The sequence below is a fragment of the Camelus dromedarius genome, chromosome 3, assembly GCF_036321535.1.
Source record: "Camelus dromedarius isolate mCamDro1 chromosome 3, mCamDro1.pat, whole genome shotgun sequence".
Classification (NCBI taxonomy): Eukaryota; Metazoa; Chordata; class Mammalia; order Artiodactyla; family Camelidae; genus Camelus; species Camelus dromedarius.
The window spans coordinates 101103966-101680681 of NC_087438.1; the positions used below are offsets into that span (position 1 = coordinate 101103966).

The 576716-nt window shown below is 39.5% G+C and overlaps 2 protein-coding genes and 1 long non-coding RNA gene across 3 annotated transcripts; 1 reads left to right on the forward strand and 2 right to left on the reverse strand.

Moving 5' to 3' along the window:
* Positions 1-25821: 25821 nt before the first annotated feature.
* On the reverse strand, positions 25822-38413 carry YIPF5 (Yip1 domain family member 5). Its single transcript, XM_010990363.3, has 6 exons — positions 38259-38413; positions 37610-37729; positions 31286-31458; positions 30284-30429; positions 28103-28284; positions 25822-26804 (listed from the first exon to the last, which is right to left on the reverse strand). Exons 2-6 carry the CDS (start codon positions 37717-37719, stop codon positions 26642-26644), a joined length of 774 nt encoding a protein of 257 aa, XP_010988665.1. The 5' UTR covers positions 37720-37729; positions 38259-38413; the 3' UTR covers positions 25822-26641.
* Positions 38414-68958: 30545 nt separating this feature from the next.
* KCTD16 (potassium channel tetramerization domain containing 16) lies at positions 68959-313809 on the forward strand. The gene is made up of 4 exons (XM_031449268.2): positions 68959-69371; positions 69680-69767; positions 70135-71286; positions 301840-313809. Exons 3-4 carry the CDS (start codon positions 70455-70457, stop codon positions 302292-302294), a joined length of 1287 nt encoding a protein of 428 aa, XP_031305128.1. The 5' UTR covers positions 68959-69371; positions 69680-69767; positions 70135-70454; the 3' UTR covers positions 302295-313809.
* LOC135321018 (uncharacterized) lies at positions 184320-186068 on the reverse strand. The gene is made up of 3 exons (XR_010380392.1): positions 185549-186068; positions 185170-185265; positions 184320-184732 (listed from the first exon to the last, which is right to left on the reverse strand). It is a non-coding gene; the product is annotated as an uncharacterized LOC135321018 (long non-coding RNA).
* Positions 313810-576716: the final 262907 nt, after the last annotated feature.

Consider the following 576716-nt stretch of genomic DNA (forward strand, 5'->3'; position numbering starts at 1 on the left):
AGGGACAAACCCAAGCGCTGGAAGAAAGAATAACACAAGGGACATCCTTCGCATCAGGTGGGTCAGGGAAGACTCGGAGGTAGCGACTGTGACCTAGGAATGGCATTTGGGTGGCTAGTTCTGGAAGAGCATCTGGACAGAAGAAAAGCTCCGAGGTAGGAAAGAGTTGGATGTTCAAGGCACTGAAGGAAGCCAAGAAGACCAAGTCCTTTCTCTCGAGAGCTTCTGAGTTGGGCACAGTTTGTGTGAAGGTGGGCAACAGACCCAGAGCAGCCAGAGCACAAGCTGGGAGGTGCCGAGAGTTTCTGAGCAGCCGCAGGCAGCGGACTATTCCCCGAGTAGCACTTAATACCATGTAATTAGCCTCAGCTGTGAAATCCATTCTCTGAGGTTCGTACAGTCATCGTGAGGAGGAAGAAAAACACTTTCCACGTAACCTTCCTTTCAGTTTTGCAATAACCAGAGTGCACTTGGCAGAAAGAGGTCTGCAATTTTAATGGGAGGCCCCACGTGGAATTTATACGGCAAATTCCTGAGGCACGGCTTTAAATCCTTCACAAATCAGTAGTGTGAACAGATGGCGGCTGGGTGGGTGGGTGGGTAAGAGAGCAAACCTCGGGATCTGAGAAGCCTTGTCTTCTTCCTGGTGCAACCTCCGTCTGGTGCCCGCCACTTGATGGGCACTCAATCATATCTGTGGGATGGATAGATGAGTATTACACTTCCTTTAAAAACAAAGTTTTGAGTGAGAAGAGCATGATGCAATAAGGCTGGTTATGCCTCTGCTGTCTCTCTCTCATGCAGACACACACATCCCCCTGCAGAAGCCAAAGCCATACAGAAAAGCAAAGTCTGGAAGCAAACAGAGGAAATATACCAAAAGATTGACAGTGATTTTATATATAGATATAAAATATGGTATGTATATATACTAAGTGGTGGGTCTGTGGGTGAATTTAAACTATATTTTCCTTTCTAATTTCTAATTTTCCGTATTTTCTAATATATCATATGACATACTTTTTTTCTAATATATATTTCTGTGGTTTCTAATTTTTTGCATTTTCATATAATTCTCTTTAACATAAACTTTTTTAAATTTAAAGAAGTCCTTTACAAAGGGAAGAAAAGAATGCTGTGAAAAAAATGCCCTGATACTTCCTTTTAGGGGATGAACCAGATTCATACGCTTTTGATGGCTAATATCATATATACACATATATGATATCATGTGTATATCATACTTTTATGTATATGAACACAATGGTTTTATATATTATATACATATTGCATATGTACAAATATAATGGTAATATAATAGAGATATAATGATGATACAGAGAAATAGATACAGATATATCCTCATGCTCAAAAGGCCTGCTGTTAGGTCTGCAGAGATAGGCCAGGGGCACAGCAAAATTGCCAGGCAGAAGTAAACAACAAGCTGTATGACTCTGCACCCGCATCTGGAGAGAGAAGAGAAAAGAAAGGGGGTGGGGGCAGGGAGGGCCTAAATCAAGTGAAGCAGGCAAAACCCAAGGAGAAAAATGACCTCTGAGGAGTTTCCCATGATGGGGATTTTAGACATTATTGAGGAAAGCAGCGTTTGGGTGTCCATGTTAACTGCTGGTAACGAAGCATCTCCTGTGGGCCAGCCCACATGCCTGGGGCTCGGGCTCTCATAATGAGAAAGATAAGACCTCTGTTTCCGGGCCTTTTATGTTCTAGCTAGTGTGCATGTAGCACTTACTATGTGCCAAGCACTGTTCTCAGTCCTTTACATATGTTGACTCCTTTAGTCTTCACAAAATCTTCTGAGTTCCTTATTTTGCTGATGCAAAACTTTTTTGAAAAGAACAAGGTTGCATAACTGGCCTAAGACCCCTTGGCCAGCAACTGCTGCTGTTGGGATTAGTGCCCACACAGTCTGCCCCTGGGGTCTGTAAATAGAGGCAGCGCAGGTCATAGTGAACGGTAGGAAAGGCACGCGCGGAGTATTCGGGTGACTAAGTGGGCAGAATCCACTTCTGACAGACCGGCACTAGAAAGTCCTTCTCAGGAGGTGATATTTAAGTTGAAACCTAAATGGTGAAAAGCAGGCATGCCTATGTTGAGAAGACTTTGTCTTCGTTATTCCCATACACAACGAGTTGGCCATACACAGCCTCCTTGATAGTAATGTTGCTGAAACTTGGCCTCCGTACCCCGATTCCTGAATTAAGACTGGAGGACAGAGTTTTGGATGAAGCAGAAAAGGCAGCTTTACTTCTTTGCCAGGCAGCGGAGGTCGCAGTGGGCCTCTAAGACTGCGAGCCTGCTGAGGAGAGAAGGTAGGGGCTTTTCTGTAAAAGTTCAAGAGTTCAAGGGATGGTGCTGATTTCCATAAAGATCACATACAGGGTCACACATTGTTCCAAACTTGTTCTTGCTTCTGCAGATGCAATGGTCCCCTTCTGCTGGGTATGAGGTTTTCCTGCAGCGTTGGGAATCTCCTAATATTCTTGTGCCTAGAACAAAGGTCACTTAGGAAGGGGGCCTGTGGTAAAGTGCTCTAGTGAGAAACTTGCGCAGTTTCAAGTCAGGCTGGTATATGCTTCTACCATTTCTGACAGGCTGAGGCCTGGGACGTCTTGCTACAGTATTTGCACAGGCTGGGACGTGCACCTTCACCTCCAACAACAGGATACAAAGATGATCCCTGCACACAGCACCAAGAGGGGTTTGATCGGGCCACCTAATAACCCCCGTCCTCTCCAGCCTGACCCTGGTCAGCAAAAGCATGACAAAGACTCTTTAAACTATCATACAGCTAAGCAGTTACAAACACCACTACAAACACTGGGTGGTCACTGATGACAATATTCCCCAGTGTTAATCCAGTCCTTCCATTTGGTTTTTAGCATCTAAAAAACACATGAGATACTATTACCTGGGTACTTCAGGGAGGAGCTACAGCAGAGGATACGGGGGAGAGGTCTGTCCTGGGAAGGCCCCATAGGGTCCTGCTCACTTACAGTAATGGGGCTTTGAGTTTGTGGCAAAAGGGTCCTCCACAAAAAGGGTGACCAAATTTGCTAGGGGATGGAGAGGACACTGACCAGGACTAGACACGAGACATGCTCATTTTCCTCAAAAGCATTCCAGAGGAGAGGAACTCCCAAACCAGGAGACCAGGGCTGGTATCTACAAGGACAAAATAGACCAGGGCAAACCAGGCAGGGGACTCTGGAGTCACATGGTAGATGGAGGCAGGAGCTGAGAGAAAAAGGGAAGTTCTAATTCCTTCCTTCTCATCCTCCTCAGAGTAGCTGTTGCGTACTATTCTCAGGTCAGTTTCCTAAGAGGCATTATCACACACTGGCACAGTATAAAGCAGTACAGAATTAACCAGGTTTTGCCGCGCTCCAGACCCATGCTCCCACTATACAGTGCACTTTTGGAAAGCAAGAAAATGGGCCTATTTTTAACAGAGAAGCATGAATAGTAACATTGCCTGTTCAGGAATGGTTGTTGCTAAGTGGAAAATTATTCTAGCAAATTTGGTTATTCAAAAGTAATCAGAACTAAATAGCTGGGGAGGTGAAGCTTTGGCTGTTCAAAAGAGACCCACGCCAAACTACTGCCTTGGACTTCCCGCCTGCGAAAAAAGTCTTTTGGTGGAATCGATGCGTCTGCAGATGCGTCTCCCTTGCCACCATCCACCCTACTTCTGAATGAGAACTTAAGCTTGGTGAGCAACACTTGGTGAAATCTTCTACTGGCCTCTGCTGCTAGGGAGAAGATGTTCTTAGAGACCTCTGTGCTACAGAGCCCCCAGCCTCCATGATGCCTCTCCCCTTCCCCTTCCTTATTCCCTGCCTTCAAACATTCACAGCTCCATGGTGGCCTGAATAAGATTATACCAGTGCAGCTATATGCTTTCAATTAAAATATTTTCTTTACTCTTTGCAATGATTCATTCATATTTGCTATCTCTTGCTGCGTGACAAATCACCGTGAAACAGAGTGACTCAAAACAACGAGTGTTTATTATCTCAGAGTTCCTTTGCACTTTGTGCCAGGACTTCGTGGGTGGCTCAGCTGAGTGGTTCTGGCTCAGGGTCTTTCATGACGTTGCAGTCGAGATGTTGGCAGGGCCTGCAGTCATCTGAAGGCTTGACTGTGGCTGGAGGACTCGCATGCCACATGGCTCATGCACATGGCTGTTGGATAAAAGTCCCAGTTCTCCACTGACTGACAGGAGACCTCAGTTCTTCACCACACAGGCCTCTCCATAGGACAGCAGGCTGAGAGGAAGTACAGCAGAAGCTGAAATGCCTTTTAGGACCTGGCCTCAGAAGTCAGACGGCATCATTTCCACCATATCTTAGTGGTTACACAAGCCAGCCCTGTTCAGTGCAGGAAGGGACTACTCAGGGCATGTTGAATCATGATCACCTTGGAGGCCAACTCCCACACCAGTGAAGAGTATGTTCTTCATGTCTGACTTGAAGATACGCAAGCACAGAGAAACACAAACAGGCCTGCCTGAAATGAAAATCAGATAGCATACTATGCATTTCTATGGAGTAGTATAATTAATTCACTCTTATTTATTTGTGGATGAATTATCCATTTCAAAAAATCATCAAGGTGATTATCAAGACTATCAGGATTATGATGATTAATAGTGCTTTTGTTTATAATGCCATTTAGTGTATTCTTAACACCTGTCAGACCTGGGGCTAGGGCTCTACCTACATTTAAGCTTCACAATAATCCTATGAAGTTGGTATTATTAGCCCTGTTTTACAGATAAAGAAACAGACCTAGAAAGAGTCTCCAGCTGACCAATGATCTTAAACATCATGGAATGTAAACACTTCACAGAAGGAACCTGCAGCCTGGAGAGTTTAATAGGCTCTTCTGAAGTCCGCAGGGAATCAGTGCCTGTGTTGGGACCAAAGTTCTGGCCTCCGGACTCTGGATGAAGCTCTCTTTCAACTACACAGGGCAGCTTTCTTGTGATCTTTTCTCCGAAACAAAAGGTCAGAACTCCCACAAGACATTTAGCCCCGTCGGCCTGTTAAAATGGGCGGAACCATCAACTCTGTCTCATAGAGAGTTGTAAGGATTACATAAGCAAAGGGATGCAAAGTACCAAGTGCAAGGCCTGACGTATACAAGGACTGGTCCTACGCAGCTGCTACCATCGTTGTCATTTGTCTTAGTCTGTTTGGGCAGCTGTTACAAAATGCTGTAGACTGGGTGGCTTAGAAACAACAGAAATTTATTTCTCACAGTTCTGGGGGTTGGAAAGCCAAGGTCAGGGTGCCAGCATCGTCGGGTTTGGACCCTCTTCAGGTTGCAGACTTCTTACTGTGTCCTCATGTGGTGGAAGGAGCTAGCGAGCTCTTATGAGGTCATTCATCCTTTTCATGAGGGCTACAGTTTCATGCCCTAAGCACCTCCCAAAGGCCCCGTGTCCTAATACCACTGCATTGGGCATTAGGATTTCAGCACATGAATTGCAAGGGGACACATTCAGGCCACAGTTGTTGCCAAAACACAGCCTCCACACCCTGCTTACCTAATTAAGACTCGAGGACAGAGTTTTGGATGAAGTAGAAAAGGTAGCTTTCTTTCTTTGCCAGGCAAAGGAGGTCACAGTGGGCTAATGCCACCAAAGCTGAAGCCTGTCGGGGAGAGAAGATGAGGGGTTTTATAGTAAGAGTCCAAGGGGCAGTGCTGGTTTCCATAGAGATAGTAAATTGTTGCAAGGTTGTTCTAGTTTTAGCAGATGCAAAGTTCTCCTTCTTTCTGCTGGGTATGAAGTTTACCTCTGGCCTTGAGACTCTTCTAATATTCTTATGCTTGAAACAAAGGATGCATAGGAAGTGGTCCATGGAAAATAGCTCCATAAGAAAACTTGTGCAGTTTAAAGTCAGGTTGATAAATGCTTCTAGTGTTTTAGGCAGACTGGGGCCTAGGACTTCTCACTGCAGACTAAGGTTTGCACCTCAAACAACAGGATACAAAGAAATCACAGGAGGCTAAGAATAACTGCACATATTTGCAGTTGGGCTGAGTTATGAACGCCAAGATGCACAAACACTCAACTTCCATTTCTGAGATGTTGGGGGCAAGAGGAGGAGGATGGTCAGATCGCCCAAGCTCCCCTCTCCCTCCTCCCAAGCCTAATCCTAGTCAGCAAAAGGACAAGGGAAAAAAAAACCCTTTAATTTATTACATAGGTAAGCAGCTACAAATACCATATGGTCACTGATGACAATAGGGTCCTGCTTGGTTACATAGCAATGTAATTAATTTATGAGCAGGAAAGCTAAACCAAGCTGTCATGAAGCACCTTGATGACAGGAATCATGCCTTAAACTCAGCCCTGTACTGACATCACCCCCCCAACCAAATCAATCCATGAGCTGACACAACATATTTTATACTAATCAGCCTCTACTCCACCTCTGATCTTTTAACCAGTGATGTGTACATGCCCCTGGTTGTAGTTAAGATGATTCTAGATGGCACACGTTTTTATATTTTAATATTTATGTACTTAGTACTAGAAAAACATGACTAAGATAAAATCACTGATTTGATGGATAATCTTTCTTAGGATGATGCCCAACAAGGTTGATTTAAAGAAGAATATGAAATGAATAACAGTAATGGCAACACGCAATTATAACAAGAATCATGAAGATGGGAAGCAAATCTGTTCTGGAGAGCACCGATTTAACATACCTTGAAGATTACAGGGGCGTGACAGTTCACAATAGCTTTGTTTATTATTATTTATTAGTCTTATTATTTTACCAGCATGTTCCCTTAGGAGATAGCTCAGCCTGTTTTCTTCTTTACACATATCACTCCATGCTCTTCTTGCTCTAACTCTGGCTTAGAAAGCTCTTTCCATTCTCTTTACTTGGGTAACTCCTGGCTCCATATTAGTTCTGCACCTTTTGTAAGAGAATGCTTCCTATAGCCTGAAATATACAAGAGAGCCCATCCTCAAGCCTCTGACCTTTAAGGGTATAACACTTTTCCATACATACAGAGATAAAAAGTTGCAACACGGAGAGTAACATTCGTCTTGTTGGAGGTTTACAGGAATATCATGACCCGACCCACATGGACAGCTGCAAGAACAAAGGAGTCCCACACCAAGTCTGCAACAACGAACCATACTCCCTCCCCTTTTTAGCATAAAAGGAGCCTGAATTCTGATGTGAGTAGGATGGTTCTCTAGGACATTAGTCCCCCATCTTCTCAGTCTGCTGGCTTTCCAAATAAAGACATTATTCCTTGCCCCAACACCTCATCTCCCAATTTATGGGCCTATCGTGCAGCAAGCAGAACAAGTTTGGACTCAGTAACACTCCTGCTGATCCTTTAAGTTTTGGATGATGTGTGGTCGCAGCTGAGTAAAAGGACTCTCTGTTACCTTTCTTCCAGTCTCACAAAGCATCCTCTTTACCCCTCTACTCCTGTATTAGCACTTGATAAAGGATTGTGAGCCTCTCTTCTCTACTTTTCTGAGGCTCCTCAAGGGCAGGGATTATGCCTTTTTGATCTTTTCACCCCCAGCACCGAACACAGTGCTTGACTTAAGGGAGGCACTCAATTAATCTTTACCTGAAATAAGCTATTACTACAGACTGCAAAATAAATTAAAACAACATTACTCCTTGTTGGCCCCTTAAAAATGGCTGCCTGTTGCACAGAGGCAGTCCTGAAGACTTTTGCAGCTACTCTATTTTGCTCAAGAAGGCAATGACTATTAAATACTTCTTAGCTTGTCAAATGTGGGAAAGGCGAGAATAGCATGTGTTCAGGCTCTAGAATGTGCAAACTTTTTTTCATTGGCACTGGTGACCTGGTTTGAACTTGTAACTTTTAACTGGGCCAAAACCTTGGAAAAAAAACACCTCCTGTATGCAAATGATTCCATCTGTGATCCTGTTAAACATTCGTTAGTTCAGCAGAACCTTGCCAAACTGCCACATTATCTCTTCTTTGTGACAATTAACTCTTGATCCAGCAGCTGAGGGATGGGGAAATAAACATGGACTATGGACTCATTTTAAATAAAGTGAGTATTAAATAAAACACAAACCTGCAAGTTCATTAAGGTCCTGAAGAACTTGCCAGGAACTGCTGTTCCCTCTAGTGTGATGAATCACTAGACTATGAACTTTCCATTAGGACAGAAAAAAAAAAAAAAGTATAGCGAGAGAGTGAAGAGATGTGGGTTCTAGCCCTACTTTTGCTTTTGGGTAGGGCTTCGGGCAAAGACAGCAAGCTTACTTAGATTTTAGTTTCTTCCTCTGCATTAGTGGTTTGGACTAGGCTCTCCAAGAGTCTTTCTAGGTGTTAGAAATTCCCTTTGATTCTTTCATCCACCTAATAAATATTTATTGTCTACTATGTGCTAGGCATTATTTTGGGTCTTTGTAGGTAATAGTTAGCAAGACTAAGTCTGTTCTATCAGAACTTACAGTCTGGTGATGGAGGTAAGCATTAAACAAATGATTATGCAAATATTTATTCAAGTGTGGTTACACTAAGTGTGACGAGGATGGGCAGGGGAGTGTGAGCGTATACACGTGGAAGGCTTTACAATAGTCCCAGAGGCAAGGAAAGGCATCTCTGAGGAAGTGACATTTGATCGCTGGTATCTGAAGCATGAGTAGGAGTGGCCCAGGGGAAGAACAGGGAAAAGACTGATCCTGTACAGGACAGAAGCCACGTGCCTGAGGAGCTAAGAGTAACTGGTGAGGGGCTGAGAAGCCACAGGAGTGAGGCTAGAGTGGCCGACTGCAGCCAGTCCACTGTAAGCCATGGAGAGCCTGGTCTCCTTCAGCGGTAAAGGGGAGCCATCCATGGGGGTGAGATAATCGGAGGTAAAAGATTCACAGGAACTCTGATTAAGGGAACTTTCTTTCCTTTGTCCTTACCCCCATATTGTGCCAGGCCCTGGTTGGCAAGGTCCTGACTTGGATCCTTCTGGGTTAATGATTGCAAAAGCGATATTACCATCTGAAGATTCTCTAGGGTTCTTAACTAATTCCACATGGGCTTGTGGACCTCTCACACTTGCAAAAGCTTTTTTGCACATTATCGTGATATTTCAGCAAAGAACATGCTGCCAGAACCTTTTGCGAACCCTCTCTAATGGGATTACCACGCCAGTGCTCCCGGGCAATATCACTGTTTATAAGAACAGCCATAGACAGTGTTTCGATGGAAGTCAGCACCTGGCCTGCTATTCGGCTATTTGGACTGCATAAGGCCCACTTTCCCTATTTCCCTCTATTTCTTTGTAAATGATCTAACAGCTTCCACTTAGAATATGAGGTAAATTTAAGTCACGTGTTCCCTCTTCCAGGAGCACCAGTATTCTAGCGTTCACTCCTTTTGTAGAGCAAAAGGCTTTGTATTCTATTTTAAGACTCTCAGAAATCAGTCAGTAGATGGGGAAGAAATTGTGGATGTTCAAGGGGTGGAAAGGTTGGGCTGGGTTAAAAATCCTTTCAAGTGTGCTTGTGTGTCCTTCGACCATGTGTCCTACTAACCATGAAGGATGCTGGAGCCACAGGAAAAAGGCAATGGCTATAATTATGGCTATATATAAATATTCAAGGAGTTTTTTTTAATTCTTCCCTAAACAAAAATATTATGTTGTTTTTTCTGTATTGAAAAAATGCAATCCTTTCACAGTACACTGAGTAATGCTATGTACTATTGGTATTCTTGATGACTGACCATAATTAGCCAAAGCAGTTTTTGGACCTGAACTTTCCTCCAGGACTGATTCGAGGTTCACAGTCAACATTATTTGTCCTTACACTGTTACTTTTACCAGCTGCTGTATAGCCACCCAAACAGCTCACACAAAAGAGAACAGGAGAAAAACAGGTAATACGAAGCTTAGGCCCTTTATTTCATAGAAGAGCTGTGGAGTCACACAACTGGATTATTAACTGCGACTTGAGCAGAAAGTCCAGTGTTTCTGATGCTCTCTGATTTACCATGGAGGTCAGCCAGTGGGCTGTCGGTCAGGACGGTCTGCTGGGGATGGTGATGGGGGAAAGCTGCATATTCAGATACTGCAGTGAGAGTGGAGGTAACAGAACCGCCAGCTACTGCAACGGTCTTTAAGAGTTACCCGTGTGAGGAAGGAATTGCAGTGCAGTTATAGTGTTAGGACATAGAGCTTAGATTCCGGCTTGACCACTTCATTGCTGCCTGGTTCCGTATCACCTGTCTATGCTCGAGTTTCCTTACCTGTAAAACAGGGACAATAACCCGTAGGGCTGCGGGGAGCCCAGCCGGGACTGAGGGGATGTGAATGAGGCACCTACCTTGGGCAAAATGGAAGGGGGTGCCACAAAACTCAGTACTAGAGATAAATAATATTTTAATGTAATGTTTTCTTAAAAATTCAAATTTAACGCCAAAAATGCCCAATGAGCAAAGTGGCAAAAGGGCCATTTTTGTGACTGAATACTGTGACCTTTCTGTCTTTCCGAGGTTTTAACAAAAGGTCGTGCAGTCACACACTCAGCCTTTTCCCTACACCACTGTTTTGGCAGCCGTTTCTGACTTTTAGTATCTTCTGTCATTTAGAGAGTCTGAGAATTTTCAAAATCATCCAATCTTGATGCTGACATACAATTTATTTACTGTATTTTGTTTGTTTTACTTCTTCCATTAGAATTTAATCTCTGAAGGCATGGATTTTTTTAAAAAAAAAAAAACTTTTATATTGAAATTGTTGCAGATTTATAGAAAAGCTGGTCAGGTAGTACAGAAAATTCAGGTATACCCTTCACCCAGCCTCCCCTAATCTTAACATCTTACATAAAACCGAGAAATTAACATTAGCACAATACTACTAACTAAACTACTAACTTTATTTAGATTTCCCCAGGTTTTTCATTAATGTCCTTTCTCTTTTTCAGGATCTGCATTGAATTTAGTCATCACGATGCTTAATCTTCCCCAATTTGTGATAGTGTCTCTGTCTTTCCTTGTTTTTTATGACCTTAATGGGTTTGAAGGATGCTGGTCGAATGTTTTGTAGAATGTCCCTCAATTTGGGCTTATCTGATGTTTTATGTCCTCATGATTAACTGAAGTTACTAATTTGTGGGAAGAATACCAGAGGTGATGAAAGGACTTTGTAAATTTTATTTCGATTGTGGATGTTTCCTCAGCATCTAGAACAGTGCCTGCCATACAGAGACAGCAAAACATTTGTCAATTTTTTGAGATGGAATTTATCTCCATCTACCTGATGATGTGGCTAAATAATGTGTGTGTACATATTTATAGTCATACACAGTTTTTCTAAAGAAAGTATTTATAAAATGCTGATGGCTTTTCAAGAAAATTCACTTCCCTGAGAAATCCACTTAGCTCCCAAGGTGAGGTAGGAGATCCTGATTTTAATTAACTCCAGCCCACCGACTGGTGCAAGCGACAGAAAACGTGACTCAGGTAAGACCAAGCAAAGTGGAAATCTACTGACACTTCAGGTGTAGACAGAGCTTCAGGCATGTTTTGATTCAAGGACTCAAATGACATCATCGGGGCCCAGTCTCTTTCTGTCTCTTAACTCTGCTTTCCTCCACACTAGCTTCATTCCCAGAGCTCATGTGCTGGAAAGGTGGCTGCCTACAGGTTCCGGCTTACGTACTTCCAGGTTCAAGATCAGCATCAAAGAAGAGAAAGCTTGTTTCTCTATAGTCCCAGCAAAACTCCCCAGGCTGCATCTCTTAGGGTCACACCATGTGCTCATCCCTGAACCAATCAGTGTAAGTGGGGATGCAGCGCTCAGGCCAGGATACAGTCGGACACCAGATACCCTTGTGGCGGGGGAGGTGAAAGGAGGGGGGCAGTGCTCCCCAGGGGAAAACTGAGATCCAGGAGGAGGATGGGTGTTGGGCAAGCAGCTTGTTTGTCGCTCCTGTGTGACTGTTAAACTCTCAAGGATGCCCCAGCCTCTATCTTCTGGGCCCAGCAAGGTTCCCTGAATATACTAACAGGCACGAGTGAATGAATGCCGCAGATGAGGAGCCACCATGTGAAGGAATTTTCCATCCCTGCGGCCACCAGGACAGAGTGCCTGGGCGCCCCGCTCGTCTTCACAGTTAGGAAACAGCCTGCAGCCTCACAGCCGGAGCCTGGCCTGCTGGAGGAAACAGCCCTCTTCTCGTCCCCAGCGGGGACAAGACAGCAGCCTTGGTGAGACTGCGCAGACCGGCTTCGTGCTCCCATTCTGTCTGGACACGGAGGAGTGGGCGAAAATTAAGACAGAAACAAATGCGGACGGTGTGGGGACAGGATTCTGTCTGAACCGTTTCGGTTCTTCACTTCCGCCAGCTAGTGGGCACTGCATCGGGTAGGTTACAGAGCCACCTAGTGGTCAGAGAGCATCCACGCCAGTAGCCGAGACTCCAGCCGGTGTGTGCGGGAGCTTGATCCCGCGATCGTGGGCCTGGGGGGTGTGGTGCCCTGGTCACTGCAGGCTCGAGGTGCCCTCCCTGGCTTCCACCTTTTCTCCTACTTTTGGGGATGCCTGTGAGAGCTGAAATTTGGGATAAGATGAGTCAGCTATGCTGGCTGTTCTTTTTCACTTTTGTTATGGAGATGTTGGGAAAGAGACTTGATGTTGAAATGGCAAGGAGACTGAAAAGCTGAGTGAAGTGACAGTGCCATGTGCTCCCCACACACCTGGTGATCTGCGGGGGCAGAGGTCACACGAGGGACCTTCCATGTCTCTATATACTTTTGTACTGTTTGAATGGATTTATAATGTGTGCTGCTTCTGTAATAATAAAAAAAAATAGGCCCTATTTTTAAAATTTTACCTTTTAAAATGTTTTATTTTATTTTTTGTTGGGGGTAGGTAATTAGGTTATTTATTTATTTATTTATTTATTTATTTATTTATTTATTGGAGGTACTGGGGATTGAACCCAGGACCTCATGCTTGCTAGACACGTGCTCTACCACTAAGTTATACCCTCCCCCCAAAGATGAACTATTTTAAACATAAAGGAATGGATGTCACTTCATCAGGGAGGTCTTCCCTGTTGTTCTAAGATCAGAGTGTGGTCGACTTGCACTAATTTGTCTATCTAGAAATCTCCCACACATGTTTTTCAGAAACCCAGTTGGCATTGTGGGCATTGACAGTGGCTTTGGCACTGAACGGTGCTAACTTGTTCAACTGGGAAGTTAATCCATGGGCCTCATTATCCCGGGCAGCCCAGTCTTCCCCAGAGAGTCTTGCTTCTGGCAGGGTAAGACTCTCAGTTGCTGCCCTCATCCCCTGCAGTGTCTGGTAGAAGGAAGGCTGGCAGCTGAAGGTGAGATGGTATTCCGTTTTGCCAGTGGACACGCAGCCATGATTCAAAATGCAGCTGGGTGGCCTACGATGTTCTACCAGAAGAGTCCTAAATATTTTAGGCCATAATGAATGTAGCAGAGTCACTGATAGTGAGAGCTATGATATTTAGAAAGATAGTATCAAATTGTATTCGGGAGGGTTAACTTGTGGCCTGGTGGAGGGGAGAGGAAGAGACACTGGCTTCCAGGACACCAGTTAGGAGAGTGTTGTAATAATTCAGGGGAAATGGTTATGATTACTGACATGGCAATTTCTTGCCTAACATCAAATCCTCACTGTGCCTATCACAGTGCAAGGCATAGATAACTAAGAAACACTGGTTGAGTAAATGCCTGGGTAAACTTGGATGACTTAGGTACCCTGTAGAGAAAGGGGGCACAGCAGAGGCATGAAAGACTGCAGAAGACTCATGTAGTGCAGAGATGTGAGAAGAGGGCAGAGAGGAGATCAAAGGATGACTGCAGTCTTGATCATTACTGGAACGGCTGTGAGAGAGAGAGGGAGAGGGAAGGGAGAGATGGATTGAGAGAGAGGGAAAGAATTGTGGATGGTGGAGAGGCAGCCTGTCAGAGCAGAGGGGAGAGATGGGGAGAAGATGAGTTCCATTCATGGTACATCTGTTGAGTTTGAATTGACATTGGGACGTCTTGAAGAAATGTCCAGTAGACAACTGATGATTGGGATTGGAGCATGGATGAGAGGTTAGTGTCTGGGATAAAGATTTGGCAATCTCTAACATGCGGGCAAGAAATGAATCTGTAAGAGCAAATGGACTGCCTGGGAGGGCAGGATGTAAAGACAGAAAATCAAGGGCTCAGAACTGAATTCTGAGGAATGTTCACTATTTCGAAGAGTGTTGGGAACACTGGAGAAACTTGCAGGTGCTCAGCTTCTCCAACTGCCAGTTGAATCCTTGTTTACTAAAGTCCTGGTGAAATGACTTGACATTTTAAATGCAGACTATATAGAGTCATTCAGAGTCTGATATGAAGTGGGAAATCCTTCTGAGATATACAGAGGGGGAAAAAAACACTCTTCTCCTCTCTCAACTGTTCTCTGTTTTAAAATTTTCAAAAGCAACAAAGATCAAGGTAGTTCCGTGAAAGATTTAAGCTGACGTTTGCTCTCATTCTAGCTCATTTGAGTGTACTTTTCCTCTTCTATTTCTTCTTTGTCTCCACTTTGTAAAGAGGTTGTTCAAACCTGTGTATCAAATTCTCACAAAGCAACCCAGTCACTAAGGGAAAAGCAGAAAGGAAGTACAGTGCATTTATAACAGCTTTTCTGGGAATCAGTGGGAGGGGAAACCAAAGGATGCTGTCCAGATCAGTGACCCCTGAGTACTGGGAAAAGTTAATTGGCAAACCGTGCAAGAACATAATGGGAGGACCAAGAGCAGCTCAGGTAACCTTTTTAGGATGAAAGGACTATATCTTTGGCAGTGACCATTTTTCACTTTTTTTGCTCCCCAGAGGCCCTCTTCTTGTACATTAACAATAACCATACTTTTCCAGATGGAATCAGACATCTTGCAACAAGAGAGACAGCATGGCGGAGCAGTTGAGCAGTCTTTGCCTTGGGTAATGCTGAGCACTGAACAGCTTGTTGGAGGACATGTTGAAATAAACCATGTGACCTTTACTGATGCTGAAGGAAACAGTTTCTCTGTTAAGGATGTGTGTATGTGTGTGTGCAGGCAAGTGCATATGCATGTGTTACCCTGTGTGTGTGTGTGTGTTACCAGTAGCAATTTGGACAGGTAGATGGAAACACATGATTATTCCATGGTGCTGCAAGAATGATGGCAACGATACATTCTAACTAAGCCGACAGTGCCTGAAAGCAGGACCCAGGAGTTTCCTTTCTGAAGGAAACTCCCAACAACACACTGAAATCCACTGTCAACAATGGAAACATATTGACAGAAAAGCCTAATGATTCTCAAGTCGAATTCTTGAAGGCTTATAACACTGTAGATTCAGCTCATTAAACTACTGAAAAGGGGCAAAATTAAAAAGCAATCACTTAATTATCATGTTTGTGTCAAGTTTAGCCAACTGCTACAGTAATATCACTTGGCTTGTTCTACTATAATTAATCCAGTAAGTGTACAAAGAAAACCAATTAGGACTATTTATAGCTCTGAAGCAAAGTGGAGATGAACAATTGCCCAAGTGTTATTACAGTAAATATATGTTGTTGACACTCCTTCAAATTATGCTTTAGGACTTTCAACCATTCCCATTATTCTTCGACTATATAAACCTCCATGAAACAAAGAAAATTCCAATAGCAGATCTCACCAAACTTATTTTCAGACGTGCATATCAAGTTAAGTAACCGGGCACTTGTTTTACTTGAGCCAAATTGGGTAAATTGCATTAAGGAAATGTTAACTAGTGTGCAAACACCAAATGCATTTTTTTTAAGTCTCTGTAATAAGGCACAAACATTATGTGGCTTCATGAGTCAGTCCCACAGAATGAAAAGTGAGGTCAAGATTCATATTGTTTAACTAGATTCCCCCGAGTCCTGATAATAGTGAATTATATGTAGATGAAAGGAAATACAGATCTGGCACAAAAGGGGAAAATCTGTATTAGACATGACTTTTTTTTTTTTGAAGTAATAATCCCTCACTTACAAAGAACAAATAAAAATTGTATACAAGACCGCTGGTTCACTGTTTAGGCACAATACAAACAAATTAAGTCCCAAGTAATTACACTGACAATTATAAGAAAAAATTGTCCAAAACTATGGCTACCAAAGGGGAAAGGGGTGAGAGGGATAAATTAGGAGTCTGGGACTAACAGATACACATTAATAATATATAAAGTAGATTAACAACAAGGACCTACTGTATAGCACAGAGAACTACATTCAATTTCTTGTAATAAGCTATAATGGAAAAGAATCTGAAAAAATATATATGATGTATGTATATGTATAAGTGAATCACTTTGCTATATACCTGAAATTAACATTGTAAATCAACTAAACTTCAATAAAAAATAAAACTGAAAAGAAAAATGTCCAAGTCCCCTACTTAATGTTTCTGCATAACTGTGGCTGAGGCTACTACTGCTCATGGTGAAATGTACTACCTACCCCCTGCTGCCTACTGCCTGCTTTCCGTTTACAAGGCAGCGATCAAGTCCTCAGCATTCTTTCACTCAGTCAACCCACAGAGCCTCATGAGCAGATGCTGCAGTTAACCCTGTCCGGCAGATAAGACAACCGAGGCTGAGAGAGGACATTTCCACAAGATTCTAGCGGGGAAGCTGGCTTCTGAGCTCTAATTGGTCAGATTACAAAGCCTGAGCTCTTAACTGGTGTATTTTCTCGGGGCAAATAGGTTTTCAAATGTGGCGAGTTTGAGCTGGACTTTTGGATACAGCTGAAGCAGCCTGCTCTCTGTCTTGGGGTGAGAGCCCAGATCACAGCTTCGGTAGATCTGACTTAGGCTCTGGTTTTCCCCCACCCACAGGGCAACCAGCTCCAGAGCATAGAGTTAGGTTTGTTTTCTAAAAAATAGCACCCTGCCTGCGCATAGTCTTTTGAACTCTGTAAAGCCATTTCACATAGATGGTCTCTTTTGATCCTCCAGTGAAGTGAGAGGAGAAACCATTTTTAGTGCCATTTTACAGGCAGTATAAAACTTAACTTTATCCAGTCATATCTTGGGTGAGGGGCAGTGCCAGAGGGCAAAGCTGGTTAGTAGCCCTTCCCCTAAGCGCCTTCCCCTTCTGCTTGGCCCTCCTTGTGAGGGAAGACATACCTAACTGTATACGCAATGTAACTGCCCTGCCCACAGGAATTCTCCAGAAGCTTGCTAAACAAAGTAACACCTAGTAGGAACAGAGCTTCGTGTTCTGATGTAATCTAGAATTTAGAACTAGAGGCAGACATCTGGAGCTCATGTCAGAACAAAGCCAGAAGTCACGAAGTCAGTAATCCAAGCCTCAAAGAGGTAGCTCAGCTTCTGATTTGTTGCCAAAAAAAAAAAAAAAAAAAAAAAGCCTTTTGAGAGAGGCAAGATTGCAAGACTTTAATTCAATTATCAGCTCAATGCTGTATATATGATTTATTTTTTCTAGTTTGCCCTTAGGATCGAAAATAAACTATAAGGCAGTGGATCCTTTCAGATGTCATCATGTTTTCAAGTTTTCTTCTTGCTGAGAACGACAAACCTCAGAGTATTAGTAACTTCTGCTGGGAAGACGTGGGCTGCACCGAAAGTATACAAAGGGTATTTCAACTACACTTGAGAATGTTTTTACTTTTCAACCTAGAGGCAGGGTACATGGGTATTTATTATATTATACCTTTAAAATATTATTATATATTATATCCTATGGTAAGTGTAAAAACCAAATTGTTAAAGAAAACAGCCCCCAAAACTCCCTTCCCTTTGTAGCATTACCTTTTGAGAGCCAGGCTGTTTTTTCCTGCACGTCCCAAGTTGCTGAAATGGACGTAATTTCTTTCCTCAGGAGTACCACAGCGTTTATTTTGTCCAAAACATTCTAGTTATTGAACTAAGGAAATGGCTACTGGGCTTTTTCAGAGGAGTCATGTCAAACCCCAGGAGGCCCGTGCTAATATAGATAAAAGTCCCTGGTACATTGGAGTGAATTAGCTTATTTTTATAAGCTTGAGAGGGGACAGTGATGAACCTCAAAAAAAAAAAAAAAGGACTTACTCTAATGTTAGAATATCTAACTCTGGCCTATGGACCATGTGACTGATTAATAATATTTTTCAATGCAATTAGACTAGAAGGACAAAAACTTAAAAGCCAAAATTACATTAGGAGTTACTGGGGTGAAATCACACTTTCTTTCTAAGATATAGTTAAAACTTCTTCCAGTCAATTCAAAAGGTCTGGAAAAGAGCATCCAATCATTAATTCTCTCACTTAATGAAGTATTTGTGCCAGGTGACAAATGTGTGTGTGTATGCTTTTTTTTAAACAAAGAAGATATCATTTTATATATATATATATACACACACACACATACACTTTCACGTAGCCTGATAAAATTAGTAGATATGCAACACTTTCATGTACAGTGTATAGTCTTCTCAAACATGATAGATTTTATTACCACCTCAAAAGTTACATGCATACTTACATATTTTATATTTACATACATGTTATATACAACATATACAGTAATACATATTACATGTATGTTAAAGTTGTATTTCAGAATTGGAATGTATTAAGGAATCTAATACAACTTCATTTGAGAGAGAGAAAAGTAAAGCTCAAAAATGACTTAATCAAGGTCTCCAACTGATTAGCAGGGCTAGAGCTCAGATACGTATTTTCCATTCTCAGTTCTCAATTCAAAATTGTGCAAAAAATGTGTCATTCTTAGACTCACAGAGAAGAGTCCAAGGGCACTCAAAATATCAGTTGTGAGGAAAAGCATTCAAGCAGAGTATTCAGCTTGTCAGGAGGAAGCCAAAAGCAGGGTTTTGCTCCCAGTAGGCACTTAATAGCTTGGAACTGCATTCAACGGGAAAAGCTCATTGAACTAGGGTGGGAGACAGCTCCCGAGTCCAGGAACCTCAAGGGACTATTGCTCCCCATATTCCTTGAAAAAATACATCCAATATATTTTCTCCATCACTTGGAGGTGAAATATTTGGTTCACCTACTTTCTTGTTCAAGAACTGAGAATAGGCAACATAAAACTTTGATATGCAGAATATACGCTATATATACATTTCATTTCTGTATCAGAGTCAATTACAGTTTGAACAGACATAAACAGAAGACTAGGGTGAGACACTGAGAGGACAGAAACAAGGAGGTAAGTACAGAAGCCATACCCTAGGCATTTGTCTTTTAAATGGTGATAAACTACTTATTTTTCAAGCTTTTTAACTGTTCCAATTCATAGGTTCTGCTCTGGATCAGAATATTATAATTGCTAATGTGGAAGAAGTTATTTTTGGAGCAGTACTGGCAGCCAGAGCACACCCAGTCTGTGGGACAGGTGGAATGAAGCCCATTAGGGCGGTTGTGAATGGATACCCTCTTCCAGACCTTGGCCAGAGAAACACAGTCCCCTGCTCCAGTCTTAGAGGAGGGTGACATGACCCCATTTCCAATAAGGAGAGAACGAGAAGACCCAACCTCTCCTGCAGTGTAAGCAATTTAAACACTGCTGTAGTATTGAGTTTCATTACAAAATTCATTTAAAGAATCAACATACTTTTTTTTGTACTTAACTGCTTTTTATGTCACATTAATAGGCTTTATTTTGATACACTAAAAATTTCCTATCTATGTCTACATGACATAGTGTAAATATTAAGGCAAATTCCTTAGCGTATCTGTGTACAATCTCTCCAACCTTTTCCCTGCTGATTCTCTTAAGGCCCCAGATTAGCCTTGACTTTCATACTCTCAGCTTCCACTCTGCTTCTAGCTGGGTCCTGGTAGAGACAGGTTTGTTCCATGGTTTTGTTCATAAATGATTCTCTCTTATTTTTGTGATGTGATAAAATAAAAATCAGAAAATCAGTGTGATTCATGTCAAATATTAAAGTCTAACTTTGGTTCAAAGTAGATGATCAAAGGTAGCCATGTTTAAATACCATTCACATCACTGGGGATGCAGTTTAATCTTTTATTAAACCATAAAAATGATTGGATCTTTTATAGAAAAAGCCAAAACCATGTTATCTCACCAGGAAGATTGTGACCTAGACCAAAGTCAGAACAGAATATGGTCTGAAAAGATGGTAAAAATTGAGCCTATTTAAGCATGACCTTGTGGGATAGATATTCAAGCAGCATCTGAACTGGCATTTAAGCTAGGAGATACTGGTCAATATGAATGCTCAGGTAGTGATTAAAATGTACCACATTTAAACAGAACAGTGTTTTTTAAGAAAGTGCATTAAAAAAGCAAGCCTACTTACAGGCCATAGGACATTACAGGACATTATAAATAGAATGCCAAAGCAAACAAATGCCCTCAAAACAACCCCATCCAAAGGGGGAAAAAAAAGGAAACCATTCTAAATCATTTTATTAAGAAATTCAACTCAAAGTTCAATTAAAATTTATATAACTGATTTCTGCATATGTCTGATTTGGAGATGTTGATTTTAGGCCTTTTAACTGTAACTGTGGTAAAACTTAACTCTTGGAAATTTTAAATAGAAACACATTGGGTAACAAGGCCTAATTTGAACAGCTCATCTTATACATTTGATCTTATCTCTAAGGATGAGTATTGATAAAATTAAAACACAACTGAGTTAAATGCTCAAGGATGTCCTGAAGTGTCTAAATTCTATGGGCATACAGACCCACTCAAGGAGAAATTTTAAATGGGCACATTTCAATTTTTTTTTTAAGCTATATAAGAACAGTGACCTGAAAATGACACTGCTGGAATGACTCTTCTAAATGGTCAAGAAAAAATAAAAAGCAGCTCACTTTAAATGAAATCTCCACCCTAATGCAGGAATAATTTGAGGGGTGGGTGTGACATAATTCTTTAAGCAGTATTCACAGTCCACTGCTTAAGAGTGGAATGAGAACCAAAGAGCAATGCCTTATGTTAATATGGATGTGGCGTGTATGTTTCAACAAACCAGAGAAAACTATACTCGCAGTAAATGAAGCTATTAGAGAATAAAATTACTGACATTCTCAGAATTTAAACTGAGTTTAAATAATGATCAACCTTAGCACTATTAAAAGCAAATGTGACACTCCAATAATAAAAGATGCCAATACCAATGCAGCACTATTTATAATTTTTAAAAGGAGGTACAAAGATCCCAACTGTTCAACAGTAGGGGACTGCTGAAGTAAAAGTAGCTGCTCATATAATGATATCCAGCTATTAAAGAGTAAAGTAAATTTCAATGTTCAACACACATAATGATGCCCGTAACAGGCTGTTAAGTTGAAAAAAAAAAAAAAGATGGCTTTGAAAACACTATGCTAAGTGAAAGATGCCAGAAACAAAAGGCCACATTTCATGCTTCTATTTATATGAAATGTCCAGAATAAGCAAATCCAGAGACAGAAAATAAACAGCGGTTGCCAGGGCATGGGAGGTGGGGAATTGAGAGGTATAGGAGTGATAGAAATTTTCTGAAATTAGATAGTGCTGATGGCTGTGTAACATTGTGAATATACTAAAGCCACTGAATTGTACACTTAAAAACTGTTAAATTTTGTTATATGAATTTAAGTTTTTAAAAAAGGCACCTGCATGTGTATTCCTGTGTATAGAAGCCACTGGAGGAAAGAGGGAGGGTAAGAGGGTGTCTGTATGGTCTGCTAACATGCACACCAATGTATATGAAGAGTGAGTTGTGTGGGGAGTGAAATTTGGGGGGAGGGCAATTTCACTTCATTTTGTTTCCCTCTGGGCAAAAGCACTATATTGTTTTTTCCTCTGTTTGAGCTCTAAAAATACAGATGTTCTGGCAGGTTGCTCTACCTCTCATCCTCTCACGATTTAAAAAATAATTTGACACAGTACTTATATATCATAGAATCTACTCACTTTAAGCATACACTTTAATGATTTTAGTAAATATACAGTTGCATAACCATTATCACTCAAAAAGTTACATCCTGTTCAACTGCAGTCAGTTCCCACTTCCACTTCCAGGCAACTACTGATTTACCTCTAGAGATTTGTCTTTCCGAGAAATTCATAAAAGTTGAATCATACAGTATGTGGCCTTTCACATTTGACTTTTTTTTTAACTTAGCATATTTTCAAGAGTCATCCATGTTGAAACATCTTATCAATAATCCATTCCTATTCATTGCTGTATAGAGGTCTTATTTTTTATTATAATGATGATGTGCAATCAGAAAAGGAATTAGACATTCCCATCTTGAAGATTACAACATATAAAATAATAGGGCTTTTAGGATCATCGATTGCCTAATAAAAAAGACTTTACCAAGTCCTACAATATCATCAAAGATCACAAAACTGCAAACTGTAAGCAAATGCGTCATTAAATTTTACAGACATTGGTTTGAACTACATTCACCTGGGGGAAAAATCAAATATCCATATTGCTTTCTCTATTTTTACAAGAACCCAGAGTAGGCCAAGTAGGTATAAATTTACAAACATCTTAAATGTTTCTACGGAGTACTTCTTTGTTTTCTCATTTTTGAAATTCCTTTTGTGCTGCAAGTGTTGAAGTTATTTAAAACACCGTAATGCCTAAGTAATCACCCTACAAGCAAGCTATCAACAGATTTAGAGACAGTTTCAGGAAAAAAAAAAATTATATATGCAAGGTAAGCCTAATTAGTTAAGCTCACAAAAAAATGTAATATCCAATTTTTAGAACCCAATGTGCTCAAGAAAGCATTTGAGCTTTTAAATTAGGAGAACAGCTCTGCATTTAATTAGTCCTCATTTGAGTATGTAATCATTTGATTTGCACAAACAGAGGACATTGTGTTCCATCAGCAGGTAATGTTCTTCATTAGACTAGGAACTTCGTGTACAAGGGCAGAAGAAATACTGCTATCTGTGATGCAAAAATCAGAACTACACACTGATTTTATTCTTCAGGTTTTATGGCCACCATTCTGAGATACACACTCATTAATAATAATATAAAACACTTTCGACTAAGTAATCTGCCAGTCTCTAGAAATCAATCATTTAGTATGTTTCATTTTACCTACGGCCCAGTTACAAAACGGATATATATTCATAAACAAAGCAACTTACTGAAATGTAAGTAATAGTAATGTACTAAAATTCAAACTTCAATCATTTGGATGGTGGCAGAAGTACAGTTAATTAAGAAACAATCATTTCTTCATTGGTGGTGTAAAGGAGTATCAGCATAGATTGTGGAGAAAGTCATAAGGATACGCTTTATTTAAGATGTTTGAAACTAAACACTATATGCTTGACGAGCTAACGACAGATCATATTTATCTATTCATTAAAGCACCTGAAGCAATTTTTTCTTAAGGCATTTCTCATAAACTTTGATATCTTGCTATTGCCGCTCCTTCCCCCAAATCCTAAATACATCCTAGAAAGAAAAGAGAAACTCATTAGCTACAACTCTCTTTGAAAAGGTACTTACGTTTTCGCCTGATACTAACTCTGATTCTTAGGGAAGTTGTTTTGAAACAAGCATATTACTAATGCAAATTTCTTGAGAAACAACCTTTCACTTCCCAATAAATTGGAATTTGTAAAAATTGAGATTATTTGGTAATCAGTAGTTGGAATGCGACATGACACTACAAAATGAATCAGTGGATACTTTGTGAGGACAGATTTCACTTGGGGCCACTATATGGGTAGGAAGCTTGCCTGAGCTATCATTTAAGGAAGGCCCACTGCTATTCTTTGGTAAGTATTCCTCATGCTATGATCTGTACCATGCTGTGTTTTTTGGAAAACTGGCACTACTTTATGAAAGGCTAAACACAGTGTTTTATATATATATATTTTTTTTCCTCCTACAGGGCAAGTTAAGCAAATTGTAGGAGTTATTACATTAAATATGCTCTAAATGACAATAGGCAGATCTCAAAATGCAGTCTTGACTTTTCATGATTCTTAATGATTGCATCAGAGACCTATGAGATTATAGAGATAATTATCCTTAGTTTGGGAGTGTATCTGAGTTGAGCAATCCCTATCAAAGTTAAATACACATACTTGCAAAATGTCATATGTACAGTACTTAGATCCTACCCCAAATCATGTCATTGGAGACATTTTAATAAAATTCTCTTTCATTGGATGGCCAGTAACTAAGGACAGTTAGTATTTAAAGATGCACAGAATTTTTCATTATCTGCCTAGCTATATCTGGAGAAAGCTTGCCTACTCCTACAAGCCTTGTTATATAGCTCTTGAAAACACCCACTGGTCAACATGGTATGGTATTATAGCAAAGTCATAAAACACACATTTACACTATATGTAAAATCAACTAGCGGTCCTTGGCACACATGCTTGCATAAACAAGTAACACCCTGGCCTGAATGAGTGGACCTGCACCCTCCACTCACAGTGAGTTTCAGTTCCTCAGTGACCGCCACTGGATAAGCTTTTACTTATGCTGAGACTGTCTCCAGTACTTCAAGGTATGTGTATGTTTTTAGTATAAAATGGGCCCTAAAGCAAGCCAGTTGCTCTACTTGATACTTAAGAAGCAAAAAACTATTCCAGTGCCAGAGGTAAAAGCTGCCACACAGTATTTTTGAGACATACTATATCAGTTTTTTAAGTATGCATAAATTTGGCTATATATACTGTATTTTTTATTTAAGAGAATTTTATAAGGGACACTTTGGCTACACATGACTCTTCATGTAACCAGGCAAACTCCAGAATTCAACTCTTGCATCAAAGGCAACACTACTGCTTAGCTGTTTTGACAGAATAATAGTTAAATGTAAAATCGTTTTTCACCTAATCATTTTGGACTTAAATAAAACACAACTAACAACAAAAACCACTACAACATTGATTTAAACTAAAACTTATTTTGTTGAGGGTGGAGGCAAAAAGCAAGAAAACAGTTTTACCCATTGGGAAATTGCCTGAAGATTAATGGTCTTAAGCCTAACCAACAGTGGGAGAAATTTAATTCCCAAAGCTTCATCTACTCTGCTCATTAGGAATAATCAGATATTAACAAAAGGCATCCATTACATTTGCCTTAACAAGAATGGTGCACATTTATAAAGAGACTTGAAAACAGCAAAAAGGATACTATCCAAGAATTATAACAAAAATATTATTCTAGAAGAGTTTGGTAAGTTTAAAAACTCAGCCAAAAACTAATTATTAGTAAGTGCATTTGTCCAGAACATTAATTTAGTGAAGAAAAATGTATTTGTGTGATCCCAGAGATTAGAAATCATCATGATCTTCTTTTAGAAGTATGTTTTATTATCTTAACCTTTTACGATTGAAAACTAGCTCTAAAAAAGAACCATTAGTATGTCAGTTTGGCATTTCTTTTTATTTAGTCTGAAAGTCTCCCCTTTAAAAAAGGCAACATTTTTCCTCCTATCATGGCACCTTTCTCATAATTATAAGTGCGCTTAGTCCAAAGAGAGAGGCAGTTTCTCCAGAAAAAGCTGATCATCAGTATACAAGATACAGTATTTTCTTACAGATCCTCTGACATGAGAACATGACAATATTAACCAAATAAACTTAATGCAAGGAAATAATATTCTAACTCAAAGCAAATTGCTTCTTGTTTAATCTCATTTTTTCTTATTCTATATCAGACAAACTCTATTCTTAAAGCTCAGAATAAATTGGGAATACAAGTCAAAACCAGACCCTAGTTAAAGAAAATGGGACGCCGAGAACAGTGGTTTAACAAAAGTAAACTCAACAACACAGTTTAAATTAACTGGGAAATTTTTAATTAGTAAGCATCAAATGTACTTTACATGGATAACTGCAATACTGAAACTGTGACATTTTAAGTACTTTTCTCAAAAAAAGGTTAGCGATTTTCTTTATCCTGGGAAACATGGAGATCCAACTCTGAGCATTAATGTGGCCAGTCTTGGTCACTATGGTGTAGTTAATGCTAAGACCTAAACAGGTGTTCACATTTCATGTCTACAATAAGGTAGACTGTGAACCACTTGTACTGCTGAATTTTAGCCAAAATTCCATGAGATAATTTAAAGAAATGTCAAATTTTTGAAGTGCAAACTCATGAAACTCTACACTGGGATCACTTTTTTGCTTCAATTGCATCTGGCTTGAGAATACAGTTTTTCTTTCCTAATTTCTTGGAAAAATATTTTTCCAGTAAGTCTTGTATCTTCATGTACTATGGGTTGTTTTTAAGAAAGACTATCAACTCTGTGGTTAGTTTCCCACAGTTGATAAAAATCTATCAAAAACATCATAATATATAATTAGGAAGGAAAAAAGTTGTTTTTCTAAGGCTGCAGGAACAGGATTTTTTGTATATCTTATTTGTATAAGCACAAACACTTAAACCTAGTCATACTGCAGGTAAATCCAATACAGTATTCAAAAGTTCTATAAAAATGAACAAAAGATGCACGTTTACTTCCACTGTTCCAACAGGCAAACGTTAGATCTGCATGAGAGTTGCACTGTAGCAGTTTGCTGGTCCGATTTAAGAGTTCAGTCCTTTTTTGTTATTTGGCCCAACGATGTCCACATCCCAGATAAATTCAGTTCAAAAAACAGAAATGAGGGCAAAGACTCCATATAACAAAGCACAAGGATATGCTACTAGAAGCTGCTGTCCTTCCATGGCTAGTGCAGAAATAAAAATTTTGGAAGCAGAGAAACTACACCATCCAATAATTCCAGCAGTGAGAATGATTCCTACCATTCCTCTGTAACAGGGGGAGGGGAGAGAAAAAGCAGGAGGTCAGTAGATGAGATCAGTTATGTAAGAATGCTACCATAATCAATTCTAAAAAAAGCATTTAAAAACCCACATGGAGACATCTGCAGAAATAATCAATTTTTTTTTCAAATGCTGAAATGTACCTCACAGTGAATTCAACGATGCTGAATTATTTCATGTGATAAAAAGCTCATTTGTAACAATTTTGCTCCTTTTAGCACATAATTTCTCAACTTGGCAGATACTTGGGCTGGATGTGCTTTTGTTGTGGGGGATGGGCTGTTCTGTCCATTGTTAAGTCATAAGATATCAATAGCATCCTTGCCTTCCTCACTTTTGACAACCAAAATTGTCTCCAGACATTGACAAATGTCTCCTGGGAGCAAAACTGTGCCTGGTTGGAAAACACTGCCTTAGTAGAAAATAGTCTATAAAATTCAAATATATCAATCTTAACAAATGAGAAGATGAAGCAGTTTCCACACTGAAAATCTGGAGCATTTTTATCCAAAGCAGGAACACTGTGAAGCCATCATCTTGAAAAATCTCCAGCATGAAAGAGTTGATAAATGCTCTTCTGAAACCTCTGTTTTCACTCTTTAAGTGCAACAAAGCTCAATCATTGGTCGTGTCCAGCACCAGCCACAGGGAGGAGCCTGAACTGTTGAGAGAGCTTCTGTCTACTGGCCAGCAGGAGCAACTTTATTAGCAGTAACTTACACCCTTCTTTTTTAACCTCCCATCAAATATTATTTAAAAATTACACATTTAGAGCTGTTTAAAAGTACAAGTGAAAACTACTAGTAGGCTAGTAACAGTCTCTTGCCATAAAAAGGTGTTCTGCTTTCAGTTAAAAGGCTGCCAAATAGAGAGTCTGTGTTTATTACTCACTGACTTAGCATATGCCTGACATCTTTAAGAAATCAGATACAGCCTTAAAAATATCAGAGAGAGGTTAATTATCATTTCAACAACTTGACCTTTTCCATGCAATATTTAAGTTAACAATCTCCACTGGTCCAAACCGGTTACAGACACCGGTAAGTACACACAAAAACTAGTGAAATTCTTTCTCATAGGTAAAAGCAAAAATGGTATAAAAGATTTCTTAATTTACTCTCATTTCCATTATTCATTACTGAAAAGTATGTAGCCCAGACTTCACTTACAAGAAGCACTATCTAGTATGTTTGCTGAATCAGTGATACATCTCAAACTGATGTGAGGTAAACCCTGTTACACAGAATTCGTCAATCAACCCTCAAAATAAAGACCAGTACTTACTGCAAAGAAAATATCACTGCAAAGCTGGAGAGTAGGATCATGGGGAGAAGACAATATCCAAGGACACTTGCCACACAACCAAAGGAAACACCAGTCATACTCATTAAGTTTAGTAAACAAAACATTCCTAGGCATCCAATTGCACTGATCCCATATACATAGCCAAACTGGATTTTGCCAGCCTACAGGGAAAGGAAAGATTACAGGTTAAAGAGCAAAAGTCATTTTTGGCCTCTTTCACCTAAAATGATACATGTAGAAGATATTCAGTCTGTGAGCAACAAAATCCACAGAGGTGTCTACTTCTTACGCAGAGAAGTAAAACAGTGAGCAAACTGACTTTTACATCTTTCTTAAGAGATGTAAAGAATCCACCTCTCAGGGGGAGGGTACAGCCCAAGTGGCAGAGCACGTGCTTAGCATGCACTGCATCCTGGGTTCAATCTCCAGCACTGCCATTAAATAAATAAATAAATAAACAAACAAAACAAACAAACAAACCAACCTAATGATCTCCTCCAAAAAATTAATTTAATTTAAAAAAAATAAAAATAAAGGATCCACCTCTCAATCAATACACAGATACTTGGTTTCTCATTTTCTAGTTACCATCTGAGGTTGGCATAGAATTCAACAAATAATGACATAAAATCATGGTACGATCACCTAAAGCAGAAGACTTCTAAAAAGAAATCAGGCTGATTTTAGGCAAATAAACTACAGAGACAGGATGGAAAGTCATTCAGATGTCTGGATAATAGTATCACTTGAAAGCACCCAAATCCACCAAATTACCCCAAAGCAATTTATTCTCATTGACAGATGTGGCTATAATGTTCCTAACAGCAGAAATAATTTCATCATTTACTATAAATGGGTGTTACAGGAGTTAGGAGAAAGGAAGCAGGATAAGCAGGAAGCCAGGGTTCTATGGGGAGGGAAGGAGAAAAGTGATGAACAACTAGGCATGAGATGAATAAATGGAAGATTCTTTTTCTTTCATTATTTTCCCAAACTGTTGGTTGATTTATACAGCCCTTTGAAAAACAAACAAAATAAAACAAAACAGACAAAACTTTAAAAGTTCTGCTTCTGTAAAAGACATCACTGAACAGTCTTCGGACAGTCAAGGTTAGCTCAATTGGAGTTACAACACTCTTAGTCAAGCTACCTGAACAAACGCTGCATTCGGGTCACACTAGCACTAAAATCAGTCCACAAAAAGTTCCTGGTTTGTCAGATGTTTGACATATAAAACTTCATTGCAAGAATGCCTCTACAATTACATTAAATGGAAAAATCCTTGGGATTTTTGTTAGAATCAGTATTTATTTGCAAACACTTGATTGAAACTGTAGAAGTTTAAAAAGGCTCAGATGAGTTCACTGACAAATTCAATCATGTAGTAATAATAAAACCTTACACTTGTACAGGGCTTTAAACTTCTCAAAGTGCTCTCATACAACCTGCCTTGCTTACCCTCCAAAGTAATCTTCTTCGGTGGGAAGCACAGGATTATCCATCAGAGGGAGCTGAAGGATTAAATGACTTGCTAAAATACAGAGTAGGAGCACTGAATTATGCCCAGCTTTTCTGACTAAAAATCCCATCTTCAACCTATTATATCACTTATCTCTTCTAATTCAGAGATACAGGATGAAATAAAACAAAACAAACATTAGCAATTATCTTTACAACTTTTCATTTTCAACATGCTTTAACATCCTTGGGGAGATAGGAAAGGGACTAAAACCCATTGTCTTTTAATGTTTCAATTCATTATACATTAAACCAGCACTCCTACAAAAAAACACACTACCCAAGGACTAGAGATTCAAAAGAAAAAGCAATAAATATATAAATATAATATAAAGCTATAATATAAATAATTTAAATTTTGTCAGTTTCTGAAAAGGAATTTTGTTGAGACTAAAGCCACACATTATTTATTTATTAATATTGATCCCCTAACAATTGGACCACTTATTAGAACAAGAAATGATTTCTAAATATACAGTATTTATTATCAATGGAGAAGTGATGAATAGGTATAAATTCAAGCAACTCAATACTATTCAAGACACATCAAAGATTTGGTGTGTAGGCAGAGTTTCTGTAATGGCTCTTGGTGGAACATTTAAAGACCGTTCTTTGTCTCACACTGAGAGCTTAAAATCTTACCAGTAACAATGTGGCTCCAAAGGCAAGGCAAAAAACCATTGGTCCTGCCAAATCAGTCTCATTCATGATGCTGCCATCTGCTACTTTTAACGGGTGTAACACTGTGAGTGTTTTTTGCCAGATGTGGTCAAAATTGATACCTAATTCTAAAGAAAAAGAAAAGAAGGAAGTCAATGAGGATTTGTGAGATACACCTTTAGTTTACTAGAATCCATGTTAGAACAAGAGAAAAAGTGAAATAGCATCAAAAGAGGATCTAGCAAAATCAGATGAAATTATTTTGGTGAGCCCTCAGTATCAGTCTTAGTACCGATTATGGTGCTTATTCCACAAATACCCAATCTCTGGTGTGGTGTTAGAAAAGGATATGGATATGATGAAAAAGACACTCCGAGCTGTGACTGCACAGCAAAGACTAGGGGTAACAGTACAGGGCTCTGTACCTGGGGCTTCAGGAACACCTGGAAGCCCCATGAAAACGTACACAAAACTACGTCTCTAGGCATATGTGTGAATTTTGCTGAGGATAACACGCATAGCATTCACTAGACTTCCAAAGGGTATCAGATCCAAAAAAAAAAAAAGAAAAAATGTTTAGAACTACTACTTTTTGGGTTTGGGGATACAATTTGAAAAACACCATATTTTTTATTGATATCACTAGCTCTGGCAGCTTACTTCTGTGTAGAATAATTAATACCATGCTATTTATTTCCTCTCATTTCTTCCACTGGTAGAATTTCATCAAGAATCTGAAGTAAAAGTTACTCTGCTCACATACTGACATACTTTATTATCACTTTACAAAGATCTATTAAAAATCTGGACCCCTTTGGCTCAATATGGTTTCATACATACTCTTCAAAATGAGTCACTTAGTAGAAAACCTTTTTCTTCAACATTATTCTTTTTAAAAAAAGGGTAACTTCTCCAAACTAAGATTCATTTTCACTGACCAGCTGGATACCACAGCGTACTATCAAGCGTTGCAACCAACCCTACCTTCTAATAAAGGTGGCTCGTCCTCAAAGTTGTTTCCATAGAATGGCTGAGATGTAGTCGGAGTATACGCCTGAGTTGGCTGGAAAATCTGCCCAGTGTATGGCTGCTGTGGCTGCATCATGTCTGGAGGGACAAATCGGCCTTGGTGCGAATAGTCATAGCCAGCATACTGTCTGTAAATCAAAGTAAGTTACATTTCTCAGAGTCATGTCAACGCCCCAAACTGACATGACAGGTAGAAAATGTTAGTCATGCAATTCCCAGGATATCTACTTTGCCAGTTTTATAAATGTGGTTGAAATGGTTACTAAGATCAAGCTGATTATCTACAATAAGTTGTCTGTGTTTTATAGAGAATCTTCCCAGATGATGCCAACACTCACTTATACAGCACTTAAGCATTTTACAAACTGTTAAGCTTTTAAACATCAGGGAGTCAACTTATGAAGACAGAAAACATTTTTCTGTTTTTCCCCATTTAGTGAGCATACATAAAGACAGCTATGAAATAAAAGTCATGCCCAAGACTATGAATAAAAACTTAGGATGACAGACTTTGTACTGTTACGTGACAGCTTTCTGAATATACCAAAACTTATTAGCACACGTTGCATTTGAACAGTACTTTTAATTTTTCAAAGTAGTTGTACACCTATTGTCTTACTTGCTATGTACTATAGGAAATCCTGAACTTTAGAGGGAGACTATTTTAGTGATGAAAACAACAGGGAACGGAAGAATACTGGACCAGTATCTTTTAAAGACCTGTTTCATCATGTTCTGGAAAAATATGACTTACCTATCAATGGGACTAATCTAATTACATAGTAAGAAATAAAGAAGTAAATTAATTATTTTAAAGTAAGATACTTTAAAAAGGAGAGCTGAAAAGCCTTAGAGATCCTTTAGCCTCATTATCTTCTAAAAATTTACACATCCCTTTTGATAAATATAAAAATCTAATGACCTCATTACTATTATTTGAGATTTCAAAATTAAATCTAATTTTTAAGTTAACTGAACATCTTGATTAAAAACAAATCAAAGGCCAAGTTTCAACTACAAGCAGCCCTTTGGAAATTCCTATGGGATTCTCATGACTTGCCACACAAGTCCAATATATGCTTTAAAAAATACTAAGTACTTATCTGGCTATAAAATAATATAAAATTCACTGCAGCATTATTTTAAAAGCAAAAAAATAGAAAACAAACAATATAAATAGCTATCAGTAAATATACTGTGATATGAGCATAGATTACTGTGCACCTATTAAAAGGAATGAGTCAGTTTTGTAGGTACTGGTAAGAAATGGTAATCAAGACATATTCAATAGGGAAGAAAAACTAGTATCAGAATAGCATATACCATATGCACTCATTGTAACTATGCTTTTTGTAATATATATCCATATCTATGTGTATGTGTATTATATATATACATAATTACATAAGTAAAGGGATCTGGAAACAGGAGAAGCAGAAGGCTTAATTTTCAGGTATAAACTTTCGTACCTGTAAAAATGCTGTACATTTATTATTCATTGAAATTAACTCTAAACTGTTACATGCAATATACAGATATATAATAACCACCGAAAATTTCTAAGAACATAAATAATAATCTTTTGAATGATACTGTGTGAAGCAGTATTATAAGTATTTAATGTGAATTATCTCATATCAGTCTCACTACAACTCTAGGAGGTTAATTTCATCATCCTCTCCATTATAAAGATGGAAACTGAAATTTGAGTTAAAATGATCTGCCATGGGGGTGCCACGATTCAAAACTAGACTTTCTGATTCACGGGGTCAACTCTTATAACAAATGTAATAAAAATCACCCTCAACTCCTCCCTGACAGAGACAGTCATAACATCTTTTTCTGTATATGCATTTCCACAGTCATTTTGGTATGCAAATATCTTGATTTCTATTTATTTATACACACACACACACACACACACACACATACACACACACACACACACTCTTACTCTATCCCCACAGGGCTGGGTGGTTGGACTAGGACAAGAATCACATTTTCTGATTTAGTACAATATGCTATTGTGTGGATCTGTTAGGATGTATCAGTAATCCACCTTGGAGTTCATGAAACAGCTAGAAAAGCTCCATATAACCTGCATAAACAGACTGTATTTTATTCTCTCTAGAGACAGAGAGAGAAGGCGAGAATATGAATACGAATGTGTATGCAAAAGAAAAAACAAAAAGAATGACACACACGAGTGGTTCTCAAACTGTTCAGTCTTAGGACTTATTATACTCTTAAAATTAAGAGCTCCTAATTTATGTGGGTTTTATCTATCAATATTCATCATTTTAGAAATTAAAACAGAGAAATGTTTAAAAGACTTATTCACTCAAAGTAACAGTAAATCTGTTACGTCAGCATAAACATTTTTATGAAAAAGTTATTTTAAAAAAATTACTGAGAAAAGTGACATTATATCATATTTCTGGCAATCTCATTTATGTCTGGTTTAATATAAGACTGCTAGAAATTCTTATATATGCTTCCACATTCTATCTGTTGTGATATGTTGTTTTAGTTGAAGTATTTGAAGAAAACCTAGTATTGCAGAAAATCTAGTATTTTTCCATCTACGATGGAAAATAGAGTATTTTAATAACCTTTACAGATTATCAAGAATATTCTTTCTGATACTTCAAAACTCAAAGCAAAGTGCTAATTTTTTAAACTTAAGTTGCAAGGTAGAAACTGAAACAATATTAACGAACTTTCAGTATCGGTCATGTTAGGATAAACTCATCTGTCTTGTTCTTTGACTGGATCTTCTCTTTACTCATGTATGATTTTGTAACACCATGCATTGGCCATTTAGAAAATACTCGTATGAGTTATGCAGATGTTCCAAACATTGACACACCTAATATAAAAATATATATAAATATTCTAAAAATCACATTTATTAAAATCACCACTGACCATAAAGCTGGTTAATTACTGAGAAGGTAAGAAGTTCACAGAGATGGATACAAGTTTTCCAAAATCCTCATTTTTGTCTGAAAACTGATTATTGGCCACACATACTGTCAATTGTTTTCCTTGAAGTAACAGATCACTGCATTCATTCATTTTTGAGAAAATTCTCAAGTCTGAATAACCACTGTTTGCCAGTTGTTCCTTCCAATAAAAATGGTTTCTTCTGTGAAAAAGCAGCTGATACAGCTTGAGACTCAGATTGCACAGGGGCTTTTCCTAGAGGTAATCATTGTATTTCAGTATGAAGTAGAAGTGCTTTGAGACTGTTTCCCATTTTGTCATACAGCATATTCAAAAAATGTGTGTCATCAGGGTCAGGATTTAATAAAACAATTCCGACAGCTTCAAGAGCATCCTTAAGTGAAAATGGTTTCCCCCATGCCCTAACAAGTGTGTGACAGAGAATACAATGAGTACTAGAACAATTTAATGCCACTGTATTGATTCATAGTTGGGTATCAGAAGTTTTACCAATCGTTGCTTTTGCAGCATCAGTGCAAATGCCAACACACCTAAAAAGGTATATAATGCCTTAGTACTGTTACAAAGATAGTTTTGACCTTAAAGCCTCTCTGAAAGGTCTCAAGGACCTCTGGGGTCTGTAGACCATACTTTAAATAAATTTCATGTAAGGAAAAGAAATACTGCAAGCAAATAAGAGCTTCAGAGGTGGCACAATCATCTCTTCTTCACTATGCAAGGTGATAAACACAATACTGTGGAATTTTACAATTTTCCTTTTCTGGCAGGATCTGCTCAGGAAAATCCCTGAATCACTCCTGCTAGTTTTAAACTAAAACACAGTATGGTAGACATGACCTTTAGAGATTAAATCAATCCTTTAACAGCAAGAAAAGCCGCACATGGAAACCAATACTCTCATATGCGCTTAGTATCAACAACAAAGCGTCTTAATATAATGGGTTGTCTACTTAAGTTCACCAAGCTCCTTAGATATTCCAAAAAGGTATTATTAGTTAGCTGAAGATGGAAGAAAAAAAAAAACAGCTTCCAATATTTTAAAAAATATGTAATTGCCATTACTATATATTTTAAAGGCATATCTAGAATATAATGTGGGACCTGCCCAATATGACATTCATGTAAGTCCACAGATTGAGGTCAAAGGGCCTTTTACTTTTTGCTTTTTGTTGTTGTTGTTGTTATAAGAATGTATGAATGATACTTGTGAGGTATCCACAGAGGAAACTATGCAAAATATTAAAGCTGACTTCACAGGGCAAATGCAGAACTATGGACTAATAATAACTCAAGTCAAACTTGAAGACAGTCCAAGTCAGATGCTCTGTGAACCTAGATTTTCAACAACAGAGATACAACTTAGAATGTGATCTTTGTTACCAAGTTGGCATAATAAAATATTATTTGATAAGCTGAGATGGACATAAAAATGTCATAGGGTTGCAGAGCCAACTGAAGGCACATATAGAAGTAGAAGAGTTCATTTTTTTTTATAAAGTTCAGAAACCCAGTTTTTACTGCTCACACTTAGGCTTGTTTTCCTATGCATCATCTATTAGCTCATACCCGTTAACTGGCATTACCGTTTATATGAGCACCTGGAATAAAATGCGTTCTTTACTAGTACTGAAGCAATGCTCACTGGTACTTGACTTGGTTGGGATGGAATAGTCATAATAGTTAGCAACAGAATATCTAAACCACTTCTCAGTGGAAAACTGAATGAGATAAGTGGAAAGAAAGATAAGTCACATCTTTAGCAGATGGGAACATGGACAGAAAGAAGCACGGGAAAGAAAAGCAGAAATATTTGAACTCAGGAGGCTGCAATCTAAATGGAATAGTTCTGTTGAATCCAAACATCAGTATTATTTGGTTAAAAACAGGCCTGAATACACCGACAGGTTTTCCAAAGCTCAGCTGCAGCACGTAGGCCAATCTTACATTCAGATGGCTCTCTCATATACCCAAAAATACACATTTAGGTAAATAAAATGGAAATTTCTCAACATGATTTTTCCAATTCTGCCCAATTAATTGATCAAAAGAGAGAAATCTTCAATGGCATGTAATTGAGAATTTGACATTAAGAAAAAAAGTGATTCATAGGTAGGATTATTTATATGCTCACTTTCATTAACATGTTAAGTTTTGGGGGGGAAAAGCTTTAGAATATATCAAATTAAGCAGATCCAAGGGGTCTACAGGTTGTAAAAAGTATAGCCTATATAAGACAAACCACACTGCTCAGCTGAATTTAATTTTTACTTTACTTTTAAATTCTTGGGCACTTTCATTCAGATTTATTATTTAAATATGTTCTAATCCTAATGTTTCTCTCTGACTGGATACACATCCCTTCCATGCCCTCCTCCTGGGGTAGTCTTCCTGAGGTTTTTAATTCAGAGTCCACACACGCACATCAGATAACACATAAACTGTCTGGACATTATATGCACATTAATGTGGGTGTTTGACTGCACGCATGTATTTCTCAGAAATAGGCCCACACTTTTCATAAGGTTCTCAAAGGGGTTAAGTAACCCTAGTATAGGAGACTCCTTCACTAGACAGGAGGCTGATTAACTGTAAGGTCCTAAGAAACATAGAATATGATGTCCTAGGAAAAAACTGGTAAAAAACCTTCACTTTTTTGCCACAAACACCAGGGACTATAAAAGTACAGGTTTTGGTTTTTGTTTTTTTCAACAGTTCAGGGCTGAAAAGTTTGAAGTCCCTCCGCTTCAGTCTGCAACTGGTAACTTGCATGTACTGACTGACCATAAAGTTTTGGTGTGAGTAGTAGTAAAAATAATCAGCTGCTATATGATAACCACCTGATGATTCATAGTAGGGAGCTAACACTATTCAATAGTGTCACTCATCACTCACAGTTAACAGATAATAAGGTCTGAAAGATGGACTTATTTATTTAACTACTAAACAAGTCATCCAAAGGTTTTCATTTTTAATTAGTCCTGTGGAGTAAATAGCCTATCTTCTACGTACTTAAAGCTCCTATCCATATCTTAAATGATGTACAAACCCTGTCACTAGGAAAACATTCTTCAACAATCTACTTTTCCACTCAGGCACATAATTATGCAGAATTATGCAGAATAAATAGTGCAATCCCTTCCAACTCAAACGAGTGTCACAGAAGTCCCCAGAGGCAGATTATGCGGGCGGGAGGGAACCACAATACTGATAAGGGACACGTTCACACATGCATTCTTGGGCAGAACCAAACATCCTGGGTACATGCTTCCACTGCAGTGTTGCTTAAATAAACAGCCAAAGTTGAAAAGTTACTTGCTATAGGGTCCTCCACTTCCTCCATAATCATAGGACTGCTGTGACTGGTCATCGATGCTATAACTTGTCTGGTAGAAATCCGTGTTTAAGTTGTCAAAGCCTGCCATGGCAAATGATCTGCAATAGAAAAGAAACGGCAAAGACTGCTTATGTCCAAGGTCCTCTTGAATTCGATCCTGATACTTTGCTGAAGCAGATAGCCCCATAAGGCAGCAAATAATTCTTACAGCGTTTTGGGAAGCAGCATTTGGAGGGTGGGTCGCGGGGTGAAGGAAATGTCCAGTCCCTAAGTCAAGGCCTGGGAAGACACCTCCACCTCAAGTAGCTGATACGCCCTGTGTGAGGGGCAGGGACGTGGGAGGAGTGGCTCCAATCGGTCTAAAATATCAACAACGATGACTCCTCACCTCGGGACAGGGCTTTACAGCTGACAACGCCACTGCCTCCCTGCACAACAAAGTCTGGGCCTGCCAGGAAGGCGCAGACTCCAGGGAGGCCGCGCCTGAGCTGCAGGGGCCGCGTCACAGCAAGGCCTGAAAGGGAGCGAGGGTCTGAGCGAAAGGACCGGGGCGCGGCGCCGAGCAACAAGCCGCGCGGCCGGGTGCGGGAAGAAGCCGAACAGCGCGCCACGGAACTAGACACTCACCAAACGCGGAGGCGGCGGCGGCGGCAGGAGGTCCAGCAGCCTCCAATAATCCCCCAAAGCAGCTTAGGACCCTGTACTGGGCCCGTTGCTACGTGTCAGAAGGCCAAAGAACTGCTTCCGGGGCACGCCCGCTCGGGCAGGCGTGTTAGCAGGTTTTGCGCTCTGGTTGGACAACGAAGGAGGAGGTGGGGGGAGAGGACGCTATAGGGAGCATGCGCAGTATCGACCAACTAGTCCAGCGGCGGGCCAATGGGAAGAGGGAAAAACTTCCGGCAGCCTCGTTAGCGGTGGAGGCAAAAGGCGCAGGCGCAGCAATTGTTGGTTCTGTTTGGGAGGGAGCTCAGTAGACAGAGTGCCTGGAGGAAAGTGTGCAATCGCGGAGCCTCTGTGCTGTCTGTGAGCTACAAATCTCGATGTCTCTGGACTTACTGTGATTCAGGCGCTGTGCTACAGTCTATGTGTATTATTTAATCCTTACAATTTAAAGAGATGGTTACTCTGTCGTTCTTTTATAGGTGGGGCTGTTAAATGTTCGTTTTACAACATTGAGTGCAGGGTTGCTTGATAACTCTGTGCTAGCGCTTTAGATGCTTGCGATACTAAGGTGAAAATAAGCCAGATGGTACTGCGCACCTGAAGTTGGGGGAGGGGGGTAATAAAACACATATAAATACATATAAAATCGTTACTAATACTAAGCACTCCATAGTTCTTTGAAAGGTGTAGCATTCATCTGGGTAGACGAATCTGAAAAGCCACTAAGAAAAGGTGATGATCTAAAGGGTGAATAAGAGTTACTTAGGGAAAAGTGGGAAACAGGAAAAGGGAAGAGGAGGGCGGGGGAAGAAAAGAGCGTGACTATTTCAGGCAGAGAGAACAGCGTATGCAATGCCTAGGATTAAGGAAAACATGGTGTAGGAAAGGCGTAAATCAGGGTTTCTCAGCCTCTGCACTTCTAACATTTTGGTCCAAATGATTCTTTATTATGGGGGGGGGGGGGGAAGTGCCCTGTACACTTAGGATGTTTAGAGCATCCCTGACATCCACCTGCTAGATGCCAGCAGCACCGCCCCTTCTCCCCTCTCCCACCCAACTCTTGTGACAACTAAAAATGTCTCCAGACATTGCAAAATGTCTCTTGGGCAGCATCAGAATTTGGAACTCACTGGTCTAAATGAAGTCAGGGTGACTGGAGCAGCCAGTGAAGGGAGCCACATAGGCAAGGACAACAGAAGAGGGCTAGGAAGTAGAGTGTCTTGTGGGATTCCGTTGTGCTGGTTCTAAGAAAAGGGAAACCACTGAAGGTAATGAATTGATAAGTGGCATGATTATATTGTTACCTTTTTAAAGAAGATAGCTCTGGCCTCTGTGTTAAATCACTTTCTCATAGTGGAGGAATCCTAACTACCCTAACCCTAATGCCATGAGCAGAACTGGCTTCAAAGTTTATAGTACTAAAATTTACACTGTGAGCCCTTGCATTACATGCTGGGACCAAAATCCCATGGTCTTCATAAAAGAAGCCAGGCCGTTGCTCTGGGACCAGTTTGCAAAGGGATAATAAAAGTTCACTGATTAAAACTTGTCTCAGCACACAAACACACACACACCCCAACATGAAACAAACAAGTAAAAATAAAGTAAACAAATAAAAAGAAACACACTCCCCTCCAAACAAAAATAACAGGACACAACAACAAACCCAAAAACCATGGAGGATGCTCTAAAGAAGAGCAGGCAGCTACCCTGTGAGGTTTTCTACTCCGTCAAAGAATGTCTGAAATTGCTCATACAACTGTCTAATTTACCACCTCTTACCAATAATGTTAGAATTTGTTGATGTAGGTGCCATCTGCAGAATTCTAGGTAGAATAACTCTATGTCCCGATTTGCTAAAGACATCCCCATTGTCCCATTTTATGCCTGGTTTTTTTTTTCCAGCATAATTATTAATTTGACCCATTTTCACTCTCAAAAATATTCCAGTTTGGCTGATAAATTATATGGCTGTACTCTCTTTAAGATATATTGTCTAGGAAGCCATTTCTGGTTAACAACAATATGCAATTATCTATCACTTAGTGATCTTACAGTTGAAAAAAATTCTAGTCTGTCTTGTTTCCTCTGTTTCCATTTTTCTCCTGTCCCAGAGAGAGATTACTCTCAAATTTGAACTAAATACAAGAATATGAATGTTTAAAATTACCTGCTTAGGAATGAATTGTTAGATTAAAAATGTTACTCAAATTCTGCTTCTGTCTGTGAAAGCAATTCCTATATTTACTGATTTTCTTTCCTCTCCAGCCCCTGCCCCAATTGAGAAGCCAAGCAAGAAAATTGTTACATGATTAAATCTTCCTTATTGTTTGCTTGACTTTGAAACAAAAGCCATGGTAGCCTGCAGAAGCCCCTTGGGGATTTTGAGAACATCAGTCAATTTCATGGCTAGTCAAGAAGGCCTTTCTTTGGGGAAACTTTTGTTTTGGGTACTGCATCCCCACTCTGCCACACAGAGAGCCCATAATAGCCTCCGGAAAAGTATACTAAAGACAACTGGAGTGCTTGGTAAATGTGCTGACCTCTGTTAAAGGCGTTGAGCTGCCTTCCCTCAGAGTAGAAATCCTCAACCAGGTCTAGCGATGATGGAACACAGAGCAGGTTTGGAACAGCTGCCTAGTCCTTCCCTGGCACCTAGTATGTCAATCACTGAACTTGGGACAAAAAAGGGAAGAATATTCCGATCAAGAGCAGTATCTCTTCATTAGTTTGATAGCCATGCGAGTCCACACACTAACACTTTCACATTTTTCACAAACATACAAGAAACTGCTTTTTTAGGATGGCATTGAAATTGTGCTTAGGTATCTTGGAGCTGCCTTCTTTCCCCTCTGTTTTATGGTAAATGTGTCGTGGGGAATTGTGCCAGAAAATTATGGTTTGAACACAGGTACTTTCCCCGACCTTTTAGCTGTGTCCACAAGCACCGGATGAGGTGGGGATTCGGCAGCTATGTGCTTATCATGTCAGGTTCCACAGTGAAACCTGATGGTGATGAAAAAAAAAAAAAAATCAATGTAAGTGCCCAAGATCTGTTTTCACAATCCTTGAATATTAATTGTGCAACCCAGATATGATAATATCCCCCCAGAATATCCTTTATCCTTTGGAAAAGGGTTTCCTCATCAAATTCTGCTTCCATTATTTCAATCATTCTACTTTGAACAATATATTACCTTTCTGTGAAGACAGATTTGCCTGTAACAACACTGGATGCTTTTAGGCAGAACTGGCTTTCAAAGGGCAAAGAAATTTAATCCTAATGTTATCATTATTCTTAGAATTTTGACTTCATATTGCAAGTGCTTTTTTAAAAAAGTCTCTTCAAGATAATTTTTAAAGAAACACTCTAAGTGTTTCCACTGTAGGGCTCACAGATACCCTCTTAAATAGCATTACTAATGTTAGGTGGATGGATATTGTGGTTTGGAATAAGAATTTCAGTGACAGTGCTGGAAGTTCTATATCGCACATACCTTGGGAGATAATGTAAAAAAACCCCAGCATCAGAGGACTGGGCTCTGGTGATGACTAAGCCCCTTGCACCAAAGGTACATTTGAAAAATGTAACAGTGAATATCTAAATATATTTGCTATGTGCCTGCCATTGCCCTAAGAACTTTGCACCTTTGAACCCAATTACTTTTCCTAATAACCTGATGAGGTAGGTACTCTGTTTTTTCTCAGTAAAACTGAGAACAGACTGGTTAAATAACTTGTAGACCTGAGATTTGAATCCAGACTGTCTAGGTTGTGAGTGCTTGTGCTAAACCAATAGACTGTATTATTATTGTTCATAATGTGAATAGGGGAAAAGGCAATATTTCTAATGAATATACTACTTTACTTAACATATAGTTATATACATATGTAATATGTTAAATTTGCAGTTAGACAGTTGATAATTATATCTACATCCCCAAATGTAGTACAAATATATATGTTCAAATTGATTAAAAATATGTATATATATTTTGTAATCTTCTCACTGGGCACATGACAAGTCCCCTAACGTTCAAGTCTACCTGCATCAGTCATGTCATTTAGTTAATAATGTGTGATGGTAAAGAGAGCATGTTCTGCAGCCAGACTGCCTGGATTTACAACCTCTACAGCTTACTAGCCTTGACTCTTCGGTGAGTTACTCAAGGTCTTTGTGCCTCACCTTTCTGCTGTGGGAGAACCAGATACTCATTGTATGTGGTTGCTGGGAGGGCTGTATGAGCTAATGTGTGTAAGTACCAACAGCCCAGGACCAAGTGCTCAGTGAATGTTTGCCGTTGTCATGACTGTTGAATCTGAATAGCCACAGAAGCACTAGGATTTTGTCAGCGACCAGAAAGGACTTTTTAAAAGCTATAATGATTAGGCTTGACGAAACTATGTGTTTCTGAGGTCAGTTACGCACATTCATTCTGATGCTTCCCTACAGATTTGTATTATTTTATAATTTGCCTTTTGATACTGTGGAGTGTATTAAAAATATGCTTTCTTCGCCTTCTGCCCCAGAGTCTCCAAATTGGCTTTATCTGCGTTGTAGACTTTAGACTCATAAATACCTTTCGGTGTCAGACGCGACTGGTTTCAGAACAACTCATACATTCATTAGAGCAGTTGTGCTTGAAAATCGCACAGCACTAACAATATTTGATTTTCTTGATGTGTTTCATGTTATTTCAAACACTAAGGAAAATGTGTTCATCTTTCTGCTTTATCTCCCTTTCTCTCTTCTCTTTCTTCAATACATGGAGTTTAATTTACCAGGAAACAGAGCATAAGATGACTAACATTTCCAAAGATGTTTATTTGCAAAGAAAGAAAATGGCAGGGTCCTGGCCAAGGAAAACAATGACCATAAAATGTAATATATAGTGTTTCTTAAAGTCATTGAGGGATCAGATTTTATTACACCTTCAATGAGGGAAAAGCCTAGAAATCACTGCATGTATAATATATTACACTACCTTGGGCAGTGCACTTTTTATATTTTTCTGTTAGAATTCTTCATGACCTTCTCGGTTATAGACACTTCGAGCTACCATGCTTTTCACTGCAGTTTAACTGTTTTCTATTATAAAGAATGTCGTATTAAACTCTGTTTTATTATATGACAGTGTTTCCAGGGCTAGATAATGCTGCTCGGGGTGCTTTAAGCATTTACTTTATAAATAAATTTAAATATAAATTGAAAATATTCTTGTTTTAAGTTGCTACCTTGCCTTTTGGCCTACACATGCCCAAGCTACAAAATCCTAATTTTCAGTCCTGATCTGATTTTCACTTTCATGTCTTGATAGTAACAGTGTCTCACCTGAGTGTGAGATGGCCCACTGGGTGCAAGCCAGGTGACCATGTGGGAGAGACTCCTAGCTTGTTGCCCCTGTGAAGTAGCACACACTTTTTTAAAATTTTAATCATTATTCTTCCGTTCTTCAATTCTTCCCTAAATGCTGGAGAATGAATGTTCTCTGAGCGTAGAATGTTTACTGTTATGGTTACTAGAGAGTGTTACTATGTCTTAACCATAATGTTTTTCATGCACTTAGATATTACATTTTGCTCTTCAGACTTCTAATTATAACACGAATTAAACTCTTTTCCTAAAACGAGGATAATTTCATTTTAAAACAATCAGAGGCATGTGAGATCATACTTATGATTTTCATTCAATTCTGCAAATTTAGATCTGGAAGTCAAAGACAAACACATTTTTGCCTTTTGATTTTACATTAAACAGTCAAGATGGTTTTGACTCTTCCTCTGCAGCCCTAAATCTGCAGAAATTAATGATAACCACAAATTCCCTGCTGTCTGAGATAATGAATTTTTCCCTCTGGAGTAAAATATAAACATTTTTTGATGCTTGCTAAGATTTTATTTTAGAAAGATTAACATCGTTTGAAAGAATAGTTGATTTTAGGTTTATAAATATCATTTCTTAGCTGGACTCTCTCTAAAAGCTCTTCCTGTTAATTCCAAAATTGACTTCTGTACTAAATGTTATATTATATTCCCTTTCCCACTCCCTGGAAATTAAATATCTTAGCTTGACGTTAAAACTTTGAGAGAGCCCTAGGAGATTAGCCTGAATTCACTGAGATATCTCTAAACTGAACAAAAATAGACTGGTCTTCACAGACAATCAAGACAGCAAGTGCCTCAGAAAATGAGCAAAACACCTCTCGTTTGACTGACTTCCCATGACAAGAATTAAAGAGAATTAAAATGGACAGGAACCTTGAGATCATTCATTCCCTACCCTCGGATTTTACAAGTGAGAATTGGAGGCCGGGAGAAGTGAGGAGATGTGTTGTAAGACCTAAATTTCAGCGGGTGCTTTGACGTTTCTGACCCTGACGGGGCTCCAAAAGCCTAGCCATGAGTTCCTCTGCCCTTGCCAGGTGTGCCCTACCCACAAGGAAAGGCTGTGCACCTGGCTGGTTCTACCAGCCACACCAGCTATGCCCCGCCCAGTTTTACCTTCCTACAAGTTGGTAAAATTATTCAAACAAACCAATCATATACCCCTTGGGATCCAGGGGTCACCCAAAGTCTGCCACCCAAAGTGAACCCCCTGTGGGTTCACGCTTTCCTGAGCGTAGCATCCACGTGGACCTGCATGGCTTGCAATGTCCTCCCAGGGGCTGTGAGTACAAGTGATTAATAAACCATTGCTATTCTCATCTGTCCACTGTTCAGTGTCATATGGTCCACTAAACCCTCCTTCGCCAACAGAGTGAATAAAAGGTGATCAGAATGAGGGATTTGATCAATTGTGCTAATAAGGCTAGTGTCAGATTCATCATTGTATCCTTCTGTGACTTTCGGATAGTAGATGACAATAAAGATGAGATGGTAAATAAGTGAGTAATTATAACTGTCTAATTACAGCACGAGCTCTGTTGGGATAGAGGGCATATTAGATGCACTTTGTGTCCCAGCTCTAGGGCATAGAATAATGCTGTGTTTGTGGTATGTATTCATTTATTTAGCAATTATTTATTGAGAATCCAACATGTGCCAGTCATTATATGCAACAAACAGACTCTGTGTCTGCCTATCTGTGTTTTAAGCTTGAAAAAGTCCATCTCCCCTGCAGGTTGGCTGCAAGCTAGCCCTCTTCAGTCGTCTCCCTGGAGAAATGCTCCTGTTCCCCAGTGCTTCCAGCTTCATAAAATTACTACTGAGTTTCCATCCAGCCTGGCTTGCCATTCCTTGTTTGTGAACTGGAAGGTCCAGGCCAGGAATAGGCTCTCATTTGCAGACCTGCTTCTTGGGAGAAACTTCATAGTAGCCTATCAATGGCTGTCAATGATAATGACCCCCCTAACTGAGAAGTCTTTATCTTTATCTCCAAGATCCCATAGTCCTGAGAATTAGTGCACATGGGATCAGGCACTGAGGGATAGCATATCTTGGGAATCTTTTTTTTTTTTAAATAGGTCAAGGTGGATCCATGCCAAAGGGAATCCACAGAAGCACTTAATCTAATCTGTTGTCAGTTTATGTTCTTAAATTCTTCTGTCATATTCACAAAGACAGTTATCCCCTGCTCTGGTTATCTATTGCTTTTTAAAAACCCACCTTAACCACAATGTTCATAGCAGCATTACTAACAATTGCCAAGGCATGGAAACAACCTAAGTGTCCATCAATAGCTGAATGGATAAAGAAGATGTGTGTATATGTGTACAATGGAATACTACTCTGTCATAAAAATAATGGAATTTTGTCATTTGCAGCAACATGGATGGACTTGCAGGGCTAATTGCAATAAGTCAGAGAAAGACAAGTACTGTATGGTAACACACATATGAAATTTAAAAAATACAACAAATTAGTGAATATAACAAAAAAAGAAGCAGATTCACAGATATAGAGAACAAACTAGTCGGTGGTTACCAGTGAGGGGGAGGAGATGTGGGGAGGGACAATATAGGGGTTATTAATGGATTATATGAAATCGCGTGTGTACAACTTTTGAAAAGTATAAAGCACTATAAAATTTAAAGAATCTTTCGTTCAATAAAATTTTTTTAAAATTTGGTGGCTTAAAACAGTAATACTCACATTAATTTTCTTCCCAAATCTGTAATTTGGGCAGGGCTCGGCAAGGATAGCTCATCTCTGCCCCGCATGGCTTCATCTGGGGGGCTCAAAGGCTGCTCATTGGGCTGAAAGCTCATTCGCGTGTCCGACTGCTGGTGATCGCTGTAGGTTAGGAGCTTAGCGGGTGCTGTCAACCAGCACACCTAGATGAGGTCTTTGCATATGGCATAGGCTCCCTCAGAACACAGTGGCTAGACTCTGGGGAAGAGCATCCTGAGAGACAGCACCAGTCAGAAGCTGTTTATCAATCACCATTTCTACACCATCCTCGGCAGCCACAGAGCGTCACTTCTGATGCGTTCTATTGGCTAGAAGCAAGTCAGGACAGTTGGTCCATATTCAAAGAAAAGGAAATTAGACTCCAACTTTTGATAGAAGACTGTGAAAGACTTTTTGTATGTTTTAAAACTACCAGTCCCCAATGGCATCCAAATGGGAAAAAGGATAGCATATGTTTTCTGTTATAATCAGAGAGACTGGTGCATATGAGTATCGATGAAGAAATGAAGATGTGAAAGATGATGAAAGAATCCTACGTATTAGATCTTGACATGTGAGACTGCTTCAAGACTGGATATGTTGGTTGGTGTCTTGTAGTTTCCGTAGACATGGCTTATTATATGCATTTAGCAATGTTATTCAATTACTAATGAAGTATTTTGTTTATATAACATTATGCCTCAGAAAAACGTGGTCTCTAAATCAAATACATTATTCATAGAATAAAACACATTTGGATAACTATTCTTTAGAGCTCTTTCTCTACCTATAATGATCTACGACATTTGCTATTTATCCTGACGCAAACAAGGATGACTCGTTTCGGTTTTTAGAAGGTCGCCTCACTAGAATGTTCATGCCATGCTCATTTTGCCCCCTAGGGGCCTCTTTTGTTCTCCTTCTATATTTACATTTAATTTTCACATCTTTAGGAATGTAATAAGGGAAAGTACCACTTTGTCCCCGCTGCCGCGTGCATCTCATTTTACAGATGAGGAAGTTAGACCCAGACGACTTGTGGGACTTGTCTGATGTCACGCATCCAACTAGAACTAGAAATCAATCCCGTAGGAATAAGCCCCACGAGGGCACAGTGGTCTTGTTCGTTGACAAACAGGAACAGTGCCTGGCAAATGAGAGGTGTTCAGTAAAACTTGATAAGTGATAAAAATGAATGAATTAATCAAGATCAGAACCAGTATCTTCAGAGTCCATGCTTTACACTGTTTACTGAGTGGTCTGGCTTTTCATCCTCAACATACATCTTTCTCTAGAGCCTGACACTTGATTCTATTTTACTCCACATGTATTTCAACCCCTTGAGCTACCTCACCCACCCCTCGTTTTGTCATTACGCTTTTTCCATTAGCATTCACTTATTAGTCCCATTTCGGTGAGTACCAGCTGCATCAGGCACTGTGCTACCTATGGGGCTACAAAAAATTACTTAGTTTTTTAAATTAAATTTTAAAATTATAGTAAATATATGTATTTAATCATTCTTAAGTATACAGTTCAGCAGCGTTAAATACATTTGCATTGTTGTGTAACCAATTTCCAGAACTTTTTTACCCTGACCAACTGAAACTCTGCATCAATTAAACACCTCCCCATTTCCTGTCCCCCAGCCCTAGCCACCACCATTCTACTGTATTTCTATACATTCGACTACTTTAGTTACCTCATATGAGTGGAATCATACGCTATTTATCTTTGTACGACTAGCTTATTTCACTTGGTTTAATGCCATCCATATTATAGAATATGTCAAAATTTCCTTTCTTTTTAAGGCTGAATAATATTTCACTATATGTATATAGCACATTTTGTTTAACCATTCATTTCACTGATGGACCCTTGAGTTGTTTCCACCTGTTAGCTGTTGTGAATAATACTGCTATGAACATGTGTTTGTTCAAGACCCTGATTTCATTTTTTTAATGTATTCCCAGAAGTGGAATTGCTGGATCATATGGCAATTCTATTCTTAATTTTCTAAGAAAGTGCCATATTGTTTTCTGCAGTGGACACATTTTATATTCCCACCAACAGTGCACAAGTGTTCCAATTTCTCCACAACCTTGCTATCGCTTGTTATTTTGTTTACTTGATGTTAGCAATTGTAATGAGTATGACATGATACCTTGTTGTGGTTTTCATTTGGATTTCCCTAGTGACTAGTAATATTGAGCATCTTTTCATGTGCTCGTTGGCCATTTGTGTAACTTCTTTGGAGAAATATCTATTCAAGTCCTTTGCTACAAAGAGACACTTTTAATGCATCAGTTGCTACCTCTGCATATAGAAAAGTCTCAGCTATCAACATAATAAGACCCATTTCCCCCTTTCTTTTCTTTGACATACTATACCACTATTTATTTAAGATTTAAATAATGATGATACAATAATAACTAAAACTTGTGTTACACCTGGACCTGTTACATGCTAGCCATTTTCCTTACAAATCTTAACTTATTTAATACTCAAAACACCCCTGTAAGGTGGATACTATCACTATGCTCAGTTTACAGGGGATGGCATGGAGACACAGGAGGTACCTGACTTGTTCAAAGTCACGTGGCTGCTGTGCAGTAGAAGGATTTGCACCTGAGAATTTAACTTCAGAGTCTGTGCACTTAACCAAAGCATTATGACTCCCTCTGACACCCTCTCAGTCTTCTTCATAACACCTTTTAAAACACCATCTACATCTTTTTGTGATGTCTTCCTGGACACCTCTTCTATAAAACCATTACATTTATAGAAGTTTTTAATATAAATTTTTATAGTTTGGATGGCAGATGAAAAATCAAATGCAAACTGATTGCATTGTAAGAAAGAATTCATTACCCCCATGGATGGCAAGTCTAGGGTACAGCTAGCTTCAGATATGTTTGGATCCAGTGGCTCAAACAAATATTTATCTCCCGATGATCTCAGCAAACATCCTTAAACATCATCTCTTGGCTCTGATTAAGTCCCATACCCGTCGCTGAAATAACTCTGGTGGCAGGGCATACGAAATGCTGATTGATCGGCCCACACCTGGAGTCATATGTCCACACCTGGAACAAAGGTGGCCTTAATACCACTGGAACCACAGAAACTCAGAGTTGGGGTGGGGAGTGGTCCCCACGCGGTATTACTAGACACCCATGTATATATATATATATATATATATTTTTTTTTTTTGAAGAGGGAGTGGAGGACTGTGTTTCTCCCTCTTGGAACAAATATGTAAGTGAAATTATTGTTTTCAAAAAATATTTTGCTTCTACTGGTTTGAGGAATAAAAAGCTAATAATGATTTCATGACTATAACAAGCACCATACCAAGTATTTTGCATGTATTGCTCAATTAATTCTTACAAGAACTCCGTGGGGCAAGTGCTATCATCACTTTGTTTTGCAGATGAGAAAATTGAGGTGCAGAAGTGCTGGAAGAGAATGCAGTAACTCTCCTTCAGTGACCCAGTTTATAAGTGGTGCAGCCAAGATTCTCACCCAGGCAAGCCAGCTCTAGAGCCATTTCTCCAATTGCATCATTAAGAGAGGTTGCTTGTCACGTATGGAAAATTAAGCCCATAAAAAGACAGAAGCATTCATCACTTACATTGCTGCCTGATGCTCACTGTCAGGAAAGACATCAGGGACCGTCACTGGGTCAGCTCAGCTTACACTTAATAATTAGGGCTTTCACTAGCCTCTAAAGTCTACAGGTATATAAGGAAAATATAAATATGTAGTTTATTGTACAAAGTTTGTGTTAGACACTGATTAAAAAAATAGAAGAATGGCCAATGATCCCTGTTCAGAGTCTAAGGGAATATGATTAAAAGTTTAAAAAAAATTATCCATGCTATCAGAGCTGTTCATCATCATAAGCATTGACTGTTTCATTTGTAAGAACTTTAGTAACATTCTAGTTTGCAGTGAAAAAAAAAAACATAGCTGCAAAGTGTCTCTGAAAACTTTTTTATCTCTTAAGAGAAAGCATAAGAGTTTTTAACCAGTTTGCTGAAGCAAGTTCCACGCTCTCTTCCAAGTGTCCACATTTTCTCTTCAAGGCACTCCCAATAAACAGGGGACGCATCAAAGGCAACATACCAAAGGCATGTTCAATTTTTAATATCCTGCAAAAAGTGATTAGGATAAAAGAGATTTTATGTTTTCTTTTAGAACCACCATACTTTAACTTGGTGATGAAAAAAAAATTGCACAAACTGGCAGTTCTCATTAATGAATTGGAAGGAGGAAAAGAATCATTCCGGAGCCAATTTCTCCACTAGCAATGTGATATTTAGCTTTTCTTGGCGTCAATCTTCTCAACTGAGAAATGAGGGAAAAAACCTGGAATGGCGTTGCATCAATTCATCCATTCATCCAAGGACTCTGTCCTGGACACCTCTTCTGTGCCAGGCACTGTGCCAACGCGGGGGATGGGCTGCAGCGCTGAACAAAACCAGATGGGATTCTCACCCTTGCAGAGCCACTGGGGGAGACAAACTCTGGTTCAAACAACCACTCCTCAAATAGTCAAAGGACCCCTTGGGACTTTTCAGTTCCCAAGTTCCATGGAACATGAAAGGCTAGTCCCTAAAACAAAAATCATCTTATATGTTTATTTGAGAGATCTGATAAATCTTTTATTTCTGAGACTCTTTTTTTTTTTCCCCTCCAGGCTGTGAGCCATGGATATTGCACATCATTCACGACCATTTTCTACCTGTCAATGACATAATGCATTGACCTGGCTGGTTATTATAATCATAGTCACCATGCATATTGAAGGCATAATTTCAGATAATATTTCAGTCTTCATTTTCATCTCATTCTTGGAACTGCTTTTTTTCCTCCCCCCCTAACAGGATGAGATAAAAAAATAATAATAGATCTTATCCTGAAGTCTGTAATAGCAGTTGTGATGTCAATGTTTCCTTCAAATAAAATAGAGTTTCGAAGGTGAGAACTAAAGGGAGACAGAGAGAGATAGGTGGGTTGTTTATTCTTACAGCTATAATAGAATGTTCCTTCCGTTCCCCCTTTCTTTCGGATCTCAATTTTGTTAATTGAAGTTAGATGAAGATGTGAAATGAGATGTCTTCACTGAATGGTTAACGACCTGAGGCTAGTAACAGGTAGACTTTTTAATTGCTCCTTTATTACAATCCTTCTTTGGCAATTCTGCTCTGAATTGCTCCATATACCTTAGGAAGGGTTGTTAATTCAATCTTTTGTAAAGGTTTTGGGTTAGCTGTAAAAAAAAAAAAAAAAAACTATCTTAGAGGTTCCACGTATCTCTCAATTGGGCTGAATGTGTGCGAGAAGGAGGCTATTTATTGAGTGCCAACTGGTAGCCCTGTTGAGAAGTTTTTTGTTTTTTTTTTTTTTGCCAGCAGCTCTTCTACCTCAGAGTGTGATTTCGTGAACAGACATATGCACAAGTCATTGCTCCAGGAACCACGCCTCCAGCCCCACGGGAAGTGGATGTGGCGCGTTTCGCAGGCGGCACTCTTCCCCCTGAGCCCAGCTTATGTGTACTGCTGGACTGAGACATCATGTATCTGGGGTTGTTTTTCACTAGAGTAGGCAAGAGGCTCTGATTATCTGCAGTCGTTACAGGTTTCTGGCTCCTTGTCACAACAGCAAAGCTGTTCTGATGTGGAAGAGATTAGGCAAATGTTTGATAATGAATGTGTCCACGTCTTAAGATGCCATCTGGGTTTTTCTGTTGACGATGTGAGGCTCCTCTGCAGATTTTTCCTTCGGTACTTCCAAAGGAAAAGCTAATAAATGTTTGCCTGGAGTCACTCCTAGATTTACTGTTCTCTAGCAGCAGGAAGCATCGAGGCCAACTTCTCATGTTGGATTTTCTTTTTTTCTTGTGCCTTTCAGTCGAAGGTCCACAAGAATGTAGTTAAAGTGAGTTTTAACCATTCATTTTCTGGTGGAGTTATGCAGCTGGAGGTGGGCTTTCTAACCCAAAACTTTCTTAACCCTCTAGAAGATGCTTAACCAACAGCGGCCAGGCTGCTGCTTAGTGGGTCGGACATTTCAACCTCTGGTAAATTTGTCATTGACAGCATCAGTAAAGGATGGAATAGGGGTCAGAGGTGGAGGAAGGACAGGTGGCAGGGTGTGTAACTGGAAAACACTGGATGGGGTGATGCGATACTGTTCTTTTCATGCCCCCAGCCCCCTCCCTACACACAAAGGTTGAGAACAATATTGAACTACAGCCTTGAGGAGCTAATCCTCCTACACAGAAAGGCCAAAAGGAAGATGAAAGGTCAACTATTTGCAACACAATCAAAGATAAGTCCTGGAGTCCTGTTGGCACCCTATACTCAAGTGTATAACCTGGTGGCACCAGAAATCTGCAAGCATTTTGATAAATATGATGAGTAACAATGACATCACAGCATTCACTGAGACTTTTTCGGACCTTCTAAATGACACCAGACACCATGTTATGTTTACATCTATTGAAGTAACAGTTCTGAAAGTATTTAATGCATTGTTCTTAACCTGCTTGGAGAATACATACTGTTTTGAAATTTGCGTGAACTCTCTGCAACCTCTAGAAAATGCACAACAATTATATAGAGTTTTACACACACTTGCATGGGATTCGTGAGTTTTGTCAAGACTTTGCACGGACCTAGGTTAGGATCTTGATGTTTAAAAGCAAATTGTGCTGGATCATGAGGACTTCATGGAACAGTTTTCCGGTCTGAGTGACAATGTCACCACCTGCCCAATACACAATGGCCTGGGGTGGGGGAAGGTCCTGGGAGTTGCCAGCATCCTCCCTCCTCTCTCTTCCTTTATAGTAGGGTACTGGTCCTCTCATTTTAATTCATCTGCTTGTCACATTCCTCGCCCTTTTCTGAGGGTAAATCGGTTGCTATCTCGTTATTTTTCTTCCTTCTCCAGAATGGCTCTGAAGACTTTATGTGGCCCATGAGTCAGAACCACTTCTTGCTGGCAAGATGAGGCTGACAAACCACAACCTGTGAAGAGAGACTGGGGAAATCCACCGGAAAGAGGCTTTGGAAGGAACTGCAGGTTTCTTGTGGGTAACCAGGCCCAGAGGGAGCAGTGAATTACATAAACACAAATGAGTATGTCTGCATTCGGATGGCCGCCCCCCAACCAGCTTCCTGCCGTCAGGTACTTAGTCACTCTGTCCTCTGTGTTTCCTTAACCCTGTTATACCTCTGTTATAGCTGCTATCACTGCAGTGGAATTATTTGTTTATGAGTCTGTCTCTCTTACTAGACTATGAGCAATTCCAAGACAGTGTCCCTGACTTATTTATCTCTGTACCCCGATCCAGTGTCTTGGTTAAGAGTGCAGGCTTTGGAGTCAGACTGTCTGCATTCAAATCCACATTCTGTACATATGAGGAGGAGCATTTGGGAAAGATGCTTCACTTACCTGAGCCTAGCTTGCTTGTTCGTTCGTTCTTTCTTTCTTTCTTTCTTTCTTCCTTCCTTCCTTCCTTCCTTCCTTCCTTTCTTTCTCTCTTTCTCTCTCCCTTTCTTTCTCTCTTTCTCTCTTTGTTCAGTCTCCTCTGCCCACTAGTGCAAAGCAAAAGTATCACACTAAGAAGTTTTATTGCTTTATTGCTAAGAATGAATGAGATACTGCTTAGCACAGTGACCATCACTATAGACAATAAAAGACGGTACCTACTATTATATGCATCATTATTACTTTTGACTGGTGAATGTCTTTCCTTACCAGAGTTCACCTGCCAGAAAAAAACAAACAAACAAACAAACAAAAACCTCGTAAGCTGAAACTACTTAAGAACACTTTTCTCTCCTCTCTTCCCTTGTCCCCTCTGCCCTCTGGCTGCTAATGCCTGTCCCCTGCCACATGGTAATTGACATCCTCCTCACCCTACTTTATTTTTCCGCATCCACAGGACTTCTCATCATCTGACATCTGCTTTGTTTAGTTATTGTCTGGAATGCAAGCTCTGTGAAGGGAGGGGCTTTGGCTATTTGGGGTTTACAGCTGTAGCTGCATCCCTAATGCCTAGATCGATACCTGGCAGGTGGAATATGCTCAACAGTTTTTGTTCAATGAATGGACAGGTGGACACCACCCCCCCCCCTCCACAATGCACAGAGAGCACTCTCACCCTCTGCTGTGAGTGAGCCTCGCTGACGGTCACTCAATGTGCACATTAAATCTGTGCGAGTCCTCACTTTGCCAGATAATCATAGGACATCTTTTCCCTTGAGTTCTCTTTCTTCCAGGATTGGGGTAGGGAGGGAAATATTTTCTAAAAGTATTGTAAAAACTGACTAATGAGAACTTCAGTGTCAGAGCCACAGCCTTCAGTGGTGCTACGGCTAGAAATCATTGAGTGGTAGGTCCCTGCTCGGAGAAGTGAGCAAGGTGACAGAGGGTGGGGACGAGGCAGGGTGATCTCTCCATCACTTTGTAGAAGCGGCTGTTGTTGAGAAACCCAATTCTGTCAGTCCTGCCCAGAGTCTCAATGACTATATTTATAGATTTAAGTCCAAACTCCTCAGTGATGTTCCCACTCTGTTCCTTCACAGGTGTCTTTGACTTCAACCAAACTGTTCTTGTTCCAGTGTCTCTCCTTATTCATGTGCATGCACACGCATCTACTTTTTTAGCTGATTTTTTTTCCACCACGTAGTACCTTTAGCTTCTGTTTTTCTAGATTCTACCGTCCTTTAAGGTTCAATGATAACATCATCTAGCTGGGTTATTTTCTCTAATTCCTCTCCCATTCCCCCACTTTAAACTCTGAAGACGGCCAGCTGACTTCTTCCTCAGTTTCTTTTAAGAATTTTTCTCTCTCCTTTAGGGGAGCTTGCCAGTCTCTCCCTGCACAGAGCTTCCTCCAGACCTGTCCCCTAAATGGTCTCAAGGGTTGAAACTGCCTCCTTCCTGCTTTCTGTGTATACCAGGCATTCAGTCAATGTTTTTGAGTAAGTCTCTGGGCATATAGCTGCATATATCTACTTCTCAGCAGGATAAAAAATCTTCGGGGCTCATCTGATGCTAACATACTAAATGTGGAGTATTTTCCTCCTATGGTCAATACAAGTGAACTACTTTCACCTTTTGAATGGGTGCATTCTGTAAAAGGCAAAGTCCCTAGTAACTGCTGTAAACAGAAGGCTGGGCCTGTATTTCTTGAGACCACAGAAAGAAGTGGTCATTCTCTCACAAGGCGTGGCAGGACACAGTGGAGGGGTAGACCAGGTGGGGGCCTCATTGCTGACTGGGCTGCAGGTCTGAGACTTAGCAAGCAGAGAGAAACAAGCACTGGAAACTGAGGCTCTTCAGGATCCTGGGTATGAACAGGGCTGCTCTGAGCAACTTTCATTTTCTCTTCTTCAAGGCCTCACGTTGGTGCAGGAGACTGTGATAACACTGCCCCCTTCTGTTTCTCTGGATTGTTAGTGTCAATGACTTTTTGAGACCGGTTTGATGATCCTGACATGAATTTTCCATTCCCAAGAAATCTGTGCTTAAGGCGGAGAGGAAAGGAACTCACATGCCCTATGTGAGGAATGATCCCTGGACGGGCAGGTTTTGTGGTGAGGTTTTCGTCCCACCACATTGTAGCTGGGCGGGGCATTTCAGGGGAGCGGATGAAGTCAGGGATCACGACAGAATTAACCCACCCATTTGTTGACTTGTGTTCTGAGGGGTTACGCCATTTCTTCTAGTTCCTAGAACTTCCCTATTTCTTCCCTTGGAAGTTAAAGCACAGGCACCGGTTGATGCGTTGTGGCTCTTTGATTTAGGCCAGATCCTCTTAGATTAAGAGCGGTTGCGAATGCTGGTCCTTCATGTATCAAAAGTCAGCACCGCTTGCTGTGAAAGGCACTGCGTGTGAAGGACTTTTGAACAGCTTCGTAATGCTTTCATCCTTTCCTTTCAAGCTCCTTTTGTATAGATCTCCAAAGTAGTCAGAGCATAGGACTTTGAATCTATCTCAAGGACTTGAGGCATTATTTTATAAACAATGGGACACCAATTGAGGTATCTGGGCAAAAGCTGGCAAGTCTGGAAGGTTGACCCTGTCAGCTTTGTATTGAACAAACTGAGATGAAAAAAGCGTAGAAGGAGGGAGAACGTTGGCAGATCCATGTAATAATGCTGCCACCAGAACCTGCAGGATGCATCTGAATTCTTCACCAGTTTTCTCTCCTCTATCGTCCTTCAGCCCTAGTCTGAGGCACGATCATCTATCACCTGGGTCCCTGCAGCATTCTCTTTACTCTGCCCTATGGACAGTCTTGCTCCCCTACAAGTCATTATCCCCCCAGCAGCCAACATCAACTTCAAAAAACAAGTAAACCAGAACGTGTCACCTCTAACTTTAAACCCGTCAGTGACTTCCCATCATTCTTAGAATGAAATCTACACTCTCATTGTGGTGCATGAACCCCAGCACGGTTCGATCCCCGTGTGCTTCTTAGACCCACACTCTCACTTCTGCTCCAGCTCACTGGCTTTCTTGGTTCCTTGAACAAGCCAAGCTTAGTCTGGCCTCAGATATCTGAGCCTTTTTTCTTGCTGTTCCATCTACCTAGAACATGCTGTTCCCAGAATTTCATATGGCTGACTTTTTGCCCTAGCTCAAATATCACTTACTCAGCGTCTCAACCCTCGGTGCCCCATCTTCTTCTCTTTGCCCACCCACCCACCCCAAGGCATCCTTTTCATATCACCTGGTTCTAATTTATTCATAGGCCTTATCACTATTTGAAATTATTTTGCTTACATATTTACTTGTTTAAAATCTGAGCTGCTTACCTGGAATCAAAGTCCCATGAGGGCAAGGACCTGTTCACCTGTTCATCTCTGGGAACCCAATGCATAGAGCTCACAGCTCGATGCCACTGCTGGCCTGTGGTACATTTCAGTAACTATTTGTTGAACCAATGGATTTGGGTAAAAAAGTGAAGAACAAGGGTAGGGCAAGTGGAAATGGAAGAGAAGAGGTCGTTGGAAGATTTACAGTAGAAATAAAGTGTATAGATTTGATTATTGGCTATCAGAAGCTAACACAAAGGGAGGAATCAGATAATGGGTTTTCACTTGAAAGGCCAGTGATGCCATTAACTCAGAGAATTCTGTAGAATATAATGGATGGGAGTGACTTTGGACTTGAGTGTTGAGGTGCCAGTAGGTCAATGTGAAGATGCCTGGCAGTATATAAAAAAGTTAGAAATCAAACATTTAGATTTTGGACTCATTTGCATAGTGAATATAGTCCACTGAGACTGAATCAGGGCAAGAAGCTTGGGTATGTAGGAGGAGGGGAAAAGAGAACTTTAAACATGTGCAGATTTTTGCCCAAATAGCCTTGTGTACAAGAAACCATGCTGAGACAGCTAACAAATGAGGAGCAAGGGCTGGAGCTTCATGGGGCCAGGGGTGGTGAGACTGACAATTTGGCAAGTATACAGTGTACTATCCAGACAAGGAACATGATGATGCTGCCATCTGGTGCCCTTTGGCCTACCCAAAACACCTCTCAGTAGGAGGCGCTGCACCCCCAAAGGGCAACTGGGCAACTGCCCTGCTTCCTTCTGTCCCATCTGTAAGGGGCACAGAATGAGGCCTGGCCAACGTTAATGATGTGACTCTGCCCACTGCTCTTGGGAGCAAATAATCTAAAACAGTTTTGGGGGAAAAATGCATAAACACTCCCAAAAGTTACATTTATTGAGCACTAACTGTGAGCTGGTGATGAACTAAGTACTCGAAATGCACGCTCTTATTTGGTTCTCACAAACTCTCTATAGGGAATTACAATTATTACCTGTTTACAGACGTGAAAATTGTGACTAAAGAAATAATGTAACTTTCCCAGCTGGTAAATGACGGAGTTGGGATTTGGTCCCAGAACTGCCTGATCCCAAAGTCTGCACATTTAACCATAATGCACTAACGCTTCCCTGTGCAGGAGATAATCATTTTTAGCACTTAAGTTTTGTTTCAGTATTTCTTTGTAGGTTTCTTTCCCTTTCTGTCCCCAAGTCGTGACTATTAGGTTAATAAATTTTATTTGCAGTAATGCAAGGTGACCAAAATTAGGCTTCAGGTTATCTTTTGTGCTGAACAGAAGTAACTCCTGCTCTTTTATTAGATCTCCTCTGTGATAGACAATTGCCTTAAAGAACTGCTGTTACCCACAGAAAGTCAACTTTCCCAAACCCTCCAGATCTCCTTAATTACAGGGCTCTTAGAGTCCCTGAAATAGAAATAGTGCTTTGTATCCTCCTCTACGCGCCACCCCACCCCCACCCCACCCTGTAACTAGAAGCGTGCCCCGTTTATTGTGGGAAACTGTTCCTGGAAATAACCACGTCAACTAAATCAGTGGTCTGTGGAATTTTTGCAGCATCCTTGGGGATGAGCGACTGATGCCATGCTTTGGCAATTACTCTCCTTCTCAAGTCTTCTGAAGTTGTGATATGCCTCTGGCCATAGATTTCCTCTGTTCAGCCTTCATACTGTTGTTGGTCAGTCTTTGCAGGCTGCAGAGAGGTTTCTGCTGCCCTTCAAAGGATTTCTGCCAGGCAACAACTGTGCTGACCTGGGTGTCTTAGACTGTCTCCCTGGAGGCATTTGGAGCTGTTGCAGGGACGCCCTCTTTCCACCCTCCAGTATCTTCTTCCATTGTTTGTAGCGTCCTCAGCACTGTCACCCTTTTGCACCCCTTTTGTCAGCCGTCTTGAACTCACGTGGTCATTGGCACACAAGTAACGGCAGAAAGAGGGACCTGCTGGAGGAAATAAGCAGCGGGGCTGGACCACTCAACTGGCTCTTAGTCCTCATTGGCTGAGAACCAAATACAATTTAGCAGTACAGACTAGCGCTGTAATGGGCTTACATTTATATACACGTATAAAATATTTCTGAGCGCATCAGGACTCTAATAAATCAGCCCGGTTTGAGGCAGTTCTAAATGAATTCTAAATGAGGACCTCTGACTTCATGCCCGGTAAATGTGTAGTGATGCAAGGTGGCACTTTGTTTAGTCCATCAATAATTTATTAATGGGCACTTAGTGCTAGACGTGCTGTTCCTTAGAGTTTCAAAAAATGACTTCGTTTTGTTTAGCTCCGTGCCTCTCTCATGGAACTTTCTCCACTTGCCTTAAGAGCAATCATCGCTCTTTTCTGTGCATCACTTATCTAGCTCTAGTTTGGACACCGATTAAGTTGTTTTGCGCTGCTGGATTTTCCGCTTGTTGAGGGTCAGGCTCATGCCTGGTTAATCATTGCATCCTCTACGGTGTCTAACAAAGTTCTCTTTGCAAATAGACACGTAAATATTTTGAGCAAATGACGGATGATAAGAGACATGGAGCAAAAGAGGGATTTTAAAGGAGCTCAAAGCATTTTTTGTCGTTGCTATTGGACTCCCAACAATCTTAGCTGTCGTTCTCGAATTGGGTTTCTGGGGGAGGACTCTGTCTTGACTCTGATTGGCCAATGGCTCTTTAGGTGAACTTTTTTGGGGAAGGGGGAGTTGTTATTATGAAGCACTGATGTTCTCAGCGTGGACTCCATCCCACGGGTCACTTTTCTTGGGCAGTTACTTTCTCTTTTCTTCTTTAGAGTTACAGGCATACATGTCCTTGGGCAAAACGGCAGTAAGAGGAATGCATTTGCTTACGATCTTTGGTACAAATTAGAAATCCATCACCTTTTATTCCCTAGGGCCCTTTCTCTAATTCTTCGTCTTAATTTATGATTTTACTTAATATCCTGTCTAGGGGTAATCTTAGCCTCAGTGTTCAATACGATGGTCCTGCAACAACGTTGCTGTGTGTCACTGCTCTTGAGATCTGATTTATATGTATGAAAAATTTCAGGGGTTGGCAAGAGACATCAGGTTGAATCCAGTTTCTATCAGATACATGAATCTTTTTTTTTTTTTTTTTTTTTTTGCGTCTCTCTATTTGTTCACAGGCATTCTTTTTCCTGATGAATGGCAACCAGCTTTATCAGGAAGATATATGACACTGGCTCTGTTTCAAACAATGGCCTGATACCCTCCAGCAGCCACTGGAGCTACACGTTGCAAACCAGCCTGTCATTCGGAGACACCCTCGGGTAATTGTGAGGTGCGCTTGAGGCTCAGATCATTGTCCATAAAGGTGACATGCAGTCTCCTCGGCAGCAGCAGTGCATGCCTGCACTCCACAGCCAACGAGTGAGGTTTTCCAACTCACATCTGAACTGTGTGCTTTGACTCCTTACATCTTGTGCCCAGTATGTGCATCTCTATAGGTCAGTCACTACAGGCCTTCAAACTCCACACTCCACTCCACACACATTTTTGGAACAGATGCAGAGGGACTGATGCATGAAATGACTGGCTTAGAATTGCCTGGGACCTTGTCAAGATTTTTTTTAAGTAAATCATATTTCTTTCACCATCTAAGCACTTAAAAAAAAAAAAACTAAAAAACCAGAGATTTGAGCTTTATCCCCCAAACAGTTTCTTAATCTCTCAAAGCTTCTACATTCTGGAACATAAACATATACATTTATACTACTCATCCTTGTGGATTTAAGAAAGGCCAATTCTCTGATGCTGCTATGAAAAACTTTTTATTTTTCCTCTTTATAACCCTTTTTCATCTTTCCAATCAGTCTTCCACTTGGAACCAAAGTTTCAGGAGTAAAGAAAATTAGACACACCACGTGAGATCAGACTCTTGCTGTATCCAGCTAAATTTTCTGAACACCATTGTCCCCATGGTTCGCTTATTCATTTACTGGTGTATTCATTCATTCATTCACTTGTTTTTGGTAACAGACCTCTGACAAGTACTTATGGAGTGCTCTGTGCGCCCTATCCAGGCTTGGGGAAGCAGTGGTGATCTATGCTAGAAACACGTTGTTCCTCTGTGTGAACAAATCCAAATAGTAGACACAGATTGAGGGTATTTAATAAAAGGAATGATCCCTAAATAAGTTTGGTGTCGTTAAAAGGGGGCTTTGGAATCAGACAAGCTTGGGGTGACCTACTGTCAACTAATTAACCTCTTGGAGGTTCTTTTATTCTCCCTACAATGCCAGCAGTTTAGGATTGTTGTAGGACTTCAAAGAGACAGTGTATGTGAAAATGCCTGGCCGTCAGCATCAGCTTTATTTGTTAATTTTGTGAACTTGTTTGGCCACAGACATATTTTAAGAAACTGGCATTGGTGCAGTTTTGAAACTAAAATCTGTGACAGTGTCCCCTTCCAGGGGTGTCCCTTCTAATGGTCTTTTTGTTGTCGTTGCTCCATTTTTGACTGGGTGTCGGGTGCTTGAATGACCTCTTTGCAGTAGTGAGTTAAGAAAGGCTGCTTTGGCAGTTGGTTGACTTCTCTGGGACCTGACCACAGGCAGAGGTCCCTAATCGCATGGAGAACTCAGTGTTTTGGGAACTAAGCTGGAATCAACCACCTTGTATTTCCAACCGATCGTTCGTTCCGTCGTGACCCTGTCAGCTTCTTAACATACCATTTGTGTGTGTGTCTGTGTGCATGTGCCACTCTGAGAAAACACTCTTGCTGCTGTGGTTAAATTCAACAGACATTTACTGAGCACCTCCCAGATGCCAGCTCCTGTGCTAGCTGCTGGAGGATGCCGAGATGAGTGCCAAATGGTCCCTGCCCCGTGGATTTCTCATAGCTGACTCAAAGGCAAGGAGAAAAGTGCTCTGGCGATCAGAGTGGTATTTCAGAGCACACCTGAAATTCCCAGCTTTGACCTCTCCAGTCCTCTAATAAAACGATTCAATTTTGTTCCTTGAGCTAAATCTTTCCATTTGCTATTTGGTCTTTGCCCTTCTCTCTTTCTGCTGTTCCCCATCATCAGATGCCACTGGTAAGATTTATTTCATCCTACGAGGATGCCATGTTTGGATTTACTTGTGAAAAATGCCTTCTGCAAACAATGGCTACTCCAAGTGACTGCTGAATCACAGTAAAATGATGTGAGGTATTTTGAATGAGCCAGCCTCTTCATTCGCTTTCCTCAATTGTCATCCTCTGAAAAGCAGAGCTACCTTCCAAAGGCAGGCAAGTAAGTTTTTAAATGTACTAATTATCTGTCTCCAAGGACAATGGTGCTAAGAGTGCCCAGTATCCTTTGTCTTTCTCCTACTTCCCTCCTGGCAGGGAGAAGCAGACTTTTAGAAAGGGGAGCAGTCACACCACCAATATGAATGAGTAATGTGGTACCCTTCCATCCACTCACTCACACAGACAGACCCATGGGATTCAGGCAGAAAGTGGAGAGAGAGGGACAGAGGAGGTGATGGGGCCAAGCATAAATATAATCACAGTGCCCATTACCTACTGAACACTTGCTATGTGCCTAGTACTTTCAGAACAGTATCTCCAATCCTTACATCAATCTTGAAAGTAGATTTTTCCATCTCTAATATACACAGGAGGAGAATATCTTCAGAGAGGTACAGTGATGAGTTCATGATCATACAGCTGGTAGGTACCTCTTTCAAACCTTGCTCTGCCTGATGCTCAACCCTGTTCCTTTTCATTATAACTAGGATTTTCAAACTCTATTTCCTGCAAGTTGCTTCAGGGAGTTTCAATACATTTCCATTTAAGCACGTATAAAACTATTAAGAAAAACATTAAAATGCACTCTGGCGACCACTGACATGTTATTGCAATTTCTGACTGATTGCTTTTTAGGTAAATAAGTGTTTTTGAACTTAACACCTAAACGCTTTCTGATTTGACACTACTTGTATCTGTTGCATATTTTGGAAAGGCGACAAAGATGTCGTCTGAAAAATGGGTTTCCTGGGTGGAAGATAAAAGGCTGACAATTATTGGCTTATAAATTGCGCTACTCCTTTACCAAGAGATATGTTGCATAATGTATAGTCAACATAATAAGGACGGTGCCAACACGTCTAATACAACAGATGCAATGAGCATGGGTATCATACTGTGAACCACACAAGATGGTTAAGGAGGACGCTCAGAGTAGGAGTGCAGAGGAGGCAATGGAAGACCTTTTGTTTTTTATGGCGGTGCCTAAAATACTGCCCGTGTGTTTGCCGGAACCAATTGTTGGATGTCTAGGCAGCTATTTTCTTCCCTCCCCCTCACTCACCAATCCATTTTTAAGGATGAGTGTTTTTCTGTGGGTGAAGTTTCATGATGATGAGACCACAGCTTCAAAACACGTATGTGGAGTTGGCTCCACGCAACTTCTATGATCAAATTATGTGCTCCTGACTTTGACCATTTGTTCCAGAAAAGCTACCTTGTTTTGAAGAGAAACCTAAAAGATGTCACCTTCAAACCTGAAGAGCAGTACTTACTCTGTTTTTAGATTAGCATAAAATGTTAAAAAAACAAACAAACAAAAACAAAAAAAACAAAAAAAAAAACAACCCACAGATCTCAAAATGACCATTCACCTGGAAGAACTTTCCTCTGCAGACTTCCATTTAGAGGCTCCCTGGGGGTATGAACAGCTTTCGCTCTTATTCGTATTTTGGAAAGAGAGTTCAAGAGCGTTCTCAGGGAGAGACTGCGAGGTGAGTGACTAGCCTGAATGTTTGCTATGATCCCCAACTTTCAGGTGGATCTGAGGCTATGGAGGGTGCCCTCGAAGGGTCTGCCATTCCAGCTTTACAGGTCTGCAAGTCTAATCCAAATTCTTTCTTGCGAGGCTTTATTTTAACAAGACGTCGCTGTTTGCTGCCTCCTTCCTCAGTTTCTTACACAGGCCATTACTCCCTAGTATGTCTCTGAAGGATTTAGCAGCTGTGTTCTATCTTTCTTTTGCCGTCAGTCACAACGTCTCCATAAGGGGAGACAGCGTCACTTTCTGGGTGTGGAAGCAGGGGCCACCTGAGGTTAAGCGGTTTGTCCAAATCATCTGTGAACTATGTAGGACCAAAAGCTGAAAACAGTAGCAGACATCTTTCTGCAAATAAGAGGCAGTGCTCAAGAATCTAGAACTTTTTCATCTTTGTCTTCCATTGCTATGATTTGGGGTATGAGTGTGTGTTTGTATGTGAGCATCTGAGTTCAGAGATTGTATTGAATTCAGCTTTGTTTCTTAAGTACCTAGCCCTGGACACAATACCGGTAGTTAGTAAATCCATGTGGAATGGGTGACAAAGGTACCAGGAATGCAACCTTGTCTGACAGAAGATCATGGAATTTTTATTTTTAACCCTTGTGGTATTGATTATTCTTTGTCCACCATTCTGCCACCCATCCTCCCCACCAAAGCCTGAAATCTCCCCATTATTAATAAATATATTTATAACAAGCGATGACCTTTACCTAAAACTGCATAGTGGAAAGAGCAAAGATTTTGGACGTAGAACTGAATTTTAATCTTTGGGCATCTTTTGTAACTTCTTCATGCCTCAACCTGTCTGACAGCAACAAATATGGCTGTTTCTACCACAAGCACGAACGCTAGCGGTGTTTACTGCGCACTCACCCAGAGCTAGGAAATGTGCTGGGGTCTTAACATGAGGTTGGTATCTAACCTGCACAGCACACCTGGGAGGCAGGTCTCATTATCTCCATTTTCCCCTGACTCAGAGACACTGAGTCTCCCATTCAATGTTACACCACCAGTCGGGGAGAGCTGGGAGAGAGATAATGACTGTGTGAGGACTTCATGGCTGGCCCTCCATAAACAGTAGCTATTAAGATGATGGTGATAATTCAGGAGTCCTTGGGGCAGGTAACACAAATGAGTGCACAGCATCTTAGTGTGAGGGAGTTTATGAGGTCAGTTCCCTCCTTGATGACAGAGACAGTCAGCATAAAAGCTATCTCTACTGGAGGGGACGGGAGACTTAGGGATGCTTTAGGGGGTGAGGAGGTGGGAAGTGATCACATTATTCCAAAATTAAAACTGTCCTTTTGAGAATATACTCTTCAGCATTCAGCTGTGGGGGTGTGTGAACATGGGGGATCAGGAAACAGAAGCTAAGACACATTTCATCCATTCCACAATTTACCCACGGCGTGTCTTGCTGTGCAGGAGGCTTGCGCACCACCAGGAACGGGGTGGAGCATTCTGCCTTGCTCTTCCCTCAAGAGAAATCTGTTGCTGTATGTTCAGCCTTCGGGCCGAGTGTGGCATCCCACGGTGTTTCAGCGGGGAGCTGTCAGGAGAGAGGAATAACGCTAGCAGCGTTATCTGCTGACACGAAGGACAGGAATACACTTACAGCCTCGACTTGGCTTCTTGCCTCTTGTTCAGGCATCGAATAGCTGGGCTTCCTGACAACCTCCCTGAGACACCCTGAGACACACTCGCTTACTCTAGCACTATTGAAATCTCTCTAAATGGTACACTGCTTTGTTTCCTCCAAGCCTAATCTCTCTCTCTCTTTTTTTAAATTGAAGCACAGTCAGTTACATTTCTGGTGTATAGCACAATGTCCCAGTCATGCATATACATACATTTCTGATGTACAGCACAATGTCCCAGTCACACATATACATATATGTATTTGTTTTCATATTCTTTTTCATTAAAGGTAATTAAAAGATACTGACTATAGTTCTCTGTGCTATACAGAAGACATTTGGTTTTTTAAATCTATTTTTATATATAGCGGTTAACGTTTGCAAATCTCAAACTCCCAAATTTATCCCTTCCCACCCCTTTTCCCCCGGTAACCATAAGATTGTTTACTATGTCTGCGAGCCTGTTTCTGTTTTGTAGATGAGTTCATTAGTGTCCCCTTTTTTTCTCTTTAATCTAACTTCTCCATTTTTCTCTCTTTAACTCACTTCTCAATCCTTTGCATCCTCCAGACTAAAGGAACAAGAAAGAGTACAGATCAGAGGATGTTAGCCTGGGGTCCACAGACCCCAATTAATAGGTTCCGGGCCAATCTTGAACCAAACCCCTGACCTCTCAATGATGAGAGATCTAGACCCCCTCAATTTCCTGAGGCTCCAGGTAGATTAAGAAGTAAATATGCCTAAAGAGGGCTAGCAAAACAGTTGTCCATTTTTAATAGTTTATTATAATAAATGAACATTTTCAGCACAAAACAATATACAGCCATATAAATGTGCAAAAAGCCTAGGATATTTGCAGTGTTTATTTAAAAATACAGAGTCCAAGTGCATTTCAGGCAGTGTGGTCCAACTGTGGGTCACAAGGTTACACAAGGGTCACAAGGTCGTCTGGGAAATGATTTTTTTTTTCAAGAATGTGTCTCCGTGAGCATGTGTATAATCTCATTTCAAAAGGAAGGTTCATAGTCAAAATTTGAGGATTTCTTGGAGTGTGAGTCCCTGGCCACGTGATGTCCCTGTTTCCTCTCTTTACTCAGCCTTTCCTGAGATGCTCTGTCCCCGGCATTGAATGCAGACCTTCACGCTTGTGTGTTTATTTTCTAGATTTCCTAAGATTCTCCAAGCAATCCTTCCTCCAAAAATATTAAGCGCTACTTGTCTCAAAAATAGCCTAACCGATAAAACCCAGACCAATGAACAGAGTTCCTCCTTTTGAAATTCAGAACACTCTTCTTCTAAATTGTAAAAAATATTTTAGCCTTGGAATTTAATGTAATATTAAACTCTTTTAAATGACTTGCTTTTTTTTTACAAATGTGTAATAATCTTGCAATTCTTCTTGTTTTCTTTATTTGCCACCTCTCCATCTTTATTCTAGAATCCATAAGGTTACAAACAGGACATTTGTCATAGTGAACAGGCAGTGGTCTAAACTCTACCTGCTACTCCAGCTGTGTGACCCTGTGGGAGTATCTTCCCCGTCTGGTACTCAGTTTCTGTATCTCTAAGATACAGATGAGATGTATCTGTATAAGATGAGATGGTGATTTCATTTCTCAGGCTCCTTTTAGCTTTAAAAGGCTATGTTTTTTCTTTCTCCCACTCTCCACTTCCTGCCAGACTGTCCCCAAACTATTTTAATATCCAGTCTCCAGAGCTATCATCATGGGGTACTGGCCCACTCTGTTAGACATAAAACAATTTGCTCTTAACTACAACCAAACCCACTACTTAACTGGTATAGATTCAGATTTATTTTTCCCTTGACTAGATGGGAAACTAAATACTTACTTTGTCATCTCAGTGAAAAGAGTATTTCCGGTAATACTCAAACCACTATAAAACCTTTAAGATAAAGGAAAAATCTAACTTCTGACTCAGGTAAGTGGCCAGATACAGAGCTGCACCAACAGCTTTTGGACACTAGATGGCAATATGAGCGCGTCAAATAATAAACATTTCCTTGCTCGGTCCAGCGTTAAAATCCTCATGATTGAGGCCGAAACAGGTTAACACATTAGTTAAAGAAAACAAAGTCAAATATAATCAGGTGTTGGAGTGTTAGCTAATACTCCGAATACGTTCAGTAACCTGATACTTCGTGAAAGAAAAGACTGTTAAATTAGAAATTAATTTATGCTGCTGCTGAGTCTGTCTTCAAGCTAATTCTTGGGGCAAGAGTTGGCAATAAACACGTCTCCCATGAAATGTATCTAATGCATACTTCCCTCTCCGTTTTTGGTTTTCACTTTTTAAAAAAATAGCAATTGTTTGGAACGGAGGGTGCCTCACATATATTATTTGTAAATGAAGTACTATGTCTCATGAGGAATGTGAGTCCTAAGACATTGGTGTTTTAAAGGGGAAATGGCTGACTTACTGTAAGCCGTTGGCTGGGCCACTATTGACTGGCAGGATCAACTGGAAGCACTTTGTTAGTGGATTAGGTTGCCCTGGAAATGCCTTCCTGAAACTCTAATGATGCACTTAAGGGAACCCTCTGGGACAAGAGTAAAATGTCTCTTAGCAGGCGTGTCTTCCACCAGCATCCTCTTGGGATGAGATGGGAGGGGGCAGGGGCACATCCGAAGAGACGCTGAGTGAGGAAACAGCCCCAGCAAAAGGTTGCAGGTAACAGCTTCTTCCATGGAAGCTAAGACACTGACTTACTGATATAAACCCTGGGTTTTCCGAGGGTACCAGTGCTTCGTGTATTCTTTCGAAAGAGCATCATTAATTCCAGAGAGACTGTATGTATGCATGTATGTATTTGTCTATTTATTATTTATTTATTTGCTGGGGTGTGGGTGGCAGAGGGATGGAGAAGAAGGAAAAAAAACAGGAGGGCATTAGCGAGAACATAATTTCATCTTTGATTGAAAAACAAAAAGCCACTTTGTGGCTTGAACATTGGGGTCATTGAGTGTGCTTTTTTTTTTTTTTTGGCATCATTAGAGGGGAAATTTGCCCTTCGGCATAAATTCAGTGCTCGAGCAAAGGGTTTGTTAATTTTTTTTAATGAAAAATCTCTGTGTTCCTCTCACTGCTGGGTTGGGGGGTGGGGGTTGCTTCTGGGGTTTGGTGGCGGCGGCGGAGGTCTAAAGACGAGAGGAAAGGGCAGAGCAAAGGCCCTCGGAAACTCCAGACTCCCGGCCGGGACGGGGAGGGACGTGGCTGCGCGGCGCCGCGTCCCCGCCCCAAGCCCCGAGCGCCCGGGAGTCGCGTGCCCACGGCCGGCGCGCAGCGTCCCCCGTGCAGTCCCGGCGACCTGCCACCGAGGAGGACGTGACTCCGAGCCGCCTCCGCTTTCTCCAAGCCATATTCCTTTAAGATGATGTAATAGTCACTTCCCTGGATGGTCTCCTGCCTGCACTGCTGAAACAACAGCACCCGAACTGCGCCGGGAACTGTGGAACCACCCAGCTCCGCCGCCGGGGAAGCCGGAGCCGAGCCCCCCGCCGGCATCTCCGCGCTGCGGCGGCCGCGGCTCCCGCCTGGCTGGGAACATGGGAGCCCGCCTGCCCTTGCCGGCAGGCGGGGTGGCTGCCTGGGACCCCAGCAGGGCACCGCTGTCTTTCGTTCTGCTTCTGGGCTTTCTGAAAAGCTTCTAAGTCCCGGTACCTTTTACAACTCTCTTCTGTTTTAAGGATTCTTTCCAAAGGTTTAATTTTTTTTTTTTCTTCCTGGAGACGCTTTGGTTGAGTGTTTTTCTCTGCTCTGCTGCTTCAATCCAACCACTTCTCATCACGGTTTAACTTTTTTGTGACTTGTTTTAACTTGAGATTGAGAGTGACTCTATACATACGTAGACGCAAATATACATTTATATAAATATTTATATATGTAAAAAATTATTTTTAAGAGCACATCTCTCTGGCACTTTTCACTGATACCTCTGTCCTTTACCTCTTTGGGATCTGACAAGCTCCGAGACTGTGTGTGTGACTGTGGATTCCGACTGCTTTGCAAATGGGTATCTCTCCACAAGAGCTGTGTGTCCAGCATTCATTAAGGTAAGTTCTGAGGCTTATTGCTTTTCCTGTCCAGCTGGAAAAAAAAAAATTCCCTTTTAGCAGTTGCAAATTGCATATTCCTTTTTAATGCAGAAATAAAAATAGAAATGGTTTTCACACTAAATGCTGGAAGACTGAGGGATATGGATAAATTTGTAGACACAGAATAGCTTGAGAGCAGCTACAATTTAGTTGAAGAATGGCTGAAATCAGTCATTCCGGGGCTGCTTATGTAAAATAATCTCTCCCTCCCTCCCTCCCAGCCTGCCTCCCTCCCTCCCTCTCCCTCCCTCTCCTCTCTCCAGCGGTCTCTCTTTTTCTGACTCATGCTGGGATTGAGGAAATAATTTTCTCTCTTTTCCTTCAGACAGACCTCTCAGTAACTGGGGACCTGGCCTGCCTAGCCCGCTGAGCTTGGGGAAGATCGGATGGAGATGAGTTGATTATCTTCCACGAAGTAATAGCTCACCACCTGCCGGGGTTTAAACTACTTATGCAGCATCCCCACACCCTTGGACTCTTGGCAATTCTGCTTTCTTGGGGAAAAACCTGGGGCAAGAGGAGGTCGTTTTTAACAAGTTAGTGTCCTCTCCCTCCCTTACAAGTTGATGCAAAGGCTCAGGCTGTGACTCCACTGGATTGCACCTTCACATCCAAATAGAAGAAGAAGAAGCAGCAGCAAGCACCATGGCTCTGAGTGGAAACTGTAGTCGCTATTACCCTCGAGAACAAGGGGCTGCCGTTCCCAACTCCTTCCCCGAGGTCGTGGAGCTGAATGTGGGGGGTCAAGTTTATTTCACTCGCCATTCCACGTTAGTAAGCATCCCTCATTCCCTCCTGTGGAAAATGTTTTCCCCAAAGAGAGACACAGCTAACGATCTAGCCAAGGACTCCAAGGGAAGGTTTTTCATTGACAGAGATGGATTCTTGTTCCGTTACATTCTGGACTATCTCAGGGACAGGCAGGTGGTCCTGCCTGATCACTTTCCAGAGAGGGGAAGACTGAAAAGGGAAGCTGAGTACTTCCAGCTCCCAGACTTGGTCAAACTCCTGACCCCCGATGAAATCAAGCAAAGCCCAGATGAATTCTGCCATAGTGACTTTGAAGACGCCTCCCAAGGAAGCGACACGAGAATCTGCCCCCCTTCCTCGCTGCTCCCTGCCGACCGCAAGTGGGGTTTCATTACCGTGGGGTACAGGGGTTCCTGCACCATGGGCAGAGAGGGGCAGGCAGACGCCAAGTTTCGGAGAGTTCCTCGGATTTTGGTTTGTGGAAGGATTTCCTTGGCAAAAGAGGTCTTTGGAGAAACTTTGAATGAGAGCAGAGACCCTGACCGAGCCCCAGAAAGATACACCTCCAGATTTTATCTCAAATTCAAGCATCTGGAAAGGGCTTTTGATATGTTGTCAGAGTGTGGATTCCACATGGTGGCCTGTAACTCCTCAGTGACAGCGTCTTTCGTCAACCAATATACAGATGACAAGGTCTGGTCAAGTTACACCGAGTACGTCTTCTACCGTAAGTGCAAAGGGTTCTTTTTATTTTACCTACGTGTGGAGTCTCTTAACAGATGTATATGGTCTGCATGTTCAGTCAACGTCGAAAGAGTACTATTTTGGGGTGTTTTAAACCCTTGACGTATAGCTAGAGGATTCGGTTATAATCAGCTCTCACATTTTACCTAAAGCAACTTTTGTTTTTCCAGTAAAGTCACAGAATATGTAAAGGCACAAGACGCACATGATGTTGGCGTAGGTGGTGTGTGGAATGAACACAGACATGCATGTCTGTTTGCCAGACACTTGGATTGTGGAGATAAGGTGATGATGAGAACGTGACTGTTGGTCCACGGCAGGCTGCTGGACTTGGTGGAGCAAATGCTGCTGTCTAGTCTTTCATCTGGACTTCAGGGTGTAGTAAGCTGGTTGCTGAAGACTGGCGTTCATCAGGGGCGTTGAACGCAGAAATGAGGGTTGCACGGAATGACGTGATCTTGGCTAGATGGCAGTGTAGACTGATGAAAGACCCCCCTTTCCCTGCCAACCCCACCCCCACCCCCACCTCGGAAATGTGTTTTCATAGGCTTTACAGAGCTGTGATTCGATTCCTTAGCATTGTGTTCTGAGACTTGAGGTGCACAGCAGACTTAATTAAGCTGAGCTTCATTTAGGATTCATCTAAAAGGAATGAGATCCTTGAGAATTGTCAATCACAGGCAGTCATCTTCAGAGAGCTGAGGTGATGGAATCACTGACATCAAAGGGAACCAGAAGAGGGGGAAAAAGGAAACAATTGTACTGAAGCTTTTTAAGGAAGAGTTCCCACTTATTTAAATGACAGTTTACTGTACCGGATGCCTTGTTTTAAAGAAATGGGATTATTCTAAATAAACTATAAGCCATTGATCTTTGAAGGGAGAACAGTAAATCAGTCTGCAAAGTTTCGTGCTGGATTATCTGCTGCTTTTCAGCAGGTCTGGGAGTTGGGGGAAAGTGAATTCCATAAGAAACATGCTTCCAGTTTTCCTCTGTTCTTATTTTAAGGGAAATCCGTAAATTTTGAGGATTAAAAATACCTAATTGTCTTCAAATATAAAGATATGACTGACTTTCTTGGGCTGATTTTCGCCTCCAGTTGTGTCTATTCATTTGGAGATGGTGCTGGGAACCTTGGTGACAAGGCCAGTGGGCAGCCAAGTTGTTCTGTCCTGGCTTCTCACACAGTCGGTTTTGCGAAGTGGAGACACATGGATGGTGTAGAAAGAACAGCCTGTGGAGGAAAATCAAATCAGCTGTCAGTTCAGCAGCATGCCGATGTGTTGTAACAAGCTCTGTTATTCGGTCCAACATCTCCATCGATGGTCTTTATCGATAATCTCTACCTTCCTGTATCTTGGAGCTTAGTCGCCAAATCCTGCTCTCTTCCTTCTGGTCAGTTTTCCCCTGGTTTACAGATAAGACTAGCTTTTTAGCTTTCTAGAAAGGAATCTGACCTTATCTGTGATTCTGCAGGACAAATATCTTCTAACTTTTTTGGGGAAAAAATGTATTTTAGAGTTTAAATCTAGGTTTGTGATAGTTATCTTGGTCTCCAATTTCTAATATTTGAAAACAGCATCTTAAGAAGCTTCAGTCAAATCAAACATACCAGCCATACCCATACCCCCTCAAAAAGATCACACTAGATTTCTAATCACTTGCTTATCTCAGTGAGACCCAGACCTAAGAGAATCTGCCTGATAGCTCAGTGACATTTCTGTGTTCATCAAAGACTCATCCATATAACACTCTGTCCTCTTGATCATATGATTGCTTCCTTCTGTGTTGGATGGCTGAGAGCAGCCAAGGAGCAGCTAGCTCTCCATCACTCCGTGGACAGGCTAGCACATACATCCAGCAACTTGGTGTTGCACGGCACATATGTTGTGTATGATACACTTGCCCTTTGCACCCAACATCCAGAGCTACGTGTTAACTCTTCCTCTGTCTGAGGACTGAAAAAACACACAGCTGGCTTTCTAGGGCACATAACAGCCTCTGTGCAGCTGCTTATCCATAATTATTTAATTAGAAGCTGCCAACTGTGCCTAGATAAGCATTAATTCATCAAGCTGTTGTGGTCGGGTTAATGGGCCAAAACTGTGGGAGGTGCTCTAAAGCAGGGAGTTGACCATATGCAGAGATGCTCCGAGCCTCGCCAGTCAACCGACTGCAAGCACCAAGCCACTGCATGCATTGCAGAGGGTGCGGAGGGCTGGGGCCACTGCCGGCCTGCCAGATCCGAAAGGGCAGCCTGGTCCCCTGGAACACACCCATCCTATCCTCAAAAAGCCCAACCAACCAACAGATGCTCTTCTCAGGGGAACTCAACTTCCCCTGGGGTAATAAAAATATCTATAGGAAAAATACAGATTTAGGTAGATAGTGACAAACTTCTTAGAGCCAAGGAATTAACTCCAATTAATCAGACTCTTCTAATAACCAAAGGGTAATACAGAGTCACTTTGCCTGGGTCCACATCATAATACGAAATGAACAGTAAGAAATGAATACATTGCATATGGTGGTTGACAGTCATGGGGAGAGACCTCTTCCTCTGTTTGCCTAATGTTCTTCCAAATTTTCCAAGGGGAAATTGGGAGACCTGTCAGTTATTAACGGGTTGGATTCTTGCCCCATTTAGTCTTCATGTGGACCTGAAATTGATGGTCAATGTCAGGTAATCTTAACTGTTTAATTAATGCAGAACAATGAACAGTTAAAGTCAACAGGTGTTTGTGTGTGTTCAATAGCACAGTAAGAAATGTGTTTGTCCACATGGCTTACACACCAAAATACAGTATGTGAGATACTACAGATTATGATTCACTTACCAGCAACCAAGAAAATGTGCATGCTATAGGAACATCAAAAAGAAACGTCTGTCCTAGGATTGCCTCGCAAAGTATTTTAATTGCTTTAAAACAACGAGAAGGTACTTTTCCTCCTTTCCCACCCAACTAGCTAAATAATTACATCTCTTTTCTCTCCCGGTGCTATGTAGAAGGCAATGCCATAACCATGAGAGAAAGCCTGCTTGAGTCACCTGTAAGTGAAGTGCAAGCTAAGTAATTTGGAAAAGAGAAGTTCTGATATTGAACCAGATACTGAAGCGCCAGTCACACCGTTTAGGAAGAAAATCACAGGTGCAGGGACATAAATGAACCTCTTATTCAGAGCCACCTCCCCATGCCCTAGAGAGCGGGAAGGTTGTTCTTGGTTGGAGAAGATATGCACGTTTCTTTAATTCTACTCCTGAGTGAGTTGCTTCAAACAAATGCCTGAAAGCATTCAGATTCAAAGGCATTTGCCTCTGATAAAACTGTGATAACGTGGCTACAAGTAGGGAGTTTGTCAGAAGATCCAAAAACATAAACCTTGAGTTCTGTAAATTGTAGATAGAGATGCCGATTCACCGCCTTTTCAATGGATTACTGCTTATATGTGCGGCTCTTTTTTTAAACTTTTTTCCCCTTTACTTGGTTTCCTTAAATTTAAAGAGTTGTTTCCACAAAAGTCTCTAATTTCTGTACACAGTGTGGTATCTTTAAGATGGTTGATTGAGTTGGGGTGTTAGAGAAAAGTAGATCCAGAAATGATTTCTCATTTAAAGTTCGGCTGCATGACCTTACATTGGGAGGGAATGTGTGGTTCTGGCCACTTTAAGATCAACTAACCCAACGTTGCTTTTAAAACGTTCAATAAGAGGGTGTGTTTTTAGGAGGGGAGGGTATATAGGTCAGTGGTAGAGTGCATGCCTAGCATTTATGAGGTCCTGGGTTTAATCCCCAGTACCTCCATTGAGAATAAATAAATAAACCTAATTACCACCCCACCAAAAAACAGGGTGTGTTTTTTAAAGGAAAACAGGAGGGAAGGCATCTGTCTTGAATGATTCCAGCTCTCTTTCTCCTGAGTCCTTGAAAAGTTACCAACGACAACTTCAATTTTCATTACCCATAGAAATGTGATGTTAGTACATTCACGATGGAGCCGCACAACAGTGAAGGCAAAACGGTGGCAGTTTGGTTTTCACTACACCCCCCTCCTCTTTCTGTGATGTTTTTCTGTCTTTTCCATCTTAAATGCTCTCTTTTCCTCTTGCTTTCATTATTTCTGCTTTGAAGTCCTTTCTCTCCATGCCATGATCAAGACTTGTCAGTAAATATTCCCTTCTGTCTTTATATGTAGAATATTCTCAAGGCATCGTATTACTTTTTTTTTTCAGTGATTTTCGTACATAAGACACTTTTTAATAGTTGTGGATCAGGTGACTTTGTATCCCCAAGGGAGTGTTCTTAAGACTTGAGCCTTCTTAATTTATTATTTAAATACAGAACACAATCTCAGTCTAAGGCTTCATCATGAAGCCAGTTTAGACCTCTACTGGGGCAGATATCAGATGGTGATGATGATGATAATGGGCAGGGATGATGGGTACCATTTTTGTCTTATCTCTTTAAGATGCTGTGCTCTGACCACTAGGCTCAACATAACTGTGATGTAAGCATGTTAGTAAAATACCCTATTATACTGTTTCCACTCTCATGCCAAGCAAGACATACTGCCTGAGCACAATTCCTTGTGGGAGATGATTCGGGTAGTTTCTTCCGAGGCCCGTGACATCCCTGAATGGGCTTGGCAGCAAGAAAAGTGCCAGTACATGGGCAGAAAGGAGCGATCTCTGTGATTGCCCCCAAGTGCCTCAATATGTTAAGAATATATATATATACCATGGAAAGAGAAGACCAAATGTCTCCGACAGCCTAATGAGGTTTGGATCTTATCAAAGGAATTAGAAGTGGAAATAGCTGAGAGTGTGCCACAAAGCTCCATTCGGAACATCTCCAAACGCCAACCATGGAGAGGAGTGACTGTGCATAGGAGAGAGTGCCAGTCCAATGCATTGAAAACAATTCTTCAGAAATTGAGAAGCAGTGCTCAGTTTCTGCATCATAGCTGACTGTTGCTCTTTTTCTTTGGTCTTTGCTACAGCTTTCCTCAAATACTGCATTTCTTGGCAAGTCAGCTAAAACATTTTTGTACAGAGATTTTCAAATGCATCCAAATGTAGAGACACCCAGCTCCAAAAATTACAATAATCATTACAAGACTAATCTTGTTTCATATGTATTTCTACTTACTTTCTTTTCTGTCTGCACTGGGTTATTTTGAAGAAAATTTCATACATCAATCAATTCATTCATCCACCAACACTAATCCTATATGTTTCTAAAATAAAATGAATTTTAAAAAGCGTCACAACACCATCATCACGTACAAAATTAATAATTCTTTAATATCTTTTAATGCCTAGGTGGTGTTCAAGCTTCTTTGATTTTTCACGCTATTTTTTTAAAGTTGGCTTGTTTGAATCAAGAGTCAAATGAGGTCCACGCATTTCTCTGATTACTATTTCTTTTCTCTTTCAAAATTAAAAGAATGCATAGAACATAAAGCACAAAGCGGCAAAATGCATATCTTCAGTCTCTTCTAAGTTTTCCCTCCCTCCTTTTCTTTCTCCCTTCTTCTCTCTCTCTCCCTCTTTCTTTCTTTTCTTTTTCAATCTATTTGTTAGAAGCAGCTCAGTTGTTTGTCACAGCAAAAGCCTAGCATTCTGGGCTTTGCTCATCTGTCTCTGTGATCTCTGTGATGTGATGAACACATTTTTTTCCGACCTCTGTATATTCTGTAAGTTTGTTTGAGCTTAACTCCTGATTCTAGAGGCTTGATCAGATTCAAGTTCAGAATTTGTCGCAAGAAATCTTCGCGGGAAGTCTATTTTTAATTTGCTTTGACAGATTGAAATGCTTTATGCTTTAGGGGCAAGGGGCATCGTTTTCTTGTCTTTTTGCATGCTCATCATATGGACAGATAGCAACTGGGATCTCTTCTCGCCATTGTTCAAGCTGATTCTAGTGATACAACAAGCCGTACAAGAGGCCCCTGTTTTTCTTTCCAGCCTTTCAAGAGCTATCTAGTATTCCACTGCCGTTCTTGTCGCTAGTCTGGGCTAGCATCAGGGTGCAGGGAACCTACCAAGATGTGCTCTGGATCCTGGTGACTGGGAGGAAGTACCGTGTGGGGTGGGAAGGTTGCTCCTGGCTATTCCACTTTTATATTCTTTGATTCTTTCAGCTGTGCTGAAGCTGCATGTAACTTGTGATATATGTTTCTCAAACCTCTTCTCTCCTTGAGTTCCTTATCTCAGCAAATGGCTTCATTAGTTGCCTAGTTTCCCTGTTGCCCAGGGAAGAACGAAACCTGGGTGGCCCCTCTTTCTCCCTAACCACTTCTCCAGTCTCCAGATCCTGTTGGTTCTTTTCCTTCATCCGTCTCAAGTCCATCCATTTCTTCCCATCTCCACTGACGCCAGTCTGGCCCAGGCCGCCATCATTGCTTTGAGAAACTGCGGCATAAAAGCTGAAGTTGCCCTCCCCACCCACATCTGGTGTCGTCTCCTTGGGGCTGTTCTTCCTGCTGCAAAAATGATGAGAAAACGTGAGCCTGACCATGTCGCTCCTTCCCGTGAAATGACCTCCAGCCCTTCATGAAATGACCTCTGATTCTGTCCCCAGGCTCTTCTGTTGCCATCCCGCCCCTGGCATTTTTCATCTCACTATACGCTATTTCTTTCAGGTCCTAAATGCTGTTATGCACTTGCTTCTTCCGTTTTGTACGTGATGTTCCCACTGCCCAAAATTTTTCCTCCACCTTCTTTGATTACCCAAATACTTCAGGTCCCAATCTAGAGGTTACTTTTTCTGGCGAGCCTTTCTAGCCACCATATCTAGATTAGGCACTTCTGGTCTTTGCCCCATGGGACCCTATTTTCCTTTACTGTGGTACCGATAATACCGTATTACTTGCTTATTTAGCTGTTCCTCTAAGGTTACACTGCAAGCTCTGTGAAGATGGGAACTGCGTCTGTCACCTTCATCATGATACCAGGCATAGGACCTGGCAAAAGTGGAGGCACTCCATCAATATTTCTCAAAGAAGGAAGCTAAATGCCCACTGCAGAGTTCTGTTATGGTCCTAGGTGCCACTGTCTTGGATCTACCATTACATTATCCCTGAACAGAAGAACTGGGGAGCAGTGATGATGTGAATTGATAAGGATAATGGCATTTCCTAACTTGCACTGAGTTTTTCTGGCCCTGGGCTAAGCACTTTACAGACAAATTCTCACCAAAAGATGCTCTGCTCTTAGCACCTGCGCTGAGATGCTAGCCCCAGGGAGCCGAGGAAAACACTTACCAGCAGTGAAGTCTCCTGTGCTTTCCTTTTAGTTGGTTCACCCAAGCAGGAGCAAATTGAAGCTGGGGTGGGGCCAGGGTTTAAGGAGCAACCCAAGGAGGGACTTAGGATTCAGACAAGTGCTGCAAAATTGAGCAAATATCCACGATAGGGGAGGAGCTCTGCTAGAATGCCACGTGTGTGTGCGGGGAGACTGACCAGGCTGCCTTCCTAATCTTCCTGCCAAAGGACTCGCTCTCCCCTCCCTCTCCCTCCCAGTGAGAAGTGGTCATTCCTTAATGCCAGAGGCATCATGCCATGGTGGCTAAGAGCCTGGGTGTTGGAGCCCAGACTGCTTGAGTGTAAATCCCTAGCTGCTGCTGCTTTTTTTTTTTTTTTTCAAACCAAACTATGGTTTATTGATTGTGTTTCAGAAGAGAAAAATCACACCACCACTACCCACCCCCTTCTCAGCATTGATTAGTATTACTGCAATAAATTTCCAGTAAAAGCAAAGATACAACACATGTACCTTTTAGAAATCTATTAGAGATGGCCATCTTTAGCACTTGGAAAATGGGATCCACATCCTTTGATCCCCAAGTAAGCCTTTTTTTTTTTTTTTTTTTTTTTGGAGGTGGAATTGAAGCATCAGTGCTTTTATTTATTTATTTATTTATTTATTTATTTATTTATTTATTTATTTATTTATTAAAACAAAGTTTATTCTAGGAAGAGGAACTCACTGCCTGGCTTTGATCACAGGAAAATGACTTTACTTCCGTGTCTCAGTTTCCTCACCTGGGAAATGGAGACGGTAACAACGGTACTTGCTCACAGAGTTGTTACGAGGACTGACGGGGCTGTTACATATAAAGTGCGTGTGCAGCAGCCGGAAGGGTTGGCATAGAACGGCGAAGACCTCCGGCAATACCGGCGTGACGAGAGACAGGCTTCCTGTAAGTAACTTACCTGGTGCTGTCTGATAGTTCTCTTGGACACTTTGTCCAGTCTGTTGATTCTATGCCGATTAAAAACAAACAGGCAAACAAAAACATCTAGAAGTGGCTTTTCAAGAGGAAATTCAAGCTCTTCATTTTAATTGAATCTGAATAAACATAAAAGCAAACCCTTCCAAAGGCTTCTGATTCCAGTAACTCTTTTCTTCCCCCAAGCAATTCCCTAATGGAAGTCATTAATAATGGCTTTTCCCTTCACCTTGTTTTCAACGCGTGGCTTTTCGGAACCCAGGATAATTCGTGGTAGAATTGAAAAGTTAGAGTACAATTTAAATTATATAGTCAGTCACAGCAGAATTAGAATAACCTTTTATGAGTCTCGGCCTAAGGAGTCTTCCCCTTCGTGGTGACAGAAAGTGGTTATTGAGTGCACCCACGACAATAAGATCATTTAAAACGCTCCAGAAATGAAAACAAGACATTCTGTTTCGCACTGTGAGTAGCTGTCCTGTGTGACTTTAAAAGGAAATAAGAGCTAACAGGGCTGCTACTGTGTGACCCACCCAAACGCTGCACCATGTGAAGAAATTCATACTTTTCTACTTTTATTCATCATTCCCATCCCAAAGCAGAAAGTTCCAATAACTTCCACACCCCCATTTATAGCAACCTTTTATTCTGAACATATGGGATAGAATGTGATTGTGAACTAGTTACGTGGATGAAAATGGGAGGCAACTCATTCTTTATACATAACATAGTGCACTCTTAAGAGATTTTCAGGCTGCTGTAGATTCTTCTTTGTTGTTGTTGGGCCATATTCATTCTTTTTTTTTTTAACAGAGGAAACTTTTTTAAAAATCTATTTTTATATGTAGTAGCTAACATTTGTAAATCTTAAACTCTCAAATTTATCCCTTCCCACCCTCTTTCCCCAATAATCATAAGATTGTTTTCTATGTCTGTGAGTCTGTTTCTGTTTTGTAAATAAGTTCATTTGTCTTTTTTGTTTGTTTGTTTAGATTTCACATATGAGTGATATCATATGGTATTTTTCTTTCTCTTTCTGGCTTACTTCACTTAGAATGACGATCTCTAGGTCCACCCATGTTGCTGCAAATGGCATTATTTTTGCTGCAAATGGGATTATTTTCTATTTTAGGCAATACTGTAGACAGTAGATCAACACTGCTGGGTTGCTATACAGAGAAAAGGAGAGCTGGGTTCTGGTAATGGTGATTTTTCTGTGAAGAGAGTCTTGGAACAGCAGAGAAATTCTAGTGACTGGGATAAGGGAAACGGGGCACGTGCCTGTTGGAGTGTGGCAGAGGCATAAAATCAAAACCAAGGGAATTCTCTAGACTTGGAGCAGTGTCGCCGAGCCCTTAACAGAAAAAGAGCTGGTGGACAATGAGAGGCACAGGCACTGGTCAGGCATCGTGGCACGTTTCCTTACAACTTTAAGCATTCAATTATTCAGATGGTGAAATTTTCCTAAGGGCACGTGCCTGCAAATTCACCCTGTAACACAAATGGAAAATAGGATTTCATTTTCCTTAATTTGCTTTCTAGCCAACTAGGTGAAATATCTTTTTTTTTTTTTCTTTAAGCAGAAGGATACCTGTGTAGGGTTGTACAGCTTGTCAAGCTGCAATGAACTGGCACGATGCTCATTTCTCTTTGCATAAGGAGAGCATGCCTTGGAAAATGAGCAGTGTTGCTTGGCTTTTCAGGATCCTGTGGTCTGGAACAGTAATGACTAATGATAAGTGATCAGTATGTTGTGTGATACTTTCAATATCTTAAAGGCCATTTTCAGGCCTTTGTATACCCAGCAATGTGAAATACTTATTTGTTTGGAAAGATCTGATTGCTTTACACTTACTGAGAACCTGCCTTCCATAAGGCACCTTTTTGTGTTTCATAGGATTGTCCAAGTGGAGTGGGTAAAAAATATTAAAAATATCGTCCGTGTGCAAACAACTGAAATCCTGATTCACAGAGTCCTCAGGCTAACGATTTTCTAGGACTTCTCCACAATCTGCCGGGGAAGTGATTCACAGTGTGCACAGACCTCATGGATTGGAAACTGCAGGCCCTTCAAACCTTCCATCATCTGCATCCTTTTACTCAGAAAAAATAACAAAAACACATCGTGCTGTGCAATCTAGTTTTAGACCAAGTTCGTGCCATCCCTTCATCAGAATGACCTCCTTTAAGAGGCAGAGTGTGGTCTAGCCTTAGTTACTTATACAGAATTCTGTTTTTACTTTCTGGCCATGCGAGTACGTGTCAGGCCCCGGGACCTTGCTATGCCTTTGCTTTTGTGTGTGTTGGGTTCCTAAGCATCTCTGCAATGGTTGGCTCGTCCACGTCTTCTAGAATCTCTATCAAGCACCTACCGTGCACCTGAGGCTGCACGCAGTTCCAGGGATTCACCTGTGAACAAGAAACATATATGGTCCATGTTTTCAGGGAGCATATGGTTTAGGGAGAGATGAGACTAGCAAACGGGCAATTTCAATCTTGTGTGGTGGAGAAGTATAAATTGATATGAGGATAGAGAGGGAGATCCTAATCTGAACTTGGGAGATCAGGAAATTTAACCAGATTTTATATCGTTGCTGAGAGAGGAGGAAATTCTGAAATCTTTAATGCATCTGTTGACTGTAAGATACTAGCTGGCTGATGGAGTCATAAAAGTTATATCTAGGATGGCTTAAGAGAATCCTAAGATCATTAGCAACCATTTCATTTCTCATTTAATTAGTTCCATAATTTCCAGTGAGAATGACTGTGCTTACTCCAGGAACCAACATCTTCCTTTTTAAACTCTTCTTCAGTGTTCCCTTCCATGCAAATCTTTGTCTCACGAAAGTGTGTGTGCAAACTCAGAAGTCAAATGATAGCCTTAGATGATCAGTAGTCAATTTTAAAGATAGTTTATAATGATATCTGTGGTGTCCTTTTATAATGATTCTCAAAGTGGTGTCATTATTATTATTTTAAGTTTAAGGGTTCCTGATGTACCTTGTCAATCTCACGCATAACTCTTTTTCAGTAACTACCCCAGTGCTGAACAGACAGGATGTCTCAGTAAGCATTTGTGGAATGGATGAATAAATTCATAACACCACATTTTAAAGGAATAAAGAAATAAAATGTGAAATTTTAAAGAATGAAAGGAATACCATGTTAATTTTGTCTGAAAGGAATTAAATGTAAAATTTTGAAGAAGTAAAACGTAAAGCAATAAAACACGAAATGTAAAATAAATGAAAATGTCATTTTTGTTTGGTACTTACTTTGTTAAAAGTGGATGCACCCTGTGAGCGACAGTGTAAATATGGTTGAGTTTTCTAACAGCATCAGACTTACCTGGATAAAAACCTTAGTCCCATGCCTTCCTGTTGGGTGAGTGTTTTAACCTCTTTATACCTCAGGACATTCATCTGTAAAAGGAGAACGAGGAAGCTTCCCTTATGGCAGTATTGGGGGGATTAAGCCAAGGTCACACCATCCTGTTTGCTCATGTCATTAATATCTGCGCACTTCACCTCTAGGCTCTTTTTGTTCGTTGTACAAACAGTATGTTTGGACCTAGAGGAAGAAACTGGGGGAATATGGATCTGTTGGAGCTGATCTTGCCCACTCACTATCCAGACAAATGTCAAGCTGCTTCTCACTGGTTCCACTCTGGACTAATCGCACACACACTTCATGACTTTAGAGAAAGGAAAAAGGCATCACGTAACACATTCCTATAGTTCCCTTGGTGTGCTCACCTCTCCTGCCCCTTTCTGAAGGCACTGGTCCATCCATAGTGCTGTCACATGGCCTTCTGACAGTTCTTACAGTAGGCTAGTCTGCCGCCCCCCTCAAGCCGCTGCACTGGTGGACTCTTCCCGCCGCTCCTTGCCTGAGTCAGGCTTTAATGGGTTTTCCTTGGAAAGGCCTCCCAGCACCACCCCAGCAGAAGGAGCCAATGTCTTCCTCATCGTCCAGCACTGTGTTTGCACCATAGCACTGTTCACACGTGTAAGTATTTGCTTGACGGGGTCGGGAGCTAGGAACTCTGTCCTGTTCTCCTGTAACCCTAGCATCTAGTGCAATGCCTGGTGCATGGTAGGCACTCAAGAAGTTATCTTTTCTCTATCTTCCTTACCCCACCATGTAAAATTATCACAGTAGGATTCTCTCTCATGCTGAGGGCAACTAATTTTATATATATATTATTTTTTATATATATATATATATGCGTGTGTGTGTGTGTGTGTATGTGTGTGTATACACACACACACATATACACACACACGTGTACATATATATAATATTATATACAATCTATCTATCTCTGGCTAGTATAGTAGAAACAAATGACAGAAACAGAAAATGGCAAATTAAACCTTACAAGAGAGGATAAAAGAAAATGTGGACAGAAGTGGGGAAACTGGCTTTGATTCAACACGTACCCTCTCCAACACTCGGGTACCTCAACTGTATAACAGGAGCAGTGAAACTCATAGGACATCGAACAGCAAATTATAGGACACGTGTCAAGTGACCCGTGTTGCTTTATTAGCCGTCGGTTGTTAAGACAGATTTTTATCTGAGCTTAAGTGAACGTCCAGAGAATGTCTTAAGGAAAGGTAACTCCATCCAAGAAGAGAAAGGCTAAGTCTGGTCATTTAGAAAGTTGTTAAAGCATTTGGATACTGATGGTCAAAAAAACCCCAAAAAGGCTGAATAGGACTGCAGCACCAGCATTATCATTATATAAGACTGAGTAGCATAGAATCAAAGATGTGTTGGGTCTGGGTTGGAATCCTCTGCTTATGAAATGACTGTGCACCTGTGGTGTGAAGGCACTGGCTAAATGGACAAAAACAAACCCCTTACTGAAGCCCTGTAAACTGTGATGCTGGATGGAAGCTTGCAGTGAACCTTTATGCTAGGAAGTTTGCCAATTTGATTTATAAAATCAGAGCATCCTGGGAAGTAGGGAGCTCTCATGATTTCATGATTCAGTTTCCTCTCTGAGTCTCCAGGCTGTAAATGAAGTCCTAGGTCGAAGCTACCATACAGAATCTTTAAAAGTGACACTTCTATTGAAGTGGGAATTGGGTGTAAGATGTTTCTCCCTACTCCTCCTTTTTTTGCTTTTTCCATGGTGGCTCTTGGGGCAATTTCAGGAAACTTAAGGCTCAGAGTAGCTGTTTGAAAACTTTAACCCAGGCATTCTAAACATATGGTGAATTTCTGTCTTTTGAAAAATTAGCTTTTTACATTTTTGCTCAGGTTCTCAACTGTGCATTCCTTTCTACTTTTGTTATTTTCATTTGACTATGTTCAGTTCTCAGGACAAATCTAAATGAAGGATGGACTGGAGAAAGGCAATTATTAGAAAAGATAAAGAGCAAAACTAAATGAATTTTGTCTCTATCTTTGGTATATTATGGAGAAAGTTACCTTAATTATCCACTGTACGTTTTGTTTGTTTTTTGTTTTTTGTTTTTTGTTTTGTAATAACACTAGCGATGGGAGTTGTTGCTAGTGAAAGAGAGCATGGAAAATGGTCATCACAACTGACTTTACATGCTTTCTCCGAGTAGTCTGGAATTGTTTTATATATTGTGAATAAAGCCTGAGGTTAGTATATTATTTTATTAGATCAGTATAATGTATATTTCCTCCAAAAAGCTTAAGGGACTGTGGTAAAATCTCTGGTTGATATGGTGCTTTCTATCCTGACAACAAGAATTAATTGTAAACAAAATCTATTTTGGGGGTGTTTGCAAATAATCCCTCATACCAGCGATATTCTGCTGTATAAAAACAGCAGGAACACTTTCTTTTTATCATAGCTATATTTTCATATTGTTTATAGTCTGTGATTTGCCTTGGTAATTCGCTTCCTTTTATGGGAAAACAAGTTTTCTTCCAAACAACCAGATGCAATGTAATCAAATAATTGCTGTCTTAATTTGCTGCTGAAATTCTCCTGAGCAGACAGAAATAAACTATAGGTGTGCAGTGGCGTATATTTAAATTCTGAGATGCTAACCATAATCATAGCCATCCTTTATATTTGAATTCTACATCAGGTGTCATGTCCAGCATTTCTCATTTAATCCCCATGAAATCTCTATGTGAAAAACTGAGGCTCAGGGAGGTTTAATGTGCCCAAGGCTGCTGTTAGTGGCTGCTTCAGAACTTCTGTATGGGAGACACCTAGCAGCATTAAGTTAGAGGAAAGTTCATTTACTCATATAAAGAATGAAGTGATTCGTGCCCACCCAGGGACGCCAAAAGAAAAAAAAAAGAATGAAGGTGAAGGTGGACTGATGGAAATCATGGTGTGTGATGGGGCTGAACTTTAAAATAATTCTCCCTACTCCACAGATCCAAGTTACTGCTCTGCGGTCTCATAATTGCTACAAGCAGAATTCAAATCCCAATTGCCCCAACCCCAAATCCGGCACTTGTAACTGCCATGCAACACCACAGCAATACCAGATGGCGGTCCTGTCTTTTTTGAGCTGCCAAAAGCAGCTCTTCATAGGAGCTGACTCCCGAGATTAAGTGAGGGGCCCACATACAGCCTTCCTCAGCAGGTGGAATGCTAGAAGGTGCTGGACAGAGCTGGTTTCCCTTTCTCTCTCCCCTTCACATTTCTAGCCTTAAGAAAGCGATTTTCCCATGATACAGCTTTAAAAAAAAAATTAAACCAGATTGGGCTGAAATCTGCAAATGTGTCCTCAGTTACCCACACAGAGCTTCTGGGATACAGTCTCTTCTCTCAGAGACTCCTACACAGCATTATTTTTAAGAATTTGATTTCTGAGGTACCATAGATAGGAAAAGGCACAAGATTTCATAGTACAAAAAGATGTCCAAAAACATTTGAAATGCAATAGGAAGGCTTTATCCTTGTCTTCCTCCACTCCACTAAATACCTAAGCAAAATAAATTAAATAAATAAATAAGCAAGCAAGCAAATAAGCATATATCTTAAAAAAAAAAATACAAAGGCATATTAGCAAGTTCTTGTTCTAGAATCTGTAGCAAAACTGAAATGAATGAGGTAGTCTGAAACCAGATAAATCCAGATATTCTGACAGGCACTGCTGGTCTCTAGATAAAAGACACATTTAAGCACGAACCTATGACTAACCTGAAACTCTGTTTAAATTTCATAAAATATACTGAAAATGTGTTCTTTTTTTTAATCAGCTTACCTAGTTTTAAATTTGAGGAGAGTTACTTAAGAATATAATTTTGATATAACTATCTTATGTTACTTGCAGCTTTCTATTACCTTTGAAGCCTAGACGTACACAACAGCACGGTTACAAACAAAAACCGAAAAGAAAAATTGACTCTTGGTTTTAAAACCAGTTGACACTGATAGCCCCTTTTCCTTCTGAGTCTTGATGAAAATCCTAAAACCCGAGAGATGGGGAAGTATAGCCTCTTGCTTCCCCCCATTTCTTTTGATTTTTGTTTTTCTTCATTGAGCTCTTTGCTCTGAAATTAGAGATGCCACCGGTGGAGCGCAAGTCACATGGCAGATGCTATGATCAGTGCTTTGTAGATGTTACAGTGTTCTCTCTTTAGAACAAACTTAGGAGGTGAGGATTACCTTTCCCACCTTACAGATGAGGAAACTGAGAGGTAGGAACACCCTTACCCAACCAAGTTCACAGCTAGAAAATAATAAAAACAAGATTAAGACACTGGTCAAGTCTGTCTGACTCCTAGGACTGTAAATGCTTTTTTTATTGCTAAGTTACATTGGTTTGTCCATAGAGTACAGACCTTTTCTATAAAGAGAAATATAAAAATTAAATGGTAGAACAGAAAGTGAGGCCAAAAGAAGATTATTTTCTTAAGATGGTAGCAGAGACAGTGTATTTGTATGCTAGTAGGAAGGATTCAGGGGTTAGGGAAAAATCAGCAATGTGGCAGAGAGAGGTGTGAGCTGGATTGATACCCTGGGGTAAGGAGGAAGGAACAGAGTTGAGTTCATATAGAGTTTGTTCTTTGTTATAAGCCTTGCTAGTTCATTCATAGTAATAGGTGTATGAATACAGAATGGATATACAATAGACACAGTAACAGTATATGTGCATACAATCACATATATGCATGTGTCTGCACATACATATGTACATATATATCTCACAAATAGTAACAGAACGTATGTGTACAGGCACTGTTGGTTGATATGCTTTGGTGGGATTTCCCTTTGAATTGTGGATGTTCCCTTTGAATTGCTTCTATCTGCTCAGTAAAATAAAAAGCTGAAAGATTGAGGATGGGGAAGGAAGTCAGTGAGGTTTGGAAAGAGAAAAGATGGTATAAAATAGTTCTCTAGGACTGTGGGAGAGTGAATGAACTAGAGAGGGGTGTTACTGACCTGCGGCATTAAGGACTCACTTGAAGCAAGTAGCCATGTTGTACATTTTTTTCTCCATCCATGTCCAGCTGCTTGGGTGTAGGTGGGGAGCAGGCCCAGATTTGATCATAACCAGCAAGTGTGAGGTTTTGCAAAGTAGGGGCAGAAAAGCTGAAGATGGATGCAAGAGAGTTATTAAAATGATTGACTACTGAGTTTAAGTTAGGTAAGAAATGCAATGAGGACATGAAGGAGATGAAGGGCGATAAAAAGATGTAGGATCAATGGATCGAAGTTCCCTATGAAATCAAAGGTTGTTAGAATCTAGTATTGGAGAAAAGGAGCTGGAAAGCTGGGAGTAGATGGTGACATGTTTGAAACTGAACTTACAGAAGGTCAAGTGATTAATAACGACACAGTTTAGGGTATGACCATGAAAAAGGATGGCTGAAGGAGGGTGGAAGGTGTGACTGTTGTAAGAAAGAATTTGAGAGTAACAACACTGTGATCATTTTAGTATGAAACATTGAGGGTAAGAGTTGGTCAAAAAAGTCCAACATCCCAAACCTGGGAGGCATCAGTCCTGGGATTTTAATCTGGCTTGTACAACATCTCTTTTATTCATACAATGTGCATAATGGCTTACATATGCTATGTTCCCCTGCCTCTCTCTCATGGATAATTAAAAGGGGCTGAGAGATCTCAAATGCCTTGTGTCACTTGCCTCCCAATCTGTCATTCACCAACATAGACTTATTAAGCACCTACTAAACACCAGTGCACTGCATCGTTCCACGTCCTAGGGCTACAGGGGTGAAAGGTATTGCAAGGAATTGCAGTTGAGAATTCAGTTTCAACTGTATTATCATCTTTGCCAATAAGAAAGGGTTTGAATAATATCTGAATATTTTACTGCATCTTGCCCTTATTATCTTATAAAAAATGAGTAGAGTATAGAAAGTGAGGGTGCTGATATTGGTGATAAGAAGCATCTATCTCATAAACTTAATATAATTGTGACAGAGATGGGAAGCTTTAGGCATGCAGAAAGAAGCAAATCTTTAGCCTCAATTGGGTACCACTGGATTTAAGCCAGTTGAGTGAGTTTTCTATTAGGAAGGAAAAAAAATCCTAGTTTACAAATTTATTAAATGTAGGAGTTGTATTTCAAAGATACTGTCTAAAAGGAAAGGTGTAATTAGGAATGTTCTTTTGTCTTTCTTTTCGTATTTCAGAATGCCTATCATGTAGGGTATAAATCTAGGCTTTGATTTATGCAACTGGATCTTTATATAGGACTTGAGATGTGTTATGTGTGACTACATGGAATGCTTTTATAATATAGAAGTGATGCAGGTATTAGGAAAAAAATAGAGAAGGAAATACTTAATTCTGTGTGGAATGATCAGGGATGTCTTCCCTAGGGTGACAATTCTTAAGCAAAGTCCTAAAGAATGAGGAGTTTGTTAAGCAGACAATACAGGGAATAGCATTTTGGGTAGAAGGACAAGCAGGTGCTGAGGCATGGAAATGAGATGGATCATGACTGTTTGCTGAACCTCACGGTTGGGATGTAAAGGCCAGGGGCAGACAAACACTCTGTATGGAGAACGAAGTCGAGAGCAGATGGTGAATGGCCTTATATGACATGCTGAGCTGCTGGGCTTCATCCTGGGTGGGGAGATTGTAGGTACCTAGTAACCACAATTCATTCTTATTCGTGTCTTCCTTCTGTTTTCATTGCTCATTTAATGTTGCCTAAACTCACATCACAGTTGTCCCTTGCTTGTGAAACACTTTGTGATACCTGACTGTACTGTTTGGGGTATACTTTTATGGGCCCATTCTCATAGATCTCCTCCTTTCAGCTGCATGACTAACTGAGTCTTTTCCTTCCTTCATTTATTTGATAAATATTTATTGAGCACCTACTATCCACCAGATATGTTCCAAGTATTACGGGGTTCAGAGTGAACACAGCTTCTGTTCTCATGAAGCTTAATTCTAATGGGGGACATAGACTGATAAGCAAACTCATATACATCACTATCCATGAATACTGCCTGTAAGACGAGCATCAGGCTGAATTACGAGGTTGACAATGTTCCTCCCTATCCTCTTCTCTACCTTTGCTCTTTACTGGTGTCAACAGTGTTCTAGAAATAGAAGAACCACACAAAGAAAAGACAAAGGTTTCCAACCACATCATTAACTCTTCATTGAGAGGAGGGAGCTATGCGCGTCTTGAATGTTCTTGATCCTTGATGGTTTGCCGAAGGACAGACGATTATTCTCTTACAAATTTGTATATATGGTCCATAAGATCACAGTTTTTCTTAAGTTCATGTGTGCATTTCAGATTATCTCCTGATAATGTTCAAATAATAGAGCTTCTGCTAATGGCAACAATAATAGCTAATGTATTTTGAGTGCTTACTTGCTAACTAGGTTAGACCCACTGTCTGGACACTCAAAGTTCTGGGCTCGCAGTGGCTGAGCAACTTGCCCCAGCTGGTAGAAGGTAGAGCTGACATTCAGACCCAAGCCAGGGAGTTCTAGAACCCGGGCTCTCCTGCTCCTTGTGCTACGTGACCATGATGCTGGAAGACCAAGGTACCAGTCTTTTTCTTTCCGGCAAATAAACACCTTTGGATGGAATCTAAATTATATTCTTCCCTTGGGTCTGAGGTAGATTCTATTCCTAAGGTACACCACTCTTCAGCAGAAACATTAAGCGAGCCATGTATATAATTTCAAATTTTCTAGTAGCCACGTGACAAAAAGTAAAAAGAAAGAGTAAAATTAATTTGAATAAAATATTTTATGTAACCCAATATATCAAAAATATCATTTAAATCTATGTCTGAATATTTTTCATTGCTTCAGTTTTTAAATTTGAAATCATTAAAACTAAATAAAATGTAAAAGTTAAGTCACATTCTTTAGTCACATTTGCCATATTTCGAGTGCTCAATAGCCAGCGGCTATTATCTTGGAAAATGAAGCTTTAGTGGATTTTGTTTTAAGAAGCCCCGAGCTGCTCACTGAGATCACATATAGATTCGTGTATAGACTCTGAGATTTTATAGCTATTTTTTCAAGCCAGGTTGGAAGCAAGGAGCCTTTGTTTCAGGCACAGCAGCTGTTTTTCAGTCATTGTAGCGTCGTGTCTTTCTGACTTGGATAAGTGCTTTACAAGTAACCTGCCATATTTCCAGCTTGAATGGCCTCCAGTCTCATACAGGAAGCCGTATCAACTGTTAAATAAAAGAAAGTAATGTCCATTGTGAAAGTTAACTTTGTTGTTCTTGTAGGCACAGGGAGGTAAAGGATGTGATCTTTGTCACTTTTCTTCAATCCCAGGAGAAATTCTGATTCTGTCATTTTAAATTCGATATCTTACTATGTTGAAATCGTCATTGTGAGGGCTGGATGCCATCAAGGTCAGCTCTGTGTCCAGCTGAATGTTATAGCCTGTAGGGGGTCTAACCTATCAGAGCTTTCTCCCTATTCTCTGGGAAAGAGAATAAGAAAGCAAAAAGATGTGTGAAGTTTGCAAGACAGCCCTCCTCACAGTGTATTTTTATTTTCCTCATCCTACCCCCCTTTTATTTTATTTTAGTGTAGAAGACAAAGAGTTTAGTGCTAATGGCTGCAGGTTTTTCTGTCCATCATAGTCCCATCCCCAAAGGACTGTGCAGTTATATCATTTGCACTTTAAATGGAATCCATTCTTATAGCTGGGTTTTTCTTGTTTTACACCCTTTTGATCTTCCATAAACAGGACAGATAATGAACACAAAAGAACCCAGCTTACCTAGGAAGATAAGGCAAAATTGCCCAGGTGTTTGAATTGTGCTGACCAGTTTTATCTGGTTGTGATAAATCCTTTCCTGTCCTGGCAGTCAGTCCTAGGGAAGGGGAGGGAGAAAAGGAAGAATCAAAAAGCACTAATTAGTACTTATCATTTAATCTCTGCAGTATCTGCTTTGCAGCTAGGAAATCATAGTATTTACTAGACAAAAGTCTTTAAGGATTAAAATGGAATCGTAATATTTTCTGTTTAGGCAAAAAAAAATTTTAATAAATAAATAACAGTGAGAGGAGATGACCTACTGTAAAGAATACAATCTTATTGTATGTTGCTTTTGTACTGAAGCGTTTGCATTCCCAGTCATCTGATGCCAAACCAGTGCCATATTATAGTCAAGTCTCAAGAATGGGGAGGAAATGAGTTTTTCTTTTTTTTTTTTTTTTTGCTTTCAATGTTTCCTTTGGATGTTCCCAATTCAAAAGTCAAGATGAATTGTTCAAACCTCCCTGTTTGGTAGAAACCTTGATCATGTCTCTCTAAAGCTGTTGCTCCCCAGCCTCACTCTACAAGAGAAAGTTCAGAATTTTACTCTCTTGTGAGAAGTGTAAATAAAAGCCCCACACGGTTTTTTTCACTCACTCGGTCTTGCTCTAATAGCTCATATTTACCATGAATACCTTCTCCATCCCAGGGATGACAGGTTATTTAGGTAGCAGCAGAAGTGCTGAACCAAAGAGGTAATTTGTAAGCAGGTTCACTCAAACCACAAAGACAAATGGCTGTTTTGCGGAAGATCCCAGACTTGGAATCAGAAGGCTAGAATGAGTGTTATCCCGCATGTCTGCTACTTACCAGCTTTGTGAGTCAGGGCATACAACTGAGTCAGGCTTTCCCATGAAAAATGGGAACAAATCCACCCACCTTACCAGGCTGTGGTATGGCTCAAATCAAATGATGTCTACAAGGAAATACTTGGCAAACTATAAAACACTGTACAATGAAGTTAATACATATATAACCCATATATATCAGAATCCTTCCCTTTTCCAAAGATAAAAGTTATTATAATCAAATATGAGTTACTGAGATGGGCCAGAAACCAATCTCTCCTTAAAGGGACCTCAGCCTCTTCCTCTCTCTCTTAAGGAATACAGAAGCACATCACCAACTCTGTCTTTTCAGGATGGAAGCTGAAAGCTGTCCAATAAGCAATAAATAAATGATTGCCAGGAAATACACCCACTAGCCTGGCTAAAGCCGAGCTCAATTTCTGTCCCAAGAAAGTATACAAGCACACCCAGTTGATGGAATAAAATATTCTCAGTGTAGGCCTTTAGGGGGAATCATTTTTCATGGGTGACAATCTTGTTTTTATGCATAAAGCTTAGTCTCCTGATACAGTGATTTCAGTCTTCTAACAATCCATTATCCTCTGGGTTGATAAAAAGTCTCATGCTTCCCCTTTCTTTGGAGGGTCTAGTGCACCCACCAAGTATAGGGGAGGAAACGTAATTTTCTTTCTATCTTTCTGGGTTCTTGGCTGAGACCCCTCTGTAATAAAGGACAGATTAACAGGAGGAAAACGAACACAAGCTTAAAACCATGTGTACCTTCTGTATACGTGGGAGATACCCAGGGAACTGAGTAACTCCTGAAATAGCCCAACCCAGCACCTTAAATGTCATCCTCAGTTAAAGACAAAAGAACATGGGGAGGGTGGCGGGGAGTTGGGAGCCAGTTATGGGAGGTTATCAGGCAAAGCACAATATACAATGGTAAGGTTTTATGCAGATAAGGGTTTCAAGAGATTTGGTAATCCTGTTCCTGGTACAAATGGATAGACACTCTTACAAATGGAGATTTCCCTGATAAATGTAAATGTCTCTTTCAAAAGGGTAACTTCTACTAGGTTTTCAGAGCTTTTCCTCTATCTGCTATTTCTTAAAGATAATCAGCCTAAAATAATCTTTATGCCAAGGAGATGTATTTTGGGGGCAAATTTTGCTCGTCTTTAGAAGGGTGTGGCTTCTTTGTTCATAGCTAAGAGAGGATAAAGTCCTTTGTCTCCTAATGAGCTCACGGATGTTCAGGAAATTTGCTGAGCTCTTTATTTCCATGGTTTATATTTAGAGCAGGAGGGACTGAGTCAGTCTGACTGGGTTACATTCTCACTCTCTCACTCTTGTTTGACATCATGCACCCAGTTACTTAAACCCTGAATGCCTCAGTTTCATCATCCAAAGAAATGGGAATGATGACAGTACCCACCTTTTGAAGTAACTAAGAAAGTTAAATGAAATTATGAATATAAAGTGCTTCACAAAGTACCTGGCTCCTGGTAAGCCCTCAATAAATATCAGCTTTATTATTGTTATTATTGTTATAGAAATGAGAGATTATTCTTTTTTTTTTAGTTTTTAGATAGAAAATTATAATATAATATTTTCTATTTTTAACAAACTTCAGGCAGTTCTTTGAGATTCACTGTTGAAATTTTATGCCTAAGGGAATGACCTTCAAGCCCTTTGGAAACACTCAGATGTTTGATTCTTATTTTACAAGGCACAGAACCTGCCACAAGATTTAAATAACTTGATATTTTAAACATCCTCATTCTTTCTTTGTAGCCCCAAACTTTACCATGGCCTGGCATACTTTAGAGATAGTACTGACCTAACACTTAATGACCACACCAAAAGGTCATTTTCAATGTATGGATTCCAGAAAAAGAAAAATGGCATCGCTCTTGGCAATGATTTTGTTACTGGGTTGACATCATTAGACAACAAAACATTTGCCTAGGTCCTCCTGCATGCTAGGCACTGTTAGACGCTGAAGATACATAAAACTCTGTGTCTGCCCATGAGGTGCTGATACTCTGGTGAAGACATAACCACAGATACAAGTAATTATCAGATAAAGAATAAATGCTGTGTCTGAGGCACAATTAAAATGTAGAGGGGGAAAGCAATTCTTTTTGGATGATGTCAGAAACCGCTCTGAAGAAGAGGAAACATTTGAGTTGGGTCTTTGAGGATGAGCAGGAGTTGAGCTGATAGATGGGGGTTTGGAATGGATAGAGGGCCATTCAGGCAGAAGGAAAAGCCTGTGCAAAGGCATGAAACTTTGAAGAGAATGTTATGGAACTGGTGAGTACTCGGGTACGTCTAGAGCAAAGCATGATAGACATCATTACTCATTATACTTACCTAAAAATCATGAACATAGCTCTCCCATAGCAATGTGGAGATGACGTAAAACACGAACAACACATATTTCATGAAAAAGAGCTAAAGGTTAGGAAAGATACCATCTTAAAGAAACTTGCTTGTTGGATAGAAAGAAAGCAGGGAAATTTAGAAAAGCCATCAGGGTAAGTAGCTTAAAAAGCATGTGACTTTTTTTTGTAAAGAAGGAAAGCATGCAAATGCTTTTATCTGCTCAAAGAGGCAACATGGGATAAGCACTGGTCTGGGAAGAAGGCGATCTGTTCTGCTACTAACTGGGTATTGATCTGGGAATGTTGCTCAGCCTGGTGGGCCTCAGTATTCTCATCTGTAAGGCAAGGGATTTAGGTAATGATAAGGTCTCAGAATTTAAGGATTTATTATATTGGCCATGGCTATCTCACCACTGAAATATGTATTCATGGTTTGCCTGTTCCCTGCTGAAAAATGCACCACGTCTAATAGTAGGTCAGGTGGCTAGGTACCAGAGACAAGCTCTGGATGGATGGAGATACTGTTGAATCTCTACTTTAAGTCTCCACTTTCATTGTTCCTTCCCATCAGTCCTAGATTTTGGGTGTTCTGGGCCCCTACCCCAGATGTTTCTTCTACTGCAGAAGTCTGGTTGCTTGGCTTTGCCAGTCACATGCTGCTTTTTGGTCTTAATCAGGTTGAACAGAAAACTCTAGGATAATTTCTAACCAATTGATTTTGGCTCTGGTTTCTCATCTGGTTCAAGAACGATCACTATGGAGATCCTACACTACCAGTCCGCTGTCCTTGCTATCACAATTGTAATTTGGCATATTGATACAGTACGAAATTTCAATTGAGCAGATGGTGCCAGGATTTAGACTTATGCTTATCAGATACAGATGGTCCAAACAGTGAATTTATCTATTGGTTATTTTTATTTAGAGCAGGTTGCATATAAATGACTTCATATTATTTTTCCTTTGTGATTTTTGTTTTACTAGTGATTACAAATGATGTATCTTATTCTTTATCCTTCTGTGGACAAAGTCCTTTATTTTAATTAATACATATTTTCCCTCAATGTTGACCCAGATTGTCTCCCTTAAACCTGTTCTATTTGTTTTTCAGTTTTTCTGGAACAAGTGGGGGGAAAAAGAACAAACCAAACCTAAAACAAGCCATACTGTTAATTAGTTTGAAAGAAAAAGTCCTGTGGTTGACAAGAGTTCTTCATCATGCACCCCCACCCTCTCCATCCCCTGGTGAAAGTTGTCACTAGCAGAGCAGGACTTAGCACACAGGATCTGGAAGGGTCCATGCTTGCTACAGAGATGAGAAAACAAAGCCGAACATCAGAGAAACTGAGTAATTTATCTGAGGTCACATTGAAGTGCTTGGAAGAGTAATGACCAGAGCTCTGTCTTCACATTCCTGTATGGTGCTCTTTTCAGTCACTGAACTGCCTCCTGGATCCACTCTAGTTGCTTAGCATCAGATACTGTTACTAGCAACTGGCATTTTTCCCGCTTGGGGAAATTGATACCATCATTATGGAGAACAAACTCTCTGCCAACTTTCTGAAAAACCACAAATTCTGCAAACATTTCGTGGTTCTGATTCTGAAGGTGGGGCTTGTGCAAACAGATGGCTGTGGATTGAAAAAAAGATATTGCAGTGAGAGAGGTAGGAACAAAAATGCTGATTTGAATGTAGGATAATGAGAGAAGTAGGTCAGAGGATGCTACAGCTGAGAAGGTCTCAGGAAGGCAAATGTTTCACATAGATTTCGATTGTCTTCTTGAAGATTTTCAGAGACTGACTTCTCAATGTCCCTTAGGACTCCAGTATGTCACCACCCTAGGGTCAGTGAACTCCTATTACTTTCATTTAGAAGCTTCAGTTCCCTTTACTTTGGTAACTTTAAGACAAAGGTGATCACTTCTGTCCTTTAGTATGGAGGAAGTGAGAGTTGCCTAGTCAGTGTGACATAGTTGGGATTGAAACCTGTCCAGGTAGACGGATTCATTTGGTGAGTGGAATTATAACCAGGCTCGCGCTTCTCCATGGTCATCTGGTCTTACTGACTCATCTCAGTGACAGGCTTTGCTCCTTCCTCGGGAGCACAGTATATTAATCTCGCAACAGCCTTGCTGTCTGTTAGGGAGAATTGGGTTATAAGATGCTAGGATCTGGGAAAGGGATGATATAATTTGCATTCATCCAAAACAATTAATTTGAGCCCCTTTAGTCTGTTCTTCATCATCATTTTTTGGCTTGTCCCCATTCATCTATTCCATCAATGTTTACTAACTGCCTTTTGGTGCCAGGTACTAAGGATACAATTAGCTCAAGATGTTTGCTTGCAAGGAGCTTATGGTCCAGGGGAAGATTCAGACAAGTAGGTAGATGATTGCAATCCTTCCTGAGAAGCACGATGCTATGTGGGGATGAGGGAGCATACCCAATCGGAGAACCCCACGGGAGACAGTCAATAAATGCTTGTTGAGTGAGACAGGTCTTAAATTGCAGCTTACTAATGGTGTAATTTTTGGCAAGTCTGAGCCTCCGTTGTTTTATCTGCAAATTGGGGATAATAATACTTTCTAGATAGCCTCTCAGAGATTTTATGAGAGTCAATTAGAGCAATGCACTTAAAAGCACTTAAGAAACCATGATGCTGTATGAGGGAATTGTTAAAAGAAATGATGTGCTCTTCCTGGTATTCTGGTTGCCCATGGTATACGAATGTGGAAATTATTAAATTTGGGGTAAATTTCCTAACAGAATTGATTTCAGCCAAAGTAATGTGTCTATGGAAGCTCTTGAGAGACTTTAAAGTGTCTTCTTTACAAGACAAAACTACATGACATAGACCCCAGAGACAGTAACGAAGAATCTGATTTAGTTTGCATTCGGAGTGAAGAGGATTCTGGAAGACTTTTATTTCTTTTTAAAAGAGCTTTTAAGGATATGTTTACTTCTTCAAGTCCTGTCTTGACAGGCCTCTGAATTCCTAGTGATTAAATCCATGGTGTCACCAGATTCCTCTAGAAACCTTTGAAATAGCATAATCATGAACTACCTTGCCTTTTTCAATGCGTCCTCAACGTTGATGCCAAGGAAAATATAACAAGAAACAAGACAGTCTTTCCCATCAAACATCTTATAGTCTAATTGGTGGAACATGATTACCACACATAAAATGATAGTGAATCTGCACAATACATACATCATATGCAGGACTGGGGGCTGGGAATTAATCAGAGGTTTATGAAGGGATTGAGATCATATTGGCACTTGGAGGATGGATAAGATTTAGAGAAGGCTGAGTGGAACGGGGAAATTATTAAACTTTCTAAGTGAAAGGAAACGCTTAAACTTTGGAAATGAATAGAGTGAATGAATATTGCCAGTTTCTGTGATAATATTAGTGGCTTCCACTTGTTAAGTGCTTTTCTATATATTACACGTAGCCTAAAATGTTTCCATATATTACCACATTTAATCTTTAACAGTCCCATGAAGTTGCCACTCTTCACATCTCTATTTTATGTATGAGAAAATTGAGCTTCAGAGACATTAAGTAGTGTGTCATGAAACACATAGGTAATAAATGGTAAAATGAGGTTTTACACTAAGATATATCTGATCCTAAAGTCCATGTTATTAGCCATCATATTATGCCACCTTCTGACTCTTAAGTGCATCAGAAGGGTTTCAAATGAATAACTCACATTTACTAAGAAATCAGCAGTTTTGAAACTTCCCAAGTATCTCTTTAAATTAGAATCCCCTTCTTTCTGTACAATAATGGTGGTTTTTTTTTTTTTGCTTTGTGTTTTTAACACTTAATTTTTTTAATTTTTGAATAATTTAAGTCTCAAAGAAGAGTTGAAAAAAAACTGTACAAAGCCCTGCCTACCCTTCCTTCAGCCTCTTATGTTAACATTTTACACAACCATAAAAGTTACCAAAACTAAGACATTGACCTTAGTACAATACTATTAGCTAAAGTATGAAACTTAATGGATTTCACCATTTTTCCCAATAGTGTCCTTTCTATTTTAGAAGATCCCATGCAGGATCCTACATTGCATTTAGTAGTCATGCCCCCATCATACTACCTGTGACAGTGCCTTGGTCTTTCCCAATCTCTTAGGACCTTGACACTTTTGAAGCCAGTCAAAGTCAGTTACTTTGACTAATGCCTCCCAGTGTCTGATGTCTGATGCTTTCTTACGACTAGGTTGAGACTATACATTATTGGGAAGGATGCTGGAGAGGTGATGTGTCCTTCTCAGGGCTTCATATCAGGGTGGTATTTGGCGACAAAACATCATTTTAAAATACCCCTCGGTGCTATGTGATTGTTCAGGCTAGTGAGGAGATAAAAGAGGAAATGCATCTCTGAAGAGAACAACAGTTGGGTTGGTATAAACGGGAGGTGATGAGCTCTCATCCTTCTATCTTGTTCTTTACACTTGGAATCTACACTAGGTAGAACAAGCCAGATTCCTCTATCAAGTCATGCATGGTGCCGGAGGTCCTCTTCTTAACTCTGAAATTCACTCCGAAGTGTCTTAAATTTCTGTTTGAACTTGATTTTTTGCTTTGATAGCCTGGGGGTACTGAGAGTGGAAAGAAAGGCTCTAAACGATTAAAAAAAAATCCAAATAATGCAGTTCCCCACTGACCTTACTCATGCTCTCAAAATGCTGTTCAGGAGCATTAAAGGATGGGCTTGAAAACTCGACATACAACTTTCATTATGGTTGATGTGGAAGCGTTATATTGAAGAACTCATGTCTGGGAATAATAGGCTATTACAGTAGAATCACTTGTCTTACAGGCAGCCTTGAATTTTATACACGTAGATTGGAAATTGCAATCAGATTAATTAAATATATAGTATTTTTTATACTAATCCCTTCCTTAATCACTGACTTTGGTGGGTATTTTAATTATTTCAAGGAGGCAAATAAGGCTTCAATATGAATAAAAATGAAAGGATTGTGAGTATAAAGACTTCATTGCTAGTGCTCCCCTGCTGAATATAGTGATTTCCTGGTTACCTGATCTGCAATGAATTGTACGTCAGTGGCACAGAAGAGTACAATGCAATCATTCAGGGTGCCAGGTTTTGCCTACGAAGCATAAATATTTGAACATTTGCATTACCGTTTCTGAATGAGTGGATTAAGTAGCTATGAAATATTAACTCATGTTCTTTCGGGTATGATTGAACAATTACATTCGGTCTTTACCCTCCCTCCCCAGGAAACACACGCACGCATGCGCGCGCGCGCACACACACACACACACACACACACACACACACACACAAACCCCTGTGTTCTATGAAATGTGAAAAGAATCTCATTTCAATGTCTTGCTTCACTTCACTGTGCCACGTCTATGATATGATACTGTAACCATGTTGCAGTTGAGCATTTAAGGTTCCCGCTCTGTTCTGTAGAGGAACAGTACATGAATGCACCCCACTGTCTCTAAAAGTTGTTAGTAAGTTGAAATTTATAAATTCAGAAGCAGAGCTGGCAATCTAAAGAGCTTGTGGTTTTTTTTTTTTTTTTTTTTGAAAGGGAAGGTTGTTTTTGAAATGTGTTTCATGTTTTGTAGACTAGCTATTATTAATTATTAAGAGATATTAAAGCAAGATCCATTACATGGACTTCCAAAACCAGGAACTCCTTACTTATCTAGAGACCATATACTGGCATTCTAGTTTACAGATAGGGGTCATGTTAGTCTTACCTATAAAATATACATAGTTCTTAGCAGGTGGCTTTTTCTAGAAAATGATAAACATTTAACCATAACACAATTTATTATTATTATTGAATAAATTATGCAAACCATAGACAATCATCTTCGTCCCCCTACCCCAATAATGCATTTGCCAACTTCCCAGCTAATGTGCTGCTATCGTGACATATTTTAAGTCTACGTGTATTTTAAATCTCACCAGACATTATAATAATTTTAGTTTATTATAAGTAAACCAATATTGACATGCTATTATTAAAGTACCCAATTTATTCAGACTCCCTTAATTTTTACATAGCATTCTTTTTCAGTTCTAGGATCCCATCCAGGATACCATATTACATTTAGTTGTCTTATTTCCTTAGGTTCCTCTTGGCTGTTGGTTTTCTAATGATTGGGGTAGGGCTGTGGTCTTTTGAGGGGAAGACCACACAGGTAAAGTGCCATTTTTATCATGTCCTATCAAGGGTACGCACTCTCAACATGACGTCACTTTTGACGTTGACCTTAATCATTTGGCGGAGGGAGTGGTTGTCAGGTTTCTCTACTATAAATTTACTTTTTTCCCCCCTTTCCCACTCTATTCTTTGGAAAGAAGTCCTATGCCCACCCACACTTAAGGAGTGGAAAGTTATCCTCCTCAAAGGTAGAATATCTACTTAAATTATTTGGAATTCTCTTGCATGGGAGATTTGTCTCTTCTTTCCCATTTATTTCTTTATTTAATCATTTATTTACGTTATAGACATTTATTTTATACTTTGAATTACAGTGCAACTGTGCATTATAACTTTATTTTGTTGCTCCGGTTGTTTTGGCTCTGACCATGGGGAGTACTTTCAGTTGACGCCTGTGTTCCTTTGACAAAGCTCCGTAATTGTGGGGCTTTTGTTTTTGTGTTTTGTCTTTTTTTTTTTAGCACTTCATTATTTTCTGGTACTTCAAGATCCTCTAGGCTTATTTTGAACATTTCCTTCCCCTGTCCTGGGATCAACCGTTTCCCTGAGAAGTCCTGGTTTCTTTTCTTGCATAATGGTATTAGAAATAAAAATCTGAGTTCTAGGTGAGCTCATTGCTGCTGGGATGACTCTCTCTGACTCTCTCTCTCTCTCTCTCTCTCTCTCTATATATATATATGCACACACATACCTACATTTTATACAGATAGTGTAACCATCTTTATCTGTATTAAGCTAAATATGTCTTCATACTGATGTCTCTTACCCTAATCTTTTAAAGTATGGATTGTTCTAGTTTCCTCCCTTCTTTTCTCTGTAAACTCCCTCTCCCACAGTGAGAAACTTGCTCCAACTATCTGCCATCCATTTACGTGATTGTTCAGTTCTCGTTTGCATGTATAGCAAATTCAGAATTGTTAACCTATACCCTGAGGACACAACTTTACCAACTAGAGAGAATAGTGCTTTTGTACAATTTCTTTTGTTTTAGTCTTACAGATTCCATTTATTTCCATAGTTACTTAGTTCAGCACGTTTTTTCTCCATCCTCTTCAGTGAGGTTGTTTCATACATTTGCAATATGATCAGATTGATTTGGTTCTTCTCTCTCTCTTTTTACAAATCCTTTTGTTACATCATGTTTTACTTTGGTTATTTTCTTCTGACCTATGATCTGGTTCATTAACTCTCTCTCCAACAGGGCCTACTATACTATTAAAAACTTTCTTTGGGTTCTTGATTTTGATTGTTATAATTTTCCATTACATGTTTTTATACTTAGTTCTTTTTGAAACGGTTTCCAGTTCCCTGTCAAAATTCTCAATTATGTCAATCATCTGTTTGAACATATTAAATATAATCTGTGTCTCATGACTTTATTATTTGGATCCTATGTAACTTTGTTTATGTTATCTGTTTCCTTTACCATTTGGTTTGTGATCCTTCTGTCTCATTTCTTCTTCTGCCTGTTTTTTTTTTTTTAATTGAATTCCAGACATTGTATTTGAAAAAATGTTAGGGTAAAGTGAGGTCTAAGATGGTCTTACTCTAAACGGAATTTATTTTTGCTTCTAGCAAAACACTAGGGCCACTAGAAGTCCTGGATTACCTTAAGCCAAATTCAAGGATTGAGATGATTTGAAACAGGACATCTGCCATTGTAAAGATTGATCTTTTTATGGTAGATAGCTTTTTTGGGGTACTCAAACCAGAGCTTTCCAGGTCTCCCCCTTCATGGTGGACTTAGGACTTTAATTTTTGTCTTCTAACTCAATGCTCTCAAAATCTCTGCTCAGTTTCTTAGTCATCTGTTTTGGATTGACCAGTGCCCAATGACTTCCTTAGAAAGAGGTGGTTGGGTCAAATGATCTGGAAGACCCTTGAGTATGGGGCACTGAATTGTGCTTAGACGTAGTTCCTACCTATTTCTATTTTAGCTGTGAGACTAAAAGTATACACAGGAAACATTGAGAGTCATTTGGGTAATAGAATGCTAAATTGCATTGTATAGACAAATAGAGAAAAGAAGAGTCTAAGTTAAGTTGCACAATATAGAATAAGAACAAAACAGGTACATAAGGGAGAAACTGGTGAGGGTTGCTGTCCAAGTCATGGAATTGGACTGACTGGCTTCTTTTCCATTTTTACACTTCCACATCAGATATACTCTTTGGTCAAGTGGATATGTCAATTTAGTCTATCTCAATTTTAACAAAATAACCCCTTTAATAAATTAAACCTGTATTTTCGTTTGGGGTTGCAGAGATACCTCTATTTTTTAGATATCTTTCCCAACGGGCCTTCAGAAGTGGACCCACTTCCGATTTTCTCCCCTTCCCTTTTCATATCTGCCAGAAGCCTTGGTGTGGTTAGAATTCTAGCTTTAACTTTGCGTATTGTTAACTGTGTGGCATTTTGAACTTCACATTCTTTATCAAGAAATGAAATAAAATGTAATAGTGAAAGTGAAGCTTCTCCAAAGCTGAATCACTTATGAATTATGCATTATTAATATTACTTTGGCATGTCATCAGACTGTGAATTATGGGGGTAATGATAAGATTAGGAAAACTCCAGAGAAGGGAAAATAATGTTTATTATTCTGTTCAAAGTTGATTGAGACACTAAAAAACCTGAATTGTAATTTCTTGCTTATTTATTCATTTAACTATTTATTCATCCATTTACTTATTTAATAAATAATTACCGAGTGTCTTAAATGCGCCTGGCGTTGTGCCAGATGCTGGGAATTTCAGAGCAAATATGCATAAAATCTTTGTCTTTGAGGAGCTTACCGTCTAGTGAGGGAGATAAAAATTAATCAAAGAATCGGACTAATCAATTTGAAGTCACAACTGTGGTAGATACTTTCATGGAGAGGACTATGTTATTATAGAAGTATATATACTGAGAGGATGGAAGATTTGGCCTGGTCAGAGAGGTTAGAGAAAACATCCCCAAGGAAGTGATGGTTGCTGTGAGACCTGAAGTGTAGGGTTGATGGATGAAGTAAGGGTATTCCAGGTAAAGGGACTATCATCTGCAAAATTTCTGAGGTGAGAGGAAGAATGACATGTTCACAGATCTTAGAGAAGTCCAGAATGTCCGGAAGGCCAAGGCAAAGAGGAAGTGGAACATCAGATGGGTTTGAGAGACGTGCAAGGTCCAGACCCGGTAGTGCTTTGTGGCCATGGTAAGGATTCTGGTCTTCATCTCAAGGACATTGGGGGACCCACTGAAGTGTGCAGGGGAATGTTACAATCATAAGGATGCTGTATTACAGAGATTAGGTGATGTCTGGGCAGAGAGATGATCTTCATCGGCCTTCATGTCAGGTAGCTGAATACTCTATTTTCTGTCATTATGTTCACAGAGAAGAGTAATTTAATGTGAAATCCTCAATGTAAAGTGGGATTTGTAACTTTATGCCTTGGAGTGCATTATCCAAAAGGCACTGAATATAATTCTAGGTAGCATTAAAACATCATCAGACTACGTCCATTTGCTCAATGACTAAATGGTGGCTATTTTGCAGAAGTCATTAGGATAAAAACAAGCCAAATTTGGCTTTGAGTTACATCCATGAAACATTGATTTAAACAGCAAAATATTGGGAATATTCAAACAATCAAATTCTTTCTTCAAAATGCTTAAAATGTAGTGGAACAAAAATAGATAATATAGAACTTTGATCGTGTTTGATATCTTATTAAAGTTTTAAATGTTTGGTTTGTGTTGACTTAGGAAGAATTGAATGTAAGATATTTTCTATGCTATCTTTAAGTCCTCTCAGATAAAACAGAATGACTAAATGGTAACTGAACTTTGACCAGGTGCCATCACAGTGTTCTCCCTAGCTCCTCCTGATTTCCTTTTTTTCCTACTCACCTCCCCTCTTCAGGCCCTCTGACTGCTGTGTTCTTCCCCTGACCTCACATTGCTTTGTTTGTTGCACTCGCCCAGTATTTCCTCCTCTGGCTGTGTATTAGGAAGAACATGACCCCTAGAGTCATTTTTACATTGGTCTGGTTCTTAGCACCATTCGATGTCAACAATGTGATCTTAAGCAAATCACTGAGCTTTCTGCAGTTTGATTTTCTGTTACTCTAAATGTGAAACAGTGCTGGGCTATCTTACAGGGATACTATGATAAATCAGGTAATTGTGCAAAAGTGCGTAACATAGTTTCTATGAGAATATATTTTCCAAAGATGGCTGTAACAATCCCATCCCCTACACCCTTTTACAATGCAGTCAGCTACCTGACATCAGGAGGTGGGGCTCATGTCCACTCCGTGGCTCGTGACTGCTCTGACCACAGAGTATGATGGAAATAATGGTCTGTGACTTCCAAGGCTGGGTCGTAAGAGGTACTGCAGCTTCTGCCTGTCTGATGGCATACTCTCTCCTGGTGTCCTGAGTTGACATGGAAGAAGTCTGATCACCCTGGAGGATCCCAAACACATGGACAGGCCACATGTAGGTGCTTGGTTAAAAGCTCCAGTTGAAGTTCCAGCCAACAGCCAGCACTGGCTGCCAGTTGTGTAAGTGAAGGCACCTTCAATTGATTTCAGTTCCCAGTAATCAAGTCTCCCTAGCCAAGGCTCCGGACATCATGGAACACCAAAAAACTATTCCCACTTTGCTGTTTGAATTCCTGGCCCATAGAATCTGTGAATGTGATAAAATAGTTGTTTCCTGCTAATTGTGGCATAGTTAGGTATCAGTAGTAGTTTTCAATAAATTCTAGCCATTATTACCATGAGTATGATTAGTATAATTACCTACTTCACAGGGTAATTTTTATGTAGTACATTATCAGAAAAATAAGCAAACCAATCTTATTGATCATGAACATATAAAGTCTGGAAGAGGTTGTAGAATATTTCTTTATTTTCTGACTAAGTCAGTCTTCAATGGGCATCTAAGAGCCCCTTCTCTCTCAGGCCTTCCCTCCCATTTCTCTAATTTTCTTGCCATCTATTTGCCCACTGCTCCTCCCCTAATCTACTCAGGGTTTTGGCTCCATCTTGGTCTGGAGAATGGGGTCTGAGTTTTTTTTTCTTTTATAGTTATAGTCAGTTTACAATGTTGTGTCAATTTCTGGTGTAGAGCACAATTTTTCAGTCATACATGAACATACATATATTCACTTTCACATTTTTTTCACTGTGAGCCACCACAAGATCTTGTATGTATTTCCCTGTGCTCTACAGTATAAACTTGTTTATCTATTCTACATATACCTGTCAGCATCTGAGCTATTTGAATGCTCAGCACTGGCCTCAGGAGGAGACATGTGAATTTTGGATTCTTCATTTATGTCGTAAGTATTTTTTGAGCTCTTATTATGTGGTACTGGGAATACAGCAATGAGTAAAACAGACAAGACAACCTTGCCCTGATGGCACTTACATTCTGGTCTAGAAAAGTATATTCTAGTTTGGACCAAATAAATAACTAAAATCTGTAGTATTGTAGTTGGGGATAAGTTCTATGGAGAGGCATATGGCAGAGGACTGAGAAGAGTGTGGGAGCAGTGGTGCCATTTTAGAGAGAGTGGCCAAGGGTGACCTCATGGTGATGATGGTGATGGAATTCTAGTAAAATCTTAAAAGAGGCAAAAGAGAGAGCCTTATAGGTATCTAGAAAATTTATTTTGCGCAGAAGGACCAGGAAGAACAAAGGCCTGAGGTGGGAGTAGGTATGAGTGTTTAAGGAACAACAGGGAGGCCAGAGAGGCTGAAGCTGAGTGGGTGAGCAGAAAATGGGCAGGAGATGCGGGCAGAGAGGCTTGTGGGTTACATGGTGTCAAGCCTTGTATGACATGGTGAGGACCTTGACTTCGACTCTGAGACCAGAGAACATTGGGAGGTTTTGAGCAGAGAAATAGTGACATCTGACTTTCACTTTAACAGGCTGCTTCTGACAGTTGTGTTGGAAGTAGACTGAATAGGGACAAGGGTGAAAGCAGGGAGGCGAGTCAGGTCTCCACGGCGATTGTCTGGGCAGGGCACAAATACGATGCAGGCTGTGGTAGCAGCAGTGGAGAAGGGGAGAAATGGCCTCTGGCTGTGGTGATGAATTAGAAGAGCCAAAGATGCCTTCATGGTTTCTGTTTGGACAACTAGAAACCTATAATGACCGAAAAAAGGGAAGACTGTTGGAGAGAAGTCTGAATTTTGGAATGTTGAAGTTAGGATGCCTGTTAATCTCCATGGTGGAAGAACCTTTTTCAAGCTAAATACTGCCTGCCTCTCCTTAAAAAAAAAAAAAAAAAAAAAAAATCAGTATTATGATGTTAATAGACGCTACCACTTTTTTTCAGTCTTATCAAAGATCCTGACCATGTAAATCAGATTAAGTTGCTTTCCTAATTAAAACTGTCCAATGGCTTCTCACCATCTCTAGAATAAAATCTAAGTTTTGGGGTTTGTTTACCTGAGTCTCCAAGACCTTTCCTGTGTGTGTTGCCTTGTGATACCATCCTCTTCATTCATTATGCTGCTTCTACAGGGGTCTCTTGATCATGCCAAGACTGCTTCAGTCTTAGGGACTTACAATTGCTAGTCTCTCTTTCTGGAATATTCTTTCCACTTTTTCTTTTGTACTAGAGACTCTTTCTGATCATTTAGATTGCAGACCATGTATTAGCTCCTCAAAAAGCTCCTTTGTAATCATCATTTTCTTCATCGTACTTCTCATCCTATGAAACTATTCACTTACTTATTTATACATTCATTGATTATCTCTCCCCGCCCCTCCTCCACAGGGTATCTTATCTGATTAGTTTGCCACTGTCTTCCCAGCACCTAATACAATATCTGGCACATTCTAGGCACTCGGGAAATATCTGTTAAATAAGTGAATAGAAGTAGGAAGAAAAGAAGGGCGTAGAGAGAAAAAACACTATTCTCTCTCATAGTCAAATAAAAAAAGCATATATCACATATTGTCTTTATGTTGGCTCCAATTTCGCCTCCATTGAGTAATGTGTTATGTTATAGACCTTACACATTGCAAAGTATTTCTTGTGGGTTTTTGAACTAAGAATACAAGGTCAGATCATTTCTACTTTATTAAATTAAGGCTCACAGGGACCAGATAACTTCTCAAGCTTACACTGCTTTTACGTGACAGTCTGACCTGACCTTGAATCAGTGTCTCTTGACTTTGAGCCTGGTGTTCTTCCCGTACGCCGTGCTAGTTCTCTGTGACACCGTAGGCACTGATAATGTCACAAGAAGCAGCATGTAACCAAATGGGTCAGATAAAATTAGAAGTGGTCTCAAATTTTGCTGACTGGAGTCTTTGCCCATTTTTAGAACTACAATCAGATTTATTAATACCTTCTGGCTCTGGTATGTTTAAATAACTATCTTAAATTTACATACATATTCCTCAGACTGACCACGGGCAGTGTAACTGAGAATACAAGCAACTTCACTGGGAATGTGCTCCTTTTAAAATTTTTACCTGATTGCAGTCTCTAGGGCTTTATAATCTCTGAGAAGCCAGAATTAACAGTGAGTTGTAATATGTTCAGAGACCACAACACTTTCCACAGCATTCATGGCAGGGTGAGGGGTTGTGAGCTATTTCCACCTGGGGATGTTTCTGGCACAGCTGTACAGAAGAGGACCCATGGGGCACTGGCCCTTTCTGCAGATGTTCTGCTGCCATGTCAGTTTACCCATGGCAACAACGATGCACACTGAACAGAGGTGATACTTCAAGCGGCAGGGGCAGCGTACTCTTCTGAGGGATCCTGTAGCCCAGAGGCCACACAATTGCTGTTTTACTTGGGAATTCTCTGTCTTTACTTACTTCACTTTCTTACATTGCCTTTGCTTTACTTTACTTTGCTAAACTCACTGTGCTTAGGACTGTGCCTGTGTTGCGGGGTAGAGCAGAGATGCAAAATCTAACCTTAGTTCCCAGAAGTAAACAGTTTAGGAGGAAGGTATAGAACTTATTTTCAAACAACTACCATCGAAATTAGAATTTGGGATCGATGTAGCCTGGAATGTGTGGGTAAAACCTTGTTCCTTGGAGTCAGACAGACGTGGAGTTCAGGCTGTGGCTCTACTCCCTACGGGTTAGGTTGTTTTAGACACGGTACTTAACCTCCCTCAGGCTTGATGTGTCATTTCACATCATTACACTCAGGATATATTTATGTTCTTGGCACATAGTAGTTGCTTGGTATCTGTTAGCTTTTATGTGTGTGTGTGTATATATGTATGTGTATACATATATGAATGTGTGTGTGTATATATATGTGTGTGTGTGCGTGTATATGTGTATTATGTATAAACTTAAGTGGTTTCTATTCCTTCTGGTCTTAGTAAGTGACTGCATTTTTGCATTAAGGAAATACCATTAGTAAAGCTGGAAAGGGGGAAAGTGCAGGGTATACAGGGAAGTGACCAGTCCCAGTTTGGCCAGCTTCTATGATCTGCGTGGAGAAGTCTTGAAATGTAAGAGATAAATCAGAGAGAGTCAATTAAGGTGAAGCTTGAGTTTTGAGTGAGGAGCTGAGGAATCTGTATTTAAATCAACAGATGCTGGCAGGTAGTGAAGGTTGGTGTACTGTCTAAAAGGGAATTCTGGAGCCAAAGTACCAAGGTTCACACCCCACCTCCACTGTTCACTGCTGCATGATGCTGGGCAAATTATGTACTTTCCCTCTGCCTCAGTTTCCTTGTGGGTGATAATAGCAATGTCATAGGCTTCTTGTGAGCATCATGAGATACTACAAGTTCATTATTTGCTGAGAGCCTGGCCAAACACTAAATAAATGATAGTTGTTGTTATTACTATTATTATTATTATTATTATTATTATTATTATTATTAGACCAGAACTGAGTAGTTGATTTGCAAGTAGCAGAAACAAAGATAGTCCTTTCAGTGTTATAACTAAAATCCGCTTGGTGATGAATTTTGAGTAAGACAACCATAAAAATGGCATTTTAAACCTTTTCTCCAATCCCCGAAGATCTATATTTTCTCCAAGAGTTTCCTGACCATTTATGCACTCAATTTCTAGCTGGAGGTGATTTTAGGAATTTCGATGCAGAGCGCAATGTGCACATGCAATTTACATATACAGACATTCCATTGGCAGCATGTAGTTTGTGATCTGTCAATATAGTGTCGGTAGTAAATCCATTCCTCAAAAGTTGGGTGTACATTAGTTTTTGTAAACTGAATATTTTAAGCAAAGAAAGTGAAGCCGTCTTTAGAAAAATGCTATCATTAATTTATTTTTAAAATGTAAGGGACTGCTACACCATTTGTCATCTTGCTAAATCCAAGTGTTCATTTATTTGGGTGGGCAAAAGCCTGCAGAAATAGTTTCTATCAAATAGTATTATGGAGAGGGCTACCAAAAGCCAAATCAGAGTTAATCTTAATTTTTTTCTTTTCTGCCTTTTCAGAAAATCTACATATATTTCAACCTACCATTATTAATTTTCAGCCCATCAGTTTTCTTTAGGTGCAAACACTGGACAGGTGGCCTTAGTGCTTTTCATGAAAACTTAAAGTCGATGAATAATAAATGGCAATGTCACTTCTCTAGAAAAACCCAAAGAGCCCAGAGTGCTCACCTTTCATTAGCACAGGCTAGGGTGACAGCTGGCATCAGCAGTCTCACAGGTGAATTTTTCTCTCGGTGGGGTTCAACCAGATCACACAGAATCATTCCACTGAGTTCTTTGGACTTCAGGGAGATAATGAGGCTCATGTCAGAAAACCTTAATGGAACATTTTGCTGGAAAAGACATATAACTGGATCACGCTACATTAGGCAAGTCTCAGGGCAAAGGCTGAGTGTCAGGGAAGCTTCCTCTGTCTCAAGCTATCTCTAACTCAGTGACTACAGCATGGCTATCACAGCCTAAGGCAGGTTCTTTTTTTCTCATCTTGTTTTGTCTTATTTTTCTCCTTCCCCACCTGCCTCCCACCTCCTTGCTCTTCTTTTCCATCCTTACTGTGAGTTGATGTCTCCACTTTAAAGAATTCATTTGGTCAATTTTTTACAACCTGTTGTTTAAAACCAGACCTACTTGGAGCCATTTCTAATTCTTTTAATAAAGAGAGTGGAGTTAAGAATATTATAATTTAGATGTGTCCGTTTGGGAAGGGATTACCAGCCACATCCAGGATGTTTTATGCTTGAGGATCCATGGTCATCTCTCCATGTACCAAATGAGCACCATTTCCATGGTCATCTGTATCCTCAAGTCAGCAGTTTTCTCCTCCTACCCAACCACTTACAGGTGTTACATGTTAATATAAGAAATAATTATACATTACTGATAGATATCCTGTGTATCTCTTCTAGTCATGTAATACTGGAATCTGGGTATCAGCAAACAGTTTTTATTATAATCTCCAAACGTCTATAAAAAGTGAGAGTTGTGTAGACAAACCCCCCTTCAGGGACTGTGATACTTCATGTGGTCTTGTATCCTCCTGAGCCCCAGAATTGTGACCAACACAAAGTTTCCTCGCCAACCTGATTGTCTACTTATCAAATGTATTTCCTTTTCAAAAGTAGGGAATAACTTTATATAGTTTTACTACTTGGAACCCCTCTTACCCCCACCCCCACTTTTTTTTTTTTTTTTTTGGTTCAAAAATGAACTTGTACACATATGGCTGTAGAAAATAACAATCTTTTTTTTTTTTTTAAGAGGAACATTTGGGCATCTTTCTATTGCTTTCTCAAGATGTTACACGTGTTGAGTGGAGAGGAACTTGTAACAGGCTTTTTCCTCGCCTAAAAATGTATCTTTTATTACAAGTTGATATGGCGGCTGTTTGAAGGTACTTGACCCTGAGAGATTAAATGCCTCCAAAAGAAGGGGAAAATATATCTAATGAGACCAAATTAAATGCTAATGCTAATGATAGCTGGAAGCATGTTTTATACTTGGACCTTTAAGAGACAGCTGTTTCAAATAAAATTCCCTGTTTGTTTGTTTATTTATTTGTTTACTTATTTATTTATTTATTGGATTAAAAAAAGGATTGTTGGCTATGTTTATACTAAATCACAATCATCTTGATCCCATATGGGACTCGGGGAAGAAGTAGGCAGTTGACTGTGGGCATCTCTAGGGTAACAACCTGTTGTCTACAGACCTGTGTATCTAAGGCCTGGGTAGGACTCCGGAGAAAACCGATCTGGTTGGCAAATGCATATCCTAACACTCACTACACGATCTGGAAAGCACTTTCCTTGAGATTAAGAATAAGTTGGCAACTCAACCAGAAGAACTTCTTTCTCTTTGAATGTGTTGACTCTTGCCCCAACTAATTTCTGATATTGAATGAAAAGGGCAAATCACCTTTAACTTCGAGAAAAACGTAGTTTCTGGAACTCAAAGTTAATTCAATTCTAAAATCACATCATTTTGCTTCAGACAACTGAGGGGCATATAAAACTACCAACATTTAGCAAAGAGGAAAACCTAAACCAACCATAAGATTTTGAGCAAATAAAAACCTTTGAGAATGTCTGACTCTTGGAAATGATAAAGTGGAGATTTGGAGAAATTAAGTGATTTAGCTGAGGTCGTTCAGATAATTATTGGCAGAACTAGATCTCCAGAAGTAGGTTCCTGGCTCATTCACAGTCACTCAGGGAGGTAATAACACGGCAGATGTCAGGCCAGTACTTCATCCAGTTTTTGCTCCTACAAATTGTACTGGGATCCTGTTACATCTCCACTGGATAAAATGAGATTATGGCTATTATGTTGCTATTATCTGGGTGTGAATCCAGACATTTCAGATCTAGATGCCCCATTTCTTAAACTACACTCTATTCTTCATTGATCGGGAATTGCCCATGGGAAAAGGTGCAGCATCGTTTGGACACAAAACAAACAAACAAAAAAGGTGCAATGATGGTTCTTTGCAGGGAGAAAGCATCACATTCTACATTCTGTTCTTATTTGGAGTCTAAAAGCAAAGAAACTCTTCAATTACTGTAAGTGCCATGACCTCGATCAAAACAATTGATTTCTGTGGACTTCTTTTTTTTTTTTTCTCATTTGAAAAAGAAAAACAAAAAACAAATGATCAGGGAGATTGCAAAATCTTATGCTAAGAGAAAGATTGTCAGCGTGCTAAGAGAAAGATTGTCAGAGTATCTGTTTGAGGTTCTGCAAACAGAATCATTCATAAGTTAGTTTTTAGGAACAGCGAGTAAATTTACACCTTCGTGTTCATTATCTCCTGTGCTGCATGAGGAAGGACAGTATCAGGAAAGACAAATAACTGTAACCCCCACTCCCCCAAAGTCCCCCAGTGTTGCTGGAGAGTAGGCTCTTGTTTCATACAGGAAAGAATTCAAGAGTGAGTCATAGGGAAGTGAAAGTAGATTTATTCAGGGAGATACACACTCTGTAGACAGAGTGTGCTCCATCTCAGAAGGAGAGCGACCCTGAGGTACGGGTGTGGTTAGTGTTTATACACTGGATAATTTCACATGCTAACAAGTGGGAGAATTATTCCAAATATTTTGGGGAAGGGGCAGGGAGTTCCAGGAATTGAGCCCCCTCCCACTTTTTGGCCTTTTATGGTCAGCCTCAGAACTGTCATGGGGCCCGCGGATGTGCCATTTAGCACGCTGATGTATTATAATGAGTCTATAATGAGGCTCAAGGTCTACTGGAAATCGAATCTTCCACCATCTTGGGCATAGTTGATTCTAATTAGTTTATGTCATATCCTCCAGGGCTGTGTCATTTTCACGGTTGTGCCTTGCCCCCTTCCCTCCTGTCTCACAGGGAGACTTTTAATAGTGATGGTCTGTCTGTTTGACTTCCCCTGGGGCTAGACAAAAAGACATGCCTTCTATATAGAAGAAATTTCTTTTTACCTATTTTTATATATCTTGCAATAACCTTTAATGAAAAAGAATATGAATACAAATATCTGTATGTGTATGCATGACTGGGACATTGTGCTGTACACCAGAGACTGACACACTGTAACTGACTGTACTTCAATTAAAAAAATAATAATAATAAGATGTGCCTTCTTAATAACATTATAAAAACAACAAGAAGTCCTAAGAGGTCTAGTGACCAAAATGGGGAGTTTGAGGGTCATTCATCATGTTGCTAGAGGAAAATCAGTGTTTACTAGAAATTTTAGGACTTTAATACTACTGCATGGGAAGGATATCGTACCATCAGTGGGATTACACATCAGGTAAAACAGGCTCAGATAATAAATAAATATGCTCAACATCTCATGTAGAGAACTTGAGAAGGTGTGTATTGATATCTTAAAATCTGTAAGCTGTTGATAGTTGTTTCACGTGAGGAATGGTGAGAGATCAGAATATGCAGGGTGAAGAATGTGGCAAAAAATTGAGCCTTCTGTAAAGCAATCTGTAGATCATAAGCACTAAGAATTTTTTTGTGTGTCATACTTATCATTCCACTTTATATTCGACTTGCTTATATATGTATCTGCATCCCTCCCAGGGCAGGTGTGTGTAAATTATTTACACTGACATCCCCCAAAGCACAGTATTAAACAACTGAATTCAAGGAAGTGTTTTTATTCTAAAACACTCCTCCCACCACCAAAATAGAGGAGCCTCAATTTCATAGAACTGTAAGAAAAAGCTTTTTATAAATGTTCATGAATCGTAAGACTCATCGCTTTTTATCTGCAAGGTAGGACAGATTCAACTGAGGACTCCTACAGTGATTCACTCCTTAGTGAATCACTAAGACAAACCTAATTGTTTCAAGTTTGCAAATCCTAAAATAACTTCAAACAACCATTTCTCTTCTTTTCATCCCATGGAGTAATCGGCAGAAGTTTGGGCATAGTTTATTGTTAGACTCTGGAAAGTCAGTTTATCATGATGACTTGTGCAGTGTTTGAGACTGCCAACTTCACCTGGGATGTCATAGCATCGTCTGTCATCCCCACCAACCTAGAAGAGCTTTATAAGACCTGAATTGCCTGGAGCTGTATAGATCATCTGTGATCATATTTTCCCTTTGACTATATGTACCTCCCTCTTACTTCATTGAGCTATACTCCAATGTTTCAATTTCACCAACGTTTATACTATTTAAGACTATTTATTCTTTTATGCATCAAACATAGACTATTTTCTATGTGCGAAAAGACACAATACTACTTCCTATGAATGCTAAAATATGTAAGATCAAGACATAGTGACCAATGAGATTGGAAGAATAGCTGTATGAAGACAGCGTCCTACATACACTGGACCTTCAGTAAGTACCTACACACTGTAATTTCTGTCTTCAAAAAAACTTATAAATGAGTTGATAAGTGTCATGGTTCTATCATAGGTATTAATCATGTTATTCAGGTTAATCATTAGAAAAATACATATTGAATGCTTTAAATGTACCCTAAAAGTGCACGTATAAAAGATGCTAGCAGGCCCTCTGCTCAAGAACCTTTTATTCAGCTGGAGAGACAATACTGGTTAAAGGTATAACTAATGTATGTTATGGTATGATTAGAATATTAAATAACACAAGAGATAATACATGATTATGTACAGTTGCCAGGAAATTAAAATAGATCTTAAGTGGATTTGCAAAAGTTCACAGGAGAGAGATCACCATCCCTAAAAGTCCTTGTGTCCTTCATTCACTGACACTTACACTTTAATTCAAAGTGAGAGAAATAAGAAAATTATTCATGTTTCTTGACTGCTTACTACTTTTAGACTTTCTACTGCTATGCTTTTTTACACTTGATCTCACTTCCTCTGCACAACTATATGAATTCAATGCTATTATACCCACTTTAGAGAAGGGGAAATGGAGGCAAGATTACTCACTCACCTACAGAGAGATGACTCTAAGTAAGGGGTGAACCTGGACTCAAATCCAAATCTATCAGTCTCAAAGCCCCATGCTTTACCACCCCACCTTCCTACCTGAAAACTTCTGGTGAGCTGTACAAGGTACTAAGCATATGCTTTTGAGAACAGTCAATGGTTAGACATGAACATAAATGCTGTCTGATCAACATCAGATTGAGATGCTCTTATAAACAAGTGGTCTATCTGATTTCCTTTTCTATAGTCTTTGAAGGATTTTGATGCCATTTCTAAATGTAGGAGATTCTGAGACAATTTAAAGAATCAGTAACTGGATGCAAAGAAGTGCCCATTTGCAGACTGCTCTATATAACCCAAACCTGTGTGTCTGCATTGTGCTCAGTTAAGAGACTGAAAAATTGGTGTTTCCATTTCTTTGGATTCATCCTTTAAAGATTACCTTCTTTTGCAGAAATAATAAATTTTCTTAGCAAGTATATTGTAGCATGCTTTGCACTCAGTGGATTCTCAATATATAATTGATATTGCCTGAGTAGGTGATGGTGATGATCCCTGAGCTCCTTACTTTAAGTCAAGACCATCAGGCTTTTTTCCAAACAGAACAAACAGGTGTCCTACCAAAAGCTAGAGAAAACCCTGCATTCATCACTTATTTTGAAATACTGTTTTCCTTGTATACCTTATTCTTTGTTTACAATGCCTTGACTACAGGAATTTAATGGATCAGCCATTTTCCATCATGTCATAATGTTCAAAACTATCCTGTCAAGATGATGAATCTGAAGGTGGGGAGAAGTTAACAATTCAGTTCCTAGGGACTTTGCATTCCATCTTTCCGCTAGTGTGAAGTGACAGGCATCTATTAAGATAACTAGTTCAAAAGCTAAGAAAACTTTGGTACAAAAAGGGAAACAAAGGCACCCGGTGGTCAGTGAGTAGACTGGCCCCCTCCACTCACATAGTTCATGTTCAGGACAAGAAGAAATCCTGAGCCCTAAGGCTGGATGTAGGCAACGTCTCCTGCGGCTCCATATGCAGTGTTCACATAACCAGAATCGTGGATATGGTCCAGGATGTACCCAGTAATGAGCTCCTGCATGCTCACGCTGCCAGAGATTAGGTTCTTCTCTCGTTGCACAAGGAATTCAGAGATGAGACACGGAGGTCAAGAAAGTAAAGTGAGCATTTAATGAGCGATAGTCTGCCCTCCAGGGCAGAGCAGGCAGGCTCTGGTGAGTAACTGCCCTGAGTTTCTTTGGCCAGCTGGTTACAGAAAGTGTAGAAAATGACTGGACAGAATAATCATTGGAGAGGGAGGGGTTTGGTGTCATATTCCCTGATTCCATCCCGGCTCCACCTTCCCGAAGGGAGAAGGGATTTTTGTCCTTATTTAGTCTGGATCAGAAGTGTCATGGCATCAGCGCAGGATGGGTACTTCTCATCTGCAAGGCCAGTTTTATTGTAATGAGGGCATAATGGGCAAAAGGTTACTTTTGGACGCCAGAGATTCCTGCTTTTTCCCATCTCTCTTCGCCTACCTCCAGGACACTTGTCACTCCACAATGTGTGATCTCTTATCAGTCTGGAGGTTCCTGCTTTTGTCTGTCTGCCCAAGGACCCCTGTTGTTCACAAACTGTATGGTTTCCTGCCATTTGTCCTGTGCCCCTCTTTCTCTGCTCATATCTAGCTACCTGCCTGCTGGCACATTCATTGACAGTATGCAGGACTTGACCTGGAAAAAACTCAACTGTGCATGGCCTCTGAGCAGCTAAAAGGGGCCCAGCCATGTCTTGAGGAAGAAGAGATTTCAGAGGTAAAGTTTAAAAAGATGCCAGAGATAAGATGTACAGAGAAGGAGCACCAAGATCGGCAGCCTTCTGAAGGAACATTTCCCCAGGACAAGCACCCTGTCTGCATCCCCTGAAAGGGACAAGAAGCTCAGTCCTCTTTCAGGGAGAGCAAGGTGTAGTAAGACAGATAAGTTCTTCCTGCTCCTGAGAGCAAATAATATGACTGTTTATTGCCCACCTCCCTCCCAAAGAAAACAAAACTGTAAGGTCAGGAAAAACATAAGAAAGCTATATATTCACATGGGCACAATCACAAATGTATAATTGGTGTGGCGTGTTGGAATAGGTGGTTCCCGTTTCTTTCTTTCTTTTTTTTTTTTTTTTAAGCTTAGCTTGTACCTTGACAGCTTCACAATTAATGTCTTATCTTTGAGTCTGTATTTACGTTGCTGAAAGAATCATTATCCTAAGAAAATGTTCTATCCTATTGGTATTATTTCTTAAGTAACTATTATTACCATTTTTATAAGTGGATATAATTAACTCATAGACTGGCAGTTTCTTTGAAGTTCTTTCTCTGTTCTCCTTCTTAAGCTTACTCTAATCTCTGACTGTACCTTGTAAACATCTGCCAAGAACTGATGAAATGACCTCGTTTGGGTCCCAACCAGCTCAGCAACAAAGACTGTTATGCTTAGGAACTGACAGCACTGATGTAGGGGAAAAAGGAACAAACTAAAGGCAGCATTGTAGGGGGACCACCTCACAGGCAAATCCCCCTAAAGATTCCCTTTACACAAAGCTGAGATTTTAGGAGAGACGTGTTAGAGGGAAATAATTACTAGAATAATAACTTATACATGTGATTAAAATGCTTGTTATCTTGAAAGTAGGGTGTTTTCTTAGAAGATTAGTTTGAAAAATAATGTCAGAAACTTCCCTTAAGTGTCCTCAAGCCTGCTTACTCCCTCCCTGCTCTGTGAAAGGGTGAGGTTTGACCCAACACATTACCTCATCCTTTGTACCTCTCTGCAGAAATTCTTTCATCCACAGGTTTCAAAGTGTTTTTACAAATGTAAATTAACAAGCCTCATCACTTCTCTCCATTAGAGATGGTTCATTTAAGTAACACAGAAACTTACCTAAATGGCTCACTCAAGGTCACCTGAGAAGTCCTTTGTGTAACCTGGAAATGGATATTCAAAGTATAAAAAGACTTTGCAGCCTCACTGCAGACGCAGACTCATTGCATCCCTTGGCAAGTGTCCCTGAAGGGATGAATAATCTTCTTTCATCTTTCCTGTGAGGCTCCTACCAGTTGGCCTTTTTTCAACCTCACTGAGAACCCACATACCTGGAAACTCAGACTTTAGCCTTGCTCTTTCCAAGCCCATCTGTCCCAAAAGCTGAGTGAGGACAGAACATGAGTTTTAAGAACTTCATGAGTTACTTTGATTATATAAGTACTTGACCATATTTTCTTTTCTTTTCTTTTTTTTTTTTTTTTTGCCCCCAAACTTGTCTATTAATACAGTCGACAAATATTTGTTGAATGCTTATTTAGTTGCCACTCACTGTGCTCGTCACAAGGAACACTACAGTCCTGCTCTTCCCTTCCTGAGAAAGAGACCACGAACAAGACGCAGATACACTGAGGTCAGTGCTATGAAGACAAACGTGGCGAGCTGGGTGAGGTGCACAGGAATGGATGGGTCAGGGAAAGCCTCTCTAACTGGGTGACATTTGGACTGAGATCTGAAGCATACAAATGAGTCAGACTTTTGAAGTGCAGGAGGCACAGTGCTCGAGGCAGAGGGAACAGCCAAAGTAGAGACAAGAGCTCAAGTGGGAAAGAATTTGGCATACTGGAAGATCGCCAAAGCTTAGTGAGTTAGCGTAAGTATAGCAGGGGATGTCGCTGCAGAGGAAGCGCAGACCTGACGGGTCCTGAGCAGTAGTGTGGCTTTTATTCTGGGAACAAGGATCAAACCATGAAGGGTTTTAAGCCAGGATGTAACATGATCTGATGGATGTTTTAAAACGAGTAAATTTTGGAGAATAATCTTTCCTCTGCAAATTTTTTTATCCGTCTCTACAGAAGATTCACCAGGCAGGGCAGGCTTTCTCATGCCTTATACTCACTGAAACAGTAAGAGCAGGAGACTGTACGTGTTCTTCCCGCTTTAATCCTTACCGCACCAGGTCCCCAAACACTCAGGAACACAAAGGAAAAAAACCCACTGTTTTATGAAGGAAAGACCTGTCTGCCTCTGTGGAGATGTCCCTCCATCCCTACGTCACTCGTTAGCTGGTCCTCTTGCCCTTCACACTGAGGAAACTGCCGTGCTCCTTTGATTTCTCTGTTCTTCCCTGTGATGCCACCAGCACACGGCACCAACCTTATCACCGTGCACTAACGCTGAGGGGTCCTTTGTCATGGTCTCCTGTTTGTGAGCTCTTTGAGGGCTGGATACTAACTTACTCGTCTTTGTATTTCCAGTCATTACCACAGAGTAAGAAGAGCTGGAGTAGGGGCTCAAAAAATGATGGGCAGATGAATGAGCAGTAATGGACTGTCACAAACCAGACACGCTGGAGTGTAAAAGGGAACGCGGTGAATGACTATGCTGGGGCAGCAGTGTAAAGCTGGATTGCGATGTATGGTCACCATGATAATCATGGTAATGAATGATGAGAAAATTGCGAGCTCTCTGATTCTGGAGGTCCTTTAGAAGGCACTGTACCTCATTTGCCCAAGCTGGTTTAGACCAGCGGTTCTCCAAGCATGGGAGACATAATTGGACGGGAAATGCTAACAGGTGGCAAGGGCATCAGGATTAAAACAAATTCACACTTTCATAATTCCTTTTTCAGTTTTACTTTAGCATCTGTATATAACAAATAGTAATAGAATATATGGGTAATTCAGTATTTCTAAGTATTACAAAGAAAGCTCTCAGTTAAGTGCTAGATTATCTTTAACCTCCTCAAACCTCTGCTTATCTTCATTTTTTTTTTTATTAATGAATAGTGAAAAAAAACCCTGAGGATCAGAGCCTTTGAAGAGGAAATTATATTTGGCTGGAATTTAATGTTAATTATATTTACTTTTAGGCTTTCCTTTTCTTCATGGCAAATTATCATCACTTCCCAAGTAGGACTGGGAAATAAAACTTCATTTTCAATTAATCTTTTGAGGTAAGAAATACAAGGTTTAAAATATGTATGATAAAGGTCATACATAGATTTTGGCAAAACCCGTTAAATTGACGTACAAATGACTGACAAATGATGTACAAATGACATTTGGGAGCTAGATCAGACTGATGATTCCCAGCCTTGTTTCTGAGCCTGCCTTAAAGGGCCATGTTTACTGGAGTATATTTAAGTGAAATTAATTTAAATTAAAGTAACTTAGAAAAATAAATATGTCATGTATATATATTACTTCTATTTGTTTTTACAATATTTTTCTCATTATAAAAACTATGCATGCTTATTATTGGAATACGATCCTGTAACATACTTAATGGCATAAAAATAAAAACCAGAATATCACAAGTTAGGAACACATTTAGTATGTGCGGGTTTTTATTTTGTACTATTAGAAATATGATCATTTTGAATCTCAAAATGTTAGTACACATGTAAATCTGAATTTACATAAAAGAAATAAAAGGGTTATAGTTTTATTTCTTAAAAATAATTAAGAGTAGAATTATTTTAAATATCAAAACTTTTGTGTACTTAAAAGTTGAACTTACTCAAAATTTATATACATTTAATATTTAGTACCATACTTACCAAGTAATTTAAGGCACATCTTTACTAAATAAAATTTTATACAATTTCAATCAGTTATAATGAGATGAGTGAGGCTTCCTTTTGGAAATCATGCATTTAAAACCTTGCTTTTTCTGACTTGCCAGAGATGTACACTCTCCAGCTCTTTGCAAACATCACCTTCCTACTACGGAGGAATAAAAACATAGCCAACTGAGTCATGTTCTAATTTTCAGTGAGAGGAAACGGCTTTGGCTCTATTGGTATACCAAACCAACAGGTGAAGGGAGATAATTATCTACTTACAAGAATGATGTAGGTATCAGAATTATCTACTTACATTTTTTTCCCAAAGTAGAACACCAGCCCAATGTGACATTACTACCTTAATCACAAGCAGGCAAGAGAATTTGAGGAACAACAACAAACAGAACAATAACCCTCCACACCAATATATTAACCTGCTCTTCCATGGATAGTTGCCTTTTCCTCTCCCTCCCTGAGGATTCCTCTATTCAGGAGGACAATGACTCTGCCAACACTTGATTTTGATGTTACGAGGTGAGAAGTTGGGATTATATGATCTTGTCAAAGCCCTTTGTCAGGGGACACAATGCAGCTGAGGGGACAACCCCTGATCTGGAATAAAGTCCTGTCCATTCCCACCAGTTCCACTAAACTTTAGTACAAATACTAATGATTTTAAAGACTGTAGTCTCCACAAAGACTAGGAATCTATGAAGTTGGCTGTAGTCTCTGTGCCTGAAATAGTTTTTGGTTCCTAGAAGACTCTTCAATATTACTGAATGAATGAGCTAGCATCATAATAGTTACTATTCCTACAGACCCAAGATGTATTAGGTGCTGTGATTTACTATAACAATTCCACAGTTCTCCCAAAGACTCAAAACTGTAGTTATTGTTATCTGTACTGTCACTTTGAAGAAACAAGTTCAGAAGTGTTCCCTTTACCCAGGGGTGGGAGTAGGATTCAAAGCTAGGTTTGTCTGATGCCAATGCTTCAGTCTTTTTCTCCTACAGAATGGAAAAGAGTTGTATGGCCTCAAAAAGGGCTTCGTATTTGCAAAAGGAAAACTCCAATAGTGCAGATTCAGATTCCTTTGTGTGATCTGACGATAGTGACATTATTTAAAAAAAAAAAAAAAAAAAAGAAGAAGGAACGAAAAAGGGAATCCACGTGTGTTCCTTGGACTGTGAAACAGATTTTTTAAACGAGCGCCTATAAAGTGTTGGGAGGAACTTTTGGTGACTGACAGACATTATTACCACATTTAGGCTCTGTTTAGAAAACAACTGTTTATGTATAAGTACGTGTACATGCAGACATGTATGTATATGGGTCCACTGTCTTTCATCTTCCCTCACCACTGTCTCATCTCTCTTCACCAGTCTGGCAGATGCAGGTGGGGGCACTAAGGGCTCAGAGGGACATCTTGACTAGATACGTCTTTCACATCCTTTGCCTCTCTTTGCCTGTTGAGGTAAATGGGCGACCACAGCCAAAGAAAGCCCAGAATATCTGCAGAAGGGAACAGAAGGTAGCACCAAAACAGCCCTCTAGGAGATGAAGGCATCAGAAAGATTTGTTCACCAGAGTTTTCAGTTTCCTGCAGCTTTATAAATAATTCACTTGGGTTATGTTTTATCAAACTGCATAATCATCTCAAAAGCCTGAGCATCTAATGGGCTTTAAAAAAATTCTTAATAAAAGAACATCAAGGGTTTGATCCAACACCGTTTCCCACCTCAGTATGTTTTTCCCTTCTTGGGAAAAAATCTGTAACACACAAATGAATTGGTTGAGTTGCCCACCTAGTGTGTCAAATTTCAGCTCAGTGTCATACTTAACAAGGCAGTGTGCACAAAGCACAAGCCCAGCTGAGCACTCAAGATTTCCAGTTGCTGTTTCTCTTTCACAGCCAGCAGCTGGATGCTGTGCTCGTCTCCAGGAAGATTGGATCAATTCTTTATTTAACCTCTTGGCTGACTTAAATTCCCTGTCCTATACCAAAGATATTTTAGTCCATCTGCTCCTTATTAAGTATGAATTTCCCCCATAGCATTTTAATCCACTGACTTGTGTTTCTTGACATACACACCTTGCATGCACTCATCCTAAAATCTATTTCTCTGATCACAAGGTGAACTAGGCAAGAAAATGTGGATGATACTCAAGGAGAGGTTCTAAATACCTGCCAAAGATGATGGCTCCTCAGAGAAGAAGGATGAGATTGGCTTAGTGGTAAAAGCATGGGTTCTGGGTCCGACCACCAGGTTTGAATCTAAGCTACAGCACATAATCTAAGCTGCCTGACACTGCACACCTTCTTTAACTCTTCTGTGTCTCAGCTTCCTTGCTTATCAATGGTAGATAATTGTTCCCACCCAAGAAGGTTACTGTGAGGATTAAGTAAATGAATAAATGGAAGGCATCTGGAGCAGGGTTGGCCCACAGGAAACATTAAAATGCCAGCAGCTCTCAATTATCCTGTCTTGTATTAACACACCTACTGTGTGAGGCTCTTCTCCCTGGCATGCAGATGGCATGCAATGTATATTAATTGAATAAGGGAACGGGCACTTCCTGGAGTTTCCATCCTGAAGCTGTGGCTATGTCTGTTTCTCTGCTTTTCATTCTGCTTTCCATCCCTGTATTTAATGGGTCAGTGTTGTCCTTCTCATGTATCCTTGATTCTCCATGCAAGATTCCCACAGAGGATGTGTGTGAGCAGTGAAGGCCAAATGAGGAGGCACTTTGTCAAATTAGATGCCATTCTTTCTATCAAGTGGCAAATCTTTAGTGATCAATTTAAGGTGACATAACTTTGAGTTTTTACCTTTCCTCTTGTTAGCAGATCTCTCTCTGAATTGTTAAAAGATAAACTGAGGCATATTAAAATTTTTAAGAGTTTTATCAAACTTAAGTCAACTTGACGGTTGCCAAACCAAGTTCTTAGGACACAAAATGACACAAACAAAAAGGTTAACAGCTGTCCCCGGGAGAGAAATGATGGACAACAAATGGTATCCAAAAACAAATTAATGAGTCATAATTCAAAGGTCTAATTCTTACAAAAAAAAGTTTTCCTGCCAATCTGAATTTGGAAAGGAAGGGACAACGTGAAATTTTACCTTCCTTTCTCTACCAGGCACCACAGAGAGACAGAGATGGACGAGCCGACTTTGGTAGATTCTTACCCTTTGCCGACTTCCGCCAGGTTTCCCGGGATCCTGTGTGCAGGCTTTGGAGAGAGTAGGGTGTCCCAGCAGGTCTCAGCCTGGTCAGCAGGTACTTTAAAGAAGGAAAAATAATTTTCCCTTCACCCTTCATGGTGAGTACTTGGCTGAGATGCGCTTTTCTCCAGGGCATCTCATACATGGATAAGGATTATCTAGCTTAAAAGTCCTCCACTGTGGCCACTGTTATTCACCATTATCTTTGGTAAGGTTACTGCTTGTTCCGCCTTCAAACAATATTTTATTCGCCCGAGGCCTCACGCTGCACCCAGACCAGCGGAAGTCAGACCCGGTCTGACCCCGGACCCGGTCTGGTTTCTAAGTCGCACCCGGTCTGACCCTGGACTCGGTCTGGTTTCTAAGTCGGACCCGGTCTGGTTTCTAAGTCGGACCGGGTCTGACCCTGGACCCGGTCTGGTTTCTAAGTCGGACCCGGTCTGGTTTCTAAGTCGGACCGGGTCTGACCCTGGACCCGGTCTGGTTTCTAAGTCGGACCCAGTCCACCACCGGAAACAGTCCAGTTTCTATGTACGACGCAGCCCAGCTCCAGCTTGTTCCAGTTTCAGAACCTAGGCCGGAGGAAGAAACGCTCGGAGTCTGAGAACTCTTAACACAGAAGCCGTGGATGGAGGATGGAGGGGACTCACCCACCAGCTCAGGGGCGGCGAGAAAGCAGCGACTCTCGGGGCTCCACAGGTACCTTCCCTGCTGCTGGTCGTTGCTCCTGGGGCCCCGGCGGACTCCTTGGGTTCCCTCTCCTGTCACCAGACCTGTGAGAAGATACACTGAGGCAAATTTAAAATTTTAAGAGTTTGAGCAAAAATTGATTCGAGTCGGGCAGCATCCAAACTAGCAGATAGGAAGGAGCTCCGGAGAAGCGGTGCAAAGTGCCCTTTACAGCCAGAAAGGAGAGGGACCAGGACGGTGCACTAGACAAAAAGCAGGATATTTATTGAAGGGTCACTCTCCTTTAGGGGATGGAGGGGGTCTGTCAGACAGATTACCCAACGTGTACTCATCAGCTGTCTCCTGATTGACTGGTTTAAGATACCATTTCTGGGAAAGCCAAAACTGTAATTAAATCTCGGTTTGCTGATGTGAGGCTTACTTAACATAAGTGATCCCATTATTGGGCATGCTGTCTTGTTTTTTAACAATACAAAAGCACCATTTGCAAATTAAACTCATCAAGTGGCTTCTAAAGGAAATTTCCTTCAATAAAAGAAGACATAAGTTATTTAAAACTTCATGGGCACCTTTAGGAGAAAGGTTAAAAGAATTTTCAAAAGATGGAATTTCTGAATTTTTTCTTCTTTGCTCTTTCTCCTTTTCCTTCTCATCCTCTTTCTACTTCTTTTTCTTCTGTCTCTCCCTCCTCCTCTCCCCTTTCTCCTCCTTCAATACAGCCCAGAGTGTGTAGCATTTATGGTAGGAAGTCTTGGGGAGTGAGATGTGTAGGAGTCAGGTTGCTTTGCAAGGTTGAAGTTTACTATAGAGTTGGGCAGTTAATAGTTGGAAAATGTTAGAGGATAGATACAAAAAGTAAAAAGAAAGCTAAGACATGGTAACCCAGAGTCATTGAGAATGAGGAGACAGAGGGAATGAGATGTATAATAATTTTTATTATTCTAAACATGAGGTCGTGACCTCATCAGTAGTTCTCCAGAATCCACCAAAAAACCTGAAGTGTTGGGGGAGGGTATAGCTCAGTGCATGCTTAGCATGCACGAAGTCCTGGGTTTACTCCCCAGTACCTCCATTTAAATAGATAAGTAAATAACTTAATTACCCCCCACCCCAGCCTGAAAAAAAAATTTTTTTTTAATTAAAAACAAAACAAGACAAACACAAAAAACTGAAGTGTCCATTCAGGATACTGATTACTGTTGTGAAGTATCAAATGAGACGAGTGGGCAGACACATTCAGTCGACATGTTGTCAGGACTCAACCTGTCTGGATTTGGCCTTTGAACTTCAACAGAGAAGGAAAGGTGGAATGGAGTGTTGTCAAGGGACAGCAGGGAAAATGCCATCTTCCTCTTTCTTTTTTCAGATGGTCTTCCTTTTAACTAATCTACCTCAACCCTTGTATACTCACTTTTCTGCTTGGATTCCTATACCTTTGAAGGTATCAATTCTACCTTTAAAGCCTCATAGATTAGAAGGTTTCTTTTTTCTTTAGGACTTTCTGTTTTACAAGGAACTCTTAACAAAGTCCAACAAAGTCACAGTGCTTCTGAAAGCCAGCTCTGTTTAAATGGTACCCAGGTCATTATAATTTCTTTAACTGTGGCCATTCCTCTGGTAATATGTATTCACACTAAAAAAAGATATTTTGAAATTCTTTAACAGCATATTAAAATGCAAATCGGTCTTCCTATTAAAGATTTCTGGAAGTTCTCTGACAACACATTTAAATGCAAATTGCCAAAGTGTAGATGCTAAAATTAAAATTGGGAAACATAATATACCTCCGTGGAGGGGCTGATGCTCTTACCAGCAGAGAGGAAAGCAGTGCTCCAGGCCCCCTGCGTTGTAATCACACAGTTGGTCAGTGACCAGGTCTGGACAACTTCAGAGAAGACAGTCCCACCTCCCAGTCACTCGTCCTCCATTTGCATGGAATTACTCAAAATGGATCTGAGCAGAGTGGACTCATTACATCCTGATAACCAGTGCAGATTCTTTGTCTTTATTGCTCACGTGTCATGTTGCCTAGACAGGCAAGGGGAGGCAAAGCTTCTGACCCATGAGTATTACTCACTTTGTGACTCCGTCTTGCCCTATTTACAGCCCTTCTGAGATTTCTCCTCTTTCTCCTGCTTTCTGTAGAACTGGATTGGTATAGGAGGCAGATTCCCATGGCAACGATACAAGCCAGTGCTTTCCCAGTTCTGCTTTTGTGACACCACAGGGTCCTTCTAATTATCCCAAAGGGTGTCATGGGATTCTCAAACAAAGTTTTAATTCACTCCAAATTTAAAAATAAATATGTGTCAATCTGTGCTTTGGGGCCATCAGGTGGTGAAGGATGTAGGCTGGGAGTAGGGTGGGTGGTGGGAGTGAAATTAAATAAAGATCTGCTCAAAAGACTTGAAAATTTAAGATCATTTCAGGACTGTGTGGTTTCTGAAGAATTGATTCCTGAATTGCAGCTCCCAGATTAATTCAAAGATAGCATGGGCCACAAAAAAAGCCTTTCTTGCAAGGCAGCGCGTTCCATCCTTTGACATTGTTTCTCTAGGTGATATATCTTCAGGATCTTATTAAGTGGCCCTGGGAAAATTTCCTGATGAAATAGCTCTCTTTGGTACTGTTCATTGCATTTATTTAAAAGTAATCTTTAATTATACAAATAATACATGAATACGTTTTTTCTTAAAGGCTCTTTTGTTTTAAACTCAGTACCTACCTCTGCTCCTGAGAGTCAGCCTTTGTTATGAATTTGGTGTGTGCTCTTTACAAAATTTCTAATATATATCTATAGATGATATATAGAACAATTGTGTTAATGTGTTTTTAAAAAAGGAAATGATATCATTCTTCAGTATGGTTTTGTCTCTCAGTATTTTTTAGGGGGTTATCTATTTTGATGTGTATATCTTTAATTCATTTATTTACTTGTAACATTGTATCATATGATTATTTCACAGTTTATCTAGCCAGTCTCTTAATGGTAGATCTTTAGATTACTTAAAATTTTCCACTATTATAAATAATGCTGCAGGGAATATTTTTGCCTGTGTTTTATTTAGGACAAGTACTTAGAAATGGAATTACTGTGATCCTAATTTTTCAAGGAATTTGCCCTTTCTCTTAGCCCTCTGTATCTGGCAGAAACCTGGAGACACTTGTTTTTGATTAGTAGGTTTTGGTTTCCTGGAAGGAGAGCTCTTGCTGCCTCTTGAACTCTGCTCCATAGTGGGTGTAATTAAACAATAACAATATTGCAGAAATTGCATCACGATGACAGTCATATCCTGTGTTTTATCCACAGTGCAAATGACAGGGTCTGAAGCAGAGCTGAGTGATGGAGTTAATATTATTTATTCAGTGTTGATGTATATCCATAGATTCTATATTCTTTCCTGAGGGTGAAAAACTCACTATATACTTTCCCCCTAAGTGTTTTATTTCTCTTTGGAAAGTTTACTGTAGGGCAGAAGTAATAATTTGCAATTGTAGAGTTCTTTGTGTTATTGGTGTGGGCTGCATAGTCTGGAAGCACTGAATTATTTGGTGAGTTCAGGCAGTGTAGATAGCTGTGGATGATGATGACGACTGCGATGCCAGTGCTCCTTTGGGCGGAGTGGAGTCTTTGCTGAGGGGAGAAACCTCAGAATGGCTGCAGAGTGACTTCCTTTCGTAGAGTGCACGCTAAGCTTAGTCAGAGCATAGGCAGGAAGTTGCACTGTATAACTTTAATCACAGACAGCTGAGCTTGGAAAAGAAGTTAGACCAGTATCCTATTCCTTTGAGAAATAGCATCTCAGAGAGGTGATGTAAGTATCCAAGACCGCTTAGCAAGGTAGTGGCAGGGCCAGCATTACAAAACAGATTTTTAAACATTTTACTTTTCAAAATTTACGTATGGTAAAATTCACTTGTTTTTCCCTTTTCAGTATACAGTTCTGTGAATTTTGACAAATTCACCAATGTAAGCAAGATATCGAATGGTTCCATTACTCCAAAAAATTATGTGTTGCCCCTTTGCAGTCATATCCTACCTCCATCACTAACCTCTGGCAACTTTTTAACCTCTTAAATGGTCGTGCTGTTTCCAAGATTTCGTATAAATGGAAGCATAAAGTATTTAATCTTTTAAGCCTGTCTGCTTTCATTTATATAATATGTTTGATTCACTCATATTGTTGAGTATAATAGAAATCCATTCCTTTTTATTTCTGAATGTCATTCCATTGTATGACTATACCCCTTTTGTTTATCTGTTCACCCACCAAAGGATAGTTGGGTTGTTTCTAACTTGTGGTGAATAAAAATAATGCTGCTATCAACACTTGTTTACAAGTTTTTCAATGAACACAGGATTGATGTTCCTCTAGGGTAAATAATTAGAAGTGGACGATTGAATAACCGTAAGCAGGAATTGCTGAGTATATGCATGTATTTAACATAAGAGATTGCTAAACTGTTAACCAGTGTGATTGTACCATTTTGCAATTTCACCGGAGGAGATCCAGTGATCTACAACTTTGCCAGTACCTGTCATTGTTAGTGTTTAGATTTCAACCATTTTAGCAGATTTGCAGTGGTATCTCATGTTTTTAACTTGTGTTTACGTTATGACTAAAGAGGTTAAGCATCCTTTCATGTGCTTATTTTTCATTTGTGTATCTTCTTTGGGGAAATATTTGTTAACATTTTTATGTAGTTTTTAATTGGGTTATTTGTTGCCTTTCTGTTGAGTTTTGAGGGACATATGTGTATTCAGGATACAAGTGCTTTCTTGGACATGTGATTTGTGGCTATTTTTTCCCCAGTATGTAGTTAGTCTTTTCATTTGCTGGGGTTTTTTTGTGGGGGGGCGGGCAGAAGTTTTTTGCAAATGTTTTTAATTTTGATAAAGTCAAATGTATCCATTTTTAATTTAATTTTATGGGTTGTGATTTGATATATCTAATAACTGTTTGCCTAAGCCAAGGTTTCAAAGATCTCCTATGTTGTCTTCTAAATTTAACAGTTTTATGTTTTCCTTTTAAGTGTAGGATCCATTTGAGTTAATTTTTATTTACATATGAACTATAAATAGAGATTATTATTATCATTATTATTTTCTTATGGATGTTCCCTTGTCTAGCACCATTCATTGAAAAGGCTGTTCTTTCTCTGTTGACTTGCTTGCTTTTACATTGTTATCAAAAACCAGTTTCTATTGTCTATTGTCTATTTCTGAAGTCTGTATCCTGTTTCATTGACCTATTTAACTGTCCTTTCATCAATACCACACTGCCTTGTTTATTGTGGCTTATAATAAGTATTTAAAAAATGAAATGAATCCTCTAACTTTGTTCTTATTTTTCAAAATTGTTTTGGCTATTTGAGTTACTTTGCATTTCATTAAAATTTAGAATCACTTTGTCAATATCTCTAACAACAGCAGCAAAAATCCTAGAATTTTTACTGCAATTGCGTTATATTTATAGATCAATTTTAGGAAATTAAACTCTTGAAATATTGAGGTTTCCAATCAACACACATGATGTATCCCTTACTTAATTGCATTCTTTTTTACTTTCTTACATCTGTGTTTTGAAGTTTTCAGCAACAGATGTAGCATATATTTTATTCCTTGAGTATTTCATTTCTTGGAGCATTTTATGGAGTTTTTGGCTTTCTTTTTCTTTTTTCTTATTTTTGAAAATTATCTGACAAGCTTGCCTGACTGCTTACCTTCCTCCCTCCCTCACTCCCTCCCTCCCTTCCTTCCTCCCTTCCTTCCTTCCTTCCTTTTTTTCCTTCCTTCTTTCTTTCCTTTCTTTCTTTTAAAGCGTGCCCAATTTATGTACATAATACCTGTAAGTATGACTATTGCGATGTCAATAGACAAAGTTTAAGTTCTAGTAGTTTCCTTACGAGCATTTATGAACATCATTTTTAAAAAAAACTTTTGATCTGTGTCTTCTACCCTCCCTGCCCCTTGCTTCTAGAAACCACTAGTTTATCCTCTGAATCTATGAGGGTTTTTTAAAAACAGAGTCCATGTATAAGAGAAATCATATGGTATTTGTCTTTTTCTATCTGACTTACTTCACTTAGCATAATGCCCTCAAGGTCCATCCATGTTGTCACAAATGGCACTATTTTATTCTCTATGGCTGAGTAGTATTCCTCTGTGTGTGTGTGTGTGTGTGTGTGTGTGTGTGTGTGTGTATCACATCTTATCTATTTATCCATCTGTAAACTTAGGCTGCTTCCATATCTTGGCTATTATAAATAATTCTGCAGTGAACTTGGGAGTGCATATATCTTTTTGAGTTAGTGTTTTTGTTTTCCTTGGATAAGTATACAGAAGCGGAACTGCTGAATCATATGGTAGTTCTATTTTTAATTTTTTTAGGAACTTTCATACTGCTTTCCACAATGGCTACACCAATTTACATTCCCACCCACAACACACAAGTGTTCCTTTTTCTTCGCATTCTCACCAACATTTATTATTTATTGTATTTTTGATAATAGCCATTCTGACAGATATGAGGTGATGTCTTTCTGTGGTTTTGATTTGCATTTCACTGATGATGACTGATGCATCTTTTCATGTATCTGTTGGCCATCTCTGCGTCTTCTTTGGAAAATGTCTATTCAGAACTTTTGAAATGTCTTGTTTAGATTTTGATTTTCAGTTGTTCGTTATTTACTGTAAAGAAATATGATTTATTTTAATTTATTGAACTTGAATCCTACCTACATCCATGTTGAACTCCCTTAATGGGGCCATGAGCCTTTTGTAGATGCCTTGGAATTTTCCATATAGACTGATGTTGCCTGTGAGTAGAGACAGCTTTATTTCTTTTTTTTTTTTTTTAATGTATGTATTGTATTTCTTTAAAATAATGCCCTATTTCAATGACTAGGGCTTTTATACAGTGCTGGATAGATATCTTGAAAGTGAATATCCTTGCCTTGGCCTCCATTTTAAGGGGAAAGCATTAATTCTTTGATCATTAATTATGATGTTAGCTGCATGTTTTTATAGAGATCTTTAATCAGGGTATGGATCCCTCTTATTTCCAGTTTGCTAGGAGTTTTTGCTGTGAATTAATATTGAATTCTGTCAAAAATGTTTCCTGTATCTGATGGCATGATTGATGTCATTTTCATTTTTAGTCTATTCTTATGATGGATTACACTGAGTTATTTTCTCATAATGAGCCATCCTTGCCTTTTTCTGAGATAAACTTTACTTTGTCATAGTCTGTTTCTTTTTGTATATTGCTGGATTTGACTTCTAATATTTTATTGAGGACTTTAATGTCTAGGTTTATGAAGTATATTGGTCTGTAGTTTTCACTTCTTAAATATTGTCCTTGTCTGGTTTTGTTATTAGAGTACTGCTGGCATCACAAAATGAGTTTTCTACTTTTTAGAAGAGATTGTGAAGAATTATTATTATTACTCTTTTCTTACTGATTGATAACATTCACCAGTGAAACCATCTGGGCCTGGAGTTCTCTTTGTTAGAAGTTTTAAGTTAGGAATTAAAGTTCTAAAGTAGATGTAGAACTATTCAAATCATCTCTTTCTTCTCCCTATAATTATTTTAATATCTGTGGAATCTTTATTGAGATATTCTAATATTGATAACTTGTGTTTTTTTCTTTGTTAATCTGGACAGAAGTTTACCAATTTTGTTGATCATTTCAAAGAAGCTGCTTTTGGTTTTATTGATTTTTCTGTTTTCTGTTTTTCCGTTTTCTTTTTATTATTTACTTCCCTCTCCTTGATAAAAAAATAGTCAATTCATCCAGAAAATGGTGTCATTCTTGGCACATTCTTCCCATAATATGGCAAGTAACTAGGTCACTAGGTACTTCAGACTTATAATTTTTGCTCAAAATAACTCCAGCAAATCTAGGATCTTTTTCAAAATTGTAATTGAAAGTTGGAGGTTCTCTTTGATTGCCCTGATTGAACTTTATTCCCATCTCTGAATCAGTGACCATTATTCTGGTTGCCTAGGCCTAGGAAGTAGACTTAACTTCTGATAGAGCACAGACTACAAGTGAGGAAAGAGCAGATCCCCCAGGAAATTTGAGGTCCCATGAACATAAGAAGAAGGCATTGATTCTAATAAAGGCAAAACAAGAGCTATCCACTCTGTAGGCGACATTGAAAGAGGGAAGGAAAACTATGAAAAGAAACCTTTCCTACATCACAGTGTGGTTTAGAAACTCATTTTGTATGAGAAGGAAAGCTCAAAGGCTGGTTTTCAAAAACTAACAGTAACAATTCTCTTGAATGCAGGGGAGTACGTGAATTATGCTGAGTTTTTGTAGTCACTGATTTTAGCACTGACATGTATAGTAGATGCCATTCTCCAGGAATACTGAAAGGCATATACAAAAAACAAACCATGCTTTATTATTATTATTATTATTATTATTTTTACTAATTGCTACCTGCTATATTTTGTTATTTACCAAAAAAAAAAGTAACAGATTTCAAGTTAAAAAAATTGCTTTTTGAGTTAAAAAATATATCAGAAATACTTTTTAATGTCAACATCTTTATAGCTAAGGAAAAAAATCAGTAAGAATTAAAAGCAGAACACTGGTTGAAGAAAAGAATTTGGAAGGAGAAGAGAGTAGGCATTTCTAAAGTTATGAATGCTCATCTCTCCCCTTCTGTAGCCCTCACCATAAACCGGTTTGCTCAGGGTTCAGGGATGAGTGTCAGGACCAGAATCCCTGAGGGGTTATCTGAAATAATGCCATCACAGAAACACCTCGCATGAACCACCATGTTCAACTGCCAACAGAGGCACGAAGATAAGACGTTTGGAGACAAAACTGCTTCACAAAGACTGAGTCTCTGTCCATCAGAGGGAAAGTTGTTTGTAGGATGGTGCGAAAAACGTCTCTACAGCAGTCACACGTGACTGCTGCAGCAGCTCTGTCACAAAAGAAACATTTCCTGAGAACCACAAATGAGATCAGAGATTTAGAAAACTCTCAGGTTATTGCAAACAGCAGGGTGACTGTTCAGCACTTGAGAAAATCTGAGAGCCTCAAATTAGTCCTCAGCATCTTTGGAATAAGAAGAAAGATAAGGAAACAAATGCTTTAAGGTTTCCGTCACAGTCTGACATGTAGAGCAGTTGGCATAGCCATCTTTAACTGTCTGCAAGCATCTCAGAGCGAAACTTTTGCTCACAGCTTTCTCATTGTTCTCTCCTCCATCCTCTTCTCCTATGCTTCCCATTTGCCCTTTGGCAGCCTCGTGTTGCAGCCCTTCCCCTCCTATCTCTGGCTTTTGTAGAGCCACAGGGCCTTGATTTATACCCTTCAAATATGTACTTTGGAATGCAGTGACTTTTTGTTTTTCTGAGCACAGCACAAATACACCGTGAACTTTTCACTGGGGTTTACCCCAACACTTTCATGATGTATATGTTCCCACGTGCTGCCAGGAGCCCCACAAATATAAAACTACTGGAGTATGAAAGAAGCTCTTATATTTTAACTCAAAAATTGCATTCTATATTGATGCTTTGCGAACATAGGGCTGTGGTTTCCAATGACAGTATTTTGTAGTTGGTATTCTGATGATCTGATGGCACCAACCTTTATTAAAGGACCAATCCCTTTGTAAGTTTTTGCCCATTCCTTCAAAACTCAGAATACCAGATAGAACAATATTTAGATGCAAAGCATTTTTGTCTTTCAACCAGAGGCCTGAGTGCCAAGCATATGATTGTAGTGACAGTCATACTAGTCTTTTTTTGCCCCTTCAAACCATCTGCTAATGGTGGTAATAAATGACTGTTTTATTCTGATAAAGAATTTACATCATTGGCACCATCACTTGATCTTTTGGGCAGAAATGTTATTGATTTTGTTTTGAATCATTGCCAATTGTCAGGCCTCATTTGATATGAAACCTGGAGGTTTAGGGATTTTGTTTTGTGTTGTTATTTCTAGACCACTTTATTTCTGTATGTTTCTGGCTGCTTTGTATGAGATCATAGTCAAACATCACGTATATCACAAGTATATGAGTGAGGCTATCTTCTTTTCTTCCTCCCAATAAAAATATCTTTGTGTTTATACTTTATCCCCAATTTAATGAGTTTTAGGTGCGTCCATAGGTCTGGATTGGCCTAAAGATTCTCTAGCCCAGACATCATTGTCATTTTCACTATCATTTTGGGAACTGATCTGGTTGGATGGATTTAATTTATAAAAGTGTATGTCTAATTTCAGATAGCTCTAAGATTTGTGTTGGAAGATAAATCACTTAAATAATAGTGTTTTCTATCTTTTTCCACTGCAAGCATTAGATTTAGATTGACCTGCACAATTTAACAATTCAATTCAATGAATAGCGATGAACACTCACCATGATCTCGCGACTGTGAGAGATGTTGGGGTTGTGAAGATGGGTAAGGCATTGTCTCTTAAGGGTGAGAGTTGAGGGTGGGGAGACAGATCTTATAACTAAGCAACATCTGCATTGTGCTTTAGAGTTTGTCATTTAATTTTAACCCTAAAATATAGATTTACAGGGAAGAATTATGCCTCTTTTTCTATTCTTAATTTTAATGATATCTGCAAAGTCCTTTTATATAGGTTGAGTTCCCCGGAATCAAATTATTGGTGTCATGGTGAGTTGCTTAGTGTGGTTGGTGAGGAAAAAGATCTGCTTTCCTTGATGATTGTGATAATGATGGTTGTAATAGCAATAGTAAGAGTAATGACAAAATTACATCAGACACTTACTGAGCACTCCTGATGTATCAGGTACGATTCTAAATATGTTTTCTGATTTACCACACTTTATCCTGACATATTAGTCTAAGTTCTTCCAGAAGCAAATGCCAAGGCAGGATTAAACAGTCAGGCATTTTGTAGGGGGAATGCCTGTGAGGGAAAATGGGGGTGAGCTGGAAGAGGCTGGAAGGGCTGCCAGGGTTTGATGTAAGTTTTGCTTCAAGTGAAAGTGAGAGGGAGGGAACTTTAGATGGAAGGACCTGCTGAGATTGCCATCAGCTTGGGGAGAGCTCAGCATGACCAGCAGGGAATCCTTGAGTCAGAACGAGCCATTCAGAAGTCTTGTGTCTTCAGAACCAGGCCTGCCTTAATGTCCTTCCTACATGCTGTCACTGGCGAGGAGAAGCCTGTGTGAGGCGGGGCACGGGTGCAAATGCTGCTGTGGGTTTCAGAGCACAGGAGCCGGGGCCCTGGGTCAGCAGATCAGTTGTACTCGCTGTGGCTAGAAGTCTGTGTATTCTTGTGACCACCACAACGTACAGCAACTCCATTTTACAGATGAGAAAACTAAGGCAACAGAGATAGTAGGTCATCTGTCCAAAGTTAACAACTCCTGAGTTGCAGAGCCAGGATTCCAGTCCATGCAGCCCGGTGTCAGATTCTATGCTTTTCAATTGCTAGATCACCTCTTAAGGTTGTACTTTAACAATCTTTGATTCTATTAAGGCAGAAGCACCATATGAAGATCTAGAGTGGTAATTCTTTCATTTGTCCCATGTGCAGTCACTCCAGGGACTTAGTGAAGGCACAGATGAATAGCTCCTTATCCTGCAAATGCTGGCACAGGCAGCCTGGGGTGGGGCTTCAGGATTTACACTTCTAAGGGCTATCCCTAGTGATCCTTTGCAAATGATCTTTGAATTAGACTCTCACAAACATTTCTCTTGATAAAGAATACTGGCCTTGGAGATTGAAAAGTGTGCTTTAAATTCCAGTGGTGCCAATTCCTAGTTGTCAAAAGTTAGAAACATTACTTAAATTTGTTAAACCCCGTTTACAAATTTGCAAGTGGAGGTAATAGCAAAAATTGACTATATAGGGCTCATCAGGTTGATGTGAATTCCCAGTGGACCAGAAGTGAGAACATGGCTTGAAAATCTGGGGAGCATTGTGTGACATGGTGGTGCCAGTAATGCCTGATTGGGTTCTCAGATGTTTGGGGGACACTGGCTGTTTGTGGATATGTCATGTGGTTCAGATTTGAACGTATTTGATGTCTGCCCTTGAATCTAGGTGAAGGAAAAAGGAATGTCTTTAAAGTAGTCAATAAATCAGATAATTAATTTCTCCTTTAGTTCTGCTGTGAGTCACATTATGTCTTTAGAGAGTGTCCTTGGTTATGTGGGCAGCTTGAAAATGGAGTCTTTGAAAATGCATTCCATTGATGCTTTTTTTCCCCCTTTATTAATGTCATTACTACTGGTTGCTTTAAAAAATTAACGATGATAGTACATCAGGGTGCCATAGAAGATGAAGATGTTTTTCATTTATTGCTAATCCCTTCCTCCAGCTTCCTGTGGGAAGTTGAATGTGCCAGAACCTGCATCCTACTGCATTTCACCCTAGGATATCCAGCGTCCCCACATCCCATGAAAGCACATCTCAGGGATCAGCTCCAGTGCCTGTCTGCTAAAGATTTAAGATGACTGAGTTTTAATGCTATGAGGTGCCTGTCATTAATACTTTTTTCCCGTCTCTAGATACTAGTTATCACTTTTCTCACATCACCTTTCCTCTGTCTGCCTAGGAAGCACCGTCTGATAGAAGAGGGACACCTGTTATCCAGATCTGGGCGCTGCCTCACACACATTCCCTCTACTGATTGTGTCCTGTACTTTTCTCCTTGACATTATGTTCTTGAGCCAACGGTCTTAGGAAAGGAAAAGTCCACTTAGCTACCTGGAGTGTCAGTCTCTTTATCTGTAACTTGAGGGTAATAATATATGTTTCAATGAGGATCAGAAAAGATAGAGGCAACCTCTTTGTTAAGACCTAATTGGTTACCAGATTATGGTGACATATTAATATATCTTTAATACTGAGCACTATTTCCAATTGGCAATGTATTATAAATTCTCTAAATGCATTTTAAACCACAAAATTAAGAGAGCTATCAAAAAATAAATAAAATGAAAAGAAAATCTGAATGGATACTTTTAATGAACATTTATTAAGCATATAAAATCAAATAATAAAAATCTTTACCATGTATTTCTTTATTGGGAACATTTTCTGCGTGGGTTGAATTGGATGAATTATACTAAAATAGATCCATTAAGCTTATTATTATTATTTGTACTGAAAATTTCCTTTTATAATCATAAATATTCTTTACTTTATCCATCCTAAATATGTTTGTCGTTGAGTCAGTGTGCCTGAATGCAGCTCAATTACTAGACTAGTATATGTCCACATAAAAGCAGTTTCCATAATAACTTATTTTTTAAAGATCTCTTGCTCTTTTGTATCAATAAGATCTTTCCTTACCAGCATTCATTAATGATGTGCTTTATAAACAGACACCGAATCTTCTCTTTTGGCCATGTAACGTTACCAAGACATTTGCTTCCAGAAAAGTTCTGCTTTTATTTTCTCATAATGCCTGTCCAGAAGAGTTAGTTTTCACCTTCAATAATTTCATCTAATGTCCCTGGAAATCATCTGTGAAGTGCTTGACTTACGGCATTCAGCTTCCCTTGAGCTCTGACCTCAAGCCAAACAATCATCTATCTGTTTAGACAGAGCCACCATGGTTTAAAAGGGATTTTATTAATTCACTTTTAATCATGTTGGTTCAAAATTATTTTTAATGTGGATTACAAGGACAATATAGGATATTAAAATGATTCAGAACATAGCTGGGGTGGTCAATGAAGACTTTTTTAGAGAGGAAAGGTGTTAAGTCTCAAACCAGAGAGTAGCAGTATGTATGTTAGCAAAGTGGAGAAGAAATGGTTGTCGGAGCTAAGGGAGCAGAATGAGCAAAGGAATGGAATTAAGCATGGACTGCCTAGAACCCTTTGATGGCTCCTGGTTGATATTCTTAAGTTTACACTATCTGGCTGGGATCAAGATCTCATCTTCATCTCCAATCATTCCTTTATTTTTCAGTTACAATCTGGACTATTTCTAATTTTGTAATCTAGACTATTAAGAGTCTTGTGAAAATTTCTATTTTATTTATTGTGATATAATTGACATATTTTATTTGTTGTGGTATAATGGACATACAACATCATGTAAGTCTGAGTTGTGTAACTTATTCATTTGATACATTTCTATATTGCGCTATGACGACTACAAGTAGGGTCAGCTAACACCTTTATTATGTCATGTAATTGTCATTTCTTTTTTTGTATTGAGAGCAATTAAGCCTCTTAGCAACATTGAAGTTTATAATACAACATTGTTGACTCTAATCTGTATGTTGTATTTTAGATCTCCAGAATGGATTGACCTACTAGTTGCAAACCGTCATTGCTTTCAAGGATGCTAAACTCCTGCCATGCCAGTATCCCTCACCTCCATGCCTGTACATACTGACTTTTTGCTCAGATTATTTGTCCCCTGCGTTATCTTCTTGGCTCTTTTACACTAAGTTAATGGCTCTTCCCTTGTACTTCCTTAGAGCTTAGCATATACTACTAATATGACACCCAGCGTATAGTTCTGTGATTTGTTTAAAGATCTATTATATTTGTTAGGCTGCGTGGCCTTTAAAGACAGGTTTTATCTATTTAATATCATGCCTTTGGTATGGTGATGTGGTAAGTAGTTGCTTGCTGAATACTTGAACTGCATTGAGCATGACATGTTGAAAAATGGCACACTTCTTTAGAGAGGAAAGTTTTTCTGTTTGTAGGGGATCCAGTGAGGTATACCTAAAAGTCACTGATTAGGGACTATTAAAGTGAAATAAAACAGTGGATCTGGGAACTTGGTTGGGAAAAGAAAATCATCTATATTTTCATTATCTTAAATTTAGTAGTGAACTTTAATTATGAATGACTGTCACCAAGTGGTACAGTATTAGCAGTATTTCTGACTTTGGCATTGGTAGCTATTATAAATATTTTTGTATTGCATCAGTTATCTCATATTCTTGAAATACGGTCTAAGGTCACTTTTTCAAATGTAGGGTAATAGGCTGTTGCTAAGTGTAGCTATTTAACCCATCAAAGAAGGAGTTTATATGTTTCTATATAGACTTAAAAGAATATCCTAACTAATTTTAATATAATTGGTTACCATTGTAATTCTATGTATTTTATTTTATGACTTTAAAAACCTTTACTATGAGAAAGGGTTTATGGGCTCTTTATCAAATTGCTGAAGGGTTATTTGACACAACAATGATTAGGGGCACTTGAATTGTAAGTTCAGTGAGGGCAGGGTTTATGAGAGATGTTGGCAGTGTCCTGGCAAGCCCAGTTCAGGAGAGTGGTATTTTGGGATATGGTAAAGATGTCCTTGCTGTGGTAATAAATTTAGAATTGAAAGCCTGGATCGTCCAGGATACTGCTGAGCAGAGCTTGGTTTGATGCAATCATTCTCTCAGGAAACTGGGTCTGGTTGTTCTACATGGGATGAGTTGGAGGGTTGAAATCTAGAGATCTGTTGCAGCCCAGGTGTGAGGTGAGGAGGCCTGGTCAAAGGCGGTTGGCTGTTGGGATCTAAGACGAAGACTTGGCCTGCACTGCACAAGAGGTGAAATGGGAGAAACAGAGGTGAGCCCTGAAAGTGCTGTTTTGGGTGGAAAAGAGTAAGAGTTCCGTTTTGACGACAGTATATTTGAGCTAACATAAATCTCTTGCTAGGTTTAGATGCTGGTGTGGCATTTCAGTGTGAGGCTAGGGATTTGAAAGCTACCATTACAGAGGGAAGAGGTGAAATAAAAAGGACAAAGTTTTTTTTTTCCGATGGAAAGAACAGAACGAGAGGAGAGGCTAAGAGTTAGGCAGGAAGACTCACAGTAGAAAGTTCTCAGTTTCCTTCCTCTCTGGAGTAACCAGTGATCTCTGCCCAGCATCTCCCCTCTGTGGAGTCAGGATCCAAAGGCCAGCTGGGCTCCTGGGTTGCACATATTTTAGGAGAGATCTCCGCTGCCCAGGAAGGCCGATGTTCAACTGTGACCAAGGGCCCAGGTTGGCCTCAAGTTGAGAAGCTCAAGGCGTAAAATGCCTTTACCTGTTGGTACAGAAGCTTGGTGACATAGAAGGCCAGGTCCCATGCACATCATTACTGAACTCACTAGAAGCTAAGCTCTTTCTCTTTACTGGCCTCACTTCTTACAGTTCTCACAGCATCCGAATCCTATTCTTATTTCGGCTAAGATTACTCTCTGACCACTCGACTTCCTTTTTTATTTCCATTGCATGCCCTTTCCTCTAAGGTTTTTCCTCTCTCTATTAGATAGTCTGTGACTCTTTTCCAGAATGTCTAATTTTATAGTTTATATTAATTCTTAAATTTTAAGCTTTTAAAAATTTTAGCATGATACAGAAACCCTCAAACCTCCACAATTAGCTGCTCCTCTAATCTATTCCTTTCATGAATGTTTAAGGAACCATACCAGTGTCTGCTGTTTCTCATTTCTCCAGTCATTTAATGATCCATGTTTATTGTTTTCAAAATTTTTTTATGGTGGCTTTTTTAGACATTTAAATCTTTGTTTGTAAAGGTCTATTATTTTAAAACTTTCTTTTAAACTTTGTTACATTTGGAGGGGAGGTAATTAGATTTATTTATTTATTTATTTTGAATGGAGGTACTGGGGACTGAACCCAGGACCTCATGCATGCTAAGCATGCACTCTACCACTGAGCTACACTCTCCCCCATGTAAAGGTTGTTCTTATTAAGATGTATGGCAGCTTTATTCTCAGGTAACTTCTGTCTCTGACCTATCTGTTGCTGAAATTTTATTTTTAAGTATCCTATAATTTTGACTGAAACTTGATCCATCTATAAAAACCTTCATATGAAGCAGGAAGGATGGTAACCTACTTAGTAGACAGCATCTGGAATACCAATTCCCCATAGGTCCCTGCCAATTTCAGTGATGAACTAACCACAAAAGCATAGTTTAACAAAACGAAATATCCATTTCATTTCATTAATCACTTTTTATGTAATTAAATGAGAAGCCAATCACATTTTGCGTATAATGTTGAGTGTTTCTGAAAAGATTATCTCGTAATTTAACTAGAATATAAACCCTGCCTCCTCTTAAGATTAAAACTGCTGTGCTTTTTGAATGAATACCCATAAGTTGTATCTTATTTTTCTTTTGCTGACACTAAAATAAAAATAATAACAGAATAACCTAAAACAGATTATCATGAATTTTTAAATAGCTATTGACTTATTTTCAGTTGACACCCACCAAAGATATGCTGATAACTCAGTAATTAAGGGCAACTTGCTTTTTTTACATTAAGACTTTATTATTTTAGAACAGTTTAAGGTTCAAAGCAAAATTAAGCAGAAGTGCAGAGATTTCTCATGTGTATTCCCTGTCTTCACACATACATAATCTTTCTGTTATCCACATCTCCCATCAGACTGGTACATTTGTTACAATTGACAAATGTACATTTTAATCACACAAAGTCCATAGTTTATCTCGGGGGTCACTCTTGGTGTTTTACATTCTATGGATTGGACAGATGTATGAAATACACCCAACTGGATACCATTACGGTATTGTACAGAATATTTTCCCTGCCTTAAATCCTCAGTGTTTAACCTATTCATCCCTCGCCACAACCCCTGACAACTAGTGATTATCTCACAAACTCCGTAATTTTGCCTTTTCCAGAATGTTGTATATATCCTGTAGGAATCCTACAGTATGTAACCTTTTCAGGTTGGCTTCTTACACTTAGAATATGTATTTAATTTTCCTCTATGTTTTTTCATGGCTTGATAGCTCATTTATTTTTAGTGCTGAATAATATTCCATTGTCTGGGTGCACCACCATTTATTTATCTCTTCACCTACTGAAGGACATCTTGGTTGTTTCCAAGTTTTGGCAATTAAGAATCAAGCCCCTTTGACCATCCATTTGCAGATTTTTGTGTGGACGTTAAGTTTTCAACTTCTTTGGGTAAATATGAAGGAGCACAATTTGCTGGATCATGTGCTAAGAATATGTTTAGTTTTGTAAGAACCACCAAACTGTCTTCCAAAAGGAGCTGTGCCATTTTGCATTCCCACCAGCCATGAATGAGAGTTCCTATAGCTCCATGTCCTTGTCAGCATGTGGTATTGTCAAGAGTTCTGGATTTTAGCCATTCTAATAGGTGTGTCATTGTGATTTTAATTTGCATACCCCTGATGACATAGGATGTGGAGGATCTTTTCATGTGCTTATTTGCTATCTGTATATCTTCTTTTGTAAAGTCTCTGTTGAGGTCTTTGGCCCATTTTAAAAGTTGGGTTGTTTGTTTTCTTATTGTTGAGTTTTCGAAGTTCTTTTTGTATTTTAGATAACAGTCCTCTATCAGTTGTGTCTTTTGCATGTATTTTCTCCCAGGCTGTGGCTTGTATTCTCCTTCTTTGACATTGTCTTTTTCAGAGCAGAAGTTTTTAATTTTAATATAGTCCAGTTTATCAGTTGTTTCTTTCATGAACACAGCTTGCTTTTTAACTAGATGTCTAAGATGTGTCTTTTCTAAGATGCATAGAGATGTTGAACAACACTCATATTCCCAGATACCTAGTTCCTGGGTTCTGTGTGGCCATGTTTGCACGTGAACTTTATTTTTCTTATGGGTTTTTCTTTACCTACTGCATTATCAGATTATCTGACTCAAATTTTGCACATCCATCCACAGTTGATAGAATTTCTCATAAATACGCTTGTTCCTCATTAGAGTCTTAAGGACCTTTAGCTATGGAGGAATCCTTTTATTTCAGGGTAGAGATTTGGAGAGAAGGAAGGAAACCTTTCCTAATTTGTTCTACGTAGATTCCTCAGAGCTGTGTTCTTTTTGAATTGAGCAAGTAGATTTAGGTGGCAAAATAGCAAAAATAGCACAGTTAAAGCCTGGGCTTCAGAGTTGCTGAACTGGGTTCTAATCACTTCTTCGCTCTTCACAATGTGCACATGTAAACTTAACCTCTCCACATCTCAGTTTCCTTGTCTGTACTGTTGAGTCCTTCATTCAATTACCATTTGTTGCATTTACTATACCGAAGGCACTGTGGTTTACATAGGGTTATAAATGGTGCTTGACTTGATGGAGCTTACACGTAAAGGAGAATAATGGAGAATAGTATTTGCCATTTAAATTTATGCAAATGAACTGATATTAGACAAGGAAGTTATAAAGTAACAGACATATAGTAAGAGTTCAATAAACAATAGATTAAAAAATTATCATTTTTGTTAGTTTATAAGTCTCCTGACCTGTCACTGTTGCCTTGTTCCAGTGCCTAGCATGCCTCTTAGTACATACAAGGCTCTTGTCTTAGGTAGAGTTCTTTAGAAGCAAACTCCAAGAGAAGAATTTGGGTACAAATAGTTAATTAAGGAAGTTCTCCCAAAAGAAACTGGTAACAGACCAGAAAAAGCAGAACAAGAAAGTAGAAGAAGCCAAGGAAGGGTGGGATTCAGACAAACCCCAGTAGAGGTCACCTGATGCCTCAGGAGACTCTGGAGGATAAATCATCTCTCAGAGCATTTCCACCCTGAGGTAGGAGAGGTGTCAGTCGTTGTACCTGTCAGTCATTGACAATAGGAATCATGGAGACTATGGTGGGCAGAACAGTGACTCCCCAAGGATTTTCATGCCCTAAACCCTGGAACCTGTGAATATATTGCCTTCCATGGCAAAGGGAATTTTGCAGATGTAATTAGGAATGTGGACTTTTAGATAAGGAGACTGTCCTGGATTATCCAGACGGACCTGGTCTAGTCACAGCAATCTTTAACAATGAAGAATTGTTCCCAGCTAAGGAGAGGTGTGATGACAGTAAAAAGGGACAGAGAGCAGTAATATTGTGAACTTTGAAAAAAGACGAAGAGAGTCTATCAGCCAGTGAATGTAGGAAGCCTGGAGAAGCTGGAAAAGGCAAGGAAATGGATTCTCTTCTAGATTCTCCAGAAGGAAATACAGCCTGGCAGCACCAAGTGAAAACTGCCTGATTTTGAACTTACAAAACTTTAAGGTAATAAATTTGCATTGTTTTAAGCCACCAAGTTTGTGATAATTTGTTACAGCAGCAATAGAAAACTAATACGGCAACATAACCTCATAGACACATCAAGCTCTCTGCTCTTATGTGCAGAGCAACTCCAGGTGCCTATGGGAAGTTTTCCAAAGCGTCACTGCAGGTCTAGAAATTGGAGGCAAAAGTACATCAAAGTACAATGAGCTCAGAAATGGTAACCCATCCCCTTGGTAGACCCCATATGATCTGGGGAGCCACCAAGAATGTTTGCTACAGTGCTGCGTGAGTATTTGTTACTTACTTGAATGGATGAATAGATAAATAACTAAACAAACAAATTTATGTAACCTACAGGAGCAGAGAGACTGTGCAAGAAAATGGCTTCTTGTCTCAGGTCGACGTGTTGGCATTTCCCATTCAAAGGGAGTATTTGGCAATCAAAACATTTATCCACATGTAATGCCTTCCCCTTGTTTTCAGGTTCTCCAAGGGGCCAGTGGATTAGAAAAGTAAAAGTGTTCCATAGACATCATAAAAACAAGCAAACTTTAAAGCTATGTCTATACTGTAGAAATCCTCCAGAAAATTCAACAATTCTTTGGAGAGTTTCATTGCATTCTAAGTACCTGACTTGTAAACTGCTGTAACTAACTAGCTGGGGAACTCATCATCCTCTGGAGCATTAGGCTTGCTTGGCAGAAAAACAAGACAAATCTATCTAGAAATGGAAAAGGAACAGACTTTATAGAAGCAAATGTTTTGAGAAGTCAAGGTTAACAAAAATAGGCTAATGGAATATTTTCCATTTTTGTATACTCCCTCCCTACCCTCTTTTCATGCCTAGGCAAGAACTCTAAATGAATTGTCTTTCTTATGGTTAAATTAAAATAAAATCTGCCTATGTGAATGATTGATTTTTATATCCATGTATTCAAGAATCAGAGAAAGAGAGCTGGTTGGAATATTAGACATAATGTAAACAAATTTCTGAATTTTGGGACATGATTCCTATAATTGTACGTGGTTTCAGATCACCTAAACCCAAGAGATGCTTTAAATCAAATGTGATTAGAGATAAGGTTATGGGATCCTGCCTAGGAGATGCTGGTAGAAATGTAAGATCAATACTTCCTTTCATTCCACCTTTCCCTTTTATCACTTTTGAGTGATATTTTCTTCTTTTTCTCCCCACTAAGACATTTTAGTAATGCTTTTCTTGCTGCATGAAGAGTAGAAGTATACCACCATGAGTGTGAACCTTTTAGATTTAAATGCTACATCAGTAAGAATGCTTTTGGCTGCACGCAAGAGAAAATACAATGAAAATAGGCTTAAACAATAAGGGGTTTATTACCTCTAAGAGGAAATTGAGAGACAGGGTAGGCACAGGATTGGTTTAGTGATACAATTCAGGATCCAGATGCTTTCCATATTTCCACTGATCATGTCAGAGATGACTCTGCTCATGGTCCCAGCTTGACTGCAGAGGTTCAAATATTATACCCAGTTATACCACATATGATAAAGACTTTTACTTTAGTGAGTCTCCTTTAATATGGAGTAAAACCTTTTCAAGATGCTACTACTCTGCCCTAGCTTACTTTTCTTCGGATCACATTAGCCAGGATTAGATCGTGTACCATGTCCAAGAAGCAAGGAAGGCTTGGGAATTGTGTATCTGTAATAGCTATATGTAACCTCTGTCGTGGGAAATGAGCTCTGCCTACTGGAGGAAAGTGAAGGGATGGTGATGACTATTGGACATACATCCCTGGGTAGAGGTACCTGGTTATTGTGATGGTGGTATGAGATCAGGTTGTTAAGTGCTTGGTATGGTGCCTACAAGGGCACCAGTCTTAAGATGCCTTCTGGGACATAATTCCTTGAAAGTTTGCTTTCTACTGTGTTAGCATTTTTAATGCCCAGCTGCAACACCAGTCTATTATCCAAACAAGTGTACAAATTTTTATTTAATGAGTCAAAGCAGACACAGGGCAATTGTTTTGTATGATACTGAAAAATATCTAAAAATTCTTCTTCATTCAGCTTCACTTCTCTAATATTATCTCATTGTCACAAATGCTCTCCACTGTACTTGGGTCTCCTCCAACTCTGGCTCATTTCTTAAGTCCTTTTCTCTGACCGTCTTCTTTATTATGTAGATCAGTTTAATCTCTTTAGTCTTCTTTTGATTCTCCTTTTCACCCAATATTCTGATCAGCACAATGAAGTCTCAGGAATCGATCAAGCTAAAGCAGAATTCTCTTAAGAAGCAAGACACAAAAGAGAATGTTATGAATACATAAAATGGAGTAATGCATTTTTCTTCTCTCTGTCACTGAGCTGTTTGATGTTGCCCAGAGGTCCTACACAATGAACCAATGACACTTTGGCAGAAACCTTCAACGTTTTTCAGTACCTTCCTCAAAGAGGACCAATAATGGAAGCAAGACCACTTTGCCATTCAAGAGGATCCACCCCTGCTTTGCTGATAGCCTTGTTCTATTAGAGTAATGCCTTATGACCCAGATGAAAATAGTCTGACAAAACTTCAGGGAAGGATGGGATCCCACTGATCTTAAGTGAACTCTCCATTTTCTGTCTTTCTCACAGTGGTTTTAATTTCCTCTGCCCATGGGTGATGGGTGACCATGTGGACCTAAATTGATCTTTGCTTTCAAAATGTTCTGCTCTGCTTTAATGTTGCTCATACAAACGGGCATTCCGTTTGGATTTTGTTTTTCTTTTGCCACTTGTCTAACTGTACCAGGTGCCCTCTAGGTTTGAAAGGAGAGTTAGTTACATCCACCATTAGTTTTATCACTTTATTTTTTGTGTATCGTCTGAGAGAAAGTGCTCAGACAGACACTTAACTGCAGACACAAGTCAATTAGTGTCCTTTGGGGACAATATTGCTGATTATGCCTTGGAGGAACTCATCTAGTTGGTGAAACTAGAAGCTGGATAGAAAATCCAGGTCCCTTTATGTCAGGTATGTTCTATTACCTCTCTCTCTCTCTCTCTTTAATGTGAAGACTCCTTCAGTCAGATCTTTTACTTCACTAGGACAGTTAGATTTTAAACAGAGAAGTGTACCTGGGTAAGTGTCCTTGGGGCCTTTCCTTCTTCCTTTGGAAGCCAAGGCTCTGTCCTTTGGAGCTAGATGTTGGTGAATTGGAAAGAACTGGCATGTGAGGGTGAGACAAGTGACTTTTCTTTGCTTCCTGTATAACAGGTAGGAAAATCCCTTTCAGGCTGTGGTGGAGAGATCTGGGCCCATTTCTCTTGATTTCATTTATGAGACCAAGGACACCAGAGTACATGAGACAGAAGACACAAGAGGTGTGGAGATGAAGGAATACCGGGCAAACAGGAGAGCTTTCATATTTTTCCTCATCCAAGACTATGCCTGCCTGAAAATACTATTTTATGGGAGGAATTGGGGCAGTTCTCCCTACATATTGGAATAAAAAAGGTTGACTTTATTTTATATTGAATTCAGGGAAAGATGATAAAAGTAATGGCAAAGATTTGGTATGCTAGGCATTTCACATAAATTATATTCTTCAATCCTCATAGATGCCTCTGATGTTGAAGTTACTACTACACTTTTATTCTCATTTTATTGATTAGGTAAAAGTTTTAGAGAGGCTAGTCACTTGTGTAAAGTCACGTAGCTGGTACTAACCACTATATTATGTGGCCTCCCTAACCTACTGTTAGGATATATCAACATTTTTATAGAGAGTGACATTGGAAAACTTGTAATCAAATATGAATGTCCTCATTTCAGAAAATTCCTTTTCTAAAACCAAAGCATTCATGTATTAGTGTGTTATCTAATTCACCATTTTTTTTCAACCTTAAATACTGAGAAGTGATAAACTTTTGCTTTTTATAGCCATGTCCCTTGGCCTACTATTTTGGATAGTGTGCATGTGCTGGGATTAGAAAAACAGAGACAGAGGGTTTGCGGAAACAAAATTACATGGAAAGGAGAGATATTTACAACTAAGCATAATACAAAAATTAGAATCTGACTTTTCACAACAACAAGAAATACAATGAATAGTATCTGTCTTGCAAGAAAAATAAGAAACCTATAATGCTGTTATTGTCAGCACAAAATTAAGTTTTATTGTATGTGGATAAATGAAGGGATTGCAGCCCAGAAAAACTGGTTGGTAATCATTCATGGCTGACTAGTCTAGAAATCAATATAGATTGTTCCATGAGCAATGTAACTGCAGCGTTCTAAACCAGGCAAGCCTAGTGGCTGTGGTTGACTCTAGTGGAACTCCATTGGGACCACACTCAGATATGACCTAGGCGTGTGCTTGCCAGAACAGTTTTTCAGCCACTCATATGGGAGAGCACTGCATCAAAGAAGACATGGACTGATTTGGAAGGTGCAGGGAAGTAAGTGTCTTAGGCTCCTGATATCACCATGTAGTCCTTTGCCAGATAGATCTGGATATTTTATGTCTGCATCACAAAACATCTCTGCCTCACTGTCACCCTTCAAATCCTTACTATGCATCTCTTTTCCCAAATCCTGGTAACCTTTCCTGAATACTGTCACTGCTATTGAACACCCACTTTTGACAACTTACCACTTGTACTGTTTAATAGGGCACAATAGCTTTGTGCTGTTTCACTCATATAATGTAGCAGGAAGCATCTTGTAATCTGCAAGGTATCTGCAATGTAAGGTTTTATATGTATGTAATATGTATGTAATAATTGGCATTCTACATTCAATCATGCAACAAATACTTATTGATCTTTTAAGCTATGGCAGATATCATGGTAATTTTAGGGGGTATGAGATGAAGGAGATATATCTCACTAGAGAGGACCCAACACTCTGGTAATGGGTACAGCTGTATGTAATAAGCTTATAAGTAATTTGCCGTGTGGTTGAGTGAAGCAGGATAATTCTCCCAAAGGATTTCGTACTGTTAGATACTCCATCTTAAACACTAAGCAGAAGTTTGCTCGGAAAGAGAAGAAAGGTATGCCATGTGGAATACACAGAAGATACAAAGTAAAGACAGACCATGGTCAGGAAGTGGTGGGGAGTTTGACTAGAGTACATGGTAAGGAGAGAGGCAAGATGACCAGGGCAGATAGAATCACTTAGATGGTGGAGGACCTTGAAAGCAATGCTGAAGGAGGTGGACTTCTTTTCTGAAGGAAGAATTTTAGACAGATAAATGATTCAATCAGAACCCCTTGGAGATTGAACTGAAAGAGAGTAGGACCAGCAGTAAAACCAATGGTGGGCTGTCTAAGTAGGTAAGAAGAGAGATGATACATTCTTAAACCAGACAAGAGTGTGTGCCTTGACTCCTCAGCACAGCTCTGAGCACCTTAGCGGGATATTCAGCATAAGTTATGTTTTATCTTTTCTTGTTTCTAGGGTAATTCTATATACATAGTAGATGCTTATTAATAGATTGGGGATCCATCTTTACTTAGGAAAATGTCCTTGCATGATGTAGTCCCGACCCAGTGAACAGGATGTCTTTGGTGAAGCTCTGTCATTTTTTATTTCATTTTTTTGGTTTGGTTTGGTTTGGCTCTTTCTTTTTCTTTCTTTCTTTCTTTCTTTCTTTCTTTCTTTCTTTCTTTCTTTCTTTCTTTCTTTCTTTCTTTCTTTCTTTCTTTCTTTCTTTCTTTCTTTCTTTCTTTCTTATATTTTCCTTTTTCTCTCTCTCATTTTTAACAGCATTTGGAAATTACCACTTTATGAATCATGAGTAAAAATGTATCTTGATGCGTCCCTTGATAGCCAAGTGCCCGGAAGTTTGTCCACCAAAAACGCTTATCTTTTGGGATCTTCATCATAGTAGCTTTTGAAATTTCAAATATTTTTAGAATTCAGGGAGACAGAAAAAGATCTCCAAATCATTATTTTCTTTTTCATCCCATTTCATTATTGTTGCCTCTAATAATGATGATAGGTTTCATTTATTGAATACTGCTCTGTAGCTGTCACTCTTCCAAGTACTACTGGGGACATTTTCTCATTTAATTTTTACACACTCACCATGAGGCAGGTTTTATTACTATGTCATTTTAAAAATGAGAAAATTGGGGCACAAATAGTTTAAGTTAACTTGTCCAAGAGCAAAGAGCTAGAAGCAGAGAGCTTCCAGCCCAGGTTTTCTGACCCCAAAGCACACTCATCACAATTAAAACATGAAGAGTTGGGCAGACTTAGCTTAGCATAGTGGGCAAGTGCTGAGGCCCTAATGCTATTGTGGTGGTGACATGATTTTGAGGGCCTTTGATTAGGCTTCAGGGAGAAGAAAAAAGTAAAAAGAGAAAAAGGAATAAAAGAGAGAAAGAGAAATTAGTTCAGAACAAGAATATATGCTGTCACAGTGAGTGCACAATAAGTATTTTTGAATGAAATGAAGTGTGAAAGGCAGAAACAAGGGAGGATTTCATAGGAGGGAGTAAGAGACGGCCCTCAGCTGTGGCTTTGGGTTCCATCCTTGGTACAGCAGAACTGTATACTCAGTATAAACGTTTTTGTGGATTGTAGCTTCACTTACTCCCAGGCTATTTCTGGCACCTGTTAGCAGATTCATAAATCTTCACCCTGTTTTTTTTTTTTTTCTTTCTGGTTAGAATCAGTCCAAATGATTCTAGCTTTTGGAATACTGATTATCATACATTAAATACAGTATCAAGGGAAGAATAATTTAACTGTAAAATGGCCTGTTTTTCTGATTCTGGGTCTGAGATTCTCAAATTCAGTAAAAGCAATTGCTCTGGTGCATAAAATACTTCTCAAATAATGGGGAATTTTGTCATAGGTGTATGTGAAGGATAGAATGTTTTTCATAATTTGATACCGACCGAATGATTAAAAAACCCACTCACCTCGTCTTTCTTTATTGTTCTGTCTCTTTTAATTTGGATCCCTTTGGGTTGACTATAACCAGTGGGAAAGAGCTGTAAGTCTATACAGTGAGCAGCGGGATATTGTGGAATAACGAAGTCATTTCTGCATATGCAGAGGGGAAATCTAATTACTCTATCGATCATTCGCCCGGTCCCTCCTCTCTCCTGTTTTTTTCAGTGTTCGGTTATGTAATTGGCATCATTAGAGCATCAGTCCCCCCTTTCACAAGGTGTGTGGCTGCTGGCCATTAGCAATCTCGATGGACACGTCAAGAAGAGCAGACCTAAGAACATAGGCAAACTTTCCCTCCGCAGCAGGGTGACTGGCTTTCTCTAGTTAACCCATTCTTTTTTTTCTGCAACTGTCATTGAAATTATATTTCAGATGCAAGCCTTCTAAGCTTCAACAGACTGTTAGTTACCTCAGCCTTGGAAGTGATTCTTCCTCTAGAGTGGTAGTAAAGCATCGTTTTACAGGTCCGTGGGGCGTGTATGTTAAGTCCATTGTAATTTTTTTAAAAACTCTCGCGCTTTGAGGATTCTCTAGGGCCACCAGGTGGGGAGGGGTTATTCATAGGTGGAAGTAGAAGGCTGGGCCTTTGTGTGGCAGGGGTAATGGGAGTGGACCAAAATGACAGTATTTCTTGTCAAAAATAAGTTTCAAATGTGATTGAGCTTTTTGTGTTCATATTTCAGAGTGATCTGCACCTGTCTGTTTGTCATAAAAAATATCAGTTGAAATACCTAAAACTTCATTTCTTTTTTTTTTAACATATTTTATTGAGTTATAGTCATTTTACAATGCTATGTCAAATTCCAGTGTAGAGCACAATTTTTCAGTTATACATGAACATACATATATTCATTGTCACATTTTTTTTCTCTGTGAGCTACCACAAGATCTTGTATATAGTCCCCTGTGCTATACAGTATAATCTTGTTTATCTATTCTGTGTATGCCTATCAGTGTCTACAAATTTTGAAATCCCAGTCTGTCCCTTCCCACCCCTTGCCCCCTTGGCAACCACAAGTTTGTATTCTATGTCTGTGAGTCTGTAAAACTGTTCATTTCTTAATTTTTCCCCCCAGCCAAAAAACATGCTGATGGAAAGACTAGGCTGGAGTGATTAAAAAAAAAAAAAAGCTCCAGATTAGGGTTCCGCTTTTTTCACTAAATAGCCCTGTGACACCTGGAGGCCATTTCTCCATTCCTGATCCTTCTTCTGTTTTATATGACTTGGTTGGATTAGGGAGTTTAAACTCAAATGCCATTTCAGGCCATGAGACCAAAGGTAGAAATAAGGTCTGTGGCACTGGAGAGTCCACCTGGCCTGAAGGAATTGCAGCCTTAGACACACTTAAAAAAAAACCCTCTCATAGAAAATACATCTCTGGGCACTATTTGGCCTAGAGTTGTCAGTTTACCACTCCTAGTCTAACCCACCCACCTCCTTTTTTCAGTCTAAATTTTCTGTTTACACAAAAGATAAATAGCAAATGAAAGACCTAAATGAAGTGCCTGACAGTTTTAAAAAAAAGGAACAAAAATTATCTGAGGGAAAAACCTGACTTAGTTTAGATAAGAAAAAAAAACCCAGAGTGTCCTAGTTAAGTACAAGTTGAATGTGAATAGGCAGCGTGAGTATTATTGTCGTGAGGAAGGAAAGGCCAGGTAACCCTGAAACAGCATGAAGCACCAGTCATGCGGCATCAGGAAGTCCTTCTTCCACTGTCCTCAGCTTTGGGCTGACCCCTCACTAGAGGGGAGTCCAGATGTAGTCAGGGACCTTCAAAAGGGATATGAAAAAGCCAGGGAGCACCTATAGCTTCAAAGAATGGGCTTTGTTTCTTTTGAGGAAAGGCTGAAGGATGTGAGTCACTCAGTCCAGAGAAGAGAAGGGGAGAGTTTGGGTTAATTATTACAATGTATTTTTGTGCTAAGAATGTAAAGCAGTTTCTCTATCTGTGAGCAAAGACATTAGCTGGTATAAGTGAGCTTAAGTGAAAGCAATGGAGGTGTGACTGACTCTTCGGAAGGATAATATCTTGCATAGTATGGTAGCAAAATGCTAGAAGGATCTACTAAGAGATGTTTTGATGTCTTCGTCCCACGGGTTCCTCAGGTAGTGATAAGGCGAGTGATTAATCTGAGTGTCCTGAAGGTAAGGAGCATCCGTTCAGCCCTCCGTCCTGGATGGTCTTGTATGACATCACCATCACTCCCCCCACCACCCAACTTCTTGTTAGATCTTCTTTAACCATAATGATTATATCTCATATAAAGAGAGCCAAAGGCCCTCTTGAGATATTGGAACAGAACCTCAAAGCCATTGTATATCAGAATCTTTTTTTTCCCTCTGAGCTCTGCTTCTGTGGGCTACCAGAACTCTTTTTAAATTCCTGGTCACCTACTCTGTCTGGTTGACTCAGCATGTGGGAAACTCTGCATTTAGAGCTCCTAAGAGCAAGAGATCAAACTGACAGTCTCTTAACCCCAATCCCAGATTCCTAGGAGGCAAATTCTGTTACGACTGTTTTGGGGAAAGTGTTCACCGAGTTCCTCAAGGTAAACACCTTGAGGTCGGGTGAACGTTATTCGGTAGGAGGATCTACCAGCAGAGATGATGTTATAGGATGAATGGTTTCCCCCTCAAAATCCACATGTTGAAACCCTACCCCCAATACCTCAGAATGTGACTTGACTTGGAGATAGTGCCTTTAAAGAAGTAATTAAGGTAAAATGAGGTTGGGGGTGTGTACCTTAATTTGATCCAACTGGTGTCCATAAAAGAAAAGGAGAATTTTTCATACAGAGAGAAGCCAGGCACACATGAGCATCAAGGAAAAACTGTGTGAGGACATAGTGAGAAAGTGACCATCTGCAAGCCGAGGAAAGAGGTGCTGGAGAAACCAAACCAACTGACACCTTCATCTTGGATTTCTAGCCTCCAGAACTGTGAGACAATAAGTTTCTGTTGGTTAAGCCAACCAGTCTATGGTGGTATTCTGTTAGGGAAGGCCTAATAAACTAATATAGATGGTCAATGTAGAAGTAGAAAGTTGGAGAGAGTTTATTGTGAGCTAAGCAGTTACCCCAAGAAATCTGCTATCATCACTATAATCATTAGCATTACCTGTGTCAATTGTGGGTAATGATTATACAGAGATTTATGTAACTGTAAACCACCTCCCCTCCTTGCTAGGGGTTTATAACTGGATCTAAGTATTGCCCTTTTCTAAGGCTGGAGCAGAGCATGCAGCAGCTCAGCCTCACTTCTAAGTCATTCTGAATATTCCCTCTTGTGTACTGGGTTGGGGCAGAAATTTTAGGGCAGGGGGAAGTCATAGCAGTTTGTGTTTTTGCAACCTTGGCTGCTGTGTTAGGGGATCCTACCAGAACCATCCTGACTGCCCTCGCCCAGTGGCCCAGCCATGGCAGGCCTTAACCTCCCCTCTCTGCCCCACCATTAATTACCACTAGTGCAGCTATGTTCAGCATGGAGTGAGTTCACAGCCCACTTCATGGCAGCGATTGCTACTGGGAATGACTTTACTATGTAGTGGCCTTTACAGACTCCTTAGCAGATGAAAACCTGTAAAACTAAGTGACTTTCCCTTGGCCTGAATTGCTCACATTACACCCTCAATTCTCTGCTTGACTTGAGCTGCGGGGAACCTGCCTTGGGATTGCCTGATGGACAGGGACAACTGTTCACATTAATAAAGCTTACCTGCAACTCCTCTTTCCCTCAGGATCTCACCTATTTGCTAGCAAACCTTTCTAAAGGCCCCCAAATAGCGTTGGATACTCCAGCTGTTATTTATGGAGGTCAGAGTTCCTCCCTTCTGGGAATTTCCTTGCTGTGTTGTAGGCAAACCTTTTCAATTATATAGTTATTCTTAACACATACCAGAGCCAAAGACTTTGCTGTCCCCTCTGATCTCATCCAGGCAGATAATTCCTTTACCCTGAAATGGTTGATGGCTTTCTACCGCTTACAGAATAAAGCCCCGTTCCTTAGTTTGGTATCCAGAGGTTTCTAATTAGACAACAGCCCACCTTTCTGGCCTTATCCATAATGACACGTCAGCCTCACAAGTCTACTTGCTGTTGCTCTATCATTACTTCTCATGTTTTGCTTGTGCTATTTTCTCTGTCTAAGTTGCCTTTTTCTTTCATCACCGTCTCTTTAAATTCTATCCATCTTTGAAATCCTAGATCAAATATGATCTTCTCCATAGAAACCTGCTCAGTCTCCCAAATTGGTATGAAACCCTTCTCCTTGAATTACCATCACACAGTCTTTGTAACTTCATTAGGACCTGGCCTTGCTCACAGCTGCATGATTATAGTTGTAAGTGCTTACGTCAGCGTTCTCCACTAAGCTCCTGAAGGACTAGGACTGCCTCTCGTCTTCCTGTGGATCTTGCCCATCCTGTGGATAGATCCCAGTATCCCTCCAGGACTTGTAAAATAAGTTGTCATTTATTGACCACTTACCATGTGCCAAACTATGTGCTGAGTGCTCAGGGTACGTTATTTCATCGACTGGGCCACATTTTTAAAAGGAAGCCTTAAAGTCTTAGAGAGGTTGAGTAAGTTTCCCAAGATTCCACTGTTTGCGAATGGTGGAAGCAGAACTGGAACCCGTCTGTTTCAGCAACTTCTCAACACTAGGGTATAATGCTGCCTTTCAGCACTCCATCAATGCATGCTGAATTGATTTGGATGAAATAGGTTTTTCGTTTTAAGAACTTACTTATGCTAAGGTGAGCTCGTGGAACAGCCCTCAGTCATGATTGTCGTTGCTGCCACTGCCTTGGCCACTACCAACTTCTTTCCATAATCCCCAACCCAGAAGGTTGCCTAATAGAGCTTCAGAGAGATGAAGAGCCCCTGAGGGTCATTAAGGATCGAGGTACATTGCTGATCTTGGCCTAGCCATGCAGTAGCTGAACAAAGGCGACGTGTTGGAGGCGTTTGCCATGCTATTGAAAAAACAGTCAAATGTTAACCAGCACATTAATCATGCTGACAGATGGTCCGCCTGGCTCAGGCTCTTAAACAGACTCTTCCTATCTTGCAAGCTCACTGTTGTGTACCTGTGTTCCTGAAGGGGATAATGCGAGATACAGGTTTGGATGGGGAAGCAAAGCAGCATTGGTAATAGCTGGAGGGAGAGGTTAGGCTCTCTAAAAAGTTAATTGTCTTTATTCTGCTTGCCCAGGACACTGACCTTTTTCTTTCTATCATAGCAACCCACCCCCATGTCATTACATTTAAAATAGATGCTCACATTCTGGTCCCACATCCAAGATGGTTCCCAGTGACAGCTTCACACATAGCCCTGAAAATGGCTACCGCCAACTAGTCAGGTAAGTGTATATGCTGCGGAAATTTGCTACCCCTTGGCTTTATTTCTGTTGGTTCAGTGGGCAGATTCTAATTTGAACAAGCAAAATTTAGCCTGCCTGAGGCTGGTGGGCAGGTGTTGCTTTTTATGACTGGGCTGCTTCAGTTGCTTGTGAGTCCAGATATTCCAGGCTGACATCACCTCTACAGGAAACCAAACTCCATCTGGTGGGAGTCTGGGGTCTTGGCAAATCCCATCTTGCATTGGTCTCACTGACAATGCCTTGACCTGTTGGTTGTGGAGATGTATATGTTTATATTGGTAATAATATCTGTATACCTTTATCTATCTATCTTTCTATCTGTCTATTTTTCTGTCTCTCTATCTATCCATCCATCCATCCATCTACCTACCTATCTGTCATACTGAGGCCCACTCAAATCAACAGGCAAACCTAGTCAGACACAAAGATAGATAAACCTGCCTCTATCCTCAAATTGTGGGATGGAGTTGGGTAGGGGAAAGAAACTTCTGCTAAAGGGAAAAACAGTGAAAGCCAAAGAGGACAAGGTGTCGCAGCTGCCCTCCCCGTGGCACAGGGAAGAGAATTAGCCAGCACTGAGCACTGCTTAGCGTCGGGCAGTTTTCACACGGGTTCTCACTGAATTCTCACCCTAGGCCTTTGAGATAGGTTTCACTGTCCCTTTTCTACAGAAGGGAAGACTGAGAGCCAGAGTGAGTAGTAGGAGTCACATCCCAGGGGTGGGGTATGTTGGGGCTGAGGTCTCACACAGACTCATCTGATCCTGACGCTCAGCCCCTGGCTGCTGTGATGAACTGTTAAATTGCTCGCCACCTTTCAAACTGCCGCCTCTCTGAAACAAACCAGTTGTTCGTGAGAGGAAGTGAAATGTTAGAAGGAATCAATAGCTTCTCCTTCACTGCTGTGTGTAATGGACAGTTCTATGCCAAACTGCCCAAAGCACTTTATGTACTCTTAGAACACCTACCGGTGAAACTCCTGATCAATGCATCCTGCAACTCCAGGAGGGAAGATACCCACCCAGACTAGCATCCTCTTGACTGGCTACCTAGTGCTTTCATAATCTCCCCTGAATGTTTTTCAGTCAGAAAAGATAATAGTGATTCAGAGTCAAGCCAATTGCTTGTAAAACCCAGGAGGTGTGATGTCATTTGACACATTCTTGGCATATTTTGAATGAAGTCTTCATTGGTAATATTTGTCATTGAAACCTTGTTAGATTGGGAAAGGGGCCAGGTCAATTTGTAATCCTGATGACAGAGTCCTGAGACCAGACAAACTTCTGTTCCTGTTTTGGGCCAAAATATTCGTAATCAATCCCCTGGAGGTCTGGATACAGATGGCAAAAGAGACCTCAGAGGCGTGTCCTGGAGGCTGCACATCTGCTTAGCCACTCCACAAAGTGTGGCTTCTTAAATAGCTCATATATTGGCCCTAAGTTTGAGAAGCTCCCAAGGAAATCCTAAAAGAAATGGACGATTTGGGGATGTGGTTTGTGGGAAATGCAATGATAGAGTTATCTGGGAGAACTTACTTCCTTGGGAACTTACTGAGTGGCATGGAAGCAGATGAAGGGTGGGAGGAGAGAGGAGGACAGGAAAATTTGTATACAGTGCAGTTTAATTTATTTTTAGTTCTGCATGGTGTCATCATGTAAATTTAAGAAATAATTTGTGAAGCCTTTTTTGTCTTTTATGAAATTTTTTCTTTCTTCCCAAATGTATTTGTCTTAAGCCAGCAGAAACACAAGTTTGGTTTTTAAAAAACTTGTCATCCTAATGGTTAAAACTGGATGTTAATGTCTGATTCATTGGCCTGACCTCTCTAATATGCAGAGCAGTTCCATAAAATTTATAGCTGTGGAGTTAGAGTTGGCTGGGTTTTTGTTTGTTTGTTTGTTTCTGGGGTTTTTCGTTTTGTTTTGTTTTGTTTTACTTCCCAAGATATGTGGTTGTGAGGATAAATGCTGAATTGTTTGGCAGAAGTTGCAAATTACCAAAACTTAAATGCACTGAAAGACCTTAGTGTTTTTTTGTTTTTTTTCCTACTCTTGTTCCTACATCTAGCCAATGCTTATTCCCATGAGACAGCCCTGGGGAGTGGGAAAGTACAATCCTGTCAGTGCCAAGGATTCCTGTGCCTCATGAGACTGCTGTCGTGGAGGCTGGTCTTTTAAAATAGTAGTGTAGAGTACACTAGGATTGATTTCCCAATGTCCAATGGAGGTTGATCTTTATCACCCTAAGTCAGTCACCGTCACTCTACCTCTCTTGCCATCGCCTGGTCTAGATGTGAGCAGACCAGGTCTTCTGAGATTTGTCTGAGGCTCTTAAAATGCCAGTCTTTCTGAGACTTGGTCTCCCCATCTCACTCTTTGATGGTTGTTTAGCTTACACGCATTATTACTTAGTAAATTCCTGGCATATAGTAGGAAGTTAAAGAATTATTACTGTTCTTTAACATTTTCCCACCTTTTGATCTAGACATTCTACTTCTAGGAAGTATGCTGAAAACAGAATTAGAGATGCATGCAAAGATATATAGGTATAGATATAATTACAGATATATATGTATGTGTGTATATAGATGTTTATCACAGTCTTATTTATAATTTGGAGCTTAATTATCCAAGAATTGTCCAATAATAATTAACAATGAAGTCTTCACTCCAAGGAATATTCTGAAGCTGTTAAAAGTATATAGTAGAATTTTATTTAGTGAAATGGAAAGTAGTTTATGGTATATTATTTCATAAAGAGCAGGTTATATGGAAACAGAATATATACTAAGGTTAGCAGAAAAATGTTTTTAGAAATTATAGGCTTTCAAAAACTACACATGTAATTCATATTTACCTGTATTTTTTAAGACAAGAAAAATAGAGATGTTAAGAAGAAAAAATCTCCTCTAATCTTGCTCAAAAATGTTAACACAGTCTGGGAGAGATGACTTTCAAATCTTAAAAGGTGATTTCAGTTTCTTTTTTTTCAATTAAGAAGCATTTTCAATCCTTTCCTCTGTGAAATGCATTGCTTATATACTTTTTAAAGCAACAAAACATATATATTGTTAAAGCCATTTGCCATGAATTTCTGCCAAGGCTCTCTGATTCAACACCATTCAGCAAATATTTATACAGAGCCTAGTAGATGCAGAACACTTTGCTAGATGGTTCACCAAAACATATGCAGTCTGCTCTCTTAGAGTTAAGACTCTACCAGATCATCCCAAAGCACAGGAGAGGGAAGTGCATTTGACTTGGCTGTCTCGGTTAACAGGGATGGAACTGGGACTTCTGCTTCCATATATCGCTCTGCCATGTGCACCAGGGCTGAGCCAAAGGCTGCTGGACTCTGCTCGGCCCCGTTGGTAACATCCCTCAGCCTTCATCCTTAGTGCTCGTCTTTCCTATTAAACATATACAGTTGAAGTAGAAGTGAAAGTGACCTCCCAGGTAGCTTCAGAATGAGTCTCCTAACCCTTTGAATCAAATCGCTGTCCTAAGCCCCTTTCCTGTAGAAATCCTGGAGCTGCTTCCACCTGTGGAAGGAGGCCAAGGCTATTTTAGGTGCTTAGTTCAGTTTGTTCACTGTACTGATATATCCTCAAAATGGGATACCATTTGCAGTCTAATTTTTTAGAATGAGTGCAGAGAGGAAGAGAAGAGAAAATTCTCTATCTTGATTTTGTTCTTCAAATGAAAAGATTCTTCCACAAAGGAAGAGCGAAAGACAATGCATTAGGCCAAGTGCTGGAGGACCCTCCGCCGGGCAGGGGAGTGCAGGGTTCCTGTTGATTCCTTTCCCTAGGACTTCTTATGAAGTTTGAAGTGATGTTGGAACTCACTGTAAAACACAATGGTGGGACTCTGAGGGTAAGGGAAAAGGCAAAAGAAACTTGTTTGGACTCTTAAGAAAAGCTGTCACGTTTGTCTCTCCTAAACAGCCTTGAAAGGAAGTTTTAAATTTTTTTAAATTGATGTATAGTTAATTGACAATGTTGTGTTTCTATTGTACAGCATATTGATTCAGTTATACACATATATTCTTCTTCACATTCTTTATCATTATAGGCTATTACAATGTATTAAATATAGTTCTGTGCTATACATTAGGGCCTTGTTGTTTATCTGTCTTATATATAGTAGTTAGTATCTGCAAATCCCAGACTCCTAATTTATGCTTCCCCTATCCCCTTTTCTCCCTGGTAACCATAAGGTTGTTTGCTATGTCTGTGAATCTGTTTCTGTTTTGTAAATAAGTGTGTGTCATTTTTTTAGATTCCACGTATGAGTGATAGCATTTGGTATTTTTCTTTCTCTTTCTGGCTTACTTTACTTAGAATGACGATCTCTACGTCCATCCATGTTGCTGCAAATGGCATTATTTTATTCTTTTTTATGGCTGAGTAGTGTTCCATTGTATTTATATACCACAGCTTCTTTATTCAGTCAGTCATCTGTTGATGAACTTTTAGATTGCTTCTATGTCTTAGATATTGTAAAATAGTGCTGCTGTGAACATTGAGGTGCATGTATCTTTTCAAATTATAGTTTCCTCTGGATATATGCCTAGGAGTGGGATTGCTGGATCATATGGTAAGTCTATTTTTAGTCTTTTGAGGAATCTCCATACTATTTTCCATAATGGCTGCACCGAACTACTTTCCCACCAGCAGTGTAGGAGGGTTCCCTTTTCTCCACGCCCTCTCCAGCATTTATCATTTGTGGACTTCTTAATGATGACCATTCTCACTGATATGAGGTGATGCCTCACTATAGTTTTGATCTACGTTATCCACATTTCTCTGATAATTAGTGTTATTGAGCATCTTTTCATGAGCCTATTGGCCATTTGGATGGCTTCATTGGAGGAATGTCTGTTTAGGTCTTCTGCCCATTTTTGGTTGTTGTTGTTTTTGTTATTGAGTTGCATGAGCTGTTTGTATATTCTGGAAGTTAAGCCTTTATCAGGTCAAAAACTGTAGGTAGGAAAGGTAAGAGTGATAATAGTCATGGCAGATTGGAGAAATAAAAGAGGAATGAAGAAAAAACTGTATAAAAAAGTATGGCAGTATAGTTATAGCCTGTATTCAGGGTATCTTTAAGATCCTGAGATAAGCAGACCAAATGATTTTGAATTGGTGATGATAGTGAGTAGGAATGTTTGGGGTTTTGTTTTATATGGCTGGGATGAAATGAGAGATAAGTAAAAAAAAAAACACACACACACACAAACAGAAGTATCAAATATACTAAAATAAAAATGCACACGAACATTAATGGGTCAGATTCATATAGCATCCATCTGCTGCTAGACATAACCATTCATAAAATCTCAACTTTTGCCAACAGAGATTTTCTGCCAAATGCAGCCTGTTTGCAGTGTCTTAAGCTATAGATTAACAGTTTTACTGTGATGGTCTTGGGGCTCCCATTGCATGAATGAGCTTTAGATTGTCACGTGTGTTGGGACATAGAAATCCTTGCCTAACCATAAGTTTCAGTTATCAGAGTGTAGATCAGAGTTTAGAAACAGCAGCTACTTTTTAAAAAAAAAAATTATGTTAACAGGAGCAACTGCTTCAGATTTAGGAACATTTTTATCTTTTAATTTTTTTTTCAGGCTTCATTTGCTTTATTTTTTGCAGATAAAACTATGTGGTGGCCACAGCTGGAGCCTGGGTCCTTTACACGGAAACTCTGGTGTGGGTTTTTTCTAGATGGTCAGTGAATTCTTGATAGGGAAACTCGGTGAACACTGTCTCTCTTCAGACATTGGGGGTGAGATAGCTGTAGGTTTTGGAAGATGGCATCAAAGGTGGCCTTGGCGAAGTTGCCTAAGGTGGCATTGCAACCCCTGGCAGAATGCTGTTACTTAATTTAATGGCACCCGAGATATAGTTAAATTTTATAAACAGCACTGCCCTCCCCTATTTGAGAGCCTGGGAGTGATGGCTACCTTCCTGACAATTACATCCTCATAGTGGCAAGCTGAAAATTTATGTAATAGCATTGATTTATGTGGGTAGTCCAGCTGCACTATTTGGAACCTCCAGAAGTATTTTTATCTGAGTAGTAGTTGTGGTAGTAGTAGTAATAAACATTGATCGAGCCCACACTATGTTTGGGCGCTGTCAGTTATTTCCACGTTGAGAATATTCCACATGGAATTGGTGTTTGGTATGTAGGATCTTATTTTGTCATCACAGTAACTCACTGAGATAGATGCTGTCATTATTTCTGCATTTTACAGAGCAGAAACAGGTTTAAAGAGATCAGTTAATTTTGCTTACTATGATACAGAGGTAAATAGTGGCTTCTGACTTTGAAAGTCTAATATCAGGCACTGTGTAGTAAAATACCCATTTGCAAGAATCACACTAGAGACTGGAATTGTCTGAATAATTTCCCTCTCCATTTCATTTCACTGGGGGCAGAAGAGATTGGACAATTACAGGGTGTACTAATCAATGCAGGTGATTAATACAAATATTATAGTCAGACCCCAGAGTATTTGGGTGGCAGTGAAAGTATTTTGTTGTTGTTCTTTTTTGGTGACTGGGAGACATGATTCCTCGGGAACATCGGAAAGTGCTCAACCGCAGCAAACTGAGACAGAGCATAGCTATCTTGGGAGCAGTGAAAGCACAGGCACCTGGAACTTCTCACACATGTTCTTAGACAGTGTTGTCTGCTGTTCCTGGAGTGCGCATGCTTGGTAAAGAGCTACGAAAGTGTGCACTTGGGTTTAGGGGAGGTTTGTCAGGCGGTCCAATAACAAAACTGCTGTTAAAGATGAGACCACAGATGTAGAGAGCGCAGTGTGCCGAGATCTCGGTTTGTCATCCAGCTCCTATGTTAGGCACTCAAGGCTTGTCCTATGGGGATGAGAGGGTAAACACAGGAAGGACTGGAGGATGGAGTTATGCATGAAAGACATCTGGCTATGCTCTTTGCTTAGTTCCCTTCTCTTAAAAATAGAGAAGCTATTTTTTTTAATATACATAGCCTTTTTGTTATATTTATTTGCCAAACTCTTTTATTATTGAAGTATAGTTGATGCATAATGTTGTGTTAGTTTCTGGTGAACAAGCATATTGATTCATATATATATATATTTCTTTTTCATTAAAGGCCATTACAAGGTACTGAATATAGTTCCCTGTGCTATTCAGTAGGACCTTGTTCTTTATCTGTTTTATATATAGTCCTTAGTATCTACAGATCTCAAACTCCCAATTTGTCCCTCCCCATCCCTTTTCCCTGGTAACCATAAATTTGTTTTCTATGTCTGTGAGTGTTTCTGTTTGGCAAATAAGTTCATTTGTGTCCATTTTTTTTAGATTCCACATTTAAGGGATATGTAGTTTTTTCTTTCTCTTTTTGTTTTATTTTCACTTAGTATGGTGATCTCCAGGTCCATCCATGTTGTTGCATATGGCATTTTATTCTTTTTAATGGCTGAGTAGTATTCCATTGTGTGTGTGTGTGTGTGTGTGTGTGTGTGTGTGTGTTTGTATACACCACATCTTCTTTATCCAGTCATCTGTTGTTGGGCTTGCTGAGTTGTTCTTAACACATATGCATGAGCATGCGTGCATGCATGTACATGTACACCAGACACTGAAAAATAGAACATCTAAACCTTAGCAACTTCATGATGAAAAACTGGTGAGTGAATAAAAAGGGCCAAACTACAGCTCTTGGTCTGTATTCATTGATGCCTCAGTCTCACCTTCCTGCCCAGGCTTCTGTGTGACTAAAGCTTCAGTAGAGACCTGCGGTAAACTGCAGAGGTGTGCCAACATGCATCTATTCTAAAGACCATGGCGGTCTTTGTGGCTACTGGAAAAGTCTAGTTACTATCATTTATTAGACTAGTTGTTCTGCATTTTGCACTGTCCTTCAGGGTTTCTAATACTCGAACATATTTTAAACACACAAGCAGTTCCATACTATGAAATTCCATGGTGGCCTGATCCAAGTTTCTTGAAGACCTGTGTGCTGCCCCAAACATCATGTGGTTGATGTGGGGACATTACTATCTCATCTCTACATTCTCCCCTGAACCTTTCTTCCTATAAGTCTCACTGTGGACCATCATCCCTGAACAAATTCAACTGTGTGAAAACAGCACATCTACTTTAGTCCCCTATTGTTACTCCTTTTGAAACAATTTTCCTGATGGACTCAGAGCATTTTTCTTTATTTATATTAAAAAGATCTCTTTCCCTTTTTCCCACTTCTAAAATATAAAGATCTTTATTTTTACCAAGCACAAATTATGTACTGCAGTTGTAAATATTCAAACAGTGGAGAAGTATATAAAGTAGAAACAAAAGTTCCTTGCACCCTTATCCCAAATATAATGATGATAAAATGCATAACCAAAAAGTTGAGAGGTATGTTTTATTCGGTGGACTTTCTGAGGATTCAAGGCTGCCAGGAGGCGGCCTCTCAGATTGCTCTAAGGGATTGCTCTGAAGAGGTAGGGGAGGAGCCAGGATATGTAAAAGTTTTTGCATCAAAGACCATTAGTTAGAACATCAAAAGGTTGCTGTTAATTAAAGAAAACCAGATAGCTTAAGTTAAGGAATTTAGCGCTTTTCTCTGTTTGGGAGAATGCAAGAGGCTGGGCTCATGGAAATCATTCCTTTGATATGCACCTTTGCTATCTAGGGCCAGTATTCTGTTCTTTCTCACCCTGAGTCCCCTCAGGGGGCACCTTTAGGGGTGGCAGCAGAGGCCAGGCTGCCTACTTGTCTCCATCCTGAGTTCCCTCAGCCCACTGTCGGGGGTGGGGTAGTGGCTGACAACTTGATAGCCACAGCATCCTTTGTTTAGATATGACTGGCAATATTTTTCATGCACAGACTCATTAGCAGATCTATCCCTCACAAAACTTCTGTGAGGTAGGTACTATTATTTTCCAGAACTGGAGAATAAACATTTAAGTAACCACCTGGGTAGTCAATAGTAAAGCTAGAACCTAATTATTATATTAAAAGTGTGAATTGGTGCCCCAATTACTATATTAAACTGAGTGGACCAGGGCTGATAATTTATTTACCTTTAACTTTAAAAAGTTAAGTAAATCATAAAAGATGAACAATGCACACCTTAATATTTTAGCTTAAAATGTACATCATTTGGTGGGGGAGAGTATAGCTCAGTGGTAGAGTGTGTGCTTAGCATGCACAAGGTCCTGGGTTCAATCCCCAGTACCTCCGTTAAAGTAAATAGATAGATTAAAAAAAAAAAACCTGATTACCTCCCCTCCAAACAAACGATAAGAAAAAAACCAAACAACAACAACAACAACAAAATGTGTATCATTTATACATTAATTCCCTAGCTATTGATTTAACACCAAGGCCATTTCTTAGGGATGGCTACACCATTTGCTTTTGTTAAATAAGCCACATTCATAATTGTTGTAACTTGTAGTGGGTGGTAAATTCTTCAGGGACTTTTTTTTTTTAAGGGACCCTCCCTTGTGGAGTCTTACCGAAACGATTGAGTTTTCGTAGAAGCAATTTTTGTTCTTTTATTTTACTAATTTATATAATTTTAAAAGAAACTAGGTCATTACAAAGTATAAAACTCCTTTAACCAGTTTGGAGACAAAAGCCACTGATTCTTGGTAAGCAAACAATACATCACATGAGGCCACAAGGGCCTGGGGTTTATAGCTCTAAGCCCTCAGCACTGCCCCAGGCATCAGCCTGAACTTTTGGCAGAGGGAAATGAGGCCTGTAGGTGCCTTGGTAAAGTCAAGTTCAGTTGAGAGAACTTCTTTACAATGGAGTTAATCAAGCCTGCTGAGAGGCATCTGCTGAAGTTGTTCACTGAGGGAATCTGTTTCTTTTTTTTCCATTCCCCAATCCTTGAAGGGTGTGTGCTTATCAAAGCCTGCTGTCCCACTTCTTTTTCATTTTTTGCATCTTTTGTATGTAAATTTGTCTACCTCTCCAATTTCAGTTAGTTTTGGCAATCAAGTCATCAGAACACAAACCTTAAAAGGTACAGTGAATTCCCCAGGAAGGAAAAATTCTAGTGGGCGAACACTAGAAAACTGAAACAGAACTGAACAAATTAATAGCATAAATCTAGCATTAAGAAATGCCTTTTTGTTTCTTTCCAGAGAAAGCCCATACTTGTTAGCATGGCCTTTAAGGCCCTATGTGATCTAGTCCCTGCCTCTCCATTTAGCCCAACAACCTGTCATGCTTGATCTGCCATGCTGTTTCTGCAGTCAGTTCCTCTGCCCTTGCTCCTTCTCGGAGTGTGCGCCCTCATTTTCCCTTCTCTTTCCCACTAAGAGAGTCCCTTCAAATCCCCACTTGGGCCCTCTTCTCTCTGATCCCTTCCTGGACTTCTTCTCTCCTAGAGCAGAGCTGAGGGGTTCGATCACCTGACTTCATTGCTCTGTCCCCACTTGCATGGTATTTCTATTTTAGCAAGTATCACCGAGGTTCGCAGGCACGTTTTGGCTTGTGTGTCTCTCCTACTACTATGTGACATCCAGAAGGGCAGAGGTGGGCTTTTATTCATCTGTGTTTCCACAGAGTCTGTCCCCATTCTTGGTAAATAATAATGTTCAACAAATATTTGCTGAATGAGTGAACTCATAGCCTGGGGGAAGCGTGCTTTCCTCTTGGTGTCCCAGCGCACTGAAATGACGAGGCATGAATGCTCCCTGGCTGTGATGCCTTCTCCTGACTGCAGTGCTTCCCTTCAACCCTGGGTTGGGGAGATTGAACAAGGAGGCTCCTTGCTGTGGCCATCCTTGCAAATCTCTTTCCAGCCCTGAAAAGGAGATCAAAGGCACAGCCCTGAGTTTGCCTGTTCAAACTTTTGTTAGTACTCTCCCTTTGCAGCAAGGGACTAAGAGGAGGATTTTCTGTTTATATTACTGCAGACTTTGATCTCACTTGGTTGATGTGGATGGTACCTTGTTCACAGTACGTTGCCAGTGAGACTACCGTATAATGCAATAAGGGGAAGTCTGCATGACAGCCAGGTGATGCTGAAGGAATGGATGGGTTTATTTCATTAGGAGTAATGTATTCTCAGCAGATACCGGCCTGCGTGCATAATGTGATTCTTGGGGTGCCACAGCAGATGTTCCCTGCTAGAGGAAGGTAATTGCATTACCCCGCCACTTACAGATTCATTAAGGGGAATCTTAGGCTCACCCGTTAGTTTTTTGAGTCCCGCTCCCGTTAGGAACTATTTCCCTGCGGTCACCTTCCCTTCAGATCACGCATCTCATTGGCCCTGCCTGACAGCCAGCTCCTAAATGCTTCTAAGCATGCCTGTCCTATGTGGTTGCAGAATTGCTTGGCAAAAGAAGAAAAGCTCTTAGAGGACAGAGACACTGTTTTTGTCATCTCCAAAGTGAAAAGTGCCCACTACTGGTGATTTTAGGTGGCTCACGGAGAAACATTTATGCATTTCTAATTGTTACCTATTTCTGTTAATGTCGACTAGAAAAAAAAACTAGCACATAAAACCTGTGATTTCACAGATTTGATGTTTAAAGGGAGGCAAAGTGGGTATTGAAGTAAGTCAATTTGAAAGAAAATCTAAGATAATAGCATTAAAAGGTATTTGAAGCAATGACTAAAATTATTAAGGTGATAATCCAGTAACTAAAGAGTGGAAATATTGTGATATAGTACAGTTCCTGATACATAGTAGGTTCTTGATCAGTATTTATTGGAATGAATGACTATTAAAAATAATGATAGCTACTTTTTCTTACATGCTTCTTTTGCGCCTAGTCACTGGGCTGTCAGTGTTGTGTACCATATGCTGTTTGATTCTGACCTGTAAGTTGATGTCTTATCTTCATTTTATAGATGAAGGAACTAAGGCACAGAAAATAACTTACACAGCATTGCACAGCTAGTGGTGGTAGGTCTCTTCTCTGTTACCAAACCCCCAGAGTACTTCTGCACATCCCTGGCTAATAGGTACTGCAAGTTAAAATGGAGTTCTTATTTCCGGTTCCACCTGAGTTCCCTAGGGTAGTAAAACTATTCCACCACGTTGAAGGTTAGCTCAATTAGCAATGTTATGATGAGGGTGTTGCTAAGACCATGTGTTGGATACATTTTGCCGGAGCTGGCCTGGTTGAACAGCGTGCCCTTTGTGGAGTCTCTTAGGTCCCTGAACCAGCCAGACTTTCCAGTCTCTTCTCCCTTCTCATCTGGAACTCCTTCTCAGCTTCATTGCTGATGTTGTGAGAATACCGTGTCACGGCTTCAGTGACGACTTCCAGGGACTTCATCATATGCTGACCAAAACAACGCCCAAACAACCTTTATGGCCGTGACAACACTATGCTGTGGACAACTGTGTTGCTTGACTCAAAAAGTGGCTCTGATGGTCACCAAGACACCGAGGTCATAGGTGTACGTGTGACTTGGTAAGAGTGAAATAAGAGGGTTTTTCAAAATCACTGTACTATTATTTGTTGGTGATTTTTCATACGAATGTATAAATAAATGCATAAATGTCTTAAGCTGATGTTTGTCTATTTAACTCATATTACTAATCCGTTATCCACTTAAAATGACCAAGAGCTTCCCTCCCCACGCTTTGCTTTATATTTATACTGTGTCTGTGCTGTGTCAAGCACAATGACCTGTTAGCCTGGGCAGTAGGAAGGAGCTAAATATTGTCTCACAATCAGATGAATAAAACCCGACTACATTCTTGAAAGCCAGTCTCAGATCTTCAGTAACTCTTGGGATACCAGTAGTTTCTAATTTAGCGTAATTGTAAACTTTTTTTTTTTAATTGAACTATAATCAGTTTACAACGTTGTGTCACTTTCTGGTGTGCAGCATAACAGTTCAGTCATACATATACACACATATATTCGTTTTCATATTCTTTTTCATTATAAGTTACTACAAGGTATTGAACATAAAATATAGTTTCCTGTGCTATACAGTATAGACTTGTTTATCTATTTTATATATAGTAGTTAGTATCTGCAAATCTCGAACTCCCAACTTATCCCTTCCCACCCCTTTCCCCCTGGTAACAAGTTTGTTTTCTGTGTCTGTGAGTCTGTTTCTGTTTTGAAACTCAGTTTTACGGGTAAGACTACATGCGTTCTCAGTGAGTAGTTCCCACTCAGCGTGATCAGAGGGCTAAAGGGAAAAGGCATCTGGAAGAAGGAAGCATTATAGAGTTTCTTAGTTTCATTAAAATTATAAATTGTTCCTCACATTTATGATTTCTTCTCTGCGGCTCATTTACTGCCTGTGACGGGACGTAAGTGTTATGGTTTGGAGTCATTTCAGAGCTGAGTGCAGGTTCTTACAGGTTGAAAATGGTTATTTTTCTCTTCATTTGCTTTTTACGCTTTTCACTCTAGTTTCAGGGAAGAGAAGGATAAGACCGTAAGTAGATAACGGGGGTCATGGGCATTTCATGTGTAAATCAAATAGCAATTCCTGACGAGACCTTTTTACTGTGCCTGGGAAAGCCAAAGGTCTCATGACTGATCATTAAGATTGGAAGGAACTTTTGAAAATCCTTTTTTCTAGAATTCTGCACAGTTTGGGGCATGGATCGTGAGCTTCAAAATCACCTGGAGAGTGCTGAAAATGAATATGTTCTTGGTCTCCACTCTAGACCATCTGAATTAATGTCTCCACTGGAGGCCAGGGAAGATAGATTTTTCAGAAGCTCCCTAGGTAATTCTTAGGAATGCTAGAGTTTGGTAATAACTGTATTCTCATCTCCCCGTTGTACGTAGAAATTGAGGCACAACACAGTGAAGTGACTTACAAGTGGTAAAGTAGGCAGTAAACAACAAATCACTATGCTTAGCTATTCAACACCACCTAGGTGAGCTGCAGCTTTTTAATTCATTTAACATGCATCTTTCTGCCTCAGCTGTGTAGTTATGTAACTTAATTACTTCTTACTTTGATTTGACGGCCTTATTCTATTAGATAAGATGTGTTAATTACTCTGATGGCAATATGTGGTAATAATGGCTTAGTGTTACATTAATAATTTCAAGATCATGAATAATATGCAACACCTCTGTGTCTGAGCCATCATTAATTTGTTTCACCAGTGCTGAAGTGTTTAAAATTCAGTTTCAAGCATGTCTTCTCAGAGGAAAAAAGAATAATGCATGTATTAAAAAACTTTCCCTTTATTCTGCTCTTAACTCTGTCCTTGCTACACAATTAGCAAGTTGTACAATTATTGTACAACTAGTGAGGTAAAAAATCCCATTTCATTTTATTTTTTAAAAATACAGGTAAATCAGAACAAAGTCTTTGCTGATAAAGAAGCAGAAAGTCACAGCAATATAAACCTTGTGCAATTGTATCACTTATAATGAATCTCAAGAGATAAGAATCATTCTGTAGTAGAATTTTTCATTAGCCTGAGTTTTTGAGTAAACTTAGTCATGTTCCCTCAGCCAAAAAAAAATCTGCTCCTCACTTACATGAAGACTGAGCAGTTGAAACTTAGGCAGAAGAGAAGGTAGTGGACACCTGTTCTGTCCACCTGCCCAGCACCCATTTCTTTTTTTCTGGTAATAGCTCCCTGATGCAGAATAACCGTTTCCCTTAGTCTATGTGGGAACAACCTTCAATATCCATAGTTGGACAGTCAACCCAAGACTGACTAATTGGCATATTCCATTCTTCTTGGAATTGTGATTGGCTTAAAGATGACATGTGATACATGTTGGTCCAATCAGAGATAATCCTAGATCTCTCTAGAGCAACTAAGAAAGATGTGTACTGAGGACCTGGACCATAAACTTGGATAAACTGACACTCATCTTGCCACCATGAAAGGCAAGTTTACCATGATGGAAAAAGGAGGGGAGGGAGTGCGAGACCAATTCCTGGTGACAGAATTTAAATCCTTGAATCCACCCAAGCCCATAGTTCTCTACTATTATTTTATTTTAACACTATAAAGTCAGATATTCTATTTTTTCCTTGTGTCTATCTCTTGCAGCAATAACAAAGAGACATGAAAATGTTTAAAAATATTTCTGAAGTCCTGAGTTTTCAAGAATTAAAATGGGTTTGCGTGAAGTGTCCTCTTGAGTCTTCATCGTGACCAGAGGACAGATTAGTAGCTGGCCTGGGTTAGAGATAGGGTGACCTTATAATGTGTTATACAAATCAGAATACTTACCCCCCCCCCAATCTTTTAATTATGGAGAATTTTTAACTTTTGTAAAAGTAAACAGAACAGTATAATAAACTCCTGTGAACCTATCAACAAGCACCAACACTAGCAATCCCTTGACCATTCCTGCCTCACTTACATCCTTTCAACTTCCCCCACCTCCAGTGTTATTTTGAAGTGAATTGCAGACATCATTTCATTGGATAAAATTTTGAGAGTGGAAGGAAGGGCCTCCTCTCCTCTCCTCTCCTATTATGACAGGACAGCGGGTGCAAACTAAGACTGTCCCAGAGAGACTGAGATTGATAGTATGGACGAGATTGAAAATGAGTGGATTAGAGTCTGTAATCTTTGTACTATGTTCTAACCAACTGAAACAATGGACCAGCTGGAGTGCTGAAAAGCCTTGAGACCTTTTTCTTTTGCAGCAGCCTTTTTTGGTTATATAAATATTTTATTGAATACCATCTTAGTCTGGGTCCTCCAAGGAACAGATGCCAAAACAGGACAAAATGTGTAAGGATGTCATTAGGGAACTTCTTGAGAGAAAAAGGGGAGGGAGCTGGACAAGGCCAGGAGGACAGTTATATCCAAGAGGAAGAAAGAGGAGGTAAAAGTGTCCTAGATTTTGCAAGGCTGTTAAGGGGTCCTCAAGCCAAAGTCAGATGTGAGAGAAGTCCAGTGTTCCCTAGGAATTCACCTGCCCAGTATACCTGCTGCTCTTAGTCCTGGGCTGGGAGCCGCCCATCAGAGTGTGTGCAAACACGGCATCTTAGTCTGTTCCAGCTCCTATAACAAATTACCATTCACTAGGTGGCTTATGAAAAACAGAAATTTATTTCTCATAGTTCTGGAGGCTGAGAAGTCCAAGATTTAGTGTTTGGTGAGGACCCGCTTCCTGGTCCATGTGTGGCCATCTTCTACCCTGTAGGTAGAATGCATGAGAGGGCTCCCTGGAGTCTCTCTTATAAGGGCACTAATCTCATTCCTGAGGGCTCTACCCTCATGACCTAATTATCTTCCAAAGGCCCCACCTCTAAATATCATCATATTGGAGATTAGGTTTCAGAATATGAATTGGGGGTACACATGCCTTTTGTCTGTAGCATACAGTGATGGGTTTCAGAGTGCAGCAGCTGAGACCCTTGGTCACCTTTGCTCCCTGTAGTTGGAGGTCTGTGAGGCACATTTTCCTGGCCACCGCACGTACGATAAAGCATGGACTTGGGAATCAGAGCAACCCTATTAAAATCTTGGCTTGATTGCTTAGTAGCTGTGTGGATGTGGGCAAATCACTTAACTTCCATGTAGCTTATACACAAAATGAGGATGAACAGTAGCCCTTATCTTATGGGTTGTTGTGAAGATTAAATGAGATAAACTATAGATAGTGCTTAGCAGAGTGTATGGCTTATAGCAAGTGCTCAAAAATTGATGAAGATGGTGATGGTGATGAGGATGATGATGATGATAACGAACATAAGGACTTGATGAACAGACTTATTTATAGACCTTTAGCCACAGGTTCATATTTTCACAGGCTATATCTGAACAATGAATCTGAAATGACTAATGTATATCACTTAGGGGTTTTGGCCCAGTCTCATCATCTTATTGTATGTCAAAGGATCCTTTTCTGTCCTATTCCTAAGCCTCTTCACTCAGCATTCTCTCTAACTGGATTACTTTCCCCACTTCTCTCCTTTATCCACTTGCTTCCTGCTTATCCTTCTGGTTTCAGTTTAAGAATAACTGATCAGGTAAGACTTCTCTGACCCCATGGTCTAGTAAAGCTTCTTTTTTAATACAGCTTCCAAGAATTGTGATCCTAAAATTGCATTTCTTTTATAGCTAGGACTTCTGTTAATGTGTAATTATACATCTATTCAGATGATTGCTTTTCCAGTCAGTGTGAGAGCACGGATGATGTCTGATTTTGCTTATAATTTAAATCCAAAGCCTAGCACAGTGCTAGCTTAGAACATTCTGAATAATTTTTGTTAACTAAATGAAAAAAGTATATCTGCCTCAGATATAACTGAATTCTTGTCAGTTATATTCTTTGTAGCCCATTCATACAAGGCTGAGATATAAATCTGGCTTGGCAATATATAAAAGGAGGAGGTACCTGACTAGGTCTCTGGGCAAAGCACTCCATGTCCTGCATTTATTTTAATTTTTATTTATTTTAATTTTTGTTATTATAAGATGTTTATTTTTATTTATTTTGGTGAGAACACAACATGAGATCTATCCTCCTAACAAATTTTAAGTGAAAAATGAGATACTGTTAAGTGTATGCATGATGTTGTACAGCAAACCTCTAGAACTTACTCATCATGTGTAACTGCAACTGTACTTTATACCTGTTGAACAACTCTGTGTTTCCCTCGGCCTCTGCTCCCTGGGAGTTACCATTCTACTCTCTATTTCTATGAGGTTGACTATTTTAATTACCTTATATAAGTAGAATCATGCAGTGTTCGTCCTTCTGTGTGTTTATTTCACTTAGCATCATGTTTTCCAGGTTCATTTATGATGTCACATATAGCAGGATTTCCATTTTTTAAGGCCAAATAATATTTCATTGTATATATACACATTTTCTTTATCTATTCATTCATTGCTGGACATTTAGATTGTTTCCGTATCTTGGCTATTGTGAATAATGCAGCAGGGAATGTGAGAATGCAGGTATCTCTTCAAGATCCTGATTTCAATCCTTTTGAATAAGTACCCAGAAGTGGGATTTCTGGATCATATGGAAGTTCCTTTTTTAATTTTTGGAGGAACCTCCATACTGCTTTCCACAGTGGCTGCACCAGCTTACATTCCCACCAACAGTGCACAAAAGTTTTTTTCTCCACATTCTTGCCAATACTTGTTGTCTTTTTGATAATAGCCATTTTAATAGGTGTGAGGTGATATCTCATTGTGGTTTTGATTTGTGTTTCCTAGATGATTAGTAATGTTGAACATCTTTTCATGTGCCTGTTGGCCATTTGTATGTCTTCTTTGGAGAAATATCTATTCATGTCCTTTGCCCACTTTTAAAATCACATCATTTGTTTTTATTTTATTTTGTTGCTAGAGCTGTAGGAGTTGCTTACATACTTTGGTTATTAGCCCTTTATCAAGTATATGGTTTGCAAATATTTTCTCCCATTCTGTAGGCTACCTTTTCACTGTGTTGTTTCTTTTGCTGTGCAGAAGCTTTTTAACTTGATATAATCCCATTTGTCTATTTTTTGTTTTTGTTGCCTGTGATTTCAGTGTCATGTCCAGGGATTCATTGCCAAGACAAAAGTCATGAAGTGTTCCCCTGTTTTCTTCTAGGATTTCTACAGTTTCAAGTTTTGCATTTCAGTCTTTAGTATAGTCAATTTGATTTTTGTGTGTGGCGTAAGGTAAGGGAACAATTTCTTTCTTTCATATGGGGATATCCAGTTTTCCCAACACTATTGTATGTAGAAAACCCTAAAGACTCCACAGTAAAACCTATTTCAACTAATAAATGAATTAAATAAATTTTTAGGATACAAAATCAACATACAAAAATCAGATGTGTTTCTGCATACTAACAATGAACTATTCAAAAAGAAAATTAATAAATGATCCCATTTATAATGTCATCAAAAGAATAAAATACTTAGGAATAAACTAAACAAGGAGATGAAAGACTTCTACACTGAAAACTATAAAACGCAGATAAAAGAAATTAAAAAAGACAAATGGAAAGACATCCCATGTTCATGGATTGGAAGACTTAATATTGTTAAAATGTTTTTACTACCCGAAACAACCTACAGATTCAACATATCCCTTATCAAACTCCCAATGGCATTTTTTTTTTTTTTTACAGAAATAGAAAAAACCTGAAGTTCCTGAAATATGTATAGAACCACAAAAGACCCCAAATAGCCAAAGCAATCTTGAGAAAGAACACAGCTGGAGACCTTACACTTCTGATTACAAAATTATGTTACAAAGCTAACATAATTAAAATGGTATTGTACTGACATGAGAACAGACATACAGACCAATGAACAGAATAAAGAGCCCAGATGTATCCATGCATATTCAATCAACTGATATTCAACAAGGATACCTAGAATACATAGTGGAGAAAGTGTAATCTCTTCATTTGATAGTTTTCAGGAAATTGGATATCCACATGCAAAAGAATGAAATTGGATCCTTATCATACATCATACATAAAAATCAACTCACATGGATTAAAGGCTTAAGACCTGAAACTGTAAAACTTCTAGAAGAAAGCACAGGGGAAATGCTTCATGACTTTGGTCTTGGCAATGATATTTTGGGTATGACACAAAAAGCACAGCAACAAAAACAAAAAGTAGGCCTCCGTGTCCCATTTTAGCATGACTAGAGAACCAAGTTTAGTATCAGAGCAGTCTTACATCAGCATCCATGAGGGGAGATGGGAGACTGTTGAGAAAAACATTATTGTTAGATGCACTTAGGGATTCAGATTACTCATGCATTTTCCCTAACCATGGTGAATTTTCTCTCAGTGCTTCTCAAAATTTAATGTTGGGAAGTACCTGAATAGCTTGTTCAATATAAGTACTCCCAGGCTCCTCTGCTAAGAGATTCAGATGCAGTAGATTTATGAAAGGGCCATTGAATTTCAATGTTTATAAAGTGGCCCATGGGTTTTGATGATCAGACAGATTTAGGAATCACTGTCCTGTATCCCATTGATGACTCAAGACCACTGAACATGACACATCCATGTTCAGAACCTGTCATTACCAACTTAGACAACACTCATGTACTCTCCCAATAGATCACACACTCTAAGAAGGCAGAGAATATGCCATTCTGGTTTACCATTGTATCACCCACACTTAGCACTGTGGTTGGCACATAGTGAACATGCACTAAATATTTTTGCATGCTGACAGCACAGTGTTTCACTTTAAAATTGTGACAATTCCAGCTCTCTGTAGGTTCCTGTACAGAATAGGAACTTTGCAATTTGCAATGTAATTTGTAACCCTCTAGCCTCTAAGTACTATCAGTGAGTACTTAGAATACCACATTTTTATGAATACCACATTTTATTAATCCCTAATTATTTCCCACAGTGGGTTGTTGGTAGGTCATCTTTAGTTATATATTAAAATAAAAGTATTTGGAAGAGTGTGCCATTTGCTGATGAACTGAGGAAAGGATTTGCATTTTTGGAGTACTTTGAGCACTTTTCTGGGACCTACTTTGAGAACCACTGGTTTAAGCTGTTGGTCAGTGTGGTAAATTAAGTCTTAACCATAAAACTGACTGTCACCTACAGTAATCACTGTGGTGACCAGAATCTTTCTGTCACCCTTTTTTCAGGCAAAGCAGCCATGTTTGCTGGATTCTCACATCATGGTTACGTCTTCTTTGATTTCTGAGCTTATATCCATTACTTTTTCCTTTGGGCTTTGTATGACTGCCATTTTGCCTTTTTTAAAGTAACTAAAAACCCCTTTATTTGATATGGAAGTCTCTCAAATGACCACTGCTGACAGAGCCTCAGCATGTCTGCATTTTGCTGTATGCTTTACTTTCTGTTGCTAATAGGCTTTATCTTCTCTTGGACACACCATGGATAGAGTTTAGAACAATGAGAACTGTCATCTATCTAGACCTCACACTCCACGCAAAGTTTTAAGTAACCAAACATTTATTACTTTACTTACAGCACAGTCCTTCAGTCTGTCCTGTACAAGCTAATAGATCCTAGAGGGGCTGCACCTGCAAGGGCAAGTTGTGGGGCTGCTTAACTCTTGGTGTGCAGTTACGTCCTTGTGCAATGCAGTATGTAAGACCGCACTACTGTTGAAATGAAAGGAGCTGTGCTTGGGAATTCATAATACTAGATTAGTGCTCTAATTTGCTTCTCCACATTAGTGACAAACGAATTCTTTGTGACTTGTGTTTCTGTCCTGCTTTCAAAGTCAGTTTCTTCCCAGGGATTGAAATTGAGAATTGCATTGTAGAGAAATGGTCATAGGAGAGGGCTGTATCTTCTCTCTCAGCTGCCCCTCCATCTCCTACCTTTGCCACCATGTAACTAAATAGGACCCTAGACCCTAACTGGCATTTCCTGAACAGCCTAAGGATCAATGTGCTTGTTTAATTTCCATGTATGAAGCTATCTGATGATTGCATTTCCCAGCAGTGACCAGTCAATTGGACTTTCAAAGCACTCACGCAGAAGACTGCTTTTGTGTGCTTTTTGTGGGTGCAATTGCAGAGTTTATAGACCTCTTCTGTTTGATTACTTGGGTGAAAAATGATGGTGATCCTAGTAAACTCACACACACACAAACACACACACACACACACACTTATTCACTCACACACTGTTCTTTTCACCCCCTCCCATTACAGTGGTCCAGGCTGCCACCATCTCTTGTCGAGATTTCTGTGATTGACTCCTCTAGCCTCCTGGGTCCCAGGCTCCTGTAGTGGGAGATCTGGTCCCTGTACTGACTTCTCATTGTCCTCAGGATACGATCTAAGCCCTTCAACAGCATCCATTGGCTTTTCATGCTCTCTCTTTCCATTTCCTCATGTTCCCTCCCCACTTCCTCTTCCTCGCATCTTAGATTCCATGCTACAGGCACACTTCATGATGTATCATGTGTGCTCCCATTTTTGGCCCCTTGAATAAACTCATTTTGACTGAAGCACTTTTTTCTTCCTTCTTTTCTCATTCTCACTTCCCTTTCAGCCTCATTGTGTGTTGTTCTCCTTCAAGTCTCAGCTTGGACATGACAGCCTTCAGGAGGCATTCATAGGCAACACAGCCTGAGGAAGCTCCTTATCCAAGAGCTTCCAGAGCACCCAGTACCTTCCCTATTAAAGCCCTTGGCATGCTGCATCATAACGGCCTCTTGACTTGCCTGTTTCCCTTCTTCCCTCCACTGTGAAGACCATGAACTTAGGAACCATGGCTTGTTCTTTGCTAAAGCTCCAACATCTAGAACAAGGCTTGGCATAAAGTAGGCATTCAGTAAATGCTCGTTCAATAACAAAAGAATTCATGTAAATATTCCACAATATATGAATGATTGTGTGTGTATTCCACTTCATTTTTATAAAGATATCTATCAGAAGGGTATTAATAAGTAATTATAATAGTAAGAGACTCAACAAAATTTGTTTCAAATATGCTTGTTTTACTATGGTTAAATGTCCTGTTTTGTCATAGGACTAAGACCGCCCATAAAGGCAATTGTATTTCATAAAATGTTTTGCACCTGTTAAAAGGAAGGCACCAAATGGTACAAATATGCGACTGTTTTTTCCCATCAGTTACCATGGGACACCTCCCTTTAAAAATATCCTCTGTAAGATGGATGCCCACATCTATGACAGTGAAGTCTATAAAGTAACTTGACTTTGAGGGAGTAATGGTAAATATAGACTACAGTGTGATCAGAGATGGTGGGTGTCAGAAACTGGCAGGAGAAAAAGAAATTATCTAATAGAAGAGCAAACACATCTATCTATATTGTAGCTTTTTTAAAAAGTGCTTATTGTTCTTTCTGTCAAGTGTACTAGTTTGTGATGAGTTGCGATATTTTACCATCTAGGTTATCAAACTCCACTCAACATGTGTGACTCAAAGTATTAAAACTGAAATGGAAACATCTGTGTCACAGATCAGCCTGGACCTTATAACTGATTGTGTTTCCTAACTTCAGTTTCTCCCGCTATTCTCCTCTTGATGGTAGATGACGGTGAGATTTTTATGGGTGCTTCTATGTCAGACTTTCAGCTGGCTGGAAAATCAGTTTGGATTCACTGAAAAGAAGAAAGGAGAAAAGAAATCCAATTCCCTTCATCTGCCTCCAGAACCTAATTCTTTGTTTTATGGAGAATAAATTATCCCAAGAAAGAATTTCAGAAAACAGGCTTTAACCCAATGTTTAAAATATATATATATATATAACTTCAGTAATAAAGTCTATAAAACAGATAAATTGTACTTAGAATCAAAAGCTTTCCTGTTCTCATAGCGAGCATATTGTTATGATCAGTCTTGACACTTCAGTTGAAGTGCTTAGGGTGTGGTTCAATTCCATATTGTCTAGGAGTTCTGAGGACATTTTGAGGAAGTTTAGGCGTTTTGAGGGAAGGTGAGTGTAATAGAGTGAGGCGATGAAACCATCCATTTTGACCTTATTTATGGAAGCAAAAGTATTGAGAGCAGGAAGCTGTGGAGGCAGTTTGGGGGGAGAGTTGCCTCTTGGTCTGTGCACGACCGTGTTTTCTCAGTCATAATTTCTAAAGCTCTGTTATGTTGGTGACCTGCCACTAAGAGCACATTGTCAGTGAAAAATGTTGCCTGCCATATCAGTAAACCAAGGATGCTGCAGCCATCAAGTCATCAGCCACTCCTGCTGCCCCTGACAGTGAGCAGAGGGAACTCAGGGTGGAGACAAGCGGGCAGCCCAGCCTCTGCAGTCACCCCCATCGTGCCCCCTGAGGGAACTCAGGGTGGGAAGCACAGGACACTGGCCCTGGGTAGCTAAGGAGCATACATATCAAAGGAGGGATTTCAGTGAGCCCAGGCTCTTGCATCTTCCCACACATAGAAAAGCACTAAATTCATTAACTTGAGATACCTGGTTTTCTGTTATTAACAGTAATCTTTTGACGTTCCCTCTACCCGGTCTTTGTTGCAGAAACTCCTCTGTATCCTGGCTCCTCCCCTACCTCTTTGAGCTATCTGAGAGGCTACATCCTAGGTTTGAAGTCCTCAGAAAGTCCACTGAATAAAATGTAACTCTCAACTTCCAGGCTGTACCTTTTTTTTTTTTTTTTTCAGTTGGCAAAGTATTCTAGTGATTTATTGAATTTGGAAGTTACTTGTTTTCAACTGAGCCCCTCTCCTTGCTGTGAGGTACATAAATCTACTTGCTTTGAAAGTTCAGTAGTTCCCCAAAGATACATCTTCTAGAATACCTTTGTGCCATTCTGCCTGCTCCTGCAAATGTAATGCTGGCTCTCTCTTCCAGTGCTACCTTTTTAGGATAGTTTTGTTGGGCTTCCCTGTCTCTTTCCTGCTAGAATTCAAGAATCCTTTCCTGTGTGTCTGTGGCATCAACTATAGAGCTGTGCACGCTTGCCACACTGTATTTCGAAATCATTAATTTTTGGAGTTTTTATGTACATACTTCAGTCCTTTCTACAGATAATCAGTTAACAGTTTCTTGGGTTTCTTCCCATAAAACATAAATTTTGCATAATGCTGATGCACGTGAAACTAAATATAAACGTGGATTTTTTTTAATCACATGAAAGATCGTATTTTAGGCAATCTTTTTTACCCTACTTTTTATTTACTGTATTTTGGATCTATTTCTATTGAGGCATATGGGCCTGCCTCATTCTTCTAAATAGCTGTCAAGTAATTCTGTTTTATGGAGGTTTTATAACTGATAATTACCCAGGCTCCCAGTTACGATCACTTTGGTTGTTTGCAGCTTTCTGCCTTTACAGACACTGCGAGGAAGATCCCTAGTGAACGTCTGTGAGTCTGGGTTCAGGAGACGTCCCTGGCAGTGTGATTTCAGGGTCAGAAGGCACGTGCCTATTTCACATTGGTGGATGAATTCTACAAAAAAAAAAAAAGTGCCACATCATTTAGTCTCACATTTCATCAGCATAGCGTTGTCTGTAAAAGATAGTTTACTTTTCCCTCTCCCCACCTAGAAGGTGAGAAAATTGAATGTAGGATGGTGCTTTTCCTCTCTTGATCCCGGAAGCACCTAGCACAGCGCCCAGTCAATATTTGCAGAAGGAAGAAATGATGAATGAAATGTTCTACTCCTATTTTAGCCTGCGATGGCACTGTCAGAGTTCTGCCAGAGGTAATACTAAAGTCACATGTTAATGTGACAGCTAGACAATTCTGATAATTCATGGGAAGGTGTGGATGTGGTTGTGAATTCACCAGGCAATTACACACAATCTCTGCCTGAATCTTACTTAGAGGCCCAGGAAGAGGAAGAAAGGATAGTTCCAGGATCCGTCTGTGCCCCCTCTCTTTCGGGGTGCGCCATCCCCTGGGGCCAGCAGATGTGCTGACCAGGGATTTGAGTGTGTGGATGGCAACACGAAGGGAGGGGAGAATCCTCTCTTCTTTGACCCAGGCAGTGAGTGTGCACTCCTGCCACAATAAGTGCTGAAACACCAATTTCTCCCTGTCATTTCTCATATGCATCACATGATGCACGTGAAACAGTGTCCTGAGGGCCTAACAGAGAGACTTTAAACTCTCCAGCCTGACCAGCAAGGCCCGTCATCGTTTGGCCTCAAGTGTGTTTCCTGCTACTCACTCCAGGCTAGTCCTGACAGCCAGAGACCTACTGTGGGCTTTACCAGCCTGTTTTTCAGGATCATTCTATCTAGTTTCATTTTGAAAAGACTTTTCTTCTTCCTGAGTCTTATGGCTGGGAGAGCCTGTGTTGTTGCCCCACCCCCACCTTTTTTTTTTCTTTCTTTCTTATTTTTAAAACCAGCGTCTGATTACTTGTTGTGTGATTCATGGATGTCAGCCATTCTTAGTTCGGATTGGCTGCCATGGTGATTCTAACCTGCACCCAGTTCTTTAATGAATGAACTGTAAATATGCCACCCATCTATATTCCAGCCTAGAGACTCAGAAGAGTTTTTTGAGACCTCCCGTGTTTTCCAGCCCACATTTACTTGAAATATTGTGATCCCACAATGCGGACACCCCTGTGAGGAGGAGAGGTGAATCTTTGCAGTATTTACTTTCTTCTGACTGTTCATCAGGCTGACGCCCATTTGGCTGATCAGCCCTGACTGGCTCCGTGCAGGTGTAATGAATGTCTTAGATTACTCAGTGACTTTGAACTTTAATTTTTATTAGCTTGGTTCCCTCAAAGAGCACCTCTGTGCCACTGTAATCTTTAGGATGCCTCCTCTCTGCAGGCTGGTAGGATTTATGGCCCCAGAGTTGGAAAAGCATAAAGATGAAATGGTCCTCCTGAGAGGTTTGTCTCTTCAGGTTAGTGTTAATGCAGAAGCCGTATTTACCCACTAGATCCCCGGACCATAAAAAGTAAATCCACAGCAGAGTGCTAAAAGATGACTCTTGTTCAGAGCCATTGCAGCATCTAAAACTGACACTGCAATCAATGAAATCATTTTATTGGCTCTCTTGGGTTTTACTACAGAAAATCGCAAAGCTCTCCTATGCACCAAAACAGGAACAGATTTTGTTGGTGGCCTTGAATCAATCTGTTAGATATATTTGGAGGAATGTAGATATTAGTGAAGTTGCATAGGAATTTCCAGGTGGTGCCAAGAAATAAGCTTCTACAAATAAACAATCAATCAAATAAACAAACACACAGACAGAAGTATTCGCATAGGTCTCACAAGTTGGCAAAATACTTTCGCGTATCTCATATGTTCAATCCACCAGCCCTAGGAAGGGGCAGGTGTAAGTCACAGTCATTCCATTTTAGAGACGAGGGTATTTGAAGTCCAGAGAAGTTGAATGATGTGAGGTTGAAATTTTTATGAGTGGCTTTAGTGTCTCTCCTGTGTGTTACACTCCATGGCTTCAAAACTCCCAACAAAGCTATAGTTGCTTCAATTCTAAATCCACCAAGTCCATAGAAAGAGGCTGAACATCTGGAGTGAAAAATAAAGTCACCATTTGTAAGATATTCAGCTTATGAGAACAATACAGACAATCCACAGAGATAGTTCCATCCCTTAAAAAGAAATCTACAGCTTTGTGTACCTGGGTTATAAAAACATTCTGATTCCTATAGGATTGCTCATTTATCCCTTCACTTATTCATGTAAAATTTACTTAGAGTTTCTATGCACCAGGCATTGTACTACAGTAGGTACGCAAATGAATGAATCATCCCTGCTTTTAAGAACAAAATAACAATATTAAATAATGTTCACTGATGCTGGCTTCAGATATTTCAGGCAATGTGCTAATCACTTAAACTACTTTATAACACTTAGTTCTAAAAATGCCTAATATATCTTCTTATCCCTGTTTTCCAGATGAGGTAATTGGGGCTCACATCCAAAGTAAGCAGTAAGTGGCAGACCTGGACTTCATTCAAGGGCTGATGAGATTCAGAAGCCCACACTCTTTAGCCTCTCTGTAACTCTTCCTTTCCATGCTCTGCTCCGTGGTTCATGATCTGGGGTAAACAGACACAGAAAAAGAAAATGTAGCCATAAGCCGGGGGAAGTTCAGTGACAAAGGAATGAATGTACTGTTGTAGGAACACAAAGTGAGGAAAATTAGAGAGGATTTGTCTTGGTAGATAGAACTTCACTTAGATATTAAAATGGCCATAGAACTTTTCTAGGCAAAGAAAGATAAAAGGCATTCTAGGAAGAAAGGAAAACGTAGGCAAAAGCATGGAGTCACATCTCAGAGTTTCAACTTTGGATACTACACAGGGAGTATTCATTGGTTACCGAAAGTTTATTGAGTCCTCATGGAATTCAGGGGACTGTTTCAGTTGCTTGAGGTGTTGATTGTAATGCTGGCATGGTCCTGTCATTCCTCTTGCTTTAAGGTAGGCACAGTGCTCCTCAAACTTTTACAGTAATCAGACCACAGAGAACAGCACCATCGCTGGACTAGCTGTTTCGGTAACACACAGCAGTGTCCTGAGTTGATGAATTTCAGCACGCTGGTCTTAATCAGCCCTACAACGTGATGATTGCTACTTAAACATGCAAAAAGACTCCAGGTCTTCATCTGATTCACCCAGGAGACTGTAGCACAGGTTGGAAAGCTGGGAGTTATAATTACCCAGAAGCAAGATGAAGAAGAATTGTCAGCTGTCGAACAACGTGTTACCCTCCGTAGAATGTATCCTCACAGGCGGGAGAAGGTGGAGGGTCTGTCCCTCTCTAACAGACGAAGATTCTGAGATCTTTTCATTGAAGGTAGGATGTTGCTGTCATTCATCAGTAATGATATGTCGTTAAGAGCCTGAAAATCCTGTATGATTAGAAGCCTGAGAAAGTCCTAACACCACCCTGGGAGTGCTGCCTACTCCTAAGGAGCAGTCGGAGAGCCCCAGAGCTTCCTGGAAAGAGAAGAGGAGTGCTTTGAGTGTGATCATTTGTAAAAATGCTCTGGTATAGTTGAGCTCAACTTTCATTTTCAAGCTGAAATTTTTCTGCCCCTGAAGTTCTACCCAAGATGCAAGTCAGAAAGCTCCTCTATGCCTTTTAGGGCTAAAGAATAGTTCCTATACTCAGAGCATATGTAATTGTGACCTTCTGACCACTAAGACTATCAGAAGATGCCAGGAATCCTTAGAGAAAGCTCACATATATATTTTTTTTTTAATTTTAATTTTTTGAATTGGGGGGGAGGGTAATTAGATTTATTTGTTTGTTTGTTTGTTTATTTACTTATTTTAGAGGAGGTACTGGGGATTGAACCCAGGACCTCATTCATGCTAGGCATGTGAGAAAGCTCGTCTATATTAAACAAATAAAGGAGAAGACCTTTTTGGTAAAAGACAGCAGATTGAATACACAGGTTTTTATTTCCCCACTCTGATCCCTATGAAACACCCCTAAAATGACAAAAGAAGAAAAAATGTCATAAAACAAACAGAATGGTCCAGAAGATGACACCGGATGAGAAATGTCAACACCACATTGGAAGTTAAAAAGTGGATGGGCAAGTGATAAAGGATAACTGACCCAGTAGAGAGGAGGAAGCTGAGTCTACATGGAGGGAAAGGCAGGAAACGGTTGAGTCTGTGACCCTGGCAAGGCCCAGGGAGACCAAGGGCTCCAGGTTGCTAGGACATCAGAAAGGAAAAGGCTGAAAACAGAGGCATCCCCTGAAAGCCTGCGTAAGGGTTAGGCTACCCGATAAATCACTCACCTTTAGCAGCCAAGTAACCCACCCTCCTCAACCTGGCAGGAACAGGGAGGGTTTTCTTCAGACACATGAACCAGAGAAGCTTTGGACTCAGACACAGCAAACCAAGCAGAGGGCAATGCTGAAATACTGTACCAAAAATAGGGAGTTAACTTAAAATCTACTCATTGGCTTACAAGACCCTCAACATCTATCCTATGCATATCTCCCAGGACTTTAAATAGCTCGGCAAGAAATTGGAGAATTCCTCTCTAGAGAAAATAATATGACCAATAAGCAGTGGGGTACATGAAAATACTAACCCTTGACATTCCTCAGAGAAAGGGCCAGATCTCTGTTTGATCATGTTACTGTAAAACCTGTCAGTAAATGTGTCCTAATGCTATTTACCCTTTTTCCCTAACCAGTGTGATTTTTTAAAGTAATTGCCTTACATACTTGAGGACTTCCAGGATGAGGTCATTAATATTAGAACATTTCAGTAAATCTATTACATAGCTTTGGAATCACGGAGCAACTGTGTGGAAGAAGCTTCTACTTACAAGTTCCCCAGTCAAGAGCTCTTGAAAAATAATAGATACTGTCTACTGCAATGTAGCTTTTCCTCTTGTCTTCTCTCCTGTTGTACCCTTGGTCCCTAGTGTATCAGTTAGGTATTGCCACAGTAATGCTGTTAAAGAAGTCACTCCAAATCTCAATGGCTTAATAATAGAAGGTTTTATTTAGGGTAAGAGGATGCAGGTTGGCTAGATGGTTATTCTGGTATTGGCTTTCACAGCTCATTAATGTGTGATCAGCAGGTGGGCCTGAGGGCTCTGCATTTCTTGCCTGCATTCTCTCTACAAGTCTTTTTGTGTCTGGGGTCAGATGGATGTTGGCTGGCCCCCACTGTTCAGGTTGCATTGACTGGGGGCGACTCAGCGTGTCTCATCGTCCTGGAGCCTTGTCGGGGTGTTTTCGTGGCAAAGGCAGGGGAGCAAGAGGGAAACCAGCCTCAGTGTGCACATGATTGTCACGCCTCTGCTCACATCATGTTTGCTGATGTCCCAACCCAATGGCTGAAGCATGTCCCATAGCTGAGTCCAGACTGAAGGGTAGGCAAAGATTTGGGTCCATCGATGCCATCAGTCTGCCACATCTGCCTCTACCTTATTCCCCCACCTCTCCTTTGTATATGGACTTCACTCTGCAATTTAGGGACTGTAGATTTTGGGGGGTTATCCTCAGTCAACAATTTACTCTTACCTTAAAGGACCTCAAGCTATATACTTTTTATCAGTTTACTTAAATATACAATTCAGCATAAAATCAGAATATACTCACCTTCAGAAAAGACAAGCATAAAAAAGAATCCCTTAGAAGTTGAGAGGAACTAGTTTATACAACAGACTTCCTGTTTTTCTAAGTGTGGTTATGAAGGGCTTATTCAGTATGAGACTGGATTTACAAATCCTCTTTCAGAGTTGGAGTCACTTTGGAGCTTCCTCTGACCCATCTTCAAAGTCCCATCTCTCAGACCACATTTAGGATGATGTACTGGTGGAGGAGACATCTCAGTACTTGGTTTTGGGGCTCAGTCTGGTGATCTTGACAAATCACTTGACTCTGCTTCCTTTTCTGAGAAAGTGTGGTGCTTACCTTTTTTAAAGAAAACTTACAGACTTAATGATTAAATGACAAACGGGTGATGATACCTAATCTAAATGTATAAAATTATAGGTCAATTTAAAATTTTAATAGTATGCTTGTGGCGAAAACTATTTTATTATGGGCATACCCTGTCACAGCATTAACAAAAACAATAATAGCTTTCATTTGCTGAGTGTGTATTACGAGCCAGGCACAATTATAAGCACTTTACCTCCATAATTTTATTTAATCTTAATGGGACTACTATGGAAGTTAATACTATCCCTGTTTTATAGAAATCCAAGCTTTAGAAAGATCAAATAACTTACACAACTTAACATGGTATTGCAGGCAGTGTAATGAAAGGAATCTGGCAGTGAGATTCCAGAACTTGTCTTCATTATTCCTCTCATTCTGTACATTTTGGCAGTCTTGTGCAGTTGTGAACCTTCTGTATTCTCCAAAGTGTTCACCCCAGAACCAGTTCCCACGATGAAGCAGGTTGCATTAGATAGAAGCCACGATACTATTACTAATCTTTATGAAGCACTTAGTTTCTGCATCATACTGCTAAAGACTTTACAACTGTGGTCCACATGTGAAGAAAGTAAGTAGCTTATACCAGCATGGTTGGGGAGCTGGGGAATCACAGCATTGAGAGGAGACTGAAGGGCTGTGAAAATCACTTTTATTTGTTTGTCCGACAATTGTTATTGGATACCCTGCACAAGAAAGGTCCAGGGGCTAGAGAAATGAGTATGGTGGGCTTGGCCCTGAAGGAGCTTAGGTTCTAGTGAAGGAGACACACACACACACACACACACACGCGCGCGCGCGACGAGGTTGCAGCACGGCAAGGCTAGAACCAAGACCTCTATGATGAGACTGACTTTGGTTTGGATATGAGGGTATGAAACAAGGCTGAGTCCAGGAAGAGGTGGCAATTTAGCCAAATCATGAATGAGAAGAAAATCCTCAGAAAGAAAACCAATAAATAAACACAGAAGTAGGAAAGGCTATTTGATACCAGTAGACCATAGCAGGTACAGGACAGAGTCCAAGGGTGAAAGCATGATGGGAAATGAATGTTAAGAGGCAAGCAGGGTCCAGATCACGAAGCGTCATGCTGAGAAAATGGAGATGTTTCTTAGAAAATGGGAGCCATCAATTTTTAAGAACCTGAAAATCCATCATTAAGTAAAAGTTGAAATGGTAAAATGCTTCAGTACCCATGTCGGGCAGGGTTTGTCCCTGTTTTCCAATAGAACGAGCGGAGGCACGGAATGGGGGTGCCACTTGTGGCCCAGTGCCATCCGTCTAGCTGAAAGGATCTTCCTCTGAGACTGCAGGGCAACTGCACCGTGACTGAATCCAGGCAGACAGGCTGTCTTGTGCACTGGCCCTTGGAAAAGCAGAACTGCTACAAAATCTGTTTCTGAGAAGTTCTAATTCTTCTTCCCTTTCGCTGGTGCTGGAGGAGCCAGGATGGGCACGGAGCATGCTCCTGGCCCAGCGGCTGACCTCATTTTCGGGCACCTGTAACAGTGGTATGGACAATGAGCAAAGCGGGAAGGTGTGTGCCAACCTGCACCTCAGTCCACAATTATGCAGAAAGTCTGCTATTCCAAGCCTGGAACAGGCTGCGGAGGAATGAAGCAACTCAGAAACCAAGAAGGGCATCTCCATTTTCTTGCTATGAATTAGTAAGCCAGCTGTCACTGTGAATTCCCCTAATGCCACATTTTGCTTCTATCAGCCTGAAAATACTTCAGAAGTCTGTTTGTCCCTGGCCTCATGCTTTACTGGTGACCTAGAGGTCATCATTGCTATGCTTTGGTTACATCCAGGACATTAATTTAAAGCGCCGGGAATTTCCCACCTTTTTAAATTAAAGAAGTTGCCAGGTTTCAACAGCAGGTACTTGGTAAGGCTAGTTCTATGATTTCTTCTAGATGAAAAAGACAAACTGTTCTACACAAGTTTCAAGGAAGAAAGTGCTTTTTCAGATGTTACGAATCCATGTTCACTCATACACTCCCTTCTTCCCTTTGAAATCTGCCTCCTGTCCCCTGATACACACCGCGCACCCACACACAAACCCACACACACTCACACATGTTCCTCATCTTCAGAAAACTATGTGGAAGTTTACTGTGATCTGGGGAATTCAAAGTTATCTCAAACTCAAGAAAGGTAAGAAGTCTGTGTGAGTGGGTGTCAGTATTAATATTAATACATGATGGTAGTCATTATTGTATATATAACTTTAGATTTTGCTTTATTCAGTAACATCCATCACCATTTTCCCAAATTTCTTTGCCATCTGCCTAATTACTACCTTAGTGACTACCACATAATATTGCGTCAGTTGATGTATCATAATTCGGTTACTTGTAGTCTAATTCCATTTCAAATATTTGTGATTATAACCAAGGCTGTAATGCATTGTTTGCTGCAGAAAGACTTCTCTAGCATGAGTGTCATAGATAGAGTGGAATGATTGGCGCAAAGTCTATAAAAACCTTTAGAGCTTCTAATACTTATTTTCATGTTGCTTTCTAAAACAAGTAGAGCAAACTTTTTTATGTCACTACGAGTGTGAACATAGCAATTTCACTAGAATTTTCCCAGTAGTATGCTATGATTTTAAGGTGTTTTTTTTGGTTGTTTTATTAACATCCTAGATATAAAATGCCTGTAAAATACAGCAGCTGCCTTAATTTGAAATTTCATGATTAGTAGGAAGCATGAACATTTTCCCCCAGCACTTACTTAATATTTATAATTTCTTTTATGAACACTTTTTTTGTGTGTCTTTTATATACTTGGTATCTGTGGAATTTTTTTCATGAAGTTTGTAACTACTTACATGCCATATGAGATTTGTAGATATTAAGAATTTGCTTCCTAGACATGTCCGTCCCCCAGATCTTAGCAAGACTCATTCCTTATCATCATTCAGCTCTGCCCCAGTGCCAGCTTCTTAGAGAGCAGTCCTGACCTCCTTGTGTAAAGTTAAGGCAGAAGGCTGGGTGAGGACAGAAGCTCTATAGCCAGACTGTCTTGGTCCAGATCTTGGCTGTGTCACTTGCTCTGTGGGTTTGGGTGACATGTGAAATGGGGGTAATAATATTATCCACTTTATAGGACTGTTATGAGGATTAAAAGGATTGGTATAGGCAACCATGCTTGGGCAAAAGCAAGAACTATATATAAATGTAGTTATTATTATAGAAGTATGAGGATCAGAGGAAAATAACACTTGGGTTTTTAATGGGTGGAGAAGAGATGAGGAAATAAACTTTGACCTTCTTCCCAATTTTCTCTCATTCCTACCCCTGCTGGCTATAGTCCTGTCTCATACTTTAATGAACAAGCAAGAGTATAGCACAGGGAAATATACACAAAATGTTATGATAACTCACAGAGAAAAAAATGTGACAATGAGTGTGTATATGTCCATGAATAACTGAAAAATTGTGCTGAACACTGGAATTTGACACAACATTGTAAAATGATTATAAATCAATAAAAAATGTTAAAAAAAAAAAAAAGCAAGAATCATCTACATTAAATCACTGTAATAAATTACTGTGTCCAGGGGTAAAAAAATGCTTAAAAACAATCAGCCCTCCAGAAGCTTTTAAGTGAAAAGATAAGACATAAACATGCATGTTAAATAATAGTATGACATAGTGGATAGAGCATGGGCTTTGAAGAGCAAGGGGCCTAGTTCAAACTCAGTCTCTGTCATAGACCCGCTGTACAGCCTTGAGCAACTTGCTTGACCAATCTGAGCCTCATCCAGGCCTTGTGGTATTGTTATGAAAAGTTTTGAAAGTTTAAATAAATAAATAAACAAACAAACATGGCGCATGGTAGGCCTACAATGAGTTACAATAATTAATACTGAAAGAAAGGCATGAGTGATTCTTTCATAGATGGGTGGGATTTCTGTTACAGCCCAAAGAAAGAAAACATCCTATGGGCTTCAGAGAACAAGTGAGTTTGAACTGGTCCTTAAGTGACAGACTCAGGGGTTGGAGAGAGAATCTCAGTTGCGGTAGTACCTCAGTTGGGGAAGTATGATATTAAGCCAGACTTCTTTGTAGGAACATATGCAGACGTATGGGGGAACATGGGATGAAAACCATGGACTAAAGCAAAGTTGATGGCTCAGGTATAGGAGTGATGGAAAATGAGCTGAAAAGTCAGGTTGGGGTTCTGATGGTGGAAGGACAAAGGTTACTCTCTGAGATGATTCTCACTCCTCTTACTTATTTATTAGGGTCTCGAATCAGGGCAAAGAGGCACTTAAAAAGTATAGACCAATTTCCTGGTGGTTAACAAAAGAGATGTTTCCATTGTGCTTGAACAATCATCTCCATTCCATCCCCTGGGTCTTGAGGCAAGAATTGCTCCAGACGAGTGATTTGACGCATCCACAGAAGAAGTGCGAGCCACCTGGATTAGCATCACATTGAATCCACATCATCATCGTCCAGTTATGGAGCGCTTGCTCAGATCTAGGTTCTCTGCCTGATGCATTATGTGTATCACCTCATTTATTCCTCTCAGTAACCCTAAAAGCAACGGCTAGTTTTATTCTCATTTTACAAATGAGGAAACTGAGGCTTGGAGAGATTACACAGCTGGTAAGCGCCGAGGTCAGATTCAAATCCAGGACTGCTTATCTCCCAAACCATGGCTCTTTGCAGTCTGACGTTAGCTTAGCAGAATCTCTTTGCACAATTATTTGAATTGTTCATTATTGCTGCCTTGTCTCCTTATTCCTCCGCTTCCCCAGTGCATTGCATTTCCTTTCTCTCTACTCCTGCCCTCGCCCAATCTCTCACTTGTGCAGTCTCTCAACATTTATGGAACAAGCAGAGTATGCCAAGCTTCTACTGAGTGATTGTTTTTCTCCATGTTTTTATTTCTCTGTAATGCCTGCTGGGGCACTGGCAGAAAGTACTTAATATATAGATGGTGTTGTTAGGCGTGGTCCAATGCTCTGGAGGACTTCAATAAACGCAATATTTTAGCTGACGCTCCCAATGATCGGAAGTGCTTTTGCTTGCTTTCATTTCTCTCCCTCCCTCTCTCCCCTCTTCCCTTCCTTCCATCCACAAATAATTGTCATATGAGTGCTGGATGCTAAAAACTGTGCTAGGTGCTTAAGGGGCAGATAAAATGCAGACCAAGATGAATATAATTAAAACATGTTTCTGATCCACTGTCAGGATGCAGGACATGTCTCCTGGGCTTCTGGTCACCACTTATCCCTCACTCAACAATTAGTAAGGTAACACTTTCACTGACGTCTGTTATTAAAGTCCCAAACAGAACTAAACTATGGGATGAGAAGGGCAGCACCAAAGATTAAATGAAGGAGGAAGGGCTTTGGGTAATTCTCATCCATTTCATCCACCAGCCAGATATTTTGAAGCAAGGCAGGTGGGATTCTATTGGCACACTTACAAATCAGGATCTGCAAGACAGAATTAGAGAGAGGAGCTCGGCGAGAACCCTGGGAGATGAATGAGACTGCTCCGGGGCATGAAGCGTCCAGCCTGAATGTGCCCAAATTTCTCTAGCAACATGACTAGCTGACTTTGTGAATGGCTAACAGGAACAGCCAGGTAGGGATGGGGTTGAGATAGTGTGACAGCGGGGCACAGTCCCACCTTGATCACCTGGGGAGAAATAATATTTTTCTAATCAGACACACACACGAGGGAATGAGGGGACGCTCTGATCCAGGTAAGATGGGGGACTCTTAAAACAGTGTTCCTTCTCATGCCTGCGTCAGCCCATCCCACAGACCCCTTTCAGTTATGAATTGGAGGGCACAGCAAAAGACCTATTTTCTCAACAAAGATCTGAACAGGGCTCTGCGTTAGCATGGATTAGTCTCATTACAAACAAAAACACCTTCAAAAGAGTACTCACATTTAATTTCATAAAATAGAACAGCTTGCATCTGTTCACTCACTAGCAACTGTTTGATTCAGTGCATTGTGAGAAGGGACCCCTGCAACTGAGCTCATAGCACTCAGCCACAGTAGGACACGGAGTCTGGATTTTAGGGAACACAGTATTCTCACTTTCCTTTAGCATATGCTCATATATTTGTTAAAGGAACAAGCTGAGCGTGCCTAGCCCCATAGGAAATGGAAATGCCTCTCTCTCGTTCTTTGTCACTCATTAAGAGCCCACATGTGTGTAACAATGGGATCTGTGAATTGGTTTCTTGCAGTTTCTTATGTAAGTCACTGCATAGAAAATTTCCAGTGGTGTATTATTGCCTTCACCTTCCTTTCAGAGAGCTCCTGGGGGTATCTAAAATATGGGACTGGCCACAAAGTTATATTATATTAAGAAGTTTAATTAGCAGAAAATGCAATATAACACACATGTCACGTTAATTTTTACAGGCAGCATGCAGGTTAGATATTGAAATTTCCAGGGTGATTTCAACCTGGGAGCCATTGTCCTCAGCCAGGATGGATGTAAGACTATTGGGCTATCTTTGCTCTCGTTTTTTGATTCATTTGTTCAAAAGATATTTCTTGAGCCTCTGTACATACTGGGCACTGTCTTGGACAAGGAGAAAATAGCAGTGAACAAGATAGGGAAGGACGCTGCTCCGATGAAACTTACATTCCACATCAATACCACCTAACAAGTTTCTGTGATGATAGAAATGTAATGTGACTAGTTTAGATTAGTTTAGGGACAGATTTGTTGTCCAATAGAGTAGCTAATAACCATAGGTGACTATTGAGCACTTAAAACATGGATAGTACAACCCAAGAACTGAACTTTTAGAATGATTTAATTTGTTGTATTTAAAAGTCAATAGCCACACAGGGCTAGTGGCTGTCATCTTAGCACAGTTCTAGTGCAAGAGACTGACTTTATTCTTTTTAATGAAAAAAAATTTTTTTTTAATTGAAGTATAGTCAGTTTACAATGTTATGTTAGTTTCTGGTGTACAGCATAGTGATTCAGTTATACACATACATATATTTTATATATATATATATATTTCTTTCATATTCTTTTTCATTATAAGGTATTACAGTTCCCTGTGCTCTGACTTTAAATAAGTGAATTTTGTGATAAGCGCCGGGGCAAATCCTGGGTGATGTGATGGGGTAGTGGACGAGGCTGACTTCAGAGAGAGGGACCAGAGAGGCCTCTGAGGAGGTGACCTTTGAGACCTGAAGGATGGCTGAGAAGGAGCCAGGCTGTGAGGAGCTGCCAGAGGAGGACGGCAGGCAGAGGGGACCGCAGGCAAACAGGCCCAGCATGAGTTTTCTCCCGGGTACACTAGATGTGCTGTCTCCTCCCACTGAATGTCTGCCCCTTCCCAGACCCACACCTGGGTGGGAGGTATCTGCTCGAGATGACGACTCTCCTCTGGGAGGACTGGTTCTGCCTGGAAGCATGCCTAGGCTTTGGAGTGGCCAGGAAGACCCCATTCCGTTCTTTCCCATGTCTTCTCTGCATTGCAGCTGACGACAGGGCTGAGCCATATCCCAGGGGTTCCGGCCACACACCTTCAGCTCCTGACACTCTGGGTGACCACAGGTGACATGGAGATACTTGCTGCCTGACCTACTTTCTGCATCTTAGCCTTTTCTGATTTATCTGGGACGAGAACTTAATTCCTTTCCCTGACTCATTTCTGCATCCACATCCCGATGCCTTTAATGTTTGTCTCTTCGCCTCCTCCATCTGTCCCCCTCCCGCCCCACCCTTGCTAGTCTGCTCACTGACTCCTCTCTCTAGCATCTCCCACTGTCCTGTCTATATTTCTGTTTCTAGTGTTCTCTTTTCACAGCACTTCCAAGCACTTGCACATACGGGAAATCATTTGATACTTGAGGTGTGGCTGGTACTATCTGTGTTGCTATGACGTCATAATCATTATCATCACCATCCCCAGCCCCATTTTTACAGATGAGGACAGAAGTGATGCTGGGTGCTGCACTGCTGTGGCCCAAATCACCAAGATGCTAAATGGCCCAGTTCAAGATATTTGACTTCCAAATCAGTGTTTTTTCCCAAATACTCTTCCCATCCTCCTCATCTTGTTACTTCAGCTTCTTATTGTTCATCAGACTGCCTCTCAAATTTGAGATCTTGAGGAAACCAAATAAATTGTCTCTTATCCCAATGTGAGAAGCCCCAGAGCATCTGCTTTTTCCACAGTCATGCATATGGCCCGGGTGAGTTGCAAAGAGGTGGTGTTCTAAATAATTTAGAACATGCTTCATTGCTTTTAAAAAATTAACTAATGTTAAAACACTAAATTAAAAAAAAATTTCCTAGAGGATTCTTGGATCTCAAAGTACATTTTGTATACATTCCTAGAGCCTGAAAAATACTGTTTTGTGTTTTTAATTGTTGTTTATTTTGGTTGACAGTCTCATTCAGAGAAGGCAGACCCTTCCTCTATCAACCCTGACCAATATCTACCAGCTCCACTATCTCCTCTTGTAAGTGCAGTGTCTGGAAGGTAGGAGGGAGAGTAGCCAGGATGCAGGGGCTGACGGAAATCCCGTGGGAGAGGTGAAGACAGGGGACTGCAGGTGAACGCTTCTCAGTTTTATAACATGCTGACATGTGAATTTTTTACAGAAGAGAAATATGAGTTACATAAAGTTAGTGACATATCCCAGATTTCTTGGTAAGCAGTACAGTTTTTAGTCCCATGCTGCCCCTCATTGCTGCAGTTAACCCCCAGTAAATGAGGACTTGTGAATTGTAGCTGCTTGATGGAGGGCTGTTGAATCTTGGTACTCAGAGCTCTGGATATGCTTGTCCAGAAAAGAAAACATCACTTACAGCATTAAGCCGTTACCAGCATCATGAGATCATGCTATGTCTCTTTGAGGGAAACCTGTATGGATGGTAGTTTTATGTCTTTTTCATTTTCTTTTTCTTTTTTCTTTTTTTTTTTTTTTTACCTTTTTGATATTGCTGCAGACAGCAGTTATTACTGGTCCCCTCTACTGGACTTGGCCACTCTGTCCTGAGACCCTGAGACATTTTGTTTGTTTATTAGAGTGGTATGAAGCTTGTATAAATTTTCCATACTAAATGCAACTACCCCTAAATCCAGGTGTGTAAGAAAAACTTATTGGTAAGAAGCAAGGCAATTGTATTTCAGTTTGAAATTAGGGTCTGGACACCATGGAAGTAAAATATATTTTCGAAATAGGTTACAAAGTGGAATGGAGTGTGTGTGTCTGATGGTTCATGGGTGAGAATGCTTGTGACCAGCAACTCATGTTACTGTCATTCGAAATGTTGAATGGAGAAGATTTTTGATCTTTACCTGTGCTCTCTGTCTCAGTCCTCACATCTCCCTCTTTCACTTGTGTGTAAGCATTTCTTGAGCATCCTGTGCAGGATACAGTCCTGTATAGGGTTGGGCAGACAGGAATCCTGCCTTCAGGGCATCCACTCTCTGGTGAACAGAGACACTGCTTAGCCTGGCTGACAAACAGTCCAATATGATGTAACAAGCACAATAGCTGTGATGTGATTAATGTGCTATTTGGACAAAGAAAGGGGCCGTGCAGTTCTTCCTTTTCCAAGGAGTTGACACTGTAGTTGACCCTTAGAGAGGAAGCCTTCACCAGACACAGAAGGAGAAGTTAAAGAAAGAACATTCTAGGCTGCAAGAATGACACACACGGTGATCTGAAGACATGAAAGTGCAAATCACGTTTGGAGAATAGGGAGTAATTTGTCCTGGCAAGAGAGGAGGGAGTATCTTGAGGAAGGGTTGTGAGCAGTGACACTGGGAAGGGAGGATAAGGCCACATCCAAGGAGTGTCTGTGCCGTGCTAATAGATTTGAACTTGATTTTGTAGATAATAAGGAGCCAGATGTTTGAAAGCAGGACCATAATATGATCATGTCTACTCTTCAAAATCAAGAACCTCAATAACAACCTTGGGCTGTTGATTCCATCCAGCCTGGGGACCGATACCAAGGGCAGGAGGAAGGTAATCAGGATGAGAATGTGAAGGGACTATGGGTGATAGAAAGCATGCAGGTTCATAGTTGGTACCATGAGAAGAAATACAGGCAGAGGAGGACAGCTGAGTAAATATAAGGGAATCAATGGTGTCAGGTGACGCCCTCCCACCCCAACACACCTTGACACACATGTAACTCTCTTATTCTCGCCCCTGAAACTGGGGCTACTTGAACAATTCTTTTTGATTGCTCTTTCTGTCCCCAAGGCTTTTATTCCAGGTTTTCTGTCTTACAGCTAATTACTCTTCGGTTTCCGTGGTAGCAAAACCTAGCACATTGAGCACAGTCCCCACAGAGCCCTGAGCTGTGGATGTTAAAGTTTACGATAGAGCAATTCGGTTGTGCCCTGCCGGAGAAACAGAGACCCTTAATTTTTCATCTGCTTCATTGGCAGCACTTGCTATGATTTCAGATCAAACAGCAGTGAAAAATTATTTTTGAATTATTTTAACACTTGAAATCTGAACATTGGAATGATTTATGAAAATACATCATCTGCCTTGGCACTAACGGGTTTTTGAGTCTCATCTTCCAACCATTTATTTTTAACCTCTCTGAATATCCCCTGCTTTGCTGATACCAACACTCACTTCTGAAGCCAGTGAGCTGTCTGCTTATAAATACTGAATCAACCAGCAAATCACATTTAATTAGACTGTTCATTCTACTTAGCTTTGAAGACAGGAACATGCCTTTTACACTGCACAAACCTTAGTCATCTAAATAGGAACAGACCTGATAAAATCTTTTTTTTAACATTTTTTTTATTGAGTTATAGTCATTTTACAACGTTGTGTCAATAAAATCTTAATTAAATGTAGACCAGGGCTAATGTTTGCCACCTGCTTCTGCCAAACCTGAAGGAACCCTTGAATAGTGTCTGCCCCAACAAGCCACATTCAGACCTGGGTACGTTCTGGGGGAAGTAGAACCCAGTAAGCACACATTTGCTTTTGAGAAGTCTTTGATTAAACTCCTGATGCTGGCCTGCCCGTGTGTCACTGCTCATTCTTCCCCTGCTCGGGGAGTATTCTGGCTTAATTACAGGTGAGCACAAACAGTGATTTCCAGGAACATTTATACTCATTCTGTGGCCAAGGGGGTGGCGCTAGAAGAAGTGTAAAGGAGCAAGGCAATGGTTAGAAATGGCGGGCAGAGATCGGTAGGATTCCTGCCACTGCTTCCCACTAGCTACAGACTCAACATAATTTGCAATCTCTAAGCCCCGGTGGCTTTTTCACCTGTAAATTGAGCTTAATATATTGAACTTACTTTATGTCATTATTGTGAAAATTAAATAAGATCATGCCTGTAAAAGTGTCAGACCAGTGCCTCATGTATAGTAAGAGCTCTGTAGTTATGTATATATTTTGTATTTATATCCATGCAAAATTATTTGAGGGGTCAGAGAGAGAGTGCTCTAGCTCCAATGTTTCTTGGTAGTGCCCTTTTACCACTGGAGAACTTTCCTAGGTTTTAAGGGACTAACATTTAATATTATTGAGTAATATGCAAATACTGAATTTCTATAGGTAGATACACATTCCTATGATCCAATTTATTTGAATAATAGCATGGAATAAAAGTAGTGGTTTTAAAACTTATCTGCTCTGGTAGTTGTTTTAGACACAAAAAAATCATAAAACAGCTATTTGCCTCTTGAAAAGAATTTAAGTTACTCAGAGATATAGACATGATACATTTTCTTGACTTGAACTCACCCCCAATTACAAGACTTACCATATATTTGTAAGAGTTTTTTTGGTTGGAAAGAGAGCAAAGAAATATATCTAATTAAAGATACATATTTTGATAATATGCTGAATTCTGATTTCATAAATCTTAAAATATGAAGAAAAAGCAGCTTTTAGTTGAGAAAATATGGTAGGTAAAGATAAATACCTCATATATTATTTTTATTACCTAAAAATAATCATTATTAACCATTGGAATCTATTTCTAAGCTCTTTATAATATGCATAGTACATACACACATGCACATATGTACATACACAATTTAATTTCATTTTTTAAAAACAGGTACTATATCTGCTACAGAGGATGCTTGCTTAGAAACACTACATGTATTTAGCATATAAAAAAACCTACCATACACACCATTTTGCAACAAAAAACAATTCTGTAAGTTGCTTTTATCACAGTATATCACAGACTTTTTATCAGTTTCATTAAATATAGAGCTACTTAATTCTAAGAACTGCTGCTGATTATTATATATGTGTGCAGTTATTGATTTTATCGTTCTCTTATTGATATTGTTCAGTAGATCTTAAGCTTTTATTATCATGGACTCTTGAGAATCTGATAATAGCTCTGGACCCTTTCAAGCATCCAAGATGTGCATATGTCTTGAGGGACTTTATGGTCCCCCTAGAGTTCACCCTTAGCCCCTCTCCACCCATCACCTATAACCAGTTAAAACCCTCGGAGCCCCTAAACGCTGCAGAAATTACCTGCCATATTTAATCACATGCAAAACAATAATAAACTAAAACACAAAGCTTTAATATATGTTGAAATTAAAATTATTTTAGTTCTAGATATTATAATTGCAAAATTTGGAGTACACTCCTTGAAATTAGAATGAAATCATTTACGAAAATTTCTGCTCTGCTGGGTCTGAAGTATGTGCTCAGTTGATCTCTTGGTTAATATAAAAATAACCTTCACCTGTGAACCAGACCTCAAAGTGAGTTGCTAAGAGAGTTTAACATAACTTACAAATCAGTACGTGCCCTGCTACTCTAGGGTGTAAGTTTCAAATTTTCTTTTAAAGCACCATGTATTTGAAAGTATTAGAGCCAATAATACCTAACATTTACTGAGGACTCAACATGTCCTAGGATATTTATGAAGTACTTTACCTGCCTTATCCTATTTGGTTCCCACAACATGCCCAGGAGTTAGGGTGATTTTATCAATCTAATGTCATAGATGAGGGAACCTAGTTTTATAGAGATGAAGTGAATTGCCCCATGTTACACATCTAGAAAGTTCTGGAGTCAGAAAATAAACCTATTGCTGCCATGTTGATGGCCTGCCCTCTGCCCATTCTACAGATTGGCACTTTCCGATGACAACAGAATTGACCACATTATTTGAGATCTAGGTCTCTGGTTAGCTCCCCTCCATATGGCCTTAACTTTGCAGATCAAAACACATATATAAACAACATCAAAAGAGAAAAATACATCCCCAAATTTATGTTTTTGTTAGTTCAGAGGCTTAGAGAAGGAATTTTCAGAAGGTGGCCATTTTTCAGTTAAGGAATATCAAATCTCCAGACTAACTCTCAACTTAAGTTTTTATGTTAGGAAGTGTGAAGCTTCTGGAAGAGTGCTGCCCCTTGGGAAGAGACAGGTCATAGAAACATGGTGGGCTAGAAGTTAGAAGACCCACCGAACGTGGTGTTCCTCTTACCGTCAGTGGTCCTTGGTCTCCTTCCATAAAATGGTGATTGCTGGTACAATCCAATATCGTCTCACTGTTCTCAGTTAATGTGTCCTCCTGCATATCATTTCTTTTTTTCTCTTTCTTTTTTAACCTACCATTTTTCTGTACTTTCTGACATTTGTTCCTTTGTAACCATTCTCTACTTTGCGTCTTCCTTTTTTGTTTTTTTTTTACCCCAGATTTGTTCAGACCAGTCTCAGGCATGTGTTAGAAATACACCATGCTGATTTCTGCCCTTTCTTTCCCCCTCAAGCTATTCTCCTTGCCCAGAATGCCCTTCCTGTTCTGTTCTCCCTATTAAAATCCCATCTATTTTTCTAAATCAGCTTAAGTCTAGTAAGGTCAGTCCATTTAGGAGAAATACCTCTGTAGCTTCTGAGACACTGAAAGGAGAAATTTTACCCTTTGTTGACCTCTCTCTCAGGAGCTTGTAGAACACAATTAAATTCTCAGTTCTTCTGAGTTTATTGCTATCTTGTTTCATATGTGAATGTCCTTTTCCTAAGAAGATTGCAAAAATTTTAAAGCAGGGACCATGTCTTAGACTTCTGTAATTCCCACATAACTTAACATGATTAGAATCTACTACAGTTTTACTCAGTGAAACATGCACGTACTATGGTCTAAATGTTTGTGTCCCCAAAAGTTTGTATGTTGAAATTCTAAGCCCCAAAGGTAGTAGGTGGGGTGTTTAGGAAGTGATACAATTATGAGGGTATAATCCTGGTGAATGGGATTAGTGCTCTTATAAAAGAGTTTTCAGAGAGACTTCTAGTCCCTTCTGCCACGTGAGGATATGATAGAAGTCTGCAACCCAGAAGAGGGCCCTCACCTGACTGAGCTGGAAATGCCCTCTCATCTCAGGGGTTACTCTAGAATGTAATGTATATCCAAGTAGGATCAGAATCTGTGGCCTTTTCTTGAAATTTGGACCCTTTTGGGGCAAACTGTAGCAGGGAAGAAAGTGATAAAACATTGTAGCCATCGAATTTATTGAGTATGTCTGGTGCCGGGCGCTGTCTAAATAAGGTAAAACCAAGATGTGTTCTGTCTCTCTGTTAGCTCACAGCTCAGTGGGTGTTGCAATAACTGATGGAACAGGGGATTGTCCTGGAGATTGCACAGAGGAGGTGGTATGTGAGCTGGGCCTTGGAAAATAAGCACATGGTTGTTTATAATAAAAATAAGAAGGAAGCAACGAAACATGTTTTAGCTTTGCCTTTTTAGGTCACCCATCATTACCTGCCCAGGGTAAGAGGTATGTTAAGAGGTAGACTCCTAGACTCCACCCCAGACCGACTGAGATGAAACCTATAGGGGTTGGACACAGGCATTTATTCTCATAACAAGCAGAGGCTCAGAAGTGGTAAGGGATTTAAGTTGCTTCCACTTTTGGAAACTCCTGACATATTCAAATTGAAAAGACACCACAACAGGGGGGCTAAATTTGTGACTTTTAATAGGTTTTCATGTAGCAAATTAATACTTCTAACACATTTCAAAATAGAATGACTATATATATAATCTTAGGCAGGCAAGGGTACAGCTCAGTGGTAGAGTGCGTGCTTAGCATGCACAAGGTCCTGGGTTCAGTCCCCAGTACCTCCATTAAAGTAAATAAATAAACCTAATTCCTCCCCGCCAAAAAAAAATTAATGTCAATTGCTGATAGCACAAAAAGTTAACACTTGAGGCCTTTTGTAAATGTGGGACCTTGAGGCAAATGACACTCCAGGTTCCTGCCCCCTCTCTATTGTTTCTATTAACATATTCCTCAGGGGTGTCATGCAGGTTACCAAGTGTTAATCTAGAGACCTGCATTTGGGGCTGGCTGTGTGGTTGTCCACCCTTAGTATACAGAGGAAACTGAGGCTGAGAAGTTTCAGAAAGTGAGATGTGTGTGGGTGTGGGTGTGTCTGTGTGTGTGTGTACACACATATATGAAATGTATATTTATCTATATATGATACATATTTTCTATACATATATATAAAATCTCACACACACATTAATAGAATCACAAAACTTTCTGGATAAAAGGATCTTTGCAATCAAGTGTCCATTTCCTCATTTTCCAAATGAGAAGAAGATGCTGAGGGTGCAGTGTGTGCTTAATAACTAGACTTACTGAATTGGAAACCACACTTCTCCAGGTGCTTAATATGCCCTGTCTCTGTAGGACTGATTATAAATGGAACAGCCTCCCAGAATGTTTCTCACAGTTTAGGTTACAAGTTCTCCTCATTACCAACGCTTCAGGATGTTTTCTGCAGAATCGTTTCGCGCGACACCTGTCAGGCGGTGGCATGAGGTTGTAGGGCTTGGGAGCAATTCAGTGGATCCAGATTGTCCTGAGTGTCATTAACTCTCCTTTGTGAAGAGGATGGTTACCTCTGTCAACAGTTAAGAGCTTAGGCAGATTCAAAGGGGAGTTTTGTGACTTTTATACTGCACTGCTTCACATTTTATTAAACTATTTTGCTATGTGTTGTAGACTCCTGGTTACATCCAATTTCTATCCTTTATGTGAGGTTTTCATGCTCATACCCCTAGAAGAGTGACCTCGACTAGGGGCAGTATTGCCCCCCAGGGGACATTTGGTGATGTCTGGAGACATTTTTGTTTTTCATAACTGGGGTTAGCATCTAGTGGGTAGAGGATAGGCATGCTGCTAAATGTCCTACAATGCACAGGACAGCCCCCAGTGAAAGGCGTTATTTAGCACAACATGTCAGCAGTCAGGTTTGAGAAATCTCGTTCTGGGACCAGGGTTCTTAATCTGAGGGTCTTATTTGATAGTTGGAGTCTAGATGGACTTCAAAGAATTTATTGACCCCTCCCCCCCAAAAAAATTGGGCGAAATTTTGTGTGTATGTCCATTGTCTGGAGGAAAAGGTCTATGATTTCCATCAGATTTTCAAATTCCTCAAAGGTGACAAATGACAAAACTTCTGTCCCTGTCAATTTCCATATCAAGGAGATTTCTCCATTGCTTTTTGTCCAATCATGCCTCTCACCTTTATTGAAAACTTATTTAGCATTGCTCTGTAAACGTGTCCAGAAGATGACAGAGAGGGTGACTATCTGTCCTAAGTTGCTTGTGAAATGACAGACCTAATTATTATTATTTTTATTAAAGTATGGTTGTTTTATAATAGTGTGTTAGTTTCAGATGTACAGCAAAGTGACCCAGTTATGCATATATTATTTTCAGATTATTTTCCATCATAGGTTATTACAAGATACTGAATACAGTTCCCTGTGCTGTACAGTAAATCCTTGTTGCTTATCTATTTTGTGTTTGGTAGTTTGTATCTGCTGATCTCATACTCCTAATTTATCCCCCACCTACCCTTTCCCCTTTGGTAACCACAAGTTTGTTTTCTATGTTGTGAGCTTGTTTCTGTTTTGTATATAGTTTGATTTGTATAATTTTTTAGATTTTGCATGTAAGTGATATAATGTGTCTTTCTCTGTCTGACATTTTGCTAAGTATGATAATCTCTAGATCTATCCATGTTGCTGCAAATGGCAATATTTCATTCTTTTTATCACTGAGTAATATTCCATTATGTGTATATCTAGAGAGAGAGAGAGATTTATATACCACACCGTCTTTATCTGTTCATCTATTGATGGGCACTTGGATTGTTTCCATGTCTTGGTTATTGTAAATAGTGCTGCTGTGAACATTTTGGTGCATGTATCTTTTCTAATTAGAGTTTCTATCTTTAATATACCCAGATATATACCCAGTAGTGGGATTGCTGGATCATATGGTAGCTCTATTTTTAGTTTTTTCAGACACCTCCATACTGTTTTCCATAGTGGCTGCACCAATTTATATTCCCACCAACAATGTAGGAGGGTTCCTTTTTCTCTACACCCTCTCTGTTATTTATTATTTGTAGACTTTTGATGATAGCTATTCTGACCAGTGCGAGGCAATACCTTATTGTGGTTTTGATTTGCATTTCTCTAATAATTAGCAATGTTGAGCATCTTTTCATGTACCTGTTTACCATCTGTATCAGACCTAATTGTTGATAACATCCCCTTTCATTCTCAAGTGTGTCTGTTCCTGGTTTGGGTGGTGAGTTACCAGGTCACTAGTCCCATGTATTGTGTCCATTTCAAGTCTCTCCATGATTTCAGGAATTCCTCACTGCTGAGGCTTAAATTGTATGTTTAAAAAAATTGCATGCAGGGAAAATACACAAATATACAGAGTCTCTTCATTGCTAACTTCCACCTCAGGCTATGCAATCCTTTTGGGGTATGGAAGGAGGAAAGTCTATATGACAAGTGCCACAATTACATTAAATATTTTACTTAGGATATCTTTATATACTAAAACAGATAACATTTAGAAATCTCATTATGGATACAAAACACTTGCCAAATTAGGGTGTGTTCTTATCACAGTCTGTGGCCTAGATAGCTAAGAAATCTGTAAGAAATTCAAAATACGCATACAGATTGGTCCCAAGAGAGACACATGTTACATGCTTTACTCTTATTATGAGCTGGTGTTATTGGTTTGCGTATGTGTGTGTGAACATATTTATGTAGAAATTACTCTTGGTCAAGTCACTTAACATTTTTCTGAATCCAAGAACAGAATTCTGTAAAATAAGGTAGTTGGGATAAATTTTCTTGAAGGCCCTTCCAGTCTAGAATTCTCTGTCCATCCATTCATTCGTTCATTCCCTCACTCACTCATTCATCACTCCAATGCAGTTGAGTCCCTGCTCCTAGCTGGGCCCTGTGGGAACAGAAATAAGAAACATCAGGGCCCAGCAGGGAAAGAGGTCAAGCCCACATCCAGGGTCCCATGCGAGTGTGGAGGTGAATCCCCCAGCACGTCCAGGGGCAAAGAAAGGTGATCCAGACAAGGGAAGGAAAATGTGCTCATTTGCCACTTGAATATAAGTCAGTCATGAGTTCCTGTGGCAAGGTATGATCCCTGTGGGAAAGCCAGAGCCATGAGCTAGATTATAAACCTCCTTGAGACAGACAGCCGCCTCTTCTCTTTGGATCTCTGGATAAGAGTGGTAGAGAGTGGTAATTAAGGGCACAGGCGTTGCTGTTTGATCTGGGTTCCATCCCAGCTCTAGGACTTGTGCTAGCATTTTGGGCAAGAGAGCTCAAGGCACAAGTTTCCTCATTTGTGGACTAGGAATGAGAATAGAATTATCACTAATTCTTCAGCAGACTTACTTAATAGAATTGAATAAGATGCTGTGTGTAAAGCACCTGGCACTAGTAAGTACTCTGACGAGTTAGTCCTTACTACTGTCGGGAGTTGTTAGATACGGGCCTCACAGTCGAATGGACATGGGGTATTAGAGTCTGTCAGACTTGAATACAAATCCAAGCCCACACTTTCTTAGCTTGTGATATTGGGACTTCATCGGACCCAGCCTCAGCTTCCTTATCGGATAAGTAAGTATAGTAATACCCACCACACAGAGTTCTTGCAAAGATGAAAGAAGAGAGGGTGTATGGAGAGTGATGGGTGCTGAATACGTTTCTTTAGAAGTCTTCTCTCTTCCCTTCATTCCATTCAGTTTCTTTGATTCACATGGCTCTTGGCTGAAAACTTCTATAGAGCTCCTCATTCATTCATTGACTTATTATTCATCTACAAACTGTTTATTGTGGGCTAACCTGAATCCAGACCTCAAGGCCAGTCTTCAAGGAGGACAGGACTAATCCATATCGTTGTCTTTCTTCTGTGGTGACCCCAGTGCAGCAGCAGTGGCCTTGGCTCTCTGTCTGAGCATGCACGTTCTCTGCCCTTGTCTCTTCCTGCTCCTCTGTGACAGGCTCTTCCCTGTGAGAGGAATACTTGGCGAGTCAGCACGATCTCTGCTCCAGGAGCACCGGGGACACACTGGAAAGGAGCAGTTGTTCAGAGAATGATGGCTGCAGGGGAGAGCGTGTGGCCAAGGGCGGGAGGGCATGTTGCTACGGTGTCTTCCTTCATTTCATCTGCACCTGACCTGTGCGTGTCAGAAACCATCCCTCAGTGTGACGCCTCTCAGAGGTCATCAGTGACTGCTGGGAGAGGCATTTTCTTGTCCTTTATCTTCGGCCTTCAGTCTTGCCATGCAGTCCCTTCCACTGCTTGTACAATTGAATTTTTTGTAGTAGAGTGATGCAGTTTGATGCCCTTGATTTCGTTTGGTGGTGACATGCTTATTTGATGCAATTGAGATTTTTGTGAAATTTAGTTTTATAATTAGACTTTTTTTAAGTGTCCATTAGGGATTGCACTTCCAAACCCTTTGGTCTCAGACACTTGATCCCCTATGGTCACTTTTAGAAACAACCCAATTTCCTAATGAACCAAAACAATATCCTAAGAACATAAACAACACATTCATGGTCCAAAACAAGTTGTCAAGCCTGTTCCCTGCTTTTGGGTCTGGGCATTTTGTGTGCAGCGATTGTGTCAGTAAGGCTGTGGTGGCACTTTCAAGCTTCTGCACCTGCAATTCTTGAATCTAAGCCACCACCGCTGAGTTTCCATCAAAAAGGACACATGCTAGAAAGGAGGGTGAGAAGTGAATTTTTACTCCTCATTTTTTAACTGTCCTCTCTGCCCTGGTAGGTGTGCTTGGATGAGATTGAGAACTGGTGGCAAGTGCCACATGCACATTGTAGTCCATTGGCTTCCAGAAAGCAAAGCAGAACAACGTGCTTGACTCCAGAGATGGCCACGTGGAAGCCGATCAAATGGCTTTTCATTGTGCTGGGCTCTGAACAGTAAAGAGGGACTTATTAATATGTAACGACACAGTCATTACATATTTATGCTCTATAGAATGCGTAATTAGAGCTACGCTGACTGTCTAATTTATCGTCGGTGGGCACAGTTAAGACTGCTTAGATAACCGTGTACTGTAATTATGTAGTAATTGCTATTCTTTGAGTAAAAGTAGTAACCAATAAAGGGAAAACCTGCAAGTAATTGCCTTATAATTATTTTGGGAAAGGAATTGTTCCAAGTAAAACAATTAGCGATAAACAGATGAATCTCTCTTTTGATGGGTGATGCTAGCTAGCCATCAGAAGCCCTGCAGGCATGTCAAGACAGATCCCGTGCTATTTTTATTCATTTATTTATTTGTTTTTTACTTGAAGCAATATAGACAGCAGGAGGGTTTCCATAGAACAAATCCCACTTATGCCTCTTTTAGTGGTCATCGTTAGCGGTTGCTTTCAAAATGGGGTGCACATTAATTTAAAACAGAGCAAAACCTCTCTTTTTCTTTAGTTCTCCCCTAGTTGTTTCCTTGATGATAAGTTGTCATGACCACAAGCTCAACAGTGAGCTGATCAGTCCTAGGAGCATTTCCATTTGTATTTTTATTCATTGTTAGGACAACTCTTTTTATACCCAAACTTCCTTGTTGGCAGATGTTCTTTCGAGAAGAGGGTTTAAAAGATTTCCCTTGAAGATAATTTGCTATAGCCATTAATTTATTGGCTACTGGAGAGGGCAGGTTAGAGAAAGAGAATTTATTTACTTAAGCAAGGCTTCTAAACTGTCTTGTATTCTACAAATATGCAATTTATTTATTTAATATTTATTTATTTAATCACTACTTCTCATTAGATCATAAGGAGCTTTTTTTTATTCTCAAGTTTAAAAAAAAAAAAAGACAGTTGTAAACCAATTAAGCCCACATTGCTCGAACATTTCTTTTCGTACCTGTTTCCTATTCCTACTTGAAACTCAGGTAACATAATTGCATGCATCTTCAGGATCAAAACCAATAAGACTCAGTATTCTTTATTGGTTGCTTGAGGTTAGTCTAGTCTGTTATTTTCCTGAGAAATCCTTGTGTTGCAGGTCATGTAGAAGGCAGTGGGATGTGAATAGCAGTTACAACAGTGAGGTTTCCCAGTTTACCAAGAAACCAGTAACAGAGTCTGCCTTTGGGACAGGTTCATGGGATTAGGATGGGAGGGGGTATGCTTTTTAGCTGTTATTGCTGCTGTATTTAGTCATGTAAAGCTGTCCTAGGACTGAAACAATGCTAACGCCTACAATTCCAAGTACCCTGTTCAAGATCTGTCTGCTTGAAATCAGCAGTGCTCAGAACACTCACCTTCAAAGACTGGAGTTGCAGATTCTCAAGGAGGTGTGGAAGGACATTAAAAAGTCCTGAGACCAAGAGTGACCTTGTGTGCCCCCAAGGGCACCATGACTTATGGCCCCAATGTTCCTTGCCATAAATACCCATTGAGGAAAGTCATCTATGTTTTTTTCCCACTGCACCCCTGGAACCTTTCCAAATCCCCACATATTGAACTCTAATACATTCTAACAACCATAGAATGGGAATGGCGATGCTACCTCCCCTACTGAGGAGCTGTTGTAAAGATTAAAGTGAGACATTATTATTATGTTTTTTTGAATTCTGTGCATCATGGGCAGTCAGGGTGGATGAACTGTGCTTCTCTGTAGAGCTGGTCTATGAATGATCATTAATATAGAATGATTACAGTAGGCATATTTTTGGCCCCCGTGACCTTAGCCTCTGGTGTTGTACTCATAAATACGTTACTTACATGGCAAAGGGAAATTGCAGGTGGATTTAAAGTTAGTGAATAGAGAAATTAAAAAGAGAAATTGTTCTGGGTTATGTTGTATCTTAAAGACAGAGAAGAAAGGCAGGGGGGAGACTTAACAGCACTATTTGCAGCCCTGCTGACGTCATGATGGAGATGGGCACAGGGGAAGGAATGTGGGTGGCTTCTAGGAGCAGAGGGTGGCCCCGGTGACAGGCAGCAAGGAAGTGGGGACCTGCACTCACAAGGACTCGAATTCTACCAACTACCTGAATGAGCTTGGGAGTGGATTCTCTCCCAGGGCCTCCAAGTAAGAACTCAGTGCAGCCAGCACTTTGATTTTGGCCTTGTGAGACCCTCAGTAGAGAATGTAGTTGAGCCACACTATGCCTGGACTTGTGTCCCTGGACTTCTGACCCATGCAAAGCATGAGATAATCCATGGCCTTTGTTTGAAGCCCCTATGTTTCTGGTAGGTAGTTACAGCAGTCATAGGTAAGGCAGCTCGCTGTGCCCTGGGCAGATGCTTTATAGTCCCTCCACCAGAATCATCAAGGGGCCCCAGGAAGTGGAGACTCTTGCCTCTTTCAATTACAAAGGAGGAAAGAAGGCTCACAGAGGATAAGTAACTGGTTCAAAAGAACAGCATTCTGTAATTGGCAGAACCTGAATTTGAAACCAGGTCTGTCTATAAGAGGCTCAAACCCAAGTTGTTCATCACATGAGATGTTAATGCTTCAGCCAGCTGGAACGGAGAACTGCCCTATCATCCTGGGAGATGCAGCGAGCCCCACAGACCATTGTGCCGGGTACATAACTCATATTGCCTACCCTGTCTCTGTTTGCTTGTCTGACATACAGAAGCCAGACAGCAGCTCTGCACGTGCAGGAAGGGGCCGTGCTGCCCAGAGGGCTCATTTAGCCTCAGTCAGTCCATGGCAGGAGCTCATCTGGGGCCCGGCTCCCACCCTGCTTGGCAACCTGAGCACCGTGTCATAGTCAGGGCTCTGAAGCATGAAATGGGGTTTTGCGCTGAAGCCTGAGAGACACGGTGCATCGAGTTTCGTTTGGCTATTTTCCCCTGTACTGTTTGTTTTTAAAGATGCAATAAGGGGAGGCATGAAAAAGGTCTCCTAGGTCCTCTGTATCATAGGGCAGCCAGTGGTGCAGGCAGGAATACAAATAAAGCGAAGATGGGGCAGCTCTCTGAAGCCCGGCAACAGTCAACACGCAATGTGTGCCAGTCACTCCTGTTATCACTGCCATGCTGTTATTATATGATTATTTCAGGGGCATGGAGAAAAGCTCCTGGCCTCCAAAACGTATGGAGTCACAATTAAGGGATCTGTCCATTCCTTTGGTTTAAGCTTAATGTCCTGTGAAATGTTTTCTTACCTTTGTCATTCATCCCCTGACACCTCTGAAATGCACATTGTTATGAGAAAACAGCAAGTAGATGTTAGAGATTTTCACTTGATCTAAATCTAATACCCCTGATAAAAGGCATTTGTCATTTGTACTCTAATAAAGCATTGTACCAGTGTCAAATGCCTAGCCCTGGGGTGTGTGAAATGATTTTAGGTGATTGACAGGTGAACATATGATTTTCATAGTTATGTATATATTTATACGAATTGTGAGAAAACAGAGAGAGCATGTTAAGTGCGTGATTTCTAACAAGGCTAAAGTTGGTAGTTAAATGAATGTGTCTGTTGAAAGGAAAATATTGAATAGATAGTTATATACAAGGAATACAAAGAGAGGGAGGCAGTGTGTGGGTGATGGATATTTGCAAATCTGCTTTTGTGTGACTTCTCAGTTCATCAGATTCCTTCCAAAACGGACAAGAGGAGAAGAGAAGAGAGGTAAGATCCTGGTTCCCTGAGGAATCAAACGAGGACGGAGTAGAGGAGAGTGCTAAGGCTGTGAGGAGCCACGTGGAGAGTATGGAGAGCCCTGGGAGTAAATTTTGAGATCATTCATGTCAAATGTGGCTGCCTTCACATTATCTTTCTAGTTCTACCCAGGCTGGAGGAAAAATGAATGTGATTCCTTTTGGCCAAAGAGAGTGACTGTGACTTCTGAATTACCTGCAAGTGGGCTGTGCACTGAGAGCTTCTTTTGTTTACTTTGTGATGGCAGAATATGCTTTGGCTCCATTCGATGGGACAGTAGTCCTCACAGAATGTTAGAGCCAGAAGGGACCTGATCAACCTCATCATTTTATAGACAAAAAAGTTGGAACACGGAGAAGTTAAATGATTTCTCCAAGGTCTCGCAGAGGGCTGATGTCAAGGCTCTGAGCAGTGTCGATGTCTCGTGACTCCCCTTCAAGTGTACCTACCCCGATGCTGACATCATCAGAGGCAGAAAAGGAATCAGTCCCCAGGCTCTGCGTGGCTGTTTGGTAGAGAAGGGTTCCAATCCTGGCCTTCTTTGCTGTCAGTCTCTTGCTTTTGCTTTTGTACTGCTCCCTCTTATTTTTCATCCCCATAATCTTAAAAAAAATATTTAAAATTTTTTAATTGTTGAAAAGCCACTTGTGGAGAATGTACTGAGAGTAGGCAGCTGCTCTTCCTACAACCTCCTTAGTTAAAATTCTGCATATCCACCCCAGTAAAACTTTATTTAAAGGTTGTTTAATGTATTTGGTAGGAGGGTTTAAAAACTCCCTAAGCCAGAGAACCTGCATTAATCTGCTTGAGTCCTGTTAGAAATAAGACTCTTTCTGCTGCCCTTTCCCCAGAGTTGCCTTTCCCATATATCAGGCTTGGAATTCTGTAGCTTGTAGGAACAGTTGTTTATAAAGGAAAGAATCTGCTCCTAATCCTTAGGCATCTATTTGGAGACGAGGTAATACACAGATTCTTATTCATGGGAATATAAACTGTATTTATAAGGCAGTAAAGATGAAGGTGAGTTAGCTAATGGCTTGGAACGGCTCCCTTGCTTACTGGCATTACCTCCATTATACTTCAGAAACAAACATCTTTTCAAGAAAATACAAACGTTGCTGAAAAGCCACAGAGGATTCCATGATTCCATCAGCCATCCATCACAGTCCTAATAATGGGGCCAATTCGTTTCCTCATGGATGCCATCATTTGAGAGACAAAGATGGAAAGAATTCTGCTGGAGTGAGTCTCTGGTTCTGACTAGCCCTGCTCTTTCTCTCCCTTTTGTTTAGTGATAGGAACTTCAGAAGTTCTCCCTTTGGGGTTTAAGACAGTTTGGGGTGTTTTTTGCCAATTGCAGCTGAAAATTCCTACCTCACTCTGCTTTGACAAGAGGGGCATGCTAACCTTGTATTTATCTTCCCTTTACCTGAATTCCCTATACTATTCAGTGGTTTTAGGCTTTTGAGATATTTTTGGAAATACATTTTTTTTAACCATCATTCTGAAATAATGATTTCAGTGGTACGGCGTAATTGGAAATTGGCCCTGTTCGGTCATTTCTACTGTGACTGAGAGGCATGTAGTTCAAGATTGTTTGGGGATTTGAGAGGCAAATACTAAATTGCCATGTAACTTTGCCCAAACGGCAGCCTCTCAAGCCTTCTGTTTCTCTCCTTTGTAAGATGAAGATCTATCGTCTGTTCTTCCAGCATATCTACCAGGGAAGGTTTCTGAATGCTCCTCATTCCTGGGTGCCGAGCACAGCAACCAGAGCTGCTGACTCTCTGTTTGTCACCAAGTAGAAGTGGTCAGTGAGCTCGGCTGGAATTAAAAACATTCTCTTTAGTTTAGGCTTCACAGCGTTGATGTCCATGGGAAAACTCCAAGGAATTTAACGGTGTGGTGAGGAATTAAATCCACCTTGGAGGCTGTCTTCTTAGTTTAGACCTAAGAAATATTTGATAGAAACCATTGCTATTCTGTTCTCCTGTCGTGCCATTTATGGGATAGCTGCTAGGCAGAGGCCACGACTTACTAGTAATGAATAATTAACACTCCGCTTAATAACTCAAAGCCTTCCCTCCCTCCCCTGCCACTAGCTGTCAGTGAGTTCTCACCTTATGTTCTGTTTAATAACATCCCTCCTCCCTTTCTCACCACTTCATCAAAGCACGAGGGAATAAGGGACAATGGACTGGACACGTCTGTCTTACTGACAGGTGAAGGATTAGGCCGGAGTTTTATATGTTGGATACTAACCAGAAGGAACAGGAGGTTGCTAGGTATTTCCTTCCTTCCTTCCTTCCTTCCTTCCTTCCTTCCTTCCTTCCTTCCTTCCTTCCTTCCTTCCTTCCTTCCTTCATTCCAGTATAGAAGCTAATGTCCTAGAGTCAGATTGTCTCAGTCTCTATGCGATTTCTAAATGTGTAAATTTGGGAAATTTATTTAACCCCCTTGTGGTTTATTTTCCTTGTCTATGAAATGCAAATAAACAGTATTACCTGTCTGAAAGTATTTTTGTTAGGGGTTCAGTTGGAAAATGTTCTCACTGTGCCTACTACAGAGTAAGTCTCCAATAAAAGGTAACCATTTATTTGTGAAGTCATTTGGCAACCAGGTATTAATTGCCTATTTATGGCAGTCACTCTGCCATGTGCTGGTGGATATAAAAATAAATAGAATGCAGTGTCTCCCTAGGAATTCATAGGTTGGGTAGAGGTGGGGCTGCAGATTCCATAGTGGTTAATTACACTATGATGGCAAATGCTCTAGCCTACAGCTCTACCCATGGTATGTTATAAGGTACTGTGTGGTTTTGGGGCCGAGAAGTCTAACTCAAGTGACAGAGAAGACAACCTCTGTGCCAAATCCCAAAGGGTGAGGAGGTATTACTGGATAGACGGGGGGCATGCCAGATAGAGGAACTGCATACTTAAATGCTTGGTAATGGGAAGAGAAGTTCTGTGTTATTGTAATAGTTGGATCCAAGGGTTCTGGGTGGAGAATTGTATAAAAAGAAGACAGAAAGATTGGAAGTACCAGATCATAAAAACCTGTGCCGGGCCCTTTGGAGGGCTCTTGGACCAGATTTCAGAACCTGTAAAGATTTGTAAGAAGGAGGGCAATAACTTTATTTTTAATTTTTTGCCTCTGAGGAGGGGAGTTGCTTGAATACCGTTTAAAGTCAATGCACCCAGCTAGAAGGGTATTACATGAGTCTGGGGAAGAAATAATCAGGCAATCTGATCTGAATTTACTAATAATAATGAAGTGGAGAATAAGGAATAGAGTCAAGAGAAATTGAGGGGACAGAATGGGAGAATTTGGTGAATCATGGGATGTGGATTGTAAAGAGGAATAAAAACAGTCCTGACACTCTAGCTTAGGCAGCTGGGGAGGTGGTAGTGTCATTAACCAAAATAGGGAAAAACAGGAGACAGAACTGGGTTAGGGAGAAAATGGAGGCTCCTATAATAAATTCTGTGGTACTTCTGACTCTTGAGTTTGTCTTCATTTCTCCCATGAAATAGACTGATGATGCCATAGGGACATAATAGAAACAGATGTACCCTGACATGGAGGTGGAAGAGACCAAGGCAGGGTGGTAGCTACAGCAATCCTGGAAAGTCATGGGCTAAGCTGAATCTCTGTAGGTTAATAAAACCTTTCTTTTGTCCAAAACGGAAAAAATTCCATGGACTTTCAGATTGTTAAAATAATAAATGTTCATTGTAAAAAGAAAAATAGACCGTTACAGAATTAAAAGGAAGGTCATCTTTTATCTCTGCCACCTAGAGATAACCACCCTGGTCAATTTTATGTGTATCCTTCCAGGCTGTTTGAGAGACACACCCCATTCCTGCACGTGTGCTGCTGCTTGTTACCTTTTGCATGATACATTGTCTGCATCTCAGTATGTAGGTCAACATTTGTAGATGTTTCTCATTCTTTTTAATGGATGCCTGCAACCCTGTTGTATAACCATCCTTAGGAAGTATTTCTAGACATGAAGTTGCTGGCTCAGACATTAGTCGATGGCAAATCAAATCTTCCTATTGGATTTATATCTGATAATTGGTAAGATAAGATTAGTTAGTCCATGTGATTACATTGCTAATTGGGAAATTGAGATGATACGTGTATTAGTATTTTGTTGCCACTGTAAGTTTTCTGTGCCATGACCACAAAGTTTTAAAATAGCACAAATTTATTTTCTTACAGTTCTGGAGCGCTGAAATCCAAAATGAGTCTTAAAAGAGCTAAAAGCAAGGTGTCAGCGGGGCTGGCCTCTTACAGCTTCTAGAGGCTCCCTGTGGCTTTTGGCTCCTGGCTGCATCACTCGTCTCTATTTTAGCCATTATATCGTGTTCCTCCCCTTTTTTCCTCTATATATGGACCTTTATGATTACATTTAGGGCCCACGTGGATAATCTAGGAGACTCTCTCCATCTCAAGATCATTCACATAATCACATGGACAAAGTCCCTTTTGCCACATAAAGTAACAAATTCATAGGTTTCAGAGATTGGGATGTGGACATCTTTGGGGGAGGGGCATTATTATTTACCAACATCATCGTCAGCCTACAACATGACAAATATTTCAAAACCAAAATGCTAGAATTTCAGTAAGAAATGATTGCAGTTGGAGGCATCATCTCAGCCAGGACCTGCACGTGCCATCCTGATGCTTTGAAAGAGATGGCAATGAATGATATGTGATGCAGTCTTCTAAATACTCTGGGATATAATACAGATTGTGTGATAACTTCAAAAACAGTAAAGTCTAGTCTTTTTTAGCAATTTTAGGAGAGTGAGATTGGATAGCAAGGTTAATATTTGAAATGGTAGGAAGAGTCAGAAGATGAATGTCGTGGTGTAGACTAAATGTCATGGTGTGGACTAAATGGAAGGGAGAAGGCGAAAGAATTCAGATTTCTTTATAGGTCTAACATCTTTTGCTAAAATGAGATTTCCCTCTAGAACTTGTAGTATTTCATTTCTTTCTAATGGAAATGGAATCTTCCTGTGCATGGTAGAAAGGAAAGCAGAGGGGTCTGGGATGACAGTCCTTTTGACTCTCATTTTTCCAATAGCCTATGGCCACTCTTGTGGTCTTTATGCTCTCCCAAGAAATAAAATTTTTTTTTTTCTTTTAAAGTTCTGCTCAGCTAATATGGATGGTATGCCTGTAGCCTTTGTCACCACAATCTCTTCTGTGCTATGCTTTCCGCTGGAGACAGGTTCATTTTGACTACTTTCTTAGTTTCTACCCAATAAAGATAATGTGAAGCCTCCTTCTCAGGGGTTTTCACTTTGGGACTGTTCTTGTCTCCTAGTGCACACCATTTTCTCTCTCTCTCCCCAGCAATAATGCGTTTACTTCAACACCACCTTAGGTCAGTTGTGTAGCCAACTTCAATTCTGCTTTGTCCTTGGCAAGAGCCTTGGCTGCATTCAGATGGGCCAGTCCAGGTTTTGTTAGGGAAGGCCTTCATTTAGAATCTCTTCATCCACTTTCTGAAGTCTCATTTCTTCCCAGCTCATGGGATTCTTTGCCCAGCATTTCGAGCAGAGAGATATTATAGAGAAGATTGCCTCAGTCCTTGGCTAAGGACGCAACAATAGTCGGAACAGCACATGACCTCTGGCAAGTATCTTACCTTCTTGATATCTACACCAGTCTGCTCACAGTCTCTCCAAAAACATAGTTTCTTCTCTTTCCATTAGAATAGAATTTCAGCTGGAGCCTTCAATTGTGCATCTCTCTGCAGGTAAGAAGAGGAAAATGTCCTGTTTCTCACCCATGCAATGTATACCCATGTGATAAAAAGCTACCTGCTTAAATAGAAAACGCTTGACCTGAATTTCCTCCCTTTCTCCTCTCCCATGATCAAGGACACATGTATGACAATGCCTGCTAATTTTGCAGAAGAGGACAACATCCTAAGTGATGGTAGAACCACCGGATGGGTGGAGCCTGGTTACCGGAAAGGCTTATGGGGTAGCCTCTTCTATTGTGTGAGAGAAAGACAATCCTTATTTCAGTAATTGTATTTCTGTGTTTTTCCTACAGAGAACTTTGCCTCCGTGTTCCTTTCTGCAAATGGAGAGGCTGATGCCCAGGAGGTAGCTTCTAGGGCCAATGTTCTAGAAGTGCTGCATGAAGCCTTTTTTCTTAGCTAAACCTTCTTTATTCTGACTCATTTGTACTTTTTTCTTCTCTTATTATAGATTTTTCTTCCTTCTCTTGGGACATCTGGACCCCAGTACTCTTCCTTTCACTGATGATTTGACTTCCTGCTGCTTGATAGCTAACTCATTATAGTTTAATGTTTTCAAGCACATTCATTTTATACTGTTTGTATAAGAAGGTACAGTCTTTATCAAAAAGAAATATACCACATACTTGTGCAAGGATGTAGATAAAATGCTATAATCTTGGTAGTTGGGCTAGTGATTCTTTTATTGTGAGAGATTGGTTTTGCGGAGAAAATGATTTGATAGGACCTCCACAGGGGAGAAATGAGCCTCTGGGTTCCAGGCATGAAACCAGCACTCACATTTCATGCAGAAGTAGAAAGTTACTCTGTGTAATACAGGACTAAGAGGAAGGAGGAGAGGGTTCTGGTTTACACAGGGAAAAGACGGGGAGATGAGTTAAGGACCCTAGTTTACAGAACAGCCAGAGAATCTTGAAAGAAGAATCATTAGCATAGATGTGTTTTCAGCTGAAATGCATTATGCAGTAGAGTAAGAAGCCCTCCTGTGAGCCCTACTTTTTCAGTTAAAAAAATCCTGCAATATTCTTGTTCTGTTTGGCTTTCTAGTGGAAGCTTGTTAAAAGGCTGGGTTGTATGTCAAGGTGAGATGTTGAAAGTCATAAACTGGAAATCGTCCTCTCACTGGCTCTTGTCACCAGAGAAGTAAAGCTGAGAGGTGGTTGGTGTTTTGGTGTGACCACAATGCTGTGCTCCTTGAACCATGCACAACTGGGCGATGTTTCTGTTAGCCCCTGAAGCTCGCAGAATCAATCCAGCAGGACATCCTTTATTGGAGGCTGGAGTATATACATGCCCAGTCAGGTTTGGTATGACACTGGGTAGGGGGGTGGAGTTTGGGGAGTGTTTTCTCTGCTTCATGCAACTCATTTCATAACTCACCTCCCCAACAGGACGGTCATCTTAGCTCTCCGGTGTTGTCTGTCCTTCATGGAGCCTTTCTCTGTTCAAGGAGAAAGATCTCCTGTTGAACTTTTTCTCTCTTTGTATTTTCGCCTGGGGTTCCTTAATCATCTTAACCATAACATAATCAAATTAAGTGTTATTGGAGATCCTGGATATACCACACATAAGTGAAGTGGCCAGATGTCTGACTATAAAGAATGGTGAGGACTGTGGCAAGCTGGTGAATTTATATCCTGGCTAAAGGATACAACTTATGCTCGACTCTAGTCAATTGCTACCTGGCAGGAAAGTTGGGTACGGTAGCCTGATCTGATTTTCAACAGAATATGGAAATGGGGAACTGTATGTAATACTACTTTTACTGCACTGGAACCAGAGTTAATCCACAGTCCATCGATTTATAACCCTTGGCTTAAACCTTTCTTTTCTAAACTCACCCAACATGCCACACACATTTACGATTCTGCAAGTTGAGGAAGGGAGAGGGGAAGCCTCCCCTGGGTTTAGGCCTCCAGGAAGATTATCCAAAAGTCAGCCAGCCCTTTCATAGCACTAATGAACGAACATCCCGCCGACAAGCCTTCTGCAGCCTATTGTACTAAGAGTGTTATCTCAGGTTCACTAAGTCCCCTGACTCAGGAATGAGTAGGGACATGGGAATGAGAACAGTAAGAACACGAGCCTCCATCCCTCCTCGCCTGATACATCTTTCTTTCCATGGTGCCAGGGCTTTATGTGATTCACTGGGTAACTGTCTTTCCCATCTCTTTCTGCACAGTCTTTGTGGTTCTCACTTTCTTGCATTACACCTAGGGGAGTGTGTGGCATGTGTGTGTGTGGCGGGTGTGGGTGCGTGGTGTATTCTCTCACATACATACATGACATTACCAAGAATCTCCTGGGGGACATTCATCCTGAAAAAAAATAGAAAGAGCTTGAACACTCAGCATCTCTCCAGGTTTCTGTGCATAGTTTGGGCTTCTGAGAATGTTTTCATGAATTTCAAAGGGTGTGGTCTTCCCTCCTCTCTTGCTTTCCCTCTTCTTCTCCAGGGGAGGGAACACTTCTATCCCGGAGGCTGGGGCTGTGGGGAGCTGGGTCAGGGGAGCTCTGTTAGAGCTATAGGAAAAAAAAGTGTAGTGAAGAGTTGTAAAAAGAAAAAAAAGAACTTACAGCTAAGGAATTCCAGACACAGAAGTGAAATGAGAATGTTGTATATATGTATAAGTCAATATAGATTCAAGTAAAAAATACACCACATCGAGTTCTTGGTTTTGTCAGATTATTCATTGATAAGTGATTTATAGGATTTAAATCAATCTCATTCTTTTTTATTTCTGATACCACATCTGAGCCATTACAAGCTCTTACTTACTCTACTGAAAACTTCTATCTAGCTCATCCTAGAGTGGTTTTCATTTCGGTAGTAAAGTTAGAGGAGTAATTACTCCGTGTCAGATGTGTGTAGATATGCTGTAGCCAATCTGCAGTGTTTTTTCTTTATCTTTTTAACAGCTTTGGAATCCAACTTTATTGGCGGTGTCATTTCTCTGCCTTGGTTACTTTCATATATAAGTTAAACAAGATATTTTAAGTGCATGAGAATCATCTCACATCAATGGCAGCTTAACTTCATGAGGCTTAGCTCTGGTCGCGGCAGCAGAATAGACTTGTGTTTTTAAATTATTCAAGTAAATAGCTAACGTCCAAAGCATAGATTGAGCTGGACCAGCATATTATTTGGCCCGTTCTGTCTGCTTCACTGCATATAGACACATGATTGCGTTGTCTTAGGTGACTTTTCACAATGCATTGATCCTAAACTAACACTCATCGTAGGAAAGGATGCAGGCGTCCATGAAATGGGATTTTGCTGTATTAATGCAGGCTTTCTCTTAGGTGCCTGGCTTCACAGTGAATATTCATTTACCACCCATGGAGCGAGGGATACACACTTCGGGTATTGCCAGAAGAACTTTCCGCCCTTAGTATGTTTTGTGCTCAAAAGTAGATTCGTTTATCGTAAAATGTTCAAGGCAGCTACATGACTTTCACCACTACCTATCCATTTTTTTTCCTTCTCCTGATTATTAGTTTTTCCCATTTTTATGACTACTCTGTGGTCATGTTCCTGGGGCAATTTCAATGATGACAACATGGTCACGTGAAGGAGGCTCTTTTGTTATTTAGGCTGTGTTTACACATCGGGCTGGACTTCAGATGAGGATTGGGGGATTAGTAAACAAAAAGATCTTTCATGTCCTGGAAAAAGAGGGACTTACTTGAGATGGGTTTAGACTTGTAATGAAAGGAGTGTAGGTGTTCTCTAAGTAAGCTTTGTGATGGTGAGGGCCGTGAGAGAACAGAGCGCATTACTGAGGGAGGCTTTGGAAGATACTTTTGGAGAATATCTTCAAGGACATCATCATGATAGATTAGAGACAAGGAGCTCATTAGAGATTCAGGGCATGCTGCATCCTAAATATAGTTATTTTATTTTCAAAGATAATACGTTGACTATTTTTCAGATAGATTTCTTGGTGGAGGCATGACAGAAAATACCAATATGGGGCCATTCTCTCTCCCTTTTGAAGTTCCACACAGATAGCTCCTATAAAATGCACCAAATAAGATTATCCATGCTTTTTCCCCTGTGGTTAGTGTCTGATACGGAGAATTTTAGTTAAAGTAAATCGGTGGTTGTAGCTTCAAATCCTCATCACTGCATCATTGCATCACTGCGATCAGAAATATGCCAAGGAAGTTGTACTCAAATCAAACAATATGTTGATAAAAGAGTAACCAACCACCCAAGAGTTTCCAACATTTAAATGTGCTATGTCATAAAAGTTGTCTGTATATTTACTTTCTCATTTTCTTTACATGCAAATTCTGTGCCCCAGCGGTATGCCAGATACATGCATACTTGCTTTTGTGAATGTGTTTTGTGCTGCCTAGAATACCATTCACCATAATACGGAATCCACCTTCAGAACCCAGTGCAGGCATCAGCAACTCCAGGAAGGCTCCCTGGATGCCATGCTCCTCTCCTCTGACATCACACTTGGGCTCCTCTTCTTGGGCTTAACTATATTTAGTTGCTCCAAGAAAAATGGCAATTTATCTTATTCATATCCACATATGCAGCAGCTAACACCATGCCCAACAGGCGCAGACACACCGCAGCCAAGCAGCAAATGAACGAATGCTTATTCGTGGGGAGACAGAGCATCTCTGTATCCACTGCAAGACCCTTCATGTTCATGGTGTCCAAGGTGCAGTCTCCTTGGTTCAAGAGAACAGGACTATGATCACAAAGTCACCGCTAACTTCTCACGTCACTTCATCCAGCCTGTGTGTATCTTACACACTGTTCTGTACGTTACTACCTTTCTGTTCCCAGCACTCCAAATTCTCCAGTTGGCAGCATCAGGTTGTTATTCCCACTCTGCTCTGATAAAATGGGTTTGGCACTTTTCCGCTGCCTTCACCCTGCCGTATCTTACCCCTGCAGAGAAGCAGAAACCTGCGGATTCACTTTCCACAGTTCAGTGGGGCCATTTCACCTTCCCTGGTGTCTCACAGATAAGTTTGACAAAAGCAGAAGAAATCACAGTTGATGAGAACCTGGGCATCTCTTAAATGATAAATGAGGACTTAGAAAATTGCCCACCTTCGCTGTAAACTGCATTTGCTGGGCAAGTCGAGGAATTAAACTGCCATCTTTCATCTCACGTGGCGGAGATTTCTCCGCAGTCAGAGCTGCCATCTTGACCTTTCTTCTCACATTTTGTTGAGTTATTCACTCCCTAGCTCAGCTTCTTCTGTTTGAAGTACTCAGATCTACCTTTTTATCCTGGGACGGGTTACTTGTTTTCTCCCCAGCTTTTTCTCATGCTGTTGAGCTGCATCGTGTGTTAATAAGCTTTTTACTGTGCTAAATTGCTTTGTTTCTGTAGCTGATTAGAAGGCAAAAGGGCCCTAGAGGGTGAAGGGAAAAAAAAAAAAGAAACATTTCAAAGTAATTAGAATGATTACAGCAGCTGAAAACACTGCTTTCCTAAAACAGCAATATTTTCTCAGGAGACTTTGTTTTTGTTGTTGTTTTACAATAGCCCATGAGGCTCCAGGATCAGTGCTTGCAAAGCACATGGTGGCTGGTAGGTCTTCATTATAGAACTGAAGGAGAGCCATGCATTAGAATTGTTCAAAGGGGGAGGGTACAGCTCAGTGACAGAGTGCCTGCTTAGCAAGCACGAGGTCCTGGGTTCAATCCCCAGTATCCCATTATAGATAAATAAGCCTAATTACCTCCTCCCCACAAAAAAAATAAATAAATAAAAAATAATAATAAATGCTCAAATACATTAATGTGACCATCCAAGGGTCATCTTGCTCATCTTGTATTTGGTTCCAGTTACATCACCTGCCTTCAAGACCACCCGAGCTTGAAGCTTGGCAGCAGTTCTGAAGGGTGTGAAACACTGGGTTAAACACAATATTATGATGACTATGTAAAAATCTACTCCTTAAAGGTGGTGAGTTGTAGACATCTCTGTGATAGAAAAAAACTAAATCAGCAAATAAATGTGGCAGCTATGATTTGACGGTTATGAAAAGCTGAATTTTCCTAGTGAAAGATTAGTTCTTCTGCAATGAAGTAAATAACACTCTCCCCTCTAGGGTTTGAGTTTTCAAGGTGAGTAGAAGCCAACGAACTGGAGATGGAGAGCCTGTATGGGTCTCAGCCTTCTCTCTTGCTCCCCCACGCTGATCAGGTAGCCTAGGATGGCTCGTGTCTGAATGCATTCAAACCTTTGCACAGCGGGTGTCCATCATTTCCTTGTAATGGACGTACTCATTTTAGGCCCTTTTCAGCATCCTTGAAGGTGGGAAAAGTTGGTAAGGAGGCAAAGGTAAGGCTTCAGAACTGGAGAATGAAGAAGAGGGTGGGAAAGGGGATTGGCCCATTCATGCTTCAAATCTCCCTCTGTTGTCTCCATCACACGTTTTGCAAACAGCAGCACTGGCTGCATTACTGCTGAACATACTGACACCTCTCAATGAAGTTTTCAACTTAAATATATTTTCCAAGTAACTTTAAAATAAAACTCCACTTGCAATTTACATCTTCCAATGTATATTTTCCAATTTGCTGTCATACTAAGACAAAATATATTGAACAAAATGTATCCTGATGATTCTGGGTGGGTTTTTATAAGTAGCCGGGAATTCTGCAGGCGTTACCAATGTTTACAGTGCTATTGATTTAAGAGACTGGTTGCTACTAAACGAATGGATTTTTATGGTAATGGTGGCTTCCAGCTTTTTCTTTGTAATCATGAGCGCTGGAATACTCTTTAAAGTTTTAAGATGGATAAATAGATAATCAGATGTGTAAAATTAAGTGACATTTAAGTGAGAGTCAATGTAATTGTAGGATGGACTCTTTCATGGGACAAAGTGTAGACATTCTGTGTTGTCTACGTTGGCTGTTGAGACGTTCATTACCTTTTGGATTCGTTGCTGGACGTCTGACATTAGTGGGGCATTATAGTTTGTGTTTTGGCTAAAGGGAATATTGTCTTCAGCTGGGAACAAACAATCAGCAAACTCATGAATCATAATTCCCTTCATAGTTCTCTGTAAATAATAATATATTATATGAGCATACAACCATTTGCCTTGATTATAGTTGTCACTGAAGGGAAATGTTGATTGAGGCCATAACCTTTCACTAAAATATAAGGCTCACAAGTCCAGAAAAATATTTTCATTTACTCACAGGTATGGATGACTTTGGTGAAGACAATATGCATAATATCAATAAGTCATTGAAATAGGTGATCAGGTACATGGCATATGTATTTGTTACTCGTTTTCCCATACTTAGCTTTTTTTTTTAGGGGGAAGTAATTGGGTTTATTGACGTATTTTTGGAGGAGGTACTGGGGATTGAACCTAGAACATTGCGCATGCTAAACATGTGCTCTCCCACTTGAGCTATACCCTCCCCCCCATATTTAGTTTTAAATAGTCTTCAATAATATACTTGGAGGGGGTAGGAAGGGATAGACTGGGAGTTCAAAATTTGTAGATACTGACAGGCATATGTAGAACAGATAAACAAGATTATACTGTATAGCACATGGAAATATATACAGGATCTTGTGGTAGCTCACAGCGGAAAAAAAATGTGACAATGAATATATGTATGTTCATGTATAACTGAAAAATTGTGCTCTACACTGGAATTTGACACAACATTGTAAAATGACTATAACTCAAAAAAATGTTTAAAAAAATTTTTTTTAAATAATAATGTACTTGGAGTCAAGCCATAGGCATTTGTCTTTTGTTCCCTTCACATCCACTTCTACTTCTTCTGGGTGTAGCTCCCTGTTCTTATTTGGAATGTTATTCCACCTTCACTGACAATGGGTAAAATCCTCTTTCTTCCACATTAAATCCCTTTTTTTTTTCCCTCCAGACATCTGCTTCATGCCACTCCATCGCTATAAAATGATTTCCTCTGCTTCCCATTCTCACAGTAGAAAATACGGCCACCATAAGCTCCCAAGTTCAGGTAGTGATTGTCCAGCCACCCAGAAGAGAGTGAATCAACCCTTGATTCCAACCCCAAATTTGTAAGCATATAAATCTCTGGACCATTCAACTGTTTCATGAGTAGTGATCATATTGGAAAGAAATGTTGCTCCCACTCAAATCATGTAAGGGTATGTCTGTGTTGGGAGGTGGGGACAGGTTCCCCCAAAGGGGAAGTGGTTCCCCAAAAGTGGGGTGTCCACTACTTCCTATGTGGGCCTGATAGTGACATCTGATTTAAAAAGACATCCAGGGTGCCTTTAATAAATTGGACATGCCATCTATTCTTCCTTAAAAATATTACTGGTGGAGAGTGAGGCTGAGCTATCTAGTAATCATTGTTTAGGATTTTAAAGATTGTTCTTATAAGGTTTTCACAGCATCCAGCTGCCACGGAGAGATAGTAGTCCAGAAATGTGTACAGACAGAAAATGATGGAGTGGATATGTCTAGTGGATTGACAGAAAGACTGTTAAGAGCAAAGTAAATACTTTTAATCTCTTCTCTTCTACAGAGCTGAATAACTGTTGACTTCTCCTCTCAGCTGATTGTAAGAGGCCCTCTGAATTGAGTATGTCTAGGATGTACCACACATATTCTGAATGGCACTTCCAGCTGAAGCATCCCAGCTGCACCTCACCAACTCCCGCAAACCCCACAAACCTTCATGAAGTTAGTGGCAGGGGGAATTTCTTGAGAGTATATTTCTGTATATTCTTGGGCATTGTAAAAAGACTAGTGCTTGGTGATTTGAGATTGATGAATGTCCTAGTATTCTCAGGTAGTTATTGACCCCTCTGTGGTAGTGCTATGGTACCGTGGTCACACTGGTTCTCTTTCGTTTACATGACTTCTTACCTTGACTCTCTATTTGCTCTGCAGTCCGTTGGAAACACTCAGTACCCATTTACAAAGTCAATGAATATGTGTGTTTACAAAAGGAACATATCTCTGTTTTTTAAATCTCCTAGATTTAGTAGTTTAATGCAGTGCTTACACGAACGTTCAGTGAATACATAGAGGATGAAGGAAGAAAGGAGTGAAAGGAGACCCATTCCAGTTCGCTTTTGAAGCTTTATTTGGGGGGTGGGGGAAGCCTCCCGCCATTCCTCAAAGCAGTGGAAGTAATTACGGGAACTTGGACTACACTTGTTTGAGTCAATGCACACGCACTTGGTAAACTATAAAGGTGTGTGACTGTTACCACAAGGGGCAACCCCAAGCTCACGCCAGCTAAATTAGCTTCCACCTGTAGAGCCCTTTGCAAAGCACTTTCATGTGCAACATCCCTGGCAGTCTTCTCAGCCACCTCATGAGGGAGCTATTTTGTTACGTCCACGTTACAGATGAAGAAGCAGGTTCTTTGAGAGAGGATCATTGATTTGAGGTCACTTATTTAATAGTGAAGTCAAGGTACAAGCTCCGTTTTTCTGAATCTAAGTCTGAACTCCTTCTTCTACACTAGGACAAATATCCCAGGGTAATAATCTGTTTTAATGAGTAATGATGCTTCTTACTTATTCAAAATGTAAAGAAGTAATTGGGTACTCTTCTGCTTCATCAGAAAGGAAATCATCCAGTCCCCAGGTTTTGGAGCTATGCCTGAGCCCTGGGCTAGGCATGGAGGTCTCTGGCAAGAGCTGAAGTGTTAGAGTTGAGGAGTGTGAGAATTTCAGTCAGTCACATGAGTGACTGCGTAGATGAAGCTTTTAAAGTAGATTTCTTCACACTTGAAACATGACCCAGCAAGAGCTTTGCCACCAGGTGGACGTTAACTCTTCAGTCCATCCTATAAGGGACAGGTGTTTACCAACAGCCGTCTGCATTAGGAATTCATTGGTGACCTCTCCCTTTATTTAACCAATAAGCAGTTCTGGAGTCAGAGAGGTTTAATAACTTGCCTAAGGACACAGTGTTAGTAAGCAGCAAAGCTAGCATTTCTACTCTCCATTAGTTGCTCTCACTTTTTTTAGGTCAAATGTTACATAGAACACATTATTTATTATTAATCAGGAAACAAAAACAAGTCAAATTTCAACTTCAGAGCAAGCCTTTAAAATAAATGAACTTTTTATGTATCACTGTGTCGACTGAAATAAATGCACAACCTAAAAGTGGAGAGTTATGTTTTATTTGGTGGACATTTCTGAGGGCTCGAATCCCTTTGAGCCCAGGATGACAGCCTCCCAGATCGCTCTGAGGGACTGCTGCAAAGAGGTAGGGGAGGAGCCAGGATATATTGGAGTTTTACGACAAGGACCAGGTCAGCAGAACATGAAAAGATTACTCGTTAACTGAAGAAAACCAGGCATCTCAAGTCAAAGAATTTAGCACTTTTCTATGTATGGGAGGAAGCAAATATTTGGGCTCATTGAATTCATTACTTTGACAAGCATCTAGCTATCTAGGGCCTGTATCCTGTCCTTTCTTATTCTGAGTGCCCTCAGGGTGCACCATTGTGAACGGCTGCAGGGGCCGGGCTGCAGGTTTGTCTTCACTGGGGGGTAGCGGCAGCCGCTGATGACTTAATGCTTTCAACAGTCTTTGTTTACCAATACGGTTTACAGTATTTTTCATTCATAACTGCTTTCCTTTCATTACCAATCTTCATCTTTTCCTTTATTAATTCACTCTGAATATTATCTTGGATTTAATACACTTTCTTGAGATTTTTTTATCCTCAACTTTAGTCTTACTTGAGAATTGGATGTTATAGAATATGATAATGCAGAAAACTTCTGTTTTAACCCTAGAACTGTAATTTATGCAGTCTGAACTCTCATGCCAACCATAGGAAGGTCTTCATTTACATTCTCAGCCCTCATGATCTGGAGGAGAATGAATCTGTCTCTAGGCTATTTATTTAGCCTATTATTCCATCTCTTCTTCCGAGCCATGCTGAGAGGCAGCAACGTGGGGAAAATATTTATTCCATTCAACAAATAATTATCGGATGCCTACAGCGTTTGAGGTGCCCTGTTCAAGACATAGGAAATACATCAGTGACCTATACTAAGACCTTGCTCTCATGAAATTTTCATTCTGGTAGATAAAATAGGTAAGAATATATGCATACATATGTGTGTGAACGTGTGTAACTGTATATCTGAGTATCTGCGGAGAGTAAATGCTGTAGAGATGAAGAAAGCAAAGCAAGAGAGATGACTAATGGATGGATGTGGGTATTCCATACAGGTCGTCATGGGGGACCTCTTTGGGAGCTACAGGAAGTTAGCCTCTGAGGGTAGCCCCCTTCCCTCCTTCCCCGCAGCCAAGTTACCACTGGAGTTGCCCATTGTAGCAAAGTAAGTGGATCCCAGGGTAGATGGACATTTCTGCTCTGCAAACAAGTCATTAGAAATACACGCTTGCCAAAGGCAGAAATCATCAAGTCAAGAACAGCCAGGAAAAGTGTAAGAAACACGTACAGGGTGTGACGTATAGGCATGCTTGTAAAAATTCTCCTGATTGTATCAAGCTGCCCTTTCTGTTTTTTATGCAAGTTTTAAGCTCAGAAGTGATTTGATCCTTTTTCTGCTTGGGAGAAGGAAGAGTTAGTTTCTCTTTCTTCCAAAGGTCTTGTTTATTGCTGGAGCACTGACCAAATTGAAATTGGACTCCAGCGTGTGGACTATCTGTGAATGCGTACTGTCTTCTGCAGAGTCTCCTGAAATCTCACATTTAAAAATTTCTTTTGTCATGACTAATGAATCTTATCATTTATCTCTGAAGCACATGGTTACACACATTTAATATTTTATGCAACTCTTTTATATGGATGTGAATTTAATTATAGCCAATCTAACTGTTTAGTACCTTTTTCTGTGTGTGATAAGTTATCATGGCTATCTGCCCAGCCAGGTGGATTTCCTTGTTTCTGGTGCAGCCCTACCTAACACTAATTTTTAAATCCTTTTTTTGAGAACAAAGAGAAGCATGCACTGGGGGCACCATGTGGCAGAAACTGGAAATGATGATGCGTTCAAAAGAAAAAGGGAAAGGTTGGAGTTGGAATATCATGGGGAGAAGGAGAGCAAAATGGGGGTCTAGCTTCACCTGGGGTTGGAAGGGTCTGTGCATGGGAGTTGGGAGTGGAGCTATTTTACAGTGGCTAGAAATTCAGTCATTAAGTCAGTAAATAAACTCACAAGAAGATGTCAAAGAGGCTTTAAGAGTGTCCTCAAACCAGGACTGAGTGGATCAGTCACCTCCAGGACGTAATTGTGACATTTATCTTCTGTGTTCTTGTTCTCTTTTCCCTTTCCTTTTTTCCTTTGGTGTTTGTTCCTTTTGTTCCAAGGCAGTTGGCGCTTTCATGAGCTCCCTACTACCCCGACCCCCAACAATTACTGCTCAATTTCTCCCTCCATCTTCTCCCATTGGATCCCACCTAGACCTACCCTATACTTCTACTATAATCCTTATTTTCATTAAAACATGAGCCTCCTTATTCCATCCCCAGCTTACCTGGTTTATTGTATCATGAACAGCCTCAGACATGCAGTAGGTGCTCAAATTCTGTTTCTTGAATAAATATAGTCATAGCTTAATATGTAACCTCTACCAAAGACCACAGGTATTTTGTGAAGACTTAGAAACATGCCTTGGCTTGATCTAAAGGTGGCGCTTTCAAGGTCCTTAGTGATATCAGGAAGAGATGTATTTATAAAGCCGAACCCTTGATGAAGTTCTTCATTTGCTCAGTCAGTTCCTTTGGGCAGAGATTCTGAAATGCATAGTGAGATTGAAGGTCATCTTCTGCATATCTATTCAGAATCTGGCCCAGGTGTTATATTAATAATTTTCCTTTCATTAACACTGTCCCCACATGAATACTTCTAAGGCTGACCTCCTTGAATCAAGAGACAGGATGGCATGTGGAAAGTGAAGCAGATGTGAGACACAAGTATCTTCTTCACCTCCTGGCTCTGCCCCTTACCAGCAGTGTGATGCTGGGCGAGTCTCCCCATCTCTCCCAGCTGTGATTTTCTCCTTGTGAAATGACTCCTTCAGCTGACCTCCCCTACTGTGGAGCCCCTGGGTGTGCATCTTCTTTACAGACTCTGAGGTGTAGACAAAGACTTAAAGGCCTGTTTAATTCTAGGATTTGGATTTTCACTCTAAGTCTCAGATTATTGGCTTTCTGCTCCCCACGTTTCAACTAATCGGTCGATTTGTAGTAGTCATTTGTGGTAGAATTGTGCCAATTTACTTACTCATGTGATAGTTGAGTGCCTACTGTGTGCCAGGTAGTACACTAAGTGCCGTGTACAGATGGTGAAGATAAAGCCGAATGACCTTTTGTCTTCGGGAATTTAGAGAAGGAAGAAGATATTAAATAAACATGTAAATAGCTATATAATTATAAATTTATACTTAAAAGTAGATGAGGTGCTGTGGAGTAAAAACTGTAAGGTCCGTGAGAAAGAAAAGATGGAGAGTGAAAGCTTGATGTTGAAGGAAGGAGTCTCAGGGAGGCCACGTCAGGAACGGCAGAAGGATGCAGAGGGGATGGCATAGAGCAGGCGTCATAAATTTAGAAAACTTAAAGAAAACCAGCGTGGCTGTGAGCGAGCCTGGTGGTGAAAGCGCTTTGACGGGGTCACATGGTGGATGGAAGGATGTGATCGGGGTCAGGTCACGCAGAGCCTTACGACCCATGGTTAAGGTGCTCAGTCTCACTGTAAGTTCAGTGCAAGCCACTAAAGGGTACTGAAGCATGAGACTGGCAGGACGACTAGATTTATGTTTTTTCGAAGAAACCTCCACTTTCTCTGGATGCTGTGTGGACAGGTTAGAGGTGAATGTATGTGGGAACAGGTGGACTGAATGAGACCTTGTTGTAGTCTCTGGGCAGGAGAGGGGGATGATTGTGGTCGTCCTCAGTGCTGTTTACCACCTGCTTCTGGCTCTCTTTTTTTTTTTTTTTTTTTTTTTCTGAGAACACAGTAAGAGTTCATTCCTCAACTCCTTTTAAAGTTAGGTTGTAAACTTTTAAAAACTTACATTGGTCAATGAAACTGAAAAGTAACTTGTTTCACTTCCTTTGACAGAAAATTTAAGAGCAAACGTGTGATTTTCTGTTTTCCCTTTCTCCTTGATGTTCCTGGAAACGCATATCCGAGGAGAGGAGCTTCCATCAGTGTGGACCCCCGTGTGACTGATTCATAGAGCCCCTCTGCTGAGTAACACTGGGTATAGTGTGAGGGAAGTGTACATCTTTGTTGTGTGTGGGACCACTGAGAGTTGGGGGTTGTTTGTTACTGCAGCAGAAAGTGTCTTGACCGGTCCTATGCTTACACATAAGCACACTGATGAATTTTCAAATAAACTTGCCATTTTTACAAGTATGTTTACACTATAATGAATGACTCTTTTGAATTCTTTTGGTAGAATTATAGTTCATCTTTGTTGTATTTGTTTTATATTCTGATTCAGATCAATATTCTTGCAACATTAGTTAGCGAAATGCATCAATATCCTAGTCTTTTAAGGAGGACATTTTCAAAACTTTCATAATTGTTTTAGTTACCTCCTTCTACCCATTATCATTTGTACATCACTCAAAACAGAGATGGAGTTGAACAGCAGAACATATGGGAGGTTTGAATCATGTTCTTTAATTTGTTTTTTTAAATGGTGAATTTGAATGTTTCTCTCTGTGAGTATTATTAAGACTGTTCTTATATGAAGTGTTTCGATCCCTGTCATTCCCACTCAACTTGGGCAACACGTATAATTCGGGAGATTCAGATATCTGTTATTAGTCTCATGTGCCTATTTAATGTGTATGTATATATGCATATACACAAACATAAATACATATATACACACACATATTTATGTATGTATATGTCTGTGTATGTATAAAGTATATCTATATATAAAACATATAGATGCATTTGGGTGTGTATATATAAAAGCCAAACTGGTTCTTCCTTGCCACCTGCACGCCTGTTTCTCACCCGCGTCCCACGCGTGCCATAGGAGAGAGCAGCCTGTGTGTTTAAAGCATCGGCCCATGCCTAGCAGCCTGCGTTCTGGGGGCTGAACGGCCTGCAGGCTGCAGCAGGCACAGGAGGAGTTAACTGCCTGCTTTATTTTGTTGGGAGAGGCAGCTTTCATTTCACATTGATTTTCTGCGTTCTCTGTGCCAATTTGCGACAGCTTGTTTCACAGCCCCACATTTGTTTAAAGCTCTCTAACAGACTGATTCTATTTTTTTTTCCCCATGATTTTTTTCTTAACTTAGGAGAACATGGCTTTGCACGTGGTCGGGAACCCAGATAAGCCTCTCTCTCTCTCTGGAGACTGTGATGGGCAGCTCCCCCTGTCGTGCAGATGTGCAATGAGGAAGGCTAATTTTCCCATCGACTTTCTAGTTTCTATTACTATCTGTCATTTCACATTGGTGCTCATTACAGCCATCTTCTTGCCAGATGGAAATCTGCCTACTCACTGGGTGTCTATTTTCTGCCACTCATGGATCATGACAATGTCAGACAATATGTCAGTAAACTCCCTTCAATATCCTGTTTTTGCACTAAATGGGTTGGTGGCATTATGTAAAATACTTGATGTTGGTAGGCAGTTACTTTCATGTTGTATGTGAGCAAAGAAGAGGCGAGGCCAGGAAATTCAGTTTCCTCGAGAAAAGTCGCCCAGGGTAACAGAAGAGAAGGGTGGTGTTGGCAACACAAACGAATCATTTTGCATCCATCGCTGTTCTCTGAAAACTGAACCGGAGGGGCTGATGGCCCAAGAACAGATAAAGTGCTGCGCTAACACTAGAAGTTCCTATTCTTGAGGAGATGACAGCTCCCCGCTGGAAACCAGGCTGGGCTTAGACCAGCAATTCTCAAAGTGCGGTCCTGGGCCAGAAGCATCAGCATCGCCTGGGAAGTCCTTAGAAATGCACATTCTCAGGCCCCTCCAAAGTCCTACTGAATCAGAATATCTGGGGGCGGAGCCCAGAAATCCGTGTTCTATGAAGCCCGAGGGTGATTCTGATGTTTGCTGAAGTTTGAGAACCACAGACATAAAGTAGGTGTGGGAGTGTTATTTAATTGGATTGAAAACCCAGAGAGTTGTTTCAATTATCTGTTTACTTTTTCATGGATAGGATGGGGAGGGGATGTTTCTGTAGCTGATATATGGAACTAAATGACATGGAATGTAATCAAATAGCAAGTTTATTTTTGTTTTCCGAGCTTCGTTTAAGATTTATTTACTGAAAGAGGGTCCTCCCTGTGGAAAGTTCCTGGTCGCCCTCACAGGCATGCTGAGGCAATAAAAGTCTCACGGACATTTTAATGGTAAATGGGTCACCATGCCGTCCCCTCTGCACCGCAGCCCTGCTAGCTGCAGGGGGAACCTCACTCACACTCTACCTGTTCAGTCCTTCCACTCCTTGCTTACATCCTTACACTCTGGCAGTTCCCTTCCCAGTATCTCCCTGGGTTGTCCATTTGGGAAGAAATCAAGCAGTTCTAGGCTGGCTTTCTCTTCCTAACATGGTCCTAAATCTGGACCATGGAAAACCCTCAAGCATCTTTGCCTAACAGCTGGGGTCAAGTAGACTGACCGCAGTGCAGCAACCACTCTCCAGGCTCTGCCACCTGAGATGTCCTTCAGCTTCTAGATCAGGCACCGCTAAACTGTGGTCTGCGGGCCAGCCCTGTCCTGCTGCCTTTTTGTTGAAATAAAGTTTTATCAGAACACAGCCATATCCATTCTTTTATGTATAACCTATGGTTGCTTTTGCACTACTACGGGACTAGATTACATGGGTCACAAAGCCTAGAATACTTACAGTCTCGCTCTTTGCAGAAAGAGGTTGCCAATCCCTGTTCTAGATTTCTGGGGGTAGGGGAAGGGGAGAAAGAGGGGAAGGAAACAGGAGGACGACATGGGAAGTCAGACCCCAGTCCACTTTGCCTCTCAAACTCCAGGGATTTTTTAAGTTCTCTAGGTGTTTTCCTTGAAGCTCTCCTACCTACCCCTCCCTTACCTTTAAGGAAAGGAGGTGGCCCCAAGACAGACGCTTTATCTGAGAAATCCCTCCACAAGTCCTCTTTTTATTTTCCAGCTCCCAGCACCTTTGTTCCCTTGATGAAAGTGAGTCATGAAGCTGGTCTTAGCCACACCTTTTGAAAACACACTGTTTGATTCAGTACCTTATTTTGGTGTCAGATGCTTATCCCTGAGGTCCTTGGCCAAAATGTATGATTTTACATCCAATGACATTTGTGTTTAAATAGTTAAATAAAACTCAGGTGACATACGTAGATCTTGATTTGGAAGAGATGTAGTGAAGTTATTTGTGGACTAAATTACAACTTAACTGATATTTCCGTGCAGGGTTGATAATTGGGGCTCAGAGGCTCAGTTTCAGAGCTAAGCACAGAGGTTTTCTGAGATTGTTTACTGATGAATTGCCCAAACAATACATCTTAGTCACTTCTCAGATCTACATCTGGTCTTCTGACCAAATCTAACATTGCAAATCAAAAAAACTCAACCATTGCTCTGCCTTTCAAACAGGCTCAAGGTAGGTTTCATGCGGATCAGTGATCCTCCATGTCAGAGAAAGATCAGCCTGCTTTCCAGTTTCTGAGATGCAAACTGACTTCTAACATCTTCCAGTCAAGTACTCTATTATTTACACACTTTTATTTTTAGCATTGTTGGATTCACTTTACAGAAGTACTTGTCTCGCATTATTCTGGAAATGATGGAGACGCAGACGAAACAGTCCACAAAAAGGAATCTACCCCCATACTAGTAGGGAGAACATGTCTCAGATTCCCCTTGAGATAATTCACAGAAGTAAAAGGACCGTGTGAATGGAACGTGTCACACGAGGCCTTGCAGCCCAGAGCTCACTCTGGCAACTGGTTGTATCACTGTTGTAGGTGAGCTGGTTTCATGAAAAAGTAATCAAAATAGCTGAGCCATGGAACCATGGTTTTGATTATCTTGTACTCTTAATACCCAAATCCAAGAGCTACGTGGTGAACTTACTGACGGGGTGTCCTGCCTGCACGGAATTCCCGCAGCAAAACCCATCAACTGTATTTTGCTCACCTTTTCATTTTCTGATAGTGACTAGGTGTTTTGCTAATTTATAGCCTTACAAAAGATTAGGTAATGTGTTTACTGCTATTTTCCATATTTATATTGGAATAGAGGCAACATGTCAGATTGTAAAGGAAAGAGCTGCCTGTATCTGTTAGTACACTTTAAACATTTCTATTAAATCCTGTTTTTCCCCAGTCTTCTTATGTTTCTGTCTAGTCTGATTTATTTCAGCCTGACATGATTTTGAGCTCACGCTAATCTCCAGAGTCAGAGTACCACGCAGATTGTTAGGAGGAAGCCAGCATTGTCTTTACTTCATGGCTAATTCCCCATTAAGTACTTTCAGCATGAGCTCTAAAAATATTAGTTATCTTATACCTCGAGTGGTTTTTTTAAAATGTATTCACAAGTTTTGAAGCTTGACTAGATGTGAAAATGCTTATTTCTATAAAAAGACTTAGAGAAGTTAATAGAATACTTTTGAATATATTACACACACACACACACTCACACACACACACACACACACACACACACACACACACACACACACACACACACACACACACACACACACACACACACACACACACACACACACACACCATGCACACATTTATACAAATTCACCCCGGAGAGAGACTCCAGTACCGATTTCCCTGTTTTAGCTATGTATTGGTACTATTTTTTCCCCAGAATATTTTTATTTCTTCAAGATTCAGGAAAGGCCTGCAATATAAAAACCATGTATTTTTTTGTTTATTTGTATAGTTCAGTAATTCCTTCTATTTATATCCTATACGCCATAACTTTTTCAAAACTCCTTGCTGAAATCATGAGATTCTCAGTTGGTCCCTGTGATTTTAAAGTCCCCAATGAGCATCTCTCCTGTAGGTATCAGAGAGAAACGGCAGCAAGTCTGCTAATGCAGGGGAGTGGGGCGCTGGTGTGTGTTCTCTGGAAGCAGTGCTGACCGAACTCCTACTACGTGCGGAGCATGCTGCCGGGCGCTGGGGGGCATCTAAAGATCAAAGCGATACCGGTTCTGTGCATATGGAGCCTTAGGAACACTCACGACCTAGATGTACTGTCTTATCAAGAGTTATCTAACTCAGGAGATGATTCACACAAAATTGTGTTGTGCCCTCAAGTTATCTAAGTCATTGCTATTTTCTCCGTTCTCTGAGTTAAAAGCAGCTCACTATTAACTGGAAGTTTTTTTCTCCTGAATTTTCTTTTGTGGTAGAATTTAATGTTAGTGCAAAATTAGAACATATTTTTTTTTTATAGACAGTATCTAGGTTTCTCTGGCTTTTGTAATTTGTTCTTACTGATTATGTCTAAATAGAATTCATTTTCAGTGAGCGAAGGGGTCATGTTTTACCTTTGGGGGGGTTGCCATATTAATTACTAGGCTACAGGGTTGAAGTGCAGTCATTTGAATAGATGATGAAAATATATAGACACTTTCCTCATGCTGGAAACCTTATTGAAATGTTGAAAATATGCTTCATTGATAACCAGTCCAGTCCATGAATCTTCACTAGTCCGACTGATAAATCAGATGGACAAACAGCGTCTCATGCATAGAAATGAGTTTCCCGTGAATACAGCAGCAATTATTACAACATTCTAACACTCATTTTGTGTCCTCATCCTCTGCCTTTCTTTGAGCACCAGCAATTTTACTGCAGTTGCGTATTTTCTAAATTTCCACACAAGGAGAGATGTCAGGTTGATTCTATCTCTGATAGCAGAGATGCGAACTAAGGAGTCTGGGGTGCTGGAACTTCTCCTTTGAGGGTTTGTAAATCTGAGTCTAAATCCTTTCCTTTCCCTTGTGCTGCTCCCATTTTCCCCATTCATAAAACCAGAGTCGTAAAAGAGACCCAGCTGTGACCTCGGTGTCTCTTTACTTTCGGTATTTTTATTTTTTAAATACTGTGATTGTATTCTGCGCTTGATACAGTTTCACCCTTGGCTTTTAACAAGAAGGATTTCAGCTCCTGTTTCAAGCAGGGAAAGACAGTTTGGCTAAATCAGGATAGAATTCTTGAGGGATAGGTGTGCCTGCGGTGAAGAAGGGAGAGCAGTTGTGTGTGTGGGAGGGGGGAGCTTCTTGAGAGATGCTTACACATTGGACTCAGTAGGTGTGATATCCTTACTGATTTGGAACAAGGAAGGGGTCCAGAGCCTGAGAGGGAGGAAGGAGGTGACCGGGGTAGAACTCTCCAGCAGCCCATCAGGTGGAGTTCTGAAGCACAGTCCCGGTATCAGTACGTCTTGTCCAGGACACAGCTGCAGGGAACCTCCCGCCACACGAACCCTTGTGTAGCACATCAGCGTGCTTGTCTGGTTTTACTGCAGGGAACAGAAATGTGGGGTGAACAGCAGTAGATTTTAATGATCTAATGAATAGCAGTATTACAGCTAGCAGGAACCTTAGGAATCATTCATTCAGCACCCTCTATGTGCCAGGCACTGTTTTAGGTGCTGAGGATTCAGTGATGGGCAAGGCAGATAAGGTCCCTACCTATGTGGATCTTACAGTCTAAAGGAAGGAGGCAAGCAATAAAAATATAAATAAATATCAAGAAAATATTGGATATTGATAAATACTATAAAGAAAATAAAACAAGATTATATAATAGTAATTGAGTGACAGCTTTGTTTTGAACGGTTGGAAGAGACCTCTCTGGGTGGAGGCATTTGATCTGAGAGCTGTGGAGGAGAAGGCGCCAGTGATGTGAAAATTTGAGGGGAGAGTTTTTCCAGGCAGAGGGAGCAACTGCTGCAAAGGCAATGAGCTGTGAAAAAAGCTTTACGTGTTTGGGAACAGAGAAAGGACCAGCGTGGTTTGGGCAGAGAGAGACAAGGGAAGAGAGGTTGCCCAAAGTTTGGAACACTAGGTAGGGGCCTATCTTGAGATCTTGTAGACCAAGGTCAAGATCTAGTGTGACTCCCTCCTCTTAAAGGCAAAGGAGTTCAAGCTCAAAGAGGCAGAATGACTTGACCAAGGGAGGTGGTGGCAGCCTGGGCCCTGAGGGCTGCTCTGACCACTACATCTCACTCACACTCCCGCCGAGGGTAGGGTTCACTTCAACTCTTACATTGCACATTGATTTTCATGTCTTGATGAGGGGCTGTTGCACCAATCATGTGGAATTCTTAGCAGCAATATTGATAACAAATGAAGTGAGAGTGTGCGCAGAAGAAAGGGAAATACTGCCATATAGCATTGTCTCCTTCATTCCTCGGAGCGTAGGATTATACTTCTTATGTTTGACTGAAGCTCACATAGAACGGACAGACGGAAGTGCAGGCACACAAAGCATCCTGTGTGAGAGAAAGTAAAGTCATTCCAATCGTACTTCTCATTTGTTTCCGTAGAACTCAGACCTAGCTGGTGGACCCTGAGGAATCTCTAGCCATCTTGAGCCCACCAACAACATTAAAAAGTGGGGCTTCCTGGGAACTTTGCAGAGAGATGGATGTTTGCAATATTAGCATTACTTTGGGGCAGCAAAAATGTGTCTAGCTCACCTTTACCATCTATCCATCCATTCAGATACTGACTCAGTCGTGGCCACTTACCAAGAAGCAACTTCTGTGCAGAACATCTTGCTGAATTCTCCAGGAGTCCACAAAACAGAGCCATCACTGCCCAGAGTTACATCTGTATCTTGCAGATGCGGACACAAGCTCAGTGAGGCGCAGTGAATTAACTCAACTTAACACAGCTGATAGGTGACAGAACTGGGGTCTGGATCCAAGCGTATCCGACTCCTCTGTTGTTCATTGCTCAAGTGTTTGTGGAGCACCTCTAGCCCAAGGATGATGTTAGTCCTGAGAGCAGAAGTGAGACACCAGACATGGTGGCCTCACGGAGCTTGTGGTCTGTACTGGACAGCCTTCCAGTGTCTCACAAGCAGCCCACAGAAAGGGAGATGGGAGGATGATCTTCTCATTTCAGTTTTCAGAAGAGCCAAACTTTGGTCAGCTTGGTGCACAAGCCAGAATCTCCTGGCACGTGCATTGCCCAAGGCTGTTACTCTGTGTCTGCCAGTTGGATACTGGCACCATTCATTCTTCAGAGTGTTTGGAAGAGGCTTTGCTGCGTTGATTGATTATCTCACTATGGCATTTGTGGCAGGAAGATGTATACTTGGCCTCTGTTTTGCTGCCTCCCCTTAGGTGGCCAGGTAAAGAGTGGCGGTCATTTTTGCATGAACGTAAATGACAAGTGTGGCCCTTCTGCAGCATTTGTAGACCAAGTTTTACGTGAGGCCATCTTTCTGACTGCAGATGGGTGGGAGAGGACTAGGGCTTAGTGATGAAGAAAAATAGAAGTCTTAAGAGTCAGATTGGTCTGGGTTCAAAGTCCGAGTCTACTAATTACTAGCTACGAATTACTTAATGTTCCTTGACCTCAATTTTCCCAGCTTTTTATTAGGAATTACAAGCGTACCTACTGCAAAAGGTTGTTTTGAAGAGCTCATGAGATGACCCCTTGAGAGGGTTTGGCTGAGTGGTGAAACTAAGTTGTTGCAGGCTAGCGGCATAATTCTGGTGTTCACGTTTTACCAAGTACTCATTTTCGCTTTGCTAAGGGAGCTACAGCCCCAAGTATTAATGGAAAACAAAATATAAAATTCTAATTTTTAAAATCACCTGGTGTGTTTATTTTCTATTCCTGCAGTGGCAAATTACCATCAGTGCAGTGGCTTAAAACAAAGCAAATGTATTCTATTACAGTTCTGGAGGTCAGAGTCTGACAGAGTCTTAAGGGGTTAAAATCAAGGTCCATTCTGGAGGCTTCAGGGGAGACCTTCCTTGCCTCTTCCAGGTTTGGGGGCTGCCAGCATTCCTTGGCTTGTGGCTCAGTCACTCTCATCTCTGCCTTTGTAATCAAATAGCCTTCTCCTCTCTGACCTCTGACCCTCCTGTCTTCCTTTTTTATGGACTCTTATGATTACATTGGGCACACCTGCATAACCCAGGAAAATCTGCCCATCTCAATATCCTTATTCACATCTGAAGTCTTCACAGCATACTATGGGTTAAATTCTGTCTCTTAAAAAGATACGCTGAAGTCCTAATCCCTGGTACCACTGAATATGACCTTATTTGGAAATAAGGTCTTTACAAGTTAAAATGAGGTCATGCTGGATGAGGGTGGACCCTAACCCAGTGACTGTTGCCTTTGTATGACAAGGAGGTTTTGGACACAGACACCGAGAACAGAACACCATGTGAAGACACAGAGACTGAAATGACATGCAGGGAGAACACCCTGTGACAGCGGAGGCAGAGATTGGAGTCATGTGTCTACATGCCAAGGAAGGCCAAGGGCTGTATCGTCAGCAACCTCTGGAAGCTAAGAGAGGAGCACAGAGAAGACTGTCTCTCTAAGCCTCTGAAAAGAAACCACTCCACTGACACCTCGGCTTTTCGCTTCTGGCCTCCAGAACTGGGAGAATAAGTTCCCCGTTTCTGGTCACCTGTTACAGTAGCCCTAGGAAGGTGTAAGGTGACATATTCATAGATTCTGGGAATTAGGACATAGACATCTTTTTTTTTCATTGAAGTGTCATCAGTTTACAATGTTGGGTCAGTTTTTGGTGTGCAGCACAATGCTTCAGTCATACATATACATACATATATTTATTTTCATATTCTTTTTAATTTTAGATCACTACAAGCTATTGAATGTAGCTCCCTGTGCTATACAGTATAAACTTGTTGTTTATCTGCTTTACATATAGTGGCTAGTATCTGCAAATCTCAAACTCCTAGTTTATCCCTTCCCACCTCCTTTCCCCCCGAACCATAAGTTTGTTTTCTATATCTGAGTCTGTTTCTATTTTGTAAATAAATTCATTTGTATCTTTTTTTTTTTTTTTTTTTTTTTTAGATTTCACATATAGGTGGTATCATAAGGTATTTTTCTTTCTTTCTGGCTTACTTCACTTAGAATGACAATCTCCAGGTTCATCCATGTTGCTGCAAATGGCATTATTTTATTTTTTTATGGCTGAGCAAAATTCCATTGTATAAATATACAACAGCTTCTTTATCCAGTCATCTGTTTGTTTGTTTTTTTTCTTTAATAGGACATAGACATCTTTGAGGGACCATTATGCAGCCCACCTCCCACACATATTGCTCAGTCTTCCCTCCCCCAGTCCCTTAATGTAGGACTCTCTGGTAAGGAGTACTGAGGTACAAGTTGTAGTTCTGGAAATGAGGGAACCTAAGGCTTCCTAAAAGCCCACACTGACTCTGAGTTGGTAGAGCGAACTCAGGGTCCACTTACCCCACCATGTGCATGTGCAGTGAGCTCAGAGTGCGAGGCAGGGGCTGGGGCTGGGAGGTGGGCCTTGGGCACCCCCGCTCCGCCCCAGGACCTTACTGCATGGGATGTCCCCTGGAAGGGCAGAGAGTAAAACCCAATCTTTAATGGACGGCACTCTCATGCACCATTTAAAAACAGCTTGAAAAATGTCTTAGGCTCTACTGGATCCATTTAATAACAACACTTCTTTCTGGGGAAAGAGAGTTTGAGGATGGAAAAAAGAGTTTGGAAACTTTCAATATAACAATCCCATCACCTGTTAGACGAAGGGAAGGGGTGCCGTGCCCGCAGCTGGATCCTGCCTTCCCCACACTAGATGGTCGGCTCTCTGGCTGTCCTTCATACTCAGTCGATACTTTCCCTCTGTCAATTTGGAGAAGATGTATATTCTGATAATGGGGGATATTCCTCAACCATAATTTGTGCATGGTCTCTTGTTCCCTATTTGTGTCACAAGAATACTAAGACTGTGACACATCTGAGTTGGCAGATGTGGACATGCTTTGGAAAGAGAAAAGCAGAAATGTACAATTACAGAGGAAAACTGAGTAGGCAAACCTCTCGGCCTTATTTTTTGTTGAGAGTCCAGAACAGGGAACTGGGCATCGTGACATACTGGGAGTGTTCTATTATGAGTCCGGCTATGCTAGAGAGGTGACAGATTTGCTTGGGGGTCATTTTGTTGGTGGGGAAACTTTCACTCGAGACAGAGGGAGGGATGTCTTCCTGGTCCCGCATCCCATCTAAACAGCTGGATGCAGAGCGTTTCAAGGCTGCACTGCTCTCCGCTTCAGCAGATGCAGAGCTGGCCGGAACACAGAGTACTGTCAGGGAATTCCGGCACTTGGCTTCCATTCTCTGACAGGAACAAATTAAGCCAGATCTTTCTTGTATCATGAGTGGAGTTCAGAGTGTACAGTGATGGTAACAACAATACCGTGTGCTAACAGGTGCCCTCTTAACCACCTGACACTGTTATTTCCTTACGGAGAAACTCAAGTGAAGCGATTTGTCCAAGATTACCAGTATTAAAAGACCAAAGTGAGGCTTTGAGCCTAGGACTTTCTCACTCCAAAGGCCAAGGTTTAAACTATCTTATTGTAATTGCCTCTGGAAATCAATATTCCATGTTAAATGAAACCCATTTTGGTTTTGGTACGTCCTCTGTAAAACGCAGGACAGAAGGTTAAAGCGTGGTTTCCTACAGACCACATTTTGCTGGAGATTGGGGTGAGTTCAGGCCAATGGGAATGTCATGAGCTGAAAAGACTTCGCTAGGACCCTGTGATGCTTAGAAAATTACTTTCCAGGATGCCTTAATCCCTGCTGTCACAGCGTGAATCTCATTCCTCTCGTTCTGTCTTCAGTGGAGATAGAGACCTGTCAGTAACTATTTCCTCAAAATAAGCCTTCATTGTGCCTGGAGATTAGTCTTTGGACACCTGTGTTAGTTTCCTTTCTGTGCAACACCCTCAAAGCCTCATCCTGCTAAGGTGGGAGCTTAGAACCTCTGCTTTTCACAGCTCCCCAGGAGCTCTTAACTTTTCGCTCCAGGGTTAAGTATTCTAGCAAGCACCTCATCTGTAGGGGCTGCTTCCCTGATGACGCTGTTTCCTTGGGCTTTTGTTGGCACACAGCTCTGTTTTTTCATGCCATTGATTGGGATGGCAGAGGGACCAGTGGGGATCTCCAGCAAAATGACTGGAAAGACCCAAGACAATAGGGCCCTTTGCTCCAGCTGTGAGTCTTATCTCCCCTCAGTAACCACCTGGAAGCTACTGGTGGCACTAAGCACCACTGGCAACCCCAGTTAATTTTGAGTTTCTGAGGCAGTGGATGGAAAACAGCACTGATCTTGACTCTATTTATAGGACGGATTTGCTGAAAGGAAGGAAAATTGTTGACACTGTTTCATTCTGGTGAAACGCTGGAGCTGGTTACTCAGAACAATGTTGTAAGTAGCCTACAAATCAGGCTATTTGCATTATCCAATGATGTGCCTCTCCTAGCCCTTGTGCCTGACCACAGTGGGAATTACTTAGATAACTTGGAGGCACACTGAGAATTCCCAAAGCTATTTCAAGCTAATCAGAGGAAACCCACACCAAGCACACAGTGTTTTCGTTTGGACAAAGGTTATTCTAGCCCTAAGCAGTGGCTGAGAGGCAATGATTGATGTTTCCCCATCATGAAACACAGTTGGTTAGCTCCTTACTTTGTCTCAAATTTATTGTCACGGAAGGACATTAGTTTGTTACAATATGCCAAGAAGGAAAAAAAAAAAGTCCTTAAAGGTCAGATGGTTATTAATGACGTGAACTGAGGAGAGAATTTAAAAATCAACTCCATGGTAGGACCTCCTTTGAATGCCTTAACAATGATCCGTTCTAAAAAATCTTCATTTATAAGTGACAGTTTTCTCTCCTAGTTGTCAAAAGGCAAGCTTTTCCCCCTCCTTATTATCCTGTGATCCAGATGCACTAGTTATGGTTCATCGCATTTCATAATAACACATACATCACATTGGTGCAAATAATCATGCAGGCACCTGTTTCACAAAGCATGGCCAACAACACTCATTCGGCAGCAACCAATTGAGGGCATGTCCGGTCTGATGGGGATGGAGGGTGAAAGCTCCTAGAAATAGAAAAAGACAGAGGATTTAGACAGGGGAGATTCCAGCTAAGCCAGTAATGTGCCGATCGATGCGGGCTGCTAGGGTCTTTCCTCCACCTGCCACCTAGCTCTCTGTGCAGTTACGTGGCAGAGAAGCTCATAGGTCATTCTGCAACTTGATACTTCCTAGGATTTGGAGGCTGAAAGGATCTTATTCCTGATCGACTTCCAAGTGATGAATCGCTCTTTATCATCAAACACTATTTGATTGTCTTATTCAGGGCACAAAAATAAGATTTTTAGCTGATCTTGAAAGGCAGAACTTGGTTCCCTTGGCCTTATGGTTTGGTGAGTGAACAGAAGGAAGGGTTTTGGCAAAGCCAACAAAGGCCTTCCAGTAGGCATTTCACTGTGGAGTTCATGCCTTTGATAGGAGGGGATGGGGGCAGCTGAAAAAATGCCATGTGTAGGAAGGATATTAGAGCCTCCAGACTTTTCACCCTGTTTCTCCTAATGTTGTCCTCTTTAACTTTTTTTCCTATTCCACCAACCAAATTTTGAGTTGAAAACCTTAGAATAGATAAGGCAGAAAACAGTTTCACTTAGGGTTTCTTTAGAAATTCATCGCTTAAACTCATTAAATTCAGGTTTAATATAAAGTAGAAGTGTGGGCCCTTGAGCAATCAGGTGTGTTTAAGGGAAGATACTAAGGTATCAGCTACATTTTCTTACCATTGCTCTTCTGCACATTGACTAGCTAGGTTCAGGCACAAAGCCAGGAGCAGGAGGGCTGGTATTTGAATAATCTTTGTAAGCAATCACTGGCTCTGCACACCGCCAGCAGAGAGAATCCTCACCAGAACCCCGTCTTGGCTCCTGTACCTTGGTGGAATTTGCAGGACTGCGCTCCACTGTATGGCTTCAGCACCCTTGCTCTGGTCAGATTGCTCTTGGAATGACTACACGCAAGTCTGCTTATGCGTAGCTACGAAACCTTCCTCTTGTTTCTGGAAAATGCATTAGAAATGAATCCTTGGCTCTTTTGCTACATTGATTCTTAAATTCTTCACCCTGGTTTACTTATCACTTCAACAGTGATGACTGGGTAAAGCAAAGACACTGTCCTTTGGTGGAAAAGGCCTTGGAGGTGGAGATATATCAGCTCTATCACTCCCTCTCAGAGCTTTCCGTGCACTTAGAGTAAATCCACACTGCTTCCCCTGGGTGAACCAGGCCTGTGTGATGTTGCCCCTGCCTGTGGCTCCAACGTCATCTTATATGATTATCCTCACTGCTCCTTATGCTCCCATCATTCCCACCTCCTTTCTTTTATTCCAGTGCTCCAGGCTTTATCCCGTTTTATTGCACTCCCAGATCTTAACATGGCTGATACTTTACTGAACTTCAAGTCAAATGCCACCTCTTCAGGGAGGCCCTCCCTCATCACTTCATATAGCATCAAGCTCTCTATTGTGTCTTTTTTTTTTTTTTTTGTAATTCCTTTTTTTTAATCTATCTCTTGTCTGTCGTCCCTCCCCAGGATATATGCTTTATGAGCATAGGGTTCTTCTCTCGTTCATCTTTGTATCTCCAGTGACTGGCACATATACATGCTTAATTAATACTCCTGAATCACTGAATGAACTGAAAGTCAAAAGATCTGTGTTCTGTTCCATCACACCCATTATTAAGCTGTGTTAACTCCTAGAACTCTCTAGGTCTCAGCCTCGCCTTTTGTAAGAGAAAAACTTTGAATCAGATTTCTAAGGTTAGTTTCACATCCGACTTTAAGTTTTTGCTTTAGTTGTACTCCACTGAATCCTCTTTCGCTTAATGGGCATAAAAGACTGTTTCCAAAAGAGCATTTCACGTCTTCATTTGTAAATAGCTCCCACTGACTGAGCATTTGACATAGTTCTTGGGACAACCATGTTATCTATCATGCATTCCTTGAGAATCAGACACAGTGTTAGGCTTTGGGAATACAGCAATGAGCAAGACGTCTGCTCTGAAGGTTCTTATATTCTCAAGAAGACAGCAATTTCAGTACAGCGATAAGTGATGGGGACACATTCTATGATGGACCATTGGCAGAACCCCTAACACAAATATGAGGCATCGGGGAGGCTTCTGTGATGCTGTGACAGTTCAAACACAACCGGAAGGGTGGTGTTAACGCAGGTGAGAATGAAGAGGGGAAGGGTGTTCCAGGAGGAGGCACTAACGTGTGTGAAGGCCTCAGGAGGGGAGAAAGCATGACCTGTTTCCATTAAGCTTTGCAGTTAGACGGGCTGGAGCAGAGGCTGCAGGGTGATGACTGAGAAATGTAGCTGAGCCTGGCAAAGCCAGGGGAGGTCATCTTAGGTTGTTTGGCTCTCTGGTTCCCAAAGGAAGAAGCCGTCACTGGTGTCTTCTGAGACACAAGATCTAGACTAGGACAAATTGTTTGGTTTGGGCAGCTGTTAAATTACTTACTCTCCATGACACAGGCATATTAAATCTATTTCCATAGAAGACAGAAGATTGCCGGTGCCTTGCAATTTCGTTGGACTTTCATGATAATACCCTCCACGTAGTCTCATATTTAACTGGGATAATTTCAGAGGACACTTTGCAGAGAAGTTCCATTTTATTTCCCTTCTGGAATAGAGAAAATGACACTGGATAGTGCAGTGGATTTTCACACTTTGCCATTTCCCACCGACAGCCTTATGTGCTTATTCATTAGTCTTGTGACATTTAGTCTTTATCTCACTTGATCTGATGTGTCTGTCATGTTCCCCAGGTTCTCAGCCCACGTTGCCATGGTACTAGAGACTGGGTGGGAAGCAGTGTGCTGTCGGGAAAATGGCATTACTGAATTTTGTTTTTCCTTCCAAAACCTTGGTTATGTCTACGAACACCAGAAAGTTATCTTGTGCTAATTTGTCAAATTCTGATGACTCGAAACTTTGTTCTAAAGACGTAAATACAGCTCTGCTATGGACTGAGTATTTTGGGGCTATTCCTCCTCCCCTCAAATTCATATGTTGAAGCACCTCAGAATGTGACTGAATTTGGAGATAGCCTTTAAAGGGGTAATTAAGGTTAAATGAGGTCATACAGGCGGGCCTCTATCCAATTTAACAAGTGTCCTTATAGGGAGAGGACATTAGGACAGAGATGTGCACAGAAGAAAGCTCATGAGAAGATGGAGAAAGAAGACAGCCACCTGTAAGCCAAGGAGAGAGACTGCAAAGGAAACAGTCCTGCTGCCATCTTGATCTTGGACTTCAGCCTCTAGCATTGTGAGGAGATAAATTTCTGTTGTTTAAGCCCCTGGTCTGTGGTACTATGTTATGATAATCCTCACAAACTGACCCAAGCTCCATCCCATTTTTTATATTAATAAATTGAAAATTACATGTAATTCATTCATTCATGAACTAGCCTAGACTATTTTTTATTGATTAGGGCAGACATGTTTACCTCTATTTTTCAGGAGCATATTATCAGTATTTGCTGCTGAGAATGTTGTCAGCTTCCCACGACAAGTCTGCAAGATCCCCCTGAAGGGTAGGAAATAAGGGAATATAAGAAGGATTAAAACAAATGAGTCTGTTATCAGGAATCGCGGTGTTTATTATAACAACACCAGTCGGTCATCCCACCTTCGGGGCGTGGTCAAGATGGAGGCCTGTGAGCTGAAATGATGACATAGGCTTTTTAATGAATATACAGGTTATAATTTACAAACTTTGTAAGAACTCTTTTGAATGGACAGGTCTCAGTGGTGTGGCCAGTGGGTGTTGCAGAATGAGCATCAGTGTAGAAATCTGGGGAGCCAGGTTCTGGTTTGAGGCTTCCACTAGGTCTGTGGAAGCCTGGGCCCTCACTTTTCCTTCTGTGGGTCTCGTAGTCATCATCTGTGAGCCGAAGGTGTTGTCCTAGACGACTGTGTAGGCATGTTCTACCCTTAACATGCAATAGAAGTGTGTGTCCCCAATGGGTAAATGCGGTTGAAAAACATTTCACACATATTTGACTTTTTGGTGGATTTAAAAGCAATCCATCCGGTTACTAGTTACAGAAGTCCATCTGTAGAAAACTTAGCTCTGCTTCCAGATTTTTAAGGCGTTAGTAGAGGCATTATAAACTGCCATTTCTTCAGGGTCCTTCTTCAGTTTCTTCCTGGGGTCAATGTTTAGTATTGTAAAATAAATCTATCTTCTGATTGATAGTTTGAAAAGTGCTACACAGCCTCAGAACCCAAGTGGGTTGTCATGACGACTGGTGACGTTTCTATCCTGCAGAGGGTACTAGGAGTACATGGCCCGTGTGTCTCTGCAAACTGTTTCATGTTATTTTTGCAGTGGGAAAGCTGGGAAAGTGTGAAGGTAGGAAGTTATCCAACTCAAATCTTTATAAGGTTAACTTGGGCAGAGAGAATGTTTCATAGTTATTGAATATCTAGGCACTACATTAAGCACTTAATACATGATTTTTGCATAAATAAATCAATAAATATCAGAATCGTGCTAATATATTACCCCCAGCACAAAAGACATAGCCAATTTAATTTTGGGAAGTTTTATTTATCACAGTTCAGTAGACATCTGTGGGTTTTGCTGACCAGCATTTACTTACACCCTGATTTTCTTCTGGGATATCACTCTCTCTCCAACTCTTTGTCATTGGGTTTTGGTTTGAAGTCACTTTTCCCATCAGCCACAAGAGTGGGAAGATGACTTAGGCCTTGCTAATCACAGCACTGTATCCTCATGGCCATAGTAACGGATTCAGGGATAGACAAGTGAACCAGTTACTCTGAGACACACTGCTGAGGGTCAGAGGCAGATATTCCTATTTAGCTGGTCTTATCTGAATGCTGACTGGTCTTGGGCTGTTGGCAACCTTATCACCATCAGTGGAGCCTGAGGATGGAGTCATTGGGAGCAAAGCAGAGCCAAAAGATGGGGAGGGACTTGGACCTGGTCGCATTGTTAGAGCCACTCCTAAAATTAAATGTTCATTTACCCTTCTCTGTTTTATGATCCAGTGCATTCCCTTATTGTTTAAGATACTTGGGGTTGCATTTTCTATCAATTGCAACAGAAACATGTCTATAGAAATAGACCCACAGTAAGCTTTGAGGAACAGTGGAAAGAATCCTGTTCCCTGGACAAACTCTTGACTAATCTTGAGTAAATACCTCTTTGAAAATGGGGCCAAGTATCCTAGTCTGTTCTATTTCTCATGGTTATTAAGAGGATCAAACTTGAAAACATATTTTTGAAATTTTTGTAAAATATAAAACTTTCTTTACTGCTAGTAGCTATTAAATTTTTGATAGTGGGTACCAGAAACAATGTTGCAGAACAGAGCTATGTCCATGATATCTGAATACACATTTCAGTTATTTTAAGCCTCAGGCCTCAAAGAGGCCGTGTGGTGCTGAGTGAAAAGAAATTGAGTCAGCTTTTAGAAAGTTTCTGATCATATAAATATTCTTATAATGTAGAATAGGTGGCAGGATTTTAATATTAATAAATACCACTCATCATTTAGGAAACTAAGATTTAGGGACACCAAGTAACTTTCTCAACATCATATGGCCAGTGGGAAGCAATAGCAGAGCACAGAGTCTGACGTCCATATCCACGTACTTAGTGTTTTCCTTAACCCAGATGTTTAGAAGAGGACTATAGGTATGCATGGGTGTGCTTCCGTACCGAGTTGAACTATTCTGCATAAATCATGAGTTGTACTTGAGCTGGAAGATAGAAGAAGCCAAAAGCAGTAGCCCAATAGTCAGCTGTGTCTAATCTGGACTCTGTCCAGACCTGGAGAAGTCATATGATCTTTCTGAGACTCAGTCTCCTCAGGAAATGTTAGGAAAGTTGGACAAGGCACAACTAGTGTCGTTTGAACAGTGGATTTTTTATTAAAGGCATTTTTGGTTCAGCTCAGTGCCTCTCCACTGAGGGACTAAATTTGCTTTGTTTTCTAGATGACAAAGGACTCTTATTTTAATTCAGGTAAAATTTACATACCATAAAATTAAACATTTTAAAATGAACGATTCACTGACATTGAGCACAGTTGTAATTTTCTGCAACCACCCTCCCTATCCAGTTAAGAAATAATTTCAGCACTCCAAAGTAAAATTCCTTACCAATTAAGCAGTTTCTGCCATTTTGTCTTCCCACCAGCTTCTGGCAGCCACCAGTCTGCATTCTGTCTCTAAGGATTTATGTGTTTTGGCTATTTCGTAGAAGTGGGATCATACTGCGTGCAATCTCTTGTGTGGTTTCTGTCACCTAACACCGTGTTTTGGGAGTTCATCAATGTTTAGCATGTATCAGTACTTTATTCCTTTTTATGGCTGAATAATATTCTATGGTATGTGTACCACCATTCATTTGTCCATTCATCCCTCGGTTGATATTAGGGCTATTTCTGCCTTTTGGCTGTTGTGAATAGTGATGCTATGAGCATGTATGTACATGTTCTTGTTTGAGTACCTGTTTTTAATTTTTTTTAGTATATACCTGGGAGTAGAACTGCAGTCATTTGGTAATTCTGTGTTTAACTTTCTGGGGAATTGTCGAACTGTTTGCCAGAATGGTTGAACCATCCTACATTCCTATCAGCATTGTACCGGAGTTCCAGTTTCTCTACATCCTTGCTAACATTTGTGATTTTCCTTTTAGAAATATTATAGCCATACTAGTGGGTGTAAAATGATACTCCGTTGTGATTTTGGTTTGTATTTCTGTTATGACCAATGAAGTTAAGCATCTTTCCATGTATGTGTTTGGCCATTTGTGTATTTTCTTTGGAGAAACATCTATTCAAGACATTTGCTCACTTGTAAAATTGGGTTGTTTGGTTTTTTTGTTACTGAGTTATAAGAGTCCTATAGATGTTCTGGATACAAAATCTATTTCACGTAAGTGATTGACAATATTTTCTCTCATTCTGTAGATTCTTCTCATTTTGTCGGCAAGGTCCTTTGATGCTCAAATGGTTTTAATTTTGATGAGATGCAATTTGTTTTTAAACTTTTTGTTATTGCTTGCTTTTTCCTATCCTGGAAAAAACACAGGGAAGTGATTATCATCTCTCTTGACCAGTGGGGAAGTAGAAGCTGAGAGATTGAATATATTAATAATAAAAATGTCTTCTATTTGCTGCAGACTTCCTGTGTGCCAGACCATGCTGGAGAAGGTGTATATCTGTAACTTCTGAATTGTGCAGCCATCTCACAGAGTCCTTACTCCAATGTAGAGACGAGGTACCATGAGTTTAAGTCATAGGTACTGGCTCCTACAATCCATTAATGTCGTGGTCCTCTTTGGAACCCAGATCCGTCAAGTCCTAAGCGCATCCCATTGCAGTGCACTGTCTTTGGTTATACAACTCATCTCCCTGCTTCCTGTCCTGTTTCCCAGTCCTGTTGATGGTTGGAGGGATCTTCCTCAAACACAGTGGGATCGTGACATTCTGCTGCCTAAAGTTCTGCCCTTATAATCTTGCTTAGAAATGTTTTACATTATGTCCATTTGGCTTGTGTTTCTTGAATAGTTTCCAACATACTTGAGAAAAGAACCCCCGCACTATTGCAATGTGTCTCCCTAATATGCCTACATCTCAGACTACCTTTTAAACTAAACTCTGAAAGGTTAATAGGGCATTTTGTTACATACAGCTTTTTCTGAATTCAGTTATTGGGTTTTAAGACGCCATTGGAGGCTACTTTACCTGTTCTTTTTCTTGTTACCAAAACAACAAAAATAAATAAGAAACTGCCACAAAGTGATTTGCTGATTCCCTCCCCTCCCCTCAACTAGTAGAATATTCCTCTGGCAAACGAGATACAGCCTTACCAACTCCATCACTTTTCTCTCTTGTTGATGTCTTGTTTGGAAGGGGAAGTTCCCCCCACAGTTATCAAACACTGTGTTTATTCCTCTTCTGCTGCAGGGGTTAGGACAATGTCCTAAAGGCAGAGGTGGGATGCCTTGTATTCCCAGGTTTATTCATGGGGATGAAGAAGGATTAACCATCTGATCCCTATAAACCAGTGCTGTCCAAGAGAGCTTTTTGCAGAAACGGAAATATTTTTGTGCTTTCTAATATGGTCGCCATTGACTACATGTGGCTTTTGAACACTCGAAATGTAGTTAGTGTGACTGAGGAACTGACTGAGGTTTTAATTTTATTTAATTTTAAATAATTTAAATATAATGTAGATAGCCACATGTGGCTAGTTACTACCATGTTGGGGAGGGCAGCCTTTAGAAATTATGACCCTTCAACTAGATAAAAGGAAGAAATAGAGTTACAGAACAAACGTAGGTAAACGTAACCATGATCTTGGATGATGGAGAAGCATTAGGTGAAAAATAACCCAGAAAGAATTACCAAGGCAGAAAGAAAATGACTTTTTATGCAGTTCCCCCACGTGCTTTCATTTCTTCGTGTATTTGTTTGACTATTTGGATACCTATGACGTTCCAGGCACTGTTCCAGATGCTGGTGATACTAGAGAACAAGACGAGTTTCTTGCCGCATGGTGCTCATATTCTACCGCAGTGTTCTCAAACTCAGCAGCATTTTGGTCCAGATAATTCTTCAGCGTGTGGGGCTGTCCTGTGCATTACAGGATGACTGGAAGCACCGCTGGCCTCCATTCACTAGATGCCAGTGAGCTCCCCTACCCTAGTTGTGACAATCAAAAGTATCTGCAGATACTGCTAAGTGTCCTCTGTGGGGATGAAATTATCCACCTCCCAAAAAAGAGAACCACTCATCTAGTGGATGGGTGGATAATTGTACTTAATATCTGAACAAAATGGGCACATTTAGTCAAAGATTCCATTGAGTAACTCAATTAGCGCATTTTATGGAACACTTATTTTATCTCTGTTATGGACTAAATGTTTGTGCCCTACCCACCCCACCCCACCCATATTCATATATAGAAGCCCTAACCCCCAGTGTGATGGCATTTGGAGGTGGGGCTTTGGGGAAGTAATTAGGGTTAGATGAGGTTGTGAGCGTGGAGGTCTCGTGATGGAATTGGTGCTCTTATAAAAAGAGAGACCAGGGAGCTTGTTCTATTCCTCTCCTCTAAAATACACAAAAAAGAGGTCATGTGGCCCCAAAGCAAGATGCCTACCAGTCAAGAGGGGAGGCCTCAGAATGAAACATAGCTTGTTGGCATTTTGATCTCGGGCTTCTCAGCCTCCAGAACTATAAAAAGTAAATCTCTGCGTTTTTTAACCACCCAGTCTATGGTATTTTGTTTTAGTAGCTGGAATTATCTGGTGCAACCTCCCAGGCCCTGGTGTAGGCTCTGGAGATGCAGCATTAAATAGAACACAGTCCTTGCCTTAGTAGTTCACAGCCTCGGGGGGAAAACATATACATACCTGCCAACACACAACTGAAATACCGCCTTCTTAGTGCTACATTTAGTACATGCCCACCCCAGGGTGGGCCAGTGGGAAACAGCTGGGGCGTGGACTGAGTTCAGGCAGAGTTATAAATAGGACTGAGTGAAGTGAAACGGGTGACAAGGGCATTCCAGTGAGAGGGAACCACATACGCACGGACTTGGTGGCAGAGAACATGGTGTTTCTGGGAATTATAGTACTGACCTGGCTGGGGTGAGCAACAGGAGATGGGAAGTGATTAGAACACTGCAGCTTGGGTAGAGGGCAGAGGCCAGGTTATGATCTGGTGTGCTCGTCTAAGGGGAGCAGACCCTATCCCACAGGCTTTAGGAGTCTCGGCAGGATTTTAAGTAGAACTATATCTTGATTAGATTTGTTCTTCACTATCTGGCTGTAAAGCAGAGGATGGGCTGGAGAAGGCATGACTGGTTAAAAGGCTGCTGCAGTAATTCAGTGAAAGATAACATAGCATAAACTAAGGCCCTATTAGTGGAGATACAGAGGAAAGAGGCAGATCATTGTGACGTTTAGGAAGTGGCGTTGACAAGACTTGGTGACTGCTTGGATTTGAGGAGAAGGGACAGGGAGTCAAGGATGGCTCTGAAGTTCTTCTTGAAGTGTGTGTGCGTGCACGTGTGTGTGTGCGTTCATGTTCCTTTTCCAGATAACATGTTTAAAGCAGGGCAGCTGTAGCTTTCCTGTGGGGACTGAGAACTGAATCCACACTTGAGAGTTCTCAGGAAGAGGAAGAAACTTGAGCTTCCATCTTGGGAACGGGCTGCACTTTAAGAGCCTGATGCATCATATAAAGATACTGATACATGGCTGATGTCTCTGCCTGAAAGCTGATAAAAATCCAAAAGAGAAAACACCCTGTTTATAGCAGCCTTAATATACCCTGAAGGACAATGTGCTTGGGGACCCTATCACAGGAAAGAGACTGGGGAAGAATAGCTATCTCGTGCTCACTGATAACCCTCACAGTAAGTTCACTCGTGGCATTGCTTTGGATTGCCCTCTGAACGAGAATTTCATGCTTGATGTAAGTCATCTCAAAACCCATGGAAAGAATTTGGGCAGAGGAAATGAGATATGTGTAATCTGCTTTGGCCTCTGTTCTATCCCAGCATCTTAAGCATCTCTCTGCTCCTTCTTTTCCTGAGTGGTTTGAAGCTCCACTTTGTTTTTCTAGTTACTTAGACCTTTTCCCAGCTGTGATGTGGCAAGCCACAAGGGCAAGTCTAGGCGTGTCTTAGTCACTTACTTTTATTTGGAAAATCTTGTTCAGAATATATATGGAGAATTTCTTTGTCCTTTAACTCTGAATTGACTTAACGTGGATGTTTCCTGACTTAGGTTCTCAAAAATCAGACAAATCATTTGATCTCAAAGTGAAATCCAATGATTCTCCCAAGCCCTGCTTCTCCCTGCAAGGTGATTTGTGACACGTTTTAAGAGGGTGTTCCTCTGACCCTAAACTTGTATTTATAGTAGGGCCCTGAGTGAATGTGCTGGCCTGGGGAGTCAGTCAAGCAGCTATGTGTGTGGCTTCTGTACTTTGCCTAGAGGAGTAGAATGTATTTTTGTGTGTGCCTAGGGTCTGGAACAAGATAGAATGACATGTCACGAGTACTCCAGCTGACTCCTTGGACTGGGTTTGAATGACAGAGGGGTAAGAGAGAAAGAGCCAGTGCTGAAAGGATTTGTTTTCAAAGGCTCAAGTGAGAGAGTGTAGCGGTGAGACAGAGAGAAGGTCTGATCGCCGCACAGACATTGCAGTTGCTGTCGCAGTTCTAGGACTGGCAGCTTTGGAAACCTCCATGCCTAGAGTGGCCATTGGGTGCAGAAATGATAAAGATGAGAAACACAAGTAGACTTGTTCTTGAGCACATTCGAGTCAACTCTGGGGATCCCCAGGAAGAAGCTGAGGGAGACTCTGAGTAGGTGGGCCTACAGTCCTCCAAAACTAGCGGACAAAACTGATCAGGATTTGAGTCATCTTACCTTATTTGTATTTAAAGGCATCTGGGGCCTGAGATGTCAGACTGGCCATAAAAGCCCCAGGCAGGAGAGCATTTATCTGTGTGTGCGGTGGAACTTCAATAAAAAAGCTGGAGTGGGTCCCCTGGTAGAATTTCAATCATTGTTCCTCATTGGCTTATCACATCTCTGACTCTTAAATGTCATCTAAAAATCTCTGCTTTCTGAATGACAAAGCGGAGAGTGTGAGGCTAGAAACAAACTGCCTGGCTAAACTCGAGGCTGCTTAGTATGCAAAATCTGGATGTGCCATTAACTTTGCTGAGCTGATCATCAAGACTGTGGCCTAGTGTTTGCGAAAGAGAGGCCAGGACCATGCTCTCTGAGCCATTGATTTCCATCTAAACATTCTGCTGGATTGTGCATTGCTTTGGGAATCTGACTGGTGCACCATGTACCCATCTTCCCACTTACTTAGGAAGCTTGAAAGTTTTTTTTTCAAATTTCAAATTTTTAAAATTTCAAACAGAGCCACAAATGGAAGTATTTATGCGCTCCCACTTCCGTGAAAGATACAACAGGCCGTGCTGAAGCATTTCAGCAAGTGCTGTTTATGCCCGTGGCTGGGCACAGGTCCATCTCAGCTCCGTCTCCAAGGAGTACAGCCCCGTGTGTTTGATTTCGGTGTCTGGCTGGAGAAATGAATGATACTGTCGAACAACATCAAAAGTCATGTTCACCCACCATCTTTGTCTATTGAATGAGTGATAAAGGAGCTTATAGAATGCCAGGGGAAAGAAAACAAACTAATACCCAACAGTAGGGGATTTAAGTAAGCAGGGTGTTTATCCTATAGAAGAATATGTTGCTACTTAAAATAATGACACGTTTGAGAGGAGTATCTAATAACATGGGGAGATACTTAGAGCGTCACGCTAAGCCAAAAACGTAGGTTACAAACATGAATATATATCTCCTTGTGGGATGTTCCAAGCCCTTGATATGTGGCAGCATTAAGGCCGTGCTTGCTCTGCTGGTAGACACAGTAGGTCTTTTCTCTTCCTTAGACCACATGGAAGGATGCTGACTTAATTGGCCATATCCTCCAAAGCTCGTTAGTCTAGGTACCGCTTCCTCAGTAAGAGCTTGCATTTCCCCCTGTTCTGACTCAAGACCACTTGAAATATATAAGATGATGGTCCGTCCATCCTCTGCTGTCACTTACCTGTTACTCAGCGTTTTGAAAACAACTGTAGACACCAATATCCTGCTTGTCTTCTGCATGCCAGCACTGGTATAAAAGCCAATCACAAGGCATTTGTCATTGTTTTTATATGATAACTTTGTAATTTTATTTAGACAGGAGCATTTTGTGTTGATAAATCTCGGCAGATTACCAAGTCAGAATACATTTATTAAAACACCAATTAGATCGTGCTCCCTCATCCATCACAAGACCTTTAATTCTTGTGTGGTTTTGGCGGGGTGTTCCAGGAACCACATTCACCTGAGTAAATGACTTAAATCAAATTGTCATTTTGAAAGGATTACCTTTCTGGAAATTTCAAGGCAAGCCATTCTTTATATACTCTCTGAATAATAAGCAGTATTGTTTCAAGCCTTCCTACTCCATTGTTGGGGTACAGCATGGGAAATAGCGAGTCTAGGAGGCTGAAGCTGAAAGGTGATAATTTTCTAAAGGGAGATAATCTCCCCGGGTGCCCTTGGAATTGGAAAGAGCACACCAGTGACATGATCTCAGTGGGAAGTGGAATTAGCAACAGTCAGGGTCTGGAAGAAGAGATGGGGCCAGTGAGAAGAGCAGATGCTGTTCCCTAAATGAGTGTTTTGGGTGTTCGTAAGATGAACATGATGTCTTTTCCCTCCCTTCTCCCAACTTTTGTTTTCTGCCAGCCAGTAGACAAGAATAATATTTCTATTTTCCTGAAATGTCTTTCCAGGGTTGGGTATTCTGCTACTTACTGCCTGCCACTGACACCTTGCATGAAAACATCTGTAGCAAGTGCCAGTAAAAGAGCTTCTCCCAAAGGAGAAGACAGAAAAGAAGACAGGAGTTGGGCAGGAAGGAAGGTAGAATATAAGGAAGCAGAGATGAGAAAAATGCAGTAGATTGATTCGGAAGAAAACTTCTTTAGTAAGTCTTTATTGAGCACTTATTTGGGGCAAGGCGTTATGAGTGTATTTGGTTGAAAATGACAAAAATCCAACGTGAGCAAACTCAAACAAAAGACAGTTTATTTGAAGGGTGCTGGTGTAGCTTACAGAATACAGAGAAGAGAAGAAAGCTGGGTTTCCTATGACTTATGTTTCCCTCTACAAGGTGTTTTCATTCTCTTTAACTATAGGACGTTCCTGCCTGAACACGAGGGAACATGACCTCAGGCAATGAACTAACACCACTTTATTTGGTGACCCAAGATTTGACAGGTCAGCTTAAAGAGTCTTGTGAAGGACTCTGGTCCAGCATGGGTCCAACACCTTCCTTTAACCAATCATGAGGCGTGGGGGTGGGAATGGTAGGCTGACTGGCCAGACCTGAGTCATGCCTCCATATTTGGCTGGTGACAGGGTACCATGATTGACAGTTACCAAGACAACCACCTTGTGAGTTGAAGAGAAGCTATGCCCCAAGAAATGAAGGAGTATTACAAGAAAAGTTGAAATTAGGGGTGGGAAATGATAGCAAACTTTGCCTGAACAACAACAATTTAAGGGAACTAAAATGAGAAATATAAAGATGAATAAGGTAGACAGGGAGAGCCTGTTAGGAAACTAAGACATATTCACAAATACCTTTAACATCCAGAGATCAAAGCAAAAAGTTAAAAAAAGAGAGAGACAGACAGACAGACGGACGGACAGAGAGAGGAGAAATAGAAAAAAGAAGGAAATGGGTTGAGGAAGGAGCAGATAGGTTATAGGCTGTAAGATGATGAAAATGATAGCAATGGGGGAAAAGAAGTAAATGCAAAATGAAATGTCCAAGCTCCGCTAGACTACATGATGTCTCAGAGAACACGGTCCCTGTGCAGGTTCCTTGTGTGGTCATTTTTTTTTTTAAACAAAGCAGAGCAGCAACACCAGAGACTTCATTTTCCCTTCTAACTTTGGAAATGTGCTTATCTTCCAGTTACTAATTAGCTTTGTTTTGTATTCCATAGGCATAACTCACTGTTTACTTAAAATAAAAAGATAGAACATTTGGAATGGGAATTACTGACCAAGATGGTGGAGAACACCCAGAGATGCTGAGGGAAGTGAGAGGAAAGGTCAGGCGGCATAAGAGAATGAGGTCTCTGTGTTTGTCATGTTGGCTGTGGCAGATGCGTTTTACTAGGAGTCAGAGAATTGGCTACTATACCTGGCTGTGAAACCAACTTTCTGTGTTGCCTCATGCAAGTCATTTCACTTCTATAGACCTCAAATTTCTCATCTCCACAGTGACACAGATTGAATTAAATCAGGGATGTCAAACTGTTTCATCATAAGTGCCAATTCTGATCAATTAACTGTGAGAAGAACTGTGTCTGGATTCAGTGAGAAAGACTTTAAGCAACGAGACAGGTAATATGGTCAGCCATCAACTGCCATTAGTGCTTCAGTGGGAACTGGTTTGCTAGGATCTTTCCATGTGACAGATGAGGCCTTTTCTCCCCCTGGGGAAGAGTGTGAGGGTACTGCTCTAGACTCCCATCCCTCCAACCAAACAAACAGAGGGTCTCTCCATCTTTACTGGCAACATTCCTGGAATGAATTTTCTGCATATTGCTTTCCCAGTTAACATTTTATAGCGGTTTGCAGCTATTTTTTTTAAACATAGCTCCTTGAGAATCTAATAATAGTTATAGACCTCCTACTAAAACACAAAAATATCCCGGTTTTTTTGCATAAAATTTTAAGGATTTTATAGTCCTCCTAAAGACCAAACGTACGACCCCAAGGAAGACCTCCGCAGCCGTTGATAATAAATGGCAATGTTACTTTAACATCATGTCAAAATATTTGCAATTATAAATTATGAAATTTAAAAAAAATCCTATTATGTACATTACCTCTGTCAAAACTGTAGCAGCCCACCTGCCTATACATACTAAATGTTTAGTTCAGTCAATAGAAAAAGCATAAGGATTTGTTTTTTTAAATGACTGGTTGTTTCACGTAAGTATGATAGCAATTAAGCAGTCAGTCACTTTAGAGATGAAGAGGCTTGGTTTAGTTTTTTCACAAGTACGAAGAGGTGGTTTTGGCTCCTTCATGTCTGTGTCAGTTCTAATGCACAGAATATCTAGTATATTGTTAAATAATTCACCAACACACCATTTACTAGTGGAGTCGAATTCAGCTTTTTAGCTCGGTTGGTGTAAGTAGATGAATGCACTTACTTGTTAAAATGCACATTGCTAGGTCCAGAACACACAATTTTGAATCTCTTAGCCAAGAAATACGCATTTTTAAAACATTCTCGGGGTGATTGTGATGCTCCCAGGATTCCCCTTTGAGAAACATTGCACTAGTGTGAGGCAAAGATCTTATTTTTATTCTGACACAGTGCCTTGCACAAAATAGACAATAAGTGCTTATTAACTTGAATTATTCCTGCTTTGGTGAATCATGGGGAAATTGCCTGGGCTCAGAAATGTTTTCGCAGAACATTGCATACTGTAATACACGAAGCGACGGAAAATGTTAACACCAAACCATATGTCTCAGGAATCACAACTAAATTTCCTATAGGATGTTTTTTTCAATATGTTGATCATTTTAAGCTGCTCATTTTCTAATCCTAGAAAAGGAGCCATGAACATTCTATAATTCAGTAACAATAAAACACATGATTTGGTGACGTCTTTTTCTATTATTCTAATGCACTTTGCAAATAGATGCTTTTTGCTGATATGTACATTTAGGTCATCTTAGTGACATTTCATTACTGTTTGAAATTGCTCTGATTTTCATTTAAAAATGAAACCAAAATCACCTCTTTTTTCAATTGTGAGTAGGATGCTTTTCAATGACTCACTAGAGTAAAGGTAAATGGAATCACATGCGTTCACTCCGATTATGAATTAGGAACATTGGAAGGTGCTTTATAGCCATTGTGCTGACTAAGTCTCACCACAGCCCCTTTAAGAAGTGATTGTTCTACAGATGAAGACAGAGATTCAGAGTAGTAAATCACTCAAAGTCACCCAGCTCGTAGCCAGTAGAACTGGAAATTGTTTTTAGCGAACATTTTAATGACCCTTTTCCAGCATACGTGTGCTTCTAGAACTTTGGGAAAAAAACTTCATGTATCATGACTATAATTTGTCAGTGGTCCACCTGGGCCAGAGAGAATGTTTTATTTTGGATCAGATTTATATTTCAGTGGCAAAGGTTATAACGAAGCCTGATTATATAAATATATACAAAGCTCCTGAATATTTGGAGAAAAATAGATTATTGATAAGACTTCAGTTTATCCAAATTGCTCTCATTTGCTAATCTAATTTTATGTTCTAGGTCAAGCTCAATTTTTCCTGAATTACCTCAGTTTTCTTTTCCTGTTGCTTCCTATGTTCTCTTTATGTGCTAGATACACACACACACACACACACACACACACACATGCAGGTGTACATACAGTTAATCTTCATAGCTGACATAAGCAATAGACATTACTGCCATAATTATTCCCATTTTACTCCTGGAAAAACAGATTTGTAGCCAGATGAAGTGATTTATTCAAGGCCATACAAATTAAGTGGCAGAACCAGGGTTTGTTCCCAAGTCTGCCTGACTTTGAAAGCCTGTCCTCATAGCTTTCAACTCCAGCAGGTGTCACAAACTCAAATGCCAGACTAGGCATGAAAATAAGTGTAGCTGGTCAGGATTAAAAGAAGAAACAGCTTGGCTCTCTTGGCCACTTGTCTGTTTTTCCACTTTGTATAGGAACCTGGGTACAGAGAAGAGTTTTTCTGCGATTAGAAAATGATGGGTCAAGTGCAGTGATAAAGTGCAAGCGATGCCTGTGGCTGGCATCGAGAAGCCACAGAAAGCAGTGCATGCTGTAGGGACCTGGGCCATCTAGAGGGGCAGCCATTACTGCGCTCAAGCCCCCTGCTGCATAAGAACGTAACAATCCAGATTTTCTGAGTGTTCAAGAAAAATTGCGACTCTAGATTTGTATGTAACATCTCCTAATTTTTAAAAATTGTCTTATAGTTCAAGAAAAATTATTTCAAAGTGTCTGCTAAAAATAACGGGTACTCTGGCCAAATCAAGTCTCTAGACCACTTATTTTCTGCCTCTGTAATTATTGCTTCCTTGACATTTAATAATAAACAGAAAACCAGCAGATGACATAGCAGCCAGCTTTTCTGACTTCCCAAGTAGATGTGAGAAGTTCCTCCTCCTGCTTTAAGATGCGCCCATTCTTTCTTATGTGCCTGGTGGCGTTAACATGTCTGCAATAATGATGATGTTTGAAGTCCTTGAAACTTTGTCTTTCCTGTTCTAAATACTGGGTCACACCCTTTTGTGTATGAAGAACACTGTGGTGGTATGTATTATTTCTTTGTCGTTGCCATTGCTGTCACCAGGTTTTTAAACTAATGCTTAGTCTTGGTTAAGAGCCTGTCAGTGGAAGCAGCTGCCCTCGGGTGTCATGTTATCATCTGCTGATTATGCTGGCCCAAGAAGGCAGTGGGAAGTGGTTCTCACCACACGTGACATCACCAGCAGACAGAACCCTCAGCTCTACTAATCTGTGAAATTGTTTCCCACTTTGCAGCACACTAAAAGCTAATTGCTTTCTTCAGTGAAACAAAACTATGCACTGGACCATTTTGTTGAGCTGAGAAATTACTCACCTGTGACAGTCACCTTATCTCAGGGGTTGTTAAAGAAATGTTTACTGTTCGGACATAGTTAACTCTCAAGAGTGAGCTGACCACATGGGCAACTTTACCTTTCTGGGTGATCTTTTGTCTCTTATTTTAAAGCCTGAAATCCACTCTCCAGCTAAGAAGTGACACCCCTTTATTCGACATTAGAAGGGGTCATGTATTTGTGGCTGATGCAGGGAGCAGTAGTTAACCTGATTGTAGTTCACAGAGGACAAAGCAACATTCATAAACATAGTATTTGGCATTGACTCTGTTAAATGAGGGAGGAATGTGTAGCTCATGAAATACTATTGCTGATGTGAATTACGGTAATCCTCTTAAAAGGCCAGAAGGAGGGAAGATTAAGGCTCCTTGGCCTCATGCTTCCTCTCATTTACTTACACCCCCGTTTTTCAATCAGTTTTGATGTCATGCAATACATGATACCCTTTTGGATTTGGTACAAGGAGTTGATTGCAACTGAACAAACCTGATAATGTTTTAAAGGAATCACCCAAAGCTGACTCTTTCATTCTAGTTGAAGTGATCAGAATGTTGGCCTAATCAGTATCTAAAATACATGTCATAGCACAGTTGGATGTAGTGGTAGTTACTATGCAGTGGGTCACATAAAGCACCTTGTTCTGCATTTTTAATGTCATGCACATTGTGGGAAGCAACTGAGTGAAGGTGCCTTTAGTCTGAATATCAACACGTATTTCCAAGGCTATTAGCTGGGTGGACCATCTCTGAGGAAATGAGAGGAACAGAGTTTTTTGTGTCATTTCAAAGTGGAGAAGGGAAGCACATGAGGAAGGGAGCTGAGAAATGTGCTGTGGGCTTAGGTAGGGAGGGCACCGGAGGGAAGTGATAGGATCTGTGGGGTTCACAGTTTTTCTGGGTTTCTTAAAAAGATATTCCTGGTATTTTTTTCTTTATTATTATTTTTTTAGCTTCATAAAAAATGGTAGTGTTTTGAAGAGAAATAACACCATATGGGATTATATAAAGGAAAAACTGATTGTTGATCCCTTACCCTCTTCATTCTGCTGAACAGATAAGACCTTAGCGTATCTTAGTCTCTGTAACTTGCAAGGGTTCCTTGTTTATAAATCAGAGGTAACAATGGTATCACCCTCACAGGTTTGTTGTGAGGTTTAAATGAATTAACGTATGGAAAGGGGGGAAAGCAGTGTCATTTCAGATCAGTATGTCTATTTGCCTGTTGATCTAATCTACCTACTAGCATGTGATTCCTCCACTTGCTTTTCACCAGACCAGGTTATCAGGAATGTCACTTCGAGTTCTCACAGTGACTTATCTCATTCTTTTAACATCAGCTTTACATTTCAAAACGTGAATCTGCGATAATTATGTCCCCTTTAAATGAACAATTACATTATTAGGCTGCTACAAACGGAATTCCGCTGTAAATATCCTTGCAGATAGGCCCATTCCGTATTACCCTAGAAATGGGATGGCTTGGACAAAGGATCTACATATTTAAGTTTGATAAATATTACCAATTGTATTTCAAACCGGTTGAGTTGATTTACACTTCTGTTAATAGTACCTGGGATTTCCCTTCTCTCCACACTTTTGCCAGCATTAATGGGGAGGGGATTTTGTTGTGTGGTGGCTGTTGTTTTTGTGTAATTGTGTGCTCATGAGTACATTGTAATGTGCGTGTGTGTATGTGTGTGTGCATGTGTATGTGTAGTTTTATCTTGACTCCACTCTCCGGCACATTGCTTTCAGCCATCCACACACCCAGGGGGCAAAGAGCAGCTGTGTTTGTAGGAGTGTATTTATAGAGCTGCTCTATCTAGTTCCCCATGGAAACAGCATTGGTTTTAACTCAGTGACCTGTTGTATAGATGTGACTCCAGAGTAGAAGCTGTCCAAGTCTTGACCCTTTTCTTCCTCTCTGTTGTTCTAAAGCTAAAGTCTTGTGGGACTTTAATAAGTGTTTACACTTTGCAAGAGGCAGATATGCTGTAGTGGCAAATGGAGCTGACTGTCAACCACCGATCATAATTACCAGGTTTCTTAAATATCTCTTGCACTGCCCTGCCAAACTGTTGAGCCTTCTTCTCTTAAGGATTGAATTTTTAGAGACCATATGAAAAACGATGCACTTTATTTTATCTTTTTGTCCTCCCTTTAAAAGGCTATTGTTTCTGGCCTAGGGAATTTGTATCATGGAAAGAAAACTGATCTTAGGGTCAGGAGACCTAGAGTCTAGTCCCAGGATAGCAGGTAGTTAAGACATTAGAGGACTAGGTCTAGGTCACTCTGTCAGCTGCTTCCTAGGCAATACTAGGGAAAATATTTAACTTTTTAAAAAAGATTTAGTTTCTTCCTGCATAAAATGGTTGTAATAATATTTCAAATTGCTATTGATCAACATTCCTGATTGTAGATTACAAAAATTGACTCTGGGTGTTTCAAGCAAAAGAGCATTTACTGCAAATGTATCAGGACTTCTTAGATTAATAGGACGCTATATTCAGTTCCAGAAAACAGACAAGAAATGAGGTCCTCGGAAGGTTGGCTACAAGCACAATCTGGCTAGAGTGCCCTTGGTCTCCACTGTGAATAAATTCATATACATCATTCATGTCTCACCATTTCCCCAAGGTTTCAGTTTCCAAATGGTAGTCATCAGTTGGCCAAGCCTGAGTTAAAGACCGCAATACCCAGGCTGCCAGGGACAAGGAGAAGAAGTAACTGCCTCATTTCTCCTCTCTGATGGAACACATAATGCTGCCTCCAATGAGACCATGAAGGAAGAGTAATGGAATGATCAACAGCATGGATTTAAGATCCAGGTGCCCTGGGTTCAAGTCCTGGACCAAATCCTTAATCCATTTATGCATCGTGTGTAAAATGAGGATGGTTGAGGTATTTACCTCATTAGAATTATTCTAAGGATTGAATGCATCAATAGATGTCAGGTTCTTAGAACAATATCTGACACACAGTAAGCTCACCAGACATTATCTCTCAATATTATTAATTTTCTCAGCTAGGAAGGAGTTAATACTGGACAGCCAAACACAAACATAACAGCTAACAAACAAGCCTGCCCCACCAGTATCAACACTGACACATTATAAGCATTCAAGACTGAGGGCAGTTTTTCTTATTGCTCTTTATGGATTCCAGCTCTGCAACTAACTTGCTTTCAACAGTCTAGGGTATTATTACTATCTTCATCTATAAAATGAGAGTGTGGCACGGGACAGTTAGGGTATCTGACAATTCTAAAATACTATTGTGGGATTCAGGAAACCTCAGGGAGACTCTGCTGGGAAAAGGTAGAGAATGGCCTACAGCTTTGTTGCCCAGTAAGATAGACACCAGCCGCATGTGGCTGTTAAGCACTTGAAATGAGGCCAGCCTCCACTGAGATGTGCTGCAAGAGTAAAATACACAGTAGATGTCAAAGGCTTCGTACAGAAAGAAAGCATTCTAACAGTAATTTTTAAAGTATGTATAGGGTTAAATAAAACATATTCTAAAAATTAACCCCTCCCTTTTCTTTTTACCTTTTTTTAAATGTGGCTACCAGAAAATTTAAAATAACTTACGTGGCTCACGTAAGTGAGTGCTTATGTGAGTGGCCAGTGCTTACGCAGCTGAGTACTCTGGAAACATTTTAATGTTTGGTCCCTGTATTAGTCAAGATATTTTCATTTTCAGTGGACAAAAATCCAACTTGCTCTGGGAAAAAAAAAAAAATAAGGAGTGATTGGAGGATAATGGCTCACACATAGCTGAGAAGTGTAGGAATAGCCAATCTTCAGACTTGACTAGATCCGAGAGCTAAATCTGTGGCATTAACACTCTGTGTGAGCATATATGTGAACTCTGTGTGTCCATCTCTTTGCTCTGTTTCCCACGGTGTTGGCCTCACTCCTAGGCAAGTTCTCACTTCATGGTAGCCACAGCACCAATACATCTAAAGCTTTATACCTCCTAGTCTAGGAGAACAAGAGATGGTCCCATTCCCTTAGTTCCAGCAAATCTAGCTTGGGTTGTGCCCGTACCTGCACCAATCACTGTGTCATGGCATATTATCCTTTGCTTAGCCAGGCCTGGGTCACTGGGCACTCCCTGGAGCACAGGTGGAGACAGTCATTTGAACCCCGTGAGCTGAGGAGGAGAGTCACCAAGAAAATATGGCTTTTCCTAGAACTGTCAAAATGGCTGCTGGGCAGGGAAAATCAATCATCAAAGGCTGTCAGTGGGGAGAAAGAGTGTTCCTTTTCCTCTGTTCCTTATCTCATGCTGGCCTGAGCCATCAGCCTGCAAGTCATCATCTTCTACTTCTTCCTCACACACTTCATCCAGTTGGCCAGTGAATCCTACTAATATGCCTCTTTGCTTCATACTTACCCTAACAGCCTCTGCCTCTTATCTAGCTTCCTATCTGTTCTCCTTGGTTTTAATCTTCTTTTGCTGAAATCCAAAATCTATTCTCCGTACTACTTGCAGAGTAATAATTTATTGAATTAATTGAACTTTTATTTAAAAAAGAAACCCATGGATGTAGAAAACTATACAAAGCAAAAAGTGTCACAATGAATTATTCTAAAGCAAACATTTTTGTAATTGCAGCCAGATCAAGGAATACAACACTGCTAGACACTCTAAAAGCCCCTTCCATGAGCCCCGATCCAAACACAATACTTTTGTTCCCCCTGTAAGTGACCACCACCCTAACTTTTATACTAAACATTTCTTTGACATCTTTATAGTTATTCCTCCATCATTTTCTTTGCATTACAATTAAACTGTTGAAAACTCAAGCTGTTTGAACTGTGGAGTTTCTCAGAGTTTGGATGTGGCTGAATGTAAACACATCAGATAATTCAGTGTACTCCTCTGTCCTCTGTAATTTCTGCAAAATAGCAGCTGTGTCTAGGGACTGCCTCCAACTCAGTAGATTCCTTGGCTGGGTCATGGAGACACATTTTTGATTGTCTCGCATTCTGTGATTAGTAGCCATTGATATTTAGTACCTGTATCTATTAATTCATTGTTATTTGTAAAATAGTGACATGCCGGTTCTATTATTTAATTTTCTGTTATATTTATTTTTAACTCTTTATTGGTATAAAACTCACATGTCATAAAATTCACCCACTTAAAACGTACAATACAAAGTTTTTAAAATATATTCACATAGTTGAGAAAGCATCACCACAATATAATTTTAGAATATTTCATCTCCTCCCAAAAGAAACCCTGTACCCATAGGAGTTATTTCATATCCCACCCCACCACATCCCACCCTTAAGGCTTAGCCAACCACTAATCTATGGGATTTGCCTATTCTAAACGTTTCATATAAAGGGAATCATACAATATATGTTACCTTGTACTTGATTTCTTTCACTTAACTTAATGTTTTTAAGGTTCATTCATGTTGGAGCCTGTATCAGTACTTCGTTTCTTTTTAATAATGAATAACATTGTTGTATAGATATGTACTGTATTTTGTTTGTTTATTTGTATTTATCACTTAATGGATATTTGAGTTGTTTTCACTCTTTGTCTATAATGAATTATGGTGCTGGTGCTGTAAACATTCAAATATACATTTTTGTGTGGAATATTTAAAAATTTCTCTTGGGTACACCTAGTTGTGGAATTGATGCATTATAGATTAATTTTATATTTACCTTTTTGAGAAATTGCTAAACTGTTCCAAACTGGCAGCACCATTTTACGTTTCCATCTCTAAAGTATGAGGGTTTCAGTTTCTTCAGATCCTTGTTAAGACTTTACCATTATCTGACTTTTTGATTATAACCATCCTTTTAGGTGTTAAGTAGTATCTCATTGTAGCTTTGATTTGTATCTCTCTAATGACTAATAATGTTGAGTGTGTCTTTATATGTTTCTTGACTGAGTGTAGATCTTTTGGAGGGGAATGTCTGTTTAGATCCTTCGTCCATTTTTAAATTGGGTTATGTACCTTTTCTTTATTGAGTTGTGAGAGTGTTTATATATTCTTGATGCAAGAACCTTATCAGATACATGACTTATGAATGTTTTATCCCATTCTGTGGGTTATCTTCTTCCCTTTTTCGGTAGTATCATTTGAAGCACAGAGTTGATAATTTTAATGTGGCTCACTTAATTTTATTGTTGTTGTTGATTCTATCTTTAGTCATATCTAAGAAACCATTGGCTAGCCTAACAATAAAAGGATTTATTGCTGTATTTTTCCTAAGTTGTTCCTATACCATTTGTTAAAAAGACTGTTCTTTTCACATTGATTGCCTTGGTACTCCTCGAATCAAGGAATACAACACTGCTAGACACTCTAAAAGCCCCTTCCAGAAGCCACAATCCAAACACAATACCTTTGTTCCCCTGTAAGTGGCTAATGGAAATCAGTTAAGTATAAATGTAAGATATTATTTATGAGCTCTCAGTTTTATTCCATTAATTTATATGTTCATCTGTATGTATTTTCACACTATTTTTATTATGGTAGCTTTGTACTAAGCTTTGAAATCAGGATGTATGAGTCCTCTGACTTTGTTCTTCTTTTTCAAGGTCATTTTGGTTATTCTGAGTCCCATCCATTTCCATGTGCATTTTAAGATCAACTTGGCCAATTTCTGGGGGAAAAAACACATCTGGAATTTTGATAGGGATAGCTTTGAATTTGCAGGTTGATTCGTGGAATGCTGTCATCTTAATAATATTAAGTCTTCCATCCATGGACATTTCAGCATTTCATTGAAGAAGGATATTTAGTTATTCTTCAATTTCCTTCAATAGTTTTTTTTTTTTGTAGTTTTTAGTATGCAAGACTTGCACGTCTGTTGTTAAATTTATACCGAAGTGTTGTGTTCTTTTTGATGCCACTTTAAAGGTTTTCTTACTTTCATTTTTGGATTACTCATTGGTACTATATGAGAATTCAGTAGTTCTTTTGTGTATGTATTTATCTTGTATTCTGACACGTGCTGAGCTTATTTTTTAGGTTTAATAAGTTTTTTTCTGAGTTACTTTGAATTTTTTTAATACAAGATCATGTCATCTTCAAAGAGATACTTTTATTTTTCACTCTCCAATCTGGATGCCTTTTTTTGTTTTGTTTTCCTATTCTTTTTCATTAAAGGTTATTATTGAGTATAGTTCCCTGTGCTGTACAGAAGAAATTTGTTTTTTTATCTATTTTGATATATAGTGGTTAACCTTTTATTAATTTTTTTCTTGCCTTATTGCCCAGGCTAGAAACCAGTACATGTGGAATAAAATACTGAGAGTTGACGTCCTTGTCTTTGTCCCAGTCTTAGGGAGAAAGCATTCATTTTTTCACCATTAATTATGATGCTAACTGTGGGTTTCTGTGGATGTCCTTTATTTATTTGGTCACGGAAGCTCTCTTCTTTTCTAATTTATAGAACATTTCTATCAAAATGCTTTTTCTGTATCTACTGAGATGGTGATGTAGTTTTATCCTTTATTTTATTAAATGATTTGTTACATTAATTGATGTTTAGATGTTAAATTATTCTTGCATTTCTGGGCTATATCTGCATTGGTTATTATGTGTAATGCTTCCTTACATGTTTCTGGATTGGGTTTGCTCATAAATTGCTAAGGCTTTTGTGTCTATATTTATAAAAGATATTTTATGTTATTTCTTTTCTTATGATACCTTTTTCTGATATCAGGGTAATATTGGCCTCATAAGTTGTGTTAGGAAGTATTTTCTCCTCTTCTATTTTTTGGAACAGTTTTTGAAAGATTGGTATTACTTGTTCTGTGAATGTTTGGTAGAATTTATCAGTAAAGACATCTTAGCCTGGACTGTTCTCTGTGGGAGATTTTTAAACTAGTAATTACATGTCTTTACTTGATATAAACCTATTCAGATTTTCTCTTGCTTCTGGAGTCAGTTTTAGTAATTAGTGTCTTTCTAGAAATTTGTCTATTTCATCTAAATTGTCCGATTTGTTGACATACAGTTGTTCACCGAAATTCCTTATAATCCTTTTTTTCTTTAATTTCTGTAGTGTTGGTAGTAACATTTCTTCTTTCATTCCTGATTTTAATAATTTGAATCTCCTCTACTGTTTTTGTTCAGTAGAGCCAAATGTTTGTCAGTTTTTATCAATTTTGTTGAGTTTTTTCAAAGAACCAACAATCGGTTTTGTTGATTTTTCTCTATTTTTTTCTATTTTGTATTTTATTTATGACTACTGGAGTAGTCATTATTTCCTTTTTTTTTTTTTTTGGCCTTCTTGGGTTTTGTTTGCTCTTCTTCTTCTAATTTCTTAAGGTAGAAGTTTAGGTTATTGATTTGTGATCTTTCTTCTTTTATAATATAGCCATTTCCAGATACAAATTTCTCTCTAAGCATTGATTTGACTAAATCCCATAGGTGTTGTTATGTTGTATTTCCATTATCACTCATCTAAAAGTATTTTCTAATGTACGTTGTGTTTTTTACTTTACCATTTTGTTATTTAATAATAATTTGCAACATTATGCTGTACACCAGAAATTAACACAATATAAACTGACTATACTTCAATTTAAAAAAACAATTTAATTTTCACTGACTGATTTCTAATTAAATTTTACTTTGATTGAAAACATGCTTTGTATGCTTTCAGTCCTTTTGTATTTTTCAAGACTTATTTTATGGCCTAGCATATGTTCATCCTGGAGAATATTCCTGTGCAATTGAGAAGAATGTAAATTCTGCTGTTCTTGGATGAAGTGTTCTATATATTTTTAAATACTTAATCTATTTATATTATTGTCCAAGCTTTCTTTTAATTTACTCTTCCTAGTTTGTTTTAACTGTTACTGAAAGTAGGTATTGAAATCTCCAACTATTATTGTTGAGTTTTGTTTTTATTTTCCTTCAATTCTGTCAGATTTTGCTTCATGTATTTTGGGGATGTACTTGTCATTATATATACAGTCATCTCTCAGTATCCATGGGGGATTGGTTCCAGGACACTTATGTGGATACCAAAATCTGCAGATGTTTAAGTGCCTCGTATAAAATCATGTAGTATTTGCATATGACCTATGTATATTCTCCCAAATACTTTAAATCATCTCTAGATTATTTATAATACCTAATACATTAATCTGGCCACTACAGCTCTTTTATGGTTGTTGTTTACTTGGTATATCTTATTCTATACTTCTATTATTTGTATCTCTGCATCTACAGCAAATCCCCTACACAAAGCATACAGTTGGATCGTGTACTGTATCCCATTTCATAGTCCTTGCCTTTTGACTGCATTGTTTAAACCATTTACATATGTTATTGGTATGGTTAGATTTATATCTGCTATTTTGCTTTTTTGTTTTCTATGTGTCTTATGTATTTTTTTAATATTTTTTTCTCTTTGTTACCTTCTTTTGTAATAAGTGTAATTCTTAGTGTACCATTCTTTCCTTTTTGAATTTTTAAATTTCTTTTCATAGTGGTTGCTTTAAGCCTTATAATAAACATTTTAATTTATCATGATTTATTTCAGATATATTCACAGCCTCAGGGAAATATAGAAATGTTACTTTTATGTGATTCCATTCCTTCCCATCTTTCCACTGTTTTGGTACTTTTACTATTTTCCATTTTATGCTTATATATGTTGCCAATCAAACAATATGTTGTTATAATTCTCACTTTGCATAATCTTGTATCTTTTAATGAAGCTAAGAGAAGAAAAAGTGAGTATATATTTACTGAGTTTGCTATGTTAACTTTCTTATTTGTTCTTTCTAGGTCTCTACTTAGTTTCTTTGGATTTGAGTTGTTTTCATTTTCTTAATCTAGTACTGCTTTGTTCTGACTAGTCTCTTTGTGTGTTATCATCAAATGTATTTTGTATAATATAGGATTCATGTTACAATTATATCATACTGTTTTATGTAATTGCTTTGTAAATCAGTAAAGAGAACAAAGGAAATGAAATATGTAATTATACTATCTTTTGTGACTACCTATGTAATTACCTTTAATGGCACTTTTTGTTTTATCACGTGGATTCCAGTTACCATCTGGTATCACTTCCTTTTTAGCATGAAAACCTTTAGTTTTTTTCTGGAAAGGAAAATCTTTTAGTAAGAAATTCTCGTAGGTTTTATTTGCCTGGGAATGTTCTTTTGTTTGTTTGGTTTTGGTTTTGGTTTTGGTCTTTTGCCTTCATTTTAAAAGGATAGTTTTGCTGCATATAGTATTCTTGGCTGATAGTTTTTACTTTTAACACTTTGGCTCTGTCATCCCGCTGCATTCTCACTTCCCTGTTTCTGGTGAAAAGTCAGTTGTTAACCTTATTGGAGTTTTTGTACATGGTGAGTCATTTTTGTCATGCTGCTTTGAGCATTTGTCTTGGTCTTTCAACCCTTTTACTATGATGTGTCTTGTGTATCTCTGTATTTATCCCACTTGGAGTTTGTTGAATTTCTTGCATATGTAAATTAATGTTTTTAATAAAATTTGGAAAGATTTTAGCCATTACTTCTTCAAGTATTTTTTTCTCTTTCTCTCTGCTTTCCTTCTGGTATACTTACTACACATATTTTGGTATCAAGATAATGAATTGGTCCTCTGTCATCCTCTATATATTATAAGTTACTATTTTTTTTTTACTATCATTATCAACTCATGGATTTAAACTTATTTGAGGAGTTGAAATCTATTGCATTTACTATTATTATGAAGCTACAATTGTTCTATCTTTGGCCTGTGGGAGCTTCTTCAGTTGGCTTCTGAGTCCTTTGGATATGACTTTAACAGTCATTGATGCCTTAATGTTGCTCACATGCTTGACTGAGGAGTCAGAGAAGCTGAAGAAAGGTATTTGATAGGAATTGAAGGGTGTTGGGACCTGGCTGATGCCAGATACCAACAAAATGAGCTAGCAGACAGCAACTACATGGGCCAGCTATAGTAGTACATGAAGTCCCATACTGACATTTACAAAATAATGGCTGCAGTTTTACTTCTACCTTCCAAATTCTATGCAAATTTCTTTTATAAACAACTCTAATCTAGGAATATACAGAAGAAGGAATTTTGGAAAACACAATTCTAGCTTGGTTAAATTGACAGAGTAGTGAACTACCACTTCAAATAAATACATAGTTAATGTTAACCACAAGTGTTTATCTTGCCACCTCTTTAGTCATTTTGGTTAGCCAAGTCTTTTTCTATTACAGATTTTCCAGGAAGTTCTCAAGAGAATATTCCCTTAGTTCTTACAATTAAAAATAATTTGTGCCATTTATACCTGTTAGTTTTGCTAGATATAAAATTTTAGCTTATATCTTCTTTCCTTGAATAGCATAAATATACTTCATTTTCCTCTGACATAAAGTATTGCTGTCAAAAAGTCTGTTGATAATTTAATATTCTTTACCTAATGAGCCACATATTTTTTCTTTTCCCTGAATTCATATGTACATATATGAAATATTTGAATTTTCTTAATTCATGTATCTTAATACTTTCTCTGTTCCCTTGCTTTAGTTTTCGTTTTTAGCAAAGCTTGTTATCTGCTTATTGAAAAATGTTTGCCTATGCTCAATATTTCTCACTTCCTTTAGAACCTTTTTGATCTCTTATTTTTTAATTTCTATAAGTATCCTTTTTTCACCTTTTATTTCTGTTAAAACGTCTGTTGTGTTTTTACACTCTTGTGTTCTTTCTAGTTTAATCTTTATTTCTTAAATTATTCCTTTGTTATAATTCTTTCATAAATACTTTCATCTAAATTCTGTGTCTTTTCTATTCCAATTTGTGTTATTCTTCAGTGTTTTGTATTAATTTCTTAATGTATTTGAACTCATTTTGAAACAGTGCATTATAGTTTTAATCTCTGTTATGTGGATGTTATTCTGGTGTGCATTCATTGTCTGTAAATATGTTATTTTGCTCTTTTTTTTCCTATTCCTTATAGTATATGTTTGGAAGTTGTTACTCTCTCACTTAGTCTTACTTTTTTATATTGTTGCATAGAATTTGAGCTCAACATTTTATGTTGCTCGTTTTTAAGGGAAATTTTCTTCCTGACCTTCTAGAATGAGGTGAGGTTTGGGAATGTTCTAATTGTACAGAGCTCTCCCTTCTGTTGTTTTGGTATAATGTTTAAAAACAGGATTGCTGCTTTCTCAGATTTCCTGGCTATGTTCTCCTCATTTTGACCTATACTTTCTTTTTCTTTCTGTTTTCTCTTACTTAATGTTTATTCCATTCTCAGTAGTTTCTTCTCATTATAGGACATGTCTTAGAGAGGAGTCTTGGTTGGTCAGTCGTTAGGGATTGCAGGGGCTTGAGTGCTCCCATTGGCTCAGTCCACACTGTGGGCCCTCCAGCCGTATTGGAGGGGGAAAAAGTCCCAGTGTCTGCTGCTCCTTTCTGATTGGCTTTCTGTGCTTTCCAGAGCTTGTCTGTTGTCTCTCTTGGGGTTCTCCTGTTCTCCAGTCCTTTAAGTCCCACCGTGCTGCTTCTTTCCCCACAGATGCCATTGTCCTACAGGTCATATGGCTATAGGTGGTTTGTCCTCTCCTGCTTGTATTTGTTATTCATGCAGTTACCTTGTCGTCTAGTTTTAAGCATCGTCCATGAATTTTGTTTTGCCACTTTTTTCTCTCTTGAATTCTATTTTATTTTACAGCATTTTGAGATACAACTGACAAATAAAATGGTAAGATACTTAAAGTATACATTGTGATGCTTGATACACACATACGCATGGTGAAAGAATTCCTCCCATCTGGTTAAATACATGCATCACCTTATTTATTTATTTATTGTAAGAACATTTAAGTTCTACTCTCTTAGCAAATTTCAGTAATAAACTACTTTGTAATCAATTATTGTCATCATATTATGTTAGATCCTCAGACCTCATTCATCTTAGAGCCAAAAGTTTGTACCCTTTTACCAACCTCTTCCTACTTACCTCATCCCTAGCCCCTAGCAGCCGCTTTCTTACTACCTATTTCTATGAGTTTGACTTTCTTTTTTAGGTTCCAGATATAAGTGAGACCATGCACTATTTGTCTTTCTCTGTCTGACTCGTTTTGCGTAGCATTATGTCCTCAAGGTCCATCCATGTTGTCACAAATGGCAACATTTCCTTCTTTCTCCTGACTGAATAATATTCCATGATATGTATTTATAAATATATATTATATACATAACAGTTTCATTATCCATTCACGTAGAGATGCACACTTAGGTTGTTTTCATACCTTAGAAATTGTGAATAATGCTGCAGTGAACGTGGGAGTGTAGATACCTCTTTATGATCCTGATTGTGTTTCCTTTGGATGTATACCCAGAAGTGGGATAACTAGATTATATGTTAGTTCTGTTTTTTAATGTTTTGGGGAAAGTCCATACAGTTTTCAATAGTAGCTGTTCCAATTTACATTCCCATCAAGAGTGCACAAGGGTTCCCCTTTCTCCACGTCTTTACCAACACCTGGTATTTCTTGTCTTTTATTTTTTGATTGCCATCCTAGCAGGTGTAAAGTAATATCTCATTGTGGTTTTGATTTTCATTTCCCTGATTATTAGTGATGTTAAGTACCTTTTCATGTACCTGTTGGTTATTTGTATGTCTTCTCTGAAAAAATGTCTATTCAATCCTCTGCCCATTTTTTAATCAGATTTTTGGGGGTTGTTTTTTTTTGTTTTGTTTTGTTTTGCTTTAAGTTGTGTGAGTTCTTTATATATTTTGGTTATTAACCCCAATCAGGTGTATGATTTGTAAATATTTTCTCCCATTACCTAGATTGCCTTTTCATTTTGTTGATGGTTCCTTTTGCTGTGCAGAAGCTTTTTAGTTTGGTGTAGTCCCACTTATTTATTTTTGCTTTTGTTGCCTTTGCCTTTGGTGTCAAGTCCAAAAAACTCATTGCTAAGATTGATGTGAAGAAGTTTAAATCATACATTTTATTCTAGGCGTCTTATGGTTTCTGGTTTTAAATTTAAGTCTTTAACCCATTTTGAGTTGATTTTTGTGTATGCTGTAATGTAGGGGTACAGTTTCATTCTTTTACATGTGGCTGTCCAGTTTTCCTAGAACCATTTATTGAAGAGACTCCCTTTCCCCCATTGTTTATGCTTGATGTCTTTGTCACAAATTAATTGACTATATATGCTGGTTTTGAAGTTGCCTCTTTTTATTTGTGTTTTCAGAGTGTTTACAAATAATGCTGCTGCCTCTTTCATTTCCCCCAAATCCTGCAGAATAATCTTTTGAAAACACAAATCTAAATATGACACCCCTGTGCTTTAAAAATAATGATTTGACATATTTTTTTTATTATCCTTAGATGAAGTCCATGTTTCTTATAATGGCCTAGAAGAGCGGCTTTCAAACTTTGCTTTGTATTGGAATTACTTATAGTGTTTTAACAACCCTGATGCCTAGATTGTACCCAAGACCAATTAAATTAGAAGCTCTGAGGATGGGACCAGGCATTTGTATTTTTTTAAAGCTCCCCAAGACGATTCCAGTGTTTGTGAACCATTGACTAGCAGGCCCTTTACCATCTGATCTAGCACTTGTTGGTTTCTTCATCTCTCTGTGTTGATGTTGCCTGACAAGCCCATGTGTAATCAATGCATTAGTCATATCAAACTACTTGTGGTACTAACGTTCAGTACCCTGTCTCTTTGCATATCCTGTTGTCTTTGCCTCAAATTATCCCTTCCCTGTAAAATGACTATTCATCTGATAATCACCATATAGCTTGATGGTAGCAAATCTGCAGATTATTACAGTATCTGATTTTAACATAAGGCAAAGGACATGGCTGATTCACTGTAAATTTAGGTTTTCTTTCTTCACACTACGCTCGGCGTTGGACCCTACTGCATAGCATTATGAACCATTTCTTGCTTGCAGGCTTGCCTTCAGCTCTCTGGTTATCTCTGTGAGACTAAGTTTTGGTGTTTGAAAAGTTTATTGAGAAGGATGAGTTGCTGACCAGGACCTCTGATGTTTACTTCTCTGAGTGATGATTTATGTTCATCCTACTGGGGCCGAAGTTGGAAATTAGACCTGCCACTTTAAAATATGCTTGGTCTGGCTCTGGCATTGTGAAGAGTGGATTCTTACCAGCGGTTGCATTAAAACAGCATCAGAGACAAGAGCAAGCATATTTTTTTAAATGACAGCTCTAAGGAGGCGCCCTGTTTTAGATTAAATCATGATTCTGAAAGGCTAAGCCCTGGATTAAAGATTCTGATTTGTCTCCATGTTCTCTTAATCAAATCTCCTTTTCTGAATGCTTGTACCCGTGGGAAAAATTAGAAACTACTTTATCCTAATGGCTTTTATTGTATCACGGTAGGTCCCAGTAGATACCAAACAACTCATCTTGGTTTGAAAAAAGATAAACTTTTAGTACAACCAGTGAACCACCATGAAGCAGTTAAATATAATGTCATTGATGTATCTTTATAGTTATGGGAAAATGATGGTGTACAGTCTGAAAGGATTCACACCAACAAAGTAAACACTGTTCCCTCTTTGTGATGAAATTGTAGGCAGGTGGTTTTATGTTTTGTCAATGTTCTTACCTGATTTTTCTAATGTTCTTACAATGAACATCTATGTACATATATATTTAAAGAAGTTAAGTATAGCTAGAAAGCTTTCTTCTAAGATAACAGAAGTTGCCTTTTTCAAGACTCTATTGAGGGATCTTAGAATCTATTGCTTTTCATATTTTTCACACCTTTCATATATTTTTCACCTGAATGGCAGAAGCTAAAGAGTTTCTCAGAACAACTTAACCTGCTTCCTTTCACTCCTCAATTCTGCAGAGGCCTCAAGTTATGATTCCCAATTAAAGGAGGGAGGTTTGTTGTTTTTTTGTTTTTTTTTTTTTTTTGAGCAGGAAAGTCGTTTATTAAAATTAGGTTTACTCTCCAACCTATACGTGGGATAAATGGCACATGAGGACACAGGAAGGACCAGCTGGTGAACTGATAGCTGTTTTTGTGTTGTGTATGTTAGTCACCCCATAAGGCTCAACTCTGACTTTGCTGGTTCTCCCCCATCAAGAGATAATAGCTAAGAGGAAGACATTAGTTATATGTTCGAAAGGACAAACCAGTGAAATAACACAGGGTTGAAACACAAATCTCACTTTTTGGGGGGAAGCTCTATTAAAATCAAACTTTAATCATGGATGGTGGAATAGAACACAGGGAGTTAGGAGCTGCTAAAATGTTAACACATCTATTAAAACAGAAACCCAGGCACTTTATTATCTTCATGGCCAGCCCTGGGATTTCATAATTAAGTCTTTCAGTTTGATTTATATACACTCTAAGCAAACTTTCAAAGTGAGTTTGAGAGGCTTTGTACTTGGAGCATGAATGCACTGCATTTCCCAAGGGAGTTTGGAACTGGGGGTTTCATCACATCAATACCCTGGCTCAGAGGCAGATGATCTGAGAACCTTCTCTTGAGCACACTTATCCATTAACTGTGAGGAGGACCTCAGACATCTCCCCCAGCAAGCTGAATCTTCAGGAGGGAGGGAGAGAGGGAAGCAAGTATCAGTCGCAGCGTGTTACTTTCTCTTGGTCTCATCTCTTTGGGACTGCAAGTGGGCATTTCTCTCGTCTCCCACCTAAGCCTTTGGCTGGTTCAGAATACTTCCCCGCTGGCCAGAGTGAGGGGAAAGATGCACCCCTTCCACATTTAGAAACCGTATTCCTTTTAACGGTTAAGTTAATTTAATTCCAAGAAGTACTTTGGTATTGAGAAGTATTGGATCTAACATAATCCTGAGATTGAACGTGTGGCAAATTCTCAGATAATCTGGGCTCGAACATACTATGTCAAATTAACCCATCTCAAGGAACAGGATTGGTGAATCAAAGAAAAGAATGAAGCCTAATACAGTACAGACTTAAAGGTGGCATTTTATCCGGCAACACATAACAATCGTGGTTTCAAAAGACCCAAGGAAGGGAGGAAGGGAGTGAATCACCCAGAAGATGTGTGTAGTTAGTGTTACTACAATTGAGAGAGAGAAGACAGCATTGCTACAGGAAAGCAGAGTATCAGATTTAAAAGCGTTAGGTTTACTTTGGGATATCCACTTTGAGCATTTGAAAATGACCAGTTGACTTTGGTCATTTGCCAAATCAGGTGCCAAAACTGGACCGAAATGAAATAGTCTCACCACCATGATGATAGCATAAAAGCTGAGTGGGGGACAAAAAGAAAGAAACACAAACAAGCAGCACTCCAAGAGAACAGGTCAAAACCCTGGACCTTCTTTAAGTGCTCACACTGGCAGAGAATATGGCCACTTTTCTCTGAAGTTCCAGGCTTCACCACCTGTTACTCAAGAAACAGTACCGGCTGCCCTCAGCGTATCTCACTAATCGTACCTGAGATGGAGGAGCTGGCTGGTTAAAACCATTCAATCCGGCGCTGCCACAGGTGTACCCAGTGAATGGGTGCCTGGGAGGAGGTGGAGGAGGATCTAAATGTACATTGCGTGAATTTGGTCCCGTGGGCTCTTTCTTCCCTGCAGATAGAGCCAGAGGCACCTGTTTGCATTATTGGGAAGGTGATCTATAATTAAAACTCATCGTAGACAGCTTGTGGAGGGACAACTGTTTGTCCCTGTATCCTTGAACTTTCTGCCCCTTGCAGCTCATGTCCCTCCTCCTCTGAGTTGATGTCCCAACTCCACATGCCCAGGGCAGCCTCTGATGCTTCAGAGTCTCTTGCCGAAGTCCCCAAGCCAGCAAGCTTTGACTTCTTAGTCTGACCACATTTCCACCTCACCATCGAAAGGGACCTGAAATATATCCCATTCCTCTGGTCTTCCTCTCACCTTGACGTTAGAGAGAAGCTGTTTCATCCTTAGTTGTCAGTCTTTCCTCACCAGTTCCTGATGTCTTCGTCTTTGTGGATTTTCATAGGAGACCCTGAATACAGAATGCCCTAAGAGAAGAGATGACAGAATTCACAATGACTGTGGAACCTTGGGAAAAGTCCTTAATTAGTATGAATCGCAATGTATTAATTTGGCATATCAAAGAAGAGTCATTTTATTTCACAGGTTTAAAGATTAAAATGTGATTATAGCTATATAAAATTCACTGAGAAACTATTAAACTCTGAGTCACTGTTGTTAGTGTTAACTGTTTTCAACATGGTGGAATTCTCAACTGGCCAGTGAAAGAAGCACTTTGGGCACCAGAGGAAGGGTGCTTCCGTCAAAATTCTCCTCTCATACCCTGTAGTAGCTACCTGGTTTTAGCCTGGCCTTAATCCGGGACTGGGATTTTGAAATGTACTAGCTCTTAGGAAGAGTTAATTTCTCTAAGATCTCAGAGGTGGCCCCCTCTGACTGTAGTGTGACCTCTAGAATAGCTGTTCACTGTAACACTGAGCCCAGTCAAACTCAGGAAATTTAGCAGATGGGGATAAGACATGGATTGGGATTGAGGAGGACTGAAGTCTCAAATTTCTTTTGATAAGAAATTGGCACACCATCATTCTTACTAGTATTCTAGCCGTGCTGGAGAAATAACGGTGAGTCAGTAGACCCTAAGCCCATACATGTGTATGTCAAATCTGTGCTCATCTTAAGTTCTTATGCTGTGCACTTTTTTTGCTACATAAGTTAAAATTCAGGAAGTTACCCATCCAACCAGTCTCTAACTTATTTTCTTTCAGTAAAAATTATCTTTGTTAAAAAATGAAGTTTTAAAAATTTGCCCTTATCTTTCAAAAAATAAAAGCATTCATGAAACCAGAAGTACCCATATCAACTTTTTATTTTTTTGTTTTTTGTTTTGTTTTGTTTTGTTTTTAAGATTCTACATGTGAGCAATCTCATATGGTATTTTTCTTTCTCTTTCTGGCTTACTTCACTTAGAATGACATTTTCCAGGAACATCCATGTTGCTGCAAATGGCGTTATGTTGTCGGTTTTTATGGCTGAGTAGTATTCCATTGTATAAATATACCACATCTTCTTTATCCAGTCAAATGTTGATGGACATTTAGGCTGTTTCCATGAATTTTATATTTTTTTGTTTTGTCACATGGGCATGACACAAATCAAATTTTCTAATAACAAGGAGTGTCTCCTTGTTATTAATATTAATTATTATTAATACTACTTTATCTTCTGCCCCTGATAATAACCAGGGAATGTTGACTGTTCTTTCAGCCAGCTTTGTAAGGGGGTGCCCAAATTAGAATGGGCTACATTTCTGCAATTACATAAACGTCGAATCTAGCATATATTTTCTCATAGAAATAATGCTAAAGTTTGTGGTTAGGGTCCTAATTAGATATCAGAAGCTTTTCAAAGTCATTACAATTTCTTTGGGAAGTCTCTGGGGTTTCATATGTAAAGATTTCTCATTGAAAGCTCGACGGTGAGAAGTAAGCCGCTCTCCAAGCTCATTCTCTTCTCCCTGCCCCGGTGGTGTGGGATGCCTCCTTCCCCTTACCAGGAGTTGTTTGTACGAGTCATGTCTTTCTTCTGGGTTGGGCCATGTTTTAATTCCTTTTAAGAAAGCATTAGTCTCGGGCTTTACAGTGTTGATGGAGAGATGTTCATGGTGACAAATTACAAACAAAAAACAATAGCCCTGAAGTTTCAAGCCGCCAGGACTGTGGGGTCCGTCCAGGCAGTTGCGCCGCCCTTTTGTTGTGCGTCCCGAATCTGTAACACTGTGTTTTGAGGTTACCATGCTTCGAAGGCAGTGCAGCAGCTTCAACCTGCTGCTTGAGATTTCCTCCTTTTTCTTTTCAAGCATGTGAGATGAGGGGGACCCTGCACCTCATCATCTGAGCGATTTTGTTCACAACCAGGCCTCTGCGTCGGAGCTGAGATAAAGGGTTCTCATCCCCTTTCATAGCTGCTCCTGGGCAGACGTGACCTGTGATAAAAGTACCCACTCAGAGCTCCATTATCTCATCCGAGGCGTGCTCTGCGCTCAGCATCACTCCCTCTGTTCTTCAGGAGTGCCGGTACCTGGCAGGCAGGCAAAACGTCTGAATGCATTTCTCATGCAGACTTCAAAAGTGTCAGCTATTTCTTTGGTGCAATAATGAGGGATCTGTCATTCTGAGAAAGGTGCACATGGATCTTTGTTTATCCTCACTGAGGATGCTACATAAAAGTTACTATTTTTATTAATTCTTTTTCCAATAAAGAAGAAAGTATTGTTCAATATCTGATAACTTCTTTAGGGAAATCTGGAGATATAAAGGCTGCTCATCCTAAGCTTTCCTGAAACAGGAATATGGTAATACAAATATAATGGCCAAAGCCAGTGCAAGACATTGATTCACAAAATTGAAGTTTGGGGCTTGGTATCTACCATGTACAGATATTCCTGTAGGCACTGCAGATACAGCAGTAGAACAGAGAAAGCAATTTCTTGGTCTCAGAGTGCTTACATTCAAGAGCATATCGGGAGCCTTAAGTTTTGAGATAATTGGTGCAAGCATAGGTCCTACGAGGTCATAAGCTGCCTGCTGTCTGGGGTGGCCCCGACTCCAGCATCTCCCAGTAAGCTGTAGCAGGCCCTTCTTCCTTTCCTTCGGCATGGCAACACTGTGGGGTATGCACAGTGCTGAGCCTGGAGCAGATGGGGGAGGGGCATTTGGGAGAGTCTCACTCAACTTTCTTCTGCTTCTATGTGACCCCCTCCCTTCCGAAGTGGGAGACTACTTCCCCTTAGCCAAAACCTATTTCCATACCTAATGGTCACTGAGTGTGGTACCCCAGCACCACACGACAAGACGGAGGCACATTTAACTTCTGCAACAGTTCCTGCTTTTACTAGGGAATAGAGCATTCTCTTGCTGTGGGAGAGATTATGGTGGCAGATAATTTGGGGACCAAGAGAAGGTAGAGGGGAAAAAGAGAAGGAAGTTCAATGCGGACTATAGTGATGCAGTTTGGTGTGGGGCTGTGGGGCAAAGCCCAGCTGCTCTGATCCCTCTGGCTAGGTGATGGGATGAGGGCAAGACTGGTTGAGCCAGTCATGGAATGGAGAGAGCTGGGTTTGGAGGGACGTTATGGTTGAATGACGGAGCAGGGGATTGTAGCAGTCTAAAAACATACTGGTGGGGTGAAGGAAGGGAAGACATGTTTCTAGGTAGGACTGGCAGTGTTCAGAGAGCATTTAAGCATTGAAGCAGAGTCTTTGACAGCCTATGGTGTTTATGAAAGGGACTTGCATAAATTGGTGGTGCACGAGCTGAGAGTGCCTGCACCTAGGTACAGTTCTCCAGGCATTATTGCTTGGTGCCCTGCATCATGCCTGATTCTCTTGCAGCAGCATTACAGACAGGAAGCTTATGCCCACATTTGAAATGCTATAAACACAAACTTGATTCAAAGATAAACCGTAAGTCATTGCCATATCTCCTATTATGCCATTTTTAACTTGTGCCAAACTTCTATCATCCTCTACCCACTGCAATAAATATACAGTACACACATCATCTTCAAATAATAGAAACAGGAGTATGCTTTTGGAGTGTTACCTTTTTCTCTAACCATATCTAAAGAGGCACATTAATTCTGTATATGCATACACTATTTTAAGCTCTTTATATATTTTCACTGTTTTTAATTCTTTATATACTTCCCTCACACACACAATCAAAGAAAGCATAACTTTACTGGGGTTTTCGTCAATAGGGATAGCAAGAGGATATTGTGTGACTTTTTGACCTTTAACACTAACATTTTAACTTAAAGTATGTGTGTGCTTTTAACTAAAAATTAACTGTGACTGAAAACATAACCTGTCCCTCAACTCACTGTGTACTTCTGTTTTCTCTCTGCCTTACTCTATCACTTTGTTCCTGTCTGTGCGTCCCCTTCTCACCCCCAACATGATGTACCTAGACTCCCTAGGACCATGTTACAGTGCAGTTTGAGTATCAAACGCCTCTTGCTTATTTTCCATTCAGTTGAGGAAGGTACACTGCCATGGTCTCAGATTTACTCTTCATTTTCCTTAATGCACGATTCAATGACTTCACTTAACTGGTGAATGTATTTTTAAGTGATAAATCAAGAGCCTGGTAGATCTAGGCTTTTGAATTCATTTTGGCCTGTTTGGTACTGTTCTTTGGTACTGTTCCCCCATCTCTTTTTTTTCTTGGCGAATGTAAAACAAACAATCAACCTCTTACAATGACTGTAAGGACGAGCATTTGTGAAGATACCTGGAAATGGTCCTTCCCTCAATATTCTTTTACACCTTGTGCTATACAGAGTTTTTATTCAAGAGTTGTATTTGAAGATCTGAGAGGAGGGAGAATGCAGAAATTTTCTAAATAAAATATGCACATAGCCATAGATGGAAAGTGAACTTGAAGCTTCAAGTGAGATGGTTGAGGAAACAAATGAAGCTATGCTCAGATGACGTACAAACTTGTAATGGAAAGGCAGTAATCACTGGGCTATATGTATATAAATGTCATGAGTACTTAATGAATCTGTGGCCAGATGGCCTAGTTGATTAAAGGATGTTGCATCTACTTGGTCACTCAAATGACCAGGGTGGAGTGGCCCTCGTATGCCAAATATTTTGCTTTTCTGTGGAGACAGAAGATGGAGTAGTGTGGTCCCTGCTGGTAAGAGACCCAGGGTCAGATGTGGGAGCCACTTACAGAGTGCAGCACCATAGTTTATGTGCACGGGAGAGGAGCCCCATGTCAAAGGGCAGACAAGGGGTAGGTAGCTTAGCCTCTAGGGACATTGGGTTGGGCATGGTGGGAATCAGGAGACTTTCTGGAAGAGGTGCAGTTAAGCTGACTCTTCCTTGATGAGTTACCCAGGTAAAGGGAAGAGGGGACGGGGGGAGGTGTTTGGGCAGAAAGGACGATCTGAATAATGTCAATGAGGCAAGAAATTTTATGTACAAATGCTTAGGTGTGAATAAAGGGTGTGGGAAGAAGACCAGGTTAAGGAGAGAATCAAATCCCAGATAAAGAGTCCCTTCTGTCTTGCAAAGAAGACAGTCTGGTGCCAATGAGACCAAACTGAAGACTGAGAAATAGAACGGTAACAGTATCAGAGATACAGATCCTACCTTAAATTTATGTGCTGTGATGATTATTATTATGTTGCAAAATGTCTTCATGAATATTCTCATTTGACAGAGAGAGCCTAGCAAGGTGTAAGTAGGGTAATAATACTGTGAAAATTAAAGATGAGAAAAATAATAGGGATTTTAGGAATTTGACCAACATCTTATAACTTGTTGGTACCCGATCAGGGCTGGGTCAGGGATTTTGTACCATGACCGGTGCAGTACACACCACCTGCCCGTGTAACCAGGGCATCTTAGCTCAGGGTAATACCCTGAAATCCAGGCTTCCCACCTGTGGGGTTGGTCAGATGGATTTGTGTTTGGCAGAGTAGGGCAAGGCCAACTCCATTGATGGGGAAAAAACTCATATTGTATGTATTACTCATTCTCTTCACATGAGAGAAACAGAATAAGGAATAATAAAAAATTATAAGCAATATTAGTAATTAGTAAATAATATATTTCTAATGATAGTATACTAATTATAATAAGCACCAGTAACACGGATTACAAATACATTTATTTCGAGGGCCAAGCACCAAGCTCTTTCCGTTTACCTCTCAAACAATCCCATGGGGCAGGTACTGCTATTGCTCCCATTTTACAGGTGAGCAAAATGAGGCTGGGCAACGTGCTCAGGTCACACCAGTGACAAGTAGAAGTGCGATGACGCTGAGGTCTGTTGACGTCACAGCCCAAGTTCATCACCACCGTGTGAAACTGCCTTTCTCATGCACTGCAGCTTCACTTGTACAACACCTGTGCTGTACCATATGTGAATTGTTGATATTTAATAAACCATATGGGGACTTCTTTCTCTGTTCCAAGAATTCTGCTACAGAGGCTGCTGTTCTGTAGCTAAAGGAACCCCATTCTGGAATGTTTACTAACTACTCCTTGGTCCTGCTGTTTAAAAAATAAAAGGAAGGGGAAAAAAGCTAAATGTCTTAGACCTTAATAGAATTTGGCTTACTGTTTCTTATTTCATCTTCAGGGGTGGGAGCTGTCATGGAAATCTATTAGAAACTGTCCCTTAAATATAAACCTGAAGTGCAAACCAAAGGAACGATGGAAGCTGAACACACTGAAAACCTGTTAATTTTCAGTAGTGTTTGAACTTCAGGTTTGGCTTCTGTTCCCAAGAACCCAACAGGATGCAGGGCTGTCTTCTTGCATTTCAATGTGTTTGCAGCTATTTTCTCTCTCCCTGTTGTAGGGGACGCATAATCAGGTATTAAGATGTGACAGAATGATGGAAATGAGGAAGTGAAGAAGGCACATGGGAAGGCAGTAATTAACCGGAATGCATATTTATCATAGTCTGTCATTGTTTACAAACAATATAATGACTCCTGATTGTGGAATTAAACTCCAGGCTTCTAGTTTGTGAAGTCAATCAAACAACCCCAGCAGGTGCAGATCAGCAGAAGGACTAACAAAGTATGTGTTCTGATATACAGGATAGAGCTGGAGACATCTTCTGTCAAAAACTGATTGATTGCTGAAGATTTGAATAATCAGTATATCTGGATGCCTTAACCATTGACACAGCCATGGCGTAACAGGGAAGAACGGGACTTAAAAGAAACAGAAACAGAAGCATCCTCCATTCTAATACCCAGCCTGGACAAATCCTTTGCTTTCCTGACCCTCACTTTCCTCATCTGTAAAATGGGAATAAGGGCATCTCTCTCACAGGGTCCCTGCTCTCCATCTCCCTGCTTGACAGTCACCATCATGAGTCCATGCGTGGACTCCATGACAGCCTCCTACCTGGCTTCCCTACCTCCGTCCTCACTCACCTACAATCTGTTCTCTAGAGAGCACCATGAGTAAGCTCATAACGAAAATCAATCACATCTTGTAATTCCTCTATTAAAACCATCATTCCTTTTTCCCTGGTATAAAATCCTAACTCCTGGCTGTAGCCTTTGAGGTTCTGTACAGTTGGGCCCCCGTTTCTCTCTCCAACCTGATTTTCCATCATTTCTCCTCTCAACATTTTCAAGCCATGCAGGTCTTCTTTCTGTTTCTTGCACATTCTGTCTTATTCACATCTCAGGACCTTCTCCTCTGATTTTTTGCTTGTAATGACTTACGCCTGGTCTTCACAGGCTGTCTTCTTTTGGACAGTAGGTCCCCTCTGAAATATCAGCTTCTTTGGAGATACTGTCCGACCACTCTATTGATTGCAACTCTCTCTCTCCAACTCATTCCATCATATTATCTTGTTTTATTTTCTGTGTAGCCCTCACTACCTGAAATTTTATATTTTACTTGTTAACTGTTTATCTTCCTTACTAGAACACAAAATCCCTGTGGCCACCTGGGTACCCATTGCCTAAGAGTGCAATCAAATATTAATTTAGTGCTGAGTGAACAAATGTGAGGATCAAATGAGGTATAATCAATGGAAATGGCTCCCTAATCTATTGTGTTGCACAACCACTCGGTTTCATAATTTCTTCTCTCCTGCTAAGTCATTGTCAAAATGGAATGAGCGTAATTTTCAGCCAAGAACTCTTTCAAATGGGAACTTACTTTCTAGGGACTTATAGTTTAATGAAAGACCAGATGAGTACAAAGAGTAAAATAAATTATTTTACAAAAAAAAAAAAATTAAGATACCCTATATTCACTTTGCCAAGGTCAGCTTTCTCTTTTGCACCATGTAATTCTATATACCACGCTATATAACTGTATGGATGCACGTATGTCACAGAGAGTTATTGAAACAAGGGATATGTATAGAATTAGAGGAGAATCTTGGGAAAAGGGAATTTGAAATACTGTTGATGCAGGGAGAGAGCAGGATTTATCAATTTGGACATTTTACAGGCCTGTAAGAATTCCCAAATTTCACTAATTACCTCCATCCTCCCAAACCTTCCAGTCCCTTTTTTTTCATATATCTTTTTGCCATTTGTATGTCTTCATTGAGAAAAAAAAAATCTATTCAGTTCCACTGCTCATTTTTAAATCAGATTGTTTGCTTATTTTGTTTGTTTGTTGTAATTGAGTTATATGAATTTTTTAATATATTTTACATGTTAACCCCTTATCAGATGCATTGTATACAAATATATTCTTCCATTCCATAGGTTGCCTTTTTATTTTGTTGGTTGTTTGTTCTGCTGTATAGAAGCTTTTTAGTTTGATATGGTCCCACTTAATTGATTTTTTGCTTTTGTTGCTCATGCTTTTGGTGTCACATCCCCCCCCCCCCAAAAAAATCATTGCCATGACCAGTTATCAAGGACTTTACTCCTATGTTTTCTTCTAGGAGTGTTATGGTTTTAGGCTTTATGTTTAATACTTTAATCCATTTTGATTTAATGCAAACTCTATCAAAATGCCAATGATACTTTTCACATAAATAGAAAAAAAATCCTAAAATTTACATGGAACCACAAGAGACCCTGCATAACCAAAGCAATCCTAAGAAATAAGAACAGAGCTGGAGGCATCACACTCCCTGGTCTCAGATTACATTACAAAGTGATAATAAGCAAAACAGTATGGCATTAGCATAAAAATAGACACAGACCAGTGGAACAGAATCAAGAGCCCAAAAATAAACTCTCACACATACAGTCAACTCATATTTGACAAGGGAGCCCAAAACACTCACTGGGGAAAGGCTAGTCTCTGCAATAAGTTGTGGTGGGAAAACTTTATAACCACAGGCAGAAGGATGAAATTTGACCCTTACCTTACACCCCTCTTCTGGTTCTAAGTTTTTTCCCCATCTATTTTCCAAATCTTAACAATTAAGAGTATGTTACTAAAGGTGTAATTACTAATGCAAAGGGGAAAATATATCTTATAACCAGAAACTGAGCAATGTAGAACTTTGGTCTAACTTTCCCATGGTTATCAGAGGAATCATAATATTTATTTTCTATCCCCTTTGATCTGGAAATCATTAGTGCTACTTTATACTGGTAGCACTCCTTTTCTTTCATTGCTTACTGGGTACATCAGTCAATCCACTTGAATATCTATTTTAAGTGAATTAACCATAGAGGTTATGGTGGGCTCCATAGTTGAAGGATATTGCTTCCTATAAGAAGGGTGCATTGGGCAATCTTATGAAGTTGTGCATTATGTGTAATTAATATGATTTAACCAAAAAAGGCAAATCATATATAAAGGAGTAGCAATGAACTATCATCACAGCGCACAATTTACCCCCTCTTTCAGGAATTCTTGTTGCTCTTAGAGCCAATGCATGTCATGAATGGCAATCCTTGCTCCAGAGCCAAGAGGAGAAAAATTTCTGTTTTAATGGGTTTGTTCATCAGCCATGTTTTCCTAAATATTATCAGTTATGTACATGGGATCAATTCTTTGGTAGGTAGGTGATGAGAGTAGAAAGTAGAGATATTGGATAAGTGATGGGAAGATGGGTTTGGGTAGAATGTCAATTGAAAGAAAAACAAAAACAGGAGATTACCTATAAAGGTATCTTTATTAAAATTACCCTTTAAATAGTTTACAACTGTGATTGACAGTAACATTTTCAATTTGGGTATCAAAGTCATCAACAATCTTTTTTTTTTTAAATTATGTGTTGGACATTGAACCTATTTGAGGTGTTGTGATCATGCTGTGGACAAATATCATTTAATTCTAACCTTCCTACCAGAGCAATGTTGTTATTTCCAACATTTTCAGATGGAGAAACTGCAAGTCACCAGCAGAGTTATGCCTTCTTCCTGTTTCTCTGACTCTAAAGCCCAAGTTCTGAACCACTAGGCTTTATTGCCTGCCTCGCTATGGAAATTCTGGAGTCAGACTGTCCAAGTCGGCACTACAGCTCATCTCTTAAAGACTTCATTTTAGTTGCTTAACTGCTCTGTGTCTCAGTCCACCCTTCTATAAAGTGTGGGTGACAGGAGAGCCTACTTCATAGGGATGTTGTAGATCGCAAATGAGATTCTGCAAGGAAAATGCACAACAACTCTCGGCTTGTTAGTAAACACCCATTATACGTTGTCTGTGATTATTACATGCTATGCATTTAGGCTGTGGCTATATGGGAAAATCCTAGGTTAAAGCCGCCCTTGTCCGATTTTGAAATCCTAATTAAAAGAATGGTAATTAGTCAGTGTCCAGTTGGCAGAGATACATGTTCAGGCTGAGCTGCTAAATTCTGTAAATCTTTCTTTTCTGTTACCATCTGCAGGTGGAAAATAGGTGCTCTTTGCATTTTATGAAAAGTGAAAAGGCAACTCAGTTTCCTTCCTTCCCTTTCACTGGCCTTCTTTTGGACCTCATAGGGAGTGAAATGGTTGGATCTCTGCCCAGTAAACTCCTTTCAGGAAGACACCATTTCACTGAAGCATCACACATACTGATGGAACAGGCGTTAGTCTTGGAACTAGACCTACTAAATATCAGTCCTAGTTTCGCCTTTCATCAGCTTTGTGACTCATGGGCAAATTAGTCAAAAATTATGAAATTCAGTTTCTTCATCGATAAGATAGGAGTAATATTTACCCTAGAGCAGTGATTCTCAGCTAGAGGTGACTTTCGTTGTCTTGACTGAGGAGCAGAGGTACTACTGACAGCTAATGGGTAGAGGCCAGGGATGCTGGCACACATCCTACGGCGCACAGGATTCAGCCCCAACGTCAGTGGTACTGAGGTACTGAGGTTTAGAAACTCTGCCTTAGAGTGTTGTTGCTTGAATGAAATAACAGTATTTGTGAAGCACTTAGCCTCGCGCATGACGTGTGGCAGGAGTTCATAATTCATTAATGTCATCTGCCAGGCGTTACTCACTAATGTGAGTTTCCAGGCTTCTGTCAGGTCCAAGCACTGTGATCAACTAATTCACCCAGAGGTGTCACACTAATTCCTCTGTCAATGGTATATGCAGTTAAAAAGTAGGCCTCTTAGAGGCTGATTCTGAGTGTGTCTCTATGATGGAATGTCAGCCCTTGGCACCTGGGGAAGTTTGGTTTCCCCTCACCTCCTCTTCCCCCACAAGGAGGCAGGAATCTGGCACTGTAATTTCTTACCTCTCCTCACTGGTTGTGAAGATCAGTGCGATGATGCAGGTAACGCGTCCAGCCCTGTGTATGGCGTAGGGTGGGTGTAAACGTAGGTCAGCGTTATCATCACTTAGTGTCTGTCTGTCTCTCTCTGTCCATTAGGCTTGTGGTCATATTAAAGGAATCTGCTTTCTCCACCCTGCTCGGTCCTGTGTTAATCACTGTGCTCAGTAATGAACTCTTCCTGAGAGCTTTTCTTCCCCAGATGATGGACTGCTGAGATAGGAAACCCTCCCCAGTTGGGTTTGATTTTGCCTACAAGGTCCCAGACAGGGCTCGAGACCTGCACCTGGGCTCTGACAGCACCGCTGGGCCCCTTTCTCTTTCCTTATTGTAAAACGAGGGTGCTCAGTGGCCTGGAAGGTCCCTTCTGGGTCTCTCACTCTGTGGCTCTGCCTGGGCCAGCCCACGGCGAGTTCTGCATCACACCCCGGTTGGCCTGCTCATGGCTGTGCTTCTCACGGTCCGAAGTTTTCTGGTTACCTTCGACTTCAAAGCCGTTTATGACTAATAAATGTTCTAAGACAGTTCTTTTATTTTATCTGTGATTCTCAAAAAAATCACAGTGTTCTCTGGCTCTTAAACCACTGCTCTGGGTTAATTTGGCTTTTTTTTTCTTTCACCAGGAAGCTCAACAGAAGTTTATGTTTGCTTTTACCAATAAGCCATAGATTATTGTATTTTGATTTTACCCTCTTTGGGAAGGTATCATATATTGGTTGGTTATTGAAAATTCCTTAAGCAGTATTGGCAAATGTTAAATCTTATTCATCTGGCAAAGGGCTTTTTTTCCTGTGCTAATTAAGTGCGTGCTTCAAACACTGTTGATTGCTGCCAGGGCAGCCCGGGTAGAACGAAGGCCGGCGGAGGGGTGTGACATACCCTGACATCAGGACTCTTCAGCCTTCATTTACTTTATTTTCACTTCTCTCCAGTGAACATGGGGAAGGGAGCTGAGGTTTCTTTTATAAATATAATGATAAAAGACCCATGAAAATCTACATTTTCAAGTTGTCTAATCAATTGATTAATTTCTAAAGTTACTAAAGGGCTGGAAACCCTGGGACTATCACATCTTAAAGTCAGTACTTTAACCCTTTTGGCTTCTTAGTGTTTTTTAAATGTTTCTAGTAGAAAATCCTCGTGACGTTGAATAATGTGTCCACCAAAAAGAGCAGAGACTTGGTATTAAAAGAGATCTGGGTTTGAATTCTCAATCTTCCACTTGTAAACTCAGTAACTTTGGATCAGATAGTTAACCATTTTAAGCTACAGTCTCCTTGCCCATAAAAAGAAAAGAGAATACATTCCACTTAACAGAGTTATTGTGAAGGTTAAATTATCGAAACTCCTAAGCACAACGCTAGGCACTTAGGGTCCTCAACAAATGAGAGCTATTGTTTTGATGCTAGGTTTCTGGTTTTCGAGGTACAGCTATTATCTCGTTCACTGTTGGAGTAGCTGGGTACAGCAGGTGGTAGTATCATTACCTTTGTGTGTCTTTTGAGAGTGTTAGTCAAATTTGTTGGGACTAGTGTAGCAAAGAGGCTATGATTCCAGAGAAGAAACAAGTTACCTGCAAAGTGGCTCAGAAAAGTGATTGTACTTGTGCCCTAAAGCACAGGCCAGTGTCAGTGCTGGAACTGCACACGTGCTGAGAGCATGGAAGGTAAGCTAGACAGATATTAAGTGTTTCTATGAATTTGATGTCATATTCAAGACTTACTGTAAGTAACACAACATGAAATTTCCCTAGATTAGGCAAAAAGAGAATTTCTTGGCTTATAAAATCATAAGCCTAGAAATGGGACCAACTTGTGATACCGCTAGATGGAGGGCTTGGTCTCTTGACTGTTCCTCTTCTTCGTGCATGACTGTCCTCTCCAACCAATACGGAAGATAGCCAGTGAACTCACATTCTCCTAGCTTGGCGTGTTCCGCATCATAGAACAGATATTACCCATCAGTTTCAGCAAAACAGCCCCAGCAAGGACTCCAGTTCACCCAACCTGGGTCACATGACCATGCCTGAATCACCCACTGTGCTTGGGAGATAGGAAGTTCACACGTGGGCCACATGTCCTCCTCTTGTGGCTAGGCACGGCACCATGGTTGACAGCCCCTTCAGGACACCATGGAATAGGGAAAGGGCAGCTCCCTGAAGGAAAAGAAGGATGTTTTTACTGGAAAGGGGAGACAAACAAACCTTATAATAATTTCATATACGTTTCATTCTAAGAGAGAAAAGACTGTGAGATATTGATTGAGAGGAGTTGTAGGGGAACTTATTATTTAGGGGACTTGTTCAAGCTTGTGAAAACTGAAGAAGAAAATCGTGAAAGGAAGTGGCCAGGACGAAGGGGACTGAGTGGGAAAAGGGGATGAGGATGGGCTCCAGAGCTCCCTATGAAATGGCTGAGAAGGGCTTTGGGGGACAGGAGTAATTAAATATGATCTTAGCTGAAAAATGCTGAGGCTAAGAGGAGGAAATACAATAAGGAGGAAGAAAGCAAGAAAAGGACACAAAGGACCTGGAAAATGAAATAAGTGTGTCGTTAAGGAACACTTGAAAGAGCAAGGCGGTAGAGCAGGAGGTTAAAATTCAGGATTTCTTGCCATGCACACAGCATTGCACTGCTTTATTTAGAGAGAGACCTTAAAGGTGAAAATCCTGAGCTAGGGCGGTGTCTGAACTTCAACAAAGTGGAAAATTACGTGCCTAGAGACCATAGTTGAGTGGCTAGGAAAGTTAATTTTTACTTAAATTGTATAATGCCTTTAGGGATTTGGGGATATTAATAGATAATTATGAGTGATAATTAGCTAATATATATATATCCAATTATTCAGTTCTGGATGGATTTTGCCATTATTTCTGTTGGTGAGCATGCTTTTTGTTTTTGTCACATGTATATTAAATGTCTAGTGATACGCTTAAATATTTTCCATTCTAATAACCTTTGCATATCTTTTTTTTTTTTTGGCAGAAGGTTTACTGCCTCTCACATACACTCTAAGCCAAAAATGACTTTCCGTATGCATCATCCATTTCCTCTTCCATTCATTTTCATGCAGGTATTTCCCGAACATCTACCGTGTGCCCCAGAGTGAGCATTAGAATTCACAAGGGAATAGACATAAGCCTTAACACAGGCAAACAGACATTAGACCAGCCTAGAAACACATCCATAGTTATGCAGTGTGGTTGTGTGATGGAAACGGGCTGGAGGTTGGGACTGGCTTAAACTGTGTTGGGGGAGAGAAATATAAAGAGCTTTGAGAAAGGAATGTGTAAGCCGAGCTCTTGAAGACAAAAAAGAGCTGAAGAGGTGAAAATCAGAAGAATGAGTGCTGCTGGCAGAGGGAAGAGCCAGTGCAGAACCCTTAGTAAAGAATAAGAAAGGGCAGTAGGGCAGCAACTGAACTGAGGCGATGATTCTTTTCCTTCCCTTCCCTAACTCCTCTATTAACTCACGTGGTCCAGCAAGTCAAGAGCTGTGTCTTTTCTGCTGCATCCCTGGTGGGGTCAGTGTGCTGTTACTAAGCTGTTGTCTCTCAGCTCCAAACCCACCCCTCTCTACTGTGCAGTGTGATGCTGGGGCTAGGATTCAGCTCACCACCCTTTTCATTGACCCAACTGGCTTCCTGTTAGGTTCTGTCCATAGGGGGCGCTAGGGGAAGACTGTAATACAGGGAGAGAAGGACTCCTTTGTTTCCTGCTCATCAGCATCATCCCAGAAGCAGTTGGTCCCGGTTCCCAATTTTGTTTCTTTTTCTGTAATCCCCAGACCAGGCCACTTCAGAGAGACCAGGACCAGCAGGCAGGGTGCCCTTCTCAGACACCTGGGTCCCACCTCCACAGGATGCCTCTGGCAAGGTTCTGGTTCTACTAACCCCATCGTCTCCCCAGCCCTAAGGGAGGTAGCTGCCTCTTGCGGTCACTATCTTGGACTCCTCCATGCCACTTTTTTGCATTTTCACTCCTCCAACGTCTGCTTAAACAATTCCTGGTATTAAATTCTCCCTGTTAAGACAACAGGTGGAATGTCTGTTTTCCTAACTGGCCCTGACTGATGCATAGGTAGTTTCACTGTTTGCAGTTGCCCAAACTTGCCACCACTTAATGAGGGTCCCCAGCTGGGCCCATCCAAGGCCAAATGTCCATGAGTGGAAAAGGTCCGTCGCAAGCAAGAAATGATGTGATGGTCAAGCTGGAAGATGCATTTTGCACAGTCTGCCTGTTTCCAATCTCCACTGTGCAATATCTTTTCCAAGGCTGGCAGAATTATAAAAGTATCAATTTGGGCATTATTGACTTTTCAGCTGGGATACCAAGAAAGTGTTTCAGCAGCCTCGATAAATTAAATCTGGCCACCTAGCTCCCAGACTGGCAGGCTCCTACATCATTGACAGAGAAGACAGGGGAAAGCAGTTTTCCCAGCTGTTGCTGTAAATGATGTGCATTGTGTTCGCAACCATTAGCAGGTGGAGGATTTGAAGTGTGGGTAGATTGCAGAGCTGCCTCTTTTAAAAATGCATAAGCACTTTGTGAGTTTGCTAAGTCATGTTTCACTCAGCTCGGTTTGAATTTTTCATAGGGGAGAAAGATTCTGTAGTCTTTCCTCTTCTATTCCTTCTTTGTCAGTAAGAACTTAGGGCTACAGTGGAAAGGGGCCAAGTCCAATCATATAATTTTCTTGATTGGTCCTCAATTTTTTCCAAGTTGTAAAATGTTGGAAGATTTAGTGTTTAAGGACTTGAGTCTATTGAGTTTCCTGCCCTTCCCCGTTTGATCCAAAAGACAGATTCCTCCAGGCTCTGGGTTTAAATTTATTCGATGTGTCTTCCAGTAAAATTTTACCCTGGAAGACTCATCCATTTGTGAAATCCTAAGCACTGCAAACTGTAAAGGAGCCTTCTATCCAAAGTGATGCCCTGGTCCCTCACTATCTACCAGACACTGTATGTGCTAGCGGTTACTCTCCACTCCCAAGACAAAGGCAGACCTTACGAAATGCTCGATAGATACTTCCCTAATGAATCTCGTTATAGCATCAGTGCTCTTCCTAACGTGATATTCCAGCCAGACCTCAGCATCCGTTGTACAGCATGTTAGTGGCAGCATCACCATCATATCTAACAAGCTCCTGACTGGTTTTGTTCCCGTAGGTCAGTGTCTGGCTTCTAGTAGAATTAATGTATATGGTGATTGAAATGCTTATTGGATGCCACAAACCATGAAACACCTTTGCCTTAAATTTTTCATTTAATTTTCCTAAAACCCTTATGAGGAAGATACTGTTATGAGCCTTATTTTTCAGACAAGGAAGCTGTGGTTCAGGGAGGTAAAGTAACTTATCCAAGCTGACACATTGTGGGGCCTGATTCTGGAGCCTGAAATTTCTCTGCTCTGCTATCAACTTCATATAACTCAACACATGTGTTTGTCTCACGCATTTAATCATCAGACATTTATCAAACCTCTATTGTGTGCCAGGCAGCAAAAATTGATGTCCAACAAATTCAACAATGGTTTGCTTAAAAATAAGGATGAGCTATTAGCCTCTTTGGCCAGCAACTAGTTAATACAGCCCCTCAAAAGGCAGCAGGTGTTTTTCTTTTTTATTATCAATGAAACAGACTTCTCTTAGAATGAAATGGTTTTCTCTCTGTGTCTGACTAATCAATTGTAACCTATTTTCTCCACAAATGGAGACCAAATATTGAAACCTCAGGAAATGGGGAGCAAAAGTATGTTGCAATCTGAAGTAGCAAGGTATTTAGGAGATCATGGTTTGCTGTGATGGAGGGGATTCTAGAATACCCTGAGTTACATAATTGACCTTTCACAGATCTTTCCGCCCTTTCCAGGGTTGGTGAGCACATGTCAGTGGGACTGCAAGGGCAAAAGGGTCTTCTGTGTTCTGGTTTAAAACTTCGGTCTTCTGTGGTTAAACTCTTGGTATGGGTAGCATCAGACAATGCTTCCAAAAAAGAAACAGCATGGTTCTCGTCTTACATTTTGGTTATTTTTCAAATTTCATAATGACTCTTCCCACAGCAACTCCCACTGGACTGTATTAATCCCATCGTCTTCCTTGATTTCAACCTAATATATAGACTTCGGAAGCCATCTTACAAATTATCTTTCCAAAAGAGTAAAAACATTCAAATGTACTCATAAAATATTGAAACATGTGGTAGTCTAATAGGCTCCCCTAAAATTAAGTTGTTCCATTTCCCTTTAATAGTGAAAGTGCTTAGAATAAGTAGAAAGTAATGAGAGAGTAATACTTCTGTTTTTCCCGGAAGCTGGAAGATCCCAGCTGACATTTAAACCCCTGCTCATCCCAGCCGTTCAGGCAGGAAGCAGCGCATCCGTGCCAGGTTCTTGGCTGGGACAGGTAGTGGAGGGCTGCGTGTAGTTTTCCACATGAATACACAGAACTCCCTCCCATGATGGTGTTTGTGTTGTGAAAATGCCTTTTAGAAAAGCCTCGGGTTTCGCTCCAAGTCCGCTGAACGGGATGACTTTACCATGAGGAAGGTAACTCTTGGGCAGGGAAACACAGGCTTGTATTTCTTCTGGTTCAGCTGGGTTAATGGCCAAAGTATTTTGTCATCTTCTGTAAAGGTAATAGGCAGGCGTATTCTAGCACATAGTTCCTCTCTTTTCTTTCACCTGTTCCTCTTTCTTTTTTTAGAAGCTGAGTTCAGTTTCTGAACTTTTCTCAAGAAAGGGCAAACTAGATCAGCTCTGACTTGATGTGATTACTTTTCCTTGACCCAATTCATTAGAGACTTTTCTCCATTGAGTCATATTAGTATGGGGATGGCCAGGTTTGCAGAGGCAGAGGCAGATTCTGCCTTCTGAAGAAGAAAAAACGTTCACCTCAGAATCTAGGCTGGCAGACAGAAAACGTTTCCTATCACTGATGTTTTCAGTCACCAGCTGGTACATGTTGAACAGTTCTTCTGTTGCACGGAAGATATTTATTTGTAATAGCCTGAGATAACTAGGATATTACTGCTGGGGTGATTCCTTTTGGCTAATTGGATTGTTGCATTTCACTTAATGGGTATATAAATACAATGATTCCACATTTTAAAAAGTGGTTTGAAGGAGCAGACATATATTTGAGATACTTTTGGCATTGTGATTTACAGGGACTGTTTCTTTTTTTTCACTCTCGCTGGAAAAAATGTAGCAACTGCTATAAATATTTACATCATTTAGATACAAAGAGGACAGGCATTGTACAAGAAGACAGGATATAACTCTCCTAATAGTTTCCGTTCTAGGGCTCCTCTACTTTGACCACATTAGAAATGACAGTAAAATGGGATCTTTTTAATGTGACTTATATTCATGGGAATAAGATAAAGTGCAAATCAAAACTGGGTCTCCTTTAAAACATATAAACATACTATATTATCCATGTCCTCAATATTAGCGTCATAAAGTGGATTGATTTCCCTTTATTTTTTATGGCTTAAATGCAGAGTACTATATGAAGTACCCAGTGTATAACCTGTGATCATCAAACAGTATTAAGTTCATAACTCCAAGAAGACTATGGTTGTTCAGAGGGTGGAGGGCTGGGAGCAGTGACTTACATTTAGGAAATTGCTTTGTGCCATGATTGGGGGTTTTTTAGTTCAGGGAGCCACCAACTGTGTATCTGAAAAATGGCTCTCCCTCTAAATAGCTGAATGCAGTACTATGAATCAAGCCGCAGGGAAACAGGGATAGAGGAATTCACACTGGCTTAGATATAAATGTAGGGGCTCATGTAAGTGAAAAGCTCAGTGACAGGTCTGCCTTCAGGTATGGCTGGATCCAGGTATTTACACATTTTTACTAGAATAGTCTTTCATTGAATTTCTACACTGTGACCCAAGCTATTTTCTGCAATTACAATAATGGACACTTTACTGTGTCTACCTCAGGGAGCTTATGGCATAGTAGCTGAGATGCCGAAGGTAGAAAAGAATTACAACAAACATGATATGTACAATAATAAAGGCACTTACAAAATAAAACCATAATTCAGAGTTAAACTTGACAAATATTTCTGAGGAGAGATGAACAAGGACTTAGAGAGAAGTTACAAAATTGTTTTGAAAGAGAAGCAGGAATTTCATAAACAGCCTTGATTATAGTATTTGGGAGATCTGTATTCAAATCTGAGCTCTGCCATTTACAAATTGTGCAAGTTTCTTACATTTCCAGGGCCTTAGTTTCTTTGTATGGAAACTGGGAGTGGAGTTACTTTCTTAGAATTACCATGAGGGTCTGGCGAGTTGATGAGTGCACAGAGCTACATGGGGCTGGTGCAGAGTAAGCCTCCCTGACTGGTAGCTGTCATTGCACTCTCATGGACTCCCCCTGTTGTACCTGCCTGCAGTGATGCAGGGCATTAGATTAGAGTTTAATCGGCCTCAGTAAAATCAGCTAGCATTGAGTGCTTCCCGTGTACCTCAGACTGCATGTAGAGTTTCACTTGGCGTATCTAAATCCGCCCTACAACTCTAGGCAGTAGGGGTGTTATTATTCTCATCTCACAGATGAGGAAACAGAAGCTGTGAGAATTTAAGGGGCCTGCCAAGGTAGTAAGGCTCATGAAGGGTGCAGCTGAGTAACTATCTGACTCCGTTGCCTATGGGTGGAAGCATTAGCCTGCATTTCCTCTTAGCAGCATCTCATCATTAACTTCCTCCCCTCAATGGATTTGGCTGCTGGGTAGTCCTGTTGCAGCCCGTCCTGTGTGCCATCTCACTTCTTTTTAAGACTCGATTGTGGATGCCTGTGTGTGTATTCAGGTGCTGTGTGCTACTGTGAGCTGAGCTGCCTGGCATTAATCCCTTGGGCCCTGTGCTTCCTTGCAGGTGAGCCTTCCAGGTGGTCATCCTCGCACTGTGACTGCTGCTGCAAGAATGGCAAGGGTGACAAAGAAGGGGAGAGTGGCACCTCTTGCAACGACCTCTCCACCTCCAGCTGCGACAGCCAGTCTGAGGCCAGCTCTCCCCAGGAGACGGTCATCTGTGGGCCCGTGACACGCCAGACCAACATCCAGACTCTGGACCGCCCCATCAAGAAGGGCCCCGTGCAGCTGATCCAACAGTCAGAGATGCGACGGAAAAGTGACCTGCTCCGGACTCTGACTTCGGGCTCCAGGGAGTCGAACATGAGCAGCAAAAAAAAAGCTGTGAAGGAAAAGCTCTCCATTGAGGAAGAGCTGGAGAAGTGCATCCAGGATTTCCTAAAGATCAAAATTCCAGATAGGTTCCCCGAGAGGAAGCATCCGTGGCAGTCTGAACTTTTACGGAAGTACCATCTATAGGGGCAGGCTGGGGGGGCGGGGGTGGGAGGAGAAACAAACCGTGTCACCATTTTGAAATAAACCTCCTAAACAGAATCCACATTTGAAAAGAAAAACAACAATCCACGTTTATTAGAACACAATAGCTCGTTGACCTATGACTACTGCCTACTTACCTAGTTCACCTTAACACGTAAAGCCACAGGGTAGATTTCTCTCCAGATGTGCAAATGTAAAAAAATCTTTTTTTTTTTTTTTTGGTGGGGGGGGAGTTATTTCTTTGTTTGTTTGTTAACTTGGTCCCATGTGCTGAGTATCTTATCTCTAAGGAGAGCCAGCTATGTAAGAATAGCTGAGAAGACATGGGAATCCTTCCTCCCAGACTGGGTTTTTCTCTCATCTTCTACCTCCCTCCTTTGAATGAGAATATGGTAGAGACCTGGCCCAATGGCATGTGTTTGGATTTTTAAATTTTCCTTTTCCCTTTTGTTTATGGGGGAAGGGGTGGGGAGGATGGCAGATTTATATGACTTTTCACTCAAATCGATTATGTGCCAGTTTATATTGACCCCGTCTGCATGAGTATTTGTGCAACACAAGCACAACAAAGTGTGTATATACATGAGGCGCACGAGATCCCAGGGCCTGGACGTCCTAAGGGCTGTGCTCACGGTCCCAGCAGCACCCTCTTAGCGTCCTTCCGACACACGAGCCTCTGCTCTTTTCTTAAAGCCCTCCTGGGAAGGTTTCCCAGCCTCTCTTGGCAAGGCTTCCGAACATCCAATAACCCTCATCATCAACAAATCGTCTTCCTTATTTCAAAATTAACACCCTCAGGCTCCATTTTACCGCGATGCTCTTTCTCTGTGCTAGGAGAGCTAGTCAAACTTTCTTTGTATTAAAGGAACCCAAACACCCATATCCACAAAAATGACTGCAAAACGACCCCACACTCAGCCTGCCCTACCCTGGGCTGAATTACTTTCCTTCTCTTGGTATTTTCAGAGCTCTTACTGCCCGTGTTGTAACGGTGTGGCCTTCCCACATAGCCCACGTTGAGTTCTCTGCACTCCTGTGTAGCCGTGGGAATAAGAACAGCACAGAGTCCTTGAATAAGGCTCCCACCTTTTGTGCTCAGAGGAAAGTGTTTTTCACATCCCTCCTAATCATTTCTCATAACCTTTTAAAACTACAGTGCTACATTGTTACTTTCTTGTAGCCAGATCTGTTTGCCTTTGGGATCTGGGATTTGGCTGTGTCCATACTAGGACTTGGCCGTCACTGATGTCTGTGAACAATCCATCTGGATAACTGGAGCCCCGAAATGATGACTCCGGCTTTCTAAACCATCTTTCTTGATTACACCCTTGACTTGTATAGACACAGCCAAAAAGAAACTGTGAATAGCCATCCATCTATGTGACTCTGTATTCTATTCACCTACCAATAGTTCTTTCATAGACTTGTGGTAAATGAAGATTAGAGGCCAAGTTTTACCTTCAGCATTCCTCATGCAGTTAAGTGGGAACTGAAAAATAATTTGTCCATCATTAATTGTGTGCCAAGCACTCCTAATTTCTTTCTTTTTATTGTGTGTGTATGTATATATGTGTCACAGGTAATAAAGGCAACTGGATGGTGTCTGTAGGAGGGAAAAATAACGACCAGTGGCTTCTTTTTGAAATCTTTGATTGATACACGTTTATCATGTAAGAGATCCGTCTTAATTTCTGTTATTATACCCATTAGTATATGGATATCTTTCTGAATTTTTTGTAATTCTTGCCTTCACACCCGGGCAACAGACTTGGCCAATGGTTTCTTGTCCTGATGGTTTGAATGGAGTTTACAGTTTTACTTAAGTAAAAAAAGAAAGATCATTTGGGGAGTTGAGTTGTCAAGAGAATTATCATTATGAATTTAAGTGGTATCTTTTTATGTGTTAATATATTAGTTGACGTTTGATCTTAACTGCAACATAGCTTTGTAAAGCCTACCAGTAATCTTCAGTCTTTTCAATGTTTCTTTATGCCATATCAGAATACCACCGTCCTAATAATAGAAGATTTTGCATAGATCATAGAACTTCATGGGTCAAGAAGTTAAATTTGGTGAAAATATCCCCAAACTCACTTTGGTCAGATGATTCTTATGGTCCTCCTGGAAGTGCTGTCAAAGAGTTGGGGGTCGGAATAAGAAGGGCAGAGTCCCAGCTTCCTTAAATTTCAAACCTGATTGTAATGGTATCAGATCAAGACACACTAGTAAGAATTAAAGAACTAGTAAAATGGCAGTCAACCCACTACTCTTACTGCATACTTTAAATAGGAAATTGAAGACTGCAAAGAAAATGTTCATGGCATCACTTCTCTGTCCTTTGCCCCATCATGACTTTTTTCCTGGGTAGGCAGTCTTCATACCCTCAATGAACAAAACTAGTGGGAAGTCTGTTTAAAACAACAATAAAATTTTTAATCTGGGTCAGGTCTAGGCTGACACCCACCCCAAAGTGTCCAAATAGCTGAAACAACAGCATTCTCTTCTTGTGTGTGGGTGTTTGGTGCAGAGGTGATGGTAGACCTGGCCGGTGAAAGATTCCGCAGGGGCACCGAGTCAATGGACACCTTCAGTCCTAGCTTGAGTGGGGTTCAAGTGAGGGCTACGTGGCCTGCAACACTGGCAGCAAGTTCTGGGTGAGTTAGAAGGTTAAATACTGTAGTGGCCCTGGTAGTCACCATGAATCAGGCCCATTGTCCTGAACTTAACATAGTTTTAAAAACGTGTAGTTCAGTTCCGGGCAGAATGATACATATGGTTTGCTTCTTGAATATTCGTTATGACAAGGGCTGATATTCGTTAAGCATCAAATGGGTCAAATGGATGAGGACTCGTATGTGCAGAGCCCCAACTTAAGTTGCCTCCTGGAAAATTCTGCAATGCTGAAACCCCCTGAGCTTTGAGTGTGGGGAGGCGGTGGTCATTCACTATGATATGTGGGTCTTCTGAAGTCAGAACCGTATTTATAATGTCCTCCTACCCACTATCAAAAAGAGAGTGACCTGTGTTCAGCAGGAAAGGGGGAAGACAGGAAAATAAAACTGTGGGATCACTGTGGTAGTGTGCTCTCCCTGCCCCCACTAAGAAAAATACGGCACTGAGAAATGGCCATAAAACACAAAGTGAGGTGGTTTCCACAATACGCAGTGATGTTGTCTTTGGTAATTGTAGGCACAGTTATCTTCTGGAAATGCATGCACGGTGAATTATAATAAAGGGGGAACAGTGCACAAATCATAAGTGTTCCCTTTGCTATTTATTCTTCCATAGCTTTGTCTATCCCCAACTAATTCGTTTGTTGGGGGCACATTTATTAAAAGAGCTAACATGGAAGTTTTCACTTTTCCATTGGCCTTATTTGATTCAGGACCACCTTTATCCATAGGCGTGGATGTGTATTGTTCATTCTGGGTCATCTTTGTTGTCTTTGCATGTGTTTCTGGATTACTTTTGCTTCTCTGGGCTTTTGATTCCTTTCTGACTATCCTTTGTCTGTGCCAAGCGAAACATGCTCCAGGGAGGAAAAAGAAAAGGCGTATTTGGTGTTTTGCAAAATTACTTGACACCAGGTCCCGGAATGGGAACCAAACTTTGATTCGCATCTATTTTTCTTGGTTACAATTCCAACCTTGCAACTTGGTATTTATCATAGTGGATTAACTAAGAGCACTTCAGTGCTGATGTTTTTTGCCACTAGATGTAACGCCGTGGAACTTGACTAACCTTGGTCTTCTAGATGTTCTTTCCTAGAGTTAAGACTCTCTGAACTTTTAGAAAGAATTCTTTGTCACCTCCACTCGACCTAGCAGTTTTCAGAGGGAAAGTGCAGAGAGTCATTTTTCCCCCAATGACTCTGGCAGAGAGATGTTTTTTGCCAATTTGCATGCTGGGTTATAGGTTTAGCGTGGGCTGTTTCTCTTTTAATGTCTTTGTATTGTTGGCATCTTGCAATCTTGATGGCCCACTATTCCAATTTATTTATTTTCTTTTATACTGTCAAAATAACATGCTAGAGAAAGAATCAGAGTGAGCATTCTGTATTCTGAGTTAAAATGGAGTTAGATGTCATTTGTACGAGTCTGTACAATGATTAATATCTGTAGAGAAATTAGACCAAATGAAACCTGCTAGAATGGTTTTGATTTATATTGCCTTCATCATTCTGATTTTAGATGAAATGGTTATTGCTTTCCACCCCTGCTGAAAAAAGAGAGTGTTAAACTTTAATAATCACAGCACCATGATGCAAGCACAAAGCTTGTTCATTTGAAGTGTCTGTTTTTCTCATCTTCACATATACTTTAGAATAGAGACTCTTTTCTCCTGTGACCTCCTCTGCAAACTTTTGGGCAGTGTTTCCAATACTCAGCATGCATAAAATCATTTGTAAAAATGCAGATTCCTTCACCCTAACCCCTGAGAGTCTGATTCAGAAACTTCAAACAGGGCCAAGGAATCTTCATTGTGCGTCATTATCCTTAATGATTTTAATGAGATGGCTTGTGGACCTTTCTTTGAGAAACTGTTCAGAGACAATGCAGAGGTCAACATATCTCTCACTTCCTTGTGGTACTTCCTCTCTCTTTCCACTGCAGATAAGTCAAAGCATGCATAATTCATTATCTTAAGAGAAAAGACCCCAAAAAGGAACACCCAGCACAAGGGCAGAGTAGATTTCCATAATTTCTTTGTCCTTTCACCTGCCTGTCAATCATAACGTCTTCTCCATGTTGTGTATGTTTATGCCTTTTTTTTTTCCCATGCTGAAAACCTGCATCAGTCTAGTTTTGTGGCTGGGTAGATGGGAGCACGTGTCTGAGTGAGATGTGCCCTAATGATGCCCAACAAGGAGTTGTTCATTTCTAGGCCCTTACGCGGTTCGGGTCAGAGGAACTTGAGAATGATCCATAATTTAATGATGTGTGTGGCCCCAAAGGGGGTTCCAATAACTGCATGCACAAACTACCCAAATGAATATGGAATGATTAGTGATTTCAGCTGTATTTCACAAATAAAATCCTAACTCATGGAGCTGCTCAATTTGTCCAGTTTGACTCAAACAGGACTAGGAGGCTCTCAGATAGTTGAAGACCCTGAACCCCAACATTGATTAAAAACTTCAAGCGAAACCAATGAGGGAGAATAAATTAAAAAAAAAAAAAAAAGAAAAGAAAAAAAGAAAGAAGGAGTGGATTCAAAATAGCTGTCATAGTCCGTAAGTAATGACATGAAGTTCTCTAATTTTCCAGGCACTCTGACCAGGAGAGATGGCTGTACTATGATTATTCAGAAAGAAAAAAAATTTGGAGGTTTTTCAATGATCCACTTGGTCCCGTCCATGTACGAGAGTAACTAGAGAGTTACCAAACTCCCACATGCTACCAGAAATAGAGAATGGATGACTTAAATTCATGCTTGTCATGATCATTAGTTAGCATTTAAGTAAAGACTACTACAAAGGAAAGTAAATAATGGTTAATGAAACTAATGAACTTGAGACACTAATTAAGATTACTTGGCGAAGAATTTTAAAAAATAACAATAACTTTAAATTTGATTCAGTTTGCCTTCCCTCCTTTACTTCCCAAGTGGGATTCCTTTACTTCCCCAGCTTCCTAATCTTTAAAAAATGTTCCTCTTGTTTGTGAACAAATTGTGTTGTTTACTGGATAAAGAATTTTGAGTTCTTAAACTGTCATCCTTGCTTTATTTAGGAAATTTACTTTGAAAAGTCTAAAGAAAAATGTGTCCCCGTCCAGTGACTATCAAGGAGTTTGTCCTGGGGGAAGAAGGCAGTGATGTTCCTGTTAATCAGCTTTCTAAAAGCACTTACATGCCAACTGGAGGATTTAGTAAGTCTCCTCTCTCCAGCGACCTCTTCCATCTTGTCAGTTTATTCTTAGAATTGACCTTTAGCTAATTTACCTGCATTTGCACAATAAAAATCAGCATAACTTCAGACTCTTCCCCTGCTGATGTTGGCTCCATCCATCACAAATGGAAGAGGACTGATGATGCACAACTAAGTAGTGGAGGAGAGTTGCTTTATAATTGCATCTGTGAGTGTGTGCACGTGTGTGTGTATGTGTGTACGTGTGCAGTTTTTAGGTTGGTGTTGGGTCAGTGGCTAGTAGTGTCCATGGTAATGCTATCCAAGTGCAAGGATAAAGTTCTTTGGTTACAAAGTTTAACAGCTTTGAATTCAGCACTTTGAATAGTTTTTCTTCACTGTGGGTGTCAGTCTTTGAGAATGTTGAGAAGAGCTGGTTTCCCGATGCAAAATTCAAACATTTCAGATTTCTAGATAAAAACCAAACTCATTTTCATTTACATAGTCACTGGTGGCATCTTACTAAAAGAAAGAAAAAAGAAAATGAATGCCTGGGAAGTTAAATGTGCATCGAATTCACACTGATCACTAGCAGTTTTTGTCAACTGCAGCCAGTGGTCAGTGTTTTATCTTGTAGGAGAGAGACACACAGAAACACTTGCAGGAACAGCTCTTTTCTGATTTTTGTGAGTTATGTGCATTTAAGGCAGCAACTCGCATCCAGGGGAGATTTAGCACCCCAGGGGACTTTCCCCAATGCCTGGGGACATTTTTTGATTTTCATGATTTGAGAGGTGCTACTGGCATCCAGCGAGTAAAGGAAGCTGCTAAATATCCCACCGTGCACCAAACAGACCCCACAACAGAGAATTATCCAACCCCACATGTCCATGGTGCTGAGGCTGAGAAACCCTGAGTTAAGGGTTGACTCATATCTTCTAAGACATTCTTAACCATGTAGAGACAGACTCTGGGTCAAGAGATAGGATGAAATGAACAGCAACAATTTGTATCACCTTAATTCTGTACAGTGTTCACTTATTATCACTTTATATAGATGTAAATGCTGAAATTTGGAGAAAAATGTCATTTTCTCCCAGAGTTCCCGTAGTGATGAGGCAGGCCTGTGGGCTAGGACTCTTTCTTCTATCTAAGTCTTTTTCTGCCTCAGGAAAAATGCTACTTCAGTGGAGTCATCAACTTTATAGCAGCGAAATGTGTTTGCCGTGAAGCACTTTGGGGGCATTTTCAGTTAGGTGACCCTATGAGGGATGTTTTTCAAGCTGCTCAACAGTAGACAACAAGGTGCTCTCAGAAATAAAACAGGAAAGAGGGAGCAAGAATGCTTAGAACAGGCCAACGACTTCATTGTCTTTAATGCTCAGTGTGTCCTCCATTACTTTGGGTTGAATATCCCCTCACTAAAGATGATACTTAGATCTTGGAAAATATGATCCTCATACTCAGCTGCCCTCACGCCCTTGTTGTCAGAGATGTGACAAGTCTAGGCACAGGCTCTGGCTACTGAGCCTTATTTCACTCGTGCCTGCTGACTTTACTAGGACACAAAACAGGTTTTGTGTCTTAAAGAATTTGACATTTTTCTTTTACTCTAACATGCTAACCTCCCAATGATAGAATAAAGGTCAGATTATTCTACCCCCATGTCATACAAGGGAACCTGAGGACCCAGAGAGTTTACGTTAGTCATTTGCCTGTTCATTTGTTCATGCGTTCATTTAGGGCCCAGTTTACTGTGATAAGCATTGTTGTCTACTAGGGACTAGAACTTGGGTTGTCGAGCTTGAATTCATCCAGATCCTAGGCTGACATTATCCTGTGTGTAGTTCTGATCCACTTTGTAGATTTACGGTTTAAATATCAAGTTACAAATAATATATATGAAGGATTTATTATTATGTGCCAGAAACTCTGCTAAGAACTTTATATACCTTATCTTATTTAATCCCATAATGACCTAATAAAGTAGTCCCTGTTACTGTCCTCTTTTTACAGAAGAGGTCAGTAACAGAAATGTAAAGTAGCACATCACTTGACAAGGGCAGAGACAGGTTTTCATCAAGGTTTCTTAGACCCCAGAGGCTGACAGCTTAACCACCTCATGATATAAGCTCTTCTCTCTATTTTCTGGATTTCAACTTTTAATAGTTTCTTCTAGTCTAAGCAGAAGGCAGCCAGGATGATTCCAGCCTGAAATCCTTCCTGAAAGTCGCTAGCTATTTTGAGTAGCAAGTCCCATGAGGCATGCACATCCCTAGGGGATAAAGGACAGGTTTGGAGGGGCACTTCTGCCTACCAAAGACTGCTTCATGGAAAAAGCCCGATCAAGGGGCAGTGATGTTATAGAAGAGAGATATGGTGAGGACGGTGCCCTCTGAAACCCACAGCGGTCAGCTAGCTTCCAGTTCACCAAGGCAGATTTCACGAGGGGTAAGACAGGTGTCTGTGTATGCGCGCACGTGTGTGTGTATGTGTGTATGCATGAATCTGCTATTTTCACCTTTTGGCTTTTTAAACAATCTCAAATTTTGTTCATGACAGGTCAGAAATCTGAATATGATTGACTGCCCCTAGTAGCTCATCATTACTGTTCTAAGTTGGAAAAAAGGGAGGCAGCTAGAGAAAAGAAACTGCACTGAAGTGTGTGAGTGTGTGTGTGCGTGTGTTGTGTATGTGTGTTTATGTATAAATTTTTGTGTATATATGTATATATGTGTGTACATCTACCTAAATGTATATAATATATCTATACATTTGTATACGTATATAAGCAGATCTTAGTTTGAAACTGGAATTTTGAGTTTGAGGGATTTATTATTATTATAATTTATTTTTGATTACTAGATAGTCTAATACAGTTCTAATTTCCAAAATTCTCTTCCATTATGAGTATAATGTATGTATCTATGGTGCAGAGAATATGATTAGAATACCTAGGTTTAACATCTGTGGATGCAAAACCAAACAAAAGTGCATTTAAGGAAAAGCCAAACTTGGAAAACCTGGCTTTCTTATTTGAACCATTTGTTGGAATTTCAAACTACGTATTGTCTAACTTGTTCATTAAAAAACAAAACAAAACAAACAAACAAAAAAAAAACACCACCACCACCAAGTAAAGGTGGTGATGTTTAGGAAGAAAATAGAGGTCTATGGCAGCATAAATCCAATGGTTATCATGCCAGTGGTATTTCGCCTGCCTATTTGTTAATTTACTATCTCCTTACTGATTTCACTTCATCATTCATGGGGGTCCCTGTGGCCTTACATGATTTTTAGGTGGGGCTCATTATCTGTTTAATTATTTTAAAGCTACCGTAAATAACTTATAATATGCATATTGTAAATATATACTAAAGCTCAAGGGCACATTGTAATAATAACCAAACGTTTTCTAGCCTCCTGCAAATAACCCTTTAAGCCTGTTTGTACAGATACCAAAATAGTTGCTCAAAGAAGGAACAACATAAAAGTTAAATGAAAGAAAATGTTACTTACCTGTTTTGGCATCCGGTAGGCATAGGACCAAATGACTGAAATTTGGGCACTCTTAAAGATACGGTAAGTTATGTTTTTATCCATAGCCATGTGCTTTGCATATTTTGGAGAATATGAAAGGTGTTTTAAGTCAACCTATGCAAACAGAGCTTCCCTGGTGCTCCTTGGGATCAGTTTATTGCGCACAAGCTCATACCTTCAGAAGCTCAGCCTGGCTCAGCTGATAGTCCAGGCACAGACTCTCCCTCCCAGGGGCCTGTCAGGTTAGCTCAGTCAGAAACATTTGCAAACCTATTGAGAACGGTCATTCACTTTTTCCCCAAAGGCTCCCTGCAGATATGGTCTTAAAAGCCTAGGAAAGAAAATCAATTCTGTACCAATTAAATGTTCTAATTAGGTTTAAGGACACTTAAAGAAGGAGTGGTTGGTTTTCTAAAAAATTTTGGAGCAGAGGGAGAGGTTTAACACCAACCTGGGCTTCAAGTTCCCGTCTCATTTTTCTTTCCTTTATTTTTATTCCAAAGAAGTATGTTGGATCAGGAGAATTTTGCTTAAAATATTCTGCTTAGTTTAGAAAAGGACAGATTAATGTTTTTTGTACATCATGTGGGGTGGAGAAGTGGGGATGCCCAAACCCCTCATCACCCTGTTTCTGACTCATGAGTTACTGGAGTGGTATCCTACTTGAAACATGGAGAAGCAGAAACGTAGAGCAGCTGCATTTCAGAGCCTCAGTGAAAGCTGTTAATGGGATCTACCATAAGTGGGTTACCACTTCGATTAGCGATGGCATCTAGCTTGTTTCCCTGATAGGAACTTAGTCTGTAAAATCAAGACCCTTTGGGTTGGCTGAAGGAATTGAACTAATGATCTCAGTTGAATTCCTGAGCATCTTTTCCCCACATCTCTTCAGATCCAGCAGAGCACTGAGTAGAATCTAACAAACAACATAATTTGTCCAAATTAAATCAACCTGTTTAAATAGGATTAGCACCACTGTTGACACTTACAAAGATCCTACTGATTGGGATACCTGGGGATCTCCAAGTACCTTTTGCCAGGGACTGTCAAGCTCCTCGTACATTCCATCTCTGATGCTTTGAATGTGATGTCACCATAGACAGAGGAGTCTGAATTTTGCTGGTACTAACCCTGAGTGGTGATCTGTTGGGGCCTTGCTCATGTTCCTTTTTCCTGACCTCATTCAAGTGCTTGATGACTTGGGTCGGTTTGTTGCACACTGATGTATACCAAGTGACACCCACTGAAATTACCTCTTTTCCTTTCGAATGCAGTTCACTTGTACATAAGTGTAATGTCAAATTGTTTACAGGTTCTTTTTTTGTGTGTAATTGTGATAGCAGATTTAGCTCAAACTTTAAAGGAATCTGTTTACTGAATTGTGTTAAAAATGAATGTGCTTATTACAGTATAAACATCATTAATTATGGACTCACATGAATGCATGTCTACCTGTTGTCAACTCCCAGCAGCTTGGTTATCCAGCAAAAAGTCTGCAGTCTGTGAATAGCAAAATATACATAAACTTCTGTGACTCTGCTAACTCAGTAACTGTTTTTACCTTGGTATGTAACACTGTAGATTTCAGCCTGCTGTATTTCTTTCTTACCTATTTGTTTTTGCAAGAGAAACATGATCTAAGATAGCACTTCTAATTGTCCCAATGGAATTGCGCACCATTTTGGCGATCATTGGTCCACCCAAAAGGCAGCTGCCTTGTGCTGGAACAATGGCCCTGAGCAACGTATAAATATATATACATACATATCTATGTATGCAATATCGACAGTGCTAATTATTACCATATATAGTCTCACTGCCAATGGAAACAAGCTATTTTCTTTGGAATCACTGATGGATATACAGAGATTAATTTGCTGCTAACTGCTTTCATATTCTGTTTAGTTCCTAGAGTATGGTAAATGACACAAGTGCAGTATCAGTATTGTAAAACTGTGTGGTGAAAACTGCAAAAGTCATTCTGTGGATATATTTTAAAAGGCAGACCAGAAACTATATTTCAGATCCTTGTGTGAATATAATTACAGAAATAGGTAACTATTTTTTATGTGTTTCCATAGATGACTCCATTTCATATACATTGTAATTTAGCACCAATCGTAATAAATCGTTTGGTAACATTCAGTTGTTATAGTTATCTATTTTCGGTGTCCGTGAGAGACTGATGATTCAACATTATTTCACGCTAACTCAAGAATTTCAGATGCAAGGTAATTACCGTTGCAATTAGTTTATTTCTGGTTTGTTGTGGCAGCTTGCTGGACTGGGGTATAAAAAGGGAGACTCAGTAAGTTGGTTATTTAACATTCTTAGAATGAGACTGCAGTGAGCTGAGGCCCTGTCGCTGCCTCTTCTTAATCAGATGGCTTTACGCTGTTGATCCAGCCTCTTTGGACCACAGTTTCCTCGTCTGAAAATAAAGAATAAAAATAATAGATACCTCATAAGGTTCGTGTGAGAATTCAATTAGATGACCCAAAGTACTCAGCACAGTATCGTACATTAAATATATGCTTAATAATCCCTATTCACTAGTAGTAGTATTTTTCAAAATGCAGGCTGAAGAGGAGTTTGACTTTAGTACTCGGAATATATGAATTTATTTTTCTTTTTTTTTTTCTCTTTAGCCTTTCTGGCATTGCCTATAGAGCTAAACATTCAGTATGTTGTTTAATCAAAAGGGAAAAATTATACAGGGGATAAAGGGGATTTCTACGGCTTGTGGGGTGGTTTAGAAATAATTTAGCCTTTGCTGCTGTAAAATATATTGAGAACACTTGTCCCATGAAATGTGCAGAAAAAAGGAAAGGGATTGGACAATGTGCAGTTTGGGAAATAGAACCTTTTTACACACCCCCTCTTTGTAACTTTTAAATGCTCTTTATTATATCTAAAGGCCTGGGAGCTACACAGTAAAGGAACTTTTGAGCTTTATTTAACCCAGTATCTCCCAGACTTTTCTCACTAAGGACGATTCTAGTTCTAAGGTACACATTTTGGGAAAAGCTAATTTAGCCCAGTCTCCTCCTTGTACAGGAAAGAAAGCTGAGACCCAGAGAGGGGAAGGGATGTGCTGAAGGTGTGATGGTCCTAGGTCTAGAGCCCCATCTATGGACCCAGGCTAGGACACTTCCTCCTAAACCCCTCTTACGTAGATGACGGATAACAAACAATGGCATTAATCAATTAATCGGAAAACCTCTTCTAAATTCACAGCCTCCTTCCAGCACAGACCCAAACTAAAGAGTTGAACGAGGTATTGAAGGACGAGGAGGAGACAGGTGAGGACGCAGCGAACAGGAATCCTGCCTTAGACTCAGTTACCCCGTGAGATTGCTGAAGGACAGACATAAGGCCTCCTGAAGCTATCTTTTGAGATAGTCATTGCCGTGACACAGATACGGAGCCAGGCTGCCCCTCTGCCCAGCACAGGGGTAAGAGCTTAGCTGGACCAAGGGGGTGGAAGGGTGGGAAAGGAAGTTTTCCTATGAATTCTTGTGTGGGAAGCTGGGGGCTTTCCTCCAGAGAGCTTAGAGAGAAGTCCCCAGTGTTGAGAACTTGTGAAGTCGTGACCTCCACAGCCCCAGAGAATGCTTATGCAGAGCCACAGTGCGGTCAGGTGTGGGCCACAGGGAAAGGTGTTGCCACCACTGTGCCAGAAGCACATAGAGAGTGAAGGACCTAGGTCAAGAGGGAAAGCTGGCTACAGCTTTAAAGGAAGAGAGACCGCAAAGAATCTGTGACCACTGATCTGCCTCGCACAGCAGCTGAGTCCTCCCCAAATCAAGGGTCCCGAGAACACTGCCCCTGTGATGGGGTGGTGAGGACACGAGGCTGCTCCCTCTAATTTCCCTGAAGCCTGCCTGGGTGGGAAGGTAAGTGTGCAGGGACTGGGCCAGGAGAACACTGACAGTGGGTCTGGGGAGACTTGGGGAGTCCTCAGGAGACGTCATCCATCTCAGGATGGGAGTTACACAGAGCCAGCAACGGCACACAGCCGCCGTCCAAAAACTCATCTGTCTGACAAATTGAGTTGAACAGGGCCTGATCAAAAGGATCACAGCTTTTGGAACAGGGGCAGTGAAATAGGGAAAAACACCACCTTCCCAGACAATATTTCTCCTCCCCTGTAATTTAAACCCAAAGGCAGCGTTCCTTCCCATGCTTACAAAACACCTGGAGCCACATCAATTTCGGCCCCAATGACAGCTGCCACTGAGACAAGTCACAGTAGGTGTTTATCCCATCTGGGGGCTGGTAACAGCCCCTGGCCAGGCAGAACACCATCAGCTTAAAATTAGCCAAGCTCACCTTGCAAGGCTGACAAATAATAATGTGTCAGCAGCAAAGGTCCAGGAGGGCGGGTTTTCCAAATGCTCAGAACCCCCGAGAGCTCCAGGGACAGCCCTTGTTGCTTCATCTCAGCAAGCAGATCATGAAAGCTCCAGACAGACAGTCTGGGCACCAGACTCCATCTTCAGCTTGTTTTCTCCTTCCTTCTCTCTCCATCCCCCGCCTGCAGGGTAACGAGAAGCTAAGCACCCTCTGAAACTTAAGATAGCAAGTGAAATGGACTTGCTTTTCCTCTGCTGCTGGGTCTGGGCTCACACCTGCTGTCCGAGCCTCTGCAATCCCTGGTGGAGGTAAAGCAATGAAATCTGCCGCCTCCAGGTCATGAAACCACGAAACGCATGCGTCCTTCACACAGATAAAGCTTTTCTTACCTCCATCTCTCCTGGCCTCCCCGCTTCTACAGCTCTACATTTCTGCTTTTCTCTTTGTATTTGTTTTCTCTTTGGATGCCTGATACATGGAGCAAACTCATATAGTAAACCACAGGACCCCATGTCCAACATCCCCATCCCAGGCCCACACTTCTTTCCAGGCCTCGGTTTCCTCACCTGAGCTGTAAACGAGGAGCTTGGAGGAGATGCTTCTCTGCACCCTTCGCCACCCCACCTCTATTATTTTCTAACCTTTGGGTCTAGTTGGTCTCCGACTTGGGGGACATGGGTAGGAGGGGGCAGAGGAGGCTTCCCTGGGTCACAGAAGTTGACAATTTCAGATTGTCTTTGAATGAAAACATCGGGTCTACCTAACAGAGCCCTGACAACAAAGGTAAGTTGAATGTTGTTCTGTCTTTCCAAAGTGTGATGTTCCAAAGTTATTGTGAATGAGTCAGCTGTCCTCCCCCTCACCTCTGACAAGCCTCCCAGGGGGTGAAGTGGACACCCAGTGATTCCCCTCCTGCATTACCCAGGGCTGCAGCTTTGATTTCAGCATGCCCAGTGTAAGTGCCCATTTTCTTTTCACTGTGGGTAGATGGGAAGGAATTGGCAAGGCAGACAAATAGTCAACTGATTGGAGTCAGAGAGGGGAAGGGCACAGCTGATAACAAATTTTTCTTCCTCTCCCTTACCCCTGGGGAAGTGTGTCCCTCAGTACCTAGAAATAATAAACTGACAGATTTTTTTTTTAAATAAGGAGATAAACATATTTCTCTCTGTGCCACCTGACATTAACAAAGGTGAGAGGGTGTGAGGGACAGAAAGAGAGACATTATAACCATCAGGTCTGTGTGCCTGAGGCATTAGAGTTTTTTTCGACAAGAGTCAATGAATAGCATGGTAATTATCCTGATCTACTCTTCAGAGAGCTGCTACCTGCAGGTCCCTTTCCAAAGCCCAGCTTCTGTGTTCACAATGGGATCGAGTGCGCCACTGTCTGTCACCTAGCACCTTGAAGTTTTCAGTGAACATGCTTGTTCGCCTGAAGTTTCCAACAGCAGAAGCAAAAGGTCAGGATTTGGAAAGAATTGCATCATTTTCCTCTTAGAGCCATCCTTTAACACAACTTCCCTTGGGTCTGTATTGCTATGGAGTACCATGCGTTGATATTTATGAAGTTTTGAGGAAATGCTGGAAATAAAGCAGGATAAAAGTTAACAAGATAACATGGAAACATGTTCAGTGCAGTTGTTCCCCATATTTGGTAGTATTCTTTTATTAATGAGTAAATGTCAACCAAAGACAAATATATACAAGGGATGTCTTCTTGTTTGAATGAGGAAGTTAATTATTTTCTGGTTTATGACATGCAGGCAATGTAGATCCATCTTAGTCCCAAGACAGTGGAAACCCCCGCACAGAAGAGGCTTCTGAAATACACAAGACACACAACCAAGAAACCCTGTAGGTTTCTCAACAACCTTAAGGGCAGTGCTGGAGGAGGTCAACATGAGTACTGAGCTCTGAGCATGTGTCTGCAAAACCATAGGAAACAGAACAGAAGGACAAGCAATCAGCAATTGTATCTCCCACAGGTACAAGACCTCAGGATGCTTGTCGTGGACCAACTTCCTTGACCTAACCTCGTGAACCTTTCCTTCCTTCAGCTCTTTCCCTCCCTGACACTGTTGCTGTTTCTGCTCTGGTCCTCTTACTGGAATTTCTCAGTGTAACCCGGAAAAGAGGCAGAAAATAGGCAGCAAGGAGTTGGAATAAAATAGGGTCTGGGAGGTGAGGGGAGGCAGGTCTGGAGGCTTAATTCTCGAGTCTGGCTGTGGATAAGCAGCCCTGGCATCACCTAGGGATGTGTTAGAACTAAAGAATCTCAGGAGCACCCCTACACCTTTACAGAATCTGAATCTGAAGTTCAGCAGAACCCAGGTGGCAACAGGCACATTACAGTCTGAGGGGCATTGGTCTATAAGGTGTGGTAGAATGAGCAGAGATAGCCTCGGAGAGGTGAGGGTGAAAGCACGTATGAGAGGTGGCTCGTTCCAAGTGCTGCCACGGATTTAGGCGATGTGGTGGGCAATAAAAATACCACCAGTGAGTGGAATTACACTCTGTGCTTAAATGGGGAACGTTTATTACTAAATTTTTAAAACTCGTTACATTGTACAATGAACTTTATACTTAAAAAAATGAAAAAATGGGGGGGTAGGTAATTAGGTTTGTTTGTTTATATTTTTAATGGCGGTACTGGGGATTGAATTCACCACCTCATGCATGCTAAGCACGCACTCTACTACTGAGCTATCCCCACCCCCCTGCACAGTAAACTTTAAATGTAAAGTTTTGCATCTAATATAAACAAAAAGAAGATGATAAAAGCTAACTATAACTGCAACCATCGGATATAATCATGGTTAACATTTTACCCTGCCTCCCACTTTCATTGTATATATGTATTTACTATATATCTATAATACATATAGGTAAAATATTTATTTAGAATATAAATTAGCTATAAAACATGTATATATGCCAAACTGTAAAACACATTAATATATTGATATCAATTATTTAGGTTTAATATATTAATTTTATAGGGATGAGTCTGTAAATGCCATGTGGTAACTTTTATTTCTGGTTTATAACATTTTGATATTTCATAAAACTGAATTTTAGGAAGCATTGTCTTTTATTAATAATATTAGTTTGTTTTAAATGTTAATGTTTAAAAGACTGACTATACTCAATGTTGGCAAGTATATAGAGCAGTGGGAACTCGCATATACTACTGGCAAGAGGATACAGTAGCACAGTTAATTTGGAAATCTTTTTAGCACTGTTTCCAAACAAGGGTTTGCTGCCCAACACACCCAGAAGCCAATACCGTGGCATCCGATTTTGAGAAAAGAGAAAGCTTTATTGCAAAGTCAACCAGCAAGGAGCCACGAGGCACAGCTCAGATCTGTTTCCTTGATCCAGAGTTAGGGGTAAAATTTAAGGGGTTCAGGATATTTCAAACTTGGAAGCTGAATGGCTACTCTTGAGTCAGTCCATAATAAGATACTTGTGCTTCTGGAAGGCAGATTTTCCTTGAAGGACTTCTTGCTTCATCATGGGCTCCAATGGCAGTGTTTCTGTTAAGTTCTGTAGACTGAAGATTCTTGGTTCCAGGGTCATCCTGTAGACGTAGGTTCCCATCCTGAACACACGCATTGGCAGTGCTGTCGCCATAAAATAATTCAAAGTTTGATTAATCAACAACCTAGTTAAGGAGAATAAACTAGTTCAAGCTGCTGGTCAATGTGTTTTGTGCTGTTTCAGCATTATTCGTTAAATATCAGTAAAAATTCCACACTGGAAATAACATAACCCTTCCATAATAGGTTGGATACAAACAAGAATATATACTGGGTGAATCTGTTTATGCAATATTCCACACACAGCTAGGCTCTGCAGTGAGGAATCAGCACAGCGGTTCCCGTTCAGGAGGAGCAGGGGGGTAGCGACAGGGGATGGAGTGAGAGGGCTTCTGGACCGTCAATGATGTTCTGTTTCTTGACATAGATGGTCAAGAAATAAACTTTGATAACGGAGTTTAATAAACATGATAAAGCAGTGCCATATATTTTAGAACATTTGGAGAACAGATAAAGCATCAATTACTATTATCATTTTGATATATGCCCCCCTGACCTTTGTTTTAAAATATCCTAAATCCATATAATGTATATTTATTACAGTTAAACCCCCTGAATCAAAATATACAAACTATAAAGGGAAAGACCACTGCAACTCCATCCCACAGAGGTAAGTTCTGTTAAAATTTAGTGTTTATTCAGGAGGGAGTTGTTTTTAAGGTGTCTTATATTTTTGTAAAATAAATTGGGTTTTGCTAACTTCAGATTTCTTTTTCTTTTTCTTTTTCTTTTTTTTTTTGGTGGAGGGGCTTAATTGGTTTGTCTTACTAATTTTCCTTCCCAAACTTCCAATATACTAAACTCTATTCAGTAAGTGAAAGTGAATCACCTTCGTTTAGGCTCACGGTCCCCACCACCTCCCTTCTTTTGCTACAGAGTTACGTGTTTATTTGAGAATTAGAAAAGGGAAAAAGGGAAAGGGAGATTAGTATTGACTGAGACCCATGGGTCATCCTGTAAGGAAACTCTGTTCAGAAGTATCACACCCCTGGCCCCCAGTGACCTGCTCATCTCATACAAAAGCCAAGGGTCATCATTCGAATACTCAGAGCCATCCCACGTCTCAGGGCAGCCCATGGCAGAAATGTGGAAAAGAAGGATTGGTGACATGCAGGCTCACCCATCTGCTCCACAGTCCCCTCTGCTCTGAGTTGTAGCAGGGAGGTGGATTCTGAGAAAAGCTAGTGCTCAGAAGGCCCTTTAAAATCATGTAAGCCAGTGGTTTTCACTTGGAGCTAAGTTTGCCCCCCAGGGGACTTTTGCAGTGTCTGGAGAAGTTCATGGTGGTTGAATGAGGAAAGGCTTGCTACTGGCATCTAGTGGGTCGAGGCCAGGGATGCTGTTTAAGCTCCTACAATGCCTGAGACAGCCCCCAGGACAAGGCAGTATCCAGTCTGAAGTGTCAGTTGAGATGCTGATATGATCGGATAAGAGTGTGTGTGTGTGTGTGTGTGTGTGTGTGTGTGTGCGCGCGCACGCGTGCACGCGTCTTGCAGGAGGGTTTAGTTTTGCCTCAGGCCTCCAAACGGGTATGTAGATGAACAGACCTCGACAAATTTTCTTCATCCTTAGGGATGTTTCCTTGATAGTTTAGTTCATTCCGCAATGATTTGAGTTGCAAAACTCACATTATTCAGGTGGACTGGCACCTTGTTGTGGAGTGGGGGCACAGACATACATTGGGTGGACACCAGAATTATTAGAAATTTATCACCCAAGGCAGTCTTGTGGGAAACCAGTAAGTTGATTATTCCAATGAGGCAGTTTGTCCAAGCTCGTTGTGAGACCAGATGGAAGAATCTCAAGAGGAAGCCACTCAGCTGAAACCACCCTGCACAGGAGCAGACAGTGAGAGGCCTGGAAAGGAAACAGTGTCCAGGCTCAGGGAACCTGGACTCCCTTTGAGACACACAGGACTCGCTGGGGGACTCTGGGCAAGTTATTGAATAAATTTAGAGCTTTTTCCCCCTTATTTGTAAAACAAAGGAGGGGAGAAAATAACATTTATTGTAGATCTATTATTTACTAGCTACCTTTACAACTTTCTGTTATTTGGTCCTCATCATAGCTCGATGCAGTAAATATTGGTATTCCTACATTACTTACAAGACAGAGAGGTTAAGTTACCTGACCTGCCCAATATCAGACAGCCAGAAAGTAGTGGGGCCAGGATTTCAACTTAACTGTCTTGATAGCTTTCATTTTTTACCTTTCCAGAGATCCTGTTTCCTCGACCTGTGAAACAGAGATGATGCATGGGATTTTGCGTGACGATTTATTGATTTAATGCACACAGCCTCAAAAGAGCAGTAGACATTTAATAAATGCTAAGCGTGATTTTTAATCATTATTATTATTTTGACCCTTCCATGCTCAAAAAATGCCCTTCTATTTGTAACAAATGGCTGCTTAGAAATGAAATTCACTCATCATTATTAGACACCAATTATGCAGCTAATGTACAAAATTCCTTTGAAATAAAAACTCCCCTGATTTTCTCCTTTCTGGCTGACTTGAGAAGCTCGGGACCTGACAATGTGACCCGGAGATGGAAATCAGTCTTGCCCTGGCTTGAGTGCCCCCATTTACGGAGCAGGAGGCTTGCCTGCCCTCTGGCAGGTCGGTGGGAGGTAAACCGAGCCACTGATAACACGGCTGAGCCAAGCACATTCTCCCAGGGCTCAGGAGTTGCCTTGCTCCCTGGTTATCAGGCTCTTGAAGTACTCTCCAGGGATTTGCAACTTTTAGAGTAAATGATCCCAATTTGGGAGGATGAATAATTCAGTGTTAGAGGGAAATTTTGGAGAAACACAAGTGTGGGAGACACTCTGGGACCCTGGGATGTTAGTTGTGCTTGGAGGCAGCCCCTTGCAACACGTGTTCTTAGACTCCCGTAACCCACCTGCACCCCACCCCACCTGCATCCCCCTTCCACCCACACCTGTCAGGCCTGCATCACACCTCCTGTCAAGGCATCCAATATTTGCATCTTTTATTAAGATGCAAATATTACTTGGGAGCAATAAATGCATGAATATATTAGCACATTTTTAACACTGTGTTTGTTTATCAGATTAGCTGTCCCTGGGGGAATGAGAGCTAATTTGCATTTGTATTAGAGTAGAAATGGACCGCTCAGGGAGGTTTGATCTGGACTTAGGTAGAATTTTAGAGGGATATATTATCACATCCTTTGATCTCTACCAATTTGCTCCAGGCTTTCCAGGAGCCTGGCCCCTAGAGGGTTAGGAATTGTTTCCAGGTCACAGGACTAGGAAGGAGCAGGGCCTCCCCTGAAAGCTGGGAGTTGTAAGTCTAAATCCATGGTAGTTGCTCAGTGGCTTGTTGGTAGGAAGCCAGGCGGTCCAAGAGCGAAGAAAAGCATGGCCTTGAGTTTGACGACTTGGGTTTGACAAGGTTTGGGTTTAAGAAGACAAGCGACTTTACCTTGTTTTAAAGGGAGACAGAGAATAAGGTGCGAATGTATAGTTAGGATGAGGTGCAGGTGTGTATGTGTGCCGTGGTGGAGGGGTCCTTTTGCCAGAACCTTCAGTGACTTTATTTACTGCATCTGAACAGAGAAACATGCCTTGGGTCTGGGCTCTTGGTCCTTTGCAAAGGGGGAACCACTCCTTCAACCACATGGGCAGGGGGAGGGTGAGACTGGCCTTGGGGGAAATCTGTTTCCCCTTGGATTCCTGCCTAGGCCCTAAGTGACTGTGATTTTTGTATTTGCAACGATGTAAAAAGCACCTGGCACAAAGTAGGTATATATGTTTGGTGGTGAATGTTAGAATAACGTCCTGGACTTAGATTCAAATATGGGGGTCTTGAGCCCCCATTCAGGTGATTACTAACTGCATTTAGGCCCAGCCCTAAGATTGCAGGGCCTGGGGCAAGAGTACACATGGATGTCAGCATACCATATGTCTAAATGTTCGAAGACAATAAATCAAGCTAAAAACCTGTTAAATAAAATATATTTTATCATCCTAACCTCACTTTCATGATGACAAAATCAAACTGCGTAAAGCTTTGGCTTTTACATGATCGAAATTTTGCAAAATATCAGAGACAATTGAATCTAATTATTAGTGCCTGTATCCGGGTGTTTTATATTTGAATGAGTAATAGAATAAAGACATGCATAACTAATAAATTACGAATACTCATTCCCTCATTTTTTCTTTCTTGATTGATTTCAGCCAAAGCACTAACAAGGCTGTTAAAATCAAGATTTTTCCCAAATAATTTGATTTTGTAACAGTAACTATTGAAAGGTTAAAGAATATAATTGTAAAAATGTTACACTTTAAAAATATATACATATAATTGTACTCAAAATGTCCACAGTTTAATTATATTTTACTCATAAAAGCAAATTACAATAAATGCAATAAGTTATAAAGTACAAAAAACATATTCCATGTGTTTTCAAAATGTTTTCTAAATTCTGCAAGCTTGTGAAACATAAAAGAGAAAACTTAAATTATTAGTAATGAACATCAGCACATAAAAATATAGTTATTTAAATTTCATAACTGGGACATTGTGCTGTACACCACAAATTGACACATTATAACTGACTGTACTTCAATTAAAATATAATATAGTTATTCAAATTTGAAAACTTGTAATTTAATTTTAATTACATTTTGAAAATGTAATTACTTCTTACATAGTTTATATGTTATATGTATATTATATAGTTTATATGTTAATTAAATTATTTACATTTCTAAAATTTAGGAAAATTCCATCCCACCCTTCTTTTCTTGGTTCTTTTGGCTGGTCAAGTAACTAAAATGACATATGATAGATTGACAGGAGAAAATCAAATTTAATTATGTACCTACTGGAAATTCACACTAACGTGAGAAATTGCAAAGACAGGCAAAATGAGGTAAAGATGTCATTCCGGGCTAAGGAGAAGGAGTTAGGGGCCTGTACTTCAAAGGGAAGGAAGGCAATTCAGAGGGAGAATGAAAAGACTAAGTGTTTGGGGAACAGTGTGTGCTGGGCCGTCTCTACACGACACAGAGAGCAGTTTGATCACACGGGCCCTGCTCGGTCCCTCTCTGTCTGCCACGCCGAGCTCATACCATACTCTACTGCCCAGGATGACAGTTCCCTTCCTGGAACAGGCCCTCCATCTAAACTCTTTTAGGCAGTTGGGGGAAGGTCAAAGGTTCTTCCCGAGTGGTACATCCTGGGGCGACTCACTCTGAACCCCTCCACATTCAGTCTCTAATTACACAGGAAGAATCGGCAGGTGCTGTGGGAACTTCAGGGTAACAGGAGTTGTCTCATACTGGAGATACAACCCAGCCACCATCAGAATACTGCCGTCATTCCAGTGTACCTCTGGAACCTGGAACTGTTGAACACGTAGAAGGGAGAAAGCGCTAGGGGGAGAGGCTACTTCATTGCGCAGGAATCTATTGCTTGCATACTGTCGGAGAGAAAGGATTTGACTAGTGAGTTAATTTGCCTCTCCTTTTACCTGAGCCCCTGTGCTGCTCACATCCTATACTCTCTGAAGCAGTATCTGTCTCCAACACCAGCAACAATCACAAACGTTCACGGCTTTTGGACAGAATTGCCTTTTTAGAGGGCATAGGGCAAGAGAGGTGGAGAAATGTTTCTTTGGCCTGAACAGTATTTATCAGGAGGGAATGTGTAGGATTCAGGGTCACAGTGTGCCAGGTCTAGGTCTGAGTGCTGGATTCTGAGCACCAAGGTACCCACGCTTCCTTACACTTATTTTGTGTGTGTGTGTGTTACATAGGTCCTTCCAATGCATGAACTTGGAGTAGCGTCCCCTTTTGCCTGGTGTTAGGGCAAAATTATGTGCATGATTTTGGGTAAGTCACTTTTCTGAGCATAGCTCCGCTCTCTTGAAAAGGGGGAACATTACCTCCTGACCTACGTATCTCATCATGTTCTTGAGGAAAGTAAGGCTGTGTTTGCGAGCCTTTTTTAGAATAGATTTATGATTTTGTTTAGAGTGAGGTATTAAAGGAACATAAACTTAGCAAGAATAGAGTTGATTGTTTGCCTGTATTTCTTTTTTGTGTGTACTTATTAACAAAGGAATCAGAGTGAATTAAGTAGACATTATCACCATGTATCAAGTGTTCTCTAGGAATTTCTCTTAAGACAGCCCTTCATGCATAGGACTCTGGAAGGCTTTTAATCTTTGTCTTATTCTAAAGCCTATTAAAAATTCTAACATCTGTATATAGTAAAATGGAGGTGGCATTTATCCCATAAAGTCAAGCCGTATCAATGGTTGGCAGTTCATTGAACATGAGGGTGATATCATCACTTCCATCTTTCAGGGACAGATTATTCATTGAAATCTTACCTTCTCATTTCTTTATTTTGCTCATTTTTTCTAAGAAAAATTTTCCAGATTATGAGAACATATTCTGTGCCAGACCCTAGGCTAAAGTTTTCCATATAGTAGCTCACTAAGCCCTCATAATAACCAGGTTCTACCATTATGATTCCCATTCTCAAATAAGGAAACAGAGACCAAAACATTTGCTCAGGGGCATACAGATGGGGAACAAAAGGACTAGAGACAAGATGAGTCTGATTTCAAAGCACAGTACTGTCCACTGCAGAGGGTGTTGAAGGTGACAATCCAGGTTCCAGGTTGACTCACCTATTCTTGACTTCTTTGTTTGGATTTGTAATGTCCTGCTGGGACTGGGAGCCCTTTAGAGAAGATCTCTTTGACCCACAAGTCCGAGTTGGGGGCGCCTTGGCCTGACTCACATGTTACCAGTTGTGTAGGATACAGAGTGCAGATGCTGAGGATCAGGACACTGTATCATTCCGATGTGAAGGAAAACATCAGCATGTTGTTTTGGGCACAGCTGTGTAATCAAAGCCACACAGCCTAGATGGATTTCAGCTAATTGGTTCAATGGAAACTTACAGCTGGAATGGGGTGAACCGGATCCCGTCTGCCGTTGTGCATGCACACCAGCCCCCATCGCGTTCCCTGATCGCCACTGAAACAAATGCCCTCCTTTGCAGAGAGGCACTGAGTGGTGGCACACAACCTGCTAAGCCGTTTCACACTTGCAGACGTTCAGGGTAATGTATCTGCTGTCAATACGCCGCACACACATTAGAGGCGGTTGTGGCAGCATTGCTGGCACACTATTGATTCATGGCAGAGGCTGTTTATCTGTGACAAGAAAACATCAGTTGATATTGACAAATCATCTGAAAATACTCACCTACTTGCAGTCTGTCAGCCTGAGTGAAATACACAGTAAACTGGCTGTTGGGAGTCAAAATGGATCCACAGGGAGAGAGTGTCCACAAAACATTAGATATTCTGTGCAAATGCACAGCCCTGGTCCATTGACAGCAAAGGAATAGTTTGCTCCCTGTAAAGCCAAAGGCTGAAAACCAGTCATGTTAATAGCAGGAAAGAACAGTGAGCGAATTTGGAGTGAGGCTTGTTTACGTAATTCTGTCCTGGTTATTGACCTTAAAAAATGAGGATGAGAAACCGCCTGGTATGCAGTGCTGGGTGGATGAAAGGGTCTAATATACTAGGGAGATGAAAGTGTGCCCTTATGTTTAAAGAGCCAGGATCAAGGTGGAGGATTTTACTTAAGCCAGCATTTTACAAGCACATTATGGACTTTCCTCATTTCCTTCTCTGTTGGTGATAGAAGTCAAAAAAAATTGTATAAATTGGGGGTGTGCATTGTGTCAAGCTAGAAGGGTCCATACAGGTTACCTGGGGAAAAAATAGATGGCCTTTGGTCTATCAATGCTGTTTCAAAAAATGTATTCACTCATTCAACCAAGAGTTATTAAGCACCCTACTGTGTGTCATGTACTATGCTAGGTGGTCGGGGTACAGATGAGAGCAAGACGCAAGTCCCTGCCCTCATGGAGCTTAGATTTCACTTTGGGAGGAAGACCAAAAAACGTTAATATAAAATAAAATAAGTGAATATCAAAAAAGCAAAGCTGTAAGAAGTAGCATGTCAGAGACAGTGGTGATTGAAATGGGTTTTTGCCACATGCAGCACGAAAGTCCTGACTGGTAACAGCGACCTGTTTGGGCATATCCGGGTGTTGCCCAAGTCCTCCACGGGCCCACTCAGCGAGGGTAGCAGGGTTAGGGAAGAGAGCTTGTATCTTTTCGGTAACTGCACTGAGCAAGCTCTATAACTAGGCACTCTTACATACCGTAAGGACTGGGGGCTTGGTGGGAAGAGTTTGGAATCTGAAGTCAAATTACCTCCAATATCCTACTGCTGTGACCCTGGGAGTATCATTTAAATTCTGACCTTCAGTTTCCTCGTTCATAAAGTGGAGAGAGTACCTTTGCTGGGTCACATATTTAAAGTATGTGGCACATAATAGGCATTCAGTGAATTAATGAGTCTTCCTAATCTTCAAAGATGGGTACTGAGGGCACTAGGCTAAGTCTGAGGCTATTGAAGGCTTAGAACGCTTAGTGTTTTTAAAAGGTTGAATGAATGGGGCTTTGGATCCTCATCTAAGTGACTAGATCATTACTCTTGTCATTGTGCTTAATGCTCTGACATAGCACTTCAACAATATAGTCCTGAAACTACTCATACCACTGTCACCGCCCCTGCTGCCACGACCTCCGTTCCACCAGGAGCACCACTTCCACCACCGTCAACCCCACCATCACCACAACTACTTCTCTAAGCATCTTACCTTTGTTGAGCCCTTTCAATGTGCCAAGCACGAAGCCATGGAAAATGTCTCATCTAATTCTTACCACAACCTCCTGTGATGATGTTCTAACATCTCATTTTACAGATGAGAAAACAGAGGCATGCTCTAGGTTAAGAAATGCATTCAACTCCAAGCAGCTAGTAAGGAGTAGAATTGGGATCCACACCCAGGCACCCTAATTCTAGAAATTCCTCGCATAAGCTGTGTTTACAATACGTAATCCATCTGAGCTTTCCTAAGGCACTCTGTAGTTTCTGACTGAGTTGTTAAGGCAGCCACAGAAACTGCAGTCTGGTTACTGTGGTCCTCACTAGCCTGGAAGCAGCTGGACCACTTGGCTGCCTGCTTAGCAGCATCCCAGGCTGCCCTTTTCTCTTCTGGGAGTAGCTTAGGCCCAAGGAAACTCTGGCTCAACACGTGCTCATTGATGGTGTTATGATAAAGAAAAGACAGAAGGAAGATCTACCAGTAAAGCAAAGGCTTGCAAGTAATATGCTTTATTAAAAAGCTTTCCTGGGAGTTACTAATGAAAGTTAAGAAACTGATATTTCCTTATTTGATAGGGTCCCCTGTTAAGGATTGATTGAACTCACACATTTGCCAATTTACTGAAAATAACTTGAAGCATCATTAAATGAATTTCCACGGAGTCCAATTTCAGTCTGCCTTATCTCTTTGTTTATAGCCACTCTTTTCTGGGATACTGCAGGGAACACTCTTTTTCTCCAATAGACCTAATGGAAGCAGGAAGATATTTTGCTAAATTTATAGGAATCCTTTGCCCTGGCTTGTCTAAATGTCCTTAGCTCAGTTGCCTGTTGTTTTGGATGGTCATTTTGTGTATGATGTTAGTGGCGTGGCTGTATGTCCTGGGAATCAATTCTGTTTTCAGGAATAAGCCTGTAAGATCTCTGCAACAGGATTATTTTATAGGTGAAAAAAAAAAAAGTTACATCATAGTAAGTTCCTTCCGGAGTTTTAACAATAAAATTACATTGGATAAGGTGTAAGACCTAGGGCATGCCAAATTTCTGGTTAGAATGGGATCTGCTTTAATGAGACATTATTTTATTGGGGATGGGTGTGATGAAAAATAAACGTACGTGACCTGCCAGCTACTACTCAGTGCAACTTGTGAACGTGGTGCTTTTTTTAATCATTTATATTTTCAACGCCAGCTGGCTTCTGCGTGGTTATTGATATGACAGTCACAGAGGGATACAATATGCTTTGCCTACTTTTCATCAAAGCTCAATTTCCCGAAATAATACTGTAGTCCCGTGTAATTGCTTTTCCAAGTTGGAGTTAAGTCAGTGGGCTTTCTAGGGCAGCCCCCACAATTCTTAGACATTGAGGAGGCCAGTGTTGGGTGGTTCCTATTTTCTCACTTCGCACGTGATGAAGTAAAGACATAGGAGCTAGTTTTAAATCTTATATAGAGGAAGTGGTGGTGCTAGGATTCAAATTCAGGTCTTTCAGATGCCAAAGTTTAAATCTCTTTTTACCCATCGTGGTATCCTGACTTTTTCTGATCCCAATAATGAATTCAGATATTTCTAATGCTGTACTTAATTTGCAGGGTGGAATGTAGTTTTTGAAGCTTAAATGTCTTCCCTGTTGCCCAGATATTATAACCTCTTTATTTAAAATCACGTTTATTTTATTTCTCAAATATTTTTTAAAATATTTACCATGTGTTTAGGGATACAGAGAATAAGACATAGTAGTCACATTCAAAAATCTCATAGTTCACTGATCTATATCCTGTTACAAATTCTATATTTCAAAGCTTTTCATCATTATATTTTTTACAGAATTTTGCAATGTTTATTCTGTTATTTTTATTTTATTGTCACTATATGATTAATAGCTTCTTCTCTGTTACACCTTTACAAGTCCCAGATCAGATATTTAAACAATAGAAAATACTGCTTCACCACATTGAAGTGAAATGATCTTCATTTTCTTCACATTTTACTTTATAACAATTCTATCTTAAATCTTCATGAGAATTTTATTGTCTGAGGGAATATTTACATAGTTATTAACATGTAATCTAATGTAATGGTTGTGGTTTTCACTGGAGCAGCTAATCTAAGTGGGATAGTTAACCACAGTGAACTATACCAGGCAATTAAGGAAGGGAGTTTTGAAAAGCAAAGAAAACATGATACTGTTTGCACAGATAATTCCTTAATATATCTGTTATTGTAGAGTTCATGTGTTCCAACTTGTGTCTGAATATTTCCTTTTATGGATTTCTGAAGCTGAAGAGCTATGTTCTCCCTGTAGCTTTGCGTGTTAGAATCACCACCAGGACATAGGGTTTTAATTGAAACTGGAAATAGCTCGCACATTTTAGTTTTCAAATAATGGGTCTTATCTGATGCCTAAGTTTTTGAGTACCCAAATTAATAAGAGCATTTCAAAATACAGAGGGGGAAAGTATGGAAAGAGGGTTGACTATGTAGTCAGGGAAGCAGGATCTGAGACACATCTCTGCTCCTGAGCTCCGGTGCCCTGACAGTGAGGTCCGCGTCCCTGAGCTTCAGTTTCAGGTCTCTCATCTGCAAAGTGCAGAAAGTGATGATGGCAGTGCCTGTCTTCTGGGATGGTCACATCCTTGTCGGAAGAAGGCAATGGGAAAATATTCCCATTGCCTGTTTGTTAAGCTGAGCACATATCTATTTTTCAAAATTTTCAACTACTCAAGCTGTACACAACCCTAATCTCCAGCACTCAGCTTAGGGTCTAGCAAATGACTGGAACCTCCAGATGTGATAGTTATTGTTATGATTAAAAACATGATAGTTCTAATGGTGGGCCTTAAAGGTCTCTCTTAAAGTCTAGAACGGCAAGCTCTACATTAATTGCTCTTGTCCAAGTCCCCCAGATTGGCTTTATGTTATGGATGCAAAAATTCTATCTCCATCAGTTGTCCATTTGGATGATTCTGACTGTGTATACCTGGCCAGACGTCCTCAACAAAAGAAGTCAGCCCCTAGGAAGGTGAGTGAGCATCCAACCACTTCTCAAATTGAAATATTTCCAGATTTAAACAAGCGTTTGACTGAGTGCTATCTTGCACCGTATCCCCAGTGCTCTTTCTTATTTTTTATGTATCTTCTAATAACACCAGTGCTTGATTGACGAGGTAGTACAGTTTTGCTATTTTGTTAACAAAATAATGTTTATGGCTTTGCTATTTTTAGGGATAAAGAAAATTACCAAAAAATGCGTGCTTTAAAACACAGTTGCCAGGCAGAGCATGCCCCTAGAACACAAGAGGACTTGACTCAAGGATAGGTCTTTATGATCCAGAGCCAGGAAAGAGGGCAATGGTTCTAAGAAACGCAGTGTCTTCAGGAAAATTGGCTTCGACAGTCATAGGAATGGTTGTGAATGGGAGAAAAGGTAGGCCTTCTGCAAGTGATGAACAAATCTTGCACCACATTTGCCTACAAGCACCCACCAGGCTCCAGGACTCTCTTCAAAATGCACAGTAGAATTCTCTGTGCATAAGAGCATCAAGCATTTATAACTATAGGCATGAGACCTTCGTGAGTCCTTTAGGGTAAAAGAGACAATTTATATGAGTAGAATCATACATACCAGTTCTTCTGCGGGAACAGCATTTCCATTCAGGAAGATTTCATTTTAAGATGCAGTTGACCAGTGGCCTCTCACTTATACATTTTATATCTTTATTTACCACCATCTTGTTCCTACCCTTTGGTTTATAGGAAACACCAGGAAGCTTTGTGTCTAATTAGCTATCTCTGGGAGAAAACTGCTACAAATACTCTCTCTTTTTCCTTCTTAGTAAAATGAAGGTGAATTTAACCAGTAAGTTTGAATATTGCCTTAGATGGCTGCATGGTACCCGATAGTGGATGATTCTGAAGCCCAGCCATATGACTCTATATTCGAATCCTGGCTCCACCTCTTGCTAACTCTGTGTATCAGTTACTGCTTAATTATAGACATGACTTATCACCGTAAGTATCAGGGAATAGGAAGTATATCTCACTCAGTGGTGGGTGGATCTAGGGGAGGAAAGAACAAAGCCAGAAGAGATAGAGAAGACGTTTCTTGAAATTTAAGCAGTAATTAATTTTCTCTTAGATTCGCCATTACACCTTACCATATTTCCAATCTCCATTCCACCCCCCACTTCCTCAGTCTGCATTGATAAAATTCTGATTTACTCTGTGTACTAGTTAACTTTACATGTCAACATGACTGGGCTAAGGAGTACCCAGATAGCTGGTGAAAAATATTTCTGAGTGTGTTTGTGAGGGTGATTCTGAAAGAAGTTAGCAACTGAATTTGTGAGCTGAGTCAACGCAGATGGCCCTCGCCAATGTGGGTGGGCCTCATCCAATCCACTGAGGGTTCAAATAGAACAAAAAGGTGGGAAAGGGTAAATTCTCTCTCTCTCTGCTTGAACCAAGACATCCATCTTCTGCCTTTGGATATTGGACATGGCTCTGGTTCTCGGGCTTTTGGGCTAGGATTAGGCCTTCTCTGTTTTTCCCCTGATCCTCAGGCCCTGGGACTCAGACTGAATTATACCGCTGGCTTTCCTGGTTCTCCAGCTTGCAGGCATCAGATCCTGGGACTTCCCAGCCTCTATAATTACATGAGTCGATCCCCATAATCCATCTTCTTATATATATCCTATTGATTCTGTTTCTCTGGAGAACCCTGAGTAACACACTTCGAGTTTGTTCGGTTCTTATATGTGGATCACGTTATCTTTATGGGCCTGCTTTTATTTTTTTTCACATAATGTCTAATCCTTTCATATTTGTTATAATATCCAAGGCGAAGACTCTAGCCCTGTAGATCAACTGTATTGTAATCTAATATAAGGATTATATCTCTACACAACTGTATTCTCATTTATCTCATTGTTAGGCTTGCAGCTTTGTAGGTCAACTATATTGTAGTTGACGTCAGTGTAGGGACCGTAGCTACGTAGGTCAGCTGTATTGTAATCCACTGCATTGGAAGAATTAGACCCTTATTTTACGTACTGTGTTATAGTTTATTCCAGTGCAACAACTACATGTCTATTATATGGACAAATTTAGACTTCAAGAACCCGAAGCCTAAAACTGTTAATGAAATTGTTACTATCACTTGGCATGCCAAGAGACACCTCAGAAATAAAAGATTCAAAATCTGAATGCAGACTTGCAGGAGGTGACACTATAATGACAGCCATACAAAAAAACCCCCAACGTAGTTGATAATTGGATTCCTTATTTGCCTCTATCTACAAGAATCTGTTCTTTCTCTTGATCTTTTAGTTAATGGGCTTTAAGTAGCATCTCTGATTACTTACAATTAGCCCTGCATTGTTTAATCTGCACCTTTAGTTCTCATTTGTTTGATTATATGCATAGAAAGAGTAAAAATGTTAAAGTCAAGGTGGATACATTTGCTGATATCCAAAGTGCAGACGGAAAGTAAAAAGGCTCTATCAATCAATTAGATGTTTCTGGAACCAGCTGTATACACAATGCCAAGTATCGGCGCATTTGGAAACATCTGGCTAATTAACAGAATCCTCCTTTTAACAGCTAGATGTTTGATATCAGATCGACTTGATGCACACAGAAGCCGCTCTCAAGATTTGGGGCTTGGAAAATCATTCTCAATTAATAAGACGAAGACCAAGACCGTGAATCAATATGATCCATGTGAAAACTTGAAAGTTTTGGAATTAAAAAAAGAACTTGTCCTTTAGTCAAAATCAGATTCTAGGCTCTGTAAAATATTTCCAGGAAAACAGAAGATTCTTCTTATGAAAACCTAACATAGGAGATAACCTAGAGGACCTAAGGTATGGCGGTGACTTTAGATACAACACCAAATCTTGATCCATGAAAGAAATGATTGATAAGCTGGACTTCATTAAAATTAAAACTGCTGTTCTGCAAAGGATAATCTCAAGAGAATAAGAAGACAAGCCATCGACTGGGAGAAAGTATTTGCAAAAGACATCTTATAAAGGACTATTATCCAAAATATATGATAACTCTTAAAATTCCACAATAAGAAAATAAACAGCCTTCTTACACATGGGCAAAAGACCTGAACAGACACCTCACTAAGAGGATATACAGATGGCAAATAAACATATGAAACGCTATTCAACGTAACAGGTCATTACAGAATTATTAATCAAAACAATGGCATACCACTATACACCTGTTAGAATGGCCAAAATCCAGAATGCTGACAACACAGAAAGCTGGTGAGGATAAAAAAGAAAAGGGAAAGTAACCTTAGAAACTTTCTTCCCCTCTAATTCAGGTTCATCACCAGTGAGGAGTGAAGATCCTGCTGGGAGAATTTTTCACAAAGAGAATGAATGGCGGTGTAATCATTACATAACCATCAATTACTAAAGTATAAAACGGATGTGCCTTTGCTTCCAAACTCTTCTTCCTCCCCTGCTGTTAGGAAGCAGTGCTGTTCTTTCAGGCATCAGGGCTCCAAGCATCTGTGTCATCTTTAATTTCTTCCTCTTCTTTGCCTTATTTTCCATTCAGTGGTAAGTGCTTTCTCTTGAGTCAATTTAGAGACATGTTTCTTATATATCTTTTTCCTCTTCCTTGAACTGAACTTCAAGTTCAGATCATATAATCTTTTTTCTTCAAAAAAAGAGTATTCAACTTCTTTTTAATTATAAGAATAATACTTTTTTGGGGGTAACAAATTCAAATTTTAAAAAGTGAATAAAGTACAAATTGAAAGTTTCCTCTTCTCTAGTCTCACTGCCCAACTGGCAACAATGGTTATTTCCTGATTTTACTATGCTCATAAAATACATTGCTATATACCTTTATCTAGCTATAATACCTTTATCTAGCTATAATACCTTTATCTACATATAATGTATTCATATCAATATATAAATCATCATCACAAATTAGCTAATATTCATTGAAGAATTACTATGAGCCAGCAGTGTGTTACATGCTTTACATAAATTTACTTATGTAACCTTTGTTGTCCTATCTGGTAACTGATTGAACCAAAATGCTAACCTTGCCTGGTGAACTCCAGAACTTCATATTTTACTCTTGGCCTATTCTTTGTTGCTTTTTAAAAATAAAATTGTTATGACATTATACATGCCATTTTGCAACTTCCTTCTTTTTACTTAACGTATTAGACACACCTGAACTTATATTAAAATACCTCATTCTTTTTAATAAGCCATATAGTATTCTGTTGCACAGATAAATAATTTGTTCAGTGAAAATACCCCGTAAGAACAGACACTTCAGTGATTCCTTTTCTTCCTCTTTATTATAAAACATGCAATAAGTATTTTTGTACACTTGAATTGGTTTCTGTTAGATACGTTACTTAGGAGTAAAATTATAATAAGTCCTTAACTTGTTTTCCCATCTCTACTCTCTGCCCTCTCAAATCTGTCTTTCTCATTTCACCCAGATTTATCACCATGGAGCATGGTTCTGATCCCACCACTTCCTGGTTCTGGGTTCCCTTGGACTTTTGGATAAAGTCTAAAACCTTGCCTCTTCTGACTTTCAAAGTTTCAGATATTATCACTGTGAACTTATTTCACCCATTTCTCTTTCACTTACTCAGTGCCCCAGGATCAGCTGTTCCCAGCACTGCCTTAGCCTGGAATCTCTTCCTTCTCCTCCCCCTTTCTAGTATGATTCTTACTTACCTTCAAGCTCGATTACTAATTCCTTCACAATGATCCCTAGCTAGAAATTATAGTGTGATAGTCCCAATTTCCCAAATATCTGATCCATATCCCTCTCTGTTTGCACAGTCATCAGGTTCTAATTTGTATCAGAGCTGATCTCTAATACATGCTTCATCATTCTCTGAAAATTCTGACAAGGGAAAGGAAAGAAAAGGAGATAAAAGAAAAAAGAAAATCCTTGTGGGCATGTTCTACATCTAATACATCCTATATCCCCAGTGGCAGCTAGTATTGGCTTGCTAATTAAGTAGTTATTTCAAAAATTAATTTGTTTTTAAATATAAAGACCATTTTACTATTTCCTTGAGCTTCTTACTTCTTGCTGCTTTATTAGGGGTTTTTCTAGAAAATTCTAAAAAATGAAATATTTGTATGATGATATCACATGCACCTTTCACACAGGTTTTTATAGAAAACTGTCCTGTCTACAGTTTGTAGTATTAGGCAGCCTTATCCATGATGCTTTCCTCACATCCCAGGAGATTGGGCTGGAGACGGATGGACATGTGATCTGTGGACAAGCAATCTTGATGCTAGTCAGTAAAATTTGATTGATTTTATGAAATAAAAGATGAGGTAAGCCATATGGCATTTTTCTTTCTCTTTCTGGCTTACTTCTCTTAGTATGACAATCTCCAGGTCCATCCATGTTGCTGCAAATGGCATTATTTTATTCTTCTTTATGGCTGAGTAGTATTCCACATACATATATGTAATTCTATACATACCACATCTTCTTTATCCAATCATCTGTTGATGGACATTTAGGTTGCTTCCACATCTTGGCTATTGTAAATAGTGCTGCTATGAACATTGGAGTGTTCATATCTTTTCGAATTAGTTCCCTCTGGATATAGCCCAGGAATGAGATTGCTGGTATGTCTAAGGTAAGTCTATTTTTAGTTTTTAAAGGAACCTCCATACTGTTTTCCCTAATGGCTGCACCAAACTACATTCCCACCAACAGTATAGGAGGGTTCCCTTTTCTCCACACTCTCTTTATTGTTTGTGGACTTTTGAATGATGACCATTCTGACTGGTGTGAGGTGATACCTCATTGTAGTTTTGATTTGCATTTTTCTGATAATTATATGATATCACTTACATGTGGAATCTAAAACAAATGACACAAATGAACTTATTTACAAAATAGAAACAGATTCACAGATACAGAAAACAAACTTACGGTTACCAGGGAAGGGTGGAGGGATAAACTGAGAGTTCAGGATTTGCAGATACTAACTATTATATAAAAAATAGATAAACTATAAGGTCCTACTGTATAGCAAAGGGGAATATATTCAATATCTTATAACGGCTTATGAGGAAGAGGAATATAAAAAGGAATATATACAAATGTATATTTATAACTGAATTACTCTGCTATATAGTAGAAATTAACACACCATTATAAACCAACTATACAAAGATGAGGCAAGCCAATCAGATTCTCCTTCAGAATTTGGAAATGAGAACGATGAGGTTGAGATGTTGCATGGAAGGCAAAAATATATGTGGGAGTGCATCAGGGCCCAGAGTTACAAGAACACATGAAAGACGTACAGTGCAGTCATAGATTAGAGCACGGTCCCTAAAGGCAGCTGGTGTTACAGGCAGTCAGATTCACCCTTGAAGTCCCTTACAAAGGTGCCACTTTGGGCCAGCATACTGGTTCTTGGTAAGCTCAACATAACATGAGTTTTCTATAGTTTTGGAACAGATTATTGCTTCTTCAGTACAGCACCAGATGAAGCAGTTAGCTTGCCATATTTTACTGAAAATATGTGTCTCTAAATACTAGATTTACACTTGGTGCCGTGAGATGATCATGGTACAGGAGGCACCTGGAAACTGAACGTGACAAAGAGAACAGCAGTTTGAGGACACTCTTGCTCACTTCTGTGTGTGTGTGTGGGAAGCACTGAGAGATGATTATGCATAAGATAAATCCACTTACAATTTGGCTCCAGGGTGGAGAACAGAGGAAGAATCCACTGGAGGGAGAAGATGAAGCATTATGCAAAGAGAAGGAGAGTTACCATGAGGTAGAGGCTGGGAAGCCCCAGGCGAGGAGGCAGGAGGAGGCAGCGCTTCAAGCTGGCTTGGATTTGGAGCCGTCCGTTCTTCTGCTCCAGTCTGTGCCTATCCTTGCAGTAAACCCCCCCTCCATCGTGATAACCAGTAATAACCTTTGCTCATTACAACTGAAATGACACACGCTAGTCAGTGAAATGGTCCAGACACTTCTTGATTTCTTCTGAGGTTTGTGTTGTGTCCATGAAAATGCTTCTGAGCGCTAAGTGGGAAAACATCTATGGAAAATATTCTCCACTGTATGCTTTGCAGAGAAATTATATATTGGCATTTCTGGAGCTAGAATATTAGCAAAGAGATCAGAAGGCAACACAAATAAAGAATAGACAATTAGAATTTGGACAAAGTCGTGTCATCTGCCCTTTTTTTGTACATAGAATATCTAGTGTGTTTTACAGGCAATTGAAATTACCTTAAAGGTAGCTCAGATCAATTTCAGATTTTCAGCCATAGGTAAATCACATTTTGTGTCCCTTCTTGCACATCATAACTGAACAAATTTCAGTGTGAAATAAAATGCTTTTATTATTTCTTCCCATGGAAAGCAGATGCATGATAGTCGGCTTTGAATAAGTTCTGTTCCCTCCTCTTTGTGAGAAGCCTATACAGAGAACATTCTGGGATTTAATCAGCAAACAGTGGTGGAGAATTAGCTTAGAAAAATATCCCTCTCTAACACATCTGCTCTTCAGACAGACACTGTGTACTGCAAGGAAACATCAGACCTCGGAAGAGAAAGCAGGAAAGCTGCCAGGAAAAGGCTGGCAAATCTGGACTGCCTTTTGCAACATCTGTTGGGAGTCGACAAACTGCCCAGTGATGTGCAGCCTGGATTACACTGATCAACTTTAGTGCCAGCTCCTGACCACAGGGAAATTGGTTTCCAGGTTTACTGGGCTGCTGCCGAGAACACAGAAAATTCTTGGAGCAGAAGAAGACAAAGAGTTTTGGATGTGCTTGGCAATACAAAAGATCTTTGTGGAAACCTTAGCTTTCTTTTCCCCCTCCGTGGAGAACGATGGTCTTGTGATCTGTGTGGAAACTGTTTTTCTTCATTTGCCAAAAGCTTGGATTGGAACATACATACACACTCACATTTCTACTGAGAATTCCAATTAGCACATGCTTCTTCATTTTCGAGGAATTAAAAAAAAAAAAGCCAACTCTCTGAGGTCCTTTACAGTGGAAACATGTCGTCAACCATAATAGCCTCTTTTGTTGCAATATCTCTTTCCTCCAAACCAATAACTTCTGTTTCTCGTGAATGCACTTGTCCGCTCTTGCCTAAAATGCAAGCCAACCCATCTCTGCTCTCCACTGATCAGAGTCATCATGCTGGCTTATCGTCTGCCTTCGGACAGATTCCACTGATGATTCTGGCGAGGTTATTTTTGTTTATGAAACCAGAATCCAAAAGTGTCTCTAGAATATTCACAGATGGGGTTTGACCAGTGAATGAGGAAGCCCGATTTATCAAGAGGCTAATCTGAATTTCTTTACATGGTGTCTAAAGAGAAAACTAGTCAGAAGACAGAGAAGAAACACGTAAGGAAATGAAACTTTTGTTAGCAGGTCACAATAGTAAAACCTCACAGTGTCCCAACTCTGTGGGGTTTTGTGTAGGTTTTCTCATTAGTCCTCAGGAGTTGACTTTAAGGAAAGAATTGCTATGTTCATCTTCTTGGGTCAGAGGCATCTTACAATCTGCCTAAAATTGATTTACCTGGTAAGTATACAAGTTTACATGACTGTAAGTTCCAAGATTTTCTAATATATTTTACTGCCTCCGTAGAGTGTTGTTAATGATTCACTCAGTAAAGAGTTTTTGAGTGCCCGTTCTGTGCCAGGCATCTGTCCAGCACGGGGGACACAGCAGCGAAAAAGAAAAGGAAAATAAAGAAAACAAAACTCCGCCCTCGTGGAACTTACATTCCGTTGTCAAAGTCGGAAAGAGCCTGACAGGGAATCTCTTTTAATCTAACCTAATGCAGGCAGGGGACTGAAATACAAAACTTCCCGTCAACTCTGAAGTCACGTTAACTGCGTAGTTGGAGCAAAGGCTCCGAATCTGGATTTGAATCAGGGTCCTATCACATCTGGGTGGCAGTCTTGTTTTCTCCCTCTGTAAAAAATGGGGTTAATAATGATGTACTTCCTCTATAGGACATTTTTTAAAGATGGGAGGAGCTAATGCACATCGACTGCCTAGTATAGCCCCTCATGCAGAGCAAAAGCGCAGTAAAAGATTGCAATGATTGATGGTGATGGCGGTGATGGTGAGAGATTCTAGACAAGTATTACAACAATAAAGAGGGCAACACTTTAACTCAGAGGAGAAGACGATTCAAGGCAGAGCAGACGGTGCCAACTAATCTGAAAAGTTTTCAAGCCTGGTGACCACAACTGCATGAGCCCTTTTTTTTGGCATCATCTCTGCAAGTCCTTGGCCCAGGATGTGCCTTCTGGAGAGGCACAGGGACAGTGTGGAGATCCGGCGCTGGTTTGGGGAGCAGCAGGGCTCCAGGATTGACAGTCATGGTGTCAGAGGGAGCTTCCTTTCCACCCATGCACTTCCCTCTACCTCCTCCCAAAGGGGTGAATCACACTCGTCAGAAATCCCAACAGCCCATCAGCGGGACACCTGGTGGGAAAGAAGACAGTAACATTAACGCTTGAGTTTGACTTGTTATCTAGAGAAGTTTAGGAATTTTGGCTGAGCAGATGAATGTAAGCCTGCGTGTTCAAATTGTTTTGCTAGGTAATCCTATTTACATTTATACAATTTCTTTAAGAATTCTCAAACTTCAAAAGCCTGAATTGGCTTAACACGCCTCGCTGGTGTAACTCATAGATCCTGCCCATTGTCATTTAGAGCAACACAATCTGGCAGCTTCCACACTTCCTAATTAACAAATCCCGAGGTGCTAGAGATGGGAGGTTTTATGTCATTTACGTTCCAGAGGTGAGTTATGGGCCTAGGACAAATTCTCCTTCATTGCAGTCTGCTAACATCTTTCTTCAAGGACACAGGGAGGCCTCAAGTCAAGCACTTAACCTCCCTGTGTCTGAGTCTCCTCAACTATGAAATGGAAATACATCTTGTGAGACTGAACTAAAATAATGGCTCTGAACCCTCCAGTTAGAATAAATGTCTCTCAATTCTTACAGAGATCTGATAGCACAATTCACTTCCTCTCTGTGGTACTTTCTTCCTTCTTTTTTTTTTTTTTTTTTGTCTATCTCATCTTCTCAGTGGCATCAGTTTAAGACTGTCTATTCCATCTCTAAACAAACCCTCCTTCCACAACTCTTTGCATGATCTTTAATTCTGTTTTTTTTTTCTTTGATACAAATTTGAGTAACTTCTCTGTGCCAGGCTCTGTATCGCTGTAAATTAGCTGTGAAACTTGTTCTCCTTTGGTTCTGTCTCCTTTTACATTTATTAGCTGCTTCAGGGTCAGAGCCAAGGAGGGGAGGAGGCTAATTAAAGGGAAGAGTGTGATTTTTTACACTGCTGGTATTTTTTTTAGTATATAACATTTTGATTTTAAAATAGTTAATTTAGATTTAAAGAAAAGTTGCAAAGATGATACAGAACTTTCTCATATACCCCTCGCCCAGTTTTCCCTAATGTTAACATCTTATATTTCCACAGAGAACATTTATCCACAACTAAGAAACCAATTTATGGTTCCATTGCTATTAACCAAACTCCACACTTGATTCACATTTCACATGTTTTCCCATAAGGTTTTCTGTTCTAGGGTCCCTTGAAGACACCACATTCATTTAGTTGTCATGTATCCTTAGTCTCCTCTGGTCTGTGACAGTTCCTCAGTCACTCTTTGTTATTAACGACCTTCACAGTTACAAAGAGCACCGTTCAGGTGTTTTGTACAGTGTCCCTCACTTTGGGTTTGTCAGATGTTTTGCTCTTGATCAGACTGAAGTTGTGAGTTTTTGAGAAGACCTCAGAGATGAAGTGCCCTTCTCATTAAGCCTTCTCAGGGTGTGGGCTATGAACATGACTTATTCCTGGAGATGTCCATCTTGATTCCGTGGCCAAGGTAACGTTCACCAGGTTCTGTGTTGTAAAGTTACTTTCCCCTCCATCCTGTAGAATAGTCTTCAAAAGCATGTCACTAAAGCCAGGCACATTCAAAGAGGTGGGGAAGAGGTGATAAGCTTCACTTCCTGGTATATATGCATAAATAATTTGGAACTCATCTGTAAGGAAGATTTGTCCTTCTCCACTGTTATCTGCCCATCTATCTATCCATCCATTTATTCATTTGTATCAGCATGGACTCAAGTGTGTTTATTTTATACGTTGTTTTGTAATGGAATACTGTGTCCATTATTTTGCTGCTCAATTGGCCATTGACACCTTTTTCAAATTGGCTCTCGTGTCCCACTGACACGCCCCCATCCTTTTGGTTTTTGAGTACTTCTTTATTTTCACACACTAAGAGATGCTAAGAGATGCTGTAGGCTCATCTTGTGTTCTCCCTGCCCTGGTCTGAGAATTAGCCATTTCTCAGGAGCCCTGACTGATTTTACTGGAGAATAGTATTAGAGGCCAGGGTCTGGGTGCTCAGTGTGCTTATTGCTCCTGGGGCTTCACAGATTCTGGGCCTCTTAGCTGGTATAGTTTTAATCCAACATTGAGTCCTCTCTGCACTGGAAGCTTAGTCATGGACTCTTCTTTTGGAACATGCTCATGGGTTCCTCAGAGGTCCCCCACTGGAGTCATCCAACAATGGTTACTTTATCGGCAATGGGACCATTGATGACTTTTCAACGTGACATGATGATGAGAGCTGCCTTCTAGTAACATCACTTGCATAGCGATTTGAGGGATGACATGCAGTAGAAAAGAGAGTGGAATGGGGAGGTTAGTTAGGAAATTGATGTACTAATCTAAAGATTATGAAAAAAAAAAAAAGGAAGTCTGGACAAGGATGGTTACTGTGCAAATCAAAAGAGGGAGTCAACTATAAGAAACATCTATTAAGGGTATTGAAGACCTGGGTGGTCCCAGCTACTTCCTGCCATGGTTGTGTACTTACGGATTTTCTGACACCCAGTTCTGCTGTTACTGCAGTACATGAGTTGGGACAGCTTCTAACCTCAGTCAGACCCTCAGGCCACTTGCGATGGGAGATTTGCAGAGTGGTTCCTATCGTCTGTGGCCCTTGGGGCTCAAGTCTCAAGACTGGGTTGCCCAAAGCTTCTGCATTTTGGTAACATTTTGCTGTTTCTCTCTAGGCAGTGGGTGGATCCAGGCAGGATGTATGACTGGACACCCAATGATGGTTTCAAATTGCTCTTGTAATAGTCATCCTTCATTTGCCCATTTCCAGTATCTTCTAAGAGGAAGGATGTAGAAAAGTACATGGAAATGTACCCAACAAGAGCTTACGAGTCTTAGATAGCTCATCAGATAGGAATTTGTAGCTCTTTAGCCCAAACGTGCATTTTTTCCCCTGATGGCTACAGAGAGCTTTCAATGGCTATGTAAGAAGTTCACATTTGCTCCTCTAGGACCTCTCTTGCTACCCAAAATGCAGCCCACAGAGGAGCAGTGGAAGCATCACCTGGGAGCTTGCTTGAAGTGTGGACGGTATCAGGTACCATGTACTAAATAAGAGTCTATATATTAATAGGATCCTTGGATTGTCCATGTGCACATTGAAGTTTGAGATGCAGTGGTCTAGACCACTGGTCCACTAACGTGGCTGTACATGAGGATCTTTGGAGAGCTTTACAAAATACTGATGCTTAGGTTTACCCCTACAGATTGTGATGTAATTGGTACTGACTGTGGCCTGTGTATTTGGATTTTTAAAACTTCCCAGGGCTTGAGGATTGCCATGGTGGACATCACCACTCCAGAGGGAAGATTAAAAGAACCTAAAGCAGTACCTTAAGGAAGAAAAACCTAAGAATTGTACTTTAAATTCTTCTGATATTACCCAAAAACCTGGCCTGTGGCACACACTATCAGTAACACTAGGCATGGGTATTGTTTTTCGGTCAAACAATGTGGGAAAGCCATCAAACTGCTGACCAGAAGGGTCCTAAAAATACCACCTTTAGAGCCACAAGTAGCTACACTCAGATTTGGGATGGTTCATAAGGCTCACCCTAGGTTATGGACAATTGAGTATCCAGCACTCCTACATTGGGAACAGAAAAATCACTCTAAACAGAATCAACCCAACTGCACCAGGGATATGGGATGATGGATAATCACTGAAACTGTGTGGTCATTAAAGGACAGTGATTGGTTTGGCACTGACTAGTTGTGCCACCCAGGTATTTATTGGGTCACCCTGAATGGAACCTAGTGGTGGTTTGGCACAAATCTTTGGCCCTGGCTTCTACCTGGGTGGTCAAAGAGGTGCGCCCTAGGTTTCCCTGGGCACAGGGGAGAATCCACCCCACCATAACAAAAATTGCTAACCTTTCTCTCTTCAAGGCTAGGTGGGCACCTTCTGTTTTGAACAGGTATGAGTGATTTGTCCGCTGTCTTTGTCCCCTCCATTGGCCTGCAGGTCATTATAGCACACATAGACTCTTTTACTGAATTCATCCAGCAAGCCTTAAATGATAGCCAGCAAACCTATCTTTACTGAACACTGAAACGTCTCTAATAAGAAAAGCTGTCCTTCAAAACTGGACAGTCTGACACGAGAAGGGGGTTTCTAACACCAATAAACAATTCTCAGACACCAGCCAGGTATCCTATAATTCGGCTCAGTTCTGTACCTATCTGCCCAGAAATAGCATGATTCTCCAGGTTAAGGGTTTAGTCTTGTAAGATGGCGACTCTCCCATCCCCCCCATTCCTACGTCAGACTTTGGACGCCAATCAGAAGCTCAGGCTTGCGCTTCTGCTCAATCAGCTTACAGATTGGAGGTTGGGAACCTCCTCCTTGGACTTCAACTGCGATTTGCAGGTGCAGGTTGTTACCGTGCTTCTGGCCACTGGTTGTAGATCAGAGTTTCCCCAGACCCCCTCCTTAGGTTTGATTAATTTGCTAGAGCAGCTCACAGAACTCAGAAAAACATTTTACTTTTGAGGTTTACCAGTTTGTTATAAAAGATTGTAACTCAGAAACAGTCAGATGGAAGAGATGCATAGGGCAAGGTATGTGGGAAAGTTACGGAGCTTCCATGCCCTCTCCAGGTCTGTCACTCTCCCCAAATCTCCACCTGTTCACTAACCTCTCCAAACCGCCCCCCCCCCTTTTTCTGGCTTTTATGGAGGCTTCATTGCACAGGCATGATTGATGAAATCATCAGCTGTTCGTGATCGAATCAACTTCCAACACCCCCCCCCCCTTTTTCCTCACTGGAGGTTAAGATGCAGGGGGAATGTAACCCGCACCCCCCCATCACTTAGGAAATGCCAAGAATTTTAGGAGCTTGGTGCCAGAAACTGGGATGAAGTCTAAATATATGTATTTCTTATTATAAATCACAGTATCACAGACGGCCTTAGACATTATTGCTGCCTTACAAGGACGCACCTGTGCCATTATCCAAACAGCGTGTTGCGCGTTTATACTTGGTGCGTCTGCTAATGCATCATCTTTATTAAAACCACACGAGAACTCAAGTAACTACCTTAAGTGATCATACTCCCAGCCTAGGGTACTTAGCAAGTAAATAGTTCAAATCATGGGGCTCATAGTGGAAAATGTTACTTATTTTGGGAATTATTATTTTAATCTGTGTTTTCTCTTACATTTGCCTGTAATACTGCTGTGGAATCTGCCTACAATGCAGTCAGCTCTCAAACGAGCCACCTCCACGCTACTAAAATCACTCGCTGACCACTCAGGGTACATTGTGGAACTGGGGGCGTGTAAGATGATAAAAGTCAGTCGTCATAAGGGATAAAATGTTGGGGCGTTCCTGGAGAGGTTATGACCGCTGGCCGACCCTCAAGCTTAACCCCAGCGAGCAGAGACTCCTCAGCCAATCCCGGTCCTCTGGCTGTAAGCTCCGCCCACCGCCCCCACAGGTGGAGCCGCTTTGCAGGGAGGCAGCCTCGCGAGAGCTGCGGAATTGGAACCACCTGGAGGGAATCTTCCTTCCAGTCACGCATCTCTTTATAAACTTGTGAGGCGCCGGCGGCGGGCGCGCGGGCAGGTCGGCGTCTTGCGGTGCCCGGGACGAGCCGCGGGTGTAAGTCCCCTTGCTACTTAGACTGTCGCCTCCCACGGTGGAGGCGCCTGCTCTTTCCTAGCTCTGTCGTTGCTGTCTGGGGGGTCCTGTTTGGGAACCAGCAACGCCTGAGGGTATTTAGCTGGTTTGGGGGTGCGGCTTGGTACTTATCTTTTGAAGCTTCCCCGGTAATTTTAATACGCTGCCAGCATTGAGAAACTTTGCTTTTAGGCTTCTGGAGGCCACACTCGGAAACGGTTTTTCCAGCAATGAAAAAACGCCGTGGTGGAGTTGAGGCGTTTGCCGAGAGGAGCGGAGGCCGGGGCGCAGGCCTTCTGGACGGCTGCTCTCCCTGGGTAGTGCGATTCCTGCCCCGTCTTCAAGATGGATAGCACTGTATTGTGTAAGTACTACATTTTATTGTTCCTCATACAAGGTTTTTATTACTTGTTTGACTCCTGGGTAACCGAATTCTGTGATAATTTGCAAATTTGACAAGCGCCGACTTATGAATGCATTTCACGCGTCTTGTTGGAAGCCGGGTATTAAGCACTGTATTGTGCAATTGCCTCAAGGCTGCACTTTACAAGTTTTAAGAACCCCCCAGAAAGGTTCTTCCCTCTACTCCAGAGCACTCCCAGTGCATCTTCGCAAACTTGACTTCTCCCGTTGCCCGCAGTGACTTGGCGGCCAAACAGGCTTTTCTCAAGTTTTTGCAATCAGCCCGTATTCTCCTTTTAAAACACTAGTTTCAGCTCTTATTTTTAGAGTCTTCTAATACACCCTGATAAATGTTCTTCTCCTAAGGGCTTGTCAGGAACAAGGGTGATTGATAAACTTTTCCAAAGGGAAGAGAAAAATGTTCTCTCTAGTATCTGCCGTTGTGACAGATTACATAAATAATGTTCTAAGGCTAATCGGTACTAAATGGATTTTGTATTTTAAATGTTTTCTGCAGCCATCCAGGTATGAATCACGTTTCTTTATCAAAATCATTATGAGGGCCGCCTTGACTTGTAAAATCTAGCAAATAATTATGGGAAAGCAAATGGTGCTAGGTGTCTGCGTTTGTATTATTAGGGCATTGTTTATCCTGCCAGCTCATAAATCATCACTCTATGTGAAAAGACTTGCCACGGAAACATAAAATCGTTGTCCTTGGTCATCACCGTTGGCTGCTCGGAGAGGTGTTGCTTTCCCAGTGTCTGAGGACTGGGGCTTCGGCTGTTCACTCCTTGTTGGTGTTGGATTCTTTTTTTTTTTTTCCTGTATTTCGGGACAGAATTCTTTGTGGCAGAGGTTTCTGAAATGTGTCAGGCAGGGTAATTTTAGGTGCTACATAAGCAAATATTTTGATCTTAGCAATTGCAGTATTTGTCTGTCTTTGACAATTAAGCCTGCTGATGGAAACTGCTTCCTACTTTGCTTGCCTCCAGAGGCACGGAAGCAGAAAGAGCTGAAAAGGAGCAAAACAGGGAGTAAAAAAAAGAGAAGCTAAAGGAAGGGAAAAGAGGAGGGGTCTAATGCTGAGAGAGGTATTGGACCCTGGGGTCCTACTAGAGATAGAAGGATTTAAAGAGGTAGTAATATGTGTGTAAAAGCTTCTTCTGACACTTTTCCATTGGGCGGGTCTGTCTCCCGTGGCCACTGAAACTGCAGTTAGAGAACTCTGCTTCTGATCCAGTGCACCCATCCTTAAGAGCCGAGGGAGAGGGGGCTTTGGAAAGGTGAGTGGAGATTTCTCTCCACTCTCTCCATGGGCAACGACAAAGAAATGGTCACTCTTGGGAAACCAGGCAGTGAGACTGGGGCTCAAAAGATTTTTAGAATCATTGACAGTTCAAGGCTACACAACTCTGGGGATGTGTGTGCTTGAGGCATATGACAGGGGAACCATGTTATAATAGAGAACTCTCTTCATTTATTAATGAACGTGAGTACAATTCCTAGCTGTATGTTTAAGTCACCCCTGTGATCTTGACACAAACCCTTTCCCTTCTGAGCCTCAATTTCCTCTTCTGTAAAATGCAAAATTTTAAAGTGTTTTCATTGCCATTTTTAAGAACCACTAAGTCCAGTATGATTGTTGTTGCTGTAAGTATTTTTTTGTTATCTTATATTCATGGCGAGATTTCACATTTACTTTTAGGTAATTTTATTTAAGTTAAAATGATTCTACTTGAAGAAAAATAAGTCAGTAATTATAGTAAGAGCTGATGCTCTGATGGCATTTGTCATTCTGTCATGCTTTACACGTATTTGATTGTCATGTGATTATACTTTGCATTAAAATGCTTTGCATTAAAATCCTATTCTAGTCCCACTTTATAGACCCTGAGATGTAGCAGTTGAATATCATGGTCAATGTCAGACAGTTCATGAGTGGAGGAAGGTCCAAAACTGTATCTGTTACTGAGTCCAAACTCGTTCTGCTTGCCGCACAATAGTCCAGTAAATTGGAAGACAAGGTGCTGGGGCAAGGAATAGTGACTTTATTTGGAAAACTGGCAGACCGAGAAGATGGCAAACTAATGTGGAGAACTGTCTTTCTCAAGTCAGAATTCAGGCTCCTTTTATACTAAAAAAGGGGCGGGGGTGTGTTGGTTGTTGCAAACTTCTTGGTGTAGAAATTCTTTGTTCTTGGAATCTTTTGTTCTTGTAGCTGTCCACGTGGGTCAGGTCATGGTGCCCCTGTAAAACCTCTAACAAAACTTTTGTATTCTGCAACTTGTTATCTTTATGTAAGTGCAAAAGTGTTAATACCCTTAAAGGTCAGAGCCCTGAGAATAGGCTCTCCTGTGTATTTCAGGCTAAGGGCAATGTTCTTGTACAAAAGGTGCAGAGCCAGCAAGACTAAGCCTAGAAAACAGGGCACAGAGTTAAATTAAAGCCAAAGGAACATATTTAATATGGAATCAGATTTGTTCTCTTCTCTGACAGACCTATATGCTCTGGCTCCACAGTCAACAATGTTACTCTACTCCCTCATTCTACTATTCTACCTCTTAAGTGTCAATACAAAAAGAATTATTTGGCAAAAACAGGGAGGTTGCTACTCATGAGACACTGAGTAAGTGTCTAAATTTCACTTGGTATCTCATTAAATGAAGAAACAGGTGTTAAGCACTGTATTGTGTAATTGCTTCAACTCTGCACTTCACCAGTTTTAAGAACTCACCCCCGAAAGGTGTTTCTTAAAGCTTTGTCTAGTATGTAAAATGGATGCTCAAAAATGCTGTCATAGATGAACAAATGAATGAGTTTATATTCTATATCGTAATCTACGGTATCTTTCTAAAACTCAAATTATATCCTGTCACTCCCCTGGTTAAACTTTTTTAGTGGTTTCCCATTAAGTTTGCCAGAGTAGGGGCACCCAGTTAAACTTGGATTTCAGATGAACAGTTTTTTGGGGGGGCGGGGTATAATATAATCTGGGCAATATTTGAGACAGACTATCCTAAAAATTATTCACTGCTTATTTAATTCAAATTTAGCTGGGCCTCTTGTATTTTTCTGTCTACCCTACTCTTCACTGCCCTCAATGTAAAATCCACGTTTTAAAATTTGCTTTCGAGTTTGCAATCTGTTCACAGCTTACTTTCCAACCTCTTCTTGCACCATTCCCCGTGTAGACTTCGTGTTTTAGCTGCATCTGGATATTTGCAGTTCCCTGAACATACACTCCCCTAATCTCCTGACCTTTTCATATACTGTTCTCTCTTCAGACTGTTCTTAACCTGAGTCTTTCGTCATTCAGATTAAATGATACTCAGGAATTCCTAAGTCTAGGTTAGGGGCCACCATGCTGCTCTCCAGCCAGAGTTCCCATTACGCTGTGTAGTAACTGCCTTTTCTTTAATTGAAGTACAGTCAGTTACAATTTGTCAACTTCTGGTGTACAGCATAATGTTTCAGTCATACATATACATCATATGCATACATATATTCACTTTTTTTTTTTAACTTGTTTATCTTTCTCTAGATTTTAAGCTCTTGGGGGGCAGAGGCTGTCTACATCTTGCTTACTGTTGCATTCTTGTTGTATGCGCACTACATGGTATGATCTAAAGCAATGTTTGTGGAAGAAAATGACCTTAAAAGCTTAATTATGGAGCAAACTCAGATCTTTGATTATTTTGTGGATTCAGAAAACAAGTGGTTGACAATATATACACAATAAAACGAGTGTTGATGCATGCCTCTGTTCTGCATGTTTTGCTCGTTTAAGATCGATTTTGCAAATGAATGCATTTAACATTAGAAACAAAGCTTTAATTTTTTTTCAGATGGAATAGATATAGTGAGCTCCTTTCAGAAGCAGCATCTATTTTGTTCAAACGAATGATGCATAAAATTATATCTTTAATCATCCCAATAAGTCATTGCAACTTCATAGGTTATTTATCAGTTTCCACAGAATTTAACATCAAAATGTCATCGACCCAGTTAGTTAATTCTATGTCTGAGTATTAGCAACCTTTCTGTAGTCTGAATGTATTAGACAGTAGTAAGCCCCACAAAGGAACCAGGCTGTATGGGGACATAGTGCTCAGCTATTTAAGGCATCTTGGGGACATTTTTGGCAAATATCTTTCCAGAACTTAGATTGGTCAGTGGATAATCAATAATGTAGCCATTTTCTAGAGAGGGCTATCTTAGCAACCAGTTAAGATTTTTTTTTTCATGCTAATATGGATCCAGCACCTTTATCACGTTGCGTATGGAGAACTTACCAAAAAGCTCTGCTTTATCAAGATCGTTTCATCCAAATCAAATACATTTTTACCATGCATTCCTAAAATGGCATGTAAGCAGACTGCTAACAACAACAAAAAAATAGATAAGAACGTGAGATTTTGAGTTGAAGATTGCTCTTAAAACTTTCTGATTCTGTTACTCTGAGCCTCATTCATCTTTTTTTTTTTTTTTTTTTTTTTTTCATAAAATGGGGCCACTGATACCTACTTGTGGAAGAATATTGCTTTAGGTTTCTAACGTTTTCTTTGGCTGCAGTTAGAAAAAAAATGTTGCTTATCTGTCTGCCTACCTGTCTGATTTTTCTCTTCTCCTTGGATGTATACATGCAAACACACACACAGAAGTGGAAATTTACACAACCCCCTCTGCTACCCTGGATCAAATACTGCCTGAAAGCAACCAGATGTGAGCTGAACATAAGGGAAGTCAGCCTCCTTTGTCTTAGTTTGACAACAGCTGTACTTTACCTTTTCAGGATGTATAAATACCAATAAGACTACTGAAACAAGTCGTATCAGTTCTAATTGTTTTCACAAGTGGTGTCAAATGAACTTGACCGTTCTTTGTGATTCTTGTTGCATTTTGATTCCATAGGCCTAGGGAGGATGACAATGAAGCTGATAGAGGTATAACTACTGTTTCTCTACATATCCACATATCTCTGCAATAAAATTCAATGTATGTCTTTTTCTTTTTTTTTGTTTCTATGGAACTTAGTACTGTGGCTAGATTTTTTTTTTTTGAGGTCTGTCTTGTTTTCTTTCTTTATTTGCATTCTTTTTTTTTAATGAAGTATAGTCAGTTTACAATGTTGTGTCTATTTCTGATGGACAGCGTAACGTTTCAGTCGCATACATACATGTATTTGTTTTCATATTCTTTTTCATTATAGGTTACTACAAGCTATTGAATATAGTTCCCTGTGCTATACAGTAGAAACTTGTTTCATGTCTTTTTCTTGCAGCCTTTAAAAACTGCTGAAAATACAAGGGTCTGAACTTATATGTATGCCTAATAATGTTGGTAATGATTTGCTTTTAATAGTGGAAGTTTGGAAATAGCATAACTGTCTAAAAATAGTGGAAGTTCATGGCTGTTCTTCACAAGTCTTCACTGAGGAGCACATCAGGAACGTGCTCTAATACAGCTGTATTTTGAGCAGCACCTGGTTTTACCTGGCTGCCCTGAGGACCAGGTCGATCAATATCTGGAGGCATACCTGAAGCCCATTCATGGCATGCTGATTGGAAGGTTCTGAATCATAGTATATACATAAGTTGGAATATTTGAAGCTGGCAAAAATGCTGACGTCAGTCTAAATGTATTGGCATTAAAAGATGTCTGTAGCAGATTGTATAGGAAGGGGAAAAAGATTAGATTTGAGTACATATAGTTTATACAACTTACTCATAAATGCATGCCTTAAGAAAGGTCTGGAGGGAGAGTCTCCAATATTTTATTGCTAAGTAATAAGATTCTGGGTGATATTTTAAATCTTCTTATGTAAAGATTCGTTGGAATTTAAATGTGTTCACCCTTATGAGATGTAATTTTCCCCAAATGATAATCCTATATATATTAAATCAGGAGTGAGATTTCACGTTCTATTGTTGACATTGAATTCGTCCTCCTCCATCCTGCTTCTTTCCTGTTGGATGACAGCCTTACACTTTGGGGGATCGGGTTCAGTTTCCTATGGGTGGACCAGGATGAGTTCAAGCCGTTGCTTTTACCAGTGATTGATACAGAACACTGTGTCTAAGGTAATGAGATCATGTCTGCTTTTAGGCCACAGATGATTTGAGAATTGGGAATCCGACTCAGTTTAGAATATGAAGATGGGAGTACACTTTCCTGATGTTTTCTGAAAGTTTCCTTAGAATAAAGACTTATGTAGGTGATCATCCCTTCTTTCTCTGGATCTTTTTTTCAGTTGTTGATGGGCCGTTTTGCCCGAACATTGAACCAGAATTAAGAGAATTGAAAAGAAATGGAGTCAGAGTCCCTAAATTAAGCACTCTGGAATCCTATTTTACTCACTTTCCCAAGCAAATTCTTTTTCTGTAGCTTGATAAACAGTTTGATTTCCTTATAGTTGGAAACATTTTCATAGATTGATCTACTTGTTTAGAGGCGAGAGTAGAGCTACTCTACTTCCATGCAGGCATGTCAGAGGGGTTCTTTATCAGGTGTGGTGAGATACAGATAAAGATAGTGGCCATGTCTGTCTATCTAGTGTACATATACACACACGTGCAACGTATATATGCTATTTTAATGTGTACATTACAAAACTAAACCAGTTTTGTGAATTGTCTTAGTGCTGTGGAAATAGACATACCACATATGTGATGTTAAAATTTATAGTTGTCTCATTTCAAACTAAACATAAACGTGAAATTCATCTTGATAATATATTACTTCACTCAATGTATCTAAAATAGCTTTTCAAGATTTAACCAATACAACATTATTAATGACCTACTTTTATTTTTTGTATTAAATCTTCGAAATCTGATATGTGTTTTGTGCTATTTTTGAGCACATCTCCATTTGGGGAGCTGCATTTGACTGCCCGGTAGCCACCGGTGTCTAGCATTATTAAACGTCATAAATCTATCTTCATGCTGGTATTTTCCAAGAGCCAGCAGCAATGGCAAATTCGGGAGTTGATTCTATGCATTCTTAGACCCTACGCCAGACCTACTGAATCAGAATCTGCATTTTTGCAGGATTCTCAGGCGATTTGATTGTACATTAATTTCTGAGTAGTTACTAGTTTTACTTTTTTAATTGAAGTACAGTCAGTTACAATGTGTCAATTTCTGGTGTACAGCACAATGTCCCAGTCATGCATATACATACATATATTTGTTTTCATATTCTTTTTCATTAAAGGTTATTACAAGTTACTGAATGTAGTTCCCTGTGCTATACAGAAGGAATTTGTTTTTTTTTTTTTTAATCTGTTTTTGTATATAGTGGCTAACATTTGCAAATCCCAAACTCCCAGGTTTATCCCTTCCCACTCCCTTTCCCCCGGTAACCATAGATTGTTTACTATTTGAGTCTGTTTGTTTTGTAGATGAGTTCATTAGTGTCCTTTTTTTCTTTTTTTAGATTTCACAAGAGTGATGTCATATGGTGTTTTTCTTTCTCTTTCTGGCTTACTTCACTTAGAATGATGATCTCTAGGTCCAGTTATTAGTTGTATTATTGTTAAGGTTGGTGTTACTTGTTATTGGCAGAAATGAACCGTTCATACCTACCCCTCAGTGACTCTAAGCTGTGTGGCAGGGCTAGGGCAAGTGGGAGGTACAGACGAGATAAACTGCCGACCAGTACCTGAATGTAGGCCTGGGTGGAGCTAGTTCAGGAGTGGTAGCGACTTCCAGACTGTAGTCCTGATGCTAGTCCTGAGGTGGATCCACAGGCCTCATAATAATGAAAAGATTGATTGTAAATCCCATGTGAATGGCACAGCTGTAATGTGTTGGTGTCTTCATAATCAACAGATTTATTTATACAGTCTTGTTTTGCATGAGAAATATCTGATATGGGATTGTTGGTAAAATATTTACAGATCTTCAAATTATCTTTTGAAAGGAGGGGCTGGAAATTGAATTGAACAATATAAGGTCTTCATTAGGCTCTTGTCACATGTCAGGTTTCTATGTATTTGCTTTGATTTGATTCCAGTCGGCTTTGTGGTTCCCCTCTCCCCCAGTGATAAACGATGTCAATTTATCAGGTAAAAATTCCTCATTCAGTGGAAGGGGGAGACCAGTGAATTCTCAGGAAAAGCAGAGCTGGTTTTGGATTTCACCGTGGGCGTAAACCTGGGTACATTTGTCTCCTCCATAGTTATTTTTCTATTCATCCCAAACCTTATCTGAATAGATAATAAACCACTTCATGAGCAGATGTGCCACTTATTCATCTAGTTCCGTAATGATAATGAAGAAAATTTAATCTGAAGTGTCTGTGGAAGATGAACTAAAGCCAGATTGGTATGAATAATAAAGGCTCTGAAATGTTGGGCCCCACGTGAGACACCAGTCATGACGTACTTGACGGTGACAGAGTCCAGTGGTGCACAGGAACCGCCGCCTCCTGGTGCTGGATCCACAAAGAGCTGCTGTTTCTGCACATGTAAACATTCAAAGTTGCTTAGAGCATAAAGAAGCATAAAGGATACATTTTCTTGCAGCTGGAAGTAACATCTGACATTGCAAAAAGCTGCAAATGTGTTGGAGGGATTGCTTTATTCAAGTAAATGTAAGAAACTCAAAAACATGCGCATCTTAACATTTTTGTTAAAAAAAAAAAACAAATTGAGACCAATTTCCCTCTAAACTGTGCAAAATGATCTCTTGGGAGATAATGATTAGCTTGAAACCTGCTGCACATTTGACCTTAGTTTTATACATGATACATAGCTGCTCTTGACATAAAGGGACAGGTGGTCTCTGTAGCTAGAAGGCACTTGAGTGTTCAGTGAACTCCAAACAGAACTTTGTCATATGGATTGTGTTTCTTTCTCATTCCTTATTGAATTCAGTGCATTACACAACCACAACAGCTTATAGACTCTAAAAACGTGGGTTTTGTCCAGCATTAGCCACATACCCAACATTTTCAAAACAGTTACCTTTCCTCTGTGCTTTTGTGTCTGTTTGGGAAACGAATATCAGTTCCCCTTGTGGATATATTGGCCTGAATGGCCTTTATAAGTTGTACTTTCTTGGTAGATCCTTGTGGCAATGATAGACACCTAAATAATTCTGTCATGTTGAAACAATGGCAAGAAGTATGTATTGTGCACAGAAAATCCTGCTTTGACCTTTGTGTGTGGCACCACTTAATAATTCAGTTAACAAACCCCATGAGGAACAGTTTATAATTATTTCTTAAAAGTCAACATGGTTGTAAAACGGCTTGCCAATATAAGCAGAACAGGAATTTACAGTAACAGGTCCATGCTGTACTTAGACTTTTCAGTGAATTTAATACTTTTAAGATATCCAAACCACTAGCCCCAAGGAAATTATCTAGTTGTTTCTTTATAGTACAAACAGAATATGAAGTTTTGCCTCAGGAAAGATGTCTTATATTCAAATCAGTGATACTTATTGATATTGAGCTTTCATATGCTATACCACCCACCTTGCTCCCAGCTTTCTCCTCTCCTGTATCCTGCTTCTGGGAATGGCTCCATTATCCACCAGGCTTTTGCCTCCCACCACTCTCCTTCATTGTTTCACCCTTTATGTCTGGTCTAGCTTATCTATACTCTCATGTTACCTTCTGAAATGAGACCCTTACCACTCCGCTTCCCAGCCCAGCACCATCTCACGTGTCTCTTGTGAGCTGTTTGAAGGCAGACACTAAGCCCTACCGTCTCTGTATCTGAAATCACCAGCAGGGTTCTTAACTGGTTAGCAGGGGCTTAGGAAGTGCTTCTTACAGGCTACATGAGTTAACCTGGGTTGAGGTGATAGAGGCTTTGATGATAACACAGAATGAAGTAAACCATACAGATAAGCTAAAGCCTTGGAGAAGTCTCTCCCACCATCTTTGCCATGTTGAAGGGTTTGAAAACTACTTTAACAGCTAATAACATGCATGCCCAGAAGTAAGCCTGTAAAACTTGTTGTTAATTTCATTAGCCTGGCCAATTGTTTTAAGACCTCCTGGCTAATCTTCCTTATCTTGGTTGCCTAAAGCTTTTCATAGCCATGAAGGGAATCTGGACTCTGTCTCATTTTACGGATATCTTCAAAGGCAGGAAGTTCACCATCCTCTCACCCAAAATCTGAGTGTCGGAAAATGACTAGAGACATTTTCCATGAATAGCATACAGAATATAGAATTCTGGAAAAGATTGATACCAAAGGCCACCCTTCTTGATGTGCATGGGAGGATGAGATGGTGAGTGATTTGCTGTAGTATATATCCCTTTGTAAGGAGCTTGAGATGACGCATAGCACTTAGTCCTGGAGTCTTTGGACTTTATTAGGAGAGTGACATTTCCCAAGTTACTGCAGATCAGCTTTATCTGTTTATTCTAGGTTATCTCTGGACATGTAAGATGCAAGGGCTGAGGTGGATAGGGTTCTTGGATTTTTTTTTTAAAGGTTCACTACTGTGAGTCCTTCCTCCTTTCTGAGTGAGAATTCTGAGGGTGACTGTAATACTCAGGGTTCCAGAATGAAGGGGATGGCTAAGGGGAAAGGACCAGGAGTGGCTCTCAGCTTGTCTGTAGTTGCATCTTAAGCAAGAAGAAGGATGGAGAATCCTGAAGGCTCCTGTGTCCTTCTACTCAAGGCCAAATTAAGGCATCACTCATTGTGTAAATGAGAAGAGTTTAAGATGCTGTTGTACCCTGACCATGCGATGGCAATTCCCTCATGAGTGTTGACTCACCTTCCTCCTCTGACTTCACTTCTATTTATCTGTTTTAAGAGCCTGAGTTCAAGACCAGCTTGAATCCTGCTTATACTGGAAAAGATTTTCTGACCTAACTCAAATTCTTACATTAAAATATATATGTGTCTTGTCTTATTGACTGGATTTAATTCAATTCTTTGAACATTTGGTGAGTGCCAACTGCATACTGGATATTTTTGCATGTGTTTGTGTATTTCCAACTCTACCCTACTTCCAGTTACCACAGCTTTTACAGTCATCGTGGCATAAATATTGATTAATTACCTCCTGGTTTTACTAACAGTAGTAGGAAGAGCACCCAGACATAGTTCTGTACTCTGCAGCTTTATTAAAATATTGTACAGTCAACATTCCTACGATGCCAGAATATTATTCCAAGTTTCCCTTCCTCACCTGGCCATTATTGATGTGAAGTATCCAGCAACGTCACTGACAGACTAATTTAATGAATTGGCTAAGTGTTTCGATGTTTCAAAGATGTCTTTTTCTTTGTAATTTTGAAGTAAATCCTTTATAATCCATAATGTCAGTATTTTCCAAGAGTACTATATTTCACTTAAGATCATGGAATTTAGCAGAAAACAGGCTTTTCAGTATGACAATGAATCTTTAGTCCTCTTTTATTAACTTTTTGGTATGCTCAGAGAACAGTTTTTCACTGTTTATGCATGTTTAATGATTTTTCACTCCTCTTTTTTTTTTTTTCCCAGAATATTTTTTCTTCCTTTTAAATGTATACTCCATTTGAAAAAACACAGTTCCTACGATGGTTTTAAAAATCAGCTTTATGGAGGTATAATTTACAAACACCAAAATTACCATTACATGTACAATGGAGACTTGATCATTTAATATAGTTAAATAATTACCACTACAATAAAAATACAAAACAACATGTAATCTCAAAAAGCTCTCCTGGCCCGGTTGAAAGTCAGTTCCTTATCCCTATCAGGGCGTCTTGTAACACCTGAGGTTAGCCTTTTCTCAGTTTTCATATCAATAGAATCATACAATATGGAGTCCTGTGTCTAGCTTATTTCACTCAGCATAATGCTTTGAGAATTATCTATGTTGTTGCATGTTTCAGTAGTGTGTTTCTTTTTATTGCTGAGTAGTAGTCCATAATACATATGGACTCCAGTTTATTTTTCTACCAGTTGATGGACATCTTGATGTTTTCTTATTTTGAGCCATTATCAAACATCTGTGAACATCTGCATCTAAGTCTTTGTGCAGATGTCTGTTTTTTATTTCTCTTGGGTAGATACCTAGGAGTGAGATTATTGGGTCATATGGTAATTGCTAGCTTCTTATAAAAACAAAATGCAAACTTTTCCAAAGATAATGTTATTTTCTATTCCTGTCAGTTGTGTATGAAATTTGCAGTCACTCCACATCCTTCCAAATATGTGATACTGTTAACCTGAGAATTCATGAGTCCCTAATTATCCTTTTAATATCTGTAGTTATGTCTTCTCTTTCATCCTTGGTATTAGTAATCTTATCTGCTTTATTTCCTTGACCAGTATGACTGAAAACTATCAATTTTATTTATATTTTTGGTATTACTGATCTCTGGTTTTTCTGTCTTTAACTTCATTTGTTTCTTCTCTTTATTATTTCCTTCCTTCTGCTCAATTCAAGTATAACTGTTTTCTCCAGTTTCTCAAATAGAAGTCTAGATCAGTGATTTGAGACCCTTTTTTTTAAGTATAACCATTCAATGCTATAAATTTCCCTTTAAGCATCATTTTACTCACATCCACAAACTTTAAGATGTTGTGGTTTCATTTTCATTTAGTTAAAATATTTTATAATTTTTGTTATTTCTTCTTTGATCTTTGGGTCATTTAGAATGTGTTTTAAAATTTTATAATGTTTGTAATGGTTTGCTTGAATAAAACAGTAACATTTACTTGGCCGGAATTGAGAGTACTTGGACAATTTAGTTATATGGTATTAAGCTTAATTTGCTTAAATTTTGAACCAGAGCTTTAATCACATAGAACCTGCTCTCTTAGGATAACGTCTAACCATCTATGTGCTATGTACAAGCATCTTACCTTTGAGTTGGTTATTTTAGATACCTCATACAAGTGGAATCATGCGGTGTCTGTCCTGTTACTGGCTTATTTCACTTAGCTTAATGCCTCAAGCTTCATCCATATTGTTCAATATGGCAAATTTTTCATTTTTAAGGCTTGGAGTATCTTACTGTATTCACATACCACATTTCTTTATCCATTCAACTGTCGATAGCAACCATTTAATTAGCTCCATGTCTTGGCTATCTTGAGATATATGCACTACCGTGTTGATTTCAGTATTATTCATAGCAGCTAGGTTCTGTCATCTTTCTTTTTCTTTCTGTCAACTCTTTCAGCTTATTTCTTTTATTGAAGTATAGTTGATTTGCAATGTTTTCAGTATTAAGGGACAAGATGGGTTAGGAGATTAAGAGATACAGATTACTATGTATGAAACAGCTAAACAACAAGGATATATTGTACAGCACAGGGAAATAGAGCCATTATTTTGTAAAACTATAAATGGGGTACAGTCTGTCAAAATACTGAATTTGTTCCAGTGTTGTGGAGAATGTCATGGGTATTTTCATAGGGGTTGCATTAAATCTGTAGATTGCTCTAGGTGGTGTGGACATTTAAACAATATTTCTGCAATCCATGAACAAGGGATATCTTTCCATTTCTTAGTATCATCTTCAGTTTCCTTCACCAGTGCTTTATAGTTTTCAGAGTATAGGTCTTGAAAAATCCTTGGTTAGGATTAACTTTATTCCTAGGTATTTTATTCTTTTTGATGTGATTTTTAAATGAGGTTTTTTTCTTGGTTTCTCTTCTCGATAGTTGATTATTATTCTATGGAAAAGCAACAGATCTCTGTATATTCTTATATTCTGCAACTGTACTGAATTCATTTATTCTAGTACTTGTCTTGGTGGAGACTTTAGGGTTTTCTGTATGTAGTATCATGTCAAGATGTCACCTTTTTTAATGTGGGTTTTACAGCTATAAATCTATGCAAGCATTGTTTTTGTTTTTTTTTAAATCAAGTTTTGATGGGCATTCATATAAAAATATTTTCTAAATCCCATTGTAATTTCTTTTCTGATGCACTAGTCATTTAGGGAATATGTTACTTATCACATGATTGTGAATTTTCCAAATTTTCTTCTGTTATTGATGGCTCACATCATCACATTGCAGTTGGAGAATGTTTTTTGCATGATCTCAAAAAGGGCTCTTACTGAGCCTTTTAAACTAATTTTATGCCCTGTGGTCAATACTCTGTGCCATGTATGCTTGAGAAGAATGTGTATTTTTTTTGTTGGGAGGAGTGTTCTGTGGATGTCTAATTAGTACTGTTATTCAAGTCTTCTATTTCCTTGCTCATCTTGTGTCTAGTAATTCTGTTACTGAAAATCGACTTTAAAGTCTCTAGCAATTATTGCCAAATTGTCTGTTTCTTCTAGAACCTCTATTTTTTTAACAGTTACTTTTGACTGTGCCATATAACAACACCTAATATTTGTTTGCAAACATTATATCGTTCATAAAACATTTGTGCATAATTTGTCACTAAACTTTTACTGCAACCTTAAGAAGTAGTGCTCTTTTACCCTGTCATTGAATAGTTAAGAAAATGCTTTTAAAAGAAGTAACATACCCTGACCAAGTAGAAGCTGGTGAAGCTGTTGCTTGAACTCAGGTTTGTTAAAAGTCCTGTACACTTTCCAGTGTGCCGTGATGCAATCTCTCCATTTCCCCAGGCACCAAGATAATACCCCTGCAACTGCTCTTTATGAGTAAGATTTTGCCCGCTTTCCTTTTGTTCAGACCACCCTGGACCTGCTCCTTCTGCAGCCTACCTATTTGGCAGAGTCCATGTCTGGCTGTCACCCAGGTATCTATGTCTTTAGCTCACATCCTGGATTGGCATCTTCTGGTATTAAAATTCCACCCAGTTTTTTGGCCAAAAGCCAACAAGCTCTGGCGATGGCAGTCAGACGTACACACCTGTCCATTCACACACTTCCAGCTGGGTAACATCCCTCTCTGCCAGCCACCTGCCTACATTTATCTTCTCCTGCCAAAGCACCTCTTTCCCAGTCCCGGCTCCAGCTGAACCCTTCTCTTGGCACACCTGAGAGGAGCATGCAGGACAGGAGGAAGGCTTTAGCTTTATTTTTAATGAACTAATTTTTGTTTAATGAAATCTTGTGGTTATACATTATGTGTATCTATGCAATTATATGTAACTTAAAAGTGATATATAAATATACATAGACAGCAAGAAGTGAAGTTTTGAATTCTGGCTTAGGGTTTTGGGTATCTTATTTTTTTCCTACATATTTTCTTTAAAAGCATTTTGGAAGTTCATGCAAAATAAAAAAAGGAGGAACACATTTTAAAAATTAGCAGAAGGACTTTTGAGCTGTGAAATTGAGGACAACTTAGTTTTGCTCATTTTGATATTCAGTATAGAAAGTGGCCCTGACCTGCCTGTTGGAATGGTGTAAGAGACTGGGTGAATTAGTATTGTGGGAATTTACACATCTTGCTTAGCAAAGGTTGCCCCTGCTTCATTAGACTATTCATAAATTATTTGATTTTAATGAGAAATGATGAGAATATTAATCAAATCTAACCATGGACAACTGGAGACAGTTTTGGAAGAGTAGATGCTTGTGTTATTCATCTTTTATGTAATCGCAACACCAACAATGCATCAAAAATTAGAGGTTCTAGTGCACCGTTCATCCCATCAGGAGGTCCAGTGACAATGAAATAGGCAGAAAGTAAAACTAATTATAAAACAATGTGATAAATACTGTAATAAAGATAGGAATAAAATGTTTTAGGAGTGTCCTGCTTCTGGCAATGATAAAATAAGTGGTAGATTTCCTCTTTCACAGTAAATGGCTGAAACACTGGATCAAGTGTATTAAATAGCTTTTGGGCAGGATTGCCTGCAAAGGGAAACTTTGGGATAATGGAAATGTTTGATATGTTGATTATGAGGGTGTTTACATCAGTATCTGATAATCAAATCTCAAACTCATCAGTCTTTATCCATGAAAATGGGTATTTTTTGATATAAAATCATACTCATATAGTGATTAAGTGAAACAAGACTCTTACTCCATAATTGGAAAATATACAATTAAAAAATAAAGTTGAGATGGATCATAGACCTAAATGTCAAAGCAAAAACTTTAAAATTTCTATTAGGAAATATTTTTGTAAACTTGAGTGGGCCAAAACTCTTCCCAAGAGGGAGCAAAAAGCATTTTAAAAGTGTTTGGGGAACCCAAAGAAACAATTAACATCTGCTTTGAGAAGGCTTTACAGAAAAGGTGCCTTGATGGAAGTACAAGAACAGACTTCTGGTGGCTGTGTGAGAGACGTGCAGAATGGGGGCACTGCCACACACGGGGAGATGACTTAGAGATGGTGGCAACAAGGAAGAAAAAGAAGAAAAGGAATGCATTCTCACAGGGGCCTCAAACTCAAACACCTCCACTGTCCAGGGAGACAGTGTAAGTGTGTAAAGCAATCTAGGTAGGAGATGGTAGGGAGAGGAGGGAGCTGCGGTAAATCGCACAGTCTTGCCCCATCTAAAGAGGGCAGCCATGCTCACTTCTAGCCAGTTATGCTCTTAAGGGAATGCAGGCCGAGGGCTGTCAAATCTGACTTTTCTTACAGAGGAAGTGGGGAACCCAAACTTATACGCAGAATTTCTTGATTTTAAACTCTGGAAGGCTTTGCCAGCTAACACTCTGAGTCAAACAAAACATCAACACATACACACAGTTCCGGGCAAAATATGTGTTGTAGGTCAACAGTTGATGACCTTGAATTTGAATATGTGGGACTTATTAAATCTTTGAATGGGGATGGTGAGAGATGATGCAAAGTTTTCTGGCTGGGGCAAGTGTTTGGATAGTGATTTCAATAATGGAAACAGGAAATTAGGAGGCAGGAGTATATGCGTGTGCATATAATGATAGTGACTTTGTTTGGAGTGTTACAATTGAGGTGCTTGTATGAGTAAACAAACCTTCCTCTTCCAGAGGGTACTGGAATACGAGTCTCTGATCTCTTGTCAAAGGACAAGATCTGGGGAAATGTGATGTGGTAACTATGGTTGGAGTCCTGTGTTTTTTTTTGTTTGTAGGATTTATCCTAACCATATTAAACCTAATTTCCTTATGCCACTACTTAACGTTCATTGTTCCAACAACTACTTCATGATACTTGCAGTGCTTTACTGAACAGTACAATGTTTGGTTTTTATTAACATACTCTTCTTATTTTATCCCTAAGTTCTCTGGCTCAATTTGTCTTTTCCTTGATTCCAAAATGAGAGAAAACCATTGAGTGCATCATGTGGTTTTTTGTAGACAAAAGTTATCTATTGCATGACCCACCATTTATATAGCTACTTTAAGTAATAAAATTATAGAAATGGAGAACATAGTCGTGGCAGCCAGGGATTGGAGGGGAGGTAGAAGGGGTGGATGTGTCTATAAAAAGGTAGAACAAAGGATCCTTGTGATAGGACTGCTCTCTGTATCTTGAGTGAAGTGATGGCTGGATGAATCTACACCTGTGCTAAAACTGCATCGAACTAAATACACACACACACACACGCATGTAATGAGACACATGAAGCTAGAAAAATCTGTGTAAAGTTGATGGATTTTGTAGACATCAATTTCCTGGCTGCAGGATTAGCTGTGAAATGTTACCACTGGGAGGGAAACTGGGTGAGAGGTACATGAGATCTTTTTGTGTTAGATAACTGTACGTGAATCTTCAGTGATCTCAAAATAAAAAGCTAAAAAAAAAAGCAATTAAAGGATATTTGAGTGTGTTTTTAATCTCTGAAATTGATCTAGAAACCAAAGGCACAAACTGTCCCTTAATGGCCATGTCAGAGAGAGAATGACTTGGTTGGACAGCTCATGGTTATGACCAGTGTGACATCACTTAGTCATTTTCTTCGTATTTATGGTGCAGGCCTCCTCTTGGCAGGCACTGCCATAGTCGCTGTATACAGTGCTGAGTCTGATCCGTGCTGTCAGGGATAGCAATATCTAGTAATGCAGATGCCTGTATTGAAAGCAAGGAAAATTGAGCACAGAGACCATGATGTCACAGTGTGGGGGAATCTAGGAGGTACTATGCTAAGTGAAATAAGTCAAACAGAGAGAGACAGATACTCTGTTCTATCTTATACGTGGAATCTAAAAAAAATTTAAAACTAATAAATATAAGAAACAGATACAGAGAATAAACGATGGTTAACAGTGGGAAGAGGGAAAGGGAGAAGGTCCAGATAGGGGTCGGGATTAGAAGATACAAACTAATCTGTATAAAATTGATAAGCAACTAAGATCTATTTTACAGCACGAGAAATACAGCCACTGTTTCCTAATAACTTTGGAGTATAATGTATAAAAGTATTGAATCATTGTCTTGTTCAGCTGTAGCTAATATATTGTGAGTCTACTACACTTGAATTAAAAAAAAAAATCCCCTGGGGAAGGTCCTTCCTGAGTCACTAATCCAATGCTTATTGCTAGGCAGAGGGGTTCTATGATTGGCCAGGGCTGGGTCATTTGCTTACATAGAGCTGGTGGAGTGGAGACCTCCAAGGCGGCAGGAACTAGCATAGGCAGAAGCAATACAGTGCTCCCTGATGGCATGCACAGAAAGGGGTGGCAGCTGCAGGTGAAGGAGTGAACAGTGACCTGTTAGGTGGGGCCCAGGGATCACCCAGAAGGGTAACGAGAGATGGCTCTCTCTCCTGCCTTGGGAAGGCAGTACGGTAAGAATATTTTTGCATAGGTAATAGAAACTGTTTATTGTTCTAAGCTGGAGAAATTGGATATGTACTTGAGGGAGATTAATTTGATCAGAACTTTACAGATGAATTGGAGAAAGGAGTCATTTGCGGCTTAGATTCTAATTTGAGACTTGCTAGCCTCAAGGTGCAAAGTAATAGATTCATAGCTTTCCCTTGTTCTTCTTAATAGTTATTACCAAACAAAAGTAGTGAACAACTCAATAACCATTTACATTGGGCTGTACAATTGTAGAGTCATTCTTTCAGCTTTTGCTTTTGTTTCTGTCATGTTTGTGTGTGTGCCTTTTTTTTGGAGGGAATGTGGGCACTTCTTTACAAATGAATTTTGATTTAAAATCAATTTAAGATTTTTAAAACTTTTCAGCTTTATTGAGGTATAATTGACAGAAAATGTGAGATACTTAAAATGCACATTGTGATGATTTGATGTATGTCCACATATTGAAAGGATTCCTCTCCCATCTAGTTAACACATCCATTATATACAGATAGTGGTGTGTTATATATCTGTGTATGAATATGTATGGTGATGGAAGTATTATATATATTTGTATGAATACACATACATATTTTGTATGAATAAAAGGTATTTCCATGTATTTGTATGAATAAAATACACACACTTTGGTGAGAACATTTAAGCTCTACTTAGCAATTTTCAGTTACACACTACAGTGTTATCAACTATAGTCACACATTATAGATTAGATTCTTGCACTTTCTTCATCTTACAGGTGAAAGTTTGTACCCTTTAGCCAGCCTCCCCTTTTCCCACCACTCCTGTAGAAACATTCCCTAACTCTTATGTGACAGGTGATGCCCTGTGTTTTCTGGGGTAAAATAAATAAGTTTAGCACCCTCTCTCAGAAAGCTTTAAATATAGTTGGTGAGGTAAAACACAGAATCACTAAATAATAGGACAGATACGAGAGGGACTTTGTCCTGTGTTCTCTGCTGACCTCCACTTGCAGCACAGTACTGGGGACATGTCGGGTGGTCTGAAAGTATGTGAATCAAGGTGGTCAGAGTGCCGCTGTGTTCACACGGAAATTATCCACTTGCAGCTGTGCTTAGAAGATTAATGAGGAAATGGGTGTATGCAGAAAATATCTAAATGACTATATTTTTACATGTGGAAACTGCTGGTGCCACAGGCCCACACCATCTGTTGGTTGGCTTGGCAGCTGTGACAGTTGACAGCAGTGCTCAATGGAGAAGCCAGGGTTCACTTCTAGGAGGATAGATGCACTACTGAGCATGGCTGGGAGAGCCAGGGAACCGTGGTTAGAGTGGCAAGCCTAGAACCCGCTTCCTTGAATTTTACACTCACCTGAGGCTTGGAACTCTGAAAATCCCCCTTAGCACAGTCTTATTACTTATTTTCACCCCACATTTTCCTGGTCTCAACCTTAAGGCCATCAAGCTTCCTTATCAAGGTTTTCATGCCTCCCTACTCAGCTGTGTGCCCTACATCACCTGCTGTATTTTTCATGTCCAACTTTTGCCCAGTCCACTTCGCCAACTTCCAGTCCTGAAATGAACCCTATTTCCAGTTTTGTTGAAACATCTAGGTTTCTAGATAAATTTATGTAAGAATGCTGTTATTCCATTCTGATTTCACATAGACAAGACAATAAGATTGTAAGTCTTGACCTGCTTATCTGCAATTCTAATACCAAAGAAAGTTCTGGAAATCACAGGGTTTTGTAATTGACTTGACAAAACCTGATGTGGCTTGAACTAATTTGTCAACAACCCCTAAACTGACCCGGGGCTAGTGACATATGTTTTCCTCTTAATGAGAAGATGAATATTTCACTGAAGAAAAATAGAAGTACAGGATAGCTCCCTCGCCCCTACTTGGGATGACATGTAACATACATTTCTACACTGTTGTGTCTCTAAAACAGAAAAATTATGAATTCTGAAGCATGTCCAACCCCAAATGTTTGAGATAAAAAATTGTGGACCCGTATACTCTTAGCTTTATGGGTTATAAATAGTTTCACTTGTGCTGAGTTGGATAATCCTTAAAATCATCCTGAGGTGTAGTGAAAACATTGCTGTACCCAGTTTTCAGATGCAAGACTGAGTTTTAAAATTATAGGTCTGATCACATAGCTCATAGACCAGTGAACTAGGATTGGAAACGAGAGGTTCTTTTCCAGTCCCTTTGTGCTCTTTTTTTGTTATTTGTACTCAGTTCTGTCATTATCTCAATATGTATCGAAGTTGAAAAATCATCTACAGAAACTAAAATTTCTAGGTGTAATTTTGATAAGGGGCAGGATATTTACATACTTAAATAACAAAATTGAGATAATCCATATATCGTGTTTCATATTTTGATTTTTAAAATCACTTAAATTATATTATACACATATTCTAATGACATTAAATCATCTTCTGTATCATGATTTTTCCAATTTTGCTTAAGCCTCTGGTGTAGAGCATTCAGGGCACATAATCATTTTCAGAATTTATGGAACCTCTCATTACTGATCTGCACTCATAAACCATCCCACTGCTCCCTAAATTCACATAGACATCCTCTCTTATGTCTGACATATGACCCTAGACATGTGAATAGTCTTGTAAAATAAATGTTATAAAATAAAATTTTAAAAATGTTTTCCAAATTATTGAAATTATAATTTGCTTAAGACCAGGCTCATTTCTAGTTTTTTTGTTTACTATACTTTAAGACCTACTTCTTTCTCTTTCTATATATATGTATATAATTCTGTCTTTAACTGCATTATATATCCATAATGATCATCTATTGCACTTTATTTTTCCATTCCTCATTTGGTAGAAACTTTGGAGTTACAAACAATGCTATGAAGATATCATAGTTAGCAACAATGCTGTGAGGGACATCCTTGAACATGTTCCCTTATGGAACTGAGTAAAAATTTCTCTGAGCTCGATCCTTGGAGTATGATTTCTCCATCCAAAAGCATATGCAGATTGAATTTCTACAGGTGATGCCAGTTTTTGACCACCTGATAACAGTTAAGCCTCCCAGAAACAATGCTCGAGGATCTCATTTCCCTAGATTAAATCTAGATATAATCCAACTTAAACTTTTTGAAATCTGATGGATATAATCTGATATGTCATTCTAAAGCCAGTGAATTTGAGAAAGTCTTTATGTTCTGGTTACCCATCTGTGGTTTCCTGTTTACAAATTGCTTGTTCAGTTCTTCGTACATTTTGAGTTGAATTTCTGTATTTTTATTATTTATATTCAGTAACTTACATAAATTTAACTGCAAAATACTCTACATGTTAAAATTCATTTTACATATTTCCTATTGTTGAATATTTTGATTGGATCAAACTGTTGCCATTTTAAATAATGGTGTGGTGAATATTTCAGTACATTTGTATACATGTCTATTTAGTTCTTAAACACCTTCTTTTGTTTAAGTACAAATAGAAGTACAAGAGATTCAACTGTATAAATGTATTTAAAGTGTTAGATAGGTAATAAGAAATTAGTCTATCAGTTTTTCCCAGTATATGAGATTTCCTATTGCTCTAAACCCTTGCCAACCTTGAGCATATTCTTTATCTGAATAATTACTAATTGTTCAAATAGTATCTGGGAATTTCAGTGAACATTCTTTAGTAATTAACACATAGAGCATAGAGTGCTATGAAACTTCCTGTATCTAGTCATTTGCCAGTACTATAGTGCTTTCATTATTTTACTTTTTAGATATGCTTTCACATACTATAGTAACCCTTACTACTTTTCTTTTTCAAACACTTCCTGGATATTCTTGCCTCTTTTTTCCATTTAAATTTTGGAGTGATTTTTTTTTTCCTAGTCTCCTCTCAAGTTCAGTGAGTTTTGCTTTGTTTTTGTTTTAGGGTTTGGTCAAATTTATAGATTACTTTAGAAGGAATTGGATCTTCGCATCCAAGAGCATGACATCCTTTTAAGCTAGTTGAAGTCCTCTTTTACAGCTCTTAAGACTGCTTAAATTTGCTTTGTATAGATCCTGCGTACTTCTTACATAGTTCATTCCTAGATATTATCTCTTTTTAAAGGAAGGGAGGAGTTGCTATCTCAAATGGGATTTTTTTCTCCATTCTAAATTCTAAGTTGTTTGTATAGTAATGAAGACTATTGATTTCTTGTATTACTTCTATCTGTTGCCTCTTTATTGGATTCTCTTACTGTTTGTAATTGTTTTCCAGTTAATTTGCTTATCTCATTGTTTGCAATAATATCCTCTACAAATAATGGTAATTTTAACTCCTTTCCAGGTTTTTTTTTTTGTGTGTGTGTGTGTCTCTAGTTTTTGTGTTTCCTAATTGCAGTTTTAATCCTCCAGAACAATGTTAAATGATAATGCTGGCTATGGTCACCTTTGTCTTATTCCTGATTTTAACTAAGTGCTTCAAGTGCTTTCCGATTATGTGAGATGTTGACTTATGATGTTAGGAAGTAGCCATTTATTCTTATTAATTCATCTTTCTATTAGGAAATGATTTTGAATTTTATCAAATATATCCACATCTGTGAAGAGAAACATAAATGTTCTTTTTAGATATGTTGTATATTTTAATAAGTATTTTGAGGTATAACTATACCTGCATTCCTGGAGTAAACTCCACTTAGTCACAGTGCATAATTATTTGAATGTATTGCTGGCTTCTGTTGGCTAATATATTAAGGTTTTAAGATGACATTTATAAATAAGTTTGGTATATAGACTCACTTCGTCTGTTATTTCTGAACTTTTGGTATCAAGGTTTTGTTCATTTCATTAAAATTATTTACGGACTCTTTTTCAATGTTCTGGAAAAATTTAAATACAATTGTAATTAATTTTTTTTTTCAAATATTTGGTGAACATCCCTCTAGAACTTGGATCTGATACTTTTGGGGCTAATAATGTTTGGACAACTTGCTCTCTTTCTCTCTCTAGCAGTGATTTACATTTGGGAGTAGTTTCATCAGGACCAAAAGTGGAGAGGTGGTTCAGAATGAAACATTATTTTCTCTGTTTCCAAAGATGTAGACGAATTTCTGAATATGTGGTTTGTTCATGTGATGAGTTTCTATGCATATGCTGCTTCCTCTGGCTGGCTGATTGGAGCCTCATCTGGGGAAGCATCTGCTACCAGACCACATGCCCTTTGAATAGGTGTAGACCAGGGACTCAGGGGTTGCACCAACATGTACCTTCACGAGAGTGCTTTAAGTCATTGGCTATTTGAGGCCAGGAACTTGCTCTTTTAATTCTCTGTGATTTCTTGTTTTGTCTCCTGGCTTTAGCTGTCCTTTGATATATCTTGAGATTTGAGGCTTAGCTGTCTCTATATAGCTGAGATTGGAATGTGCACATTCTTTTTGTTGCTCTAAGATAATTGCTTAGAAGACCGGTACTGGAATGCTCACTTAATTATTTTGTTTTGAAATAAAAGATGATTAAGAAGCATTTTTCTATCTTTATTTCATGAGTAAATTTTCAAATTATAAAATTCCTCTTGTACATCTCTCATTTTGGACTCAGTGTTTGATGAAGAACACATTAAATTTTATCATTGCTGTTTAGACTATATCAAGATGATCTTAAAGTTTATTCTTTGACTGATTAATGCAATGAAATGTATTAGTAAACATTTAGTATGAAATCTTTTCTGCATTCCTCAAATCTGTTGAAAAGCTAACAATAAAAAATTATATTTATTGAATGTTTACCCATATATGCTCAATAAATGTCACTAAGTTCTATGTATATATGTGTTATCTTTTTAAATCCTCACCACATTTCTATTAAGTCAGTACTATTAATATTTTACATGTGAAGACTAGTTAAGGCTAAGTCATAAGTTCACAAAACTAGTATGAACAGTGATCCCAAGTTTTAGCCAGGCTGACTGACCTCATATCTTGTTTTATTATTTTGATACACCAGTAGTTAAAAAATTTTTTTAAATATATTTTTTGGGGAGGGGTATTCTTAGGTTTATTTATTTATGTATTTTTAATGGAGGTACTGGGGATCGAACCTAGGACCTTGTGTGTGCTGAACACACACTCTACAACTGGGCTATGCTCTCCCCCCTGTATACTAGTAGTTTTAATTTACTAACATTTTATTAAGTATTTTTAAATCTAGTTCAATATATCAGTAAGGGTTTGGTGTAATATCTATTTTATGAATGAAATAAAAATGAAATAAACATTTTATATTAAAGAAGTGATGGAAAGCAGGAGTTATCCCTGCTTTAAATACTCAGTTGCTATTGCTTATAAAGCCATTTAAGCAAGGGACCAATTTTACAAACAATTATTCAGCTTCTTTTTCTGTTGTGCCCAATGTTGTCATTCTTTTCAGTTTATCTTTCTTTTTAGGCAGGTTTTGGTACTCTTATTGTTTTAGAACGTGTCCTCTTTTATTTAATATTTTTTAAAATTAATTTTACTTATAAACTTTTATTTAATTCTTTTCATTTTTAGTACTACATACTTTATATGTATATACCAGTGGACAGAATAATACCTACCCATGTAATATATATCTAGATAAATAGAAAAAGATACACTCAGTAGGTATTGCCACGTTTTCCTCTGTTTGCTTTATGCCCTTTGATTGGTTTTACCAGACCAAAGATCCTGCACCCACCCCAAAACCACCGCAGACTCATATCTGTTACTTCTTTGCTTTTGTTTGATGGAATGTATTTTTCTGATTATTAGTTAACAATTTTCTTAGTTTTCCTCCAATGAGTTTTAGTATTCCTTTTCTAAATCTTGAAGTTAAAAGTTTATTTCCTTTTATTTACCTTAAAATATTGATCTAATTCAAAGGTATGAATTTCTTTAGCCATTTTCTGTATTATACTAATCTACTGTCATTATTTTATAAACAGCCCATAATTATAGTTTTTATTTTCCTTTTAAAAAAATTCTTTGGTATGTTTTAAAAATATACTGTATTAATTCTACCTTTATTATTAGAGAAAGTGGTATATATCTTCTACCTTTGAGACTTTATGCAGTTCTTATTATTGCCACAGAATGTAACCAGTTTTGGTAAACATTCCATAATCTTGAGAAAATAAGGTGGATTCTTGGTGTGTAAAAAAGCTGTTTTGTACGTAATCATGTATTATATCTGAAATCTCTGTATATTGTTTACATATTTTTTGTTCTGTCAAAAGCTGATACTGGTGTATTAAATTTTCCCACTTCATCTGTGTTTCTGACAGTCTCTTTCTATAATTCTGAGTTTTTGATTACTGTATTTCCATTCTATATTCTCGACTTGGAGGCTCATGACTCATGTCTTTATTTCTTTGTATTTAACTTCTGTCAGTATAAGTGACTTCTTTTTCATACCTTGATTTAAATCATACTTTGATAATTTTGCCAGCCTATGTTCATTCTTGTGATATATCTTTGTAAGTTCTTTATTTGAATACTGTTACCCCAACTGTAAGCTCTTTTTTTTAGTAAGGAATTTGATTCATTTACCTTCACGCCGATAGCAGGTAAGTTTAGTCTTATTACAGTCATCTTCGTGATGTTTCTTTTTTCCTTTTTGATGGTTTTTCTCCTTCCGTATCTTTTGTTATATCACACACACACTCTGCCTTTTATTATATTAATTTGAGAAGCATATACATCTAAAGTATGATTATATTAAGTGTACATAGATGTGTTTCTTTTAAGGATGGGGCAGAGAATCATCTCAGGTCACTTAGTGAGTCACCCCAAATTATTATCAGTTAGTTATAAGCTGTTAAATGATATGCAAGGCCTAAAATTATTTTGAATTATTGCATAAATTTTAAAACCATACTGACAAATTATTTCAGTTTTGCCTTGTTTGATTTGGTTTTATTGCGCACAGTTCAGCCTCAGATAGTAGCCATTTTCTTTTGAAGATACACTTTTGATTTCTCTCGGGGAGGCTGCTATATACATCTGTAAATAATTTATTTCTCAAGAAAAGCATTTGGGGGCTGCACAAGTAGCATGCTTTTCCTTCGTGGCTTCTTATATGTGAGTTTTTTTGGTCCTTGAAATTAAATGATTACAAAAGAGTTTTTGGTCTATGTTCATTTTATATAATACTTATGATACTTAACAGTACTATATGGTACATAAAGAGTCTGTTCATCTTGCAAATCTGTGTCCTTCGTAACTCCAGCAAATTTTTCATCTATTTATTTATTACCTTTGTCTTATCCTTCTGTTCTCCACCTTTTTTTGTTATTATACATCTATATTTTTACTCAACTCTTCTATCATTAATACTTTGTGGCATCGTCTATGAATTTTTTGAATTTGTCATGCACATTAATTGAGTATCTAACCTGCCGTTTATCTCAATATTTTAGAGAGATCTTTATATAATCTTTTCTTTTTTAATAAGGTTTCTTTCAAAATAAATGCTTAGCTCCAGTTTCACAGATAAAGTGCCCTCTTGAATCTTTTGAGGAACACACATCAGAATATTTTTAAATACTTTGCTTGTTGCTTGCTGTGTCAGAGGAATCCCTGTGATTTCTGTATTCAAGGTGATCTTCTTTTTCTAACCTGCAGTTTGTATCTAGGAGTATTTCCTCTATTGGTTCAACTGGGAAAATGCAGATGATTTTTTTTGTCCTGTTGAAGTCTTGTTCCCTGGGAGGAAATCTTGCGTTATAATCACCCCTTCACTGTCCTGCGATCCCACGTTTTCTCATCTCATTTGGAAGATGTAAGTGGAATTTAGAGAAGTCTCTCAGTTCTTCTCCAGGAAGCCCTCTGTCTCATGAGAGGTCATAGTTTTCCTTACTACCTGCATTATGTTCCTTCCTGAGGATTTCTTAGCAAAAAATCCTTGGTTTTTCTAGCATCTTTTGTATTTCAGTCTCTAATGGGAAGTTTTCTCTATTAAGGAAATCATACGAAATATTCATAAAAGTGGGGAGCAAGGTACTGCTGCTTGTGTTACATGTTTTAGGATATTTTATAATATATTGTAATATGTACACAGACATATTACGTTATATTATATTATATACTACATATACCACACATGCTACATACACCACATATTTTACAAAAATCTGCAATCCTTTGTTAATCTTTAGCTATGATAGTATAGATAGGTAATTTTTCCCCATTACAGTGTATGTTATCTCCACAGTAAATTCAGATACAACCATTTTTGAGTGGTACCAAATATCTATTAAATAACTTGAAGAAAAAGCAAACACCTTTCCAACCCAGTGTGTTCTAGACATTCCATAATCACTTTAGGACCTCAGAACACTCAACTGAGAAGACGAAGACAATTCAGTGTGATTTTCCTCAGCATCCCTTTCTCTGCATCCCAAGTTATACTTTCTTTTTTCTTAATAATCAAGCAATCTCCATCAGTTCCCATTTCTATTTCTCTGGGTCTCTGATTCGTCGGTTATGTTTTTCTTCCCAACCTTAAGTTATTTCTACTCATTCCTTTTCCCTAGATGGAAAATTTGCCCAAATTCTTTCTTTGAGAATGTAGTCTGCATGTGCTTCATCCTCCTTATTGCCACACACTCATGTCTCAACTTCCATGCCTTTTCTACTAAAACAATTCTTTGATAGTAACCATCTAGGGGCCTTTAACTCTTTCCTTACCCTCTTTCATTTGTTGGTCGGCTAAGATATCATTAGTCATCCCTTCCGCATCCTGGAAACCCTTTCCACCTTTGAGACCTAGGTTTACGCTGCTTGTCCTCCGTTTGTTGTGTTTAATTCTTCTCCAGCTTTAGTAGCTCTTCTGATTTTTTCCTTCTGCCTAAGATCTCTGGTACTTTGATGAAATCTTCCTCCCAGATTCTCCTTGGTGAATTCATCCATTCTTAAAGCTTCAGTCTGCATCACTAGGCTGATGACAGTTTAATCTACATCTTTCTTTTCTAGCACTTCCTCCTGAGATGCCATTTTCCTCAACCATCTGATAGACACTATCTCTAAGAGTCTTAGTTGGGATGCTCAAAATCTGGAAACCTTCTGTCTCTCTTTCCATATCCGTCAGTAACCAAATGCTGTCATTTTTTTTTCTTTTGAAATCGGCTTTTTTTTTTTTTTGGTTTTGTATATATATATTTATTGAAGTATAGTCAGTTTACAATGTTGTGTCAATTTCTGGTATATAGCATAATGCTTCAGTCATACATGAAGATACATATATTCGTTTTCATACTCTTTTTTACCATAGGTTACTACAACATATTGAATGTAGTTCCCTGTACTATACAGTATGAACTTGTTTATTGATTTTATGTGTATTAGTATCTGCAAATCTTGAACTCCCAGTTTATCCCTTCCCACTCACCCCCCCTCCCCGGTCACCATAGATTTGTTTTCGTTATCCTATCTGTTGTCTTGTCATCTCCACCTTGAATCTCTTGTCTCTCTGCTTAAGTACCACCCCATTTAGTGCACTTGTATTGTACACACTAAGGACTAGTGTGCCATTTGCTGCCATTGCCTTCTCATGAGTAGGAATATGAACAGGCCCATCCAAGACCAATTTCTACTTGGATCAAACAGTCTGCAGGCTCTGTTCATAGGCACATACCACATAGAAGTCTCATAATGCAAAAATGCCTGCTTGCACAATGACAGTATGTTCCCTTCAAGTCCCACCTCTTTTCACTTCAGGACAGTAATGTTGCAAGTATTTAAACAGGACAAAGAGATAAACTTAAAATATGTTGATCATTTTGTTTTTAATCAATCTCAGGGAAACTCATTCTGGGATTTACTTATCTCTTCTGACGGATCACAAATCAAAAATGAGACTTACTGTCTGTCAAGTGACTCATGTAGTTTCTTGTAACATCCCTTTCTACATAGCAGATTATCCAGCTTGGAATATAGATTAAATCTCTGGTCTGTGACGGAAGAGAGACATACTGTAAATATTTAACTAAAAAGTATTTTTAGCTAATAGGCATATTGAACTATTGGATTTTAAATGTTGTAATGATACAGATCCTCTCTTGTGAAATTATTTTGGCAACAAGTCCTGGGAGCCCTTCTGCTGGACTGACCCCTTGGTGATGGCATCCCAGCATGTAGGATTCAGCGCTCATTTCCTGCTCAGTGATGGCGGCTCGCATGTGCACAACACATTAGAGTTTGTGAAACACTCATAATTCTTTTTCACTAATCTTTAACATAACCCTACGAGATGGATACAAAATGCTGTGCTAGTCTCACGTGAAAGATAAGCAAAGATAAGGGCTGGAGAAGTTGAGTGGGATTGGGAAGGTGAAACAGCAGAAAGTGTCAGATTCTGGTCAAGAATTCTACTCTGACTCCAAGAACTAATATTTCCCCCTTAAACTAAACTATTCTGGATGTATACACATCCAATGTTCCTGTAATTTTTTGAGTCCTCACTTTAATGTGAGTATAGGCTCATTAGTATTGGGGATCTGCTATTCATCTTTGTATCTCTAGACACTGTCACAGTGGGCAGAGCTGTCCATTATGTTGACATTTGATAAGTGAACCAATATGTAATAATAGCTAACATTTACTTAATGTTTCATTGTTTCAGATGCTAATAACTTTATTGACTCATTTGATCCTTGCAACCACTCTTGTAATAGGTATGGTAACTACTACCTCTATTCCATAGAGGGAGAAATTGGGGCAGAGGAAGGTGGAATAATACACCCATAGCCAAGAAATGATGGAGTTGATGTTTGAACCCAGCACTCATTTAGCCCCTATATTGTAATGTCTTTCATGATGTGAGTCCATCTTATAAAAATCAGATGATGGTAACGGGTTTGGAGGTCTTAAAACATGTCTCCAAATTGTTGGACAGTCCTCCCAGGGAGAGGTGTGAGTTTGTAGCTTCTCCTGTTGACCTGGGGAGTCTGGTAAAGGTTTCCAAGACTGGGCCATAAATGGCCATGCAGCTTGTACCTTGTGACCTGGAACATCTGTTAATAGAACCCTGAACTGACAGGAAAGTCGTCTACCTTGATGCCAAACCACAAAGAAACCCAAGGCACCGGGAGGAGCCACGGTTGGGCACCAGTCCCAACTGATGCTGGTGTTGCAGGTTGTCCCAGCTCTGTGGTCAGACGTGGAAATGAAGAGTGTTTTGCGTCAGTCCCAGCCGTTCTAGTGTTCCCAGCTAAGACCCCAGACTTTGGGGAGCAGAGATAAGTCAGCCCCATTGTGCCTCGTCTGTATCCTTGATTCACAGAATCTGTGAGTATAACAAATGGTTGCTGTGGTATGGCACGAAAATAACCAGATTAATGAGATTTAATCCTAGTTAAATAAATGCTCCCATATCCCAAGGCCGCTTGCTCTCTGATAATACTCCAGAGCTGCTTAGTTGAATTAATCAAATATGTTATGTGTTACAAACCCCACACCAGAGGGCGCTGCACATTTGGCTGACGGAAGTGTTTAAAGAGATTGGCCCATTGGACAGCTCCTTGCTTCCAGGAAACCCACAGGAATGTGGAATCTCTTCGTATTCTGCTGAGCTCAGTGGGTTGCGTGTTTTGTTCTCGGCTTCTTGGCCAACAAGTGTTGGCAATCATGTCACTCCTTCTCTGATTATATTGTAACTGGGTATGAATTGCTGCTGCTGTTGTATGATATTTTACCCTCCCCAAAACTGGGTGCATTGGCCAGCTTTCTTGACTATGTAAGTCTCCCTCTACCCCTGGATTTTTTTCGTGTGAGTTTTGTTTTGTCTTTTTTTGGGGGGGGGGGATTAGATTTATGTTTTCGTTTTGACAGAAGTACTAAGGATTGAACCCAGGACCTCATGTATTCTACCACTGAGCTATACCCTCTGCCTCCCCCTAGATTTTTTGAGGAGCAGCCAAACCTACAGAAAGTGAAAAATGACCAATGTTAGCTCCGGCTTTCTTCCTGAGCCAGGATGCATTTACTTGGTTGTGTTCTTTGTGTACCATGCTGTGGACTAAGAATATCAGTCAGCTCCTTCAGATCTTAGGCATCACTGAAAACTTACCAGATTTACAAACGCTGGACACAAAAAAGATATAAAGGACTTGATTGTTAATGCATATGAGCAACTGCAGTTGTGATACATTCTCTGGGCCAAAATTGCTATTTGAGCCATTCATTTATTCATTCATTGAAAAAATTATTAATTGAGGTCTTTGTGCAGAGCATTCTGCTAGATGGTAATGAATCTGCACCTAAAGTAGAAACACACTGCATTCATTGCCATTTCTTTTACTCTTATCTTTTTAGTACCTGTACCCTGGAATGCTGTGCCCTCTATCCATGTGGGGCTCAATTCATTTTCGTTCAATTAATAGAAAATGAAAGTGATTTTTCCTTTCCTGGAAGAGTCTTTATTCATGAAGCCTTTCCTTATTCTTTCATCCTATATTTAATCCCTTTTTCTTCTAGGCTCCTAGAAGAACTCAAATTTGTACTTATGTATGTATTATGGAGTTTGGATTTTCTGTTATAGTTTCGTGTTCTAGGTTAATAATGGCCTTATCACTCACGAAAGAGTATTTGGTTGATGACCCACTAAGCATTTGATGTTTGACAAGTCTTTTTCTCTCTTGTCCTCAGTTTCCTCTTCTGTAAACTTGTGCATTTGAATTAGGTAAGTGGATTTCAGTCTGTGTGCCAAGACCGTCCGGGGCAGGATGGGAGAGTAGCTGAAGTTTCTAAGACCTTCGTGTGTATATTTCAATGGAACTTTTAAAAAATAAATGTATGTAAAACACACAAATTATTTTGTAACACCTGGGCTTTAAAAATTTTTTTAAAATAAAAAGGGTCCTCATAAGGAAAAGGTCAGAAATTATTAATCTGTAGATAGAGTTGGCAAACAATGACCTCTGGGACAAACCTAGCCAGCAGCCTGTGTTTGTGTAGCCCACAAGCCAAGAATGGTTTTTACATTTTAAAAGGGTTGTTAAACACACAACAAACAGGGAAGATTGTGTCTCAGACTACACGTGTGACCTGCAGTACCTAAAATATTTACCGAAATATTACTCTGGCCCCGCACAGAAAAAGCTCATTGACCCCTAGTGTAGATCAAGGATGTAATGTGCGTGTCTTATGAGCCGATCATGTATTCTACTCGCCCTTGCCCATGGCAGACATCTTTAATGGGTTACTGAGTGCCTCTCCATCTGCCGTAGCCTTCCCACTCACTCAGTGCTCCTGGAAGTTCGTTACCAATCTAGTGGAGCTGGCATTTTAGCCTCTAAGCTCTCACTGCATGGGATATCTATACTTAAAAGAATGTTGAGGCAGTCTGTTACTGCCCCCAATCCACTCTTTCTAAGCTTCTAGTGCCTTCTAGCTGGCTTCCATTGCAATATCTGTATGTCTTTTGCTCAAAGGCTTTTTCCAAAGTCACTGAAGGTGACACCCCACCTATACCCGGCAGGCCAGGAATGTCAAGGAGTTTACATTAGAAGCAGCTAACACCCCAGCTCCCTTGCCTTTTGGGTAGGATAATTACGAGATACTCTTAACAAAACCTTCCAGAGTTTCCCCGTGAGGTTAAGCCCCATTTGCTCATTATGGTAACTGGCTAAATGATGCACCTTTATTAGCCTCTTCCCTTCCCTTTGACACCATTGTTTTTCCTGCTGGTGTTCGCTGCATTTCCCAAATAAACCACTTACTCTGGAATCCTTATCTCAGAGTGTGCTTCTAGAGAAACCCCAACCAAGACTGATTTCAAACCTACCCCTCCATGGAAGTCATGCTTTCACAAAGACCTCTGACTTAAAACATTATGAGCTTCGCTTGCAAGTTCTGGAATTTGCTGCTTGCAGTTACTCATTTTGAGGACATTTGTTATTAAACCATTGGTATGGTCTGATGATGTCTCCATTGTTGACTGTGGCATGATGGATGGGTTAAATAATTAATTTTCTGATTGGATACTGGAAGCTTTTCAGCCCATTTCTCTAGACCCTTATTAGTGAAAAGACTTCCTAGGTGCGCTTACAATGGAAAACTCACAACCAATAAACAATTGAATTTTAAGATTTACATTGGCCAGGCAGGTTGTTATGCCAAGCTCTAATAATAACTCCATTTTTTCTCAAACCCTAGCAGAAAATGCAGGCAGCTGTGTCCAATTATGCTGAGCACAGCAAACTGAAACTTATTAAAGGTAGGAAACAGGCTGTTTCAGGATGTGAAAATCTCAACATAATTTCTCAAGTGTATGGTTTAGTTGCTGCTTTTACTTTATTTTATTTCTCATGCCAACACTTAGTTTTTTAGTTTCCAATGTAGGGCAGAAAATGCGGTCTTCATTAATACCTAAAAGTCAGAGTCCAAATATATAAGTTCTGTTCCTGGACCAACCAGTGACTGTATTGAATGACCCACACAAATCATTTCTCATTTACTGTTCAAAAAAATGCAATTAATAATGCCCCTTCATGAGAGGAGAATTTTGATTAAAGTTTATTTGGGGGTTTGAGATCTAAAACCACGATACGGAAAAATGCAAGATGGCAGAGCATTTTAATTAACTGGGTTATCGGTCTGCCTGACAATTGGAGCAGTGTTTCATGAAGGGACTTTCATGATCCTGAAAAAAAAATTCATTTTTTTATGATGTGAGAAAAAAATTTCTTAAAGTAACTTTTCCTCCTTCCACCACCTCTGGCTTTCCCAGAGGAGTTGATTCCATCAACAACTTACTCTGTTGCCAAATGATTCTGATGATGTTTTCCAAGTTGTCCATGCTGCATCAGGGACCTGGTCCAGCTCTTCTCCTTTGTCTAATAGAAGTCACTGATCCCTTTGCTGGCTTCCTTTAATGAGGACCAGCCAGGGAGCAGTCTCTCTTCTCATTCTTCTACTAATTTAGTATCTTTTTCTGCACCATGAGATATTTTACAACTGGTTTCAAAACAGTGCCCACAATGGTTTTTCATGCTGTCAAAGCTAGTACCTTATTTTTCTAGACAACTTTCCTATCCCCTCATCTAAATTAGATCCCTTGTCATGTTTACTCATGTACTGTGTGTTTTCACTTCACTGAACTTAGAGCTGTTGGCAGTTACGTATTCATTTCATTGGTTATGTGACTAATGTCTTTGTTTCCCCACTAGCCTATATGCCCCAAGAGGGCAGGGAGCATATTTGTCCATTAATTACCATATTCTCATGTTTTTTCCTAAAACATGGTATTGTTGGATGAAACAAATTGCATATTATATATACTTATTAACATACTCATATTTAATATGTAATTATTCAAATAATACTATCTTTCATGAATATACTTAGCATGTATATATAATATATATACATGCACATATAACATATGATAATATGTAATATAAAATATATAATACATAGGATAATATATGTATTACTATATAATGTGTTATGTATATGCACATATATGTGTGTGTATATATTTAGACAAACTAAATCTAAATCATTCTTTCTCTTTCAAAATGCCCAATTTTCGTAAATTTTTATAAGCAGGAGTAAGAAGCTTATTTAAGTCTGTTGTCAAAGTTAAGTTTATTTTTAACTTTTTTAAAAAATAGATTAAGTTTGTTTTTTATTGTTTCAGACTGAGAATGTACAATGCACTGGCTACATTTATATTAGTTACCATGGTTTCCAATACTTCAGAAATTGTCCAAGAAAGGAGTGGAATTTTTCTCACCATGCAAAGATGTTTTTCCTTAACTTGTTTGTGCCCACGTAATGTACCAGTTTGAATCGTCTGCTTCTCTCCTCCCCATCTGTGCTGTTTGCAAGGGGCGGGGAGAAAAGGAGAAGAAAGAAAAAGGCAGGTGGAAGAGACACAGCCTTCATTACAGCAGCGATTAGCTCAAAATTACTCTTTCCTGTATTCTGAAGGCCTCTTGCACAGTGTAGAGGTAGCAGCCAGAGTATGTTTGCTTTCCTCACATCACTCCAACATAAATCTGTGCCAGTTTTGGTGGAGAAGGTAGGGTGAAGACCACTCATTCTCTAGAGATAGCACTGTCAAAAGGGATTTTTATGTGAACAGTTTCACTGATGTTGCTTCTGTTGCTTTTAGTGAATTTTTTCTGACCAGTTGAAAGGGTCTACTTTATGCAAGGATGACTGCCTTTGATTCTGCTCTAATTACTTATCTGTATTGTCTCAATTCACAAAATGCAATTTTTCCCTTGGAAAGTGTTGTTTACTCCACATTCTATGGTTTGTTTTCATTGTAGAAGCCATTGCCAACTAAGCTTTCTTCCTTTCAGCAGCTATGGTTGTGTCCTGGCATGACTCTTGTAATAATAGCTCTCACTTACTGAATACTTACTATCTGCTTGGAACTGTGGTCAGTGTGATAGTTGTTGGTCATCAGTATTTACTTCACCCTCCAAATAACCCTGTAAAATAGATGTTGTTATTATTACCCCCATTTTATAGACAAGAAAACTGAGCCAGAATCCAGTGCATGGACCTAGGACAGTAAAACAGATCTAACATCAGGCGTTTGTTAACTTGTTCATTTAAGAAATTTACTGACAACTCACTGTGACCTAGGTAATTTTATGTATGCTGGGAGTACATTCCTGAACAAAATAGACAGACTTCTTTGCCTCGAGAAGCTTCCATTCTACTGGTCTTTACACAATGCTATGTTACTTCTTGTACATCTTCTTGAAGCCAAGGGAATATTTTGTCAGAAAATAGTGGAAATTTTCATTCTGTATGTTACGCTAACTCTTAGGTCAGTAAGCTGGCTGGTTTATTTCTGGAGAAGGAAGCTCTAGTAGAAAAGTTTGGAGTGCCTACTTGACCTGTCATTCTTCTTTGTGAGTTAAGTTCCAGCCACCTGCAAGAATAGTTCTAAGAAGTGTCTTTATGATGTTACATTGCCCTCTCAACCACTCATGGCCATAGCTGATGGGCATTTACCATGGCTAGGCAAATTAGATTTTTTCTAAATCTAGAAACTGAAATTAGAGATACTTAAAAGATCATTTGTTATTTGAAGAGAAGAGGTTTAAAGTGGTTTTTGACTGTCATTCTTGGCAATGTGCACACAGGGATAGAGAAAGTTTGCCTTGAGAGTGAGAGAGAGAATAAGAAGAGAATGGTGGACAAGTGGACAATGAAGTAGATACAGAGAAAGAAGCAAGAGCACAAAATTGTGTTAGCCCAGACAAGGAAAACCAAAGGTCACTTACCTAACACAGCCCCTGAATTCCTATCTTAGTTTGTGCTCCTACACAACCTGCCTATGAGAGGTGGTCCTAGGAAGCAGCTCACTGGGAGCAAGTTTTGGAGTTGGATCACCCACCACCAGTTAGCGATGAGGACACTGCAATGGCAGATGGAGTAGCAGCAACCCTTGCATGAGGTTGCAGTGCACTTGCTAAGACTTTGACTCACACTGAACTAGTACAATACAAGGAGGAGGACACCAGCTCGTGTGCAGGATCTCAAGCATTTGAAAGATGCAGGACGATATTAACTATAATGATACTGTGCTGACGGCCACTGATGTCTAAAGAGGGAAAAACACAAGCCCAGGAGAATCAATACCCAGTTTCAAGGAAAGCATGAGGGTCAGGGAGCCGCCTTGGCAGCATAACAGCATTTATTACCTTTATCACCTGCAGCTGGAGGGCAGAAGAGCCGAGGACTATGTAATATGCAGATAATGTAACTGGGAGAGCAACAGAACTTGGTAGAAAGGTGAAAATCAGTTTAGGCAGGACTCCTCTGCCAACACAGGGCCCATGGAGAGGAGTATGGTCTTGAGATGGGGATAAAGATATCTGGGAAGATGTCATTGAACAACTTGAACTTCTAGGTCCCTTTGATCCCTCTGTGCCTGCAGAAGTGTCTGACTTCCCCTTGTGGGAAATAGAACCCACTCCACCCACCAACCCCTGCCTTTTGCTTGAGGCTATAGATAAATTGCAAATGAGACAAGTGCCTTGTAAGCCAATGCTGGTCTTTAGGATCTGCCTTGTCCTCCTTCTCTCCTGGTAACCAGACCAGTAGTGAGGGGCAGATGACAAGTGTTGGACCTGCTAAGCTGTAGAAGGAATTATAGACCAAAGAGGCCACACGAGTTGGCTCTTATATACTAACTACAAGTACAGAGTAGGCCTACTTGGTCCTAATATGTTGCTGGGATAAGCCTTAGGAGCTTGGATACAGGGACATCCCGTATTAGGTGGCACAGAGATGCAGAACTGCCATGGCGACAGTGGAGGAAGGCATCAGGAGGCTGAGAGAATGGTGTGGTGGAATGACTCTTCCATGCAAGGACAGAAAACCCACCAGCCCATGATATCCTGGAAAGAGCCCTGAGCACATTCCATTTACCAAAGTGATGAGGAAAACACTGGGGAGGTCGGGGCCTGCATCACAGGGTCCTTGAGAAGCTCGGTGGGGCTGTCAGCATAGGCTGAGATAGACAGTATAAGATGCTGGTACAGAACTGAGATTTCTCGTGCCAGTGGAGATAATAGGATTCTAGATGATCAGAGGCCAGAGGGCAACACTTAGTCATCAGGAGCAAGAGGGGCTTAGCTATTCTGCAGGGCAGCAAGGTTGGAATGGCACATAAGGGGCCTGAACCATGAAAAGTGATGCAGTCTCTAGTAAAGCCCTCCCTTCATAAATCATGACCTTCCAAATCTTTACTTGAAGCTTACACCTAAGGGATCCAACATGAGACACCCTCTTCTCCTGCCCCCAGCCACAGATCTCTCCTGTCTAGGCCTTAATAGTTCTGAAAGGGTAGGAGAGAAACCGCCTCATTCCAAAGTTTATATCTGGGCCTCCTAGGAAGGTGCCAGGCAGGGAGGTTAGCACTTGGTATGTATGTATCCTGGCATCACAGAGCCAAAGTAGACTGCATTTCTCAGCCCAGAGTGATGGCCCTGGAAATGTAGTCTAAGCAGGTTGATGTGGGAGTGGGGAGAGCTGTCCTGTGGTTGCCAGATGGTGTGAATGGACACAGATGAGGCATGTGGGCTCTGCTGGGTGGATGAGGCTGAGACTGGGTGAGTCAGATAGCAAGAGAGGGTCCAGTGTGGTCACAAAATTAGGCCCCAGTAAAATAAGTGTGTACCTTCCTAAAGGACCAGGTGGTTTTGCTGAGTTTTTTTTTTAATGGAGGTACTGGGGAATTGAACCGAGGACCTTGTGCATGCTGCATGTGCTCTTCCACTGAGCTATTACCCTCCCCGCTTCCTGGTGCTTTTTGGTCTGTTTTATCATTGGATACTGTAGTAGGTTGAGTTATTTTTGGTTATGCATGAGAGAAATAAAACTTGAATTAAGTTCGGCCCAAGAAGGAAATTTGTTAACTCTCAGTATTTGAGGAAGGGTTGAATAAACACACAACAAAAAAGGCGGATAGGCAACTGAACTACAAGAACAAATGGATCCAGGAACTCAATGCTGCCAAGTCTTTCCCCCTGACTCTCAACACTGCTTTTTTCTAGAGTCAGTTTCATTCTCTCTCATTGTCTCCTCAAGGAGCAAAAGAATGCGATCAGTAGCTTCTGAGTTTTGTATTGGAAGACATACAGTCTCCAGAAAGAAGAGTCTGATTCTCTCTGGTTCAAAGTGCAGACATCACAGGAAATGGAGCTGGTTGTTTTGACTTGAGTGAGCTGCTGGCTGGCAGATGAATCGACTGTAACCAGAAGGGCATGGGCCTGTTCAGACGTGACACTTCCTGGGGAGAAGGGTGGATGCCGGGTCCTCATGTCCATGGCTTGCATTGTAAAGCCTGGGCAGTCCTGAGTAGGGGCCAGAGTGAGGGTGCAGAGCTGTCAATTCTGGAGGCGCTGGCACTGAACCGAGAATCCAGAGGCTGGGACTCTATGGGAGCATTTGGTGTGGAGGAAAGAACTCTAAACTTAGAATCAAAAGGAACGAGAGCTCAAGTAGTAGCTCCCCCATTAACCTTGTGAACAGGACTGTATCACTTACCGTCTTAGAGCCCTTGTTTCTTCACTGTAAAATGGGAGGAATCACTGTCCTGTTGCAGTCATGTTTTATGCATGGTGTGTTTATTACTACAAAGTAATCTCAGCATAGAACTTAGCATTATATGCTTAATATGTATTTTCTGAATCGTAATATAATAGCCCACCATCCATTTTTAAACCCATTATACATTGATTCAGAAAACAAGTATTGTGTTTGGACCCCCCCCCCCCCCCCACACACACAAAGGTTTGCATTATTATTCTTCCCCTGGCAGGACCATGTTAGAAATTGTTCATTTATCTGATTTGCAGCTTGGCACTAAGGTCGTTATGACTATGGAGAACTCTGCTGAGTTTACATATGCTAGCAAATGCAGCAAGTACGGCACATGCAGTAGAGACCACAATTATCCAGTGCTTTCACGTCTGAAAACATGTTCCAGGCCAGTATTTTTGGAGCTTGTATGATTTAGACGCGTTTCAACTCTGTTTCGCTCAGCATATATAGATACAAGCTTTCTAAGGATTTCTGAAATAACTATTTTCTTTTCCTTTATCTTTGCTGTTTTTCTGGGTCTGTTGGACAGACTTTCTTAGAAGAGAGGAGAAAGGAAACACATGTTAATTCTCTTCGCCTGGAGAAGGTTCTGGGAGCCTGTCTCTTGAGGCACACCTGCTCACGTCTAGCTCTGGCTTGGAGCCACGCTTTCCCCAGACTGCTTCATTTCTGGGGAGATCGCCATGGTTTTTCAGTTCCACCTGGAGTGAGGCCTGAAAGGGTCATTTTAGTTTCTGAGGTTGGTTTCACAAGGCTCATCTGGCTCCTTTCATGGGGAGGGCCTGTACAAGGCAGGGCCTCAATAGACGGGTCCCCGGGACAGTTTAGTTCTATTCAGGCCTGGGGGAAGACCAAGAATGAGAACTATCCTATGAGAAAAGACAAGCCATTCAGGATTTGCCTGTTTGCAACCATGCCCCTCCTTGTTGACAAACCTGTGGCAATGTTTGTGTTGAATGCTTAGAGCACAGGTAGGCTTTTTCTAACAATAGTTGTAAAGGAGCCAAAACACAATCCTCTAGTTATTTCAAATGCTAGCTTTCTTATTCCTCTTTTGCTCTATCCCCAGTGGGAGCTGAAAGCAACACTTTACTTTGTATGTACCTTGGAGCTGGAACGTTCCAAAGGGTCTTAGCCTGAGTGTTGAGAGAGCAGAGCCTGAGTGAAGGCTTTTGCGGTACCATTTTAGGAAGAGCCAATTGAAGGAGAATGGGTGTGAGGCAGGGAGGGAGCGAGAGACTGTGAGCCAGTATAACGTGCTACCACATTAGCAACCACGGGAAGGGAAGCGGGGCTCAGCTCCATCTTGGAGGGCTGCCTTCAGAGAAGTTGACAGACTGCTTCTCATGTCAGTTCGTGCAAGGGAAGAAGGAAGTCAATGGTCTGCTCCCCCCACCCTCCCATCGGTCCAAGGTTCTCCCCATGGGGCACCGGGTTCCTCATGACTCCCAGGAGCATCTGTCACCTCAGCATCCAAAGGAAAGACCTGTGGAAAGAAGTGAGCAGTGCACGGAGCACACCGGAGGTGTGATGCAGTGGGGCTGTGTTGGTGGGAAGTTAGGTCCGGATAAACACACCTAGTAACACCAGAGTTTCAGCTGTAGGGAGGAGAAGAAGGAATCTGTATTTTGCCTATGTTCTCAGGTTATCCTGTCGCAGCCGATCCACAAGCTAACATTCAGAAATCACTTTTATAGACTGTAACTACCTCTCACCACAAATGATGACATTCTTATCAGTTGTAACAATAGAATTTGTGAGCTTTTAGGAAGCATTTTTTTATGATCTCCTTAAGACAAAAAGATACACTCACACAGGGGTGTGTGTGTGTGTGTGTGTGTTGAGGGCTTAGACACAGGGTACAAGGGAAATAGTTGGGATACCATAAGCTACATGGGTTTAATTAGCTTGAGGAGTGAATAGAAAGAAGAACTGATGAGTCTAACCCAAATCTTCCCAACTCTCTTGTGTATTTTTAGGAACTACAAAATTTAAAGTGTCTTAACGTGGGCTCGGTTCTCAGTTATCCTTTGTCTGCTTAGTGAATCATGAGTGCCAGTTTGTCTCCATGGCCAGCACGCCAGGCTGGCTGGCTTGCCTCCCCCACTGTGAAAAGCATGTGTTCAACCAGGAAACAGTCACTCAGTTTTAACATGGGCCTCAGCAAAAAACCTATTTACGAAGGCAAATCCAGTGCTCCTGCAAAATTAAGTTCTGACTTGAGCATCTTCCAAAACCAAGCTGAAATGGCTTCTGGATTATCCATGGTAGTGGATTACTCACACCACTGCTCTCCTGTTAACAAACAGTTATTCAGAGTTCACCATCCAGATGGTCTCTGTGCAACATTCTCTCTTGAAGTTCAGTTGCATGTAACTCGGAACATGTTACCAAGTAAGCCGTGTGAGGAATTGTGCTGCAACCCCTAGGTCAATACTGCTCAGACTGTGGTCCCTGACCTGCAGCATCAGCATCAGTTGGAAACTTTTTAGAAGTTGAAGAAGATCATTAACTTTTTGTATAATTAGATATGCATACGGAAAAAAAATTGTGATGCACAAAATGAACTACTTTACGAGGAGGTATGTCTCCAACTAATAGAAATATTTAAGTAGAGACTGGATAAGTTGTCAGATTTTTAGAAGAGATTTTTTTTCTTTCTTACATATATTTATTGATGTATAGTCAGTGAATACTGTTGTCTATTTCTGGTGTACAGCAGAATCCTTCAGTCATACATGAACATACATACATTGGTTTTCATATTTCTCACCATAAGTTACTATAAGATATTAAATATAGTTCCTGTGCTATACAGTATAAACTTGTTGTTTATCAATTCTATATATAATAGTATCTGATGAAAAGGTTGCCAATGTTGCTTCAGACACTAACGTTCCTTGACCCTATTAGCAGGAAGTCAGTGATCAGAGTATCTTATCTGTCTTTTAGTTTGGATCTCACAGATGGGTCATGCAGCCACACTAGTACTTATTACTTGCACGTCATTGTGAATCTTTTCCTGAGTTTTGCTGCAATATCCATGCGCACTCCAAAATAATTATTTAGGAAGCCATTTTCCAAATTGATCTTATCTGTCATCAGAATTTCTGAGGTTTCTAAAGACTTCAAAAAATAATGAAAACCAATCAAATGGGCCTGTGCTAAGGATGAGATAAAAATGTTTGCAGCATGATTTAGCTGATCCATGTTTTCATTTTTATCATAGAAATGCAATTATTAACATGACTCATATTTCAGTGTAAACTGTTACGGTCCTAAATAACGATAGGAGAGTAATCTCTGTATAGTGCTTTGGAGGGTATAGACTATCTCCACGTGTACGAGTAGCATTAGAGTGACCTTATAGGGACCCTGTGAGCATTTATGATGATTATTACTCTTTATGCAAGAAGAACCTGGTGTTGGAGAGCTCAGTTGTTTATCTAGGGTTACTTTGCTGATTAGTGATGCAGAAGGAAGTGGAGTCCAGGCCACTGACTTTATAAAAGTCCATCTTCTGTATGAGCGGTTCTGAAATGTTTTTGCCTTAGGATCTCAATTATTGAGGACGCCAAAGATCTTTCGTTCATGGAGTTTATATCTATGATTTACCATATTAGAATTTAAAACAGAACATTAAAAAATACTATTTACTACATCACTTAAAATAACATTAACAAACCAATTACATGGTAATATCAATATATATTTTTACTTAAAACTCAAGTTTTTCAAAACAAAATTAGAGCAGTTACATTCTTAACCATTTCAAAATACATCTTTAATTTTTGGGTTAATAGAAGACAACTGGATTCTTATATTTTCTTTTGCATTTCATTTGTTGCAAGATGATGTTTTGGTTGAGGAGTCAGGAAAAAAATTTGACCACCCAGAGATACATTATTGAAAAAGAAGGCATATTTTAATAACATTTACAGATAATTGTGAATATTTTTCTTAGAAACTTTACCAAAACGCAACAAGTGATAGTTTCTTAAAGATCAGATGTGATATGGAATCTGAACACTTTTTGGTAAAATTTTGTACTCTCTTATGTTATGATACAGTGGTCTGCCTGCATTCTTAATGAATATTTTAGCAATTTGTGATTTTATGACATCATGCTCTGGTTACTTGGAAGATACTGATTCACTGAGTTACAAAGAGTTTTCAAAAATTGTCACATTTTATTACATAGTATCAAAAAATCACATCTGTTAATGGCACCATCAATGTCATCATAATAGTTCTTATGTATTGGAAAACTGTCAAGCTTATGGTTTTCAAAACTCTCATTTTTCCATTCAAATCTTATCTTCAACAAGTATCAGTTGTTTTCCTTACAGTGACAGGCTCACTTTATTTTTCTCAAGAAATTCTCAAGACATTTTTATGTCAGGTTTCCAAGTCTGAACAACCAGAGTTTACATTTCATGGGAAAAAAAAAATTGAACAGTTCAACTTTCAGTCAAATGCTCACACACGTGTTTTTTCACTAAGACAGTCATCCTGTGTTGGTATGCAGCAGTGACGCCCCATACATACTTCCCATTTTGTCATTTAATAGCATATAATATTGACATGTGTATTCAAGATTAAAATATAAAAACTCAATAATTTATACTGCTTCTGCTGCTTCAATAAGGATATTCTTTGAAAATTTACTTTTTTGTTGTTGTTGTTTTTTCTTGAGTGCATGATGGGGAAGGATACAATGGCTACCTCCTAGGACAGTCTGGTCCCAGTGATTTGACTTGTGCAAAGGCACCAGCAGTTTTCTCACCATTGCTTTTGCACCTTCGGTACAAATGTCAATCCAGTGAAAAAGGCAAACAACGTCTTAGTATTACCACGAACACAGTTTTGAGTGCACGGGTGCCCCAGAAAGGTCTTGGGGGCTTTGGTGTTCGTGGAAGAATTGCTGCCCTACATCGAGCCCTTTTTCCTCAGTAGCTGAACTTTGAAGTTGTTGTTCCACTCCATTTTAGAGTGAACACTTCTGATGCCGAGCTCCTTAATGTTGCTGACACCGACATTCTTGCTTCTGTGCTTCTCATGGCCCAGTTTTGAACCGTACTCCTCCTCGCGCACTACACTGTAGTCCCGCTTCAACTTTCTGTTCTGTTAACTCACTTTGTTCTCCCTAGCTTCTGAACTTCACAAACATGGGTACTTCTGCTGGGAATACCACTTCCTTCTAAACTGTGAGGCTAGTTCATCCTCGCGTATGAGCTTAAATACCATTTTCTCAAGGACAGGCTCACTGACAACTACATTCAAACATCATTCTAAACAGGGAATAGACTAGGTATTAGGGATGTATTTGCGAATATTGAGTATCCATTGTTATTACCTGTTCAACGTCTGTCTTCCTCATTAATTAAGCCCGTGTCTACATTACTTTTATATCCTCAACCCCCAGTATGGTGCCTTTTACATGGGAGGCACTGAATAAGTATTTTTTGTGTATTGTATATATTTCACAATCCGCAGCACAGGTGAGAAAAAAATTTTAACTATTTATTTGTAACTCAATTTAATCTCTGTGTTATGTCTCCCTTTTATCTGTCAGCAGGAAAAAATAATTCTGATGAATTCTGGGTAACTCTGTTATTTTTATATTTATAGATATAGTCAGTCAGAGTCAGTCTCTTTCCTCTGTTCTCCCCCCGGTGTAGATTTTATCATCTAAGTTTTATTCAGGATGATGCTCTAGACGGAGATGGGTGTGCCACTGGCTCCATCTATCCCGGCGCCCACCAGTACTTGCAGTAATATTGCTGTGGGCTCTGATAGTCAGCCTTCACCCATTTTGGAATCTGCAGATGACATGGGTGCACTTCTGACACAAGACCTGCTAGAAATGGCTGCAATACCCAGTCTGTGCTCATTGTTCATAGATTCCATGTTTGTGAATTTGCCTACTTAATATAATTTTTTTGCAGTCCTAACATCAGTTCACTTATTTTGGCATCTGCAGCTGAGAAGGGTGCCCTCCTACAGGAAACCTACTGGTTGCAATGAACAATCAGTTATTTGCAGGTTCCTTATTTGTAAATTTTCCCATTTGCTATAATTTATTTATAATCTAAAATCAATAGTCATGATGGTGCTTTCACAGTCACACACAGACGTATTAAGTGCAGCAAAAAATTTGAGTTGCTTGACGTGCACGTTCCCAGTTGAGATTGATCGTGGCAGTGTTCTGCTTTCTGGTTTCCTTCGCATACTGTAAGTGTCCTGTTTAAGTTTCTTTACTTATATGTTCTTCATATTTTTGAGCTTTTTGCTGATGATCTTGCTGTTTAAAATGGACCCCAAGCATAGTGCTGTCTAGTGTTCCTAGGTACAAGAAACCTGTAATGTGCCTTATGGAGGAAACACGTGTGTTAGAGAAGCTTTTGTTGGATTAAGACATGCGTTATAGTGCTCTTGGCTATGAGTTCAAGGTTAACAAGTAACATTACAGATGAAGTAAGATGTCCTTAAACAGAAACACACACACACAACAAGTCTATGTGTTTATCAGTTGATAAAAAATGTTGAGACCAGAGCCTCACAGAAATCTAACCCTGAATTTCTTCTAGGAGTAGTCATTTAATATTTGTAAATTCTGTATAAAATAGTCACAAATACAACTGAACTACCATGAATAATGAAAATTGAATATACCATTTTCCTATGACTTTCTCTAGTCATTGAGTGGACAGCCATGACTCTGAATTCTGGTTCTCGCTCCACATAGACCAGGAAAATTTTCAAAGAAACTTCCCTGAGTACAGAACAGAACTCGGATCAGTCCTTTATCCTACTCTATTGTGGGTTGAATTGTGTCCCCCGAAACAATGTGCTGAAATCCTAACCTTGGTTCCTGTGAATATGACTTTATTTGGAAATAAGGTCTTTTCGGATATAAGGTGAGGTCATACTGGATTAGGGTGGGCCCTAAACCCAGTACATGTTGCCCTTCTATGGAGAGAGAGATTTGGAGGTGGAAAGACAGAGAGGAGACACACAGAAAGAGTCCATGTAAAGATGGGGGCAGAGATTGAACTTATGATGCCCCAAGCCAAATAACACCAAGGATTGCTGGGAACTACCAGAAGCTTGGGTAGAGGCATGAAAGACATTCTCCATAGAGCCCCTCAGAGAAACCAACCCTGTCGAAACCTTCATTGTTTTGGATCGGCTTCCAGGCCTATGAACGAATACATTTCTATCATTTTAAGCACCCCAGTTTGTGCTGCATTGTTACAGCAGTCCTAGGAACCTGACACACACCTTCAGCACTTTAAGGGGGTGTCCTCGATGAGATCCAGCAGAAAAGAACCCCAGACAGACCTACGAGAAAATGGACATTTCATCAGCTGCACTGTGGTAGCTCAGAACTGGCAGGTCCTCCCCTAATTAACTGGAGATTCTAGCTCCCAGTTTTCAGGGAGCGGGAGTCAAGGAGAGAAGTGGGACACCGGAGACCTGGCTCGTGGGGAATGTTTCCATGCGTGGCACTTCACACTCAGATCAAATGCTGTTTGAAAGAGGAATGATAAATATTAATGTAGCACCTGCTTCAATTACTGTCAACTGGCAGGAGCTGGCAGAGTGCGGTGCACACAGTGAGACCCTGCGAAAGCCGTGCCTGCCACTCTTGCAGGCTTACTCCTGAGCCAGACCTGGTGGCCTTGCTGATCGGCCCGCCGAGGTGGCCTGGTGGCAGCCAGAGGACTGACCGCCAGGGCTCAGGCAGCACAGGGGTTCCATCCGCTGCCTCATAAGTTGGCTGGTGGAAAGGGTACTGCTGAGCAGATTTCTCCTTTGCATCCCGGTTCCTAGAGGCTGGCTGGTGGAAGGTTAGCTGGGTAGCTGTTCCCTCTGGAAGTGGAGCAGCCGTGCTTCCTTCACAGTTTCCCAGGGGTGGAATTTGACTCATTTGGTTCTGCTGTCCGCTGCTGCAGGGCCCACATACCTCCGTGAAGCTGGCGGGAACATGTGAGGGTATGGACCTTCCCCAGGCGTTGAGTCATTTACGGGGAGCCAGAGCCTGAGGATCCTGCATGGGAATGAACTGGAATCAAGCAGGCTGCAGTCAGTGCCTGGGCCTGGTCCTGCCTTTAGCCACGTGAACTACTTAGAGATGGCTGAGTAGCCCTCAGTGACGAGCTTCGTCAGGGAAGCTGGAGAAGTGGAGTCATAGTCAGTCCTCCAGCAGCTGCGTGGCCAAAAGAGCATCTCCAAGTGAAAAATTTAAGCCCAAATTTATAGAGGATTCTGGGTGTGCCAGCTGCTATGTGGAACGATGATTTAATTCCCTGAAGTCTAGCAGCCCTAGATGGAGCAACTATCATTATCCTCATTGTATGTAGAAAGACTCCTAAGTAAGTAGAGATGGAGGGTAAATTTTCCAGAAAGCAGCTCATAAGCGATGGAGCCCCCTTCCAAACACAGGTCCACTTGGCTCCAGTTCTGATCCAACCACTGCCCAAGACAAAAACCCCCGAGCAGAGCTTGAAATACATACATACATACATACATATATTGAATTCAGTTATACATATATGTGGATTCAGATACATACATGCACTTATATATACATGTATGTTATATGTATATACATATATATTGAATTCAAAGCTTGACATACATATATATGTATACGTATATATACGTGTGTGTGTGTGTGTGTGTGTGTGTGTGTATGCTATATATTTGACATCAGATTAGAATAAAACCTATGCATGGCATAACACTTACATAGATGTAACACTGGATGGTAAGAAAAAACCTATGAGAGCAGGGACAGTTTCTGTTTTTCCCAGTAGTGTTTACCCAGAGAGTAGCACAGCTATCTGTCACAAACGTATAATTGGTAAATATCTTGTGAATGAATAGATGAGTGGGTGACATTGATTGGTTTATTGAAAAGTTCAGCATCCACTATAACTTTCTAATTCCTGGTGCAGCCTCAGGACTTAGGCAGTGTGAAAACTCTGTTTCTTCACTTACAGACATGGAACTGGATCGTGCATTGTCTGCTGCTGGTTTTTGCTCTCCCGACTTGGTCTTTTTTAGAAGTAAGGTGGGAATATGTCAACCTTAGGGTCAGTTGTTACTCCTTATATTCTTCTTGTTTTCATGGACATAATTTGAAACATCAAACAAACGTTGCTGATTGAGGAGGAACAGGCCAAAATGATTTAAATTCTCAGAGTGTCTACTTTGGCTCTTCAGATAAACTGTAAACATGTTGGAATTTTTTCTTCACTTGGCGAAGGGTAGCTGTTCCCTTTTGCATAGTTCAGGTTTGAGCTGAGAACCCAGCACCACGAATATTGTTTTATTTCTGGAACTAAAAAATCCTGAGATGAAACCTAAAATACAATCCAGAAATATTTATCTATTTTATTCTATCCTTGGTCACTCAGAGACCGTTATATAGTTTGACCTATTCAGATGATGGAAAGAACTCCAAAGAATAAATACCTGTCCAGTATTTTGAGAAAAGAAGAATGGGTCTAGGTATAAACATACCTACACTATAGCTGTGGATATAGATAGACAACATAAACATTTGCAAGTATGTGATTTTTAACTGTAATCTCAGTTGTGAATGATACTGGAAAACTATTATTGTGTGAAAAATTAAGTGTGTGTGTGTGTATGTATACACCCCTTACTGCTCCTAACTTTCCCTCTGTCTGTTCCACGCTGTCCACAGGCAGGATGGGCAATTCTCAAGCCATCCCATGGGGAGCATCTCCTATAGCCACATATAAAGGGCCAAAGTTGTGTATAACATTGAGACAGCCAGGAATTCAAACATGCTCTGTCTCTACCAAACATTGTAATGAAGGGCCCGGAAATGGTAAATACCTACCAGGAACCTCTAAGATTATTTTGGCCCTATTACCACCTGTTATCTTTCTGGGGGAAAGAGAGAGCTTGATTAACCAAGTTCTCCCTTTTCTGGGACAGGGCTGCATCTCTTGAAAGATGTTATTTGGGTCCATTACACATTTGTGAATCCTCCTACCTGGGGTGGGCTCCCTAGAATTCCAGCTAGTTCCTCTCTTTATGCATCTGCTCCTACAGACTGGTCACATTGCCTTTCTTTAGCTTCTGTTCCAAATCATCACCATGTTCCTATTTCTCTTCATGGTAATGCCATTTCCTTGTCTTCCCGATTTCAAGTTGGAGCTCTTAAATCCTTTTTTCAACAGTCAGTTCCTCTTTCTCTTTATCCACAATATCTGATCAGCTACCAAGTTTGATGGGTTTGGCTTCGTGTTTTTTCTTCATCTTCTTTTTCTCTGTCCTTACTCCATCCTTACCCTTTGATTCTCTTAGAATGCTTTTACTTTCCATCTATAGCTACTGAAATTGAAGACATCTTTTCATTGTAATCTGAGAAGACTTCATCTTTAAGAATTTTTTCTGAAAGTGCATCCTGGCCAATAAATTTGGTAGTGTCCCCTGAAATTCTCTAGCACATGTATTTCTTGCATATGTGTTTTATGTTGTACCATAGATGTCCATGCCCTGTGTTACTCTTTTTATTGGAATGTAAGAAGTGTCAGGCTCAGTTCCATCCCTCAAGGGCAAGCAGTGTACTGCATCTATTAGCTCTGCACCTAATACGGTGTAATAGAAAATGTGTTCTGAGTCAGACTGCCTAGATTTGAATCCCAGCTTAGACACATTCCCATGTATGACCTCAGACAAGTCACTTAACTTCTTTGAACCTCAGTTCTTTGATGTAACAAGGAAGAATAACTGTCTTTGAAGTGTGTATTTTAATACAAGGCTTCTGTCAGTGTTGTCTGGCACATAGTAAGTGTTTACTCATTTACTTCATTCAGCTGATATTTACTGAGCAGGTACTCTGCGAAATACTGTTTTTGGCTCAAAGGATACACAGTGGTGAGAAGACAGACAAGTGCCTTACTTCCGTAAGGTGGCGCCTCTAGTGGGAGGAGACGGAGAAGGCTGATGCTAGTCTGTTGTAACACAGTACGTCTGAACCAGTTGTTTTCACCTCGTTTCTGTTCTGATTTGTAGGTTCTCATGCCGTCTTCGTTGTTAAAGATCATGGATGCAATTAGGGATAGAGGTACTTAGTAAAGGACGTTGGAATGTAATTTTTGGATGAAGCACCATGACAGTAAATACCATACTTCAGAGTGCAATGCAGGTTATAATGTGAACATTTCAAAAGTAGTGTTGAAACCCACTTTCACATCTAATACAACCCTCTCTGTCAATGAGCATGACTAAAAGCCAGCAGTTGGTGATTAAAAAAAAAAAAAAAGAATTGGACTTTTGTTGAAAGCATTTGGGATTCTCTGAGTGCACTCCTTCTCTAAGGATGGGAACGGTAGGCTTGCTTCCCTCTTCAAGTTAAGAGAGAGGCACTTTAAGGAGACCAGTCAGGGTTTAATATGATCTCTCTTTAGTTTGGGAAACACAATATACTTGAGTCTGATTCCTTCTAGAAAAATCCAACAATAGAAAGATAGACTAACTAGCCATTTTGTTAGTGACTGATGGGGCATTGAGTAGTCCTTGTGTTTGTTGAGGAACACAGTATTTAAACATACTCCGTGGTACTGAGATACCAATGGATGCTTATGTTGGAAGCAGGAGAATATGGCCAGCGGAGATAGAGATGTATTCGTACTACTCAGTAATCAAGATTGACTGGACAGTTAGAGACTTATTAGAGTGTCCATTTATACTTACGTAAGTAAACAAGATATCTTAAGAGTGGTAAGAGCCATGGAGAAGATAAATTAGGACAATTAATAGAGATTGACTAGGGTGAGGCAGGAGTAACTGGACAGTGGATGCCCAGGGACGATCTCAGAGAAGGAGTCCGGCAGGAGGTAGCCAGGGAGGCAGTGTTACGGATACCAAGAAGGTTCTGCAGGAAGGGAAATAGCAAACCCTAGGGCTGCTGTGTGGGGATGAAGTTGACATACATTAGGGACCCCAAGAAAGCCAGTGTGCAGATGCTCAGTCAGTGGGAGTCATGGAATAATACTGAATATCATCAGAGAGGACTTTAAGGGCAGTTCAAGCAGGGCCTTACAAGGCATGTAAAGGAGTTTAGGTTTTATTTGCAGTAGAAAAAGAAGCTACGAGACAGTTCTAAGCAGGGTGTGACATGAAGTGATTTACTTTTGAATGAAGTAACAGAAAACTGCAAAGTACAGAGATGATGGAATGATCATAAACCTGGGGGTGATCAGACTTGAGCTACACCTAGAGCATTTGGGTTGGATTGGGAGAAGCTGGGAGCAATGCAAAGAAACTGGATGGAAGACTGGATACAGGTACAGAGCAGGGAAGTGTAAGACACAAGGCACAGCTCCTCTACAGCACAAACAAAAGCCCAGGGATTAGGATTTTAAGCCATGCATTGGTTGCTGGGATTAATACCAGAGGAGGTATGAAAATACAGCATCCAGCCAAACCAAGCTAAGTGTCCAGCTGTGGTGTCCACCCAGAGGGACCAAATGAAGAGAGATACCAGGAGTGAGGGAGCGTGACAGAAATCAGGAAGAAAGATTCCAAAGAATGGTGGGCTGTAGGGTCTGAAAAGTGCCTCACTGGCTGAGATGTAAATAAGTTCTTTGCTGCCTGTGGCCACGGACAGAGAGGAAGCTATTAATTGTAATGGGGCAAATCAAAGCTATACTTGCCTGACTGTGGGCAACTGTCCTCACTTGTCTCTTGGTAATCCCTTGCTTTGAGCTGCTAAAATCTAAATGAATCACTGTACAACAACTTCAAGGCATTTGTCTGAGCTGTTTTTTTTTTTTTTTCCATTTTGTGTGATAATTCCACTAGCATCTGCTTCCACAACCAGAAAATCAGCTCAGTAAAACCAAAGACTTTTTTGGATTTTACTCAATAATCTATCCCCAGCATAATGCCAAGTGCATTATGGTTACTCAAACATTTGCTGAATGAATAAATACTGCCTTACTTCCTAACCATTTCATGAGTTTGTCTTGCCTCTTCCAAATCCAAACAGAGCAGTACCCTTCTAGATTGAGTGCCACAAGGACATATACTTTAATTAATTTCTTTGCTTACATATACCAGAAGGTTTGATTGGCACCAAATGTAAAAGGTCCTTGATACAATGATGAACAGGATAAACCTGCCCCCTATTCCCTAAAGAACTTAACATTTAGTGCAGCATGTTAAAGAATCATGCACAAGGATATTAAATGACAACATATATGCTAAAGAGGAAGAACATATGTTACTATGAATAGTGTAAACTCATTCTCTACCCTCAGAGAAAAAACACTGAAATTTTGAAGGACGAGAGGAACCATAATTCTAGTTTTTATTTGTAAATCTGTGTGGTACCTAGAACGAGCCCATACATAGTAGTTAAATGCCTGTCAGAGTGGAAAATCAAAGCTGACACACTGACAGTTCACACTAACCATGCTAATGAGTGTGTTCTATCAACACAGCACTGAAATCATGATGTCTTTATTCTTGCTGTCCCGTGAGTGTGGTTGGTGGTCAGGGAATTACTGAAGAGGCTCCGTGGGGTAGGATATTAGACGTTTCTTTTCCATCTGTCTGTGCACACAGAGATGCTGGCTCTTTGCCTGTGTCAGGAATCAGACTGATCAGTATAGAAGTACTGGAATTAAATGTCTGCAGAGAATACCTTTGGTGATCATTAAAAGATTAGAACCTCCTTAGAGATTTTAAGTTGAGCCAGATGGTCATCTACATCATAGCACTAAGGAAATTCAGAGGAAAAAAACAAAATTTAGAACCTTAAGCAGATAATGGCGGGAAAACTGAAAGACCAGGGTGAGGATGTCAGGAGGTACTGAGTCCAGAGGAAAATTACTTTCTTGCTTAGCTGCCCATGAAACCATACCTATTATGGGTACGAGTTGCCTCTTTGCTTGCGCTTGCTGTTCCTTCTTCCTGGAATCCTTTGCTCCAGCTCTTTCCTTAGTCATCACGTTTTTATCTTTCAGATGCCAGCCCAGGGGACTCTCCTTGATGACCTTCTATGTATTGGTCCTTCCCTGCGTACTTGTCCATTGCCCAATTACATCCCTCCTAACATCACAATGTGTGTTTACCTTCTTGACTTGTATACTTTCAAAGAAACTTTTTCCCTTATTAAAATACAGATTTCACGAGGGCAGGTATCTGTTCTGTGTTGTTTGCAACTTTCAACTCAGGAGCAGTTGGGCAGGTCACAAGCACTACATGAATATTTGTGAAGTAAGGAATGAATGGTGGCTGACTGTGGTGGGGATTGTAAAGCCATCATCTTACACTGGTGGAAATCACTTGGATTTTTCAGGCTTACAGGGAAGGAAACTCTTGAACTCTTTTCCTTATCAATTCCGTTGCTTAATGACTCCTAATGAGAGGATTTTTGTGCGTGTGTGTACCTCACTATACTTGTATTTTCTTTTTCCTTAATGACTTTGTCAAAGTAGACATGACATATAGAAATCATACATACTTGAAGTGTACAGCTTGATATTTTGGTATATGTGTACATTGTGAAATGATTACCACAGTCAAGCTAATTAACACATCCATCACCTCACATAGTTAGGATTTTGTGTATGTGTGTGAGAGAGGAGAATACTTAAGCAAATTTCAAGTGTACAATACAGTGTTAAATATATTCACCATGTTATATATTACTTCTCCAGAATGTATTCATCCTGAATAAGTGGAGAATTTTGTTTCCTAGCTGAAATCCTCCAATGCTTAAACTGAAGCTTGCTACCTATTGTTCAGTCCTCTCCTGAGAAGAATGGCGTCACAAAAATACTTAACCTTCTCAGTTTGCCTCTCCTTAAATAGTCCATCTCCTCATTCTTCTTTTGTGATGAAGAAGAAAGAGCTCTGGGCTGTGTTTCGGAAATAAAAATGTTGATTTTTCATTGAGATTTTTGTCACAAAACCCCTCCTCTCAAATTTGTCATTTGTGAAATGAGAGAGTTGGACAAGATGATAAGGTGAAATATTTTCTAGGTCTAAGATGCTATGATTTATAGGTATTACATTTAAATCTTTTATTCCTGCTTACAGCTGATCTTTTCAAAGATCAGAGTTGGACAACAGATGCTGAAGAAAGCTCTTGGCCAAAGTTCAAATCGAGGAGGAAGGTACTGTCAGTGTTAATACGGGTTTTGGTCTTGCTGATCTGGTTGTAAGAGGAACGCCAAATTCCCTAAATCATATAGGAACTTTAAATATTAAAATGTGCTCATCTCCATTGAGATGCTTCTGGAAACCCAGACATAGTTTTCAAAATTTTAGAAGAAGCCATGAACTTGTTTGTCCAAAGAGGAAATGCCAAGGAGTGACTTTTTTATAAAAAGGTTAATTTTCTAAACAGGAATAAATCAAGAACTTGTATGGTTTTTACCATAATCCAGCTTCTACTAGAATTCTTTGCACCTTTTAAAAAATCATTTTGCCATCGATTTAGATGGCAGAGAGAAGCAGAAAGAAGAACAGTGAAAACAGACGGTGTTTTAGTTAGGAACTTAAACTCTGGTCTTAGATCAGTGTTGGGACCGCTTAACTCATCTGTAACCTTGGGCAAGTCATTTAACCTCCCTAACTGTGATTATCCTCATCCGTAGAAAGTGGATAACAATAGTAAAGGTATCCTAGTCCTGCCTGGCTTTTAAATGAGGTAATACGTGAGAAGTGTTTATCACCTTGCCTGGTTCATTGTCAAGTGCTCCATAAGTATTAGCCATGACTCCATTAATATAATACCTATAATACTCAGCAAGTATCTGTAAGCAGCATAAGTAATTAGATTGAATGAAGAGTCTCTCCCTAATATTCCCAACTCCCTTCTCACCTTCACACACACATAGCTTTTTTGAACTATATGCACTTTAAGAGCAAGGCATACTTGGCAGTGTAGTAGTATACCAGCACTTCCAACCTGTTAGGGATGATTTTAAACTATAGAAGAGAGAAAACTTGTTAGTAGTGGAATTCCCTCACCCAGTCTATTTCCTCAAACTGTCATCTTCACTTCCTGCATCAGAGTGTACTTATTCATTGTATTCAGCTCATGCTGAATAAAATAAGAACTTAGTGTTTTTACCAAGTTCGCTGGAGGATACAATAAAAATATAAGGTTCCGCATCTATCCTCAGAGTACAGTGGTTTAGAGGACAGGCTTCAAATTATACAGACCTAATGTCAAATTCTGGCTTCCTTATCTCTTACATGGTCATGGGAAAATGATTAACCATGAGCCTCAGTTTTCTTGTGTGTAAAATGCAAAACCTTTTATGCTTTTCTGAATATAATTCACGTAATGAATATAGCATAAATCTCATAAAACATTAAGCAGAATTTCTAACATGTAGTAAGTACCAGTAAATGGCTATTATCGCTATAATATACTATGGTGTACAGTTTAAAAATACCCCATTTTTTTCTTTTTTTAAAAGTACAGTCAATTACAGTTGTGTCAATTTCTGGTGTATAGCACAATGTTCCAGTCATGCATATAAATACATATATTCATTTTCATGTTTTTTCATTAAAGGTTATTGTAAGATACTGAACATAGTTCACTGTGCTATACAGAAGAAACTTTTTTACAGTCTGTTTTTATATATAGTGGCCAACATTTGTAAATCTCAAACTCTCAAATTTATCCTATCCCACCATCTTTCCCCAGTAACCGTAAGATTGTTTGCTGTGTCTGCAAGTCTGTTTCTGTTTTGTAGATGAGTTCATAGTATCCTTTCAAATTTATTTTATTTTATTTTATTTAGGTTCTACATATGAGTAATAACATATGATATTTTCTTTCTCTTTCTGGCTTACTTAGAATGACGATCTCTAGGTCCATCCATGTTGCTGCAAATGGCATTATTTTATTCCTTTTTACAACTGAGTAGTATTCTATCATATAAATATACCACAGCTTCTTTTTCCAGTCATCTGTCAATGGACATTTAGGTTGCTTCCATGTCTTGGCTATTGTATATAGTGCTGCTGTGAACATTGGGGTGCATGTATCTTTTCAAATTAGAGTTCACTCTGGATATATACCCAGTGGGATTGCTATATCATATGGTAGGTCTGTTTTCAGTTTTTGTTTTTTTTTTAAACATTTTTTATTGATTTATAATCATTTTACAATGTTGTGTCAAATTCCAGTGTTCAGCACAATTTTTCAGTTATTCATGGACATATACCCACTCATTGTCACATTTTTTTCTCTGTGAGTTATCGTAACATTTTGTGTATATTTCCCTGTGCTATACACTGTAGTCTATTCTACAATTTTGAAATCCCAGTCTATCCCTTCCCACCCTCCACCCTCCTGGTAACCACAAGTCTGTATTCTCTGTGAGTCTATTTCTGTCCTTTATTTACGCTTTGTTTTTGTTTGTTTGTTTGTTTTTGTTTTTGTTTTTTAGATTCCACATATGAGCGATCTCATATGGTATTTTTCTTTCTCTTTCTGGCTTACTTCGCTTAGAATGACATTCTCCAGGAGCATCCATGTTGCTGCAAATGGCATTATGTTGTCGGTTTTTATGGCTGAGTAGTATTCCATTGTATAAATATACCACATCTTCTTTATCCAGTCACCTGTTGATGGACATTTAGGCTGTTTCCATGTCTTGGCTATTGTAAATAGTGCTGCTATGAACATTGGGGTGCAGGTGTCATCCTGAAGTAGATTTCCTTCTGGATACAAACCCAGGAGTGGGATTCCTGGGTCATATGGTAAGTCTATTCCTAGTCTTTGGAGGAATCTCCACACTGTTTTCCATAGTGGCTGCACCAAACTGCATTCCCACCAGCAGTGTAGGAGGGTTCCCCTTTCTCCACAGCCTCTCCAGCATTTGTCATTTGTGGATTTTTGAATGACGGCCATTCTGACTGGTGTGAGGTGATTGATACCTCATTGTAGTTTTGATTTGCATTTCTCTGATAATTAGTGATATTGAGCATTTTTTCATGTGCTTTTTGGTCATTTGTATGTCTTCCTTGGAGAATTGCTTGTTTAGGTCTTCTGCCCATTTTTGGATTGGGTTGTTTGTTTTTTTTCTTATTGAGTCGTATGAGCTGCTTATATATTCTGGAGATCAAGCCTTTGTCAGTTTCATCGCTTGCAAAGATTTTCTCCCATTCCGTAGGTTTTCTTCTTGTTTTATTTCTGGTTTCCTTTGCTGTGCAGAAGCTTGTAAGTTTCATTAGGTCCCATTTGTTTATTCTTGCTTTTATTTCTTCTAGGAGAAAATTTTTGAAATGTATGTCAGATAATGTTTTGCCTATGTTTTCCTCTAGGAGGTTTATTGTATCTTGTCTTATGTTTAAGTCTTTAATCCATTTTGAGTTGATTTTTGTATATGGTGTAAGGGAGTGTTCTAGCTTCATTGTTTTACATGCTGCTGTCCAGTTTTCCCAACACCATTTGCTGAAGAGACTGTCTTTATTCCAATGTATATTCTTGCCTCCTTTGTCAAAGATGAGTTGACCAAAAGTTTGTGGGTTCATTTCTGGGCTCTCTATTCTGTTCCATTGGTCTCTATGTCTGTTTTGGTACCAATACCATGCTGTCTTGATGACTGTAGCTCTATAGTACTGTCTGAAGTCTGGGAGAGTTATTCCTCCAGCCTCTTTCTTTCTCTTCAGTAATGCTTTGGCAATTCTAGGTCTTTGATGGTTCCATATGAATTTTATTATGATTTTTTCTAGTTCTGTGAAATATGTCCTGGGTAATTGGATAGGGATTGCATTAAATCTGTAGATTGCCTTGGGCAGTGTGACCATTTTAACAATATTGATTCTTCCAATCCAAGAGCATGGAATATCTTTCCATTTTTTAAAGTCTTCTTTAACTTCCTTCATCAGTGGTTTATAGTTTTCTGTGTATAATTCTTTCACCTCCTTGGTTAGATTTATTCCCAGATATTTTATTACTTTGGGTGCTATTTTAAAGGGGATTGTTTCTTTACTTTCTTCTTCTGTTGATTTATCGTTAGTGTAAAGAAATGCAACTGATTTTTGAACGTTAATTTTGTAACCTGCTACCTTGCTGAATTCTTCAATCAGCTCTAGTAGCTTTTGTGTGGACCTTTTAGGGTTTTCTATATATAGTAGCATGTCATCAGCATATAATGACACTTTTACCTCTTCTTTTCCAATTTGGATCCCTTTTATTTCTTTCTCTTGCCTGACTGCTGTGGCTAGGACTTCCAGGACTATGTTGAATAGGAGTGGTGATAGTGGGCATCCTTGTCTTGTCCCAGATTTTAGTGGGAAGCTTTTGAGCTTTTCACCGTTGAGTACTATGCTGGCTGTAGGTTTGTCATATATAGCTTTTATTATGTTGAGATATGTTCCCTCTATACCCACTTTGGCGAGAGTTTTTATCATAAATGGGTGTTGAATTTTATCAAATGCTTTTTCTGCATCGATTGAGATGATCATGTGGTTTTTGTCCTTTCTCTTGTTGATGTGATGTATTACACTGATTGATTTGCGTATGTTGAACCAGCCTCGTGTCCCTGGGATGAACCCCACTTGGTCATGATGTATAATCTTTTTTATGTGTTGCTGGATTCTATTTGCTAAAATTTTGGTGAGGATTTTGGCGTCTATGTTCATCAGTGATATTGGCCTATAATTCTCTTTTTTTGTAGTGTCTTTGCCTGGTTTTGGTATCAGGGTGATGGTGGCTTCATAGAATGAGTTTGGGAGTATTCCCTCCTTGTCAATCGTCTGGAAGAGTTTGAGAAGGACTGGTATGAGTTCTTCTTTGTATGTTTGGTAGAATTCCCTGGTGAAGCCGTCCGGTCCTGGACTTTTATTTGTAGGGAGGTTTTTAATTGCTATTTCTATTTCCTTTCTAGTGATCGGATTGTTCAAGTGTTCAGATTCTTCTTGATTCAGTTTTGGTGGACAGTATGTTTCCAGAATCTTGTCCATCTCCTCTACGTTATCCAGTTTGGTTCCATATAGTTTTTCATAATATTCTCGTATGATATTGTGTATTTCTATTTTGTTTGTTGTAATTTCTCCATTTTCCTTTCTTATTTTGCTAATTTGTGCTCTCTCTTTCTTCTTCTTTGTGAGTTTGGCCAGAGGTCTGTCGATTTTATTTACTTTTTCAAAAAACCAGCTTTTGGCTTGGTTGATTTTTTCTATGGTCTTGTTAATCTCTATTGTATTTAATTCCTCTCTGATCTTTATTATTTCCTTCCTTCTGCTGCTTTTTGGGGCTTTTTGTTCTTCATTTTCTAATTCATTCAGGTGGTGGGTTAAATTGTTTATTTGAGATTGTTCTTCTTTTTTGAGGAAGGCCTGTATCGCTATAAACTTCCCTCTTAGCACTGCCTTTGCTGGGTCCCATAGGTTTTGAGTGGTTGTGCTTTCATTATCATTTGTCTCAAGGTATTTTTTAATTTCAGCTTTGATTTCCTCATTGATCCATTGTTTTTTCAATAACATATTGTTTAATCTCCATGCTTTCCTTTTTTTCTCCTTTGTTTCTCTGTTGTTGATTTCCAGTTTCATGGCATTGTGGTCAGTAAAGATGCTTGAGATAATTTCTATCTTCTTAAAATTGTTGAGGTTTCTTTTGTGCCCAAGTACATGATCGATCCTGGAAAATGTTCCATGTGCACTTGAAAAGAATGTATATCCTATTTTTGGGGGGTGTAATGCTCTGAAACTATCCACCAAATCTAGTTTTTCTATTGTAGTATTTAATTTCTCTGTTGCCTTGTTTATTTTCTGTCTGGAAGGTCTGTCTAGTGATGTTAATGCAGTGTTAAAATCTCCAACTATGATTGTATTCCCATCAATATCCCCCTTTATCTCTGTTAGTAATTCTTGTACGTACTTAGGTGCTCCTATATTGGGTGCATACATATTAACGAGTGTAATATCCTCATCTTGTATCACTCCTTTAATCATTATAAAATGTCCTTCTTTATCTTTCTTTATGGCCTTTGTTTTAAAGTCTGTTTTGTCTGAAATCAGTACTGCAACACCTGCTTTTTTGGCTTTTCCATTTGCATGGAATATCCTTTTCCATCCTTTCACTCTCAATCTATATGTGTCCTTCTCCCTAAAGTGGGTCTCTTGTATGCAGCATATTGAAGGTTCTTGCTTTATTATCCAGTCTGCCACTCTGTGTCTTTTGACTGGAGCATTTAGTCCATTAACATTTACAGTAATTAATGATAGTTGTGTGTTTATTGCCATTTTGAACTTATCTTTGCAGTTGAATTGGTATATCCTCTTTGTTCCTTTCTTCTTCCTTTTGTGGTTTGGTAATTTTCCTTTGTATTATCGAGGATTTTATTTAATTTTTGTGACTCCTTTGTAAATTTTTGGCTTGTGGTTACCCTTTTTTGTAAATCTATCAACCCATTACTATAACTGTTTTTATTAAACTGATAGTAACATGATCTCAAACCCATCCTATTGTTAAAAAAATTTTAAAAAGAAAGAAAAAAATATTCTATATTTCCCTGCCTCCCTCTCCCACTCTCAGTGATTTGTATGTCTTCTTTTATAATTTCATGTTTACTTTATTTGTAATTCATGAGTTATCACCTTTCCAGTTGTGTGTTTCTCATTTCTGTAGCATCCTGCTGCTTTTCTATTTAGAATAGCCCTTTCAATATTTCTTTTAGCATGGGTTTAGTGTTGCTAAACTCCTGCAGCTTTTTTTTGTCTGTGAAACTCTTTATTTCTCCTTCTATCCTCAAGGATAGCCTTGCTGGATAAAGGATCCTAGGCTGCATCTTTTTTTCATTCAGGGCTTTGAATATATCTTGCCACTCCCTTCTGGCCTGTAGTGTTTGTGTAGAGAAATCAGCTGAGAGCCTTATGGGGGTTCCCTTGTAACTTACTCCTTGCTTTTCTCTTGCTGCCTTTAGAATCATTTCTTTATCCTTGACTCTGGCCATCTTGATTATGATATGTCTTGGTGTGGGTCTATTTGGGTTCTTCCTGTTCGGGACCCTCTGAGCTTCCTGTACTTGGATATCTGATTCCTTCTTTAAGTTTGGGAAGTTTTCAGTCATGATTTCTTCAAAAACCTTTTCAATCCCCTTTGATCTTTCTTCTCCTTCTGGGACCCCTATTATGCGAAGATTGGGACGCTTTATATTATCCCATAGGTCCCTTATGCTATTTTCATTATTTTTTATTTGCTTCTCTTGTGGTTCTTCTGAATGGGTGCTTTCTATTGCCCTGTCTTCTAGATCACTAATTCGTTCCTCTGCATTATCTAGTCGGCTTTGCACAGCTATTAGATCATTCCTCATCTCTGTCAATGAGTTTACCCATTCTACTTGGCTCTTCTTTATAGCTTCAATTTCATTTTTGACATATTTTATATCTCTAAACACTATCTCTTTTAATTCCTTCAGCAATTCGATCACTCCTTTTTTGAAATCTTCATCTAGTAGGCTATCGATGTCTATTTCGTTGATCTTTCTTTCAGGGGATTTCTCTTGTTCTTTTAATTGGGAAAGGTTTTTCTGCTTCTTCATCTTGCTCATACCTCTTTGGCACTGTGGTTTATGGAGTATCAGTTGTTTATTTTGGTCCTTAAGGATTTTATCTATCTAATGCCTATTTAGGAACAGAACTTAGGAAAAAAAGAGAAAAAATGGGAGAGAGAGAAAGAATTTTAAAAGAAGGGAGAAAGAGGGTTTGAAAACAGTGTATAATGAATAATAGAAGAGTGAGTTGAAGCAGAGTATTAATCGGGTTGAGACGTCCTTTTAAAACCTTTACCAAAAAAGGGGGGGGGATGAATAGATGTATTTGAAACCTGTGTCTAATCAATAGCAGGACATCAAAACCCAAGAGAAATAGAAATGAATTAAGAAGTATAGATTAAGAGAGTAATAGAAAATAGAACAGGTAAAAACAGATTTAAAAAAAAGAAAAAAAGGTGGGTTTGTCAGTGTTTTCCTGGAGTCTGTGTGCTTTTACTGTGAAGTCTTTGTCTTCATCCTGTTTTGGAAGCTCAGCTTGCTGTTTTCAGAGGCCCTCCGTTGGCGCCCTTTTCTGTGCTGCTCCCAGCACCTGTTGGCAAGCAGATCGTGCCTCCTTCTAACACTGGGTCAGTTACAGCTCTCCTCTGCTGTGGGCGGGCGGGTCGCTGCCCCTCCGGATGCCTCAGTTAGATGTTGCAGACTGGCCGGGTAGGAGGGCGGGTCGTGCCCCCTCCCAGCACCTCGGTCAGGGGCTGTGTTCCTGCCCGAAAGGCGGGGGGCCGCTCTCGCTCTACCTGCGCCGCTGCAGGTAGCTCCGCTCTCTGTGCGGCTGCGCGCTCCGCCCTGGTGGGCGCTCCGCAGGTGGGCTCGGGGAAGACCGAGGGACAGCCCCGTCCCTGCTCCGAGCCAAAACCCAGCTCCTTGTTTGTCTTTGTGGAGCAAGTTCTCTGAGGGACCAGGATGGAAGGATCATATCTGCCCCGGGCTGCAGGCCAGTCTCAGTCTGGCCTTTGAGGCTGCTAAGCCCTTCGGTGCGGATGCAGGTTTCGCCCCCGCCCCCGCCTGAGTGCTCAGCGCGGAGGATATGGTGGCTGTGCCTGAGCCCCGCCTCTCTTCCCCCGAAAACTTTCCGCGGGTTTTCAGAGATGGGGGTGTGCACCCTTCCCCCGAGAGCACATCAATCTTGCTGTTTTATGGAGGGCCCAGGTTGTTCTGCCCTGTGCACCCACAGCCACGGCGCGCAGCCCCTTGCGTTCCCCAGGGGCTGCCTCCGTGCAGCCGCTTCCGTCCTCCGCCCTGCTTGTGCAGCCTGGCCCTGCCCGCCGCTGCCGGCCCGCGTCTCAGGCTGGGTGTCGGGGGGACGCTCTGTGCCCGTTTTACTTAGTTCTGTTAGTCAAGGGCTGCTCTGTACAGATCCGAGCCTCGGAGGCTCCCCCTCCGTCCCGCTGGCCTCTCAGTTGGAGAGGGGAGACCCAGCGAGTGAGCGCCAGTCCTCCTTTGCCGCTCCCTCCCCTCGGGACCCATCCCGCGCTGCTTTGCCTTTTGTTCTTTCTTTTTTCCTTTTCTCCTACCAGATTTTTGGCTTCTTTATCTTTTGAAGCGGGCGATGTTCTGTCAGAGTTCCACAGGTGCTCTGGTTGGCTGAGTGGGTCTGTAGATGTGGGTCTTGGTGTATTTGTGGGAGAGGGTGACCTGCGAGCGTCCTTCTACTCCGCCATCTTCTCCGTCTTTCTGTTTTCAGTTTTTTGAGAAATCTCTGTACCGTTTACCATAATAGCTGAATCAAAATCAAACTACGTTCTCACCAGCAGTATAGGAGGGTTCCCTTTTCTCCTCACCTTCTCCAGCATTTATTATTCATGGACTTTTGAATGATGGCCATTCTGACTGGTGTGAGGTGATACCTCGTTGTAGTTTTGATTTGCATTTCTCTGATAATTAGCGATAGTAAGCATTTTTTTTCATGTGCCTATTGGCCATTTTTATGTCTTCATTGGAGAATTGCTTGTTTAGGTCTTCTGCCAATTTTTGGATTAGATTGATTGTTTTTTATTAAGTTGCATGAGCTGTTAATATATTCTGGAAATTAAGCCCTTTTAGTCTCATTTTTTGCAAATATTTTTCTCCCATTCCATAGGCTGTCTTTTTGTTTTTCTTATGGTTTACTTTTGCTGTGCAAGAGCTTGTAAGTTTAATTAGGTCCCATTTGTTTGTTTTTGCTTTTACTTCTATTGCTTGGGTAGATTGCCCTAGGAGATAATTGCTAAGATTTATGTCAGAATGTGTTGCCTATGTTTCCTTCTAAGGACGTTTATAGTGTCTTGTCTTAGGTTTAAGTCTTTAATCCATTTTGAGCTGATTTTTGTGTATGGTGTGAGGGAGTTGTTCTAGCTTCATTGATTTACATGCAGCTGTCCCATTTTCCCAACACCATTTGCTGTACTGACTCTTGATTCTGTTGTCACATCTCCTTTTCTGGTTCTTTTGCCTCACTTGTCCCTTTGTAAAGATGCTTGTGATTACACTGGACTTACCTGGATAAACCATGCTCATTGCCACATCTCAGGATTCTTAATCACATCTGCAAAGTCCTTTTGCTGTTCATTCACAGGTTCTGGGGATCAAGACATGGACATCTTTAGAATCCTTTACTGTTTCCAATAGTAGTACACTGAACACCTACAGCACTCACTCTTTACTCAGATACATTGACGGTCAACCATTGGTCTCTATATCTCTCTCCCACTGTCCCCTTCTCTTTCTCTATTTCTCTCCTCTCTTCTCTTTGCAACTATAGCAAGAAGGAAGATAGGATAGAAAAGGCATGAAGACATATACGAATCAAGATATATAGGTAAATATGGATTTTCTGTTACCATTTATGATGCCTTTTACATCATAATTTTTCCAGGGGTATAGCGCATGATTCTTATTTAAAGTTGTATTATTTTTAAAAATGCTATTAATTTTGGAAAATGGAACCAGGATGCTATAAAATTGAACTAATGGCAGTGGATTTCCAATTCAGAGATACCTGAATTGATAGGTTAATTAATCTTCTTAATTCATTTGCCACATTAATTGAGCACTACTATGTATGTTTATATTGGTTTTATGCAGATAATCAGGTAAGGGGAATTGAGATGGGCTAGTATGTAATGTTTTATTGAAGACCTACTGTGTGCGCACACTAAGCTGGGTCCTGGAGATACAGGATTGGGTAAAGCAGGCATGTTCCTTAGGTTCATGAAGCCACAGCCCATAGTCTTCCAGAGGGACATCTTACTGAAGAAGCTCCAGAAGAGAATTTAAGAAAAATTTATCCAGTTTTCCAACAAAACAGCCTTTCCCTAGAGACTTCATGGAGGTAGAAGGAAATCCTCATTATCAGCATTGAAGAATTATAATAGCAAACATCATATTGAGAGTTAATCTAATAATCATTTGAAAAACATGTTATGACATGATGAATTTGGTACTTGAAATTTTGCAGAAAGACTAGAGTGGTAAATGATTAGAAGTGAAAAAAATTGTAGAGCAAATATCTTGGAAAACAGCTGAAAAAGAACACTGTTCACACAGAGTAATCTCCTGGGATGACAGATGGGCACTTGGTCTCCTGGGACATTGAGAGTCACATTAAGAAGCACAGAGAAAAAAAATGATAGAAAGTCAATCATCATTCTACTACAAATGGATGAAATGCACTATTTCATCCAGTTCCAATTCTATTCTAAATATCAACAAATTTAGTCTAGCTTTTTTTGTATGTCTCCCCAGTTCTCCATATTGTTTGTAAAAATGTATGAATTTTTATAATTGCTATCCTGTGATTTTCAGAACAGGAGAGAATGTATTTAGAGGGAAATTGTGACCAATGACTGATAGGAATCAGAATCTGGCTTTACTTATAATCACTTTGTTCGTGTATGTATGTGTCTGTATATTACATACGGAATCAAAATGGTACATGCTGTTGAGAGGGGATAAATTGTAAATGTAGCTAAATGACTTTGAAATCCAGGCTGCTTGTGTTGCCTCCATCTCAAGACAGATTTCTTCAAGCATGGAAGACATGGGAAGAGAGTCTCTTTTGCACTGAAGGTAAAATGTTTTGGTCCAGAAGGAGTGTCAGTTCTGCTCGCAACACTCTAGCCAGACCTTTGTCAGAACTAGGCATATGGCCCTTCCTGCTAAGGGTAGTAGTAATTGGCCAGAAAGAGGAGAATGTTATGTGTGTGAGCTTTAGAACTGCACACCATGCATGACCATCTTCCCCTACTAGAATGTAAATTCCGTGAAGGCAAGGGTGTTTGCCTGTTTAGTTCACTGCTGCTGCATCCTCAGTGCCTAGAATAGTTCCTGGCATGTAAAGGATGCTTCAAGTTCACTGAATGAATGCCAAAAAAAAAAAAAAAAATCACCTGGTTATTTTCTCCACAGGGGGCTTTGTGTATGGCGGGTCCTTGGACTTCCTTGGAATGCGCCTCTATAAATTAATTGTACAATAATCATACTGAATAGTGAAAGCTGGATTAGCTAGATCACAGGCTCTGGTTAATCACTGCAATGGCCAAGGTCTCCATTGCTTTCAGCCACAGTGATAGACTAACCAAGTAACAGAGACTTAAACATTTGGTGTTTAATATTGTCTTACATTTTAAATATCCTGCAGAACAATGGTCCTGGAATGCTTTACTGGCTCAGTAATCACCAAAGACCCAGGGTGTTCTGGTCTCTCTGCTCCATTATCCTCAGTGTGCTCGTAACCACATCCTTATCCAACAGTGTTAAAGAATGAGTGAGCTAGAAAGTTGTCTTCATACGTCTCTTTTTATCAGAGGGGAAATTACCTTTTCAGAAACTCCTCTGAAAGATTTTGTTCTATGTCTCAGAGGCTACGCTTTCATTCAATGCTGTCACCTAGCTGTGGTGGAGGGGTCTGGGCTGGGGCTACAAATTTGGAGTCATCACTATACAGATGGGATTTCAAGTCATGAGACTTGATGGGATCACTAATGAACTGGATGTTGACTGAAAAAAAAAAATAGTAATCATCAGAGTTCTTCAGTGTTAAGAATTCAGGGACATGAGGTGCCACTTAGTAGCTTGGTAACTTTGGGCTAGTTGTTTAATCTTTGCAAGCCTTTCAACTCTTTTTAACTCCAAAATGAGCATGCTGTTAAATTGCCATGTGTCTATGTCATCAACCCATACCTAAGTTACCTGGGCTGTTCTTTTCAATGTAATAGCAAGATTATAAGGCTTAAATAAAATAATTTTTATATATTGCTATACATTGTAGGTAGTTGATACGTTAATTTTCTTTACACCAAATTTTTTTTTCTGTATAAATGGATAATTTTTTTGTCCTGCTTAATAACTTCAATGGCTTCCTGCTACACTTGGAGTACAGTTTACCTTCTTACCACTACTGTGGTGCTCAGTGGTCCCCCGGCCTATCTGTGTAACCTCGTGTCATCCCTCTTTCCCCTTGCTCTCTGCTGAACAAGACAGCCTTAAATTCCCCTCAGCTTGACTAAACTTTACACAGGCTTCTTCCTGCTGCTAGGGCCTGACCTCCTTTTTCTTAGAGCATTTTCTTTAGGAAACATGTCATTTAAAATTCTCTCTCTGATCCTTTGAGATGTAAATCTTTTTAAAAGCTTCTTGCCCACTTTGCAACCAGGACTGTTCTTCTCACGGGTATTAAAATCTGAGCTTCAGCCAGCTGGCCCAGATGTTGATGTGACAGTGGGTGACCACAGCCATTGCTCCCTGTGCTGGTGCATGAATTGTATTAGCAGGTGGCTGATGAGTGAGCAAGTGACTCCAAGCTGAAGCTTTCTTGCTGAGGGGCTTGGGTCTGACTATTAAGAAAGCAGTGTGTTTAGTCATCTGCACAGGTCTGCTCTTCGCTGCAGCAAAATGCTGACTGAGATCTGGCTTTGAGCCCTGGTTATTCCATCCCAGGACGTGAAGAAAGCAATCCACTCCAGGTCCCCAAAATACTGTCTCTGGAATAGCTAAATAGTCAACCCAGCTTAGAACTGCTTCACATTTTCTCTTATTAGTTTACTTTTTTGTGGGGGACTTAATTATATACATGGAGCTTAAGAAAATGCCCAGGATAAAGCAGCCTAGAAACATGGCCACCATTCAGCTTTACAGTTATTAGAGAAATGCATTGCTTCATATGATCGATTACCATTGTTATATTCAGAGGCTGAAATCCAAAATCAGCTTCAATTGATTCATTATATCCCCGAGTTAACTCTCTTCTCTGTTTCCAACTCTAGTGCCCTGTTCACTGTCTCTTTCCATTGGGCCAAGTAGAGAGTCAAGAACTTATCCAGGAAATCTGATTAATGGTGACATAGTTTGCCAGAAAATCCTACTTCATTATCAGTAGTAATTGTTGCTCTTAATGTCTGGAGTTTCAGAATAATTGTTTCAACTCATTCCATTTGTCCTTTAAAGGCACAAGAAAAGCCATTTGATAAGAAAAATCTTCCCCAGGGGACACATGTATAGTAGCCAAGACGATATCAGTGGAATGTCTTCACTTTTCACATCCTTGGCATCTGCTAATCTCTATAATAGTCACAAAAATCTCCTAGAGTAGGAGGCTGCAGAAGATAAAGTGATGTTTCGTGCAGAAAAAAAGCAGAGACCAGAGTAGCAGCCTTAGCAGGAAGGAGGAACTGGAATAAGGGAATGTCAGGGAGCAGAGATGAGAAAGGCAATATGACAGCTGCAGCTCTGTCTTTCCTGAGCTGGTAGTACATGGAAGGGAGAGGAAATGTCAAGTTGTAACTGGTGCCTAGGAAAGCAGTTTTCTCTTTCTTTTTATTTTTCTAGAAGAGGAGGAGAAAATGATTTGAATCACAGAGGTCTAAAGAGTGATGCTGATTGAATAGAAGAGGAATGAAGAGTTAAGAATCATAAACAGGACACCTTTTAGTTTGTGATAAAGTGCAGGAGAGAAAAACCCAAAATGACCGATAAGCAGTATACAGGATTGTTCCCCAGACCTTGGTTTCATTACTGATGTAGCCAGCTATACAGCCATCAGCACACCCCCTCCAGTTGCACTTGCAGATCTAGGGTAATGCAAATTAAAATAACACCATTTTGTAAACTTAAAATTTGTAAAAACCAAGAGTCTTTATAAAGTTTACTCATTATCTGATGGCCTCCATACCATGCAGACAAGTGAAGCAGTGCCAGGAGCCATCCCTGATTCACACAGACAGGTTTGCACAAACATCTTGCAAATTACAAAATGCCACTAAAATCCTAAAGCCTTCCCCACCATTTGCATCACCTGCATACATACTAACGATGAACCACTCACATCTATGACCATCCTGGCAAGGAGAAAGGAATATTATTTATGCAAAGTTTATCAAGCATGAATTCACTAACACCAGCTCTGTGCCTGACCCTGTTCCACTGCTGGGAAACATCAGTGAACAAAATCCTTGACTCTAAGGAGCATGTATTCCATTGGGGAGAGACAAATGTACAGAATGCCTGATGGTACAGCTGTAAGAGAAACAGTCAGGGAGACCATGCTGCATGGGGAGAACTGGGGGTCCTTAAGGACCGAAGAGTGTCCTTAGGGAAAGTCTATTTGATCAGGTGACTTTTAAGAGGAGATTTTAAGGACGGGAACAGACTGTGATGATGACGGAGGGAAGAGATAATCAGGCTGAGGAAACAGTAAGTGCAAAGACCCTGAGGTTGGACTGGAGAACCACCTTCAGGGATTTAGGGCAGGCATGGTGGCTAGAACAGAATAAGCAAGGAGACTGGCATGAGATGAAGCCAGGGAGACAGAGAAAGAAAGAAAGAGGAGAGAAGGGAGGGGGAAAAAGAGAAAGAGAGAAGGGTCATGGTGAAGGGACTGCTGAGCCAGGATAAAAGCAGCCTGCTGATAAAAATTTCACCTTTAGATTTTTCTCTCATCTTGCTATTTCAGATACACCAAATAACAATCAGCTTTCTCGCCAGACCATGCTAAACTTCAAAAATCTGATTTCTAAAATTTCTCTATCAAATAGAGGAAAATTGACATTCTTCACCTTCATGACCTTTCCAGTCTGTTTACAGAGGACTGTAACTGCAATCCAGTGTCATGTAATAACTCAAATAGCTAGTAGAGAAAGCAGAAGAAAGCCACTATTTCGCGCTGCCAGTCATGATCATCTTGGTTTGCAGAGTTTATGAAAGATCGGGACAAGGGCAGCATATTTGAAAATTCCCATCTGAGCTCATTTCAATTCTACTTTAATGATGGGCCTTGCTTCAAACTTCTTTAATTGAAATTTTTATTTAAATACTTTTTGATTGAGATGTACTTTTAAAAAAAACACAATAAATTTTATTTTAAAAATGATGGTCATTTTGATTACTGTAATGAATTTAACAAATGCATATATTTAATTTCCTTCTGAAACACCACTAAAATGACAGTAAAAGTAAGTTTTATTTTCAAGATGTCATATCCCTGATTTTATATTATTTCCTGTTTAAATCTTTTTAAAATGGAAGTATAGTTGATATACAATATAAGTTAGTTATACAATACAGTGATTTACAATTTTTTAAGTTGTACCTCATTTATAGTTACTACAAAATATTGGCTATAGTCTCTATTGTATAGTATATCCTTGTTGCTTATTTTATACATAGTAGTTTGTACCACTTAATAGCCTAACCCTATATTGCTCCTGCCTTTTCTCTTTCCCCACTGGTAACCACTAGTTTGTTCTCTATATCTGTTTTTTCATTATATTTATGAGTTTGTTGTATTTTTTTAGATGACACATGTAAGTGATACCACACAGTATTTGTCTTCCTTTGCCTGATTCATTTCTCTGTCTGACTTAGCATAATGCCCTCCAGGTCCATCCATATTGCTGTGAATGACAGAATTTTATTCTTTTTTATGGCTCAGTAGTAGTCCATCATGCGTGTGTGTGTATACACACATACATACACATATATCACATCTTCTTCATGCATTCGTCTGTTGATGGGCACATAGGTTGTTTCCATATCTTGGTGCTTGTAAATGACATTGCTATGAAAATAAGTGAGGAGATAGAAAAAGGTGTTGCATGCAAATTGAAATCAAAAAGAAACTTTCATGCCATTTGTGTCAGGCTTGCCTGGTATCCTGAAGGGAATCCATACAGTTACTCATTTTTGTGTTTGAGCATTCTTCTGTCATATCATTTCATTGGACCCTGGGTCCATCTGTTCTTGACAAATAAGAATAGCTTCCTTTGAGCATTTACCATGTGTAATAGGACACAGGGAACACTTTTAAGTATGAATGTGTTATTCTCTTCCCACTTCCCCTCAGTTCACTGAATTATCTCACTTGTTCCCTGAGGTATTTTCTGGCCTTTACATTACACAGTTGATGTAAGTGCTTCACTAGCAAGTCAGAAGCTAAAAGTGCAAATGTACAGTTAATAAACAAACAAACAAAACTCACCTGGTTAAGCAAGTGACAAACTTAAATTCAAGGAGAGCAAGGTGAAGAGGAAGAAGGATCATGAGCGGAGAGGGTGAAACTTCACAACTTCACATCTCTGGAGCAAGGACTGCCCTGTAGTGGATGCTTGGAGGAAGGGGTTTGTCCCAGGTTTGTCTTCTTGTGTCCAAGGTCAGTCACGTCTGGCCGGTGGATTACCTAGTGAATTATCCAAATGGATTGTCTTGTTGATGCTCGTCTTTTTCCCTAAACTCTTTTCAGCCCATTATCTGACACATTCCTTTTGACAATCTCCTTTCAAATAGCCCAGAAGATTCAAAAATGGGATCTCAGACTCCTTGGAAGAGTAATGGAGACAAGAGAGGGAGGTGTTCCCTGACAAGAGTAAGAATAAGATATAGAAAGGGCCTTAAAATAAATGACTTCTCATACAAAATCTTACAAAGTGATAGTATTAGCCTCAGTTTTCAGAGGAGGAAACAATTATAATTAAGCATATCTGATTCCTGAGTTCTAATGGTTTCTCTCATGCTGGAGTTACTTACTATTCTTTATTTTTATTCCCCTTTTCTCCCTCCACTTCATTCTCACCTTTTTCCTTTCATCTTCCTTTCTTTCCATCTTCCTTTGCTCTTGCCTGCCTGCCTGCCCTGTCACCTTTTCCTATTTCTTCCTGCCTGTTTTCAGTCTTTCTTTGGTCCTTTATTTATCCTAATCACATTGTGTGTCTTCACTCAGTATCAGAGACACCAAGACAAAGTGGCACAGCCTCAAGACATAGGCCGTAGCCTCAAGGGTGTTAAGTTTAATAAAATTATTGTGCTTTAAAAAAAAAAAGGGGGAATTTCTCTTGTCATTTGGAGGAATTGTAGAGTTAGCACTGACCCATTAAGCTCTTCGGCACCTTCAAGAAGAAAGGAGTGGAGTACAGTGGGGTCAGATTTTTTATTTTATAGCGATAGTGGGGGGATCAGCTCTTCATCAGAGCTGCCATATACTCATAAGCTGAATTCATTTTTACATACACTGGCCACAAGGAAGGGTGAAGTATCCAATGGTTCCTTCAAACTCATTCTCTATAGGAAGCTACCCTTGGGTCAAGGAGTAGTGTTGGGAGGAGCTCTTTAAATATGTTTTACCCATGGTGGATAGAAGACAAGTCAATAAACTTATAGGTCCCAGGGTATTCAATCATGAAACTTTAATAAGGAATCCTTACAAATTCAGGCCTGAGCAAGTTGACTTTCTTAAAAGAAGTCATTTTCTCTATACTTTCTACCATTTTCACAAAGGCTATGACTGCTTTGGACAGTCAATTCAAAAACAACCACAAAGTGCCCCCATACCAGTAAAAACACAGGCTTTTTAGTTCTAAGAAATACGTTCCATCAATTCTCCTTAGGTTTCAAAGTCTGTCTATAAGGAGCCATTCCTTTATTAAGAACATAAGTCCCATTGGACCCACGTACCATTAATACAATATGGAAGCTATAAAGTAATTTACTCACAAATCCTCTAAACCCAAACATTATTCCCTTTTGCTAACAGCTAAATAAAGCAGTGTCTTTAACATATAAAACATTTTTTTGCACATGCACAATTAACTGATTAAACTACCAAATGTGCAATTATTCAATTATTAGGAAGAAGGGAAAATTAAGATTAGGTACAGTTTTGTTCCAGAAAAAGCAATTAAATTGTTACATCAAGAAGATATAAATAATATTTAAATCAAAGAAGCAGAAGCAATATCAAATATTTTATCACAAATACAGAAACAGAAGAATGCAATGAGTCAATATGATGGAGATTGGTGAAGAAAGAAAGGACAGAAAAAGAAGACTAAAGACAGGAAAGAGGATGGAGAAGCTTATTTGAAGGTACTAGGAATATAGTTGGAACATTCAATAAGACATTTATTTCCCTAAGATTATTTTCTGAACAGTATAATAATATATTAAACAAATAAAGCACCTTCTGGATGGAATCCTAGAGAGGATGCTATGGAGAACAGTTGTTTGAAGACAAGGAAAGATAGTGATTAATTCCGCATGCTTTCTGTTTCATTTTGGCTTAAAGCCAAACAAGAAAATGCCCTGGAAGAGTTGTATTTTTCCAGAGGAAGTACCTCATGATGGCTTGAAGCTCAGCCTATGGAGATATGATGAATTATGTAGGTGGGGGTTTTCCCCCCAGAACCATCAGCCTACCCTCTTTCTCCTCTCTCCTTGCATTGTTTCAAGCAACATGTATTCAGCACCTGCTCTGTGTCAAGCACCATGCTGGACAGTGGTGGTAGATACAGTGGCCAAGAAGATTTACATTTTCTCTGCTTTAATGGGGTATCACCTCTCTCTTTGTACAAATGGCTCATTTTCCCCCTCTCCTAATATCTAGCGGGACTCAGGTCATAGGTTTTAAAAATTGTTTGGCAACTCCAGAAAGATAAAAGTGAAGCATTTGATATTACGCTTATCTTGGGGGTTTCGTCCCAGCCTCTTTTCAGTCACTTGTGCGTTCAAAAGCTTGTGCTCTTTAGCACCTGGGAAGAATTCCCTGAAACTTATGTTCATTTATAACCGTAGAAGCTTTAGCTTTGGGACTCTGAGTGTTTTGTTTGTTTATTTTGTGTTTCCCTTCTAGCTAAGAAGCCATCCTTTTTTCGCTCTTGGCACATTTGAGACTTGTCATGGAATATCTAACAGGACATGTGCATTCAGAGACATTGCAAATGATTTCAGGCTCCATTACTAGAGAACTCACTAGAAATCAGGGCTTCTTGAGAAAATAGGTCAACTGTCCCTGAGTCCATGTGACTCATGTGGGAAGATTGAAGCAGCAGTACCCTGAGGCAGAGTCCTCTACAGAAATGGAGGTCAGAAAAAGTCTTCACTGATCCCAAATGTTGGTTGAAGAAGTCATTGATACACTTTGCAGATTTGGATAGCAGGAGGAGGATAGAATTACATCTAATTGCTGTTTAGTATGAGAGATAATGTGCTAATAAAGGTCCCTGGGCAAAAGGAGGAGATACTGATAAGCTCTAGATTTTTGATGGAACTCTCTACTTCAAATTTGGGTGGGTTGCCTTATGTAATATTGATAGGTCTCAAATATCAGAGTTTCTAAGTCTCTCATTGGGTGAAATGAAAAACTCTGCAAAATTAGATTAAGTGTCACTTAATCTGTCTAAAATTATTGCTCTCCTCAGGTTTTATATTTAATATTAAAAACTAAATCAGATCATGGGAAGGATGATCCATTTAGGGAGAGTCAGTCTGTGATGGCTTCTGGGTTATCACTGCAAGGGCAATATTGCTTTATTGACTTCGGTCAGATTAGTCCATATTCTTTGAACACATCTTAGAAATAGATTTTTTTTAAGCCTCCCTCCTTTCCCTCCACAATACAAGCTTCTGTTTGATTGGATGATTTTATTTCTTGTCTATATTGATCCAACTTATGGCTACTAGGTGATAGGTGAAAATGCCACATCAAATTTATATAACTATTTCTGTTGCTGTGATTTTTTAAATTGAAGTATAATTGATGTGCTGTAATATAAACCATGTTGCTATGATTTTTATGGTGTGTTACCTGCACATGCTTGTAAATTATTATCTTACCCGAGTTAACTCTGGCCAAGCATGTGGATGAAATGCTCACAAGTCAGTGATACCCATCTCTACATTTTTCAAGTCTTTGATGAACCTGATCTCCAATCTTCTAATCTCGACAGTCCATCGATGGATAAAAGTATGTCAGCATATGTTGGAGTGGGGAACATTTCTAGGGGCTTTCACTGAGTCCCTCTTAACATGATAGCTCTCACATAGTGGTTCAAGGAACAAAACTAAGGGTTCTGCTACATGTATTTCCACTATATGTTATAGGATTAGCAGAAGAAACAACATGGGTCAGTTGTCCTGCTGGACCTACTGTGAGATGGTCTTGGGTCAAGAATCAATCTATCACCCGACTTATATTAGGACTAGTAGATAATAGTAGTTGCTTTGGTCTCAAAGGATCAAATTTAGTACAGAGTCAGTATCTAATAACTTTAATAAAGTCTGTAAATGTCCATAGATTTCTTCAAGGAAGGCTTGGATGAATGTTTATAATTTGCACCGACAGCCACTTCAGATTGTACTCAGACAGAAGGGATCTTCCTCCATGAGAAAGAGTCTGGATTTACAAATTAGCTTAGGTCTGAAACACTGTGTAAGAAGTCATAATCAATCCTTGTATTTAAATTAGATTCCTCACCACACCACGCCACCAATACCTGGAATTTTCTTACTCAATCTGTCTAGTAGAACTTAGAAAGCTGTCCACCTATTTAATGCCTGATGACACAATAGTCCACTGACAGTCGCCATTTTATCCCTGTACAGAACAACACTCTACCACTCTCTTCCTCCCATTACTATTCCCTCTACCCTCTACTGTTCTAGGATCCCATTATTTGCACTGAGGTCAGGAAAGCAATTTTCTTTGCAACTCCTCCAGAAGGATGGCCAACATATTTTAAAAAGGATGCCAATGTTCCTGGATGCATTTTTAAGATTTTGGTGAAGGGGAGTGTCCCAGGGGTCTCCTGGGCTTATGCTGGTCAGGACATGGATGAAGAGGTTGTGTATATGAGGTCTAGTCTACTATTCCCATCTCCCTGAGCACTTTGACCCCTTCCCCTATACATATGACAGGAAAGGTCTGACATCTCAACTTCATTGACCTTAGGCCATACTTGAGTCCAAGTTTAATTAGCCAAACAAGAAGACTATAAATTTAATTCCTAGTGAGGTGAATGTACCCATATCAATAAATTTGACCTAAGTGCAGTTTTATATTTTGGCATTTTTGGTCTAACACCATTGGTGTCCACTCTTATGCATGCTGCCCCAACTTACTCTTCTTGATATAAATTGAGTGTTCTACAGCTCTTTTGACATACATGCTATTTCTTCCCAGGTGGGGCCTTGAATTCTCTACCTTGCATATGCTAAGATTTCCCTTTTATTGTTTTTGTGTTCAGGATACCTGTCTGTATCAGGGAGATGTAAGATGCAAAGTCCTCAGTCTTATCTGCATTCTGCTTAAACGTAGCCTTCTCATGATCAGGATCTCACTTCTCCATCAGAGCCATTACATAAAAGATCTAGGGGAGTTGAGCATTTAGATGGTATCCTATATCAGCATTACTTACAATCAAGCCCTGGGTTCCATCCCAGACATATTATCCCTATGGCTACAGGAGAAAAAAATGGGACTGCTAAGTTATCAAGGCTTTCTAATTTTCCACTTGAGTTATGAGCTGGGCAGTTAAAGACTCAATTGACCCTTTCTCTGGGGGGTCTATCAGCTCTCCCGGCTGTCAGAAACAACTAACTAACCTCCCAAACATTCTGGTCGTATTGTCACCATGGTAACTAAGTGCCACAACCACTTAATCTCTTCGTCCCTTGTCTTCTATTTGTACTTCTTGCCAGGCCATCTCCATTACTCTAATATTTCTCATACCACAGCATCACATGGAATACTGGTGTTTCACATACCTCCTACAAGGAGGAGGGTATCTGTTCCCTCCTTAAACACCGAGTAACCACATCTCAGAATTCCATCAGCAGGGCTGGTTCCCCCCAGCAGGTCCTTCCTGTTGTATCAGCTGTCAGTTTGGTCTTGTCAGGAAACAAATGAGACATTAATGTGGGCTAAAGAAATTTTAATAAAGTGACTACATATAAAGTTGCAATCTCGATGAAGAGAGGATAACAGGGATGGTGACGCACTCTAGCTATTGCAAATACAGCTGTTTGTTGCTGCCTCTAGGCCTGATGAGGGGGCAAGGGGAGGGGGAGTAGTTAGTAGGGTCCAGAGAGTAGCTGTGGTTACAGGACGGGACCATTTAACAGAAACGATGGCTTGGATAGAGAGTAGCAGGAAAGGCATTGAGACCTAATAGGAAGGGATCCAGAGTCATAAATACCTTCACCTTACTCTCCCTGAATCTTCTGCTCATCTGAGCTTCCCGCTGGCCACATCCTGCTGGAGGTTAGATGCAAGGCAGCCTGCTGATGTGCTCCACAGAATCACCTCCCAGCGCTGAGAGCAGGATGGGCAAGCAGGGAGAGCGACTGTGAGGGAGTGATAGAAAACAGCTGGCATGACGATGTGCTGGTATATCCCCATTTTACAGCTTAGAAAACTAAGGTTCCGAGAGCAGGAGTCGCTTGCCTGAAGTCATTCAGCTCACTAGCTGGGATTTCAATGAAAATGGACCAATTCCAGTCACTCTTCCTTGTCTTGGAAACTGCTTCGAAGAGCAGTTGTTTGACATTTTATTCTACAACGAACTTTCTTCTTAAATAGTCTGTTTTGATTCTGACTTAACATGCTTCTGAGATAGGAATTGTTGTTAATTCATTTTACAGGGGCAAAAGCTGGGGCTTGGAGACTTTAAACGATGGTCCTAAGCTTCATGCTTGGTAGGTGACTAAGAACATCCGGATGGTGGGTCTGCCAGACTCTCAACACCACACACAAGGCACTGTGTCATCAGATAAGGCTTGCCTTTTTTTTTCCTATTGTGTATGTATATGTGTTTGTTTTAACTTTGGCAAACCTCCTTAATTTTTAACATGCACCATTAGTACATCTAGCCATAAACAGTTTTTCCCTCGTCTCTTTTCCAAGGGCTAACTTTTGAGAAAATTATAAAATGGGTAGTTTCTCTTCCCACATTCCCTTGTGTACTCATAGCCACCTTGATCTTCATCCCATTCTGTGAGCTTTGCCATCTCTAGACACTTAGGAGTGGCTTGTCCCTGCGCCCACCACAGGGCTATGAAAGCAGGGAATTCATCTTTTGCTTAGTGGGACAAACATTACAGCATCAACTCTGTGATATTAGATTTACTGGGCTATAAATAACACTGATTAAAAAAACAGTTTTTGTTTTGTTTTGTTTTCTTTTAATGGCGTAGGGCTTACCATTTTATCAGCAGGGGAAAAAAGTAATTAACAGAAAAATGGGACAAATGTTGGAGTATTCACCTAACCTGTTTAGAGAATTGTTAAAATGATACTGTTTTCTAACATGATTATCATCTTATTTTTAGTTACTTTTCTCTTGGGAATTATGCTATCAGAATGATTTACCCTTGTTATGGTATTCTGACAAGCTTATGTAAATTAGTAGAATTTTTTTACTTTTTTGAGGCAGACATAAAAATTTGCATCGTGTTGAGTTAGAGGATTTCTTACTTGCAGGTCTTTTTCTTAGTGACTTTAGGTCAGTATTAACACTTTCTTTGCTGTCAGATTATGCAAAAAATGTTCTCATTTAGAGTGTCAGGTGACAATCTCTACTTCAGTAACTGAGCAAATTTTGCACCTGGCTTTGTCTTTCCATTAATTTCTATGCCTGGATGTTCAAGTAAGGATAAAAATAACGTTCTGAAAGCTGTGTTTTAATTAGAGGATGACTAGTAACATCACGGTTAACTTTTCCTACTATAGGATGGAATACTGCAATTAACATGATTTTATTGACACCCACTGTGTGCTAGCACTGTAGCACATGCTGGGGACAGAGTCCAGGGTGGCTGGAGCAAGCTGTGTGAGAGGAAGGTTTCAGGAAATGCATTCCAAGAGTTAGCTGTGTGCTGGGTCATGTGGGCTCTGGATAGGGAATTCCAGGCCAGTGATGTCTTTGCTTGCTCAGTGGTTCACTTTCAGTAAAATAGACTTGAGTAAAACAACAAAGGCTGGATGCAGAGCTGAGAATGAAGCTGAACATAATAGCATATTCCTTCACTGCCGTTGACGCCTTGAAATAGCACTTCCCTCGGCCACGTTGCGAGGCAGGTGCCCGTGCTCATATCCTGACTTCTCAGCTGGTGCGGCCTCAGAGGCTTGGCACTCCCCTCATCCCCCATCTAGACTTTACAAAGCATCCGTTTCCTCATTTGCAAAATGGCAGCAGTAGTTCCTTCCTCATGAGAATGTCATGAGTATTCTGTGAGGCAATTGATTTAAAATGCTCATCTCAGAGCCTTGCGCATATTCAGGGCTTAATAAATATTTGCTGTTGGAATGATTATATAATGGTTTTAAAGTGTTTTTTTTTTTTTTTTTTTTTAATCATGGCTTAGGGCTGTCTGGGAAATGACATAGTCATTTGACATACAGACATAAGGGGTCATTTTCTGAGAAAAGATAATCAGCTGTAGTGATGATGGTAATTTAGGTAGAGAGCTTCCCTTTTAAATAATCTTGATCTTATTCCAAGATATTCTTCAAATGTGTCTTTTCTTTGATCCCCTAAACATTAAACTACATTAGCTAATGTAGTGAAAAACACCACTGATGGCTTGACATTTTCTGGCCAGTTGAAAAAATTAATGCTGCTGACTATAAACAGCCAGGAAATTGGTGACCTTTTGGCCATTAGCATCATTACGAAGCATTAAAAAAGGTAAAGAGAAAATGATTTATGCCTTGAAAATGTATTGTGGAGTCATGCATGCCCATGAGCACAAGGCTGGTTTTCTAGGAAGGCAGTCTTCTCAGCTGCTGGGTAAATGCAGAAACCAAAATTTAGATTAATGCCACACTGTCTCAGAAGTGCAGGGTTTTCTTTTTTTGAAGAAACAGTCTAGCTGCCCTTTTTTTTTTTTTTTTTAAACAGCTTTATTGAGGTGTAACTGATATACAAAGAACTGCAAATATTTAATTATACAGTTTGAGTTTGAACCTATGCAAACACTCATAATATTATCACCATAATCAAGGTAGTAAATATACCTATCATCTCTCAGAGTTTCCTTGTGTTCTTTTTTGTGTGTGGTAAGAACACTTGACATGAGATCCACCTTCTTAACCAATTTTGGAGTACTCACCACTGTATTGTTAACTGTAGATAAATACTACATTGAATAGCAGGTCTCTGGAACATACTCATCTGGCATAACTAAAACTTTATGTCCATTAAATGGCAACTCCCCATGTTCCCTACCTCCCCTGCTCTGGCAATCACTGTCATATTCTCTGCTTCTATGGGTTTGACTCCTTGAGCTTCTTTATGTAAATACACTCATTCAGTATTTGTTCTTCTGGGACTGGCTTAATTCACTTAGCATAATGTTTATGCATATTGTTGCACACAGCAGGATTTCCTTCTTTTTAAGGCCAAATAATACTATGTAGTATGTATATACTATGTTTTTTCTTTTTTCTTTTTACTGGATTATTTCATTTTGATAACTTGCTTGGAAGCCACATATTGTAACAACCATTAATATAGACTAGTACTAATGAGACATAGCATGATTCCCTTTATCTCAGTTTACTTTCCTATTTTTTAAGTCTCATTTTCTATATGCTTGTGTAATTTTTTAAACTGAAATATACTCAGTTTCAAATGCATCAATTTCTGATGTACAGCAAAATGTTTCAGTCATACATATACATACAAGTATTCATTTTCATTTTTTTCATTATAAGTTACTATAAGATATTGAATATAGTTCCCTGTGCTATACAGAAGAAACTTGTTATTTATCTGTTTTACATATAGTAGGTAGTATCTGCAAATCTCAAACTCCCAGTTTATCCCTTCCCACCCTCTTTCCCCACTGGCAACCACAAGTCTGTATTCTATGTCTGTGAGTCTGTTTCTGTTTTAAACATAAGTTCATTTTTTTTTTCTTATAGATTCCACATAAAAGTGATATCATAAGGTTTTTTCCTTTTTCTTTCGGGCTTCACTTACAGTGACGATCTCCAGGTCCATCCATGTTGCTGCATTTATTCTTTTTAATGATTGAGTAGTGTTCCATTACACACATATACTACAACTTCTTTATCCAGTCATCTGTAGATGGACATTTAGGTTGCTTCCATGTCTTGGCTAAGTAATCAAAACAGCATGGTACTGGTACAAAAACAGACATATGGATCAACAGAACAGAGCAAAGAGTTCAGAAATAAACCCACCACACCTATGTTCAATTAATCTTTGACAAAGGAAGCAAGAATACACAATGAAGAGACCATCTTTTTAACAAGTGATGTTGGGAAAACTGGACAGCTGCACATAAATCAGTGAAGTTAGAATATTCCCTCACACCATACACAAAAATAAACTCAAAATGTCTTAAGGATTTAAGCATAACACATTATAAATCTCCTAGAAGAGAACATAAGCAAAACATTCTCTGATAAAAATCTTAGCAATGTTCTCCTAGAGCAGTCTACCCAGGCAATAGAAATAAAAGCAAAAATAAACAAATGGGACCTAATTTAACTTACAAACTTTTGTACAGAAAAGGAAACCACAAATAAAACGAGAAGACAACCTACAGAATGGGAGAAAATATTTGCAAAAGTTGAGACTGACAAGGGCTTAATTTCAAGAATATACAAACAGGTTGTACAGCTTAGTAACAAAAAATAAACAGCCCAATCCAAAAATGGGCAGAGGACCTAAACAAACATTTCTCCAATGAAGACATACAAATAGCCAATAGGCATTTGTAAAAATGCTCAGTGTCACTAATACCAGAGAAATGCAAATCAAAACCACAATGAAGTATCAACTCAGACCAGTCAGAATGGCCATCATTAATAAGGCCATAAACAATAAACGCTGGAGAGGGTGTGGAGAAGAGCAAACCCTCCTACTCTGTTGGTAGGAATGTAGTTTGGTGCAGCCATTATGGAAAACAGTATGGAGATTCCTTTAGAAACTAAAAACCGACTTACTCTGTGATCCAGCAATCCCACTCCTGGGCATATATCTGGAGAAAACTAATTCAAAAATATATATGCATCCCAATGTTCATAGCAGCACTATTTACAATAGCCAAGTCATGCCTTAACTTCCTGATTTAGCCTTACTTCCAGTAAGCATCTCACCTGACAGAAAGTAAGAGTTTTCTCTTGGCCACAGGAGGTTTAAGTGAATTAGAGGCCAGAGGCCTCTATGTCCCCTTTAAGAGGACCAACTTGGAGCAGTGGGAGGGAAAGTGACTTTGTAACATGTTCTGTGACTATAAATTTAATCATAGTTAACCTTTTGTTGGATCCTACCATATGCTGAGCACAGTGCAAAGTCCTTTTTTATATTATCTCATTTTATTTTTCAAAACAATCTTCTAAAGTAGGTACTATTGAAATCCCCTTTCTAAGGTTCAGAAAAATAAATTCAGAGAAATGTTTAGTATCACCCAGACAGGGAGTAACAGGGACCAAGTGATGCCAAGGTGTGCCTGACTCCAGTGTTGATAATGTCGAGGTGTGCCTCCAGTGCGGTGGTCCAGGACATATCCTGATGTTGTAGTCATTGCACTTACAAAGCATTTATTGTGTACCTGGCACCGCTGAAGTTTCTCTACATGGTCCACCTCACTCAATGCTCACAAATAGCCTATAATTATTACTGTTGTTGTTTTTGTTACTGTTATTCCCATTTATAAATAGAAAAAAAATCAAGGCCAAGAATAGTGGAATAGCCTGCTCAAGCCCTCTCATCTAGTAGCTGGTGAAGGTTTTGAACCCAGTTGCTTTGGCTCCAGAATGCATGCTTGTAGGCAGTGTGCAGTGTACTTTGACAGGACAGGCTATGGGCTTTCCTGTCTTTTGATCTGTCTTTGATCCCAAAGTCTCATGGCCATTGATTTGGAAAGAAAACCTTTCATGATGTGAGCTGCATTTGGGGTGCATATTGGACACAGCCAGGAGCATGCCCAAGGGGAAATAGTTAAGGATATTTCCAGATGAGAGCCCTGGAGTCTGAACTGGCCTGATATCTCTTGGGTCCAGGGCACAGCCATTTGACTCAGACGCCCCTTCTGGAAAAGCCCAAACTGTGAACCTCTTTTCCTGTGGGAGTATTTGAGTGGGAGGGCCTCTCTGTTGATATTAATTGTCTATTTGTTTACTTGTCCATTTCCTGCCTTCCCCTCTGGCACATAAACTTCATCAAAGAGAGACCTTTTCTGGCTTCTTTAGCTTTGCAAGCACAGTCCTTAACCCAGTGCCTGGAAAATAGTAAGCATTCAGTAGATATTTGTCCAAAAAACAAATGAACTTTGTAAAGAAATTCCAGGAGGCAGTGGTAAAATGGAAATAGGGCAATTTTGGAATGAACATAATCGAGTTTGTTGGTATGTTGATACCATAATCCTCGTCCTCCCATTTCATAGTAAGGTGATGGGAATGAGATACAGCAAGTTCTGTGCTGGGTCCCTATTTATAGTAACACACCCTTGGGCAAAGCACAGAACCTTTCAGAGTCTCGCTTTCTTCATGTGGGAAATGGAGAATAAACATTCCTGCCTCGGGGTGATGACTGGGATGAGTTCATGTATGTGAAGTACTTAGTCAAAGGTCTTAATAATAAATGTTAGATTCCTTCTTGTTCCTTCCTCAGACCTCATCCTTAATTGCCTTTAGTGGCAACCATAACATCAGCACATACCAACAGCCTTGGAGGGGCTTGCTTTCTGCTCTCTGCATTTGGGAACACTTAGCTTTTTGTTTTTAACAATAAATTCACATCTGAGTGGTAAATATTCTACATGAGGATATATACCCTGATGGGCAGAAATGTCTGCATTATTTTAGTAAGTGTATAAGCATTATAGCACAGGATGCAGTGTGTGATTTCATGTGTGTAAAGAAGGTGTATATTTCCATGGGAAAATTCTAGAATTACATACACCAAGTGCTCAAAGTGGTACTACTCGTGGTAGGGTTAGGGATTTTTTTTTTCATTTTTTGACAGTTTATCTCATTTTTCACATCTTCTATGACAAACATGGTGTTATTTTGTATACAAAAGTACAATGTCTCAAGTTGTATGGTTTGACTAGTACAAAGCAAAGGGGAGAAGTCTCCATGTATAGTTGAGATTTTATTTTTCAACTCAGTTTAGAGAGAAAGTGAGGAAAATTTCATAGGGGGTGAAGAGAGAAGTTATTTTTTTAGGCCTCCACATGCCTTTGTGTAAAAGGGCTCAAGATGAGGACGTTGTGAAGACCTAAGGGAGCTCTTTCTCACCTCCCTGCTGAGTCAGGGTGGATAGTGGCTGTTCCTGTATTCCTGGTGCTCCTCCCACCAGAGCGGGACCCAAGCTGATGAGTAGTGACCGGGCGTGCAGGCACCGAGAGCTCTCACTTAGTTCAAACACACTCACCTTATATAATAGATTTGCTATCAGAAAGTTTTGTAGGGGTCACGTGTCTGTGAATCGAACTGTTACAGGAGCTTGCTACATAAATTACTTCTGTTAAGTACCTGTATGAGAGATAATTAGCCCTTCCTCTCGTCCAGTTTCTCTCCAGTTATCTTTTACCTTTTTTGAGCTCATCCACTGAACTAGGGTAAACCTATTTGTGCATTATTAACCATCATATATCAGCATCTGCAATGGTTGCTTTGTATTCCAGTGGGTGGATGTCTCAACGCTTATTTCACCAATTTCTAAGCGCTCGGTGTTTAGATTGTTTCCGATACTTGTTATTATTCATAGTATTTAACATCACTGCAGTTATAGATTTGAATTCATTTGTAGTCTAAATGTTTACAAAGAATACCTGTTTCTGAGACTCTGGTTTCATAATGCCAAATTGTTTTGCAGAATTGTTACACAAGTTACACAAGCAGCAGAAGAAAGTTTGCATTTGTTGCTAATTTTGGTTGTTATTAACATGCCAAATTGATAGCTGAAAGTGGCCCCTCATATTGGAAGATTTTCCGTTTCTTCACTTACTAGTGTGGTTGAAGCATTTTCCCTCCTAGGTTTATATGACATTGCTGTGCCTTTTGATTCCTGTAGTGGATCATGGTGCAAACTTGGGAAGCCACATTGTTTTTACAAAGTATTCTACATATTAGCCAAGTAAGGTAGGGCAAGTAGCCTCTCATGCATTGCAGTGATAATTAAATACGTTAAACTGTACGGCAATCTTGGAACAGTGCTTAGAAGATAAAAAGCACTCAATTAATGTTAACTTGTCCTGTTCTGTGAGTTACCCATTTAGTATCCATCAAGAGAGCTATTGATAAACAGCATAGAATACAGAGGAGAGTTTCCAGGATGACAGGAGATACAGAAAATATGTTCCATGAAGAGTAGATAAAGGATGCTCATTGTGTTTTAAGTAGTGAAGACTTGGAGTGATATAGGAGTATCTCAGATAAGCGAAGAGATTTGTGCGAAAGAGGGAGTAAATAATCTCCAGATGATTCCACAGGGCAGAGCTAGGACAAATGCATGTGACAAGAAGATTCTGGAAGAATTTTCTAATTGTGTGAGTGTGATGGACATCTTTTTTGTTTGTTTTTCCTGCTCAGTACGCATTTGTCCTCCTTCTGCAAATAAAAGCACCGTTATTTGTCTTTGAGACCAGTTATATATAAATCCATGTGGTCTGGGTGTGATAAACTCTCTCCTCACCCATCTTTGAAGGTGGACAGTTTATTAGGCCTGGCTAATTATGTTATTTTATCCCCCTTGACCTTGTTAGTGGGACAGGAATGGAAACATGACACAGATCAGTCCCATGAGATTCAGGTTCTGAATTTGACTAAAGCTTTGCAAAGTGGGTGGGTAGGGTAGAAGACTGGAGCCTTAACAACCATCTTGCCAACACGTAGAAAGAGCCCGCTGGAGAGTGATCCCAATACAGAGAAAGCCCTGTTCCTGATGGCATTGTTGGAGCCCCTGAATCCAGCTTTGCGTGAATGCCACACTTGGAATTCCCCGCTATGTCAAGGGTCTGAGTGGATTTCTGTCACTTGCAACTTAGAGTCTTATCTCATTTAAGGATAAGCAACTTCTTCATCATTTCAGATGCTCAAACTGAGGATGGATGTTTGGGGGTACTGTTAGCAGTGACTCATGCTTCAGAAAAGGTATAAAACTAGACCTCTAAACTTACCACTATATTAATTCTTTGACAGTCTTTTTCATTAATTCAGTCTTGCCTAGTTAAATGTAGGTTGCTTAATGGTTTGTCCTGAGTTATCTTTGAAAAAATGTCTGTAAGCCTGCAAATCTAGTTATTTTAGCCAGGATGTGTGTGTTGAGTATCTTCCTTCACTCCAGATATACCCTCTGTTCTTGTCCACCTTGCTCTGTGCCTTAGAAAAGCTGAATTCTTAGATTACATCAGTGGGTTCTTTCCCTCTGTCCTATGCCCAGGACTGGTAGGAGAATGGAGGCCTGGAGAAGAGAGCGGTAATGCTGTTTATTTCCCGGGGTCCATTTCTGTAACGTTACCAGTGCTGACTGCCCTCTTTAATCAAAGCCATAGTGCTCTCACATAACCCTCTCCCCAGGGCTCTCTCAGTCTCCTGGTTCTTAGAACTGCTTCCTTACTTTGCCGTTTTATTTTAGGAACGGTAATGATGCACTACCTCATGGTTTCCCAGTATTCCTGCCCACATGTGTGACTCTCCTTAGATTACCCGTTTGTGTGTACCATCTGTTTCTTCCCAGGATCCCAAATGATACAGAGAAATGTATTTTCACACTCTCTGGCTAGTTGTCTAAGCATACAGTGTTCAAAGACTCGGCTGTTGGATTCTGGCCCAAGAAGTCTAAACACCTATCAAGTAATATCCCAGAACAAATAGCCCTGGAAAAAGCTATTTAGAATTCAGGTTGAAGTTGTCGACAACCCAATCAAACACATTATAGTAACACTAATTAACCAAAGCAGAGAATAATAATGCAAAGAGTTAATTTTGGAAACTTGTTGAGTATTTATTTCTTACATTTTGTGTTTTTTATGTATATTGATCTTGGATAATTATAACTTGTAATGTTTATGTAGAAATCTTACTGAAAAGAGTCCTAGGAATTATTAATACAAAATTATGAAAAACACTAGTCTCTGGCTTATTAAGTCAAACATTTTGTACCGTATGAAGCTAGTACATATATTAGTTGGAAGTGTGACCTTGGATATTCAAAAGGGTTGGGTTATGTTCCTGTATCAACTACTAATGAAGTGTGAACCCTTTAGAAATTACGTAACTTTTCTGACCTCTATTTTCTTCTTTTGTAAAATGAGGATTATAAGACTATTTATTACACATTGTATATAAAGCACTTTGCAATGAGTAAGTGCTCTATTAAATTCTGTCTGTCATTGGTACCCTTGTGATTCCTGTAATACTTGCTTCATGGATTGGCATTATTTTATCATTCGTATCTAAGGCTCATAAACTCCACAGTCTGTAAGGGCCAGTAGATGACATATGCGTGAAGTCAGGTGGGCATAAGGAGCCATTCTGCCCTTTAATCTCTTCTTCGCAGTCTTACCTTTAAGAGGGAGAGAGACGGGGCGGGTAGGGGAAGACGGGGAGAGGAAGAGGTTCCTCTGCTGTGAGAGAAACATCCTTGTAAGCTCGGTAACAAATGGCAAGTGACTCTGAGCCTAGTTTCCCAAGGACTGCTATGCTTTTTTAAGAGAAAAAGGGCTTGGTTTTTTAAGAGAACTAGAATTTGGGGGGTTGTATGTGAAACTTTCCTATTTGTTTTATTAAGATATCCTTTAGTTTTTTGTTTTTGTTTTTCATTTTATACTTTTAGGTCTGTAATCAACTTTGAGGTTTTTTTTTTTTTTTTGAAGGATATAAGGTCTGTGTCTAGATTTTTTTCTTGCATGTAGATATCCACTTGTTACAGCACCATTTGATAAAAAGAATATCTTTGCTACATTTTATTGCCTTTATATTTTTGTCAAAGATCATTTGACTTTATATATGAAGATCTGTTTCTGGACTCTGTGTTCTGCTTCACTGATTTTTGTCGATTATTTCCATGCTGGCTTGATTACTGTCGCTTTATAGTAAGTCTTGCAGTTGGGTAGTGTTAATCTTCTAACTTCATTCTTCTCCTTCAATATGTTGTTGCCTGTTTGGGTCCTTTGCCTCTCTGCAGAAACCTTAGAATTAGTTTGTTGACAGCCACAAAATAATGCCCTGGGATTTTGATTGGGATTTCACTGAATCTTCCAATCAAGTTGGGAAGAACTCACAACTTGGCAGTATTGAGTCTTCCTGTCCATTAACATGGACCATCTCTCTATTAATTTAGTTAGTCTTTCGATCATCCATTCGATAGTTTTTCTCATGTAGCTCTTGTGCATATTTTGTTACATTTATACCTAAGCATTTCATTATTTTGGATACTAAGGTAAATGGCATCGTGTTTAATTTCAAATACTACTTACTCAGTGCTGGCATATTGGAAGGTGACTAGCTTTTCTATATTAACGGTGCATCCTGTAACCATGCTCTAATTGCTTACTAGTTCAGGAGTTGTTTTTTGTTTTTGGTTGTTGTTGATTGTTTCACATTTTCTACATAGACACTCATCTGCAAAGACAGTTTTGTTTCTTTCTCCTTAATCTGTTTGTCCTTTATTTCCTTTTATTATTGTATTACAAATAGCCAGAATGCTGAGTGTGATGTTTAAAAGGAGAGTTAAAAGGGGCCATTTTTATCTTACACTTGACCTTAGTGAGAAAAAAAAAACAACTCTGAATTTTAAAAAGTTGACTCAATATTTTTAAGGCACTACCAGGAAAACAAAACACATCTATAGACTAGATTGAGAGCTTGAAGCACCAGTGTGAGCTCTGACCTAGGAGGTTACAATCACTTGTTTTAATTAGAACATTCTACAGAAAGCAGAGAAGTCAGTGGTTAACTCAGCTTACACATAATTCTCTTCTGTGCTGCAATTCAGAATAAGCCAGCACTTGAGAAATTAGTGATGGGCTAGACAGGTTTTGTCTGCTCTCCCCACCCCAAATAGTCTAGTGTGTCCCCGATCCTAGCAATGACAAGTGAAGAAGAGAAGTCCAGCAATGAACAGATCCTCAGTGTAACACTCATGTCCTCTTGGCAAATGAGCTAAAAATGGAACATAGAAAAGGACCCTGTGCTTTGAGTTTTTACTCATCTCTTAGCAGTCACAGTTAAAACACACTGCTAAATGGAAAGAAAAGAAGACACTTGCTCTGACCTCCTTTCTATGTTGTTTTTCCACTTGCCTGTGGGCTTTATTAAATGTGCAAGAAACAAACAGGTCTTCAGAAGTTTGTAGCTGGGAATCCAGAGAGCAATTTCTAAAATGGGCACCGTAGGTCTACGTAGTGGTTCCCAGGTAAGGAAGTGCTGGGTGCAGAAGGGGGAGGGGAAGGTGGGAATGGGGTACTCTTGAAGCTCTTGTCTTTAATATTCCAAAAAGGAGGGAAAGTGGGATAGTGGCCATGTGGTGGGGATTGTCTGGGGGACAGGGTGCAGTCTGATTCTGAGTTCTTTGGGAGGAATTTAATTTTCTGCAGTGCCCTTCACAACTTTCACAGGTCCTGTATTTAATTTTTCTTTGCACACTTGTTCTCTGCTCTCATCTCCCCCCTAGATTACTGGTTCTTTCGTTCAGTGACTGCTCTTCCATATATTTACTTTTTAGCAAGTGAGTATTGTGTCCCAGACATTACGCCACGCATTAGGGATTCTATGAAAACTGAGAAACTACGTAGGGGATGAGAGAGATTTTAAACAACTGCCGTGTCGCTAGGAGGTGATAACACTGAACTGCTTTTATTCTTCTCCTTATCTTATTTGACAAATAGAATTTTCCGCTCTTCTGTGACTTCAGAACCCATCAGGGCTGCAAACACTGCTTTATGTTTCAATATGCTCTTTGACCCTGGAGTCAAATTGTCTGGGCTTTAATCCCAGCTCCTTCACATTTACTAGCTGTGCAACTTTGAGTACCTTGCTTAACTTTTCTGTGCCTCAATTTATTTATATGGGATAATAATAATAACTGAGTTTAGAGTAATAAGACAATCAAAGCAGGGCATAAAATGGGCTTGGCAAGTGTTTGGCTTATAGTTACTATTCCTAATTGGCTGCTAATAATGGTTTAATATAATAATTTGTTATATTATTATTAATTGACTTAAGTGTCTAGATCAGAGTGAAAAAAAGTAAAAAGACCTTGATTTTATGGAAGGTTGAGATAATAAATGTGATGCAAAAGCAAAAATACTCGAGTTATCATTTGAATTTTTTCAACTAGCTGTGATGGTAGATTTCTCTGTGAATTTACTGTAGACAGTGAATCAGATTCCAGATTTTTGTGGAAAAAAATCTTTAAAAATGCTCCAGATCTATACTTGATATGATTTATCCAATATTAACAGTTCTAAACTGCTGAGTATACGAGACAAGGTGCTATCATTTGCAGTGATAGAAGTCAAACACGAATTAGGTTCAAGTAGGTTTGTATAGGGGAGAAGTGACCTCAAGGCTACGCAGGACTAGGTCAACATCCCCCTTGTCTCTCTTGTCTCTGCTCATCTCGGAACTTGAGCTTTTTTAATCTCTTCTGCTGTAGATGGGTGTTCACCCAGCAAGGTCCATGGCTTCATGTTCCTATCTGTTGAAGAAGAATTTCCTCAGTCCTACCTTGATTTTGAAAAATTCTGGGCAGAGTGATTTGATTTGCTTAGGTCATATGCCCACACATTGGGGCAATAACTGTGATGAGGGAAGGAAGAATGAACTGTGATCCTATCAGTTTGGGTCAGTACCCTCCCCTATAACCAGGAGTTTTGAGTGTATGACTAGAAATAGCTACAAGGAATAGGGTTGTGACACAGCTTTGGGAATTTTGTCAGGCCATCCTAATTTGTGTTCACTTCATGGGAGCTGGAAAGTATTTTTCACAGTATATGAAATGTACTTACCTGTGTTTTTCATAATGTTTGATGATTTTTAGCTCTATTCCAAAGACACTTAGACTATTAATAAATCTTCAAAAGTTTTCTTCTAAATTCATTTCTGATGGTATGATATTGGACTTAGCATTTCTCAAACACATCTTCTAGTCCAGTCTCCCACAGCATCTTGCTAGTTCCTTGAACTCTATCTGGGAAATTCTACCAACTTCAGAAGGATTCAGAAGTATTACTAACATTTTAAAGATAACGTGATTTTGTTGCTAGGAATAAGACTTTGGGGGAGAAAGAGAAAATGCAATGTTCTTTATCTTTATAATTCCGCATGAAAGATATGCATAGAAGTGTTCTGTAAATGAGACTGGGGTAAAACACAGCCTACTGGGTAGCATGTAGTAAGATTTCAGTGAATATATACTCCTTTCCTCCCCACCCTCCCTTTCCTCCGACAAAGGCAAAGCACTCATGATCCAGTTTGCATGCGAAGCTTGTATTCACCAGAACAGGTGTTTTACTCTTGCTTTATAGTGTGCCGTGATTACAGGAGGGAAGTAAGGATCCCTCGACACAGAGAACTCAAATGCTTTCTTTTCCTTGATGAAGCTATTTTTCACATTTGTATACCAGTTTTCCTCCTCCCAAATCTCCCCACACCTTGAACATTCTCTCTTAATTGGAGAATAGAAAATCTACAATTTATTCAAAACATTTTCTACAGGTGTAACACTCATAAAAATTCATGCGGGTTAGATGCATATTATTTAAATGTTTAGGGCATGACTACCTGATATACACTATATTCTGATGAAAATTAAACTGTTTGATGATGACTTTCCACATTCCAACGTTACAAGAAACATTTAGCTGACGAGGGGCTATCTATCTTGAAACCCAATTATGATTTTGATTTTGTTTCACAAGCAGCTTTTACCGTCATCTTTTAACTCAAAGATGAAGCTTTTAAATTTCAATTAAAAATCAAGAATCTTCTGTCTCCAGTGAAATGCTTCCTTCAGAGAGAATTCATTAAGAAGCTACAGGAAGTGGAACTCTGCACTGATAGAATTAGATTGAAGGCAGAATAACTCTATTACCCTAATATCATTATTATTGTGAGACCAATGGAAGATTTAGACTATTGGAGCCAACATCTCCACAGGAAATGAAGTTGAGCTGCAATTTTTACCAATATAATTTTAGATTTTAATCAGTCTTATGACTCAACTGAAAAAATACAGAAAGGAAGTGACTTCTCTGAAATGACATGTAGGATTTACTGAAGTTTTTTTAAACTGTTGACTTACAGTTGATGTACAATATTATATAAGTTATAGGTGTACAGTATAGTGATTCACGATTTTTAAAGCTTGTACTCCATTTATAGTTATTATGAAACATAGGCTACATTCCCCATGTTATACATTATATCCTTGTAGCTTATTTTATACCTAAGAGTTGTTTCCTCTTAATCCCCTGCCTCTAATTTTATTGCCCCTCCTCCTTCCCTCTCCCCACTGTTAACCATAAGTTTGTTTTCTATATCTGAGAGTCTGCTTCTTTGTTATATGTATGATGAATGAATAAAGATGTCTCTCTCTCTCTCTCTCTCACACACACACACACACTGGAATACTACTCAGCTGTAAAAAAGAATGAAATCTTGCCATTTACACAGTGTGAATGAACTTGGAGGGCATTATGCTAAATGAAATGAGTCAGACAGAGAAAGACAAATACTTGCATGATATCACTTATATGTGGAATCTAAAAAAATTACCTAAGATTTTTAATCCGTAACTTTCTTTTCCCAATCTTCCTCATAGCCTGTATGATACATCAATGAAAGAATGCTATTTGATGATAGGGAAGACTTAAAAATAACTCCTTTTCCCCATTCTTTTGAGCTGTGAGGTACTGTGGCTTGTTGTTTGAAAGCAGATGGATTCAAGGATTTATTTTTGAGTTTGGAATTCAGCAAGGAGATACAGTCTCCTTTTGTTTTCCTAAATAGTACATTTAGGATGTGTATCACACGTTGTGAAAATGCTCATAAATTTACGTGGAAAAATTCCCAGAGCCAGTTACACAAACACTAAACAAAGTTACCTGATCATTTAAAAAAACAAAAACAAAATCAAAAACAAAACACCTGGAATGAATCATTCTGCCAGGATAAGTAACTGTTGATTATACATCAGTATTAAAGTCATTTCTTGAAATACATTTAGATTTTCTTTTTTTCTTTGTGCATTTTGAACTGCTAACGCAATGCATTCACGTACAACAGTAGGAGATGAAAAGTAACATTTAAAATAAAATTACACTTACAAGGTATCAGTTGAGCAAAACAACTTGATTGCAGACTCCTTCAGGGCAAGGAGAATGAATAATGAATCTTTATAACCTCTGTCAGAACTGTTAGCATAGTGTCTTTCTCATAATGGCTATTCAGATAAAGGGTGGTAAATGAATGAATAAATATATGAATGTATAAACAAACATTAATAAATGAAATGAAGCTGCTTGGGATATTGCATAAAAATAAAAGCACGGAAACAATCTAAATGTTTATCAGTGGATAAATAGATAAAGAAAATGTGGTCTATGCCTGCAGTGGAATATTATTCAGCCATAAAGAGAAAGGAAGTCCTGCCATTTGCAGCCACATAGATGAACTGGAGGACATTATCTTAGTGAAATAAGCCAGTTAAAGAAGGGCAAATGCTGTATGACTCCACTTACATGAGTTACCTTACATAGTCAAACACAGAGTAGAATAGTAGTTTCCAGGGCCTGGAGGAAGAGGGAAATGGGAAGTTTATCTTCAGTGGGTAGAACATTTCAGTTAAGCTAGATAAATAAGTCCTAGAGATCTGTCCTACAACATGGTGCCTATAGTTAACATACAGTAGTGTGCATGTTAAAATTGGCTAAGAGGGTAGATCTCATGATTGGTGTTCTTACACTGTTGGTGGAAATGGAATTTGGTGCAGCCATTATGGAAAACAGTCTGGAGAGTCCTTAAAAAACTGAAAATAGACTTACCCTTAAATTCAGCAATCCCACTCCTGGGCAGGAAACTACCCAGGAATCTCTGTATCTCCAGGGGAAACTCTAATCCAGATACATGCCCCGCAGTATTCTTAGCAGCACTGTATACAGTAGCCAAGACATGGAAACAACCTAAATGTCCATTGACAGATGACTGGATAAAGGAGCTGTGGTATATATAATACAGTGGAATACTACTCAGCCATAAATAAAATAACGCTATTTGCAGCAACATGGATGGACCTGGAGATCATCATGCTAAGTGAAGTAAGCCAGAAAGAGAAAAATACCATATGATACCATTTATATGTGGAATCTAATGAAAAAAGAAGGGATACAAATGAACTTATTTACAAATCAGAGACAGGTTCACCGACAGAAAACAAACTTACAGTTAACTGAGGGAAATGGGGTGGGGAGGGATAAATTGGGAATTTGGGATTCTTAGATACTAACTACTATATATATAATAGTAATAAAATACATAAATATCAAGGTCCTACTGTACACCACAGGGAACTATATTCCATACCTTGTAATAGCCTATAATGAAAAATAATATGAAAAGGCAAATAAATACATTTATATAAATGACTACACTGTATACCAGAAGTTAACACAGCATTGCAAGTCAACTATACTTTAATAAAAAAAAAATACACAAAGCAGTATCTAGTCTTTATAGAAAAATTAAAAAAATAAGAGCAACAGTATAGATGCTTCAGTGGATCCAAGTTTATAGTTGATACTGGAAAACAGCTTAATGGGTGCTGGAAACTAAGCTACCAGAGCTCTGTAGGTAATGAACACCCAGAAAACCAGACCCTCTGAAACTTTCAGTCACAACTAACTCCACATTCCTCATGCAGATGCTCACGTGGATCCATTTCCTAAATTAATACTCACAGAACACTTTCCTCCATGATCTTAATAAGTGATCAATGTGGAAAGGGTCCATGCAAAGTTTGAAAACACTGATTTAAATGCAACAAAACACAATTTTACAGGTTACACACTTCTTAGAGCTTTTAGTATACTAAAGTGAAATAGAAATCTCAAAGAGGGGATAGAGATAATTCTTTCCCATATTATTTGAACATAGAATTTTTTTTGTGATGTATGTTTGTGGTAGAATTGCTTTGATTTGTGATGCATCTGCTGCTATCTCCTAAAATTAGATTTATGCAGACTAGAAACACTGGCATAGAGAATTAGTGCTAAATTTAACCATTTGGCAAATTCATCCACTTTTGCTAATGTCAGCAGGATTAATTTATGTATTTGGTAAGTGAAATAGTGTAGCTAGTGGAAGAAGGTGCAGTTCGCAGAATCATGATGAGGATGATGAGGATTTATAGCTAAAGTTAATTGAATGCTTGTCATGTGCAGAGCACATAGTATTATCTCATTTAATCCTAATGAATTATATGAAGAGAGTTCAAAACTGAGAAACTGTATGTCAGATATTTTACTTAACTTATCTAAGACCATAGAAGTAGAGGTAAACTAAATCTCGCTCCATTCCATTGTACTAGAGGACATCCTTAGACGTAGCATTTTACAGTTAGCACAAGGCATCATAGAATTAGTGTTAGATGACAGCCCTCTTATTTCTTCCAACCCATTATCAGATATTAGTTTTATGTATTATAAATTACAGACATATTATAAATATGTTTAAATGTACAGGGAATTAGAAGAACAAAATTATTTCTTCCCCTACTAGGTTTAACAATTTTCCATAAATGCATATGGATGTGTATGTGTGCATATATATATTTGTTTATAAGTATGTATTTACTAAAGTTTTTAAAGATAACTTATAGAATTTATAACAGTTCACATCTAAATTCACTAGTATGCATCTCAAAAAATAAAGACATTTTCTTACATAATCTAAATATATTTATACTTAATTATGAAAGTATGATTTTTATTATCTCAAAAATGACTTTGTCAGCTGGATTGTTCCAATTAGTATGCAATCACTGATGACACATTGCATTTGGTTGATAATCTCTCTCTTAAAAGTTGAATCTAGAACAGTCCCTCTGATTGTCTTCCTCCACCCATGGCTGACACACATCCCCACCCACCCACCACATTGACTTCTTGAAGAAATCAAGCCTATCATCCTTTAGAAATGTCCCACTTTCTGAATTTGTCTAATTATTTCCTTGTTGTCTCATTATCTTGTTTTTGTTTTTTCTGTAAATAAATGTAGGTTAGATCTAAAGGTTTGATTAAATTCAGGTAATTTTGGGGGAGCAGGAATGGTTTAGGCAACACTATATATTTAATAATGAATCACTTTATGAGGCACTTAACACATGGTTTTCCTACTGATTAACAGCGATTATATGATAGATCACTGTGTTCAGGTAGTGAAGTCTAGATCCCTTCATTGCAAAGTCACAGTCCCCACTTTGTGACCAGAAAGATTATGGTTGACACTTGACATCTTGTTGAGTTTGCAGTTTTCCAGTAACTTTTTATTTAATTCTTTAAACAGTCATCAATGCTCTTTTCTTGGTTTGATTATTTTATTAGGCATTGACTTTATAATTCTCTAATTCTTTCCACATTTATTAATTATAATTCATGTATGAGAAAGGTCTCTTTCTCCAAAAACTAAGGCTATTTGGTTACCCTGAATTCTCGTATCCATTGTAAAGGCAGGATAAACAATTGTGTCCCTTTAAGCATGACTTTTTAGAGTAAGAGTTGGCAGCAAATGAAGATTTTTATGTGTTTACTTTGGTTTTGGCTCCTCTTTTTAAGTTTAATTATAGAATCAAGAATGTTAATACATTAATGTGTTCCAGTAAATTACGGCTTTCTGTCTAATCCTTAGATTGTCTCAATTGAGTTATAGCCTTCCAGTTATCAGCTTTATTCTTTTAATACAACCCAATTAGTCTTTGAAAATGTTCTTGCTTTGAGACGAAAGATGTCCAAGGTACATCTAGGATCTTCTCTTCTTTTGACCTGAAATTAACTATATTTCCAAGAAGCTTAAATTCTATTAATAGGAATAGTGCTTAGAAACCAAAATCTGGTGCTAGAATGACATTACCTTTGGGCTTTTTTAATGGAGCAAGCAAAATACATATAAGTAAATGTATTTCACATATATAGGGCATGTGTGAAAAAATCCTAGAATCATACTGATTGTAAGTTTTTACTTAATTTCTTTGATTTTTACACTTGTGTCTCTATCTCCTTTTTTTATTTTGAAAATCCTTGATTTCTAATTATATTAACATAATGATTTACGTTTTTCTACTATGTCTGCAAAACATTTCTAGAATACACTGTAAATTACTAAATGAATTTTATCTTTTTTTGCAATTTTTTTCCCCTGGGTCCTTATCATATATCTCACTATGTACATTCAGTTCAAGAATTATATTCTAAAGGGACCCAAAATGATGATTCTGTCTGTGTTATTAGGATATTTTTGTTATTGACTATTTTGATTCTTTTTAAAATATATACAATGTTTTCATAGTCCAAGAGTAAACTCTGTATGAAATGGGACTCTCAGGCAATTCTTATTTCGTTCTCTGTTGCCGTTATGCCAACTTTCCCACCTCCTCTAGGTAACATTTTTATTAGTTTTTGATTTATCTTTTCACTGATTCTTTTTTCCAGCAGAAGCATATATGCATGCATGTTATTTCCTCTCTTCTTAAACAGAATGCAGCCTAGCAAATAACCTTTATGTACATAATTCATTTTACACTTTTGCAGGTACACCTTTAGTATAGATCCCTGGAAGTGGCATTGCTGATGAAAGGGTACACGCATATGTGATTCTGTTAGATAGTGCCAGATTTCCTTTCACAGGGAAACTGTATGCTCTGACCAGCTATGTCTACGCATGCCTGTTTCCTTGGATCAGTTTTTACTGCATTAAACACTAGTCCAAAGCCACTAGCTTAAGATAATCACCATTTAATTGAATTGATTCGTAAGTATGTAGGTGGGGAATTTAGGCTAGGCATAAATGAATATATCTTCTGTTCTCTTGGCTGGGCTCTTTAATGTTTCTAAGGTCAACTGCGGGTCACCTTTTGAGATTGGTTGGCAGCTGTTTGGGGTAAAGGGAGGTGACCAAACTAACTGTCTTTCATCATTCAGAAAGCTAACCCCAGCATGTTCGCCTGGTGGCTGGGCAGAGGACAAAGTGAAAGCATTCAAGGCTGCTTGAGGTCTAGGATGGAGCTGACCTGATGCTTCTGTATTCTGTTTGTCAAGCTCAGTCACAGAGGCAGCTCAGATTAGAGGAAAGGACTCCACATCTCGATGGGAGGAGTCACAAAGTCACATAGTAAAGACGTGTAGCTATCGGGAGAGGAATCATTGTGGCCGTTTCTGCAGTGTCTACCACATTTTCCACAGACCTGAAGATACAGTATATTGCTATGATTATGGATTCTGCTACTCTTTTTGATTTAAAAAAGGCATTTTAGTGGATTTTAATTTGTTTTTCTATTGTTACGAATGAGGTGGGATATATTTTTCTGTGAGCAGTATTTTCATGTCTCTTGCTCATTTTTCCATCAGGCTGTCATTTTTCCTTTCTTGATTTTTGGCCAGGACTTTTTGTATACTGAAGATGGGTCATTTATCTACGATATAAATTTCAGTTTCCCCCCTGTCCAGTTTGTCATGTATTTTCCCCCTTACTTTTGACATTTTATTTTCTATGCTGACATTTAAACATATTTATATAGTTTATCATTTTTTCCTGTATGGTTTCTAGATTTTTGATTCATAGTTACAAAGATTTTCCCTACTCCCAGATTTTAGAGGAGTTTATTGTGTTTCCTTCTAGGTCTGTTAATTTTAGAACCAGTTAATGTCCTGAAGTTAACAACTGTGTTAACTAGAGTTTCTTGAAACTCCATAAAGTTGTGACATACTTCAAACTCATTCTCTGAAGGCAGCTTCTCATTGGAGAAGATATAGTGTACTCTTCCTTGCAGGATGCTGAGAGAAAGAAAGGCAAAGAAGCGAATAATAGAATTATTATTCTCTATCATTTCCTTCCAGAGGCTGACTTGTAATGTTTGTTATTTGATATCCAGAACATCAGTTCCCATGGAAACAATGACAGAAACGATGGTTGAGGTTTCTGCATCTCACCAACTTTGTTTTACGTGCATCACAGAATAAGCCACACTGTGCTTTGAGTTACTTGTTCCCCGTTCCTTTTCCCATCTCTAGACCTGAAGAGGCAGGGGGAGGAAATGACATTATCAATGCCCTGTGAGAGCTCGAGTGTGGATGACAGGCCACCCAAAGGAGCTGAGATCATAAGGAGTTGTGGCCACTGCCATACCACTGCTGGAGCAAAGAACACGGGGGAAGAAATAGGCCAGTCCACCCTCTGATTTTCTGTCATTTCCTCTCATTGGTCAAACCCAAGTGAAATCCAGAGGGCAAAGGATCCCAGGTGGTTGGGCCCATAATGGTCAGCCCCCAGGGCACAGAGGAAAGAAAGGAAGGATGGACAATGACCAAATGGTGCAGAGAATTACAATACAGTTAGAGACTGCAGGGGTCCGGGATGAGAATTTTAGAGTACCAGAATCTATATCACTTTAAGTGTTATAATATTTCTTGGTTTGAATTGGCTCCCTGACCTTTACTTCCAGACTAGGAAGCTCTCAAAGCTATCTGTATATCCTTATCACTTAATTCAGGGTTTAAAACATGTAAGGGTCATTAAATACCTTGAGCAGTGAGCAATAAGTGACTGAAAATCAGTTTTCCTCTCCACTGTTTGCCCTTTCCACTTCTTTTGGGACGTGGTAAAGAACTCAGGCTATGGAGTTAAACAGCTGTATGTTCAACTGCTGGCCCCTACTTACTAGCTCTGTGAGCTTGGACACATTTCTTAAATTCTCTAAGCCACAGTTGCTTTGTCTGTAAAATGGAGAAAATAAAAAACTTGACTCAAAGGTACTTTGAGAATTCTTGTGAGGGTTAAATGAGATAATTCATGAGAGGTTCCTGCTACATAAGTGCTCAAAATGGTAGCTGCAAAGTGCATCAATGATCTAAATTTAAGAGCTAAAACCATAGACTATTAGATGGAGAAAACAAAGGGATAAATATTCATGAACTTGGATTTGGCAACAGACTTTTATTTATGTCATGGAAAGTATGAAGAACAAAAGAATTTTGGAGTACTAGGATCCATAGCATGAGAAATGTGAGACTATTACTTAAAATATTACATAAAACATATTTAAAATAGTTATATGGGGCCTTATCAAAATTAAAAAAAATTCTTTTGCAACAAAGGACATTATCAAAAAAGTAAAAAGACAGCCTACAGAGTGGGAGAAAATATTTGCAAATCATCTATCTGATAAATTTCTAAGATCCAGATATGTAAAGAACACTTATGAGTTCAACAGCAAAAAGGCAAATGACCCAATTAAAAAATAGACAAAGGACTTGAATAGATATTCCTTCAAAGAAGATGTGTAAATGGCAAGCAAACACATGAAAAGATGTTCATCATTAATCAAATCAAAATCACAACGAGGTACCACTTTTCATCCACTAGGACAGCTATAATAAACACCCACCCCCCAAAAAAAACCAGAAAACAAGAAGGTGAGGATGTAGAGAAATTGAAGCCTTCATACATTGCTAATGGAATTGTACAAGACTCATCCACTATGAACAACAGTTTGGTGGATTCTCATAGAATTATCACATAATTCAGCAATTCCCCTCCTGGGTTTATACTCAGGAGAATTAAAAACAGGTGTTCAGACCAGGTACCTGTACACACATGTTCACAGTAGCAATATTCATAATAGTCAAAAGGTGGAAACAGTTCTGATGTTCATTAATGATGAATGGATAGATAAATTGTGGTAAATCCACACAATAGAATTTTATCCAGCCATAAAAAGGAAGGAAATTTTGACACATGCTACAACATGGATGGACCTTGAAAACATTATGCTAAATGAAAAAAGCCAGGCATAAAGGTCGCATATTGTATGATTCGATTTTTCTGAAATATCCAGAAAAGGTAAATCCAAAAAGACAGAACACAAACTGGAGTTTGCCAGAGGCTGGAAGGAGTAGGGAATGGGACAGCTGCTCAGTGGGCACAGATTTACTTTTGGGGTGATGAAAATATATCACAACTAGATAGAGGTGGTGGTTGCACACCATTGTGAATGTATTAAATGTCACTGAATTGTTTACTTTAAAATAGTTAATTTTATGCTATGTGAGTTTCACTTCAATTAGAAAATAAATAAAAAACAAAGGAAGTGGTTGGTGATATAGATGAAAAAATATTGGCTGTGGTTTAATAATAGGTATATGAGGGTTCATATACTATTATCTATTTTGTGTTGGAAATTTTCCATAAAAATTAAAGCAAAAATAACAAATTATTTCTGCATCTGATATAGTTTTTATGTATTTTAGCTGACACATTATAGAACATACTGAAATCCCAGAGCTTTTTGTTTTCTATTTTTGACTCAAGTGTACAGCTTGGATAGATTTTGTAAAAGGGATTAACTATACCCATCCTCCAAACAATTCATCTCGTCTTAACCTGTCCAGTAACAAATGATTAAGATACAGTTATCTCCCTCTTGAAAGCTATATTATGCTGTTTTCTTTTGTCCTCACACTTACTGAGAGAAAGTTCTGCATCTGGGTTTCCCAGTAGTCCTAAACAGAATGAAAATATTTGCAACATTTGTGTTTCTGTATTAAGTACCTTTTGAGTGAAGGTGGCTTCATAGGTTCCGTCAGATTCTCAAAGGGGCCGGTGGCCCCATAAAAGCATAAATACTACAGCAAACAGAGAAAGGAGAATTACACATAGATGGAGAAGTAAGATACAGGTGCTAATGACAGAAAACCCATTTAACACGGATTAAGCAACCAAGGAGCATACTTGGCTGATATAACTGACAGACTTAGGGCTAGTTCAACTTCAGGCATGGCTTCATCTAGGGGCTCAAACAGTGTCATTGGGACTGCCTCTTGGTCACAGTCTCAGCTCTGCATCCATCTGCTTTGTTCTCTGCTCAAGCTTTTTTGTGAGGCTATTAAAACACTCAGACATTCCCTCTTGGTACAGGGGCTGGGGAAATGTCCACCCATCACAAGGCTTGGAGTGGAGGAAACGTGGATCCTTGAAGAAAACCTTGTGTGCTAGCAGCTTATTACCAGAATGAAAGGAAATGGGTGCTGTGAGTGCGACATAACACATGTTAGCTGGGAGTGCTAATGTCCAAACTTCATATGGGCACAAAAAGAAAGTAGAACCAAATCTTCCAATGCTTTTTGAATTCCTAGGATTTCCTTGTTTAGAAATACTTGTAATTAGGAGCAAAAATGCCCTCTGAGGGTCAGTGAAATGAAAATTGAGCAGAAGCTGGGGGTGTCCACCAGCAGTGCTAGGGTTGGTGAAGGAGCTAAGAAGAAAGGCAAATTGTTCTCTTGACCTGACCATCAAAGGGCAACAAACCTGGAGTTAGGGGTTCAGCAACAATTCAGGAGGAGGGAAAGGAAAGAAGGGAGATCGGTATTTAGACACAGGTGGGAAGAGAGTCACAGGACATACTCTTTCAGTGGACGTGATTATAATAATAAAAATAAACACCACTTACTAAGCATTTCCGATGTCCCAGGCACTGCCCTTGTTTGTATTATCTGCACCATGAACTCCTGTGAGGTGGGTCTTACTAAGTCCATTTAATGTGTGAAGAGGTGGAGTCTCATTATGTTTATGTGACTTGCGCCTGGCCGCAGTGTGTGATTACTAAGTGCACTCCCCTTGCCATTTGCATTGCAGAATGGCTCCTTGAGACCAGACAGTGTGCTGTACTGACTGCAAGTTAAGACTCTGAGCCCTGCCTTTACAAAACATGGAAGAATATTGCACAAACTAGAAGTGAACATTTGTGGTGACTAGTGCTGAGCTAAGAGTTTCATGAACACTATTTAATTTTAACTTTGCATGAACTCTATCCCCTTACAGCCAACATGGAAACAGAAAAGTGCAACTTCTTGATGTCACACAGGGAACCCAGGGAACCTGATCTGAGAACTATGCTGGTTGTCGCTCTCTTGATCTCAGTATCATTAGAAACAAAATTTTTGGATAGTATTCATCTCAGTGAAATTTTAGGGCCCAAATTTATCTTTGCCCCTAAGGAGATCTTTGTACCGTGATCTCTCTCAGTCAAGCATATATATTACCAGGAATCAGAGTCTGGGGGAAGAAATATAAAATATTTTTTAACTTGCAGAAAAAAAAATTAGAGTTGTTCTGGTTCTTATTTTGCCCTGAAGTTTTTGCTGGTTTTTCTTTATTAGATTTCTCTCCTGATGCGAAAAGTTTCATGTTTTCCAACTTGTTTTTCTCTTCCTGGAGATGATTTAGATACTAGTATGTGATCTGATTTCATTAGCTGGATTCTTCCTGGCTTGTTGATGTGTGCTCCGTCTAAAGCCTCAGAGATATGCTTCAGAAATCAACTGCTTGATTCTCACATGCCAGGGAAGAGAAGGTCAATCTCCATTCCCTGGGGGTGACAAAAACTGTACTGTGCCCCAAGCACCTTCTTTTTGTCCCTTAACAAGATAGAAAGGTAGTACAGGAGACCATTGTGTATGAGTACAACGTGATAGTATTAATACTAATAATATTAAGTACTCATTCAACAGTTCTTTACTGAGCACATCTTATATTCTAGGCTTTTGGAAGGCATCATTAAACAACCTTCAGAGAGCTTCTAGCAGGGGAGGATGGACAACAAACAATAAACATAACAAATAAATAAGCAAAATAGTATATTGCTTAATGATAAGGCTATTAAAAAGGGGTAAAAACAAGTTAAGCAGGAATATATGGGCTAGAAGATGGTCACAGTTGTTAACTGGTATGGTCAGTGCCAGAGAAGGTGATATATGAATAAAGACTTGAAAGAGTAGTTATGAGGAGTTTTAAGCGTAAAGCTAGGGGAAGAACATTCCATGCAGAAGGACAGCAGGTGCAAAGGCCCTGAGGTAGAAGCATACCAAGCAAGTTCTTGCATCAGCAAAGAGGCTTTCTGTTCCTCATCAGAATGAGATGAGAGACACAATAGGGAGCTAGATCACACAGGGTGTGTAAGAATGTGGGCTTTTATTTTGATTGAAATAGGATTTTAAACAGAGGAGATTTAGTGTATCTTTTATTTTAAAAGAATCACTCTGAGATTAGATGGCAAAATTGCAAAGATGTTAGCAGGAAAATCTATTAGTAGATTATTATCGAAATCCAAGAGATGGCTCAGACTAGGTGACAGCAATGAAGATGGTAAAAGAGGTCAAGTTCTGGGAAGATCCTCATGTTTCCTGACAGATCTGATGTGAAGTGTGATGGACAGAGTGGTTATCCAATGAGATGGGGAGGTTACGGGTGGAGCAGGTTTGGGAGGAAGAGCTGGAATTCTCTAAATGCATTCATTTATTCATCCATCTATTCATTTTCTATCCAGTCGTTCAGTAACTGTTGAGTGCTTATTATGAGGCAGGCATTCTCTCACTAATTTTCAGAAGTATTACAGATGAGGAAACAAGAGGCTCAGAGGGTTTAGGCCATTGGCCAAAATTTATTCTGCTAGTAAACAGAAGCACGGCAGGTCCTGTTTTGGTCTTTGTATTTTTACCTTCCAAGCCTATTCCATGTGGCTGGACTGCCCTGACAGAATCAGAGGAAAATGAGAAAATGATACTGTTTTACTTACATGTTGTTACATATCAGATCATACGTTTTTGCAAGTCAAACATTTCTTTTCTGCCATGTCCTACTTTACCTTTGTATGAGATGCTAGGAAGTCTCCCTTCCCCATTACTTTTTAAGGCCTTATAATATCCTATTCCTCACTTGAGTCAAAAATGATTCTGCTTTTTGGTGTTCTGCTTTTTGGAAGAGGTGGCAGAGGTATACTTGAAGCTTCTAAATATTGAGCACTTACTGTGTACCAAGCACTGTATCTAGATATTTGGCAGTAATTTAAATTTCATGACATGGTTAGGATATAATGACAGTCATTTCTTCATTAAGGATGTAAAACAGCAGTGAGAAACCCGGATATATAATTAAGGTAAAGATTTTCCATGAATATTTTTGGCAAAAAAAGCAATATGAAAAGAGACACAAACCAAGGAGTTTCAGTAGCTGGAACTGCTTCCCTTTCGATATGACAGATCAAAAGATGGTTTTAAGATCTCTGTGGGATGCTCTTCTGGCCCTCAGTCCCTCGTGCTCTCCCTGGCGCCCAGAGAGGAATGTAGTTCCCTGGATGCTCTCCCCTGCGCGGCATTAGTGCTCCTCTTTTTCTTGATTGGCTCTGTTGGAGGTGAAAAGGACACTTCTAGCCATGTTGGAGAAAAATAAAATCTTTTCTACCCATTCCTTGTATTTTAAACTTTAAGAATCTATGTAAATTTTTTTTTCTTGTACAAAGCCTCCAGTTGTGATTTGGAGGCTATTCTTTTTTTTATTTTTAATGTTTCCATAAAGATGCCCTTTTAACAGTGTGCATGTTTCATGGACTTAATTTCTATTACATGTGAAGAAAGCACCTCCTCCATCCATCCAGGATGCTGCGTTTGTTCCCCTAGGTACAATTTTGAATTTAATAAAAAGAATACAGCTCGTAGCTTTGAGGAAAGAAAGATGTGCTCACAGCATGATCCTACTTCTACCCCCACCTCCAGTGCCAAACAAAGAGGAAGCATAAGGAGGTGTGGAATGAGAGGTGATGGAGGGTGGAAAATCAGTCACTAACATGAGGCAGGTAGAACCCACGAACACGCAGGGCTCATCAGAAAACAATAGTAGTAATCATAGAGTGTTGGCACAGCCCAGAGTCATGAAGAAGATGTTGAGATGATCAGAAGAATGGCAGGGTGGTCTGAATCCTAACTGCATGCTGTTCTCACTCAAAGTTGGGTGCAGAAGCAGAGGCTGAGTCTCAGCACATGGATGTCTTCCATCAATACGGGGGCAGTTATGCCATGGCAGCAATGATGGTGTTTCCATCTTCCCAGAGTCCCTCAAAGGACATTTGGTCCTTGCTCTTGCAGAACACCTCTAGATGTCTTCAGTCGCTCTAGATGACTTGATTTGGCACCGTGAGAAAACCTCGTTATTTTATACTACACCGGTTCTGAATGAGCGTTCAAAGGAATAGAAGTCACTCTGAAATTTACTTTTACACAATCTTCTAAGAAATAAATTGATGGCTGAGAAACTATCTAATCCACCTTAGGGTTTTAAGGACTTGAAACTCTTGAAATGTTTTTGTTTTTAATGCTAAAAAGTTAACACTGTAATATTCATCCTCTGCTTTCTAATTATTAAAATAGGCGAATTTGTATTTTTATGACCACTGTAACAAGTTACTACAAACGTAGTGGGTTAAAATGACAGGGATCTGTTTACAGCTCTATAGGTCGGAATTCTGAGGTGCATCACACCGGGCTAAAATCAAGGTATACGTGGGGGATCCAATCCTACCTGGAGGCTCTAGGGAGGAATCTGTTCTCTTCCCTTTTCCAGCTCCGGGAGGCTGGCTGCCACATTCCTTAGCTCATGCCCTTTCCCATTTTCAAAGTCAGCAGTGTCCAGTGAGGTTTTCCCCTTGTCCCATCATCCTAACACTGATACTGTAGCTTCCTTCTTCCATATTTAAGGACCCTGATGGACTGTTAATCCAGATCCAGAATAACCCCCTCTATTTCAAGTCAGATTAGCAATCTCAATTCCATCTACAACTTTAATCCCCCCTTGCCATGTAACACAACATGTTCATAGGCTCTGGGGATGAATACATGGACATCTTTGGAGGTCTTCCTTCTACTTACCACAGTAGGTCCTTCTGGAGGAACTTTATTACATAGCAGTGAATTAGTCCAGACCTTAGAAACAATATTTTTGTACCCCCGTGCCTTGTCCTCTGCTTATAACATAGACATTACTAATTGCTCACAGCATTCTCTTTCACTAAGGCCCAATGTGGTCTCAGAATCCTTTTTAATGAAAAGCTCCAAACATTCCTCTAACAACTGATAGGGGTCATCACATGAGATGAACCATTTTGCCATTCTTGTCCCAAATCATTTTACTTCCTCTTAATGAGATCTAATTTCTTAAAACAGTTATAAAGTACATTTTCTGACACTAATTTAGGCTAACAACTTCCTAATGTATCCTAGTCAATACAGTTTACTTAAATCCGAGTCCCAGAGTTATGTTTATTCATGCTCACTGTATGCAGATCCCTATATTAGATAAGAAAGTTAAACTGGCAATACCAAACACAGGTGAAGATAGGTACAGAGCTATAGGAATTCTCATTTATTGCTGGTTGGAATGCAAAATGGTGCAGCCACTTTGAAAGATAGTTTGCAAGGTTCTTGTAAACGTACTTATCAGATATTTCAGCAGCCACATGCCTAAATACTCACTCATTTGAACTGTGAACTTTTGTTCATGTAGATAACAGATGTGTATGTTTATAGGAGCCTTATTCATAACTACCCCCAACTGGAAGCAACCAAAATGTCCTTCAATAGGTGGATGGATATGTATCCATACAGCACAATTCTATTTAGCAATAAGAAGGAATGAGCTACTGATTGCACACAACAACATAGATGAGTCTTCAGTGCATTTTGCTAAGTGAAAGGACCACAGTGGACTCATACCAAATGAGTCCAATTTATATGACATTCTAGAAAAGGAAAGTGATGAGAAAAGAAAATAGATCTGTGATTGCTAAGGGTTGAGGGAGGGGAAAGTCATTGAGTGCTAAAGGTAAACAAAGAAGAATTTTTTAGGGTGATGGATCCATTCTGTATAGTATGCTGTATACGTGACTATGATCTTGTCAAAAATCCACTGAAATATACATCCCAGAGAGTAGACTTAAACATACACAAATTAAATTAAAAATCAGCCCGGAGGCTGAAGAAAATCTAGGGATGAAACGTTGACTGTGACAGAAAAATAATCTGTATTGCATATGTATGACATGACTTCACGGAAAGGGATGAGAAAATAAGAGCTGAGTTAGGTAACTTTGGAAAGTAGATTTTTAGCAAGAAACTGTAAGACTAAAGACAATGAACTGAACTCAAACACTGTACGGCAGTTGGTAAAGTTGTTTATCATGGGGATACAGGTTAAACAATTCTGAAAACACCTTACTTGTATACTGAGGTCAAAGAATAATTGAATATGGATGATGATGAGAGATAGACTGCTCATTATTGGAGAGCGAAGTTATAGACAGCTAAGCAAGGTGGGAGGATTAGAAGGAATTATATGGTGCTGAATTAGAGTAGGAGATAGTAGTATTAACATGTGTTTAATTTATCATAATACAGATGGAGAGAACCAGGAGCAATTACAGATATGTGTGTATACATGAGTTGCTATACATACATAAATTCCTTAGTCCTGTCCACCAAGAAAGCCAGAAAGTAGTGACAGTCCAAGCAATAGTGAGGACACCCAGTGCCCAGATCTTGGTTTCTAGACTCCATTCTCCCATAAAAGATGCCTGGGTTTCTTGGAGAAATTGCTGGTTCTAGGGCTAAAGAAAAGAAAATACAAGATGAACCTATTGCTTCTTGTAGTGCTGAAATGTAAGAATGTGTTCAAAAATCAGAAGAATGGGGTCTTGTTGAAGATACACAAGAGCAAATCTGAAAATAATCCTAGTGGCCAAGCCTGAAACAATTTAGTAACAAAAGGAATAATGTAACATAGAATATTCACACATAATAAAAATAAAACATGATCGAACAAATAAATAAATGGAGAAGACATACATTTTCCATACAGAAGAATTCCAAGTAATTTATGTACATAGTTCCCCCTCCCCTTCCTCCTCCATGCCCTTGAACCATGGGCTGGACTCGGTGACTTGCTTCTGATGAATACAGTATGGAATGGATAAACAACAGTGGAAAAGCCTGGCAATGCTGTCTTGGCCAGGTGAACAAAGTGAACAAAGGAAATATCATTGGTGATAAGTCACGTTGATGGCCTGTACCCCAGATATGATGTGATGAGAAGGGCACTTTGCATATGGTATTCTTCCAAAACACCCCCAATCCCTGGCTAACCTTGAGAAAAACAACAAACCAACCCACAGTGAGGGACATTCTACAAAATATTTACAAGTGCTCTTCAAAAATGCCAAGGTTATCAAAAACAAGACAAACTGTCACAAAACAGAGGAATCTAAGGAGACGTGTGACTGAGCACAATTTGGCTTCCTGATTTGGATCCCGAAACTATAAAATAAAGGACAGCAGTGTAAAAACTAATGAAATCCAAATAAAGATTTGAGTTTAGTTAATAATAACTTGCCTTTTTTTCTTAACTTCTCAATTTTGATAAATGTACCATGGTTACATAAGATGTCAGCAATAGGGGCAACCGAGTAAGGAGTAAATGTGAATTCTTTGCACTATCTTTGCAACTTTCCTGTAAATTTGAAATTATTCAAAACAAGCAAAAAGATTCTGACTTGGCACATTGTTAGAAAATATTTTGACCGTATAATGTCACTCTACTTATAAACTCTATTCCATCTATGAATTTGTCTATCTAGGCCAGTTCAACACTGTTTTTGTTACTGTAGCTTTGTAGTAAGTCATTAAATAAATGAATGTAAGTTCTCCATCTGTCTCCTTTTTTCAGTGTTTTAGCTCATCTAGATCCTTTGCATTCTCATATACATTTTAGCATCAGCCTGCCAATTTCCTCTTCAGAGGTCTGCTGGAATGTAGATACTAACTGTATATAAGGTCAATTCAGAAAGAATAGGTATATTAATAATATTGAGTCTTCTAATTCAGGAATATGATATTTGTCTTTATTTAGGTCTTAATTTTTTGCAAGAATTTTGAATCATTTTTTACAAGTCTTACACATTTCTTGCCATATTTATTTCTAGGTATTTTACATTTTAGGTGCTGTGGCGAGTGGTAATTTTTGAGTTTCTAATTATTTTTTGGTAATTTATAGAAATGCATATGATTTTTGTATATTGGCCGTGTAGCTCCTATTTTGTTAAACTTATTTATTAGTGTTGTTTTTTCTTATAAATTCCATTCAGTTTTTCTACATATTCAATTATGTCATTTTCAAACAGACATTTTTACTTCTTTCTAACCTATGGACTTAATTGCACTGGGCAAGACCATCTCTATAATATGTATAGAAATCATTAGAACAGTCATTCTTACCATGTTCCTATCTTGGAAGTGTTCAATATTTTAATACTATATATGGTGCTAGATTTCAGGATTTTTTAGATGCCCTCTTTCAGGTGAGCAAGTTTCCTTTGATTTTTAATTTACTGAGAATTTTTATAATAGATGGATGCTTAATTTTGTCAATTTTTTGCATGTATTCATACAATCACATGATTTTTATCCTTTTTTTTTTATTGTGGTCAAATACATTGATTTTCCAATGTCGAATTAAACTCGCAGTCTTGGGATAAATATCATTTAATTATTTTGAATTTGATTTGCTGACATTTAAGTATTCTTTTTCCCTCTTGCTGCTTTTATGGTTGGCTCATTGTCTCCGGTACCCGTCAGTTGACCGTAAGTTTGTGTGTGAGGTTCTTTGCATTTATTCTGCTTCATTCTCACTGAGCTTCTCACATTTATAGGTTGGTGGTGTCTTTTGTCCATTTTAGAAAGTCCTCGGCCATTATCTGTGTAAACATTTTTCTGCCCCTTTCTCTCTCTTCTTCTGAAACTCTAAATATGTTAGACCAACTGATACCCTCCCATGAACATCTGATTTTAACCCCCTTTCCCCATTTTTTGCTGTTTCCACTTGGATACTTTCTATTAACCAGAGTTCAAGTTCTTTTTTTTTTTTCTGCTGTGTCTAGCCTGCTGTTAGGCCTACCACATGAATTACCCGTTTCTAATATCAAGTTTCTCACTTGCAGTATTTATTATTCATATTTTTAAGTTTCCATCTTTCTCTTCTTCATGAAGGAATTGTTACTCTCTGAAATTTAGGGTTTTTTAGATTTCTTTGTATCCTGAACTCTCTGATGGATTTTTCCCCCCATCTGTGATTTTATAGCTTTTTGGGTTCATTTGGGTTGTTAAGAGTGAGGATGAAAATCACTTGTCATTTTTTTAACTATCTAACCATGGAGGAAATTTGTATATTGTTTTCATGGAAGGTTTTGTGGAAATAGTGCTCTTTGCCTCTGTGGGCTACTTATATAAACTATGGAATTGTTTTAAGTGTACAATAATAGCAAGGAATTGGGAAACTTTTCCCAAGAGATGATCTGGGCATAGATTGCAAATAATATATCACAAATAAGTTGTATCTGTACCTGACCCTCATGTGAGGTGTATCAGCAGAGATTTTAGAGGTAGTGGGTCCTGGTGTGGGACTTCCCTAAATTCAACAAAATTCTCTTCCCTCATCTAAGGAGAGACATGTATCTCTGACTTTACATGAGTAGAAGGCTAACTCTAACTATGCTTGTAACGTAATGTGTGGCTTCAGATATTCCTTCCCTTCCTGTGATTGAAGAAACACTTGCTAACCAGGGTGACGTAATTAATTTATAACATCCAATGTGTTTGTGATTATGGTAGTTGAATGGTGAATCAGCTGTCAGGGCCAATAGCAACATGTATGCATGATAACTTTGGGAAAGCACTGAGAAAGGAACACAATTCTTTATCCTTTAACTCTGTGCATATGTTCATAAACTCATGAGATAGATGCCATTATAATAATAGTTACTATTTGTATTTCTACAAAATGAAAACTGGACCTTTTGAATGTTTGAATTGTGCATAGTAGTGAGCATCTCTTCTATTTTCCTGTCTGGCTTCAGCTCACTCCTGTTTCCTTAGAGTCATAACAGCATCCTGACATTCCCTGGGGGAATGAAATCCCCAGCATTCTCTGCTGGTGTGCTTTAGGGGAAGAGGACTCCATCCTGTCCTCAGTGTTACGTATGACCCAGGCCTGGCCAGTCAGCTTTACAACAACAAGGGCCAGTGTGATTCGTTCATGGTGGGCATGTGATTCAATTTTAGGGATGTTTTCAAGCTGTTAGAAAGAATCTTTTTCTTCTGGGACTACTAGCAGTAAAGATGATGTACAGAAAAGAAGGCCAAACAAAGAGACAGAGACCAGTTGCTGATTACTTGCTTCGAGTTCCTGGATCCAGCCATGCCTAAAGTCCTTTTATCCCTCAACTTTGTCTTCTAAGTGTGCCATTGTTTCTGCATAAGCTGTTTGAATCAGGTGTCCCTCCCTCCCTTGCATACAAGATTGTTTTGGCTGATAGATAAATTCAGTGCAAGAAGTTAGTGAGAATTGAAATTTGAAGTCAGGTTATCAATTTAAGGTGACTATATATTTGAAGCTGTGCATGTCCAACTTTCTTACTAAAGCTTCTTAGGTGCAATTTTAACCAGTGTTTGAGTAAGAAAATTATCTTGCTCAACTTGCCTGGGTTAAGAGGAGAGCTAAATGTTAAGAAATATATTTGTTTAGTTCTCTATTTCCTTGGGTTGACTCTAGATTGTGATTAACTGCAGCTTTAGGCTAATTTGTTGCCTAATATTCTTGTGTAGAACTGTGTAAGTGTCATAGTAGATTTAACTTGGAGAAGCAGGGTGCTGTCTAGAGTTATATGAACCGTGCAAATAAACATTCACGTAAGAATGCCATGTTTGTCTTCCTCATTGCTGTTTCCCTGCAGGTTAACTCTAGCTAATCTATTAATTAGTGATAGGAAGCTAGCAGATTTGCAAGCTAATTTGCACATAAGGAAATCATGTTTAAAGTGACATGAGCTCACTCAGTTTCTCGCTGTGGAGCTTGGCACACAGCTGTTCTATTCCTTTTGGCCATATATCCCCTGCGGTGCTTTGAAATGGGAAAGGGCATTAGGGTCTGCTTAGGAACAACATATGCATCGTGGGGAAGGAAGTCAAGGCAGAAAGTGGCTTTTTTTTCCACTGCCACTGAAATCCTAATAGGCTATATTACTGATTGTAGAAGGGATTAACCAGTCAAGCACTGAGTAGTAATAATGACAATTCCTCTCAATTACTGAGCGCTGACTTTGTCTCAGGCCCTGTGGTGGATGCTTTCTGTATATGATTACATTTTCTCCTCTCTGCCAATAAAGTTACCATCCTTATTATATGGTTAGGAAATAACGGCTCGTGGACCTTCTGTAACTAGTCTAAGTTTCATACATTTACCAATAGCAGGGTCATAATTCCAATTTAGGCTCAGTTTTTAAAATTACAATGTGTGCTGCCTACTGTAATGTTAGACTCTGAAGAAAACTGTTATCCAAGGTGTTACTGACGTTTGTAGTAGAGTCAACCCCATTATAATACAGCTTATTATCAGAAATCCCACAGGCATGCAAACACCTTAAAATCAATTGCAAAAAGAAGCTCTTGAACCTGTGTCCACCTTCACCTACTGCTTGATTTTTCTATTCCCTATCCTGTCAGTTCAGTCCTCAACATTTGTCTTACAGAGGAGCAAAATTTGCTACCCCCAAGTGTGTGTCTTTGGCAGGCAAACTATTTCAAGCTAAAAACAGTCAAGGCTAGAAAGACTCTGGAAGAATTTTTGACCCTCTCCCAACTGCCTAAAAGAGTTAAGGGAGAGGGTTCCCAGAATAGAGCTATCATCAGAGATGCCTGCCAAGAATGTGGGCCAGGTGTGGTGGGGCAAAACACAGGCAGGTCGAGATCAGAGTCCACACTGTGTCCTGTTGTCTCTGTGTGGCCCAGCAAATGGTTACTAAAAATTTGCTTTCCCACGTGGATTGCCTTCCTTCCCTTTGACGCCCTAACCCCCTGTCTGCAACACCCTTTTCTGTCTTTAGCTACAGACGGTGTTTAAGGTGGGCACTGTGGCCATTTTGGTGAGTTAGCTCAGTTTTCCTGGGGCTCTCCCACGTATACACATTATTAAACGTTTATGTGATTTTCTCCTGTTAATCTGTCTTAGGTCAGTTTAATTCTTAGACCAGCCCTAAGAATCTAGAAAGAAAGAAGATGATATTTTTTCCTCCCCACCAGTCTGAAATCCAGTTACTCCTAACCACATCTCCTGCCCTTTCCCTTGTCCCGGCCACCGTTCTCTTGCCTGGACTCTTGCTGTTGCCTCTACAGTGGACTCTTTGTCCTTTCTTGCTTCCTTACGATCTATTCCCTCCATAGTAGGCCAAGTGAGTTTCTTAGAGCACAAATCAGGTTGCAGCTTTCCTTATGAAAATCCTCCAGTGTTTTCCTGTTATACTTAGAATACAAGTCAAGCTCCATTCATGGTGAACAAGGCTATTTTAGATTTGTGCTTCCTTCCTTCTCTTCTTTCATTTTTTTTTTTACTGCTTTCTCTTTTTTCTCTATTCCAACCACATTGTCCTTGTTGCACTTTCTCAAATATGCCAAGTTCATTTCCCAAACATGGCTTTTACCCAGCTGGTCTCCACCTTTGCATTTTCTTCCCTAAGGTTCTCACATAGTGGGGTGTTTTTATCTTTCATCTATAACCAGATCTAAAAGAGCTTCCCACCTAAACCCTGCTCTCTAAATGCTTACCCTGCTTTATTTCTTCATTGCAGTAAGTCTATAAATTTATCCAAAATTGTATACTTAAATTTTTCTTGTACTTATAAATTATCTGTATTTCCTCCACTAGATTATAAACACTTTGAGGATAAGAATTTTGTGTTTTTCTTTTTAACCACTGTTTCCTAGGAACATAGAATGATAGTAGATAATCTAAAATTTTTGAATTAAGGAATAAATACATTTTACTAAAATCAATTTTTTTTTGAGCAGAGATAATTAGATTTATTTATTTATTGACTTTTTAAGTGGAGGTAGTGGGAATTGAACCCAGACCCCATGCATGCTAAATATGCTTTCTACCACTGAGCTATTCCCTCCCACCTGATAAAAGTAATTTTTATGTGTCCCATTAGCAGGCCTTCCTCTAATATAGAATGCCTTGCCTATCTCCTCAATATATCTATTTATCTCCCATTTTTCAATTTCCTTCCATATGATAACTTTTTATCAGATTTCCCCAGGTTATACTTTCACATCTTTCTGCCCTTCATAGTACCTGATACCATGCAGGGATGAATGAAAGATGGATAAAGTAAGCATTTCATGCCACAGATACCCATTAAGTATTTACAGTCACTCAGAATGTGGGAGAGGTACAGAAGAAAAAAAGTAAAATGAAAGTAAATATACCATGGTTTAAATTACATCATTTTGTGAACGTCTGGACTGAAAGACTTTAAGAGTCATCAGATGCTTTATCTTAGGAAAACCATAGCACTGTGTCATCTGTGGTAAAAGACAACACTATGACCAGTGGGGAGAGTGACTGGGAGAAGAAAGTTATACACAGGGAACCCAGGTTGGAGGCTATTGTAGTGCAGGTAAAAAGGGACTAAAACTAGGACACTGGCCAAAAATAAATAAGTAAATGATGTTAAATAAAACAGTTTAGTGAATCCACTTGAGGGGTAAGTTGTGCAGGATTTAGTGAATAACTGGATATGTGTGCTATGAACAGACAATATTGAATGAAGTTCTGGGTTTCTAACCTAGGAATTTCGTAAGACAGAATACACAGAGAGCTTATGGAGGGGACTCTTCTCATCATAGAAATCCTGACTGACCTAGTTTATGTGCACAGGAGAATTTGTTGTGAGGATGTTGAGTGTGGTAGAAGGAATAGTGGTCCATCAAGTTGTGTGTGTCCTTATCCCCAGAACCTGTGACTAAGTTCCCTTTCCTGGTACAGGGGGCTCTGGAGGCATGATTAAGGTTAAAGACCTTGAAATGGGACTATTTTGGCTTATCCAGATGAACCCAGCCTAATTACTTGAATCCTTAAAAGCAGAGATCATCAGTCAGCCGAGTTTAGAGAGAGATGTGACATTCTGCCTTGGACGACAGAGGAAGTGGTCATGAGTCGTGGAATGTGGACAGCCTCTAGGAGTTAGAAAGAGTGACAGCTGGATTATCAACTAGGGTATGCAGAAAGGAGTGCAGCCCTGCAGACACTTTGATTTTCACTGGTTAAAGCCCATGTCAGACTTCTGATCTGGAGAAGTCTCTCTGGAGGCTGAAAAACAGGAAGGTGGTTGGGTCTCAGGAATAACTACAACCTAGAATGGAAATAGGATTATCTTCCCACTTAGCTTTCTGCGTGTCTACTTCATTCTCTCTCTGGAGACTGGCTTTGTCTACTTCTCCAGTGGTTAAATCTGTACGAGGGTTTCTGAGAATTCCTGAATGTGTTATCTAATAGATCCATCACCCAGAGAGGCTGCTTCTCTTTTTTGAATTTACTTCCCAAACGTTTGTGCAAGAACCAACTGTGGTCATAAAAAAAAGTTGATATGAATTAACCAAGGGGATAGCACTGAAAGTAACCAGGTGGATGGAGTAAAATTGGGAAGGCTCTGTCCCCCGAAGTAGAGAAGGGATGATGCCTAGACAGAAGAACAAACAAGAAGTAGAGAAGGACACAGGTGTAAAGCGTGGCACTGCTGCTTTTCTCACCCATTAGAATTCAGGTAGCACGTGAGTAGTTGCTGAGTGCCTGTTCCATGCCAAGCACTGAGATGGTCGCTGCGTAGCCCTGGTGAACAAGAGAGCAAGATGAGTGTCCATACTAAGCTTATACTTCCAATGGGAAAGGCAGTGGTTTAATGTTTTTTAAAAAAATTTACACACAATTACAACTGTATAAATAGCTGTGAAGAAGCACGAGTTTTAAAAGAAATGTCTAATTGAGATGGAAGGGTGATTCATAGAAATGAGACCTACCTAATCTATGCACTTGGGGAGCATTTAAGCGGAGATCATTTTTTTTAAAATTTAAGGGTAAGAGGGATTTGATCAGACAAAAATATGGGGGTTCCAGACAGAGGAGATGGCAAATGTAATGGCATTAAGGCAGAAAGGAATATGTAATTTTATAGAAACTGAGTGAGAGTCAATATAGCTGAAGGTGAAGCAATGAGAAGGGAGTAATGTAAGTGGAATCTAGAGATAAAGGCCTGGGCATGCCGTTATCAAGGTGTGATGTGTCATTGGGACTTGGTACGTTTGTAAATATGGGATGTAATTATAAGGCAATGATTCAAATAGAGCTTGTCTCAGTCTTGGATCCTTGAGCCTCACTTGTAATCTTCTGAATCAGAATCTCTTGGGATAGAGACCAAGGAATCCTCTTAGGATTTTACACGCTTTAAATTGTAATAGCTACTCTTCAAAGGGAAATGACAATGATATGCTTTTGTTATAATAATATTATTAGGGAATCCAAGGTGGCTTTCACGTTTCTCTCAAGAACTCACATAGGAAGAACAGTGAATTCTGTTTTTCTCAGATGCAAAAGATCAAGTTAGTAGAGATACAAAATTGTCAGATTTCATTGATGTTCACATCAGCACATTCTAAGTTTCAACCAACCTACTCACCTCCATCTCAGTATTAAAATGAAAAATGCTTGTAGTGGATTACACTGCATATGGGTGTTGTCCAGCTTTTGCCCACCTCCTCCCCAGAGAATTCTTGATGGTTTGTTTATATTTATTTTAAAATAGGAGAAAGACCTTTCTACAGGGAAGAATGCAGAGTGTGTGTGTTCATCTGTGCTACAGTTGTTGGAATCACTGTCGGTTTACACCCTCTAAACTGACTATAGTGTAAATTGATGAGATGTGACAATTGTTGCTTTTTCACCAATTCCAATTACATTAGCATGAGATGTGACAATTGTTGCCTTTTCACCAATTCCAATTACATTAGCACTTAACTGAAATAAACAAAGATATGCAGAATATCTATTGATCATAAATCACTTAGTATTTTGGATGTTAAAAAAAAAAACTTTGGGCATTATTTGGGAATGTGTGAAGTATCTTTCTCATTTCCATTTGTCTAGGATGGGAAGACATAGACATTGAAAAGAATCTCTGCTCGATTGCCTACAGTCACCAAATGTTCTCTGCTGAATTCTCTCCTCCTTCTTTCGAGGTGTTTTAAAGATGACTTTTCAAGGCACTCTACTCCTTTATCACGTGCAAGGTAGTGGTTGCTAAAGGCAAAGGACAGAACTAGAATGTGGAGTTAAGCTTTTTCAGGTGCTTAAATTTGGAGGCAAGGTGAGAGAGCAAAGAGAACTCCCTAGGGACCTGAAAAAGCTGGCAGATAGGCTGTTATGTGTGAAGATTTCTGAAGAATCATTACGACTTAGCATCTCAGGCCCTGCTGAAGGGCAAGTCTTGATCCTTGCCTAATAATCATTTGAAACCAAAAGTGAACAGAATTTCAGTAAAGCTGCAATAAAACTCAGATTCAGGTCTATTATAGATTGCTTACTTCACTTTCTATTGTTCTTCTGCAAACAATATCCTGAATTACTTAAAAACAGCATAAGACACATAAAGAAGCAAGAAAATGTGAAACATAGTCAAGAAAGGAAAGTGTCAGATGCAAAAATGATTCATATAATTGGACTTAAAGACAGATGAGGACTTTAAAATTACTTTTTAGCATATTTATCTTAGTTTAGTGGAAAATGTGGACAAAATATTGTGTGAATAGATTGAGAATTTCAGCAGAGTAATAAATTATTAGAAAGTACCAAATGAAACAGTAGAAATAAAGTAATTTTTAGGAAAAATGAAAAATTAATGTGAAGATCTTAACAGAAGACTGGACATAACAGAAAAGGATAAGGCAGCTTGAAGATTATCTAAGTAGAATCATTTGGAGGAAAAAAAAAATTAAAAAAAAAAGAACCAGATCAGTTGAGGCCAATGGAGCAACATTAATCAGTCTAACACTATAAATAATTTGACCAATTTGATATTTATAAACATAGCACTTCAAAACTGCAGAATACAACTTTTTTCAAGTGTGTATGGAATAGTCACCGAGAGGGATTGTATGGTGGACCACAAATCAGTTCTCAACAAATTGTAGGTGAAATCATGTAGAGTATGTTTTAGGTCACAACAATGATGAATTAGAAATCAACAATAGTAAGATACATAGAAAACTCTCAATCAGTTAGAAATTCAATAAGATCCTTGAAATAACTCATGAATCACAAAATAAATTAGAAGAAAACAACCAAAGTACATTCTATGCAGTTAGTGGGAAGTTTATCGCTTTACATGTTTATATTCTATAGGTAATAAGAGTATAGGGGGATATTACAGCCAAATTCATGAAAATAATTGAAAATTTAGATGAAATGGACAAATTCCGTGAAAGGCACAATTTCAAACAATTGATGCAAGATACAGAAAACACCGGTAGACCTTTCTCTATTAAAGTCATTAAATTAGTAAATAACAAAACAAAACAAAACAAAACCTTCCTACCAAGAAAATTTGAGGTCCATATGACTTAACTAGTTAATATTGTCAAACTTCAAAAAAAACCCAAAAACAAACAAAAGTAATACCAATCCATCTCATTTTTTAGAAAACGGGAGAAGAAACATTTCTTTATGTGTTTTATGAGTTCAACTTAATTCTGACATCCCACCCCAAAAAGGTAATACAAGGCCAATAGCCCTCATCAAAAAAGGACCAAAAGTCCTTAACAAAATGTTAGCAAATCAAATGCAGAAGTATATTACAAGTACCATGAACAAGTGGTTTATTTCAGGAATGCAGTTTTTTGCTTTTGTTTAAAAAATTTTTTTAAACATAAGTTAGAGGACTTATGATATCTAATTTCAAAACTTATTATAAAGCCATGTCAATTAATACAGTGTGTCATTGGCATAAAGATAGTCAAAGAAATTGAAAGAACAGAAAAGTAACAGAAGGAGAGGGTTACATACATGCTGATTCATGATTGTGGCACCAAATGAATTCAGTAAGGACAAGAAAGTTTTTCTAACAAATGGTACCATGATAATTGGGTAATAGGAATATGAGAAGAAAATAAAATGTTAAGATCTACCAAATTCCGTATCCAAAAATTAATTTTTGATGGATCATAGATCAAAAAATAAAAGCTAGAAACATTAAACTACTTAGAACAAAGCAGTGGAGAATGTCCTTGTGACATTAAGTTTTCTTTTATGGGGATAAAAATCATTAACTGTAGAATACAAAATTTCAAAATTAAGTGTCATTAAAATTAAAATGTCTGTTCATCAAAGGACACCACTAAGGAAATGAATGGGTAAGCCAAAAAATGGGAAAGAATAAGCAAAATACACAAAATCAGCAGAAGACTTACGTCCAGAATACATAAAAAACTCTTACAAATCAACAGTGAAATGACAAAGAATATGCAATAAAAATAAGCAAAAGTCTCAAACACATATTTAAGAAGAGAAGATGTATAAATAACCAATAAGCACATAAAAGTGTTCAAAATCATTAGTCGTCAGTAATTTGAACATTAAAGCACCAATTGCTTCACATGGTTGTAAGGGTAGAAAATCTAGACTCCTTACTGCGTCCTATGTGGTCCCTTTCTATCTCTAAAAAGTTGTTGTCATGCTGCTCTCTAAGGCTTCTTGAAGGTCCTCAGAGTGTGCACCTGTTCATACCTCAGCCTGGCCCATTCCTAACTCCCTCCCAGCTTTGTTTGCTTACCTGGGTATCTGGTGCTTTGACATTCTTCAGGTCAGTGTTGAAATGCAGACCCTTCAGAACGCCATGAAGAACATCTTGGGTCAGTCAGTCTAATGCAATCCCTCTTCACCCCATGCGTTACAGTATCTCATGCTCTGTGTGTTTTCTTTATGGCACTTACAACAATGTAAGTTAATCTGATTTGTATGTTTACTTCCTCTCCTAGAATATAAATTTATGAACAGAGATTTTGTCCTTTTGATACCCTCTACATTACTACAGTGTGTGACAAAATGAACAGCCCTAGTAGTAGGCACTATCAAATATTTATTAATTGAATGAATAGATAAACAAATAAATAAATTAAGTACAAGAGGTCAGTGAAACTAAGAATTTAGGATCTACATCTGTGAATTCTGGACATCTCTGGAGTTTCTGCTGCATTTCTGCAAAGTGCTGTCAGTCAGAAAAGCCCCTTCCAAAACTGAACTTCTGCTTTAATTTATAAAGCTGCCCCTGGAGGATCTTTACTGTATCAGGCAGGTGTTTTCCTGAGGGAATTATCTGTCTTCACACCAGATGCCCAAGCATGAAAAGCCACATCTTCCGTACATGAGTCAGGCAGTTTCTGATGAAAGCAGCCACTTACTCTTTTTTTTTTTTTCCCTTTTTCTTTTTTACTGAAGTACAGTCAGTTATATAATGTGTCAATTTCTGGTGTACAGCACAATGTCCCAGTCATGCAAATACATACATATATTCATTTTCAGTAAAGGTTATTACAAGATATTGAATATAGTTTCCTGTGCTATAGAGAAGAAACTTTAAAAAATCCGTTTTTATATATAGTGGCTAACATTTGCAAACTCCCAGATTTATCCCTTCCTAACCCCTTTCCCTGGTAACCATGAGATTGTTTACTATGTCTGAGAGTCTGTTTCTGTTTTGTAGATGAGCTTATTAGTGTCCTCTTTTTTTCTTTCTTTAGATTCCACATTTGAGTAATATCATATGGTATTTTTCTTTCTCTTTCTGGCTTACTTCACTTAAAATGATGATCTCCAGTTCCATCCATGTTGCTGTAAATGGTATTATTTTATTCTTTTTTATGACAGAGTAGTATTCCATTGTATAAATCATACAACAACTTCTTTATCCAGTCATCTGTTGATGGACATTTAGTTTGCTTCCATGTCTTGCCTATTGTATATAGTGCTGCTATGAATATTGGGGTGCCTGTGTCTTTTCTAATAACAGTTCTCTCCAGATATATGCCCAGGAGTGGGATTGCTGGATTATATGGTAATTATATTTTTAGTCTTTTGAGGAATCTGCATACTGTCCTCCGTAATGGCTACACCAAACTACCTTCCCACCAACAGTGTAGGAGGGTTCCCTTTCCTTCACATCTTCTGCGGCATTTATCATTTGTGGACTTTTTAATGGTGGTCATTCTGACTGATGTGAGATGATACCTCATTGTAGTTCTGATTTGCGTTTCTCTGATAATTAGTGATACTGAGCATTTTTTCATGTGCCGTTGGACAATTGTATGTCTTCATTGGAGAATTGCTTGTTAGCTTTTCTGCCCATTTTTGTATTGGTTTGTTTGTTTTTTTCTTATTAAGTTGTATGAGCTGTTTATGTATTCTGGAAATTAAGCCTTTGTCAGTCACATCATTTGCAAATATTTTGTCCCATTCCGTAGATGGTTGTTTTATTTTGCTTATGGTTTCCTTTGCTATGCAAGAGCTTATAAGTTTAATTAGATTCCACTTGTTAAACTTTGCTTTTATTTCTATTGCCTGTGTAGACTGCCCTAGGAGAACATTGCTAAGGCCACTTACTCTTAAAGGGCTTCTAGGAAATCCAAAATGTTGGAAATGTTTTGTTGATAGAGACTTTTAAAGAGATGGGCCTGTGTCATGGCAGCAGTCTGAATCAAGCTATTGCAACTCAATCCCTTCCCTGGAGACATAGCTGAGTACTTTGTTAAATGGATGGAACTGTGCCCCAAAAAACAAGAGACCAGACAAGTATGTATGTTATCTGATTCCTAAGTCTAGTAGTTCTTATATTTTACTGACCCAGTGACTGCATCTCATTTTAAAACAAAAATGTCATATAATTACAGTTCAGCTTTGGTTCAGTAGAACCAAATGTTTAAATTTTTACTAGGCTGTCACTCGGGGGGGATGGGGAAGAGGCTCTGTGTGTGTGTGAGAAAGAGAGAGGCTCAAGTATTGACTCAAGTATTCACTTTTTACCCCTTCTTTGTCTCTAGATGATTTTTACATGACATTAAGCAAAATAGCAAAAGCCCACTGAAGACTGTGGTCAGAAACCATCTGCATAGGAGTATTTTTTTTTTCCTTTAGCCTAAAACAATAGAGGCAGATATTCCCGTAAGCAATAACTAAGATTAATATCTTTAACCATCTAATGTTTGTGCTGTAGCTAACATAGGCAGCACAGGTACACAAGTTACAAATTACTTATTTGGGACATTTCCCTCATTTCCCAGTCTCTCTAGGCCACCACAACAGTCATTTTAGGGCTGTGCAAGTGTAAGTGGATGCTCCTTTGCCAAATCACCTTGTTTAAATCTCTGTAAAACATTGCTGCCATCAGCAGCTAGAAACTTTGAGGAGCAATTTAGAGTTGATATAATTTGCAGGTAATTTATCACTGCAAGTAGATGGTTTCATTAAACAGCTGTAGGGTGCCTGTATAAAAAAAACAAAAGAAAGGTTACCTTTGTTTGTCCTCCCTCTCATCCTTTCTAATTTTACCCCTTTTGTTTTCTGCTGTAGTTGTTTAAACTTCTCCTGGGTTGGGAAATAATGAAGTAGACAACACTCTAGCATGTATTGAACTACAAAGATTCCTCTAAGTGTATGATGACCTTTCCTGATTGTATGAAAATAGATTCCTATGAAGAAAAGTCACAATAAAACCTAGACTAAATAGAGAAAATGTTGTGGAGGAGGTGGGTTTTGGGTTGGATCAGAGGTAACAGAAGGAGGAGGAAACTCCTTTAGGACAAAGGAAGGGTATGAGCTAAGGTCCTGGGGCAGGATTGAAGAGGTAGTGAGAAGAGTTTATAGTAGAATTTTATTAATCATTTTTGCTTTGTACTCAATATATTAAGTCGCTGTATCTCTATATTAAATTGGTGATTAATTTTGAATAAATCTAATGTGATGTATCCAAATTACTCAAAATTCCCAAGGCTAAAATGTTTATCCATTCAACCAACAGAGCATTAACTTCTACTATATATCACACAGTGTGTTAATCAGGGGTATAAAAAGAGATTGAACCAAATTATGTAATAGATCAATCTATTAAAATTAAGTGGTTTAGTAGAATAGTAGAATTTAGTCATTTAGTGGAATTTCTGACTGAAGTTCTGTGAGAGATGGGACAAAGTGAGGCATTTTGACAGATAGCAGCTTAGGGTGATTAGGTTAAGCCTTTACGTCATCATATTTTTGCTAATTCTTTATACATTGAAATTCCAAGTAAAGTTGCTGTAAGAATGCAGAGGGGCATGGGACCAGCTTGAGTGAGCTGAAGGCAGCTTTCAGGAGCAGGTCAAGGTTTCAGTAACACATGAGTCAGTGAACTTGGAATGATTAACAGTATGGATTGCATGCTCACTACAGTTTGTATTAATTCAAGGAGGTGTGGGTATGGTTGTATGCATATATTTTATGGAAGCACATCTATGTCCTAGATGATTACTTGGACTAAAAATGGATAAGCCATAAATTTTTACATGAGTTATTGGGCCCATAAAAAGGCAGTCACTCGAGAGTAAGCAGCTAACAGAATTAATCTGGGTTTGAAGAGAAAGAATCATCACTACTCAGAACCTGGTGTTGATTTGTAAGCAAGACCCCTATCCCTTTACCATATCGCAGTCACCAGGCCTCCCCACCTGTCACTCACGCCTTTGGATTTTGGTCGCATTTCCATGCAGTATTTTGGTTCTGCAAGGAGAGATGGAGACTTTGTGGCCACACTGTTGGAGAACCCAAAGAAATTCTCGTATTTACTCATGTAAATACGGCCCAGTCACTAACCTCTTTCTAATTCATTGGCTCTGCTAAATTCAGTACAGGCTGCAAAACCAGATAATGCTCCCTGCTTCAGTGGAGATAGCACCGTTGGCTAATAGTTTTTGAAAGAAAAGTTAATGATGAAAAGAAGTGAACATGAGTTTGTTTGAATTGAATGATTTGAAACATTTAAGGAAAGCCAATTTAAAATGTTTTACTATTTTTTCCAGTTTGTTTTCCCATGGGGTGTGCCCCTAGGGAGATTTTCCTTTCCTCTTCCCCACAAAAAAGCTCTTTTTAAGATTTGTTCGAAGTTATTTTTTAATAAAGAAATGCATACAACTGAATAGTTCATCTTCTAATACCACAGAAAGAAAAAAAAAATACTATCAAGTTCTCATTCCCTAAGAAAACAGCATACAAACTCTTACTGAGTGGTTTATGAATAAGCTGTACCCATGGGGAAATGCTGGAGATTCTGGGAATGTTGATACTCAGATTTGGCAGCATCCCCTATTAATCACTCACTGGTCAAGGAGCTGCTGGCAGGTACATAGATCTTAGATTTGGCCGTTTATCCCTCATCAACATTGGGTACATGGGAGTTTCCTCGCTCCTCAAAACCAAGAATAGATGAAGGAATGAATAGTTCGAAGCTCTAGCAAAGGAGCTTTCTTTGGTATTGCTCTCGGATTTTTGTCCTCTAGTCAGATTTATGCCTTGGCAGCAGGAGACAGGAGCCAGGAAACTAAATCGTACAGTGGGAGCCACTGTGGTAAATAGAGAAGAGATCAGTCTGCCAGGAAAAGACCTAAATCCAATGGATCCTCTGCTTTGTTCCCTCCTCCGCAAAGAGTTCATGTGAACCAACTCCAGGATCAGGGGTGATGAAGGTTTTACCCTAATGATTCGTGCTGGGGTTGTTCTTGGCTGAGCCATCAAAGTGCATTACTGTTTACTAAGTGCCTAATTATGTCCAGCACTGTGCTTGCATGACCTCTCATTTAAACATTTAAGAACTTAAAATTTTAAAATGTATTCCTGCTTCTCAGACATTTATTTATTTAAAAGTAGAAGCAGACACTGAGGGTCAGTAAGAGTAACCAACGCGCTGTAGGATGTACAGATGGTAAGAGGCAGGGCCACCACTGAACCAGGGTGTGCGTGGGGCCGATGTCTCTGAGCTTTCCTCTACACACAAATGGCCTCTTGAGCAAACAGGTTTGAGCTTGAAGCCAGATCAGTTGGGGATTATTCATATGGCTATCACTTTAAGTTACTATTTGTGTCAAGTATCACTGGGGCCTGGGAGGAGGGCATATGAGAGAAAGTATTACGTGGGTTAACAAAATGTTTTCACCTTATCCGCAAGGATGCATTAACAGCTAGAAGAAAACATATTATACTATCTCAAGTGAACTCACTCATGATACAAATACAAATGCAGCTGCTAGTCAAGGAAAGTCATCAAGAGAAGAGCTGCGAGTAGAACTTCTGATCTTTAATTGCTTTGAGACACAATCAGGGCTCTTTGGTGTCTGTCATTTTCATGTTCACTGTGTCTTCAGAGTTCCCTGCAGGAAACCCAAAAATGAAAGTGAGGTTCCAGCTCAATAGCAAATGAATTTAGCGTGGATTCTTTGTACATTTAAGTCTAAGATAAAGTAAATAAGCAGACAAACTGCTCTTAATAACAGACACTAGTATGAATTATAAGCCAACTAGGTAAGAACTAGATGAGCAGGTTTTTCGTTTGAAAAGAAAAATGCAAGTATGTTAGTTTTCTAGAGTGTTAGCTTTAGCTTTATGATGTATATTTACAGGTCCTGACACTTGATAGCTCTGTGACTTTTCAGAACAAACGTCTCTGTGCCTCAGTCTTATCACAACAAAGTGAAGACAGTGGTAGTGCCTGCCCACCGATGAAGTAGTCATGAGGATAATGAAATGCCCCACATACACAGGGTCTGGCTTGCCATGAGCCTTGACACATTGTAATCATCAACTATGATTTATCACTGTGATTACCACTGAATCGTGTGTAGGAAGATGGAAATACCTTTGGGTAATTCAAAACTGAGTCTGATTTCACTGGGGTTCACACCTGTTCTTGTACCATGAGGCAGGTCTGCAAACTGAAAAGCATTTTAATTTGATTGGGTCTTCCGAAAAGATGCATATTGGCTTTATAAAAGCCCTTAAGTCATATTGTAATGATTGACCCTTATACCTGAAAGTTTGACACATAACTACTCAACAGATACTCCATAAATTGAGTTGTGTTAATTTGTATTAACCGTTTTAGTATATGATAAGTAAGCATATAAAGTGTGTCTGTACGTACAAAATTCATCAACTGTGACTTAAGATATTTGCACAGGATTTGTAGATGGCTATCATAAAACTATTTAACATAGTGACAGAAATTTTATTTTATCAAATACACGCACTACAATGAATTTCTCAGGGGACAGAATAGATGTGTTGATGTTGTTTTATGACTCAGTATTCACTAAAATCAGGAAATGTGGTCCATCTATATGCTGCTAGAAATGCCAGGAAATAAGTACATCACATGCTCTTAACCTTTGTTCCAGTTGGTGCAGAAGGCAACCATTCATTTATTTGACATGCATCTATTGAACATCTTCTGTATGACAGGGACTGTTCCAGACACTGGGGATAGAAGGATGAACAAGATACACCAGGTCCTTGGTCTTTTGAACTTGTGTTATAGTGGGCATGGTTGGACAGTAAATAAGCAAAGGGGCTACGGAAAGTGATGTGTACTGGAAAGAAAATTAAATGGAAAAGGTAAATAGAGAGTAACAGTAACTGGGATATGTTTCTTTTAAATTAGGTAGTAAGGAGAGCCTCTCTGTGTGATGCTTAACTATTTTTCGAAACATCTTGAATTCTTTTAAAAGTTCAGAGGATCTAAAAACCATCAAAATGAGAGTCATTTTAAGAGTTTAGAAAGCCTTCATGTAGCTGAGTTTTCTTTTGTTCTAGGACGTCAGTAGTTACCAAACTGGGAAGCCCCTTCTGTCTTGCATGACTGTCCCCAACTCTTTGACTACTTTGGTGGAGTTCAGTTTGAACGTAATCTCTTCTGGGAAGCATCCCTGATCTCTTGAATGTAACGTTCTGTCCCTTCTGTGTACTCCTCTAGCACGTACGTCTTTATAACATTAAGTTAAAGAGGTTTATTTACTTGTCCATTCCAACACCCACTATCCATACATTAAACCATAGGCCCTTTGAAAGAAATGACTTTCCTTATTTGAATTTGTATATCCAGTGCCTGGCACAGCTACAGCTTTCCCTTGTGAAAGGTGATGGATATAACACGGGGCCTTTAAGTTTCATTAAGTATCAACTCATTTATTGAACATCCTTTTATTCTATACGTGCTGCATATTTTCTCAGCTGGTCTTTGTTCCATGTCAAACTGACTAGCTTGTATAACCTCAGAAAAGTCACACATTGTAGAACCAAGTTTTTGATGTCTTCCAAACAACCAATAGGTCATGGAGGCCCTGGAAGTCATATATAAGCCCTCAGTGTTTGCCTGTGGTGTATAGGTACTTGTTAATAAATAATAATTCATAGTTAATAGAAAATTTCCTTTTTTTGTGTCATTTTCCCATCACTCTCCTTTCTAATCAGGCTCAATAACTCACTACCTCCTGTACTGGGCTCAACCCCTTATCCTTCATCCAAGACACCTCTTCTTTTAGGGCTTCATTCACATTTGAATTTCCCACCTGAAATGCACCTTGCTCTCCACACTTTCAATCCCTGGATGATATTGTAGAAGGGGGAAGGTGCAGTACCCTGGAAAGAGCTGGTACTGGGGATCTGGTGGGCAAACAAAAACGATCAGTGGAGAATTTAATTTCTAGAGACTGATACTTTGCCAGCGTTTCCAGTAAATTAGGATCAACCCTAAAATGGAAACAGTAAATGAAATCTTCTAAATATGTTCAGCTCAGTGGGCTTCAAAAATCTTTTACATCAAAGTTATTCATGGAGTTTTGGAAGTTTGAACATTTTTGTTCAAAGCCCCAGTGCTCCAAAATTCATGTGCAGATCCAACAGGAAAGAATCTCTTTGAGGGAATTTGAGGTGAGCTCTGAAGTTTTATATGGATATTCTCGTGGTGCTATATAAATTATTAAGTATACATGTATATGTATTTCACAATAAAGATATGCTACTTGCTACTTGCTGGGTATTTTGTTAGAACGGATATACAGCAGGTGTAGGGCTATATACACATTATGAGCCCCCAGTAAATGCTGTTTACTGATTGATGAAATACAAGTTGGAGCAGATTGAGCCCAGCCAAGACTGACCCCCAGTAGTAGTTTCATTGCATGATGGCTTTTGTCAGGAAATCAGGTTGATTATTTCACAGCTTGGTATCCTGTTTCCCCAGTGCCTTTGAATCTTGCAATAAACACCCTTTTCTTTATGTTATAGGTAAGAGAAATCTACTTGAGAACTTTCTGGGTGTCAAATGCTTATTCTCATTGCTAATCAGTAGCTAATTCTGCTGATTTTACTTACAGTATGTTCTGGATACTCGTTCTCTTACCCTGAATCCCACTCCTTTTGCTCTATGCCAGACCTTACATCTTTCATTAAATTAGACAGCATGTGCCTCAGACACTTAAAAGATGCTCAAAAAATAGTAGGTTGCATACTTTTTTGAATATCTCTTCGTTCTGCCCTCAGTCTATCCTGTACACTGTACTCACAGTAAACCTTCTAGAGTATCATTCTAATGATGGCTCATGTTGGCTCAAAACCTTCAGTGATTCTCAAATATTCAGAGAATAAACCACAGACTCCTTATTTCGGTATTCAAAGCCACCTTGGCCTGGCCCTGAGTAGTGACTTAAAAAAAAAAAACCTTTTCTTGATCATGAAGCCTGTGTTCCTGCATAGTGTTTAAGAACTTGGACGATGGAATCTAATTCAGATCCTGACTCCACAACTTGTGACCTGTATGGCCTCGTGTACTGATAGGCACTCAGTGGGGAAAAACTTATTAGCTACTTCACTGGGTTATATAATGATGGTTAAGATCATGCATATGAAGTTCTTAGAATTTCTGAGGTGGGTCTTAGCTCTTGACCTGTCTCCAATTAATAAGTGTTAATTTTTTTAGCATTAATTTTTAGCAGCCACTTGGTACAGAGTGCTACATTCTGCTTTTATGAGGGGAAAATCTGAAAGACATACCTGAAAGGTGTACTTTCTGTTCAAAGACTCACATACTTTCCATCTATTAGCAGATGATTTAGTGCCGAAAAGGCAGATGTCTGATGGCTAAGGAGAACTGAGGAGTTTCAGCTTAGCTGATAATGTCCTTGCTATAACTTTTCTGTTAGTCATGCTCAATGAATAGACAAAAATAACTCCCCCAAGGAGAGTAATTTTCCTCCCTAATCATGATGTCTGTGGAGTCCCTGAGAGTAATGATACTGTGGGGGGTATCCTGGGATCTCCTCTGTGTCCTAGATGCGGACAGCACGTGCAGAGCGAGATGAAGGCTACCTCAGGGGATAACTTTACCTCCTCCCTCCTTCGTCTTTTCTTATCCCACATTAATGCAGTGCCTCCCTGCCTTCTTCCTGCTCCCAAAGGGGCACTGGCACTGAATGCCGTTAATAATATCTCAGTTATTCATTCTACATTGATCACCACCCATCTGGGAAATGGTACAAGAATACGCACACAGAGTGAAAAATTTTGAAAGTTAAGAGGTGACCTTACTTTCTTAACAAGTATTATAAATGTTACTTATTTTGCAATTTCTGCCCTCATTTTTTCCTACATTCTTTCCATTCTCACCATTTTCCCAAAGAATAGCTTGTGTGCATCCTTGCCCTTATCTCCTTGGACATCAGTCTTTTAATTAACATGGGGCCTATCACATTATCAACCTGTTAATTAAAAATACAAGGAGAGTCATCCAGGAGTTGAACAGTGTCCTCCAGGGATTCTCGGTCAGAAGGTATATTGCAAGGAACCATTAAACTTTTTTCAGCTTTAGGACAATGATGATCAGAAAACTCTGATTTTTAATTTATGACAGTTGAGTATCAAATATGTGAAATAGACATGGTGCTCTGAGAGCTTTTATAGCATATAGTCCTTGACCAACAGAGCCCCAGGGGACCCCCTTGTTCATGCGTCTATGCACTTTGAACCATGAAACCCTCATCTCCTGGCCATAGACTGTTGACATTTGAGCGAAAGGCAGCCAGTGGACCTACTGACCTAACATGAGCCCGTATATTAGATGGTTACTAACAGATGTACTCAGGTTTTGTTATAGTCCTTTGAATATGAGTAACTGTTTACTCATCAATGATCTCTTAATGAACATCCACTGTGGACTTTCTCACCTTTTTACTTCTGTATGCCATTTGCCAAGTTCAAGCATTTTCAGCATTATTTCTTTGACTACCTTCAGCTCCAGCCTCTTTCTCTTCTCTTTCTGGAGGCTCTGATGACACAACTGTTAGCTCCTTTGCTATGGTTCTATACATCTGAGGTTCTTTTCATAGATTCTCAGTCTATTATCTCTGTTTTGTTTTAATTGGATAACTTCTATTTTTCTATCTTGAAGTTCACTGATGGTTCCCTCTGTTCTGTCTTCTGCTGTTGAGCTCATCTGTAAGTGTTTTTCTTAAGTTCTAAAATTTTTATTTCATTCTTTTTAGTATTTTCTGTATCTCTACTGTTTTTTTTCATTACTTTCAAGCATGTTTATAATTATCCTCTGAGGCATTTTTCGGCAGGACTGCTTTTAAAACCCATGTCATTTAATTGTAACATCTTTGTCATCTCAGTGTTGGTGTATGTTTTATTGTCTTTGAGCTTTTTCTAGTTTTTTGGTAATGGATGTGACTCTTTATTGACTCCTGGACATTTTGAGCATCATATTGTGAGACTATTAATCTAATTTACAGTTTCTCCTCTCACAGCCTCCCCTAACACTACACAGGAGGCAGAGTCAAGCACCACCTGGTTGCTGTCAGATGGGCTGGGAGTCCGGGTTCCCCGCTCAGTCTCCTTGACACCCTAAGTAGAGTCATGTCTCAGGACTTGGGAGGAGGGAGTTCAGACTCCTTGTCAGGCTTCTGTTCTGATATCACCAACACTGAGAAGGTTAAAGATAGTTTGTTACTATCCCCACGCAACCTTCACTGACACCACAAAGGGCATCCTTATTGTGTTATATGCCACTCTGCACTAAAAAGAACGGACAAGTTTTCCTGGAGAAACGGCTGATTCCTTCCTTCCATGTAAGGAAGACACATGCCGCAAGGACACAGGAACCAGCTTGAATGGGCTCCCAGTGATCAAATCTTGAATACTGTAAGTGCCAAAATAAATAATGATAGCAGTGAATTATAACCCATTAATTAAAGTAAGGATTACTCAACTTTATGCTGAAATAAGGAAAGCTCTTTCTTATAATGGAATTACAGCTAATGTGTATGGAAGTTGAAAAATCATCAACAGAAACTAAAATTTCTAGGGGTAAGTTTGATAAGGGACAGGATATTTATATAGTTTCAAAATAGCTTCCACAAATTACTTTTTTGATTACAAAGGGAAAAAGTAGTAACCTTACAGTGAGGAAACATGGCAGGAATCATCTTAATCAAGGCATCAAAGCTAACGTTTAATATTAGTAACACTGAGACAAACCAACATGAAATGCCTTCTGTCAGGTTGCACTGAGAATGCTGCTTCATTGGTATTCCTATAAAAATGCATAACCTCAACCTAATTATGATGAAACATTAGACAAATCCAAATTGAGAGATATTCAACAAAATAACTGATACGTACTTTTAAAAATGTGAAGATACGAAAAGAAAGAAACCTTTTGTACTGTTTATTTTAAAAGACACGTGCAACTAAATATATGCAATAATTTATCCTGGATTATTTATGACAACTAAATACAATGAATTATCCTTAATTGGGTTCTACACACGGAAAAATAGTTTAAAGGATGTTATTTCAGGAATTACTAAGATTTTGAATATGGACTGTGGATTATTAGGGATTGGGAAACTACAGTATGTCAGCCAGGTTCATCCTAGGGTCTGTTTTTGTATGATTTATGAGCCCAAAATGGTTTTTAAATTTTTAAGTGTTAGAAAAACAAGTAAGCCAAAAACAAAAACAAAAACAAAAACATGTAAAGAGAACTGATGAGGCTGTCAATGCCTAAAATGTTTGTTATCTCTTCTTTATGGGAAACAGCTTGCTAACTCCTGGACTAGAGGACTAGTGAAAGTCAAGATACATTTCATTTAAGCTCCCAGATACAGCAAGGTGTCCCCCTGGCCTTTTCCTGTACATGAGGCAACAAATTTCCTTTGTTCTTATGAAGTCACTTGAGTTAGGGTTCTAACATTTGTAAGCAAAGGGATCTTGGATGATACAAACAACCTGCACATCCAAGGCAATGTGCCCTTGGTTCCTCAATTTTATTTGCTAGTGTAGACCGCCTTTCAGTGGTAAGGTTCTTCAGAGGCCATATCAAATCTCCCATCATGGCTGGCATAACTGTACAGGTATAGAATTTTCCATTTAGTCAGGTTTACATGTCTCTGCAAGTGCCAATTTACATTCTACTGCTCTCAGAAGAAATATTGATGAATGTGTCCAATGTAATTAAAAATGGATTCATAATGGAAATGCCAATTCCTTGAGCATAACTAATGACACTATGAGTTCATTTAATTACTTTTTAAATGGTCTAAAGATCTGATAGGAAAAAAGAAAAGACTTCACTATCATACTATTTCTTAAATTTACTTCCGAGAAAATACATAAAGCAGTTCTTAAAGGAAGGGGAGAGTTGAAGGGAGAGAAACGTCAAAATGATTTAGAGAAATAAGGACTTCGGCTTCACAAGTTTAGTTCAGCATCCTTTATTCATTCTCCTTTCCGTTCCTCTCTGCAAGCATGTGCTGAGCAAGTAATGTGTGCTGGCACAGAGGCAGGCACTGAGGCCCTGCTAAGTAATGTGATGCAGTCCTTACCACTGTGGTGATCACAAGGTGCTAGGAAAGGGAACTGTTATCATACAATTGCAGTGCCAGCTGATGAGTGAAATGAAAGTTGTACATGTAAACCTCATTGCTTAGGGCTTTGCAAAAAGTCTTGTCTAAAGAATAGAAGTTTGATCTGGATATTGAAGGTGAATAGGAGGTTGCCAGGATAATCTTGAAAACAAAGAAGGCATATGCCTCTGGGGGAGAGATTAATGGAAGTTGTTATTTAAATTAAAATTCAAGAAAGTTGTACAGTCAGGATGGAATGCCAAAATATAGTAAAGGAAAAAAAATGAACTATTATAAGTTTCTACGAGAGAATCTTAGGTTCAAAGGGTGCCACTACAGACAAATTAATGCAGGATAGAAAGCTGGAAAAATAAACCAAAGAGAGAAAAAAGGGGAATTAAGAAGAGAAGGAAAGAGGGAGAGAAGAAAGGAGTCAGCTCAATGTGTGTTTCTAAAAGTCACAGGTCATTACATACCTCGAGATGACTACATGCAGACCTTTTAGGACTAACAAAGAGTAAGCCATTGTGTCTCCCTTTAATTTGCGCCTGAGGCACGATTTGCGGCTCCCAGGCTTAACAAACACATCTAACCTTTCCAAAGACACTTATTTACATATAAGAATGTATGAAACTTTAGAGGAACCTATAAATGTGTCACAAGTGAGGAGCATGGTCTCCTACTTTCTTTGCTTTCTGCCTTTTCCTATTCCGTGAATAACAGAACTCCCATTTTACTTGGAGAATCATCTCTTCCCTGTGATTTTGGTGAGCCAGATTGACCCCTAGCTAGATGTTCTGTATGACCGAGGCTTGCGCAATCATAACATTGAATCCTAGAATTTAGTAACTTGTTAAAAATGTGACCCAATTCTAGTTTGAACTGTTGTAAGAGATCCTTTTTTTACTTACTCAACTCATAGTTATAAAAATAAAAGCCTGAATCTGCCTGGGGTCCCCACTAGTAATGAATGAACCAGAAAAAGAAGTCAACAGGAAGATGGAACCACTGCATGAAATAAAGTCAAATTCTAATGTCCTTGAGTGTGCATCTGGGTCTGTAAGTGACGGGTTTCCTCAGTCATTGGCTTTCTGCAAATGTCTTTGTTCAACCCTTGCTTTTGGAGGACATTTTACTGGGTACGAAATTCCAAGTTAATGACTTACTTTTGTTGTTGTTCATTTATTTTCCTTTAGCAGGTTAAAAATGCCATTCCATTATCTTACTGTTTCCATTATTTCTGTTAAATAAGAAGTGGTTAGTTTTATTGTTGATGCTTTGAAGCTAATGCCTTTTTTCTCTCTCCATTTAAAATTTCCTTTTTTGTTTTGTTTTCTGCAGTTGGTCTACAATGTGTTTGGGTACAGCTTTATTCTATTTATCCTGCCCAGAATTTGCTGAGCTGCTGTAGGTTTGGGGTTGATTTTTAAAAATCAGTTTAGAAAATTCATAGTCATTTGACTTCAAGTGTTTCTTGTATCTCATTCTCTTTCATCTCTGAGACTCCAGTTACACATATATTAGACCTTTTCCATGTATGTCTTAAGCCCTTAATATAAATATGTATTTGTGCTTCTATTTCATTTTTTTCTGGTTCACTAATAATGTCAGTTGTCATATATTTCAGTTTTGGAATATCCATTCAATGTTTTTTAGAGTAGAGTTCTCTGGCGAAATTCTCCATCTTGTTACTTATTTTCTTGCACATACTAATCTTAGTTATTTTAAAGTCTTTGATATCTCAACTACCTGTGTTACCTGTAAGCCTATTTTATTGCCTTTTTTGTCTTTGTCACTTTTCTTGAAATGCTTGGTAATTTTGGTTAAATATTTGTAAGAAGATCATAGAAGTTTTGAATGACTCCTCAAGAAATTTATTTACCCTCTCTGTTGACTGTTGTCTAGAATAGGGCATATATACTCAATACAGTCAGGGAGAGAGTTTTTTTTTAAAGGTCAGTGTCAAGATAAGTATTCCCAGGATGTGTGTCTCCAGGTCTTCCAGCCAAAAGCCTGGAGTTCTTATAATGGCCTCCCTTCCTTGGGATCCTGAGCTCCAATTTTATTACTCAGAGCTGCTGAAAAATCTGTCCTCTTTTGAACACGCAGAATTCTTGTTCCTAAAAAGCAAAAATGGTTTGGCACTCAGTGACTGCCTTCTTTAGATGCAGCGTGTACTTTCCAGCTCACTGCAGGCCCCACCACTCCCTGTTGTTATGCATACAACTAGCTTCGCTCAGTTTCTTCAGCTGCATGAGCCCTGTCTGTAATCCTTTGATTTCTCTCTCCTGAAATCAAATAGGAGCATAGGATATTCTTTGTTCTTCAGACTTAATAGAGGAAAGAAGCTTTCGTGGCAGTAAAATGCTTTTGTTTTAGATATAAAGTAAGACACAGCTTAGGAACTGGCAGACCTTTTCAAAGGAAAAATATACTGAGTTTTAGGCTTATGTCTCCACCCTCTCTCCTCTCAGGAATCTTATTTCCTCTCATACTTACAGCCTTGACAGCCTCAAACCTCAATTTTTGTTTTCCCAGTCCTGGGAAACTGCCAAAATACTGATGACTTGTCTGCCTGTTTACAGTTGCTACGTCCTGCTTTTTGGCTTCTCAGCCTCTCGTTTTCTACAAAAATGGTAAATTGTCCCAGCAGAAAAGTGGTATTCTGGATTTACACCTCAGCTCAATGAGCTTCCTTTTTCTGAGGTGCTGATCTCACAAATCCTGGCTGCAGTGGCGTTTTCACTGCTCTTTCAGACAGTTTGTGTGCGTGTGCACGCATGTGCACATGTGTGCACGTGTGTGCGGCTCTCTGTTGGATTTTTAGCTGCTGTCAGTGGGATGTACTCCTCCATAATAGCTTGAAGCAGAGGCATTCTTACCTGGATATTATTTTAGGTATCAGTACATTTCACATGAAAATTCAGACTTTTTTCACTTGAAAAATAACAAGTTAAGGCAACCCAGAATCTTTATTCCTTTGAAGTCAGCATGCATTTTACGGAACACAGTCCTCACTGCTCTAGACTTTCTCCCTTCCCGCTGCACTCACTTCCATCACCTGCACACCCCTCTGTAATCACTTGGTTCTGCATCTCTTGATGTGTATTGAGAGAACAGTATGTTCTCTGCTCTTCAAAGCCACAGACTAGAGGAAAGGATCTTCAGTGGCAGTAAAGGAGGTTTTTGTTAGACATAAGGCATTGCTCCTTTATAGCGCTTTCCAGGAGAGGGGAGGCATTTCCAGAACACAATGCCAATAGGCTAGATGCCCCAGCCATGTAGTAGAGATGAGACTATGTCAGAGGCTGGGATGGGAATTACGGAAAATTAGACTAACTGGGTAGGCTTGATGAGTATGTTTTCAGTAAACTCTGGCAGAGTGATTAAGAAATAAAAGGGCATTAACAAAATAAAATAATAATCATTCAGGAATTTGACATTCAGATATGAAGGTCCATCATTCATTCAGTCTGTATTTATTGTCACCTACACATGCCAGCCTAGTTTCTAGGCACTTAGCATTTTGGATGAGCTTTAGGTTTAGCAGAATAATAAAGACAATACATGCATAAAAAACCAAATAAGGTAATTTCAGATAGTGTTAAGTATTTGTGGTAGGCATTATAATGGCCTCCAAAGATACTCATGTCCTAATGCCTAGGATCTGTGATACATCACCCTACTGGGCAAAGTGGACTCTGCAGATGTCATTGAGGCTAAGGACCTTAAGATGGGGAGATTATTTTGCATTAACCTGGTGGTCCCAATATAATAATGCATCTTTAAAAGCTGAGAATCTTTCCTGGCTACAGTCAGAGGAAGCTGTGAGCAGAGAAGAAGGATCAGAAAGCTAGAACTTTGCCTGCTTTGAAGATGAAAGAAAGGGGCCATGAACCAAAGATTGTGGATGGCCTCTAGGAACTAGAAAAGGGAAGCAAACAGATTCTCCCCTAAAGCCTTCAGAAAGCAATGCAGTCTGGCTTGCGCATTGATCTTAGACACTTCTTGGACTTCTGACCTACAGAATTATAAGATAATCCTTTTGTGATGTCTTAAGCCACTAGGTTTGTGGTAATGTGTTACTGCAGCAATAGAAAATAACATAATGCAATGAAGAAAGTGATGTAAGTTAGTGGTATAGAAAGTGGGGCCGGTGCTGAGGAGGCTGAGACGACGATGGAAAACTTTCCGAAGGGGAAACTGGATGAGTACGTCAGAGGGCAATACAGGGAGAGCCTGTCAATTGAGGACTAGAAAGAGTACCCGTGTAACTGGAGACTAATGACAGAGTGAAATGTGTGCATTTCTGGTGGGGAGGGCATGGAGGGCAGGGCAGGAGGTGACGAAACAAGCAGATGACGGATCAGATCAGGTTGGACATGGTGGGTCCAGGTGAAGTGTTTGGAGTTTATTCTCATTTTGTTTGGAGGGTTTTTTTATCAGGAGACATATACTTTTATTTGCTTTCTTGGCCCTGTCCCCAGAGTACCTGCCTCACTAGGTTCACGCAGGCGTCGGAGGAGCCACATAGTGTGAGCGCCCCTGCTGATTCGGATGCGGGTAGTCTTTGGATCACACTCTGACAAACACTGCTTCAATTTCTGTGTCTCTTTTGGGACTTTTTGTCTGGCTCACAGGCATCTGCTCTCCCACTTTCTTGCAGACACTTTCCCAAAATATACCATCATCTCAAGACCACAGAACATATTTTAGGTTCCTCCCATGTTGCTCAGGCAGCTTAGCCTAACTCAGGGCCTGCAGAAGGCATCTTAGTACACATTTATTTAACTCAGTTGAGCAATATTTGTGTAAGTAATTCTAGGTCACTGTTTTCTCAGGTTGAAATATATCTATGTGTATGCATTTTTAATGATGCTTATACCATAGAAATTCTATTACTTAATCTTTTCCTTACCTCATTCCTTAGCAATATGCTACTTTCAAAATAAAACTCTTTCTGAAGTAAATAGGTTTCAGCTGTATTTGAGGAAACAGTATATTGTCTCTTCTGTCCAGGGGCAGCGTGTAAGGGATATAAGAGTGGAGGGGTTGGGGTGAGGAAAGGATGTGTCTCTGAAATAGCTCAAACCTTGGACTTAGAAAAACAGACCACAATTTGGGACACCATGATTTGGAGATACTTTTAAAGACCACCACAGTTTGAGACCTGTACTTCCTGTGTTAATAGCTGTCACACTTTGCTTTGATTTAACCTTCTTGCTTTTTAAAAAATAACCCTTTAAAGATCTCCCTTAATGGTCATTTGCCCAAACAGTATGTCATCACTCCTTTTAAGTACCCAAGACAAGTGGGTGGTGTGGGGAAGGGTCTCTCATTTTAAAGAGGTAGCCAACTTTGTCTTGAGTCATCCTTTCTTCCTTTCATCCTTTCTGATATTATTGAAAACCAGCAGCGTTTTAAAAATCATTAATCCTTATTGCCTCATGACTATGCTTATTTCTGGGGACTGATGTTTGTCAGGCAGGCGTCCTGTGTAAAAGCACCCCCATTTCAGATGCTTCAAAATGATCTTTGATCTTATTTGGAACTCAGCAGCTGTCTGTGGGATTCTTTCCTGGCTTCTCACCTGATCTTTTCTTTCATCTCTGATTTGGCTTTGGGATTGTGATTGTATTTTTTTAAGGCATTGTTTTTAAGTGACAGCATTGAATAGAAGTGAGTGAGTGTTCTTAGAGAATTGTCCTAAAGATATACTTACAAGGGAAGGAGCTGAGACAACTACTTAGGTCATCTGGGCTCCTGAACACTCTTTATTTTGAGTTCACGTGGCTTCCTCTGTCCATGGTAGCTGCTAGACTCATGCACTACTTCAAACCCCCAATCAGTCTTTTCACAAACTACCCAGGGAATCCTACTTAAGTATACGAAGAGCACCAGAACAGGACAGAAACCGACACCATGCCAGATCGAAAGCCCAGTTACCCATAGTTCCCACTTCCTGATTTATAATTCACAGTCTTCACTATAATGATCTCTCAGAAATACAGATCTAATCTTGATGCTCCTCAGCTCAAATCCTGCAACGGTGTCTCCTCACATTGGGAAGAAAATATGAATTCTTACCTTTTGGTAGGAAGTTCTAGGGTGACTATATAATTCACTGTCCAAATTGGGACCATTTGAGAGTAAAAAGAATGCTATGAATAATTATGTTTAGGCAACAGGCAGAAACTCAGCCTATTCTGGACAATAGGAGCAGAGGGTTTCCCTAACTAAAAGCTGCCTGCAGACTCACCCCCCACCCCCTTCAGCCACCGTGCTCCAATCATACTGGTCTCTTTCGTGTTCTTAAAAGTGCTAAGATTTCCCCTCTGTGGCCTTTGCACGTGCTACACACTTTATCTGAAATGCTTTCCACCTAGCACCTTGCATGGCTGGCTCTTCATCTGGTAGGTCTCAGGTTAACAATCGCCAACTCAGAGAGGCTGTCTCTGACCATCTGCTCTTGTGGCAGTCCTGTCTCCGTCATGCTCTATCCCAGGATACTGTGCCTGTGCATTTTTCTTACCACATTGATTGTGATCATAAACTCTGGTTTTCTGTACCTCTGCTAACTTCTCTATCACCCAGCTCTCTGCTGCTCAGTCTGCATGGAGTCCCTATCTTCTGTTGTTACCTTTTAGGGTTTCACTCCCACAATGAGATTGACTCTTCTTGCCCAATTCCGAACTCCTAGAAAGTGGTACTGATTGTCCCAGCTTGGTTCAGATGACCTGTTCTGGTAAAGTCCCCTATCGTTAGGGGAGTGGGCCAAGTTGTATAAGCATCTGTGCCAGGAACCCACATTTTCGGCTAGGGACACTTAAGGGGCAGTGGGCAAAGGCATGGACTCTAAAACGTATGTAAATGGTTTCCTTTCCTCTCTATGTCTGTGATTTCCTAGGGTAGGATTCTGGTGCTGTGTTCCCATCTCTCCTTTGCTCTTGTAATTTTTGACAGTATCTAGTTATATATTACATTCAATTCTCTTGAATAGAGCCATTTGGAATTGTTTTCTCACTGATTTGTCCAGTTTTACTAAATTGAGAGGCTGTTTTTGGCATCATGTAGATAGCAAACTGAATCTAGTGAATCATTTATTTGATCAAAGCACGTGTGCCATACCAATATTCTGAACTTGACCCTTGACATTAGGCCAAGGGGTTTATTCTGACATTAGCTGTTTTCTTTGAAAATTAGAGGGTTTATTCATTCATTCGTATGTTTATTTTGTCTGCATTGCAGGTTAAAATTAGATGTATATTATGACTCTACTGATTTAGTAATTCAATAAAACTGTTTTCTCCCCTTTGGCACAAGAAAAGCTAATTAAACATGCACTCTCTGCTCAGAGTTAGGAGGCTTGAGGAGTAGACTTGGTCCTGTCACTAATTAGTGGTGTGGTAATGGGAAAGCCCTTTAGCCTGTCAGCCTGGCCCTCCTTCATATCAGGAATGAAAGCATTGATGAAGATTGTTTCCAAGTTACCCTTAGCCCTAAAATTCTGAGATCTGTAACTGCCTTAGAAGGGATCATGTTATCTTTTGGCTCACAATTCGTTTTGGAAAAGCCTCTGGATGCAATTGTTACTTCAGAGATAAGCTCTTTAGGAAAATTTGTGGAGAGAAATTTTTTTTTGTTGTATTTTAAAGAATTAAACATCGTAAGAGGAGTCACCCAGGTCCTGAAGTTGGTGAGCCTTGCAGAATACTTCTTCTCTCTAGTAATGAAATTGATTGCCATCTTGCTGCATTTTTTTCTTCCCGACCTGATTCTTGTTCAGAAGACTCAGAGGACAGTGCTAAGATGCAGACTAAAGTAAGAGCCATTATTTTTTACAGCAGATTAATGAGAGTGAATTAGAGAAAGCTTTCTGCTCTGTAAAGGTGCCACTTACAGTCATATAACATATGGCTCAGCACAGAATCGGTGAAATGCAAGTGGTCGTTGAATGACAAAGGCCAGAAACTGCTAATGATGTCATCTCAAGGAGCATGAGGGACGCCCTGACCCAGTTGCTTCCCTGCTTGGCATTTCCAGTAATGAGAAGGACGGCTCTTTGTCAGTTGCAGAGTGACTTTCCCATGAACCTCTCAAAGAGGGTTCACAGCATCTGCTCACCACTCACTAATGACACGAACAATACTGCTCCTGGCATTGTCCCTCCCAAGAGGGGCATGGCTACACAGCACTTCGTTCTGAAAGACTTTTGACAGCACTTAGCGATTCACAGGGGTCTAATGAACACATCTTGGTGAAATGATAGTTATTAGGACACCTACTGGCAGCTCAGTTCTTGCGTTTTTGTGCATCCAGATATTCTGGGTGTGTTTTAAGTGTTGTTTAGGTTGGCTTCAGTTTTCAATGATCTCTACTAAAGAAAGGAAGTAGTTAATTCAAACCAGCAGATTTTTCAAGAGCAATCTTGGCATTGGTGCATATTTTGATGCAGAGATTTTAACCAGGGTATGCCTGATACCCCATCAGTTCAGATCAAGACTTACCACACCAAAAAGAAAAAAGAAAAAAAAATAGAGGAACTGTGAAAACTACAGTGTTTACTATTGCCTCTGCAAGTCCCCCACATCAGAGCTCTTTCACGCCTTAAATCCACTGCTGAGTATGCAGAGAATCACATCGTGGAGAGGCGAAGTGCTGGTCTAAAGCATGGCCAGCTTATCTCTGTCAGAGTCTCTGTACCTTTCTACTCCTATTCAATTCAACACACAAGGATTGAGCACTGTATATGAAGCATGGAACGTGAAGGGACACACTTCATCCTGCGAGTCGTTGGTGTTTTGGATTCATAAGGGCTCAGACTATGTGAAGCTTATTTCTGTGTCCTGTGGCTGCTATGCAGGGAGTGTACATCAAATGTTTGGTGAAGGGATATAAATTTGAATCAAGCTAGACATAAAATTCTTAAGTACAAACCCTTGGCATCCTATTCTTACTTGGATGACATGGGGTTTTGTTTAAATAAGTACTTAAGAGTGACATTTACCATTGTGAGGCTGTTTCTTCCAGGTTCTTCCATGAATTGGGAAAAAGAAAAAGAAAAAAAAAAAAAAACCTTGAACTTTTCCGATTGATTTGATAGGAGCAGCTCAGTGGGACTTCTTTATGCATATATTCAGATCATTAACTTCCTTCACAGAGCTGGGGTCACAGGATTATTTTTCCAGCAACATAGAGATCATCTAGCCAGCTCCTCCCACCCCCAGTTTTACAAATGAGGAGACCAAGGCCTGGGGATTTTAAGAGTTGTTCAGACATCTCACTACTAATTAGAGAGGGAGCAGTTACTGGAACTAAGGCCACCTTGAGTCTGGCTCTTTCTAATATACTAAAACCATGTCTCAAGCCTTGAATAATTAAGACGTGTAAGAAATGCCTTAAATCAGTTGAGTACAAAATGCACTTCAAAGGTGAATTTAGTATTCAGATATCATTATTTCAGATCTCCAGCTGTTAGAGAACAAGCTGCCTAAAACTCCAACGTTAACAGATGTCTGCTAAACACTTACTACTAATAATTGAAACAGTAACAACAGTGCTGCAATTAGCCTACAAGAACAGCAACAAAAAAACCGTACTGTTTTTATTCTCACTTTTTAAAATAGGTATTAATTCATCTGTGTAGCACCTTGAATGAACATCCTGAATGAAGAAATTGAAAAAAAAAAAAAGCTTCAAGATAGAGTATGTATTGGGGATGTTAAACTGTTTAAAAATTGTTAGTTAGACTACATTTGGGTTAGGGGAAAAGAAATTGAGTGCAAAGAAAGAAACAAAGATGATCTGAGCTGCTGTTTACATGGTAATGTTAAATGATGGCCTTCGTACTAGCGGAAGAAATGGCATAAAGATGAAATGACTGAGCAGCCTCAGTTTTTCCCTCTAACTGTTTAGCACCATTTGAGACAAGGTAGTTCATCTCTGATTTTGACCAAGGCTAGATATTTACTGGCCTACTCAAAAGCCTTTGTTTGTTCATTCGTTTCACAAATATTTATTGAAACTTTTTTTTTCTTCTTACATACTAGAAAGGTAAACACATGATCTGATCTATATGGCCATTTTATTTTATTTTATTTTAAAACATAAATAAAATTAGCATCGAATATTTACTACGTGTCAAGCATGTTGTCTACATACTCTCATTTAAGACTTAAAAGGGATTTTATAAGGGATGTTCTGTTATCCTTTGTTATTGATAAGAGATTGGACAGTTAAAAAAATATGTAACTTGTACAAGGTCAGAAAATTAGTATTTTGAAGGATAGGAATGAAATCCAAGAGTTTGTATCCAGAATATATTCTCTTACCTACTGTGAGTTATAGACCTTCATAAGTGGAACTACAAAGTAGATAGTGGCTCTTAAAATTGGATCAGGGAGGTGGTTCACAAACTCTTTTTGGAATCTAATGAAATAAAACTATTGCCTCTTAACCCAGGAAAAAAATGATAGTGCACACATGAATGCATTTGAAACATTTCAGTGTTATTATGACCTTTTGAATATTGTTCAAGGACCTTGCATGGGATGAGAGGAGAAGAGGCTGTTATGTCTAAGGTCACAGCCACTCGAGGGGCAAAGCCATCTTTGAGCTCACTACTTCAACTTCTGTGCTCTTAAACATGAGGAGTTGAGGCACCACACGCTTTAACAACTCTTTCAAGGTCACCTAGGAAGACTGTCACTAGTCCCTCCTCCCCGCCACACTACCATCCATCCTACATCTGATGGAATGGGAAACTCTTCCTAAAAAATAGATTAGAACAGGTTTAGAAGTGGATTCAGGTAAATGTACCATCAACAGGAAAATTACAAATAAATTATTTTGGAGGAAGAATGAAAAGATACTATGGGAAAATAAAAATGTTCCGTTCTTTTTAAGGACTAATGAGATGGAACTTGTTTAGGAATGCCATCTGAGTTTTTAGGCTCTTTGAAAGAGGAAGCTAAGATACTAAAAATATTTGACATTCATGTATTCCTCTTCCTTGCTTTTAAACACTACAAATAGTCCAACAAAGTTTGAAATCCATGTCAATAAATATGTATAATAATCCCAGTTGCTCCAATTTAATTACAAACAATACTAGACTCAGTGGATTCCTACTTTTCCCACTTTATTCTTGGAGAGGGAGAATATTTCTGTTTTTTAAACATTGTGCAACTCTGAAAATAATCAATGAGTCTGTTTGAAAAGGAGCTTAAAGATAATCTCTATCTCTTTTTCACTAAATTAAATAATCTGTTTAAGTCTATTATTTATTGTGACATTTAAGAACCTTAGAGACTATTGAAAGGAAATCTGTAAATTCTGACATTAACACACAGAAAAATCAATTTGATGAATGCAGGATTTGGATTCATTTTATTTTAGGTTGAAAATACACTTGAAATATGAGTTGTGAGTTTTATTAATCTTTTTATCCTTGGGGCCCCAACGCTGACACTCCTCCATTAGGCATTTGAGAAGTTACGGTGATGGACAGTCTACCAGTCAGCCTCAGGCCGTTGGCCTTTCCTGCAGCCTAGTGGTCCAGTGATCAATATGAAACGACTTAGTGAAAGCTCCCGCCGATTGCCGTCACATTGTAGCTCGCAAAGAATACAAATCTAACCAGTCTGATTTGCTGTGATATTTATTTTTCCTCAGGTTTGCTTCTCTTGGAGGATTCCTTTTTCCCTCAATGCTCAATAAATTACTAAAGTTAACTCAATATAACATGGCAAAACTCTTAAGACACTGATGTTTGGAATCATTCAAAAACACCACCTGTGTGAATGAGGGCACATTACTTAGATCTGAGTCTCTTTCTGTTTCTTGCTCTCTCTCTAAATCTGAGAATAGGACTTACTAGCCTAAAGTTACTGCAAACATTCAATGTGCTGAAGCAAATAAAACAGTGCAGTGCTTGGCACTGAAATGGTGTTCAGTCAGTATTAACATATCATCTTACCATTTATAAATTTTCAAAACTGTTTAAATGCCCCGTGGAGGACTCTTTCAGATGAGATAGATGAAAATAATGTGTGAGATTTAAAAAAAGAAAAAAAGCTTTCTTGATTTCGAATGAAAACAATGGGTTCTTGCCTTAGCATTGCCATTGTTTAATGGACCACAAGTTCCCAAACTATAAATTGAAGGAGATATGCTGGATCTACTTATTTGTAATTACTTGTAGTCAAAAATAAGCCCTTCACTGCAAAAGGCACTGAGATACAGCTGTGAATGAGACAAATTCCCTGCTCCCAAGGAGCTTCCATTGTGGGAGAGACAGGGGAATGTGCAAAAAAAAAAAAAAAGATAAATAAGATAATTTTATAGTTGGAGGTGATAGCTACTGTAAAATAGGAAGATGGGATAGACAGCCAGTAAGGGCAGACAGGATCTACATTAGACACGGTGGTCAGGGAACACCTTTGAGGAGGTCACATTCAAGTCAATTCCTCAATGATAGAAATAGCCTAGCTGTGGACAGCTCTGAGGAAAGAGCGTTCCACGCTCAGGAAACACAAACGTGAGTGTAACTGAAAGTATTTTGGGTGGGAGAGGAGGTAGAAAGTGAAGTTAGAAATATGATGAGGGCCTTTCAGTGATCCTTAAGCTCTTTTCTTGATGTAATTTTGAAGTTTCTAAGACTGGACAGTAATTTTGATTTTCTTCCGTGGCTTGTAAGGAAATGAGATGGCGTTTCTGACATTCACTAACTGATACAAATCCTGGGCTCACTCACAGGAAAGATTTTTAAGTCCTTCATGTTCAGTGAGTAACAAAGGTGGGAAAATGTGCACCATTTTGGAAACTTTTTTTTTTAATATTTTGCTAAATTATAATTACTAAATGGTTCACATATTTCTGTTATAAAGACAAAGAAAAGGATTATGTCCCAGACTTGTTAGAGCCAAGGGAGGAACAGAATCAAGGTAAAACATATTTCTTTCAAATAAATTAAAAGTAAAAACATTTCCTGAATATAAGTCTTGTTTCTGCTATTTGGAATGTTGTTTATTTTATATGCGGAGGTTAATCTAGTGATGCCTATAGATAGAGCAATAACTTGTTAATGAGATACTGGTTTCTAAAATTAAAACCGAATCAGTATCATTTTCAATCTAAATTAATGCTTCATTAAACTAATTTATAGCATAACAATAACTAGCACTTTTAGAGATTGTAATTAATCATGGTCACACAGTATTTCTTTACCAATCCATAGGCATAATGTGATCTTTTAGAAATCAGAATTTTTACATACAAGTAACGAAGATGTCATTTTACTTTACAGGGTGCTAACGTTGCAATATTAGATACACAGGGTAGTATAAAGAAGTTGGACTGAGTTTAGGAGAGATGAGCTTTAACATTCTCTACTCCCCTTCTCTCTTTATCTCTCTCTACCACTTACTGCCTCCTACATGGTCCTTTACACATCACTTTCTCTTTAGATAAGTAGTTGATTAATTTGTGAACTAGGAGAGCTGGACTAAATGACCCCCAAGATAGCCTGTATTTCTAAAAACGTTAGTTTGGGAAGATGGCATTCCTTAGGGAGAAGGTGACCTCATATGCTCCCACTGTGTCTTTTAACACCTCTGTGCTGATAGCCCAAAATCTGTATCTCAAACTCTCTCCCGACATTGAGCCTTTTTACCCAGCGACTAACTGGATACTTCAGTTTAGATGTGTTGCAGGTGCCTGAACTGCAGCTTGACTAAAACTGAACTCTTCATCCTCCCTGTTGAATTTACTCCTAGTGAGCTACCCGTTTGAGGAAACAGTATCAACCACCACAAAGTCATCGAAGTTGAAGTACCTGGCTGTCAGGACTCACAGCTAATGAGTTGCTCAGTCTTGCAGGTTGTAGTTCTGAAACGTCTCTCTCGCCACCCGTGGTGCTCCATCTCGCCACCCTAGCGTTCGGCTCCCACGTTGTCTTCTCTGAGTGCGGCGTCTAAGAGCCATCTAACTGTTCTCGCTGCCCTGCGTTATGTGACTGCCCTACATAATCCTTTCTCTTCACTGGCTCCAAAGCAATCTCTCTGAAAGGGGAAGCCAATGATGTTGCTTCTCACTATGCCAAAGTCTCAAATACTACGCATGTCCTTCAAGGCACCCGCAGCTTGGCCCCTGCCTACTGATTTAGCTGTATGTTTTGCCACTTTCTTCTTTGCTGCTGTGATTCTTCCACCCTCTCTCCTGTCTGGGACTTTGAAAATCGTGGCTGTTCTTTTGGGAAAATTGTTCTTCCCAGCAAGTTCCTTTTTTAGCATGGGCTTACTATAACCCAACTTTAAATTTAGAGAAATTATATCCCATATTAAACCCTCTAATGGCTTCCCATTACAATTAGAATAAAATCTATACTCCTTTATTTTGTAGGATTAAACCCATATTCCTATAAGAGTCTGCTTGATCTGTCTCCAGCTGAGTTCTTTGTCCTCAGGGTTGCCAAAGTTCTAACTTTACAGAAATATTCTTATCCAAGATCATTACTTGATTGGCTCCTATGCAGTATTCTTGTCTCAGTTCAAATTTAAATCACCATTCCTCCACTAGTCAGTCTCTTTATTGGTTTAAAAGTGTGTATCACTGTCTGAAATTACTTTATCTTTTATTTTCTCAATTGTTCATTACTTTTTCCTCTAAATTGTAAATGATAAACTTTCTGAGGGGCTTTATCTGTCCTATGCAGTATTATGCCTTAATTTCTAAGATAGTTGCAGGCATATAATAGATATTGAAACATTTGTTAACTCGTGGGTGAAATTCACCACTTAGCATCCTAGGGGAGGACTTCCCTGATTTCCTTGGCCAAAACCAAATTCAATATATTCCTAAATTACGATATCTATATCTATTTTTATCTATACTTAGATGTAATGAACCATAATTATAATTTTAATAGCTTTATTGAGGTACAATTCTTTGAAGTACTAAGAACCACACATATTTATGTGTACAACTTGACAAGTTTGAACATAAGCAGACACCTGTGATACTGTCACCACGATGAAGGTAACAGACACCTCCCAGAGTCCGTGTGTCCCTTTGTTGGTGGTGATGGGTTTTTTTGGTTGGTTTGTTTTTATTTGTTGTTGTACTGTTGTTTTTTGATGTTGTTTTAGAAGGACACTTTACATGAGATCTACCCTCTTACCACATTTTGAAGTGCACAGTACTGTATGGTTAACTGATGGTCCTACTATGTATAGCCGATCTCTAGAATTTACGTACGCAGCATAACTGAAATTTTGCATCCTTTGAATACCCGCCCTCCATTTGTCCCCAGGCCAGTCCCTGGCCACCTCTGTTGTATTCTTTGCTTCTGTGTTTGACTATTTTAAATACCTTATAGCAGTATAACCTTGTGGCGTTTGACCTTATGTGTCTGGCTTATTTCACAGCATAATGTCCTCCAGGTTCATCCACGTTGTCACACATGACAGGATTTCCTTATCTTTTAAGGCTGAGTAATATTTCATTATTTATATATATATAAATTTTAATCCATTCTTCTGTTGATAGATGCTTGGGTTGTTTCCATATCTTGGCATTGTAAATAGTAATACATTGAGTCGATATCACTGAGATCCTGATTTCAGTTCTCTTGGATGTAGACTCAGAAGGTAGAAGGCGGGATCATAATGTTGGTCAGTTTTTAAGTTTTTGAGGCACTTCTGTACTGCTTGCCAGAGTGGCCGTACTATTTACATTCCCATCAACAGTGCACAAGGGTTCCCATTTCTCCACAATCTTGCCAATAATTGTCTTTTTTTTTTTTTAAATAATACCCATCCTAATAAGTGTGAGGTGATATTTCACTGTGGTTTTGATTTAGACACATATGTGATAAAATGAGGAGACACAATATTCTGTCTATTTGGAGGTTTTGGAAGAAAACAATGAAAACAGTAGGAAGTAACAAGATTAAGGAGAAGATGTTGGTTAGAAGAAATAAGTGTAGCTAATGTACAGAGAGAATTAGGTCAGTTGAGAATGGGAAACCCAGTCCTAACTTCCTTTGCTTCTTGTCAGCTTTCTACTTGCAGTAATGTTCTATTGGATGGTGGGTCCTGTATGGCAGTCTTTGTATGAGGTCTTACTCTTTATGATACACCTCTTTTCATAGAGTATCTGAGTAAGCTTCTGTTCTTTGTAGTGAATCAGGCCTTAGTCAAATAAAAAACTTGGTTTGTTCAAATGGTTCTGAGTGATAGAAAGAGAAACAGGGCTTGAATTCATCAATGTGCTAACCAATTCCCTGCTTTGGAAGTTAATGTTTATTAGCTGACATGTGTGTTCTCTTTAATATCTGTAGAGGACATTTAAGGATATCTTTGCTATTTCTAGACCTGGCCTCAGAAGTATTTCTGGCTTTGTGAGTTTGCAGCCCATCCAGCTGGTGGAATATATCCAGCTTCCTCCGTGGAATGTACCATGGTTGCCATCTCTCAGAAAGCACTGGCTCCACCACCCTCCTGCTCTGGACCCCTCCACTTGGAACTCTGTTTCCCACTGAGTTTTAGTTTGTGACTTTTTATGAGCTGTCTTACTGCTAACTACAATCCAGTCTTCCTGTAGCAACAGGTTATTAGTAGCCCAAACAAATATTTTGATTTATATTCCTTAGAATTCTAGAGGAGACTTTTTTAGGTATCCCAAGTGCTTTGCGGGCAAAGGTTGCTAATTGATTGATTGACTGATTGTCAGTTCTTTTAGTCTGGAAAGAAATGATCTCCTAGTATTAGGCAGGAAAAAACTAGGCAATATAGAAAGAAAGTGAATCCCTCAATGTCAAGTAGAGCCAGAATTAGAAACTTTCTTCCAATCTGGTAGTCTTGAAGTACCTTCTTCAAACTATGTTTTATCCATAAAATGGTTAAATGCTGGGGTTCTGAAGTCAGATGGCCTCAATGCAGCCCACACTGTGTCACTTACTAGCTATAATGACTTAGGAGAAATGGCGTAGCCCCTTCAGTCTCACTCTCCTTGTTCCTTGGAGATAATAAGTGTCACTGACTCATAGAATTTTTGTGAGAATTAAGTGAGATAATATATGTAAACCATTTGCCATGGTGCCTAGTACACATTAAGTGCTGAAAAATATTTCCTATCACTGCAGTAGCAGTACACAGTGTGATAAGTGGCTGATTAAAGTCAAGTCAGATCAACTATTAATGTTCGGCGAAGGACCTATTCCCAGTGCTTTGCCAGGTGTCCCAGGAAAATGCAAAAGAAATGGAATACTGTCTTCAATTTCATGATGCTAATAAAGCAGTTGGGTGGAAAAGGTTGCCTGTGAAAATGTACTCATTTAACAAGCACTTACTGAGTATTTGGCCTTTGTGATGAAACAAAGATTCTTTTTTTTTTTTTAACATTTTTTATTGATTTATAATCATTTTACAATGTTGTGTCAAATTCCAGTGTTCAGCACAATTTTTCAGTTATTCATGGACATATACCCACTCATTGTCACATTTTTTTCTCTGAGTTATCATAACATTTTGTGTATATTTCCCTGTGCTATACAGTGTAGTCTATTCTACAATTTTGAAATCCCAGTCTATCCCTTCCCACCCTCCACCCCCCTGGTAACCATAAGTATGTATTCTCTGTCTGTGAGTCTATTTCTGTCCTTTATTTACGCTTTGTTTTTGTTTGTTTGTTTGTTTTTGTTTTTGTTTTTTAGATTCCACATATGAGCGATCTCATATGGTATTTTTCTTTCTCTTTCTGGCTTACTTCGCTTAGAATGACATTCTCCAGGAGCATCCATGTTGCTGCAAATGGCATTATGTTGTCGGTTTTTATGGCTGAGTAGTATTCCATTGTATAAATATACCACCTCTTCTTTATCCAGTCACCTGTTGATGGACATTTAGGCTGTTTCCATGTTTTGGCTATTGTAAATAGTGCTGCTATGGACATTGGGGTGCAGGTGTCATCCTGAAGTAGATTTCCTTCTGGATACAAGCCCAGGAGTGGGATTCCTGGGTCGTATGGTAAGTCTATTCCTAGTCTTTTGAGGAATCTCCACACTGTTTTCCATAGTGGCTGCACCAAACTGCATTCCCACCAGCAGTGTAGGAGGGTTCCCCTTTCTCCACAGCCTCTCCAGCATTTGTCATTTGTGGATTTTTGAATGACGGCCATTCTGACTGGTGTGAGGTGATTGATACCTCATTCTAGTTTTGATTTGCATTTCTCTGATAATTAGTGATATTGAGCATTTTTTCATGTGCTTTTTGATCATTTGTATGTCTTCCTTGGAGAATTGCTTGTTTAGGTCTTCTGCCCATTTTTGAATTGGGTTGTTTGTTTTTTTCTTATTGAGTCGTATGAGCTGCTTATATATTCTGGAGATCAAGCCTTTGTCAGTTTCATCGCTTGCAAAGATTTTCTCCCATTCCGTAGGTTTTCTTCTTGTTTTATTTCTGGTTTCCTTTGCTGTGCAGAAGCTTGTAAGTTTCATTAGGTCCCATTTGTTTATTCTTGCTTTTATTTCTTCTAGGAGAAAATTTTTGAAATGTATGTCAGATAATGTTTTGCCTATGTTTTCCTCTAGGAGGTTTATTGTATCTTGTCTTATGTTTAAGTCTTTAATCCATTTTGAGTTGATTTTTGTATATGGTGTAAGGGAGTGTTCTAGCTTCATTGTTTTACATGCTGCTGTCCAGTTTTCCCAACACCATTTGCTGAAGAGACTGTCTTTATTCCAATGTATATTCTTGCCTCCTTTGTCAAAGATGAGTTGACCAAAAGTTTGTGGGTTCATTTCTGGGCTCTCTATTCTGTTCCATTGGTCTCTATGTCTGTTTTGGTACCAATACCATGCTGTCTTGATGACTGTAGCTCTATAGTATTGTCTGAAGTCTGGGAGAGTTATTCCTCCAGCCTCTTTCTTTCTCTTCAGTAATGCTTTGGCAATTCTAGGTCTTTGATGGTTCCATATGAATTTTATTATGATTTTTTCTAGTTCTGTGAAATATGTCCTGGGTAATTGGATAGGGATTGCATTAAATCTGTAGATTGCCTTGGGCAGTGTGACCATTTTAACAATATTGATTCTTCCAACCCAAGAGCATGGAATATCTTTCCATTTTTTAAAGTCTTCTTTAACTTCCTTCATCAGTGGTTTATAGTTTTCTGTGTATAATTCTTTCACCTCCTTGGTTAGATTTATTCCCAGATATTTTATTACTTTGGGTGCTATTTTAAAGGGGATTGTTTCTTTACTTTCTTCTTCTGTTGATTTATCGTTAGTGTAAAGAAATGCAACTGATTTTTGAACGTTAATTTTGTAACCTGCTACCTTGCTGAATTCTTCAATCAGCTCTAGTAGCTTTTGTGCGGACCTTTTAGGGTTTTCTATATATAGTAGCTTGTCATCAGCATATAATGACACTTTTACCTCTTCTTTTCCAATTTGGATCCCTTTTATTTCTTTCTCTTGCCTGACTGCTGTGGCTAGGACTTCCAGGACTATGTTGAATAGGAGTGGTGATAGTGGGCATCCTTGTCTTGTCCCAGATTTTAGTGGGAAGCTTTTGAGCTTTTCACCGTTGAGTACTATGCTGGCTGTAGGTTTGTCATATATAGCTTTTATTATGTTGAGATATGTTCCCTCTATACCCACTTTGGCGAGAGTTTTTATCATAAATGGGTGTTGAATTTTATCAAATGCTTTTTCTGCATCGATTGAGATGATCATGTGGTTTTTGTCCTTTCTCTTGTTGATGTGATGTATTACACTGATTGATTTGCGTATGTTGAACCAGCCTCGTGTCCCTGGGATGAACCCCACTTGGTCATGATGTATAATCTTTTTTATGTGTTGTTGGATTCTATTTGCTAAAATTTTGGTGAGGATTTTGGCGTCTATGTTCATCAGTGATATTGGCCTATAATTCTCTTTTTTTGTAGTGTCTTTGCCTGGTTTTGGTATCAGGGTGATGGTGGCTTCATAGAATGAGTTTGGGAGTATTCCCTCCTTGTCAATCGTCTGGAAGAGTTTGAGAAGGACTGGTATGAGTTCTTCTTTGTATGTTTGGTAGAATTCCCCGGTGAAGCCGTCCGGTCCTGGACTTTTATTTGTAGGGAGGTTTTTAATTGCTATTTCTATTTCCTTTATAGTGATCGGATTGTTCAAGTGTTCAGATTCTTCTTGATTCAGTTTTGGTGGACAGTATGTTTCCAGAATCTTGTCCATCTCCTCTACGTTATCCAGTTTGGTTACATATATTTTTTCCATAATATTCTCGTATGATATTCTGTATTTCTATTTTGTTTGTTGTAATTTCTCCATTTTCCTTTCTTATTTTGCTAATTTGTGCTCTCTCTTTCTTCTTCTTTGTGAGTTTGGCCAGAGGTCTCTCGATTTTATTCACTTTTTCAAAAAACCAGCTTTTGGTTTGGTTGATTTTTTCTATGGTCTTGTTAATCTCTATTGTATTTAATTCCTCTCTGATCTTTATTATTTCCTTCCTTCTGCTGCTTTTTGGGGCTTTTTGTTCTTCATTTTCTAATTCATTCAGGTGGTGGGTTAAATTGTTTATTTGAGATTGTTCTTTTTTGAGGAAGGCCTGTATCGCTATAAACTTCCCTCTTAGCACTGCCTTTGCTGGGTCCCATAGGTTTTGAGTGGTTGTGCTTTCATTATCATTTGTCTCAAGGTATTTTTTAATTTCAGCTTTGATTTCCTCATTGATCCATTGTTTTTTCAATAACATATTGTTTAATCTCCATGCTTTCCTTTTTTTCTCCTTTGTTTCTCTGTTGTTGATTTCCAGTTTCATGGCATTGTGGTCAGTAAAGATGCTTGAGATAATTTCTATCTTCTTAAAATTGTTGAGGTTTCTTTTGTGCCCAAGTACATGATCGATCCTGGAAAATGTTCCATGTGCACTTGAAAAGAATGTATATCCTATTTTTTGGGGGTGTAATGCTCTGAAACTATCCACCAAATCTAGTTTTTCTACTGTAGTATTTAATTTCTCCGTTGCCTTGTTTATTTTCTGTCTGGAAGGTCTGTCTAGTGATGTTAATGCAGTGTTAAAATCTCCAGCTATGATTGTATTCCCATCAATATCCCCCTTTATCTCTGTTAGTAATTCTTGTACGTACTTAGGTGCTCCTATATTGGGTGCATATATATTAACGAATGTAATATCCTCATCATGTATCACTCCTTTAATCATTATAAAATGTCCTTCTTTATCTTTCTTTATGGCCTTTGTTTTAAAGTCTGTTTTGTCTGAAATCAGTACTGCAACACCTGCTTTTTTGGCTTTTCCATTTGCATGGAATATCCTTTTCCATCCTTTCACTCTCAATCTATATGTGTCCTTCTCCCTAAAGTGGGTCTCTTGTATGCAGCATATTGAAGGTTCTTGCTTTATTATCCAGTCTGCCACTCTGTGTCTTTTGACTGGAGCATTTAGTCCATTAACATTTACAGTAATTAATGGTAGTTGTGTGTTTATTGCCATTTTGAACTTATCTTTGCAGTTGAATTGGTATATCCTCTTTGTTCCTTTCTTCTTCCTTTTGTGGTTTGGTAATTTTCCTTTGTATTATCGAGGATTTTATTTAATTTTTGTGACTCCTTTGTAAATTTTTGGCTTGTGGTTACCCTTTTTTGTAAATCTATCAACCCATTACTATAACTGTTTTTATTAAACTGATAGTAACATGATCTCAAACCCATCCTACTGTTAAAAAAATTTTAAAAAGAAAGAAAAAAATATTCTATATTTCCCTGCCTCCCTCTCCCACTCTCAGTGATTTGTATGTCTTCTTTTATAATTTCATGTTTACTTTATTTGTAATTCATGAGTTATCACCTTTCCAGTTGCGTGTTTCTCATTTCTGTAGCATCCTGCTGCTTTTCTATTTAGAATAGCCCTTTCAGTATTTCTTTTAGCATGGGTTTAGTGTTGCTAAACTCCTGCAGCTTTTTTTTGTCTGTGAAACTCTTTATTTCTCCTTCTATCCTCAAGGATAGCCTTGCTGGATAAAGGATCCTAGGCTGCATCTTTTTTTCATTCAGGGCTTTGAATATATCTTGCCACTCCCTTCTGGCCTGTAGTGTTTGTGTAGAGAAATCAGCTGAGAGCCTTATGGGGGTTCCCTTGTAACTTACTCTTTGCTTTTCTCTTGCTGCCTTTAGAATCATTTCTTTATCCTTGACTCTGGCCATCTTGATTATGATATGTCTTGGTGTGGGTCTATTTGGGTTCTTCCTGTTTGGGACCCTCTGAGCTTCCTGTACTTGGATATCTGATTCCTTCTTTAAGTTTGGGAAGTTTTCAGTCATGATTTCTTCAAAAACCTTTTCAATCCCCTTTGATCTTTCTTCTCCTTCTGGGACCCCTATTATGCGAAGATTGGGACGCTTTATATTATCCCATAGGTCCCTTATGCTATTTTCATTATTTTTTATTTGCTTCTCTTGTAGTTCTTCTGAATGGGTGCTTTCTATTGCCCTGTCTTCTAGATCACTAATTCGTTCCTCTGCATTATCTAGTCGGCTTTGCACAGCTATTAGATCATTCCTCATCTCTGTCAATGAGTTTACCCATTCTACTTGGCTCTTCTTTATAGCTTCAATTTCATTTTTGACATATTTTATATCTCTAAACACCATCTCTTTTAATTCCTTCAGCAATTCGACCACTCCGTTTTTGAAATCTTGATCTAGTAGGCTATCGATGTCTATTTCGTTGATCTTTCTTTCAGGGGATTTCTCTTGTTCTTTTAATTGGGAAAGGTTTTTCTGCTTCTTCATCTTGCTCATACCTCTTTGGCACTGTGGTTTATGGAGTATCAGTTTATTTTGGTCCTTAAGGATTTTATCTATCTAATGCCTATTTAGGAATAGAACTTAGGAAAAAAAGGAAAAAAAAATAAGAGAGAGAAAGAATTTTAAAAGAAGGGAGAAAGAGGGTTTGAAAACACTGTATAATGAATAATAGAAGAGTGAGTTGAAGCAGAGTATTAATCGGGTTGAGATGCCCTTTTAAAACCTTTACCAAAAACGGGGGGGGGAGATGAATAGATGTATTTGAAACCTGTGTCTAATCAATAGCAGGACATCAAATCCCAAGAGAAATAGAAATTAATTAAGAAGTAAAGATTAAGAGAGTAATAGAAAATAGAACAGGTAAAAACAGATTTAAAAAAAAGGGGGGGGGGAGTTTGTCGGTGTTTTCCTGGAGTCTGTGTGCTTTTAATGTGAAGTCTTTCTGTCTTCGTCCCGTTTTGGAAGCTCAGCTTGCTGTTTTCAGAGGCCCTCCGTTGGCGCCCTTTTCTGTGCTGCTCCCAGCACCTGTCGGCAAGCAGATCGTGCCTCCTCCTAACACTGGGTCAGGTGCAGCTCTCCTCTGCTGTGGGCGGGCGGGTCGCTGCCCCTCCGGATGCGCAGTCAGATGTTGCAGACTGGCCGGGTAGGAGGGTGGGTCGTGCCCCCTCCCAGCACCTCGGTCAGGGGCTGTGTTCCTGCCCGAAAGGCAGGGGGGCCGCTCTCCCTCTACCTGCGCCGCTGGTAGTTCCGCTCTCTGTGCGGCTGCGCGCTCCACCCTGGTCAGCGCTCCGCAGGTGGGCTCGGGGAAGGCCTGTCCCTGCTCGGAGCCAAAACCCAGCTCCTTGTTTGTCTTTGTGGAGTAAGTTCTCTGAAGGACCAGGATGGAAGGATCCTATCTGCTCCGGGCTGCAGGCCAGTCTCAGTCTGGCCTTTGAGGCTGCTAAGCCCTTCCGTGAGGATGCAGGTTTCGCCCCGCCCCCGCCTGAGTGCTCAGCGCGGAGGATATGGCGGCTGTGCCTGAGCCCGGCCTCTCTTCCCCCGAAAACTTTCCGCGGGTTTTCAGAGGTGGGGGTGTGCACCCTTCCCCCGAGAGCACATCAACCTTGCTGTTTTATGGAGGGCCCAGGTTGTTCTGCCCTGTGCACCCACAGCCAGGGCGCGCAGCCCCTTGCGTTCCCCCGGGGCTGCCTCCGTGCAGCCGCTTCCGTCCTCCGCCCGGCTTGTGCAGCCTGGCCCTGCCCACCGATGCCGGCCCGCGTCTCAGGCTGGGTGCCGGGGGAACGATCTGTGCCCGTTTAACTTAGTTCTGTTAGTCAAGGGCTGCTCTGTACAGATCCGAGCCTCGGAGGCTCCCCCTCCGTCCCGCTGGCCTCTCAGTTGGAGACGGGAGACCCAGCGAGCGAGCGCCAGTCCTCCTTTGCCGCTCCCTTCCCGCGGGACCCGTCCCGCGCTGCTTTGCCTTTTGTTCTTTCTTTTTTCCTTTTCTCCTACCAGATTTTTGGCTTCTTTATCTTTTGAAGCGGGTGATGTTCTGTCGGAGTTCTGCAGGTGCTCTGGTTGGCTGAGTGGGTCTGTAGATGTGGGTCTTGGTGTATTTGTGGGAGAGGGTGACCTGTGAGCGTCCTTCTACTCCGCCATCTTCTCCCGGAACCTCGAAACAAAGATTCTTACTCTAGTAGAATTTACATTCCAGCTTGGGGAGACTGGCAATAATCAATAGTCTTAATAAAGAAGTTACTTGTAAAGTATGAGGGAATTAGGTTTTAAAAAGAGTAGATTAAGGAATGCAGTTTGAAATAGGGAAGTCAGGTATACCTCCATGGAAAGATGTCTGAGAAAGACTTGAAGGTAGTGAAGTAGTGGGCAGTCATAGAATCAGAGGCTCCCTGTGTGGTAGACCACCCAGTCTGCTTATTGTGGACCTTAGAAGGACTCAAGAAAAGACTCAAAGGAGAACAGAGATAAGGCGTTTAAGGTGGGAGAGAATAACAGGATACAGTTCTCCGTTCATTTACATTTCCATTAAACATTGAGTGATTATTGAGTACTTTCTCTATTAGCTAAGCTAGAGAAAGCTTTAAGGAAAGAGAAATATCCAGAACACAAGTTGATAATGTGGCTTATAGATCACTATACCTTCTTCCCCTTTCCACATCTATAACAAAAATTATCAATAGATAAAACCAAGCATATGAACAGCCTCAGAGTCCCTCTCAACATATCACTCCAGGAGAGCTAAATCAACACATCATAGATGACTTGTGGACTGTTGCTCTGTGCTATGATTCTGCAAGACTTCATTGACATTTAGAGCAGATCTGCTATCTGGAGTCTTCTAACACTCTTTTCCACTTACAGGTATTTTTATCCTTCTTTCTCTCTCTCTTTTTTAATCATTTTAAAAGATAGACTTTATTTTTTAGAGCAGTTTTAGGTTCACAACAAAATTGAGGGGAAAGTACAGAGATTTCCCACATACCTCACACGTGCATAGCTTCCCCCATCATCAACACCCCCCGCTAGATTGGCACAGTTGTTACAACTGATGAACCTGCAGTGATGCATCATTTGTATTTCTTCCTGTTTTATTTACAAAATCCTCTCCTATCAGCCTCTCACAACATCAGTTTTAGATGAGATACTTTTTTTTCACTTGTAGGTTAAAACCTGGTGCATAAATGTTGTAAGTGACTGCCTACATAACGTGGTGGAGATTACCCATATCGAATGATCTGTACCATGGATTTTGATGATGACTGGCAAGTCCACAACTACAGTCCTGTTTCTTTGTGCTGATGTATTTTATCATGCTTTATTGTTGGATGGTTTGCTATTCTCTCCATCAATACACCTGAACTTATAATACTGTGCTTTCTATACATACACTTCAAACCTAGAAGTTTCTTCTGGTTCCTAAAGCAGTGATGTTTAGAATCCTTGTATCTTATGAGCTGATGTGTTTCCGTGTCCACAGTGACTTCATCCCCATTCTAGTTAAAAGGCGAGCATCTCAGCCCCTCTGTTGCCTAAGTGGCATGTTAAATTACAAGTGTTCCCACACTCTGTCTAGGACAGAAAATGCAGGACTGTGTTATTGATTCAGGAGCTTGGGCTTTTTAAGTGCAATATAAAAATCAGAAGTGAATCAAAGCCAACTGCTTGGGAAAGGAAAAAAAAAAAAAACTGAGTTGCCACATCATTACAGGACATTTTGAAGGAATTATAAAAGCTTTTTCCAGGCTCAGATAAGGTATTTGGTTCAAGAGAATAAAAATGTTTACCACCAAAAAGCAAATTTCATCAATGAAATTTGTGGGAGTAACCCAGTCTCTATTTCAGGGTGTTGCCCTGCTTCCTGAAAGTTGGACAGTGGTGTTCTGAAAGCAGGTGCTTATGGCCTATTTATTTCTAGTGTCCCACATGGCCTCTTGCTGTGGCAACAAACTCAGATCACCCTTGGTAGGAGATGAGGTGTGGTGGAGAGCAGTGTTTTGGCAAGCATTTTGGGAAAGGCTGCACAGTCCCACTTGTATGAAGCTTACACGGCGAGGTCGTCGGAGACCTAGTCACATCCCTGTGGTGGTTTATTTCAGTGTATGCATAACTAGAAATATGAACTTAACTAAAATAATGTACACACAGATGCATTTGTAGGATGAAAAAAAGGGAGGAAGGGAGAGGGAAGGATTCTACAGACAGAACAGAAACCAGAGGAATAGTGGTTATACATAAAATAGATGACACGGTCCTTCTGTACAGCACAGGGAACTATATTCAGTACCTTGTGATAACCTGTAGTGAAAAAACTATGAAAAGGAATATATATATATATATAAAGAATATATATGTATATAAAGAGAAATCTGAAAAACAGTGGAGGTCTATGATGGCAAAGCAGAAAAATTAGTTTTAAGACTAGCTAACCTGGGTGTAGAAATGTGCATGTATGCGTAAGTGAGTATGTAGATTTCCAGCCTACCGCTGGTACTTAGGAGGATGTTTGGTTTAGGTCCATAGGCTCTCCAGTTCTGTGGAGAGCTCACTGTGTTGAGAATGAGAAGACGTTGAAGCCTGCTCTGCTCTGCTGCCATCATCAGGTGGCACTATTTTGGGCCATTGTCTTGTTCACTCTGCGCTTCAGCTTCACCGTTAATAAACTGAGAGCTTGTGGTTCTCACTACTTTCTGTAGCTCTGATTAGGTCCTAATTCAAAAACATGTGCATGCACATATTTATATATCCCGGCACTTAGGGAGAAGTTAGAATCTGGCGAAAAGCCTTTCTAGCATTTTCTGATGTAGTTCTCTCAGCAGCCCCTCGGATACGTTGCTGTTAGCATTCTCATTCTGCAGGTGAGGAAACAAGCTGGGCAGGCCATGTTACCTTGCTCATGGTTAATCTGCTAACAGGGAGTGTAAGGGAATCTTAAACCCAAGTTTCTAACATAGGGGTAGTGCTTTCAACTACTATTTCTGTTCCTGCAGTATTTTATGCTGCTACAAGATGATTATTTTTCTATGGTCCAAGCCTTTAAAATATTGTTTGCAGTACTTTGAGGTAGGTATATACTTTGATATAGATTGGGCCTATGTAGCTGTGATGAGACAGGTAACATACATACTGCTGGTTTGAATCTCTAAATCAATGGGAAGAGTCAGAAAATTATGGTCTTGCTATTTTGTGGTAGCAAGAGTTGGCGGAGGGAATGTCTTTAATGATCAGGGAAGACTGATTTTCAATCATTAAGCCATGTCAGAAGCAATTGACTCCACCTAGGTACACTACCTCCAAACAAGTGCATTAAAAAAAAACCTCTCCTCTAAACGAGTATATTAAATCTCTCCCCTAGAAAATCTCTTTGTATATGTGAACCCAACATTTTTTTTTTTTTTGCAATTATGCTAGAAACACATGAAAACTGTGGATAAGGACTTAGAGGAAGAGCAGTGTGTTTTGCAGTCAGACTCTTCCAACAATGCTAATGAATTCTTCATGCTCAAAAAGTTTCATGTCACCATCCTTGCATCCTGTCACCCACACTATCACTGCCGTCATCCTCATCCCCGTGCTTGGCTCTTTCTACATTTTGTTTAGTATACTGATACTGATTTAGAGCTGCAGTTAGCTTAAACTCAACAAATGGCTATGAAGCACCAATTAAATGCAGCTTAATATGAAACATCAAAAGATAAGACAAAGAAAAGTTTCACACAGGTGTGGTTTGGTCATAACCAACTGGCGACAGAAATCTAACTCTTACCAGCTGAAGCAAACAGAGGGAATAATTGACTCATGCACATAGAAGATCTAGGAAATAGTTTTAGGCCCAACACTGTGGTCTTGGCTTTTTCTCTTTTTTCTGTCACTCAGCTCTGCTTCCCTCCTAGGGTACAGGCTTTATAAGGCTTTGTTCTCTGGCAATAACTTTCTGTGCTGAGGGGAAGAGATCACCAGATGCCTGTACCATTTACAGCTCATGATCCAAAAGAGACACTTTGCTTCAGTGCTTTTGCATGTCATCGCACCCTTAGGCTAATCTCTTTGGCAGAAGTACGGCACACTGATTGGCTACCAGAGTCATGTGTTCTTTTCTATGGCTGGAAATTGATCCAGTATCTGTGATTGACAGCGTTGCTAAGAGTTGGTTCTCAAAAGTCGGTTGGCTAAACAAAGAGCATATGTCCACTATACATATGAGTTACGTTTGAATAATTTACATATTTCCCCAAAGTGTTTGAAGAACTTGGGAATAGTGGTGAGAATAAGGAAGTTGTGATGCAGAGATAAGCATAAATCAAAGCACAAATGAAAAAAGAATAGGCTTATTTGCAGAAAATCAGGGAAAAAAAGGGAAGCTGGAAAGGCGAAATAAAGCTATTGATGGTTTCACTTGTTGATTCAACTAGGTGGATACTGTTAACTATTCAGGAAGAAATGTTATCAAAATAATTTGAATTAATCAAATAGTCAGAAGTTATATTTTCTCATTTTCAGCTAACTCGCTCTGTTGCTTTAACTCTTCCTTTTCCTTCTGTTTCCGTTTTTTTTCCCCCTAAACATGTGAATACTTGCATGGAAATACAAATTATAGAAACTAGTTTGAGGGCTTGTGTAAACCATAACGAAGCATAAAACTCAGTTACTCATTAGGATCCCAGGTCTGATGGCAGTGTTGTCACAGCTTTGCTGTTCTAATAGCAGCCAACCAATTACTGCAGCAGTAATTTCCTCCTGGATGATGAGGGTGGTTGGAAGTGATGGAGAGCTGGATGGCTGGGAGATCTGGAAAGCCAAGTGAGCGAACGTAGTTCTGGTTTAGTCAGTCTCATTCAGAAATCAGCTTTAAAAGCCCTCTTACTTAAATAGGTTGCCAATGTTAATGCTGCTATGTCCTTTTAAGAAATGCTGTTGCTCCTAATTTGAAGCAAGTGCTTCCTTTAGGACTAATTAAGCTGGTGAATGAGGACCACATAGTTAAAATGTTCAGTCTACAGTAAAGCCAGGGGTGTTGGTTACGATGACTTAGAATTTGCACTTCCAGACATAACTACTCTCTGGGCTCTGGGAAGACACTGATGTGGTGAGAGAAAAAACAAAACAAAACTTCATTAAGTGTTTTATCTTGTTTTCTTCTAGCATATACCCTTTTCCTACCACCCCCCCCACCCAAAAAAAGAGTTACAGAGAATATTTGTTGCAACACTGGCATCTATTAATTTCTCCCACCAAATAGTATTTGTTTCTCTCTTAAGAAATTTACCCCGATCTTAGGAATATAGTTTGTGTGATACTGACCCCACGCTAAGCTATGGCATTGGGTCTTGAGTGGCTTAAGTGTCTCAGGCCATTATGACCAGATCAGGGATGGACACATGACTTAAGTGGTGCCCAAGAGCTAATAAGAAACTGAGGGCTCCAGGAAAATGAAGGTTTACTTCTTTAGAAGGAACTGCAACAGCATACTACTCACTGTCACCATAAAATGAGACTGTATATGTGAATGAGGCAGGAGAGGCAGTGACTAAATGCAAAATCAGAGGGGAGAAAAAGCCAAAAACACAGACCTGGTTCTGGTCGCAGTGAGCCCTGAATCATTTTCTCCCGGAGAGGAACTGCTCCTGAACTAGCCAGATCTGGAGCTAATAAATCCCCTTTCTTTATGTAGGCAGTTTAGATGGATTTAAAGAGGTAGGAAGAGTCCTCATATGGTGAAGCCACAAAGATCTAAAGAAGAAAGTGAAAAACTACCCATACATATCACTCACCCAGACATATCAGTCATTCTAGTGCTGATGGCATCTTAAGCTGTTTTGGATTTTTCCAGATGGATTAGAGAAAAAGTTAGATAATTATTTATGTACTCTTGAGATAAAGGAGGACTTTTTAAGCATTTCACCACAGCCAGAAACTATAAAGAAAAAGATCAATCTCACCTCATGAAAGTTTAAATGTTGTAAATACAGAAAAATAGTAGCAAAGTTAAAAGATATGACAAGCTGGAAAAAAATAAATGCAGCAGTATTTTGGATAAAAATTTAATGCTATTAATAAAATTAGTAATTAAGAGTTAAATGCCAATAAAAATTAAGCATGGAAAATAAATACATAATTAACATAAGAAATTATATATGTGTGTGTGTGTATTACTATATACATATCTCCAGATAATCAGCTCTACTCTGGCTAGTTTTGGGACTTTAAGCAATGGACCTTATTTCTTCTTTATAGTATCCTCATTGGTTAAAACAGGGATACTGTCACCTGCTTCACAGAATTTTTATAAACGCGAAATGAAGAAAGAGCATATAAAATATTTTATCAATATGAGAAAGAGAACAGCCTCCATATTTACCCATATAGTTGTCTTACTGCCCTCATTTTGCTCGTGGAGGAGGAATAAGATAAAAGGCCCTCTGATTCAGAAAGTTCAAGTGCAACTTTTGATTGCTAAGTTATTGATCACATCACCACACCCCATTTGTGTCAATGGATTCAACAATCAAAATTGAACTACAATTCAAACAGTGAGTTTAATGTGCAAGTTACTGATGCATTGATACGAAGTATTCATGGCCAAGGCTAGGGAGGAAATCATCACAACTGTTAAGAGCCAATTCTAGACAGTGTCTTAAACACTTTTTAAGCATTATCTCTTATTCACTCTTTACAGTGACTTATAAGGGTATTATAAAAGCCTGTTGTTTTTTGAAGATGGGGTTCCCAGAGACTAAGTAACTTGCTCAGCTAATAAAGAACAGAGCCAAAATGTGAGTTCAGGCCAAATTCACATGTTCATGCTGCTCATTCTTTTCCCTCTTCTACTATAGTCAGGAAGTCATTTCGAATTATTTTAGAAATACTAGAATAATATGAGCATCATATGCACAACATTTTTCTTTTATTTTCTCTAAGTGTATGTTGGTACCCCAACTCCAATTCCAGACTGGATTTGAACAAATCTTTGGGAATCCACTGAGTTCCAAGCATTATGTTTGTTGTTGGGGAGTCTAAAAAACGAGTTTAGGCAGGGTTTCCGCCTATTAGAGCACATTAATTATTTTTTCTCAGCTCACAGCACTTGCTGCTTTTTCGTTAAATTCTCATTGCATGCATCACTGTTGGCAGTTGCATTATTAAACTTTCTAAACCTCAGAGCTATGAAATTTAACATTGTTAGATTCAAATCCTTACTGGACAACTTGCTAACCATACACCTTTGTGCAAGTTTGCTCCTCCTCAACTGGGAGCAGTAAAAATGATTTGATAGCAGTGGTGTGAGAATTAATTGAGGTACTTTATATGAAACACTTACCAGACTACCTAGAACACAGTGAGCACTTACCAAATCAATTTTAAAGTGATTATAATGGCTGATTTCTGTACTGAAGTCTGAAGGTGATGCATTTGGATGGAAAGCTCAGTCTACTTTGGTTTCATCAAAAACAGCAGTGAATTAATGTAGCTCCATACAGGAAAAAATAATTTTAGTCTGAGGACACTGGGACCTTCAACATTTTTCATATTTCATTACATTTCTAAAAAGAAGAACAACGTATTTAACTGAGATCTTCTATCACAGAGTTAAAAATTCTCAGGAACTCATGATGGCTAACGTGCCCATGGATTTCTTCATCTCAGGACTAAGCCGGTGGTAGCAAACAGCCACATTTGGAATACACCTAGGTCATAATATTTTAAAAGATTTCTCATGGTCCATTACATTCCAAATTATATACATTTTTATTTTAGTATCAAGACCCCTGACAACCCAACCGGTTCCCAGAGGATTCCACCAAGGCTAGAACAGCATTGCATTGCATCTCTCCCCAAAATGAAAACACCATCTGTTATTATATCAACATGACATTGTGTGCATTAGCATATTTCATATACACATCAATTTACATAATGCTTAGAAAACCATCTTTCTATGATGCATGAAGCTTTTCATCCATCCCCCTTATTTATTGCTATTATTGGAGGCTGGCATACCTATACAGAGGGGACTTGGCATACAAGTTCAATGTAGCTGTGAGCAGTGGGAGTCCTTACTGCGGACTTTAGCTATGGCCAGATAGGAGCAGCTAGACACTGTTCTTCCTAAAAGGACATTAGGAGACCCTTCATTTATTACAGTCTGTGTCGTTCTGTGCATTTCCTATTTATTTTTACTGTTCCATAAATCCTATAAACTTCTGGCAGGACTTAACCAATATTTAAAGTTATTTTCTAATGTTTTTATTGATGGTAGATTTTCCCTTTAAATAAACATTTTAAGAGCTTCGGCTAAGATAACTGTCCTTTGTGTTCCAGGTTTCTGTCCTCCCCGGTGGAAGCTGTTTCCAGATATGTCTTTGAGACTCCTGGGAGACAAACTCTGGGAGTGAGCTAGGAGTGCAGAAATGTGTTGAGGAGGAAAACCTGTGAAAGGAAAGGGGAGAAGATAGGGTTGGGGAGGGGTACGTGTCAGACCACATGGAGACCTGACAGAGTTCCAGCAGTGCCAGGGGATGCTTCAGAGAAAGATTCCACATTAGAAGATCCCTGTGTTGGACAGAAATGGCTTGCCCTTTGTACCAGGGCTTTGCCCAGTCACCAGCTTGGGTCACACGTGACTGAAAAGCTAAGACAGACCCAGAGGAACTAACAACTGGAAGCTGTTGGCTGACCAGAGTCCCCAAAGCTGGGCAGCAAGTCCTTTCTTAGAGCTGATCTGAGGGGGCATCTTTGGGTTAGTCATTCAGCTGCTCTCATACTAGTAGAAAGCAGTATGTGGTTGTTTTTCCTTAAAGTTGGAGGTTTGAAAGATGTAAGGTTGGAGGCTGACACATCTGTACAGAGAGGACTTGGTGTCCATAAAGCTCTCCTTTTGTTCTAAAATAACCTTATAACTGCATGATTATGGCTGCCTAATTGTGGGCTGTTGGGGAAAAGACTGATTTCACACTGTTAGTTTACGGGTCTTCAGGAAGTACACATGGAATAGACAACATGCTGAATTTTCAGTTTGGCCTTTCAAAGACAAATGGAGGCAAGGTGAGTGCCCCCTGTTGTTCCAAATAACTCAATCACGAAACTATTTTCGTAGTTCGTTGAGCATTTACTGCAGAAAAATACTCGTAAGTCATCAAAGATACTGAAACTACTACCATTAGCCAAGCGTTTTAGGAGACCAGTGAGCTACACTATTAGTCAATCAGGAATGCCTGGTTGAGTGTGGAATTGAGTGCAAGGAAAAATGCCACACTCATTTAGAGGCTAGATGCGCACATTTTTATGAATGCTTGTAACTTATGATACTTTTCCACAACACATCTTCTTCCCATCTCAGTCCCTTGTTCTAAATAAGAAGTTGGCAGTGTGTGTGTTTTTTCCTCAGTGGATCACAAGATGGATCCAGCATTCTGTGTGCTCAGGTGGCATTTTGCATCTGCTAGTTACACTATCTGTTTATAGATGCTTCCTGTAATATTCCGTTGGGTAAGTTGAGCTGGCTCACTTGATGGCTCTTTTACAAACGGAAATGTTTTACTGCTTAACTATAGGCATATTTAGAAATGCCAAAAATCCTGACTTTAAACTACGAGTAGTTTTAATCATAAAGCCTTTGTCTTCTGGGTCATCTTCTTCTCTTCCCTGGATTGGAAAAAGTCTGCCAAGATCCTTGGAAAAATACGTGCTTCCATAGAAAAGCTCTTTTCCACCCAAGAGATTCATTCTTCATCTGTAAAATGAAGGAATTGGACTAAGGGACCTTTAATGTCTCATTTAGGTCTGTGCCCATGTGTTTCAGAGGAAATGCCTTTCATCCCTGAAGGATAATAAAAAGATAATGACTGGACTGAGTCTGCTAGACTCATCCGCACTCACTGAGACAGGTGGAATATGGCACCAGGGCTCTAAGAGTTAAACAGAGGGCCCTAATGTCCAGAGGCCTCAGGAGAGGTTTGACAATGTGACCCATGCAAAGGAGCCTGGAAATAATAGTAGTTACTCCTCATTCAGTGCCTGTTTCGTGCCTCTGACTATGGCAAATGCTTTACTTCTGCTACATTTATACAGTCCTATGAGAGCGGCACCGCTGACCATGTTATAGATGCTGAGAATGAGTCCAACAGAGAATAAGCAGCATGGCCATTGTCACCAGACTGTTCCACCTGACTGTGCTGTCCTCAGTCATCACACTCTACTTGTCTGGTCACTTTATTGTTTCTTTGATTCCATGCCTGGATGCTGAGATGCTGCATCAGACCAGGTTGATCAAAGAGAGGGTGACTGTTTGGTGGGAATGGGTCTGTGCTGGAGATAAGGAAGCTTTCTGTGTCCTTTGATCATTTTGTCTTGGCACTGTGGCTGTCACCTGATGGTGATACCATGAAGTGTTTCCCTTCTGCAAACCCTGAAGCCAGTGTCCCATCAAGAGCAATCCTGGAGCCTTAGGTTGCCGGTGCCTTAATCACAGCTTTTAATTCCCTGGCTCATTCACTGGATGGATGTGTTGGAGATTGTTTAAAGGCATGGTAATAGCATCAGTTTTTCTCCCTGTCATATCCTAAAGACTACGAGCGTGCAGTGCAGGGTGTGAGAAGGACCTTTAAGGAGCCGTGGCAGGATGGAGAGTGTGATAATATGGAGAAAAGTCATAGGGTCACATTGTCCCCCAATTTTGCAGCATTACTTTCACGTTACCATTCCAAAAACAAAACTTCCTTGTGCTTGCATCTCTCTTTGAACTTATCATACCCTAATTTAATTACTTTTCAATCTTCACCACAAAACTAATCTCATGTGTGCTGTTTACTTTGAATTATCAGCACCTAATGTTTCCTAGACTGATTTTTTTTTGTATTTGTTCAACTAATACTTAATGGGCAATACTATGTGTGAGGTACCGATTTAGGCATTGAAATTATATTGGTGAACAGGAGAAACTTCTTCCAGCGTGAGCTCACATTCAAGTGAAAAGACAGATGGTAAATAAATAGAGAGCCAGGCAAAGATGTTAAATATGAAGTAGTTTCACGCAGCGACGAGGTGTTAGAAAGCCAGATAAGAGGTCAGATATTCTCTTGTGATAACATGTTCAGGGAGTCCTTTCCAGAAACATAAAAATTACAGAGACAGACCTAGGGATAAGACTGTTCCAGGGAGTAAAAAAATGAAATAAAGGCTTGAGGCAAGGATGAACTTGACCAATTTAAAGAATATGTAGCTAGTGCAATGGAGTATTCCAAAAGAAAACATTAGGTGACAATTCACATTAGTGAGGTAAGCATAACTAAGTTCACAGAGGCTCTAGTAAGAAGTTGGAATAATCCTTACTCAACAAGTATTTACTGAATATTCACTATGTAGCAGGCATTGTTCTAGATTGTGAAAGTACACTTATAAACTAATGAGATGCATTTTCCAGCCTTAAGAGAGCTTATATTATTAGCGCAGAGGCAAACAATGAGTCAGATTATATATATACATACATATATATAAGCTAGTCTCATATAAGCTGGTCTTAAGAAAATATATTTATATAAATAAGCTAGTCTTAAGAAAAACTGAGGCAGGAGTGAATGATACCAAGTTTTGGAATAGGGTGAAGGACGCTTTGAAAAGATGGAGAGAAACCAAAGGAAGAAAGCAAGCCATGTAATTCTCTGGGGAAAGAACAGAGTCAATAGAAATTAAATTCAGGGACGAGCTAAAAGACCAGTAATGCTGGAATGCTGGGAAGTGGAAGGAGAGGAGGTCAGAGAGGAAACTGAGTCTGATTACCTAGAGCCCTGCAGGTGCTGGTACAGACCTTGTCTTTTATCCTCAGTAACATTGCAGTCCATCTCAGAGCACGGGATTGTGACAGTTTAAATAATATTTCAATAGGTTTCTTGTTTGAAAATAGAATAAAAGGAAGTAAGGGTGGAGGCTGGAGCAGTATTGCCCAATAGAAATGTACTACAAGCCGCGAAATCGAGCCACTAAATTTTCTGGCGCCCACATAAGAAGCCAGAAGAACTAGGTGAAATTAACATTAATGGCGTATTCTGTTTAACCTGATGAGATACTTGACATACTTTTCACAGTAAGTCTTTGAAGTCCAGTGTGTATTTTATACTTGAAGAATATCTCACTTCGGAGTAGCTTTATTTTGGGTGCTCAGTAACCACATGTAGCTGGTGACTGCTAAGGAGGATGTGGCACTTAGAAGCCTTGCAGGGAAAAGAAGACGGCAGTGCACTGAGGGTGATGAAAAGGAGTCAAATTCTCAATCTGTGTGTAAGGCGGAGCCAATACGGTTTGCCGAAAAGATGAATGTATGAATGGATGAGATACGGAATTAACTGAAATAAAGGAACTTCTAAAGAGGAAATAAAGTTGTAGGCAAGTAAGAATATTTAACATATTTTAAATATATTGCAAAGCGATCTTAAGCTGTCTATACATACTCTGGTCAGCTACCCTACCCTGGGTTATGGAGGCCTGTTAAGAACACTTTTCAGATCGCCAGAGTAGGTGGGCTTGAGGAACCAGTGCATGGCTTTATTATAGGAAAAGTCGAGTGTGGAAGACAGCAGAGGACCACGATATGGTTATTGTGGTGGTTTTCTTCTCTAACTTACAGAACAACCATCACACACACCTTCCAAGGTCCTGGGATATGAGGCTGTATCAGGTAACCATTTACCCTCTTCTGGGGTTTTCCAAATAACAATCTAATCCCAGGGAAAGGACACTCATTCTATTGGGTATATGTTTATCATTACACAAATGTACAAAATCACAATCCTTTCTACACAAGGCATGCTATATGCTAGGGTAGCCCAGATTCTGATATGAAGTTTCATTTAGCTGGCCATCCAGTGTTGTGGACTTTCCAAGAATCTTCATCAAACGTTCTCCAGTCTCCATTATCTCTTAGGGCGTTATGCCTGTTCCTTGGGTATATTGGAGATGTATTGCCAGCACTCCTAGAAAAAGCTATGAGATTTATCCCTATTGGAACAGTCCAGCCCTGAATTGATAACCATGGCCATTGGATTAACCTAGATTATTGCTTCACTACTGAAGGGTAAAATTGTGAGAGAGCACCCAAAATCATTTTTTCTCAAGTAATGCTCAAGCAAAAAAACATGACTTATATAGAAAGAAAAGACAGAATGAATGCTAAGAGCACAATAAACCAAGTTTACATAGAACTGTACCTATGCCATATATGTATACATACAAATATATACATATATCAATGTGTATTATAATACATTCTATGAAGTGCCAGCTATGTTTGCCTTTTAAATCTGCCCAACAGCCCTATGAAGTAGATATGATTTTTTTTTTTTTACTGAACAACCAAGAACCTAAAGAGAAACTGAGCTTCAGAGAAGGCTAATAACTTTCCCAGGGCCACACAGCTGGTAGCAAAAATGGCTGGGTTCTGACTGAGGGCTTGCTCTTACCCGCTGCAGTGTTAACTACTTTGACCGGGTAGGTGGCATCACCTGTAACACCTATAGGTAGAATGGGCCTCTTTTGCGCTGTAGAAATTACTTTGAACTGCATGCCAGTGTTCTCCAAACTGTCCTTTAGCTTGGCTCTTAAGAATGTGTCAGTATGTATTGGGTACTTCTTGCCAAACATTTTGAGAGAATATTCCTTTTGCTTGATGCCAGTGCTACTAACGAGCAGGCTGTTATTCCTGCAGGATGCCCTGGAGTCAGTTCCTAGTCAAGGACTATCAGTTGATACTGAGCCAGATGACAGAAAGAATGTGGCTCTCAAAGAAAATTTAGAGAAGCAAAAGTGAAAAGGGAAAAAAAATTTTTTAAATACCTAAACAAGTTATGAACTAGCTTATCAAAGCAAGAGTAAAGTAAAACAGCAACAAAAACCACATGCTCCTCTCATCATTCACACAAAGCCAGGTGTTCAGAAGAAAGTGGGAGATGGACCCGTCCAAACCAAATCAGTGGTTAAAGGTCTGAAAAGAAATACATGAAGGGGACGGAAAGATGAAGACTCCACGCTCTGAGTGTGATTGGCTTCTTGAGCTGATGGGGCCATTCTTTGGATGTTTTGGTCCTATAAACATTATATCCATCCAATTATTACATACATGAGTTCCTGAACCATGATTAGGAATAATTTTGGTAATTTTGGTCTCAAGAATGGAATCCAAATCCCTTAGTAGATCTGTGTAAAAACTAAATGGTGAAGGGTTGGAAAGGGTGGGACAAAATAATACCTAGGCGTTGTACGTGCTGTAACAAACTGTTCTCTGTACAACTGCAGACAGTTTCATCTGTTTTTTTTGTCATTTTTCTCTGAAAACTCTAACATATCAACCCCAGATCTTGTTTCTCTTTTCTTCTCTTTATTCCCCATATGATTTGTAATCCAAATTATCAAAGTTAACTCTTGAAGATATTGCTTTTTATTTAGCACATTGATTCATTCGTTTGACAAATACTGAGTATGGGTTATGGGGTAGGCACTCTGGTCTAGGCAATGGTGAGCAGACAGACAAATAATCATGCAAATAACAAAGTGAACAAGGTGATCGCAGATAGTACTAACTGTTGTGAGGAAATTCCACAGTTGCAGTGGAGGGGGACTGGGCATTAGAAATGGGAGAAGGTTGGCTAATTTAGATGTAGTGGTCAGAGATACCTGAATAATTTTTATTTAAGTATTTTTCTCCTTGAGTAGATTAAAATTAGGTCTGAGGGAGAAGCTAGGATTCAAATCATGCCCTGCCATTCCTTCATTCGTTAATTCACTTTCATTTACATAAACGTAATTTACTGAAATATAAATTTTGTACCAATAACTATGGTAGGAGGTAGACATTGGCTAATTGACTCAGAGAACCCATATTTATTGAATGCCTGCAAGGTGCTCTATCCTAAGTGTTTGTGACAATCAATGAACCAAAGAAAGATCATGACTGATGGTGGCCAGGGGTGTGGTTTTGATCACGTTGAATTGTAATGTTTATTATGCATCCAGGTGCAGATGGCGAGTAGGTAGCTGGATTTGCCAATCTAGGATTTGAGAGAGGTATGGCCAAGAAATCTGAGATTCATCAGAAGAGGAATGATACGTAGTCATAAGATCATTTGAGTCCACCAAGGGAGTGAGCATAAAGAAATGAAAAGGATCATTGGCCAAACTCGGGGACACTTTAATATTATGAAGAGAGGGAACTATCAAATTAATCTATGAAAGAGGGATCAATAGAATAAGAGGGAAACCAAGGAACTGTGGTGTTCTGGAATCCAAAGGAAGAAAATGTATTAAGGACATAGAATAACTAACTGAAAAAATCCTTCTACTAAGTCATGTAAGATGAGGACTGGGGATGGATTATAAAATTTAGCAACATGGAGATCATCTGTGACCTTGATATGAGCAGTTTTCAATAAAGTCTGGTTGGAATAGTTTTAAAAGGGAATGGGAAGAGAGTAATCAGACAATGAGTAGAGACATGTTTTTAAGAAGAATTTTGCATCAGAAGACAGCAAAGAAATAGGCTGGAAGCTGGCAAGAGAAACAGGGCAAAAAGAATGGTTGTTAAGATGGGAGAAGTAATAGCATGTTTGCATATTGATGAGAATGCTGCAGTAGTAAGGAAAAAATTGATGATGTAAAGATGGTCAATTTCTGGAGAGTTGTTCTTAAGTAGATGAGAGGACGTAGGATTTAGTGTGCAAGTAGAAGGATTATCTTTGGAGAGGACTATGGATTTTTTGTCTGGTTATAGGGAGAATGGCAGAGTTACGTGGATTCAGATACTGGGAGATGGGGAGCTGTGGTGAAGGGCTTCTGTGGAAATTCTCTTACTGCTGCTGCAGTTTTCCCAGTGATGTAGGACACAAGAGGAAACAGTTTCCATACCAATTATAAGCTATATAATTTCAAACAAGTAATTCAACATGTTTGAATCTCAGTTTTCTCATCTGTTAAATTGGAATAAAAATATTTATCTTAGGTGCAGTAATAATGATTAACTGTGACATTACATAGAAAAAAATACCAGCCTGGGACCTGTACCATCAATTAATTTTATCCAAAATTGACCTCAATATGATGAAAAATGAATTAGCATCTTAAATAGCGTATGTCGCCTAGATTTCAGTTAAGAGGACTTGCTTCATTATAGGGAGGCAGCCAATAGCTAACAAGAGTGTGAAATAAAGTGGGTTTGGCTTAATTGTTAAGAGGTACATTTATAAAAAGACTTACTGTATCTGTCATCCGGTTCCTGACCAAGGAGAGCTCACTGAAATGTTTTAGCCGTAATTCTTCTCCACACACCTATTGGTACCCACCAGCTTGGAGTGACAGCGATCCACTGAACATGGGGAGAAAGCAAATGTCAATGTTCATTCTCCTGTCCCAGGCTAAGTGTTCTAGGCGTGTGTGATATCACCCTGATTAAAGTGTCAAATGGCCCCTAATCACATTAAAATGAAATGTGACCAGACCGTACCAAGAAGTGGGACATCCCTGTCACCTTTTCTCTTTTCCCCATAATAGCAATACCTATCTGCTATATTCCAGATAATTTGAATGTCTCTTCACATTGTGTGGACAATGAGATGACTTGAATTTGACAGATCTTATTATGCTGGAAATCAGCCGCTCTAAAATTAACATAGGCTCTTATTAAAAGCGATTATGCAAAATTTCTCTGGTGCCTGAGATTTTTACTAGGCAAATTCCTTCCTCATATTCTTCCTTATGCCCTTTCCTCTTTGTGTATTTTTTTAAGTGGGAATAACACAGGGATTTAGTATAGACTAACTAATGCCAGGAAGGCTAAAATGTTTCTCCACTACAGATATTTACCATCATCTATCAGGTGCTCATGATACTAGGGGAGTCAACACTGAAACTATAGCTTGAGGTATGTGGTGCTTTATGAAAAAAGAATGTCTAACTTTTGAGCCTATAAAGTCAACACTGTGAGACTGGGGAGTTTGTACTGTTCATTGGTTCTTTTTCAGTCACCCACAATAGTACGGAGTAAGTAGTAAGTACACAACAAATGTCTGTTTGGTGAATTAATGCTAATTAATATTTCTCTGGTGAAATTAAGCCTGCCATTAAGAATTATAAATAATCATGGGAAAATAACTCCTTAAACAGAATTTTTTTCAGACCCCATCTCCAGTGAATACCCTAAAATTACTAGAAATGGCCCAGACTCTATACAAATATCTTTCTCCCTCTTGAAATCTTAATTTAGGAATAAATTCCCTCATTTTTTGACTGATTAAATTCTGAAGAGGGTAAATGTGAAAAAAGATAAAATGTGTCTAAGGCACACATAAAATCATGGGTATGTTTTTAAAGTGTCGGAGGCCCAGTCGACTGCTTGTACATGAACCTTGATTTTTTTTTTCTTCATTGTGGAAGATTAGGTTTGCCACAAGTTGGAATATAGTGTAAGTCTAAAACAGCCAAAGTGAAATAAAGGAACAATGTTATCTAGTGACTTCAACTTTGACACTAAAAATAGCCATTCTCAACTTATGTGGAACAGGACTCTCAGATAATTTCCAGAAGACAATGCGGTCTGATTTAGACTAGAGATCATAAAATCAAATGTCAACAAAGAATAGACTGATAAACTTGTATGTGAGGCTGTGAGGGTAGGAAACTAGTTTGAGTTGAAAACATAGTGAATTGGCCTATCCTAAATTTAAAAGCATTCAAATCAATCTTTTTTAAAAACATTGTACCGTGTGTCAACAACAACAAAAAATTAACAGTCAATCTGAAAAAAATAGAAAATTATACTTGAGCTAATCTGAGGATTGGTAACTCAGGAGACCATCTCTCAGGGTTTTGAGAACTGTTCCAAAGAGGTGGTGGGGAAACCAGTACGTATGTGATTTTGGTGAAGGGGATACATGCAATCAAGCGCTCATCTCAGTAGAAGGCTGCTGCTAGCCACGAGGAACAGACATCTTAGCTAGTGGTTTTAGTGCTTTTCTAAGTATGGGAAGATGCAAGAATCCAGATGCATAAAAAAAAATTTCTCCTGAAAATACCTATCTGAAGGCCAGTTCTGCCAGTTTTCCCAGAGCACAGAGTGGTCTTCAGATCTTCACCCTGAGTTCCTTTCAGGGTCTGTTGTAGGTCAGTGACTGCAGTGGCTCATGACTTGATCCCTGTAGAGCCGGATGGTGAACAGTTTTGTTTATTTTACCGTCCCTTACCTTTCGGTCTTAATTTTGACCAAGTTTTGGGAGGCATTCCATGACCAGTTGGTCTCACAGCGCTGGGAATGCTCACTCCCGGGTCAGGCCAGGGTTTCATGCATAGGCTTCTCACTGTGCTGTTACAGGACTAGACCCTATTAGCGGGCAACCACTGCCAATCAGACAGCGACAGTACATGACATAAAGCCTATTTCCCATCCTTACATTGAGAATGTAATTTTTCCAAATGCCCTGTAGTATAGATACTCTAAATCTTTTACTAGTCAGTCTGATTGAACACTAAATATATGTTTGTTTAATGAACACATGAATTCAAAATCCTTGCCCCTCCAAATGTTTGTATGATGTAATGTAAGCATTACTTACTGAAATTTCAGTGAATAGTTCTCAGTCTTCTTTTACCTTTTTCTTCACTGGATACACCATTATTGCAACTGGAGCCGTCCAGTAAGTGGTCCAAAGGCTTATGACTACTGTTAATAGGGCCTCCCTCCACCTGGTGCAGAGGTAAAGTGTGCAGTAATTGATTGGTCATGTCTGACCTGGAAATAGAGATGAATGTGGTTGTACTCATGACACAAGTTCTCTTTTCCTAAGATAGTCTTATTTTTGTATTTGTAAACTATATCAAGAAGTTTTTTTTTTTTTAATGGAGGTATTGGAGATTGAACCCAGGAACTTGTGCATGCTAAGCATATGTTCTACCACTAAGCTATACCCACCATACTATATCAAGAAGATTTTTTAATGTCTCCCTTCTGCCTCTCAAGTGTACATATTGTAAATGGCACTGGCATCCAAAAGAATTGCTGAATAATCTGTGTATACTTGAATTGAGGTCTTTTGTTTAATCCTTAATGGCCGTCCAACAAATTCTACAGTCTTACATCTCCTTGGAGAGAGCCACAGTTCTCTATTTCCCTATGTCTTAGCAAATATATGATTGAGAATGCTTTTTAAGCAGTAAATGTCTACAAGTTGGAGAAGTTAGAGCTGTTAAATGGTTAACTAAACATCACTGAACAGCATGGCAGTTTGGGGAAGGATGACTGAGGCAGATGTCCCTGTTAGAGAGCTGTTTTTGAAAACAATCACAAAATGATGACTGAGAATTGCTGACTAAATGCAGGGAGAAAGGAATAAAAGTGCACTCTGTAAGGAAGGCATCTTCTCCTAAGATGGGACATTCAAGCTAGACCCATGATTTAGGACAAATTGGATCAGAGACCTCAAAACAAAAGAAATGGGCCTTGCTGACATGCAGTATTATTTACTTGCTCCCTTGCCTGACAACAAAAGCTTCAGAGTCTAGGATACCTGAGGTTTTCTCAGATACTTTTGACCTTTTATTTTCTTTCCAACATACATTTTAACACTCTGGGTTACTCACTTAGACTTGAGAATGTGTCTGATTTTAAAACACCAATTTTGTTGCTTGGAGAAAGCCAGAGAAATACTACACCATTGTAGAAGATGTTTCACCCTCGACTAGATTTCAGTGTTGTATCCTTTAGCTCCAGGGAGGAGACTGCCATTCATCCACATGTGCCATCTTGCATGCCTGTTGACTTGCACTCGGCAATGTTGTGATAATTACATGTATGTGTTTTTATACTTGATTAAATTGTGTCTTACTGAATACCATGGTAAATGGGATTTGACCTTTCTCTCCAGGCTGTAGAAAATGCTTTCGCTGGTTAAAACATGATTGCCTTCCCCCCAACCCCTACCCCTTTCCCTTTCTCTCACGTTTACATTGATTGTTGTTTCAGGTTAGCAATAAAGTTGAATTACTGAGAAACACCCTGATTGTGTTTTCCAAAGGATAGAAAAACAAAGCATAATAAAGAAGGAAGTGTTTCAAGCAGGAAATGCTTAGTACAGCTCTGTTTAGAGCAGCCTCTGATGGGTAGTCTTTGCTCATCTAGCCCTGAGTGGGCTAGTCTGAGGCTCAGTTGAGAATAATGCAAAATCAGGCTACCCAGTATAGTTGTTCTCTAAAGAGAGCTTCACTTACAGATGTTAGAGTAGAAGACCATGAGAAAAAAGCCAGGAGAGCCAGGTGTCTGGAGGGCACAAGTTTATAGCAGAATAGCTGCAGTTCATTTCCACCAGATGGTGGCCGTGCTGGGAAAGCCTGTCTTGAACTTAGAAGTCAGTGGTTGAATAATCGTCAGGCCACTTCATGTCCTTTGGAAGTGGGTAGTATCTCTTCCTGACCAGAGTTTTATGGCCCAAGGATAGAGTCCAGGGACTACAGAAAATAGAGAATTCATAAAGATTCTTCACTGGAGGCAGAGAAATTCAAAAGAATCTAATAGCAATTTTAGATGGCCAAAAATTTTGATACTCTCAGTCAAAATAGGAGTGGACCAGGGGCAAGCCATAAAGACCTACTGGTAAAGATTATGAATGGATCATTGATAGGACATCTGGAAAATTGCCTCTGGCCAGAATCCATCAAATAGAACAGGGTTTGGTTTACTTCCAGGCTGGCCCTAAATGGTAACCCAGGGACCACCAGCAGTCAGAGTCATTTGAGTTGGAGAGATGTTGAAAACAAGCATCTCTCTGACTCTGTGAGCTCATCAGGGGAAGTCGAAGAGTGACCAAAAGACGAGTAAATTTAGGGTTAGTAGACTTGAATTATATGACATTGGGAAAGGAGGTTAACCTCCGTGATATCTTCTGCTAATTAGAAGTCACAGTGCTTGTTCTGTACCCCTCTCTTGTGGTTTATGAGAGTCAAATTGAAAAAAAAAGTATAGGATAAAATGCTATTCAAATCTCCAGTTTTATCTTTTAAAATATTATCATTAAATGCAGGTTGAATTGCAACAAATTTAGACATTACCACATCCTTCCTTCTTTTGCTTGGCCATCTCCTCATAATACTTGGGAAATTCGATTTGAATGTCAACTTATGTCTTGCCTTCTTCAGCACTTGTGTGGCCTTTGCTCTCTTCTTCCTTTAGAGGTCTATCAAATGTTTGAAAATGATAGGACTGGAATAGTCCACTAGCAATTAGGTCTAATTAATGCATAAATCTAGAATAAGAAGTGGTATGTAGTTAATACAGAAACAAGAGTAGTGTAAGCCCTTCTTGGATTTCAAGGGCCATCACAGTCTAGCCACATTCTTTAAATGGTCTGGATTCTCACTGTTGCCACAGATAACCTCACTGGCACTCCTGTCTCTGCCTACTCAGGAGGTCAGTCCTCAAATTTGACCATGTTTTCAGACTGCCTATTTTTTCCTCATTTGTTTTCTGACCTCACAGCATTGCCATGAAGTTCAAATGAGGGACTTATATGGGCATATTCTGTGAACTGTAAAGTGCTATACAAACAGAGAAAATTAAATTTAAAGTTAAAACAGGTAGGTTTAAGATCAGTCCTGGATGTTTACTGTGTGACTTTAAGGAGATCTCTTTATCTCTCTGGATCTCAATTTTTTGTTGGGAAGATGAGGGTTAACATTTCTGTCCTGTCAACCACACAAATGTAAAAGGTGATGTTTGTCATTCGTTTGTTGTAAAATTCATTTAGGAGACCCATTTACATGTTATTTGTATTCTTATTTATCAGATTTCATTCATTCTCCTATTCATGTATTTATTCATCTGAGAGTCATTTATTATTTGAAAATACTTATGTAAATAAATGACGTGGGTTTATTCAGAATCACCTAAAATAATCAATATTATATAAAATGTAATTTTCAGTGAAATAAATTTTATAGTATATTCTTCAAAGCATATTTAGTTGATAATCTAAAGAAACTTTCCCATGTTTTAATCCTATCAGAAAATTGCGTGGGATTTGGCACCAGATGAGAGCTCTACAAATTTTAGCTTTTATTTTGAACAGAAATAGCCTTACTCAATTTTTTTCCAATGGATCTTTTATTCTTAAGGACATTGACATAAATAGTTCTGGCATTTTATATTTTACTAGGGTACCTACTTCATAGATAATTAGGATTCTACTGCTAATAAATTGCTGTTCTTTTTTCTAAACCATTTTAAGTGTCTTTCATTTTCTTCGTCTTCTAAAATAATTTTCATCTTACACATTATCAGGTATAACCTGACTACAATGGTCAAATATGATATCTTATTAATTAATATGTGATGCCTTCTTTCTGTGAGGTTCAGTCTCCTCTGCTAGAACCAGTTTAATATCTTTTTTCTCTGTCACCTACAGTCATTTATGATTTTGTGATATATCAAATTAGAAGAATAATATATTAGTTTTTCAAAAACTTAACTCATTGTATAATCAGTTAGTCTTGTTTCATAAAGTATTATTAAAAGAGGGTAGACACACTCAGACCTTTTATTATTCAAAAATCATTATCACTGAAGTGTTTTAGATTAGTTAACATTAAAAATATTTTAATAAGTGATATTCCTTTTCCTGTATGTAAATATGGTACTATTTTATGTATTCCTGATAGAATATCTCAAGCGGCCATAATCTACCTTAACGATGTAACTTGATTCGTCATAGTTTTATCATTTGAACTCTGTATATTCAGAAAACCTGCAGCTGCATCTGTTAAGGATTGTGCCTTTTACTGAAAGAGGAGATATAAATAATACATAGTAGTAGGCAGCATATCAATATTGTCTTCGGCGTCTCTGGCCACTAACTGGTGATAAATCATCCAGACCCACACTTACTTGTTTGTCCACATGTAATTTATGACATAAGTATTTATCTGAGGTAGCTTTGATCTATAGAATGGCATTCTAATGCACACTTACACACAAGCACAACTCATACTTCCCTTCTTTACTGCTGTGCAACCCAGTTTTTTAATGCTTTGGGAAAGACTTGCCTTTCCCTTGGGTTTCTTTAGTCTAAAGTCATGCCTAATTAATAACTCAAACAAATAAACAAAAAGAAGTCCTCCTCTTTTTGGTAAAATTTCAATTGTTTCATATTATATAGAAACCCAGGAGAAGGATTACCTAAATTCATGCTCCTTTCAGTACTGGGAAGCCCCCAAGTAGTATACAGAATGGATAGATACCTTTAATATTAAAATCAATTAACCCACTAGACTTTATTGATGTCAGTGGCCGCAAAGTGCTGTGTGGGATCTCTACAAAAGACAAGGCATCATCTCTGACAGTCACAAAGCTATTGGAGTACTAAGGCCAGCGCATGTGAAACAAATTGGAGAGGTGTTTTTCCTTAACCGTTTCCTGAGTCTGACAAATACTCCCCTTAGTTTTTGATGTCTTGAACAGTCATGAAGACACATAAATATATAAAAGTTATATCTTTATCTCTACTTACATTATCTGTCTGTCTGTCTGTCTGTCTCTTGGATGAGCAACAAGTTGATGGAAATGATCCTTCCATATTCTCACTCCAGTTTATATACCTCACTCCTGCTGTATCAGAATTTGTTCTTATTCTAGCCGCACACCATACTCTCTTAGTCCTTTCAACTTTCACACAGTGTACTTCCAACTACAGTATACTATCTTAATACTGTATGACACCACTTATGTGGAATATAAAAAATACAACAAATGACTGAATATAACAAAAAAGAAGCAGACTCCCAGATAGAAGGAACAAACTGGTTGTCCCGGCCTGGCGGGGAGAGACAATTCACGGGGTGGGGAAATGGGAGGTACAAACTATTCATGTAAGATAGACTACACAGATGTGTAGCACAACACAGAATACAGTCAGTATTCTGTAAAAACTGTAAATGGAGTGTATGAAGCCTTTAAAAATTGTGTAAAAATTAAAAAAAAAACAATATGCAAAAAAGTATAAAATATACTCTTTCGCAAGTTTCCTGAAAAATTCCTACTACTTACTCATTTGATCTCCAGATTTAAACATCCCCCTTTGTAGCCACCACCTCACACCTCCAGGCTGATGGACCAGTGATGAATCTTATTCCATAAATAAGGTATACTAGAAATACACATTTCTTCAAATAACTCAGCTTAGTTTCTATTTGTAATCCCTAGTCTGAAACGGAAGTGGAAAGTTGGTTTCAGTCAATGTGGCCCCTCCCCCTTTATTTGAAGGGGTTTTCATCATCATCATCACTGAACATGTCTTTAATCCTCATAATAACCCTGAAGGTGGATATTGGTATTTGTCTATGTTTTATAGGTGAGAAATATAAATTACAGAGAGTTAAGTAGTTTTCATTTGGTTATGTTATGAAGCCAAACATTCTGAATTTAGAGCCTGTGCATTCAATTACTCTGTTATACTGTATATTGCCAAGGCATCGATGTGGCAGGATGGTGTTTAACTGATATTTTAATGTTATCTGTCCATACAGATACTCGTCCAGTACTCATTCCATCATGCCATCTGGTCCTGAACCAATCATCTTTATAGGTCACCAGGGAGATGTCTCTCATTATCATCTAAATGTTCCCTTTCGGTCAGTGACTCTTTTCTCTATTTCCATGCTGTCCTTGGGCACAAGAATCTGTCTGCTTCATCAACACAAATGCAATGAGGGAGTCATCATGAATCTGTCTGACGTTGTGCCTGTCCAGAACTGATGCGGTCATGTCCTCGCTCTTGGATCTAGGTGGGCTCTGCTTAGAAAGCAAGGAACTGCTCCTGGATCCAGCACATGCAGTTGGGATTTTATCCTGTAAACTAGTTTACAGGGTGTCTATCTCTGGGACTCAGCAGTGTCCACTTGTTTATGAACTCCCCTCCATTTTTCTCTTTTCCTGCATCTAAGGAATCATTTTCTCATCTGGCAGGAGGAGGCCTCTGCTCTTGCCCTATGATGCTTCCTTTTGAATCTTCTTTATGGACCTTCCTGTTTCCTTTGGGCCTGACTATTTGACAGCAAAAAGCAGGAAAACTTACCTTTTTCTCTGCTTTCTATAGCAGCATCTTGTCCTTAAGGCAGTGAGGACTGGCCTGCCCAGCTGCCTGCATGTGAGGAAGAACAACATGGGCCAGGAACTCTGCCACATCCAAGATGTTACCCTCCATTGAGTTGCATTTCCCTGCTATTCGATTCCAAAGCAGCCTACACCTGCCTCCTCACAGGTTTCATGGTTTATTTTACATAATATGCTGACTCTCTTCCTTATCATATTTTAAGCTCCGTGAAGGCAGAAATTGTACCTTTATTTTCAATATTTGGCATGTGGTAATCTTTTAATAAATAACTGATGGATAAATAAATCAGCCAAGCACTACCACTGAAGCCTTTTAGCTTAGCTTAATATAGGAGTATTGGATATCTTAATATCGTATGTATATATGTGTATCATATACATATGACTTGAAAAAACAAAGTGCCAGTTTTGAATTGGGTGGACTCATTCAGCTTGTTAGTCATTCCCTCAATCTCTGGCTTAGGTTCCTGTCTTTATTTGGGTCCAAGATGTTGTCTTCTCACTCTAAATGACATCCACTGGAATGGAGTGAGAAACCCTCTATACCAGTGTCATTGTGAGAACTGAGGGATCTCTTGGCATGGACACTCTCTTCAGCTCCAGCACTGAGACTTTCCCAGATTTCACATGGCTTCTAGCACTCTAAGACCATGTTCTTGGGGTAACCCAGCCTCCTCTTGAGTTTCTGCCTAGAAAAGATGAGGGCTGGCAAAAGAAATGACTGTTCTCTCCAGCTCCTGTTGATGGATCCCTGACCTCCCTTTCTTAGAATATCTACCTAAAAGGGTTTATGGTTGAGAATTCTTTCTCTCTCTGAGATGTGCACGTATCCCCTACAACTCAGGAATGTCTTTCCCAAAGACCTGAAAGCCCTTCCTTTGAAATTAATCCTCAGGAAGGAGGTGGCCTCTGTCTCCCAGTCTCTGTCGGAGAACCATCCTAACCTCCATAACTACCAGGAAGCAGATACACCGGTCTAATCACATGTACACGGACTAACCCTTGGTAGCTTTTCACTTGAGTTCTTACTCGCCACTCTGCCTCACCATCTTCATTTTCCCTTTAAAATGCCCAGTCACCTCACTGCAAATCAAATCAGATGATCCTCAGCATTTTCCCCTACTGTCAGTAGTTCCTGAAAGCAATCTGTTTTCAGGGCTTTAACTAATGTCTGGCTTTGTTTATCTTTGACAGTTATCATAACCATACCTGTCTATTATGGACATGAGTAGATAGATGGTCTTGATTTTCAAGAGGGCTAAAGAGAAGTTAGAAGAAGGGGTTCACACAGTGATAGAAACAGAGCATCAATTTCAAAGAAGAGTTGGGAAACCTGCTATATTGGAAATAGTCCTATAGCTCCTGCCCTATGTGACTATAGGACATAGATGCCCTATGAAGCACAGAATACACAGACAATTTGCTGAGCACATGCTAGGATGACTGCTTTTCCATAAACTCCTGATTTCATAGTAATGCCAATAGCAGTTAATATTTATTGTTGCTTACTCTGTATATCCCAGGTACTGTGCTAAAACACTTGGCATGCATGATCTCATTTAATCCCCCTAAAAAGCCTGCAGTGTAGGTGCTGATGCCATCTTCATTTTATAGGAAGGAAACTGGAGGCCAGGGAAGGCAAATGATTTTCCCAAAGGTACACAGTTATTAAGCAACTAAACCAATACTTAAACCAACTCTTTGACCTCAAAGCCCGTACACTTTGTTGGCTCATGTATTACTGACTAATAGACAAATATACAAGTAACGGTAGTCCAAGGCAGAATACTGTACGTATCACAGATACAGGAGGGAAAGATAGCAGTTGCTTAGGGAACTTTTAATAATTACAGTGAGATTAATGAAGGGGAACTAATGAACACTGTTTTTACATCTTTTTCGTGAGTCTAGGAAAATTTGCCATTTTTCTGGAGAATCTGAACTTTCAACTTAGGAAAGTGCTTAATGACCCCTACATCCTGTCAGTTATTGGCTAGCATTCCCTATACATAATTTCTCCTCTTATCTTTTCCCTCACTGTCGCTTCCTCTGAATCATTGTCATAGACTTGAATAAAACTGAAAGCTGAGTTTCAGCACAGCCCACAACTTCAGGGGAGAAACAGAGGAAGATAATCAAGTAACCTTGATTTGGGGTGTTACAGCAACACAGCCAGCCTCAGATGTGGCTTCGGTTGGCTGGACTCATCACTCTGAGTGAGTTCTGAGCACTGGGAATCATTATCTTTACTCTCTCTTGACAGTAACTGAAGAAAACCCAAGTCAGACACCGTCTCTTAATCAGTCAGTGTCAAGAAGTGTTACAGTCACTGGATGTTCCTTTTGTTACCAGTCTTCCTGCAGAAAAACTCAGGGAGACTTTGTCTCTTACCCACATCTGGCGTGTTGAAAAGAGTGATTTTCAAAAGGTCTTTCAAGTCACCATAGCCTTCAGACCTGGACAAAGATGTGCCGGGCCCCATCTCCTTAGAGATTCAGTGGCTTTTTCTGTGGAACTAAACCCATTAACTGGTTCATTCAGCTTCAGAGATTATAATAAAGTTCAACTTACCATTTACTAAAATCAGCATCAGCAAAGTGAGGTTCTGGAATTTGAGCTCTATTCCCCATGTGGGGCTCTCTACATTTGTAAAGGCACTCATGGCCTCAGGGATGATGATAGAGTGAGATAATAGGTAAGTATTTGCCAAAGTACGGATCAAGAGACTATTTGCTGTAAACCTTTGTCTGTAGTAATTGTCAAAGAATGACAGAGTATTGTAACTGGAAAGGGTCTGAGGAAGTCCTCTAGTCAGTAAGGAGGGAAGAAAAAGAAATGCTTCAGTCAGATACATTCTACCTGCTAAGACCTTGGGGAAGACAGCTGACTTAGGCTTAGTTTTCCTAGCTATAAAATGGCATAAATATTCTTACAGTATATGAAATAAGACTCAACATACTACTTGGCATATGATAAATGCCCACAAGTTTTAGTTACCTGCTTCAGTATCATCATAATCGCCCCTGTCACCATCATCTACATCAAATTATAGCCAGCTGGCCAAATCCTATTTGAACATAGTCACACTCACTTGATAACTTACTGTCCATGGCTGGTTTTGCCCTGCAGTAGTGGGGTTAAATACTTGTAGCAGAGACTATTACAGAAAAGGTCTACTCATCCTGATTGGTGGTTCTAATGCCCCTGGGAAATGATGGAAAGGCCAAGAAGCAGCCTCTGGTTTCTACCCCTGCCCATGGCATATATTTACATTTTGCATATGATCTTATTATAGAAAAACTGAGGAAAGGGAAAGTAGAGGGACTAAAGTTAAGCAAAGTAGGCTGGTGATTTATTTTTCCCCAAAGAGAAAGACTAGCCCTTTAGTTAATAGGTAAGAGGGAGGAAGAAGGAAGAGAAGAATTTATCAGGGAGGTAGGGCCATCCTGATAAAGACATACTAGTGAGAAATGACGTGGAGGATCCGTGAAATTGTATGTAGTTTTCAGCTGATGGGACATTGAGTATGGAGTTGGGATCATGGAGTTGGAAGTTGGAAGGTAAAATTAGGCAACTGAGTAGCAGCTTAATCATGCTTGATACCAATGTTATCTTAAGGAGCTGGGACTTTTCTTGCAGGAGATTGAGAATTTCTAAGGGTGGGAGACCAAACTGACATTCTCGGTATTCTTTTGGTTTGGGTCATGGCAACACAGATAATGTCAAAAAAATTGGCTGCTGGTGAAATGCAGACAGAGAACAGCTGGGAGGTGATATGGGTGGTACACGTAATGTATATTTTTCTACACCACGTGTCAGTCAGACATTGCCAGGACTAGAAAACTTTGGAAAACTCAGAGTGGCTAGAAAGTAAATACAATTTTTTCTCTGAATTTTCAATTATTTTTAATTCATAAAAATCTAAACCAAGACAGCTACCATGTCTTCTGAAGAATGGATTAAACAAGGGACAGGGCGTGCTCTTTTACGGTGGGGAAGGTAGTGTTCACATACGGTTCTATGAATGTCAGGCCCATGGTGGTAGTCAGAACTACTAGCGTTTCATTTGTTGAATGTTAAGCTGTGACCGAGTGACTTTACAGGCATTAGGTCTTAGGATACAATAACTTGAGGTATCCCCTGCTATCATTGCTAGTGTACATGTAACGGCACTGGTGCTTTGAGATAGACCCCAAGTTTCATAAGCAGTAAATAGCATAGCTCAGATTTGGGCACAAATCTTGTCTGTCTTCCAGAGCAAGCATGATTCACAAGTACAGAATAGTTAATTTTCTTCTGTTCTTAGAAGAATAACTGGCATATAGTGGACACAATAAATAGTTGGTAAATGATGAATGAAAATTTTAAAGAATAATTTAAAATTTCATGCCTATAACTTTAAGTGATACAGTATCTCCTTGTACTATAAAATGTTAACAGTGCTCATTAATTGCTCAAAAAGGATCCAGATGTTTTCCATTTGCCTATAATGGTGTCAGATACCGTTCAGTACGTCCAAAAAAATACTTCTTGAGTGCCTTTTACTAGACTAGCATAATACATTCATACTACATTTTCTAGATAACCAAGAACTTTACCATGTGTTATCACATTTAATCTTCATAACAACCTTATAAGGTACCTATTCTATTTTATAGACGATAAATGGACTCAGATTAATTGCTTGTCAAGGTTACGGCTGAAAATTGAAGTCTTCTGAACCCACATTTGTGTACTTTCCACTGTACTGGAAATGCTTCTTATGTAGATGACACAAATGTGGAGCTGTAAGGGATGCAAAATCAATTTTTTGAAACATAATATATATGTGAGTTTGTATATATTCTTTACAACTGCTCCCTCTAGGGTGAAAATATCCTGTCTTCTAATAGGATAGATTGACTTTTTCTGTTTTGTAGTTTATATAAATGGAAACAAATAGTATGTAATCTTTTGTGTCCAAAGACTTACTCAATATTAATTCAAGACATTCATTAATATTATGTATAGTTATCATTTGTGTATCCTCATGGCTTTAGCATATTTTGCTATTTAAATACATCATCATTTAAAAACATCTATTCCACTGTTGAATGTCATCTGGGTAGTTTTCACTTTGAACTTTGAAAGTCATTTGAATTTGACTAATGCTGCTATGAAGAGTCTTATACAGTGTCTTTTGGTGAACAGACCTGTGCATTTCTGTTAAGTATATAATTAGAAATAGAATTTCTGGGTCAAAAGGATACGGTTTCACTACAGAGATTTATGCAATTCCTTTTTTCCTGTGTATTATTTTTCTATATTTTTACTTATTAGTTTAGGCTTTTTTTTTTTAAGTAGAATTAGAAATGACAAACGTATTTGTTTGGGGTGACTTGGGCTGGTTAAGTGTCAGATCCTCTAAGAGGTGGTCTTGATATTCCATTTAATACTTATTTACTGTTAGATCCCCAGAACAGTGGAGTCTCTGCCTCCGGAAGTCCTCTTATTTCATTCTGCTCTGGTCTTCCACACATTAGTCAACCTCTGTTCTTGCTCTTGAACTGCTGAAAGGCTGTTGCTCTAGAGAATTACAGCATCTCGTGAGGAATCATTTGGTCAACCATCTAACATCTTGATAGTTATCACTGATTTTTTTCTTCCCTTTATATTAGTAAAACAAAAAGGCAAAAAAAAAAAAAAAAAACCCACCAAAAAACCTCAGAGAAACAGAAAAAAAATGCCCTTTCCCTACTAGGGATATTATCTAATCCCCTTTGTGGATATATACTTTCATAGTGGCTTTGTATTTCTGTATTCTCAATTGTGTTAGATATTAGAATACTTTTCTTAAGAGCTGGTGCAATCTTAGCTGAAGACTAATCTTAGGCCTTCACTCCACGGATATGCATAGAGACTGGGAGAGAAAATTCCCGTTAGTGTTTTGTGCCTAAACATCTAGATAATGTAGCATTTTTAAGGCACATCAGTGGTTATCAAGTGTCTGCTCCTTGCTTATTTGGAAATCTAAGATGAAAGAAGACACTTGTACAACAATAAGTTTATTCCCTTGCTCCACACATGATTATGAGGGACATTGAAATGTCAGAGACTAGGAGACATTTGTGTAAAATACTGAAGTATTAGCATTTACAAAATGGTGAAAATTTTCTAGTTGAGTCAGCATTGGGCAAAAACTATTGTATACCCAATAGAATCATCTAAGATTTATCCAGTAAATTTTATCTGTGATAACATTTTTAAAAGAGTTGGGAAGCAGTTAAGTATGTTGTTTGACAATGGTAGAAAGAGGTAGGGCTGTCTTCTCTCACTTTCTGTTACATAAAATTTTGTGACCATGGCTACTAAGTCAGGCTCCTTTAAAAATGAGAAAATGATGGGAAAGAATCATACTGTTATCTGATCTCTGCAAAGAGTCAATGTCACTTAAAAAAGGAAGGGGGAAAAGGGATTGTATTTGACTGGAGGAATGGCTGGGGACAAAACAATCAGATGCAAGGTATAGTCTTGGATTAGCTATCAATGTAGATAAGCTATAAAGATTATTTGGGGTCAACTGGGAAAAATAAAATGTGATCTAGATATCATAGAGATAGAAAATTTACTAAAATGGGAAGGTTGAAATTAATAAGAAAGGAGATTGTAGAACAGTATATACAATATAATCTTACTGTAGAGTGAAAAAAAATGATGTGTGTACATGAGCATGCTTACATTGGAAATCTAGAAAGGTGTGAGCTAAAGATAACACAAGTGATCCTGGGGTGGTAGAAATGTAAGGATTTATTATTAGTGTTATTTTTAAAACAATTTTGCTTGTGTTTATTTTCAGCATTTCTTCAGTGTACATGTTCTTATTATGTTAATAAAAATAATGATTTTAATCATAAATAAATGCATAAGTAAATAGTTAAGGGATTCAGTACCACAAATTATCTGATAGCTGGTTAATGCAAATAGCTAACCTAATAATAACAGTAGCAGTTAGAAACTACATTAATTAGCATTGATTAAGTGTGCCAAGCAATGTGATTATGTTTTGTACAAACATCACATAAACTGATACTCATAGTTTGGAATTGACTGATACAAACTACTATGTACAGAATAGATGAACAATAAGGTACTGCTGTATAGCACAGGGAACTATATTCAATGGCTTCTAGTGACCTGTAATGAAAAAGAATATTAAAAAGAATATATATGCTGTGCACCAGCATTGTAAGTCAAGTTTCTTTAAAAAAAAAATGAAGAAAAAAAACCTCTATGAAATAGGTACTGTTATTTCCATTTTATGGATGAGGAAACTGAAGATCACAGAGATTTACCAACTTCCCAGGGATGCAGCTAGTAAGTGATGAGAGGTGAGACTGAAGCCCAGATCTGTCTCAATCTAAGTAATTCTTACTCGATTGCCGTGTACATCGCCTCCCAGCATCCTGTTACCAACATCATCATCTCATTGGCAGTCCCAATGAGAATTTCTCTGTTCTATTAGCTATAGAGACTATTTCACAAATTGCCAAACATGGTCTGTTAGATTAAAAAAACTGCTAAGTCCTTGAATATAAACCTTTGGAAGGTTGGAACAAAATTTCAGTAAGGAGTGGTTGGTTGGCACTTGCATTCGAAAAGATTATAATTGAGTGAGATTGTTGAGACTTTAGGGAAAAAATCTGAATGTGTTTATTTTTTGAAAAGCCAATTTTAGTGCAGAGAAATAGAAAGAAATAGAAAATAGAAATAAATTGAAACTAGTTTTCTATAGTATATGAATATGCTAGTAAATTAAAGTAAAACACTTAGCATCTTTTCATATAGATGTTTATATAAACACTGATAGATACTGAGAAATGAATGTGTTGATAGAAATTTATTAATGTTTTCAGTAGATAGGAAAAAGTATGAGCTGAATCTTTGTTAAATATCTTCATAAATATGCATTGAATATGCTTAAGAAGATTTCAGTATTCCCCTCTGGTTGAAAAGAATCATTCTGGGAAATGCACTTTGCAGAATTATACATATTTCATGTATGTGCCTAATTTCATTTTAAAGTTCACTGGGATTTATATTACAATTAAGCTAAATTGAACAATATAAAAGTATACAGAAAAAATCAGATGTAAAAAGCTAAGGAAAAGAACAGTTAATGTTATTTTTTTAAATTTAAAATGATACCAGAATGTCAGGTTTTGCCATGAAAAGGAGATTTTCCTGATGTGATTGAAATTTTTGATGTAAAAACAACTCAAATAACAGAGGGAAAAAAAGTATTTTAAGAATGTGTCATAGCTACTTAAGAAATGGGCTCTCTTGACCCTGGAGATTTTAGGTAGACAAAGAATATTTTTGGAAATTCATGGAACCATTTTGAACCATTGGGATTTGGGGTCTGGGATATTTATTGATTCTATGAAAACAGGGAGAAAAAGAAACAGATATTTACATTTAAGATCAAATTTGTTGTATATTACTACTTTAATCTCTTCCCACTGTCACTTTCCAGTAGACTATTTGTTAGCTCTACTGTGAATTGACTGGTTATACTGATTTTCTGAAAAGATAAGGACAGTTCCAACAAAGAAAATGGCTCACCTTTCCTGCAGAATATTGCACATTCAACAAACGAAAGATACTTGAAAGATTTACGTGCCAGAGATTTTTTTTAAAGCAACCGAACATTTGTTTTCCTGTTGGACAGAGGCATCTTCCCCACTCACTCTCTCCCAGACTGAATCAATTCACCAAAGAAGTTTCTGACACCACTGTGATAAAACACTAAGCATTTTAGAGTTTCAGTTATCTTACAGCAGATATGTGCCTTAGGAGTGAGTAGTGGAGATAGTTAATCTCCTCAATTTTTATATGTAAATAACGCTCCAGAAGCTAGTCATCCCCTCAGCTCTTACCAGTAGGGAGGAGATATTAATATTAGCATGTCCTCAGCATATTAGGATTCTACCTTCTGGGCTATTTAATTTTTTAAGGCATTTCCTATTGTATAGAAAGTCATGTTTACAGTAAAGCAAAAGACTTAATCCTGCTCATTTGTGTCTAGAGAGTCCTAGAAAAGTCCTTCTGCCATCATGATGCATGTCCTGAGCAAGTGCAGTGCTCTGGTTTGCATTACACAGACACTTTCTGTGGCAAAACATGAACAGTGAGGAGAATATAAGTGCAGACTTGGGAGTCCGATTTCCTGGATTCAGCACCTGTCTCTACGCATTTACCAGCTGTGAGATCTTGGGCACATTTCTTAATCTCTCCCTTGTAGTGTCCTCATCTGTAAAATAGGCATAAGAATCTATTTCATAGGATTGTATTAATGACTAAATGAGTTTAAAAGCACTTAGAGTAGTAAGTGATACATAGTATGTGTTTCAAACATTCATATCTATCAGTACATAATATTCTAGCAGGTAAATATACCATCATTGACTTTGCCATTCAGTAGTCCTGTTTAATGGATTTGTTTGTAATTGGATTAGTAAATTTGGTTTATTAGTTATATTAGACTTGTTGTGTATTAGAATTAACAGAAAATGCTCAAATTACAAAAATATTCATATATTTTAGACCTTCTCCCAATTATGTACAAAAATCCTTGGATGATTTTCAAGCGCCCGAATGGAAATAAAATAATAAAGGTAGCCATCTAGGCAGTCCTTCTGAAAGATGATCCTCTCGTCCAAGATAAACAAAGAGTACCTTGATAATAAAATATTACCTTGATAAGAGTAAATAATCAAGGTAATATTTTTCAGTGAGTCATTTTGAGCTTGTGGAATAATATAAACTCCAATTACAGAAAGTAAAAAGTTTGTCTTGTTGAAGGTGAAAAACTTCTAAAGACACGACCCTTAAAAAAGCATTGATTAGACATACAGTACTGGGTATGTGGATAAACTTGACCTATCTGGAACATGAATATATCAACGTCTGTTCTACAGAGACATCACTTTAGCAAAATTATTATGAGAAGTTTATTTAGAGTAAAAGTTGTGAATTTAGTCATTCAAACTTTAAAAATTTGTTAACCTTTCCAGCTTCATACTTTACAAAAGACTTGCATATTCTCTTAGAGCATGCCAAATATATTAGGCTTTAAGAGAGAGATCTCAGTGGGGTGGTTGTGTTAAAATACTCCAGTTGAGTCACTAAGAAGACATGTTTCATCTGTAACTCAGTTACATACAGAGGGGATGTGAAGTGGAGCCGTACGCAATTTTCAGTAAGTTTGATAAATGTAGATGTCAAATAATGCCAAGTTTTCTTTAACTGAAAGCTTTGTCTGTGAATTATTAAAACTATTGCCTCCAATGTCTGGATCCCTTTGTCTGCATTGACCTAGTCTATATGAATACATTAAGTGGACCAGCATTGACACAGCCAAGTCCCATTAGCCATGTTAATTGGAAAGTAATTTGTACCAGAAACCATACTGACCTGTGTCAGATATTTCAAATGGATCATGTATTAAGATTCTAACCTGGAGGAAAAGTATTAAGAGCCAGAGACAATGGACTGTGTCCTCCTTTCCCACATATGATAAAACAGAGAAAGTGTGAGCAAATATTTTTTAAAAGCTGCAGTCCCCACAGGCAGCCGTGATTCTTGGGAGATACATAGGACGATTCGCTAAATAGAATCTGAGGATTCCACTTGATTTTTCTCTCTCACGGAAAGAGATGGTACTAAGATTGTGTCTATTGTTCTTAAGCTGAATATGACGGATCTTGGTGCCTCATGTAAAAGATGAAATGTTTTTCTGCCCAATGGACAAGAACACATACTATATGGAAATGCTGAAAGACTCTTTGATGAGAAATTGTAGTTTCTTTCTTACCCTTTCTGCTTTATAGACAATCATATATGCATATGGAAAATGTGACTTTAATATACAGAAAGGGGTTTTAAAAGGCTGTAAATAGGTGTGACTAAGGACCAACAATTTCTCCCCTGGGGAAAGTGAGACAAAGGGTAACCACTTTGCTCCACTTTCCTTGAACAGTCTCTCATAAGCACATACATGGAGTTTGGCTAGTTCCTGTTCTAAATATTTGTTAATTGGCCATCCCCACTCACCATGTCTAGAGCACAGAACTGTTCATATGATTGAAAATTCCCTTCTTCAGGCAGATAACTAAGAGTGATTCTGTTATCTTGTTTTTGCTTGGTTCAGAATTAATCAGTGCTTGTAAAAATGTATTTTCTAATCTGGAGACTTTGTAAGACAGGGAAATTACAATTGGGTCTTACTTTTAGACTGTGAATGGGAAATGCCTGTGTAATGCAGTAAATCTGTCCATTTACCTTTGATGATATGTGAAAGCAGTGTCTACACTCACTGCCATGGTTGCATTATGTACATGCGAAAGCTGGACCAGACTGAGGAGCTTAAACCACCCATTCAAAGGCAAACTAAATGAAGGCAATGGAATTAGGTTCCAAGAGACTTTTGGGTCATTGGGAATAAATCCAAATCCTGTTATATACCAAGTAGCTCACATGTAACATGGAACCTAGACAAATGGGGGATGGGTTGCCCTTAATTCCTGAGAAACGAGTACTGACAACTCCAAACAGTGGGATGCTAGATGTTAAACTCTGAAGACTTCTCCAATTACTACTTCTAATAAGCCAGAGTTCTTTGATAAGCAACAGAAAGGTACTGTATAAGAAAAGTGTTGCTGTTTTTTTTTTTTATGAACATAGACTTATTGTAAAGATTCAGTGTATCTTAAACAACAACAACAACAACAACAACAACAACAACAACAACAACAACAACAAAATTAAAGAACCAGGCTCAGAATGAACAAAAGAATGGGAGAATTATGTCCCTTTTGAGGACGTATGCTACTGGTCTTACTAAACTATTTTGTTGGTGCATCAATGTTAACATAACTTCCTGTGATTGTTTTCTTATATCACTTTACTTAGGATTCAGGGTGTTAGGAGACACAGAATCCAGCTAAATTCACTTATCCAGAGTTGGGAAGGATATCTTACATGTTAATTTCATTAAAATTGCACTCAACAATTTTGAATTGATTTAAAAGGAGATTGGGGTACTATTACTAGAATAATGTTAAAGCATAATGGAAAATAGGGCAACAAATATCCATTATACCTACCATCTACTCAGTGTATCCTTAAATTAACCAATGTATCTACAGGGGATACTGTAGCCACTATATTATTTGTTTACTCCATTTATCTTGCAAGTGTTATATATGTATATGTATAATATATATGTCACATATATAATACATATGCAAAATACATATATGAAGTACTTATATATGCTGATGGCCCAAGGTTATCTACCAGAAGTCTCAGATTTATAAAGACTCAACTCCAAACTCTGTCTCTCATGCTGTTCTTACTGAGGTTTGGTTTTGGTTTGTGTTGAGCCTGATCCTTAGTCCTACTGTGTGATCCATTTGGTGTCTCAGCTAGATGGCTGGGATCTACTCACTCTGGTTGGTACCGAATTGCAATATCTTCGAACACTATTTTATATCATTTATCTCCATTCTTCCCTTACCAGGGAGTAACTGCTATGGGGTTAAGCTTCAAAGTCTAGTCCTGTATGTATGCAACCCAACCCTCGGCCAAATAATTTCCTGGAAACCCCTCCCCTCAAACTTGTGGATTTTTTCCTCTGTGCAGTTCTTTCCTAATTGTCCTGCCGCACATTTTTTTTCAGATATTTCAGCAACCTGGAACTCAGGTCTCTGCCCTCTAAGCTCAGTAGGACTGCAAGGCTGTGCTTTCAATTCACCCCTTCTACAACAGTCAGTAAATTGTACCCGGACAGAAAGCTGGAGAGAACGAGGAACTAACTGATGAGCTTCATTACTGTTGGGGATTGACATTATGTATTGTTGTTCAAAGTCTGAAAACAATTACCTTACATATTTTGACCAGTTTTATTTATATTTTTTGGTTTATTTATATTTTTATTGAGGTACAGTTGACTCGTAGTATTAGTTTCAGGTATACAACATAGTTACTCAATTTTTATAGATTATACTCCATCTATAGTTACTATAAAATATTGGCTGTAGTCCTTGTGCTGTGCAATACATTCTTGTTGCTTATTAATTGTATATGTAGCAGTTTGTACCTCTCAATCCCCTGTAGTGCCCTTCCCTACTTCTCTCTCTCCACTGGTAGCCCCTAGTTTGTTCTGTATATTTTCTTTTTTGTTATATTCACTAGTTTATTTTTCATATTCCACATGTAAGTAATAACATGTAGTATTTGTCTTTCTCTGTATGACTTGTTTCACAAAGCATAATACCATCCAGGTCCATCCATGCTGTTGCAAATGGCAAAATTTCATTCTTTTTTAAGGCTAAGTAGTATTTCATTGTATATGCATGTAGTATATTTCCATATCTTGCCATTGTAAATGATTTTGCTATGAACGGTGGGGTCCATGTATCTCTTCAAATTATTGTTTTCATTTTCCTTGGATATATACTCATGGATGGAATTGTCGGATCATGTGGTGGTTCTATTTTTAGGCTTTTGAGGAAACTCCATTCTGTCTTTCATAGTGGCTGCACCAATTTCCATTCCCACCAACATGAACAAGGGTTCCCTTTTCTCCATATTTTCTCCCAACATTTGTGGGATTTTTTTTGGTGGTTTTTAAAAATAATAGCCATTCTGACAGGTGTGAGGTGATAACTCATTGTGGTTTGATTTGAGTTTCTCTGATGATATTGAGCATCTTTTCTTGGTCCTGTTGGCCATCTGTATATCTTCTTTGGAAAAATTTATATTCTGGTATTCTGCCCATTTTTCAGTCAGGTTGTTTATTTTATGATACTGAGTTGTATGAGCTGTTTATATGTTTTAGATATAACCAAACTTTAATTTAGGGATATATTTAACTCTCTATCGGTCACATCATTTACAAATATTTTCTCCCATTCAGTAGGTGGTCTTTTCATGTTGTTGATGGTTTCCCCTGCTGTGCAAAAGCTTTTAAATATAATTAGGTCACATTTGTTTATTTTTGCTTTTTTTGCCTTTAGAGATAGATCCAAAATAAACTATTGCTAAGATTTATGTCAAAGAGTATCCTGCCTATGTTCTGTTGTGGGAGTTTTACTGTTTCAGTCCTTACATTTAGGTCTTTAATCTAGTTTGAGTTTATTTTTGTGCTAGATGTGAGGCCATTTTCTAATCTCATTCTCTTACAGGTAGCTCTCCAGTTTTCCCAGAACCACTTACTGACGAGACTGTCTTTTCTCCATTGCATGTTCTTACCTCCTTTATTGTAGGTTAATTGACTATAGGTGCGTGGATTTACCTGTGGGCTCTCTGTTCTGTTCCATTAATCTATGTGTCTTTTTTTGTGTTGGTATCATACTTTTTTTCTTATTATAGCTTTGTAGTATAGTCTGAAGTCAGAGAGTGTGATACCTCCAGCTTTGTTCTTTCTCAAGATTGTTTTGGTATTTAATCTTTCTGGAGTAGGACTTAGAACTAGATACAGGTTATTGTCAATATTCTACCATTGGTGTTGGATAGTAGTTTCATAGGTGCTTACTATATTACGAAAGTAGAGATCTGTGGATAGGTAAATAAATGAAGAAAGTGAAAAGGCCTTTGTACAGATGAGCAGTGAGATTGTATCTTGAACAAACCCATGTAATTTTTTTAATTCTCTCCTCATGAGGCCATATTTCTTTAATTGCTTATAGATTGGACTATAAGAATTGCTTAAATTTTTTCTAACAAATCAAAAAATAATGTCAGCAGATAGTACACAGGAACTCCTTTATGAGAAGCAAATGGCCTTTCTGAGGGACTGTGAGATGGAAACACTTGTGTTCTTACATGAACTGAGCCCTTCAAAATACAACTTTACATGATTTAAAATATTTTCTGCTATGCTCAGCATTCAGGCACTTAGTTTATAAATGGGGACACTCTTCATGGCAGACCCAAATTAGAAACAATTTATTTTGCTATAAACAATGAAGTGAATAAATAATATGTGATACATTTATATAATAGAAAACTTGATTTTAAAAATGAACTATTTATAAATGAAACAACATATATAAATCCTACCAACATATTTTACATTATAGAAAAACAAGATTATACTGTATAGCACAGGTAAATATATGCAAGATCTTATGGTAGCTCACAGAGAAAAAAAATGTGACAATGAATATATATCTGTTCATGTATAAACTGAAAAATTGTGGTCTACACTGGAATTTGACACAACATTGTAAAATGATTATAAATCAATAAAAAATGTTAAAAAATAAATCCTACCAACATAATATTGAGCAAAGAAGTTAAACTCAAAAGAACATATACTGTATGTTTTTACTTCTGGTCAAACTAATCTACAGTACTAGGTGTAGAGATAGTAGTTAATTTTAAGGGAGTTTGTGGTCAGGGGCTGGGAAGCAGGATGAGGGAAGCTTTCAGATCATTGTAACATTTTGTTGATTTTGATATTGGTTGAATCAGTGGTTCATCTTTTGAAAATTCAACAGTCTGTGAAGTTATGTTTATTATACTTTTATATATACATTGTATTTTAAGACCAAGTTTATTTGTTTTAAAATCTAGTTGTGTTCAGAAATTAAGCATAGTGTTTTTTAAACTGGTAAAAAAAAAAAAACTTTCCTTCAATTGCTGCAGAAATTTGAGCAAGTGGATTTTTTCTATCATAGGAGAGCTGGACAAAAATAGTTGTATTTTAGTGCTAAGCTCTGTGGACATGATCTGCTCACTGTATTTTTAGTGTGAAGACTGCTATTTCATCTTTAAGTCCAAGATGATTCAATAGTGACATGCAAATTCAAATTTCCTTCTCTAGTTTGTACTCAGAAATAGGTAACTTTTATTTTCTAACAGCAGTATTAACAAGTGGCAATAGTAATACTAACAACTGCAAAAAGTTTTCAAGATAGAAAGCAAGATATAGAGACAGCTCATAGTTTCTTCCCATTCCCGTTTTGTAGCAAATTTAAATTATTGTGTGGCAATAAAATTGTGCAATTCTTACAACATCCTGCTCTCCAAGGAACAACTCACTGAGGCCACCTATAAGTAAGTGGAGGAAACACTGTCCTGTGACAAATATAAAAGGCCTTACCTGCTGAGGAAGAACTTCCCAGGGGACCTTGATATATTTTACCAATTGGAGATTGGCTTTCTGGATCTAATCTTTCCTTCTTTTGAGTCAACTTGTCTTAAATAAAATAAATAAGTGCAAACGTTTCTCATGCTCCACAGTGATTTGTCACAGAACAGAAACTTCAGTTTGACAAATCTTCAGCCATCACTCAAAGTGTCTGCTTGAGTCTCTGTAGATGACATTCCATTATACTCAAGCCCAAAAAATGTCAGCAAGAGCATTGCAGTCAAATCATGGCTTTCTTTAATGATTTGGTCTCTAACAGAAAAGGAATCCCATTGTTTGTATGTGGTTTGGTGTCTTATTGAATAAAGGAAGAGTGTTCTTAGGACAAATTTAAGATGAGATATATTTATTCATAAATATTCAACATGGAAATAGTAAAAATTAACGCTCTGCTGCATCTGCTGCGTTTTACCTGCTGCATCCCTCTGAACTTGACCAGCAGAAAAGACACACTACAAGTATTAGGTGACTAAGGATCTTAGTATGTGAATTAAGATGCATATAAATGTGGGCAGGTCTGAGGGAGTGAAGGCGTGGAAACCTACATCTGGAGGGTTGGAAATATGTTCATTATACAGCCTAAAGCACTGGATTTGGGGAATGCAGTCCCAATCATGAATAAATTTGTACAGCACCATTCTGGCTGCCTTAGCCTCCCAAAGAATGCTAGCTAGCTTCTGCTCCACTTTGCCTTCTAAAGAGTACGTGAATTCCTCTCATTGGAAAATTCTAAACTGGGACTGCATGACAAAGGGGATTCTGGGAAACCTACTTTTCAGTCTTAAAAGGGGTTGCTGGAGATGGTACCACATTGAGAGCATCCATTCTGGCACAGTGCCTTTTGTCAACTCAGTGGCTAAATCCATCCTCCTGTACCTGTATTTAAGCTCCAAATAAAAATAACATCCTGCTTCTGCTTAATATATGATGCCACTAACCACCCCCCAAGACATGTATGTATTCAATACAAAACTGAAAACATACTAATCTTTCTAAATGAGGAAATACAGGTTTCCTGAATTCAGTCCACGTCTGACAATACTTGTTCCTTTCCCGGCTGAGTTCCACTCTTGCTTAGATATTCTGTTAAATACTGAGATACGGGGTGAAACTTTACTGATACGCTTATGTTGGAGAGTATAGGATTGAGAGAAAGGAAAGATAAACATAATTAGTAAATATATGCTACCATTGAATGTTTGTGTCCCCCGCCCACCCCCACCCCCCCAAATTCATATGTTGAAATCCTAATGCCCACTGTGATGGTATTTGGAGGTGGAGATTTTAAGAAGTGATTAGATCATGAGGGTGAAGCCTTCATGAGTGGGATTAATGCCTTTATAAAAGAGCATCCAGGGAAATCCTGTGCTGCTTCCACCGTGTGAGGACACAGTGAAGAGGCGCCATCTATGAGTCAGGAAACAGTCCCTTAGCAGCCGCCACACTGAGTCTGCTGGCATCATGATCCTGGACTTCCCAGGCTCTCGATTGTGGTTATTTGGACTCTTGCTTTTTCTTCCCAAGTCTGGCTAACGGTTTATCAATTTTGTTGATCTTTTCAAAGAACCAGCTTTTCACTGATCTTTTCTTAGTCTTTTAAAGTTTATTTCTACTCTGACCTCTGTTATTTCCTTTCTTTTACTCACTTTGGGCTTTATTCTTTTGCCAGTTCCTCAAGGTGCAAAGTTAGATGGTTTATTTGAGGTTTTTCTTGTTTTTGTTTTGTTTGTATGTTTTTGGTAGGCCACTGTCCCTATGAACTTCCCACTTATAACTGCTTTTGTTGTGTTCCATAGATTGTGGAAAGTTATGTTTCCATTTGCATCTGTCTTTAGGTCAGTTAATATTTGCTTCATATATTTAGGTACCCCTATGTTGTGTGTGTAAATATTAAATGGTATATCCTATTTTTGGATTGACCTCTTTGATGTAATGGCTTTTCTTGTCTTTTATTATAGTTTTGTTGTAAAGTCCATTTTGTCTGATATGAATGTTGCTACCTAGCTTTTTTTTTTTATTTTCATTTTCGTGGAATATATTTTCCGTTCCTTCACTTTCAGCCTTTAGCTCTGAAGTGAGTCTCTTGTGGGCAGCAATATAGATGGACCTTGATTTTTTTTATCCATTCAGTCACCCTTTTGATGATCTTTTTATTGAATCATTCAGCTTATTGACATTTGAAGTAATTTTTGATAAGTATGCACCTATTGACATTTTTAAATGTTTACTAACTGTTTTTGTAGTTCTTCTCTGGTCCTTTTTTCTTCTCTTGTTTTCTTCCTTTGGTTTGATTTTCCTTGGTACCGAGTTTAGATTATTTTTTTCTTTATTTTCTGTGTATCTATTTTAAGTTTTAGTTTGTAGTTACCATGAGGGGCGTGTGTGTGTGTGTATCAGTTATTTTAAGCTGATAACTGCTTAAGTTTAAATACATTCTAAAAGCACTACTTTCTTACACCTCCTCCCATTGTGTTTTAAGTTTTGACATCATATTTTACATCTTTTCATTTTCCGTATCCCTTAACTATTTATTGTAGTCATAGTTGATTTTACTACTTTTGCATTTTAATCTTCATACTAATTTTTTAAATGACTGATCCACTGCCCTTACTGTATTGTCTTTACCAATGGAATTTTTCCATGTATATATATATATATATATAATTTCTGGTTATCGCCTTTTGATTTCTGCTTAAAGAAGACTCTTTAACATTTCTCGTAAGGGTGGTTTAGTGGTGAGACTCCTTTAGTTTGTCTTGTCTCGGGTATCCTTTATCTCTCTTTCAATTCTGATTGGTAACCTTGTTCAGGCAAAGTAACCTTGGTTGTGTTTTCCTTCCAGCACTTTGAATATAGTATGCCATTCCCTTCTGTCCTGCGTAGTTTTTGCTGAAAAATCAGCTAGCAGTCTTATGGGAGTTCCCTTGTATATGACTTGTCTTTTTTCTCTTGATGCCTTTAAAATTGCCTCTGTATCTTTAACTTTCCATTTTTTTTTTAATTGAAGTACAATCAGTTACAGTGTGTCAATTTCTGGTGTACAGCACAATGTCCCAGTCATGCATATACATACATATATTCGTTTTCATATTCTTTTTCATTAAAGGTTATTTTAAGGTACTGAATATGGTTTACTGTGCTATACAAAAGAAAAATATTTATTAAATCTATTTTTATATACAGTGGCTAACAATTTGCAAATCTCAGACTCCCAAATTTATCTCTTCTCAACCCTTTCCCCTGGTAACCATAAGATTATTTACTATGTCTGTGAGTTTGTTTTGGTTTTGTAGAGGAGTTCATTAGTGTCCTCCTTTTTTCTTTTTTTATATTCCACATATGAGTGATACCATATGGTATTTTTCTTTCTCTTTCTGGCTTACTTCACTTAGAATGACAATCTCCATGTTCATCCATGTTGCTGCAAATGGCATTATTTTATTCTTTGTATGGCTGAGTAGTATTCCATTGTATAAATATATCACAACTTCTTTATCCAGTCATCTGTGGATGGACGTTTAGGTTGTTTCCATGTCTTGGCTATTGGATATAGTGCTGGTCTTTGTGGGTGTCATTGGGCCAAGGCTCAGAGCTGTCATATCCAAGCCTCTAATTACATGAGGAAAAACTATCACTGTTTTGCTTGAGTCACTTGTAGTTGAGTCTCTGTTACTTAGCATGTGCTTTAAGTAACAACAACAGTAACAAAATAACAGCAGTAACACTAGTAAGAATAAACTAATGCATATAGTGCTTGCTTACCATGTGACAGCCGGGCTTCGAGTACTTTAGGCATAGTAACTTGTTTAACCCCCTGAACCCTATAGAACAGTTATTAGTGTTATCACGATGCCCATATACCTTTGAAGAAACAAAGGTTAAGTATGCTCAAGGTTACATGGTTAACATTGGACAGTAAAATTTTCTTACCATAAGCAAAAGTGCCAGGATATGAGGCAAAGACATAGGATGAAGGCTTTTCATCTTATTGTAAGAGGTTCACTCATTTTCCATGGCAGGAATATGGCAGATCAGTCAAGCTCGTGGGCTCCATCAGATAGATCTTGGTTTAAATCTAAGCTCTTTCACTTATTAGTTGTGTGATCTCGGGTAGTACAGTAAACTTCTCTAAATCGCAGCATGTACACAGGCTGGGGGTGTATCTTCTTGCTTAGGGTAGAGAAAATATAAAAATATTCTGTAGCATTCTCTGATATATTCAGTCCCTTTTGCAAATGTGGAAAATCGCAGTTACACAGCTATTAATCAGTACAGTCAGGGTTCATGTTTAAGTATGTCTGATTCCAAAGTTCATGTTTTTAATCACTATGCCTTTCTGTCCCCAGGAAGCACTAGAAACATAAGTAATAACCAGACAAATTTCCTATTCCCTGAGGAGAGTCTCCAGAGGGAGACTAATGTGGAAACAGTATTTTCAACACTGTGATCAGAAAATGCAATATTAATGGGGTGCCAATTTGCTGTCTCATATGTCCCCTGATAACACGTTTTGACAAAAGAACATTGTAAAATTGCATATTGTGTGTGTGTGAGAGAGAGAACGAGAAAGAACACTATCTTATGTTGTTGCTTCTCATAGTATGCTGTTTGATGAATTTCCTGGATCACAAAATTACATTTGCCTTAGAAGAATTGGTCCTACTTTTTGATGAAGAATAGCATGAAGGGGTCAGGCAGGCTGGGGTGGGGAGGAGGGAGATACAGTCATCCTCTCCAATTTGGTCCCTCCCTACATTTTGAGTTCTGGAATCACACTGGTTGTGTCCTTGAAGAAAACAAAGAATGGAAGCATTTAATTTTAAAAATTTTCGTAGGGACATATGCTACCCTTTCCAGAAATTCTGGAATGAATATTGTTCAAGTGATTTAAATTCCCTGAATGATCATTCTACTGTGTTATTTCAAGACTAATGAGCTGAATATGATGAGTAGGGCAGCAGAAAGGAAAAAAAAAAAACCTTTTGAAGTCTTCCTGGATTTCAGCTCCAACTCCTTCAGCTATAAAGTGACAATTATCATCTGTGTCTTACTATAGCATCCTAACTCAAATCACAGTGTTTTCATAGATTTCAACTGTGCGAGTCAGTCATAGAATAGCAGCTTCTACTTGCAAAATTTAACAATTACTTAAAAAATCGCTTGGCAGTTTGGAACATTTTAGACAAATAAAAAGTGAACATTATGCCCAAACAAAATATTAATAGGAGACTGTGGAACAATCAGTCTTTGCACAGCAATTTGGGAACATATGGTGATACATTCAAACAAAAGGCCACATTCAAGGTTGAAGCAGCCCTTGTGCAGTGGAGCCAGGCAGTAACTTATGGCATTGATTACATAAAATGTAGCTCCAGGCTTCTTTCCTGGCTCACTGTTTTGTAGGTCCACACTGGGTAGGTAATAAGGAAAGGTGGATATGTGCATAAGATTTACAAGGCAAATTGTTCATCTCTTGATCATGTATCTACTCCTTCTGTCAATTCCCTTTTTATAATTTTATCCTATAAAAGGTAGCATGTAGTGATTTAATGACCTCACCTAGGTAGGAGAGTTAGAAACAGTCTTCTTTGTCATCACACAATTCACTCAGTGCCAAAGGAAAAGAAACATCGATTTAGAGTCATTGCGTCCTTCTAGTGTTGAGAGTAACAGTTGTTTCTGCGTATGCCTTTTAAAATTATTATTTAAAAAATATTGTCACAGAGCTGTATCATTTTATAAAGACATGTCCCGGTTGAGGGTTGGGGGTATGGCAGGAATAGCTCAATGGTAGAGCGCATGCCTAGCATGCACGAAGTCCTGGGTTCAATCCCCAGTACTTCCATTAAATAAATAAAATTAAAAAAAAAAAAAAAAAAAAAGACGTCCCATAATTTAATCACAAAACAAGACTCAAAGAAGTTCACCAGCAAAGATGTAATGGAACAACTATCCCTGAGTGACGAACTGACAAAATTAACCATAAAATATAGAGACTAACCATAATAATCTTACCATGTAATTAGCTGAAATTTCTTCTGTTAGCATCTTTGGTTGTTGGAAACTTTCCAAAATAAATGAGCTTATTCTCAGCTTTAATAGGTAGAATATACTAAAAATAATTCTATTGTTCTTGGATAAAGTGGCATTGCACTGACTTATATTACTCATATTTGATCATTTATATATTTAACAAGGATTGATGAAGCATCGACTGTGTTTCAGGCATAATAGAGTGAAGGGCTGAAGTAATGAATGAGTTAGGTGCAGCTGCTGGTGTCTTGTATCTTACAGTTTTGGTGACTAACATGTAATTTATGAAGGGGTATGTTAATGAGACTGTAGGATGCCATGAGACCTTGTGGAAGAGGCATCCAACCCAAATTTGGATGGTCAGTGAAGGCTGTCTGAGAAGTGTCTTCTATGGGATGAGAATTAGTTACGCAGAGCAAGAGTTATGAAAAAAATACTTTTGACCGAACAAGGAGAATTTCAGAAGGTAAAAACAAAAGAGAGAGAGAGAGAGGTGATTTTTAAGTATTGAAATTTATTTAGTAGGAATGGATCATTGTGTTCCAGGTAAGTGTGAGTGTTGGGAAGCCTAGGGAGGTAGCAAAGTCTGGAGCATAGAGGGCCTTAAAAATCATAGAAAGAAGGTTAGACATTATCCTCAGATAAGATAAAATCCTTTGAAAGATTTTATACAGAGAGTGGCATGAGTATGTGTATCATTCTTGCTGTATATACAAGGGTGAGGATTTAGGAGGAAATATGGACATGTCACAAAATGTACCCAAAGATGTTGATTATTTAAGTTAAAATTGCTTTCTATTTGGTTTTTTATGCTGCTTCTCCCTTCCTTTGCCTCAATCTAAAATGAGAGTGACATAGCAGGAGGGTATAGCTCAGTGGGAGAGCATGTGCTTAGCATGCATGAGGTCCTGGGTTCAGTCCCCAGTACCTCCATTAAAAAATAAAGAAAAAAATAATTAAAAATAAAACATGAAACTAGAGTGACATACTAATTTAAGAAAAATAAGACATTCTTTGTCCTTTTCAAATGAAAAACTACAGCCAAGTTAGAGGAAGAAATATTTCACATCAATTATGATAAATGATGATCTAATGATTATAACTGTTTGAGAATGGAATAGATTTTCTTGAGAAGTAAGTCTCCATTCCTGGAAATATGTTTGCAGAGGTTAGTGACTATTGATAAAAGGATATTGAAGAAGAGATCACTGTGTTTTCAGGAGGTTGAACTCAATGACCTTTAGAGTTTCTTGTAGTTCTTAGCTTATTTTAGGGTTCTGTTTGCTTGAATTCTAGTTAGCCAAGGTTCTAATATAATTTTGGATTGTTGTAATGTCTTAAATTTTTGAATCATTTGTAGCCTTCCTTTCTAGGCAGAGAGGGCAAGTTTTTTCAGATGTTAAGACTCTCTGTATTGCTTGTTGCAGGACGTGCAATGAAATGCGTTAGGAAATGAATTGTTTGTGAGCTGCCCTGAATTTTTATAAACCTTGATGCCCGGCACGGGATTATTTTCTTGGCTGCAGGTAATTACATCTCTCAAAATTGCTGCTCCATTTTGAAAACATCTTGGAGAAATGAAATGAGCAACATTCCTCAAAGATATAATGCCGGACATGATATTTCCAAAGGCCTTGTTATACACATTTGGACACAGGAGTGCTTATCCAATTAACTACCACTACAGCCAAGACTCTCTCCCCTCTTTTTTTCTCTCACTCCTCCAAATGTATTCACATATGAATAAATGAACAAACACACTGGAGATTCATGGTTGATGTATTAGACAAATTTGGACGATTTTACTTGTGCTAAATGGAAGATATAGGGAGCAAAAGTTTAGCAATCTCTAAATTTTCACTGGTATTTAGAACTTCAGTCTTGTTTTAATTCTGTGCCTTTTCGTTGTTGGAAATTCAGTATGCAAACTAGAGGTGCTACTTGCCGTCGGTCAGATTCATGGTCACATGAGTTAGGGTAACTTGACTTCTAGCTGTATCGTGCTACATAATTTTATTTTAAAAGGTTTTTACATCCTAGGATGTTTTCATAGTTTGCTGTGGTATTACTTCCTTTTGGCCTGTAGAACAGTGAACACAGAGGTTATTAACTAACTTGATGAAGATTTTAGGATAAGACTTTAAGAATCAAATACACAGTTACTTTCTCCCCATATAACTCGCTCTAATGTTGAAACTTGGGATGAGTTTAACATATATTATGTGCAAAGGACTAAACAGTTCTATTATACTTCTTATTCTAAAGACAGTTTTTGGATTTAAAGTAATCTTTTACATGTAGGAAATATGTTCTGTTGTTAGGGAATGTTTGAGAGGATGATCATATAAGATACATTATAATTAAAAATATATAAATAGTAATTGCGGAGATTACCTTCATCATTAGCTGATACTCTGTGCTAAGCATAATAGTAGTGAATCCAATAAAGCCCACTGGGTTTTCCTAGTTACTTGGAATTAATTATGTGGATATTGCCTACCTCTGCCTTATACAGATAAAACGGTAAGTTAGATAAAAGCATATGAATAAAAAGTGAATTTATCATTACTCTTTTACCCTTTCCACCCTATCTCTTATTCCAAAAAAGAAAGAGGGAATCACATAAACACATTGTGACAGTGGCTTTCTGTTGTGAATAGTCCAGCTGAGATTATAGGAAATGTGCGGAAAGAGGTTTCTCCTGTCCATTCTGAAAAAGACACACTACTAAGCACCCTCTTAAACCCAGTAAAGGAAGAAGAAAAATTACATTAACTTTCTCATGGAGATTTTTTCATCTTACCTAACAAAATCATATTTTATTCAGGATTTCATATACTCCTCTACAACCCAGGAGACTGAAGGGAATTTGAATTAGGGATAGAAGGTCTAGGAGTAGGCTTATAGCAGCGACTTCCCTTGATAATGATTGATTTGGGCATGGGAATTCACACCAATGAGTTATAAGGAGAGCATCTGGGGGATTCATATTAAGGTCTTTCTTGTTTATTCTGGGAAGCCATCCAGGAATGGCTTTCTGTTGGTATTGGTCTGGATAGATTCGGTTATTGGTGGGTCAGAATAACAAAGGTTTATTTGCTTTTTACATTAATTTCTGTCACAAGTGGGATGGGGGTTCTCCTCTGCGCCGTCCTCTCTCCGGGACATGGGCTGGCAGAGCAGCCACTCTCCAGAACATAGTGGATCACTGTAGCAGAGGAAACTGGCTCATGGAGCCCACACCTGGTAGTGTCTTATAAAACTTCCAATCACATTTCACTAGTGAAGGTAAGTCACGTGAACACATCTAATGTCAAGAGAGCAGGAATGTACAAATCTACACGTGCCAGGGAAGAAACCAGGGATGTCTGCTGGCAAATACTAATGAATATAGCTTTCACTCTGAGTACCATTTTTTGTCTTGCTCATGGAGAGAGTAGAACACCATGACACAGAGACGAGCATTGCCAAGAGACTAGAAGGAGAAGTGGTCCAGAGACCACAGATGAAGTCAGTCTTGAAGCCCATCCTACCTTTGGATTGCTATCCTTCTGAACCAGTCAGTTTACACAGATTTTAAGCCAGTCTTAGTTGAGCTTTCTCTAATTTTCAGCCCAAATTACCCAACTAGTAGTATTTATTACCAAATGCTTTTTGAGTCAGTGTCATCAGTCAGGACCCATTCTAAAGAGAGGAGACACAGCAGTTTATCATTCAGGCCACAACCTCCCTTTGGGATCTTACATTCCCGTGAGATTTATGTTGGAAACTGCATATTAAAAAGCAAACTGAAGCTCTGCACATATGTAGTGTATTAACTCGGTTATGCTTCAGTAGAGCAATTTCTTCCTTTGTATCATATACAAAATCCCTAAAAATAAGCAAAGGGGAACTTAATATATATCTCACTGCAGAACTACACAGAAAGGCAGATGCTTGCTATTTATTTCCTGGCTCTGGATTCTGACGTGATTGGCAATCGGACACTGGGGACCTGGCCATCGCATCAAATTCTCCTATTTTTGAAATGTCTCAGAGCAGCAACAAAGTTTTAGTGGGAGCTTGTGCAATATTATAAGCTCTATCCAGGGTATTTTTTTGATCCATTCTGAATTATGTCTTACAACTATAAAGGCCAAATAAAACCCAAATTAGAGGTTATTGTTTTCTTTATTTTTTAAGGACATAAAAAGCCAGTACTGTGAGTTTTAGAGGGAGTAAGGAGAGAGTGAGTCAGGAAGGAAGCCTGATTGGGGAACCAAGGAATCCCTTGCATTTTGTCAGTTCTACCAGGCCGGTCTCTATGGATTCTGACTCTCCTTGATCTGTTTCGTGAGTGCCACCCTGTCCTCAACTTCCCCTGAAGATACCAGCATGCTCAGAAAAAGAAATTACTAAGCCAGCTGTATGTAAAGACTGACTAGCCCTGGACTTGTCGGAAATGTGAACCATTACTTACATTGATCTTTGATCTATTTTAAGTTGGACTTTTCTGCTATTTGAAACTAAACTGTCTCTAACAGTGACTCCTAAAATCCCACTTTACTATTATACATGTGTTACATCTTAGGAAACACTGCTTTGAAGCAAAAGGACATAACTTGAATAATTGGAATGACCGGACACCCTGCAGTAGACTTCACAACCTACCACTGGTATCACAATTCCCGTTGCCCACCTTTTAATACCTGCTTGTTCATCTAGACTCACATCGTTCACATCACTGATTCCTTTACTAAGCGTTCTTCAACTCTACCCCTATCAAATAAAGAAGGGTTTCATTCCTCTCCTAAAACCTGTGTAAGTACCTAATGCTTTATTTTGTCAGATTAATTTTCATACTTTGAGTAATTTGCCTGTTCACATATCTCAGTACTCAAAAAACTGGGAGCTCATTGAGGGTGTAGAATGTGTGTGAGGGTGCAGAATGTATTGATTAATTGCACAGTATTGTTCTAAGTGGAATACAAAATAAATATGAATAAAAGATATCAGAGAAGCCCAAAGTGATGGTAAAGAGAAACTGTAAGACAGAAGATACTTCCAGAAATGAGGGTTACAATGCAAACCTCAGTGCTTTGTTCTAAGAATGCCAAATTGGGTTTCACCTCTTGTTCCATCGTGGCCTGAAGAACTATGTTGAGATGGATTCTGAGTCCACATTTCATGGAGAACAGTGCCATGTCTGATTAGTGGTATCTGCAATGGAGGCAGAAAGGGAGATTTATGATACATAATTCACCATAATTTGCTATCCTTGCTGTGTGTATTTGTTTACAGGTAAATGAAAATTTTGGATCTAAACTTTTTGGCAAAAAAAAGTGATCAGTTACACAAATTTCAGGCCCCATGATATCAAACTATACATACAGTTTAGGGGAAGCACAACTTTTCTTGGTAGTCAGTGAGATGGAATCTTTTCTGACAATTATTGTCAAGTGGACAGTTAGGTATAACGAACGTCTTATCTGACAATGGTCTGAAAGGGCGTACAATGACAAGAGTTACTGCTATTGTGATCATTGTGATTTCTTACACTGTCCCTAAATAAAGTCAAGAGGGATTTTATATAGCACAGTTCATCAAAAATAAACCTTGGCATGGCCAGTATGTTAATGTAGTCTAGGTATGCTGTTTTCTATCCATCTAGGTAGATTCCAAAAATATACAGAGGAATTGATTGACAAACTGAATGTACTTCAAGCAGGCTTCCGTGAAAATTCTTTCTCCCAGATAATCTTTTGATGCATAAGCTTAGTATTTTGCTACTATAAGCTCAATGTTATATTTAGTGAAAGAGAACAAGTGCATAAAGTGGGCTTATGATGTTCTGTATGGTCAGATAATTGTGAAGAATAAGATATATATAAAATAAAGTTGTAATAATATCTAACATCTACTGAACAGTTATTCTATGCCATAAACTGTTCTGCTCTACCTACATTATATCTTAATTTTTACAAAAAAATCTCAATGAAGTATTTTTTTTCAAAGGGGAAAACTGGTGATTGAGAAGATTAAGAAACTTATGCTGAGTCTTATGTTGTAAGTGGGGTGAGAAGAAATGCAGCATCAAACTGTTTGAGGGCAAAGTCCGTAGGCTTACTATGAATGAGTCTACCATAAACAGCTTTCAGCAGAAAATTGAACTGAGTGTACAATTACCAGTCTTGAGAAATATTAGTTGCCTAATAAGTTAGAATTATTTTGAAAGATAGTTGTCTAGCTCCAACGGAGGATGGGTATCTTTTCTGATTTTCTTCTTTGTTCCCAGTACCCAGCACAAGGAAGCACTCAGGGCAGTGTTGGAATTAATAGAGTGAGTAACCAAGTGAATGAAGAAGCTAAAGATGAGACATTTTTGAGACCCACTCTTGCCCAAATAGACATCTTTGCCTGCATGTTTTTCAGTCACAGCAAATGAGTTCTGCATCATCTCTGCCAAAATTGCAAGAGATTTTCTATAGAGTGATGTACTTGGTTCTCTTAGTTTCAAAGGCACTGTCAAAAGATGCTTATATTTAGTACTACAGGTATGTTAATCTGCCTCCTTCATCAGATTATAAGGAGTCAGTTAAGGTCACTGGGAGATCATACAAGGGATATTTTCACGTACAAATAGGAGAGATCTGATTTTTCTCTTTACTCTGAGGTGCACACCCAGAACTAATGCGGGTTAAATGAGGATTTTTTTTTCCACGTAGTCATCTGATGCAAGCAGTTCAAGATGCTGAGCCAATTTTTATCCAATCACTAGGCTTTTAACCAGAGTCTAGCCAAGATTTCTAGAAGTAAGAAAATTATGTTTCATTTCAAATAAGCTCAATGGTGATAAATTACTTACATATAGTTGAATTCAATTAAAATCTTAACAATTAGTACAAAGTTGACAAGCATGCACATAGGGGACCACCTTGATCTGTGAGGAAAACATTGTGATTAGCACTCACGGGTCCCAGCACTATCCCTTTGTGCCATCTTCAGAGACGAAATCCTGATTTTGTCTAGTTTGGGTTGACCCAGGGCAGTAGCTCTTAGTTCCTCATGCTTGACTTGAATTTCCACATGAGTATCATGAGGGGCATGTGATGTTTTCCTCTTTAATATCCATTTCGTCTTTCCCTTTTCTTAGCAGCACTCCAGATTTCCCAGCCAAGCGAATGAAGGGACTCCGTCTCACTCCCAGTTCTGTGATTAGGTCCGGATTTTCTTAAGTCAGTCAACATGTGTTATCTTCCTGGCCACAGCCATAGATTCAGGCATAGGCATAAGACCCAAAATAGGTCAATAAGTCAATGAGGCTCAGTTAAAAGTGTTTAGTTAAGCTATGAAAAAGCAAGTTGATTCTTGTCCAAGTGAACACGGACAGAAAAGTATGGTACTGCTGATACACTATTACCCGTCTTGAGAGCATGTGGAAATAGCCCTACTGAGTAAGGAGCTGATTCTAAGAGAGGATGGGGAAGTAGAAAAGAGAAAGTGAGTTAACCTGAAAAAGTAGAAAGTCTTGCTAAAATAAAAAAAAGACGAAAATAAGAAGAAAATGAATCCGAGGTCACAACATTTGAGTCCTTGGTAAAGCCACATAGAAGCTATCTTAACCCCTAAAAGCGTCAGTAATTTATACCAGTTGCATGTATGTGTGTGTATGTTGTGTGTGTTGTGTGTGTCTAGTCCAAAAACTTAAAGCCCAAAACCCTATTAAAGGAAGCTTGTGGGTTTTACTTAAAAGTCTCAGGTTTTGTGTCAGCACAAAAAGGCAGTATAGGAGATAGAGCTTCAGTCCAGCTTATGCTGTAACATGAAACTGAAATAACTTGTTTCTTTATTTTGAACTGTATCTCCACCATGCTGCAGTCTGTTGCCTTTTTTCCAGCAAATCATTTGAAGTCTTATTAATATTCATTGGTGTCTCAGAAATAGAACTTCGGGGTGTTTGAAGAGTCAACTGCATTAAGTTGTTCCCAAAATTTTCCACTAAGTAAAATGATAAAAATGAGGTTTTTAAAGGTGTCATTCTCTTTCTTCTGTGACCTCTTTAGAAAAAAAGATACACACAAAGAATAAAATGGAAGTGTATATACAAATACACAAATGAGCTCAATTTGAAATGCATTGAAAGGGCCTAGGAGAGGAAGTCATGAATGAGATACAGCACAGTTGGCCACCATAGGCAGTGTTCCCTCAGGATGTTGCAGTCATTTTGGCTTCATCTGTACATCAAACAAAAAATTGTACAGATGAATTTAACTTATTAAATATACTCCTATTTCAGTTTTACAAGTTGTTGCTTAAATGGCAAAAGCAAAACTTGTCAAAACATAAATAAGCAAAGGCCATGCCCTGATGGAGATCATTACTTGTACATTTTGTACACCGGCCAGCTGTACAAAATAGGGCACCTCTGGAAACGTGGGAACTAAGGTAGTCACTAGTAGTGCATTGTATGTGTGGATCAGTAGTTTTGTGTGTGAAGAGACAGGACACGAATAAAATTTTTTTTAAAGGCAATATCTGGTGGTGCTTAGAAACACACATTTTGGAGACAGATAAGTAGGGCTTGAATCCCGACTCCTGTATTTCTCATCTTTGTGACCTCTCCAGTCTTTTGCCATCTGTAAATTGTAAATAAAAATGGTATTTCCCACATGGATCTGTAGTGAGGATTAACAAAGACAGTTCATTCAAACCCTGAGTTAAACACTGAACTAAGAAGTGGAATCATATCTTTGTGATCGTGAACTATTAGTTCAAAATTATTCATAGCACAGAACAAAAACAAGGGACACAGGAATCTCAGGAAGTAATGGGAATGTCTGTTACCTTGATGATGGAAATAGTATCACAGATGTTTCCACATGTCCAGACTTACCAAATTACACACATTAAATGTGCATCTGCAGTTCTTTGTATGTAAGTTACACCTCAATAAAGATATTTAAGAAAGTCGTAAAGAAAGTCAAACAAACAAACAAAAAACCCCCCAGGTTTTAAAGGAAAGTAAATATTAGCAAGAATTCCATCCATTTACTGATTCAGTACATATTTATTAAGACCGTGGGCTCTGGAGTAATTTTCCTTGAATCTGAATCTCATTTCTTCCACTGAACTCTCTTATTATAAAATGTATCATACTTAAAAAAATGTATGAAATGCATTATATGTGTGTGTAAATGAATATTAATGAAACGAGCAATTGTACTCCATCAATAAGATTAAGAATTAAAGCATACCAGTATATACTCTCTTTCTGTGTCCCTCTCTAATCATAGCTTGCCTTCCCCTTTCACAGATGATGAATAATCTGAATTTCGAACATTTCCTTGCTTTCCTTTATGGTTTTCCTTCATATTGATACATAGACTGTATGCGTATGTCTCCAGTTGTTTGGGCAAGACTTTCTCTAAGGTATACTTAGTAGTAGAAGTACTAAGTCATGTCTACTGCTCGATGCCAAAATTATTGTCAAAGTAGTTGGAACAAATGACATTTCCCCACTTTCAGCATATGAGAATCTTAATTTCTCTGACCTTACCAACACCTGATATTATTTGACTTGAGTTTTTTGGGTGGGGTGAGCAAATGGCATGGAGTTGTGGGGGGAGTGGGGAATTAGATGAGTGTGAAATAATATCTCACTGTATTTTCCCCAGCTTTATGGAGGTATAACTGAAAACTTTGAAATGTATATATTGTCTATCACTTGATGTTTTGGTATACATATACATATGAAATATCATAATCAAGGTAATTAATGTATCCATCATCTTACCTCATCAGGTTTTCTTTTCTTTCTTTCCCTTCCTTCCTTCCTTCCTCTTCCCCACCTCCTCCTGTGTTAAGAACACTTAAGATCTACCTTCTTAGCAAATTTCAGCTATACAGTGCACTATTGTTAACTACAGCTGTGTTGTACATTAGATCTCCAGAATTTACTCATTGTGCATAACTGGCACTGTGTATCCCTTGACCAACATCTCCTCATTTCCTCCTCCCCCCAGTTTCTGGCATCCACCATTCTACTCTGCTTTTGTGAATTTGATGATTTTGATACTACATGAAAGTGAGATCATGCAGTGTCTCTCTTTCTGTATCTGGCTTATTTCACTTAGTATATCCCCTCCAGTTTCATCCACATTTTTTGCAAATGGCAGGATGTCCTTCTTTCTCTTGGCTGAATAATATTCCATAGTATATATGCTACATTTTCTTTAACTAGTTGTTGATGGTGAACATTTAGGTTGTTCCCATATCTTGGCTATTGTGAATAATGCTGAAATGAACATGGGAGTACAGGTATCTCTTCAAGAAGATGTGGTACACACACACACACACAGGAATATTACTTAGCCATAAAGAATGAAATAATGCCACTTGCAGCAACATGGATGGACCTAGAGTTTATCATATTGAGTGAAGTAAGTCAGACAGAGAAAGACAAATATCATATGATATCACTTTTATCTGAAACATAAAAAAAAAAGATACAGATTCTATTTACAAATCAAAAACACTCACAGACATAGAAAACAAACTATGGTTACCAAAGAGGAAAGGGCAGTGAGGGATAAATTAGGGGTTGGGGGTTTTCAGACACACATTACTATATATAAAATAGATAAACAACAAGGACCTATTATGTAGAACAGGGAACTGTATTTAATTTCTTGTGCTTTTGTTTGTTGTAAGTATTTTTTGACTGCTTCTTCTAATACTAGTAATTATTCAGATTACCTTTTTCTTCCTGATGAAGTCTTGAAATATTTTATATTTCTAGGAATTGATGCATTTATTTAAGTTGTCCAGTTTGTTGGTATATAACTTTAGTAATATTCTATTCATTTTGTTGTATTTCTGTGATATTGGTTGTAATTTCTCCTCTTGTATTTTGTTTATTTGGGTTCTTTTTTTCTTAATAAGCTTGTCTAAAGCTTATTAACGTTGTTCATCTTTTCAAAAAAAAAGAAACCAGTTCTTGATTTCATTGATCATTTTTATTATTTTTGGTCTCTACTTTTTTTTTTTAATTTCCACTGTGATTTTTTAAAATCTCCTTCATTCTACTGCTTGGGTTTTGTTTGTTCTTCTTTATTTAATTCTTTTAGGTGGTTGGTTGCATTGTTTAAGTTTTCTCTTGTTCCTTGAGGTAGGCCTGTATCACTATAAATTTCCCTCTTAGAACTCCTTTCACTGTATTCCATAGCTTGTGGAAAGTTGTGTTTTTCTTTTCATTTGTCTCAAAGTATTTTCTAGTTTCCTCTTTGATTTCTTTATTGACCCATTTTTTCTTAGTAGCACATTTAGTCTCCATGTGTTTGTGTTTTTCCCATTTTTCTCTCTGTAATTGATTTCTAGTGTCATACTTTTCTCATTAGAAAAGATACTTGATATAATTTCTATCCTCTTAAAAGTGCTTAAATTAAAACTTGTTTTGTGGCCTGGTGTGTGATCTATCCCAGAGAATGGTCCATGGCTACTTGAAAAAAATGTATTCTGCTGTTTTTAGATGCAGTGTCCTGTAGATATTTCTTACGTCCAGCAAGTCTAATGTGTCATTTAAAGCTATTCTTTCTTTATTGATTGTCTGTCTGGATGATCTGTCCATTGATGTAAGTGGAGTATTAAAGTCTCCTGCTATTGTATTGTTGTCAACTTCTCCCTTTATGTCTGTTAATATTTCTTTATATATTTAGATGCTCCAATATTAGGTACCTATAAATTTATGAATCTTATGTATTCTTCTTGTGTTGAGCCCTTTATCATTATATAATGCTCTTCTTTGCCTTTAATTGTAGATTTTGTTTTAAAGGCTGAAGTGACCCTTGTTTTAAAGGCTAATTTGAAATGAGCATTGCTACTCTAGCTTCTTTTTGTTTCCATTTGCGTGGAATATCATTTTTCATCCTCTCGCCTTCAGTCTTTGTGTTTCTTTAGCTCTGAAATGTTTCTCTTGTAGGCAGCATGTAGATGGGTCTTATTTTTATCCAGTCAGCCACTTTATTACTCTTAATTGAAGCATTTAGCCCATTGACGTTTAAAGTAATTATTGATACGTATGTACTTATTGCCCCTTTGTTGTTTTCTGATTTTTTTGTATCTTTGTTCTTTTCCTTTAAATCTCTTCCCTGTGGTTTGATGATTTTCTTTAGTGTTATGTTAGTGTTCCTTTCTAGTTTTTGAGTATCTACTGTAGGTGTTTGATTTGTGTTTCCCATAGAGTTCATATATGTTGATCTGGAACTATATCTATGGGTTTTAAACTGAAAGTCATTTAAGTTAAAACACATTTTAGAAGTTCCACATTTTTACCCCCTCCACGTTTTGTGTGTTTGATGTCATATTTCATATCTTCATGACTATTCTTTAGCTGTTTATTATCGTTAGTTTATTTTACAGTATATTTGCCTTTACTGGTGTTTTTTCCCTTTCTATAATTTCTTAATTCTTGTAGCCTTTTCTTTGACAGTAAAGAAGACCCTTTATCACTTCTTTTAAGCGTTGAACTCTTAGTTTTTGCTTGTCTGAGAAGTTATCTGTTTTTCAGTTCTGAATGATGACCTTGCTAGGTGAAGTATCTTAGGTTGTAGGTTTTTTCCTTTCAGCGCTTTAAATCTATCATTACACTCCCTTCTGGTCTGTAAAATTTCTGCTAAAAAATCAGCTGATAGCAATATTTGCAAGCCCTTGCTTGTACAAGCTCTTCAGGAACAGAGTCTTATTTTCCTACTGCCTTTCAGTGAGCTGCAGTGGTTTTGAAACCAGCTGATGTTGGACCCCAGGGCTGGGGTGTCTTAATTAACGGCTCAAGCGCCTTGCTCCCCAGGCAGGATCCCTGAGCCTGTTATGTCCCCCGACTTTTCTGCATCCTGGCCAGATCGCATCTCCTCCCTCCCTTCCAGACTCCCTGTGAATCTTTGACAGCCTTGATTGTAGAAGAGCAGTCCTGCTAGTCCCCAGGTCAGTTTCTGTAGAGTCGCTCTGTACGTGGTTGTGGTTTTGATATGTTCATGATGGAGTGAGCCCAGCATCCTGATACTCCACCAGCTTGAGCTCTCTCCTGTTCAGTATCTTTAACCTGTGTTTTTGCCTTGCAATTGTTTGCTGAAAGGTGTACATGATGTACTGGGTTAACAAAAAAAAAAAAAAAAAAAAAAAAAAAACTGTAATAACCAGGACTTAAGGAATGTGGTGGTAAAGTGGAAGAGGAAAACGTTCCATGACCCTATGGTTAGGTATTAGTCTTTTGGTCAGCCTGGGACCTTGGACTGTGAACTTCACCAGTACTTCTCAGTTTTTTTCTTGCTTTTCTCTCTCTTAGGTGGAACAGGGTGGCTACAGGAGGCTTGAGTTAAGTAGTTCCCTTCTCCCAGGTAGATTAGGCTTTGAAAAAAGATACCAGATTAGACTCCGTACAATAGTTTTCTCAAGGGAAGGCTTTGTTTACAAGAACAGAATACTCTCAAGTGTTTCAAAAAGGTTCTTTTTCCTTCCCCCTGCTGGAAGCAGGAGGGAACTTTTCTTCAATCACTGTGATTGAGGACTTGGTAGAGATCCCTGGGGTAAAAACTCACGGAAGTGTGACTGGATCCCCCTGAAGTTTTTGTCTCTTGGATGTGGCCACACTAAGCATGTAGCAATTCACTAATTACAGTTTAAGTTGTCCTACCCGACCCCCGCAGAGGTTTCTGCTTGTGGTTTCCTGCTCTGGTAATTTGTGATTCTCTGTATCTGTATATCTCTCCAGTTTTTAGGGGAACACTTTGCCCTGTGACCTATGGATATAAGAAGCTTGTTGATTTTCTAGTTTGTTTAACTTTTTACTTTTGCTTCTTTGCTCTTGTTCATTATTATTTCTCTGGCACTTGGCCTACTATCTTGCAGACTGTCGACACGTGATAAATAGATACTGAATGCGTATATGAAAGAATGAATGAATGCATAAGAGAATGACTACATACGACCCTCGACTTACTTTGCTACCATGCAATTCAGTGTAGCTGGTAGCTACCAGAGGACAGATTGATTTCCTAATGTGGCTGCAGACTCCTTGTGTGGACTCCTGATCGAGGAAGCCCCCCACCCCCCAACCCGGCTTCATACTCTTCACAGTGATGCAACTCCAAGACTTAGGGCATAAATCTCTGTGCCTAGTCCTCCTTAATCCTTATTTCTTCTCCCTTCTTGAAGAGAGTGGTTCACGTATTATAAAAGATGAGAGAGAATCATTTTCAGGAGCAGAAGAATTGGTGTCTTGGAGATACTCCACTCTGAAGAATGGGAGGGCTCAACTTTAATACAATTTTGAAGTCTCAGACAGAAGGGACAGTAGGAAGATTAAAGTAAAACTGTGGAGGAAATGGCAGAGGGTAAAAATGAGGTTGAAGGGAAGATGGAAAGGTGAGGGGATATGTCATCTAAAGTGAGCTTTGCCCACACTAACATATGACCTAGTGGGAAGAGTCAAATCTTGGCATGACTCAAAGGACACTACAGTATGTGTTTAATCAAGGAGAGGTACAATTGGGCTGTCTCTAGTAAGAAGCTCCCTTTTCAGATCCTTTCAGATACTACAGATCACAGTGGCAGGGCTACAAAGGGTCACACAGCCATACCTTCTTTGTGATCTCTGACTGTCAAAGGGATAACACACTTAAACACTGAGAATAAGCAGTCTGCAGCTAACAATCTCTGGAATTGGGTAGGCATAAAGAAAGCTGCAGGATGCTTTTGACCATGCCTATTGTTTGAGATCCTTTGGGGAAAGCAAAATATGTTTTGTTTCTTGGAGAAACAAGGCAATTAAAATACAAATAAAAGGCCCCTCAAATGCTGGCATCTAAAAATGCAGTGCCTATAGCTAAAACATAGGTGCTTCCCTACCACTTGGCCCATCAAGAGCAGATAAAGGAGAAAAAAAATCAAAACAGTGCAGTTGAGATAAGGTCTTTGTCAGTCGAGCATTTTAGATAGCACTGTGATATTGAAGTTGTGTCCTTTGTTTCTTGTATTCCTAACAACGCATGCTGGCATCCTGTTACTTTGACATGAACATTAAGCAATTCTGGGTGCAAACACCCACTTTCGGTGCGTGAAGGCTAATTTCCCTGCTTCTGCTTTCTCCCATTGGATCGCCTGCCAGAGGTATGGGCAGAGGAGATACAGTGGGGACTAGCATCATACAGAGCAGCTCCGTTAGGGTTAGACTGGTATCAGAGATCCCTTTGCCTGTTTCTCTCTGTTAATCGCCCTTGAGTCTACTTTTCTGGCCAACTTTGATCTGGTTTGAATGCCACTTAACAACGTGTCCCATGTCTAGAGCGCTGTGAGGGTGTGGTAGCTCAGGGTGTGTGTTTTCGCCTGGGCTGTCTGCATTCCGCTTTGGTTGACTCACTCTGCTTGTGCTGCTCAGTCCGTAACTCCCGAGCCTCACGCTTTCAAGGGCATAGAGCACAGGACTCCCTTTTGTTTGCTGCCAGGCATCTTAATGAATGGATTGATCTGTAATGTGGTGGAAAGACAGTCTTATTTTGTAATCAAACAAATGTGGAGAAAACTATTGAGCTCTGGAGTGTCAGTTTCCTTATTAGCAAATGGAAAGGCTAATAAGAACTGTACCATGAAGCAGTTAGGAAGACTGAACTTATGTGAATTATCTGTTGCAATGCCAGGCATGTAGCAGGTGCCCGAAGTGGCTTTGAGAAGTAAATAAATTCAAACAGAAAGTCACACGTTGCCAGAGGCTCACTAGGGTTTGCGGAGAGCATGACTCAACCATGTAGAGCTGATTTTTTAAAGAACGTAATTGGTTAGCAAGATGTTTGTATGTGAATCAGAATTGTAGCATGCGGCATAACGTATCCAGTTGTTCGGAACAGATTAAGTACCATGCTTGTTGTTGATACTTCAGTTCTTTGCCAGATATTTGGAATAGTGTTTATGTCAACATAGGTCCAGTATAAATTTAAAACTATGTATGAAACTATTTTATATTTTGGAAGCTGCAGGAGATTTTGTTGGCCATTTGAAATGGAACGGGTTCGTGTGGTGAACAATTTGGCAAAATAATGCTGCAAGGAAATCATTGGGGTGACTTTTTTTTCAAACTGGTATTTTTCTCTGAATAAACAGTCATAGTAGTCACAGTATTTTGTTCTGTTGTTCTTAATGTTGCCTTTTTCTTTCTTTTCCACTCTTCCTTTTCCCCCAGAGAGGCCATTTTTTTCTCCTAGGATATGTTCCAATACTCTCTGCACTGTTTGGTCCTGTCTCTCTCTGTTCCGCTGAGGCTAATGGAATTGGAATGCTGACTCTTCCCTGGTGGGCGGGCAGAGGGATGCTCTGACCATCTTCAGCTTAAGAAATCCATTTTAGAGGCCCTCTTTGTAGTCAGCTCAATCTTCTGGGGCTGAAGAAGCACACTCTACACTGCTCATAGTTCTGGAAAATAACCTGCAAAGGCAGCTCAGTGCTAAATTTTTTCATGGACAGGAAAATGCCCCATCGGGCCACGTGGCTGTCGATAGTAGATTCCAGAGAAGACATTTTTCTAAATGTGGGTGAGTGTGTGTGAGAAGCTGCCTGGGGAAGTTTGCTGTTGGATGTGTTTCAGGATTGGAAGTTGGTTTTCAGGATGTTTTAAGAATTTGGGCAAGCTTTCTTTTTCTTGCTTGCTTTTTTTTTTTTTTTTTTTTTAATTTTTCTCTTGCATCGGGCCCATCATCAGAGGCTCAATGATAGCTGACCTGTGAATTTGACCACATTGTTTCCAAGCAACCTCACGTATAAAAAAAGCAACGATATTTGCCTGTGATTGTGGGGGCGAAATGTGATAAGGAAACAGATGGCACTTTGTAGCTTCAAGGAATTTTCAGTAAACAAGCTGATACTGAAAGTGGTTTGCAAAAAAAAAATCAAATAATATTACTAGTATATATTTTTTGAAATTGAGTACACACTCTGAGTGCTGAACAATATCAGAGTCAAAGCTTATGAACCTCAGAGCTGAACACTTCTGGATACAAACTCCATGGCATCCAGGGCCCCTGATGAGCATTCGTGTTCCTTTGCATTGATGCACCATCTTCCCGCAGTCAGAGGCCTAAACAGCATGTTAATTCTGCAACCAGTGGCAAAACTCCTACCCAATGAGTGACGAGTGGAGCATGGTTTAAGCAAATATTGTGGAGCTTGTCTCTTCTCCCAAGAGCTATGTTTCTGGGGACACTAGTGTTGTCAAATGGGAGTACATTAAATGTTAGTATTTTGAGTTTTCCAGAGACACTCTAAAAAAATACAATAGTTCACCACATAAGCATTTAACATGTATTAAAACAATGTACTCAGACCTCTGTTTCATAGTATAAAAATATTATAAAATGATACTTTTGTATGTATATTGTATCTTAAATGTTATTCTCTACAGTCTACATACAGTTTATTCTGTAGGGTTGAATATAGTCAGCACTGTGTGTGTGTGTGTATATGTGTGTATAAATTTGCCCTTGCACTGAGTTTAGAACCCAGACACCTACTTGACATTCCTCACTGCCGTCTGCCCTCACTTGGTTCTCGCTTGCCCAGACCCTGCTTTGCCCTGTTAGTCTTTTCCTGGCTCAGGCCCTCTGCCTCTCGCTTGGGTCTCTGCTTCTTCAGTCTCTTCCTCCGCGATCAGTGACAGTTTCAGCTACTTGAATTCTCCTCTGCATGTCCTCCCATATGTAAGTATTATTTGTATTGTTTGCTTTTGGTGTTTTGTTCTTATTCGGTACTTTTCACCCTCCTTTCTCTTCCATTCGTCCTCCTTTTCTAGGCTGTGATGAGTAGCAAAAGTCTAAAATACCCTTGAGGAAGTTTCTGTGGCCCCTGCTGTCCTCTGATCCTAACGCCACTGGCTCCTTCCCATGCGGCCAGGGAATGTGGCCTCTAGCGTGCCAGCTTCCGTTCTCTGAGGCTGACATTGTCAGGAGGCTGTGGAAGCTCTTGTGGGACACCTGCTCCAGCCACCGTAGGCCTATCCCCTGTGTTAAGGAGGAGGTGGAATTCTTTTAGATACAGGGCTATCAGTTTCCAGGAAGTATTTTGCAATGAGTTACATGTTGAGTTCATGGTGGGAAACAAGCCATTTTAATTAAGGACTGAGTAGGCAGCCGGAGCATTTGTGGATGTTCTAATAGGATTGTGTGAACAAGTAAGTACACATACATTTTTTTAAGTTTCAAAGTGTTTCCTTTAATAATATAAAAATCCGTTCTTTGCTCTCACATGGGTAAGTTTTACAAAAGTTTTTTTGGCCTTACGAGCAGCTGAGAGAATTTGCTCTTTTGTTTGAAAGACTTGGCCTTGAGTTCAACGATTTCACTCCCATAGATCATTTGGAAAATACATTGCAGTCACAAGTAGTATTAGAAGATGGAATTCAAGAAGCCCAAGTGGAGGGCTCTGTGTGAAAATTTACAGGCAGTTAATCCTGGCACGTGTCACATCCCTGTCAGCCCCAGTCACGTTCAAAATTACAAGCACTATCAACCGTCTCTGCAGCCTGATACTCTCATGGTCATGCTAGGCCATCTTTGTACATTTGTTTTTTGAAGGGTGAAAATTTTGAAGATTGAGTCTAAAGCACACTTACCTGCACATGCACACACACACAATTTCCTTCCTCCAGTTGACAAAATCCTGTGATCATTCAGGATAAACAGTGCAGGAGGATATACTCTACACTTGGGTAGATTTCTCTCCCCTCCCCTCCCCTCTCCTCCCCTCTGTTCCCCTCCCCTCCCCTCTCCTCTCCTCTTCTTTTCTTTTTTCCCCTCCCCTCCCCTTTTCCTTCCCTTTTTCCTTCCCTTCCCTTTTTCCTTCCCTCCCCTCCCCTCCCCTCTCCTTCCCTTCTTAACCATTAGAGAGCTAACTGTTGGACTTATACACCTAAATAATGATCAGCTATAGAGTATAGTATTTATATGTAAGTGATAATAGGGTTTGTAACTTTAGTTTAAAAAAGGGAAAGTTTCATTCTGTGTATCTTGTTAACTTTTATAGAATAATAAAAGAATTACATATTAAAAAGCAAAACCAAAACAAAAACTCTTCTGACACAACCTTCCATGACTCCCTTCTCTGTAATTCCACAAACACTATGAAGATTTCACTAGTTTTACGTGTAGATGTGAGTGTGCGTGGGGGTGTAGTTCCCTGATGCCTTGAATTTTTTTTTAAGAATTTGAACTTGGAAAGTTCTGATAAGACAGAACTGGGACAAATTATGGATCTTAATTTTTTAAAGACAGATTTAAAAAAAATTTTTTTTAGTGTAATTCCCAAAGTGCTCAAAAGATCCTACAGTTCCTTTAAATAACTTCCTCAGACTGTTGTCTGATGTCTGGTATGCTTTGGTGAATGGATAAAGCAACAGCACATGTTGGAATAGATTTTTATATACCTATTTAACAAATATTTGCATGCCAGACACTGTTGTAGGTACTGGGGACGTTGTAGTGAGCAAAACTCCTATGTCTTTGCTCTCATGAATTTTCTACCTTAGTAGAAGAAATCAGGAAATAAACAATGAATTATAAAGCCCAGAAGGTGGCAATAATTGCTGTGAGAGAACCGAAGTGGGCAGAGTGGAGACGGGAGCAAGTTCATACGAAGTGGTGAGAGAAGGTCTTTCTCGGGGCGTGTCGTGTGCAGCTGAGAGGAAGCTGCGACAAGCATTGTGAAAAGCATCTCAGGCCAAGGGGAGAGAGCAAGTACAAAGTGCTGGGTCAGGAGCATGCTTGGCATGTCCTCAGAGCCGCAGGGAGGCCAGTGTGACTGGGCTGTGGTGACGGAGGGGGGCTCTGGTAGGAGCTGAGGGCCCTGTGTGGTCTAGTAAGCCATAATGACAAGTCAGGATTTTACCCTGAGTGATCTGAGAAGCCATCGGGAGGATTTAAGAAAATAATCTATGCGATTTAACTCATAAATTAGAAATATCTCAATGTTCTCTCTCTGGAGAGTTGGCTAGAGAGGACCAGGGTGAAAACAGAAAATCAGTTAAAAACTTAATGATAATGCAAAGGAAAGCTGATGGAGGCTCACACAGTAGTTTGCAGCAGTGAAGGTGGCGTGGAAGAGTCAAATTCTGGGTGTTTCAGGGGAAGAATCACCCGATTTCCCTATTGAGTGTACATGGACTGTGAGATAGGTAGGAATGCAGGGTTTTTGGCCTGAGCAATTTAGAAGGTGAAATTGTTACTTATTGAGTTGAGGAAGGCTGTAAAGATTGGTAATGGAGGGGGGAACTGTGGGGGAATCAGTAGCACATTTTTGAACGGCGTAAGCCTGAGATGGCTATGATGTGTCCTACCAGGTGGCTATGTGAATCTGGAGTTCAGGAGAGCAGTCTGGGCATCACCAGCACAGAGCTGACATTTTAGGGGTTGGGACTAGATGAGGGGAGCCAGGGAGAGGCTTTAGATGCAGAGAAAAGTGCTTACCGTGATCCAAGCAAAGTTCTAAATTCGGTTGTTCATTTAATCCTCACAGTAACCCTGTAAGGTAGGAGCTATTCTTTGCTCCTACTTTTAAATGTGAAAATTGAAATTCAGAATTTACATAAATTGCCCAAAGTGACACAGCCAAGATTGCCTCCAAAGTCATTTTGGCTATCAAGAGCTTACTTTTAATCACTGTCCTTTATTGATCAAGCTTGAAATTCTTAGGAAGAGATAAGGAACTGACTTAAATGGCTACCTAGCTGAAAATGACTAATTGGAGCAGTTTTAAGAACGGCAAGATTTGCCCAGGGAAGAGTTTATCTCCTGAAAAGAAAACCCTACAGTATGTGACCCTAGTCCTCGCATCAGTGTTAGCCATCCTCAATGAAGCACAGCACAGGTTACTGTCCCCATACAGTAGTACTGGGGGCTGGATGTACAGTAGTGCTGAAGTCAGATCCTCTCTGCAGAGGAGTGTATACAGCTGCATACCCTGCATGTTCCTGGCTCAACAGTGGCTCTTCTTTGTTTTGATGCCACTTGGTGGCCAATCCTTCATACAGATAACTTTTTTTAACACCTTTATTGTGGCATGGTTCCTATACAATGAACTACACATATTTCAAATGTACAGTTTGATGAATTTGATATATGTATACACCAATGAAACCACTACCACAATCAAGATGGCTTTCATTTGCATCACTCCCCAAGAGGTGCAGTTTTCTTTCTTTTTTTTTTTTTTTAACATTTTTTATTGATTTATAATCATTTTACAATGTTGTGTCAAATTCCAGTGTTCAGCACAATTTTTCAGTCATTCATGGACATATACACACTCATTGTCACATTTTTTTCTCTGTGAGTTATCATAACATTTTGTGTATATTTCCCTGTGCTATACAGTGTAATCTTGTTTATCTATTCTGCAATTTTGAAATCCCAGTCTATCCCTTCCCACCCTCCTCCCCCCTGGTAACCACAAGTCTGTATTCTCTGTCTGTGAGTCTATTTCTGTCCTCTATTTATGCTTTGTTTTTGTTTGTTTGTTTTTGTTTTTGTTTTTGTTTTTAGATTCCACATATGAGCGATCTCATGTGGTATTTTTCTTTCTCTTTCTGGCTTACTTCACAAAATTGACAATGTCCAAGTCCATCCATCTATGTTGCCGCAAATGGCATTATTTTATTCTTTTTTCTGGCTGAGTAGTATTCCATCATGTGTGCGTGCACGTGCGTGCGCGCGCGCGCACACACGCACACACACACCTTCTTTATCCAGTCATCTGTTGATGGACATTTGGGTTGTTTCCATGTCTTGGCTATTGTAAATAGGGCAGTTGTGAACATTGAGGTGCATGTCTTTTTGAATTATATTTTTCTCTGGGCATATGCTGGATCATATGGTAACTCTCTTTTTAGTTTTTTAAGGAACCTCCATACTGTCCTCCATAGTGGCTGCACTAATTTACATTCCCACCAACAGTGTAGGAGGGTTGCTTTTTCTTCATACCTTCTCTAGCATTTATTGTTTGTAAATGTTTTAATCATAGCCATTCTGACTGGTGTGAGGTGATATCTCATTGTAGTTTTGATTTGCATTTCTCTGATAATTAGCGATATTGAGCATCTTTTCACGTGCTTGTTGGCCATCTGTCTTGTTTGGAGAGATGTCTATTTAGGTCTTCTGCTCATTTTTTGATTGGGTTTTTTTTTTTTTTTTATTAAGGTGTATGAGCTGTTTATATATTTTGTAAATCAGTCCCTTGTTGGTCGCATCATTTGCAGATATTTTGGGACCATTATGGACTCAGACCCTGTCGTCTGCAGGACTCATTCTCTGATCTCAGTTTCTTGTTTTGGTTGGGATGGGATCATTCATTAGACACATATTTCTGATGTGCCTATTATGAGATAATTATTGGAGATAGAATGATGAATAAAATAGAAATGGTCTCTGCTCTACTGGACAAGTTTTCCTTCCAGTAGAAAGTAAGAGATCATGGACAAGTACGCAGACAAATGAATAATCACAAATTGTGACAAGTTCTGTAAAGAAAAGAATGAAGCAGCTAAAGCAGATAGTAACAGGAAGATGTAGTTAGCATACATAAGAAAGTCTTTCAATAGAGGTAGTATTTGGGTCAGTACCTGAGGGATGAGCAGCAAACATTCATGAAAAAAGTAGGGAAAGGGTATTCCACACAGTGAAGTCAACAAGAGGTCAAAGACTTTAGCAACTTTGGTATTTGGAATAGCTCAGTCGTTGTGTTTGGAGGGAAGTTAGTGAATAAGGCTGCCCCCCCCCCACCTTTTCAGTAGAGTATAAGAATATGGAAGAAACTAGTGCAGAATGACTTGGATATTGCTTTGCTTCTATAATTCCATTTAGACAGAAAAAATTACTGCTAATTCAACAAATCCAGTATTTTTATGACCGCAAAATATATTAGTTTTGAAAAGGCCACCACGACCCTGCCAATGTGTGGTCACTTGAAGTGAATATTTATTCAGTCTAATTGTTCGAGAAAATGTTCTTCTGGCAATCTCAATAACCAGTTCCTGCATAATAAGCTGAATTTAGCCTGTAGTTATTGGCCAAGATGAGCAGCTACAGCTAATCTTCCATTTTTCATCACAAAGGAAAAACTAGGGCTGGGTGTTTCTACACTGCTTTGGCTAAGTCCTTTCTAATCATGTGCAGTAATGATTTCTGTTAATCATGCTCCAAGATGTGTAAGGACCCCAATAAATTTTCTCATGTAAGAAGGAACTAATTTAGAATGAATTTAGGTATCTTTACTGCTAAAACACTCGTATGGATAAGTAATTATGTCACTCTTAACTTTCTGTTGTAAGATGTAGGAACCCGTTTCCAACTAAGTCATGCCTTTTTTGTTTATTTACTTTTTTAACTGGTTTATATGGCCAAACCATGGAATGGGGAAGAAAAGTAAAGGTCTTGTGTAGGATGGATCCAAGAGGTTGAAAACCATCAAGTTCCTCTCTTACTCTCTGTCTGCATGTAGATTTAATTCTTCCTGCTGCATCTGAACTTGTCCCACATTGATTTCTTTAATTAATCCCATGAAAATGTAGTGAGTACCTGAATACGTGTGCCGTGTTGGGTTAAGCTCTGGGCATGGAAATAGAATAGTTCTCAGATCCGCTCTGTACGTGCGTGTGTAGAGCTCCATGCCCTACACACCATTTTATAGGGAGTCAAGGCAAATTTTAAATTAAAGAAAACCCATACATAGTCGAATTTCAAA

Excerpts from the sequence above, each read along its gene's own strand:
- YIPF5 (XM_010990363.3), bottom strand. The coding sequence starts at position 37,719 with ATGGCAGGCTTTGACAACTTAAACACGGATTTCTACCAGACAAGTTAT. Across the intron at positions 28,285-30,283 it reads TTGGAGCCACATTGTTACTG|GCTGGCAAAATCCAGTTTGG; the intron begins GTAAGATTTTAA and ends CTTTCCCTGTAG. Across the intron at positions 26,805-28,102 it reads GCAGTGATATTTTCTTTGCA|AGGAATGGTAGGAATCATTC; the intron begins GTAAGTACTGGT and ends CCCCTGTTACAG.
- KCTD16 (XM_031449268.2), top strand. The coding sequence starts at position 70,455 with ATGGCTCTGAGTGGAAACTGTAGTCGCTATTACCCTCGAGAACAAGGG. Across the intron at positions 71,287-301,839 it reads CACCGAGTACGTCTTCTACC|GTGAGCCTTCCAGGTGGTCA; the intron begins GTAAGTGCAAAG and ends GCTTCCTTGCAG.